General features: G+C 35.3%; 17 protein-coding genes and 2 long non-coding RNA genes across 34 annotated transcripts in view; 10 read left to right on the top strand and 9 right to left on the bottom strand.

The window, feature by feature from the left end:
- Positions 1 to 4,096: 4,096 nt before the first annotated feature.
- LOC126821257 (dual specificity protein phosphatase 10) lies at positions 4,097 to 16,028 on the bottom strand. The gene is made up of 4 exons (XM_050549650.2): positions 15,097 to 16,028; positions 11,224 to 11,379; positions 9,471 to 9,656; positions 4,097 to 6,528 (listed from the first exon to the last, which is right to left on the bottom strand). Exons 1-4 carry the CDS (start codon positions 15,659 to 15,661, stop codon positions 6,263 to 6,265), a joined length of 1,173 nt encoding a protein of 390 aa, XP_050405607.1. The 5' UTR covers positions 15,662 to 16,028; the 3' UTR covers positions 4,097 to 6,262.
- Positions 16,029 to 27,806: 11,778 nt separating this feature from the next.
- On the top strand, positions 27,807 to 63,511 carry LOC126821259 (kelch-like protein diablo). The gene is made up of 6 exons (XM_050549653.1): positions 27,807 to 28,481; positions 33,292 to 33,915; positions 39,787 to 39,973; positions 60,707 to 60,825; positions 61,288 to 61,443; positions 62,322 to 63,511. The coding sequence occupies exons 2-6, from the start codon at positions 33,531 to 33,533 to the stop codon at positions 62,540 to 62,542; spliced, it is 1,068 nt and encodes a 355-aa protein (XP_050405610.1). The 5' UTR covers positions 27,807 to 28,481; positions 33,292 to 33,530; the 3' UTR covers positions 62,543 to 63,511.
- A 5,237-nt stretch (positions 63,512 to 68,748) lies between these two features.
- Positions 68,749 to 96,698, bottom strand: LOC126821252 (uncharacterized). 4 transcript variants are annotated; one of them, XM_050549641.2, is made up of 13 exons: positions 96,507 to 96,698; positions 94,405 to 94,532; positions 83,685 to 84,015; positions 82,070 to 82,164; positions 80,109 to 81,253; positions 79,858 to 79,922; positions 79,512 to 79,746; positions 77,593 to 77,807; positions 77,011 to 77,183; positions 75,447 to 75,561; positions 73,695 to 73,868; positions 70,198 to 72,896; positions 68,749 to 69,815 (listed from the first exon to the last, which is right to left on the bottom strand). In XM_050549641.2, exons 3-12 carry the CDS (start codon positions 83,980 to 83,982, stop codon positions 72,529 to 72,531), a joined length of 2,883 nt encoding a protein of 960 aa, XP_050405598.1. In that variant the 5' UTR covers positions 83,983 to 84,015; positions 94,405 to 94,532; positions 96,507 to 96,698; the 3' UTR covers positions 68,749 to 69,815; positions 70,198 to 72,528. The 4 variants fall into 4 exon arrangements, with proteins under 4 accessions (XP_050405598.1, XP_055956824.1, XP_050405597.1 ...); XM_056100849.1 differs by lacking the exon at positions 96,507 to 96,698 and adding an exon at positions 95,629 to 95,647; XM_050549640.2 differs by lacking the exon at positions 94,405 to 94,532.
- Positions 88,175 to 95,048, top strand: LOC126821272 (uncharacterized). Its single transcript, XR_007680389.2, has 4 exons — positions 88,175 to 88,260; positions 91,189 to 91,381; positions 91,937 to 92,202; positions 94,467 to 95,048. It is a non-coding gene; the product is annotated as an uncharacterized LOC126821272 (long non-coding RNA).
- Positions 96,699 to 124,937: 28,239 nt separating the features above from the next.
- LOC126821263 (procathepsin L) lies at positions 124,938 to 130,114 on the bottom strand. The gene is made up of 8 exons (XM_050549660.1): positions 130,068 to 130,114; positions 129,583 to 129,713; positions 128,305 to 128,410; positions 127,876 to 128,028; positions 127,434 to 127,557; positions 126,565 to 126,665; positions 125,977 to 126,248; positions 124,938 to 125,093 (listed from the first exon to the last, which is right to left on the bottom strand). The coding sequence occupies exons 2-8, from the start codon at positions 129,711 to 129,713 to the stop codon at positions 124,994 to 124,996; spliced, it is 987 nt and encodes a 328-aa protein (XP_050405617.1). The 5' UTR covers positions 130,068 to 130,114; the 3' UTR covers positions 124,938 to 124,993.
- Positions 130,115 to 142,841: 12,727 nt separating this feature from the next.
- LOC126821255 (cytochrome P450 2D27) lies at positions 142,842 to 161,566 on the top strand. The gene is made up of 6 exons (XM_050549648.2): positions 142,842 to 142,882; positions 145,252 to 145,839; positions 146,740 to 146,964; positions 147,467 to 147,844; positions 159,500 to 159,627; positions 161,114 to 161,566. Exons 2-6 carry the CDS (start codon positions 145,255 to 145,257, stop codon positions 161,319 to 161,321), a joined length of 1,524 nt encoding a protein of 507 aa, XP_050405605.1. The 5' UTR covers positions 142,842 to 142,882; positions 145,252 to 145,254; the 3' UTR covers positions 161,322 to 161,566.
- Positions 161,567 to 162,202: 636 nt separating this feature from the next.
- On the bottom strand, positions 162,203 to 174,003 carry LOC126821258 (exonuclease 3'-5' domain-containing protein 2). Its single transcript, XM_050549651.2, has 10 exons — positions 173,809 to 174,003; positions 171,644 to 171,807; positions 169,847 to 170,016; positions 169,326 to 169,451; positions 168,218 to 168,329; positions 167,687 to 167,890; positions 166,317 to 166,365; positions 165,748 to 165,871; positions 165,325 to 165,475; positions 162,203 to 163,929 (listed from the first exon to the last, which is right to left on the bottom strand). Exons 1-9 carry the CDS (start codon positions 173,858 to 173,860, stop codon positions 165,328 to 165,330), a joined length of 1,149 nt encoding a protein of 382 aa, XP_050405608.1. The 5' UTR covers positions 173,861 to 174,003; the 3' UTR covers positions 162,203 to 163,929; positions 165,325 to 165,327.
- Positions 174,004 to 174,097: 94 nt separating this feature from the next.
- Positions 174,098 to 186,264, top strand: LOC126821267 (N-alpha-acetyltransferase 40). Its single transcript, XM_050549666.2, has 9 exons — positions 174,098 to 174,340; positions 179,734 to 179,778; positions 180,075 to 180,125; positions 180,276 to 180,328; positions 180,650 to 180,745; positions 181,227 to 181,385; positions 181,912 to 181,995; positions 184,719 to 184,796; positions 185,170 to 186,264. The coding sequence occupies exons 1-9, from the start codon at positions 174,335 to 174,337 to the stop codon at positions 185,345 to 185,347; spliced, it is 750 nt and encodes a 249-aa protein (XP_050405623.1). The 5' UTR covers positions 174,098 to 174,334; the 3' UTR covers positions 185,348 to 186,264.
- Positions 186,265 to 188,484: 2,220 nt separating this feature from the next.
- Positions 188,485 to 236,070, bottom strand: LOC126821250 (kinesin-like protein KIF16B). Its single transcript, XM_050549636.2, has 35 exons — positions 235,923 to 236,070; positions 231,862 to 231,931; positions 231,000 to 231,137; positions 229,940 to 230,056; positions 229,623 to 229,655; positions 225,881 to 225,933; positions 222,101 to 222,219; positions 219,378 to 219,447; positions 218,666 to 218,738; positions 218,185 to 218,252; positions 217,912 to 218,012; positions 217,024 to 217,143; positions 214,585 to 214,682; positions 214,036 to 214,110; positions 213,214 to 213,267; positions 211,680 to 211,739; positions 211,237 to 211,359; positions 210,765 to 210,816; positions 210,182 to 210,319; positions 209,768 to 209,850; positions 209,209 to 209,342; positions 208,351 to 208,401; positions 207,424 to 207,577; positions 207,124 to 207,237; positions 206,208 to 206,369; positions 204,019 to 204,827; positions 202,140 to 202,263; positions 199,984 to 200,129; positions 199,240 to 199,419; positions 198,647 to 198,695; positions 198,380 to 198,424; positions 195,290 to 195,397; positions 193,316 to 193,405; positions 192,467 to 192,547; positions 188,485 to 192,195 (listed from the first exon to the last, which is right to left on the bottom strand). The coding sequence occupies exons 1-35, from the start codon at positions 235,967 to 235,969 to the stop codon at positions 192,040 to 192,042; spliced, it is 4,095 nt and encodes a 1,364-aa protein (XP_050405593.1). The 5' UTR covers positions 235,970 to 236,070; the 3' UTR covers positions 188,485 to 192,039.
- Positions 231,931 to 277,707, top strand: LOC126821268 (cyclin-dependent kinase 2-interacting protein). 2 transcript variants are annotated; one of them, XM_050549669.2, is made up of 6 exons: positions 231,931 to 232,084; positions 267,295 to 267,373; positions 269,480 to 269,633; positions 270,766 to 270,862; positions 273,168 to 273,294; positions 273,659 to 277,707. In XM_050549669.2, exons 2-6 carry the CDS (start codon positions 267,301 to 267,303, stop codon positions 273,853 to 273,855), a joined length of 648 nt encoding a protein of 215 aa, XP_050405626.1. In that variant the 5' UTR covers positions 231,931 to 232,084; positions 267,295 to 267,300; the 3' UTR covers positions 273,856 to 277,707. The 2 variants fall into 2 exon arrangements, with proteins under 2 accessions (XP_050405626.1, XP_050405625.1); XM_050549668.2 differs by lacking the exon at positions 231,931 to 232,084 and having other exon boundaries at positions 267,227 to 267,373.
- On the bottom strand, positions 242,493 to 266,937 carry LOC126821264 (ribokinase). 4 transcript variants are annotated; one of them, XM_050549661.2, is made up of 9 exons: positions 266,835 to 266,937; positions 264,392 to 264,462; positions 262,616 to 262,748; positions 257,393 to 257,456; positions 257,036 to 257,098; positions 255,468 to 255,632; positions 254,956 to 255,047; positions 254,011 to 254,199; positions 242,493 to 246,973 (listed from the first exon to the last, which is right to left on the bottom strand). In XM_050549661.2, exons 2-9 carry the CDS (start codon positions 264,451 to 264,453, stop codon positions 246,797 to 246,799), a joined length of 945 nt encoding a protein of 314 aa, XP_050405618.1. In that variant the 5' UTR covers positions 264,454 to 264,462; positions 266,835 to 266,937; the 3' UTR covers positions 242,493 to 246,796. The 4 variants fall into 4 exon arrangements, with proteins under 4 accessions (XP_050405618.1, XP_050405620.1, XP_050405619.1 ...); XM_050549663.2 differs by having other exon boundaries at positions 266,808 to 266,919; XM_050549662.2 differs by lacking the exon at positions 266,835 to 266,937 and adding an exon at positions 266,470 to 266,790.
- Positions 277,708 to 278,912: 1,205 nt separating the features above from the next.
- Positions 278,913 to 287,449, bottom strand: LOC126821251 (uncharacterized). The gene is made up of 5 exons (XM_050549637.2): positions 286,056 to 287,449; positions 284,905 to 285,045; positions 283,120 to 283,382; positions 281,390 to 281,635; positions 278,913 to 280,918 (listed from the first exon to the last, which is right to left on the bottom strand). The coding sequence occupies exons 1-5, from the start codon at positions 287,239 to 287,241 to the stop codon at positions 279,728 to 279,730; spliced, it is 3,027 nt and encodes a 1,008-aa protein (XP_050405594.1). The 5' UTR covers positions 287,242 to 287,449; the 3' UTR covers positions 278,913 to 279,727.
- Positions 287,450 to 290,099: 2,650 nt separating this feature from the next.
- LOC126821254 (DNA helicase MCM8) lies at positions 290,100 to 329,206 on the top strand. 4 transcript variants are annotated; one of them, XM_050549646.2, is made up of 29 exons: positions 290,100 to 290,194; positions 290,748 to 291,016; positions 291,117 to 291,245; positions 291,837 to 291,919; positions 293,560 to 293,620; positions 294,108 to 294,196; positions 295,888 to 296,038; positions 296,244 to 296,344; positions 298,071 to 298,112; positions 299,247 to 299,332; positions 305,964 to 306,046; positions 306,752 to 306,820; positions 307,093 to 307,282; positions 309,624 to 309,654; positions 310,075 to 310,137; positions 312,857 to 312,925; positions 314,757 to 314,834; positions 315,304 to 315,441; positions 315,969 to 316,012; positions 316,346 to 316,432; positions 318,803 to 318,866; positions 319,110 to 319,165; positions 320,410 to 320,440; positions 320,723 to 320,839; positions 321,037 to 321,102; positions 321,241 to 321,410; positions 321,887 to 321,971; positions 323,177 to 323,266; positions 324,377 to 329,206. In XM_050549646.2, exons 2-29 carry the CDS (start codon positions 290,848 to 290,850, stop codon positions 324,488 to 324,490), a joined length of 2,556 nt encoding a protein of 851 aa, XP_050405603.1. In that variant the 5' UTR covers positions 290,100 to 290,194; positions 290,748 to 290,847; the 3' UTR covers positions 324,491 to 329,206. The 4 variants fall into 4 exon arrangements, with proteins under 4 accessions (XP_050405603.1, XP_050405602.1, XP_050405600.1 ...); XM_050549645.2 differs by having other exon boundaries at positions 290,807 to 291,016; XM_050549643.2 differs by having other exon boundaries at positions 290,828 to 291,016.
- Positions 329,207 to 337,003: 7,797 nt separating this feature from the next.
- LOC126821269 (protein max) lies at positions 337,004 to 351,726 on the top strand. Its single transcript, XM_050549670.2, has 5 exons — positions 337,004 to 337,159; positions 337,273 to 337,362; positions 343,553 to 343,660; positions 348,188 to 348,311; positions 349,538 to 351,726. The coding sequence occupies exons 1-5, from the start codon at positions 337,121 to 337,123 to the stop codon at positions 349,714 to 349,716; spliced, it is 540 nt and encodes a 179-aa protein (XP_050405627.1). The 5' UTR covers positions 337,004 to 337,120; the 3' UTR covers positions 349,717 to 351,726.
- A 4,529-nt stretch (positions 351,727 to 356,255) lies between these two features.
- On the bottom strand, positions 356,256 to 369,219 carry LOC126821653 (protein farnesyltransferase subunit beta). The gene is made up of 13 exons (XM_050550115.2): positions 369,045 to 369,219; positions 367,100 to 367,167; positions 365,410 to 365,485; positions 365,067 to 365,158; positions 364,350 to 364,399; positions 363,776 to 363,878; positions 363,072 to 363,155; positions 361,345 to 361,431; positions 360,797 to 360,926; positions 360,451 to 360,583; positions 360,113 to 360,224; positions 357,740 to 357,854; positions 356,256 to 356,480 (listed from the first exon to the last, which is right to left on the bottom strand). Exons 1-13 carry the CDS (start codon positions 369,162 to 369,164, stop codon positions 356,358 to 356,360), a joined length of 1,293 nt encoding a protein of 430 aa, XP_050406072.1. The 5' UTR covers positions 369,165 to 369,219; the 3' UTR covers positions 356,256 to 356,357.
- Positions 369,220 to 381,806: 12,587 nt separating this feature from the next.
- LOC126820298 (serine/threonine-protein phosphatase 2A 56 kDa regulatory subunit alpha isoform) lies at positions 381,807 to 456,081 on the top strand. Its single transcript, XM_050548149.2, has 12 exons — positions 381,807 to 382,366; positions 397,859 to 398,055; positions 424,047 to 424,148; positions 427,782 to 427,874; positions 434,555 to 434,685; positions 437,484 to 437,543; positions 439,875 to 439,983; positions 442,098 to 442,151; positions 442,360 to 442,410; positions 443,947 to 444,066; positions 449,073 to 449,302; positions 450,996 to 456,081. Exons 1-12 carry the CDS (start codon positions 382,225 to 382,227, stop codon positions 451,105 to 451,107), a joined length of 1,401 nt encoding a protein of 466 aa, XP_050404106.1. The 5' UTR covers positions 381,807 to 382,224; the 3' UTR covers positions 451,108 to 456,081.
- Positions 456,082 to 457,832: 1,751 nt separating this feature from the next.
- On the bottom strand, positions 457,833 to 508,352 carry LOC126822086 (uncharacterized). 3 transcript variants are annotated; one of them, XR_007680637.2, is made up of 9 exons: positions 508,098 to 508,349; positions 503,639 to 503,760; positions 477,742 to 477,889; positions 476,403 to 476,617; positions 471,839 to 472,009; positions 468,606 to 468,976; positions 465,837 to 467,615; positions 464,812 to 464,975; positions 457,833 to 462,909 (listed from the first exon to the last, which is right to left on the bottom strand). XR_007680637.2 is itself a non-coding variant. In XM_050550839.2 (8 exons), the coding sequence occupies exons 2-8, from the start codon at positions 503,693 to 503,695 to the stop codon at positions 462,861 to 462,863; spliced, it is 2,790 nt and encodes a 929-aa protein (XP_050406796.1). In that variant the 5' UTR covers positions 503,696 to 503,760; positions 508,098 to 508,352; the 3' UTR covers positions 457,833 to 462,860. The 3 variants fall into 3 exon arrangements, 1 of the variants encoding a protein (XP_050406796.1); XR_007680636.2 differs by having other exon boundaries at positions 464,808 to 464,975; XM_050550839.2 differs by lacking the exon at positions 464,812 to 464,975 and having other exon boundaries at positions 508,098 to 508,352.
- Positions 508,353 to 528,921: 20,569 nt separating this feature from the next.
- Positions 528,922 to 537,539, top strand: LOC126822088 (uncharacterized). The gene is made up of 3 exons (XR_007680639.2): positions 528,922 to 529,031; positions 534,888 to 534,989; positions 536,104 to 537,539. It is a non-coding gene; the product is annotated as an uncharacterized LOC126822088 (long non-coding RNA).
- Positions 537,540 to 568,835: 31,296 nt separating this feature from the next.
- Positions 568,836 to 576,716, top strand: part of LOC130012943 (fibrillin-1-like) — an 85,391-nt gene continuing 77,510 nt past the window's right edge. For all 4 annotated transcript variants that reach the window (XM_056101148.1, XM_056101150.1, XM_056101149.1 and 1 more), the window contains exon 1: positions 568,836 to 568,975. In XM_056101148.1, the coding sequence (XP_055957123.1) occupies positions 568,960 to 568,975 (16 nt within the window). In that variant the 5' untranslated portion in view covers positions 568,836 to 568,959. The remainder of the gene's footprint in view (positions 568,976 to 576,716) is intronic.

Here is a 576,716-nt window from a genome sequence, read left to right on the forward strand (position 1 = left end):
CAAAGCTTGATGATGGATCATTACAGGTTAAAGAGACACAATCATTTTTGTATCACCTTTTGTCATATATCAATTTTAAATTGGGATGAGTTTGATCAAACTTAGTCCACTAATTAATTAAACTATGATTTTAAAGGCCGTTGTCAACAATTTAAAAAAAAACAAAAAAAAAACTGTATAATTTCAACAAATAGTTATTAAAACAACCATGTGTGAAACATACAATCCACCAGAAACATACACAAATAGTAATGGTCATTTTTAATTCGTCTAATTAAAGACATGCGAAGTCATTAGCCCGAAACTATGGAGTGAACAGGAAAAACCCTAACGTTTTAGCATTTGTTGTATAGATAACCATATATGTTAAAATATGTAATATATTCCACTACATTTATTCGTCGGGTGTGTGCTACCCTGAAATCTTGATTCGTTTTAACAGTGAGGAATAAATCACAACTTGGATATTGTTTTTACCAGGAATACTCTATTTTAAAATTATGTGGGTCCATATACAAACTTAACCCACAAAAACTTGAGAAAACTACGTCCAAAGTTTGAACAGCTCAATACCCAAAGTTATGAGATATCTTTTTAAGAATTATATTCATGTGAAAATGGAATTGTGAACATGAATAAATTATATTGTAGAACTCATTTATAACCACGTGTGTATACAGTGTCACAGAATTATACAAATGCACATGACGCCGTGCCTCAAAAGATTTCATCGTCATACTCTTATCTTTTTGTTATATCGGATTAGAACTTATACAGAAAATAAGAAAAAAAAATAAATGTAATCTCAGGCGTGACTTACATCCGTATAGCATTAATATAAATCTGCTTTATCTAATCCGTATTGCACGTATCTAATCCTCGATTATAATATTGAAGTTTCGTCACAAGCTATAAATGGGCTACGTTATATTGAATTGTGTATTTATTACTTTTTAATAAAGTGCCAGTCCCCCCCCCTCCCTCTCTCTCTCTTTCTCATGATTATACTGTTTCCAACATCATTTATAAATTCTTGCCGACTTCTTTGGGAGGAATTGCTTTCTATGGAGTCTGGGAGCATGACAATTTTCTGGTAGTTTGCTTTTCTAGCCATTCTAGTGCGGTTTTAATGGCCATCTAGTATATGGCGTTCCCCGGGCAGTGCTCTGGTAACTTTTCTGGATGTTTAGTTTTGTTGTGGGGATGTAAATATCGTAACCTGGGGTGCCTATTGTGAAATCTTTTGACACATCAGTGTGTATTTTGAGATGACTGGAACTTTTCGGATAGTTCCATTCCACTGGATTGTCTCATTTGCTGGTTGTTCTGTTATGCTTGTATTTGTTGTTATGATTCTTTTGTATTTCATTCGTCAATTGCCTATCACCTATTCTTTGAAAGTGGCTTAAGCATTTGAAAGTCGGACAACTGACGTTTAGTGTTTGTAACTTTCACCCAGTGATTCTCCATCCTCATATAATGGATAATAGTTATTTCCTTATTCCCGATCGTGTGGCTATTTTTATTACTTTTTTGTATTAGATCTAGTCTGTGTTGTTGATGATCATACGTAGGTAATAATTAATTAGCTATGTGAGCCCAAATCAGAGGTAGTATACACACGTATAACACAGCATTGATATACTCATAAGAGCAAGTGCAAGCAATGTATAATGTAAAAAGATATGTCAACGACATTATTTATTTATTTATTTATTTATTTTGTGAGTGTGACCCAGACACTTCACGTATTGTATCCCGGAAAAAAAACACAGCACGTGCTAAATATATTGACCAGTTCTTTTTCCTCCTAAGTATATATTTATCATGACTATCTTTGTCAATCTTCCTTGTTCCTACGAGCTTAAATAACTTTACAAAAACTTAATATGATTAAACAGTTTTACAATATTAATTTCACATTTATCAAAGCTTTATTTTATAACAATACACGCTGACAATCTGTCGTGACTTCTAATATTAAAGCCATGACTTGTGTCAAAATATTAAAGTTGTTATTTAGATACATAACAACCATATATGATACGTAACAATGATATATTGTGTGTGTAATCCTATTAGGAATCTGTTTTATATAATTTAAGTTCCTATAGAACAATTAAGAAGATCGTTACCAAGGCTTTTACTAAGTGATTTCCATAGTAACGTGTTGACGAAATGTCCATCATTATTCAGTTATTTAAAGGGGGGAGAGAGAGAGAGTGAGAGAGAGAGAGGGGGAGAGATGTGGATATAATGCCCACTCGACACAAACTAGGTCATTTCGGGAATAACATGTTACAAATTTATTTCAATAATTCGCGTGTAATCCTACAATTTGTGTATATGACTCTTTAGCGGTGGGATGAAACCGGATGACCATGAGAAAACTCTCTAGATTTGGCAGGCAGCGCTTTTCCTTGGCACGTAAAGCTTGGGGTTGAAAGCCCGTCTGTTGACTAAATTGCAGAACTTATGATCTAAAGCGCATACATTGTTGACTAAATTGCAGAACTTATGATCTAGAACGCGTACATTAGATCACTCTACTTTGTGAGTGATTTTGCAGGCATCGATTATTAATTATGAATGCAGTCTGGTTGGATGGTTGGAATTCAGGTCGGCATAGAGTGGGATTTCGGTTACAAAACCATTGGACAACTTTAAAGTTGCTTAACTCACGGGCTAGAATAGCAGAAAAACGCATTTGCGGCGGTTAGATTTTCAAAATTTTCTTATGGAGGGTGAGGCCCCCATACCCCACGACGATTGATTGGTTGTTTGGGATTCAGGTTAGCCACCTATAAGGTAGGCTATATTGGACCACACTGAAGTTACTAGAATAGCAGAAAAATACGTTTGCGGCAGTTAGATATTCAAAATTTCCTCCCGACGGTACTGTCTCCGTGGACTGTAAACGATTGATTGGTTGATTGGGGGGTTCCTACACGTTAAGTTACGCTCTCACAGAAGACCGGCGCCGCCGCCTGTAACCCGAAATTTTTTCGGGCATTTCGGGTTCTGCCCCCCCCCCCCCAACTCTCATCGAACCCGTACGCCTATGAATGAAACTCACACATTATGTTCAGAAAGTAAAGAATTGGGGTTGGGTTTCAAATCTGACACGTAGCAATGGCTAAATGGGCGGCTTCAGGATACAGTGATCAGGAGCCATAGGGACTAGCCGACATTTATAAATAAAACCATCTCAAAATCTCAATCCGTGTGGGGCGCTTATACACGGTTTCAGTGACAGGAACAGTTGGCGGTTTTTGTTGACGTTTTGGTGTAGAGTGTACATTTTCTACCAGGTTTTGGTGAATATTTGAGGCGGAAGGATGACAGGGTTAAGAGGTTGGTTACGTTACAATGTAGGGCGGACAGTTGCATGTTTAGTAGTATGCTACTTCCAGTTTGTGTATCTCAAGATTTCCATGGTGAACCCCATAAATGCTTTTGAGCAAGAGGTTGCCAAATATTGCTCCATCTGTGGTAGAAAGCGTTCAACCCCACGAAAATTTGGGGAAAGTTACAGTCGGATAAGGAGACGAGAATTAACATTATAGTTAATGGGGAAATTAATGGTGGTCTGTGACCAGGCCGACAATACACCCATGACCTGTAGCGAGCGTGCAGGAATTGTGGACAGATTGATGGACATACCTATGGCAGTTGTGGCGGCAATATAATAATCAGAACTATGAGCCTATACAGTATAAAAACTAATTGCGATTCGGATTCTCTACCTTAAAGCATGTCTGAAACCTAAACGCAATGGGCGAATCATCGGTTTGGGTACGACACATTTAAACGGCGATAACCATTCTATATCGATTCCCGCAACAGTCGAGCAGAAGTCCAATATTTCCAGTGCATTGGGTCTTTTTCCGGAAATATTGCCAATTTGGTTTACTGTAACTTAAATTTCAAGTAAATGAAAATTACCTAATTACTAAAGCCAAACCGAACCTTCAGAATGTGGTGGTGGGGGGCGGCTCCTGGTGGAACAATACAACCTATGTAAATTACGATCAGATCCAATACAAAATCTTATCATATTTGCAAACCCAACAACACTCCATAAATACAAAACTAAGATCATATTTTTTTTATTTTTCATTTTTATTCATAAAAAAATCATATTCATATTTATTCTTATAAAAGACAAGTTTTTAACACAAACTGAAAAATATTTTTCAGATTATTTAATGTAAGATGAACAAAATGTATCTGGGTGGGGGGGGGGGGGGTGATATGAAAGCTTACAAACATATTTCTGTATTTAAAAAGTATAAAAAGATATACTGCCGTTCAGTTTTAATATCATTGTCATCCATTTCATTTTGATTGACTGACAAGTGACAATAGATCTGATATGTTCTGGAAAATTGTCGAATAGCACAAATTCAAATATTCATTTTGATTTTTAATTACTAGATAGAAAAAACAAATGTTAGCACAATGCGATTTGGACAAATTTTGTTTACATAATTTCGATATTTGCGTAGGATTTGTATATGATGTCAAATATATATGTAAGTGACAAAATAGAATATTGCACGATTTCTTGTAAAATGATATACTAGTATACATGGATTACAATATGATTGGCACATGTCTGACTAATGAAATATACGTATTCTTGTGTTTAATATAATTTAATAAATAATGAAATAATTTATATGATATTTACATTTGAAAAGGTGTAAGTATATAAGTATAATAATGTACACAATATGTATATTATTCAACAATACATCTCGGGGTATGTATGCAATTAAATATGTATATATACATTAATAGTTCTATTATCTGCATAGTATACGATGGTCTATGGAGATGAATGAATCAATGGATTGTCCTATTAAATTATAAGGCAATCACGTGAAATTAGAATGAGAATGGGGCGGGATATTCAAAATGATTGACATATAATAATATGTAGACTTCAGATTGTCAATTTCAACGTCACAACAATCAAATGTGTGTACAATACAATGAAAATAAAAGATACGCACAAAAACATAATGTTCAACACAACACGTAAATAATTTTACAGAGCACCTTAAAGATGTCAACATTCTTAACATATGAAACATTTGCACTTAGGATCTTAATGATATTAACAACTTTGAGACTTAGAGGTAGTTCATTTTATTACAACAGAATTTTCAGTAATTTGGAGGAAAAAAAGATAAATTTATGATTTTTATTAATATACTAGCCTCTTTGAAATCTTATGGAATGGTACATCTTACTCAAATTTAACATAATTAATGTATTTAATGAGAGTTGAGATTAGGAAAAGGGGGTATACGGGGAAGGCATACATACAGGTATCTATTATGTGGGTAAAGTATATTTATAAAGTAAATCTTTATTTACCACCCTTTCTCTCTGAACTTTCTCCCATGTTAGCTAAATAAACTGCTGTTAAACTGAACAAGATAAATTCAACACTACAGCAAACATATACCGTGTATCTCAACCGTGAGTCAGATGTTTAGAATGAGGCGAACCTCTCATCTAAAACTCCGTAATTCCCAAGCCATGTAGAATTTACCTACATTCAGCTTACATACAAATGTATAGCCCGTGAGAGAGAGAGTTAAGAAAAAGTGAGTCAAAAATTCCACAAGTTAATATCATTCAAACACGAGCGATAAAATTAACTGCAAATATAGAGCAGTGTGTGGAAATTACACTGGGCGTGTCTAAAGACGTACGGAACCGTTTACGTGAATTGCATGTATGTATTTTGGTCCGTATACTTTAATTCAAAGACTTATATGGATGAAAATAATACATATGTCTTATTTTGTATTATCATGTGTGAACTCGATGCATTGTATTTTTTGGCAGTTTTATCAATATGATTTATGATTGTCAGGAGATGTGACAAAGGCACTGAAATCTACAATTGTAACAAGATGGGGTGTTTAATATCAGGAATGTCGTTCTTCCGTGCCTATGTTTCATGATTTCAGATGATCGTCAATTGTTTGTTCCGCCATATAAGATATTCATACATACTATAAGATGGGCTTCCATGATGTTGTAGACACACGTCACACGCAATGAGTTCTTTTGGGACATTAACTCATATTAAGTCAATTGCACACGTTTTTTTTTTACTAAACAGTTTCTTTCTTTCATGGATATATTCATGTATATACTTAGTATATATCATATTGTCTTTTACAATGAATTGCCGAACTGTATGACTAGACGACGATGGACAATGGACACAACTGTCCGTATGTCACACACTGCTTTCAATTCCCTGTAAACGTGGCTGTAAGATGCGTAAGGAATCGCCTTGGTTTAAGTCTCTTTCAAATTCCATCAACTGTCCCATAAAATTAAAGTTCGGTGAAATAATTGGGCGTTTGCCCTTCACATATTTGTAAGCATCCGTCATGGTCATTTTCGTATGTTTAAGGATGTAGGCTATTGTTAAAGTAGCCGAACGCGACACACCAGCTTGGCAATGGATGAGAACACGGCGATTATTTTGGCGAGCATCATCTGAAATAGAGAATAAGAAAACATTAAATATTTATTGAGAAAAATAATCTAGTTTGGTTATTAAGCACTTCACAAGTTCTTTTCAAATGGGTTTCAGGTAATTTTCAAGATGCAAAAATATGCATTGTGCTAAACTCGGGTAAAGTGTTTTAAAAAACGAATGCAAGTCTAGAATATTTTTTCTCTTCAACGAATCAAGTGATGACTTTTTAAAGGTAATTTTATCGTTCAGTTCCCAATTCATGCTAGAATAACTGCTGATTTAAACTTATTTTAGAGAGAGAGAGAAAAACATCTTGTATGGAGTGCTAATTAAATTCTCGAGTTGCTAGAAATGAAGGTTGAAAAGATATTTCTTCCATTTGTAGCTCGTTATGAAATAAAACCTACAAGAATCAATAGCGATGACAACATATTTATTTATAGAGCACAATTTTGCAGAGCTGAAGAAAATCGATGTCTTTTACCATGAATAGACTGGTGGCTTATACAATATGATGGAATCAACTTAATACATATCCATACATTCTAATAACTATGTGTGTTGTATGGCTTGCCTTTCGTTTCCCCCCTTTCCCCATACAGATGTTCAATGACTGACATCTCATCCCCCGGCTAAGTTATCCCAAAGAGGGCACTTTGAAATGAGATATTTGGAGTTGTAAATTGAAAATAATTTTAATAAATTTGATACAAGGCATTGACATTTTGTTTGCAGGAAGATGCGTATTCCCATAAGGTCCGTGGTCTTGTCAACACATTCTGGGTTTTTTTTACAGGGAGAGAGATATCCCTCGGAACATATAATTTTAATACGTGCCAGATGTCAATAATATATTTTGTATATAAAGTTATAATAGTATATAAGTTATGACTCATAATATAAGTAGAACTTGCAGCTGTCAAGAGTATGTATCACTGTTTTTGTCAATATATGGTATAAACCAATAAAGGACGTATCAGGAAATTTTTCCATTTTAAGCTAACCAGTTTACTTACACAAAAAATAACCATATGGTCCAAATATTGATTTGAGCGATTTCAAGGATATTTATAAGTTAGGATTAAGGTCAACTTTTAATCTCATTTTTAAATCTTAAGATTCCCAAAATGTCTATAATATGGTTTTAAACCTTCAAAATTTTTTATGATACTTTCTGTTTTTTTTCACATTTAACATTATCAGCATCTTAAATTATTGGTCGTATGATTGTTAAGTCCATAGCAATTTTGTCGGAATTAAGTTCAGACGAACAATTAGTAAAAATCTTTTTTACTACTGTTATCACAATGTCCATTATCTAACAATATGTTACCTGTAGATCTATTATTGCATAGAAACCATTCATTATTGAAGTCATTTACCGAACTTTAGTCATTCTAATTACCCATTAATATCAATCATAAATTATCATATTGCTGTGTGACATATGTCTTTCTCCCTTCCAACTTTCTTCCTATTTTTTTTATTATGAATGTTAAATTGTCTATGATTACTCTGCCATTGTCACAGGTGAACGCGTTTTTCTAAAACAATAATTCTATTGTTTTGGGGTTTTCGAATCAATAATGCAAGTCAATATTTCTTGGACATCAACGTTAAAATTTCCACCTGAACAAAGGTATAATTTGGAGCGCTTAATGTTAGTTCACCTATGACTCATATGACGCGTGTTGATTTCGCTCTTTTTTTCCTCTTCGTCGCTCCACACGAGGCTCAAACATCTGTCGATGACCTTTTGACCTACAGGTAATTAAAACCTGAAGTGCATCTTGTGATATGTTTCCATGGTAACATAACCATAACTTTATGAGTCACCGTACCTGAGTTTTTATTAATCATAATTAGAAGCTAATCAAGTCACGTGGTGTTCACTGACAATGTAACTGTAATTAAACTACGTAACAAACATTGCTATTAGCCATTCTTCCTAGGGGAAACCAAATCAGCAATTAGCAATGCCTTTGAGATTTTCAATATTAACATTTATAAAATAGCCTAGTTTCTTTGTATTCAAATTAAAGGATATTGTGACTTTGTGTGAATGAGTAGTTTACGGACAAAAATTTTTTTTAAAAAGAAATATTGTCTGTTTTAACATAAAGTGAATATGAAAAAAACAACATTTTCTTTCCGAAATATTCTTTAAAGGTTATTTGTTATTTGATCGAAGTTTTGTTACCTTGAGATTTAACTTTAAACTAAGATTACTTTGGAACGATATTATCTAATGTTCTACAAAAAAGAGTTTATTTTGGCTAATCTTGCCTCCAAGATAAAGACAACCCCGCCGTCTTGTGAAATACTGCGATCACTAACAGTCGATGATAACATTTGCTTTAATCCTCGAATTTGTTGACAGTCGACTTAAATGTATTTGAGGGAGTATTGGAATGGGTCGTGACCTTGGCAGTGTCGATTTAGGTACGCAACGAGAGTTTATTCATTCCATTTGGTGACATGTCAAAATGTCAGTTTCAACAATAACAGTGAGCTATGTTTATTTATGCCATGTTTGTTTTGTCTCGGTTGTGTAGATAGGGCGTCAAATAGGTTAAGCAATCGTCACAAGGAATGTCCATTGCAAATTTCCTAGTATTTGTGTACATTTTCATTCCAAAAAACAAAAAAAAGGGACGCGTTTCCGAATGCAGTGTATCAGTTTTACATTTTCATCTTTATCGATAAGGTCAACGTGTTTTATGTCTAAAGTCAGGAAATGCGAGCTCGCATGTGAAAAGCTCTGCAAAATGTGCTCCATAAAAATATACTGACATTTCAGTAATTGATATAATCTATATATACTAATGCATATATATATATATATATATATATATATATATATATATATATATATATATATATATATATATATATATATATGTGTGTGTGTGTGGGTGTGTGTGTGTGTGTGTGTGGGTGTGTGTGCGTGTGTACTTACCAATAAATTCGATGGCTTCTTCAAAATATTGTTTAAGATTTTGCTGACAACTGTCTGAGGCGGGGATACGGCGGTATTTAATTCCTTGATTTTCAAAATAAAGAGGCACGTGTGACGTCACATTGAGGACATACTTGATATTATTGGATTGTAGACGTTCGAGATTGGCAGCATCACGCTCATTACCTGTCAATTAAAGATGTAAAATATAAATAACTAGATAAATAATAAATAACACATAATAAATAAATAAAGGGGAAATAATAAAATTAATTTATATCGAAGTCCACGAATGATTAATATTTTCTCTTTTTTATTAGTTACAAAATTTGGAATTGAATGATGAGTGGTACTGTGTGACATAAGGAAACATTATTGTTCAGATATTGCTCATATCTCCTATGTGTATCTGCAGCTAAATTTAGCGTAATAATAACACATTTGAATTATTATTAATATTTGTAGAACATGAAGCTACCCGTATGGAACCGCTGGTGGGGTTCTCGTGAGATCCGACCCCATATAATCAGCGCCATATTTCTGTCAGTGATATTTGTCAAAGTGCTATAAATTAATTTCATGTGTCACAGTGAGTCATTCCAGCAATTTGGGTGTTCGTCTTTAATTAACTCACTCCTCTCGGAAACAAGGAGCTCTTTACTAATTAATTATTCATGAGTGAAATACCGTAACACACCAATTACCAGATATCTTAAGATTAAGCTCATTTGTTGTTTCAATGTGTATGGAGAAAGGAAAAGACAACGTCCATTAATCCTTGTAGTTTTTCGATGATTATCAAGTCTTTAAAACCAAACTACATCTTTTCACGACATTTCATTAATATTTAACTTCTTTAAATACAAATCGACAATTAGACGTTTAAATTCTCACACACAATGCCCCTACAGATAAAGTTTTTGGGGGATTTTCGAAAATAGGTATAAAGGTGAGCAATCAAAATAAAAAAGATCCAATCAAACATTAAGGGTTTTTTTGTGTGTCTATTTCAGCCGATAATCAAGTAACATTCGAACTGGCTTTTTCTTTTTAAATACTCAAATTGTTAAAAGTGTTCTAAAATTGTAACTATTTTAAGTCCAATCCTGCACATAATTACAAGCTTATGGGGGTTTTATGTGATATTTTATGAATTAGTCAATTCCACGTGACTAGTAAATGATCAAAAGATGATCCTATAATCCCTTTGTAGAAAAAAGGGTGTCACTCCTTTTAAAACTGACGCAACATCATACATTAAAGGGAGGGGTTATTTCATTATATTATAGTATTTATATATGTATAATTATTATTATTCAAAAGCATATGTGGGTTATTTTTCATAGATGACTGACATTATGGTGACCTAGTGTATAATTGTGAAAATGACACATTGTGAAACAGTATGACCATTAGAAATCTACACCCACATGCATAGACCTATAGGCTCTGTTATGAGTGTTGGTGTAATATTACTCGGTATATCTATTGGTAGGAAGGCTGTAATTAATAGGTTATCCTCGAAAAGGTCAAGAATGGTGGTACTTGAATTAAATATGTTTTCCCCGGGAAGATGAAAATATGTGACATTTTCTGTCTGAAAGTGTGTTTGGTCGAATGGAATAGCATCCTGTAATAACAATATAACCAGGATAACAAATCAACGTAATTACAAGGTTCCGCAACAATAACTATTTACTTCCCAGGATTAATTAATCGATAAAATTGATTTCATGAATGATGGAATACTTACCTAAATATACAAAAGGCAAGACTTCTGACGCTATTGCGGTCTCTATGGCTGGTTCTACGATGGTCATTGTTGGGCTGACCAACGGACGGCTGAATTCGTGATTTTTCGTACTGTAGCACAATTCACTATGGCGACTACAGAACTCTTTTAAACCCCCTGGAAAATAAGAGAAGAAAAAAACGTTTACAAATCATACTACAGGATTTATTAATAAATCTATAAAGAACGATTGAAGTTCGATTGTGCACAAGATAACGCCATCCAAGCGGAACAATGGACGTCATAAGCGATGAGGATACATTTATGGATACTGTGTGTGGAAAAAGGTTCTAGATGGGATTCCATACGCTATTATATTATGAATTTGAATTAAAGGACATGCAAGCTGTTGACGTCATTTAACCCTGTTCGTTTCAATTTCTTTTATGACTCATGCTTTTAAAAATGTTAAAAGTCTATCAACATTTATATCCTCTATGTGTAACGTTGACACATCCCTTAAACAGTTGTGATTGTTTCACTGGATAATGACCTCTATAACAATAACTATCCAGTCATTTAATGAATATTATATATCTGATTTCATTGCTACCAGCATTGAGCGACACATATTCTATCAATAGGAATCGTATAGTGACAAGCGTTAACGAAATTAACACCAAATGTGTCGAATGTGAGAAGTACCTTTGGTTGCTACAGGCGAAACGTACATCGTTATCTGATCTGAAGGAAACGATAAGTAACAAGTAACGGATTCTCTTTACACAATTTCTCCAAAATTTAACATTTAATTGCAGAACATGCGTGCGCTATATGTAATTAGAAATCAGTCAAGACTTTGACTTCACCCCATTCCAGACAACTCGTGGATGAGAGACGATTTACTTTATCGCTTGACTTCCACGTCTTCACCGGTGATTTATCATCTTAAAGCCATTTCTCTAGTTGTCTGTACGCAGTCCTTGGTGGCATCTATCTATATTAGGCCAATATATATATGTACAGTTTGTACACCGTGTGTCGATGACTCATAGGTGACTCGAGGTTCATGAACTTTGCTTCTAGACTTTTATTAAGACCAGCTCTCGTGGTCAGTGATAACACTGACCATATGAGATGGTTAAACCCTAAGCCCACTACCTATCTCAAATAAAATCTATATTATTACTTATTAAAGACCTATATTTTATAGCCTATAATGTCTCACTCGTTCATAACTTGCAAATTATGAATTTCAAATTGCGACTTTATTATAACCAATACAAATATTTTTCACTGTTCTTCTTTCCAAATGTGCAAGGAAAAAATAGATTTTTATTTTACAATTTCAACCTTTTTGCCTGAAAAATTATCTGCATCTCGGTGAGCATCCACCGCATGTTGAAATTCACAATCATTGCAAAAACAAGCCAACATGTAATTTCATCACGTCATTATTCGCTTATTTTTCCGATCGACACTTTTTTCACACCGATCAAAAATGCATTAATGCGCAAAACCACTCTTAACAAGAGTGGAAAAAACTGATCGCCGAACTCCCGCAATGCTGCAGAATGCACCATAATTATTTTATTTCTTGTTCAAACATTCCATCATGGCTGACACGTTTCATCGATTTGTATATCAACCTAGCAAACTTAGACATAAAAAAGGGGAAATTGGAAATTAGAAAAAGTGTCACAGCTTGGTAATTTACAACTAGAAAATCTCAATGGTACACTAATTAATACGAATATGAAGTGGATGATTTACATATTATTTACATAAGATACCGATACCTTGAGATCAATTCGTTATTATTAAAGTACAGCAAAAGTTTGTTCTATAGCCGTGTCATCTCTTCCAAATAGAAGTGGTATCGAGTGTTCTAATCAATTACAATTGATATATTATTATTTATAGTACTGTAATTAATAATATTGTTTAGATAATAGTTGAGGTTACACCTTTATTGTATGCCATAATTATAATTGAGTGTTTATTGTTCTGTCTATAACTTATATAAAGAACACGTTTACAGTTTTACTGTCAAATTGTAATAAGTATACATACAATGTATATCACTGTCATCTCGTATGACTCACACAGGCATTGTACTTCATACTTATGCTTTAATATTTCGACATTTTTCAAGGAAAGGTATTCGATCCTCCACTGGGCTACACGGATTAATATTAATAAGTCATTAAACCGTGGAATGAAAGCGGACATAAAATGAATAATAGTTGATAGAATAATGGGATAATCAGTCTTTCCAAAACATATCCTGTGTTTAGTAGCTCACGAGACAACGAGTTATCAAAGTATAGAAGTAAATGATATCAAATCATGTGATTGGTGTATAATATCTGACCTATATATTACCATGTTATATTTACGCTGTCTTTCGCAAAATTTCGTCTAGATTTCGATATGTCAAGATAAAACTATATGGTTCGATTTATATTCCTATCTTATCATTTTATCTACCCAACCAGCTTTATATAGCCTAAATTACAGCGTACGAATGCACTTTTAAAAGATTTAAATAAATGTGAATTTGTACTAAAGTTTGTATCCTTCTGTGAAATGCTTGAGTCATGGCATATTGTGTAATACGTCATTGTTTGTGCGTGTCAGTCTTATTATATAACAACACATTAGGTTTTTGAAAACCGCCTTTAGCGTATAGTAAGTACTTGGTACTATGAAGGCAGCTTTAACTAAACTCTTTTCATCAAAGACGGGGTATAGAATATCTTTTATAATGCCCCATGGCTTAATCAGAAAAAGGGGGTTGAAGAAGGGGGCCATGTGCAAGGTTTTGTGAGTCATTCGTCCAGAACCAGATAGCCGAAGTTTTAACCCAGTTGGCATAATGACGAGTTACCCACAGTACACATTTTTCTAATTCTTCACATGATGGGGAGTAATCATGACTAACAGCATAGTCACTCTAGAAATGGTCTGAGTCTATGTGATTGATAGGTGTATATTTCATCTTTTACTTAGATAGATGTACCGTAATAGTTAAACAAAAGATCTGTAATAAATCAAGAAGTCGGGCTGAGATGAAACGTGCTTGACAACTTTATATGACTAGTATACGATTGTTTCAAACTTTCCTTGAAAACAATTTAATCTTGACGGAAATTCACAAACTAAATGACGTCGGCTTACTCATATTAAAAATAGTTGATGTTTACATGTATAATCAAAAAAAATCAGGCTATATATCCCCCGGGCACATGTAAGTAAAATGTTCAAATTATTGATTAGGCTTGAGTGACACGTTATTCCTATGGCTAGTCCCTTTGACGTAAAAGTACTCGTTTAGTTAAGTCTACACTTCGATACTTACAGCTAATAATCTAGAAAGTAGCTTATGTTTTGGCGGTCATATGTCAATTTCCCTTTGTATATTTCCATCGTTGGTTGACAGTGTGTAAATAAAACGACGTGGCAGGCGCGTTATTATGACTGTAAAAGGGAGTTAAGTGGGGATCGCTGGACATCGATGTGTTACTATTATACTGTCACCCAGTTAGTGTGAGTCACTGATTTTAGTCTCCCACTACTAATAATTATGAATCAGTCACATACAGTGATTAATAAAAAAAAAGACTTATTATGACTTGAATATGAACAAAACCAAACGTGATATATGATATATTTCCTCGATCACATTACAATTTATTGGTAACATCCTACATTATATAACAATTATTATGTAATGGCTTGTTCTACCCAATGTAACTCAATAAAAGTTATTGTTGTCATTATTGCAGTGTAACGAACATGTTGGTATTACATATTTAATTCCAAATATACTTAATAAGTTTGTATATATTTATAAAAGTTTAATATATTTGAATAAGTATAAAAGTTACTTACCTTTTAATATGTGTGGATCCTTGCCTTCCCTGAGAAGAGTATTTATAACAATATTTATTGGACTGTCTTTAGTTGTTTCCCGTAAGTCAGATGTGTGGTCATCGTATATCACAATGTCTTTATTATTTTTCTTTTTATACATATCGCGCCCTTCTCTAGTGCTCACTAAGTCTATTAAACTTTTTTGTCCCTGCTGAAGTCTTTTCCTGCAAAATCCAGCGATGCTGACATTCACAGCACCCTGTATATGTTTAGCATCGAACACAAGCGTGGAACGACAGTCTATTACCAAGAGGGGCTTGGATTTGGTCAACTTTGAGGCCAGTTCGTCCGGTAAGATTGTCCTCGAATTTGAGGTGCTGTTGAGATTCGGTCGTATGGCAGCGTTCAAGGTGGACATCTCAAACTTGCATTTCTTTGGTCGGTGAGGGTCTTCAGAATGTTGTCCAACAGACTGTGAGAACGCCGAGATGTCCAGCTTCAGGCCGATTCTGCGACGGTTTGGCAGTGCGTGGTGATTAATGCTTGTCGGCGTCAAAACCTCGACTTCACCAGACTCAGGCATTAGGATGGATGATTATATATATATATATATGTACCCGTTAATGATATCCAGAAAAAATAACTCCCCCAACTCCAAAACAACGAAGTTGGCCTTAATCCAAACTAGCACTGAACATAACAAAGTCTGGTACAACGGTTTTCTGCAATTACAACCGCAGTAGAATATGATATAATTAGCCTGTATTATACAAAAAGTATCCGTGAAGCAAACTCAATTCCAATCGCTCACTCTCTCACTCCGATGAAGCTAAATTGATATCACACCATAGCTCTTTGCAGAAGTAAACAAATCTATATTATATATAATACACAGCGGTGGCGATGTTAACGCTTCTCTGTACCTAATTCATGTGAGCCATGGCATGTGAATGAACTCAATAAATACTTCGCCTATCAGCTGCTTTCGGGATGATGTCATTGTTTACTTCTATTTTAAGAAACCATGATGTCATTTTAACGCGTAGTGCGCATGTGCCACTTAGACCTTGCGGCGGAGAGCGGAAAATACCGAGAAAAAACGAACACGCGGTCTGCTCGTTGTTAACGTAAACAAATGTGAGCCGAGTCTATGAATAGACCCACCTTATATGACAAATGGCCCTAGCCAGGAAACGTAGATGGTTATATAGAGAATTATAGTGGGTATTCTAGCAGGTGTGTATTATTTTGTAGATTTGAAAACCGCGTTGCTACAACACTGTGATGAGCCATCGACACTGTGGTTTTTTTTGTTGTTTTTTTTTAATTACGTACTTTATAAATATATCAAACCACTCCTATTTTGGACATCTTACTAATTAATTGATAAAACTTGCGCTGTTGTTGTTTTTTAAATGAGTATATAAACCGAAATGATGTTTCGATACCTATATACTTTGGATGCTGATAATAAACGCATATTCCAGAAACGTCTGTGAAGCGTTCTATGGACTGACTGTGCTTACTTCTTTGGTTTGTTTGCACTGCATTTTGATACTGTGAATTCTCACATGGCATTAACAATGCTTGACCGATATTCTATTTATACGGAAATGCTTCCGGTAGATAACATTTTGCATGGCCATTACTTCAAAAAAAGATAGACTTAAAATATAAATAAAGTGGCAAAACAATTATGAAGAATAAAAGAAAAAAACTCGGAAGAGAGAGAGAGAGAGAGTTTAACGTCCACTCGCGAGTTCAATTTTATTTCAATAAATCGCTTTCGTGTAGGAGTCTTTGACAGTGGGAGGAAACCGGAGGACCCGGAGAAAACCCACGAGGATGGACAGGCGACCCTACTCCTTGTCACGTACAACCGGGGAATCGAACCACGCCAGTTGACTCAATGACAGACCTTATGATACAGCGCGCACGTGCTAACCATTCGCCCCGCCCCCCCCCCCCAAACTAAAAAAACAATCTTTATATATATAAAGAAAATAATTCAAAATATAAAATTATTTCTGAAAATTATCTTATTATAAATCAGCTTATATAAACAATCTGTTGTTTTGTACGATGTCTGTTTTCCATTATGGAATTATCCGCGATATGTATTATGAATCCAATATTGTCTATTACGTAGAATTATAAATATCGGTCAGGGATTTTGTTGCCTGAGATTTTTTTGTGACTTGGGTGCGGCAACATGCAAATTTCGAGTGCAGATAGTTTATTGACCGAATTCTTTTATTTGGAAATTAAAACTATAGTATTTTATTAGGAAACCCACAAAAATGTCTTTTAATTACAATATTTCAAAATTTGTTGTCTTCAACTGTGAAAAAGTAACTCGGGCGAAAAATAATCTTAGGGGACTTTATTTTATGATTTTTTCCCAAACACGTACCGGTTCTAAAAATGAACCTTCTTTAATCGTTTGTATGTTACTTTTGGATATACTAATAAAGTGTTATATATGCAGTGTATGTAGCGATATATTGTATATAAGTCCTAAAAGAAGTAAACCGCGTAAACGGACCTCCAACTGTCATTGGTGAACAGGGGGGGGGGGGGTACTTTCTGGACAATACCGTGATCGAACACAAGCGCCCTACTCACTGATCCCCCACCCCACCCCGTTAAAACAAGTAGCTACTGTCAGAGAACTTTGGTTTGCAAACCATATATGAGATTAAAGGAATCAGCATCTATTTTAAAGAACTATGATGTGGATATTTATATTTTTAAAATCTAAAAAACAAGTTTTAACATCCTGAGCTAATGTCAAAAAAAAAAGGAAAAACAAAACAGAAATGTTCATAACCCAACATGTCCATATCTACAGCATCATTTCCAAATTGGCATTTATTTATTGTGATTAATTTATACATGACTCTAAATAGATTCCACATACTTTACGTGCTGTTTAGAACGTAGACAAAACAAATTCTCGGAATATCTATTTGGAAACAATGGCGATCCCGTTGATCATGATTAATAAGCTAACACTAATGAAATAGTATCCTTACTGCAAACTTGTACAAAAGAGCTTAAATAGCATGTCAAGGATGTGCAACAGTTTTCGGGGTTCCACCAACCAACACAGACTTGCGAGGAATTTCACTAAACAGGAAACAGCGTGGGAAATCTTTACTTGTCATTGGGGATTACGTCACACATTTCTCATGATTCTGTTATTGTTTACAGTATTATCAAAATGTAAACCGGTTGTTGACATTCCTAATACTTGATATTATTTCGACATGGCAATGCCTTTTGATACAATAAATCACTATTATACATGAATACTCAATTTCATGTATTCAAGTCCGAGTTTTGTCGTCGAATTGCTATAAATACATAAATTCTCCCATAAGGCATTTGATTTACTGACGTCGACATGAAATAAGTGTTACAGGATAGTATGATATGAGACAATGAACTCGTGACTATTACTGGTTTTCAGGATTCCATTTTAAAGGATGATAAATAAATGTTTTTTTAAATGATCGGTCACAGACTTGCGTACATTGTTTCGTGTGTTCTATTTTTAGAACGGTTCCTGGCTTTGGTGCTATAGAAACCTCAAAAAGGCTGATGTCATAAAGTTGCCGATATGACCAGAGGTATCCAAATTACATATGATACCTTAGGGATTGAACCCAGTATAGTTGACATTTTCTTAATAATGTGTTAACCCATGGCTATTGCACTCGAAAACTGACTTCCACAAAAATATATATTTTTTGTAAAGTACGGTATGTATTTAATGAGGTGATTAAGATTTACTGTTTATTGCTTTTTTTTTTCTTTTATTTTCTATTAAACAAAATATCGAAATTTATAAACGTAATGGTGGACAACAACACGCCGCCTCTTCGTTATCATGGTAATAGATTTTAGTACCATCCAACATTGATTGTTTTTCAGAGTAAATAAATATAAATACGCCAGAAAATAATTTACATATTTGAAAAGAGCAATGTCGTTATCATGCACTTTTTTCCTTTGATAACGATAAAAGATCAGTTGTTAAAACGTCGTGCTATATGTGTCAGTGCTTGTTTTCCGTATATAAATTGTGTTCCTTTTTTATCGCTTAATGCCACTCAAGGATTAAACTTATACTGAACAAAATAACCCTGAGAAAATGCAAAATGTATTGAACAAAAATATGTATTATCGAACTATTTGATTGAAGAAAAAAACTCTAATCTTATTGGATAGAAATACCGTTATTGTACAAAAAGTGTGTTGAAATAAAAATAACTTTAACAAAAGGAAGCGTATTGTTGAACAAAACTCATCATTGTACAACAAAAATTTAACTATGTTTATTTAAATAAAACGTATCTTTGTGGAACAAAACGTACATAATTTGTGGAAAAAATTGCAGTAATGTGGAACAAAATATAGCTTTATTTATTTAAACAAAAAATGTCCTTGTAGAAAAATTAACCTTGTTAAACCAAGTGTGACTTTGTTGTTTAATAAAGATTAAAATGTAACCTTGATTAACTAAGAACAAAATGTAACTTTGTTCAATTAAATAACTTGGTTTAACCAAGAACAGAAAGCAAATTGGTTTAAATAAGAACCAGTTTAACATAGGTTATCTTTGTTAAAACCAAACTTAGTCTATTGACAACATACGTAAAACATTCCCAAAGCTTTCAGTTTGGTAAAAATAGTATGCATCTCTATTTTACTTACTATCATCTTTATTATTGGATCATTGTTCAACGTAGATATCATATATTGATCATCTAAATAAAACTTATACAATGGAAGAATATAAGTTTGTTTTTGTTTATATATACACAGAGTCTTCCTTTTGGAGTATAACAACAGCACTTTTTGTTTTGTGTGTGTAGGGATTTTTCTTCGAAACCGTTTGAAATTAGCACAAATTAAAACAAATAGCCTAGTGTGTTAATGTAAGTAGTGTTTATAATAAAAACAGTTAACTCATTACTAATTTTGTCAATATACCTACACACACGTACCTGTAATTATATGTGAATAAGTGAATTATTTGTTATTACAGCACGTATAGAACACACAATAAAAGGCATATACCGCTAAGTTCTCATTTTCTCACAATGTGATTATTATTTATATAAGAGGTAAAGGATATAGGATGAGTCAGGTTTGAACGAGACAACCTCCATCTCTATACGATATCTAATTTACTCATAATATGCAGATAGAAGAAGGGACGGGACGTCAACTGCTGAGAATACTGAAATAAGATACTATAGCTTACAGATCTCGCCAAAAAAAACCAACAACTATAATTGCCGTTAATATTTCTCAAGAATTACACAAGAGTGAATAATTATAAATAAATCTGAGAGTCCTATCAATATTGTTTAGTTATTTAAACTTTTTAAACCGATCCTTATTAATCTCGATCGTAGAGAAAAAAAACCCACACATAAAATCACCGATATGATTAATATAATAAGATATATTATTTTTTTTATTAAAAGTACGTCGTCATCCAACGATCCAAATCTCAATTATGTTTCTTAAATAACAGTAGAAAATCTCAATGTGTGTTTTTTTTAAATATAAAAGTAAATCTCAATGTATTTCTTTAACAAAGTAAATAACAAGTAATCACAAGTGGGTATTATAGAAATACTACTTATTCTAAAGTTTTACGCAAGTTTCTAAAATAATGAAATAAAACTGCAAATTACTTTCAAATGATGTGTCTTGGTAATCAAAGAAATCCTACTTTCATTAAAAGATAAAGTTGGCCAGTAATGTGTGTTTCTTTATTTATTGCCTCCTCTCCCAATTACAGGATTTCGCAAGGATTTACTATTTTGGTTGCCTTTACATATGTTGGGAGGCGTAAGAAGGTGTGAGGCTACACAGTGTCAAATGTTTGAGTGGTCAGATGGAGTCACGATCTGATCATAGACTCCTTAATATCGTTTGAACTATCCTTAACAAGAAATATTTCGATTAATGATTCATTTCTCGGAAAACATTAATAATTTTATATTAGTATCGTTAACGATGTTCGTTGACACATTTCTAGTCATACCTCTGATTTTCGCATAGCAACCGTTGTTATTCATTGTGTGTTTCAGAATTTTCATTAATATCTTGTATTCTTAATGACAAATTGTGAACGTTGATATTCTGATGTAAGTTTTATTAATAAGTAGGTGTCATCAAAGTTAGTCTGCAATCATTAGGCTACTAAATAATTCAATGAGTAAAATTGATGTTTTGTTTACCATGACAACGTATTGGGATGACACCTTGAGATGCTAAATTGTCGCAAATATGACCAATTAAACAGTTGAATATGCGGCTTTTAAAATTAGTAATTCAATTATTAATAAAATAAGTGCGATATTGGTATCAGATTGACTTGTATTGGAAGTCAGTGTATGGAAACTACTTTCATATTTTTCGCATGGTTTCGAAATTATGATATAATTCTTTCTGAAAAAGAAATTTTACTTTCATATATAAATGTGATGTAAACAGACCGAATTTACATTTCTAATGGGTGACTGTAAGTTATAGTCTAATATATATAAACGCCCATAAATATAGTTAACTTTATTATGCAATTAGTGGACAGATCTATGTGAATACAATATCCACAACAGAAGGTAACCACATATTAAATAGTTTTGAACAAAACGTAGGTCAATAGTGAGAATTCGTTATTTATATCAATTAGCAATATTAAACATTCTCTTTATATGGTGTGAAAATCGTGAATATATAAAATACGTAGATGACTCACGTAACACCTACGTGTACACATAAAGTGATTACTAGTACACTTATTGCTAATTACAGGTATAATGTCCATAGCTGAACAATTGTAATGACACACGCCGCGTTAAAAATAAAATGAACAGGAGAAGATTTAATCCCTAACCATTCTATTCCTGGAACTGATCAAGTGTAAGGAACAATTTAAGAGAGAGAGAGAGAGAGAGAGAAAGAGAGAGAGAGAGATTGCCCAAAATTCTTATAATTATAGCTTATCCTTTACTATTTTATTCCTAGAACTGTCCAAGTGTAATGATCATTTTTTTAACGAACACGGGTTATTTTTTCTTTGTATTAATAACGTATTTAATTCAAGAACATAGTAACCAATAATGACTGATATCCATCTTCAATCATACATTTTATACTATTATTAATTATTACCTATACAGGTTTATAGTAGTATGTGCAATTCGCATTGATGGGACCTTTAAATAGTGTAGCGCATCAAATGGAAAATTATATCCGGTTATCTATCTATTAAAGACCTATCGTCACGTGGTCCTTTAAAATATACTTTCAGTAATTACGCGTAATAAATTTATGATAAGTGATTCACGAGTGCTTGTGAATATCGTAACTATTATATGGCTTGATTTCTATTTGAAGTTTTGTAGTTATGGTATTTGATATTTATGAAGTCATACAAACCAGTTTCATTTATTCATTATCTATTGTTCACTAATCATTTATGTATCGTAATTTCTACTAATTAATTTGATCTTTTTGGGAATAGTTTTGATAGCGATTACGATACGACACTTATTGCATTGATTCGATACTGTTAAAGACTGATAAGTAGTAATTTACTATAATAACCTACTGGTAAACTATGTTAAATTAATAATGTCATGTTCAATCTCCACTCTATGGAAAACTATACTATATTATATCTATTTTACAACTTACTGTATCTCCCACGAACAGTAGGACGTTAAATCCCATTTCATTTCATTCCATTTCCTATTTCCCACATTTAGAAAAAAAACTAACAAAAAACACCCCAAAACCCAGCATGTGTAAAAAGAATTTATTATATTAGATCGCTACGTATTCTAGAGATTTTCATGTATACAAATTGTTTTAGTATGTCTAGATTAATATGTATATTAAATGATTAATATGTATATTAAATGATTAATATGATTAAAAGCTAATTAATGACGAATGGTTATTTCTGTTTTCAAAAACACCATTTCGACACATTAAACAAGTTCAAATGTTTAAGCAAAGTATACTATTGATTTTATTCTCCCTGGAACTTCACATGTCGATTATTGCGCCGCTTGATTTGGCGCGATCACTGTAGCATTTTACCCAGCTGCATTATATTTAGGTTTCTGTAAATAAAATTAGGTTTAGCTTTTACTTTTCTTCACAGTTGGACTACTGAAAACCGGCATAATGTAGTGTGCTATAGAAGTTTGGACCAGGCAGCGACGTTTCCGCCTACACTTCGTCAATTACTAACTTTCCGTGCCAACCCAACCCCACTCCGAACGACTAAATGCACCACTGACTACGGAAACGCCCTAGATTTGCCCCTCACCCCTCCATTCACAGTTTCTGGATCCGCTACTGGATCGTGCATATGTATTTCTATAAAGAGTGTGATTTTATTATATTACACATTATACACGAAAATACACATATCTTGTTGTAAACAAACACTATAACAGCATAAGTAACTGAATTAACATACATAGTCTAAAACAAACAAAGGCACCATAATTTCTCTAGAGGATTGTAAATCTAAAATTGTCTAAGTTTCTATAAATAGCGGTATTACTCATATAATCGTAGTTTATTATGTCACGACTGGTGTATTATTTATTGATGAACGATTATATACGTCCTACATATATCAATGATATATGATATATATAATATAGACCCATACCAGGCGGTGGGGCGGGGATAAAGACAGAACTTACCATGATGTAAACCAATATATTTAGGGTTTCACACTGCGTAAATTTAGCAAAAACTACAATATTGACAGTTCGGTACCACTTTTTGAAAGCAAATATTATTTTTTACAAATCTGATATTATCCAAAAGATGCGCACTGTTAAGGTGCACAAAATCTCGGACTCAGTTTTTTTAATTTCGATTTCGTTTTCGGGCCATTTCGATTAAAAGGTAAAAAAAGGGGTAAAAATAAGCTATTTACAACCCATCCAGCGCCTTCATATATTAAAATATTTCTTTGATACGTTCATAAACTTGTAGAAATAACCCATACGAAGAGAATGTATGTGAAAAATAGTTTGTAATATGAGCAGTTGCCGAGAAATGGGCAATTTTGCATGAGTCACTTTTTACGCTAGTTTGCCTGTAAAAGAGTCAATCATTACTGGATTTTCATAAAAGTTACACCATTTGGTGCGTAATGTCAATTTTAACTAGGTCAAACCAATTCAACATTACCAATATCACCGGAAATTACGTAATTTGGGCAAAAACCGTATTTATAGCCTTCGAAACAAATAATTTATTCAAATGAGTTGTATTTGTTATTCGTTTAAAATTTTGATATTTGATTCCAATCAACTAATAGAATGAACCCATACGATCATATAGATATCACAAATTCCTTTCTAACTTGGTCAGTTGCGGAGAAATAGACGATTTTGAACAGGTCACTTTTCAAGGTTTTTGGACCATACAACTGTCAATTATTATTCGATTTTCATAAAATTTTCACTGTTTGATACCTTTTACCAATTATGATTTCATACAAGTAATTTCAGATTTTCATTATCACCGGAAGTAACGTCAATTTGGCAAAAACTGTATTTGTAGCCTTCAAAACAGATATTTTGGTCAAATGAGTCTGATTTGTAATGTTTTTACAATTATGATTTTTGATTCCGCTCAACAAATATATTGAACACATATGATCATACAGATACCGCAAAATGGTTTCTAACTTGTACGGTTGTAGAGAAATAGACGATTTTCTACAAGTCACTTTTCAAGGTTTTGGGTCTTTGCCATTTCTGATTTTAAAAAACTAATTTATCTTTATCATTATCACTGCATATAATGTAATTTCGTCAGGATCACTAAATGTATAAAATGAATTGATTACCAAAAGATGTTGGTTCCTGTGGTAATTAGCTCATATCAGATTGTTACTTCCTGAATTATATTATTGTATGAAAAAACTTTCTTGTTTAACTTTCTTCTCTATCCATCTCTTGCAAATTGTGTTTGTTTTTCTTTCCTCCAATTTAAATGGCTGATATTTACCATATTTGTTGGAAAGATTTATAAAAACCTTCAGCACCATTTGTAGGCTATGGTCTGGTATCTTAAAGTTATTATCTGATGGTGTTGATACCCGTCAGTCATTATGTACATGTATGCCTTAGTTTAGTACGTTCTGATTTCATAAACCAATTTAACATTTTCATTATCACCGGAAGTAATGTAATTTTGACAGGATCACTGACATGTAGCAAATGAATTGATTGCTGGATTTGGTTGTTTCTGCGTCCATTTTATTTCATGTGTGCAATGCTTATGTGGAAACCTGTTTAACGGTTTCATTGGTACCGGAAGTGACATAAGTTCAAGGGTAACGTGGCACCGGTGAAACCCGTCATTACTGCTTCGCAGTTCTAGTTATTTTATTATAATTACAAACCAACGGGTATAACGCATATTAACGTTGCTGAGGGTTAGAATGGAGGAAGATGGATAGCTAGGTGGTGGTTGTTGATGCGAGCTGAGGTGGTATCAGAAACATGTACGCATTCTGAGGTCAGCAGACTTTTTTGCCCCAACTGCGCTAATGAAGAGGAGAATCGTCATGCAGTGTGCTTTTAGGGATAATTTGCTCCGACAGCCGCGCTACGGTCTACTCTTTATTTCGAATTCCAAATATCTAGGGTTATTTTATGTGCACGCATATGTATACACTGTACCTTCCCAGGCCCCCGGTTTTGCATCACTGGCAACAGGACCCCCCTTCCCCCCCCCCCCCGGGACTTGATCAGCCAACACCGTGATCGAACCCGGGGTTCCCAGGTTAGCAATCCACCGCCTCACTCACTGTATTTGCATAGATGCGCAGTATATAACACTATGACCTTTGACTAGAGGTTAATCACTGTTAACAACATTATAATGAAAGTTGTTCAGAGAGAGTGACATTTATATTTTTTGGTGTTCGATTGATTATTGTTCACCGTTTGTTTTCTCTCGAACTTTCTATTAGAGACATTTTAAAAATATTATGATACAAGATTTGATTTGTGCATCTTCGCTGTTGGTCTTGCTGAACAGTTCTACTAACTTACGGTACGGTAGTCTGGTAGAACTCGCAAACATCACAGAGTCTAATTTGTATCACACAATATACAAATTTAATTGCACAATCACACATTCAAAATGCGCAAGGAAAGCATACCCTGCCATGTGCACAATCGTCACTACTAACCCTAGTATCCCAGAATTTAAGATACCAATATGTTAAACCCAATGACAAGTGGTATTAGGTGTTTCAAAATAACACGACGTTAAGCATATTGTTGTTGTTTTAATCATCGTCATCATTTATTATTATTCTTTACTGTTATATAGGTCTTTTTCCCCAAAAAGTCCGGTGAAAAAGTTTCGAGTAAGCGTATGTTTTTTTGTTCCAGAACATCTTCCCTGTTTATCTAGACAGCCAACAAATGACGTAATGTCTTTTATAATCTATTTATAGAACTAACTACTCCTTCCTCCTTTTAAACCATGTTTAATTTACGTGTGGCATAATACCGTAAAGTAATTTAGCTAGACATCACGTTTCACCACAACAATTCTATTTGTTATTACATTGTGGTTTAAAATCGACGAATGTGATCGGACGCTATTTATCCTTCTTAACCGTACGAATAATTACTCGACAATAATGACATTAGGTTATATGGCGGAGATTCGCATCATGTTGCAATGTTCCCACAGACAGGTCTATATTCTAATATATTTATCATTGAAGAATACGCAGACTTCTTTCCAAACGAATGCCAGGGACACAAACACATTCATTAAATCAACATTTTAACGCGAAGAAATAGATGAACACTCACGTTTACCTGTGGATGTGCTACCAACTTTTGTTTGTTTATATCAATAAGAAAGCTGGATATACATGTCCCAAACACCTGGTACCACTTCCCATTATAAACTTTTATCTCGTGTGGTGATGCAAATGGCTAATTTGCGGAATTTATCCATCGGATATTCTAGTTTGAATGCTATGGTTATATAGGGTCCAGCGTGCTTGAAGTTCTTATTCAATCTTCAAAATATTATTTTCGATTTCAAAACAGATAAAGGGATGTCAGGGATAGGCTATTAGCTGGAGGCTGGGATTTTTGGTCTCAAAAGGAAAGCATTCGGAAAATTACTTTCCAACTTTTCCAGACAGCAGTGTGTTTACTGCACATTGTGATCAAACTTACATAATTAAAATGGTTAGTAACTGTATTCGTAAATATCGACTGACTTGCAGTTACCATTTCTTATACACTGAATATTTTAGAAGGTCTATCAACTCGAAACAACCATATTGTTATACAGTAACTGAATTAATTAATGCTTTAATTTCATTAATATATCTATAATGGGTAGCATGCAATATCCATGCAAAAAATCCCCTGTCACCAAATAATGGATAACGTAATGTAATAAATAATATATATGTGTTTACTGTAGACAGCTAGTTGTAATTGTAAATAAGTGCATCACTAACGCTCTTTAAGTAAGCTGGATTAAACTTCTTTTTATTATTAAATATATTTTTTTGAATAGTGTTAAGGTGCAATGACATTTTCTATGACATTTGAAAGTGGAAATATCTAGATATATCCAGACCGCGCGTGGGTGATGTAATGTTTCTAAATATATACATTAGTATTGTTTTGGTTGAAGACGATTGGCTGATAAGTAGGTCATATTGTGTTTTCACCTATCAAGGTAGGTCAGCGAGGCCTGTAATACATATATGTGCCCCGATGTATTAAATTTTTACAGTACTAATCATGGTTATTTCATGTGCATAATATTAAAACGAATATTGAAACATACTCGCAATAAGGGATTACATCTATATGACCTATTTTGTTGTACACAATCGATTTTGTTCTCGGAGAATAACAAGATTTGACCTTGAGGTGTATTGGTTATATAACATAGCAAATATGGTGTTCATGCTGATTTGACTAGAAACAACTAGATAATATACAATTATTTAGATTGAGTGACCCGTTGACTGTTTTTTTCTTTAATAGACTACATGTAGGTTTTATACAGATTGTATCATGCATCCTAAAACCAAATCATGGAAACCACATCAAAATGTCATAGACAATTCATCTTTCCAAAAATTGGGACAGGTTCATTGTCCTGGTGTAGGGTCTTAATGCAAACGACATGTATATCCGAGAGTCTGAGTGATAGACCATAAGATTTGTATTTTACAACTACTTGTTAGGTGTTAAAATAACGATATTTTAGCATGAGGTTAAACACATTATATTAAGAACATCTTTAAACTAAATGAATCTTCCAAACCTCAACAAATACAATATTTGGTAAGTTTAAGTCTTAAATTAGTTGGCTAGCAAAATAAGGTTTGTTTACATAGTGAAGAATATTGTAAGAATCGGAGCTTAATCAATCAGTATTATTAAAGATACATTAGTTAAGAGTTTTATAAAGAGTTGGTTATTCTTGCTATAATAATTCTTGAAAATTTCAGTCAGATTAATTTGTTCTGAACGGAATTGTCACTGTTGAAAGTGTGGACTAGTAATAGGCATCAATTGTGTCTGCACCGTCTATGAGAACTGGCGATCGTTTGATTGACAGACGATAACTCCACCGACATATTCTCAATAATCAAGTAACATGCTCAATGGCTATGATAGCCTCGCTTGGCAGGCCTTTTATCACCAGTTTCCGGTAGTGACATCAGCGACTAACGGTAAACGTTGATTTAATTTTAAATTTACGACTGTTTAAATCCAAACTGTATCCATGCCATCCGTGGGTCTACAGAGTTGATTTTGAGCTTGTCGTGTAAATAAAGGTCTAATTAATAATTTCTATAACATCTGAAGCCTAAATAAAGACCTGCAATAGGCAGATTTAGCTCTTGCATAATGTATGTTTAAAGGCTGATAAGTGACAACAAAATATTCATAGACTCATTGGATTGTGTGCAAAATCTGAGACATATCTCTGTCCATATAGTGCTGAGATGTGCCCGTACACTTTATGGTCTCTTAAGTTCAGCAGACACGTGTGGCCCAGTGCTTGAATGTTCTATAATGACGTAGAGTCGACCCGGGCTTAGTGACTATGGGCCTACGTCTTGTTTCCCCGTGTCAGCGGTGCGGGAAAAAAGGTCTGACAAAGAAAGGCACTCGGTCGTTGGCGTACGCATAAAAGCGTAAATTAATCCGTGGCAGGGTAAGTGTTTCGTATGAGCACCGTTTTACGTCAACATTATTCTATTTAATTGTACTAATCTGTACACGAGATGACTGGACGATAGTATATACCCTACTTCCAGCAATCTACGGTGGTAGAAAATGTCTGTGAGTTAGTCTAAGAAACTTGAATCTTGCAATTTACCTACTTAGTCCATTTCTCGTTGTTGTTAGGGGATGCGGATGTGTACCCTATTATAACTACTACAGTAATAATACGTACGTGTTGTCGTTCCATTCCCAGATGTCAAAAGAGACTACTTGACCGAGAAATAGTTTTGTCTTTAAAACCAACCAACTTGTCAAATGTGTATTTTAACAACATGGTTATACTTTCATTTATGGGGGGTTGGGTGACCGAATGGTTTCGATTCTCCACTTGTACGTGACAAGTAGTAGTTTCGCCTCTCCAACTGCGCGGGTTTTTCTCTAGACACCCGGTTTTTCGTCCAACAGCTAAAAACCCCTACGCACAAGTGAATTATTGAAATTAAATTGAACCATATATTAGTCCCGAAATGACCTAGTTTGTGTCGAGTGGAAATATATGGAACCCAGTCATTCATATAGCAAGAGATGATGGACTTTCGAGAATGCAAAATAACCAGCCATACAATACACAATGACATATAGATACGTACATAAAATACATAGATTATATGTAATTTTAAACTGTTTATTATACAAATATTTATAGTTGTGTGTGTTTATTGTAAGTATTATCCATGTCATATGATAATAATTTAGTACCTAAGATAAACAATAAACCTGCCTAAAAATAAACCTAACCAACAACGCTTCCGTTATTGCCAAGTCCAATTTTGAATTATTTAAGCAGACACGGTTTCAACGCCCTACTGTTCTGTACCGGTTGGACTATTGATAATGAAGACGGGCATACACCATACAGTCTGTCCGAGGGACATTTTCCTGGACTGTCAGGGGTTCATTTACGTGTGCTTAATCATTTTGTAGAATTGCACGGGTTGTACTGGGTCAAACTCTGACCATTTTGGGTCCCATAACTTGTGATGTTGTTAAAAGAGTTATGCAGGAGTACGTTAGTTTTATCCGGAACACCTGGTATGTTTGTCTTGTGGTAGGTTCTCGTAGCTAAATGATTGATTCGCTAAAACATTTGTCTCTTGTAGGACCACGGGCCTTCTGTCAGACGTGGAGAGCGGACGTTGTCAAACCCGGTCGCCATATCCCACGTACGACCCATGCATTTTTTCTTACTACATATCGTAGTAGCCCTGTGATCGTCTCGTATTTTCACCCGTCGTCTGTGCTCCCCCTTCACGTTGTGTATTTATTTCTTACTGTTTTCTTAAGACGTATGTCTTTCAAGGAATAACAATGCAATAGTTTGTTTTTACATTTTATATATCATAGCCGGATACATGAATACAAGCACAGTAAAGATTACAATATTAAAGTCATTCTCAAACACTAGCCAACCAGACTCGGTGGGCGAGTCTACTGATAGAAATTGCTACATCTTTTCCCTTCTGGAATCAAGCTGCTGTCTAGGAACTCAGATGGTAATCTCTCCGGAATCCAATGAAATCTGGCTTAAATGTTTGCCATGATTTCTTTTATAGGACCTACGAACAACATGCACAAAACTAGTGTATTCATGACCCTGAACTTGTGCAATTACTGATATGGTTGGTCCCCTACAACCAAATGATACAATAGGTAAATTTCCAATCACATGTATTTTGTTGACACATAGAACTAGCTATGTTTTGGCTCTATAACTCTTTTTATGTGTCAACCTGTCACTTATATTAATATTTAAACAGGTGTGCTTTTAACGATTTAAGTTGAACTTTCTGTGATTGTTTTTGGTAGCGTATTCCACATGTAATTACTTATATTGTAATGTACCTAAGAAACAAAATTAACAACTAGAACTCCAAAGAGTCTTGGCACGTCAGGTCACGCCTTTTCACGTCAACAATCAAGTTACACCATGCATTATTGAGTATAGTAAGATCCAATACCTATTAAAGTGGGAAAACCTTTCATTTTGAACTCTTAATAAGACCAGAAGTTATTCTTCAAGAGCAAACATTTTGATATTAATTGTTACTAAACATGAGGGTCATCATATATGAAAACGTCAAGGGCCATTAAACGGTCAGGTCACCAGATAGAAGTTGAAAAGTCGAAGAAAATTCAAATTGAAACCGGTAGTAAACTAAATCAAAATTCAAAAATCGACTCCCTAAGAATTGTAGCCATTTGGAGTAGGTTCAAAATAAAAAAAAAGGTTTTCGGAAATCGGAATCAAAATGGCGCTGAATATCGATTTGAAGATTTTTTGTAAAATCCAATATGGCGGCCAAACGGTTGAAAATGTTGTGGTCTCTGAAAATGAAAGATAATATCTTGGGCTAACACCACCATATGCCATTTTTGGTCTATTTTTAAAATGGAGAGAACTATTAATGTTCGGAAAAAATCAGAAGGCCTCGGTAATTTCCGAAAGTTTCCGGAAGTCATCGATGTGTTCCTTATTCCTACTAAGTATCAACTTGATACCCCAGAAAGTGACGGAGATACGCCATCTTGAATGTCGAAAAAATGACGAAGAAAACTTTCGCAAATCTTTGATTCTAAATCTAATCGAGTGAACTTCCGAATTTCAAAAAACCGTCAGACAGAGCCCGTATACGTAGTATTCGTACAAAGAATCCAAAAATGAAAACCCGATGCAGAGCCGTTGAGAAATAAGCGAGATATGGGGAATCTGGGATTATTTTTGTCCCATCCGTAAAACACTCCCTGTTTGTCAAAAATGACCCAATTAGTATTTAATAAATAGATTCACGTAATAAGTGAATTGGATTGAAAATATGTACTTCATAAAAAGGGCATTATTTCGGCCTACGACACGACAAAACGATCGGAAACCGGTTAAAACTGCTAGCTTATAGAACTGGTTGGTCGTGATCGTAATTGTACTCATGTTGTTAGTGGCAAGACCCACCAGTATTGTCGAAGTAACTTTGGCCATAGCGGGGGTCTTCAGGGGTTTGTTGATTCTCGGGGTCAACTCTTTGCATCCCCTAAAAACTCAAGTAAAGGGCCAAGTGCACAACAAAGACCTTTTAAGTATGTAAAAACAGATGAAATGTACCTTTTACTCGGACTATGTAGGACAGCGTGTACAACAAAGGTAAAACTCATGATTTCAGATGCCCCCTGAAATGGATGCCCGGGGTCGTACCGCCCTCTACACCCCTCTCACCATTATCTGACACAAATTTAAATAATGCAACACATTTCAACTAGAATTTTGCATTAAAAATACATGCGGCCTGCGCATGTTTCAGTCTTATAATGAATGATCAGTTCAAACGTATTTTGTTTATGTTTTTAATTGCAAAATTCTAGTTGAAAATAGTGTGGCGAACAAAGAAGACACAAATTGAAATAATTCAACACTATTTTTAACTAGAATTTTGCGATTAAAAAAAAAAACATGCGGTCTGCGCATGTTTAAGCCTCGTAAAGGCTGATCAATTCAAAATTATTTTGTTTATGTTTTGCAAATTTTACTAGTAAATAATGTTAAATTATTTAAATTTGTGTCAGATGTGGCGAACATAGAAGAATCGCAGTGAGAAATAGTCAGTAAGGATTCAAAAATAGCCTTAGAACAGAGGTGGGGAAAAGCGGTATTTTCATATTGCAGTTATGTAGGGACGGATAAGAACGGTCGATCAGAGACCGTCCCTAAAGGAACTAACCGTTAACTACCAAAATTAGTTACATACATCTCAACATTGGCTCTACACGGACCTAACATTTTAAATTTAATTAAAATGACACGTTTTCTCTGCCGAAATCAAAGAGATCTATAAAACATTGCTCTGATATAATATTTTTTACATTTCAGTGTGTCGATTGTTGTGTTGCATTTGGTTAGTTGCTGGCATCAAGCGTGTTCCATTTAATGGGTGTTTTGTAAAAAGAGAAACGAATATGAAATATCTAACTCATGGGAGAGAACAAAAACCTTAAAGCTACATGTCAACAACAATGAGATGTCTTCTTTTCCATGTTCATATAATACCACCATGTAACAGAAAGTGTGAACCACGATTTTAAAGTTTAGTTGGTAATTACAAATTACCAATGAATCATACATACACACAAATAATGGTGCCGACACCAGAAAGACCTCCAGATAACCTCCAGACATATCTCTTACTGTTTGATAAAGGATCTGGAAGTCCGAGAGTGAACTATTTTATGATTGATCCTTCTGCACCCAGTTTAATTTTACCTAAAATGAACACGATAATATTTAAACGTTTGGGAAATATAAGTGGATATAAAACTGCTGTGGTGAACAATTGTTTGTATGTTATTGGTGGAAAGGACTGGACAACCGGTGACTATTTGACCAGTGTCCGAAAATTCAACCCTATGACCAACAAGTGGGCAGACCAGTCTCCAATAAAGACTCCCAGATGTCGCTTCACAGCCACCGTCTTGGATGGATTTATCTATATTGTAGGTAATAAAATCGATATTATAAAAATGATATATGTTTTTTATTCAATAATAAAATCACAATCTTCAGGCACCTAATATTACCGTTGCACGGACATGACAGTTACTTTAACCCTGTAAAGCCCACTAACTAATGCACTTAATTTTCATTTTCCTATTAAAGTCCCAGATTTCACAGGATAACCATTGATTCAATTCGAAAATGTGAACAAATAGCCCAACCAACATGTCTGAAAGTTTCAGCTTCAAATGTTGAGGTGTGTGGAAATGACCACTGGATTTCCTTAGCAGTGAGCAGAGTGACGTGAATCGGTTTAGGGATTTAACTGTTCATTTACATGTATATGAGTAACGACCACTTACAACTTTTACTTCAGCATGCGTTTCGTCTATAGCTGGACCGATGCCTTTACATTTTATTGCCCAATAGAATCTATGGCGGGCAGCAGACGCTATTAATTCCTGCGTGTAGAGCAAAGATATTAATAATCTTTCTCTCCCTTTTCCACCTTTCACTTGGTCATTTGGTGTAGAATCGAAGAAAAGTGGTGGAATTTACATGTTCTGCCATTTTTGGGTGAATGTTCATGATTTTGAGGCGGAAGGATAACAGAGTTAAGTGGTTGGTTACGTTGAAATGTATGATGGACAGTTGCGTATTTAGTAGTATGCTACTTCCAGTTTGTGTATCTCTAGATTTCCATGTTAAACCTCATACATGCTTTTGAGCAAGAGGTTGCATCACAACGTTCAACCAAACGAAGATATGGGTAAAAGTTAGACCCGACAGAAGAGACGCGAATTAACATTAGGGGAATAATTGGTGTTCTGTGACCTGTTAATATACTTAATTACGTTGCTTCCGGTAATTGAGGGATGGGTGTTTATTAGGTGTGTGTGTGGGGGGGGGGGGGCACTATAATTAGCCCCATCGTATATCCAGTGCTCTTGACGTCGTATGATCAAATGAATCAGCGGTTGTAGTCCCCCCCCCCCCTCCCCAACAGACAAATATAAGTTCTAATAACAGTTGACCCTGTCTCGACAGATGTTCATAGTCAAGTATAAAAATCTTGACGTCGTATGATCAAATGAATCAGTGGTTGTAGTCCCCCCACCCCCAACAGACAAATATAAGTTCTAATAACAGTTGACCCTGTCTCGACAGATGTTCATAGTCAAGTATAAAAATCTAAAGTGATTACGTAATAAGCCCATCGTGAAAGGTAGGAATAATAGTGCAATAGTGTGTATTGGCATATAAATAACCAAACATATAATATCGTCATTAACGTCTCTAAATCTATCAAATAATAAGGCTCTAAAACATTCTGAATCAAGGTAATATTTATTTAGAGTGTCAGAAGTGACATCAAATTTAGAAAATTACTGTTATTTTGCCTATACCGTTGAATTTCGTCTAATGGTTTGGATTGTTCGTACTTGGTTTTATTTTATTTGCAGTTTGTTAATTCATTATCTGTATCGTAGAAGTGACATCTGTTGGTTTGATATAATTTGTATCTCCGAAGATAGACTACTAGTCGTATTTTTACAAGGTTCTTAAAACATTCGTTGACTTGTCTGACTCGCCATCTTCTGAATGGGAATTATATCATGCTGTCTATATTGTTTCTTGCTAATCCATTCCCGTCAATCATGTCCATCTTCCTGAATGATATTGGTCTTTTTTAATATATTTTAATGGATATTCAAATGAATGTATGTAATGAAATACAGCACGAAGGGACATATTTTATTGATTTTGTAATGAGAATGAAATTTACAAGGCTGTTGTGTTTATAGATGTAGTGCTATAGACTATTAATAGTTTTAATAGATTATACATTTTATACACTGAACTAACATCTAATCTAATTTGACATTAGTTAAAATATGACATTGTTTACGCGCTCGATCAGACTGGGCGTAGTATAGGTTTTTATCGGTGATAGTAATACATGCTCTATATAGGATTGCTGTCTCTCTTGGGGATAATTTTGTTTTCAATAATTTCACATCCATCTGGATCTCAAGCAAAAGATGTTTACCTTAATTCTAAGACGATTCTACTTTTTTTTAAGATTTGACTTATAACGATCAGACCTGGAGAAAATGTCTTAGGATTGAATTTTTGCGGCAGATGAATAGAGTGTTTGAATATGGCGATTTTTTTATGAGCAATCTTTCTTTCTTTTACAAAAGAGCTTTATGAAATCTAAATTAGCCACTTCAGTAGAATTTATTTAGAGATTATTTTTGTATTCATTGATTTCTCTTCAAACATACACATTATTCACGTCACGACAAATATGGATTACTCGTCAAAACTGTATGAAAAAAAAATGATTGGGCAGGAATAATTGGATGAAGAATCAAAAAATGTAAAATCAATATTTAGGCCACTACATGTGTGTATTTTAGAGTTAATCAAGTATAACGTTAGTTATGACAGTATGGCATATGTTACATGTATATGACAAGATGGTGTATGACATGGCAGTATGGCAACTCTCCTCATTTCTCTTTACTTCACATCTAGCTGTCAGATAATACTTTTTTTATTACGTTATATGCTTGATGACTAACCATTTTTCACCTTTATGACTTATCTCAAACTAACTTTATCCAATACAAAATATTTGTTATGGCATAGCCTTTATTCAAAGACAAAATTATATTTTATTTATTTATGTCAGTGTGTATTATTCAGTTTGATGAATTAAAGTAGCAGCATGTCTATATTATTTCAAAACTAAAACTTGATATAAATTAGTAACTTTCTGACCCAAAACGGAGCGCCAGTTTAAAATTTTTGTAGTGAAGTCAGTTGAAAGATCTTTGAAACTCGACATAGGTTTTCAAGAAATTTCATTAAATAATTTCTTTTTAAATCAGTCAGACATCTTGTAATCTGTTCTGATTATTTATATAAAAAGCGCGAAAAGATGAAATATCCAGCTGCTATGACATAAAAAAATCCCCTCGCTTCACTCGCTTCGCCAATTTGTAGCGGAATACATTTCGTTTGAGATTAGCCTTAGGGATTTGGTCAGTTATTAAATAGTTCAATAAGATACTGCCTTATTATTTACGCCTCATTTCAACTATATGAATGAATAAAGCGTCTTAATCAATTTTATGTATTTATTATTACACCAATAGCGTAAAAACATTGACGTGTTAAATTATGTATAATGATTGAATCAATAGGAATTACTTAACGTTCTAGAGTTAAAATAGCGTATTAATCTTTATAGATTTATTACATCCGATCAGATTTACCCTTGATAAAACAATTGGAAATGCAATTTCCTTAAAACTAGGAATCAATATCATCAATGCAGTGGGAGTGGGAGGAAACCGGAGTACCCGGAGAAAACCCACGAGGTTGAACAGGCAACCCTACTCCTGCCACGTACAACCGGGGAATCTAAACCACGCCAGTTGACTCAATGACATACCTTATGATGCAACGCGCACGCTCTAACCACCACCCCCCCCCCCCCCCTCATCACTGCGTCTATGGTAATGAATTGTAACCACTGAGTCTATCATTATGAATTGTAACCACTAAATATATCATTATGAATTGTAACCACTGAATCTATCATTATGAATTGTAACCACTGAATCTATCATTATGAATTGTAACCACTGAGTATGATTATGAATTGTAACCACCTAGTCTGTGATCATGTATTGTAACCACCGAGCCTATGGCCATGAATTGTAACAACTGTGTCTATGATTATGAATTACCTCCATGTCTACCCTGACTCTATGATCATGGATTGTAACCACCGAGTCTGTGATTATGAGTTGTAACCATTGAGTCTATGATTATGAGTTGTAACCATTGAGTCTATGATAATGAATTGTAACCACAGAATCTATGATTTTGAAGTTTTAATTACTTGGGTATAGGATCATGAATTGTAACCACTGAGTCAATGGTCATGAATTGCAACCACTGGGTCTACGGTCATTAATTGTAACCACTGAGTCTATGATCACGAATTGCAACCACTGAGTCTATGGTCATGAATTATAACCATTGAGTCTATGGTCATGAATTGTAACCACTGAGTTTATGGCCATGAATTGTAACCAATAGTTAATCAAATAATATTGTTTAGAAATCGCAATCCCGGAAGTGAGAGGCTTTATTTATCTTTTAGTCTAATGCTTTGGACAAGTATAGCTGATATAGACTCTGTTATCAACATTAAGTCACTTTAGGTGAAGGTAACATTGAAGCAAAAGACAAGGAAACCAAATATGTTCACATTAACAGCAATATATACACTGTAAAAAATATGTTGGGTTTTTTTCATCCCCATTTTTTTGTTATGAAGGACAATATTCGTATTATCACAGACATATCTGTGATTTGAGATAAATAACTCGTATTTTACTATACAATCTGTTGTTTTAGTTGCATTTTTGTCTATGTACAGAAACGTCGATATTTTTGTGTATTAACTGATAGAAACTGTTTATTAACAATATAAATTGTATTAGTAATCAAAAGACCTGTAATATTCCAGAATAACTTGTGTATTAACGGCACTGTTCTGTTAATTCACAACGTTATACTGTTGGCTTCAGTTAACGCATACGCGTCGCAGATTTTACTTATGGCGGTGAATGTTCGAATGGGCGCTGTTGATGCAGAAAAAAGAACAGATGAAAATCAACAATAAGATGTGAAGGTAAGTCTCCCTAATAATATGTAAGTGTGAAGGTAAATCTACTGAGTATGTTATTGGATTTAACGACACAGCCTCAGTACCGTCTGTTTAGTTTTCTGCTTTGTTATGTTTGGAATCTATGTTCAATACAATAGGGTCCATGTAAATGTATGTTGCATTGTAGAAATATTTGAAATTTACCATGTAAACAATATTAATGTGTGAATATGATGCTGGCTTATTAACCATTAGCCAAGAAAGCTACCCATGCTTGTTTTGCAACTTGTCCTTCCTTTCAGTGGTGCAGGTTGGAATTAGTTCAGTTTGAACTAACAACCGGGGCCCTGTTTGCTATTGACAGTACATGTTAAAGAACCGTAAGTCCTACACAGTTATCTCCGCTGCTTTGGCAAGATATCGCTGATAGGATACTCCGTGACATATGCAGGAAAGTTAACACTTTTTCATGTTTCTGTATGTGTTTCATTATTTTGTTTCAGGTTTGTATTGAAGATAAAACAAATTGCAAGAAGAAGATAAGTAGTAAAACTAGCCTTCAGAAATCACAAAATTTAAAGCCATGTAAAATTTCTTGCTCTTAATTTCTGTTCATTTTTAATATTTTTGTAAATTCACGACTGAAAATTTACATTTACAGAAATAAATTATTTTTCACAGATGATTTTGTTTTATATTTAACCAAAATAATTGTATTAAAAAACAGGAAATCTTCTGGCAGCAGATTTATCAGATTTTTTCCTGTAATTCTACAGAAAAATGCTACTGTGACTTAACAGAAATTGTCTTTTAAAAAAAACAGAATAAAATTTACAGAAAAAGAATCTGGTAAATCTGCTGCAATAATTTTTTCTATTTTTTTTTTTTTTTTTACATAATTACTTTTTACAGTGTACGTGAATTCACAAAATGTGTGGCCCCATACCTGGATTTTACACTGAGAATTTAGACAAAGGACGGATCAAGATTGCTTTTTTAGCTTTTCGTAATAAAATATTCCTGTTAACTCTTGCTATGACCCATGAAAATAATGTTCATGAACTAATCCATCTATGCCAGTTCAGGATTTCAACTTTCACACAGAATCAATACAAAACCTATGCTTATTAAAATTATACCAAGAAAAAACTCATTAGATATATTGTATTCACTTGTATTCTTAGGGGGAGAAAGTTTAAGAGGAAGAGTCACAGAATCTGTAGAAAGATATGATCCCAAGAAAAATATTTGGATGGACCAAGCTCCAATACCACGACCACGAGCTGATCATGCCACATGTGCTTTAAATGGCCATCTGTACGTATCCGGTGGTATCAGCAACTTACGTCACAACTGTTCCAATGTATTTTGGTAAGATATTTGATTTGCTTTACATTGTTATTTGTTTCCCTTATACACCCGAACATTGGTTTTTAAATATCCCTTTCAAAATGACCCTATAATACTATACCATTAGTTCCAAAATGATTTGGTTTGTGTTGAATGGACGTCACCCCCCCCCCCCCCCCGGACAATGGTGTGGTTTCCTTTATTACAAGGATGCTATCACTTCACCCTTTCCTGTAGTGCTTATTGATGGTTATTGTGCACCATGGGAAAGTTTCAGTCTTTTTCAACAAACCGGTTGACCGGTTTTAACATAAACGTTAAACAGGTAGACTTCTAATTTTACAATAGGTTTCATCCTCTGACAGTTTTAATGCTCCACACCAAATCACTTAAAAACTGTAGCTTTTATCACCTTCAAAATGATTTCGGAAAGAGGGCACGGAAGATCGTCTAATCGATAGAGTTCGCCCTTTCATGACCACAATGTTCACACCAATCTAAACAAAATACATGGCTTTCAAAAAGCTTATGGAAAACAAAGGGGGATACTCCGGTAAAGAAGGTAGTGGAATGATGAAAATCGACGGGCTTCGGCCTGGGAGTTACAAAATATACTATGACTTTAAAGGCGAATCTTTTAGCGTTAAGTACCTAAAAAACATATTATTTGGCTTAGATTGGTTAAATTGCCTAATAGCCATGTCCAGTAAAAGGTTGCACGAACATCTCTGTTGAAGACTGGGTTATCTGCTATTAATACAATATGTTTTGACTGTTCGGTTGCCTCTTTAATTTGTATTCTCTATGGCAGTAATGATTAAGCTAAAATGATATCATTAAACATTAGTCAAGAAAATAAAAAACAGATTCCGGTACCACCCTTATTTTATACATACACACACTGTAGTGTAAATGATGATCAATGTCTGATACATCAGCTGTGAAATGTACCTAATAACCCTGGCTAATAGTCATTTTCAGTAATGAAAATATATATATATTCTTAGGTAAAACGATAATAGTGCCCCAGGATGCTATTACTTTCAATCTGTGATTCGAGTTTAGAAAAATAAGCGTGGACTTGTAAATTACGTCCTTTCCTTCAGAGGATCAGTTCCACATTGCGCCCCTTTGTTGTAATGTTATCATTTTTATAAATAGATTATTTAAATTTATTTTTTTATTTTTTTTTTTGTTAAGGGGGCATTATGTAAGATTTAGATAATATTTCAAAAATAGATAATGCAATATGAATATAATGAAAATTTTATTCAAATAACGTTATTTTGAGCGAAGTTATCAATGGTTGTAGTTTTGACGAGATGTGTGCATTGACCGTAACCACCGCACTGGTTATTCGAGTCTTAGCTTCGCTTCTCCATTTTCAAATTAAATCATTAAATGACCGAACCGTTCTAATATTCGAGAGCTGATTGTGGTCGTGTCATGTTAATAAATGTCTAATTGATAATATATTCAACATTTAAGACCCCCCACCCCCGAAAAAAAACACCCAAAAGACCTGCAATATGCAGATTTAGGGTATAAAAATGTGTTTTTAAAAAAACTACTGGGTGAGGGGGTAAACTCAGTTCTTTAGAAGACGCAACGATATGCCAGTAGAGAGAGCATGAGAACCAGGGCCACTGAAGATAACATATAAACTTGTAAACGATTGTATTAATTTATGTATTGAGAAACTTATTGAATTAAACGAAGAAAACTGTTATATATTGTCCACAAATGGTTTTATATGATTAATATAAATTGATTTTAATAGCTAATACACAAAATTACTATTGGTTGTTTATCACTGGTTTCGAGTCATTGTTTTGACAACGTGGAATAAATCAGTCATGACCAATCATCGTGTAGATGACAAATTCACAATAGTTATCTATTATTATAATACAATAAATAGAAATAAAGGACATTATGGCAGATTTATATCTAGACAATAGGCCTAGGTGACGACGGGCTGTTGTTAACAGAGGGTATTGTCTTTGTTTTATCGCCCAATTAGCCTACAAATCAGTGGCATTTAATTAGTAGGCCCAAGTATCTCTGATATGTAAGCCCCGAAGACATAGGTCTTTGACTTGTTAACGATAATAATAATTTTGAATTTCTGATATATCCAGTGCTATCAAGAAGTGCATCAATGAGACATGGGGTGTGGTATACAATGTTCTAGAAATTGTAAGCAAAGTACATGAATTACTAATAGGGAAGTACTCGACCAACGTATGGTGTTATTATATATTGAGAAGAGACGTGAACATTTGCTCCAAATACAAATGTTAGGGGGGGGGGGCTTTAGACCCTCCAATAATATTGGCTAATTAAAACACGATGGGATAGAGTTTTTCTAACATTCTATGACAGGGTCTAAAGCCCTGCAATGGAAGGTTTCATGCGTACCAAAGTGACACTCATCCAAGAACTTTTGATCCTCAACACATAGTTTTATTTTTATCTCATGAATCTGACAAAAAGTGTCCCCTCTGGGAGGTCCACAAACTTCATTTATATTTCACATTTTGCGTAAAAGGCATTTGGCATAACTCTAGAACGGAAGGTACGATGCGTACCAAACTTGAACTCACCCAACACTCGTTTTAAGTTTCATGGAAATCGGATAAAAATTGTTACAACCTTGGTATTAAATACTTTTACACTATTTTCGTAAAGGGGAGCGGCCATTTGACGGGAAGTTTCGGTCTGATTTTCAGGAAATTCGGACTTAACCATAATTATTGTGTAACGGTGATATATTTGAACGATTTTGAAAATAAGATAAAAATTTCCACCCCTAGAGGATCCACAAGTTAAAAACGTGATTTTTCGTACAATCACGGTCTATATTCCAGAAAGTTACTACCCGATAACCGCTAATCGGAAATAAATTGTGACCGCAAGATGGTCCAGAACAGGCGATCTTCGGTTGCACGGATTTGATTTCCGAACTCTAGTCGAACTATCTTCAAGCGAATGACATTTAGTTCAACCTCTGTTCGTGGCCAGTCGTACCATGCGATAGAGCACGGTCGGGATAGTTTTAAGGATGGCTGAAAAGGCTGATACTTTAGAGGGGTAAATTCTCTCTTCCGATATAACAGACTTCGAATGATTCTTCAATTCTTTAATATACCGGAACATAAATATGCATATATCGTCATACAGTACTGATAGGCCAGTTACTGCACTTAGTAAGGGATCCTAACTAGTCACTGCCTTCAATGCACATGTACAAATTTTGTAATATTTAAGGAAAATTTAGCTAAAAAGTAAATGTTGTAATTAAAACTGACATGTCGATAGATGAACAATGCATAAAGGATTAAACAATATAATAAATCAACAAAAACAATAGATGGGATTAACGTCGTTACCAATGACGGCTTGAAAAGTGGTGACAGGTTAACGACTTACTAGGAAGTTGACCTTAAAGACGTGGTTAATTTAAGAAGCATTAATTATATTAGCGATAGCAGATTATCACACCATTATAATACGTGTGTAGATTTGTCTGAAAAATATAAAATTGCCGCTTGCCAATGCGTTATTTACACCATGGACCGTATTTCAGGGTCCATGGTAACATCCGAAAGTTAGAGAATGAGGGTTAGGCTATAGATATTAACAATTTTGATTTTTATTCGAGGTTTCTTGATGAATTTGACAGATTAAGATCTTCTTATTCAAATATATATAGAGGCCCACGACAAAAAAACTTTGTAAGAAAATGTTTTAAAAGCATTACTTCATCCCCATCCAGAAGCAATTCTTGATTGGGGGGGGGGGGGGGGGCTACCATCCTAGGTCCATATGCGAGGGTCCAGGGGCCGCCTAGGCCCGGAAGCCCTTGGGGATGTAGATCGTCGGAGACGCTTTCTAAGCGATTTCTGGCTAATAAAATTACTCGGCAATGAAGTGAAATTTTATTTCATATCTATGGTGGTTTAATCCTGTGGTGCTGAACTTGACAAATATATGCATAATGCATGATGAAACTTACAATCTACGTTTAATACCGAAAGATCTCTGTTCCTTTCGATATTGGCGAATATATAGGACCGTCACTTCCTGGATTATGGCCCCTGATTTTACGAACCGTGGACCCAGTAGAAGTAACAGTTTTTATTTGATTGCAAAAAAACATTCAATTATAGCAGGTTAAATTTTTTTATCCGAAATTGACGAGACTTGAACTATAGGTCTATCTCCCAAAGATCTCGGTTTCTTTCGAAATTGGCATGTATTGGACCGTAACGTCATGGATTATGACCTCTGATTGTACGAAAAATGACATTTTTAGCTTATGGACACTCTAGAGGTCACAATTTTCATCCAATTTTGATGAAACTTGAAATGTATGTTTGGTTCCTTTCCATATTCGCGCATATCTGATTGTAACTTTCTGGATTATAGCCCCTGATTGTACGAAAAATCGAGTTTTTAGCTTGTGGTCCCTCTAGAGGTTACAATTTTCATCCAATTGAAAAGGCATTCGAATATATCACCGGTACACCATAATTACGGTTGAGTTCACATTTTCTGAAAATCAGACCGAGTTGGCCGACAAAATGGCCGCTCCCCTAAAAGCATATAATATTCAGTTTAGATCTGAATATTAAGGCCACCTGCAGATTTCGCCAATGTCACGAGATGTAAACGGGGCTAGCGCAAACCCTAACCAAAGATCTAGCCCTTACCCTAACTCACAATCCTCTGCAACAATCACTTGCCGTAACCCTGTTTACATGTCGTGACCTTGACGAAATCTGCTAGTAGCTTTAACATTAGGATCTGATCGTAATACCCAGGTTGTAGACCATCCAGCGGTTCGAATTTTTTATCCAATTTTGATGAAATTTAAAATATATATTTATACCCCAAAGATCTGGGTTTCTTCGATATTGGCTCCTATTGAACCGTAACTTTCTGGATTCTGATCCCCTGATTGTAGGAAATATCATGTTTTTAGCTTACGGGCCCTCTAGAGGTCATAATTTGTATCTTATTTTCAAAACTATTACACAATAATTATTTCCGCAAAATCGGACCGAAACTTCCCCGTCAAATAGCCAGTCCCCTTTTCGAAAATAGTATAATAAAATAGTAATACCCAGGTTGTGGACCATCTAGAGGTCACAATTTTTATCCGATTTAGATGAAACTTAAAAAGAGTATCACTAGTTCATGGATGGGTTTTATTTGCTTGCGCATCTGCTCCTGCTTTTTACACAAAATGTTAAATATGAATGAAGTTTGTTTACTATGAACTTCAACCGTGTATTAAGGATCAAAAGTTCTTGGATCAGTTCGACTTTGGTAGCACCAGACCTTACATTCTAGAGCTATAGCCCCTGATTTTCACGCAAAATCTGAAATATGTACGGATTTTGTAGGCACTCCAGGTGTGTGTGTGGGGGGGGGGGGGGGCTACCATTGTTGTCCCATTCTGATGAACCTTAAATATGTTAACACTGGGAACAGTATAGAGCATAGCAGGGTTTTCTTCTCACTTCTATTCACTTCTATGTTAAATTCAAGCCTTTTTGTTTTTAATAGCATAGTTACTTGCGTGCAACAACCTGGAGAAAAGGGTACTTGCGCCCCCCCCCCCCTACTCCGCCGGGCCTGCCATCGTCAAAAATATAGTTTTAGAAATGAGTAAATAGCAGAAAATATAGCATAGCTATATATAGCTATAGCTATATATATAGCTATTCATATTGAATAGCCAATGGTTTGGGCCATTTGCGTTCGGGTGCTGGTTTAGATTGTAGTCAGAACCACAGTTTACATCCGAAGGTCGCCCTGGGTATTATATGCTTTTACATTATTTGTGTAAAGGGAAGCGGCCATTTGAACTTTGAATTTCTACTCAGCCGTAATGGTGTAACTGTGATATGTGAACGGTTTTTACAATCAATAAAAAGTGTGACCTCTAGAGGGCCCACAAGCTAAAAATATGAGTTTTCGTACAATCAGGAGCCATAATCCAAGTTACGGTTATAAACATACGTTGTAAGTTTCATCAAAATTTGATAAAAATTGTCACCCTGCACGTTTCAAGTCAGTAGCTTGAAGCGTATATATGGTATTAGTGTCAGTGGCTTGTGGCACGAAGTAACAGTATATTGTCGCATACATAATATATTATGTCAACGCTTGGGCGACATAATATATTGTGTTGACGCTCCAAGCGTGTTAGCATATTAGACCTGTAGACTCAGTGGAATGTACGCGTCATCAGAGCGGATCCAGGGGTTGGACCATGGGGACCGGTCCACCCCCTTAACAATAGAAAGTGTCCCTGTAAATAAAAGAGGGCATCCTTATCAGAAAAAGGGCACCTGTGATGTCAGAATTTCAAAAAAGGGCACTTTTCTTTCGGATTAGGGTTAGGGTTAGGGTTAGGGTTAGGACACAGAAAAGAGAGAAAAAACAGAAAAGAAAAAAACAATCGAAACTTACCGATTCCATGATGGAAAATACCGCCAAAATATGTCTCCAAAGCATTCATTGGTTATCAAAGCGCCAATTAAATCTATCGTTGCAAGTTCATGCCTAGTCACCTCCATCCTAGTTCCAAGCGTTGACATAATATATTATATCGCCCAAGCGTTGACATAATATATTATGTATGCGACAATATACTGTTACTTCGTGCCACAGGCCACTGACACTAATACCATATATACGCTTCAAGCTACTGACTTGAAACGTATCGCCTGAAATTGTTACCTCTAGAGTGTCCACAATCTTGGTAATATTATGTATATATATGTCCAGTTCAGCATCACAGGAAATCACCATCGACTGCAGTGCTTTCGTGGTAAGGGATTTAAAAAAACATAAAAACGCCATTGCTGAGTAATTTTACTAGCCAGAAATCGCTCAGAAAGCGTCCCCGACGATCTAGACCCCTGTGATCTTCCGGGTCTAAGGCGGTCCCTGGACCTTCGACTAAAGTCTTAGAATGGTAGCCCCACCACCACCACCACCAAAATCAAGAATTGCTTCCGCCGGCCCTGATTTTTTAAATGTCTTCTTTAACAATAAAACAATAAATTCAATCTTATCCTTTCAATATGTCTTATACTGACCAGGTTTAGGCATCCGCCATGTTAAAAATACTCTAGAAATATGCTCTAGGTTCAGTTCAGACATTTTGTGAGATTATGTGCTAGTCGAGGAAAAACTGTTTATGACATTTTGATTTGAAGGTAAAGCTGGTATACAAAATATTAGCATGTGCCTTTGACTTTAGGCATTAGCTCCAATCAACGGCTAAACAATCCAAGCCGACAGACCTCGTGTGTCCTTTAAAAATGCGCACTTACGCATCGCATGACTCGAAAATATGCTGTACATGATTTATTTTATTTATATAAACAAAGCTTATGTAATACTTAATACGTCATCAAAGTCTTCTGAAACGTTATAGATGTATTGGTTATAAATTGTACTCGAGGGAAGCAAAACCAAAGGTTTGTTTAAAGTTGAACTGATATGTGTTGCGAACTAATGTGTTAAGACTGTCATGTCGCGATGATGTATCGGTCTCCAGATACCCCAACGTCTCCCTCGTTTCTCCTTTAATGTCATATAACACAAGTTGATTTCTGGTTCCAATGCGAAGGGAATAAAAAGCTGAAATCCCGAACTTGACCCGACATTATAACTTTTGTGAGTCATGGCAGGACTTGTTTCTTCAAAGAAAGAAGCCTCGGAGACATCTGTTTGTACATGATTCTGTTGTTTTTGGGGGTCTTTTGTCACTTTTTATTCACAGTTATAATGCAGTCTCAGTGCATTGGAATGCAGGAATCACGATGGATACAGGAGCTAATCATCGTGTTTTTCTATAGGCTAAATTTTTCTTTACCAACCACGTTTATTTTGTAATTGAAACAATTTTGTTTAAGTTCAGAGACAAAACCGAAAATTTTTAAATAAAAAATCGGTATACATATAGATTTGTAAGAGTAAAGTTTGTCAAACTTGTTTTAATGGTTCAACCTTTTATTGTTTATACAATCAATTCATCATAATTTGTAACACTAAAAAATATAAATCGGTTAAATATTATGCGCAATTAATTTTTAAAAAATGATAATGGTGCAATCATGTGAGAGCCCACATTATGATCTAAAACTGTCGCATTGCGTTCCAAATTTCCATATTCATCTTATCTGTTAGTCTTAAACCCGCATGGTAGAGAAAACTGGCACCGAAAAATATTGTTTTCCTTTGATTACTTTAATAATGTTAGAAAAACCTGTATGATTATATCATATTGTTCTTGTCAATCTTATCACTTCATATCAGTTGTCAAATAATTATTATAATAGTTGTCATTTTACGACAGAGATGCGATTTACATAATTTATTTAGCCCACTGTCGCCATATCTGTTTGACTAAAGTTGATTTGCCATGGTCGAACTAAATTAGTTTTTAATTTTTTTGTTTAAAAAAAAAGAACACATAACAAAGGCGATTGTTACACGTGACAAAAGAGCTGGTAACATATTTCTAGTCGATGCATGTATGGCTATGTGTCATAGCAGACAACCCCTAGTTAACTTAGCCCCGGGGATAATGACAGGCCAGTATAATTAATTTGGCGGAAAAAATCCTTTGTCTCCAAAAAATTGTTGACCAGCACTTGCAAGAGGCGGATGAATCAGATATTGGTCAGAGAGATTCTGATAGCATCCTATTCTTTCCGTGGTCTTTTATTCTTTTTGCTATTCTGCGTGTTCTCCCTGGCATCACTGTGTAATTTTCGACGAACAAAGAGTCCTGGCATATCATTTCTGATAAAACGACATTATGCTCGTTATTGAGTGACAATTGAATTGGTTATTTAATTGTTGAATTCCTTCAGTCGAGGAGATTGCTTCTCTAACCATCTGGACCCAATAGCTGAACAGGAACATGATACAACTAATCGAGTACATCTTTAATGACGTCATTCATGCGTATAAAATCATTAATCATGCATGTTTTCATCTTATTTTTTATCGTGAAAAAAAAGTACACAGACACATCTGTAAAGGGCCTTTCTTCGATTTGCTCTATTTGCAATTCGCGTAACCTGAAGAGGGAAAAAACAATTTCCTATTGAAATTATGCGTCATGAAAAACGACAAGTTTTCATAACAGCATGCATGGGAATTCGTAACAAGATGATGTAATATCCTGCCTAAGACTTTTTCTGCCCTTGAAGTTTCACAGGGGTTTGGTGGGTATAACGTGGTACGGATTCCATTGTTCAATATCTAAAGTTAGATTTTAGAAGTTTACATACCAATTGGTCCATATGGAACAAATTACTTAATGGTCTAGTGTCGAACTTTAGACCTTTCAGTATTCTGACTATCAGATTATCATACTACTAGGCTGTCTGATTATCAAATTATTATACTACAAGGCTGTCAGGCTATCAGATTATTATACTACAAGGCTGTCGGGCTATCAAATTATTATACTACAAGGCTGTCGGGCTATCAGATTATCATACTACTGGGCAGCTGGACTATCAGATTATCATACTACTAGGCAGTTGGGCTATCAAATTATCATACTACTAGGCAGTTGGACCTTCAAATTATCATACTACTAGGCTGTTGGGCTATCGGATAAGCGTATTACTAGGAGCTGTCGGACTATCAGATTATCGTATTACTATATAGGCTGTCGAACTGTCATATTATCGTACTACAAGGCTGTCGGACTATCAGGTAGCCAAACTTGTAGTTCAATCAGTTAATTAGCCTTTAAGAAACTAATTATCTTTCATCATTCAGCAGACAAGATATTTATATAATCAAGACGACACAATCTATCGTTTCATTTGGACTTCCTCTTGTCCACCAAATTCCATACATACATGCGTCTCAATGCAACAATACTGGTTGTTTGACCGTCACACTGGAAGATTTTTATAAAATATTTGATTATTTATCGGTTTAAATACGTTTGTTATTAACACTTATAATTCGACTATAATACAGTATAATATGATATAATAGACACATGGAATCCGTCTATGATACAGTATACAATATAATATAATAGACATGCAGAATTTCGTCTATGATACAGTACAATATAATATAATAGACATGCAGAATAAGTCTATGAAACAGTACAATATAATATAATAGACACACAGAATCCGTCTATGATAAAGTACATTAATATAATAGACACACAGAATCCGTCGATGGTGCAGTACAATATAATATAATAGACATGCAGAATCCGTCTGTGATACAGTACAATATAATATAATAGACATGCAGAATCCGTCTGTGATACAGTGCGGTAAAATAATTTAATAGACACGGTTATAGATCATGGCGAAGGCCTAGATACTTTCATTGTGTATTTGTCTACTATAAGAAAATGTACGTTACGACACGCATCCTTTCTAAAGCACCACTGAAGTGTTTGTGAAATAGGTTTATTTAACGTCCGCTTCCTTCATGGAAACTAAATGGATCTACATATAATAATATCATTCAAATGAATTTCAGATTTCAATGCTCTTAAGACCGATACCATGACAGTTTATCACCCTAAGACGGATCTGAAATGAAACAGGGTTTAACTACTTATATTTGTGCATAAAATCTAGACCTATATATAACTTGGAAACGTTGATAGAGTACGCTTCGAAACGTTGCCTAAATATATTAGAAGCTGATTTCCATAAGTATGTCTTTTTTTATGTATCACGTTATACATGTAATTGATAACAATCGAAATAATAATATATGGTTAATAACAATCGCTTATGACGCTTTCGTTGTTTTTTCCACATCGGCAGTGCACTATAATAACATTAAAATGTACTGAAAATAATTCTAATTCTCTTTATTTTAATTATCAGTATTAATTTTTATAGGAACAGCCGTTTGTTTCGTTCAGATTACTAAAACAATGCTTCAGCAATCTTTGTCATAAAAAAATGAGTGTCATAGTGACTCACCCAATGTTAAAAGTTTGTGAGTTCAGTGGGTCAGGGATTTTCGGCCATGACTCGATTTGTCACAGAACTAACGTTTTTGTCGGAATTTCGCTCAGCATATCAAAATACTAATCACTGAAGACAAAGAGGATTCAAAAAGAAAGCTTGGGTTGTTAACAGAAATAAAATATTCACATAATTCTCTAATGATTCATAAAATATTTCTTTTATTTGTGTATTTATTTGTGTTGGGGTAGCAGTCATATACGGCTGAAAGTTTCGCTCAAATTTTCTCCAAATCGAAAGAAACTTTCTTTTTTCTTTTAAATTAAATACGAACCAAAGAAAATGTTAAGTTGAACAACATTTTGTATTAGATTTCTGTTGCATGTTTTACCTTTACATTTTTCTATAAATAGATAGATGGAAAATCTTGTTCAAGTTCCTTGCTTCTTTTCGTATTTAATAAATGGTTTATAATGTAAAACCAACATATATTTGGTGATTAAAAATGCTTTAATGCTTGTGCGTTTTGAATTATTTTTTTATGATCATTTTATTGATATGTCGTATTATTGATATCACGAGTGTTTCATTAATTTGTTATTTTTGAAATCAGCGCATAAACTATGACAATCACCATGGAGGGAAATTGTCATTTAATTTAACTAAATTTCTTTCAAGTACAAATTGATTATTTAACAGTTTGGATATTAGTCATGAATCTACTGAATTAATCATGAAAGTAAATTATGTTTGATAAAAAAAAACCCTGATTAACATCGTACAGGTTAATTAGGAAGTCACACAATACCTGTCGAATGTTATATTTTTCACAGTAAGGGCTGTTGAAATTGGATCCGAATACTGATTTTAAATTTTTACATGACCTTACATTTTACAGAACACCCTTTTATCGTTAACTTTGATCGTATTATGTTGAATAATAAAGTAAAACGTGATTAATTTCTTACACTGAATAGATTTATCTTTCTTTTAAACTTGCGGGTTTGGATTGAGACTGCGTGAATAAATATAAAATCATTAATTAAAATAATATTACTCGAATTGTGATCAATTATACTGACTCAGAATTTGTGTAAATTTACTGGAAGCTCTAAAATAGGTTGGGGTTTTTTTAGTTGTTGTTTCGTTTCGATTTTTTCGCTTTCTTTTATTTTGATTTTTTTTTTTATTTTTATTTTTTTTTTTTTTTTTTTTTGTTTATTTGAATTATATTCGGGAAATATTGAATATGATTCAAGAAATTGATCAATAATTATTACCCAGAGGTGCTTTGTTAACTTTTAGTTTTTAGAATAATATTATAGACAATGCAGACACCTTTTCATAATTCTATAATTAGGGCAATGAGTAGGTCAAGCTAGTAACTGTGGGCTCAATCCTCTGTAACAAAATTATGATAAGATCAGCTTTCATTGGCTAAAATCACTGTCCTCAGTTCCTTCGGGCGAAGTTTGACTAATTCTCAGATCATTGGTTCACGTCTCGTCAGACTGAAATATTCACCCTATCCAACGAACTTGTTCCCTAAGGCCAGGATTACACGTACGTCCTGATAATAATCATATACGACGTTAGCCTAATCACTTTCTGTTTTACGGATTATTTTTTCATCGGAATCTAGTTGATCCCATTCACGCAATCAAATGCAGAGAGATTTAACTGAATTACAGCCAATGAATATGACTATTATATCCACAGGGAATGAGATTTATGAGTCACGGTATCGTTGTTTTCTAGCAGACTAAATCAAAAACCTAGAAGTCATTAAACTAACTGACCATTTCAATATTGTTCAATCTGAGATCTGTTTTTCTGTTGACCTTTGTTACTCCACTGTTCAGATTGGTCATATTTGCTTCATCAATTAATATGGCTGATAGTTCTACAGAAAAGGGGTAACCATGAACAAATTTATTTGTTAAATATATATGAAAATGTGACGAAATTAATAATATTGATTATTTATGAATTTTAGAGTGGCTCATTTCAAAGACGTTGTCAGTAACGTGAACGAAAAAGTAGATATTCGTTGAATTTTAGTTTCAAAAATCTAGATTTTATATTATTCTAATTCAATATTTATTTCTTCAAAACTTCACGGCACGTGTATATGAATGGGCTGATTTGTAAAAAAAAAGATAGTAAACTTATTATTACTCTATTTATCTAAGATACATAAAGATGGCGGTGTGAAATAATCCTAAACCAATGTAAAAATAAAATGGCTATAACTCAATTAGAATTTTGATTTTGTTCTTAACTCTATATCTAATTTTTATTCTGCATATTGAGACTTTTTGTGTCTAAGGATCATTTGTGTGGTGATCATAATAGTTGCTATAATTGAGTCAATCTAAACCCTAGTCATAACATTTTATAGCTATGACACCTATATGACATTATTATAAGTTAATCATTTCTAATGAAGAACATACATATTATTAAATACAAGATTGAATATAATTCCAATGATTTCTTTTATAAAAATTTAAACTATCTACACGTATTCTCATTTCCGAAATTTATCACTGATGACTTTAAGTTGGTTAAAAATATCTTCCATTTTTTTTTAATCTATATTTTATTAAATTGAAGAAAAATAACAGTAAACAAATTAGGGAGAGTTGATTAATTATTTGAAATTATTTATGTTTTTATATACACGTACATGTATTTACAGATTAAGAGATAAGCGATTAGTATGATTCAAATCTGACTCAAAAAGTGGGAATGACTATTGGTTCATGGTTGTAGTATACACTAATCACCACCATGATTAAACATGTGTAACTGGTAATATGACTAGGGTTCAATATGACAAGTTCTTATTTCACTTTGAATTCCATAGCAATGAGAAGAATGTGGCGCAAGCCCTACTTGAAGTCACATTTTATTAGTTTGATTCTATTTATTTATAAATATGGCAATAACTATAAGAGAGACTCGGTAAAATACAAACAGGTTAGATGTGTAGCTAAGGACTCTCGAATACTCCATATAATTCCACAATTCTAATCATTTTTGTTTTTGCATCGAATTGATTGCGATTAGTTGACATTGTTTTAATTGTGTGTCCAATCCGGTTACTTGGACCATGACTAATGAAGCGACCCCAATATGACCCTTATCAGTAGTCGCATGAGTCACAAGCAGAAGACTAACTTTTAAACAATGTAAATTTTATTACCGACAATTTACTGATATCAATTAAGAGAAAACTGGCCCTTGATCAGTGAAGTGAAAAGAATTTGTGGTGAAAGCGATCGAGGGGAGATGTTTCAGCAAGTTTGGAAACAAGCGACTGATTTATTAGATTTTATCCTAGTGTTTTCTGCCAGCTCTATTGAGCCTCATGCTGTCCGTGTTATTGAGTTCAATATTGATATGACATTAAAGAGAGTTTACCCTTGGTAATGCGACCACCATGACAAGTTGATTCCTATATTGACAGTAGATTTTTACTAATTACTCTATGATTAGCCTAGTCAGAGGTAAATCTCCACTGAGACAAACATAAGACGTTAATAAGACCAAACCTTCTCAGACTTTACAACAGATATTAATGCTTCCATGATCAACACAATTTAATTTACTCTGGTTGTAGATTAATTTAGTAGTAAATTTAATAGTTTGCAGGGCTATTTAGGTCAAATAAAGATTTGAATTGGTTTGGTCAGATGATACAACAAAATCTAAACGATTAAATGTTCGCTTGGAAATGTTAAGCGGAAGATAGTTTTTAGTTCATTTACTAATTTTAGTTACAATAAAGGGGCATTGTGTAAGATTAGATAAAGAGCTGACAGTTCTCGCTATAATAGTTAAAAATAGATAATGAAAACAGAATATGCTGAAAATTACAGTCAAATTGCTTCACTCTGAACCGAGATATGAGCGATTCAATTTTAGGTTCGTCATTACTAACGTTGGTACGATAATAAATTCTCGATTATCCATTTTTACATTAAATTATCCATCACAAAATGTATTCAAATCCACTAAATGTCGAATGCTAACGATGGCATCCAGAGTTAATTATGGTCTGGATAAGTTAATTAATGTCTAATTAATAATTTAGATAACATTTCAGACATATAGCAAGACGTGCAATAGGTGAAAAAATAAAATAATAGTTAGATATGCACATTGCGTTGAAGTGAATTTCAAGTGTACAAATTAACAGACAATTTTAATATAAAAAAAACCATCAAACAGAACATTTCGAAAGCATCTTTTTAAAAAATTAGAGCGTTTTTACATGTTCTAAATTACTTCTTACAGGCAAGATTTCTTTAAGAGGAGAGATTAAAAAATAATTAACCAAATTCTCAAAATTTTCAACAAATACAACGCTATGTATGATGTCTTCATCAGACAATTCAAATCCAGATTTTAAAAGAAAACAATTATAAACTTATGTAAATATAATATTCTGGTGTCACAGTCGAACTATAAATTTTGAATGTAACGTCATAGATTAGTATTAAGAGAAAATGAATACGTAATATTTTATATGGAAACGACATGTGACACCATGTCTTGGTGCAGTAAATCTTGTCACAGTGTAATCTAAAAACTTTGTCCAAGATTTTCAATAGGAAATACTTCATGTTGAATAATTACTAATGTGTCGTAATTAACCATAGCTTTCAAAGACAATTAATAAGATGGCGGATTTCATTATCATCCGAGTAGCCAACTCTCTAAAATCTTCATTTACACTCAAATAAAATTAGGAATCCAATGATAACGAGATTCAAATGGGAAATAATTGTTCAGTCCAATTCTTGAGAAGAAATGAAACAAGGAAATTCGGGGACGTGATTTAAAATTAGAATTAACAGTAATAATATTTATATTATCTTCGCCCGAATTGTCCAGAATGAAAATTTTATGGTTAATGAGAACAACTTTTGGCCCGGTTTTGATGGTAATCACACAAGCGTTAAATGATCGGCAGAGAGTGGGGTGGAGCATATGACTCACAGCGAATTAATCGCGCGCCATGACTGGAGGGGCACAAGGATGTCTTCTTAGACCAGTATTGTTTCAAACAATGACAAAAAAATCGCATGTTTTAGTTTTTGTAAAGGGTACAGATTTGGCCACACAGAATGAGTCACTTGTCAAATAATGCAAATTAAATTTGAGCAGATTGGATTTTATTAAAATTGAAGGTCCCGGTATATTTTGGGGGAATGATTAGAAACAAATTGTTAATTAATTCTGAAATGAACGAAATTGAAAAGAAACTTGTGATAGAAAGATAACCTTGAAGCCGGTTATTTCTTTATTGTGCGTAAAAACTACACAGAGAGTACAATAGAAGTGTTCCCTGTCTCCCGCAAATTTCATGTAATTTTTGTCCAGTCTGTTTTAAACAAACTTTGATAACCCACGAAGTCATTAACACATTCAACTTTCAAACATTTGAAATTGATATGTGATCTCTTTTTTTGTAAATAGTCTTGTTGGAGTTGGTTATAAGCTTATTAAAAGTAATTTCAGAAGACAAAGTCATAATATGGTTCATTAAAATATGGCATGAAATCAGAAAAGTCAAATTTAATAATGATATAATAGGATAAGAGAAAGGCGAGCGCGTGATCGGTGGTCAATATGGGTATTACACTTTAAGACAATGTAAAGGTTCTTTTATTGATACTTTCAATGTTAAATTCCAGTATCAAGGTTAAAAGTGTAGATTGCAAAAAATACATTGTATAATACATGTTTAATAGATTTCGGTTTAAAAATAATTGCTAAAGCAAGAAGCGCATAATGGCGAACATAAATTCGATTAATCTACCTAAACAATGCCAATTTTACAAGTGAGAAAATGAAATAATGAATAATACATAAACAACTAAGATTGATACAATCATCGGCCCGATTGCATTATAGTAACATTGTCCAGTTTCTTTGTTAGAACAAAGGATCGATAACTCTTGATAATGACGAGCCATTGATCACACATTTCGATATCTCTTCCATTACAGATAATTGATGTAAGGGAGCTGGGGGGGGGGGGTCTCGTGGGTCCGCCTCAGAGAAAATTTGTGGCGCGTATCTAATATAACGTAACGTCAATTTCAGCAGCTATACCACCCCAAGTAGCAAAAGGCTCGAATTTATACGTTCAATAGAAAGATAATAATAAGCTAATTGTTTATATCGTTACTAACTCCGAAACATTAACGGCTTTCACGCGTTTCTATAGTTTCGTTAAATAATCAGGAAGAATATTTTTCTATTGCACCTGTTAAATAACTTACATTTAACCGAATTATTGACCTTTATCTACTGAGAAGAAGTTTATGTTTATGACAGAACAATAATCTGATCTACTTGTAAATTTGAAATTTAAACAGCTGTATAAAAGCAATTTATTGACAAAATTGTCGAAACTTTGCGAAAAATCACCTCAAATCGAAAATTATATAGATTAGCGATAGCGCAGCTTTGCATGAACAATCATCTTAATCCACAATTCAACAGTAACAAGTATTTAGATTTTATTTATGAATTTATATTCATTTTAGAAGGACCTTTCTTCATCGCCTCAACAAATATTAAAACAGTGATATCCTCTTGTTATATTAATATTAATTAATATTTTTCTAATTTATTTTTTATTTGTGCACAATATGTGAATTATTGTGCTTTAGTCAGTTTTTATTTAAAATGATAATTGTTGAAGGTTGTTCGTGATAGAAAATAATGAATAACGATTATACCTAAAGTCCCATATCTGTGTAAAACATTCAACTGTTTATCATAATATGCTATCAAATTCTTTTTAAGTGTTTTATAGTAAATGATCATAATGATTCTGGTCGTATTTATAATTCCATATAATTACATCAAAATTCTGACAAAACCCTTCCCGAGAATTGGTAACTTCTGAAGTTTTCTAAAAAAATTACAAATCTCATTATATAGGACATACTCTGTATATTTTAGAAATTTGATACCAGTTGAGTGGGTTTAATGGAAATGTCACAATTATAATGATTTATGAATAATGCTAGACCAGGAGCCTCATTCAACAGAGCCTAAATAACATGTATTTTAAGAATGCGGCCCTTTCATTGACCAAGAGCTAAGGTTTGTGCTACTTAAATGAGCAATCAATATTCTTATAATGATTTAGTTTAAGTTTTCATGAAAAGGATCGCATCACTCACATAATTACGGCCTCTGAAGCAAAAATAAATATTCATTGAAATTGTTATTGTTCAGTGCGTCTATCTGCGGACGAGACGTAGACTTAAGACATAGCCTCAGTTTTTATCTGCCTTTTTTTTTTATAGAACTACTTCACAAATACCACAAGAAATCTTTATTCAATCACGAGACTGTATGCATTTGAACTGAAAAATGTCTTCGTTCTGTACACTGCGCTTAAACTTTTACTTACCCCCGCATATAGATCACCCACCCATCAAAGAAGAAATAAATAAATCAATAGTTGGTCTAATGGATATTGAAAGTTAATCTTCACATCATTAACAGTCGAAAATCCACGCCTTATATAATAACCGAACGACAATTTTAATGTCTTTTGTAAAAATTTCATGAATTTAGGATTAAAATGGGTTGTTATTCTACTACTAAAGCGATCTTGACTGTGAGATTTATGGCGGATATTCTTCTAAACATAACGGTCTCTTCTGAAGCCAACAGATTAAACAATGTAAGCAATTTTTAGAATTAAATAAGGACCAAGTCTGGATTAAAAGTAATTTTTGGAACGTGAAAAACGCGAATTGGGAAGAGGAAGAATTTCTAATTGATTAGCAGCATTGTGAAGGGATTTAAAAGAGATTAAGTGCGCGGACGGTAAACTGATCAAAATATGACTTGTAATTGCCTGATCATGAGGAAGGTGACTCATATCTCAGACATTGTTCCGCGTGTCATTGCAGGAGGCGATGCCATGCAAAGGAGGCATCGGAATGTCTCACTAATTGTACAACGGTCGGCGTTACTCTGGGATTTAATTTCCCATATGTTTTGTGTAATTGTGGTGTGTATCTGTTAAAGTAGTGATAAACCCTCGCCTCACGTTATAAAACAAATAGCCGTCGTGTAGAAAATTACTAATCTCTTTATCACATGAGTCACTTGAAGTCCACTTTAAATCTTTTTACTGCTGTTGAAAACAACAATATTTATGACTTTGCTTCAAGTTATTGTTTTCTGAAAAGAAAAGGAATCGGTGAAAAATGTTATTTTTTTTCTCTTGATAAACGAGCAACATGTTTCTATAAAATTCTAGAATGTGCTTTATTCCCAAACTGCCGTAAAATGAACATTGCTAAAAAAAAAAAAATGGTATGATTTGAATTATATGACTTTGAGAAATGTGTTCGAAATAAATTAAATCAACAATGGACAACCCACGATCGATAATCATTTCCATTTTATGAAAAAAAATAACAACGATAGATAGACTTGAGCTCGAATTTTGTGATATAAATGAGTTATCCTTCACACGTTGACAGTCGGGTCTAAGAAATATAGATGGCGACGTGATGTTAATAGAAAGTAATATGAACTTTAGGAGGTCATTTCTCACTTTAGGATATGTGTATTTTGATACTTTTTAGACCAATATACCTTTTGGTAAAATATGCGTATTGAGTATGAAAGTCTATATTTCCTTTTAGTCTGGAATATTGTGTCTTTCAGTCTGATATCAATGTCAAAGACAAGGCAGGAACACTAACAAAAGTGACTTCAAATCATCATACTTTTCAACCCCCAACTTCTAGTTATTTCAATTCATTAGATGTAATTTAACGCAAACAGGAAAATGTTCTACTTGACCTATTAAAAACTCTACCCCAATTCCGTGTTTACGTATAATTAATGCAAATATTGAAGAAATTAGTAGCAATGGAAAAGATTTTTTTTAAGAATCCAGTATAGCCAACGTTTGAGATTGGTTTTGGCACATTAATAATGTGTAGACGATCATTTGTGAAGCTCCGACGTGGTTTCCCCTTGTCAGTGGTGCAGAACGGAGGGTCTGACAAGGACAGCTGTGTAGTCCTTCGGATGAGACAAAAAACCGAGGTCCCGTGTATACATTGGAATGCACGTAAAAGATCCCTTGGCAGTTGGAATTCGATATAAGAGTAGGCGATAGTGCCGCTGCCCGGGCAAAATTTCCCTCATAGCACACTGTATGGCGTATGCCCGTCTTCATTAGCCCAGTATAGGAGCAGAACAGTAGGACGTTAAACCCCATTTCATTTCATTTCATTTCATTTGTGAAGCCAGTTGAATGAAAGTCATCAACTCAAACTAGTAAAGGGAGATAACAACTCTTTGTGTCTCGTCATATCTGGATGCAGACCACCATTAATTTCTCCATTGACTCTTATGTTAAATCAGTGTTGTTCTACATGCTGTCGCTCATTCCTTAAATTGCGTTGAGAACCCCCTTTACTCGTTGTATTCTTCCGCCTTAAAAGTCTCAATTTGACACCAAACAAAGCAGAAAATAGAAATTCAATTCTACACAAAAAGTCAATACAGAAAAGCATACAAAATGGCAGGAAAGGAGGGAGAAAAATATATCTTATAAAAATAGCCGGCACTACAATTTGTGACTACCGAGATATGGAAAATTAATGGTGGTCTGCCTCCATCTCCCGACCTTTGACACATAAAATGTATTTTCTCTATGTTATAATGAAAGGAATATAGTATAATATTGGTTTTGTTATAGGATGTATGATCCAGTAGAAAATACGTGGTGTGAACCGTTAGAAGGAATAGCACTACCACAAGAACGCGATAAACATAATATGGTGGCAGTAGGAATTACTAAAATATTTATATTAGGAGGTAATCTTCATTTTCTTCTATATCCCATTCTTATAGTGTTCATGTGGGTAATGGTAGCTCGTTGGTTAAGTTGCCTGCTCACTAACCATCTGTGATGTCTGGCCTGGTTTATCGCTGTTAATGGTGCAGAGCCTGGTAAGGAACAGTGTCTAGTCGTTCGGATGGGACAAACACCGGGGGTCCCATGTACATGGCCGTGTACATGTTGGCATGCACGAAAGAAACCATGATAGTTGAAATTCAATGAAGAGTAAGTGGATGCACGAATGTGTAGAAAAGGGGATTATTTAGCAGATCGTATACTAATATAGACTATTGATAGAACAATAGTTGGACGTTTTGTCACGTCTTAAGACGTCAACATTTTTTGTTGAGTTTGCCAATAATTATAACCTTTAAATATTACTATATATATTATTATACAATAAAATAATAATAATATTTATTTGATGTTTTGTACAGGCCGAGGTTTTGATAATGAAACTATATCAGAAAAAGATGAAAATCAAGTATCTAATTATAATATAGATGGTTTTGAGTTTTCTGATAAACCTGTTTGGGATAATGAACATCAAGATATGAAACATCCTAGAAGTAATGCCGCTGCCGTTAGACTAGGTAAAAGGACCCTTGACAGTTGGAACTCGAAACAAGAATAGGCCCCACTCCGCCCTAGTGCCACTGTCCGGCGAAATCCTCTCCCACAGTATACTGTTTTGCGTACGCCCGTCTTCATTATGTGTGTGAAATAGTTTTATTTAACGTCCACTTCCACCGAAGTTATATCGCAGACGTTACCCCAATCAGTACAGAAAAGCTGTCCAGTTAAATTATCTCCCACAGTATACTGTTTTGCGTACGCCCGACTTCATTATGTGTGTGAAATTGCTTTATTTAACGTCCGCTTCCACAGAGGTGATATCGCAGACATTACCCCAATCGGTATAGAAAAGTAATACGTTAAACCCCATTTCATTTCTTTTAATATTAAATGCATGTATTTATTTATGATCAACATCTCGTGGTTAGTTTAAATACAGCGATTTTGTATATGCAGAGTAGCCATTTAAGTTGTCCACAGTATTCAGATAGTATTCATTCTTCCTCATCATAATATTTCTTGTGTTTGATTGCTCCTTTCCCCAAGTCGAACGAAAATGTCTACTCGGTATGCACGTGATGACAACTTTATATTATTAATGGTAAAACTCCATTTTTTCTGTTTATAATATTTATTCTACAAAAATATACAATATAAAAATATCTGGATGATTGCGGGTATATATATGTTTGATCGGAGGTCAATCTTCCATTTGTCAGTGCACACTGCACAATTTGTTTATTCAAACATAGATTTGATTTAAATTATTAAAGGTAGAACTGTGTAAGTGATCAGAAAGAACCGCTCTAGTTATGTGTATGCCATCTTGATGATCAGAGGGGAAAAAATCCATTTATCCATATATAAATTATAACACGTATTTATATTAATAAAGGTAGAAACATCTGGATGATCGGAGGTAAAAGTTCGAGTAATGGAGAAGAAGTTAAAATGGTGGAATATTACGATACAAACAGACGGCGATGGAGTGAAGCGTTTCCTCTTAATGGTGGAAATTTAGCGAATCTAGAATATTGTATATTGAAAATACCAACTAAGAATAAAGAATTTGAGTGTATTGACAATTTAATGTATGATAAGTGGATATTATGGTGACAATAGTTTTAACAATATGTCCGTCACAAGTTAGTTGGAACATAAAACTTATTAAATCATGTATTAATTAAATAAGAAACAGGGTGGCATATGGATTCAAAAGGCTGATATTTTAATGTCTGCTTATATGTCTACTTATGTTACACTTGTAATTATAACTTCATTAGGTCAGTGTTTCCTCCTTAAACTCTCGCTCGCCTGTCTAACCTCGTGGGTTTTCTCCGGGTCCACCGGTTTCCTCCCACTGTTAAAGACCCCTACTCGCAAGCGAATTATTGAAATAAAATCGAACCATATGTTTGTCCCAAAATGACATAATTTGTGCCGAGTGGACGTTAAACTCTCTCTCGCACTATAATAGTTAAAAACTAGATAATGTAAAAGCAATTTGCTGAAAAGTTCATTCAAATTGATCCACTATGAACCAAGAACTAAGCGATTGAATTTTTCCGCATAGCCTCGGTCATCATTACTAAAAAAGTCAGTACGATAAACAGCATAGTCTCGATTATCGTGAATGAAAGTTATGCAGTAAATCGGCTCATAATCCACTAAAGATCGCAGGCTAGCGATATCATCTAGAGTTGAGTATGGTCTGGATAGGTTAATTAATGTCTAATTAATAATTTAGATAACATTTCAGGCCCAAAGAAAGACCTGCAATAGACAGATTTAGCTCTTGCATAATGTATGTTTAACATTTTTGATTTTGATTGTATGACATTTTGTGTAGTTGTTTGTAAAAGCAGAATATTACATATAAAATGTGCTGTAATGACCCCAAAACATAAATTTAATGAAATCTTTCTCGATAGCTTTAAAAGATGATGATTTGATACTGACTAGAGAATATGTGGAATGAAAAGGTGTGATGGGCTCATTTTATAATAGTTATATTGTACATTCAGAAAATTATTGTTACAATTATAATTGGTTAATTTGTTTTATTGAATTAAATATATAAATAACTTCCTATTTTGTTAACCAGAAGGTTTCTTGTGCTGGGACTCGTTTATAGAAGTCTACATACAGTTACATGTTGTATAAAATGCCTGATTTACATGAGTGTTCTTTGCGGAACGGCAGTCTTATGTTTCTCTTTGCCCAATTACAAATCTCGATGTGAAATAACCCCTGGCACCACTGGCATTTGCCCCCCCCCCCCCATTAATCTGGTCTGGCCTCTTTTTGCCCCCCCCCCCCCAAATAATTTTAGAAAATAAAAAAAAGTATTTGTGATACGTTTCGGTAATCAATACCTTCTACGGTGAATAAATCCCACATCCCCACTCAGTCATAAACTTGCATGTTGTAGAGCATTTCCGCAGTCTATTTTTCAAAATTTTCTTGGCGAGGTCCCCAATGGACTCGCTACTTTGGCGTTCACAAGGGGAATTCTTTGAGGTTCGCAAGTCCGTTCGTTTGACATTTTGTTCTCTAGTCGGATAAACTAGTGATCAGGCGACGGACGGTATCTGGTCAGATCTATTTATCTCGGCGATCGGTGCCTGACAGAATACTGTTAAGACAGCATTTCCGGCAGTCTATTTTTCAAAATTTCCTGGGGGAGGACTCCCTACTTTGACGCTCGTGAGTGGGCTTCGTCGTGATTCGCAAGTCCGTTCGTTTGACACTTTACCTCATCGATCAATGCCTGAAATACTGCCAGGCTGCATTTCCGGCAAACTGTTTTTCAAAATTTTCTGGGGGAGGCCCCCTACCCCTAGTGGAAGCTCGTGCCTTTGCCCCCTTAACCTTGGACTTTGCCCCAGCTTTGCCCCTCCAATCACCGACGGCTGGCGCCGCCACTGCCTGGCACCTTCTCCCCCCCACCCCCCCCACCCCCCCCCCCCACACACACACACCCACCACCACACAAGAATTCCATGAATTTCTCGAAGAGTGTCGATTGCGACCAAATGCTTTAATTTTGCAGCAATAGGTAAAGGGATATTCACTATAGGCCTAATTATTATTACTGTTAACCGCATTTTTTGGTTACATTTCGTGCCAAGAAGATTGTTTCAAAAATATTTAAAAACTAAAATGTAGGGCTAAATATTTTTGGCCACAAAGATAATACTCGTATATTACTAAATTTAATATTTCTTTACTCATTTATCCACTACTACAATGTATTTATGATTTTCTGATGAAATTTCAATGTAATGCTATCCATTCATACCTAATTCATACGTTATTATACCACGCATGGCTGTTTACCCGGCGATGAACGAACAGAGCTTTGCAGGAGGTTCGTGAAACCGGAAGTGGTATATCCCTGAAATCGGAAGTGTCATCTCCCCAAACAGACAATATAATATTATAACATTCCATTGCAATATTCATACACTATTCTTACAATATTATAACATCCCAATGTAATACTACTCGCACGCCCACATGCAATAATTTAACATTTCAACGGATGCTATTGCTACTTATTCATTCATACACATGCATTATCTTATTTATTTTCAATGATACGCATTCACCCAAAACATACACTAATAACATAACATTTGAGTCGTAATTAAATCAATTAAATCTAATAATTTACTTTACAGTCATAGAATTTTACGCAATCAAACCCAAATTCTAACTTGTTTTGAATCAATATTATAATTCAGTCTTCACTAAACAACTTTACAACTCCTATCCAGCATTGTCACCCATCTTCATTTACACACTGCCAGACAATAAATCGACGTACTCCTTCCAAAGGTCGTTCTTAATACAAAATCTGATAAACATTATTCGCAAAGTGTAGATACATGTAATCCAAATACACCATCAATAAAATATGACTTAGTGTTGATTCTTTATTTGTTTGAAAACAGCCTTATATTCATAACCCATTGAAATTAAAATTGGGGATGACTGCCCAATCCGGAATGTTAACGAGTCCATCATACGCAGGGTCTTCAGCCCAGTTGAGGATATATTCATGGTATATTTCATCAAAGTCTTCAACGTTTTCTTTAGAATCCTCTTTCTGATATGAACAGTGGCATTCATAATCTAATCCAGAAATTAAAGCCCAGCAAGGGATGTCCACAGGTCCATCATACATGGGTTCATCAGCCCAGTTAGTAACATAGCGGTGTTGAAATTGGTTTAAGTCACCGATTTTTTTAGTAGTAGAACAAATTCCTCCAAAAAGATCATCAAAATCTAATCTAGGTATCGATGCCCAGTCGGGAATGTTTGTCGGTTTTTCAAATGGGATTTCGTCGGCCCAGTTGATCACCGATTTGTGTTGGTTTTGATTTAAGTTCAGAGCAAAACTGTCGTCAAGTTCTCGTTTCTGGATATGAAAATCTGACACTGTTGACGAAGAAGTTGATAAAGATGACGACGATAACGAAGATGATCGTGGAATTCTCAAGTCACAAATCTTCTCGTATCCGTGATTAGATTTCTTGTAATAAGTTACAACTGAAAAATAAAAGAAACAATTTTCAAGATGACAAAAACTTTATTTTGATAACGTGTCCTTGTTGCGGGGATAATTTAATAATTCATACATATTTACAAGAGAACAAATAAGCCCATAATGAATGGAGAAGTGGGCGCACCATTTTACAATGATACAATATGACATTAATGGGGCATAAAAACATTTGTAAGCACAACGGGGAGGGATGGAGTGGGGGTCTTAGCTCGGTGGGTAGATAGATGTATAAACTTATATTGTTAAAAACCATTTCCCGGTATCTTACTTTTAAAATCGAATTTTCAGATTCGTTTTCGCTACCAATAGAGGCCCGAACTGATTTGGTGACAAACCAGTTTCAAGTGCCAAAATAGTAGGCCCTATTACTTACCAGCAGTGTTAACTATAGATGTAGAGCTGATACGGTCGTTATCAGTTAATATAACAAACATGTTATTATCATCATATATCATCTGACTTATTTCATCATCACAATCTGCACTACTATCACTATAGTCTGGTATTTCTCTGTAAACATATAAAATATAATGTAAAACATAATGTAAAATATAATGTAAAACATAATGTAAAATATAAAGTAAAACATAATGTAGAATATAATATAAAATATTATATAAAATATAATGTAAAATATAATATACTATAATAGTAAGTGCAGGAGGATCGCACTACACCCAAATATGATGTAGAATGAAATATAATATAAAAAGTAATGTAAACTATAATATAAATTATAAATTCGCAATTATTTTATCAAGTTCACATAGGTAACGATTTCTAAGTTGTTATTTACTATATAGATCTATGTATACAATAACAATTTGATTCGTGGCATACTGAATACCTTTTGAATTTTACGGAATTTCTTCATAACATAATGAAATTTTAATATACTTACAATATAGCCATGATTAATGTCACTTTTATATCTGGATATACACAAAAGTGTAGAAAATGTAATTAATTTCACAGAATTCTCACTGAGCGTCGTTCTCTTAGCAGATAAAATATCTCAATGCTGGTAGAAGAACAATGGCAAGACGTTTTACCTATTGTGACGTCATAATCAAAAGACGTCAAAATAATATGGAAGAACTTGGGAATTCAGAATTTTAAGATGCCTAGAAAAGTGTGTGGCTGAATGCTGTATATCTGATCATTGCTCAGAGTGCAACAAGAATTAATTTTTGCTCATCACTATGTATTGCTATTGTCATCTAAATCACATATTGCATGTAAATATTAATCGCTTTTCAAACCATCTCTTCAGTTAATATAGGCAGTGGCGGGTGTCGCAAACGCAGCAGGGGATGCTTTCTCTTTACATCATAGCTAACAAAACTTTGATGTAGTTTGATTTGAATGGATTTCTGCGTACATTTCAATTGCTTGAAAGTGTTTGTCTAGTGATTGTATCGAAATCAAAAGTAATTTTATGCCTTTTCACTTAAATCCTGTTAACGCTCAACAGGAAAGTGTTTAGAAGATTTTTATTTCAAACTGGCTTATATTTTTTGACTCATAAGAATGAACCGTCCCAAATGGTATGCATCAATATTTGTTTAGTTATTGCCCCTGTTATTCAAACTTTGTAAGGCTGACTGAATCCAACATAAACATCAAGTATTTTTGGTGTTCTTGCCTTGAGGATTTATTATAAAATTGGGAAAACCCTTAAAACATACATGGCCTACTAATGTTGTGAGAGTGGGATGGGGGTCGTTGCCTGTCTACCTAAGACTTCAACGTGCTCAGCGCGGATTAACCACGGGACACGTTGGAGTTCAGGCCCCAGGGCCTACCACATTTGGGGGCCTCTACAAAAAATCTCAGTTGCGCAAAAAGCGATGTGAGCATGGTCGGATTGAGGATTTCATCTGCTAGTGGCAGCGATGGGGTCCTCCATCTAATTTTCAAAGACCTGGGGCCTGTTTCACGAAATTTTAACTAAGATAAAATCCAAATTTTAGTAATTTGATTGGATAATACTAGATTGATTTTAGTGCTTAGCCAATCAAAATTGAAGTATCTACTAAAATTTGGATTTTATCTTAGTTAAAATTTCGTGAAACAGGGCCCTGGGCTCTTATTCACAAAACTTAAACTAAGTTACAACCGAAATTTTAAGAAATACTGCAACTTCATTGGATATATGCAAATTGATTTTACTGGTCAGCCAATCGAATTGCAGTATTTCTTAAAATTTCGATTGTATCTTAGTTTTCGTGAATAAGGGCCCTGGACATTGGGGCTCATTCAATCCATTCTGGGCCCCCGTTGCCATACGAGAATTCGATGTAATCCGGCGACGCCGCGTCGTACTTTCGACAGGTATCCGTGCTTCTTTTTCTTTTTTGTTGTTTATTTAGCGGGAAAGTGAACCAAGAAAACGCATTGAAATCCTCTTTAGCGGCAATATTTTGGTTGCTACTTGTTGTGCTACTTTTTTTGTTGTAGCCGGTGAACGTTGTTTTATGGGCTAGTATTCTTCGACGTCTAGGCGATAATTATTTGATGTGTATAATATAATATGTATAGTTTCTGTATAGACTATATTACTAACGATATTGTATACATCACATCATGATCACATAAAAATAGTCTGATTCCTTGATTAAATCTCGTATGCTTCTTACAGTGTTCTACTGTTGGTCAAAATAGACTCCGTTACTATGTCGAAACGTTACGGCCTTTGCGGATATGACTCCCCGTCTTGAAAATAAAAGGAAACAAAAGTAATTTTGCCAAAAAATGCATCTTAAAATTAATATACATATACATTAATATACATTTTTTTTTTAAAAAAAGAAATCATTTATTAAACACATACATCTTAAAAAACTACAAATCATTTATCACAACATTAAAACAAAGTTACAAGTTACAATCTAATCTAAAAATATATATTAAACCAAATTGATCACTTTGATTGATCCTCTGATGCTAAGTTAAACAAATATTTCTTTTCTTAGTATTTGGTGTATATTACTGTAAATTTTATGACAAAAGGTAAAGGAATGTTAATGTAATTTAATTATTAGTTTATTATTTTTTTAAATATATCTTTTAATTATAAAATATGAGTTTCATATTTTAAAGGTTATAAAACAATATTATAAATCAATTATCATAAAATATTGATATGCTTGTTGCAATTTGTATTTAAAAAACACCAATAAATGTTAATAAATATTAAAAATTCGGAAATAAGAATTAAAACATTTCAATTTTAATAAAAACAAGCCAACAGTGAGGCTGATGTCCCCTGCCGAAATCCCAAAATAAATAGATGACACATATGAATTAATCGCACATTTATTTTTTTCAAAAGTATCGAGCAATCTAACTACACACTAAGTTTCATCACTCTCTATCAGATAGAATCAAGATTATCTTGTCCCAAAGCATCAACCAATGAAATTGATTAGCTCTGCTTAGCTTTAGCTTGAAATGTTAATCATTGAAATCAGTCAAGACATTCACCTAATGAACATCTACATCAGGTTTAAACATTCTATCTCAATTAAAAGCAGAGTTTTTATGTTCCAAAGTCTTGACCAATCAAATTGCTTATCGCTCCTTAGCCCAGGCAGAAAATTCGCACAATCGAACTTAGTCAAGGTAATGATATTGATATAATGAATCTATATTCAGAGTTTCATCGCTCTCACTTCCTTATAACCAAAGTTATCGTGCCCCTAAAGCATCAACCAATCAGATTGCTTATCTCTGCCTACCGTAAGCAGACAATGTTCATCATCAACTCCATCAAGGGATTCACCTAATGAATGCCTACACCAAGTTTGAACATTCTACCTCAATTACAATGAAATGAAATGGAGTTTAACGTCCTACAGTTCTGCTCCTAACCTGGGCTAATGAAGACGGGCATACGCCATACAGTGTGCTATGAGGGAAATTTTGCCCGGACAGCGGCACTACGGCCTACTCTTATATCGAATTCCAACTGCCAAGGGATCTTTAACGTGCACGCCAATGTGTACACGGGACCTCGGTTTTTCGTCCCATCCGAACGACTAGACAGCTTTCCTTGTCAGCCCCTCCGTTCTGCACCACTGACAAGGGAGAACCACGCCGGAAAATCTGGATGAACTTTCTCGGCCAATGCAGGGATCGAACACCCGACCTCCAGGCTAGCGAGCTAGCGTCTTACCCACTTAGCCACGTGATCCCCGACCTCAATTACAAGGAGAGTTATTGTGTTCCAAAGTCTTGACCAATCAAATTGCTTATCGCTCTGCTTATCCTCAGCAGAAAATGTTCATTATCGAACTTAGTCAAGGTATTGATGTAATAAAGCTATACACCACGTGTCCTCACTCTCACTTAATCAGAACTAAAGTTATCCTGTCCCAAAGCATCAACCAATCAAATTGCTTATCTCTGCTTACCCTAAGCAGAAAATCCTCATCCTCCAACTCCATCAAGGGATTCACCTAATAAACACCTACACCAAGTTGGAACATTCTAGCTCAATTAGAAGGAGAGTTATTGTGTTCCGAAATCTTGGCCAATCAAACTGCTTAACGCTCTGCTTACCCTGAGCAGACAATACTCATTAGCGAACTAAGTCAAGGTATTAATGTAATGAAACTATACACCAAGTTTCATCACTCTCACTTAATTAGAACTAAAGTTATCGTGTCCCAAAACATCAACCAATCAAATTGCTTATCTCCGCTTACCCTAAGCGGAAAATGCTCATCTTCGAACTCCATCAAGGTATTGACCTAATAAACACCTACACCAAGTTTGAACATTCTAGCTCAATTAGAAAGAGAGTTATTGTGTCCCAAAAAGTGTGACGGACAGACAGACAGACGGACGAACCCATTTTAATAGTCCCCTGCTTTCTTCGAAAGGCGGGGAACAATAACAAAACAATGAAATTTAAATATACCATTCATATTAATTCACCTTTTCGTTTTATCATATTTGATTTTTCTATATTAATACAATGGAATTTCATCTGTTCATCTCATACAAATATATATTTGACACTGAATTTACAGATAAAAAAATATTACAAACTGTTTGCTATAGTCCATGACACATTTATGTGTGAAGGCACAACAAGAATATTTGAGAACAGTTTATACAATTTATGATTTACCCTTGAAAGGTGAAAATGCATGAGTTTGTAAAATATTATTTTTTAATGATCTAACAACAATGAAATAAAAAAAAAGTGTTAACATATAATACAACAGATTAAATGCTACAAACTTGAAGACTGGACATACATTCTATTGAGACAATGAACACTACAGCTCACTACAATTTGTTTTGAAGCAGAAAAGAATATCTAAAATAAAATATAAATCTGTCTTAGTTTAATTTTAAATAAAATGTATTGAGACAATACTGTTAAAATTAACAATTATAAAATAATTACACATTGTAATTAAACACTTAATAGAAAAAATTATGCAAATTAAATACAAAATGTTTAACCCACAAATTAAATACTCTTATTATTTCTAATATTATAAGTTCATAATATAAAACATACAATTTTATTTCATTTTGTATAAAAAGCAATGAAAAAAAAATCAGTATAATTTGGAACAACAGTTCTCACTATTTAACAGAAATATGACACAGGTCACAGGAGCTATGTCACTATAAAAATATAGCCATAGATAGCAACTTATCATAAACAAAGCTGGGATGTTTTTTCAAATTTGATACTGATCATGCTAGAAATCTGATCTATATTGCGTCCACAAGCTTTTCTGAAAATTAGCAAGGTTCGTCATCTCTGATCCTAATAAATTTTAAAAAAACTGTTAAATAATGTAGACTTTGTGTTCACAATGTTTTTTTTTAGAGAAAAGAAGGTGGGGGTAATACTGGAATGAAAGGTAGTGGAACTCTGAATATAGAGACGGTTCATCCTCTATTGCATTAACAAGCCAAGCGTTGAAAGACTAACAGATCAACCCACAGGGACAACAACATAAAAAGTTGGTCTAGTCATAATTGGTATGCCAATAAAGAAAATATCACAAATGTCTTCCTTTTATATCACAGCATTAAAGGAAAAATTAAAGAACATGTTTAATGAATAGAAAACCAAATTCTTATCCAATTTATAAAAAAAAAGATGTGAGTAATTATAGTACGTTTAAAAGTTAAAATGGTTTAGTATCAATAATATTTTTTATTCTACGAATATTAGCCTGTAATACTATAAATGTCATGAAATGAATGTGAGAAAATTGTTAGTCAATACTTTTTCAATGTACATTTTACATGCTCCCTGTTCTGCACATTGGCATAAAAGGTTTCTGTATAGATTTAGGACTGGACCGTGAAACAATGTGAGTATATAGACATTATAATCTGTATATATAAACATGGATAACTATCACAGCTGTATTTAAGGCTGTATTAAAGACAAGTATGCAAATTGACAATTGACAAGGAATTTGGAATGTAAAGACATCTTTGTTGTATATAAGTACTGACTAGTAACAAATTTCTCAATTTAATTATGAACAATTAATTAATAATAAATGGTATCATTCCATTGTACATGTTGATCAGCTTTAACTGATACAGTACCAGGATAATAACTATCACGTACACCAAGTTGTTGTAACTTTAACTCTCCAAACAAAAGACTTAATGTGTATGTTATCGTAAAACCATCTAAACTTGGTTTAGAGGTTATGGTACCCAACACCCCTGGCAATAGCACTGGATAGTTAAAGGGGTTTTCATTCTTAGGGTTAAAGGTTAGGATGCCTTTAGGTAGGTCAGCTTGTTGACCAGATAAAGCTAGTAGTATATGCCATGATGACATATAGTAACCATAGTGACTGGTAATGTATGGTTGACCCTCTGCTTTATACCCCATTCCTCCATTTACACCTGAAACATACAAAACAAAATAAAAGAAAGAACACTGTTGGTTGTTCAGGTACAACCATTACAGAGAGAGAGAGAGAGAGAGAGAGAGAGAGACTAACATATGGTTCAATTTTATTTCCATAATTTGCTTGTGCGTAGGGGTCTTTAGCAGTGGGAGAAAACCCACGAGGTTGGACAGACGACCCTACTCCTTGTCACGTACAACCAGGGAATCAAAACTATGCCAGTTGACTCTATGACAGACCTTATGATCGGCGCACATGTGCTAACCATTCGGCCATCCAACACCCCACAATCATTACAAAAACTAGATTCACAGAGTGGACCAGCAGTGCAGTCAAACTTCAAATTGCCTCCACAAGACATACAAATCAAAATCTGAAAGGAGACATAGCATTCCAAAATTATAATTTTTTTTTTTAAATTTTAAAAATTCTCCCGCGATCTCCTGTATTTATCTTTTGTAAAGCATCAAGAATCAAATTAGCCTAAGCATAAAATGTTCATGATTGAATTTTGTCAAGTGCTGGTGTAGTCAAATTATACACCATGTTTCATCACACTCACCCAATTAGAATTAAAGTAATTAATCATTTTCCTATGTTGCAATCTCTACTAAGTCTTTAGGTGAAAATGCTAATTTATCAAACTCAATCAAGACATTCATCTGATGAACATCTACACCAACTTTTAATTTTCTACCACTGATCACTCTCACTCAATTAGAGTCAAAAGTTATCAAGTTCCAAAGCAGACATTTGACAGACTCAACAAATACCACATTTCCAATATTCTTACCCGCAACATTCCACAGATCATTCAATACAGTTCTATATCTGTCTAAACTTTTCTTGGCTACATTCAAAGCTTCAGTTGGATTTAAACCAAGACGAAGTTGTGTTGAGGCCCAGTTTGGATTACCCATCATCCATACAGCATTATCCTGGGGTGGACCAGGATACGGATATCTACCTGAAAGTATGCAATGTATGAAAAATGTATTTTTATGGATGAATATAGGGTAGGGTTTTTTATATCCTTCAGTTTCTGATGTATGAAGAACAAAGAATTCGGCTTCTAGCAATGCATGCAAAAAGTGTAAAAGTGGCTTTACCACTGCCACTTTGGGTATCAATGCTAATCAATCTCAAACAGGCCTTTAAGTACGAGTGCTGTGGCAATACAGTTATTCTGAATCTAAGTTCATTGAAATATTGTGTTATTACATTATCACCTAATATGGTTGTCTTTATATTTTTGGTCTTAAAGGACAATATTGGTGTCAGTCATTATTACATATGTGATAGAACTGGTTAAATGCATTCCAAATATAATTTTAACACAGAGATCATTGCTACAGGAGACTTGTAACAACCACGTGAAGAAACGGGAAGTGACGCCAAACATGACAAACACGAGTTGTCCTTCTATATAACACACTGAAGTAACGAGCGGTAACAGACAAACGATCGAATTTCATTTCACTGATAATTCCGTTGAAGTTAAAAAGTTATTATATGGGATGGTGAGAGGGTATCGCACAATTCAAAAATAGAATTGGCTGTCACTAGATAAGGGACACAAGAAAAAGTAGAAAAATCCCGTGCATTCCCCCGTTTTTATTCTTTCTGTTCTTAATAAAAACATGGTAATGCACAGACTTTGTTCGTTATCTTTTATCTACTGACAGCCAATTCTGTTTTTGAATTGTCAGATATTCCCTCATCGTCTCATATAACAACTTTTCATCTTCAACGGAATTATCAGTGAAATGATATTCGATCGTTTGTCTGTTACCGCTCGTTACTTCAGTCAGTTATATAGAAGGACAACTCATGTTTGTCATGTTTGACGTCACTTCCCGTTCCTTCACGTGCTTGTTACAAGTCTCCCGTAGCAATGATCTCTGTGTTAAAATTATATTTGGGATGTATTTAACGAGCTCTATCACATATTTTATAATGACTGACACCAATATTGTCCTTTAACTGAAAATATAGTTATGAAAGTAATAATTTTATGTGAATTGTAATTAGAATTTTATGGAATTATTGATCTCAGACATTTGAAAAGAAACAACCACAATTTGCTTCTAATCTTTGGCGTTTTTCTATGTTACAGAAATGTGATATAAAACACAAATTTATATGGAAAACAATCACTGGGTTTATTTCACACTACTTTTCAACAAGTTCCTCTTGTCGTTCTCAAGTAAGTAATGACAGTATAATCGCAAGAAATCAAATTATATACAACAAGGTAAAAAAAACAATAACTCATATGAAACCATCAAAGGCCTAATAAAAAGTACAATAATAACATTACAAAATAAACATCAAGGATATTGATTAAAAATTAATCAAAAATTACTAAGTGTGAAATAAACCCAGTGATTTTTACAGAAATGTGGTTTAATAAAGAACTTAATATAATTACCTGTTTGTACTAACATTTCATATGGGGAATGCGGTTTAATATAAAACATCATAATTACCTGTTTGTACTAACATTCCATGGAGAATGTGGTTTAATAAAGAACATAATAATTACCTGTTTGTACTAACATTCCATAAGGAGAATCATTTAATATTAATTCAGATTTTAGATGTGTAGCTAAGTTCTGACTGTCAACTAGATCACCTAGTCCTGCTGAATGAGCTAAAACCTGAAATAAAGAAGTAACAATTAAACTTAGGTCACACATCTTTATATGGAGATTCATGCTCTCCTCTTACTATAAATCATATATCTATTTAGAACACAAAGTCAGTATAGAGGTTGATAATTGGCAGAAGATCATGAGCTGGACAGTGTAAATAAAAGAGAATCAACTGTTCATAAGCATGCTCTATATCCTACTGCCATACACCCACAATAGCCAAGTGATCTGAGCAGCCCAAACGGGTTGTCACATTGTTGTTCTAACTACAAACCATGAGGTATTTATCAGAAATAATTAAAATGTAATAGGCTTTTAATTTTTGCTAGTGCTAACATAAAAAAAAATCCATCATGTATCAGTAATTTCTATCAGTAGCTGTTGGAGTTATAGGGCATCGTTGATAATTGATAGGCTTCTTTGTCTTATGAACATAAACACAACGCTCAAGAGTAATCAAGGGCAATAACTCCAAAATATTAACCACAATCATTGAAAATAATTAGGCTTTTTGTAGCATGGTAATATAATAAGCTAAGTGTATAAATTCCAAGCCAATTGGATGACAACTTTAGCCCCTAGAGCCTCCACAAGATTTTATTGGTGCTGTTTATCCCTACATTAACAGTGTGTTTATCATCGTTGTTTATCCTAATATTAACAGTGTGTTTATCATCGTTGTTTATCCTAATATTAACAGTGTGTGTATCATCGGTGTTTATCCTAATATTAACAGTGTGTGTATCATCAGTGTTTATCCTAATATTAACAGTGTGTTTATCATCGTTGTTTAGAGCCTCCACAAGATTTTAATAGTGTTGTTTATCCCAATATTAACAGAGTGTTTAGCAGTGTTGTTTATCTGGATTTTAACAGTTTGTTTATCTGGATATTAATAGTGTGTTTATTATGACATTAATAGTGTGTTTAGCAGTGTTGTTTATCCCGTGTTTATCATAACATGTATTTATTATCTCAAAACTAGATAATAAATGAAATATAAAGAATCTGCATTGACTGGGTTTCACCTTTAACACATCAAATTTAAATAAATTGGCACTTTAGTTTTTTACATAAATCAAATAGGTAATATCTATTTAAACCACATACCATGTAAAGCCTATTTTATTATTATTATTACTCATTTCTATAACGCACAACTGCCATATAAATGTGCTCGCGTATGCTGTAGAAAGACAAGGCAATATTTACATAATAAAAAAAGATAAAAAAGAGCATACATGACAAAATATATAAATAGGAATTGTGATTTAGATAAAATGACATGTAATTAGGAATTAAAATAGTTTTGGATAATCTATATAAAAGGATCAGTTGGTAAAAGACTTTTTAAATAAATATGTCAAATTATGCGTACACAAAAAGGGGATACTTTCTGTAAACATTGGTCTTTACATAGGAAGACAATAAATAATTATATTATGGCAGACGTACCTGAGCATAAAAACAATCTGTCATAATGGCACCAGGATTATGTTCAGTTAGATTTGATATATCACGTTTATAAGAATTATAATATCCCATGGTATCATTCCATAAATACTGATCTAATGCTATTTGTCCTACTGTAAAAGCTTCTCTGGTTTTCATAGCAAATTCTGTATCTCCTAAAATAAATATTATTAAAAATTGAAGACACAAAATGGTGCAAAATTAACTTTTGATATAATTTAAAATACCAATCAGGCTGTGGTTATAAAAACTAGATCATGTTTTAGGGCATTTAGGCTCTTTCCAATTCAAAGAAATTGTGTCAATGAAAATACACTGATCCATTAAGGTGTGTAGGCGTTTAATCGAACCAAAACATGTGAGGGATGTGCTAACAAAATTATGAACAATAATCTATGGACAGACACACAATGGTGATAACAACCACATCAAAATGTTGGTATTTAAAAATGACAAAAGAAAGAAACTACAATCAGGGCTGTGTAACTTGTGTTGTACAATCAGACTAATACTCTACTAAAAACAATACATCGGCATTAAATATTACAACAGCAAAAAACTTACCCATAACTTTGGCCAATTCTTCTGCTGCTCGCATTGCTAATAAATGAAAGGCTGAATTGTACGTACAAATGTCATAGGCATCTAACCCAAGTATATCATATGTATTTTGAAGACGGTATGGTAAACCATATCGTGCTGAAACTAACATGTGCCATTCAGCTGCCTTTTTTGCATATGGCCACAGCTCATTTAATAAAGCTGTATCATTTTCCCACCTGAAAATTAAAAAAAAATATACTTTTATATAATTTTTTAAAAATATATATACTAAGAGTTATTGAAAGTGAATCACATATTTGCAGGTAACCTTCTTTTGCTGCCCAGTGCTGTATTGCAAGATATAACCTTGATAAGGCCCATGGTACTTGAACACTTAGCTGTTGAAAGACATCTTTCCTTGCTGCTTTTGCTCATTATGTACCTGATTGCAGTCTACAGATGTGATACTGTTAAAGGGAGCATGTTTAAGTGTGGTGTTTCCAAGTTAAAGGAGAACTCCCATGAAACCAGCTATACTTTTGCTTTTGTGTTGTTTCCATCGAGTAGTGGGATTTTGCAGGTTATTACTGTGTTAAACAAACTTTTGGCAAAAGTTTATATATAGTTATCTGGTTACCAAAGGACAAATTGGAGGCAGGCATTATAAAAGAGTTACATAACCCCAATAAATTGTTTGGTGATCATTTCCAAACTGTTCAATATTTTGAGTTGAAACTTTCAGACCCTGTAAATAGGCAATCTCGCTAAATCACATACTGATCTAAACATGATTTACATATCGGAAGTAAAAATTAATTTAATTTCTTGGAGACTTAAAGTTTGGTGGGAGCTCCAGTTGGTATAATTTTTAGATTCCTGACATAGTTTTAACCCTATCAATGTTAGACGTAAATCCACTGCCTGTGCTAGACCCTTTTTTGAGGAAAAAAGGGGGGTTGGAACTGAATGCCAAACAGTACTTATGGAAGCTTTTATGAAAAATCTTTTTGTCTGTTGGGATGGGCATGAGGTTGGGCTAAGAGGATAAAATAGAATTTTGGAAATTTGCATAATAATGTAGTCACGTGACGTCATGGCGGCCATTTTGGATTTCTCATTTCTCACTAAAGCGAACATGAAAACGAATTTTTCTCCATGAAATACTTATGAGATATTGTTTTTTTCACTGGATTTTGATAAAGATATATAAAATGAACAAAAATATCAATAGCAGCCATGAGCAATGCCACCACGAACACGCGCATCACGTCTCCCGCTGCTATGACCATGTGCGGATTGCAATACCTTGTTTTTACTTTCACTTTCATCCCCAAGTCCCATATCATTATCAATATAGTCAGTCAACAGATCTACACGTTCGGGACTCAGGAATTGCCTACGTCTTTTACGATCCAGCAGGCCAGCATTATTATCAACATCAGAATTATTGTCAGAATCTACTGCAGACACAGGGCTATCGTGTTCACATTGGGCTTGTTCATCATGCATGTGAGACATAGCTAGCCATGGGCGGAACGTCGCGCAACAAATCACACACTTCATAATACCAATCACTGTTCTGACTACTATCATTATCAAGTAACTGGAAACGAATTATGTGTATCCCCGCCTCGAAATTGTCCACATGTTGGTCAGCAAGACGTCATTCACGACTTCGTCGAGAGTGCATCGTCTACGTTGTCACTATGCACTCTGCCATTTTACGGTATGCCGCTTTGAAACACGTGGAAATATGTTCTAGTGTATAGAAAATACAATAGATGGCACTTGCAGTTACGGTACTAATTTTAGCAAGGGCTTTACTGAGTACACAGTAATACCGGGTACGCATATTTTACCGACATTTTATAATACCCGGTACTACCGGGTATATGCAATGAAAGGGTTAAACACAATGTATATTACTATATAATATTTACCTATAAAGTTCAAGAAGATAAACAATAAACATAGAAGATACATCAGACATAATCCTTCCACTTGGCACATCAATCACATTGCCAAAATGTTTAGTAAAACAGTTGGATTGAAGCTGTTCTGGTATCATACCATCAGATAACTGAGATTTGGCCCAGGCAACCATTTTATTTCTGATAGATCCCGGGAAGAACATAATGTAAGGAATGTGACGTTCTCCATCATTGTGAACAGAATCTGAAAACAATTAAAATGCAAATAAACAAAACATTTGGTGCAGAACAAAAATGAAATCAATACCATCTGATTATAACAAGATGAGTTTCACAAAATACAAATGTAACGTACCCATATTTGAGCAATCGTAGGCTTCCCATTGTCTCCATTTACCATCAGCAAACCACATAGCTGATCTAAAAAAAAAAAAGTGATAAAATTGCAGACTTTAATACTTCTGATGTTAAATTTCTTTTCAAGACTGGCTAACTGTGAGCCCAGTTTAGGTGAGCTTAATGAAAGCATCTTAAAGGTGTTGTTATTAGCATTAAATAAACAAGAGGAGAAAGATAAAAAAAAATATAATTACACTTAAAATTTACCTAATATGTCCTAAACTGTTGATGAGTAAATCTGATAGCCAAACAGGTACGCTAGATCCAGGTGTAAGGAAGGCTTCGTGTAATTTATTAATGGCAGTTGTCTGTTCCTTTAGATTGATCTTTTTACCATTTAAAATATTTTGAGCCACATCCTCGCTGCTCACAAAAAGATTTTTATACCAATTTCCATAAACTGTGTCTCCAAAATCTCTGTTGGGATAAAACCAGGTCAAAGTCATCGGAAATTGGACAGTTTCACCTGGCAGTATAGATAATTTAGCAGAAATAGCTCCATGAATTCCCAATTCTTTCCTTCCGGTAAAATCAAATTGGCCTTTCTCTGCAAAGGTGTTCCAAAGCGTCATGATATCATTATCAACACCAAACGTCAAAGAGTCCAGAGCTGAATTACTACACAATGATATATTACCACTTGGTGGTGACTCTCCTGGTCTGTCTAATGTCAGACATTTTAGATTTGGCTGTTGGCTGGCTGTCCAGTAACCCTTTATTCCAGATGATTTAAATGTGTTGTAGCCATTTAAATTAACTGTCGAGGAAAGCAGACATGATGTATCATCACTATTAAACGTCCAGGTTGAACATGGCTCCCAAGTATTGCACAAATTAAGACAATCCAAGTCTGATGTAGCAGACATTAAGAGTTCATCAAAGTTTTCATCCTTCAGTGACATGGATTTAAAGGTGAAACTGCGATCTGTATTTTTCTCAAGCCCAAATGGCAAATTAAACATAAATGATGCTTCGATTGTATCTGTATTGGAAGGATTTGTGGCAGAAAATATGAAAGAAATGGCTGGAGTTGCAGATGAATTCATGTCATTAACAAAATAGGTTGACATAGCTGTTAAAGAGACGTTATTTAATGGCAAACGATCATCGTTTACAGTTAACTGTGCAGATGGATATAGACCTTGATATGTCATAGATTTAACTCCTGGTAATCCTGATGGTGGATGTGTCCGTAATACAAATGCCTGATTGACACCATTGGTGGATTGGTAGGTATCCTGCCAAAACACATTTAAGTACTTTTTTGTCTGAATATTTTTAAACGGGACAAATTTAAGGGTACTCGAGACTTTCTTAGTAACCCTTATGCCAAAAAATGCATCATCAAATGTCTGCAAAACAAAATATAAATAATATATACAATTTGATATATATGTATGAATGCTAAAAAGATTTATTTTAATAAATTTGGTAACTTTATTGCTGATACTTCCATATCTAATCTTTACCTCCATATTTTAAAAAGCATTGGCGAGGATGCTATCAACAAAAATGTGCTAAGGTGACGATACATAGGCATGTTTGAAGGTACATTTGCATCTATCATATTTTTGCTCTGTACTACTGAAATGCAAAGACCAAAAGTTTCAAAAGGTAAGTTTGCTTTATATTTTAGCACAGATTTAAATTGAAAGATGGGGGTATATACAACAGAAAGTGGCAAAGATAGGAAGAGAATACATGTATCTCTTCGCATCTTCACTACAGTCGAGTTGTGACACGCGATGACATCGAGAGTTGATTATGGTGTTGATAAGTTAATTAATGTCTAATTAATAATTAAGATAACATTTCATGCAAATGTATGTTTAATAGATCAAATTTGCATGGTTTGTCATTTCAGGTGTAAGTAAGAATGTATGACTTGCACCAATAGATTGCATTCAAATAATAGCAATACTTCAGATTTGGGAATCATGGAGATCTTATCTTCCCAAAAAAACTTTGTAGCAGTGTTTACATGTACATACAAATTTGAGTTTTGTACATTTGATAAGCCAATAACAGTATAAAAAGTATAATTTCACTATGAAATTCTACATTTTGACATCTTTTCCCTGACCCACAATAATCCATATCACTGGTTCTGTCACATATTGTTTTCCTTGGATTTATATAAAAATATGTAGATCCAGATGTGAACCTACTTGTATTTTAGCAGCACTTGATGGTGATTGGTTAATAATTGTCCATTCATGAAGGGTACCATCTGCTCTTAATTCAATACTTCCTGTTGATATTCCTGTAAGGATTCAAATTTGGCAACTGGTAAATCAAATGTAAATTATTAAATAACAATAGATTACACTTTGGCACTTATACAGCCCTAAACTGCCCTAACTAGGGCTTCTTAAACAGCTACATCACGTGCATGGATGTGGCACACAAAAAATGGTTGTATAATACTGAAAGCTATACTCATATCATATGCGGTTTGAGGTGGTCAGAGGATCAGCAGTTTCAGGCTGTTTTGGTCTGTTCAGGGGATGTACCAGTGTATTATTATAACACTTTTCGGGGGGGAGGGGGTAGATAGCCGAATGTTTAGCCCGTGCACTGACGTTGTGTCACTGAGTCAACTGACGTGGTTTCGATTCCCTGGTTGTACGTGACAAGGAGTAGGGTCGCCTGTCCAATTTCATAGGTTTTCTCCAGGTCCTTCTGGTTTCCTCCCACTGCTTAAGACCCCTATGTGCAAGGGAATTATCGAAATAAAATTGAACCATATGTTTGTCCCGAAATGACCTGGTTTGTGTCAAGTGGATATTAAATCCCATTTCTCTCTAAATATCGCTTTTCTCTAATTTTCTTCTAAGAAACTGGGGTTCCCAATATTTACATGTACCAAGTGCTAAAGGGTTATGGCAGTGCTCAATATTTGAGGCATTTCTAATCCCATGTTACCTATAACATTGTCAAAAGTTTTTAAACTCTAAAAGAGACATCAGTTCAAAAATGATTTGAGTTAAATTCAGTATATCTATTGAACATTTCACATCCTATGCAGGCGCCATACATGTTATAAAATCAAAATGAACTTAAACCAAATCAGCCACTGCAAGAATTCACTTTGATGATCTTCACGCAGAATAAAGTGATTTGAATGAAATTTTCAATATATTCATTTCTCGTTATCTTTTTTTGAACTATTATAGTAAGAATGGTCAGCTCTTTATCTAAATCTTACATAATGTATCTTTATCAGTTTGACTTTAGTACATTTTAGTTTCCTGAGCTTTCTTGAGCCGAAAAAACAAAGCATAGATAACTCTTTAATTTCTATGTGCAGGCAGACCACCATCAAATTTCACCATCTCAGTACCCACAAACTACAGTTCATCTATTTATACCAATTCTCTCTCTCTTTTCTCCCCTTTTGCATGCCTATTTTTGTTGATTTTTTGGTCAAGAATGGACAAACAGATTTGAGTTAACATTTTCTGACAGGTGTTGCTAAATATTCATGATTTAGTGGCGGAAGGATAACAGAGTTAACAGGTTGGTTATAGTGGTACATGTATGTACAGCGAACAGTTACATGTTTTTAATATGCTACTTCAAGTTTGTGTATCTCAAAATTGAGGTGGTCAACCTCATACAAATTTTGGTGCAGTCATGATCATTTAGTGAAAAGCATAAAGCCCAACAAAATTTGTTGAAAAGTTGGAGCCGGGCACAGAGACAGAATTAACACTGAAGTCAATGGGGAAATTAATGGTTGTCTGCCTCCATATAAAATATAAAATAAAGTTTACTAAATACCTCCTAAAGGAACAGCACTTCGGACTCCTATAGGTGGAGGAATGGTACAGTTATCACCACAAATTTGATATCTGTAGTTAAAAAAAGTTGGCGAAGACCAGGTTTGATATGGGGCAGACACATTTTCAGCTTCCAGATAACTGCAAGGTTGAACCAGCCAGGTATATTCGTCTTCACTTCGTACTGTACCTTGATTTAAACCTGGTGTAAGATAAGCTGGTAGTTGATATGTTTTTAACTGTTGTGTTACAGTAAAACAACTGACCAAAATACAAATACTGTTGATTAACTTCATCATGATCTACAGTTAAATCATGTCACCTTCAAGTCCCTGTAAATAGAAGATATCATACATTTCACTTTCCAATTTAAATCTAAACATAAATTAACCTTTAGAACTCTATAAACTCTTAACATTTTTTTGAATATTCTAATTCCAAGCCAGTCAAATGTTGTAGGTTGTTTCTAATAGTCCAACATGTAATGAAAATAAAATAAACTGACAAATTACCCTGGTATATTTAATTCCAATTGGATGGTGTGGGAGATTTGGAGGCCAGTGTTCTAAGAGTTATGGTTATTTACTACAGCAGAAGTGAGAAAGCTAAATGTCTAACATTATAAAACAAAATTTATGGTTTGGTTTATTGGTCACCGGTTTTATTCGTCTCAAAGTCTGTTTGTCATATTACGATAACTGTTATTACATAACAGAAGATTAGTATCAGTGTGTGCACCTATAAAGACTGAAGGGTGTCAAACATAAAGCTTCAGTGATTATGTCCACCTCTCCATTGTTTCATTCTAGTTAATTTAATATCAAATCTGCCACCAGGCCCTTAAAACATTACTCTTTGACCACTACAATAGACTTTTTGTAACAGATCAAGCTATTCTAGACAATATCTATTAATATAGGTAGACATTGATCACATATAGATTATTTATCTATGCAGGATTATCTATCAACCTTTAATTTTATATTTTAATTATATTTATAATATAAATCAAATGAAACCATGTATATACATGTAATATTTGAAATACAATACAATGTAGATGTACAATGTTATATCAGTACATTTATCTCAGTCATTGCATTGCCTAAGCATAAATCACATTATTTTTCATCCTTAGTCCTGTCAAAATAGTTCTTGAGTAATTTATCCATGACCAGGAGCCCAGCATCTATTAAGTAAATAGTAATTTAAAATAAGTACAGAACCCGTTTACATTATGTAATCCTATTCAGTCAGTTAGCTATGGTATCCAGAAGGATTTTATACTGTGGTGTTGAATGTTGATATAGTGAGAAACTTCATTTCCATGATTTAGCTTTACAGTAGGCGACAGTACAGTAAGTTAAATCTTAATGCGACAATGTACCAATTTAACTTTGAAATATATGATATAACCATTAACACTATGTCCATGTGACAAAAGCAAATGCAGTTGTGCCAAGCAGCCTACATCCTTTTCTTATATTTGTTTTGTACCGGTATTAGAAATTTCTGAATTTTAAAAACTGCAATAAGTCAAGTTAAACAGAAGTTCTTCGGTTTGTTCAACTATTTTTGTTTGCTAGAATCTATATATCATAATAGTTTGTAGTTAGATGTCACAATCCTATTTCATTTTGTGACTAAAGCACTATATATCTCAAAGTTTAAAATTGTCATTTGGAAGTTTACGACATCCTAATAGGCTACACATTCTCAGAAAAAATAATCAAACTCAACAGGGTATTACAAAATTTAACTGTATTTGAAACTTCATAAACAAAAGTAAAAATACATCTGCACAAATGATAATAAATTTGAGACTATGATTTTATTTCGAAATGGGAGCCGTGGTGGCTCATTTAGTAAGACACTGTTTTGCTGGAGGTCTCATGTTCGCTCAACTAGGTGTTGATTGAGAAAGTTCCTTAGAATTGTCCAGTGTGGTTCCCCCTTGTCAATTATGCAGGACAGAAGACTTGACGAGGAATGGTGGCAAGTCATTGGAATGGGACAGAAAACTAATTAGCCCTGTGTAGGCTAGCTATGAGAATGTAGCTAAAAACATCGAGATATACTGATGTGCTTGTTTATAGCTACGATTGGGTGCCTTTAGTTTCACCTGGCAAACTTAATTTCATTATTAATGCATGTAGCCTAACATCTTGAAAATAAGTTAATTTTAATACTATTAGAACTTATTAAACATATGCACCCCACTCTGGTGAAACAACTTTGGTTTATCTGCAAATATTGTCAATAAATTAAATCAAGTGTTGTTTTTATCAAAACTGATACAAACATTCATAATTAAGGTGTATTATTCCAGCACAACTCATATCAGGTTAGTAGGCCTACTTTGATAGGCTGTTGTACACAACGCCACGTCTTCATTACGTCAAAGATGTCAAATTTAAAATGCAGGAGAGCCAGGCTATTATTGCTTCAATTTAAAAAGACATGACTTGTTTCTGTGTCAGGTGGTTGAATATGGCAGAAATGTTATGAATAACAAAAATCAATTGTTGTTTTGATGAAAAAGTTGTCAATATTGCTAACTGAGGCCCGATGTGTTTCACGTTGGGCTTTACAAGGTAAATTTATATAGCACCATCTCTTATCTCGAAACATAGAGGGTTGAGGTTGAGAGATTAGGTTTCTTATCTATGTGTGGGCCTACACATTGGCATGCATGTCAACTAGAACTCTTGACAATTTGAATTAGTTGACCGTAGTAAGGATGACCCGTGCACCGTACAGAAAGTTGGTCTCGACACGGCGAATGTACATGCTTCAGTGGCTTATCTTGAAGTGATTTCTCGCATACACTAGCACTATGATAACACTCAGCGCTAGAGTCTATGATACTATAAATAGCCATCGCATGTGCTATTCTCTACACATCTATCAACTATTACAGCCGTAAAAAATCTACTGTTAACAATTCTGAATAGCAGTAATATTTAGCTTATTGGTTATTGCAACAGCTTTAGAAATTACGTTTGTTTAATTTTTTAAATTGCTTTATCATTAACTGTACCGTTAGGAGTGGCGTCTTTTGGTTTAGTATAAATAATATCCCTGAAATACTTGCGTTAGGCAAGAACATTATACTAGCAGTTGTTTCATTTTACTTTTACAAGTTTCTTAAAACAATTGTTGAGTTGCCCAGCGTGCATATTTCTAAATTCAATTTCTTGTTCCAGCTTTCTGTTAATCAAACGTACATATGTAGAATGGTCGGTAGACTGGTTAAGCGAGACTACATGTACTTTCAAAAAAAGGGCACGTAACCTATTTTTTTACTCACATGTGCTCGGATGTTATGGAACCATCTTTCAGTGTATTATTTATGAATGATTAAATGGTCATAGCTTATTAAGTATGGCTGTTTATTTAGTGACTATAAAATGTTTGAAACTGATTTAACCCTTGTCGGTGCACATGGGGTCTCCGTGGACTCCATACACATGTTTTATAGTGTTTTGTAATAACTACTGGGCACTGCTTTCTGAAATTTAGTGACTTTGTCTCCTATACATTTTTACACGTAGCGAAGAGTTTGGTATTCATCTGCTTCCCACATGCAGAGTTCTGTTACATGCAAATCAGGCCCAACGCTTGAAGGGAACAAGGGATCCAATCGGACCCCTAACTTACAACTCACAGTAGGGATTTTGCTAATGTTTTTGCTGCCTGATACCATATTGCGTATGCCAGAGTATTCTCTCTTTTAACATCTGCATGTTACAAATACCAAAAATCAAATGATGAATTCCAAATATTCAATGTTTTTTGTATCAAGCGTGAATTGTCATTTAACCTCTTTATCACATAGTACACATAGTAGCAATTTTGTGAGAATTATTAAATCTTTTCCATGTGTCACTAAAATGTTTTTGTATAATAATTTAGTTGTTTTTCAGTTGTCAAATATGAATACAAATAAAAACTAAACCGCTGCCTTTTAATTCAAAAATATGTGTACGTAAAAACTTTGAATTATAACTGGGGTCCATATGGACCCCTTGGTTAGCCTTGATACTTGCTATGTGATTCTCACAACGTGCACTGACAAGGGTTAAGGCTTGGTGTCTATATATAGATATTGTGGTATAATTGTCGAGATATTTATTTATGGTGGGGCCCCCTGCCGTAGTGCCGCTGCATGTCCCTGTAAAATTTCTCTCACAGCCCAGTCAGTCCAGAAAATCCATTCATTATTATATAATTATTTAAATTATATTAATTCGAAATTTTGCTTTTTCTAGATATTTTTTTAAAATTTAATACCCCTGGTGCTCAACCAATGATATGACTAGACCATACCGTTAATATATATGCTGCTGTTTATAAAATGTACACCTCCTAATTTCCTAGATTGGAGTTCTTTCTGTGGGGTTTTTCTTTGCAGGTGAGATGGGACAATCGTCAATACAACATGTCATGTGATTTTTTCACATCACATGACCCTTTTAACCGGATGTTTACCGTTGATTTGGTTAATGCTATATTTGATCATGGATCTCACAGCCAAGGTGAAGTTTTAGACGCGAGATTTGTTAATTTTTATAAAGGTAACACAATGTAGATTATATACTAAAAGGATCAATTGAATGAATGCATGTTATTTAATTCATGTCATCAGAAAGGGTCGGTCGTCACGCGCCGACTATCACCGAGCTATTCGAATTTTTTTGCAATGTCATATCGGTCAGGTTAGTAAACGTAAACTGCCGTCCAATTTGGGCTGTTCGCGTAGTCTATTTCACCGGACATAATTGATTAGAAATTACAATTTTTTTTTTTTTTTTTTAAATGAAAATAAATCACTTTACATACATTCATATTACATCAATATGTACTTTTAGACCCATTTTCGTCTAGTGGTGCAGGACGGAGGGCCTGACAAAGACAGCTTTCTACTATTCTAGTCGTTCGGATGGGACTAAAAACCGGGGTCCCGGGTATACATTGGCGTGCACGCGAAAGCATCCTTGGCAGCTGGAATTTGTTATAAGAGTAGGTCATAGTGATGCTGCAAAATTCCCCTCATAGCACACTGTGTGACGTATGTCCGTCTCCATTAGCCGAGTCGGAGCAGAACAGTGGGACGTTAAACCCCATTTCATTTCCATTTTCGTCAATTTAAAGGTTCAAAAGAATAGACCCATACACCCTTTAATATTTAGACCTAACCCAATGTCATCAGCATCACGGGTACTTAAAGGGATTAAAATAACACTCCTCACTACCGCTTGACTATATATTACAGTAGTACTGCTTATAGATAGATAGTCAAGCAATTAAGAAGTTTTATTTTAATATTTTCTGGTGCTTGTGATCAGCGTTCATGACTGTGTAATAATAATACAAATTTTAGTTTCAAAGGGCCAGGAGAAGTCTTAAATTTTGCCCTTTATAAAGAGAAATACAGAGGTTAATTAAAAAGCGTATCGAGTCGCTCCAAAATTTAGGCCTTTATTTAAGTTATATATTTCCTAGAAGTGAGTCTGGGAGGCTTGGGCGGTCTAGTGGTTTAACGCGTGCGCGTGAAATCCTAAGATCTGGCATTGAGCCACATGGCGTGGTTTCGATTCTCTGCATGTACGTGACAAGGAGTAGGATCGCCGGTCCATCCTCGTGGGTTTTCTCCGGGGCCTCCGCCCCCCCCCCTCCACTGCGAACTCAAGCAATAATAACCTGGTTGCATAATGGTTTCACTGGCGTGGCTCTTATTTCTCACCAATAGTAGGACACACCTAAAATGTATTATCTATAGGATATATTTTAAGATTGTACTCTTCGCTCATAAATGTTTAAATAACCCAGATCCACGATATCTGTCTGAATCGCTACCTTTGCATAAACTGACTCACAGTTTACGATAAAAAAACTATGTTCTTTTGGTGAAAGAACATTTTCTTTTAGAGCACCTTTACTATGAAACCACGTGAGAGCATTGCTTTTTTTTAAAAAAAATCTGGTCTTAAAACATATTATTTTAAAGTTAAGCTTTTAAATAACAACTGGGCTTAAAGTATTTTTAGTAACTAATTTTAAAGGTTTTAAGTCTGCATTTATGTATGTCTCTCTCTTTTAGTTTCGCGTCGCAAACTCATTGACTATTTACCTACGTTTTTAGGTGTTTTGTCAAACAACATTCATAAATCATTAGTGAAATCATGGATGATTCGTCCGTACATTTAAGACCCCAAGAGTAGTAAAGACCATTTCGGTCCGTATATCGTCTTTTTTTTTTGTAAAGACAATGGTTTAGCCAAAAAGTAAACTTAATGACCCGTGGTGTCATATTAAGAATTTTTGATGTTAAGTTAAAACATATTAAATAAAGTATTGAATTGAGTTGATCTAATAATATGTTAACATATCTTTCCTTGTCGGTCACTGTTTGCGATACTGACACAACAAACGCACTTGTTGATTCATGTCGGTGATTAGATATAGGACCGGTGACTATAGACCACACAGAAAACACAACCCAGTTAAATTAACAATTTTGTTTTTGACCATAATCAAAGTAGTTTAGTCATTTTTTAAAAAAGGAGCTTTGTATTAACCTGAATATAACATTAGCGTTCTGTTTTGCAACACAGATGGTCACTTTTTATTATAATACCACTGAGTGTTTTATGTTTTAATTTATACTCTCAGGGTCGTAATGTTTAGGACCATTTTTATACGCCCACATTGAAATGTGGTCGTATATTGTCGTCGCCCCCGTCCGTGCTTGTGGACGCTCTAGAGGCTAAAGTGTCCGGCGTCAACAATTGCTTGTGGACGCTCTAGAGGCTAAAGTTAATATCCGATTGACTTCAGATTTATACACAGTGTTTAAGGTCGTGAGACGAAGAAACGCAGTGATTTTCAATGCTTTTCGAAAATTGCTACCAGAGCTATGGCCCTTGATCACTTTGAAAAATCTTGTGGACGCTCTAGAGGCTAAAGTTAATATCCGATTGACTTTATGACTTTAAATTTATACACGGTGTTTAGGGTCGTGAGACGAGGAAGCCCAGTGATTTTCAATGATTTCCGATAATTACTACTAAAGTTATGGCTCTTGATCACTTTGAAAAATCTTGTGGGTGCTAGAGACCAAAGTTATCATCCGATTGACTTTAGATTGATAAACAGAGTTTAAGGTCTTAAGACGAACAAGTATATTGATTTTCAATGAATTTTGATAACTTGAACAACTAAAAGCATGATATCAAATGTTTCGTATACAAAACGTTATCATGGGACAGAACTAAAAGCCAAACAAATTCTAATGATTTTCTGATAATCACTTAATGAGTTGTTACTCTTGACCAGATTTTAGTGTATTATAAATGTTTCATTGCCGACTATAGAAAAAATATGCGACAACTCTTGTTGACTGCCCGGACGACTTAGGTGCTGTGGGCGTATGTTTCGTTGCCTGGCAACCTATCATTAAAACTGTCTTTTAAAGATTCTCTGCTTAAATTATATATTTTCAGATAGACAAGATGAGCGATGAAAAGATTTGGTCATTTGGATATGGCAGTAATATGGACGTGCATGCTCTAGAAACCACGAAAAGGGTTAAAGTACTAGACCATATAGCCGCCATTTTAACGGGTTGGAGATTAGCTTTTAACTTGTCAGGGTTGTTGCTTGTTGAGCCAGCATTCGCTAACGTTATTCCGTCAGGTATGAATTTTATATTTGATAAACAATTTCCAGCTCCCTGTAAACATTGGTGGGGACCATATAGACAACAGTGTCTAGTCGTTCGGATGAGACGAAAACCTATGTTCCGTGTAGATATTGGCGTGTACGTAAAAGAATCATTGACAGTTGAAATTCAAAATAAGGGTAAGCCGTAGTACGTCTGCAGGACGGAGGGGTTCGGATGGGACGAAAACCGAGGTCCCGTGTAGACATTGGCGTGCACGTAAAGGAGTCATTGGCAGTTGGAATTCGAAAAAAGCGTAGGCCGTAGTACGGCTGTCAGAGCAAAATTTTCCCCACAAACCAGTTTATGGCGTATGGACGTCTTCATTAGCCCAGCCGGTTACCTCCATTGCATTTCATGCCCCTGTCACAGAAACCCTGCAAATGGTCTAAAGGTCAGAGTTTTTAACACGTTAGAAAATTGCTGTGTCTTATTCGGTATATCACGAGGAAGAATGCTGCCAATTTCCAATTCGACTATAAATTCCCACATGAATTTCCTAAACCTGCCCTTTTGTTAAAATGTTTTAGAATCAACCGATGAAGTACACGGTGTTGCCTTTTGCATCAGTAAAGAGTCTATGGCAAATATGGATAGAATTGAAACGGGATATAATAAAGCTAAGATTACACTCAAGGCGTATGATGGTCGAACTTTAAGTGGATTCGTTTACGTTAACAAACCTTCAGCAACGACGTCAGATGAAAGAAACCCGTCCAAGAGATATATGGATATACTTATTAAAGGCGCCAAACTAGCTGGTTTAAAGCCATCTTATATTGATAAACTACGAACGGTGAGCAACTCAATATCTTACACAAGACACCCCGCCGGGAGTTCATATATAATTAGTTTAATCCTGTCTATGTATGTCCAGCAGTACCACAGCCAGAGCTGGCAAAGGCAGAGGCAACGGCCACATGTTGTTGGATGATTGTCGCGGTATGTAATGGTATCTTATCCTTAGTTTATAGGGCAATTGTTGGTGGTAATAAATTTCCCATTTTCAGTAGTGTTACTCCACCAGACCCGTAACTAGCGGGGGGGGGGGGCACGTTGGTCGTTGACTTCGTATTGCGTCCATTGGGGGAGCCGATCCTTTCCCCAATGGGCATAGGCACCATCGGGTGCGCCGATTAGTGTCACGCCGAAAATAGAGTATAAAAAAATGTATTTAAATGTAATGTTAAGCCCGTTTTCGATAAAAAAAAAAAAAATAAAAAAAAAAGTGTACATGAAAACGGGCTTTACATTACATTTAAATACGTTTGTTTTGGGGTTTGTTTTTTTTAATACAATTCAGACACCTAGTGTAATTTCATTGAAATCCGGAGGTGTGTAATCTTTACATCACCGTAAGGAACATCATGATTCTAGAACAAGGCATGTTGTAAATCATGAATTAGTTAAACATGCATTATGCAAGAGCTAAATCTGCCTATTGCAGGTCTTTCTTTATGCCTGAAATGTTTTCTAAAGTATTAATTAGACATTAATTAACTGATCCGAGCCTTAATCAACTCTTGATGGCATCAGATTTCTCCGATATTAAATAGATTAGAATGGTTCAGCGATACTTTGATTTAATCAAATATGGAGGACCGAGACTGAGCTTCGATCAACCAGTACGGTGGTTGAAATTATTGCACACGTCCGTCAAACCTTCAAAGGCTAATATCTTCGCTTGCAATAGAGTAATTTGAATGAAATTTTCAAATTATTCATTTTACATCATCTACTTTCGAACTATTATAGCAAGAATGGCTAGTTCTTTATCTAAATCTTAAATAATGTATCTTTAAATATTTCCCGTCTTCATTTTAGCCCAGTCACTTGCAAACTACATTATTTCGAAAACTGGATCTCTAATAGGAATTTCAGTCCAAAATAGTTAAATTTTGTTCATTATTTATAAATATATGTGAAAATTTTGTTGTCCGCGAAAATAAATTTATTAATACGTCTTTTCTAAATTCAACTGAATCAAAATCGGGACTTTATCTAGTGTTGGCATTTTGATTTCTTAATTACTTTGTAAATGCATGTTAAATAATCAATCTGAGTATAGTATTAGCGTAGCGTACATAGTTTTAACCGTTCTCTCTACTCTTTTAAAGGGACAATAACACTCTTGCTGTAACTGAATAATATGTCCAAATCTTCATTCTCGTCAACAAATTGTACTATTATACATGCGCCATCAATGCCTCTGGATATTGTTCATTTGAAAAAAAAAACGACCACGGCTTTGTTCCACGGTATGTTATTTCCGTTGTTTATTTATCGCGGGATATACAAAATACTTGGATGAACAAAATACAAATGAATGTATTATGCCATTTCACTCTAGTTAATATTTGTTTTCGGAGGGAAAGTGGAACAAACCTACTGTCACCCCACCCCGATACACCCCCGTTGCCACTAATAAAAGTATCATGTTACTCTTATACAGTATGGGAAAATTAGATGACACCCTTTTCTCCCAGATAATGTGTAGCCTACTTTATGTGTTCCAATCTCTATTATTTGTGAAAACTGAACGAGAAAAATGGAAGAGGTGAAATATAATGTATCACTAATTTTTGAATACTGATGGGGGGTTGGATGGCCAAATGGTTATCACGTGCGCGCTGCATCATAAGGTCTTCATTGAGTCAACTGGCGTGGTTTCGAAACCCCGGTTGTACGTACAAGGAGTAGGGTCGTAGGGTCGCCTGTCCAACCTCGTGGGGGTTTTCCGGGTCCCACTGCTAAAGACGCCTACGCGCAAGCGAATTATTGAAATAAAATTTGAATCATGTGTTCGTCCCGAAATGACCTAGTTGGTGTCGAGTGGATGTTAAACCCCCCTCTCTCTCTCTCTCTCTCTCTCTCTCTCTCTCTCTCTATCTCATACTGACAGTAAGATGAGGTGTGTGCATGTGTCATTGTAAAGACAAAATGTACATTATAGTCATTCCTACTAAAGTAACTGGAGTAAAAGCCTATAATTACTTACCTGTTGCAGATAAATATCGATTTCGGGTAGAAATTGAAATCCCCGGATGTTGCCTGTTTCAGATAGAGACCTACGCACCATCAAGTGAAATATTACAAACAAGATCTTCACTTCCTGAACCGGACGACCTACCTCAAATAACAGTAGAAGAATTAGCCAAATATAATGGGACAGACTCCAATTTTCCAAGTAGAATAGCCGTTTTGGGATACATTTTGCAACCAAAGTCGGTGTATGTTCAATCTCATAGAGGAAGAGAAACTTCGGCGCATATCCTGATGCTGTTCCACGGTGTTCTTGCTCTAGGTGAAAATGTGGGCGAAGGTCTGCCACCGTATCCAATCGTGGACAAGTTATCGCAAGAGGAGAAAGAATACGTGTATCGTTGGTTAGATCATTACTTATCTAGTAGCAAAACGCCATTAGGTTATCTCTCAGAATTTAGAGAACAGCAAAAATCTGGTGTTAGCTCATGGAGTTTACCACGAAATTAATTAGTCTACGTCAGTAGCGTAACACCTTTTTTTAGAACTTGAGAATCTTTGGTTTTATACTTTCATTATTTAGATATTTTTGATATTTTTATTATTTAGATATTGTTTGATATGTGCCCGCCTTAATGTCAAATAAATAGATGAAACTTACGCATTTATCCTTTTTTATAAACCTGTAACGGTAAATCTCTTTGATCTTTGGGGTATATTCTATGCCCAGAATAACTTGCGGTCTGAAGGTCAGGGGAGGTTTTGGATATATACAGGGGAATTTGGGGTTATTCTTCTGAAAGTTTTTCTTTAAACCTGTAACAGGTTATTCTTCCAGGGTAGGTTTTTTTTCCATAAGAAAACATGATATAACGTTTTTCTTGCGGGAATTCTGGGATATTCTCATCTTGCGTACAATGAAACAGACGGTTTATAAGCAAGATAAAGTCCTCGGCTTCAGTTATGCTGGGGAAGAAAGACTTCAGAAAAAACCCTCGACAGAAAAACCTCTGCCTACCGGCCTCGGTTTTTCTTTTTCTCGGGTTATTTTCTTCAGTCTTTCTTTCCCCAGCATAACCTCAATCTCGTGCTTTATCCTACACATAAAGCATTGAAGAATAAAATTGCTTATGCCCATGCAACATCGAAATCCTGTCCTCCGGTTTCCTCCCACTTATAAAGGCCCCTTCGCGCAAGCCAATTATTCAAATAAAATTGAACCAGTTAATCGCGAAATTACCTAGTTTGTATCGAGTGGACGTTAACTTTCTCTCTCTCTCTCTGGACGTTAATTCTTAACACTTGAAACTCGAAGTGAGTATGACAGAAAAGCCGCTGTCTGGGCAAAAATACGTCCAACATAGCATACGGTATGCCAGTCTTCATAAGCCTAAATGGCACAGTGGGCGTTAAACTCTATTTCATTTCATTTGTTAATTTATGTCCATTCACTTCGTTTCGTTGTTATTTATGAAGCAGGCTAAAAGTAGGCGTAAAATAAATCATAACCGTTGAATCCAGTGATATTGCACCTCTAATACTTTCTAAGAATTTCGTTATAATATTGTCGAGATCATTATGATAATAATTTATTTTCTTACGACAAAATAGATTTATTTAACGTGCGATTTCATCGGGGCGATAAAGCAGACAATATAATTATTTGTGAAGGCGAGAGAAGAAGAATTTACGCGACCAATGGATTGTCATAATATGACCTATTTTAAACCCACAATAACATTAAGTATACATTGACAAGGTATACACACAAAGTTCGTGTAACCACTTAACTATCTGTAAATGGCTAAATCTATTTGTTAAGGCCAGCTCAATTTTCGCCATGGTCGCTTAGATGTAAGTAAGGTTAGGGCACGTGATTGTTGTCGAGATTGTAGGTTAGGGTAAGCATTAGGGCTAGGTCCAGGGTTAGGGTTATGGTCGGGATTATCACTAGCCCTATTTACATCTCGTGACCTTTAGCCAAACATGAAGTTGGCCTTATTAATTAGATCTAACCTGTAAATATTCATATAGGCTAGCCAACCATGAACACATACACAATGACAATGATAGGCTGGGTGACAGAGGCTAGTTTTAATTAATAGAATGTGTATTTACCTATGGTGTTGGTTTTTGATCGTGAATAGTCTGTGACCGACCAAGGCGTAGTTTTGATATAAACGTAATCTATTCACTAGACATAATTTAGAAGCACGCTAAGAAGGTAATGAACATTTATTTATACTCTACAGACTACGGTACACTGCTCTGCAATGCAATAAATGGTCTTGACTGAAGTTTACCGAGCGGATATTCTCAAACTCGATATTCTCACCCGTATTCCAATAGTACATCCGGATTCCAAATGAAGTTAGCAAACATATTCCTAGCTCCAATAAAACCCGATATATAATTATCACGAAAATAATATTATTGTTACCTCTATATTAGAAAATAACATTTAAAGACATATTAATGCAGTGATTCTCAACCAGTGTGCCGCAGGTGTGTCGCTAGATCTTCCTAAGTGTGCCTCGAAATTTTCAACGGCACACTATGTAAATGCGAAAAACCACATGATCTCAATTGAGTATTCACTGGTGTCTACTGGTAAGTTCATAGCTGTGTTTTTCTTTATTTAGTTTGAATCATGCTATGTGCCTATGACTAGTCTGTGCCTGCCGTCTATGACTTGCAATGTTTTTATTTATACAAAATTCATATATTTTCCATATATATTTAGCCAGGTGTGCCGCTATTTTTCATGTGTTCCAAGGTGTGCCGTGGACAAGAAAAGGTTGAGAACCACTGTATTAATTAATGCAAAGTATATAAATAATAGACAAAAAAAACCCAAAAAACTATAACCGTAAACATACTAAAATATGGCACACTAGGCTAACTGAGCACGCAGAGAACTTGCTTGCTTTGGTGGCTCCAAGATCTTTATTTCACCAAATCGATAGATGCATAATATATGAACATGCCAAATTTCATTAACTTTCTATGTTGGCGTATCGAGTTATACCATCGCAAAGTTCCTAGCACCCGGATCCGAGGCGAGGTTCTTTGGCTCACTAAACAAAGGTTACGCCCACGCTGCAGCCAAACCAGCTTTGGTGGCAAAAGCTTATTTATTTCACATAATCAAGGGATGAATAAACTACTAGACTGCAAAATTCTAGATGTCTCCTCTGCTGGATTTTCGAGATACATTACCGAAAATATACTAAAAGTATGGGGGGGGGGGGTAACGTAGGCTCACTGGCTCCAAGTTCTTTATTTCACCAAATCAACAGATGGATAAGTTTTTTTGTTTTTTTTCTTGAAAAATGTTTATTCACAAATTTTTAAATACAATATCATATACAATACATAAATGCATTAGACTGTATTCATATATACATTAATATACAACATTATGAAATTGTTAAAAAGGATTGAAAAGTGCGTATGTACATTTGAAATAGCTATATACAAATAGCTATATATATATATATAGCTATTCTTACTGTACATAAAATAATATTACATAACTCTATTGGAAGGGTTTTACATGACTGTTGAAAACCAAATAAAATAACAGTGCCTAGTTCATTAATATCTATATTCAATTTCAATATATCAAGTAGTATATCTTTAATTAAAAGTTTAAAATCTGTCAAATGTTGGCATCTAATGAATAAATGTTCAATATCTTCGTGCATTAATTTACAGACAGGACAATATTCGTCACTTACTTTACATATCTTAAATAGCTTTTCTTTTGACCATAATATATTATGTACAATTTTAAAATCTAAGTCAACACATTTAGGATTTTTGTAAGTACATATAACACGTTTTTCCATATGATAGGAAAATTACACACGAAACCCTTTTTCTCCCAATAATTTAAACAAGTAGGTTGAACAAATTTATAGCTGAGTAGCTTCTGATAGCAGAATTTAGAAGTTAATTTATTTGGTGTTATCAATTCACCGTCTATCACATGACTCGTGTTGGAAGACGACATTGTTGTTACATACGTGTTAGTGTGAATTACTCTCAACCATGATTGGGGGATACTTGTCTTAATTAATTCGTAATTTCTAAGAATTGTGTTATATCTACGTTTAGGGTTATAAGCGTGAAGGGGACCACGTGGCTAAGTGGGTAAGACGCTAGCTCGCTAGCCTGGAGGTCGGGTGTTCGATCCCTGCATTGGCCGAGAAAGTTCATCCAGATTTTCCGGCGTGGTTCTCCCTTGTCAGTGATGCAAGACGGAGGGGCTGACAAGGAAAGCTGTCTAGTCGTTCGGATGGGACGAAAAACCGAGGTCCCGTGTACACATTGGCGTGCACGTAAAAGATCCCTTGGCAGTTGGAATTCGATATAAGAGTAGGCCGTAGTGCCGCTGTCCGGGCAAAATTTCCCTCATAGCACACTGTATGGCGTATGCCCGTCTTCATTAGCCCAGGTTAGGAGCAGAACAGTAGGACGTTAAACTCCATTTCATTTCATTTCATTTCATTTATAAGCGTGAATTAAACTAATAATATGTTTTGTAGATACAAACCCAGGCTTAGAGTATTATCTAAAATATCAGCTATTTGTCTAATTCCCGAAATAATGAAAGTATCATTATTTAGGGTTTATTATTATATTTGATATATTTATTGTTAAACAATGGTTGTGTAGCTATATCCACGATTGAATCTGGGAAGGGTCTTGTGCCTTTGTTTAAATCATCCCAGGATTCTAGTAAGTTTTTATAAAAATCTGGTAAATTCTTCAATAACCTTTTGGTATATAAAACTTTTAAGATATCTTTACCAAGATTAAAATTACCGTACGTGTTAATAAAATACATCATTGTATTTTTCCATAGATGAACATACTGTTCGTCACTAAATTTAATTAACCATTTTAGACTTAAGGCTTTACTCTTGAGGTTAAGATCAGGAGAGCTTAGTCCACCGTCGCATTTATTCCCAATAACCGAAGTATGTTATATACGTGGAGGTTTACCATTCCAAAGGAAATTACGAATAGCCTTAATTATTTCAATTTCAATATCCGGGGGTATTGGTAGAACGGCCATAAGAAAATATAATTTAGTTAAAACTAGAGATTGTACAACAGTGGATTTGCCATGTAAGGTTAGATTTCGTTTACTCCATAAATTAAGAATTTGTTTGATTTTTGTAACTTTAGTACGCCAGTTCATATTTTCACAATACAGTTTATTCGGTCCAAGATATACACCTAGAATTAACATGCACTCAGTAACAATATTAACTCGTATATTAAAGCTATATGTGGTATTGACCGATTTACCAGCAGGCATTATTTCCGACTTTTCAACATTCATTTTCGCACCTGATGCTATACACTAGGGTTCAATAATTTCAAAAACACTATTTACTGATTTTTCATCCGAGAGAGTTAAAGTGGTATCATCTGCAGATGGATAAGTTATGAACATGCCAAATTTCATTAACTTTCTATTTTGGCGTATCGAGTTATATCATCGCAAAGTTGCTAGCACCCGGATTCGAGGCGAGGTTCGTGGACTCAAGAAACAAATGGTACGCCCACGCTGCACACAAAAGCACCCAAATCCGCTATGGTGGCAAAATGTTTTTTAATTGCACCGAATCTAGGGATGAATAAACTACTAGACTGCAAAATTCTAAAGGCCTCTTTCGTTGACTTTTCGAGACATATTACCGTAAACATACTAAAAATAAGGGGAATCGGGTTAGGGTAGGCTCACTGCGCATAAAATAACTTTTTATGTTGGCGTATCATCGCAAACGTCCTAGCGCCTCGAATCCGAGTGTTAGGAATATTGCGATGATATAACTCGATACGCCAGTGATTCTCAACCAGTGTGTCGCGGCACAGATCTTCCTAACTTCGCGGCACACTAAGAAAATGCGAAAACCTACGTGATCACAGTTGAGTATTCACTGGTGTCTACTGGTAAGTTCATAGCTGTGTTTTTCTGTATTCAGTTTGAGTCATTTTATGTTTATATGACTAGTCCGTGTCTACGGTTGTATGCCGTCAATGACTTGCCATGGTTTTATTTTGCAAAATTCAAATATTTTCATATATTATTTAGTCAGGTGTGCCGCTATTTTTTCATGTGTTCCAACGTGTGCCGTTGGCAAGAAAAGGTTGAGAACCACTGCGATACCCCAACATAGAAAGTTAATAAAACTTGGCATGTTCATTTCTGATGCATCTGTTGATTTGGTGAAGTAAAGATCTTGGAGACACCAAAGCTAGATTAAAAGTTATTGTGTACGCAGTTAGCATACACTATCCCGATCCTCCCATATTTTTAGTAGGTTTCCGGTAATATATCTCGAAAAGCCAACATAGGAGGCTTCTGGAATTTTGCAGTGCTTTATGATGCAGCGTGGGCGTACCCTTTGTTTATTGAGCCCACGAACCTCGTCTCGAATCCGCGGGTGCTAGTATTGTCTGTTGCCACCCATCACGAATACATACCCACAAGGAGTATTCTAAAGATGGGCTATAGGAATAACTTCCGGATTTCTCAACTTGTTGAGCCTCAGTTAATTTCTTTACAAAAGAGCTATTTCACGAAATGTCACCCATTTCTAACATCATGGGTTTACCTGGAGCATAACCCGTATGTATTGTACGGCCAAAGCAGGTAATGCGAGCGTTGGGAGATTAAGTCTATCAAAAAGAATTTCTTTTCAATGTGTCAAAAAGTGATAGGTATAACCATTCAAGTTTATTATTTAAAAAGGATCACCGATTTCATATATTGGCAGGTAGACCACAGAAGATGGATGATAAAAATATTTGGTCATTTGGATATGGCAGTAATATGGATGTGCATGCTGTTGAAACCAAGAAGCAAGTCAAAATACTAGACCACACTGCTGCCATTTTAAAGGGGTGGAGATTAGCATTTAACCTGTCAGGGATACCGTTTGTTGAACCAGCATTCGCTAACGTCATTCAGTCAGGTTGAAATTTAATATTACTTGTTATTTGATCAATATCTGAAGGTTGTTTTTACCTTTCACGATTTTTGGTATTCAGTAGATTGTTTAAAATATTGTCTTGTAATCATTATCATAACTATAATTTTATAACCTGAAAATTCAATTAAAAGGGGTCATTTACACGTCTAATTGACATAATTTTTCATTAATGTTTTACCACAGCTCACCCCAATGGATGCACTGGAGGACTAGACAAAAATGAATCCACAGCAATCAAAATGCCATACACAATCAAAATGGAACACAATAACTCTCATTCTAATTGAGCTAGAATGTTCACACTTGGCGAAGGTGTTTATTAGGCGAATGCCTTGATGGAGTTTGTAGTTAGAAGATGAGAATTTTCTGCTTAGGGTAAGCAGAGCGATAAGCAATTTGATTGGTCGAGAGTTTGGAACACAATAACTCTCCTTCTAATTGAGGTAGAATGTTCAAACTTTGTGTTGGCGCCCATTAGGTGAATACCTTGATGGAGTTCGATGATAAGCAGAGATAAGCAATCTGATTGGTTGGTGTTTTGGGGCACGATAACTTAAGTTTTAATTAAGTAAGAGGGATTAAACTCCGAATATAGATTCATTATATCATTACCTTGACTAAGTTCGATGAAGAGAATTTTCTGCTTTAAGCAATTTGATTGGTCAAGATTTTGGAATATAACAACTCTGCTTTTAATTGAGGTCGAATATTGAAACTTGATGCTGATGTTCATTAGGTGAATGTCTTGACTGAGTTCAGTGATTAACATTTCGACCTAAAGCTAAACAGAGCTAAGCAATTTCATTGGTCGATTCTTTGTGACAAGATAACTTTGATTCTATCTGATAGAGAGTGATGTAACTTAGTGTATAGTTGATAATCAGTTTGATTGCTTGATTCTTTTGTAAAAAAAATAATGTGCGATCAATTAATATGTGTCATCTATTTATTTTGGGATTTCGGCGGGGGAAATCAGCCTCACTGTTGGCTTGTTTTTATCTGTATTTTCTAAACTAATAATATGTAAAATTGTTTTAGGACCAACCGATGAGGTACACGGTGTTGCATTTTGCATGAGCAAAGAGTCTGTGGCAAATATGGATAAAGTAGAAACCGGCTATGATAAAGCTAAGATTACACTCGAGGCCTATGATGGTCGAACTTTAAGTGGATTCGTTTACGTTAACAAACCTTCAGCATCGACGTCAGCTGAGATGAACCCGTCCAAGAGGTATATTGGTGTACTTATTAAAGGCGCCCAACAAGCGGGTTTAAAGCAGTCTTATATTGATAAACTACGAATGGTGAGTTATAGTAGTTAGGGAGCCTGTTCAGCCATTTTTTTTGCGCGTGCGTGGGCGCATGCGCGTGCATGGATGTGCGTGCACGTGACCTTGCACGTGCATGACCCCGTGACCTTGCAGGTGCGTGACCTTGCACTGAATGACCCCGTGACCTAGTTCGTCATGACCTTGCACTGAGTGACCCGTTGCACGTGCAGTGACCTAGTTTGAGAAAGAGAGGGCGCGCGGGAAGAGAGAGAGAGAGAGAGAGAGAGAGAGAGAGAGCAGAAGAAGGAAGAAGAAGAAGAGAGCAGAAGGGAGAAGAAGGGGAGAGGAGGGGAAGGAAGACCAAAAGAAGGGGAGACAACTCTTTTACATTGATTAAGTTGGCCCTGAAAAGGGCCGTTGGCCTCACTAGAACGTGAGGGTTCCTTAACAGGAACACTTCGGCTTTTCCGCCAAATACCTTGGCCGCTTCTGGCATTTGAGATGATGTTTCGACCTCTTATGATAGGTATTGGAAACATCTACGCCACACCAGTAGCAGACAAGGTAATCGACATCCGGCCGATTACCCCTAAACATGGGGTAATACCCCCCACAAGTCTTACAAAAGCGATGATCTTTTGAAATTCGATCCATTTTGCTAATGACATCTCTGGCTTTGACACTCCTATTTATAGCTCGGGAGGGGACGAGTCTAAGGTGTTGGGACGATACCATTTTTCACCAATCAGAATAGCATGACGTCACAAAAAACCATGACGTCACGAAAAAAAACAGACACGTGATATGTTGTCGACATTTTATTGAACAAAACTTTTGACAAATCAAACTTACAAAAAACATATTTACAGAGCAAAAAAGCATCGACATCGTTGACCCTTCTTCTGTTCCTGTTGCAAGTTGGGAAAATGATCCCTAGCCCATTGTTCGACGAGTATATCGTTTACACGATACACGCGACCGAAAACGGAAAGGGGATATGGGGAAGGAACGTGAAATCGATGACACAGAAAATACAAGCAATAATGTCCGCACACGACACTGTCGAGTCCTTGAATCCATCTGGGTTGGTAGTCGAGTCGTTGATCTTGAACGAAACGTCGAAAGGCGTCTCCATAGATATCAGGGGGGCAACCATAGGAATCAAAGAAGGTGACGTGATTTGGCCCTTCACACACAAACACGGTCCAATGTTTGCCCGGTTGGTCTTCGTCGTCCGTGTTGATGACGTAGGCTTTGGGGTACGAGGTCGGGTGCAGTATATCCAGGTGATTACGAGCCCACACGCCTCCGAAAATGGGAGCGGGGAGATGTTTTTTTAAAGCTCGTGTCAGTTGTCGGTTGGAGAGAGCCTCACCAATCGGTGATGATTTTCCGTAAGTGGTCGATTTCCAAGACATTGTCGTATTCGGCAAACAGAACAAGACTGAGGTGATTTGTCGGGGCCGCACCGAACTTGAGTTCCAAATTCAGTGCACCTGTCTCTTTCACATGAAAGTAGTTACCGTCGGCTCCGTGGTCGTTGGTCAAATCAAAACAATACAGGTTGTACCCATTAATATAGTCGTGGAAAGGGAGGTCCAGGTCTTCTCTGGTGTTTAAGACGGCCACCCTTTTCATCAAATCCAGGTAGGGTGCGATGGCTTGTCGCTGGGGAAAGTTCACGTCGTATTCGCTCACGATTTCCCCGTGCTTGGTCAGCTTGATATTTTCCAATTGATTGTGTTCGAAATGGAACGGATTTCTGTTTTTTCTTCCGTCATAGGCCGTATTGCGCACCAACCCCACGATCAGTCTCTTCGGCAAGATTTCCTTGTCGAACAGATTACCTAGGATGTGATGAGTGCGGTTGTCGGGAATGACCATGTCTCGGACCACCACGCGATTCACCGGATACTTGGCATTGGACGATAGAAGTTGCTGTTCGATGCGTGTCTGGGTACTGGGATTCAGTGTGACGAACGGGATATTCAGGTAGGCTTTGGTGAATTCGACTTTGTAGTCTTCTGCATCGTTGCCTTCGCCATACATCAGAAAAAATTTCGGGGATTGTTTTTCCAATTTCAATCGCACGTCCACACCGCTAAGCAGATACCGATCTTGTAGACACATGTCCAAGTGTAGACGTGACTGCAGTTCAAAGGTGCGACTGCCAACGATGACTTTCTGACGTTGTTCCAATCCTTTGTTACTCGGCGCCTGTCGTACACCGTCCACCGTGGTGGCGACGGATCTCGTGGAATCGAACTGACCGGCTGTGTCTTTTTCCCACATGACTTGTTTCGACAGGTGATCGTTCTTGGCTCCCTTACCGAAACTCAACAAATTCTCCAAGTAAGCCCGGTAGGCATAGTTTGGCAGAGAAGTGGTGACCAAGGTTTCGGCAGCTGTTCCCAAGCGTAATTTGACGTCTTTGAACAACGAATGAAACAGGTTGTTAACGGGTGCGACTTGACTGTCCGCATCCAGGTCACTCCCGTCGTTCTTGGTCACCTTCAGGGCCAGGTGCAGCGTCATGTTGGCCAAATCCATGTAATCTTTGGTGTGATTGGAAATATGAAATTCGATGGGTCCGTCGTGGTTCAAGTCGGGTGTCAACGGATACTTTCTGATATTGGTCACTTTGTGTATGGCCGTCTGCGTGTCGGGTACGCTGAACAAATTCTGCAATTCGTCTCGCGCACAGGGACAGGAATCATTGCGCATTACCTGCGTAGCCATGATCGAAGATATCTAATTTGCGTCGTTTGTGAGAAGTGACCTGTGTCTTCTTCTTCCTCTTTGGACGATGTGAAGTGGACGGGGATGGCGAGGGGTCTTTTATAGGTTCCAGGTGGGCGACCACGTTCTTGAGTGTGTCGGACATCGTGTTGGACACCGCGGGCCGAAGCGTGTCCTGAGCGACTTTCTTCCAGTTCCATTTTTCCCGACCGCTGACGGCGTCGAGCACGCTCTGTCCCACTTTGGGTAACACTTGGGCCACATTCTTTTTCACGGCCGCTTTGCCGGCCGACCACAGAGTCTTTCCCACGGATTTGACGGCATTCAACAATCCCGACCATCGCCCGGCACCCCGTTGTCGCAGAATTCCCCCTCTGTACACTACCAGTCCGGCCCCTCGCTGTCTGAGCACTCCACTTTTGTACACTTGAATCATCGTCGGCGACGGAAATGAAGTTGGACCACCACCTTACCGTCGAGAAATGGCACGGCGTTTCCCGTTCCGTTCCTTATATAGAGACCAATGGAGTTTAGTCGACTGTACTTCAGTGGTAAGTATTGAATCCTGGCGGGACGATGATACAATCGTCGACTGGGAATCACGTCCAACAGGGGAGCCTGCATGTCGCCCACAATCTGAGGTGCAATAATGTCCGTGTACACGTAAAACAGATCGTAATGGATTTGAAGATTTGGGGTGTGGTGAGCGTAGTAAGGCAGGAGACTTTGGCCATCGTCGCCGGTCATTATTATGGACTGCAGGGGAATCATCATTTCGTTTCCCGACCATCCCAACATGGACACGATGGGTCCCCGCAGACGAACTGCGATTCTCGGCAATACGTCCAAGTAGAAAAGCGTCTGCACGTGATTGATTTTCAGATACACTTTATCGTTGGTGTGGTCTTTCTTGAAAGAAACGAAGGAACCTCTTTGCACGGCCCCTTGACGCATTATCTCTCGAGTTTCGTAATCGCTCTGCTGTTTCTTCTCGTGGTCGGTCATTTCCTTGTTGTTGGGATCCAAGCGGACGGGTTGATTGGCCAAATGATTGTAGATGGGAGCCAGATTCCACAAATCATCCAGTCTAGTGTTCAGGACATCCAGGATATGTTTGAGCGACTCGTAGTTGTCACTCTTGATGTGTGTTTCCATTTCGATCGATCCCTTGGCCTCGCCACCCTGGACACCCTTGAAACAATACGAGGGATCGATGCTGTGGTGTTCCCGGCATACCTTTACTTCGGGTTCTTCGCTCAAGGGCGACCAAGAATGAACGCGTAAGCCGATCGTATTGTGTCGGTGATCGATGTTGTTCCATTGGTCAGGTAACGTGATCATGGACAGTCCCACTTCCCATTCCCGATGATCGACGAGAAGGGGCGGATCCAGGTGTGTTTGATACGTGGACACGGTGTTGTCGGGATACCACGACATGGAACTGTCACTAGGGAGCGTGAGGTAAAAGGGTCGATCGTTGTTCATTGTGTTTGGTTTTCAAGGTCGGAGAAGGTAACAGGTAACCCAGGGTACTGGAGAGCAAGGCCGTCCACAACGTGGTCTGTGATCCGTCGGGTTTGAAAGCCAATTGGGACAAGGAAACACCTGCCACGACGTACACTAAAATCACTTGACAGAAAAAGACGATTTCCGCTTGGGGCACACGTTTTCCCAAGAGTGACCAATTGTGGGAGGTCGCGGATGTGGACGTGATTTCGTCTTGCATGTTGACTGAAGTGAGCGTCTCTCACTCCTATTTATACGTTTTGGAGACTGGTCCTGTCGATCCACGAATTAAAACTCGCCGGATAACCCAACCATTTCACCAACACTTTGTCTTTTTTTCTTTCGAGTACTCTTTCGATGGGAAAGATCTCGTCGTCGTTGACTTGAACCGCTTGCAATTCTTCGGGATAGAAGGTGCCTTGTATGGGTTCGCCTCTTTCGTCCAACAGCTTGTAACCGGGACCAACGTTGGGTGCGACGTTAAACGTTTCCAGAGTCCAGTTCGGCCAGTAACCTTTGTCGAAGGCACCGTGTTTCGGTAAAGCCAAACGTACGGTCGTACCGACGTCCATGGCTCTCTTTTTCTTTTTGCGGGGGCGTGGAGGTGTTGTCAACATCCATTCGTGTTCGGGACGAACGTCTTGGGGTGCCATACCGATGGTCCGATGTCGTCTGGCGTTGTAAGCCCGAACCAATTCATCTAGCACGTCAATGTACCGTTGTGTTTGTCGATGAGTAAAGTATCGCCACATGCGCTCTTTCAGTGTCCGCTGAAATCGTTCCACCACACTGGCCTTGGTTTCGACGTTGTGTGTCACGAAAAAATGAATTTTTTTCTTTTTCAGGTAAGCTTGCATTTTTCGATTGAGGAATTCGGTGCCTTTGTCCGTCTGAAGTCGCTGGGGTTGTCGACTTTGAAAGATGCGACGAAAGGCGTCCACCAAACTATCTCCCGTCTTGTTTTTGAGGGGCAACACCCAAGCGTACTTGGAAAACACGTCGATGACACACAGCAAGTACCTGTATCCCTCATTCTGTTTGGCCAAGGCCGACATATCGCTCAAATCGGCTTGCCACTGATGATCTATGCCGGCCACCACGGTGGGAGTCCGAGAAAATTTCTTTTTCAGTGGTTTGTGCAAGGTGTACGGCCTTTGTTGTTTCAACCATGTTTTGACTTTGTCCAAGGGCACACCGGTAGCTTTGTGGAGACCCAGGGCTCCACCAAAAGCGGCCGGGTGTTTCGGGTCGTAATAGACTTTCTTCAGCTTTCGTTCCATGTTTCTGTCGGGTTCCATGTGATCAGGCTATTTATAGTTTTTGCAAGGGGAGCCATCGGGCTCGCTTGGTAGATGTAGATCTGACTCGCCCAGTAGGTGTACTCGTAGTCGGGGTATCGGTACTGGAGATTTTCTTCTTTCTCGGGCGTCGCGGCGGAACGGGAGTCCGTGTGGGTGGCGTGGACAACACGTTCCATCGTTCTTGATTGCCAATGGCTTCGCGCGGTACGTTCGTGACTTTCAAACTTTGCATCACGCCAAACCATCCCAGTGGAGCCTGAGTATTCTTTCGCCGACGAACCAAATCGTTCACGATGTCGATGGCATTGGTGCCGGGTACGGGTACGCCATTCCGAACCAATTCCAAGTTCTCGTTCCACGACCAAGGTGTTTTCTCCTTCAGGTGTTTCAACAAAAGGCGAGCTCGATGTTGAAAGACCCGGGGGACCGACTCCAGGATGGGGGCCTCCGAGACCACGGTTGCTTCTTCTTCTTCTTTTTGTTCGGGTATGTTCTCGTCCGACAAGGGAATGACCTGCTTTCTTTTCCTTTGCATCGTTTGAAAACGTTGTAACAATTGTCCGTATCGTTGCATTTTATTTTCGTCGGTTAGTGTGGGATCGTTTAGCACGTGTTGCATGTCTTGGTAAACATTTTCGACGACCTGTTCCAGTGGATCTCGATCGTATGCGGGTTCCACTTGTCTGACTTCGATGGGTTTGACGTCGGTGGGACCGTCGAAGGGCACCAGTTTCATTTTCTTGGCGAATTTCATCTTTCGGAAAGGACCGGGCCAACCGCTTGAAAAATCCCCCTTTTTGTTGCTTCAGAAGTCGCCGACGGGTCTTCCAAGGTGTTTTAGACGTGCCCAAACGTCGTAACAAGGGGGCGTCCTTTTTCAAACGTTTGACCACGTTCTTGGTCACAGGAACGTTGCCGCGAATCAGGTTTCCAATACACTCACACACACCGTCGACGATGGGTTGAGCCTCGAGCAGAAGTGGTCGGTCTTTGGGTGCAGTGTTCAACAGGTACCGCAGTGTGTCCATGACTGAGCTCGGGGCCGTTCACCGGTTCCCTTTTTATACCTTTTCCCTTATCCCCCAAATAATCTAGATAACTCGGCGGCCATAGCGTTCGCTCTTTCGCCCCTTCTTATGAAGGGATGTTTACCACCTTGTTGTCCTCCCAATAGTTTAGATACCAAAGGGGCTAAAGCTGGGAGGGCCATAGCGAGCAATGCACCGATGGCACCACCTTGTTGATTGAGAAGTCGCTGTTTGACGACGGGTGATGTTCGTGGATTAGTCAATTTGCGAAGCAATGCTTGATATTGTTTCAACTCCTCGGGACTCAGACCCCTTCCGCGCTGAACGTTCCGTCGAACGAATTTATTTCGTTTCTTGTTTCTTTCCTCTTGCAGTCTTTCCTTCCATCGCAGCAAGATACGAATCAACACACCCCCGAAGAACCCACGTCCTCCAGGTTTCATGATCAGAGAGAGTTTTTCGGCCGTCGGCATGTTTCTCTCGGTCAGTTGGCTCAACACTTGTCGATTTCGTTCCACCCATTTCTTGTGCTGGGCATGCAGTGGTTGAATGTTACCATTCAACAAATGGTTGGCCGCCAACTTGAACCACTGCAACAATCCAAGACGTGCCCTACCCGTATTCTTGACCAACTGTCCATAAGCCATATCGGGAGTAAGATGTTGTAACTTGCGAATAAAGGACTTCAATCCTTTCATAGAACTCTTCTTTTCTCTTCGGGGTCGACGAATGATCGGCGAGGGAGACCGAGAAGGGGATCTTGTGTGGCGTGGAGGTGTGACCGGTAAGGTGAGACGTGGTGGCGTGGCCGGTAAGGGAGACATGGGGCTCCCAGGTGGTGTCAACGAGCGCAGCCATTGTCTTGTGGGTGCCCTCATTCTCGGACGAGTCTGCCTTCGTACCGTGGGATCACGAAGGTCCGGTGCCAGGGTCGGGAACGTCGCTCTGGGAAGGATCGGAGGCGAATGTTTCCGCTGCGTATTCTTCGTACGAGCCATCGTGACTAACAGAATCAAGTCGAGTGACAGGTCCCCCTTTTATACTTTTTGAACGTAGGCGATGGGTGGTTCCTCTTGGGGTAAAATGTTGGATCTCAAACGCAAAGCTTCGGGCGTATCGGGTTTCAAATCAATGAGTAAGTAACTGCGAGGGGTACTCGTCGCATCGGCATAAGCTTCCTGCATATACTTGGAGTGGGAGGGGTACATCTGACGGGCCAACACGCCAATTTGTGAGGCGTCTCGGGGATTCTTGAACAAGACCAAGTAATGGGCATTCAGGCTGATGGTACGCTGTTGCTTGTCGAACAAGTTTTGCACAATGTAAATGACACTCGTGTCGCGGTGATGACTCTTTTTCGTGAACCACTTTTGCAATATCTCCGTGTCTTCTCCCATCAAATCGTCCACGACCAAGACTTGTGGACCCTTGACTTGCTCCATCACGTCGTCAATGTCTGTCAAACCTTTGACGTAAGTGTAAGGAAAGCGATCGTAACTCCCTTGCCATTCCCCATAGGCCCACACGATGCGCTGGGGAGGGATGTCGAACAGGGACGCTTGGAGAAATTTCTGTACAAAGACCGTCTTTCCAACACCCGTTGGACCGCTGACTAACATGGTAAAGGGGTGTTTGAACGCCACATCCATCTTGCACTGTTTCCCCCCTACCCTTTTCCCCTGCCTTTTATACCTTCGCGCCCACCACAGAACAACAGACATGGAGTGAAACAAGAACAGAATTTATTTTACAAAAAATACAAACATAGCATGGCATTCAATACAAAAAACATGGCCTATAGTACAAAGGAAAAGAAAAAATGTTAGTTATCACGTTGTCTCTTCAGGATCTCTTGTCGCAGCCAGGGTACGTTTCGCAGGACGCGAGGAATCCAATACACATGTCCCAAAAACTTCTGCATCGAATCGTGTGGGTGCCAGTCTTCCAATTCGGCAAACGTGACGACGACGGGTACCCATTCGCTCATATCGAAACAGGGGGGATAGGACAAGACTTCGGTCATATCTCTCGGACCCGCATATTGGATAAGTGCTCGGGAAAAACTGTCTGCTTCCTTCTCCGCCAACAAGAGAACGGTCGGCTTCGGGGTTTCACTGGTTTCACTGGTTTCACTGGTAGTCGGGGAAATAACTGGTGGACTGGAAAGCTTCGTCGGCTGTTTTCTTTTTCTCTTTGTAGCGTCTGTAGAGTTCGAACGCTTCTCCACACCAGTACCAGTATCGCTGACTGCGGGTGTTGTCTCTGGGCACATCGATGTTGTTGTCGAACATGCGACTGGTGACGGCTTCGAAGTTGTTTTCTGTTTGGATTTCTTCTTGGCACTCGAGCAGGCCGTGGCCGAGCTGTCCACAGTTGAGGCACTTGTGATTGTCGTCGGTGGGTCTCTTGACTCCGTAACACTTTCGTTTGACAGTGTCTTTTCTTTCTTCGTCACTCTTCGCTTTTTGGGCTTCGGCTCGTTTTCCACACTGGGGTGCCCAGTGTCCTGGTTCTCCACAGAGGTAACAACTTCCATAGGAGCCATAAGCTGGTCTGTCTTGTCTTGGTTTTCGTTGCTGTTGTTGGGAACGAGTAGGGCAGTCTCTATACCAGTGTCCGACATTGTTACAAGAGAAACAAGTTTGACTAGCCATCGAGAGCAGAATGAAATTTGATTCTGACACTTCGCTTCTTATAGTCTTGGCCGTGACGTCACTCTCTTTTGATTGGTTCTTTCTTTTCCTTCGTTTCTATTGGTTCGTGTCTAGTCTATGATTTCCAGGCTTTCCACGTACTTTTGCACTTCTTCCCAATCGATGACGGCTTCACTCACGTGACAGGCCTCCAACAACGTCACCAGGTCGGCTCGATTACCGTGTTTTTGTCGCCACTGATTAAAGACGGTGAAAATCTGCATGCGCGCGCTGTTAGGATGACTCATCTTGGCTTGACTGATCCGCGCTTCTCTGATTCCTAGATGTCTGCCAATACATTCCCAACCTTCTCCCAGCTTGCCGGACATGACGTTGATATCCATTTGATCCAGGGACCATCGTTTCTTTTTCTCCGGTAACTCGTCTATCCACCGTCGTATGGGATTCTCTTCGTCTTTGGGTTCGAGGAACTCGTCTTTGCGTTTGATCAACACCGTCTTAAATCCCGGAACCACACGCCAAAATTTTTTCAAGGCTTCGTCGACGTCTTCTCGCCATCGTTGTTCATCCTCCCACTTCTTGACTCGGTCCCGTGGATCGTCCATCATACTGCCGAGCACTCTATCGATGTCTTCTGGTTTCGGCTCGTCCACCCAGAGGTAGTGACTGTAATCGTCGACGGGATGTGAGGGTACGCCCGTTATGGAACACACGCCCAATCCCAGACACGAATGGTATCTCTGACTGGGATGCTCGTACTTGCAGCCGATACACTCCTCGCGTTGCTTTTCCTCTATGATGGGTAAGTAACAGTTGCAGACCCGAAAGTTGAGCCATCGTCGTCTTAGTTTCTCGATCAAATCTGTATTTTCCGCCGGTTCGTCATCTTCCCTGTTTGGTCGCCATCGCCCTGACACACGAAAGTCAGTATCCATAGGGGTAAGTGTTGATCGGTTGGCCATCGTCGTTAAATTGAACAAAACGTTTGTCGTACACGATTTTATATCTTTTGTTCTCGGGGCGTGTCCAGAGACGTCGGTCACGTGATCTGAAAATCTTGAACGGATTGGCGATGACAAGCGGTTCGTTTTGATTGACGTGCCGTACATTCTCTTTCATGATGTTGTAATTGAGTTGTTGGGAGGCACGATAATTCAGGGTGAATCCCCGGACTTTGCAGACAGTTTTTCCATCACTTTGCCTGTACGCGTAATTCTTTGGCCCTCCGCTGACAAATTCCTTAATGGTAACATTCTCGGGCAACTCGTTCTTCCATTGACCCAAACTCGAACCTTCCGGGGGATTCCATGAGGTGGAGTGGTATTGGTAGATGACGCTGTCCGTGTCAAAATAACAAACACGTTCTCCCAACTTTTCCAAGACGGAATAGAGTTTCAAGCGGGCCTGGGCGGTGACAAAGGCCGCGATCACTAGGTTGGTGATGGGACAGGGTGCGACGTGTTCATCTTTTTTCAGTGTTTCCACCAATATCATATTGTCGTTGACCAACTGGACATCTCGCACGGTCTGGGTCACGTCCAACATTTTCTCGAAATAGTCGCTGGGCTCCGTGATGTATTCGGTCTTGGGAAAGTTGTCTCTCTGTCCGAATTTCCCCCACGCTGTGTTCAATTGGAGCTTACTAAACGCCCGCATACCTTTGTTGGGTTTTATGGAGGCGGGATCCAGGCGAATACCTTCGGTGTCGTACACGTCGTTCACGAAGCGGGTCTTATCTTCTTCGGTGTGACAAGTGTCGGGATAACCGCTACTTTCCATCTTCTTCTTTAGGTAGTGATTGATGTACCCAGTAAATAAACCTCCTGTCTTGGCCTCGGGATCGTAGGTGCTGAATTCATTCCAGTGCCAGACTTCGTACACTTTCAATACTTGGTATCCCAGGGCCACCGCTTTCTTCAGTTCTAGGGTGACAAACGTACCCACCCAGGCTCGCTGTTCCTCGGTGTGATCACAAGGTTGGTATTCGGCAATCTCTCCTTGTTGCATGTGTTCGTCGACGCAGCTTCGACACAGGGCAAACACCAATTTCTGTTTGCGTCGAAAAGGATGCACCGGGTGGTACAGGCCACGAGGCGGCAAAACCGAACACTGAATCAACCCTTCGTACTGCTGCCACTGGTCTTGGTCGGGTTGTGTGACGATCGTGGGTTCCTTGATGGGAAACGTACCGTACTTGCAAATGTAGGGGTAGAGAGACACCACGTCGATGTAGCGCATGTCTTCGGCCGACTCGTTGACCATCAGTTGAATGGCATTGGTTCTCCCGCCGAAGAAAGCGTTACGGGGCAACAAAGGTTCGGGGGCCGGCCATTGCTGATCTTCCAATCCGCTCAGAAATTCGTTCATCTCGGGATCTTGGCGTCGTTCTTCCTCCATCCCACACTCCCACATGACACGGATGGTCTGCATACCGTACTGTTCCTGGAGTCGGCGGTGACGTTCTTGGGTCTTCTGGTACAAGTCTCTCATACTACGAGAGGGGTCGTAGGGATGTTTGTGTTGAACGTCTTGGACGGGGCCCGGAAAACATTTGGGACAACCGTGAAAGGCACACCCGTGAAATTCGTACACTGTACCGGTGGTCGTGTCCATACCATCCAAACTGTAAGGGCCGACTCGGCATTCACTACCGTTGCGGGCGTGTCGAATGTTGGGTAGTGGGGTCTGGTTTCGGAAAGCGGCCATGGTCTGTCGATGTTGTTCCCATTCCAACCATCGAAGGGCTTTGTTGGACTGTTGTCGAGGCTGGAAGCGATGCCAGTCTTGACCCGGTTTCGGTTCTTGCATCAGGGCTCGAGGAATGACGACGAGGGTGTCTTTCTTCAGGTAGTGTGTGCGTAGTACGCGACTGCAGGCAGAGGCCAGGGTCAGGCTTTTTTCGAAGGGATCGATGCCCGTGTCCATGAGGAATATCTCGCGAAATACACCACAACATCGGCGCAAGACATCTACATCGCTGCGGCAGTAAGCCAAAATTTCCTGACGAAAATCAAAGACGTCGTGACTGTGTTGTTCGTACCACTCGTGAAACTTCTCTCGTTCCGATACACTCATACCATCTGGATCGTAATCGGTGTCGGGGGGATAGGCGCCCACGTAATCTTCATTCTCCGGTCTGTTAAAGTGGTGAGGGAAGTAACCTTTCTTGAGTTCTTGCAGGCCAAAAGTCTTGGGCATGTCCCGTAAAGCCATCGGTAAAAAGTTGAGGGAATCGATGAATTTGACCGTACCGACAGTGATCGTCATCGCTTTACCCCCGTTCATAATTACTTCGGGTTGCGCCACGGAATGTTTGTGCAGCGTCTGTAAAATCAGCAGTCCGTCGTAACCTTTGAAATTGTGCGCCACGGCGATCACGGGACTCGATTCGTGACTGTCATGTTTCCGACCATCTACCACCGTACCGTGAGCAGCGAGTTGCAAAAACCATTTTCCCACATCGTCCAGCGTGTCTTGACCTTTAAACACAATTTCCCGTTGGTGATTCCAGTACATGTCGCAGTGCTCGCAGGGTTCTTGATTATCGAGGCAAAAGTGACAACAGGTTTGCAGGACACATAAGTTGGGTATGTGCTCACCGGAATCTTGCTGGCATTCAAAGTCAAAGAAGACAAAGCGGGTCAGCGTTGCTTTCTGCTGTTTGTCGATTTGGGTCTTTCTGTCTTCATTCATGTCGATGGGTGATTTCAGCGGTTGAATGTAACAAAACTGTTTTACGGCCGTGTGACACTCTCGGCAGATGGAGCACTGGTATTCTCCGCATCGGTGTTCTTCCAAATTTCGCTTGGCTTTAATGACGTCCCACTCCTTTTGACATTTTTCGCATTTCTTCCACCGGTGACATACACTGCACTTGGCTCTGGAACGGGTGGCGAGATGGTTGTCGAAACACTGCCGGCTCATAAACACACGATGACATCGGTAACACGTCTTTGTGTTGGGATCGGGTGGACAGGGTGGACCCACTTTCTTACAACCTTGACACATGACGTGACACAAATGTTTCTCGGCACTATAGTATCCCACCTGACAGGTCTCACAAAAATACGACCTTTCCACAAAGGCGGGCATGGAGGTAATGACGTCATAATGTCTGCTGTGTAAATACAGGTTCAGATGTTTTGGTGTTCCGTTGACGTGTTTTGTTCCGCGATAGATCGCCTTACCAAAGATGACTTGAGAGAAAACGTTGAGTTGGTATCCTTGTTGGCCCAAATACTTGGCATACAGTTCCCACGTTTCCATCCCCATGCAAGCTTCCCTGGTTCCACCCACGGCCTCGATGAGAGCTTCCGTTTTCTTCGTCTGCCATGTTCGGGGTCCTGTGTTGTTGACTAATCTCTTCCTTTCTCTTTCCCATTCAGGCGTGTCCTGTTTGTTGGCATAGTGACGAGCGACGACAATAGCTCGCTGAAAACATAATTCGTCGGCATTTTTAATGGTGACGAGGCATTTCTTTTTCTTTAAATACTCGTCGAAATTAGCACTGTGTCTCTTCTTCACGTTTGTTCCGCTACCTCTGCCATCCGGAAGGGTCACGTGACATATATTCATAGACATGCGCTGATCCAGTCGAAATTCTTCATTACTCTGTAATACGGCAGCCACTTTCTGTAAAAGGTCTTCGGCTTTTAACAAACGATGCTCACGAAACGGTAACCAAATAGGTGATTTGAGCCCTGGGTGACTAATGGCTATTCTAACGTAGTCACTTTCTCTAGCGTCCAAGGTTCGGCGAATTTCCTCAATGATGGCCTCAAAGGTGTCGTGTAATTGCTGTGGTACATCTATGGTCGGAACGTGGGACCAATCCTCCAAAAAGTCTATGTCCACACATAACGATTCGGTTCGGAACAATCTACTGTATCTTCTATCGACGGGTCGTAATGAAAAACTCATCTTGCGCGGTTCGGTGATAGCATGAAAGTGTTCAAACCTATCGCGTCTCTCCCTTTTATCCCCCATATGCCGTGACGTCATCAAACGTTCGATATCGTACACCCCACGTGATATAACGTTGCACATGCGTTGTATAACGTTACATCACGTCTATATTTAGCCTCCAACGTACACCCTACGATGTATAACGTTGCATCACGTTATGCTAAGCGCTGTGACGTCACTCCATGCATGGACTCGTCTGTGACGCCATACCCTCAAATGGATTCGTCCTATGACGTCACTCCAAGAATGGACTCGTCCGTCAAATGGATTCGTCCTAACGGTAATAAAACGACGGACCATCCCTCTCTCAGTATCAGAATGGCTGACGGCGCTCCCATCATTCGCCTCGAGGAAAACCTCAACGTAGATACGCTCTTGTATCTCAGAGGGAATACTCTTGCCGTGATTACCCCTGACGATATCTTTGTCTTACCTGACGAGGTATTAAAAACACCTGCTAGGAAAAGACCCCCTCCCGAATTAGTGGAGACCATCAGACGCAACCGACATAAAGTGCGTCGCACCCTCACGTTCTAGTGAGGCCAACGGCCCTTTTCAGGGCCAACTTAATCAATGTAAAAGAGTTGTCTCCCCTTCTTTTGGTCTTCCTTCCCCTCCTCTCCCCTTCTTCTCCCTTCTGCTCTCTTCTTCTTCTTCCTTCTTCTGCTCTCTCTCTCTCTCTCTCTCTCTCTTCCCGCGCGCCCTCTCTTTCTCAAACTAGGTCACTGCACGTGCAACGGGTCACTCAGTGCAAGTTCATGACGAACTAGGTCACGGGGTCATTCAGTGCAAGGTCACGCACCTGCAAGGTCACGGGGTCATGCACGTGCAAGGTCACGTGCACGCACATCCATGCACGCGCATGCGCCCACGCACGCGCAAAAAAAATGGCTGAACAGGCTCCCTAACTACTGTTATCATAATACCTTAAATAAAGATCGTTAATGTCGTTGCATAAGATTCTGTATGGGTTATGTTTTCGTTGCATTTCACTCCGCATTCGGTTAAAGTAACAATATTGTCAATAATTTTAAAAACCACCCAGGTCTAGTGATTGCATCGAATTATAACACACTATATTATGCCCATCTACAAACTTATTTAATCTAACAAACCTCCACATTTCTCAAATACAACCTTTGAAAAAACTACTTCTGAAATTAGTTGGCTAACAAAATAATCTTTGTTTATTATTAAAGAATATTGCCAGTACCCGAGCTTAAACTGTTACAATTTCTATATTGAACAATTAGGGTGATTAAAAGGCTGACTAATCACATCAAATTAATTATTCTGGCTTGCACATACTTATTGTTGCTTTAACTGCAACAATTAAGGTAAATTTTACCTTCACTTCATTTTTGTTCCGTAATTTTATGGTGAAAGACATTCAATTTAACTTCAAGGTGACTTAGCCCCAAAGCGAACTTCTTGAAAAGCATATTCATTTGAGAAGCCTAAGAAAACAAATATTTGATGCAAAAATCTGCCTGTCATTGCAATATTAATTTGTTTCGGGTTATATTCGATTTCTGTGTGGAAAGGGCGCTTAGTGCGATGGACATACAATTTGGATTACAGTTGTCAAACATCCATAATTATTTTTACAATGAAATACCAATTTGAGGATGTTGTTGCCTCTTTCAGATAAAGACCTATATTCCATCAAGTGAAATATTACAAACAAGATCTTCACTGCCTGAACCGGACGACCTACCTCAAATAACAGTAGAAGAATTAGCCAAATATAATGGGACAGACTCCAATTTTCCAAGTAGAGTAGCTGTTTTTGGCTACGTTTTTCAACCAAAGGCTGTTTATTTCCAAGCTCATAAGGGAAGAGAAAGAACGTCACGTTTCTTGATGCAGTACCATGGTTTACCTTTAGATAACAACGAGGATGGTGGTCGGCCACCGTATCCAATCGTGGACAAGTTAACGCAAGAGGAGAAAGAATACGTGTATTGTTGGTTAGATCATTACTTATCTAGTAGCAAAACGCCATTAGGTTATATCTCAGAATTTAGAGAACAGCAAAAATCTGGTGTTAGCTCATGGAGTTTACCACGAAATTAATTTATCTACGCCAGTAGCGTAATACCTTTTTTTAGAACTTGAGAATCTTTGGTTTTATACTTTCATTATTTAGATATTTTTGATATTTTTATTATTTAGATATTTTTTGACATTTTTATTATTTTGATATTTTTTAATATTTTTTTTATTGGAATTTTTCAATTTTCAAATAGCATAATAAAATATCCTCCAACTTTCAGTAATTTTCATTATTTCAATATTATCCCAAACAACTTATTCAAACGAAAATACCAACTGGGTCATTCCATGTCAACTGGACCAGTGGTTGTCGGGTGACCCCATCAGATTATTTTAGAGGTGTAAATTCTCTCTTCGGATATAACAGACTTCGAATGATTCTTCAATTCTTTAATATACCTGAACATAAATATACGTATATCGTCATACAGTACTGACAGGCCAGTTACTGCACTTAGTAAGGGATCCTAACTAGTGACTACCTTCAATGTACAAATTTTGTAATATTTAAGGAAAATCAGATAAAAAGATAAAAGTAAATATAATTAAAACTGACATGTCGATAGATGAACAATGCATGAAAGATTAAACAATATAATAAATCAACAAAAACAATAGATGGGATTAACGTCGTTACCAATGACGGCTTGAAAAGTGGTGACATGTTAACGACTTACTAGGAAGTTGACCTTAAAGTGGTTAATTTAAGAAGCATTAATTATATTAGCGATAGCAGATTATCACACCATTATAATTTCCTGTGGTTTAGAAAAGACGCGTCCCTGCGTCTTAATTAACGATACGAAAGAAATGATATATTATTTGTTGAATGATGAAAAACACAATAATATTAAATATTGAATTCGTAAAGTTAAACAATCGAGCAAGAGAGAAACAATTTGAGCCGAACACGAATACTGACTGTAGCTAAGATTATCACACTATTACAATTTCCTCTGTTTTAGAAAAGACGAGTCCCTTCATCTTAATACACGACATGAACGAAATGATACATTACATCGTTGAATCATGGAATCAGGTAAATAAAAAGATGACATTAAATATTGAGTTCATTAAGTTGGAAGTCCCAATCAAGGATTAACAAAATACACAAACGGGCAACAGTAGTATAATTCAAGAAGCAAACACTAATAGTACTGTCTACAGCCAGGAAATTTAGATCTCCATTTCCAGTTAGATTCCCATTCATAACTATTATAGCTTTCCACGGGCACGGCTCTTAGATTAAAATCTCCACATTGTTGTCTTACAGTTTTTGCACTTGCACATTCCCAGTATGTCCCTCGTTCGGTTTGTATTGGGTATTCATGGTCATCCGAATTGCCCAAATATCGCTGTCGTAGAATGTTTTCAATCCGAGCAAAGGGTGTAGGTTCCACTGGAACTTTAAGGTTTGGCATAATACTCTTGTGCTCCCCCATCAGCGCCACGAAGGTGTCGTCGCGTTTCAGAAGTGGCAACCCTAAAATGTCGATATCTTCGCCGTCCATGCCATCGTTCATCGAAGATTCTGTTTGAGAAATCGGGTCTTTGGTAACAGCTACTGTTTGGGTGGTCTTGTTAAAAACACGCACTGCTTTTGTGTGGCATAACCTCGACTTCGATTTCTTTGTGGGGATATCAGGAAGAGGGTGCTCTCCGGGCAGTTTTTCCTCTTTATGTGTAATAGTACTTACGTTTGGTAGTTGAGTCTGCTGTTTTTCTTTGTAACTCTGACTTCTGTACCAATCTCGCTTGAGTTTACTGGCTGATTTCCTCTTTTGTGGCACCGAAGAATAGAAACCACTCCATGTTAGCACAACGCTAAAATTATTTCCTCTGCTTTCTATTCTCCATTGGTTGGCCACTGTTTCAATGTCCATGATTTTAAAAATCTCAGCCAATTTTTCAGGGATTAAAACCTGTTCCATTGTGAAGTTGTCGTTTTGGGCTGGCGTGGTATACTCGCTATGACTTGTAGAGAGGTCGGGGTATTGCCACACAAAACTTCTCCGCCAACTTTAGAGGTGTAAATTCTCTCTTCGGATATAACAGACTTCGAATGATTCTTCAATTCTTAAATATACCGGAACATAAATATACGTATATCGTCGTACAGTACTGACAGGCCAGTTACTGCACGTAGTAAGGGATCCTAACTAGTGACTGCCTTTAATGTACACATTTTGTAATATTTGAGGAAAATCAGATAAAAAGATAAAAGTAAATGTAATTAAAACTGACATGTCGGTAGACGAACAATAGGGTGTTTCATATTTGAACTTTTTTTCGCGATTGAACTCTACCATACGTTTCCAATTGGGTCCAAACTCATCACCAGAGAATATCATAATTTTCCCACCAAAAATGGCGGGCAGCCGCCATTTTGAATTTTTCGACAAATATGAAATTTTTGAAAAAGTCAGAAAAATACTTCCCGTTACGGTAGAAAGATAAAACTTGGCACAATGCATCGAAAAGGCACAAAGATGATCTGCAATATATTTCAGAATTTTAGCATAAAAATTTAGGAGAGTTGCCATTTGGCATTTTTTTAGAAAAAAGTCTTTTTCTGTAGAATTTGTTAAGACCACGGTGATTAAACTCCACCAAAACGTCATAAACTAATTTATCTACACAAATGGAGATAAAAAAGGAACTAAATTAGTTATACGGGTTGTCCTCGATGAATATTTGATCATACAAGAGAGACAGAATTAAAGAGGATTAAAACAAGTCATGAGACGTTAGATATAAGCTCAGAAAAATCTGTTTCATTGTCTATTTCTTGAATTTTGGGTTATCCTGGATTGAGCTGAGGCCTAGGTGTTGAAAACTTGTAGTTTTTTGCTTATGTGACAAAGGACTGTCTGGTAAAGTCTGCGAACCCATGGCTATAAAACTGTTTTTAACACCTAGACCTCAGCTCAAACCAGGAAGAGCCAAAATTCAAGAAATAGACAATAAACAGATTGTACTGAGCTTATATCTAACGACTCATGGCTTGTCTTTAATCCTCTTGGCCTCACCGAATCACAGGAATAGATGCAGGTACCATGTAGCGAATAGGAAAATTTTTTGAATTTAGAAAATTTCTAAGCTTTGTGGAAAACACTCCTGTGAAAAATGATCCAGAACGGGGAATCAAGACGATTCAAGACTTCATTGACAAGACTGGCGATGAAGAACAGTTACAGGCCTTACTACAGCCAGTCGAAATGCATCACACCAAATTTCCTGACTATATGAAACACACTTTGGCTCGTCTGGATTATTAAATGACTTTTGTGACTTTTTGAATGGTTTCTGTCTCTCTTGTATGATCAAATATTCATCGAGGACAACCCGTATAACTAATTTAGTTCTTTATTAATCTCCACTTGTGTAGATATGTTTGTTTATGACACTTTGGTGGAGTTTAATCATCATTGTCTTAACAAATTCTACAGAAAAAGATTTTTTTTCTAAAAAATGCCAAAATGCAAAACTCCTGAATTTTGATGCTTAAATTCTGAAATAAATCGCAGAACATCTCTGTGCCTTTTCGATGCATTGTGCCACGTTTTATCTTTCTACTGTAACGGGAAGTATTTTTTCCGACTTTTTCAAAAACTTCACATCGAGTCATTTTTGGTGAAAAATTCAAAATGGCGGCGGCCCGCCATTTTTGGTAGGAAAATTATAATATTCGCTGGTGATGAGTTTGGACCCAATTGGAAACGCATGGCACATGGTAGAGTTCAATCGCGAAAAAAAAGTTCAAATATGAAACACCCTAGTACATATCCTATGGAAACGGAGAATCTGAGATTTTATGATGCCAGAGAACGTATATTTCGGGTGAAAGGAGCTTTTGACGAAAAATTGAGCTGGTCTTATCATTTAGCACTAACCCCTGTTATTCTCATAGAATATTTGTCTGGATGATAGCGACTATAAGATTACTATAAAAAATTACCAAAGACAAATTGTTTTAAGTGTTGTGTTCTGTGTTGCTGATGTTTCTTCTTTTTCTTTTCTTATCTGGGGAGAGTCATACGCACAAAAAAAAAACGAATGGAATGTCTATAACTCTTAAACGCTGAATTTGTGAACCGCATTAAAGAACTTTTAACTATGTGGAACTTTTTGGACGAACAGTTTTTATGTAATGTAAATAATCCAGCTATAAGGTTTTTACTGCCAGCATTTCGCTTTTCCACATAAAGCAAACGGATTCTTTTTCCCCACGGGTTTTTTTCTATCCACACTGATGACGCCAAACATCAGTCAGCTTGATCTCCCGTTTTAACTTGATTTTGTTATGACAAACAATCTGATTAAAACACAGATCCTATTTCGTTTCGTTTTTTTATAGTTCAAAATTTCTATACTACACTACACTAGGATCTGGAAAAGTTGTTATATAACATGCGTTCTGGATGGCGTGTGGGATTAGCCAATGAAACCATCTGTTACGGCGACATCTTGGCCTTCAATGCACGAAACTATGGGTAAACCACTAGAAACGTCAACGCTGATTGATTGATCAATGTCTGACGTCATATGGTCAAACGCCGCTCGTACGACCCCTGACGCGACCTCCCAGTACAACTGGTCAGATCTTCCTGTAGTGTAGGCCATCGAAAGTATAAAAAAGGGAAACGAAATATAGATCTATCTTGTCTGCGATATCACCTCGGTGGAAGCGGACGTAAAATACAACTAACTAAGTATAGATCTGTATTTTAATCAGATTGTTATGACAATGGTGACCCGCCCTCTCTCTCACGACAACGATTTTATAAGTTTGTTTTAAGGTGACTTTTTGATTTACAAGGACTTTTTTTTTAATTTTGCGTTTAATTTACCGATTTTCGACCCTTTAAGTGTAAATCTAATTAAATCAACCTGTCCATTATATCATAATATTTATTGTATTGGACGTTAAATCTGTAATAAACAACAACAACAAATTGAGTTATTGTCTACGATATCACCCTTGGTGGAAGTGGACGTAAAACTCCAGGAACGAAATTGTGTTAAATACATGTAATATAAAATTAATGAAATTGAATATCTTTTAAAAGGAAGATAATCAGCCATCTTTTGTTGTTATTATTAGTTACGTTTACCCAATTGTAACGGATTTTGAAAGTGTCAAGTCGATATCTTGAAAAATAAAAAAGTTATCTTCAAATGTTTTCACTGTTTTCAATTTTAAAGGAGGTTATACGCATGCGTCGTAGATACCATATTTTGAATTAAGAACTACTACCAAACTGGTACAAACCGCATTGAAATTGGTTGAAAAATAATGAAGTAAAATCTCTTAGTGCTGTACCCCGAAACAAGTAGAAAAGAATCGGGTTTAGCGTCATTTTACTATGGACTTATTATCTATCTGTGGTAATAATGAAGTTTGAGGGGGAATCTTTTTCGCGAATTTTTCCACCAACATCGCGTCTACTATTAATTCCTACGCGGGACTACACAACTGTTCCTTATCAGCCCCCCACACGTTACCATTTAATAGGGCGGAAACGGGCTTAGATTTTTTCCTCGGCCCACACAAGGAATTCAGTCCTGGATATATTTTAGTCATTGGTGAAAAGTCAAAAATGTGCAATTACTATTGATCGGTTCTATTTAAATGCATGTGCCTAACAGACCAATTTTCCAGTCGTTTTATACCAGAAATCCATTTTCATAAACCTGTTCGGTATAAACAAGTACGACGTTAAACCCCATTTCAGTTTCAGTATATCATGGTTTTAACACTGGAGCCAAACCTCTGTATCATGCCATTTTGATCCATGAGATTGGGGAAGGTAATTCGATAAAAGAGTAGGCGATAGTGCAGCTGCCCGGGCAAAATTTCCCTTATAGCACACTGTATGGCGTATGCCCGTCTTCATTAGCCCAGTATAGCAGCAGAACAGTGGGACGTTAAACCCCAGTTCATTTCATTTCAGTTTGATTCACAATTAGGGCATGTCAGTGGATTGAAAATAAATGCTTTACAACAGAAAAATCGACGATTAAAAAAAAATAATTTATTTCTAATATTTTACATATTTTCTTCCAGGTCTGATATCTAAACAAGTGGGTAGCTAGCACTGGTGGCGATACCACATTGGTTCTTCTTGTTCCTTGACATCATGATGTAACCTGACATACCCCAACTTTCACCCCAACTGTAATAAATGAGATTAATTTACATATAGTTAAAGATACATTAGTTAAGAGTTTTATAAATAGTTGGCCATTCTTGCTATAATAATTCAAAAACAGATGATAAAAAACGAAAATGTTGAAAATTTCAGTCAAATTACTTTGTTCTGAACGGAATTATCACTGTTAGAAGTTTGGACTAGAAATAGGCATCAATTCTGTCTTCACCGTCTATGAGAATTGGCGATCGTTTGATTGACAAACGATAACTCCACCCACATATTCCTGATTATCAAGTAACATGCTCAATAGCTATGGTAGCCTCGCTTGACAGGCTTTTCATCACCAGTTTCCGGTTGTGACATCAGCGAGTAACGGTAAACGTTAGCTTGGTCCGCCATTTATTGATTTAATTTTAAATGGACGAGGCTGTTTAAATCCAAACCGTATCCAAGCCATCCGTGGGTCTATACAGAGTTGATTTTAAGCTTGTCGTGGAAATAAAGGTCTAACTAATAATTTCTATAACACCTGAAGCCTAAATAAAGACTTGCAATAGGCAGATTTAGCTCTTGCATAATGTATGTTTAAGCGAATTGTGCATGGTTGGGTGTTTTCATATGAAATCTATTTTATGACACCCGAGAATCGATCTCCCATGTTGCTTCACGACATATTTCGCTAACGGGAGTGCTTTGTTTATTTTTGATCTGAAGTTACAATTAAAACACATGTTTTCAACTCCACTGTTATCCTGTGTCAGTGGTCAACTCCTCTGTCATTCTGTTTCTGTGTTCAACCAAACATTCATGTTCGTCCAAAATAATTGTAAGCCTACTCTTGGCAAGGTTCGCTTAATATATCTTGGATTGAAAGTCAGGTGGTCAGTATTTAATGTGTTTATACCTGTTTTTGACAAGCCAGTAATCTTTGCCTTCCCGGGCACCATATCCTACAGCCAAAACACCATGATCTAAATTGACAGAACTGCACTGTTTCTCATCATACACACCAGATTTGTAGAGTTGGAAAGAGTTGTGACTAGCATCAATAGCAACCGAAACGGGACCAGCTTCTGCTACAGCTTTCTGGAGATCATCTTCATTATCCTTTTTAACATCAACATGGGATGTCAGGTTAGCACCAACATCAGCGCGTTTGAAATGACATTTCTCGTCCTATAAACAAAGAAAATGATAAAAACTTTATATCATACTTTGTACCATAGTTTGTATTAATGTTTGAAACTAATTTGGATTGCTACGTTAGTATATAATTTCTTGTGGGGGGAGGGAGGTATATAAGTTTATGGCAAAACACATAATATCCTTTTCCATTCAATAATCTACAACTCTTAAGTACTATCCGTAAATACACAAAAAAAGACAAAATAGCACTGCGTGGGCTTAGCCAGCAGCACACGCCTTTGTAACTGACCCGTTCGTGGCAAAGCAGTAGTTCCTACATAGCCCTGTATTAATTCATTAAACTTACTCTAGCTCTGTATGGGTAAGATGCTTCTGTATCAACACCATGGTTCTTCTTGATATATTTGAAAGCTTGATCCATCAAACCTCCCTCACATCCCATGTTACCTGAACTCAGAGAACATTATAGGATTTAAAGGTAACTGTACTACAATTGGTCTTATCAAGGATTAAACTCCAAAATACGATAAGAAATAGTACCGGTACGGCATTAACAAATTTCAACCCTAAAAATTTAAAGATGACGGAGGGGGCATGTAAGCAAACAATAAAACAATGAAAAGGTAAAGAAGCTTCATCTGATTTTTAAAAAAAATGGCCCAAGGCCGGTTATAGTCAGATTCAAATTTGAATGGTTTATAACAAACATCCAATATATTTTTCGACTGAACATGGGATCGATGTATATAGACATTTGATAGCATGGTAAGATGCTGACAGGTAAAATATAGTGTGACAGCATTGGTAAACTGTACTAATTTTATGATTCATTCTGGAGAAAAGAATTGTTACTCTAAGATTAGAATTTATAATTGAACACATGCCTATATTATGATCTGAACTATACAAACAAATTATTACTGTACAGTGATTTAAAACTTTAACTGAACTTAGAACTATATTATCATTGATCGAAATTATAGAATCTATTCAGTATATTAGTTTTTCACTTAGAATATTATGTAATGACAGAAATATAATTCTACATAGGGCCCCAATCTCTTCTCTATTTGGAACAGTATTGCCTGGACGATTGTCTTTTAAAAGTTAGATTATATTGAGCTTTTGAATTTTGTTTCCTGCGAGTTCGTGTTGTAGTGTGTGGTCTTGTTGTAGCGTGGGGTCACTTTTCAAATAGTAATAGAAGCTTTTTACCCTCTCTTCTTGAGCAATCCATAATATTTTGTTCTGATAAAGATACAAGTTTTCCAGTTTTCTTGAAGTGTTGTCCCTCTAGAGAACCAGTGGCAGAGAAAGACCAGCATGAACCACATTGACCCTGTAAAAAAGATGGTTAGCTACGTAAAAACACAATAGGAAGGATTTTGATTGAATTTCTTCTACTTGCCAAAATGTTCTTCAACACTCAGAGTTTTATATGACCTGTAATGTGATTTGAGCAATACTTTCAAGCCCAGAACACCTAATTACCGTAAATACCCGAACGCAGCATCAGATGGTATGTTGATTAATATACCTATACCACTTAATAAATATTAAGAAGCCTACTGAAATATTGTCATCCAGGTTTGGTCCTTGAATTAAACTTTGGTTAAATTCAATCACATAATTATTTTATAAAATCATTATTCAATACCTGATTTTTGATTTCAGTGACGTAACCCTTCTTTCTCCAGTCGACTTCTTTTGGCAGTTCATTTACTGGGGTTTCACTGACAAAGGTCAGTCCTGATGGTTTGTGTTCGCTAGATCGATAACCGTTCATGATCGCAACGAACTCAGCGTTAGTCTGAAATAAAAACGGAATAGTTAATTATCACTGAGGTGGAATGTAAAAAAAACCAATATAGTGAATTGAGCATTACAAAAGAAACATTTATGATATATTAGGGGTAATTTCCTATTACATGGAGAAAATAGATGGGTGTATATTTATAAGAATTGTTGACTGTCTTTAAAAGTAACTTAGTAATTTGCAAAATATCACGCAGTGAGTAGCAATAATTGTCCATTAGTTTGTTATCGAATTAGTTTTTTCAAACTAAATATGAAACTGGGTGCTTACCATGTCACCATATTGGTTCATACCAAGACGGTAAGATTTTAATCCATTATCAGCTTCTTTGTTGTGACGTTCAATAATTTCTAGATTGGATTCCCATACTATTCTCCTGAAATATCATATCAAAAAAAGCGCATTGGTGAAATATGAAATACGTGTATCTTAAATATGGCTGTATTCGAGGAGTAAATATTAAATCTACCCCATTCTTGTGACATAACTAATATAGCAAGCAAGATTAGAATTTTGATTTTAAAAAATCGACCATATAAACATAATTATATTATAATATCTAATATAGCGTCTCCGATGATGACGTCAAAATGAAATAAAGGTGAATTATAAATAGACATGTAAGTTATAATACGTCACACTTATTAAAATAATCAGGTTATCAGAAGATAACTTTTAAAATCGGTCATTAGTATTGCATAAATTAAAATTTTCAAGTTAATCAGGTTATCATAAAATATGACACTATTAATGGAAACTATTATAAGAATATTATTATTATTCTATTACTGATAGTTGGGTATATACTATCTATCACCTGAATATAGATAAAAAGAGAAAAGTTTTAAGCTGATAATAATCTGTTTACATTCTATGTAAATTAATCGATAAATTTGATGCATGATGCAGCGCAATTTAATCGATTGAAGTCAACCAGTTGTACCCTTTTAAAAATTACATAGAATGTTAATACTATTCAAATTTTATCAGAATCTCGTAATATAGTCCAAATGGTCTGACCGTTCCATGACCGCTAATGGCAATTTTCAAGAGTTGTTACATGTTAAATCACAAAAATAAGATCTCATATCTGGGAGATATAAAGATCCTGATAAAATTTGAATAGTATTAACATTCTATGTAATTTTTAAAAGGGTACAACTGGTTGACTTCAATCGATTAAATTGCGCTGCATCATGCATCAAATTTATCGATTAAAGTCAACCAGTTGTACCCTTTTAAAAATTACATAGAATGTTAATACTATTCAAATTTTATCAGGATCTTTATATCTCCCAGATATGAGATCTTATTTTTGTGATTTAACATGTAACAACTCTTGAAAATTGCCATTAGCGGTCATGGAACGGTCAGACCATTTGGACTATATTACGAGATTCTGGTTTTGTTTTCGTCTTGATATAGCTGTTAAAGATACGGCGTGTGGTAGTTTTTTAATTCTAGTGCGTGCCAATCTATGATTTGTAAGCATCCAGAGCTCTCAGAAATGAATTCGTCTATTTTTTGGTATGACATTAAATCATTTACCTGAGATTGTCTGAGAGAGGATTATAGATTTTACTGTATTGTTTTTTATATGCTACCCAATCTCCATCTAATTCACTGTTAATAGCCAAACAGGCTGAACACAATACAGCTAATAATACAAATCTCAGCATCTAAAATATAATAAGAAAATTATTTCAAACTATTTTATCTCATACTTTTTAATTTATAACAATAATAATTATAGCCACCATTCGTTTTAAATAGCAATGGTCAATAAAACCTATCTGTTTCATAGAGTTACTGATTTATTCTCACTGTTTTGACTATCATTAGTATATGCCTTGAGAATATTTCTCCATCCCGGCATGTTTATGTTAACTGAATTAAGAGTATTTTGATATTCGCTGCATAAAATTAGAACCACGGCTTTATGTAAACCTTCAACATATAATAGAAAAGGGAAATTTCATTCTAGAAAGTAAGAACTAAACAATTCATAGAATATAGTTTAAAGGAGAACTTACCTTGTATGGTGACTGTATCTAAAAGTGTCTAGGGTAGTAAAGATTAAGTGTATTTATACAGGTTAATTTACCCCGTGATATAAGTATGATAAAGCACGTGATATAGGACGTTTGCTTACTTGATATCATATCAAACAATAATATTGATAATACACATTTTTTTATCTGTTTTCAAAATAGGCAAAATCAGGTGCAGATTGAACTTTAAACGTCCGAATTGTAATTTTGATACGTCAAATATAGTTTTACATAATTCTTTAAGCGACACTCTTATATCTGCTCTTATGACTTGAGATTTTCCGTATTTTTCATAGTTCCTTACCTCGGGTGCAAAGTCTATTTTCCAACATTTTCTCCGAAGGGCGGTGCATCCACGGTGCCGTTAACCATGGACCGTCAAGTGTAGTTACACATCGACGCCCCCACAAGCCCCATTGGCGCCCGCAGAATCTCTTGCACTCCCAACATTTTTGGGCTAGCTACGGACCTGATTGGTATGTCGGAAATTTCAAAATAATTTTGACACCACGATTCTGGGTAGATTATAGAAAACTTAATTCGAAACCGTTCGCGATTCTTATGCTCTTCCTCGTATTGACGAAACTTTTTAGATTCTTTAAATGGATCAAAATATTTTTCATCGTTAGATTTAAAAAGTGGAAGTACAATCTTAAATTAATTCTTAATTAATGATTAACCAATGAACTCAACCACATTAAAAAAAATTTTTTTATCTGTATACCCATATATTTATATATTTTAAAATATTGATGAATATGGGTCAACTGATAGTTCATCAGTTGAAATAGATTATATTATTTCTTAATCAATTATATAAATTTAGAAAATAAGAGATTTTGATTTATATTCTTATTTCCCATTGAAAGTTTTTGTTATTGTAATCAAAATATCTGATGTTAAATTAAACAAATTATGATCTTGTTATCGCCAAAATAGTATTTTGTTTAATAAAGTTGTATGACAGGGGTCTACTGTTATAATTTTTCATTATACGCCCACATTTTCATGTGGACGTATATTGTCGTCGCCCCTGTCCGTCCGGACGTCAGTCCGTCCACAATTTGTTTGTGGACACTCTACAGGTCACAATTCTTATCCGATTTTGACGAAACTTGAAATATAGGTTTATCTCATGTATCGGATCGAAACTTCATGTATTATGGCCCCTGATTGTACGAAAAATCATGCTTTTAGCTTGTGGACCCTATAGAGGTCACAATTTTAATCCTATTTTGATGAAACTTGAAATGTAAGTTTATAACCCAAAGAACTCGGTTCATTTCAATATTCGCGCATATCGGACCGTAATTTCCTGAATTATGGCCCCTGGTTGTACGAAAAATCGCGATTTTAGCTTGTGGTCCCTGTAGAGGTCACAATTTTTATCTGATTTAAAAGAAAATGTGTGAATACTGAATAATATATCACCATTACACACTAAGATCTGGGATCATTTTGATAATCGCGGATACCCGAACTTAACTTCCTGGATTATGGCCCCTGATTGTTCGAAAAATGGCATTTTTAGCTTGCGGATTCTCTAGAGGTCACAATTTTTTTTCCGATTTTAAAAATCGTTTAAATATTTCACCATTCCACCATAATGAAGGTTGAATTAGAATTTCGGTCCAACCTCGTGGGTTATCGAAATGAAACTGCCCGCTCTTTGTACGCAAATTGTGTAAAACATATCTTTATATCCCAAAGATCTCAGTCCCTTTTGGTATTTGCGCATTTCAGACCATAACTTTCTGGATTATTGTACAAAAAATCCCGTTTACAAATGAAATCTTTGAAAAGTTGAGAATCTTCAATGATTTATTGCTTTGCCTAGCTATATTACAATAATTTACAATCAAATTCTTTCAAAAATCCCAATTTTTTCGCACCAGGCTTACCTAAATTTCGTTTCATCTTATATGGCCGAGTTCTTAAATTTGTGCGTTACCCTTTCAATGATGTCCGCCAAGTCGGTAAGAAGACGGAGACGTATTTTTTAACAGCGTGTTGTGTCGCTCATACTGACTCTAGCGAGGTAAGCAAGGTCTTAATTTCTCACTAAGATTTTCATTTATATTGTTCAGGCGTTCACAGGGACTGACACGCGACCGTATCGCATTAAAAAGTTGCCCAGTAAAATTGACTGAGAAGCCAAACTTTTTCGCCAAATCAGAGCTGGACTAGCGTGCACGTAGAGGAATCCTTCACAGTTTTGAATCGAAATAAGAGTACGCCGAAGACCGGGACCCCTCGACCCAATAGCATACAGCATGCTGCATAGGGTCTGTATGATGTTATTGTTAAATCCTATTTCATTTCTCCATGAACGGGAATCTTCGATCCCTGCATTGGCCAAGAAAGTTCATCGGACTTTTCCGACATGGTTTCCCCTTGTCAGTGGCGCAAGACGGAAGGCCTGACAAGGACAGCTGTCTAGTCGTTCGGATGCTACGAAAAGAGGAGCGCCCGTGTATACATTGACGTGCACGTTAAAGATCCCTTGACAGTTGGAATTCGATATAAGAGTAGGCCTAGGCCATATTGCCACTGCCTGGGCAATATTTTCCTTCATAGCACACTGTATGGCGTATGCCCGTCTTCATTAGCCCAGTCGGAGCCGAAAAGTAGGACATTAAACCCCAATCATTTCATTTCATTTCATGAACGGGAATCGTCTTCAAGAATCACATTGTGAGTTACTAGGGTTACGCTATCCCTCGAACTACTTTCCTGTGCTCTTTTGGACAAGAGAGAGAGACTCGGAGTGAGAGATGGGGATTAAAGTAGCTAAGTCTCTAACTCAATATCATAAAGTCTTACACGTTGAAAACACGAATTATTTGTCAATTCAAATCAAAATTGATGTTGTGATCTTACAGGGAAAAAGTAGACTTCTGATGTCATAGTGCGTTTCAGTGTCATTTGTAACAAGTGACCAGAAAGAACGAGGCTAGACATATTCCACAACTCAATACTCATGTCAAATGGTGACGCCATGAGAGCATGCGCAATAGACTGGAATAACCAGACACTAGAAATAGCGATTCGGTTGAGACTCCTGCCATATTTCGCTGGAGATAACTGATTTGAAATTAGAGTCTTTTGTATTGTCAAAGAATAATCTGAATCGACCTATAGAATTAAAAGTGTACTCATAATAAAGTTTCAGTCGATACTTAAACAGTTTTTTGCTTGCTTCAGGTGTCAAGAAACATTATCATTTCATTTCATTTTACAGAGGATGTAGGTCAGAATAGATCACACTTTCTCTCAACAATAACTGATAAATGAGTATATCAATCCAAATGGTTATGCCTATTGTAGCTATTGAACATTGTACTGTATCCCTGACCTCCCCAATATGATGTAAATAAACCAATGCCAGTGGATGGTGTATCAGGATTCATGAATGGATAGATAGACTACTTATTATACGCCAAAACTGAAATGTGGGCATATTATTGTCCGGCCGTCTGTACATCCACAAGTCTATTAAAGTTAATATCCGATTGATACACAGTTTTTAAGGTCATGAGACAACGAAGCCTATAAATTTTCAGCGACTTCCAATAATTACTGCCAAGTTATGGTCCTTATTATCGTATTTACATTAAATGTATAGTGTTTAAGGTCATGAGACATGATAGAGGACTTTAAACCCCATTTCATTTCATTGCAGGTCATAAGACGAAGAAGTCTTAATTTTCAACAATTTCCGATAATTACTGCCAGAGTTATGGTCCTTGATCACATTGAAAAATCTTGTGGACTTTAAATTTATACACAAGTGTTTAAAACCATGAGACGAGGAAGCCTCTTGATATTCAGTTTTTTTTCAATAATTACTGCCAGAGTTATAGCCCTTGATATTATATGTTTTGTATACGGTACTAAATGTTAGCATAGAGCAAACCTAGAAGCCAGATGGGTTTACTCGTAATCATTTTTTAGTGTGTTGTATTACGTAAATGTTTTCAGTACTGACAAAAGAAAAAAATATGTGACAACCCTTGTTGACTGCTCGGGTGACTTAGCTGCTGTGGGTATATGTTTCGTTGCCCGGCAAGCCTGACAACCTATCTTTGCTTCTTTTAATTTATAAAACTCAAAAAAAATATTTTAACAATGACATAAATATATACATTCTACAGGTAATAATGGACATTTTCAATGCAACATTTAAAAGCTTCATTATAAAGTAGAGTCGGCGAAGATGTTTTGTGCCAACATTGTGATAACTTGCTGGTGGAGAAATATGGTTTCTTTTAAAAATGAATTATGTAAGAGCAAAATTTATCTATTGCAGATCTTGCTGTTGGACTATGAATTATATGAATTATTAACAAGCCCATAATCAAGAAATTTTGCACGGGCAGCGGCATTATGACCTACTCTTATATCCAATTCCAACTGCCAAGGGATCTTTTACGTGCAGGCCAATGTATACACGGGACCCCGGTTTTTCGTATCATCCGAATGACTAGACAGCTGTCCTTGTCAGGCCTCCCCCTCCGTCCTGCACCACTGACAAGATGAAACCACGTCCTAATAAAGCCCATAATCAACCTTGTGATTATGAACAGATTGAAACGGAATTGCCATTTAATAATCTAATTTAAAAATGGATGTACAAGACTTTGTGTTTATCGTAACAAACAGTAGCAATGAAAATAGAGACTACACTATTCTTCAAACATTTATAACGTCTTAAAGAATAAGAATGCAGTAATTTTACTGAAATTTTCAAATTATTCCTTGTTCAAAATGTTACATAAGGAATCTCTAATTGTTTTTTTTTCTTCAATAAGCTTACGGATTACAGTTTGTTTTTGTTTGGTTTTTTTGTGTGTTTACAACATTACTATAATCCTTTCATCCTACATCAGGACTACAGATATTTCTTGTATTGCTTAAAATCGTGTAGTTCTTTACTAATAGTACATGTAATGTATGCTTGACAGGTCAGATTTTATTCTGTTTCCATCTGCTGTAAGATGGCACCAGTAATGGTTACTCAACCCAAAATTTAGTTACATGTCTGGTCCATAACACTATCATTGTGCATGATGGATTCTTCATATCGTAATACTCCTGTAATGTATTTATTTTAGATTTGTCAAAAGATGAGGTAAGAAAATTATCAATGGAAGAAAAGCAATGTTTCAGGTTCGCACCTTCATCAGTCTCAATATCTGTATGTTGCAAAGAATTAATAACATACGTTATTCAAGAGCTCAATCTGCCTATTGCAGGTTTTTCTTTATACACGACATTTATTAACATGACAAGCATAAAATAAACTCTTGATACCATCGGATATCTCTGATATTTATTAGATTAGAACGGTTCGGCCATATTTTGATTTTATTTAGAAATGAAGAAGCAAGACTTAGCTTCGAACAACCAGTACGGTGGTTGCAATTATTGCACATGTCTTGTCAAACCTCCAAAGGCTAATATCTTTGCTTGCAATAGATTCATTTGAACGAAATTTTCAATATATTCATTTTGCATTATCTATTTTCAAACTATTATAATAAGAACGGCCTGCTCTTTATCTAAATCTTGCAAAATGTATCTTTAATCTTTCAATACTTAGGGCCCCAGTCATTGGGTCATCACACAGGTCACAGGTAACAATTTTCTGTGGGATCCAGTAACTGGGCCTATTCCTAGCCATGAATAATCTAGAATGCTTACAACGACATTCAATTAAATAGTATGATCAAAAGTGAATAGGCCTAGCTGTAGTAGAATGAAGATCACAAAGCTAGTCACCATAGTGACCAGTAAGGAATGGATTAAATGGGTATCAGTATCACTGAGCAAAATAATAATTTTAAGCAAAAAAATTATCCCAATCAAACGTTAACCTAGTTACTAAAAATAGACTACTTTCAATTTATTTTATTTATCGAAGGCTCGGATTAGTCCATACGGAGCACGTGATTTCACTGAAGTCATGGTCATCCAGCGAATTTCTTATTGTATGCTGACTTGATTGTCCCTTATTGTATGGTGAGTGGTCTTATTACATGGTAGCTTATTTTATGCCAGTTTGATCTCGGCCTAGCGGTAATTAAAGTAGCTTAAAGTCAATATCATCCACGTTGAAAACACAAATTTTTTGTCAATTCAAATCAACATTGATGTTGTGGTCTTACCGGGAAAAGGTAGGCTTCTCAAAGGCCTATCCAATATTTAAGATAAAATAAACATTTTACCATTGGTACACGACTTGTGTACCATCCCTGATAACATTCACTGATGGGTACCATCATAGGCGTACGGGGAAATTTTTGACTGGGGGGGGGGGGGCGGTGTTGGTTGGTGCCCCAAAAATGTAGTTAGGTTCTTAGTATGTTACATAATAATAATAAAATTCGGTGTTAAATTGGACACAATATCTTTTTTTATACAACTTTTACAAAGTACGATTGTGTGCCCAAATTTTCCCAGCATTTGGTGCCCAAAATGGGGGGGGGGCGCCCCCCCCAGCTCGTACGCCTATGGGTACCATGTGTCATGTAATATGGGGCCATTATGGGGAGCCAATATGGGACCCCAACATCTTTGCACCCAACATTCATATGTGATCCATATGGGCAACCATATGGGTACTAAATGGGGTTTGTGTGGGATCTATATGGGTAAGTCATTTAAAATAATATGGGTGTTATATGGGGCTTACAAGGGACCTATATAGCAATGTTAAGAAATGTAATATGGGTACTATATGGGACTCATGTGGGGTGCAAATAAATGTAATATGGGGCTTGCATGGGACCCATATGGCCATGTTAAGAAATGCCATACGGTTACTATATGGGACTCATGTGGGGTGCAAATAAATGTAATATGGGCATAATATGGGATCTTGTACCAAATAAGTACAAAACTATTTATATTTGGTTTCATGTTTTATTATTATGCTTTCTCAATTAGGACGGTTGAAATTCGGTGAGATCTCCCACCATCCCGTCCCTTGAATTTGTCAGGAAACCAGTTCAAACGACTAACTGCAGCTTTGATTTCCTTGTTTGTGGGGTTTCAAAACATTGGATTTCTTCTGACTGGATCAGTAATTCAAAAGGAAAGCACATTAGGTCTGTTGATGTGCAACCTGACAAAGCAACACAACTCTTTCCATATGATCTCCCCTGAGACCACAAAACACATACAATTCAAATCTATATTGCACCTGAAATATGCAGAGGGTTCAAAAAGACTTTTGATATACGATTGTAAAAACATTAAAATAAACCCCATCGTACCAGAACTATTATTGATTTGCATTTATTTCCAACAATGACGTATCATCAATATTACTTACTAAAAACAATGGTAGCTGTAGCATGTGCCCCTAATTCACGCTTGCCTTTTTATCCTGTCCAATTGTAACGGCGTTGTACATAAGTGACACTGAGATTCATTAAATTTAAGGTGGTGTTAACGATGGACAGGACATCTCTGCCACCTAATCGTCCAAGTCGGTTTATCTAAAACAGAACGAAAAAACGAAAAAATAAGTAAGTGCATTATATATTACCTGCAAAATATCACATATCGAACGAAACTATTCTTCCATAAATTCACATTTATTTTAATGTGAGTTGTCACGTCTTAAAACATGCACACCCAAGCAGCTTCATCATCCTGATCATTAATATAAATGGTTACAGTTTTTTGTGAAAAAAGGGCACCAGACAAAAGCATTTATCTGTCAGTGGTGTTCTAACATACCTATATCAACAAATTTGACTCGTAATTTTTTTGTTTTGGAGCGGAGGGGGGGGGGGCATAATATAGAGTCCATACTAATATATATGACTGTCGTTTGTTTGTCATTCTGTTCAAGGTTGGTAGTTAAACCAAGGCTGTCATCGAGGCTGAATATTTTGTGTATAGGGGTGGCACCAAACTAGAGTTTTACCAAATTTGGTTATAATGTCCTTTGTATGTATTTCGTTGTATAGCTGATAAAATTTTCCGACGTTTTGTCCAGCGAGAGCAAGAAACCTATATATTGCCATGACACACATATATAATGCGTGTTATAAGTTAAAAAGTAAAAAGTCACCTTTCTTGAAATGACATCTTTCTTGTTTCAGAATTTGCCAATATTTTCAAAATATCTGAAAAAAAGAAACATCCATTCAAATCCATCCTCATATTATTACAAAACTTTCTTGAAATGACATTTTTCTTGTTTCAGAGTTTGCCAATATTTTCAAAATATCTGAAAAAAAGAAACATCCATTCAAATCCATCCTCATATTATTATAAAACTTTTATATAAGTACTTTGATGCAATATACATATATAATATATATAGGTATATTTCCACACAAAATGATCAAGTCAGTTAAGTAACAGATAGCCTTTATAGGTCAAAGCAAAAATTTTCAAAATACAGAAACTTTAAAAACTTTCATTTCAGTTTATTTTGTTGAAAAGTTTAATGATACTCCAAAAAGTATCAAGCATATATTAGTGCACCACTTAATTCTATAGTAATCTAAAAATATTAATAAAAGATCTCTAAATTGTTTGGATTTCAATTTTATTTAAAATATAAAACAAATTTCAGTACGGCAGTAGAATAAATCATCTACCTATGGAGTACCTATTTGTATTGCGCGCAAAGGCTTTAGCAGCTTTGCAAGTATGGCTTTATAATATTATATACTTTTTGAAAATTAATTTAATCTTAAGTTATATTTTTCTGATTTGTTATTATTGTATTGGTTTTAGAAGTACAAAAGTGTTATTTTTTTAAATGCTGTTTATTTTGAGTTTGATATGTTGGTGATGAATTTGTTCACCTATAATTTGCATAGTCGCATCACCATGAATATAACCAGTTACGATTTCAACAATCTAACGCATTTTTTTGTTTTTAATTTATTGATAATGGCCGACATCGTGATCAGCCTGTATACATCGAGTGTCGATCGAACATGCCTTGTACCAATTTTCAGCAAGATTGGATATTTTGTTCAGGTATTATATCAGTATGTGCTTCCGATCTATTGTTAATTCAAGAATTTTGTGCCATTGACCCCTGTACGTGATCCCTGTGTTACAAAGTTATGTTCATGTTCAATATTATAAATTAAAACAAAACAAAGAAAAAATACTTCATTTCTCAATTTTATTAAATTCTAATCTTTTACTTCTCAATTCCTACAGGTTACATACAAAGACGGTCTCATCATTAGTACATCTAGGTTGCTACAAATAATTTCCAGACAACCTTTGCGGTAACCTGTTAGGTAATTACCTGCCCTGAAATTGTTTGACTTAAAGATACATTATGGAAGAATAATTAAAGAGCTGACAATATATAATAGATAAAAAACGGATTATAATGTAAATGGGAAATGTCGAAAATTTCAGTGAAATTGCTTCAATCTGATTCATATACACAGTAGCCACGATTGTCATTTTTACCGCTGTTACGATAATAAAAAGAAGACTTGAATATCCATTTTTGCGGTTAATCAAGGGCGTTGGACAGAAAATAGGATTCAAATCTAATGAAATTCGGACCCATAAGATGCCATCGAGGGCGTTGATAATGGTCTTTTTAATAAATGTCTAATTAATAGTTTATATAACATTTCAGACCTAAAGAAAGACCTGCAATAGTCAGATTTAGCTCTTGCATAATGTTTATGTTTAATTAAGCGAAAACATTAAATTTTAATGAAGGAGAAATGGGAAATTGAAAATATTTTTAAGTAAAGTAGATCAATAAAGAAATTGCAAAAAGACCTTACCTGTAAAAATTCTTATGCTCTTTAATAAATCTGTGTAGTTGTAACATGGTTTAATGTAAATCGCACCTGTATGTGCGACTGTTTACTTGTCATGTAAATACAACTGTTGAGGGCGCAATAAGTTTAACATATCCCAAATAAACACTTTAATGACATTCTGATTTTAATTTTCTGAATACTTATTAATATCTACTAAATGCAATGGGTATGATTCCACATTGAAGCCGATACAAGTGCGACTAATCCAATATGGGTAAAATATTGGACCCAGATGTATTATTTTATATGTGGTAGATGCCATATAGATAAGATATTGGCCCCAGATACACATGTGGGTAATCCCATATTGATACCATATTGAACATTTATACATAATATACATGAATGTGGTTATATCCATACCACACAAGCTTCTGGTGCACATATGCGTAATCCTTTCTGTGCAGATTGGTTCACAAAACTAAAACTATGGATTCAATAATGAACTTATACATACAAATAAGTAATCCCATATGGATACCATATTGGCCCCACATATACAAAAGTTATATGTAATCCCATACAGATACCATATTATCCCCAGATACACACATGGGTTATCCCATATGGACACCATATTGGCCCCATGTATACAAAACAGAGTTGTTAATGTGGGTAATCCCATATAGACCCAATATTGGCCCCAGATACACACACTATAAGGTCAGATTATCAATGTAAGAAAGAAGTAAGCATTATACCATTTGGCTTATCTCTGTGATATTAATTTACACACAACTAAAAGTATGGATTCAATAATGAACTTATACATAGAATAATAAGTAATCCCATATGGATACCATGTTGGCCCCAGATATACAAAAGTTATATGTAATCCCATACAGATACCATATTATCCCCAGATACGCACACGGGTAATCCCATATGGACACTATATTGGTCCCATGTGTACAAAAACAAAGTTGTTAATGTGGGAAATCCCATATAGATCCCATATTGGCCCCAGATACACAACACTATACGGTCAGATTATCAATGTAAAAAAAGAAGTAACCATTATATCGTTTGGCTTATCTCTGTGATAGTAATATATACACAACTAAAAGTATGGATTCAATAATGAACTCATACATAGACTAATAAGTAATCCCATATAGATACCATGTTGGCCCCAGATAGGCAAAAGTTATATGTAACCCCATACAGATACCATATTATCCCCAGATACACACACGGGTAATCCCATATGGACACCATATTGGCCCCAAGTGTACAAAAACAGAGTTGTTAATGTGGGAAATCCCATATAGATCCCATATTGGCCCCAGATAAACACACTATACGGTCAGATTATCAATGTAAAAAAGAAGTAACCATTATATCATTTGCCTTAACTCTGTGATATTAATATATACACAACTAAAAGTATGGATTCAATAATGAACTCATACATAGACTAATAAGTAATCCCATATAGATACCATGTTGGCCCCAGATATGCAAAAGTTATATGTAATCCCATACAGATACCATATTATCCCCAGATTCACACACGGGTAATCCCATATGGACACCATATTGGCCCCAAGTGTACAAAAACAGAGTTGTTAATGTGGGAAATCCCATATTGGCCCCAGATACACACACTATACGGTCAGATTATCAATGTAAAAAAGAAGTAACCATTATATCATTTGCCTTATCTCTGTGATATTAATATATACACAACTAAAAGTATGGATTCAATAATGAACTCATACATAGACTAATAAGTAATCCCATATAGATACCATGTTGGCCCCAGATATGCAAAAGTTATATGTAATCCCATACAGATACCATGGGTAATCCCATATGGACACCATATTGGCCCCAAGTGTACAAAAACAGAGTTGTTAATGTGGGAATTTTAAATCCCATATAGATCCCATATTGGCCCCAGATACACACACTATACGGTCAGATTAACAATGTAAAAAAGAAGTAACCATTATATCATTTGGCTTGTCTCTGTGATATTAATATATATGAAAATAAAGTGTATTTGCGTACATTTGTATGTGGTAAGATAATATGGGTCCTATATGGGGACCTTGTGGTATCACCTGGGCCCACAGCCCATTTTTTCCCCATGTGGCAATGTTTATGGGGATAGTGCGTTTCAGCGTCATTTAAAACAAGTGACCAGAAAAAACGAGGCTAGACATATTCCACAACTCATATCAAACGGTAACGCCATGAGAGCATGCGCAATAGACTGGAATAACCAGACGCTAAATATAGCAATTCGGTTGAGACTCTTGCCGTATTTCGATGGAGATAACTGATTTGAAATTAGAGTCAAAACGGAAACAATTAAATGTAAATCAGTTTATATACAATCGGATTACATTATCATATGCGTTGCGACCCATTCGACTGGTCAATTTCTAGGTCCAAAATTTTAGCGATTTAGCTCCTTTAAATCCCCCTTCTATCAATATCTCATCCCTGTTAATTAGCACACCGTATCTGCAGATTTTAGCCTCTTCGTATTAAATTTGTTACCATAATTAGAATTTTACCGATATTCATACAAATTTACCAAAGTCACTATTATATTACTACTAAGTGATACGCAACATAATGTTAATGGATATTTGATGGCCAGTTCATTGTGTACTTTGTTGATAAATCACTGACAAGGCAGGACAGGTTTCAACCAGGTCACCCAACGCCTAATATATTATCTATATATGGTGGTTGGTTACGGTAACGTTTATCAGCCTTTTTGAAACAAACGTGCTACTATAACACTCTATCATGTTTATATCAATAGTTATATAGTTATATTAATTGTTACATCCTATACAAGCGGTTTTCGAAATGTCGAAATAATTAAGACAGAAAAGAACAAATTTAGCATCGCGCCATACTTTTATTCCTGACAATAATTAGCCACCATACATTTTTCTTTCAGTCGCTACTCAACTTAAAGTTCAACCACAGGACTGTAAAAGGGACAAACTGAACGTGAGTATTGTTAAATATTGCAAATTTGGCTATACTTGGCGTCCACGAAAGTGGAACGTTTTTCGAGGGTTGTTTAAAGTCAACTAGCAGTGGTTTAAGGTTATGTAAATTTTCCAATAGAATACCTCTGGGTAACTAGAAGTCTTTAATACACATTTATAACAAGGCACAAAAAGGGTTGACAAACACCAAGACAATAATTTACTCTTGTATTGTGGCTTAATTTGCCGATAAGAATCTTATAGCTACGAATATCACGAATCACTTCAAATAGTGCCGTTGCGATTCGGCAAAAAAAAATTTAAAATTTCGTGGAGGATCGGGAGTAGCTACGAAACTGTTACGAATAGTATACAATGTCGAATGTCAAGATAGGGTTATACGATAAAAGTACGAGATGAAAGAATCATCTACGAATTGTAAAAATTCCATTACTAATACACTACGATCTTCACAAATAATGCCGATAAAGCACCATTCGTGGCAATTCGGCATATTTCTTGGGTTCGTAAAGCTATAAAAAGACACCGATCGCCGCCAAACCCGTAATTCGTCGTAGTCCTGATATAGATGTTGTCACTTGGGCTCTGTAAACAAAAGCGTTTGTGGTCGAGCTACTAACTGCTATGAACAATACGAATGTGTAAGAACCAAATAAAAATCATTCACAAACTTAAAGAACCGCCTACGATTTATCCACGAATGGGGAAAAGTTTGAATTCGGGACAATTCGTCGCATTTATAGCTCATTTTAATGAAATATGGCGATCTCGTGTTACTACTGATTTTATTCATTAGATTTTATGGGCAAAGTAAAGTGACACCTTCTTGTTGCATAGTAGTCTCAACACCACCAAGGCTGAAGATATTATTTCCCAACACAGAATAGTAGCCCTTGGATACAAACGTCCAAAATAAACTCTATTACTCACAATACACTATTTCACTGTCAATACCTCTTTAATTCGTACATCCGCGTGTTATCACGTAAATGATAATTTCAGTTTCATCACTTTCTTGCCCAATCGCGGTTACACCTACAGACAAAAGGATAAAACTTGGGGGCAGCTTTTATCTCTCTATTTATACTCTGATTTATGTAGTACAGTAGTCGAGTCTTAGATTTTCGAGTTGCTTTCCTATTTCCTTGTAGTTTGAAATTTCTACGTCCTTACTCCCACGAGGTTGGGATCCACCATCTTTTTTTTCAATCTTGAAAATGATCCGTCATATCTTTAGACGAGTGTTGCGATTAATCGTTAAACTGACAAAGCTTTCCTAGATATATTTTTTGTGGGGCAAATTCATTTCTATGGAGTACCATTTGAAACACATATTTTCCAATCAATCATTCAGCTGGACCTTTCCACATTCAATAGTGGACTATTAGTGTACAATTTAAGATTAAACAATGTGTTGAGTGTGGATAATTAATATTGAATAAAATTTATAACAAATTATTTTACTGTAAAATGTTCAATCTTAATTGTCAGTGCATCTTTATGCTTCCTGGCACAAAGTTTCAAGGGGTGAATTAAGAAGTAATACAAATGATAACAATGTGTATTCATTATAAAAAAAAATTACTGAAACCCAAAAGCAGTTTCAAGGAAATTGTGATGCAGTATTTACAAAATTCCATACAAACCCGAAACATTTAATCCAAATGATGTTTATGATGGTACTCCATACAAAAAGTCTGAAAGTAGTCCCTTGAAAAAAATGGAGGATATTTGAAAAACAAAAGTTTAATTACATAGACGTGGTGTGCTAAAACAAAGATAGTTTTCAAAATTTGAAGTCTTGGTGGTTGTAGTGTATATATTCAGGTATCTCTGTGAGACTTTGTGATTTCCCATGTTGAGTTGTTTACCCTGTAGCTGCGAAGTGCTGAATGGTATATCTGCTTCATATTTTCAAATTCCAAAGTCATTATTTTTGATTTTCATCCATTTTTTATTGTTCAGTATCATCTCAAGCACGTTTAGACACCATAATAAAGGCACTAAAGGTGTTGTGAATGACCCCCAATTTTAGGTGTTCTAATCAGGCAAAACATAGAGGGAAAAATATATCTTAATATAGCTGTCACTACGGGAAAATTAATGGTGGTCTGTATCCAAAGATTTTGTAGTGTTATTGCCCCTATACATAAAGAAAACGTTATCGAAGATAAGAACCATAGATCAATTGCCCCTATAAATATTTCTGAAATGGAGGTACTGCCGCGTTGACATTCGTAACCAGGGTTATGTGTTTCTATTTCCAGCACTGATATTGTGATCATATTAAATAAAATTTCCCGTTCCCTTCTTTTGTTTGTTTAATCAGGGCTTTATAAACATTATATAAATAGTTTCTATTTGCAGCTAATGGTGAGCTGGGTGGCTATAAAAATGAGTTGGTTACTTATTACATTCGTGGTTTCGATTACACTGTATACTTTCACAACATGGCGAAAAAACGCCCAAAAAGCTCCTTTACCACCAGGTCCGTCTTTGTTGGAGTCTTTCAAGATCATCTGGGGTATGATTAAAAAGAACGACATACATATTGTTGGTGAAAAACTGGCTATTCGCTTTGGAGAAATAGTGATCATTCGTTTTTGGGGATTGAATATCGTGTTTGTCAACAGTGCTCGACTTCTACGAAAATTGTTGACAAACACCAAGTATCGGGACATAACGAATGATCGACCGCCTTCCTTTTTAAGAGAACACGCCCTTTATGGCGGAAAGGATATAGCGTTTAGTGACTATAATGAATATCAAACCAATTTAAGAAAACTGTTACACGGAGTAGTACAGCTATATGGAGAAGGTGTTCAAGAATTTGAGGATATGGTAAATACAGAACTTGGAAATCTACAAAATAAACTGATGAAGGTTAAACCTGGGCAATCAATTGATATGGACGGTGCACTGAAAATTTCAATTACCAGAATACTGCATTTATTTGTGAGTCTTTATTACACGTATACATTCATTGCCACTCAAGTAGGTCCGTAGAATATCATCGATAATATAATAAACGATATATAACAATACAAATAATTTATTTTTATACGCCCACATGTTAATTTTATATTGTAACCACCCTTTCCATCCGTCGGTCAGTTCACACTTTCTTGTCAGCGCTCTAGAGGTAACAGTTTTTATCGGATTTTTCTGAAACTTTCTTGTAACTTGTTTTATATAAGAGGATCCCTAGTTTCGTCAAATGGGATCAATAAATTTTTAATGTTATGTTTAATCAGACTGTTCTGAAACTTTCAGGAATCTTTATATACTAAAACGATGATCCCTGTTTTGTTAACATGATAGAGTCTACAGTTTTTAACAGATTTTTTCCAAACTTGGTCAGAAGCATTGAGGTTAGGAGAGGTCTCACCCGTACGAAATTCAGCGTTGCACGCCCTTCATTTCCAAAATTATGCTCCTATTTACAAATAACTTGTGATTGTGATATAGTCTACAAACCTTTTTTTTTTCGAGACAAAGCTGTTGTCTATGCCTATTCCGCGCTGTGTGTGGCGATCTTTCAAACTAGTTTTAAAAGAAACTGAAACTGAGTTAAGACTATTTGCCCTTCTTCGATTCTAGAGGGAATGAGTAACAAAAAAGTGAGTGTGAACTATGGACAAGGAACTGAGCATGACGTCATATAAAAAATGGAAGTCCGTCATTGATGCGTAATTGTACAAGAAACGGGCATGCTTCGTTTGAATAGCGTCGTCTCAAAGAAGAGGAAGAAAAACAAGATGGGTAGCACTTGGGTCACATTTCCTTGTCCAAAATTACAGTATTAATTTATCTCAATTCTACTACAAATAACCACGAATGTATTATATATTTCAGTTAACAAACGAAAGGCTGAATGAAGAAATCCAGGATGAATTCTGTTCGATTGTTGAAAATTACGATAAACATTTTAATAATATACTTAGATTTGACACAAATTTGGCGTTGACCCTGCTTCCATGGCTACGTCATTTACCGGGGTCATATAGAGAACTGGTTCGTGAATTAAAGAAACATCAGAATAAGCTGACCGACTTTTTCCTAAATCCATCCAAAACACAGGTAAATAAATATATAAAAGACATAATGCAAAAACTGCACACAGAATACAGAGATCACTGACGAATACGACCAAAACCGTGGAGTTATGTGACATTTTCTTATGACCCATACGCATTTTCTTATTCACAAAGTGACACACAATCAAAAACGCACATCAAAATGTACAACACAAGAATACTTTCGCATATACACACTCATCTACCATTTGACTTATCTACCATTCGATATTGAAATACAAATTACTAGCCATTATTTTACATGTATTGTTAGATATTCTATCTCATATAGTAAAATTAATTCCATAAAACGAATAAAAACACCATTATCGTCTGCTTGTTGATTCTCTGTTTGGTTTGTAATTATCCACACACTCAAATAGGACGTTTCATACATCTATATTGTCTAAACATTAATAGAACTCGGTTCAGTCATTATAGTGTCATGGCAGCAAAGCATTCTAAATATATTATGCAACTTCAAATGTTAAAATATTCTTTTTCAGAAATGGAGACAGAATGGCAAATCTCTCCTCGGTACTTTATTAGCTGAGCAAGTAAAGAACGATCAGTTTACAGACGAATCTATCAAAGGAGTTATCGTTGATACGATTGTTGCTGGCTTTTTAACAACTAGTGGTTTCCTTGGTGGATTTCTCCTACTGATGCTCCATCACCCGGACATACAACGACGAATACAGGAGGAATTGGATGAGGTTCTTGCAGGAAGACAACCGAGCCTTGCTGATAGAACAAGTTTGCATTACACCAATGCGACAATTCTGGAATGTCTTAGGTACATTCGCCATGTTCCAGTTTCTCTACCACACTTGATTAAAGACGAAATAGAAATTGAAGGATATAGAATTCCTGCCAAATCTACGGTAAGGACCTGTGTATAGATAGGTTGCTAGGCAACGAAACATACGCCCGCAGCAGCTAAGTCATTCGGGCAGTCAACAAGAGTTGTCGCATATTTTTTTCTTTTGTCATAAATGAAAACATTTACAGCACACTAAAATCTGATTACGAATAACAACCAATTTGGGTTCTAGTTTAGCATACGATACATTTAAAATCAATTGCCATACTGATCGGAAAACGTCAAAAATCAATAGGCTTCTTCGTCTCATGACCTTAAATACTGTGTATAAATTTAAATCGGATATTAACATTGTATCAATTCAAAGTCAATTGGATGATAACTTTTGTCTATAGAGCGTCCACCAGATTTTTCAAAGTGAACAAGGGCCATAACTCAGGCCGTATTTATAAGAAATCGTTGAAAATCAATAAGCTTCTTCGTCTTATGACCTTAAACGCTGTGTATCAATCGGATATTAACTTTAGCACCCAGAGGGTCCACAAGATTTTTTTTAGAGTGGTCGAGGGCCATAACTGTAGCAGTAATTATCGGCAATCGTAAAAAATCAAAAGGTATCTTCGTCTATAAATTTAAAGTCAATCGGATATTAACTTTAGCGTGAACGTCTGACCGACAGACGGGGGCGACAACAATATACGACTACATTTCAAAGTGGTCGTATAAAAGGAGATTTTCATGCCCTTCTTCACTAAAACATATACTGCGGTAACATAAACTATGGTGGCTGAAACCGTCCATTTAGATCGTCGTATTTCTAGATACAACGCGAGATTCGCTGTTAAGCCAGCACGACGAAAAGGGCGACCATCGGCAAATGTTTCGTCGTACTGGCTTAACGGCGACCCGCGACTTTCACAACGCAAGAGTCGTCGTTAAGCTAGCGCGAAGAAAAGTCGCCGAAAAAAATCAGCGCCTTTTTCGGCGACCTTTTCGTCGCTCTGACTTAACGGTGGCTCTCGCCTCGGATGTCGATAGTTAGTTGCATGCGCAATGGCTACATTTTACTTCGGGTTGCGCTCTCTCTCTGTTGATATTTAACGCGTAACGGAATGAGAAACGGATCTGGCGATGGAATGCTTTGCTGATGTCAGTAAACCTTTCATAAAGCTATGTTACATCATACCTATAGTCATTTGCAAAGAGGACGGCATAACACGGAGAGTATATAGAACTAGATTAAAGTGTTATCTAGTATATGCGGAACCAACCTAGGAGTTCAAGAGATTTGTTGCTTTAGATGATTTTCTGAAAATTACACCGAATTTTGATCGATATGAATACAAATGAATTTTTACCGATAAATCCTTCTCAAAAATAAGAATATGTAATCAGAAAAATTGATATAATTCTAAATGAAAGTACTGGCATCATCGGCTCCTTAAAATGGATCCGGCGTTTTGTAAACCACCAGCTACATAACTCATTTTTGGGGGTTTGGTACTCCCGATCAGATTTCGAATATTATTTAATAAATTTGATAATATACAAACCCAAGGTACAAGAACCCGTTATCTAAGATACCCACTTGTAATCAATCGACATTATAACGTTTTCTATTATATCTGCCTCGCACGACGCAAAGAATGACGCCGCCCTTGCGTAGCGCGTCGTTTTATTTTAGGACGTCCTTATTCGGAAATAAGGGATGTCGTATTGTTTAATACAACATCGCCCTTCGCGTCGCGTTTTATAAATTATATTCCTTTTACGGAGAACCTAGGTCGGACAGGCGGTGGGCCCTTAATTTACCTTACCACATCCCTGAACCGAGGTCGGACATACGGCGGCCCCCAGGGCGGGATTGACAGTCAAACCTAAATTAACCTACCACACCTAAGATTTTAACATTATGGCAAAGCGGGCAAGACTGCACACGCTCGCCATTCTTTCTTTTCCGACACCCAGAACCTATCCTTTCGATGAAATATACCTTTGGTGCTTCCCTACAAAGACACTGTGTCTTACCCAAATAAGACTATTTTGTGGCTTTGTCTGGCAAGTTTCTTAGGAAACACATGTCTTCTATATCACCCTTGGTGGAAGTGGACGTTAAACTCCAGGACCTACCGATCAGAGAATGCATTATGTTTGAATTTTTATAATATTTCATATTTATTACAAATCAATTCAACTATAAATATTGGTAATAGCCCCCGCCCCCCCCCCCCCCCCACTCCGTGTTCAGAAAGGTAGGACGTTAAACCCCAGTTCTTATTCATTTTAACCCAGTTGGCAATGGAAGTTCTCTGCGAATTTGAAAAAGATCAAACAAGAAACCAGGGACGGGTAATTGACGACAATAAAACCAGATGGTAAATGTAGTCTATTGTGGACAGGGATTTAAAGCGACGAGTTGTACATAAAAATAATTCTACATTGAGCCGGAGAGACTTTTAAATTTCTATAAGCGTATACCGTGTGGTTAAAATAGTTTACATTATAACTAAATAGCGACTATATATATCGCTATCAGACTGTGATGTTATCAACCGGCATGACATTGGGGTCTGTGAAATTATTTTTTATCAAAACAAAGTCTATAAACAACGTGTAAAAGTCAGACTTTTTCTCAATATATCCATACTTTACGAACAACTTATATCCGTTAAAAAAAAATTAATACTAATTCAGAAGGCCTTGTAGCATTTTACACATTTGGCCTAATCGTTCATGGTGTTTTAATTACTAACAAGTGGATTGAACAGGCTAGCCCAGGCGATTTTTCTGCAGTTAGTCCTAGATTACTATTGACCAAGGGCGAGGATTTGTCATAACTTTTGGGAGGGACGGACGAACCCCTGAACCTGGAACATTTCCTTACCAAACAAAACAAATAATTACGAACAGTTTACTGTACCAGTGTTATTTCGATGAAGGCTGTAACTAGGGGTAATATGATGACAATATAGAAAAATTGACTACCTACATCAAAGCTGCATAAATATTAATTGTTCAAGAAGTTAAGTGAAACGTCCATTCTACGATCAGGACTGTTCTCTTTGAATATCTTGGCGACATGAAGGGGGTTATTATGCACCACACATGCCATACGGCGCAGAGTGCTGAAGGATCGCTCGGCTGAGCAGGAACTAGCAGGGTTCAGAAGTGTGAGACGGAGAAGAGCTTTGACAGAAGGGAATATCTGCCTCAGTGACATACTGAGGAACAAGCTCACCATCATGTGGATATAAACCTGAAAATATGTCCTGGCGATCAAAATCATGGGGGGGGGGGGGAAAGAGACGTCCCCCCCCCCTAAATTCACGCCCATGTTACTGACAAACTTGATTCGGTTCCCATTATTAAAACAGACATTACTATTTTGTATAATTAATTCATGTTATCATCTGTAACACTAATAAATTTTACTTTACATCATTGTCATGGAAAATGGTGATATAGCTCGAAAGCCCCAACTTATCCAAAATCTCTTCCATTATGATTTTCTATATAAGGAGTAAAATGTAGCCATTGCGCATGTAACTAACTTTCAGCTTCCGAGGCGGGAGTCGCCGTTATAGTCCGGTGGCTGGAGGGGGGGGGGCACCCGAGCTGTGAATTTATGAGACCAAGTTTTTTGCGTAGATTCCGAATCTGGGTGGTGATCATGCGTTTGAGTGGGCGTTTTCGAGATATGGGTGTGGGGAGGGGGGGGGGGGGGGGGTCCAGTGTCTACAATTGATGACCATGTTATATATTAATAAACATAACTTTCTAGGACTGCCCATCTCTAAATAAGTGTTTATGATGCCCCAGGACAACTGTTTTCATTTGAGGCGAGATGGGGTAGGTAGTTGCAGGTTTGCGTGTGTGGAGGGAGGGTTGGGGAGTAAAATTGGCGGGAAATGAGCTCACGTCGATTTAAATGATGATTTTCTTAGAGCTTGATGAAACATCTGTAAATATGTTTATAACATTCCCACTGATTGGGGGTGGGCGTAGGGGTGGGTGCCCAAAGGGGGCGGGGACAACATATGTTTTTGTGGACAGAAATCACTTGGTTCAAAATTGACCTTACAAGTTTAAAAGTGGTTTCTCGTTAGCCTTTTTGTTCAGTACCTGTTTCGTCATTCAATATATTAAATTATAATGGTCTTTTCAAGAGATCTGGAAATGTGCATAAAAAACACAGTAAATCAGAGACATGTTTAGATATTAGTTTAATCTTAGTCTTCACCAGAAGATTCAAAATCAGGGGTTATAATATGAGCGGGATAAATATCTTCTTGGTTGCTGACCAACAGATCGCATACGCTCGTATATCCTTTGGATATGCTTCAGATACCAATTCACATTGTAAATCTTCATTCCAGCCATGCAGCAAAAGACCACTACAGCAAGGTGGTTATAAAGAAAGGTCTGTTATTTTTTTTACCCAGAAAATCTTTCTTCTAACGTCATCTACTGATGTATCTCGCCTTCCGCGATAGTTTCTAGCTTTGCCTGTTTCATTATCGATCAGAATGTGTATATTTGGATCATTGTTTGCGAGGAGAATGATTGGGATGTCTATTTCGCCCGAGGAAGAACGCAAAATACAATTTGTTTCAGCGCCTCCATTAATTTGAAATGCGAAAAGGAGTAGGTAAGCTATTTTGGTTTGTTGTCAGTTCCAGGATATTCTCGGCACTTTCAATATTAATCTTGATATATTTTTTATCCAATCAAGATTAGTGTTGAAAGTGTCAAGGATATCTCGGCCTACATGCTTTCAGTGGTAATGACTATCTGTCTTTTTTTCCCAACTTTCTAACAATTTTTAAAGAGCTGGGACAGACAAATGATGTTTCTGATGACGTAATTGCTGGTTTAGAAAAAAATGTTTGTACCATGTACGGCGAAAGGCGAATTACGTCAGTAGATGACACTAGAAGAAAGATTTTCTGGTGGAATTTTAATTGTGATGAAAAATATCAAACCTTTCTTCCTTAATTACCATCTTGCCTAAGTAGTCTTTTGCTGCACATTAAACACAATTATGTTGCAACAATATGGAGACAGGCTGCAAAACCAATGATTGAACAAGATGATCCTGCTAAACAGGGCTGAAATGAAGATTTACAACGTGAATGGGTACCTGAAGCATATCGAAACGATATATTATTATGTGAGCTGTTGATTAGCCATCCAGAAGATATCTATCCCGCCCATATTATGAACTTTGATTTTGAAGGTTATGATGAAGACTAAGAATAAACTATTATCTTAACTTCTCTCTGATTTACCGTGTTTTTATGTACATTTCCAGATCTCTTGAAAAATACCATTATAATTTAATATTTGGAATGACGAAATTAGTACTGAACGAAAAAGTAATCTGATTAAAGTACAGATCTATATTTCGTTTCGTTGTTTTATACTTTCGATGGCCTACACTACATGAAGATCTGAAACGTTGTACTGGGAGGTCGCGTCAGGGGTCATACGAGCGGGCTTTTGATCCTATGACGTCAGACATTGATTAATTAATCAGCGTTGAGGTTCCTGCGGGTTTACCCGCAGTTCCGTGCTCCCAGTAACAGACCGCTTCATTGGCTAATTCCTCACATCAACTAGACCGCCTGTTGTATGGCAATTCTTCCAGATCCTAATGTTGTGAAGACAAGTAAAACGAAATTTTAAACTAAAAACAGAAACGAAATAGCATCTATGTTTAAATCAGATTGAACGAAAAAGCTAACGAGAAAACACTTTTCAGGTCAATTTTGAACCAAGTGGTTTCTGTCCCCAAAATTACCCTCCCCCTCCTCCGCCCCATACAATGGGAATCTTACACCCATATATAGACGTGTGCAGCGGAATAAAAGTAATGTTTTTGGAACAATTTTTTTATATAAAAACTATTAGTCATTTTGACGGAAAAAAATGAAAGACAGCGTGAGCCCTGATTGCACGTATTCAAATGCGACCTGGCAAATTGAGACTACAACCACTTCCGAGGCGAAACTCGAAAAGTCGCCAATACGACAACAAGCCAAAATGATAGGTCGCTAATAGCGCGTATGTTTATTTCCTAATTTCTACTTTTCGAGTTGCATTATAGCTTGGTATGCGTATTGACGCCTTCTTACTGACATCAATAAATACAAAAATATGACTAAGTCGAAAGTCGACAAGACGGTATACAAGCCAAAATGCAAATCGAAAAGTAGAAATTAGGAAAAAACGAGGGGCGCTATTATCGCTGTGTATTATTTCTTAATTTCCCATTTTCGAGTCGATTTTGGCTTGTATAGCGTGCTGTCGCCTCCCATTTTGTCGTAACTTCTACTTTTCGACTTTCGCCTTCTGAAGGGGCGAAAAGTAAAAATTATGAATGGTAGTTATAGGCTTCCATAGCCAATGATATACGTCTCGGGATTTGACGTCACCTGTAAAAGGCATACTGTAACTTACAAAGGTCAGTTATCTAATACAGAGGCATAAGGCTTTCACAATACCCCTGTGAAACAGATTGGTCGTACACATGCTGAAAATGACTCAATTTTTAAAATAATGTCCTTTTTGATCAGGCTATTGCATAGATGCAGGGAACATTTTGGGAACAATAATAATATACATTATTTAATGTTGATAATAATATCAATATTCTCCAGTCTAATGTGTATTCACAGTGAATATACATGATATAAGCCCCCATGTTGTAAGATACAGTGTTTCAATAGTGTTGATGATAAACGCAAATATAAACCTGTTTATTGTGTAATACAAGTGAATTTCCTAAATAATTCAATGTGAATTACCCATCATGGTTGTATTAAACACGGGGATGAGTTTTGATGCGCAACAAAACCGAACTCATTCAAGATCTTATGATCCTTAACATATACTATTCAAAAAAAGTAGGGGATATTTGATTTTTAAGTGTTATTAAAGTCACCTAATGAAACTGACGAAGAAACAAATGACAAAATGAAATGAAGTTCACATTCATCGATTTATTCCAAATGATCGTTAGACTAAGTAAGGCACAGACTGACCATTATAAGGGTAAAATGATACCCGGGGTCAAACAGCAAAGTTACCACAGCATCACAACCAAGTCAGTAACGGGTAAATCCTCCTCTGTTTGCCAAACAAGCATTGATCCGACGTGGCATACTCCTAATGAGACGTCTAAGGTCATTTTGGTCCAGATTGTCCCATTCCTGTTGCAACGCAGCAGCAAGTTCTTGGACATTGGCAGGACGTTGTTGACGTTGACGTAACCTCTGTCCAGACATGCTCGATGGGGGAGAGGTCGGGACTCAGTGCTGGCCAAGGTAATGTGGTGATGTTCTGTTGTTGGAGGTAACCTGTAACGATCCTGGCCCTGTGACATCTTGCGTTGTCATCCTGGAAGATGAAACGGCGGCCATGACGTCGTGCGAACGGCACAACATGGACTGCCAAGATGTTGTCCCGGTAGTACTGGCCTGTAACACGCCCTGCAACAACATGTAAAGCCGTTCTTCCAGCAACAGTGATGCCTCCCCACACCATAACAGAACCACCCCCAAATCGATCATGTCTGATGACGTTAACGTCTTGGAAGCGCTCGTTTCGACGACGCCACACCCTCCTACGTCTGTCCAAAAAATCAACAGTGAACCTTGACTCATCTGAAAACATCACATTGCTCCAGCGTCCATTATCCCAGTGTTGACGATCCCTACACCAACGACGTCTTGCCTGAATGTGATGATCTCTCAAACAAGGGATCACGCGAGGACGTCGGGCGCGAAGGTGACCCCTATGCAGTCGATTCCGAATCGTTTGGCCACTCACTCTCACACCAGTGTCTGTTTGAAAACGAGCGCTGATCTGATTTGCTGTGATGACACGATTTCTCAAGGCCAAGGTACGGATAAATCGATCCTGGGCTTGAGTTGTCGCCCTTGGTCGACCTGAGCGTGGTCTGTCCTGTACAGATTGTGTATCACGGTATCTGGACCATAGCCTGCTTATGACAGACTGAGAAACATTCATCGTCCGCGCCACAACCGCCTGTGTTGTGCCGATCTGTAGCATGCCAAGGGCACGTAACCTTTCATTTTGGGTAAGCCGACGCATATCAAAATTTGTTTTCTGGTCACTAAAACAATTAAACTGATGTTTCAACCCTGGAATTCACTGCCACAATGACTGTAACATTCAAAGTCAGAGTCGTGCAAATCTTGGGTTGGACCCCCATGATGATCCCAAGCATCACCTGCATTCCATGCGGTAGCTATTGGTGCGTTTGGGCGTCACATGTAACTTGAAATGTTTCTTCTGTTAGGTTCTATAGTGACTTTTTTCGTAGTCATTTGCATATTTTAGTATTATGCCCCCAAAATCCAATATCCCCTACTTTTTTTTAATAGTATATTTCTGAATCTGACACATATTATTGTAACCTTCTGGAAGGTCTTTAAACTTCATAAATCTTTCGCATGTTGCGTAAAAAGCAGGGCCATAACTTTAGAACGGAAGGTACGATGCACAACGCAAACAAACTTTGCTCCTGAACATTTAAGTTTCATCCGAGTCGGACACAAATTGTGACCTCTTGGTCCATAAACTTTATACATATTTAACATTTTGCGTAAAAATCAGGAACCATAACTCTAGAACGGAGGGTCCACTGCACACCAAAATCGAACTCATCCCGGATCTATTGGTCCTTGGCATATAATTCCTACAAAATTTCTCGCCTCTGAAGGATCTGCAAACTTTGTACATATTTCACATTTTGCGTGAAAGGCAGGGGACATAATTTCAGCACGGAATTGCGCACCAAAATCGAACCAATAAAATGTCTTTTGATCCTTAATACGTGTTTTAAGTTTCATCGAGATCGGACAACATTGTGGCCTTTATAGGACCCACAACCATGGTATACATATTAAATGCGTTTATACTATTTGCGAAAAGGCCATTCTGACAGAAATTTCCGATCCGATTTTCAAGAAATTCGATCTCAACCGTAATTATGGTGTAACGGTGATATATTTGAAGGGTGGTTTTTAAAATCGAATAACCAGCGGCTGCCAGGCAGGATACGCCCATATTTTGCAAGAGATTGATAAAGAACAAGCTAAAAACAAACGGGATTTTTTGTACAATCAGGGACAATAATCCAGAAAGTTATGGTCTGAAATGCGCAAATACCAAAAGGGACTGAGATCTTTGGGATATAAAGATATGTTTTAAGTTTCATCAGAATCGGATAAAAATTGTGACCTCTAGAGGGACGACAACCTTCGTATTGCATACTTTTACACAATTTGCGTACAAAGAGCGGCCATTTTGTTGGGCAGTTTCGTTTCGATTTTCCCAAAATTCGAATTCAGCCTTCATTATGGTGGAATGTTGAAATATTTCAACGGTTTTTAAAATCGGAAAAAAAATTGTGACCTCTAGAGAATCCGCAAGCTTAAAATAGAATTTTTCGAACAATCAGGGGCCATAATCCAGTAAGTTAAGTTCGGGTATCCGCGATTTTCAAAAGGATCCAAGATCTTAGTGTGTAATGGTGATATATTCACACATTGTTTTTAAAATCCCTCTACAGGGACCACAAGCTAAAAACGTGATTTTTCGTTAATCAAGGGTCATAATTCAGGAAGTTACGATCCGATATGCGCGGATATCAAAAGAAACCAAGATCTTTGGCTTATAAACTTACATTTCAAGTTTCATCAAAATCAGAAAAAAATTGTGACCTCTAGAGGGTCCACAACATTGATATGCTATATTTTTACTCTAATTGTGTACGAGGGACGGCCATTTTGTCCGGCAGTTTTGGTCCGATTTTCACGAAATTCGAACTCAACCAAAATTACGGTGGAACAGTGATAATTTTGAACGCTTTTTTTTTAAATCGGATAATAATTGTGACATCTAGAGGGACCTCAAGCTAAAAACGCGATTTTTCGTACAATCAGGGGCCACAATATAGGAAGTTATTATCCGATATGCGCGAATATCGAAAGGAACCAAGATCTTTGGGTTATAAACGTACATTTCAAGTTTCATCAAAATCAAAAGAAAATTGTGACCTCTAGAGGGTCCACAACATTGATATACCATATTTTTACTCTAATTGTGTACGAGGGACGGCCATTTTGTCCGGCAGTTTTGGTCCGATTTTCACGAAATTCGAACTCAACCAAAATTACGGCGTAACAGTGATAAAATTGAACGTTTTTTTTTTTAAATCGGATAATAATTGTGACATCTAGAGGACCTCAAGCTAAAAATGCTATTTTTCGTACAATCAGGGGCCAAAATTCAGAAAGTTACGGTCCGATATGCACGAATATCGAAAGGTTTTTTTGGGTTATAAACATGGATTTCAAGTTTCATCAAAATCAGAAGAAAATTGTGACGTCCAGAGGACCCACAACCTTGATATAGGCCTACCATATTTTTACGCTATTTGAGAACTAGGGGCGGCCATTTGTCTGTCAGTTTTGGGCCGATTTTCACGAAATTCGATCTCAACCATCAGTAGGATGTAATTGTGATATACTAAAACATTTTTTTAAATCGGATAAAAATTATAATTATGACCTCTATAAGGTCCACAAGCTAAAAACGAGGTTTATCCTACAATCAGGGGCTATAATTCAGGAAGCTACGGTACGATATGCGCGAATATCGAAAGGAACCTATGATCTTTGAGTTATAAACTTACATTTCAAGTTTCAACAAAATCGGATAAAAATTTTGACCTCTATAGGGTCCACAACCGTGATATACCATATTTTTACGCTATTTGAGAACAAGGACCGGCCATTTTGTCTGTCAGTTTAGAGCCGATTTGAACGAAATTCGAACTGAACTCAACCATCCTTAGGGTGTAACGGTGATATACAGTCAGGGGCCATAATTCAGGAAGTTACGGTCCGATATGCGCGAATATCGAAAGGAACCTAGTCTTTGGGTTCTAAACTTACATTTCAAGTTCCAACAAAATCGGATAAAAATTGTGACCTCTATAGGGTCCACAACCTTGATATACCATATTTCTACGCTATTTGATAACGAGGGGCGGCCATTTTGTCTTTCAGTTTTGGGCCGATTTGAACGAAATTCGAACTCCTTAGGGTGTAACGGTGATATACTAAACCGTTTTTTTTTTTAAATCGAATAAACATTATGACCTCTATAGGGTCCACAAGCTGAAAACGCGATTTTTCGTACAATCAGGGGCCATAATCCATGAAGTTTCGATCCGATACATGCCAATATCGAAAGCAACGTAGATCTTTGGAGATAAACCTATATTTCATGTTTCGTCAAAATCGGATAAGAATTGTGACCTGTAGAGTGTCCACAAACAATCTTGGACGGACAGACGGACGGATGTATAAGGGCGAAGACAAGATACGTCCACATGAAATACCACACCCACCACCAGAAACCCGGCAGACTTACATTCTGATGATACCATATATACATACATTGATACCATATAAGAGAAAATTGGTACACTTTTCAGCTAGGTTAACCCCCTGGGCTTCTGCTCTATAAAACATCGACACAGCACGTTTAGTTTGACTAGGATCTTTCATGCAGGTTTTATATATTTGAGAAGTTCAAGTTCATTATACATTTTGTAGTATTTGTTTTTTAAAAAAAATTACACTTAGCATACTGAAATTTTATAAAATTTTTTTAACTGAAGATGCTACCAAACCAATGGTACATGGCTAAAGATGAAAACCAGTGGGATTATCCGGACGTATTTAACCCAGATAGATTTTTAGATGAAGACAGAAAGTTTGTTCCGGTAACTCATCAGCTACGACAGCAGTAAGTAGTATGATTTTGTTAAAGATATCGCTCTGCCCCATTGATATCCGAAAAATTATTGACGCCCATTCTTGCTATACCTCTTTAGGAACTATTATTTGGAATACAAAATTTAATTTCATTCATTAATTATACAAAACAGCAAAAAAGAAAGTCAGTACGATTTCAAAATCAGAGAGGCATTCTAGAAACGACTTACTAAATTTATCAAAGCAATTTTTTGTGAACAGTATGTTGACACATTAGCCCAATCCATCGGCTGTATTTGGTCTCGGTACGACGTTATTAAGTCTCCTTTGAATTTCATCCCAAAGATGTTCAATCGAGTTTAAGTCCGGACTAAGGGCTGGCCAGTGCATACCGTTGATATCGTTCTGCCGTAGAAAGTCCCAAGTAACTCTAGCGGTGAGGGCACGGGCGTTGTCATGCTGGAAAACGTTGATTCGATGACGTGCGAAATGTGATATGACGTGGGGTCTGAGAGCTTGATCGATGTAGCGCACTGCTTTGATGCCGCCCCCCCCCTCCCTGGACCAAAATTTTGGAACACCACAGGACCACTCTCTGGTTCAAGCCGATTCCACTCCAAACCATTATGCTTGGACCTCCCCATGAGTCTCGTTCCATAGCACATTTCTCAGAATAACGCTGGCCACGTCGACGCCATATTCTGGTCATGCCATCTACAGTTGATACGCAATACCGACTCTGATCTGTGAACAGAACAGTTCTCCGTTGCCTGTGTCGCCAGTTGTGGTGTTGTTGGGCAAATTGTAGACGTTCACGTCCATGGCGAGGTGTGAGGATCGGTCCACGGTAAGGTCTACGGCAATGGTTGTTCTCTTAGGTGAGACGTCGGCCCACTGTATCGGTACTGATGGGTCTTCCGTGTTACCACTGTCTGACGTGCTGTCCCAGATGCCTGTATGAAGAGATTCTGCACGTGTAGTAGCGCAACATGGCGGTCTTGTCGCCTTGTGGTAACCCTAGGTCCACCAGTTCGGGGGCGATTATCCGTGGTGTTGGTGACCCGAAAGCGTTGCTGAAGCCTGTACATGATCCGAACATTGACCTGGAAGTGATTGGCAGCGACTAAGACAGTGTGGCCAGCGTCGGGTCTTCCAAGCGCTTGGTTCCTCTGAGCTGTCGTGAGTCGTGGCATGCTACTGACGTTGTATGGGGGTACATTTTATAGGGCTGGTCCCGGTGAACAGCACGTGCAGCATTAGTTACATGAAAATCATGGAGAACACATTACCATCTCAGAAGTCAGGTTGCGTTTTGGGGAACATTTCCTGGGTTCAATTCTGTGTTTGGGAGGAGCCTTATTGCTCAGATAAAGTTGGAGATGTTGTCACAAATATACAATAAAAACATGTGGCAAGTTTTATGCAATGCGTCTATTCAGAATAACATACCAACCTGACGTTTCTTTTGCTGCTTAGTATAGATCCATTGTTTGATTACTTGATTTATTTTTTTACAGACTGTTACCATTTGGCGTTGGAAGAAGACTTTGTATTGGCGAATCGTTTGCTAAGTCACGCATATTTCTGTATGTGACGTCATTGCTACAGAAGTTTAGCTTCCGACCAGATGACAATCCACTGGCACCAGAAGACTCCAAATATTGGGAATTGAACGCAGCCATGCATCCCCCTTTTCTGAAATGCTTTATTGAACAACGAAAATAACGTCAAGAATCCGTGTTGTCCTATTTTAAACACAATTCAATAGAGCAGGTTGGGGTAAAGCAAAGCCGTGGACCCACATAATGCGAATCGACTGAAAGCACTAACTTGGCACTTTTATTTATCGACTTTGAATTAAAATGAATTTGACGATCGATGGTAATTTCTTATTATAAAAACTCAATATATATGACATATGTAATAAAACTCCTCTTCTATGAACATACTGTAAGTGTACTTAAAATAAACGGTTCAAAATCTGTAAAAAATTTGATAGCTTTATCCGGATGAAACAAAAGGAGCCTTATTTCCGTTATTATTTCGTCTATTTATTATTATGTTTACATTTTTGAAGTCAGTCTATTCAGATCTCAACCGCACTATCTTATTCGTTTACCCTAATAAATGGAGTGCCACAGGGTTCAGTGCTTAATCCCGTGCTGTTTATGTTGTACAGCATTAGCATTGGTAATATTTTATACAAGAGTTCAACTTTCTTTGTCATTGCTCTGCGGATGACCCTCAAATCATTGACAGCTTTCAGTCCTTAAACTACAAAGGAGTCCTTCAGTTATGTTGAATTGTGCACAAACGACATAAAAACGAAAGTTATGTAAATCGGTACCAAAAAGCAGTAATTTAACATTAATAAAAATGTTATTACTATAGCTGACTCACAAATTCCATTTGTTGATAATGTTAAAGAACTTGGTGTCTATTTGGATGCGGAACTTGACATGGAAAATCAAGTTAATCATTTTTGTAAGACTTGCTACGTAATCTGCGATCCATACTTGAAATTCGGAATCTAATAATCTCAAACGATGCTACCCATATACTGGTTCGCTGTTTAGTATTATTAAGAATTGATTACTGCAATAGTCTTCTCTGGGGTATCAATCATACATTTATTAATGAGTTACAGCTATTACAAAACACTGTAGGTAGGATTGTTTTTCAATCTACATTTGTATAAGATACAGGTATAACATTTATAAGACATAAGTTAAGTTTGTCGAGGTCAATATTTGGAAGGTTGCTGCTAATTTATTAAAGTTTGATGTTGACTCGGGTTTATATGCACTTTCCTAGTGTTTAGTGACTAAAGTAGATCTTCATTGTTTTCCACTTCTTAACACTTAAGCTTAGAGAGTTGATGTTCACTTGTTGTTCGGCAGCATGTCGACAAACCTGGAAATATAGTCCACCTTGTGTTTCTTGATGGATTATATATCTTCAATATAGTGAAGATTCAGGATCAGGATGATGCCACGCTGGCAACATTGGGGAAATTTAAATATTCAAGATGGCAGACATGCGGCATGTGGGCAAAATGTGTGACAAATTCTCTCGGGCTCAGTTTGAAGGTAGTTTCTATAAGAATTGCCTTCAACTAAATATCACCCGATGGTTGATTGTGTTAGGCAGTAAGGCCGTGAGGAATTTGTGTTCGTATAAGTATACAAGGGGTAGATCGGATGCTCTTGAGTTACTTGTTCTTATTAACGCTAATTCCGCTGTGATTTTCCGCCAAAATAAACCCTCATTTCGAATTTGTCCCTCCTAGCGGAATTAGCCGCCCCTTTGGGAGGGATACCCTGCTTATTGGGTTTGGCGGGTCGAATTCTTATAGAAACCACTTTCAAATCGAGGTCCGAGAGAATTTGTCACGCATATTTCTCAACAAAATAACCCGGAAATGCCTCTTGTCGACCATATTGAATATTTAAATATCCCCAATGATGCCAGAGTGGCATCATCCGGATTCTAAATCTACACATAATATTGAAGATATATAATCCATCAAAAAACATTAGGTGGACTATATTTCCATGCCAATGCTTAAACTGGGGTTTTGAAATATAGTGATGAAAAATCCAATTTTTTCGAATAATCATTCTTTGTAACATTACAAACGCACATGCACGCTTTCAAGGAAATCCGAAAGATCTACATGATAGTATTCCAAAATACTACCTATGAGAGATATCTCAACTGCTGCTTCTAGGGCATTGGAGATGATAGCAGTTTATTTGGAAACAAAAATAGTGTGTTCACAAGAACTTTTATGATCTTTCCGCAAATATATTTCATTACGTTATTTCGACTTCAACGAAAAAATCGTCATCTATACTGACGCCCACAGGGTTAGGAGCAATGCTCAATCAGGGGGACAGCATCACTGCTGTCTAAAACTAGCCTATGTCGCTTTTCCAGGGTTTTCGGCAAAGGGGAGATAACTCCGGAACGGAAATTCGCAGAACGCTGGAATGATGGATATCGGTAGGGTCCGTCCTTTCATGACCTGGAGCAACAGTGGCCATGTGACTAAGACGCTAGCTCGCTAGCCTGGAGGTCGCAGGTTCGCTCCCGGTGTTGGATCGGGATTTTCCAGCGTGGTTTCTCCTTGTCAGTGGGCAGGATGGAGGGCCTGACAAGGACAGCTGTCTAGTGGTTCGGATAGTATAAAAAAACTGAAGTCCCGTGTGCACGTAAAAGATCCCTTGACAGTTGGAAGGGCAAAATCTCCCTCGGAGCAGAACAGTAGGGCGTTAAAACCCATTACACTTCACATCACTTCCTCTCATCACCCCAATGCTTTTTACCAAATCTGAAAAACATTCGTTAAAAAAACTATAGCCTCCAATGCCTTCACGGGGTTTTTGTTAAAGGGGGGTGGGGTAACTAACTGTTAAAGGAGCTAAATCGTTAATATTTGGGACCTACAAAATGACACAAATGGGTCGCAACGTATATAATAATGTAATATGAATGTAAAAAAACTGATTTACATTCAATCGTTTTCGTTTTTACTCTAATTTCAAAACAGTTATGTTCGGCGAAATACGCCAGAAGTCTCAATCAAATGGCAATCTCTAGCGTCTGGTTATTCCAGTCTACACCGATAGTATTTATTGCGCATGCTCTCCAGAGAAGAATATGGGGTCACCGTTTGACATGACTTGTGGAATATGTCTAACCTCGTTCTTCCGAGTCGCTTGTTACAAATTGCGTTAAAACGCATTATGGTACACGATTCGTGTACCAATGGTAAAATTGTCTTAAATATTGGATATCAGAAGCCCATCATTTTCCGGTATGATCACAACACCACTGTTGATTAAAATTGACAAACAATTCGTGTTTTCATTGTCGAAGGTTTTGGATGATATTGAGTTAGAGACTTAGCTACTTTAAGTTTCCATCTCCTTACTCGCAACTCCAGTTTTGGTTACAAATTATGAAGTCTTACTTAAAACGGGTATCGGGAGCCATGGTGGCTCAGTAAGTAAGGCAAGGAACAGTGTCTAGTTGTTCAGATGAACGAAGACGCGGGTCCCTGTATACATGTTGGCATGCAGGTTAAAGAAAACTTTGCAGTCGGAATTCCAAATCTGAGTAGGTCACAATTTCCCTCATTGCCTACTGCATGTAATATGCCCATCTTCATTTAATTTAGCCCAGATGGAGTAGAAAATTAGGCCGTTAAACCCCATTTCATTTTTATAACGGATATCTGTCTTCAATCTGAATACAAATGAAATGAAATGAAATGAAATGGAGTTTAACGTCCTACTGTTCTGCTCCTAACCTGGGCTAATGAAGACGGGCATACGCCATACAGTGGGCTATGAGGGAAATTTTGCCCGGACAGCGGCACTACGGCCTACTCTTATATCGAATTCCAACTGCCAAGGGATCTTTTACGTGCACGCCAATGTGTACACGGGACCTCGGTTTTTCGTCCCATCCGAACAACTAGACAGCTTTCCTTGTCAGCCCCTCCGTCCTGCATCACTGACAAGGGAGAACCACGCTGGAAAATCTGGATGAACTTTCTCGGCCAATGCAGGGATCGAACACCCGACCTCCAGGCTAGCGAGCTAGCGTCTTACCCACTTCGCCACGTGATCCCCCAATCTGAATACAAGATAATACACTACTGAATTTTAATGTAGTGGTCCCCACCTTTTATAAAGTTAACAGATTTAAATAATTTACTTACGTGTTAGTTCATATCATTTGACAACGTGAAATCCAGGTTTGTATTAAAAAATTTCTCGTCGTTGTTTAACTCATTCTTATCACAACGTGAACATATTTTACAAGTTATCCCATTATGTGTTCTAGAAATAAACTCAACGGAAGATCTCAGTCTGAAAAATTGAAATAATTTGTGTTTTCAGCTTCTATATACATATTGGGAAATAATAATAATAATAATAATATGTACATTTATGCAGGCCCGCGACGCTAGAAAGGTTATGTGTCCAATCCGATTAAAACAGATTCTATTTCGTTTTGTTTTTTAGTTTTTATTAGACTATTCTATTTGTTTTTGTTTGTTTCAAGGCTTTATACTATTGTCTAAATAGGATGAAAAATAAAATGATATAGAATGCACACGTGCCTCTCTGATTTGACTTACACTCTTACAGGTTCTGGTAATCCACACATATAACAAGAGGCAGGTTGCACATCAACATCTGGTGTATTTGGTTTTGTAGACAATTGATTGAAACCTTGTGGATTGGACTCTTCTAATGTCCTATCTATGAAAGATACATAACAACAATACATACAAGTTTATTTGTACGTCCACTCAACACTGTGTCATTTCGGGGCTAACATATGGCAAATATGTTGTTTATTTTTAGATTTGCGTACATGACTGTTTAGCTGAGGTTAGGCAGATAGTCCACTCTCTGCAACAACATTCTGGTTTGACACATGCTTTTCGCTATCTATCCCCTCGAATAAATGAATACTTGTTTAAGAATTCGTCTTCATTGGCCCCATTGGGAAAGAAAAGTAGTACGTTAATCCCCATTTCATTTCGTTAAAGACAGTTGCCTATGTAGTGGAAAGTAGTAATATATGGAAATATAATCTTAAACTTTGCAACCTTGAATGGTAATTCTTGTACAATTTTCCTGTCTTTCTATATACCAATTATGTTGAGAAAAATAATTTGGCCTTCATTATACAAATACTTACCTTTATGTTTAATGTGTGTATATGTTTGATTGATTTGTCGGTGCCCTGGCTGTAAATATTGAGAAAATGACATTTTAATCATGTTTCAAAATCATTTTGTCTTATATGTTACCCTGTCTTCATTATCCAAGTCGGAGTAAAACAGTAGGACGTTAAACCCCATTTCATTTCTTATTACATTTCACAATTATAATACATTTGTACCACTTGTTAATTCTACTTAAAATGTGAAATGTCTTTAAAGTTATAGTCATTGTTCCATCCCAACCTTAGTCCTTATAACATACCGAACACTAGTAAAACCCAGAATTTAGTACAGTTTTCCCTAAAGCTCAACTATACCCTATAAACTCTGTAGCTTTCTAACCGTTTTATACCTACAGTATGGTACATCAGGAACAGCAACTTCTCAAGTAATTGTTACATATTCTCCCAAGCAAATTTTGTGGTGAGCATGCATCTTAATTTAAAAACGACAGAAGAACGCTAAATATATATAGAGTTCATCCTCCCGTGACCCCAATTCATCCCACCACATTTTACAAAAATCCTTCAAAAATTGTAGACTCTATCGTGTTCACAGGGAGGGGTGACCCTAAAACGAAAGTCACAGAACGCTAGTAATATCGATACTAGATTCATCCTCTCATGGCCCCAATGCCTCCCACCAAATTTGAAAGAAATCCGTTAAAACTATACCCTCTATCTCGTCCACAATGTTGGCTTCCCACCAAATTTAGAAAACATCCGTTTAAAACTACATCCTTCATCGTGTGCTCAAGGTTGTCGGCACAAGTGGGGAACAGAAAGTCACCGTACACTAAATATTAGGAGGGGGGAGGGGAGTGGGGGATGGTTAGCGCGTGCGTGCTGTATCATAAGGTATGTCACTGAGTCAACTAACGTGGTTTCGATTCCTCCGTTTTACGTGACGAGGAGTAGGGTCGCCTGTCCAACCTCGTGGGTTTTCCCGGGTCCTCTGGTTTCCTACCACTGCTAAAGACCCTTACGCGCAAGCGAATTATGGGAATGAATTTGAACCATGTGTTAGTCACGAAATGACCTAGTTTGTGTCGAGTGGACGTTAAACTCTCTCTCTATCGCTGTAGCCTCTATTGCGTTCGCGAGGGGATATACCTCTGAGACGGAAAGTCGCAGAACGTTGAATTTCGATATGATTCGTTTTCTCATGACCCCGATGCTTCAAACCAAATTTGAAAAAAATATGTTAAAAACTATAGCCTCTATCGCGTTCACAAGGTTTTCAGCAAGGCGAGGATGACTCCGGAACGTTGAATATCGATAGGGTACGTACTCCCGTTACAACGGACCACAAAACTATAAAGAATGGATTGTAAAAAATAACTCACCTTAATTAGGACTGTTCCTCTAAATTTATAAGCCTTATCTACAGCACCGTCATATAAATATATGACTGTTTGTTTGTAGTCTTCATGTAAATAGAACTCTGTATCCAGTTCCTGTCTTGTAGGTATATGATTTAATATTTTAGTTAATAACAGTTTAATGTAAATATCTATTCCAACCAAAGCATCCATAGCTGCATAATGTATCTGTAAATATAACAAAATAAAACCAATTGATTCCTTACAGCATCTAGATAAATACCGGCAAAGTAAATGTAAATTTGATTTTTAAGAGTAGTGACACGTCCTTGGTCATTTATTCATCGCAGCCAAAACGTTAGTGATTTCGCTTTAAAAGCGTTTAGTGACCACTGTATGACACCCCGTTGCCTACCTGATAATAATAAATATATATAGCGCCAAAACTCCACAAAAATGGGCAATTTTTTAAGGTCATGTGTAAGCACTTGCCAGAAGCCTTATCTTAAAGTTTATCTGTAATAATAGGCTAATATATGTATTTCAAACACCTACCTGATCGTGGGTGAATTCGGGAGCTTCCCAGTTTCCACACCTAACTTCAGGAATCTTTGACATCTTGTAACCCAGTATTCCTTCGGATAAGCCATACAGTCCGCGTGATTTACTGTAATATAATATATCAATATCATTACTATTACACCTTAAAAGATTGTCAGCATACAAAATGTTTCCAGTTAGCTTACGTGATAATTGAGGGAAAAGAAAAAAACAACCATAAAATGGTGAACTTTGAATGAGATGCAAGGAATCTGTTTCAAGTAAACCACGTTAAGTTTTACAGTTACCTGTGCCGAACATACAAGTAGTAAACATCGTCACGCAAAGCGAGGATTACGCCCACACAGCAGCTGCAGCTTATTCGAAAGAAAACTAACTTGGGTGTTGAGAAAATTCCACACAGTTCTCGCAAAGGGGGAATAACTCGAGGCAGGAAGTCTGCAAATTATGAATATCCATAGGAATCGATGGCATAACACCGGAACCGAAGGTCGCGACGAACGCTGAATATCGATAGGGTTCATCCGCCCATGACCCCAATGCTTCACACCATTTACTTCACATTGGGGGGGGTGGGTGCTGAACTGAAGGTCGCGGAACGCTAAATACCAGTACCTTATATCGCGTTCACAAGGTTTTCTGCAAAGGGGGTAACTCCGGAACGCTGAATATCGATAGGGTTCATCCTCCCATGACCACAATGTTTCACACAAAATGTATCCGTTGAAAAATTGCAGCCTCGCAGCCTCTATCGCATTCACAAGCCAATCTGTTAAAAACTAGCTTATATTATCGCTTCACGGGGTTTCGGTAAAGGGGGGTAACTACGGAACGGAAAGTCGAGGATAGCTGAAAATCAATATATATGGTTCATCATCTCATGATCCCAATGTTTACAATCAAATTTGATGACATTTCGTTAAAAATGTAGCCCCCTTAGCGTTCACAAGGTTTTCGGCAAAGGGTGGTTAAATCCGGAACTGAAAGTAGAGATAGTATTATCCTGACCACAATGCTTCACACCCAATTTGACCGACGGGCTGGGTGACGACATAATGCGCCCACGCTGACACGAGGGTGCCTAAAGAAGGATTATTTATACCATTCATAAAATCCACGAATTCTGGGTACTACATGACGTAGATCAACACAACCTCGTACTTTTAAATTATAATGTCTCTCTAATTTATCTCCATCATCTTTTACAGCTACACCAACTTTAATAATACTGTAAAATACAACATATTACAATACTTTTATAGCTACACCAACTTTAATAATACTGTAAAACATAATCTTACTAAATGAATAATATACAAAATCTTTTCAAGCAGTCCTTCAGAGGACTTGGTCAATCTGTAAAATATGAACATAATGCATTATATAAAGACACTGTTCTGCAGAGTAAAGTAGGCCCAGGTCGTTTTAAATGCCGCGGTATTGCTAGGTCTGAAAAGGAGGAATGACATGCGCATGGGAAAATTTATTTCTCAATGACAGCTATGTCATAATTTTATGAAATATTGTAGGCTCAACGAATATATATATGGGGAAAATTATTAGGAGATAAGTCCCTTCCCCCGCACTTTCACTCTTGCATCTAACTATCACCAGTGTACGAACCTCTTATCAGATAATATTTCTAGTAATGATTGTGGTAAATCATCAGCTGACATCTGACACAATCTAACTAACACACATAATCCGTCATATGTAGCCAGCTGAAGTAAAGCAACTCTACTTTCAGTTTCCCCTTCTGCATAAGGTAACCATTCACAATCTAACCCTAATATCTGTAATGACAAATTAGTCCTTGATCAATAATTAATTACCCAACAGTAAATGTCAACTTGAACACTGTGAAATGATAAAAAGAGCATCACTAACACTGCAATATACGTCCACATTCCTGATTTGATTGATATGATACTTTTTTAAATGAAGACTCAATGACAGACCTTATGATACAGCGCGCACGCTATAACCATTCAGCCACCCAACGCCCCTGGAACAATACAAATAGGTACCACCCTGTTATTGAAATGACTGATATGCTGAATTTAAAACAAAATCAATAGTTGCCGTCCTTAGGGTATAAGGAATAAGTATACCATGTTCCAATATAATCCATTCAGAATTGTGGCCTTCGGACGCTAAACACAAAATTTGGACGTGGCTCTGCCCCTGGGGGTCGAGACAAGCAACAAAATCAATAGTTGACGCCCTTAGGCCATGCCAAGTTTCAAGGTGATCCATTCAGAATTGCGGTCTGTATACGATAAACACAAACTTGGGCGTGGCTATAAGGAATACATATACCAAGTTCCAAGACGATCCATTAAGAATTGTCGCCTGTAGACAACACACGGACACATAAAGAAAAAAAATGGGTGTGGCTATGTCCCTGTAGGCGAAACACAGACACACACAAAAATTGGGCGTGGCTCTGTCCCAGGGGGTCGGGCACGCACCAAAAATAATAGAGGTCATCCTTAGGGTATAAGGAATAAGTATGAAAAATTTTCAAGACAATCGATTAAGAATTGCGGCCTGTAGGTGGCAAACAGAAACACAAAAAGAAACTTGGTGTGGCTCTGTCCCCGGGGGTTGGGCATGCAGCGCAAACAATAGGGATGTTCCTTAAGGAAAGGAATAAGTATGCAAAGTTTCAAGATAATACGTTAAGAAATGCGGCCTGTAGACGACAAACAAACAATTAAAAGAAATGGGCGTGGTTCTGTCACTGGGGGTCGGGCACGCACCAAAAATAATAGAGGTCGTCCTTAGGGTATAAGGAATAAGTATTTAAAGTTAAAGGCGACACACAGATACACACACATCCGTACATACGTACATACATACATACATACATACATACATACCATATTATATACGATCCATGATACACACATACATACATACAGACAGGGGATAGTCAGTCTGGTTAAAATACAGATCTATATTACGTTTCGTTTTTTTATACTTTCGAGAGCCTCTACTACATGAAGATCTGACCAGTTGTAACCCGAGTTCGCATCAGGGGTCATAGTATACGACATTTGATTAACCAATCAGCGTTGATGTTCCTAATTGGTTACCCACCACCCACTGTTTCATGCAACTCACGCCAAAAACTCGCCGTAGCAGACCGTTTCATTGGCTAATCCCTCACATCAATAGGAACACGGGTTATGTAAAAACTCTTCCAGATCCCAGTGTAATAGAGACCAGTAAAACTAAATTTTGAACTATAAAAAACGAAACGAAATAGGATCTGTGTTTTAATCAAGATTGGGAGATTAGTCTTAAATGACCATGTCCACATGGGACCTCAGTTTTCCGTCTAATCCGAAACAACTGGACATAAAAGAATTTTTGTCAAAATATGCCTCCAAAATAGAAATTAAAATCAAACACTACCTTTACTGTGTGGGTATGACTATTTATAGTTGGATAAAGATGTTCCCATTCTGATGGTGATCTGACGACGTGTATTTCTTTAGGTGTTCTCGATGTATCGATTATGCGTTTGGTAGACGATAAGCGGTGAATAATATAGACGACAACAGCAGTAATGGTTAGTCCTGAAAAAGAATAAAATGGTTGTGATAAAATCGTGCTCTACTATCATTTTATTCTTCAAGACAAGGGAGAGTGGTATTACTCTACATAACGGGATATTGCGGATACAGGGTCAGTAAATTTGCACTCTATTTAAAATTATGCTGTTAACATTACTACATTAAATCTAACAATTTATGGCCTGACCTTTTATCGATGAATATAAAACAGTTTGGACAAACTCAATCAAAGGGGCTAAATTAATGCTTCAAAGAGTAAAGATCAATTTTTGTGGAATGTAAAGTGTTAATTTGAGCTGTTAAAAACTAATTAATCAATCTGAAAAGACATCTGGAATAAGAAGGGGTGCTAAAAAAAAAACATTTTCTCACACGCATATAGCCCATTCCTGTCAAAAACTATCCGTACTACAAACTAAAAACTAATCGAATCTTTGGGAATGCAATAAGGGATGATCGGACCAGAGGACGTAAATATTAAAACATTCTTACTAAAAACAAATCCACCCTCTGGGAATAAAACGATGGTCGGATTAGCGGACCATAATTGGACTTTACGGGCCTCTCAAGACGGGTCATCGTACTAAAGGACAATCAGAAATGAAATGGGGTCTACTTTTCTGCAATGACTAGGCTATAAAGAAGGACTTTAACGGTTGCATTGACAACGGCGCTACGGCCTACTCTTATTTCGAATTCCAACTGTCAGGCGTTTTTTTTTTTACGTGCACGCCAATTACATGGGACCTCGGTTTTTCGTCCCACCCGAACGAATTGAAAACTGGCATATCAGGTCCTTCGTCCTTTTTTTTAGCATCACTAACAAAGAGAAACTGCACCGGAACAAAAACGAGGACCTTACTCAGGCAACACCGGGAGCGAACCCTGACCTCCTGGTTAGCGAGTCGCCGTCCTGTAAACTGAGCCATCTCGGCTCCCACGACAATCGGAATGGTACATGGAGGGTTGATAGATTTCCGGGCAGTTAAAATAAACTATCAAAAACAGGGATTAAGGGAATGCCAGACAAACGGACTATCGCTCCAGGGCGGTCGGGGGAACGGACTTTCAGATTTACAGGCCCTCCAATTAACCTTTTGTTTAGATCGAGGATCATCGAACAAAAGGACTTAGGCCTACATCCGAGTAAATGAAATGAATTAATCTCAATCAAACTCGAGAAAGATCAAACGATCGAAGGGTCGACATATATCGGGCCATACGTTTCTGTATCGGACAATTTTCAAATGTAAACAATTTAATTAAATCAACCTGTCCATAACATATTTATTGTATTGAACGTTAAATCTTTAATAAACAACAATATGTATCGGACCAAGAAGGCAATTAGATTTAGCGGCTGCAGTAGAGAGCCTATACTCGGACCAAAGTTATTATCATTATTAGAATGTGTTATCGGGGAAGTTCAGTGTGTAGGCCTATAACAGTGTCGTCTTAAATACTCGAATCTGGAAATAACCAACTTGAGCTAGCATATTGATAATAATAATAATTATAATTATTAATATGTATCCGAGAATTCGCGTTGCCGCGTGCCTTGTCGCGTATGTATTGTAGCCTAGCAAACTAAAAGAACTCTAAAATTAACGACCGAACTGGGTGAAATTTATTGTGGAACGAACATTGGGCGTCTGAAAATTTCAAGTCTTTTCAACCATTGCAAGGGGGTTGGATGGCCGAATGGTTAGCACCTGCGCGCTGTATCATAAGGTCTGTCATAAGGTCTCAGGTCCTCCGGTTTCCTCCCACTGCTACAGACCTCTACGCGCAAGCGAATTATTGAAATGAAATTGAACCATGTGTTAGTCCCGAAATGATCCCTCTCTCTGCCCCCCCCCCTCTCTCTCTCGACCATTGCAATGATTTGCAAGCTGAACGAAAGGGTCATGAAATGCGCCGAAGGATGGCACTTTAGATTTTGTCTGAAATGACCTGGTAAATCTAGTCTATGGGGTTGTTTCGAAAAATAATTCCATACCATACCTATAAAAACATCCCGCGGTATAAACAGTTGTTCTAATAGTTCTAAAAACATTGTATCTGGTATTTATCAATCGTACACAAGAAAGGCGTTGGTATAGAAAGTGGGTGTTTGTGGAAAAGGGAAATATTTCAGTATTGTACGAGAATAGATAACTCTGTGTAGTTTTGTCTCTCTCTCGGTAATCCCCGTTTCTGCTACAAGGCCACATTTGGCTCACCAAGTGTGGGATAAAGATACCAGGGATATAGCTTGTTTATGGATACTTTAATGGGGACACTTAAAAATAAATTATTCTATGGGGTAATCAAATTCTAAACACAATTCTTGCATTTTAAAAAAAATATCTATAAAAATAACCCAAAACAAAACAACGGTATACTGGTACATCGTGAAAATTGGCACGAGTTATCTTTTCCTGGATAAAACTTCGCGGTAAAATAGAAGATAAAATAATCAATAAGAAAGAAAACACAGGAAATAAATTCAAGATTTCTTAGATCAGTGAACATTTCACGTAATATCAGAATGGGAGTAAGTATTATATGTTTTAAAGACAAGTAATTAGTTTTCAAATATTGATGATGACAATTGATGGATTTAAAATGAAATTTTTTTTTTTTTTTTTTTATCATGCAAAGTAAAGTAACCTACTCAGTCTCAGTCTGAACCGTCGTAAATTTTAAGCGGATTTAGGCCTAGTACGTACACCCGGCTACTTTTGACTTCCACTACTAACCCTAACCCTCAGTAGCCGGATCACCGTATACTGTGCCCGGATTTCTTCTAATATGAACTCAATAACATCCAAAATTTTCGACACTGAAAACATGATTTATTTGTCGGTTTAAATCAACATTGATGTTGTGATCTTACCGGGAAAAGATGGCCTTCTGATATCCAATATTTAAGACAAAAAAACATTTTACGATTGGTAACACAAATCGTGTACCATAATAATTTCTACTTGTCACCTGAGACAAGTAAAATTTTACAAACATTTCATCCCCTGATGTATCCATACAGTTGTACTCTCAGTTATTAACTATATTAATCACAAGTAGGCCTACGACTCCATTTTGAAATCTACAGAGAATGGAATTTTCTGATGGCATTTCGTAGATCACGATCATGCCTCAGCCAATCAACGCTTTGAATTCTATTACCGTAAAAGGTACCATGCCATATGAGTTATTGTATGCTATACAGATGCAGTGAAAATGGTTAAATTTAGCTCGAAACTTGCACATGTTTTTCCCATCGTCTGCATAATTAACACACATGACCCAATAATACACACAATCTGCGATGCCTCTTTTGACAAGTGGGGGGTTGGATGGCCAAATGGTTAGCAGGTGCGCACGCTGTATCATAAGGCCTGTCATTGAGTCAACTGGCGTGGTTTCGAATCCCTGGTTGTACGTGACAAGGAGTAGGGTTGCCTGTCCAACCTCGCAGGTTTTCTCCAGGTCTACCGGTTTCCTCCCACTGCTAAAGACCCCTACGCGCAAATGAATTATTGAAATAAAATTAAACCATTTTAGTCCCGAAATGACCTAGTTTGTGTCGAGTGGACGTTAAACCCCATTTCTCTCTCTCTCTTTTGACAAGTGATTTTTTTGTTTTAAATACATTTTTATAAAGACGATAAAACAATGTTTAAACATCCCAAACTGTTCTTATCAAGAATGTTTCGATTTCAGTATCTGTCGTATAAACAAAAAAAAAAGTAATTTAATCAGGAAAATTATTGACGTGAACAGTTGGAACGTGAATTAAATATGGAAATTATTGAGAAGCGGTGGCCTTTATTCATAGTTTTTGTGGTAATCATAAAACTTTGAAAATGGACTAATAACCACAGAGCATTGGGATTAGACCCCGCATTATGAAATATGATAATTAAAATTATGAAATAAAGTGTGTTTATTTATAAATGTTAGTCACAAAGTTGCCTATAATTGACCGGGATGTTGGGCCTAATATAATTTATTAAAGCGAGAATTGACTTCAAATTGATGTCCCTTACATATCAATACGTGTACTGTGTAGTGCCATCTTATCTGAGAGAACTTGTGGTATCTTACATGTCATCGAAAAACCTAAGATCAAGTAGTAAAGTACTTAGAATAGTAAGAACAACCTTGTTGTCCCAAAATATAAATTCAGCCCCTTTGGTGATGTTGTTGCCAATTTGTGGAACTCGCTACCTAAAAATCTTAAATCTAGTCCATCATTAGACTCCTTTATCAAGATTGAAAACATTTATTTAAGAAATATTTGCAAGAGTGATTGTGTTTTTTGCAAATTCAGATCCGGGCTCATCCTGTTATACCCCTGCTATTGTTCTTATGGTAGGTTCTTACGGTAGGGATTATCAAATACAAAGGATTAAAACTGTAGCCCGCTTCACAGAAATGAGGTTTAAAACAAAAGTGAAACCGACAAAAAGCAACTTTATATATATAGTTTATTGCATTTACCTATATCGAATAGACAAAAAATATTAAAAACAAATCATAAACCCGTTAAATAGCATCGCATATCAATAGCATTTTTTACTCCCGTCAACGATTCTGTTTTCACTTATACGCTGTTCAACTCTTCGTTATTTTCGCCGTAGAAAAAAATCGTACTTGAGCTTTTGCAATTTTTAATGATATGTTGTAATTGTTCGTTCGTTACTAGAGTTTTACGTCCACTTCCACCAAGAGTGATATCGTAGTGTTGTAATTGGGGTGATAAATATCCTTATACGGTGATAGTGAGTTTCTAATCATATATTTGATTGATTCATGGGTAAATTTTGAATGTAAGATGATGACACATGAACTTATCTCATTTATTTTAATCATTAACATAGTTAACCGTCAAATAGATGAACAGTAATAATAATGAACAGTCTATAATCCTAAATGTTTACTTAAATGTTACCTCACCATACACCGTTTGATTGGGATGCATTGCGGTATTAAACCTCAGATCCATTTGGAATGTGAACATGCTTAATGTAGCTGATAAGAGAGCACCCGAATAGTCAAATTATATCAAACAGCAAATTATACTATTCAAAAAAAGTAGGGGATATTTGATTTTGGGGGCATAATACTAAAATATGCAAATGACTACGAAAAAAGTCACTATAGAACCTAACAGAAGAAACATTTCCAGTTACATGTGACGCCCAAACGCACCAATAGCTACCGCATGGAATGCAGGTGATGCTTGGGATCATCATGGGGGTCCAACCCAAGATTTGCACGACTCTGACTTTGAATGTTACAGTCATTGTGGCATTGAATTCCAGGGTGGAAACATCAGTTTAATTGTTTTAGTGACCAGAAAACAAATTTTGATATGCGTCGGCTTACCCAAAATGAAAGGTTACGTGCCCTTGGCATGCTACAGATCGGCACAACACAGGCGGTTGTGGCGCGGACGATGAATGTTTCTCAGTCTGTCATAAGCAGGCTATGGTCCAGATACCGTGATACACAATCTGTACAGGACAGACCACGCTCAGGTCGACCAAGGGCGACAACTCAAGCCCAGGATCGATTTATCCGTACCTTGGCCTTGAGAAATCGTGTCATCACAGCAAATCAGATCAGCGCTCGTCTTCAAACAGACACTGGTGTGAGAGTGAGTGGCCAGACGATTCGGAATCGACTGCATAGGGGTCACCTTCGCGCCCGACGTCCTCGCGTGATCCCTTGTTTGAGAGATCATCACATTCGGGCAAGACGTCGTTGGTGTAGGGATCGTCAACACTGGGATAATCGACGCTGGAGCAATGTGATGTTTTCAGATGAGTCAAGGTTCACTGTTGATTTTTTGGACAGGCGTAGGAGGGTGTGGCGTCGTCGAAACGAGCGCTTCCAAGACGTTAACGTCATCAGACATGATCGATTTGGGGGTGGTTCTGTTATGGTGTGGGGAGGCATCACTGTTGCTGGAAGAACGGCTTTACATGTTGTTGCAGGGCGTGTTACAGGCCAGTAATACCGGGACAACATCTTGGCAGTCCATGTTGTGCCGTTTGCACGACGTCATGGCCGCCGTTTCATCTTCCAGGATGACAACGCAAGATGTCACAGGGCCAGGACTGTTACAGGTTACCTCCAACAACAGAACATCACCACATTACCTTGGCCAGCACTGAGTCCCGACCTCTCCCCCATCGAGCATGTCTGGGACATGCTTGGACAGAGGTTACGTCAACGTCAACAACGTCCTGCCAATGTCCAAGAACTTGCTGCTGCGTTGCAACAGGAATGGGACAATCTGGACCAAAATGACCTTAGACGTCTCATTAGGAGTATGCCACGTCGGATCAATGCTTGTTTGGCAAACAGAGGAGGATTTACCCGTTACTGACTTGGTTGTGATGCTGTGGTAACTTTGCTGTTTGACCCCGGGTATCATTTTACCCTTATAATGGTCAGTCTGTGCCTTACTTAGTCTAACGATCATTTGGAATAAATCGATGAATGTGAACTTCATTTCATTTTGTCATTTGTTTCTTCGTCAGTTTCATTAGGTGACTTTAATAACACTTAAAATCAAATATCCCCTACTTTTTTTGTCCCCCGCCTTTCGAAGAAAGCAGGGGACTATTAAAATGGGTTCGTCCGTCTGTCTGTCTGTCTGTCCGTCTGTCTGTCCGTCACACTTTTTGGGACACAATAACTCTCTTCCTAATTGAGCTAGAATGTTCAAACTTGGTGTATGTGTTTATTAGGTCAATGCCTTGATGGAGTTCGAAGATGAGCATTTTCCGCTTAGGGTAAGCAGAGATAAGCAATTTGATTGGTTGATGCTTTGGGACACGATAACTCTCTTCCTAATTGGGCTAGAATGTTCAAACTTGGTGTATGTGTTGATTAGGTCAATGCCTTGATGGATTTCGAAGATGAGCATTTTCCGCTTAGGGTAAGCAGAGATAAGCAATTTGATTGGTTGATGCTTTGGGACACGATAACTTTTAATTGAGCTAGAATGTTCAAACTTGGTGTATGTGTTTATTAGGTCAATGCCTTGATGGAGTTCGAAGATGAGCATTTTCCGCTTAGGGTAAGCAGAGATAAGCAATTTGATTGGTTGATGCTTTGGGACACGATAACTTTAGTTCTAATTAAGTGAGATTGATGAAACTTGGTGTATAGTTTCATTACAGTAATACCTTGACTAAGTTTGATAATGAGCATTTTCTGCTCAGATTAAGCAGAGCGATAAGCAATTTGATTTGCTGAGACTTTGGAACACAATAACTCTCCTTCGAATTGAGTTAAAATGTTCAAAATTGGTGTGTATGCTTATTGTCCCCCGCCTTTCGAAGAAAGCAGGGGACTATTAAAATGGGTTCGTCCGTCGTCTGTTTGTCTGTCTGTCCGTCACACTCCTTCGAATTGAGTTAAAATGTTCAAAATTATTATAACCAGGTATTGATAAAAGCATCAATTGAGCAATTCCAATACAATCCAATACAATGAATATAGGCAAGGTAAATAAACAAATAAATGGAAAAAACAAATTGAAAAAGAAACTATTATAAATTAATTAAATATGTAGTATGCAATAATGAATTGACATTTAATGACAGAAAGAAAACAGTGAACTTTGCACAACTTGCAGCAAGATGGAAAATAGACCCGTTGATACAACCAAACTCTAGATCTGTAGGCATAGAGCATGTTTTCCCCTTAATATGCTATAATTATTCCATCAAAAACATTGTATGCTTAGACTATAAGTAAAGATATACTGTTTGATTGTTCAATACTTTGTAAAAGATAATTTGTGATAAATTTATATGTGTCCTCTAATTATTTTCCTATTTCGGCGGGGGACATCAGCCTCACTGTTGGCTTGTTGAATAGTATATTTTAGTCCAAATGTAAAAAAAAATCATTTTCACTGTTTTTCAGCGAAAATCAAATAAAGGTAAAGAAAAAAAGATGAAACGTAAAGAGGTAAGAAAATTTGTGTCAGTGATGTTTTTACTCCCTTGTTTAAATGTCTTAAATTTTCATCCCACCTGTCTAATCATCCAGAAGCATAATGTTGTTTTTATTTAGTGATTTCTGATAATTATTTGTCAAATAATAGTCCATGTTTACTTTGAAAATTCTTGTTGGTGTTCTTGTATAGAAGGTTACCCTGAAGGTTATTTAACTCATGTAATAATATTATTTGGCTGACGGAAATAATCCTAAGAAATTTACTTGTCAAAAATATATATGATTTAAAATCTGTATTTGTTCTTCAGGAAAATGCAAAATTAGCACAAAGTTATGGCAAAGTTGAAGCTGCCAATAAGGTAAGATACATAGATGTAAAGTAAATTATTAGTATTATTTATCATTAGTGCATATATTATCTTGCGATATCGAATCAATTCTGAAATAAAGTCAAGTCAATCTATCTTTACTTTTAAGGTTTAAATATTTGTTCAAATTGTATATTTCAGTTAGAGAATCCTATGGAATCCTTAGCTGCATTTAAACAATATGAAAGAAATGGGTAGGTTTTATCTTCTTCAATCTCTACCATTTTTCATAATATCAATATTAGTTATTTCAGAGGTGACACAAACAAACATAATATGTATCACAGTTCTTTATCTTGACTGACATCGTTGACTTACTGGTATCTCATATTAGCAAAATTTGATACATGTTAGGTTTATGTAGGTAGTTTTTGAAGGTAGAAAGTAACCTCCCCTATTAAGGTGTTGAGAATACTAAATTTTCTCTGACAAGTCATTTGAAATATTGGATACTTTATAAAGAACACTTTTATCATCAATGATGTAATAAATATATATTTATCTTTGTTTTCTAGATTAAATTTAACTATAGACTGTGAGAGAGTATCAAATGTAGATAAGTCTTTGATTGACTGGGCTTTTCAACTCACTAAAACAAATATGGAAACCTTGTAAGTACGGTAACTTTATAATTTAATGTTCGCTTCAGATGTTAATTTGTATATGATGTCTGTAATATGTAAATCAGGATAAATCTTGAGATGCCATTTCCGTTATCTGGCACACAGCAATTGACACTTTTGCTTTATTTTAACAAATTATAAGGCAGTTTGGGAAGGGGATATAAGGTGTGGTAGGAGCTGCTATGGTTACCACTAGACTCATGATTAGAATCATGGCTGGATCAAAATGAAACTATTTTTCAGTCCAATTCTCACTTGCTTGCAGGACAGACAAGAAAGTGTGCTTTGTCATTTGGGAAGTAAGGTCTACCTACATGTATGAACACATTTGCATACCCATAGGAATTACAGGTATATAAGTCTCATTGAAACTAAAGTCGATGAAGCAGGCAAGATTTGGTGATGTTTCTATATTACATATAGCATAATGTAAAGTAAAGAAATGTAATATTTTATGTTGTTATTGTAGATATGAACAGAGTGAATGGGGATGGAAAGATAAAGAAAAGAAAGATGAAATGACAGAAGAAAAAGCACGATATTTAATTGTTAAAGATCAAGATAGTAAACCTGTTGGTTTTGTTCATTTTCAGTTTGATATAGAATGTGAAGAAAAAGTGTTATATTGGTAAGTTTGTATTTTAACAGAAGGAATATTAATTGTAGTATATTCGGCACATAAGTTTTTGCTACAGTTTTTTGACCAGGAACTGGGCCTCCCAATGCACTACTCAACTTAATGTTCTTCTTCTTTCAAAAGCCCTAAATCGTTGCCAATTTAACTACTATATAGACATAAGAGTTGGCATGCTAGTTCTTTGGACTATGACAGATTATGATTTTTAATGTCACAATTCCATAATAGCGACAGATGACATCATGTTCAGTTTCAAGTTCATAGTTCACTCATACTTATTTACTGGTACCATGTGTCAGTTGACAGCAGAGACAAACTTGGCTAAAAAGTATGAAAAGTGCGCGTTGAATGAATTTAAAAATGATGTTGACTTTTGATGTGATGTTTGCCTGCAAAACAATTGCACTAGATCAAATTTCTCCAGTTTTAAAGGTCACCGATACATGCAAAAGGATATTTAGTGCACATGATCATTTGAAATCTATGAATTAAAATGTTACTTCATGTATATTTTCAGTTATGAAATCCAGTTAGATTCACAGTATCGCAATAAAGGTTTAGGGAAATTTTTAATGCAGATATTAGAATTAATAGCTAATAAGTAAGTGCGCTAAGGCATATCTTTTTATAGACAAGATTTCAAATTGATTTCACTAATAAAGTCAAATTAATTTTGTAAATATATACTTTTCAAAAAAAGTAGGGGATATTGAAATACAAATACCTATACAGGTTGTGATATGATAAATAGTCATGGACACTTGACATGCTTTGAGAGTATGCTCACAGATGAAGAACTTATCACCGCAACAGAACCACTGAGCAGTACGTGCGACACACAATAGTGCCATACACGTGGGAAGGGTTCATTGTTAAATTTGACACTTCAAGGAAGGGTTGATGAAAACTGCCGCGTGCTGGTTTATCCTATCCATGTTTGCTTTCCTATCGGTTCTTGCATAAGATTTACTGTTTAGCGTATCTTTGCTTTAGTGTGTTACGTTTAATTTGCAATGAGATGTCTTCAACATGATGAACATCTATGTGCTATTGGCATGCTTCAAATGGGTTCTACACAGCGAGCAGTAGCCAACATGCTTAATGTGTCACAGTCTGTGATCAGCAGACTGTGGAACCGGTACGAACAAACACACTATGTTGATTACAAACCTCGTTCAGGTCGTCCTAGAGCCACTACACAAGCCCAGGATTGATATATTCGTACACAGGTCCTGCGAAATCGAGGACAAACGGCCAATCAGCTTTCTGTAAACTTGTACCAAGTTACAGGAATTCGAGTTACACCCCATACAATTAGAAATCAGATACATATAGCCTATTTGCATGTGCGGCAACCGCGTGTTGTGCCTCCATTAACTCGCCAGCACATGGCAAACAAGCGTCGAAATTGCGGTAATCGTTCATAGGCGCGTGTAATGTTCTCAGATGAGTCCAGTTGTACTCTAGATTTCATCAATAGACCTGCTCCCGTTTGGAGGCATGTAAATGAGCGTCATGCAAACGTTAATGTCAGAGAGCATGACAGATTCGGGCGTGGGTCTGTTATGGTGTGGCAGAACGGACTTGCATATTGTTCAAGGAAGGATCACTGGTGTGTACTACCGTGACCACATCCTGGCACCAATAGTTCTGCCCTTTGCTCAATGTGCAGGTCGACATTTCATCTTTCAAGATGATAATGCCTGCGCCCACCGGGCTCGTGTCGTGAATGACTACCTCCAGCTTCACCATATTGTCCATATGCCTTGGCTAGCCATGAGTTCTGACCTGGGACATGATCAGGAGGTCAACCTCAACCGACAACACTGCAAGAATTGGCTGTGGCACTACAAGAGGAGTGGGTCAGATTGCCCCAAATCGTGATTGGACGGTTGATTAGGCACATGCCACAACGAATTGCTGAATGTCTGAGAATTGGTGGAGCAATTACTCATTTAGACAAAAATCAAAAATGTCCATTTTCACTTTTGACAGTGTATCTCTTTGCGAGTGAAATGGGGCCGTCAGATAAGCCGCCCATATGAACTGTTTATGTTCATGTGTAGGCAATTGGCCTGTTATTAACATACACTGGTTACCTCTAATAAAAACAGCAGCGCATTTCCGCAGTTTTGTATTGTTTCTGAATATCCCCTACATTTTTTGAAGAGTATATATTATTAAAGGGACATTATGTAAGATTTAGATAACAAGCTGACCCTTCTTGCTAAAATATTTCAAAAATAGATAATGCAAAATGAATATATTGAAAATTTCATTCAAATTACTTTATTTTGAGTGAAGTTATTAATGGTTGTAGTTTTGACAAGATGTATGCATTGAGTGTAACCACTGTACTGTTCATTCAAATCTTTTTATACACCCTATTGATTTTCTACAATTTCCAATAATAACTGCCGAAGTTTTGGCCTTTGATCACATTGAAAAATTTTGTAGATGCTCTAGAGGTTAAAGTAACTTAAAGTCGCAATCCGATAAACTTTAAATACACAGTGTTAACGGTCATGAGATGAAGAAGCCTGTCAATTTTCAACAATTTCTGATAATTACTGTCGGAGTTATGGCTCGTGATCACTTTGAAAAACATTGTGGAGGCTAAAGTTATATCTGATTGACTTTAAATTTATACATAGAGTTTAAGGTCATGAAACAAAGAAGCCTATGGAATTTCAACGATTTCCGATAATTACTGCCAGGGTTATGGTCCTTGATCTCTTTGAAAAATATTGTGGTCACTCGAAGAGGCTAAAGTTAATATCTGATTGACTTTAAATTTATACACAGTATTTAAGGTCATGAGATGAAGAAGTCTATTGATTTCCGATAATTACTGCCAGAGTTACATGTATAGCCCTTGATTACATGAGAAATCTTGTGGACGCGCTAGAGGCTAAAGTTATACACAGTGTTGAAGATCATTAGACAAACAATCGAAACAAATTCTAATGATTTCTGATAATTACTTAATGGGTTGTTACTCGTTTTTATTACTGACAAAAGAAAAAATATGCGACGACTCTTGTTGACTGCTCGGGCAACTTAGCTGCTGTGGGCGTATGTTTCGTTGCCTGGCAACCTATCTTTAAATTAAATCATTTAATGGCCGAACCAATCTAATCTACATAAAATCGGAGCTATCCGATGGCATCGAGAGTTGATTGCCATGTTAATAATTGTCTAATTAATAATTTATATAATAGTCGTTTAAGGCCCAAAGAAAGACATGCAATAGGCAGATTTAGCTCTTACATAATGTCTGTTTAAGGATGAGGTTTAATTAAAATTATGTTGATTTCTTTCCAGAACGGAAATGATGAAAGTAATGTTAACAGCATTTAAGCACAATCATGATGGCTATGATTTTTTTACAAAAACTATGAAGTAAGTTTAGATATCATGTTATAAAGGGTAATTTTCTGTAATAGGACAACATATAATTGTGGTAGTATATTGTTTGACAGTCAACCATCCACAATTAAAGAATAAAGTTATGCACAATCTTTATGTTCACAAGACTTCAAAGCCTGTTAAATTTGAATGCTTTTCAAAGATTTCTGAGTACTATCATGTAAAACTGCATTTTAGAATATTTGACTATTGAAATGTTTGCTAGTAGTTTGGAGAAATTTAGCGAATAATTTTATGTGATTTTTCATAAGAACACTTCAAGGAAAGTTATTTATATTCAACAATTTCAGACAATTACAAAATGTCATAGTATTGACTTTAAACTGAGCTATGAAATATTTTCCAGGTTTGAAGTAGATCTGATATCACCAGAAGCATCATTATATGAAGAGAGTTATACATATGTTATACTAAGTAAATTAACAAGGGCTGGCAAAAAGGCAGCAGCATTAGCAGAAGCAGCAGAACACGCTTTAGAACATAAAGGACGATGTATGTCAAGTAATTGTGGACATGCCTGTTGACAACACATTTAAATCAATTTTTTAAAAAATAAACTCATTTCAGTGGAATTAACAATGAAATAAAATGTTCTGCAGTTCAAATAATGCTCAATAGTAGTTGAGATATTTTTTGTGTGAAATTATATTTTGATCTGTAAAGGTTTGTCACTATGATGCCATCTTTAAATCTAAAACATTGTACACGAGTGGACCATAATGTTCGTGATTTTAGAAATGTTTAGATACATATTTAAACTGTTAGGTTAGGAGTACCATATTATCTACTATAAAAAGTTAACTGTAAATGAATCTTTTATAAATATAGCCATCTTGGTGAATAAGTATTGTGACCTGAACAGCAAATTACACTGGTGCCTTAAGAGATGGGGTTATGATTCAATGTTATTGGTAATCATTGTACATCTTAACAACTGATATATTTGAAATTTATTATCTTTTATCTTAGTATATGTACAAGGAAATAAGAATTATTAAAAATATAAAAAATAATTATTTTGTTTCTCAAATGCACAACAAAACGAAAAATTGTAGGTCATTATATTTCTCTTTTTAAGTGAAATCTGTATTTGTAACTTATGACTCGGCAGTTAAATTAAGACCCTTTGGCCCTTAGCTAAGAATATAGATTGATAATATTTCATTGATGTCTGAAACAGTGAGATATGTACCTTGTGTGTATAATATGTAATAGTTTGTTTATTCCTTAATTTCATATAATTCAGATTTTTGAATTGTACATTTTTATAATTATTCAGATTATACAATATGGTTTTGAATAAACTGCATTAATATTAGTTATAACTATGTAAAATAGCAAGGTGACAGCTACTCAAATGATATACATTTTTTTATCAACTATTATTATTAAAGAAAATGTATACATTTACCAAGATTGAAAATAAACTGTTTTTTCATCTGTACAGAATTTTTTAAATATGATATTAAAACACCTGTATACATTATTTACAAAGAGCAACGCTGAATAATATATCCACATTTCTGCTTTGATTGAAATGGTAGTTTTTAAAATGAAGAGAATGTAATATGGCAATCCTAGGGTGTCGGGCATGCACCAAAATCAATATGTTCCATCCTCTATTTGTGAACAAGTCAAGATTGGAGCCTGTAGAAGGCTTATAGATATTCAAGAAAATCAATAGGAACCATTCTGTCTTTGATATAAATGATGATGCCAATTCTGAACAAAAGAATTACAGTCCGAAAGGTGTTTACAGACAGAATATTGACAAAAAAAGTGGGTGTGACAACAACTCTATGGGTCATGTAGCAGTAGGTGGCATCATTTCTTTGACAGTAATAATCATGCCAAATTTGGACAATATCCATCAAGAATTGGTACCTGTAAAGTGTTTACAGACAAATTAGAAACCAAATATATAAATATATAGATAGGTACCATCCATTATTGAAGTGATTGATCATACCGAATTTGAAAAAAATCTTTTTATAATTGTGACTTGTAGGGTAATAGCTCACAAAATATTAACAAAAATTGTAGCCATCCTTAAGGAATAAGTATGACCAGTTCCAAAATGATCCATTCAGAATTGTGGCCTGTAGGCAGTACACATAAAAATGGGGTTTGGATATCTGCCCCTGGCTGCATAATCTAGAGTATAAAAATAGGTTTCCAGACAATGAGACATATACCCACAGCAGCTACATCGTCCAAGCAGTCCATAAATGTCACATTCTATGCATTTGTTGGTAATGGGGGGGGGGGGGCAGTTCTGATCAAGGACGATAAGTGGAGTATAAAAAAAGTTTCTTATGACTGTATATTAATTTTTCAAATCAATTGGATAACTTTTGTCTATAGAGCATCCAGAAAATATTTCGAATCACAGAAGATTATCAGAAATTACTAAAAGTCAATTGGCTTGATCGTCTCATGGCCATAAACACCATGCACAACTTTTAAGTCAATGATATAATAACTTAAAGATACATTATGGGAGATAAGATAAAGAGATGGCAGTTCTCGCTATAATAGTTGAAAACTAGATAGTGTAAAGGTAATTTGCTGAAAATTTCAGTCAAATTGATCCACTATGAGCCGAGATAGAAGCGGGTGAAATTTTTGCATAGTCTCGGTCATCATTACTAAAATCATTAATATAAACAGCATAGTCTCGATTATCCACTTTTTTTGATTTAATTATCAATGGCCGTTAGCGGCATATAGGAATCTAATCCAGCCAACATCAAAGGCTAGCCTTGACATCGAGAGTTTATTATGGTCTGGATAAGTTAATTAATGTCTAATTGATAATTTAGATAACATTTCAGGCCTAAAGAAAGATTTGTAATAAGCAGATTTTGCTCTTGCATAATGCATGTTTAAGACTTGATTTAGAGTATCAACAAGATTTATCAAATTAAGGCCCTAACTCTTGACCGCAATCATCAAATATTGTTGAAAATTAATAGGTTTCCCGTCCCATCAATATAAACACTGTGTATAAATTTAATCTTGTAACTTGAACCTCAATAGCATCCACAAGATTTTGAAATCCATTAAGTGTGATAAGTCTAACAGTATTTAATAGGCTTCTTCATCTTCCGACCACAAACACTGTGTATCAATTCAAAGTCAATCGGGTGATAACTTTTGCCTGTAGAGCGTCCACAAGATTTTTCAGTGATCAAGGGCCATAACTAAGGCAGTAATTATCGGAAATCGCTGAAAATCAATATGCTTCATCTCATGTCCATAAACAATATGTATAAATCCAAAATCATTTGGTAATAACTGTAGCCCCTAGAGTGTCCACAATTGCTTGTGAGAAACTACCAATCAATAGAAACAGGTAACAACCAGCGGCTGCCAGACAGGATACCCCCACATTTTACAAGAGATGGACAGAAAACATAATCCAGGAAGTTAAGGTCTGATAGGCACAAATAGCGAAAGGAACCTAGATCTTTGGGATATAAACAGACATTTTAAGTTTCATCAAAACCGGAAAAATATGGGGTATAAAAACGTGACATGAATGAATTCTCAATGTAAAATTTCCCCCTAACAAAACTATATTTGTAAGAGCTGTAGGTCTGTAGTGGTTTAGTATTGATAATGAAGAAAATGGTTCACAATATAGATATAACACTTTTAATATGTGAATATTTTTATTTTATCAAAAACAAAAGTTTACATACTTCAAGATAACAAGTTTGTAGTCCAACATTATTTTTTGGCAACAATGGTATTAAAATCTCACTATTTCAAAATATTTTTTCTATTGCAATGGAACAAAAATGTACCACTTTTAAGACGTCAACAGTAGACTGACTACAAGGTATATAAATTATTACTTTGATAGAATTTGAAATAACCCTTATATATCATAATTTAGATATCAATATCTGGTAAATGGTTATCAAAAAATATGCAGAAAAAAGGATGTTTTCCTGGATGGATGTTGCTTAAGTCTAAGGTTTTCGAAGAATAACCTGTCAAAAGACCATATTACTAGTAAAGTAGTAAACAATTACCATTGAAAATATTCACCAGTTTATACTAAAACAGAGCAATTAAGCTTTTTGAAATTAATATAATCTACTCTATTATTTTTTTTATGTATATAAAGACCACTGTGAGTGTTTTTTTTAACACCAAATGGCAGTAGAATATTTTATTGCATTTAAAGGTGTTTTGTCGAGATGAAGCCGTTATCCTTAGTCCGGGGTCGGTTGGTGCAGAAAAACAGGGTGTGAGACCCCATTTCATTTGAAAAGATGAAGTGTTGTATTTCATCAAAATCAACTAATATTTGGACTATAGAGAATGGTTTTATCATACCGGGGTAATAAAATAATTTCAATAAAATATTCAAGCCAATGAACTCTTGAAAATTAACAAATGTAAAAAAAAAAAAAAGATATCAAGCATAATATACTAAACAATAATATATTATCTGCATAGTGAAACCCTCTCTATTAAACATCATAAGGCACAATAACTCAGCTTGCAGTCATGATACATCATTTTATACACAATTAACAACCTATGCAATCTTGTTAAAAAACAACAGCTTATTAAAACCTAATCTAAACTTATACAGCTACACACAGATAATTCAAACATGTCTAACACAAAAATGTAGGAGACATTTCAGTCTAGTTCTCATATTCCTCAAATTTTTAAACCTTCCAATACCTAAACAAACCATGTGAAGTCGATTTTTATTATGTCAAACACAGATCTGCATTTCGTTCTATTGTTTTATCTGTTGATCTGATGGAGGGCTATCTTCAGGTGGATTATCAGTTAGCTGTAACATCAACTACTATCTATGTAACCAAAAGAAAAGGGCTGTAAGTTACATTGTCTTCACTGCGATCACTTATACAGTACCCCCAACAAAAATTAAGTAAAGTTCTTTGCACTGGCCATTTCATTGCTTGATAATGTCCTTTGAATCCTTGCAAACTACAACATTGTGAAAATTGAAAATCTATGACAAGGATTAGTCCAAAAATAAGGAACTGAAAATTGAGGTTTTAATCAAAAGACAGTTTGTTTCTATCATAGAGAAGTTATAAAAGAAATCTGAACTAAATAAAGGAAATACAATAAGATCTGTGTTCTACATTTCAGTAATAATGTTATTTTTCAATCGGTCATAAAAATTGATGATTATATGCTAATTCAACTTAATATGGCGCCTGCATACATTGCATAGATTCTAATGATATAAGCAAAAAAAGAAAACATTTTTTTTAAAAAATATGCGTCGAAAAATATTGCACTCTAGTAGAAATATAAATACATTTACCAGTACCCCTACAAGAAATATTAAAAATGAAATTTTAACTCTCTCACCATAAAAAAAAATGAGAAGCAACAAATATACAAATATACTTTTCACGAGTCCAAGTATCTTTTGGAACAGGAACTGGGCTCAAACACTGCACATGTTCTAGCAATTCAATTGTGTTGACATGAAACTTGACATGCTTGTTTCTTTGACAACTCAACATCGCTTGACGAACTCTTGATTTTCCGATATGACGTCAGAATTTGAAGATGGCTAGGATGAAGTCATACTTGGTTCCTGGTTCATATAACGCTTCTACTTGTTTTAAACAGAGGGGGAACTTGATTTAATGTTCTAGAATTAAATCCTCTCAACAACCAGAGTCAGCACAATAATTTCAGGCCAAAAATGAATATGATATTCTATGCCAAAAGTTGAATAACCATATTACAAAAGCAAAACTATATGTAAATTAAGGAATGATATACCAGGTGGATGAAATTAACTTTATGTGTTTTAGGGACTTATGAGATCAGACTTTAACTCTAAAAGCTTTATAAAAATATCTTAAAATTGTCCAAAAGTTATCCATTGAACTTTTTTTTATCTTACAAAAACATTTATATGTACAGATAAATATAAGATTTATTATACACAAATATCTCAATCATTAAATATAATCCAATATACAAAACAATATTGCATCAAAATCTTATATTCAATTTTTTAGGTTTATTATGGTTGTATAATCTTCAGTTGATCATAGGGTTTTATAAAATATACAACAATTTTATTGAGTTTTACATAAGCAAGATCAGGCATACTATAAATATGGAATAAATAATGAATATATAGCAACACAAAAAAGCACAAAACATTTAGCAACTCATTATAAAGTAGGGACCACATTCTGACATAATTAGTGACACATACAATTACAGGACAAAAATATCAGATATAATGTACATCTGTTAATTATATCATGACTAAAAAAAGTTTAGAAATAAATCATTACCATAATAAAAAATATATTTACTGTACATAACAATTTAACAAGCTTAATCTTCATTTTAACAAAAACCCTTAATTCTTTTATAATATCTTAAAACACAACAATTTAGTATTACAATACTACACCAGAAAGCACCTCTTATTTAAATGTTAAAAACAATTTTGTCTTTCATTTACTTGTGACACTTGAACTGTCTTATTACAGCAGGTCATTAAGACTTTGTTACAATTTCATCTTTTATTGATACCTGTAAGACATCTGTACTATTCTGCATTCTATTGTCTCCAGAAAATAACGAAATTACAATCTTTCCATCGAAATTGTCAGAAAGATTGATATTGGAGCGAAAAAAAAAACAGGGCACAGATTTTAATCACAATTTCTATATCTTGGATCTTCAGTGCTTTTAATGAAATAAGTGGCCAAGCAACAAAGCATATGTCCACAGCAGCTAAGTCACCTGGGTAGTCAATAAAGGCTGTGCCATTTTTATTCTGCATTAGGTAATGATAACCTAAGACACTAAAAACTGATCAAGGGAAAAACCCATGAAGTAATTAAAATTTCATAGGCTTCTTATGCATCCTAGTGCTAATGCAAAAACTGTGTATAAGTTAAGCATATGATAAACTAAGCCTCTAGAGCGTCCACAAGTGATCAATGGCCATAATTAGACATTAATCATCCAAAAAGGGCTTCTTCTTTTCATGAATATTAACACTAGTACAGTGTAATAATTTTAAGCCAACTGACTGATAACTTGTGGACAGTGACAACAATATACAACCATACTTCAATGTGGGCTTATGAAAAAGCATGTATCACATCATTAAATATCGTTAGACACCAGTTGAGGTTTTGTCTTTATCCACTAGGTTTCTATTCATGGCACTTTTACATCACGTTGTGGAATATTTAGAAACTTCATATAAACCTTTCTTAAAGAAAGAGTCAAACTCACACAGAATATGACGAGATAAGTATTTATTTTTAGAGGGATGTAGCGGACAATCTTCCATTCGTAAGCATAATTCCATTAAATGTTGCATATATTCCTGTAAAATAGAAAAATAAAAAGTTAACAAAAACAATCACGCAAACATTGACAAGTCAACAGTGATAAAATGTTCATCATCAAATTCAGTGAAGAAATTCACAACATCTTTACCGAGTTTGAACATGCTACCTCAATTAGATGGAGATTTATTGTGTTCCAAATAGTGTGACAGACAGTTCACAGATTGACGGACAGATAACCAAACTGTATTGAGAATATTTCTTCACAGATACTCAGTGCAATTTGAGACTGCATCAAGATTAAATTACCTCTAATTGTTTTCTTCTTTCAATAACAACTTTTTCTGACTTGTGGAATAATTTTCGTGGAGGAAATACCAGTAAACTCATCTGAAAAATATCCATGCCAGTACCGGTAATTAAATTTTATCAATATCATCTGTTAATTGTTTATCTAGAATAGATAAAGTACAATTTCTCTAAGTCAGTGAGATGTTGAGGTGGCCAAGTTGTCCAACTTGTGCACTTTAGACTGAAAAGTCTGCCATTGAGTCAAGTGATCATGGTTTTGATCCTTGTATATGTGACATAAGTTTTCTTCAGTTTCCTCACACTTATAAAACCCCTTAAATCATTGAAACAAGCCAACAGTGAAGCTGATATCCCCCAACTCAATCCTCAAATAAACAGGCAAACAATGAGGCTAAAGTCCCAAAACATATAGATTATATTCATTAATTACTTGCACATTTATTTTTTCATAATTATAGCACTGATCAATCAGATTGTTTATCATTCTGTTAAAACCTGGAAATTAGAATCAAGTTATTGTGTCTCAAAGCATCAACAAATCACACTGTCAAAACATTAACCCACACTAAGTTTTAACAATCTAACTAAATTAGAAACAGAGTTGTTATGTTCCAAAAATGTGATGAATAGAGACAGACGAACCCTTTTTACTAGTTTCCTGCATTCTCTGAATGTGGAGAACAATAAAAATATACCATATGTTACTCTGAAATAAATTGTCAAGTGGACTTCTCTCTACCCCCCCCACCCCCACCCAACACACCCATCTCTCTAAATTAGTGTTCTGTCTTTCAGGAATAAACAATAAAAAAAAGAAATATGTTAACATTGAAAGTTACAGTATACCTCAGGAAACTTTTTCAGTAAGCTGAAATGTAGTTCTCGAAATCGACTGTATCTTCTAAAAACTGTCCAATTCTCATCACCTATTACAATCTGTAGTAAAGTAGAAATCAAACAGATTTACATAAAAGCTACATATTTCTACAGTATTACAATGTTATGATCTATCTAAACAGCCATACTACAATTCTTAATGCTGGTCTCAGACCATGGGTTCCATGATGTCGGTCGTATGTACCAGTCAGCTTTGGAAAATGACCGAAACTGGATCAGACCCGGCCGTCAGTATGCTCGCCGGAAAAATGGCACATTTTGTGCTAAACAATGTAAACTGTTGGGTATAATAAAATTAACAGTGTTCAGTAGTTAACGAATAGAAACCAATTAATTATCCTTGTGTTTATTGCTCTAATCACAATCAATGGAGGATCAACATCAAACAGATTAAAAGCTTAACATTTAATCAATTTAATCTGCTGTGTTTTGTTTCAAAATTAGTACTGTGTCAGTGTGATCATTTTAAAAACCGAATTGTTGTTACAATCTGCCGACTTTCATCGCTCGTGCAGTCATATTTACTGTATCAACATCAAATAATTTAAAAACTTTAATTTGACGTCTTCACTCGATAACTGGAGTTAGTTAATCATGCGAATGATATATATATCAGAAATGTTAGCACTCTTTACATCATTTCAAAATGTTGAAATTCCAGAACTCTCAGAATAATAAAAGAATGATGATGATATTGTCGTCAGCCCACGAATAAGACAGCTTCGCTCCGAAAAACAAAGTCTGTTGTAAAAGCTCAACTAAATGGTCACAAACATTCCTGTGGTTAAGATATGTTATTCCAACACAAAAGATGTATTGTCAGATGTGGTTTTAATCCTTTTTATTCTTTTATTTAACAAATGACAGACGTTACTTTGCTTGACACAATGAAGTTTTAAGCTTGCTGCCATTTTGAAATATTTGCAAATAACTTTACATGATATCAAGTGAAAATACTAGCACAATATTGTTTGAGCTCCCCAAATACAAATACGAGTTAATATATTGATAAGTTTAAGAAGTATGTTGATAATTGTACATTTTTATGACTTTTGAATTATTTAAATGCGTTAATCATTTGAACTACTTTTTCCTCATGTATGGAGAAATAGTCAACAGTCTAACTTGTCACGTACGCAGTACAAACTGGTTAATCAAAAGATCGCTTTGTCAGAAACATAACGCCAAGAATAGTTTTGTGACTGGTTCCCAGAATTTTAGAAAGTCGGCTCTGGTAGAGCATGCTGCCTCTGGTGACCATAAAACGGTACTTGAACACGAAGATCGACTATTTAAAGATGTTATACCACAACAGTTCCATCAGAGTTCTGACGAGTATGTTGTATGAAAATAGTGTACTTGCGATGAATGAATGAATGTCTCTTGTTATTCTTATATTTTATAAATAAATAAATAAATAATGATAATTGATTACATGTGTTCCTTTATTTATTACTGGGGTTAGCACCACTTCTCTATGTGAAAATATACCAGTTGGGAAAATTTTGAAGTGGCTAATCTTATTATTTTCGGCGAATTTTCACATTAACAATGATATTCCTCATAGTGTGAGAGTAGCATTAATTAAGACACAACCTAGATTGTTCACATATATTTCAAAAGTCAGAAATATGTACTATTTCAATATAAAGAAATCTATATAAACCATTGTAAGTCTAAATTGACCATAACTTAAATTTATAATTGGTAGATTTTAATAATTCTTTCAATCAAAATGAGTTTTTTGGGGTTTTTTTGTTAAAAGTACTTTTGATTGTGTATGGTTTTATAGTAGTTAATCCTCTATATTATTCTGGCTTTAATTATTATAATGTTGATTAAACATAACCCTTAAATTACACATTATACTTTGAATAGGTTCTAATAAACAATGTACTTTAGAAATAATCTTGTAACAAATACCTTAACTTCATATTCATGATGTGAATTACTGCCTTTACGAAGAACATAATTTGGTATTGTTATTTTTATTTTAGGTGCTGGTCCTGTAAAACTACCAGAACTGCTGGACTGAAAATACAATACATAGTATCTTTAGAATTTATATAGCTTTTTTAAACTATCTTTAAATGGTAACATCAAACACTGCAGCAAAAAAGTGTAAACATTTTCCCATCAGTACATTGAGTTTTTCATGTTAAAACCCCACTTTAAACTAACATGTCTAAAACAATATACATTTTTACTGTTACCGTTATTATTCAAACTAATTTAAAAATTTTATTGTTAAACAAGATATTTTGGATTTGTGATTGAAATACATAATTTACCCTTTTGATGATAAATTTGGAATCTCACCATAGTAAATATTGATATTTACAATAACCAGTGGCTGCCAGGCAAGATACGCCCACATTTTGCAAGATATAGACAGAGAACAAGCTAAACACAAAAGCGATTTTTCGTACAATCAGGGGCCACATACTCTTACACAATTTGAGTACAAAGAGTGGCCATTTTGTCCGGCAGTTTCATTTCGATTTTCCCAAAATATACCAATTCAACCTTCAATAAGGTGGAATGGTTTTAACATTTTTTAAGATCAGATAAAAAAATTGTGACTTCTAGAGAATCCACATGCTAAAAATGCGATTTTTCGAACAATCAAGGGCCATAATCCAGGAAGTTACGTTCGGATATGTGCAATTATCAAAAAGAACCAAGATCTGTCTGATTAACTCAACCAACATTGTGGTGTAATGGTGATATATTCAAACGTTTTTAAATCGGATAATAACTGTGACCTTTAGAGGAGAGGGACCACAACCTAAAAACATGATTTTTCGTACAATCAGAGGCCATAATTCAGGAAGTTACAATCCGATATGTGCGAATATCGAGAGGAACCAAGATCTTTGGGTTATAAACATGCATTTCAAGTGTCATCAAAATCGGATAAAAATTGTGATCTATAGAGGGTCCACAACCTTGATATACCAGATGTTAACACTATTTGCGTACGAGGGTCGGCTATTTTCCCCGGCAGTTTTGGTCTGATTTTCATTTGAACTCGACCTACATTACGGTGTAGTGTTGATAGATTCAAACGTTTTTTTTAAATCAGATAATAATTGTGACCTTTAGAGCAGTGATGGGATTTCAAAATTTTTCTTGTCGGACATTTTTACCGAAAATAAAGGGACATAACTCTTATCGTTATTTAAGATGGCAGTTTTTAGACCACACACAAAAATCATGTGTAAACAAAATATTCAAATTCGTCCGTAATAAAAAAAAAAATAGGTGCCGTACGGTATTCAAATTTATGTCAGTAATATTCCTACAAAATTCGTAATACGATAGATTGAAAGCGTGCTGACTACTGCCGATCTGTACTGTTTCAAATTCCTCCAAAATTACCGTATTTTTCGGGTCATAAGTCGCTACATTTTTCAGCAGAAGTCCGGCATTCGTCTTATACTCCGTTACGACTTATGTACAGAGGGTAAGAAAATGATATCCCTAAATTTTTTGGGCAATAAACGTCGCTCTACCGCAACGAGCGAATGACACCATCCGCTAAATAATAGCACTGTACTCTAGCACGCGCTATCGTCTAAAACAAGTAAGTACTTACACTATTCCAATCGACATATTCATCAACATTGCCTAGATTATTTATTTCTTTACTTAAAAACATAAACCCCATTCAAAATATGATCATAAATTCGAGAATATGCCATCAAAATAGAATCTTTTCTTCGACATTAGAAGCGTGTATTTAGTCACATATTCATTTCAGAATTTCATGCGTCTCGCGAGATTTATAATACAGGTTCAGTTGTCGTACTTTAACCGTCTGAAGCTGTTTTTCTTTCAAGTTTAATCAGATTTTCTTCAAACAAGGACAACTTTGCTCTGAAAATTCTAAACACGCTTCGAACGACGCTATTTTGATAACTTCTTTCTAAAACCGGCAAATTCGTAGGTACATATCACTTACCGTCATACAGTCGAAGCTACATGTAGAGTAACGGAATCTGCCGAGGTTTTCCTAGTGCAGTAACCGCGTGCGAGCAATGTCTAATATTTTTCGGATATGTGTGTGTGTGAAATAGCTTTATTTAACACTCGCTTCCACCGAAGTGATATCGCAGACGAATTACAATGATTGTCTATTGATCTGGGCGATATATACTCTTACAATATGTGACTTCTATGACTAGTTTATACATATTGTCGGCTCACATCAATGCGATTAAAATGCCCGACAATCAGGTGAAAATTATGACCTCTAGAGTGTCCACAATTCATGAAGTTATGGTCCAATACATGCCAATATCGAGAGGAACCAAGATCTTTGGGAGATAGACCTATATTTCAAGATTCGTCAAAATCAGATAAAAATCGTGACCTGTAGTGTGTCCACAAACAAATTGTGGACGGAAGGATGGACTGACACAGGGGCGACGGCATAATACGTCCACATGAAAATTAAAATGTAATTGAACATTACATGATATTTGGAATGTAATTGATAACTGTTCCATTTAAATGTTTCATTATATGTCCACTGCTACAAACTGTTCCATTTAAATGTTTCATTATATGTCCACTGCTACAAATTGGGTAAGGATTAATATTTTATTACCACTACGAAAACCCTTGCACTTGCTTTCCCTCCAGTCTTTTAACTCTAAAAGATTATGTATTTTTCATTTTAATTTCCAAAATATCTAAAATCAAATATTAATTATCAGAACTAATTAAAGAGTATTAACTAGATACAGGATAAATACAGAACATATACTGAGGTCCAAAAGAAAGTATACACACTAAAAGTATGACTAAGTTTTGTTTAGATTAAAAACATTTGATAAAGCATTACTGAGTTTGTCTCTTGCGTCCAAACTCAACATTTCTAAGCAAAATAAAAATGTGAAACAAATTGACATTCTACCCTAATACCGTATACCATGGAAAAACGACTTTGGTTGATGCGGCACAAAATGCACTTTCTTTTGGACGTTAGTATATCTATATTTAACTTACATGTCTTCTACGAGATAGATCATTTGTTGACTGGTTCACATTTGTCTGAATTAAATAATAAGATCAAATTTATTTTGCAATACATCATATTTAATAGTTTTCATGTGATTACACTAACAGTAACTGGGTAAATATTTTAGGAAATAAACGACAGTCTAAATCTAATTGAATCTGTTATGAAATAAGGACTTGCTATCAGTTACACAAGAAGGACTAACTGAATTTGTTACAAAAGAAGAATAAACTCTAACAAAGAAAAAATCTTACCATAACTTGGTTACCATAAGGATTAGACTGACTAGTTACTTTATTATTTCTGAAAATAAAATAACTTACTCAATTATATAAGCTTATTTATAGAGTAAAATGAAGTTTGCAATGAGCGAAAAAGTTAAGCTAACTTTTACAATTCAAGCTGGGTTTAAGTACTTTCATTAGAAACCCCCCTTTAGGGTAAGCTACATAAGTTTTACATTTAAGATATCATTATTATTCTTATTAATTAGTATCATTTTTTAAGCTAATAGCATAGTAGTAAGTATATGTCATATTTTTACAAGTAGAGTTATATTTTCATAGTGTATCTAAGTGGAAAGAGAAGGGTTATATTATATGGTTTTATATTATAATTATTACCACTTTCAAACTATGTACTAATATTATACTTATTATGTTATTTGTATATTTACAGGGTTTTTTTTACTTTGGCCATGGTCAAAGACAATAAACTACTTTCATAAAGAATCCGTGTGTGGTCATTTCAGCCCCGGCATTTGACCCCCTTTACCAATAAGTTTAATTCATCATAAACATAACGTCTTTGTTTAAGCAGATAGGATTTCATTGTACAATTTACTTACTTGGCTGCTAATTTAGCTTTTAAACGTCTTATTTCACGAGCATGTGTTAATTTTAACCTCTGCATCTCTTGATCACGTTCTGATTTATCTTTCTCTCTTTCTAATCTCCTTTGTTTATCTCTTTCTAATTTCTCTTCAAAAACTCTTCTCTTTACTTCTTGTTCTACCATTCCATTTATTCTACAATAATATAATATACAAATATAATATCATACCATAATATTTATTCTACAATAATATAATATACATACATGTATATATCATATTATACCATTATATTTATTCTACAATAATATAGTATACATATACAAATATAATATCATATCATATTACAACATAATATTTATTCTACAAATTTAATATCATATTATTCTACAAATATAACATAAATGTACATATTAAATATAATATTTTAAAATTATATTCATTGTACAATAAAATTATATACTGATATAATATCATATTTACCAATATTTATATTTAATCTACAAATATAATCTACCAAGAATATATTTTGATAAAAATGTCTTAAAAACAACAAATCGCCCCCATACCAGTTCCTGATTCTTTTTAACATATAAGGTATGAAAAACTTCTAAATGAAATATTTAAACACTCGAATACTGTTCAATTAACCATGCCCTATGATTATATGGATTTCATCTGGAGTTATGTGTATAAAAGTTTAAAATATTTGCATGTGTGTATACTGTTAACTAAATTCTAGTTCTTTATTTCTCTTACCTGTCTTGTTTCTCCAAGTCTTGTAATTTGAGTTTTTCAAATTCTATTTTATCCAACTCCATATCTCTTTCTTCATCAAACTGTCGTTGTTTATTATCTATATCACGTTTAGCTTGTTCCAATAATTCTCTCGTTGATTCTAAATTCTGAAATATAATGGGATGACATACCTGTTTTAAGTTTCCTTCAAAAATAATTTTCTAATCTACATAATACACAACAGAAATCAATTTTTAGGTCTTAAGCTTTGTTAATTTGATATATATTTACACCTGTTACATATCTAACAAATCAGTCAAGCTAATGTCCCCTACTGCAATCGCAAAATAAATAGATGACAGATATTGCACATTTATTTTTTTGAAAATTATCAACCAATCAAACTAATTATTTCTACCTAGTCTAAAGAAAGCAGAAAATATTCACAATCGAACTCAGTCAAGGTTTCATCTCTCTCCATCAGTTTTAATTAACCTATGAAATTGCTTAGCTCTGATTAGTTTATTGCGGAAAATGTTAATCATTGAACTCAGTCAAGGCATTCACCTAATAAACACCTACACTACGTTTAAACATTCTACCCTCAATTATTGTGTATCAACGTCTTGACCAATCTGACTGAAGTCTCTACTTGGCCTAAGCAGAAAATGCTCATCATCTCACTTAGTCATGGTATTGATGTAATGAAACTATACAGGAAGTTTCACCACTATCACTCAATTAGAATAAATGTTATCGATCTCCAAAGGCTTGACCAATAAAATTGTTTATCGCTCTGCTTACCCTAAGCAGAAAAAGCTCATTATCAAACATAGTCAAGGTATTGATGTAATGAAACTATACACCAAGTTTCATTACTCTCTTTTAATTAGAACCAAAGTTCTCTATCAAGGCATTCACCTAATAAACACCTACACCAAGTTATCCCTACTTAGCCTAAGCAAAAAATGCTCATCTTTGATCTCCATCAAGGCATTCGCCTAATAAAAACCTACACCAAGTTTGAACATTCTAGCTCAATTAGAAGGAGAGTTATTGTGTGCTAAAAAGGCGGGGGATGGGGGAGGGGGTGGATGGCCGATTGTTAGCGTGTGAGCGCTGTATCATCAAGTCTGTCATTGAGCCAACTGGCGTGGTTTTGATTCCCCGGTTGTACTTGACAAGGAGTTGGGTCGTCTGTCAAACCCCGTGGGTTTTCTCTGGGTTCTCCAGTTTCCTCCCTCTGCTAAAGACCCCAAGCGAATTATTGAAATAAAATTGAACCATATGTTAATCCTGAAATGACTTAGTTTGTGTCAAGTGGACTTTAAACCCCATCTCTCTCTCTCTCTCTCAAAAAGGCGGGGGACAATAATAGGATGTCGAGCAATACCTGCCCAACAAAAAGATAATGTCATTTTAATGCATATTTGTAATCATATTCAAATATATGTATCTAAATATTTAATATATTTGTATCTAAAATCTAATATATTTTTATCTATCTACTAAATTCTTCCTAATTTTGTTCTATCTTGTATTAGCTACTAATGCTTTTAAAAACATATGATTTAATAATATTATCTAAACACTAAATAGCCACTAGAATTAAGCAAAAGTTGTGTCTGGATTATAATATGTATTAGTTTATATACGGTGAATGGTACATACCAGGAAACAGTCAGTTGACCTGGTCACCTGATTTTATTATGAAGTAAACATGATTAAAACAATATAAATGGGTAAGAATCACATATTTTACATAGTCTTATCCATGTATGATGTCGAAAAGAATGTACTCATCATATGAACTTCCATAATATCTGTACAATAAACAATTCATCTTTTAATATTTAAAGGCAGATCACAAGTAACTTGTAGTTATTTCATGGTTGTTAATTATGAAATGTATGGAAAGGTATAACTTGACTTGGTAGTCCTAAGTTTTATTTGTTTTCAGTCAGTCTTCAGTTTAGTCTTTGATTTGGATGTAAAATCATTAGGTCAGTTTTGGTATATGAATATAGTCCATATAAGCATATTTATTGAGTGATGGTTGAAACATGCATTTTCAAATTAAAGTACTTAGAGTACCATAAAACATAGTTCACTAAAATGACATTCACAATTAGAAATTTCTGGCATGCAAATTGGCAGGTTTCTGGCTCAAGACTTACCTCTAATTGCTGTTGTAGTTTAATTTGTTCTTCTTTTAGTTCTACATGTAAACTACCTGTACCAGTACTTTTATTATCATCTATATTATTATTACCCATTGTTTCAGCTTTAATCTTTAATAACCTGATTAAAACAATTACAAAATATTCTATCAATACTTGGATTCATCATAATCACTAGGAGGTATTTTTTGTCTTCATTCAAAATTTAAGCTCAACAGATTGAGTCAATGTTCCTTGTGAGTTCTAATGTCGATACAGTAAACCAAAAGTCAAACTAAAATTGGTAAAGAAACTTTTCAATACTTATCAAAATACCACATTAGATCAAACCCATCTAATACTTTAAGAGTCACAGTGAGTGAGCTCTATGCTAAAAAAACAAGCCAACAGTGAGGCTGATGTCCCCCGCCGAAATAGGAAAATAATTAGAGAGTTATTGTGTTCCAAAGTCTCAGCAAATCAAATTGCTTATCGCTCTGCTTAATCTGAGCAGAAAATGCTCATTATCGATCTTAGTCAAGGTATTACTGTAATGAAACTATACACCAAGTTTCATCACTCTCACTTAATTAGAACTAAAGTTATAGTGTCCCAAAGCATCAACCAATCAAATTGTTTATCTCTGCTTACCCTAAGCGGAACGGACAGACAAACAGACAGACGGACGAACCCATTTTAATAGTTCCCTGCTTTCTTCGAAAGGCGGGGGACAATAAGCATGAACATTTACTCAATTCGAAGATCAACCAATCAAATTGTTTATCTCTGCTTACCATAAGCGGAACGGACAGACAGACAAACAGACAGACGGACGAACCCATTTTAATAGTTCCCTGCTTTCTTCGAAAGGCGGGGGACAATCAAAGTAGGAGAGTTATTGTTTTCCAAAGTCTCGACCAATCAAATTGCGTATCGCTCTGCTTACCCTGAGCAGAAAATGCTCATTATCAAACTTAGTCAAGGTATTACTGTAATGAAACTATACACCAAGTTTCATCAATCTCACTTAATTAGAACTAAAGTTATCGTGTCCCAAAGCATCAACCAATCAAATTGCTTATCTCTGCTTACCCTAAGCTGAAAATGCTCATCTTCGAACTCCATCAAGGCATTGACCTAATCAACACATACACCAAGTTTGAACATTCTAGCTCAATTAGGAAGAGAGTTATCGTGCCCCAAAGTATCAACCAATCAAATTGCTTATCTCTGCTTACCCTAAGCGGAAAATGCTCATCTTCGAACTCCATCAAGGCATTGACCTAATAAACACATACACCAAGTTTGAACATTCTAGCTCAATTAAAAGTTATCGTGTCCCAAAGCATCAACCAATCAAATTGCTTATCTCTGCTTACCCTAAGCGGAAAATGCTCATCTTCGAACTCCATCAAGGCATTGACCTAATCAACACATACACCAAGTTTGAACATTCTAGCCCAATTAGGAAGAGAGTTATCGTGTCCCAAAGCATCAACCAATCAAATTGCTTATCTCTGCTTACCCTAAGCGGAAAATGCTCATCTTCGAACTCCATCAAGGCACTGACCTAATAAACACATACACCAAGTTTGAACATTCTAGCTCAATTAGGAAGAGAGTTATTGTGTCCCAAAAAGTGTGACGGACAGACAGACGGACAGACAGAAGGACAGACAGACGGACAGACAGACAGACAGACAGACAGACGGACGAACCCATTTTAATAGTCCCCTGCTTTCTTCGAAAGGCGGGGGACAAAAAAGTTATATCAAGTAATATGTTTTGTAAAGCCTTTGACAGATCACCATTCAAATTGAATGTCCTAAACTATCTTTAAGACAAGCAGTTCTCAACTTATTTGTAAACTAACATTAAAGCTGACTTTATGACTAACCTTTGTTTCTCTTCTCGTAACTTACTCAATTCCAACTCAGTTTCTTCTTCTATTCTTTCCAATTTAGAATTAATGGCAGACACAGATCGAGACATGTCTTCTTCTTTTCTAGAAAGAGTTCTAGTTACTCTTTCTTTATTACTTCTAATAGTAGAGAGTTCATCTTGCACATTGTTCACTCTCTCAGCACTTTGTTTCTCCGCCTTTAACATTTCCTGATTTGATTCTAATAATTTGGATTCACTTTTCTGCAACATTTTTGTCTTAACTTTTATTTCACTTTCTAGTGTTAATATATCCGGTGATCGAGTTTGTTTAAGATTGTCCCGTTCTTGGTAAATACTGTCTAAATCGGAACGTTTTTGTCTTTCCCAGGAATCCATCTGTTTTTCCATCTGGTCCAACATATCTTTTTCCCTCAATGCAATTTTATCTTCTTCTACTTTAAGAAGATCTCTCGCTTCTTCCAATTCCTTTCTTTCTAACTTCAGCAATTTTTTCTCACTTTCGCTGGTGTCAGGTGATGTTAATTTTTTGTACACCCTTTGTTCGTGTTCCTCAAGGTCTTTCCATGCCTCTTCCAATTGCTGATTATCAACATTAATTTCCTCCAACCATTCTTTCCATTTCATATTGTTTTCTCTATCTTTCTGGGAATGTATTTCTTTCATTTCTTGTTCTTTTTTATCCATTTGCCCCAACTTCTCTTTGTAACCTGGATTTTCTGATAAAAATTGTTCAGTTTCTTTTTCTAACGTTCGCTTTAAACTATCTAGATTCTTCTTTTCTGTGCGTATTCTATCAAGTTCCTGAAATCAGTATTTGTCAAAATTAGGGAATTTACTTTTTCTAAAAACACAAATTGAAGAGAAAATCCATCTGTATTTATATTCTAACAAAAATTAGATGATGATGACAACTATTCAGATCAAGTTTTAGAAAAACTATAGTTGCCCCCATTCAAACCCTACCTTTAATTAAAGAATGTGTTTCTGATGTCATTAGTACTACTAGTAATACTACCAGAAATGGTCATGTTGATACAAAATCAGTTGGGGAGCCACAGTGGCTAAGTGGTTAAGACTCTGGCTCGCTAGCCTGGAGGTCACGTGTTCGATCCCTGCATTGGTCGAGAAAGATCATCGATGTAGTTTCCCCTTGTCAGTGGTGCAGGACGGAGGACCTGACAAGGATAGCTGTCTAGACGTTCGGATGGCATGAAAAACTGAGGTACCATGTATACATTGGCATGCATATAAAAAATCCCTTAGGAGTTGGAATTCAATATAAGAGTAGGGTAAAGTGCTATTACCCGAGCAAAATTTCCCTCATAGCACACAGTATGGCATATGCCCAGTATAGGAGCAGAACAGGGGGACATTAAACCCCATTTCATTTCATTTGATTTCATTTCACTAAATCAGTTGCTACCATTTCCAATTGATAGTTGCTTTGGTTCCATCAGTGACGTCATGAGCACAATCTTTAATTTAGTATAACGATTGAACAAAGAAACCTATTATTGGAACATATAAATACTGTTAGGTGAACCATCTCCTTTAAGTTGAAGAATAAGAAAGTGCTACAGTATTTAGCAAGGTACCAGTAATCTTAAATCTTAACCTAAATTTGACTCAAATCTGAAGTTTGATACTCCTTTTTTAGTTTTTTTCTGAAATTGCGTACAAAATTATTAGTTGCTTGCTAACCTGGAGGTCCCGTGTTTGATCCCTCAACAGTTGGAGTTCAATAGAGAGAGAGAGAGAGAAATGAAGTTTAACGTCCACTCGACACAAACTAGGTCATTTCGGGAATAACATGGTTTAATTTTATTTCAATAATTCGCTTGTGCGTAGGGGTCTTTAGCAGTGGGAGGAAACAGGAGGACCCGGAGAAAACCCACGAGATTGGACAGGCAACCCTACACCTTGTCACATACAACCGGGGAATCGAAACCACGCCAGTTGACTCAATGACAGGCCTTATGATACAGCGCGCACATGCTAACCATTCGGCCATCCAACCCAGCGGAGTTCAATATAAGAGTAGGTCGTAGAGCCACTGTTCGAGCAAAACCAACTTCATAGCACACTGTATGGTGTATGCAGAGTCGGAGCAGAGCGTTAAACACCATTTCATTTCACAAAATAATTATTTATCTTCATATTTTTGATTGTAAAATGACAGACCTGATTTTTAAACATTGTATGAGCTTCTAAAGATGAGTTTAAATTTTCTTCTAATTCATTTATTTCTAACTGTTTCTCCATCTCTTTCTCATCAAATTCTTTTAAACCATTCTCACAGTTGATCTTTTCTTCATCATATTCTTTCTCTAGATCTTCTATTTCCTGAAAATACAATCAGTATTCTAAAATATCACATATCAAACACATAAGGTGTTTTTTCCTTTTAAATTCAAATTTCATGTACATGCTCCATTGACTTGGAAACGACAAATTTTTCAGAGCATACATAACAAAAGTTCCCTTAGAAACGCCATATTATGTTTATCAGGTGTTCAAATTACAGAAGATATATTGTAATGATGACTACAATAAACATTAAATGTTACTATATTACTTAATTAATGAAAATTCCTAATGACTGATCAATATCCATTGTTTTAGTTATGGATTTTGCAAAAGATACGACAATCTTGAGCTATGTAGTGTTTGATAGAACCAAATCTAATACTTCTATTTATTTTCTTATGAAATACCAATAGTGTAACATTAACCATCTCGAATATAAATATTAAAGTCTAGGTCAAATAGGCTCTTTATGATTATATTGCACATACATTTACAAACACTGCAACAGAGGAGAAAAATTAATATTTCTAACAAATGTCTTATCAGAAAATTTATCTTTGTAATGCTACGTAATATGACGAGAATATAATTGAAGCACAATTTGTTCTCTTAATAATTGATAAATACTGCTGTTTTAGAGTAAGTTGATCAGTTGGCTAAATTTGGCCGTCCTCTAATATTATTTTGTTGACAAGGAATGACAGTAAGAATGTCATTTTGGTTCAAATAAATACAGATAATTAAAAAAAAAAAAGTTTGGTAGTCTCAAGGAAAAATAGATATATTTTACCTGTTTTAGTTTCTCTTTCATTCTATTCTTCATATCTAACTTAGTCTGTTCCTGGTTTTCTAGGAATATGAGAGTATCTTGTAAAGTTTTAGGACCATATTCACCTAGTGGACTCTATAATATATAAATATACCATATAACTAACAAACATAGGCATACAAGCCAGGGCTGGGGGGGGGGGGGGCAGTTACCCCCATTCATGATGGATGAACTAACATAGACCCCATAAAGATGTTGATAGTTTGACTTTTTAAAACTAATACAATAATACAACTTTCTACAATAAAATTTTCTTATTACCTCTTTTATTTGTAAACGTAAATTGTCAATTTCGTCTGTTAATATTGCTAGACATTTCTGTTTACTTAATATTTCTTCTTCCATTGCTGCCATTCGTGATTTCCTTTCTTCCTCAGCTTCTTGATATGCTTGTTCTAACTGTAAAATATCTTGTCTAAAAAGAAATATATACAATTTGTAATAATTATAATAGCTGCTTATTATACCATGCCAAAAGATATATGGCAAATGATAAGTTGATCTGGTGCAATAATCAAAATACTTGATTTTGGAACAAGGACATAAACGATATTTATTCATCTGTATTCCCCCAAAATGATGAGAATAGACAGCTTTATGGATTCCATTCAGTAGGTTTATTAACTGCAAAGTTTTAATAGGTTATTTTCAATGTTATCAAAAAATACTACAACCAAAACTGTTATCAGACCTCCCAATCGATTGTAACGTCAAGATATTTCTATCTTTGTGAGGTGTCAAAATAAAGAAATGGCAGCATCAAGCAGCAAAGCATCTTTAATAATATCAACTAAGATGGTTACTAATTTAGTAGAATATGATGTTTCAATAATGAGAATAAAGTCTCACGAGCCATCGATTCTCACTCATTAAAGAATATATTATTAGGCAAAACAGTCAAATGAAATATAGTCATGGGATCATTTAAAAACAATGAAATACTAATATTATTAGCAAGCCAAAATACTGTGCATAGTAATAAAACACCAGAAATATCATCAAAATGTTCTAACAAGAATAAATTTTTAAAAAATGTTTTGAGTTTTTTCAAAAAAAAAATTCTCTAAGATTTGTTATGTACTGGTTCTATCTGCAATTAACTTGTGCACAGCATGGAAATTAACTTGGTAGTGAAAGAGTTAAGTTATACAAAAATCTATAAGTACTTCAATAGTTATTCTTACTTACCTTTTTACTTCTAATTTCTTGATATCTTCTTTATGAGATGTTTCAATGTCCCTGAAGATATATTATAGATTTTAGTGGTAATTTGTTTAAACTGGGGGGCGGGTGGGGGGGAACTTAAATAATAAGTTTTATTCATTCAAATTCATGTTATGCTGCTAAAATATCAAAATCTCATTCTGAACACAAAATTTAATATATCACGTTTTGTGGAATAAGAAATATAAACACTATAATGTTTAATGGGATCATGTCTAAAGTGACATCAATGTCCCTATTGCTGCCATAAAACAATCCATAACATGTAGAGTCAATTCAATATTAAGCAAACACAAAAATTGTCACATAGCTTATATGTTGGATATGTCAATCAATCATTATCAGTCATACATTGTACAGTAGGTTGCTTCACATATTTATTTATGACTTTCTTACTAGTATATAAACATTATATCTAAATCTCTATATAAACATTTTATATCATTGTATTTTCTAGTCTAATGAATTTACTTCGTTCTCCCAAACGTATATACTAATGTAGCAGGGATTGTGACTTATGAACCTCTACAGATAGGTCAGAAAGATCAAGACCTTCTTTAAGTATTCAAACAGAAGGGTAGGCTTTTCTTAGCTGTCTGTTAATTTGCTAGTGCGAAGACCAGATTTTGTGTTCAACTTCAAGACGAAACTAAAATTAATGGAAAAAACAACTTTGTAATCTTTCAAAACAAAACTCTAATAGTATAGAAATTTGTCTCATCACTAATTGAAATAACTGATCAATAAACCCAATTCTACATTTTATTTTGACCTAAATCAATCAGGTTTAACTTGTTAAACAGTTAGAGAATGTATACTTACCCTAAAGTCATAAAAGATACATTATCAACTGATCTATAGAGATTATCAGCTGATTTATATAAATCTGTTAAAGATCGGGTCAATAATGATGTTCTGGAATGGGACAGCAGTGACGTATTTAAGTTGGAATTAGACTGAAAAAAAAAGAATTAGTGTCCTTTCACCAATGAAACATGACGTTGCCAGTTAATGAATATACACCTATTAGCAGCATTGTGAAAGTGTAGTAATTTAAGTTATCAGGATCAGGGGTAATAACTACTTACATAATTTATAAGGTCTACAGAGGGTTTTAATGGAAAATCATAGAAAGCCCAGACCTGCAGTGTGTTAACAAGGTTTCAATGAGGACCTCAGTAATTCTTCAAAAAAATCTTAATTTCAACAGGATTCCATATTAGAACTAACCTAACTATCCCACCAAGTTCAAAACAAAAATATAGTTAAACTCTGATCTGAAGAGTGTTTACAACTGAACAGACAGTGAGGACAAAAATATACTCCCACACAATTGAGACAGTATGGCTAATAGATTTTAAATTAATTTATTAAAACAAACCTTGCTAAGTTCTCGAAGTTTTGCTGCTTCAGCTGGATTATTAAATCTAAACATATTAGTATGACCTAACAGTATAACAGCTCCTGTAATAGAAAACCTTGTATTTAATTACCAGTAAATAAAATTGATAGATTATATAGTAGGGTCCCTATCTACAATTTTAATTCAATCAATAAAAATATGTTTCTTATAATATAAATGTATACCCTAAATACACATACATATATATACACATGTAATACAGAGACAGATAATACACATAGGATAGATACAAAGATGTACACATTTAATACACATAAGAGTTAAAATACAATAAATACACAATGATACATTTAACAAGTTTATACCTATAATACACTAAAACATGAATCAAACAATATAAAGAACACTTATGATAATTATATGATTATTTACCTTGTTGTAGTCTAGTAGGTTCTGTAATATTTGTTCCATTAACTTGACACAGAGCTTGTTGTGATGGATGTAATGTTACTACACCACTATCATATTCTATCATACAATGATCAGTTAATATATCAGGTCCACCTAATGCTATACAACAATAACAATCATTAGTATTAAAATTAATATCAACATAAAAAATGAATACTTTAATGAATAGGCATCATTTTGACATTCCAGGCTTGCCACTTATCAGTCAAGATAAATAATTCTGACATTTCAGTAATGCTACTTTTGCCAGAATGCCAGAAATCAAGCATGCATAAACGATTGGAATTATACCTGTATTTATGTGACTAATAGTGCATGCATCTCTTTTTATCATGTTTCGTCACACCCGAGGAGTGAGGATAAACATCTATTCTGGAAGTTATTTAATAATTTGATATATATATTCACAGAATAGGAGAACCTATCAAGTACTATTTTCAAGATGAATTCATGGCACGAGAATGATTCCGTTATTTCAAAAAAACAGAGTTATATTCTATGACAAATTTCACAACAAACTAAGTAACATAGAATTCCAACTTACTTATATCTGGAGTTTCTTGTTCATCAGAAATACCTAATGTAGTTATACCTTCCTAAAATAAAATACATAATTTATATATTGATGTAAGTTGTATACACTTACTAAAGAGATCTACGATTGATGTTTTATATCTGTTTCCCTAAAACAGGCGGCAAAACAGCAACATTCCGTTGATTTTATGGTTTAAAATTCTAAAATATCTATTATATACTATAGCAGGGTCAGAAATCATTACATTTCTCAACCATGGAGAAACATACCCTTCTTCATACACATGACCGCCCCATCATTACCTTTTATAACTGATCAAGGCAATAGTTTGAATTTGATTTGTTTTCAAAAATAATGATTCTTTCTAATTTAACCCATGTACAAAGAATAGACCTCACACCCCACACCCACACACACACACAAATTCCCCAATAAATTTAAGCCCCTACCATCTCTGATGTCAACAATATGGAGTACCAACCTTTAAATGATATAACATAACACCAGTACTAAGTCTATCATCATTAATACCAACAAGATGAGGTAAAGTAGAATCTAATACAATACCAACGCCCTCCTTACGTAATCCCAAATTAGATTGTTCCTACAAAACAAATAATAATAATTCTATCATTAAGTTCTAAGGGCTGGTAAAAAATATGTGAGGTTGGGATGCTATTTTCTAATTTGCTTTTTGGTGGAACCGAACTTGAAAATTTGGATTCAGTTGTCGGCTCAGGCCATGAAAAAAGTTCTGCAGGTTTTTGCAATGTGATTGTTGTGGGTATAATGGTAGATAGGTGACCAAATCAAACAAATTATCATTTATATGAGAATTATACAAGAGGTATCCAATAAAATGGAATGCAAAATAACAGTTATTCTAAGAACATAAAAGTTTTGATTAAATTTAGTAGTGTATACCTGTAATATATTAGCCGTTTCTTTCCATTTACCTGCCCATTCTTCTGTTAAAACTTTTATCTGAAATACAGAGGGATAAATACTGTCACAGTGTATCAAGACATATGTCCTCTATAGTAGTAAAGCCATCCAACCATTACACAAGGGTTGTTGCATATTCATTTTTTTTCTAGGTAATGGGAACAATTATAAGCATTATCCACAAGCAGTTGCAATTTAAATTACGCCCACATTTTGCAAGAGATGGACAGAGAACAAGCTAAAAAAGTGATTTTTTGTACAATCAGGGGCTATAATCCAGGATGTTACAGTCCGACACGCATCAATATCTAAAAGAACCAAGATCTTTGGAATATAAACACATATTTTAAGTTTTATAAAAATCGGCTAAATATTGTGATTTTTCGTACAATCGGGGCCATAATCCAGGAAGTTACGGTCCAATATGCATGAATATTGAAAGGAATCGATAAAAATTGTGACCTCTAGAGGGCCCACAGCCATAACATTCGTTTTACATACTTTTACACAATTTGCGTAGAAAGAGCGGCCATTTTGTCGGGCAGTTTTGTTTCGATTTTCCTGAAATTCGAATTCAACCTTCATTATGGTGGAATGGTGATATATTTAAACAGGTTTTAAAATCAGATAAAAATTGTGACCTCTAAAGAATCCACAAGCTAAAAAGCATGATTAATCGTACAATAGGGGGTCAAAATCCAGGAATATTGAAAGGGAACAAGATCTTTTGGATGTTAACATTTATTTTATTCGGATAAATATTGTGACTTCAAGAGGGTCCACAACCTTGGGAGCAGCAATTTTGTCGGTTTTCACAAAATTCAAACCCAATTATCATTAAGGAGTAACAATGATATATTTGAATGGTTTTTAAAATCAGATAAACATAATGACCTCTAGAAATGAAATGAAAGCTAAAATCATGATTTTTCGTAGAACAAGGGCCATAATCCATGAAGTTATGGTCCGAAACATGCTAATATTGAAAAAAAAAAGATATCTTTGGAATATATACCTATATTTCAAGTTTCATCAAAATCAGATAAAAATTGTGACCTGTAGAGTGTCCACAAGCAAAATGTGAAAGGACGGATAGGGGGCAACGACAATGTAAGTCCGCATGAAAATGTGGCCGTATAAACCATTAAGAATTGACTGGCTTCTAGAACTTCCGGATGCCAACATTTGTTACTCAAATCAATGAACATGAACACTGTGTATCAATTTGAAATCAATTGGAAAAATATGCTGCATGTAAATCGACCGATGAGTTACTAGTAATTTTGATCAATTTTTAAGATAACTTGACATATTTTGCAGTGCTGGAACCATGGTTACAACATTCTGGATTATAAGGTATATAACTTATAGCTTCTACTGGTTGCAGACCACAACACAGAAATATAGCTCTAAAACTGTCCAACTTCTTTGTGGTCTTTCAAATTATTTTCAAATGAAAACACTTAAATAAAATAATGTAAAAGGGAAAAAATATAAGATAATTTTAACTTACTCTGGCTTCATTTTCATGTAATTTTTCTTGAACTTTTGGGGAAGAAATAATATCCTGAAAATATATACATAGACTATCCATATATATCTATCTTACTAACATAGCAAAATAATGTTTTAAGGTAGAGTTGCAAGACTGCAAAAAATGTGTCCAAGACAAAGATCTCAAAACAATAACATCCTAATTTCTATATCATCTCAATCTACCGTTAATGATGCCATTTTCAGACCTTTTCTGTGCGATATCTATCCATTAATGTTACGAATAACCAAATGCTTCAACATTTCAAGAAAAAAATTTAAAAACCTAAACAATACATTCAGTAAACAAGTTTATTATGTAAGGAGGTTCTCTAATCGATTGAACATGAACATATGACGAGAAAGCTATGCTATTTCTTCTTAATCTAAGCAAAACTGAATGAATAACCACATAAAAGCTATGTATTGGTTTGGTACTAGTATTTCTCCAGCTTATCAAATTAAACTTCCATCTTCTGGCTATTCAGCCGCATAGATAACCGCATTCTCCAGCTAATCAAATGAAACTTCCATTATACTGGCTGTTCAGCCACATGGATAACCTCATTAAAACTATGTATTCGTTCAAAACTAGTATTTTCCCAGCTCATGAAAAGATGTCTTCATCTGAATAAATATACCTTTATTAGCATGTTATTTATTTGAGGTGTATTTTAAGTTTTCTCTTTATCATGCTGGCAGTAATATGGGGATTAGGTTTTCACAATTATTACAGATATTTTATGCCTTAAAATATCCAACTTTTTCACATATCAAACAGATAATAAAATAATGATTTTACCTGATCACTACCAAGTAAAGCCTTTAATCTAGCTATTTCTTCTCTTAATTCTCTAATTAATCTTACATTAGGATCCTTGTAAATATAAATAATTCAAACATAAATATACGAGAATATATAGATATCCTAACTTTTGATTGTATATACATTCCTACATATTCTCAAAATACGAATTAACTTACTGGAACTGCTGAAATACATAAATAACAATAACAGTATGGCCACATTCAACATGCCAATCCTCTGCTGTTTATAGACCAATCATTTTCAGAGGATTAGATCCCAAAAGAGTTTGTACAGGGCAAATAAATTGTAATGCTTAAAACACAATGATTTTGCATACACTAACTGGTATGTTTCTAATTAAATTTCACTTTTATTTATATATAATTATCATTCATAACAAAACAATAGCTGATGGGTATGTAGAATATTTATATTATACAAATTATTACGGATGTAATCTTGTGATTACACCTGAATGATTGATTTTTATTGTAAATATATAAATAGAGAAATTATCATATTTTATATAAGATGAATATTTACCTCATTGACTGTAGGTCGGTTTATAATATTTTTGGCTCTGTTAGCATATCTTAATGTACTTAATGTTTCTGCATAATTTACATCTGCTGGTGATATGGCTAAAACAGAAACACAAAATAAAAACCTGTGTTGTAATGTTTCACCAAGCAGACATTAACTAATTATAACAGCAGCTAACTTGTCCAAGCAGTCCACATACTTTGTGAATTTTCAAGAGATGGACAAAGAACAAACTAAAAGAAAGATTTTTTGTAAATTCCAGGGTTGTAAACCAGGAAGTTACGGTCCAATATGGGCAAATATCGAAAGAAACCAAGATCTCGGAGATATAAACATATATGTTACGTTTCATCAAAATCGGATAAAAATTCTGACCTTTAAAGGGGCCACAACCTTAGTATCACATACTTTTACACTATTTGTGTACAAGGAGTGGCCATTTTGTCTGGTATTCGCGGTCCAATTTTCACAAAATTTGAACTTAACCTTCACTAGGATCTAACGGTGAAATGTATAAACGATTTTTAAAATCGGATAAAAATTGTGACCTCTAGAGGCTCCACAAGCCAAAATCGCTATTTTTTCGCACAATCCAGGGCCATAATCCTATTAATCTAATTTTATCAAAAAGATAGAGATTTTTGTGTTGTCATAATACAGGTTACCTGAAACTTTTACAATAAAGGGATCAAATTTGTGGCTTCTATTTAATCAAATAACTCAAAGTTTAACCTAAAATAATTCTGACAATAAAATTTTCATTGTTTTTAAGTGACCAAAAGGCCATAAGTCAGTAAAACAAAATGAACAGAATTGTGATTTGAGGTCAACAAAGGGCAATAAGTCAGCAATGCAACCGTATTGGGTGAACATAGCAACTCCCATTTGTTAAATCTGTAAAATATAGGAACAAGTGGTTGTCATGCAAGATAAGCTCACATTTCCCAAAAGACGGACACAAAATAAGCTAAAAAATAAACGATTTTCATACAATAAGGGGCCATAATCCAGGACGTTACAGTCCAACATGTGTCAATATCAAAAGAAACCGAGATCTTTGGGATATAAATATACATTTTAAGTTTCATCAAAATCAAATAAAAGTTGTGATCTATCAATTGACCACCACAAGTTAAGGACACAATTTTTTGTCCAATCAGGGGTCATAATCCACGAAGGTACAGTCCGATACATGCCAATATCGACAGGAATTGAGATCTTTGGTATATAAACCTATGTTTTAAGTTTCGTAAAAATAGGATAATAATTGTGGCCTCTAGAGTGTCCACCCACAGCCTTGGTATCACATACTTTTACACTATTTGCGTACAGGGAGCAACAATTTTGACAGGAAGTTTAGGACCAATATTCGAAATTCAAACAGATCCATCATTATGGGGTTTTAGTGATATATTTTAAACGGTTTTTAAAATTGGATAAAAATTGGGACCTCTAGAAAGTCTACTAGATAGAAACATGACTTTTTCGTACAATCAGGTCATAATCCAGGAAGTTATATCGAAAAGAACCTAGATCTTTGGGATATAAACATATATTTTCAGTTCCATAAAAATTGTGACCACTACAGGGTCCACAAACTTGGTATTACATACTTTTACACTATTTGCGTACATAGATCTTTATATTATAAACATACTTTTGGAAATTAATCAAAATCGGACAAAAATTGTGACCTCTAGAGGCCTAAAAAATTTGTTCGTACAATCAGGGGCCATAATCTATGAAGTTATTTTCTGATACATGCGAAATATCGAAAGAAACCAAGATCTTTTAGATATAAATCTATATTTCAAGTTTCATCAAAACCGGATAAAGATAGGTTGTCTGGCAACAAAACATATGCTCACAGCAGCAAAGTTGTCTCTGCAATCAACGAGAAAGAGAAATGGGGTTTGACATCCACAGGACACAAACTAGATCATTTCAGGACAAACATATGGTTCAATTTTATTTCAATAATTCACTTGCAGGTCTTTAGCAGACGGAGGAAACAAGAGGACCCGGAGAAAACCCACAAGGTTGGACAGTCGACCCTACACCTTGACACCAGTTGACTCAATGACAGACCTGATGATTTAACGCGCACATACATTTATCAAAAAATTTTCGTATTATTAAAGAAGTATCCAATACACATCAACATACACAAAAACTGGACTGAGTAATGGCAATACACACACGCTTTCAATAAACATTAGATAATTGGCAAAATAGTTTTTAGGGTAGTTTTAATTTGTGACAGTGGTGAATTTCTCAATTAGATACAAATGGACTGAATGAAATCGGTATGAAGTGTATGTAGTCACACTGGTTTCATGTACATACCACTTTTATATGGCCATTAAGTACTCATCATAAGCTTTCAGTTACTTATTTTAATCTTATCATTGATTATGTTCAAATAGAGTAATAACTTACTTGCAATCATGATAGTTTTAGCATTACCACCTAAACTATCTTTAAGTAGCCATGTTAATACAGAATCTCTGTATGGTATAAATATTTGTCTTTTTTTACCATCTGATTCACAATTTTCAGCTACAATTAAACCACACAAAATATAAAACAACAAATATATTAAAATTCCATTTAGAATTACCAAATCTCCGTAAATCCAATCAATCTTAAGAAATGGTTTTCATTTTGTGGGAACAATAAGCAGGCAAACTTTGAGTTCCATAACTGCAGTCCTGTAGCATATTCACAAATTGTGGACAAATTAAAATGCTTAGGAAGCTTGATATAAACAGGAGACAACAATGCGTCTACATTTCATGTAAGGGTACAAAAATATGCATCAACATCCCGCGATAGATTCGCGACAAATTCACTTGTCTGTCCGTGTCCAGCGTATATTGTCGAGCAAACAATTTTTATAAGACATCATTGATATCATATGATCTCAAAATGGCTGTCTCTACTGCTGATTCGCCATTTTGTACAAGTTCCATAATCGATGTAATTTACTCGCAGACTGGTTACGCTCGAGTCGATAACTATGTATGCCCGTTCGTCATCTGCCGTAAAAAATCACTGTTGAATTTCAATAAGCGCGATCAGGCTAAAATATATACTCGGCTGACCATAGCATAAATCCAAGAAATTTCTAAATAGCAAAAGGCACAACTACTGTAATAGTTTGATGCGTGTATAGAGTTTCATAAAGATATCTTAAAGGGTTTATGATATATACACCAGAAACAAAATCGAACAGACGAACGCATAAAGTCCATTTTAAAATCCTTCCCTAACTTCGTTCAGCGTGGGATAACAAAGAAGGGTAAAATATGGAGTAAAATTGCCCACCTAAAGTAGAAATAACATTTCCTAATGTTACCAGAGATTTATTTATATTTCCACTTTCTTTTAATCTTATACCAATAGCACCAGTTGCATCTGCTCTTTCGCTGAAAAAATGAAACAGCAACATAATATAAGTCAAATTAAATCTTGTTTCATCATTAGGGTTTTAAAAAACTGGATTTTTTGGTCAACAATAAAAGAGACTAAATAAAGCCAAAATATTATCATAAAAAAGGTTTATATATATTAGAACTGTAGTCATCGAATTAGACTTACCTTCCTGCTAAATCTACTAGATGTACTTTACTGTGTTTTTCACTTGGCATATCATTTATATATCCTGCCTGAAATACAGCAGATGACGTTCCTTTCTAATAATGAATGAACTCCTTGCAGTTTATTGTGTGTCTAGTACAGTTATCTTTCCAGTGATATTTTGAATTTCAATGTATGTGAACACATTAGAGAATCTTAAATGGTAAAGGCATTTACGCAAAGTTTCAGTTTTCTGAATACTGAGGGGTTACTGTTGTGTAGCATGGAAGGGCTGCTCTTTTATACCATCAAGAACATCTGACAAATACAGGTACTGAAGGCAAGCAACCAGTCAAAAGATTTTGACTAATTTATCTGAATACTATTGAAAACTATTTTAAACAGTGATTTTAGCGAACTAAATCAATAAATATTACGCAGGAGCTGAGGGTAGGGGCAAGGCCAACCGTGAATTAAATAAGGTATATAATATATAATTTACCTGTGTAAATAATATAGTATATATAGCATGTGATCTGCTACTAACATCATTCATCAATGTAGATGCTGTTGTTCTGTAATTTAATTATATACTTACATACATACAATAAAATATTAATATCTAAACTATACATAAAACTGTCAATATAGGTGCATATTATGCATTGATTGTTTTGTGAAACGGCAGATTACCAGACACAATCAATGAAAATAATACTTTCGGGGGTATACTTAACTTCAAAAATTCTGTTTGCATGTAAGGCTCCACTTAATGGCATCCATGTTTTAATATCAATTTAACATCAAGAAATTTAAAACTTTTGTGGTACTTTAACGACTTCATAACTAAATACATAGATCTCCAACTTCTTATATATGGCAACCACATGCTACCTGGACAGGTGGTGGAGAAGGCAAGGACCCATAAGTCACAGTATTGTCCTAATACTCAAAACACATCAAAAATAATAATATTTTCTCCAAAATTTTTGGTGGACATGATTTTGGCACACAAACTTAAAAAGGCTGCCCGACCCTGCCTACAATAATACATCTGGCTTACTCGATACATTTTTATAAAAAAATTTTGTCATCTGTCTAAATATTTAAAGACTTAATTGAGAAACGTCACTGGCAAATTCCTTGGCAGCAGCTGTACCGTACCAATAATAAATCTAGTAGCTTTACACATTATGATTAACTAGTTACTGTACCTATTATTGTTTCCCTTTTCTATCATATGTTGAATATCTTCATGTCGCATAACAGTATGCTTTGATAAATCTGAAAAAAATTATCATTACATTTTTATAAAATATTAAAAAATTTCCCGTCTACCACAGTTAAAGGAGCTAAGTCTCAAACTCACTTTTTTCCATAATATTCTAAACTAAAACACAAATAAGAATTCAATATTGATCAATTTCAATCAATATTAATGTTATCTTGCCGTGAAACTATAGGATCCTAATATCCAATATTTAAGACACAATTAACATTTTATAATCAGTACACGGGTTGGTTTCGGGTGCCATTTTGTAATGAACAAACAAAAACATATTTTACAACACAATAGTAATAAGGAAAGGCTGATTCACAAATGACAAAATATACTCTTCAAAAAAAGTAGGGGATATTCAGAAACAATACAAAACTGCAGAAATGCACTGCCTTTCTTATTAGAGGTAACCAGTGTATGTTAATAACAGGCCAATTGCCTACACATGAACATAAACAGTTCTTATGAGCAGCTTGTCGACGAACACGTCTCCCGATCAAATTAAACGTAACACACTAAATCAAAGATACGCTAAACAGTAAATCATATGCAAGAACTGATAGGAAAACAAACATGGATAGGATAAACCAGCAAGCGGCAGTTTTCATCAACCCTTCCTTGAAGTGTCAAATTTGACAATGAACCCCTCCCATGTGTATGGCACTATTGCATGTCGCACATGCAGCTCAGTGGTTCTGTTGGGGCGATAAGTTCTTCGTCTGTGAACATACTCTCAAAGCATGTCAAGTGTCCATGACTATTTATCCTATCACAACCTGCATAGGTATTTGCATTTCAATATCCCCTACTTTTTTTGAAGAGTATAATAATTTTAAAAAACGTTTAGAATGCACTAAGCAGGCATAAACGACTGCTGTTCAGTTTGAACTGTTCACGTATATCACCGAACATAATTGATTAGAAATTACAATATTTTTTTCACAAATTGAATGTAAATCACTTTACATACATTCATTTTACATTAATATGATCTTTTAGAACCATTTTTATCCATTTCAAGGTTAAAAAAATAGAGGCATACATCTTTTAATAATATATACAGGATTGCAATTTTTATTATTCTAATCGACAGAAAGATTCATCAGTCAGGCATTGTTAATGTCATGTAAAATGACCTAAATATTAAAGGTACTTTATGTAATGTTTTAAAGCAAATATCAATAAAATATAAATGTGTGTTTATGAAATAAAAAGCTCTATATACATTTGTTTTCAATTGCATAAAACTTTATATTAATTATAACTTTCAATTGCATTATTGCAGAACTTTAAACGGTAATTCTGGTGCAAATACGGTCGTCAATTGTCGTTCAAGTCCCACTCACAACAAACATGGCCGTCTATTACATCCTGTTAAATCTCAAGCAATTGGCTGTGATAAATGAATACTGTAGGTATTGATGATAAACAAATTAAATAATAATTGTAGAAACAATTTCTCATGATCAGTTACTCACAACTTAAATCCTGACTATTAGTAAAAGAGAACAATTCTAGTTTACTTCAAGCTATGCAAACAACTGACAATCAAACGATAGCACCCATTGCCCCACCCACTACACGCGTCATGACAATACCTAGACTGTAGCCATTTAGATCTATCAGTAACATAATACAATAGCATTTTTAATACCAATCAAAGAAACAATGATTTTGTGAACTACAAACAACTTCATAAAGTATACGTTGACAACTCACTAGTAGATAATTAACTATACCGGTAAATTATAACAATGGATCAATCACTGAATCTATGTTGATGTTGTATAAAAACTTTCGATAACTTAAAACGGTTATTTGTTAAAATTATAACACAGTTTTGCTCAACGAAAACACCTCAATTCTTAAAAATTGTTTATTCAGAATGGCTAAGAGACGAACCGCTTATACAGCTAAGGAAAATTTGAGGATGATTAGTTACACTGAAGCGCACGGTAATGGGGCCGCGGATCGGGAACTTAGTTTGGGTGAGTCAAAAGCAAGACGTTGGAGGGCTATGAAGGGGAAACTTAGTGACATGAAACCAAGTAAAAAAGCAAATAGACAGAGGGCCGCACATTATCCACGAATTGAGAAAGAATTGGTTGAATATGTTAATGACAGATGTTTAACTGTAATCCCGCCCCTTAATGCTGTCACTGTAAAAGACAATAATAACGGCCTACGGTGTACTAAGCGTGTGTTCAATGGACGTTACCGTTCTAAAAGCCAATGAAAATGCTTGTCTGTCATAATTCCCGCCTTTTTGGCAACTTGACTGACAACACTATTAAACAGGACACTGTTTGGATTGCCGGTAATTGCTAACAGTGCCGGTACACATTATACGGAATGGCAGAAATATTAACAATAATTTTGCAGATATTTTAAACCCTGTTAACACTGAACTGCTATTGTTTATATAGAGAATAACGGTAGCTGAAATGGCCGCCATCTTTACTGTATGAAAAATATCGACATCATCAACTTTAGACTTCGATGTTGACAGAGGTAAAAGCCTAGATTTGCTTAATACTATGTATTAGGCACACCCCTTCTATAAATAAAAATATCTGGTAAAAAAAAGTGCACCTAATACACCAAAAAATACCGTAGATTTATTGTAAGTATTACCAGTATATTAATAAATAAACTGACCTTGTACATATGGACCTTCTTTAGGATGTTCTCTGACTCGTAAACTATGAACAATCTGATTACTATGGCTAGGTATCTTTAATAAATCTCGAACTTTTTCATTATAAATTTCTAAATAACTGAAATGAAAGTCATAGCAATAAATGCATTTATACCATAACATAACGTCATAATCTTATTTAGTCTGAACTGCGAATGCCTCCATCACAAACATCTTACCAAAGCAAACCTGAATTTCCAAACTTATTTTCATTTTATAGGTTTAAAAATGGAAGAATATTGGTAAAATTGCCTTAAAGCTACAAAGTGAATTGGTTCACCATTCTCAGCTAAATCCAGAAGCCTCAGAGTCCTTAGATTTGCACCAGATAAATTGATGTATATAGTAGAGTCAAATTGCAGAATAACCCTTAAAAAATTGCAAGAAATTGTTTTATTGCATTTTCTTATAGTATTTGGTCCAGAGAACAACATATCAAAAGTTGTCTGAAATTGAGCTACCGTAAAGGGTCTAAATATGACGTCAAACAAAATGGCCGCCATTGGACCAAAATCCTGATTATTTCTGCTCATATTCTATCAAAGCTGTTGTTTGAGAAGGCTTAGGGGTAAGCAAATGCTATCATAAAAGCAACGTCTTAGAAATTCATCACTCTGTGAGTGTTGTTCAGTGTTTCCACGTGGCGTTATAAGGGGTCATTATGACGTCACGACGAAAATTTTTCCTTTCTGATGTTTTGTTAGCCATTTCATTTGAAGTTTTAGATGGATGGATAGCAAAAGTGCAGACAATTGCTGCAATAGAAGTGCCGACCACGATTTATGGTCAGTCTAGAGTACATTATCACCAAAAAAAAGTCCCAGTCTGAAATCCGTGCCAAAATGGGTCAAATTGGCCAAAATTCAAAATGGCCGCCGGTTTTGACTGGAAAATGTCAATTTGTATACAATTATCATAATATGATCGAGCTTGCCATCAAAATGTATCCTTTCGGGGTAGCTGAATCCATTTCCATGCACATTTTGGTGAATAATTATACCGCGAAGTCAATATTGGGCAATAACTCCAGATGGAGGCCAGTTTTGGCGAGAAAATTCAAATTCAATGACCACATTTGGTGTCAAAAAATACGTTTTTGAGGCAGCTGATTCCATTTTCGACTTATTTTGGTAATTAACTGGTTCCCCTGGGTCAAAATACGTGGAAATCCCATTGGAGATTTGGGGATTAAGAGAGGTTGAGTCTGCCTCAGATCTAATACTATTGCCTTCATCACGCATCAACTAAATTTCATTTTGACTCTTTGGTCGACCACTGCTCATTGCGGAAGCATCGTAGCTGCTCACTGTGTTCGATCACCAACATCGACAGTGGAGCCAAGATGACCAAACCTATTGAAGCACACATCAAATTTATTTCACAAAATGATTCAAATAATGCGACACAGATGGATCCCGATATGCAGTGAACTATTTGATAATAAACTGCCTATCGCCATTCCGAAAATGATGGAAAGAGAACGGGTATTGGAGGCCGACAATAATGAGCCAATTAAGATCCCTGACCAAAGTTCAATAATGAGCGGAGATAAAAATTTCAATGGCAGAAAACTAAGGACATAATAAAACTTGGTGTAAAGTCATGACTAAGTTCAACAATGAGCCAAGGATTTGCTAGGGCCTCCGAATGAGGGTAGACAGACCAAAGTTAGGGCACTTTGAGTTCTGTGGCACATGGTAGAATCGATTTGGTGTCTGTGTGAGCCATGACATACCATACATTGACACTTGGTTAAGGGATTTTGATTAAGTCCTAAAGATATGAACATGAACATAGTTAGCTGCAATCAAGAACTAAAAGATCCGTGGGTAAAGAAAAACAAGTATCAACAGGGACTGGCATTCCTTACAAAGGGTACTTGCCAAGTTTCATTCGATTCTGTTCCCAAATGAGGGGAGGGGTAGGGGGTAGAATTGAAAGTAGACTGACAACCCCAAGAACGAGAAGACGATCAAGTTACTGGTTACAGATTAGAAATCATGGTCACGGTCAGCGTATTGGCCTTGAGTGTGCTAACCAGAAAAACGTTCCCGTTGCCCGTGTTGCAGTTTACCTGTATTCATTTAGATAAATAAATAAAACTAAGACAAATTAATTGATTCTGAATATTGTGGAAATATTATTCCGGCTGTGAAATCTATTCTGGAAGTCATCTGTGGAAATCATGAAAAACGGACATATTCTGTACGTACATTGAGTGTGATTGATTTTTAGTATCTCTGGATGAGGTTGGAACAAGGGAAGGGCAGCAGAAAAAGGGGCCACAATGATTTCTTTAGGTGGGCATTTCCTTGAGTATTTAAGGTAACTTTGTCGAAATTCGATGACACATTTTCGGAATGGGAGGGGGGTGGCATACAGTCACCCACGCTCGCTTCACTATACCCTGGTAGAGAGAGAGAGAAATTGGGTTTAATGTCCACTCGACACAAACTAGGTCATTTCGGGACTAACATATGGTTTAATTTTATTTCAATAATTCGCTTGCGCGTTGGGGTCTTTAGCAGTGGGAGGAAACCGGAGGACCCGGAGAAAACCCATGAGGTTGGCAGGCGACCCTACACCTTGTTACGTACAACCAGGGATTCAAAACCACGCCAGTTGACTCAATGACAGGTCTTATGATACAGCGCACATGGTAGGAAATCTCATCGGATTTGAGCGTTATCAACCATTTCCAGTTTCTTTTGTTTTTGCATTTATGAGAGCACGCCTCTGCAATGAGATTTTTTGCTTAGGTTACACAGAGTGATGAACAATTTCAATGCTAGATGCTTTATAAATATGTTAGGTGTGCAAGTAATTAAAGAGTGTCATCTTGACACTAGATTAATGTCCAGACGTCATATGTCCAGTCTTGGCATGTCTAAAAAGTAGGCGTTGTAGCAACAGTCACTGGTTATATCTGTTGTAATGGACCGTCTGCTAGTCTTTCTTACAGACCATGTAAAAGACAACGGTGCGCAAAAATTAATTTTGGCACCTCAGACTGTCTAGACCTTGATACAGGCTCCTCCACTTCAATAGCGTTACAACATTGTGCAATAATGAAAGTTGCGACATTCCACATAGTATTTTTCACCAAGCTTGAAATCACGACTATAATTTCTCAGCTTAGCTCGGTTAGCCACCTTATTGACGCTCCCAATACCCGTTATTTCCAAAATAATGTTGGGCAGATCATTATCAAATGGTTCACTGCATATATGACAAACAGGTGATACTGTATCCATCGTGTCGCAACATTTAATCAGTTTGAGAATTAAATTGGCAACGTGCTTCAATAGGCATGATCAGCATCCACAGTCACCTGGGAGTGTCCCCAGTCGACATACCCATACACCGCTACCACAGTGAGCTGTGCGACACTCCAAATGAAATTTAGTTGATACTCGATGAATGTCATTGTATTAGCTTTAAGGTAGGAGTATCATTAACCTCCATTCCCTAATCTGTAATCTAAATCCCTAATTGGAATTTCTCCTATAGAGACACAGGGAATCAATTAATCACCAAAATATGTACAAAAATGGATTCAGCTACCTCGAAAACGTATATTTTGACACAAAACCTGATCCTTATGTAAAATTCGAACTTTTGATATGTGGTTGTCTAGACCATATATACTAAAGGAAACAACCATAGAACGTTTTCTTGCAATTTTTTTAAGGTTGGCCCATTTTTTTCATTACTTTGACCCTACAAGTATATTACTGTACCTGACTTCAGTTTTATAACTTGTATTATCATCTGTCATTCTGGAAAATAATTCCTGTAACCAAATATAAGAGATCTTAAGTGTATTGAAATAAAACAGATTAATTTTGGACTACCAGTTATTTGTCAGGTAATAGTCAATACAGTTCAACTACCCAACAACATAAACTATAGAAATTAGAATGTAAGAACAAAAATACAACACTTATAATACAATGTCATTTTTAATCACAACAACATAACTCGAATATAATTAAAGATGCATTAGGCCTACATAAGAGCTAAATCTGCTTACTGCAGGTCTTTTATCTGGCTTCAAAACATTCTATAAATTAATATTTAAACATTTATTAACACGACAAGCCCATGATCAACTCTCTGGGCCACCGGCTGACTCTGATTATACGTAAATTAGAATGCTGCAGTCATTTAAGAGTTTAACAATAAAGAAGACAATTACGATTAAGACTCTTAGTCTCAATTGTCAAGTACCTTTGCTAGGATGATAAACAATCCATATAACATTTGGTCAAACGCTCATAACTTTGCACAGAATAAAGTAATTTGACTGAAATTTTCAATATATTAATTTTTCATTGTCTATTTTTGAAATATTATAGCAAGAATAGTTAGCTCTGTATTTAATGTACATAAACAATACTGTGTATAATAACGAGGGATCCCACTCTAAAATTTTGACAACTGGTTAATACTTTTGTGTATATTGTTTATCTGATACCTGTTATTTTTTCCAAAGCATATGATAATTCTTAGAATTTCTCAATCTATAAAGCCATATTGAAGTCTTTAAAATATGAATGTAACTTTATTAATGTGGTACAACTTTTAAGATTAAAATCTTTGAAATAGATAATCATTTGGATTAAACATTCACTGCCATTCAGTAAAAACTAGCAAATACTATCGGCTAAAACACAGTATTTGTCCAGTTTTCAATTTTATGTTATATACAGTTTGGAAACAACTTCCAGAATTTACAGTCCATTTCTTTTATTCAACATTTGTAATAATGGCCTCTCCTAATGACCACCAAATTTCAAGTCAATATATATCTTCGTTGTTGAGTTATGGCAATAAACATGTCCCAAAAATGGTCATTTTATGTGTTATGCTGTCTCACTTCAATAAATTATATTTTGAAACTCAAATTAATATATTTTCTGTGACTTTTTGGGAAAGGACATAAATGCATGCTTATAGAACATGTCCTATAATAAATTTTGATAGTTGAATTATACAAATAGGCAGTCTATTAAGGGATGACTAAATTACAAAAACATGTGTTTCTGTCAAATTTTCAGAATCAGAGTGTACAATTGCATGAGAAACACTGAAAACTTACAATAAAAATGTGACCTTCAGTAATATTATTTCACTTTTGAAATGTGCAATTTTAAAATCTAAAATATTTTTATTCATTTGAAGTTGATTTTTTTCACTTTTTAAAGGTTACGGACACTACAGTTGCTGAAGCATAAAAAGTATAAATTTTAATGACCAAAATATTGAACTATTGATAGTTAGAACTGCAAGGCAATTTATTTTTTCACCCTGATGAGACATATTGTCACAAATACCGGATGCTGTGTTTTAGCCGTATCAAAACCAGAATCCTGGTATAATCATTAAGAGTTTTAATCCCCTTTCCTTGACAGGAAGGACATACTGTTTATCATTATAACACTTGTGTGAAGACCTGTTTTATATAAGACCTATGATAACCTATCAGTTAATGTTAATTTAACTCCTAATAGATTAGAAAATTCATAAAGTATTATCTATTTGAGGCATGAAATTAATGTAAAGATGGTTAACTGACAATACCATAGTAATAGATAAACCAGCGGCTGCCAGGCAGGATACGCCCACATTTTCGAGAGATGGATAGAGAACAAGCTAAAAAGAAAGTGATTTTTCGTACAATCAGGGGCCATAATTTAGAAAGTTACGGTCCGATATGCGCGAACATCGAAAGGAACCGAGATCTTTGGGTTATAAACTTATATTTCAAGTTTCAACAAAATCGGATAAAAAATTGTGACCTCTTTAGGGTCCACAACCTTGAAATACCATATTTTTACGCTATTTGAGAACGAAGGGTGGCCATTTTGCCTGTCAGTTTTGGGCCGATTTTCACGAAATTTGAACTCAGCCGTCCTTAGGGTGTAACGGTGATATAATAATACGTTTTTTTAAATCGGATAAAAATTATGACCTCTATAGGGTCAACAAGCTAAAAACGTGATTTTTCGTACTATCAGGGGCCATAATTCAGGAAGTTACGTTCCGATATGTGCGAATATCGAAAGGAACCGAGATCTTTGGGTTATAAACTTACATTTCAAGTTTTATCAAAATAGGATTAAAATTGTGACGTCTATAGGGTCCACAACCTTGATATACCATACTTTTATGCTATTTGAGAACGAAGGGCGGTCATTTTGTCTGTCAGTTTTGGACCGATTTTCACGAAATTCATACTCAGCCGTCCTTAGGGTGTAACGGTGATATAATAATACGTTTTTTTTTAAATCGGATAATAATTATGACCTCTATAGTGTCCACAAGCTAAAAACGCGATTTTTCGTACAATCAGGAGCCATAATTCAGGAAGTTACAGTCCAATATGCGCGAATATCGAAAGGAACCACGATCTTTGGGTTATAAACTTACATTACAAGTTTCAACAAAATCGGATAAAAATTGTGACCTCTATAGGGTACACAACCTTGATATACCATATTTTTATGCTATTTGAGAACGAGAGGCGGCCATTTTGTCTGTCAGTTTGGGGCCGATTTTCACGAAATTCATACTCAGCCGTCCTTAGGGTGTAACGGTGATAAAATAATACGTTTTTTTAAATCGGATAAAAATTATGACCTCTATATGGTCCACAAGCTAAAAACGCGATTTTTCGTACAATCAGGGGCCATAATTCAGGAAGTTACGTTCTGATATGCGCGAATATCGAAAGGAACCGAGATCTGTGGGTTCTAATCATACATTTCAAGTTTAAACTAAATCGGATAAAAACTGTGACCTCTACAGTGTTCACAAGCTAAAAACGTGATTTTTGTACAATTAGGGGCCATAATCCATGAAGTTACAGTCCGATACATGCCAATATCGAAAGGAACCGAGATCTTAGGGTGATGAACCTATATTTCAAGTTTCGGTGAAATCGGATGAAAATTCACAAACAATTGTGGACGGACGTCCAGACGGACGGACAGAGGCGACGACAATATACGTCCACATGAAAATGTGGGCGTATAAAAACATGCCATTTTAACTAAAATGTGACCTGACATTAAGTAAACCCAAGGCAACTTTGTTAATCATGAATAATAAACTCATCAATTAAATTTGTTCACACTTTAAATCTTACACATCAACTTATAAGCATAAAGTATATAAAATTTAGATAAACTATCACTATATATATATATACATATTATTTCTTATAGGGTATAAATATTATTCATTATGTACAGTATATAGATTAATGAGAGCATAGTTAACTTTTTCTCCTTAAGGGCATTATATATGATCTATTTACTTTACTTAAGATTATATCAGTATACTTTTATGACACACAATAAATGTAAATAAAATTATTAGAATAACCACTGAATGCAATCAGCCTACATATTATAAACCATTCTCGGGGATTACTCAATATTATAAATAACAATATATAATAGAGTACCGGTAACTCACCTTACAAAATCGCGGTATAAAGCCTGGATTCTCCTGAAATGTTATTATATATGTATTAAATAATAGTATCAGTATATTCCTTTCAATATACTGTAAGCCGAGTCAAAAAAGGGTTGATCTAATGTACTTTAGATATAAATTGGGTTGCAAATTTGGGTAATTCTTTAGTTGGTAAAGATTAATCTTCTAAATCATAATATAGTATTCATCTCTCATTTAAATATTTACACTGAAAATCTACAAGTTAATGCAAAACATCTTAATTTCGGGAATATATTCTTGTCACCAAACTCTTTAAGAAATTGAAGAGTTCTTACCTCACTTCCCATCATAGTATAACTTTTGCCTGATCCTGTTTGACCGTATGCAAATACACATACATTATAACCTTCATAAGCTGCTGATACAACATCTTTACCTAATGCTGAAAATACCTGAAATTGTACGTATACAGTTATGTTACTATCACATATACTACACATTTAATAATATTATCCAGATTCAGTCACAACATTTAAATCAAGTGTAACAACTGATTTCTAAAACTGCTAACATGTCTCCTACCACCCTCTTGTAACAGGTTAATTAACACTTCCCACACAACAATATGTAATACTGCTCTGCCAAATACTAACAAACCCTTTCATAGGCGTACGACTAGATGATATTTTACCAAGTAGAGAGACTCCAGACATAAGGTTTTAATCCATAGCCAATTCAGTACATATTAGCGATATTCATTAAACAGAAAAGTAAAATTATGCCTATGAACAGTATGAACTGTTTGCTTGTCTGACTGGAGATAATAATACAGTATTTTAAACAAAACGTCAACTAATTTTTGTCAATGGTTTAATATAAATTAGATTCCACTGGAAACTTTAATTTAAAATTTGAAAGACCGATTGTGCACAATAAAAACGAGAATATCATTGGCCAATTTAAATAGAGAGTGACAAATCAGTTGGAGTGTCTGAACTCTGAACTACAGTTGTCCATGACTGACACATGCTTTCATCGAGGTAATGCACTTCCAGATCGATCACACTGATTTTGGGCCTATGATGGAGGAAAGTATGCCAGCTCTTCGTGGCCCCTAGAAGAAGTCATCATTTTTTTTTTTTTTTAATATGCAACTGGCTATGAACAGCACACAATGGCCATGTTATAGAGATTTTTGGTTTAATTAAAAGTTTTATGGGGGTGCTCATAATTATGTTTTAAGCTTTAATATATAATAGGCGAAGACTTTATTTGGAATTAGACATTTTACTTGCATGAGGAACTTATTAGCAAAATACAAATGCTTTTGCTCACAGTAATAGGATAATATTAAAATTAAGGGGTTTCCAAGGACATATTGTCAAAGGTTTATACCTCTTCTTGTGTAGCAAAGTGTTTATCAGTTGGAATGGCAGACCAGAATGATTTGTCGAATGTGAATTCTTTTTTTCTTTGTTGTTCTCTTGCTAGATCACCATCAATACCCAATACCGTCGTCTTTATAAATGGATTCTAATAAAGAGATGATGTAACATGTTATGTTAGTTTATTACTTTTCAGTTTGTGTCAAGTGGATGTTAAACCCCATTTCTCTCTCTCTCTATTACTTTTCATCTTTGGCTGATGTCTGAGAATCACATGCAAGTAACAGATGGTTAAAAAAAAAAACACGACACAAAACTTCTGTTTGTTTTGTCACACTCCAGACTTGAGCTTATGTAAGCTTCAAATAATTGTTTCTGATGGTGATTATAAAACAGGGTAGAACTCTGACCTACAATCTACTCCAGACCGTCTATTTCTGTATGTACAAGCTATATGGAGAATTCCAATAACATTTAAAAGTTCTTGAATTTCCAAAAGAAACATATAATTTACTAAAGCTGATGAATGCCTAAGTAAAACTGAATATATTTCAAAATACATTCAAAATTATTTCCAGTTTAATATAATATAAAGAATGAATGTCATATAAATTGTTATACCTACTATGAGATATATCAAATCAAAAAGTTATCCCCAGCAAAAAAATAAATGACAAATTACTGTTAAAAGGAAACATAGGTTTAAAATTCACAGTATAATTTACAAGTTGAAACATGCATTAAATGATTTAAGCATACTTAATTTCTTTACTGGATGGGCTTAATTAACTTTTTGATTATAATTTACATCAAAACTATATGAATATTATGATATCTATTGACCTAGATAAATATACTCTATAAAGACTTACCCTAATATTTTTAATGGTAGTTTTTTCATCACTCATGCTAACAATAATCTTGCTCTCCAAATCCAACTCTCTTATAAATATAAATTTAAAGACTTTATAGTGAAATGTTTGAAATTAACATTTATCCAAGACAATATTTAGTCATAAATATATGGGAGCTGGGGTAGCAGTAACGTAGTTTGTGGTATAATATTCTGGCAGATAGTTTTTGAAATGCAGAAAGGTAAGTTTAATTCTGTAATGTTAAATAAGATACCAACTTCATGTTAATGGATAGAAATCAGATATCTTTCAATCACTCACTAACAATTCTAAGACAATAAAGATGGTAGCATAAAATCAATAGAAATTAATGTGAAAGTAACATAAGTTATGATTGATTGATTTTCATCATCTTGGCAACAATTATGCATTTTGCTAAGCTTACTTTCCTTGTGCTTAGTGTTTGAAACAGTAAGGAATATTAAGCTTACATTCAAGCAGAAAATATTTTGATTACTTCTACAATCAAAACATTACATGCAAATTCTGGCAAACACAAAATTCACACCATTCTATATTTGTATTAGTTTATACAAACAGTCATCAATCCCAGGGACATATTACAAATGATAAGTATTCATTTATCATGATTTATGACTTGAAAAGTAATTAGCAATGGTGTGTAAAGTTTATTAAGTATAGATGTTATATGTAACAAGAGTAATAGTACCATCTGTCTGTCTGATAATAAGGCTACAGGTTAAACTAGTTTATTCATGTTTATCCAAATGGGTTAATCCAGGAGAAAATGCAGGCTTACACAAATTTTTCATGAAGTTAAGGATCAGAAAAACAAATTCAAACATTTTATTGTTTTCACATATTCCACCTAAAATCTTAGCAAATTTTTCAGCAAACTAGTGTATTCTATTTCCAGCATGATTTTAATATTGCTGGGTTCATTATTTTTAGAGAACAAGATGAATAAGTTAGCAACTTCAAAGTTAATATAATTGTCAAATTTAAACTCTGAAGTCTTGCAATCTAGCAATAACTAGTCCATTGAAATATCCTCAGAGTATCATGATGTGATGACATTAAAACTCCAGAGATTCTATGTATAGGATTGCAGACGTCGTGGGGTTGCGATTCTCTCCCATCCTATTGTTTAATACATTTGAGTTTTGACTGATATTTATAACATCATGAGTGGTGCTGTGATTTGCAACTACATGACAAAATTACATATGTCTTGAACTGTGATACATATTCAGATCATAAATTTAACAAGAAATTTAAATATTAAATACATTAATGTTTGTATTTTAATTAAAGATACATTATGGGAGATAAGATAAAGAGATGGCAGTTCTCGCTATAATAGTTAAAAACTAGATAGTGTAAAGGTAATTTGCTGAAAATTTCAGTCAAATTGATCCACTATGAGCCGAGAAAGAAGCGGGTGAAATTTTTGCATAGTCTCGGTCATCATTACTTAAATCATTAATATAAACAGCATAGTGTCGATTATCCACTTTTCTGATTTAATTATCAACGGCCGTTGGCGGCATATAAGAATCTAATCCAGCCAACATTGAAGGCTAGCCTTGACATCAAGAGTTTATTATGGTCTGGATAAGTTAATTAATGTCTAATTGATAATTTAGATAACATTTCAGGCCTAAAGAAAGACTTGTAATAAGCAGATTATGCTCTTGCATAATGCATGTTTAAGTAGAACTTAAATGTGACTTATTTTGTACCAGAAATCTTGTCAATTTGTCAAGCATCATGAGTCGCACAACATAATTCTGCAAAAAATGGTGAACTGTTATCCATCGATTCACTTGTTTTATACTTGTTTCAAAGAATGAAAACATATCCGTTATTTTAAAAACCATTGCCAAGTTAAATAAATAGGAAGCAATAAATTAAGAGACATCCCATTCATTTTTAATTTTTAGTTTCAATCACAGGTGTAAAGGAATTTATTTTTTTCTTACATTCCTATCTGATATGGTATCTTGAGGTATTGAAGGACACATTGTCCTCTTCAGTTATATTAGGAAATACTGTATATCAAATCTGTATTGCTAATGAAATGATTATGCCCTTAATTATTAAAGACTGTCAGCAAGTATTCTGTTCTTTAAACAGGCTAAGCTCACCACTGAAAATGAATTCATGCCCTTGTCAAAGTTTTTGTGGCAACATAGATACTACGTGGGCTGGCTAAAAAGTTCTAAGCCTATCTTCGAAGAAAGACCTGTACAAAGACAATTGTTTTCATTTATTTTTCTACATAGTTCCCTTCCAGGTGTACACACTTTTTCCAACAATGTTGCAAGGCCTGGATGCCATTCAGGAAGAAATTTTCTTCGGCCACCCTATAAAAAATGTCACTCACAGCTGATATGACATCATCATTACTAGGAAAATGACAACCGTCTAGTTCATTTTGGGAAACATGTGGAAGTCTGACGGGGCCAAATCCGGTGAGTAAGGTGGATAGTCAATGAGTTTGAAGCCACAATCATGGGTCACTGACATGGCAATCACCAATTTATGAACAGGAGCATTGTCTTGCCTTTAATGAGCTTTCCCCCTTGCTTAGCTTTGATAGCTACATGCCACTGTCTCAGTAGGTCAGCATACTATCTTCCATTGACTGATAGTCAGGCCTTTTTCAAGTAAGTTAATCAACAGAATGCCCTTGAAATCCCAAAAGACTGAAGCCATGACCTTTCCAGTAAAGGAACCAACTTGGCCTTTTGTGGGGCTGGTGACTCTGGATGCTTCCATTGTTAAGACTGAATTTTGGATTCTGGATGAAAGTGATGAATCCAAGTCTCATCCATTGTTAGAAATCTGACTAAAAAATTATCAGGATCTGCTTCAAAACAGCGCAGATTGTCACTGGACGTCAGGAATCTGACACGTTTCTGATCCACAGTTAAGAGCTTTGGCACCCATCTTGCAGAAACTTTTGTCATTCCAAACTTGATGGCTATAATGTGCTCAACCCTCTCATGAGAGATGCCTACAACACTGGCAATATGTTGAATGGTCAATCGTTGATCAGCCATCACCATGTCATGCAACCGTGTAATGTTTTCTTGAATGGTTGCTGTTGGCGGCCTTCCAGGACACAGGTCTTCATCAAGGCTCTCTCTGCAACGCTTAAATTCTGCAGCTAACTTCTTTACTGTACATCATCCCCTAAAGTGGAGACCATGTTGGCGTGTATTTGCATTGGAGTTAGTCCTTTCAGTTGCAGGTACATGTATGACTCGAAGTAATTAGTAATGGCTGATTCACAAACAACAGAACAATAATAAAAAAAAACGTGTAGAATGGAGTGGACTAAGCAGGCATAAATACCTGAGGTTGAATTTGGACTGTTCGGGTATTTCATCTAACATAATTAATTAGCATAAATCATTTTACATTCATAACAGAGCCATACGGCATACACCCATAAATAAATGTTATGATATGTTGGCCACAGAGATAACAATAGAGCACAAATTTCAAACGCAAAATTCTCAATACTTAAATATCTCAGATTTATCGGTTCACCACGAATGTGACGAATCTGCTACACCCAAGGCCATATAATATTTTCTAAATACCTAATTGACGGAGAATATACTACAATCATGCATATTTTTTTTGTTTATTATGTATTGTATATGACTAGTTAGTAAAGTATGCTGAAAATCATAGTGCTGTGCACACCTGGTTAAAAATCAATAGTTTCCAATAAATAGATCAGAGGCATATGCAAGGCATCCATATAATGTTGCTATACACACCTAGGTAATCAATAAATGTCATGCCTATCTTAACTTACAGTTTAATTTATCATTAACCATTCAAGTATTTGTGATAGCAAGCTATATTAATCCAAGTTATCTGTAATAATGATATCACTTTTTAATCACGAAGTTTTAAGCTTTACCAATACACACTCATCGATAATACACTGTATAGGCTGACAGAACAACGTAGCATTTATTTCTATGGATGTACCACACTAAAAATTGAACGTGTCACTAATTCATGTTAATAATACAAACCGTTGGTTTATGGGACGAACCCTCACTGCAACTTTCACAGAAGTCATTGCTGTATTTTTCACTATGCACAGTTTTCACACATAAGTGAATACTAAACGGTAAATAAGTCCACAACTAACTCGAACTTCCATAGAACTAACCGTATGTCGCCATATTGTTTGTGCCATGTGATCTAACTGGACTAGTTCTAAATATAGAGCACAACTGTCATCAAATAGCACGTGGTTTAGCACCGAAAATAACAAGTGGGCGTGGTTAATAGTGGAAAATCAAAATAACCCTGAATACGTCACTTAAAAATAACACCATCAGTAAAAATTTAGCCACAGTTAGCCACAGTTCATAAAAATCCTGGAGGTCGGGTGTTCGATCCCTGCATTGGCCGAGAAAGTTCATCGGGATTTTCCGAGGTGGTTTCTCCTTGTCAGTGGTGCAGAACGGAGGGCCTGACAAGGACAGCTGTCTAGTCCTTCGGATGAGACGAAAAACCGAGGTCCCGTGTACATTGGCGTGCACGTAAAAGATCCCTTGACAGTTGGAATTCGATATAAGATTAGGCCGTGGTGCCACTGTCCGGTGGTTTCGAATCCCCGGTTAACTTGTACGTGGCAAGGAGTAGAGTCGCCTGTCCAACCTCGTGGGTTTTCTCCGGGTCCTCCGGTTTCATCCTACTGTTAAAGACCCCTACGCGCAAGCGAATTATTGAAATAAAATTGAACCATGTGTTAGTCCCGAAATGACCTAGTTTGTGTCGAGTGGACGTTAAACCCCATTTCTCTCTCTCGCCGCTGTCCGGACAAAATTTCTCTCATAGCACACTGTATGGCGTATGCCCGTCTTCATTAGCCCAGTTCGGAGCAGAACAGTAGGACATTAAACCCCATTTCATTTCATTTGGCTCGAACACGATATAAATAAAAAACAAAATATTACGTTAACCAAAATGTTCCTTAGTCTGAGGTAATAGGATTTATTTTCTCTTTCGAACGATATTTTTAGCGCGGGCATACAGCGGTTGATATCAGTTGTGAGTGTGTGTGTGTGTGTGTGTATCGTATGGTGGCTGATTGGTATCATGTCGTTATGTCGTGGTGTCACCCTTCATAAGGCGACAACCCGACATCACGATATCACGACATTTTAACACGACAATACGACATTTTTACGCGACATTGTGTCGTGATGTCGGGTTATCGTGGTGTCGGATTTTCGTGGTGTCGTGATGTCGGGTTAAAATGACGCGATGTCGGGTTGTCGCCTTATGAAGGGCAACACCACGACATCACGACATGATACCAATCAGCCACCATAGGTATCCGAAAAAATTACACTATGATGGTTAACTGCACTGTCTTAAATGGAGAGAACTTAATAGGCTTTTGCCTGTTGTTCAATCCGATTCAGTTTATTGAATAAAATTGTGTTGAAACTAAACTGTCTCTTTACTATATATCTCCTTTTTCTTCTTATATCCGTTCCCACTGAAATCGGGCCGTTACAATAGATTTCCATCGATCTCGATCTAAAGCAATTTTCTTTGATCATTCTCCTGAGATACCAATATGGTCTTTCTCCAGGTCGCCACTAGACTTCCTTGGTTTCATTTGCTTTATGGATTCCCACTCTAATGCTTGCAAGAGGTCAGCACAAAGTATTCCAATCCGTGGATTCACACAGGTTTCTCGTTGGATAAGAATCCTCATCTCTCAACCCTCCGTGTTTCGAGATAAGAGATGGTGCTATATAGTTCCATGCGGCCACCCCGACGGGGATCACATCGAGAATCAGTAAGCAAAATTGACAACATTTTTCATCAAAAAAATGATTATTGTTATTCATAACATTTTGTCACATTCAACAGCATACCTGACACAGGTATAAATCAGGTCTTTTTAAATCGAAGCGATAATAGCCTGGCTCTCCGGCATTTTAAATTTAACATCATGAAGGCGGGGTGTCATGTACAACAGCCAATCAAAGTACTAACCAGATATGAGTTGCCCAGGAATAATACATGGTAATTATGAATGTCTGTATCAATTTTGATAAAAACAACACTTGATTTAATTTATTGACAATATTTGCAGATAAATCAAAGTTGTTTCACTAGAGTGGGGTGCGTATGTTTAATAAGTTCTAATAGTATAAAATTAATTTTTGTTCAAGATGTTACGTGTATTAATAATGAAATTAAAGTAGCTAAACCTCTAACTCAATATCATCCAAAACCTTCGACAATGAAAACACGAATTATTTGTCAATTTTAATCAACATTGGTGTTGTGATCTTACCGGAAAAGGATAGGTTTTTGATATCCAATATTTAAGACAAAATAAACATATAACGATTGGTACACGAACCGTGTACCATAATGCGTTTCAGCGCAATTTGTAACAACCGACTCGAAGAACGAGGTTAGACATATTCCACAAGTCATGTCAAACGGTGACCTCATATTCTTATCTGGAGAACATGCACAATAAATACTACCGGTGTAGACTGGAATAACCAGACGCTAGAGATTGCCAATGGATTGAGACTTCAGGCGTATTTCGCCGAACATAACTGCTTTGAAATTAGAGTAAAAACGGAAACGATTGAATGTAAATCAATTTATTTACATTCATATTACATTATTATATACGTTGCGACCCATTTGTGTCAACTTGTAGGTCCCTGATATTAGCGATTTAGCACCCAATCGTAGCTAAAAACAAGCACATCAATATATCTCAAGGTATACGTTCTCGTAGCTATAGTATGTTTGAGATGCAATTTCCATGGCCATCTTTTTAGTGGGCAGATAACAGCAGGATCGTGCAAATGATGATACAAGCATCAAATTTGGAACAACTGTTCTCCAAGGGATACTAATCAAATCTGCCCGATTGGCCAATTGAAAATCCAAGATGGCCGCCAAAATGGCCACCCGAAGTTGATGCTTTGCTTAGAAATATTTGTAGTTGTCCGATTTGCGTGATCTAAGTGTCGATTCCTATGTTTTAAAGCCTGCTGAACTACATTTTCTTGTTAAAAAACACTCAGAGACATATTTTCACAGGAAAAGCACTCTGAGACATCTTTTATATATATATATATTATATATATATATATATATATATATATATTGTTTCCAATTCGTGTTTCCATAGACCAAGATAGCAATCTGCTTCCATATTAATTGTTCAATTCCCTCGGATTTAATTATTTACGTGTAACATATTTAGGATAGTATCCCTTGGAGAACAATTGTGCCAAATTTGATGCTTGTATCGTAATTTGCACGATTCTTCCCAAAATTGCTCTTATCTGCTCCACTATTTGCACGGATCCGCCGGAGACAAATGCTTATGAATACCCGTATAAATTTGCGTTCAATGTCCTTGGTTTACCTCCACGACTTCGATCCACAAAATTGGAGTTTAGACTCCGGGTAAATGTCGGTTCTTCACATTGGCTGTGACAGTACGAGCTTTAGAAATCCTGGCTGTCACATCCTTGTCAGTTCCCCTAGTCTGAGTGACGTCACTGCCCAAATATATAGGTGAACTTCTCCGACCCCTCTACAGTGTTTCAATCTGCTTGAACCATGTGCACCTACATGGGGAATCTTGGTTTTTGCAGCGTATACCTCTAGCTCAGGGGCTTGAAAACATCTTATCGTCTTTGACAACGGATATATCATTATACTTCACTGTCCACGTGTTTTGTACATGTACATGTATATCTGTGGCAGTTGTACGTTAATCATAAGTTTTTGGTTTAATCAGACAGTGTTACCAGGCATGCCATAACGCAGCTAAATTGTTGCTTTGTCCACTTAAATTAAAAGGCCATTTAAATCCACCAAGTTTACAATATAGAGGAGAATGCAATCTAGGGATTGCTCTTGTGGTTCCTATTTGGCCTGTATATGATCTTCCACTTCGAAATCATAAGCGTACAAGCCCGATTTATGTTAAGGGAGGGGGAGATCTGTAATGCCTGAAAAAATTCCTATCTACAGACGCCCATGCCGGTCGTCAGCGAGCAACGAAGGCACAGAACTTACCATGTAGGAGCCTCCCTAAGAAACGCCTTTTTCTGCTATTCAAGCCCGTGAATAAATCAACTGCAAAGTAGGCTAGCCGCATCCAACCGTTCAATTACTATGGATACCACTATTACAAACAATACCAGACATGTAATTTTAAAATTGGCTTTCGAGCGCCATTTGTAATGAAGCGACTCGATGCACGAGGCTAAACATATCCCACAGGAGAATACTACCGGTGTAGACTGGAATAACCAGATGACAAAGACTGCTATTCAGTTTGGACTCTTCGCGTATTTCGCTGACCATAGTTTAGAAATTACAGTAAAAACAGAAACAATTGAATGTAAACGAGTTTAATACATTCATAATACATTATTATATGCGTTGCGATCCATTTGTGTCCATTTCTAGGTGCCAAAGAATAGCGAATTATCTCCTTTAACTGCATGGCTGTTCTTTTTATCTATTCCTAGATTGGTACTTTTAGCAAGAGCACGAAACAAGAAACAGAAAACTGACAAAAGGCTCAACTTTACACAGATACGAAGCGCACAATGTTTTATCAGTATATAATTCTAAAATTCAATGAGTTTATTGATAGATTTCACCTGTCAGAACAGTATTATTTAGACCAACGATAAGGAAAACTCAGCATACTGTTCAATTTGGCCCTTTAACTTTATATGAAACTGTATGGAAAATGGGGGAATTTAATTCTCATTTTATTAAATTTCCGTTCCATATCCCCGCTAGTTTAGCGACAATGGCAGATTTCACATCTCTAATATTCTGTAATTTTGAATAAATTAAAATTGATCAAATCCCACGCCTTGTGCTACCCAGAACCACCTGCCTACTTCTCTAATCATTAGTTTACCAGGAAGAGGACTTGCGTTTCCTTCTTATTATTTCTTTCAAGAACCAGTTCATTTTGATTCCAGGTTGGTACGAACACATCCCCATTTTAGGAGAACTTTCTGCATGAAGGCAGAGGATATTAAGGCAATGGATATTTAGGCTACTCTCTCGTGATGATTTACCGTTGTATGACTTTCTTACGGTAAATGCAAATCCTGTTACTTTCCTTAAGCTTGACACCATGCAATACAGGATGTGACATGGGTGCTAAACCCTAAGTGTTACTACAGGAAGTAGGTGAACTCTCACTGGCACTACCAAGGAAATATTAGATTCAAAATTCTAACGTACTATCATGTAATTTCTAACTTATGTTCATGTAATTTTTAATTTCTATTCATGTAATTTCTAACTTCTATTCATGTAATTTTTCAATTAAGACAATGTATAATCCAACTTCTTTATTTGTTCAGTGTAAATTTTAATTCTATTTCATCTTATTTCTATTATTTAGACAAACAAGCGGTTGCCATGCAAAATACGCCCACATTTTGCAAGAGATGGACAGAGAACAAGCTAAAAACATATGATTTTTTGTACAATCAGGGGCCATAATCCAGGAAGAGAGAGAGAAAGGGTGTTTAACGTCCACTCGACACAAACTAGGTCATTTCGGGACTAACATATGGTTCAATTTTATTTCCATAATTCGCTTGCGCGTAGGGGTCTTTAGCAGTGGGATTAAACCGGAGGGCCCGGAGAAAACCCACGAGGTTGGACAGGCGACCCTACTCCTTTACACGTACAACCGGAGAATCGAAACCACGCCAGTTGACCCAATGACAGACTTTATGATACAGCGCGCACGTACTAACCATTCTGGGTTATGAACATACATTTCAAGTTTCATCAAAATCGGATAAAAATTGTGACCTCTAGAGAGTCCACAACCTTCGTCATACATACTTTTACACAATTTGCGTACAAAGAGTGGCCATTTTGTTGGGCAGTTTCATTTCAATTTCCCCGAAATTCGAATTCAACCTTCATTATGGTGGAATGGGGATATATTTAAACGGTTTTTAAAATCGGAAAAAATTGTGACCTCTAGAGAATCCGCAAGCTAAAAATGCGATTTTTCGAACAATCAAGGGCCATAATCCAAGAAGTTACGTTCGAATATACGCGATTTTCAAAAAGGAAACGCTATCATAATGTGTAACAGTGTATATTCACACGTTTTTTGTTTTTTTTAATCGGGTAAAAATTGTGACTTCTAAATTTTGTACAATCAAGGGCCATAATTCAGGATGTTACGGTCTGATATGCGCAAATATCGAAAGGAACCGAGATCTGTGGGTTCTAAACATGTATTTCAAGTTTCATCAAAATCGGATCAAACTTATGACCTCTAGACTAGAGGGTCCACAACCTTGATATACCAGATTTTTACACTATTTGCATACAAGGGGCGGCCATTTTGTCCGACAGTTTGGGTGTGGTTTCAATTCCCCGGTTGTACGTGACAAGGAGTAGGGCCGCCTGTCCAACCTCGTGGGTTTTCTCCGGGTCCTCCAGTTTCCTCTCACTGCTAAAGACCACGACGCGCAAGCGAATTATTAAATTAAAATTGAACCATGTTAGTCCCGAAATGACCTAGTTTGTGTCGAGTGGGCGTTAAACCCCATTTTTCTTCTCTCTCTCTCTCTCTCTCTCTCTCTCTCTCTCTCTCGTACATTTATAGTTCAGTGGTACGTTCGATAATATGTAAACAAATTAAACCCACAAAAAGACAAATATATAAATAACTGCAGCCTGACTATGGTACGAAGTATAAAACACGTAGTATTCATCGAGAAATGAAATACGTATAAGAACGTCCATATGTAAGTTGTAACTACAGCACGTATAAATCCATGTATAAAGAGTAAGACCTACACTTAACAAAGACCGATCTGCGTAAAACATACGGTCGAACAAGAAATCGCACGGTAAATTAGATTTAACACCTACGCGTCAAAAAAAGCCTGCTGGTCCTTGATAAAACACCTTTGGTGCAGTTAGATTTGTTGCGATATTCATACAAATTGACCAAAGTCATTAGAAATCTATGCCTAAACCTATAAAGATAGGTTGCCAGGCAACGAAACACACGCCCACAGCAGCTATATCGTCCGGGCAGTCAACAAGAATTGTCGCATATTTTTACTTTTTTCCGTAATGAAACATTTATAATACATTAAAATCTGATTAAGAATAACAACTCATTAAGTAATTATCAGAAAACAAATAGAATTTGTTTGGTTTTTATAAAAAAGTTCTGCCCCATGCTAACGTTTAGTATATAAAACTTTTAACATCATGGATTTAGCTGTTCAAGTCATAAAGATTCATTGAAAATCAAAAAACTTGTTCGTCTCAAAACCTTAAACTCTTTGTATCAATCTGAAGTCAATCGGGTGATAACTTTAGCCACTAGAGCGTCCACAAGACTTTTGATCAAGGGGCATAACTCTGGCAGTAATTATACGAAAATCGCTGAAAATCAATAGGCTTCTTCGTCTCATGACCTTAAACACTGTGTATAAATTTAAAGTCAATCGGATATTAACTTTAGCCTATACAGCGGCCACAAGCAATTGTGGACGCCGGACCGACCGACCGACGGACGGACGGACGGGGTGACAACAATATACGACCACATTTCAATGTGGGCGTATAAAAAACACTATTACTACTTCTCAGAGTAATCACACCATTTATTGCTAATTCATGACAAGCCTAGTAATCCAATAAACAATCAGATCCAATCACACAAATTCATAATTGTGGCTGTCAGTAAGATCTGAGTAATTTTCATCTAGTAATATAGTACATTTTCCACAATGCTACCTGTTGACTTGTGTTAAAATTGAGTATATAACTCTTTTATGTTTATTTTCTGAACAAGGTAGGATAAACATTTTGATTGCTTTTATATACCTCATTGCAGGTATTGGTTTTCAAATTTGTATGACTTATTGAAATTAACATAAATATGTTTAAACAGTATTTTTTTAACAAATAATTACACACAATATATATATATATAATGGATTTGGAATTCCGTTATGCTACTGTATTGCTAGTATTAGTTTTCAAATTTGAAATTAACATAAATTAGTTTAAACAGTATTTCTATAACATATAATTACACACAATATTCTTCAAAAAAAGTAGGGGATATTCAGAAACAATACAAAACTACGGAAATGCACTGCTGCTTTTATTAGAGGTAACCAGTGTATGTTAATAACAGGCCAATTGCCTACACATGAACATAAACAGTTCATATGGGCGGCTTATCTGACGGCCCCATTTCACTCGCAAAAAGATATACCGTCAAAAGTAAAAAATGGACGTTTTTGATTTTTGTCTTAATAATGAGTAATTGCTCCACCAATTCTCAGACATTAAGCAATTCGTCGTGGCATGCTCCTTAATCAACCGTCCAATCACGATTTGGGGCATTTTGACCCACTCCTCTTGCAGTGCCACGGCCAATTCTTGCAGTGTTGTCGGTTGATGTTGACGAACACGTCTCCCGATCAAATTAAAAGTAACACACTAAAAGCAAAGATACGCTAAACAGTAAATCTTATGCAAGAACCGATAGGAAAGCAAACATGGATAGATAAACCAGTACGCGGCAGTTTTCATCAACCCTTCCTTGAAGTGTCAAATTTGACAATGAACCCCTCATACGTGTATGGCGATATTGCATGTCGCATGTGCAGCTCAGTGGTTCTGTTGGGGCGATAAGTTCTTCATCCGTGAACATACTCTCAAAACATGTCAAATGTCCATGGCTATTTATCATATCGCAACCTGCATAGGTATTTGCATTTCAATATCCCCTACTTTTTTAAGAGTATATATAATGGATTCGGATTTCCGTAATGCTACTGTATTGCTAGTATTAGTTTTCAAATTTGTATGACTTATTGAAATTAACATAAATTGGTTTAAAGATACATTCCCGCGTACAAACTTTGTAATTTGATGATATATTATCGTGTGGTTCAAATCAGCCTTATAGTGGTCCGAATCAGCCTAGTGGTGGTCCGAATAAGCCTAAAATTTGGTCCGAATCGGACGTGGTCCGAATCAGCCATGGTCCAAATCAGCTTGGTTTCTCAGGAAACACTTGTCTGTGATATCACCCAAAGTGGAAGCAGATAAGGAACGAACAAACAAACTCTGGAGCATCTGATGGAACTTTTTCTAGTTTATATACTATTATATCACTATTTAAGATACTTGTATATAATTTTTTCAGTGACAGTTTTATTAAATAAAATATTTCATGTTCTCAAATTTAATTTAATTTTTATAAAAATATATTTCTTTAAAGCCAGTAATATGCCTGGAGGATTGAATTAATAATTATGATTTAACATGATTTATGACTTCATTCGTTTCTAATCAACTATGATCACAATAGAAGTAAAATATTCACAAATCAATAAGTTACTTGATAATAATTAAAATAATAATGTAATACAAATATGACCCCAAAATGTGTTATACTTATAAACTAGAAAATGGAGAATAATAGTATGGTTTCTACAGAATAAAATATATATTCTTAAAACGTATAATTATATTTTAAATAGATTAAACTAATTATCTAAATATAGATTGCTAGAGTCAATGAATAAACCCATCCAGTAAAGGTTGTCAGATGTTAATCAAAGGCTAATACAAATTCAGCTTGAGATAATATTCAAATCAACTAAAAGGTGATACTTAAATACTATATTAGAACATTGCTTGACTGTTACAACTCATAAGTATACAATGGAGATCATCATAACTATATAATTCACAAACTTAATGGGGGCAAGAAATTAATGCACTAAATGCGACCAATCATCAGTTGTATTAATTTTAATATATTTTACGTTCTATAAAAATATAAAATATAAAAATCAATGAAAGGGGCATTATGGAAGAATAGATAAAGAGCTGGCAGTTCTCACTATAACAGTTAAAGATAGGTTGCCAGGCAACGAAATATACGCCCACAGCAGGTAAATCGTCCGGACCGTCAACAAGAGTTGTCGCATATTTTTACTTTTGTCGGTAATGAAACATTTATAATACACTAAAATCTGATTAAGAGTAATGACTCAATAGGTAATTATCAGAAACACTATGTATAAATTTAAATTCAATCGGTTATTAACTTTAGCCTCTATAGCATCCACAAGCAATTGTGGACGCCGGAGGGACGTACGGACGCGACGACAATATACAATCACATTTCAATGTGGGCGTATAAAAACTACATAATGTAAAGGGAATATACTGAAAATTTCAGTCAAATTGTTCCACTCTACACCAAGATATTAGCGATTGAATGTTAGGCTTAGCCACGATCGTCATTCCTAAAGTCGGTATGATAAAAAAAAAAACATAGTCTCGATTATTCATTTTTTGATTTAATCATCAATGAGCGTTGAGCAGCAGATGGGATTCAAATCCAGTGAAAATTCGACATATCAGATGGCCTTGAGAGTTGATTAAGGTCTTTTCATGTTAATAAATGTCTAATTAATAGTTTATATAATATTTCAGGCCTAAAGAAAGACCTGCAATATGCAGATTTAGCTCTTGCATAATGTATGTTTAAAGAGTACTGTGTAATGATGTAATTAGCTAACTGACAGCCTTTACTTCTATCTTTAAAAAGCTTGTATTCATTTCTATACATATCCCCCTCCCTAACATCAAATTATGACCCATTACATATAATTCATGATATTCATATGCAGTCTATATTAGATCAGATGAATCTTTGCACATAAAAGATAGTCCAAATCACTTGATGGAAGAATTCTTCACCATAGTCAGAAGACTAAACTATGTAAAGCAGATGTTAAATTAACCTCTTTGATTCACAACCCTGTATCTTAAGATGCATTTGTTATTAGGTTAACTATTCAAACAATTCTTGTGGAAGTTCATTTCTATTTTTATAACTTAATTGAGTTCCTGGATACTGTACAGTTATGGCTGCCACTCTATTTGATCTTTTAATAGCTTCTAAAATTGGTATATCTGATTGACAAGCCAGGTAGTAAGCTAAACTACCTAAAAACGCATCCCCTGCTCCCTGAAACATAAAATAAAACAAACTAAGAAACAAATCTTTGTACATAAATATATATACTGTATTTACAAAGTTATGCACCCATATAATTCTGATATATTGCCATGTGTAACAAGTAGTTATAAAATTCCAAATTGTGTAATGTTAAGAATGAAGTTTGGTTGAAATGTTAGGATATATAGTTAAATTGTGACTTTGACATCATACGAGCATTAAGTCACTAATGCATTTTTCAAATATGGGTATTTAATGTCTCTGCCTTGCACAGTTGAAACAATGTTTTTTAACATGCCATAAAGAAGATTGCCATATTTGCAAAAATGGTGTATAATTCGACAGGCAAGGTTGTGCTTGCAATTAGGATTTTCTACAATTTGATCTCAGCAGTTTACAAAATTTTTAAAGAAGTTATTTCCATGATTTTTTTAAACTAAAACTTATAGAATCCAACACTACTGAAATAATAATGATTTTTATAAAACAATTAGACTCTAATTGTTTAATAAAAATCATTATTATTTCTTATTATAGTTGGTACGGATCGGCAAGCTTTCGTTCTATCGTATTACGAAAACCCGCAATTTTATAGGAATATTACTGGCATACGCTGAAGGAAGCTATGCCTTTTTACAAGTAGGTGCGGATCGGCAAGCTTTCATTCTATCGTATTACGAAAACCCGTAATTTTATAGGAATATTACTGGCATATATTTGAATACCATACGGGAATTAAATATGAAAAATAGCGAGGTGTTCCTATTTTTATTACGCGCGGATTTGAGTATTTTGTTGACATTTTATAAAGAAGAAAACGATTCTTATTCAGGATGTTCTGCATTCATTTGCTGCCGTATAAACGCCGTAATTTTGCAGGAATATTAGGCCTACTATTGTGAATTTGATGCTGAAGCAGGATCGACAAGCTTTCATTCAATGTATTACGAAAATGAGTTATTTTGTAGGATTGTTACTGACATAAATTTGAATACCGTACGGGAATTAAATATGAAAAATAGTGAGGTTCACCTATTTTTATTACGTACGGGATTTGAATATTTTGTTGACATATGTGATTTTTAATGAATCTGTCTGCTTAAATAACGATAAGAGTTATGTCCCTTTATTCTCGGTAAAATGTCCGACAAAAACATTTTTGAAATCCCATCACTGAATTAGAGTAATCAGAGTGTTCACGATTTTAGATTGGATTATAAATAATTGAATAAATTATAAAAAAATTGGAATTAATGATATGAAAAATAATAACAAATAAATTGTGATATAAAGCTTTTCTTAAAGTAGCTATTTATCTCGACAATCGGTGCCTGAATACTGTCAGACACCGATTGTCGAGATAAATAGAGCTGATCAGAAACCATCTGTCGCCTGATCACTGGTTTATCCGACCAGAGAAGAAAGTGTCAAATGAACGGACTTAAGAACCTCAACGAAGCCACCTCATGAGCGCCAAAGTAGCAAGTCCTTACGGAGGGTATTGGGTACCTCCCCAAGAAAATTTTGAAAAATAGATTAATGCAGTCTGGCAGTATTTCAGGCACTGATCGATATAAATAGAGCTTACCAGATGCCGCCTGTCGCCAAATCACTAGTTTATCCGACCCAAGAGAGGAAAGTGTCAAACGAACAGAGTGAGTGAATCAAAGTGAATGAATATTTTCATCACGATATTTTGAGAAATAGACTGCTGGAAATGCAGTCGTGGAGATCAATAGAGCTGACCAGATACTGTTCGTCGCCAAATCACCAGCTTATCCGAACAGAGGGGGATTCTAGGGGTCAAACGAACTGAGTGAGTATATCAAAGTGAATGCCTATACCCAAAAACTTTGAGGATCATAAAAAGCTCTCCTCAAGTGGTTTACATGTTATTGTTAATAGTAGCTTTACAGCAGGATGGGTTCGGTAAGAAATCACCCACTCTACAACATGCAAGTTTATGACTGAGTAGGAATGTGGGATTTAATCACCGTAGAAAGTATTGATTACCGAAACATATCACAAATACTTTTTTGTATTTTCTAAAAATATTTGGGAGGGGGACCAAACAGAGAGCAGACCAGATTTATGGGAGGGGGGGGGGGGCAAGTGGCACCGCCACTGCCGTTAAGAAATGCGGCCTGTAGACGACAAACAAACAAGTACAAAAAATGGGCATGGGCCCCTGGGGGTCGTGGATGCACCAAAAACGATAGGGATCATCCTTAGGGTATAAGGAATAAGTATGCAAAGTTTCAAGACAAATCATTAAGAATTGTGCCCTGTAGGTGACCCACAGGCAGTGGCGGCGCCAAAGGGGGGGGGGGCAAGCGGGGCATTTGCCCCCCCCCCCCCCAATAATTTTAGAAAATAAAAAAAGGTATTTGTGATACGTTTCGGTAATCAACACCTTCTACGTCCGTTTGACACTTTACCTCATCGATCAGTGCCTAAAATACTGCCAGGCTGCATTTCCGGCAACCTGTTTTTCAAAATTTTCTGGGGGAGGACCCCTACCCCTAGTTGAAGCTCGTGCCTTTGCCCCCTTAACGTTGGACTTTGCCCCAGCTTTGCCCCTCCAATCACCGACGGCTGGCGCCGCCACTGCCCACAGGCACATACACATACAGAAAAAATCATTTGAAAAAGGTGTAGCACTATCCATCCGTCGAATATGAAAAGCGGTGCCACCAATTTTACCATATCTAATGTGTTAAACATTCTCTGCTACACATTTATTGTTAGCCTGTGATCGTCTAGGTTCGACTCTGGCGTGGATATTATTGTAATTCTCTACGGTTAGGTCTTCACTCACTGTGTACGTATTTATAGCTCATTATTACGTTTACAAGGAATAACAATACAAGAGTTTCTTTTCTACATTTTATGTCAAAGCAGACTACAATAAAACAAGCTATAACCGTGCAGGTTATAGTAGTTATATGTTATAATTTAAATCTTGAATGTTTAAGATAATACATTATTAATTTTAAAAGTGAAAGCCTTCAAATTGAATTTATTTAAACTCTCGGGACAATAACTATTATATTCCTTTAAAACATTAATTGTATGTGTGCTATTAAAAGGTGACTAGCCAATGATGAAATGTTATGTAATGCTAATGACATGTTAATTTATTATAATCCCTTGTTGTTTATAAAACTGTTATAGATAGAAAGTATTTTCAAAGTAACACAAAAAAACCTTTCTTAAATAGTAAAAAATCTGTAAATAGGCGAACAGCCTTCCCAGATTTCTCTCAGCTACTAGTTTCGTTCTTATTCGAACTCTTCAGGCTTAAATGAGGATGTGCGGTGGCCCTCTATATATAGTGTCGGTGGGCACCGGAGCACATGTGATGTCACAGATGGACCGGAGTCGATCTTTGGCACCGAAGTCGATTATTCCAAAAAGTGTGCAAAGATATTCGGCAAAGAATTTGCCTGGTGGTAGTCGCACTACACTTCAACAGACATACGAGTAGAAATGTTATGATTAAAATTATAGATCTTTTTAAGACTGACCCAGATAAACGATGTCGTAAGGAAAGCCAGTGAATTCAAATGGATTCACACTATAAGAACATTCGCACCGGATGGCATTAACGATAAGATGTAGTCCCGAGGGGTCCCCCACTTTATTATTTAATCTTTCTTAAATAGGTTGTAGTGTGAATGAACAGATGTATAGTATATGGATGGTCAGTTTGTCTACATTGATTCACCGAGTGATTTATCCAAAGTTTTATTTCAGGAGAACCCACTTGAAAATGTCAAGAAGATTGACTGTGCCTTGCTGCCTCCATGCCTGTTCCCTGATCCCTTTTCATAAATTTGAAATAAAATATTGTTTACAAAAAAAAAATCAAGAAGATGTTTTGAAATGAAGCTCGAAAGAGTCAACAACGTGACCATGTTATGGCAACGGACTTCAGCGTCTTGCCCTGGTTATGGTTTGACACCTACCGATTGCGGATGGAAGGTGGTTGATGATCTCCTCCAGCCCATTTGGTTTAGCGAAGCTGCAATACCAGGCAGTTTGTTCAAAAAGAAAGATGCAGCGATGAGACAATCGTTGTTGGGAACGAATGTGACACTGCATCTCTTGATGATTCTGATGATGAACCCTGGGCAGAAGACTTTTGATTCTGATCCAGAGGACATAAACTACCCCACCAATGAAAATGTCTGGGTCAATTCTAAATAAAAGTGTCAAAACTTGAACCATAAGAGTTTTGATAAGAAAGAAACTTACCCTGTGTCCTATATGTTCTCGGTTGTTATTGTTGTACGTTCGGGGAGGGGGTGGTGGAAATTAGGGACATCTTGCGGATGTACATTACCACTGAATATGTCTGGTAATGTTCGTTACATGAGCATGTGCTGAGAATTTTGCAACAAGTTTCGTGCGGTCAGTAAAAGGACTAATTTAGCTTAGATTTTTTTTAAAAAATTTTTTTATTTTTTTTGGGTGGGGGGGGGGGAATTAGGGACGTCTGGTGGGGTTACCCCACCACCGAAATAGTGTGGCGGTGGTCATTGATAATACATGTGAATATGTTGAACATTATGCAAGAAATTTTATGCGGTTAGTAAATGAGCTAGTCTAGCTTAAATATTGGGGTGGGGCACCACTGAACATGTCTGACAGTGGTCATTCTTGATACATGTGAATGCGCTGAACATTTTGCAACAATTTCATGCGGTTAGTAAATGAGCTAATCTAACTGATTTATTTAGGTGAGGTTTCGAACAGTATTGTCTCAACGTTTTTAAGCAAAATACGTTACTAAATGCCACTTAAAGACTATTATCATTGTTCTTATTTAATATAACCCAGTCTAACAGTTTACCAGTGATGCTAATCAGGGCAATACCTCTATAATTCTCAGAATCGTTTAAAGATTTCTTTCTGTTTTTAGGAATAGAGATTATAGTGGATAACGTAAAATTTTGTGGATTAAATCCACGACGTAGCATAGCTGATAAGACAAGTGACAAGTGACAATAATTTATAAATGGGGAGCATGAATTATATGATCAAAAATTTGACCGATATCACCATCGTTTTTACAGTGCTTTAACTTTTTGACAGCTTTTAAAATAACTGAAACAGGGATTTCAGGGTTATCATGACAGTTGCCATGTTGGGAGGGTTCCGTAACATTTGACTCTTCTTGCTTAAATGAAACTAAATTAAATAATTTCTTATATTTATCTACAAAAACTTGACTTATCTTTTGGGTCAGTCTTGCCATCGACATTATTCGGTACACCCTTACTTGAACCTTTTATTTTCTGAATTTCTTTCCAGAAGTTTCTACTCGTTTGTCACAAGATTTTCAGCTAATTTGCTTGCGATAATATTCTCTCTATTGCGCTTAATGTCAGCCAAATGCCCACAACAAGGGGAGTTGATATCTTTCCAAATGTTATGCCAAAATATTGCAACTTTTCTGAATGGTTCAACATTATCGTTCCAGCCAGGAATTACTCGTTTATTATTACTAGCTCTTCAAGCTAGCATCAATGCTTATTCTTACAAGTTTATTGTAGTAATTATCTAATTCTATGCGATAAATTGAACATGAGAGATTTGAACATTTTATGGCACTATAAGGGACTTCAATATCATTAAGAAAATGTTCAAGTTCGTCTTTGTATGCAAGCAATTGTTGTTTTGAAGCCATCTTCGAACTCCATCAAGGCATTGGCCTAATAAACATACTTTATAGCTCAATTAGAAGGAGAGTTATTGCGTCCAAAGTCTCTGCCAATCAAATTGCTAATCGCTCTACTTACCCTGAGCAGAAAATGCTCATTATCGAACTTAGTCAAGGTATTGATGTAATGAAACTATACACCAAGTTTCATCACTCTCACTTAATTAGAACTAAAGTTATTGTGTCCCAAAGCATCAACCAATCAAATTGCTTCTCTGCTTACCTTAAGCAGAAAATGCTCATCTTCGAACTCCATCAAGTGTCCTCACTCTCACTTAATTAGAATTAAATTTATCGTGTCCCAAAGCATCAACCAATCAAATTGCTTATCAAATTCTCATCTTCGAACTCCATCAAGACACTGACACCCACACCAAGTTTGAACATTTTAGCTATTAGAAGGAGAGTTATTGTGTCCCAAAAAGTGTGATGGACAGACAGACGGATGGACAGACGGACAGACAGACAGACAGACGAACAGACAAACGAACGAACCCATTTTAATAGTCCCCTGCTTTCTTCGAAAGCCGGAGGACAATGACATGTCTCTCAGTCTATCTCACTCCCATTAAACTCGCAGAGCGGTTTGCTGATGGAAACCTCTACACGAGAATCAAATGGTCGTCTAAAGAACCAAATGGGTGTCTGATTATTTGAGGCCTGGTTTAGCTCTTTTATAGGATCCAAAGTTTAATCCAAACCTTATTTGCTTAGATTTCTGTAATTAATTAGGTGATTGGTCAATTACACCTAATGATGTCAAGAACATTGTCTTTGAAAGAACACCGAAAACAATAAACAAATCAGCCTTAACTAAGACCTTATGACCTATAATCCTTTAGTGGCATTTAGCAATTGGAAACATAACAAAACTATACAGTTATATGGGACAACAATCACTGGTTTATTATACACAAGCACGACGTTTCGATAAGTATTCTCTTATCGTTATCAAGCACAATGACATTTAGTAAACTTGTACATATATATAGACCCTCAAGTTTACTAAATGTCATTGTGCTTGATAACGATAAGAGAATACTTATCGAAACGTCGTGCTTGTGTATAATAAACCAGTGATTGTTGTCCCATATAACTGTATAACCTTATGACCTGTTATTCTCCCAATAATTGGTCACGGACATAATATTGATACAATTCTCATATGCTATTATTCATAATAGCATAACTCACCTAACTATATTGTTACAAAGGCTTGTATCATCACCTCTCATTTCTACTTAAAATCTGTCTGTACTACTGTTGAGCGGGGATTTTTATATATCTATTAATGGGGAATAATGAACGATAAAATACATACTGTTGTATCAACAGGAACAACTGGAAATGAAGGTACATGAATAACATTTCTATCATTAGCTGTTGCATATAATGACCCATGTTCACCAAATGTTAATATAACAGTTGAACAACCTTTATCTAACAAGGCAGTTACTGCTTTCTTACCATCATCAAGACTTACAACATTTAATCCTGTCAATATTTCAGCCTACAAAATAATAAAATACAAGTTCTATATTAGTTATAAGTTGTAACTTCAATGACGTCTTCATTAGCTCATTGGTGCAGAAGTAAACTTACTGCTCTGGAATATTATTTGTGCAACAAAAACTCCATCGAAATACAAAAGTTATTCAACTGAGAAATTTCAAATTAGCAAATGGCATAATAATAGGTTGATGCGTGTCCAAAACAAAGTTTCCTGAAAATATCTTAATTAAAAATCCATAGAAATCTACTGAAGCTGTCGTTGTATTAGCTAACAGGCATGTTTTTTAAAAAAAAAGAATTTAATTCTGCTATAGTGTAAAACACTACTGTTTTTGTTCAGATTATTATCCTTTTGTTTCTTATTTTGCTTATGCCTCAGAGGTTACTATTTGGATTGCATTGAACTCTTTGAGGTTGATGGAAAAGTGGATGGTGGCTAGTGCATAAAGCAATTTCCAAGTGTCTATGCATATAATAGCTATGCTAATTCTCCAAAAATGATAATTTAAATTTTTTTTTTAATTTTTGTGCTTTAATTGTTAGCTATTTTTTTTAAAAAAATGACATTTTTGACAAACTACTGGGAACTATACTTTTAAGATTTGGATAAATATCAAAAATAAATGTTCCTAAGTAATCTCTCCTTTGAAATAGTGCTTTTGGCCAATAAAACGGGTGCTTGGCAAGAAATTAATGCTATTGGATCCAGACTGAAGTCAGCCATAACAGTTAATCAATGGCATGAATGACTAACCTCTGTTTCATTTGCACAAAATATATCACAGACTGTATAAAATTCAGGATCTATATCACATTCTGCTGGTGCGGAGTTAAATATCGTCTTTACTAAAAAAAAACAAAAAACATTCATGTTACAGTAAACTTGCTGCTCCAGAATAATAATTGTGTACCAAAAACTGCATGGAAACACAAAAGTTATTAAATTCAGAAAATTTCAAATTAGCAAATGGCATAATAACAGGTTAATGTGTGTACAAAGTTTCATATAGATTTCTTGAATGGTTTATCAGAGAGGCTCGGGATAAAAAATTAGATACCAAACACTAACTCAAATATATTTAGATAGAACTACTATTATAGGCTGACACGTGTACAAAGCTTTATAAAGATATCTTGAATCGTTTATGAGATAAGCTCCAAAAAAGGTATCAGAATGTAAGGATGTAGGGATGGACAGAAGGATCCCATATCAATATCCATTCCATACATTTTTTCACACGGGATAAAAATAATATGCATATTTACCTCCATGTTTCTTGGCCATCTTCATAGCAAAAAGAGAAATATTGACAGATATTTCTAACTGACAAATCATCACTTTAGATTTTTGAATAACTGATTCTGCAGCTTGAACATCAGCTTCTGATATTAAATCACATGCCCCAGTAACAATAACTATACAATTCTGTCCTATAAACAAATTTATTTTATGATCAGTAGTGGAATACCGCATTTTATCAGTGAAATAAAAGTGTTATTCCACTGGCTCCAAGCGGACAAAGTAGTCCATGTTGTTTTTACCTAAAATGATTGTAAAATCATAAAATAAATAGAACATTTGTCGTTTTGTCGTGAATAACATATTTTATTTCATCTCTAAGCAAGAAAACGTTTATATTTTCACTCATGCTACGCATTCGTAAAAATATACGTTTTCTTGCTTCTCGATGAAATAAAATATGTTATTCACGACAAAACGACAAATATCCTCTATATATTACAATTAGTCTAGTATATCATGTAATCATATTGGAATCAAATAATTATTTTCATAAAAGATTAAACATCATCAAAGATACATTATTTGAGATTAGATAAAGAGCTGGCAGTTCTCACTATAATAGTTAAAAACTAGATAATGTAAAGACAATTTGCTGAAAATTTCAGTCAAATTAATCCATTCTTCACCGAGAATTTAGCGATTGAATTTTCGGCCTAGCCTCAATCATCGTTACTAAAGTCAGTACGATAAAAAAACATACTCGCTTATCCATTTTATGATTAAATTATGAATGAAAGTTGAGTAGCAAATCGGATCCTAATCCAGTAAATATCGCAGGCCAGCGATGACATCGAGAGTTGATTATAGTCTGGAGAAGTTAATTAATGTCTAATTAATAATTTAGATAACATTTCAGGCCTAATGAAAGACCTGCAATAGGCAGATTTAGCTCTTGCATAATGTATGTTTAAAGAATTTTATACAATATGTTATCATACAACAGCTAATAGCCAGACAAACCATTTTAAACTATGCGACAATAGGAACCCAATAGTTTTTGATGATTCTCAACAAATTTTAACAATTTGCCAAGAATGATTTAAAAACAGAAACTGAGTCCTGAGTTGTAGTGATATGTAGTGATAAGGTTTACACCGCGGAGAAAAGGAAAATGTATAAATCAACATATGGCACTAAAAGGCCACCGTAGATATGTGTTTCATATGTGGAGAATATGGGACTGGCACATAAAGTTAACCATGAGGAATGGTAAGATGGTAGAACTCCCCTCCATCAGAATATGCATGTGTGGTTTAATGGTCTAGAGCAAGACATTAAGTAATATCTTTCAATGTATTATACAATGTCTTGCTCTCGATACCATTAAACAACTTAAAATACAGACACTATCCCGCACATTTATTTCAGTGAAATCGTAATGTGAGTCCAATATTCCAACTAGTATAAATAATGTATGATTGGCACATTACCAGTACCATTATTTGAAATATTAATTTGAAATAATGGTACGCCAACATCAAAGGATGACGTCACATCTGTATTTTAAACAGTAATAATATACAGTACTTGCCATCTTGACTAACTGTTATAGCAGCTGTTGCTGTTGATGCTTCAGGTGTCTGTTTTACATAATCTTAAATAAATCCTTATAAAAATTAGCATATAATCTCATGCCCTATGTCAGGACTAAGCACACCAAACTGAAATTTATTTATTTCCCAACTAGAGAAGATATCAAAAACACTAAGAGCTTCATATTTTATTATTTGTAAGAAAAGACTAAACCAAGTCTCTTTACCTGTACACGGGGGGTGGGGGTGGGGGGGGGGTGTAAATCACTAGATATGTCCTGCCTTTGCTAATGATCCCTATGTGCAAGCAGATTATTGAAATGAGTGGACATTAAACCCCATTTCTCTCTCTTTACCTGTAATCATTCCAATATCGTTAAAGTTCTTCATATATTCATTACCAAAATCATCTTTACCTAGCTATAAAAACAAAATGTTTTAATTACAAGACGTTTTAAATCACAATATTCTGAGATGCAATGAAAGCACTCCACTTATTTGACTGGAAGTGCTGGTGAGACAAGCAGCTTAAATCTGATTGTCGACTAAATAATTAGTCAAAAGAACATTAACAACTTTACTTTACAGTGAAAGGGGTAATAATCAAAAGATAACCATACATGCCCTGAAAAGCAGTCGCATTGAGGAGATAAGCCTCTCAAGGGCTGCTTGGGGGGTTCTTTATCACGCTCATTGCAATGCTGCTTCGAGCTGACAGATTTTGCAGTTGGGGGCCCTGAGAGACGACATCCAATATTATCCCACAGATGCTCGATTGGTGAGAGATCAGGAGATAATGCTGGTCATTCGAGCACTGCCATGTCCATGGAGACATGCTGTATACACTTGAGTCCAGAAAAGTAAAATTCTTGATGACATCTGCAAAGTGGCACAATGTTCTTGTAGTACGGGTCGTTTAATCTGCCTTGACATGTGTACTAGTAGCCTAATCTCAGGAAAGAATCCAAAGTACTCATGCCCTCTTGAATTAATGCATTGCCGCATTCCTGGTGTTCAGGAAATCGGGTGTCAAGCTTGGTTTATATTTGTAGAACTGTAGGAGTTGTACACATTCTATGTCAACTCCAAGAAAGAATTTATCTGTGGTGCAATTGTATAAACATCATTCTCTCATGTTATCATTGTGATCTGATTTTGTTAAATTCAGAATTGTAAGATTAAAGTATATCTCTCAAACGAGATTTACAATTATTTATTTATTGTTATACTAGGTCATTTCGGGACTAACATGGTTCAGTTTTATTTCCATAATTCGTTTGCGCGTAGGGGTTTATAGCAGTGGGAGGAAACCGGAGGGCCCGGAGAAAACCCACGAGGTTGGACAGGCGACCCTACTCCTTGTCACGTACAAGTGGGAAATCGATTCCTAGTCTAAAATTCTCTCAGTAATTGTATTCTATAGAATTGTGACCTGTGTGTTCCAGTTCAATTACTAAATGATATTGAAAAAAAAATTATTATGCATCGCTACATCACGGTTAGAAACATATTATTGGAGAAAACGTATAAAGGAAACATCAAAAGGGGCCTTCACACGGGACGTGAAAATATATTAAATATAGGATTAGTAGGTTTGTTAACATTGAGATGTATGTTTTGTTAAAGGGACAATAACACTCTTGCTGGCTTGACAGCTCCAGTAAATAAATATTAGCCTTATTCTAAGTATTAGATGTTTAAGTGTCCTACCTGTTGTGTAAATTATCCATTACATCCTACTTTACTTGTCCAGAGGGTTCGAAAATATTTTTAAATCCAAGTCACATTTGAAAAGGTTTACGTAAGGCTTTTCAAATCTTTTAGTTGAATTTTTCAATTTTTTAAATTAGGTGTGTTAAGATGAAATTTGTATCATTAATTAATTGGAATATTGTAAAATAGTACAATTTGTTGACCATAATTAAGATTGGGACATATTATTCAGTTACAACAAGAGTGGTATTGAGCCTTTAAAGCGGCAGTGCGTCCCTGTAATCCAGAATCATTTCTAGTCATTAATCATACAAATTGTTGAAAATATGTGGTGTTTAACAACTACTTGACACAAACTAGGTCATTTCCGGACTAACATATGGTTCAATTTTATTTCAATAATTCGCTTGCGCGTATGAGTCTTTTCGACAGGAAGAAAAACTACGCGGTTGGACAGGCGACCCTACTTTTTGACAAGTATAAGCGGGGAATCGAAACCACGCCACTTGACTCAATGATAGACTTTATGATACAACGCGCACGCGTTAAACCATTCTGCCCCCAACCCTTCGACTGTTTCAGCTCCGTACTTGAAAATATGTCCATTATTTATGTTGAAAAACTATTAAATACCAATTAAAGATACATTATGGGAGACTTAGATAAAGAGCTGGCAGTTCTCACTATAATAGTCACAAACTAGATAATGTAAAGTGAATTTGCTGAAAATTTCAGCCTAGCCTCGATCATCATTACTAAAGTCGGTACGATAAAAAGCATAGTCTTGATTATCCATTTCATGATTAAATCATATATGAAAGTTTAGTAGCAAATGCGTTCCTCATCCAATAAATATCGCAGGCTAGCAATGAGATCGAGAGTTGATTATGGCCTGGAAAAGTTAATTAATATCTAATTAATAATTTAGATAACATTTCAGACCTAAAGAAAGATCTAAAACAAGCAGATTTAGCTCTTGCATAATGTATGTTTAAGGAATTGGAGTTTTTATACATTGTATTTGAGAAATATGGAGTTGTTTTAAGACCATAATAAATTACATTTTAATTTCATACCGGTTATCTTTGTTTTTTATAAATTAACTAGCAGGATACCCGGCTTCGCTTGGGGGTCATAACTCCGAAACCGGAAGTGGCAGACTAACGCCACCTGGTCTATGTTACTCCCCGGTCCGAGCTACCCCTATACCCCAAATTTCAGACTCGGGGCAGACCTAGTGTAGTCGCCAACCCCGATCAGACCGGCTTCGCTCGTGGGTCATAACTCCGAAACCGGAAGTGGTAGACTAACGCCAACTGGCCTATGTTACTCCCCGGTCCGAGCTTCCCCTATACCCCAAATTTCAGACTTGGGGCAGACCTAGTGTAGCCGCCAACCCCGAACAGACAGACTTCGCTCGGGGGTCATAACTCCGAAACTGGAAGTGGTAGACTAATACCACCTGGCCTATGTTACTCCCCGGTCCGAGCTACCCCTATACCACAAATTTCAGACTCGGGGCAGACCTAGTGTAGCCGCCAAACCCGAACAGACAGACTTCGCTCGGGGGTCATAACTCCGAAACCGGAAGTGGTAGACTAACGCCAACCCCGAACAGACAGACTTCGCTCGGGGGTCATAACTCCAAAACCGGAAGTGGTAGACTAACGCCACCTGGCCTATGCTACTCCCCGGTCCGAGCTACCCCTATACCCCAAATTTCAGACTTGGGGCAGACCTAGTGTAGCCGCCAACCCCGAACAGACAGGCTTCGCTCGGGGGTCATAACTCCGAAACCGGAAGTGGCAGACTAACGCCACCTGGCCTATGTTACTCCCCGGTCCGAGCTACCCCTATACCCCAAATTTCAGACTCGGGGCAGACCTAGTGTAGCCGCCAACCCCGAACAGACAGACAGACAGACAGACAAACGACAGACAAACCGGAAGTGGTAGACTAACGCCACCTGGCCTATGCTACTCCCCGGTCCGAGCTACCCCTATACCCCAAATTTCAGACTTGGGGCAGACCTAGTGTAGCCGCCAACCCCGAACAGACAGGCTTCGCTCGGGGGTCATAACTCCGAAACCGGAAGTGGCAGACTAACGCCACCTGGCCTATGTTACTCCCCGGTCCGAGCTACCCCTATACCCCAAATTTCAGACTCGGGGCAGACCTAGTGTAGCCGCCAACCCCGAACAGACAGACAGACAGACAGACAAACGACAGTCACAAAAATATATATAGATAGATAGATAGTGATAAGTCTAGTTACATAAGTAGTTAATTGTGGTCTGAATCTTAGTTAATCTTGGAAGAGTTACTTCCCTTTAACTGTCTTGGCCTTTGATTTATAAAAAGACTTATTGATGTTTCTACTATGTATGAATGATCTGCCCATGGGGAAGAATAAACATGTGGATCTTTGAATGGTGTTTTCTTTAGGCAGTGTCTATTTTGCCAGCAGTCGTGCTCTGATTGGTTCATTTTCATTTCCGTTTGACATGCGCAGTTCTCTTATTCCTGGACTTAGCAGTTTTCGCTTTGGCAATGATGCCGGCTATTTCAACTCATGGGCTACTTTGCCGTCTGACATTAACCCATAACCAAAACCCGAACCCAAACCCTAACCCAAGTTCTATTCGTCTTCCGTCTAACATTACTTCTTTCTCCGTTTCTTATAAAGGGACGAAATAGCTATTCTTGAATTTCTATGGTAAAAACTTTTAAAAGAAAATAAGATAATAAATGTAAATTGTAGAAAAGCATTTAGAATATTATTATATTTTGGTCGAGGGCGCATTTCTGCGGATTTGGGTTTTTAATTTAAGTACTAAGACTGTCAGTGGTTTTTGTTTTTCCTGTAAAATCGTGCTTCTGCGCCGAACTTGAAAGACGGAGTAGTCAAAATGGTGGAATATATCAAGAATCGCACAACAGCGCATGTCGAACGGAAGTGATGGAAGTAACGGCAAAATAGCATAAACGGAAGTTTTGCCGGTGCTGGCAAAATAGACACTCCCTTTTCTTTATTGAGCGTTAAAGAAGATTGAGAAATAGTGACACCGCCAGTGGGATTAAAAACCCACATAATATTATAACAGTGCTGCATTTTCATTGTTGCTCATATAAATCAGTCGTTCTAGCACAATGAACTTCATCTAAACAGGATGTAGATGTGACACTGAAGACAAAAAGTAATTTCCTTTCATCAAATTTGGTTAAGTTGAATACACACGATCAGAGGCGTAGCCGTGAAATATACATTGGGGGGGGGGGGGCGCAACCCTAACCCTAACCCTTTTTTAAAACCCTTAAAAAATATAAACAAACACCATGTGGCCATGCTGTCTACACAACTCTTTTGCTCATTGGCCCCAGACACCGCATACAAAGTATCATTGTTACGTGGGTGGCTGAGCGGGCGATAAATATTTGGTTTAGGTGATAATGTTTTAGGGTACCTACATGCGATTCACTCTGATAAGTGGCAGAAAAAAATTAACAAAATATTACTGACAGGCTAACTAGACACAATTTTATGGAACACAAGTTACTTTTCACTTCACACATGTTTCCAGGATGATTCTCTATGTGTTTTATTTTAGCAATGCAAACCATATTGGGATATGTACAGGTTTTATACAGATAGAATCTTAACTAATCCTAATAATTGTTGTAAATAAATAGGAGTTTAGGCCTACTATGTAAATTTGAGGGGTGGGGGGGTCCAAGTATATTCAGACCCCCCCCCGCCCAGAAAATCAGTTGGGGGGTCAGACCCCCCCCCCCCCATGTGTGACGCCCATGCACACGATGATGTTGTTTTGGAGGACAACATACTTTATTCCTGTTTTCAGACTAACCTTTGATACCATAACACACTCAGCTCCCATATATCTAGCCATAACACATTGATTAGCTCCTTTTCCACCAAACCCCTTACAAAACTTGTTTCCTTTTATTGTTTCCCCTGGCTTAGGTTGCCTTTGTGTGTAACTGAAATTACATAAATTATTAGAAATAATGAAACAGCACCCTTGAAAGTAAAAGCTGATATTGATGCAGCATTTGACAGCAACCTCAGCATCAACCTTATACTTCTAGATCTAACTGCAGCATTTTATACCATCGACCATAGCATTCTGTTCAATTGACTGCAGTCATCTGTAGGAATTAAAGGATCGGCACTTGATTGGTTGAAGTCTTATCTAACTGACAGAAGCCAATGTGTTCATATTCATAGCAGCAACTCTGTATATAAACCACTGTCAATTAGAGTGCCACAGGTACTAGGTGCACTTCTCTTCTTACTGTATGTACTTCCACATAAACAAGATATCAGCTATCAGGATTTTGCTGATGACACGCAATTGTATAACACATTCATTCCTTCAGACCATATATCAATACATCGTTCCCTAAAGAAGCTAGAATCCCGTATCAGTGATATCCGAACATGGAGGAATTAAAACAAATTACCGATAATGCTCAACAACGAGAAGAAAGAATTTGTGATGATAATACTAAGGTCAAAACTGAACACTTTCAACTTTTCACCAGAGCTAAACATCAACGATACTGAAATTTCACCATGATTTAAAGCACGAAATCTTGGATTCATCATGGACTAGACAATGTCTCTCATCCCACAGGTCAACTTTATACATGAGATTAAACCAATATAAAGAATCAGGATCGAGTTGTATTAGCATTGGTCATATCCCAGTTGGACTATGGAAATACACTCCTGGATGGCATTCCAGATTTCTCCCTCAACCCTCTTCCAAGTGGTACAAAATTGCTCGACAAGTTGCCAAGTCATCTTCTAGGGATCATGTAACAGAAACTCTTAAAAGTCTTCATTGGCTGTCTGTGAAAGCATGGATCGACTTTAAAGTGCTATCGAATGTGTATAAAGCTTTGTTTTCTGATGCTGTTCCCTCCTACATGAAACAGTTCTTCATCTTCTACAAACAGGAAAGATCAAATATTCATTCATCTACAGATACTTCTTTATTTTACCCGTGCTAGTTCAGCTCAGCTCTGAATGTAGATCTCATTACACTCACCTGTACAGGGCGAGTGTAAAGAAACCTACGTTCAGAGCTGAACTATACCTGCGCCTGCTTATAAAAGACTCAGGGAAAAACTATCTTTCCCTATAAATGGTGTTCACATGTGAAATAAGTTACCAAGAACAAGTTCAACTTTTGTTAAATTTAAATCAGAGTTGAAAACACACTTGTTTAAATATTACTACAAACTGTGATGTGACATTTGTAAAGTGCTTTGAAATATCACCAGATATAATGAAGCGTTATAGAAGATGAATAATAATACAGGAGGTAGTGTGCCAATCGTACATTATCTATACAAGATCACGGAAAATATTTGGACGTATGTGTTGATTTCATAGAAATTCATGTGCGTGACAGTGTATCTGTATTTTAAGTTGTTTAAAGGTCTATAGCAGTATGAATACAATAAATAATGTCTCACTCTCGACCTTTAAACCACACAGAATGAAAACCTGAAGTGTTTGTGTAATTTTCAATAACTAGGTGGGTTTTGGGTTATTTTGAATATGGACTAGGATTAAATTAAAAAATATATCATTAACTAGTGATAATTATTAGTACCTGATTAAATCTATAATTGAACTACCAACTACCACAATATCTATAGATTTATCATCTGACATCTTCAGTTACTGTAAAGCAAAAATATTTTAAAGGAGCAAAACCTCTTAAATTTTTTTAGAAGATAAACACTTCCTGTTTTGCATTTAGAGGGGTGTTATTGTGCAATAGATATGTCCTGAGATCATTAGGACCCAAGACATGTTACTAGGTGGGCTTATAAAAATAAAAATCAGTCTCTGTGTGTCCAAAGAAATTAAATAAAATGGGTCTTACGTCCTACTTTTCTGCAAAAACTGGGCTAATGGTATAAGCCATGTAGTATGTGAGGGAAAATTTGTTAGGACAGTGTCGTTTCGGCCTCCTGTCAGGCTTTTTCCCCATGCACGGAAATGAATGTGAAGACATGAACTCAGGTTTTTCGTACCAGCCCATTATATTGTTTATTGCGAGGCCCAACAACACTGGGATTGACAAGGGACCGCCTAGTTAGTGGGCTAGCTTCTTGCTGATTGAGCCACCATGCATCGTATGATTTACCCAAATCTACCCGATTCCACCATTATTTCAACTTCTAAGACATTAATTTATATTAATATTTGATAATATACCATTCTTTATGCCAAATTGGGTATGTCCTTAGGGTACAAAGAATAAGTATGCAGAGTTTCGAGATGATACGTTAAGAATGCGGCCTGTAGACGACAAACCAACAAATACAAGAAATGGGCGTGGTTCTGCCCCTGGGGATCGGGCATGCACCAAAAACAATAGGGATCATCCTTAGGGTATAAGGAATAAGTATGTAAAGATTCAAGATGATCACTTAAGAATTATGGCCTGTAGGCGACACACAGACACACAAAAAGGAAATGGGCGTGGCTCTGCCCTTGGGTGGTGGGCATGCACCCCAAACAATAGGGATGTTCCTTAGGGTACACAGAACAAGTATACAAAGTTTCAAAATGATACGTTAAGAGATGTGGTCTGTAGACGACAAACAAATACAAAATATGGGCGTGGCTCTGCCCCTGGGGGTCGGGCATGCACCAAAAACAATAGGGATCATCCTTAGGGTATAAGGAATAAGTATACAAAGTTTGAAGAAAATCAAGTAAGAATTGCGCCCTGTAGGCAATCCACAGACATACATACATACACACACAGAGACAGGGGCGACGGCATAATACGTCCACATTATGAATGTGGACGTATAAATATACCATACTCTTCAAAAAAAGTAGGGGATACAAAACTGTGGAAATACACTGATGTTTTTATTAGAGGTAACCAGTGTATATTAATAACAGGCCAATTGCCTACACATGAACATAAACAGTTCATATGGGTGGCTTATCTGACGGCCCCATTTCACTCGCAAAGAGATACACTGTCAAAAGTGAAAATGGACGTTTTGATTTTTGTCTTAATAATGAGTAATTGCTCCACCATTCAGCAATTCGTCATGGCATGCTCCTAATCAACCGTCTGACATTAACATTAGCATGACACTCATTTACACGCATCTAAATGCGAGCACGCCTATCGGTGAAATCCAGAGTAAATCTGGACTCATCTGAGAACATTACATGCGCCCCATCGACAATTACCCCAATTTCTACGCTGCCTACACCATTGACGCCTGTTTGCCATGTGCTGGCGAGTTAATGGAGGCACAACACACGGTCGTCGCACATGCAAATGGGCTGCATGTAGCCAATTTCTAATCATTTGGGGTGTAACTCGAATTCCTGTAACTTGGTACAAGTTTACAGAAAGCTGATTGGCCGTTTGTCCTTGATTTCACAGGACCTGTGTATGAATGTATCGATCCTGGGCTTGTGTAGTGGCTCTAGGACGACCAGAACGAGGTCTATCATCAACATTGTGTGTTTGTTGGTACCAGTTCCACAGTCTGCTGATCACAGACTGTGACACATTAACCATGTTTAAATGTTAGCTACTGCTTGCTGTGTAGAACCCATTTGAAGCATGCCGATAGCATGTAGACGTTCATCATGTTGAAGACATCTTATTTCAAATTAAACGTAACACACTAAAGCAAAGATATGCTAAACGCAAGAACCGATAGGATAGGATAAACCAGCAAGCGACAGTTTTCATCAACTCTTCCTTGAAGTGTCAAATTTGACAATGAAACCCTCCCACGAGCATGGCGCTATATTGTGTGTCACACTTGCAGCTCAGTGGTTCTGTTGGGGCATAAGTTCTTCATCTGTGAACATACTCTCAAAGCATGTCAAGTGTCCATGACTATTTATCATATCACAACCTGCATAGGTATTTGCATTTTAATATCCCCTACTTCTTTTGAAGAGTATATTTATTGACTGTGGATGTTGGGCATATAAACTGCCAGCATGTATCTCAAAATTAAAGGCTATTTTGGCCATACATTGGGTATTTGAGAGCAAAGTTATACATGTTATATATAGGCCTATTCTTCAAAGACAGCGTCCGGACTTTCAAACTTAACACGCCTCTTCGAAAGAGCACTGTGACGAGTGAATTGGGGCGAATTGAGAATTTAATGACTTGAAAAACAAAGCTATAATATTGAGAGTTATCTTTAATGATTGTAAAAATATGGATCTTTAAAACGACCGAAACGATAACAAGGATATATAAAAACATTTTTTTAATTTAATTTGAAATTTAAACGGGTTTAATATTGGGTTATAATATTTTTACGACAGAATTATATATTAATTAACTCCGGCATAACTTACTTAACTTAAGGGTAAAAATCCTTCATCGTTTTAGAAATGACTTGATGTTAAAATTATATTACACCATGTAAACAAAAACATTGCCATGTGCTGAGATAATGATAAAGGTCCAATATTTTTGTTAACAATTATCTCATTTATTTGTTTTAATAGGGCAGCATGGCAACATCAAGTAAAGACACTGATAACAAAGATGTTAAGGGTCTGGTATTTTCACCAATAAAGTCACCAGGTAATATTTGAAAATAAATTAATGCGGTTGATACCTAAGATCTATAGCCGTAAGAGGTGTTGTTTTGATCTCGAGTCTGTACTATGTGACTAGTTACTTTACCAACGTAATTCCTCTAAGAATTACGTTACTAAAGTAACTACTATGTGACATGGTGAGATCGATGCCACTACACATATTGTGTGTAGTGGCGGCGCCAGCCGTCGGTGATTGGAGGGGCAAAGCTGGGGCAAAGTCCAAGGTTAAGGGGGAAAAGGCACGAGCTTCAACTAGGGGTAGGGGGCCTCCCCCAGAAAATTTTGAAAAACAGGTTGCCGGAAATTCGGCCAGGCACTGATCGATGAGGTAAAGTGTAAAACGAACGGACTTGCGAATCACGACGAAGCCCACTCACGAGCGTCAAAGTAGGGAGTCCTACTGCCAGAAATGCTGTCTGACAGTATTCTGTCAGGCACCGATCGTCGAGATAAATAGATCTGCCCAGATACCGTCCGTCGCCTGATCACTAGTTTATCCGACTAGAGAACAAAATGTCAAACGAACGGACTTGCGAACCTCAACGAATTCCCCTTATGAGCGCCAAAGTAGCGAGTCCATTGGGGACCTCGCCACGAAAATTTTGAAAACTAGACTATCACAAAAGCTCTACAACATGCAAGTTTATGACTGAGTGGGGATGTGGGATTTATTCACCGTAGAAGGTATTGATTACCGAAACATATCACAAATACTTTTTTTTATTTTCTAAAATTATTGGGGGGCAAACAGAGGGCAGACCAGATTAAATTGCCCCCCCCCCCCCCGGCCCGCCACTGATTGTGTGCATGCATCAACTATGTGTGATATGTTTATAATCTATGTATAAATTAATTTTTTTACTTACATGTATGTGTAGTGTACGAAGTTGATCGTTGTTCCACTTCTGTGTGTAGAAGCATGTGCCAGATAACCATGGCATATGTCATCTTTGTATGAATTCTAGCTTTGGTGTCTTCCCACTACTAACATCCTCGGTATCCCGGGTGGTCTCATTCCATTCTACTCCACTATATCCTGGGTTCATCCATGAGGTATTCACATATTTGAATTATCTGCCCCTGATCATGGCTTGATTCTACGAACCAATCAAAAAACTGTTTACAAACCAGTCTTAGACTCGTTGCTTACGTTCACAGCAATATGGCAGCATGTTTGTTGCAACTTCCTTTGTATTTAACAATTGTCTTGATTGGTCGATAAAAATAGCAGTCATCAAGGGCAGATAATTTGAATATGTGTCTCCCCAATGGATGAACCCAGGGATTAGTGGAGTGGAACGAAATGAGACCACTGGGGATAACTGTTTACAAGAAAATTATTGAAATAAAGATATACCTATGCTTGTTAAATGCGAGTGCACATTAATAAACCCATTTCCAGGCCTTCACGTTTAAGGTGCACTTTTTTTCCTGCTCCTCTCGACGTACCTCAACTTCCCTTCGCGGGAGTCATTAAAGACTCACGCAAATTAATAGCTTAATCGCTCTACTAAATATTAAGATTAATAACTATTTTCATTTTTTGTTTATTTTTAAACTGCATATGTTTGAGCTATCAGTTTCCATGATAATAATTCTGAAGCTACCATATTCACCAAACATATCACCCTCATTTTTATTCTGATATCGAATGCTAATGTAAGGCAGCTAGTATCTTCGATAAGAACATATGAATTATAAAGAGAATATTAAACAAATCTAAAGCATAAATACAATTTGGATCTCCTTATTTCATGAAATTGTAGTATTACTCTTGCAATATAATTAAGAAGAGTTTTTTACGGGAGCTTTTTTCTCATTTTTGAAATTGACAGGAGTTTTTTATGTCTCAGGCACAATTTCATAAATCTGAAGGCCTGCTTTTCTTTCTCTCTGGCATAGCATAATTCAGGAAATTGAATGGGGATGGTCTGAAATACACATATTAGACATGATAATCCCTTGTGGATATTTGGGCAATTTTGCAGGTGGTCTAAAGCTGAGAATCAGACAATGTTTATAATTAAAAAGTTCATAATATATTCATTTCTCATTACACTTAACTTTCAAATCTGTTTATTTATTTCAGTGGCAGAATTACCGAAAGGTAATCTCACTGGAAAACCAAGAAAGTTAAAAGATGGAGCTGCTGATGTCCACAATCTAATTTTAACATGGAAAGGACTTAATATAGATGGAACAAATTTATTTAACCAAATTGCAAATATAAAACTAGAAAAAGTGTAAATATTGCTTATTTATTGTCCCCCACCTTTCGAAGAATGTCTGTCCGTCCGTCCGTCTGTCTGTCTGTCTGTCTGTCACACTTTTTGGGACACAATTACTTTCCTTCTAATTGAGCTAGAATGTTCAAACTTAGTGTAGGTGTTTATTAGGCCAATGCCTTGATGGAGTTCGAAGATGAGCATTTACTGCTTAGGGTAAGCAGAGATAAGCAGTTTGATTGGTTGATGCTTTGGGACACGATAACTTTAGTTCTAATTCAGTGAGAGTGAAGACACTTGGTGTATAGTTTTAACACATCAATACCATGACTAAGTTAGATAATGAGCATTTTCTGTTCAGGGTAAGCAGAGAAATAAGCAATTTGATTCGTCAAGACTTTGGAACATAATAACTCTCCTTCTAATTGAGGTAGAATTTGATTGGTCAAGACTTTGGAACATAACACCTCTGCTTTCAATTGAGGTAGAATGTTTAAACTTGATGTAGATGTTCATTAAGTGAATGTCTTGACTGAGTTCAATGATTAACATTTCGAGCTAAAGCTAAGCTGAGCTAAGCAATTTCATTGATCGATGCTTTGGGACAAGATAACTTTGATTCTATCTGATAGAGAGTGATGAAACTTAGTGTATAATTGATAATCAATTTGATTGCTTGATACTTTTGAAAAAAATAAATGAGCGATTAATTAATATGTGTCATCTATTTATTTTGGGATTTCGGCTGGGAACATCAGCCTCACTGTTGGCTTGTCTGTTAATGTTCTTGAACAAAATAACACAGCAGTGCATGTATAATCATAGACTATCCTTATGATTTCTCCTACTTTTCAGTGCCATACTCTAAAGTTTACATATATGATATTAGTATTATCAAGAAAATTAGAGATATTGCGGTGTTGGATTTAATTTCAACCCACAAAGTGTTTTGTAGTATCCCACTGGCCTGTACCTTAGATATCTTGATTTATATGAATGGTTTTTAAATTGTTCAGATCGGCAAAAAATTAGTTAATTTCCTGCCAACGTTAGCAAATTTGAATTGTCTATATTTTTTGTTATTCACACACATTATTATATAAGTTGAATGTTTTGTATTTTGTTTTGAAGCATATATTATTAATAACAGGTTTCAAGTAGATGGAGGAACTGACGAAGAAAAATGTAACTTACCATCTAATCTTGAACCATTGTGTGAACAGTTACTTAAGCTTCATAAAGACATGGTCAGTATTGTTAAAACTAATTTTTCTATGTATTTTAATTGTAGAGAGTGCAGTGGATTAACTTATTAGCTTGATGTGGGCTGACACACTTAGGATTATACAAATTGATTAATATTACACATTAATCTGTAATTGTGTGTATTACGTGATGTAGGGTATCTTTACTCTTTTAAGAACTCCTGATACCACTTCTAAGTACACATTCATGTAGCAAACCAGGCATGTTTTCAGTCTGCATATCAATCAGAAAACACTGAATTGTAGATAAATGTAGACCCAGGATGCCGAAAAATCATCTATTAGCTACACATTCTGACTAGAAACTGTCCTATATTTATTAATTTATTAATTAATTAACTCAAGCAGTTGCAGATCTTAAGTTCTTTATCCAGTATTAAACCTGATGAACAAGACATTTCACTTGTAATTAAAATTCTGACTGATGTTATGGTTGTAACTGTCAAGTCAATGAATTGTGCTGCATATGTTTCTATCATATACATTGCATCAGACTTTCGTCACCTCATCACGACAAATGCTGCTAAAACATTAGTTCAGGTGCTAATACGGTCCTGTATTGATTAGGCAAACATTCTGCTCTTTGGACTCACCGAAAGACTTACATATCAATTACAAACAATCCAGAACATCACTGCCAGGATTGTAACAAGAACTTCAAAATATTCATCCATAACATCAGTGTTATAAATTCTCTTCACTGGTTGCCCATCACTGGTTGCTGCATCTCGCCTTTGGAAGTAGTTACCAGTAAACATTAGAGAATCTCAAACTTTCATAAATCTTAAAGTCACAACTAAAAACTCATTTGTTTAACTCTATTATCCAGATTAGAAACAGATTGTCTATTTGTGTTTTGTTTAACTCTATTATCCAGATTAGAAACAGATTGTCTATGTGTGTTTTTATTGACGAGAGACACCTTAAATGTTGCGCGTTGAGCATGTGTATATGGCTAGATTATTAAGCGCATTACAAATACATGTCATGTATACATTATTATTATTATAAACAAAGTGAACAGCATTTGCTATAAGCCCACAAAGAAATGAGCAATATATTGTCACCACCTCTGTCCCAAAGCATCGACCAATGAAATTGCTTAGCTCTGCTTAGCTTTAGCTCGAAATGTTAATGAAAATCTACATCAAGTTTAAACATTCTACCTCAATTAAAAGCAGAGTTGTTATGTTCCAAAGTCTTGACCAATCAAATTGCTTATCGCTCCTTAGCCTAAGCAGAAAATTCGCACCATCGAACTTAGTCAAGGTAATGATATAATGACTCTATATTCAGAGTTTCATCGCTCTCACTTCATTATAACCAAAGTTATCGTGCCCCAAAGCATCAACCAATCAGATTGCTTATCTCTGCTTACCGTAAGCAGACAATGTTCATCATCGAACTCCATTAAGGCATTCTTCTAATGAACGCTTACACCAAGTTTGAACATTCTACCTCAATTAGAAGGAGAATTATTGTGTTCCGAAGTTTCGCCCAATCAAATTGCTTATCGCTCTGCTTACCCTCAGATGAAAATGTTCATTATCGAACTTAGTCAAGGTATTGATGTAATAAAAGCTATACACCAAGTGTCCTCACTCTCACTTAATTAGAACTAAAGTTATCGTGTCCCAAAGCCTCAACCAATCAAATTGCTTAGCTCTGCTTACCCTAAGCAGAAAATTATCATCTTCGAACTCCATCAAGGCATTCACTTAATAGACACCTACACCAAGTTTGAACATTCTAACTCAATTAGAATGCGAATTATTGTGTTCCAAAGTCTCGACCAATCAAATTGCTTATCACTCTGCTTACCCTGAGCAGAACATGCTCATTATCGAACTTAGTCAAGGTATTGATGTTATGAAACTCGCCCAATGAAATAACTTATTGCTCTGCTTACCCTGAGCAGAACACGCTCAGTATCGAACTTAGTCAAGGTATTGATGTAATAAAACTATACACCAAGTTTCATCACTCTCACTTAATTAGAACTAAAGTTATCATGTCCAAAAGCATCAACCAAATTGCTTATCTCCGCTTACCCTAACTTCGTACCTCCATCAAGTTATTGACCTAATAAACACCTACACCAAGTTTGAACATTCTAGCTCAATTAGAAAGAGCGTTATTGTGTCCCAAAACGTGTGACGGACAGACAGACGGGGGACAAAAATTCTATCACTGTTGGACTTCTCTGTGAAGATTAGGCCATTTCGGGCATTTCTGTATTTGTTGTATAATTTTTATCTAATATGAACAAATATACATTTCTTTTCAGAAAAGAGTTGTTGTAAAATTAGTAAGAATTAGTGAAATGATTAAAGGCATTATAGAATTAAGTGATTATCAACATGGAGAAACTGAAACTGAAGTTTTCTTTAAAACATGGAATCTTCATGATTTCTGTAAGTTCCTTAACTATAGTAGATATTCTCCCTTTCCCTATCTTCTGTAGCTTTCTGTGATCTATGTAATATTTAACATGACTATACTGGGCCCTTGGATATGTGCTTCCATGGAAACATAAACCTGAGAAATTTCTAATTAGCAAAGTCACATTTACTATAATAGATTGATGTGTGTATAAAGTTTCATACACATACTCGTAAGTTGAATAGTTTATGCCATATGCGCTGGAAACAAAACCAGATCCCATTTCAATATCTGTTCCTTACAGGATAATATGAGAGAGAGACAGAGATTGATTTAGTGTTCATTATAGGAAAAAATCCACCATTATATCATTTATCTGCTTGTTTTATTTCACAGTTCAAACAGTGAATGAAATTTGTGAAATGTTTGAAAAGGAACTGAAGTTAAAGAGATGTTTGATAGAAAATATAGCACACAGCAATAGCAGAAAACTTCTGATGTTTTATTCAGCTGCGTGGATACATCAACCTTACATATCAGCACAACTAGATCTTCTAGTAGACAGTTTATTACTTGAAACTGGATTAAAATAATTTCATTATCTTGTGAGTTGTGACTAGTATCTACATGTATTAACATTGACTTATAAGAACTCCATGACTGATTCTCAGATGTAGAGCTATTGTATGGCAGTTTTCAATTGTTATGGAGATACTTAATGTGTTTTAAAATACAGATGTGATGTCATCCATTGACATTGGCGTACCGGTACCATTATTTCAAAAGATAGGTTGCCAGGCAACGAAACATTTGCCCACAGCAGCTAAAGTCAATTGAAACGATTATATATAGGTGTAAACACGGTGTATAAATATAAAATCAATCAGAGGATAACTATGGTCTCTAAAGCATCCACAATATTTTTTAAAGTGATCAAGGGCCATAACTCTGGCAGTAATTATCGGAAATCGTTGGAAGTCATTAGGTTTCTTCGTCTGATGACCTTAAACACTGTGTATAAATTTAAGGTCAATCGGATATTAACTTTAGCCTCTAGAGCATCCACAAGATATTTCAAAGTGATCAAGGGCCATAACTCTGGCAGTAATTATCAGAAATCGTTGAAAATCAATAGGCTTCTTCGTCTGATGACCTTAAACACTGTGTATATATTTAAAGTCAATTGGATATTAACTTTAGCCTCTAGGGCGTCCACAAGATTTTTCAAAGTCATCACGGGCCATAACTCTGAAAGTAATTATCGGAAATCAGAGAAAATCAATAGGCTTCTTTGTCTCATGACCTTAAACACTCAATATAAATTTAAAGTCAATCGGATATTAACGGACGGACGGATGGGTGCATGCGATGACATATACCGACCACATTTCAATGTGGGCAGGCGTATAAAAATGTATGGGCAACTTGCCAACTGTACATTATTTATACTAGATGAAATATTGGACTCATGTGACGTATATCATTGAAAAGCATGAGCGGGATAGTGTCTGTATTTTAAGTTGAATCCAAGTCGGGAGATTATCTACCAACTTGCCAACTGTACATTATTTATACTAGATGAAATATTGGACTCATGTGATGTATATCATTGAAAAGCATGTACGGGATAGTGTCTGTATTTTAAGTTGAATCCAAGTCGGAAGATTATCTACCATTGATATCTTGATTTTGTTTTCGGAATTACCTGTATCTTAGTACTTTTTAGCATGGATTAAGATATGTATAATTTGATATTGCAAATGACCATCAGCTGCTATAATTATTCACAAACTAAGTCATTTCAAGAATAACATGATATATTTTTATTTTAATAATTTGTTTCCAAACAGGTGTCAATAGCAGTGGAAGGAAACAGGAACTCCTGAAGAAAATCCAAGAGATTAGATAGACGTCCCCACTTCCCAACTTACAAACATACCTCGATAACATCCCTTATGACCTATTGCCCATATGTTAAGACCATTCAGCCACCCCACACATATGAAAGATTTCCATACCCTACAGTATTTATATCAACATTTCTTATTAAAAGACATATCAGTTTTTGGCTATCACACCATTTGACAACACTTCACTCACTGAATAAACAAATGAATTTAATATTATCAATAGTACAAAATAATTGTACAATAAACATGGACAATTTCTCTTTAAATAACAATAAGACATGAGTGCAACTGGTAGTAAATCAGTAAAATTTACCTGAAAAAATGATATTAATGTACATGCAATATGAGAGAAATATTTTACTTAAATATATATGATCATACACTGTAATATGATGAAACTCTTACATCCTTTTATAATATAAAGCTGCCTTTTAATACACGTCATATTCAGACCTCAACATCATATGTTTATCTTAGATAATAACGTTTTACTAGCTAAATACTGGTATTTCAGGTTTGAACACCACTATCGGTAATAAGTTATTTGAAAATTCAATGTCCTAAATTTTCAATATGCAGGGAAGGACTGAAGTTCGACTTTACGTGTCAGCAGGGATCTGGTGTATAAGTGTACTTAAGTAATAGCACATGAACAGTAGCATACATGTAGTTTTATTGTTGTAAACCAAGCTCTTTGCAGCAAACTGGTTTAGTGAAAAACAAAATGTCAAGATTTATTCCAAATCTCAAGACAAATCTAAATTTATCAGTTTGATGAAATTACCACAGGAGCACATGATGAGACCTGAGGCAGGAGTCATCAGATGTTCTAGAAAGATTAAGCATACAATAACCCTGTTTACATTACAAATTTTAAGCGTACTATGCACGGTACCAGGTACGGCACGCTTCGCTTTTTTGTAGTGTAAATGGGTCCAACGTAAGCGTGCCGCGCCTGGTACGGTGCCAATCTGGCCAACTGAAGTGAAGCGGTCTCGGAACGGTACCAGGACTGGCTCGGTTTAAATTTTCGTAGTGTAAACACTAACCGGTCTGAGCACGGATTACTGCGCATGCGGCAAATGAACCTTGACCTTTTCCCCCCGCAAACTTTGACAGCTCTGTCATCAGTTCTGTTAAAATTGCTGCTCAAACTAAATCAACCATCATAATTGTTTTCATCTGGGTAATTTGTATAGGGACTGAAATTAACATTTAGCGTGCCAAGCACGGCTCTGAGACCGGTTATTTTAGAGTAATGTAAACGGGTAAATTTCTTGAAATTTATCGCGGCCTGGTACCATGCCCAGAACGGCACTTGTATCGTGGCCAAGTGTAAACGGGACTTATGTGTCATGCAAGACACTTCAATCATCACAACTTGTATCTGAAATCTATGGTGGCAAAAGCAATGCCTAAATTTTTTAGAATAAATGATGCAAGTGTTGAAAGGGACAGTAAAGTGTGAACAGGTAAATATTTAGATGACAATGTGCATTATACAACATAAACGGTCAATTTTTGGTTAAGTTCCCAGTCAGTAGGTCATACCTGATTATCACTGCAATAATGTGGATTATGCCTTTGTATAATCTGTAGGATTGGACTTGTTTCTAGGTTGTGGGTAGACATCAAATTTGAGTAAATTTTTATTTTTGTCTGAGAATTTTTCATGATCTTTGGTTTTTCCTCCTAAAACATGGGTTATTTTTAAAAAATAGATAAAACTATTTAATATTCCAGATAAGATTGTTGCCTGAGTTACGCTATTACGCTAATGCATGGAAACTCTATGATTCATGATAATGAGTGGTAAATCTTTAAAAGCTACTAGTATATTTGATATATAGACTAGAAGATATTGAACATTTTCCTCTACTAAATGTTACTTTAATACTAATAGTTAATACTAATAATGATATTAAGGTCCAAACAAGCAATAATGAAAATCAACACACTTTCTTTCATAAAGACATATTAGTCCCAAAATCTTTTAAATCCACCAAATCTCATTTGAGTTTTAGCCATCTGGAATTGATATTAGTTTCTACATATTGTGACATCTATTAATACCTGTGTCCTGGCAAATAATAATTCTGAAATCATTTCCATACAAACCAGGACATTGTTTACAGTTTATTTTGGGGAGTTTCTGGATCAGATTACATTGCAACAAATAATGGACCATCTGGCAACACTAGTGGCAATAGCCAATACTTGTAACTCAGTTCCTTAAATCAATAAATGTATGGAAAGTCTATTTGATTTATGTAATTTTATTCAGTTTACCACAGTGTGTAGAAATATTTTTCTGTCCCTAATTGAATGGGAATTAGGTTTATTATTAGACTCTATAATATGGCTATCTCTGTATATTTTCCTGTATTTATTCTGAATTTAAATGGGCTTCCAGTATGTGAATTGTAAACCATGTATCTCTGTTCATTTCAGTCAATAAATCAATTTTGAATTGGTCTGGTCTTTTGTAAATTTCTTGCAAGCTATTCCACAAACTGTTTATATTCTACTGATACACTATCATACTTATCCTAAAATGTTTTGATACTTATCCTAAAATGTTTTGATACTTATCCTAAAATGTTTCGATACTTATCCTAAAATGTTTTGATATTTATCCTAACATGTTTTGATATTTTTTTATATTTATCCTAAAAAAAAATGTTTTCATATTTAACCTAAAAAAATGTTTTTTAAATATGAACTTGTTAATATATGTGTTTGGTGTCTTGAATGTTTGCAAGGTTTAAAATGAATATCAAAAGAAACTAAGATCTTTGGGTTATAAACATGCATATCAAGTTTCATTAAAATCAGAAGCCATAATCCATGAAGTTATGGTCCGATACATGCAAATTTCTAAACAAACCAAGATCTTTGGTTTCAAGTTTCGTTAAAATCAGATAAAAATTGTGACCTGTAGACTGTCCTTTGTTGATTATATACTTGCATGGTTTGCAATTTGACCTCACTTATAAACATCATCTCTGTTTCAAACAGATTATCTTCATGGCTGATACCTTCTTAAGAAGTTTCAAACCAATTTAGGATTTCTTTGTTTATTTGCATATCTCTCCTGTCATTTTTAACCTCAATAGAAAACTTGGGTATATTTAATGATACCGAAATTTATGTTTCCATGATGTGGGTAACCTATAATAATTGAGTTTGACAATGTTTTTTCAAAGAGGCATTATGCAAGATTTAGATAAAAAGCTGACTGTTCTCACTATAATAGTTTAAATTACACTATGTAAGAGCTAAATCTGGCTTTAAATGTTAAAAAAAATTATTATTTAGACATTTTTTCACATCACAAGCTCATAATCAACTCTCTAGAACATCAGATAGCTTAGACATTGAGTGGATTAGACAGTGTCTATCATATCTTTGTTAAACGGATACTGCCAATTGAATGACTAAAAATCGAGACATTTTTTGTCAAAACATCACACATTCATAACTAGCCCAGAATAAAGCAATCTGATTAAAATGTTAAGTATATTTATTTTACACTATCTATTTTTAAACTAGTATAACAAGAATGACCAGCTCTTAATCGAAATCTTACATAAAGCATCTTTAAGAAACCAATGGAGGTCAATTTGTTTACTAAATTCACTGGAACACATACGTGTTATATCACAACATTGGCTATATCTTTGGAACTCAGATTTTTGATGTGGACAGATACCCATTTCACAAAGCAAATCAACACTTCAAACTTAATAAAACTGATTTTTCACCAAATTCATTTTAACATAAACATACATGTGTATTCAGTTCAGTAAAAATAAAAGATTTTAAATTCTCTTTGATAATTTCAAACAATATTTCTAATTAATAATAGCACTTATATTTTCAATGGTTGGTCATTGACAGACCTACAGGTACATCCACATATTTCATTCTGGCATATTCAGCTTAACAAAAGTTTCTATGCAAAATTATCAGGTATCTCACCAGTCACCAGCATGCCATACCAATTCTAATAGTCTGACTTACACCTTTAATCACACACCAGTATTATGTTACACAATGTTGATGCAAATAGTATGAACGATGCAAGTACAAGAATACTAGATACCTGACTAAACAAATCTTAACAACATGTATGTACCTCTATGCTGCATTTAAATATAAAAGGGCTCTGCTTATAAATCATATTTCAAAACTTTCTATTATCTGTGTTCAATATTGTTAAAGCAAATCTTTTTTAATAACATCCTATTCTAAATTTAATACATCAGCTTTAAACATTTCAAGATATATTTAACTTTGCTTTTAAATCTGCAGAAAATGTGCCAAAATGTCCATATGAAATCTTAACAACTGATAATGATAAAGAAATTTAATCCTAAACTTGGATAAGTCTATATAAAATATTTACCTAAATCTTAATCTTACATGTACCATGAACACCAAGTATGTTTTATTAAAATAATAAAAAATAAAAAACGAGACACCTTAAATAGCACTTAAATTAAAGTAAATATTGCTTATGTTTCCAAATAATCAAGCACTAATCTGGTAAATGCTATTGCATTTCTGTTTGTAATTGTTCTTGTTCTACAAAATGTCCCTCACTTTCCATGGCGAGAAGTGCCTGAACAGTTTCTAATGGTATACCTTCCGCCCCCTGTAGTTGAAATGTGGTCCCATCAGGGTTTTGAATAATTAATGTACCATCCTCAGTCTGGAAGATATTAGAGGCTTGTGTCACTATTTGGTCCGGAGAAATTATTTCTCCTTCAATTTGTTCAGCACTAAAATATGCATTTTCACTCGGATTTATTATCTCCCCTTGTAAAACATCAGCAGTGCCCTCTTGAATACCATTAAGTGGTACCTGTAAATCTATTGTTTCTGTTTGATCAACAGTAACAAGACCCTCATCATTCACATCTGCTATTTTACTATTAATCAACCCTGACTTCACTGAGGTTTGCTGACTGTTCGATTCAATTGGATTAACAAAATTTGGCACAGGAACTTCTTGCACAATGTCACTATGAGAGGTTTCTATTTTCACATTTGGATTATTATTGACTAAGATACTGTTGATATTGTTTCCATTTACTACTGTTCCGTTGTTTTTTGTCACTGCCGTTGGTATTATTGTTGCTGATGATGTCGTAATGGTTGGCGTGGATTGTAACACAGAATTATTTCCATTTATATTTAATACACTTCCACCATTTAACGTTGCAAAAGCAGTGGAAAGTGGAACACTATTAGTTAGTAGCACTGTTTGGTGGTTTTCACTATGGAGAATTCCGTTGTTAGAAATGGCTGTGCTGATTGTTTGTGTTGTAATTGGCATTTGTGCTGACTCGGATAACAGATTATTGTGATTGTTGACAACTATTTGCATGGGTGTTGCTGATCGGCTTGATGATATGGGTGTGGTTAATATAGAAATGGGTGTGGACGAAGAAGGAGGGGTTGAAGTAGTCACTGGGGATGATAAAGATCTTTTATTGGTCATAGAAACTATAGTGTTATTGAGTAATGTTGTCATACGAGGCTTTTTATTATTTGACTGAATTAGTTCATCTGGGGTAACTATTTCTATGGTTCGACGGTTGCCCTGACGCTTTGCTGGTATACCTAGTCTTTCTGTTGTGAGATATTTGTAATGGAATGATTTTTCTTCTTTAGGCAAGGATTTTGCTTGATATTTTCCTACTTTTAAACCAAGACAAGCAGCCATTACCTCATCAACAACCTAAAAATCAAGAGAAAGGAAAATAACATGTATAAATAAGTCTGAAATATTCAGGAATGCTACAGGTCTACATGTACATGTATGTATCTCAATCAATCAGCAACAGTCTTTACCAAAAGTAACATTTTTTTTTCTAATTGGTTACCAATTTCAAAATCAGACAAACAAATTTTCAAACAGCCTAAATCTACAGTGTTCTAAAGAAATATTTATCGTAATTCATTGCATAGTGAGAAAATTGATTTTAACAGGCTTCCCTAGTACAACCACATCTTATGCTAATCATCGATGGCAAATCTTTAGCAAAGAAAGATTCCATCCAAAATAAGCTTTGTACACATATTTTTTATACACATGTAGAATGTGGTCAAACTATAATCTTCATACCAGTTCTTGTGTGATTCAAAGGAGGTAAAACCACAATTTTCACTTGACCAATTAAACGAGATAGAGCAGGTGTATAAAGATTACCTGAATATTATGAGCTTGTGACTCTGTCACATCTTTTGATTCGTTTAATGGCATTAGACACTCTTGACAAGTTTTTGCCACCTGTTTTTGCAATGTTTCAAATTCATGAACAATATCGTCAACCTTCGGTAAGGCTTTCCCTCCTTTTTCTACTTTCATCATGAGAAATTCCCATAATGTTATAACATTAGCTAATCGAGGTAACACTATCTCCATTAATTCATCATCTGTACAGAGACGGACCAGCTGAAAAAAAAAAGGTGGCATTAAAATCAATAGCAATTACCAGAACATAATTTAGAAAGCACATTTCATAGATTATAAGCTAACATTTGGATTACATGCAGCAAAATTCTTAAAATATGAAAATGTAATATAGCTTTCTTGTTCTTTTAAATCTGTAAAATTGGCTTTTCATTCATGAAAGCACTATCAATTGACCTGTAGACTACATGTAACTCTGAACCAGACAAGAACATATAAACACTAATTATGCTTTAAAAAAACCAAAAAACATTTGATTTACACCCCAAAAGTTTCTGTCATATTGTTTAAGTTTTTATGCAAATCAAATGACAGTATGTCTTTATCTAGTGAGCTATCAAATCAGTGAATATGGTATCACTGTGTAGCTTTCACTATCGTACACTCATGAACTGATCAAATTTGCAAGAAATGCACTGAATGTAAGAGGTATGAAAGGAATCACCAAACCTATTTGATTTTTACTTCTTTGTAGTCTTGATAAATAGACTCACATCCAATCTATGAGTATTTCTTTTCAAATTTCTAACCTTATAAATATGGAGTTAATAGAATTTTAGAAGAGCAACCAAGTATTTTTTGTGTTTACATTTTTTCACAAATCCAAAGAATTAAAACTGAAAGTGGTGAAACCTAAATATTACTGATATGGTATAAACAGACAGTCTATTTACCTGTTTGAATTTTAAAATAAGGCTTTAAGACAACACAAATAAAAAAATTGTTTCCCAGGCGCTGCCTGCACCAAAAAATTGTTACGCAATCTTTTAATTGGTCTTGACTGATATGTAAATCATAAAAAAAAATATGCCACATGTATATTCATTCAAGTGTATTAAACTGATTTAGATAAAAATACTTATTTACAGGTCTTTATTATCGATATGGATATTAATTTGTCCACATCGAAACTTATTGACAACAATAATGAAGGCATATATCGAGTTGTTAGTTAGAAACAGGCTTTACTTTGTCATAACTGAATGCATAGCTTCGGCCAAATATGATTGAACGTAATTGTATGAAAAAATCTGTCTTGGAGAAATTATCAATGTGTGAAAACAGGAATGTAACGAAATAGTTTGGAAAAGTTCTTTGGATGAAATGACCCACTCTTACGGTATGTGCAGGCTTAACGGAAATTGAGATCTAACACAAAATTCAAGATTGACTTAGCTACAAGGATGACATATAATATGTACCACTTTTTGATCGTCATGACTGTATTGATTTCCATCCAAATTGAGAAAGGAGGAATAGCTGTTTCCCCATGGACTATTATTGCGATTATTGTTACCATACAATTTTCAGCAATACCCAAAATTTATTTTACACCATCCCCTAGCCAGTATTCAGGTAAAAGAAAGAAGCCTCCCCTCCTACATTTTCAGCTGTCAGTTGCCCGAGTTAAAGAGACATTTATTTTGTGTGGCCCAATATGCAATATATATAAATCTGTTACTTACATCTTGAAGTTTAGCTCTTCTTTTACTCGGAATATCAAGTGATTGTGCTGGTCTGCCCCTACCTCTACCCCTTGGTTTATAATAAGAGGTTGTGGAAGGGATGGACGTTGGGGTTACCTGACTGGGTATTGAGTCTTGAGTATTACTGTCCTCAGAAATGCTGCCTATACTACCATTTGTAGGTAAATTATTTGATGACACTGTACTTTGAGTTTCTGCTGTTTCAGGAGTTGCAACTACAGGTAACGGTACAGGTACTGATACTATAAATATAAACAGAAAATAATAAAGATGATCACATATTTTCATTAATGAATTCTTTTAACATTGAATAGTAATGGCCTGGGCAAATAAATGGATTCAATCTTTTTTAACAAAATGATATTGGTCAATGTAATAAGCTCATTCATACCAGAATGTCCATAAAATGAGTGAAGTGAAGCAGCATTAAGTGCTTAAGTATGATTACTTGGAGATGCAATTGAACTCCAACTCAATAACAAGGGAAATAACTCTAAAAAAACCCAACTTGGAGTGACATTTAATTTTATTAAGGTTTAACCTTTATATCCAGCATGTTTTCTTTTTAAAAATGTCAAATACTCTCACCTGTCATACCATTAACACTCACAGCATCTGGGGTTTTTTTTATAATTTGGGGGATCACTCACTTATACATGTGTGTTAATTTACAAGAACTGTGCTACTATAAGATACCCAAAGTCTACAAGTATCAGAAGTTCGTCACATCCGACATTTGAATACTACGACATACCTTATTACTTCAGCCAAAAAAGCTTTGAGTAATCCATAATCTGAATATTCTGAAATATGACAACAATTGGCTGCCCGGTCACACGATTTTCATTGAATCAACATTGTATAATCCGGCCTTCAATCGGTGGGTGTGAAGCCACGAAAGATTAACAAAAGATTAAACTTCTACAAGTATCAGAAATTTAAATACAGTGGACTCTGTCACATCCGACATCTGAATACTACGACATTCTGTGAAATCCGACATCATTTTTATGTCCTGATATATTTCCTTATTACTTCAGCCAAAAAAGCTTTGAGTAATCCGTATTCTGAATATTCTGAATTACGACAACAATCGGCCGTCCCGTCACACGATTTTTATTGAATCAACATTGTATAATCCGGCCTTCAATCGGTGGGTGTGAAGCCACAAAAGATTAACAAGCAATCACCAATTATCGGTAAAATTAAAACTCGCTCGCGTAGGTCTTTAATGTTTTAAAGGCGTGGACAAGAACAACCTGCCAGTCAATTGGTCGGCCAATCATAAGGCTTGGATAACAAGTGGTATTTATTCTGATTGGCTCAAACAACTCAACCGCCAAATGAGGCGTCAATGTGTACCTCCTGATGACGAAGAGGACAATATACCACTTGCTAGACTCATGGAGTCCTTGGTGTCTGAAACAAATGCGACCGAAGACGATTTTATCAATTTTGACAATGGAATTCCGTCAGAGTGTGACAGCGACCTAGACATAGAATGACAGATTATCAATGAACACGTGACAGCAAAGACAAGTGTGCAATCAACTGAAGACGGAGACAACAAAGAAGATAAATTAACGACAGACTTGACTTATTTAAAATGCCGACGCATGCTAAATGAAATAAAAACATTCGCCGAATAATACTTCCGGTTTAGAGAAAACTAAGTATTCCGACACTCTGCGTAATCCGACATATTGTAATGATCCCGTACGATGTCGGATTTGACAGAGTCCACTGTATATTTGTACAATGTACCTTTATCAATATCAGATTCCTCAGTTATAGTTCCATGAGATGGGTTGAGTTGATAATGTCTTCTTAATCCACCGTGACCAATATAAGCCTTATCACATCCTTCACATTTATAATTCTTTACCCGTTCTAATCCAGATGAAGCTGAAAAAAATAAAAATACATATCAAGATACATAATAATAACAGAGATCTTGAAAAGATAATAAGCACATGTACAGTCTGTTCTTTTGTAGGTAAAGGGAGAATTTACAAGACTCTAAAAACTGATCAAGAGTAACAACCCATTAAGTAATTATCAAAGATAATCAAATTTTGATTGGTTTCTAGTTCTTCCCAGTACTAACATTTATTATTGTTGATGTTCATGACATGGAGAGAGAAAGAGAGAGAGAGAGAGAGGGGGGGGGCGGGTAACGTCCACTCGACACAAACCAGGTCATATTGGGACTAACACATGGATCAAATTATTTCAATAATTCGCTTGCGCGTAAGGATCTTTAGCAGTGGGAGGAAACCAGAGGCATTGGAGAAATCCCACGAGGTTGGACAAGTGACCCTACTCCTTCGTCACGTACAAGTGGAGAATTGAAACAACGTCACTAGACTTAATGACAGACCTTATGATTTCACGCACACATGTTAACCACTAGACCACTCAACACCCCCAATAACTATGACAGTAATTATCAGAAATCTATGAAAATCAATAAACAATGTTAAAATTTTTTAAAATCAATCACATGACTTTAGCCTACAGAGTGTCCACAACTTTCTTTCAAATTGATAAGGGCCATTTCTCTAACATTAATTGCTGAAATTGTTGAAAATCAATCGATTTTATTTTTTTATGAATATATTCATAAACAATATTTAAAAATTTAAAATCAATCAGATGATAATTTTAGTTTCTTGAGCGTTCACAACTGCTTGTGGACAACTGATTGACAGACGAGGGTGATTTCAATGTGGATGTATAAAACGCCAGCATATCATTTGATTTGGAAACATATTTAGCAACCCAGATGGTTTGTGAGATATTGGTTTCTACATGAACATATATTGTAGCTGACTGAAAGTCGGGCACTATTTATCGAGCAAAACATGTATGATTTAATGCAGACCAATTACTTGTCAGTGTTGGCCTTAACATACCATCAATAAAATCAGGACTGCTGTCAGTTTCTTTCCTGTTATTACTATTTGTATTATTTGCATTAGAGTTCTCTGCTTTTTCTTTATCTTCATCACTTATTTTAAAATCTGAATAACCACCATCAGAATCATCATAATCCTCATCCCAGTCTAACACATGAATATGTTTATAGTCTTTCACCATGTGCTTTGGAGGTTTAGAAACACGGCCCGAACGCGTTCTGGGCCTATGTTTTTTACGCTCTTCCTTTTCCTCTTTTGACATTTCTGGACCATCAACTTTGTCTTCTTCATCTTCCCGTGTACGTTTCTTATAATTTTTTCGCTGAATTGAGGAACTCTCCGGCCCTGTACTATTAGCACTAGAAGATTTTTCTGGGGTGGTTATGCCAGTCGTTTTATGTAATTCGGAGGGATATATAACACGGTACACAATTCTAGTATTTGTTGCAGGATTATATAATATGCTAGACCCACTAGTACTGTCTGCCGATTTAGCAAGTTGCTGTTCTTGAACTACATGCATAATTTGTTGTAATTGTTCAGCCGTCAACTGCTGGACGGGGGTATATTGGTTTCCCTGTTGGACTATGCGTATTGGGTTTTGACTTGAACCAATTGGTGCAACACTATTCTGATTAGATGGCACTAATGTCACATTTATGCCCCCTTGAGGAACTGAATTTGTAAAATCACTTGACTGCATTGTTATAATATTTTCAGTTGGCTGCAATTGTTGAACTGCCACTTGTTCAATTTGAGAATCTGGTGCCATCATAACAGCTTCAATATTTTCTTCGAGCGTCATATTTTCAGTTTGATGATCCATATCTGACACCACAGCATAAGAAATATCATATGCAATGCCATTATCAGCAGTAGTTCCTACAACTGTGGTGGCCAGGGCAGAATCAGTGTCTGACACAACATTCACATTGACATTGTTTGTAATTTCCTGTGCCACAATAGTTGGATCGTGTTCCCCTTCCTCTGCCGTAACGTACGACAAGGTGACGGCCTCTTCCCCAAACTCTTGGGCATCTTGAATAGCTTGTTGTAGAATATCTTCAGCATCATCGTCGTGAATAACCCGATCGTCTTCTGGGCCAGTGACGATGACAGAATCTGAGCTTAGCGGGTCTGTAGCAATGGTTATCATGCCATTTTCCTCTTCATTGTCCGCCATATTGGAGCTCGGCTAAATATACCCCACTTAAACTTCGGAGGATTCCATGGCTTAGACAATCCTACACATATTTTTAGTAATCTAAATATTAAAATAAATAAATAAATATCATATTCAACGGGATCTCATGTTCTCACATGTTGTATTCAACGGTATAATTGACAACCAATTTACAATTGCGCTAAACTATATTCTGTCTATTATTAATTCCCAGGTTTTCCGGTAGATGGCGGGTCATGTTTTTTGACCTATGACCCCATAAACCATTGCTTTGCGTACTTTTCCGAATAACATAAAATGGGTAAAATTAATGATTTTAATAAAAATTTAGAAAATAGAAATATATTTATCAGAATTTTCCTTACTGAAAGATTACTTATCATTTTTGGAAAAAAATCCAAATTTGTCACTGGGATTTATAACGCAAAAAAGTGCCGAATTAAACACTTTGTTATTGTGAAGCTTAGTCATTCAGATGGGACAATAAACCGTGATGCCCAGGATGTTGTGTATAGGCCTAGGCCTACTATTGGCATCACTTTAAAGATCCATTGACTATTGAAAGTGGAATTAAATGGTGTAGGCCTAACAGGTAACAGTTGATTCTTTGGCACCTTAAAGGCTCAATACCACTCTTGTTGTAACTGAATAATATGTCCCAATCTTTATTCTGGTCAACAAATTGTACTATTTTAGAATATTTCAATTAATTGATGATACAAATTTCATCTTAACACACCTTATTTAAAAATTTGAAAAATTCAACATAATGGTTTGAAACGTCTAACGTAAACCATTTCAAATAAAACTTCGATTTAAAAATATTTTCGAACCCTCTGGACAAGTAAAATAGAATGTAATGGATAATTTACACAACAGGTAGGACACTTAAATATCTAGTACTTAGATAGAGATATTATTTATTTTCTGGAGCTTTCAAGCCAGCAAGAGTGTTATTGTCCCTTTAAATAGACGAAACTTGTTCTAGACGCACATATTTTAGTGTAATATGGAGTGATTTATATTCAATCTTAATTAAATTTTTATTGTAATGATCAGTTATGTTAGGTGAAATAACTGAACTGTCCAAATTGAACGACAGTCGTTTTTGTCGTTTTTGAACTGCCCATTACTGATTGCATACGCATTGCCTTGTGGGATATATTTTTCTTTGTTCATTGCAATGCATGAACCCGAAACATAGAGTAGCCTACACGACTCGTGTATTAATTTTAAAATGTTCATTGTGTCTTAAATATTGAATTTTAGGGTCTTGTATTTTCACGGCAATATAACAACATCAATAATTATTGAAATGGACCAATCTTGAATTCTTATATACGGTCCGTGGTTACTGGTTACGTGTTTCCGTTTAGCTCCTTTAAATATACATAGTGCCGCTTCAGATTTACGTTTCCCCGTAAAAGGGGAATAGCTATCGTAACAGGGGGTTGGATGGCTGAATGGTTAGCGTGCGCGCGCTGTATCATAAAGTCTGTCATTGAGTCGACTGGCGTGGTTTCGAATCCCCGGTTGTACGTGACAAGGAGTAGGGTCGCCTGTCCAACCTCGTGGGTTTTCTCCGGGTCCTCCCACTGCTAAAAGACCCTACGCGCAAGCGAATTATGTAAATAAAATTAAACCATATGTTAGTCCCGAAATGACCTAGTTTGTGTCGAGTGGACGTTAAACCCCATTTCTCTCTCTCTCTCGCTATCGTAATATACCACTCCATGATCGCCTCAAACTAGGATCAGCATAAACAGCGCAATGCAAAAAAACAAAAAACAACTGAACCCGAACAATAATCTTATGGAATCCCCAAAGTATAATATGAAGATTTGAGAAAATAATATCTTGATAAACCTTCTTTTGTCAATCTATTCAACCCACCAAGATAGCGACATACGTAGAGAGGCAGATATTTATTACATAAAAAAAAAACTTTTCGAGCAGCATGTAGATTATACAAAATATTATGACATAATATATCAGAGGGGTGGGGGTACATTACCTGATATAGATGGGTGTATGCTCCGGGGGCAGATTTTGTGCAATTAAATCTTTCGGTTAGACCGGTAAATTGAAATGAAAAAAAAAAAATAAAAAAAAAAATAATAGTCGGCAAAATAAAGTTTCCAAAATCCAGTACTGTAGGCAGGAACTATCTCGAGTGCAGACATTTCGCGATAGAAACATTTTATATTATAATAAAACACTTTTAATTTCTTTTATTTACTTGAATACGACTAATTCTTACTGAATTAACTACATGGATTAACAAATTGTCTGCAGCACCACTCTGCTTTGTGAGACTATTTTTCGGACATCGATCATTGTTTTTAGGGAATGCAGCTGCAGCAGTCTGGGCAAAGATTTCGGTCGCAAAATATGCCTATTAAACCACTTTCTGTAGCAGGAAAACGCGTCTGCTGCAGTTTGGTTTTCAAAAGTTTCTCTGGGAGGCCTTCCATAGCCCCTGATGGTTATCGTGGAATCGAAGTGGGAGTTTAGGGTGAGTTTTATGTTGCAAACGTACATAAAAAGGTTTTTTGGAACACTTTCATGTTGTTGTATTAGCCGGAATTAAAAGAAAACGCATTGCAACTGTCGAATTTCCCTTCTAAGACGCCCTGGCCACTTATGCAAAACATAATGCACTAACATAATATAGGTACTAGAAATATGAGATAGAAAACTATCTATTTAAATAAAAAGTACATCATTTTTTATTATTTTCCTTTTTTTGAATATGTGACACTCCAATGAAATTATACGAGCAAATGAAAAGATGAATTAGTCTTTACTGTACACTGGATATCCGCGTCTATAAATTTTCACTTCAGAATTATCTGCCTTTAAAAATTGGCGGGGAAATCGAAAAATAAACAAAAACAAAAACAAGAATGGCTGTTATTTGACACAATTCGTGTGACATTTCTATAGAATTTAGGTATTGCCTATTTTCAAACTACACCGAAATGTCTGACTCTTTCTCAGCTTTTTATGTTATGGTCATTTTGGGGGAAGAGAGTCATGTCAACAAATCTTAAAACGATACGCCTACTCAACACATACATGACATGCGACATGATATTAATTATATTATTATATAAAGTTACTATAAAGTCTAAAGTAACTAGATTTTATAGACCACTTATATTTGTATAAAGTAAAGTAAAGTATTAATAAACAGTATTGAAACAGTGCAAAGAACTCGGCTTTAGTTTCAGAAATTCAGTGTAGGCTATGATTAAAACTCTTAGACTTAGTCTTACCTTCTATTTTTCACCGTGAATGTTTATTTTTCGAAAAAGGAACCATATCTCGTCATATCTTGTCATATCTGACACAATTTATAATAATTCAACACTATGTTCAAGTAGAATTTAGCGATTGAATAAACGTGGTCTGCACATGTTGAAGTCTTGTCAGTCACAATTAAACAATTTCTGATAATTTCATGTGAAGTTATTAGTATTTATTTTACTTTTGGTCCCTTTCAGTAAGGAGTTAATACTACACACAGTCTTGGATTTTATAGTATATCCTTGATTATTTACAGAACCAGCAATCTATTTTTTAGCAGAAATATTGATAAATCCGATGAGTGGCCAATGGAATGGTCAGTGGAATAGAGGTGGTGGAAGGGGAAACTGGAGAGGACGAGGAAATTGGCGTGGTAGAGGTGTTTATAACCAGTATGGAAATCGAGGAAATTGGAGAGGTGGTGCTACCGGTAATAATGGTAGTAGGAATAATAACAATAATTTAGGTAATCAGATGTTCTTTACAGAAATGCATGTAGCGATATATACCTGTTTAGATTAATTCTATTATTCATGTGGCCTGAAACTCTTTTTTTGACCATGCAGGTTCCTTAAATAAATCCCAGCTGAATTTCATGGGAGAAGTACCACAGAATCCAAGACCAAGATTAGCACAATCTCGTATTGAAACATTATCTCCATACAAGGGATGGAAGCTCTATTTGCCAGAGGAAGGTATGGTCCTCAAAAATGTATGTTTTAATAATATATTTTGGAATATTGTCACCCAACTTCTGAAGAAAGGAGGGAACTATTAAAATGGGTGTGTCTGTCGATCTATCTGCCTGTCCTACGTCCATCACACATTTTGGGACACACTTAATTGAGGTAAATTGATCAAACGTGGTGTAGATGTTTGTTACATGAATTTCTTGACTGAGTTCGATGAGCATTTTCTGCTTAGGTTAAACAGAGGAAAAAAATTGTGGTTCATTGATGCTTTAGAACGTGATAACTCTGATTCTAATTGATTGAAAGTGATGAAACCTGGTGTATAGTGTCATTAGATCAGTTCGATGACTAAGTTCAATAATGAGGACATTCTGCTCAGGTTAAACAAAATGAGAAGTAATTTGATTGCTCGATGGCTTTATAAATGTAGAAATAATTAATGAGTGTCATATATTTATATTGGGGCTAAGTTGGGGTACATCAGCTTCACTGCTAGTGGTCCTCCTTCACTTGTCAAGCATTCCACTTTATAATAATTCAGCTTAGATGTCTTGATTAACAATAACATAATTAATTGCTTTTCTTTTGTTTTAGCCTATTCAGATCATTCACCAACAGTAAAAATGATACAAACGTTTGGAAAATATTTTGTCAGCTGGTCAAGTACCTACAATCTAGTAAGTATTAGAATAAGAGTAGGCTACCTATATCCTGCCTGACAAAGTAAAAATGAGAATAGTAGAGTGCCATAGGTGTGAATTAAATCTTATACTTGGTGTTTGTGGAATCTATATAAATGCACAGTTGAAAAAAAGTGTGATCAAATAAAAACAATTTAAGGTTTATTACTGTAAAAATATCTTAATATAGTATCACTGTAAAAAAAATATTAAAGTAGCTAAGTCTCTAACTCAATATCATCCAAAATCTTCGACATTGAAAACACGATTTATTTGTCGCTTTAAATCAATATTGATGTTGTGATCTTACCGGGAAAAGATGTCCCTCTGATATCCAATATTTTAGATAAAATAAACATTTTACAATTGGTACACAAATCGTGTACCATAATGCGCTATTTGTAATAAGGGACTCGAAAAACAAGGCTAGGCATATTTCACAAGTCATGTCAAACGGTGACGCTATATTCTTATCTGGAGAGCATGCCCAATAAATACTATCGGCGTAGACTGGAAAATCCAGACACTAGAGATTGAAATTTGATTGAGAATAATGGCATATTTCGCCGAACCTAACTGATTAGAAATTACAGTAAAAACAGAAACAATTGAATGTAAATCAATTTATAAACATTCATATGCGATGCAATCCATTTGTTTCAATTTCTAGGTCCCAAATATTAGCGACTTAGCTCCTTTAATATAGTATCACTGTAAAAAATAATGCTTTCAATACATCAAATACAGTAAACCTCGCATAAGTCGGATTTGTAGAAGTAAGATCGTTTCTGAACTCAGATAAAATCGTTTGATCCTGCACGATTTTCTTATTAAATTTCTGCGCCTAAGTCGGATCTTCGCTCAATTCGTATCAAAATGTTCGGTCAATTTGATCTAATTCCGGCTTTTTTCCTTCGCCTAAGTCGGATCGGCAGTATGTTCACAACATGCTGTAAAAATACATCCCCCTCCGCTAAACGGCCTGGCTGACTCCATTGAAATCCAAATACAGGGCAGCGCACAAATTTGCGCAACTCAACCATATAAGACGAAACGAAATTGGAATTTTTGAAAAAATTTGATTGTAATTGGGTTAGGCAAAGCAATAATTGACTGAAGTTTTTCCCCTTTCAACGATTCTAATTTTTCCCCACCCCAGCTTACCTAAATTTCTTTTCGTCTTATATGGCCGAGCCACGTAAATCTGTACGCCACCCCGCATCTAGCCTTTTAGCAGAAGGGGACATGTTTTTAACAGCATGTTGTGTTGCACATACTGACTCTAGCGAGGTAAGCAAGGCCTTATTTTCTCACTTAAATGTTCCTTTACATTGTTCAGGCGTTCATAAAGACTGACACACGACCGTAAAGCAGTAAAAAATTTCCCAGTAAAATTGACTGGGAACCGATTGTATTTCGACAAGGATTCAATTCAGTAGGACGGTTCTTGAACGTACAGTACGATAATGAGACCTACGTTCAGAGCTGATCTAGGTATTCGGCTAACTTGGATCTTGGTGTAACTCTGATAAAATGGGTCACTCCATTTAGATCTGACTTATGCAAAGTTTACTGTAATTGTATCCATAGTATTGTGTCTTTTTCTTGTTATATATTTTTAAAACATTTTATTCTAGGATGATATTGAAGTAACAGGATTCATAACAGTGGATTTCAAAGATTTTTCATCTGATCCAAGTAGGACAATTAAGCTATTACTGACATGTTTTTTTAAAAATATGTACATATACATGCAATGAGCAGAGGTGGGAACTCGAGTCCTGTGACTCAGACTTAAGTCACATCAACAAAGACCTGACTTGAGACTCAACTTAAAGTTATTAGGACTTGAGTCATAGTGAGGGGACATAACTTGCCTTTTTCGTCATGAATTGCTGACTCAGTTGATGAACATTAAGTACATTGCATACATAAAGTACATGAAAAGGTATCAGTTGCATACAGATCTACAATAATAAAGAGGATTGTGTAACTTGGGATGTAATTACACACTCAAAAAAATTATGTAGTGACATGCTGCATTGCACAACTTACATGTTATTTAAATATTACAAAACCTCCCTACTTAGAAAGAGTGAGGATTACCCTCATTTTTCTTGAAAAACATTGTGAGTTCAGTTTATATGTTTTCTCATATTTTGCTCTTTAATTCCCCTATTTTCAGTAATAACTGGTTCTTATCCCGGCCTCTCAAATGAATTGAGGAACAGTCCAGAAAAAATCGTTTCATGTTTAGGACTAGCCATACATCAGGTAATTTTTTAACAGAGATTAGCGGATTGATTACAGCGGTACAACAATTTATTTGTTAGCTATTTGAATTCCCAAAATGAGAAGCAGGTCTACAAATACCCGCGAATCTCCGAATCTAATTCGCGCAAGGATTCTCGCAAGAGCTTACGCTGCGAATCTACAAGGATTTGCGTAAAATCTCGGAGAATTGTCGAGTCCGACTATTTGAATGTCAGTGTTCTTAGCCGATTGATGTTTAATCTAGCCAATTGTGATCGTCTAATCAAATCTCCAAACAACCAACTTTTCATCAATATTTCATCATCTTACTTTTGTTTCATTCTTAAAAATGCACCTGCCTTGTTTTTTTTTTGGGTGGGGGGGGGTTGTTGCCTATTTGCCAAATATCACATATTGTTATTTATGACATGTACATATGTTTATATTGTATGCTGTCCTCAATGGATGTTTCGATACAATAAAATCTTATCTTACCTTATCTTACCTTGGTGAGAATCAGCCATATGTGGTTCATAATCCGAATAATTAGCACATTTAACAGTGATTTTGATAATCCAGTAAAAAAACTAGCTTGCTGATAATTCATAATAGGTTCAATAAAATACGCCACGTGGCGAATTAATGCGATCTCGGCATGGTTTGTGAATTACACGTCTTCCATGCTCTGTCCGTGTGAATTCCAGATACCAGTAGAATTTAAAATAATAACTGGATCATACATTGATGGATTCACTGACCAGTTGTTAGGTAAATTTAAATCTTCATTGAATATAATTCCCTGATAGAACACCGAATATACTGAGAGAAACCGTGGATATTTTCCCTGACAGAATCTCCAATGCCAAATTCCAATGACACGTGACATATCAGTTGGAATTAGGTCAATAAACCATTTCTAAATAGTGTTTACCGTTATGATTTTTTTTATTTTATATACATGCTGACAAAGGCTTAATTTTAAAGATATTATAGAAGGCTATATCATAGTCGTACAGAATTTTATTTTATAGCAATTTCAGTTATGGTTGTCACGTGATCATTGTGCCGTTTGTCTAACATTGACGAATGATTAAAATCTTTTGCAAGTTACGTGACTAGTTATGAGATGGACAATAGACTACAAATTGTGCTATGAAGAAATGCCATGGTGCTATTTCAGCTTATTTTGGCTACGGCATTTTCTGGATATTACTTTTGACACTATTTAAGTGTTTACTAAAAACTCCATCTGATTGTTTTATTTGTATCATTGTTGTTGTATTTTGCTTAACACAATAAACACAATTTTGTTTTTTTAGACAGTATTATTAATTAATATTTGGAGGATTCGCGCAGATTCCATTTGATAATCCTCTTAGATTCTCGCAAAATATGACAAATTTCTAGACCAGAGAAGTGGTATACCGGGTTAAAAATGGTGTGCAAAATGAAAAGTAGTATGCCGTGTGAGAAGTGATATGCTAAATGAGAAGTGGTATGCTGTGTGAGAAGTGATGTGATAAATGAGAATTTTTAATCCAAAGTTTTGTACACCCTGTTTTAATACAGTATTCTTGTCATACTTAGAACCTGTTCAGATTTACTTGATCAAATTTGTCTTCCTTCACTGTTTAATGACTATGTATACCCTGACTTTCAATCCCATTAATCTCTGAAATCCTACATAATGTTATTGTTTGTTTTTTTCATAGGTAGTGTGTAACTTTCGTAAGAAAGAAAATGAAGAGAGTGTTGATCTTACTCCATCTCAAAAGTTAGACTACAGTGTTCCTATTATACATGCTAGAATAAATAATATTGGATCTGCAACACCTTTAAGATTAGTCAAAGCTAATTGTTATGGTAAGAAGATATAAGATGGGTTCAAGGCAATAAAATTAATAACACATCAGAATATTATCACACCATTGTTTGAACTAGCAGATAATCTGTGAAAACAAAAAAAAAAATGTATAAAAATTTAAGTGTTTTATATTTTCGAAAAAAGAAATCTGACCAATGAATTTTTATGTTACAGGCATCTAGTTTGTGGGTGTTTTTGTTTTAGGTAAATTTATATCAATAAAAGGAACAGTTGTACGAGTGAGTAATATTAAACCACTATGTACCACCATGGGATTTGAGTGTGTTTCTTGTAGTACAGTACAGGTCAGCTAGAATACTCTTATACTTTTTCAGCATCTGTGACATAAATTTTTGATCTGTTTTAAATAAATAGTAATTTGATCACGTGCCAAATCTATCCAAAAGCATGCTCAACGCGCAATGAGGAAATAGTTATATACACAGTGAACAGAGAGTCTAATTCTTATAGCATTCCCAAAGTAAGTGGGTCTTCGGCTGTCTAGTCAACGTTTCACAGTTTCGGATATTTCAGAGATAAATCATTCCAAAATTTAGGGGCAACTGCACTTAAACTGTTTCAATATCGACTGTGGAACGACAAGAGTGTTCTGATTATAAAATTTCAAAGATCAATTTGGCTGATATAGTGTTGGTAGTTCAGATAAATAGTTGGCTGCATGATTTCGCAGATGCTAGTATGTGAGGCACAGGGCCTTAAAGTTGACGCGAGCAGGAATTTGGAGCTCTTGTTAATTGTTTGTAGCTTTAAAACAAATTTTTATACAACCAGATTTTCATGTGGACACTCTACTGGTCACAATTATTATCCGTTCCTTTCGATATTGGCATGTATCGGATTGAAACTTCATGGATTATGGCCCCTGTTTGTACGAAAAATCATGTTTTTAGCTTGTGGACACTATAGATGTTACAATTTTTATCCGCTTATGTTGAAACTTGAAATGTAAGTTGATAATCCAAAGATCTCGGTTCCTTTCGATATTGTTGAAACTTGAAATGTAAGTTTATAACCCAAAAATCTTGGTTCCTTTCGATATTCGCGCATATCGGACTGTAACTTCCTGAATTATGGCCCCTGATTGTACGAAAAATCGCATTTTTAGCTTTTGGACCCTATAGAAGTCATAATTTTTATCCGATTTAAAAAAACATATTATTATATCACCGTTACACCCTAAATCGGCCCAAAATTGACAGACAAAATGGCCGCCGTTCGTTCTCAAATAGCGCAAAAATATGGTATATCAAGGTTGTGGACCCTATAGAGGTCACAATTTTTATCCGATTTTGTTGAAACTTGAAATGTAAGTTTATAACCCAAAGATCTCTGTTCTTGTCAAAATTCGCGCATATCGGACCGTAACTTCCTGAATTATGACCCCTGATTGTACGAAAAATCACTTTCTTTTTAGCTTGTTCTCTATCCATCTCTTGAAAATGTGGGTGTTAATGCCTGGCAGCCGCTGGTTAGCTTGTGGACCCTATAGAGGTCATAATTTTTATCCGATTCAAAAAAACGTATTATTATATCACCGTTACACCCTAAGGACGACTGAGTTCGAATTTCGTGAAAATCGGCCCAAAATTGACAGACAAAATGGCAGCCGTTCATTCTCAAATAGCGTAAAAATATGGTATATCAAGTTTGTGGACCCTAAATAGGTCACAATTTTTATTCAATTTTCTTGAAACTTGAAATGTATGTTTATAACCCAAAGATCTCGGTTTCTTTCGATATTTGCGCATATCGAATTGTAATTTCCTCAATTATGGCCCTTGATTGTAGGAAAAATCACTTTCTTTTTAGCTTGTTCTCTATCCATCTCTTGAAAATGTGGGCGTATCCTGCCTGGCAGCCGTTGGTTCTAAATGTGGTGCTTTTCAGATGTGAATAAATCAATGTATGAAATATTTTATGAAGAAATTGTAGATATAAGATAATGATTTAAAAACTGATTGGTAAAAATAACCGTAATGGTAAAAAATGATTTACTATTTTAAATTTCAGTGCCTATCTTTACCTGATGGAAAGTATATTGTACCAACTAGAGTAAGTAAGATTTCTATTAAAATGGCTTTCTAATTTAGCTAGAATGTTCAAACTTGGTGTAGGTGTTTATTAGGTCAATGCCTTGATGGAGTTCGAAGATGAGCATTTTCTGCTTAGGGTAATTTGATTGGTTGATGCTTTGGGACATGATAACATTAGTTCTAATTAAGTGAGAGTGATGAAACTCGGTGTATAATTTCATTACGTCAATACCTTGACTAAGTTCGATAATGAGCATTTTCTGCTAGAACGATGAGCAATTTGATTGGCCGAGACTTTGGAACACAATAACTCTCCTGCTAATTGAGCTAGAATGTTCAAACTTGGTGTAGGTGTTTATTAGGTCAGTGTCTAGATGGAGTTCGAGGATCAGCATTTGCTGATTGGTCGATACTTTGGAACACAAAAACTTTCATGCTAATTGAGCTACAATGTTCACACTTGGCGTAGGTGCATGTTAGCTGAAAGCCTTGATGGAGTTCAAAGATGAGAATTTTCTGCTAAGGGTAAGCAGAGCTAAGCAATTGGATTGGTTGATGCTTTGGGACATAACTTTAGTTCTAATTAATTGAGAGTTAAGCTTGGCGCAGACGGTCAACTTTTCGTCGCTTGTTGCTGCAATAGGCAACTACTGGCAACTCCGAGCAATTGGCAACTCGAGGTCTCCCGTGTGCGCTGACTGGCAACGAGAAGCAATTTTTCCCCGGATGTATCCGGAATGCCGATATCACGTGATCATTCAAAATGGCGCCTTGAAATATCACATGACAGTAGAGCGCTCGCTGATTGGACAGTTAACCAGTTGCTTGTTGCCTGTTGTTGCCTACCGCCGCAGACGAGCAATTTTGAAGCAACAGATGAACAATTTCTCGGCGACGGGCGATTTTCTGTTGTCGAATATCAAACATGTTTGATATTTGGCAACGAGAAGCAACTCGGAGCAACAGCAGGTAACTATTGTTGCCCGTTGGCGCAGACGAATTTTCTGCTTAGGCTAAGAAGCGATGAGCAATTTGATTGGTCAAGACTTTGGAACATAACAACTCTGGATTTGTTGCCTTCAATAATTGATTTATTATTATTTACTCACAGATTTAGTAAAATATGATATTCTTACTATTCTTATAATTTTAGTGTATCTCATCTACTTGTCGAGGAAAAATATTTACTTCACTGACATCATCACTTTATACAGAGACTATAGATTGGCAAAGTATAAGGTACAGACTATTTTTATACGCCCACATTTTCATGTGGACGTACAGTACACTTCAAGCGGAAGTTCTAAATTTCCCCGAGGTCCGACCTGGGCGGAAATGAAAAATCGCGGACGTCAGTCAATCAATCCGCTCTGGCCACGCTCAAAATTCCGCTCTAAAATTCCTCCGCGAATTTAAATAAACCGCCGACCTCCGCGATTATTTTAAACCGCCGCCCACCGCGAAATTTTAAAAAGTCGGACTTTCCACGCATGTACAGTCGGCACATCCATAGCTGGTTTCAAATGGGTTTATTTATCGTGCGATTCAACGGCAGTGATATCGTAGTCGAATATCGGCATGCCAAAAAAAAGATTGTTAATTTAACACGGTTAGACACGCAGATTTTACTGGCTTATATTGAAAGATAACAAAAATCAAACAGGCTTTTAAATAATAAAATTAACAGAATTATGGCTGTACCGTACATTACTTCATCAATATGTTCGACATTTTTAAGACTTGCATCGATCTTCTATTTCAAACTCATTCAAATTACGAAAATTTCAAAGTTTACACACGTAGATGCTGGTCTTACCGTTAGCGAAAGTTTTGTCCATCGAAATAGCCATTTCCATTCGGACAAATATGTCACACAATGCATTTTAAATTGATAAATCACACCCGAACAAGTAATATATGCCTTCATCTCCTGTTTTCAAGCACACATAGCCAGAAGTCACCGTCACCCTTGCTGAACACATGTATCAGTCGGATAATACCTTGATTTCGGCACCAAAGAGTCTGGGTCAATGCATACTGTCAGTCAAGATTCCTAATTAATTACGTGAATTCACACGTGTCATCAAAAGGAATTGATAATTGACTAAAATAGAAGCCCCTTTAACAACAAATTGTTACCATGTCGTATTCTTGTAAACAATACTTTCTATTAATTTTATTTACGATAAAACTCGGGATTTAAAAATGTGGATATAAAAGATAATTCAATTTTTGAATCTGTACAGACTTAAAGGTTAGCGTATGCGCCGTGTGAAAAGAATACTTATTTATCATATTCGCAGGTGACATATTCTGTTAAAATCATTCGTTGAACCGGTGGTGATATTTTTTTTAATTTGGCACAAAAACCATCCCTTATATCGCACCGTGCCCCTTTAAGTCGGACTTTCCATGCATGTACAGTCAGCACATCCGTACATGTAAATGTTTTAAAATAGCTAGGTTTATTTATAGTGCAATTGCACCGCAGTCATCATATCGTAGTCGAATATCAGCTAATACGGCATGCAAAAAAAGATTGTTAATTTAACACGGTTAGACACGCAGATTTTGCTGTCTTACATTGAAAATATAACAAATATCAAAAATTGGCAGGCTTTTATATAATATAATAAACAGAGTTATGGCTGTACGATTCATTACTTCATCAATATGTTCGACATTTTTAAGACATTCAAAATTTATACACATAGATGTTGGTCTTACCGTGGGCGAAAGGTTTTGTCCATTAAAATATCCATTCCCATTCTGACAAATAAGTTTCACAATGCATTGTAAATCGGTAAATCACACCTGAAGTATTATATCTTCGGATTTAAATCACAAATGAATTAAATGCACACCTCGCCAGAAGTCAACGTCAACCTTGACGCAAACATGTACATAATACCATGATGACCTATTCATTTCGGCACCAAAGAGTCTGAGTCAATGCATACTGTCAATCAAGTTTCCAAATTATGTGAATTCGCACGTGTCATCAAAGGGAATTGATAATTGACTATAATAGAAGCCCCTTTAACAACAAATTGTTACCATGTCGTAGTCTTGTAGACAATACTTTCATTCTGAATTGTCAGTAAGTAATCATTACCCAAAATAGTTGACTTCATTAATAAAGAATAATTACAATTGGGGCGCCAACAAACTGGATTTTCACACTAAATAGGTGCGGTTGTCACGGCTAAATTACTAACAGGCTACGATGAATTAGGGTTAGGTTAGGGTTCCGATATCTTTATTTAGGGTTAGGGTTGGGTTAGGGTTCATTAGTCCACCGATATCTATCATTAGGGTTGAGTTAGGTTTATTGATACCCACATTATAGTATTTCTTATAGCGGCGGACTAGTGAACCCCTGTCGGTGATAATATTTTTAATTTGGCACACAAATCATCCCTTATAACTAACGCATGCTTTTTTGTGAGGCAATTTCCTTTGTTCTGTTTGATGTTCACTCTTTGATCAGTTACTATTAATCTAAGTTCTGTCCGGACAAGATCCCAGTCATAAGATCTGGTTGTTAGGTGTTTTATTAAAGGTTCTTCGATATGTTCATTGATAATTATTGGAAAGAAACCGAACCGGATTATTATTTAGGATATTTATCGTCAACTGTATAAATACGGTAAGCAGTTTGTGTGTTGCATTTATAAGTTAAAGTATAAAAAGAAATATTTGAAGGGGCTATTTAAGACATGATATTTTTAAGCCTTATACCTGTAACTGAAACGATTTGACGTGTTGATCTGTTTTGCAGTGTGGGGAATGGGGAATCTGTAAAGTCAAATACGAAACTGAAATAAGTAAACAATCTTCCAGCTTCTATCCAATATGACTTTTAATTTTGGGTACATGTATATATTGAGCGTTGGGAGCCGAATCGTCATTTTAATTGAATTACCGTTAAAGGAGAAAATATTCCTTCCTAGCAATTTATGCTAATTCGTTTATTTCTACGAATATCGTTAAATTGTTGTTCATAATTAAAACGGATAATCAATCAGTATATAAAAAAACAGCATATTTTAAAACACCCACGTGCAAATCGCTGCCTTCTATATATGTTTATTGTCGTCCATTTTCAGACATTGTTATCAGAATTCACGAAACATGGTTTCATTGTCTGCTTGTCGGATCAACTAATGACATGGAAAATTGCTATGTGTCTGTGCTTTATGGTGTGATTCACGAATTAAATACCGATGTAGATGTACATTATAAATGAATAGAACATAACGGACATTTTAGGATATGAATACAATAATACATTGGTACACTTTAGTTAATAATCAAAACGGAATTTGAAAAGAGTATTATGAATATATATGAATTACCGGTGAACTAAAACGACTAATATACTCGTGATATCGTTCCATTAAATATTTGTTTCTTTCTAATAACGTTGTGGCAATATGGACTAAATTACTCTGACTATTTCAAATCACTATGGACTATAATCCGCCGCGAATTTGATATTTCCACCGACTATAATCCGCCGCGAATTTAATATTTTCGCGGGCGATAATCCACCGCGAATTTTATATTTTCGCGGGCTTTTTTCCGCCCAGACCGTCTCTAATTCCGCGGAGTGTATATGGGTAAAACACCGCGATTTTTGAGCGGAAAAAACGCCCACAAGGACTATTTTCATACTTCCGCCTGAAGCGTACTGTATATTGTCGTAGCCCCTGTCCGTCCGTCCACAATTGTTTGTGGACACTATACAGGTCACAATTCTTATCCGATTTCAACGAAACTTGATATATAGGTTTATCTCCTGAAGATCTCGGTTCCTTTCGATATTGGCATGTATCGGACCGTAACTTCATGGATTATGGGCCCTGATTGTACGGAAAATCACGTTTTTAGCTTGTGGACCCTATAGAGGTCACAATTTTTATACGCCCACATTTTCATGTGGACGTATTATTATGCCGTCGCCCCTGTCCATCCGTCCGTCCGTCCACAATTCACAATTCTTATCCGATTTTGACGAAACTTGAAATATAGGTTTATCCCCAAAAGATCTCGACTGCTTCCGATATTGACATGTATCGGATCGAAACTTCATGGATTATGGCCCCTGATTGTACGAAAAATCACGTTTTTAGATTGTGGACCCTATAGAGGTCACAATTTTTATCCGATTTTAAAAAAAACGTTTAAAAATACCACCGTTACACCCTAAGGATGGTTGAGTTCGAATTTTCATAAAAATCGGACCAAAACTGACAGACAAAATGGCCGCCCCTCGTACTCAAATAGCGTAAAAATATGGTATATGAATGTTGTGGACACTCTAGAGGTCACAATTTTCTTCTGATATTGATGAAACTTGAAATGTAAGTATAACTCAAAGATCTTTATTCCTTTCGATATTCGCGCATATCGGATCGTAACTTCCTGAATTGTGGCCCCTGATTGTATGAAAAATCGCATTTTTAGCTTCAGGTCCCTCTAGAGGTCACAATTATTATCTGATTTATAGAAACATTCAAATATGTCTCTGTTACACCGTAATTTAGGCTGAGTTTGAATTTTCGTGAAAATCGGACTAAAACTGCCAGACAAAATGGCCGCCCCTCGTGTGCAAATAATTTTGATCCGCTTTTGATGAAACTTGAAATACATGTTTATAACCCAAAGATATTGGTTCCTTTCGATATTCGTGCGTATCAGATCATAACTTCCTGAATTATGGCCCCTGATTGTACGAAAAATCGCTTTTTTAGCTTGTGATCCTTCTAGAGGTCACAATTATTATCCGATTTAAAAAAACGTTCGAATATATCACTTCGGATTTTAAAAACCGTTTAAATATATCACCATTCCACCAAAATGAATGTTGAATTCAAATATTGGGAAAATCAAAATGAAACTGCCCGACAAAATGTCCGCTCTTTGTACGCGAATTGTGTAAGAGTATGCAATACGAAGGTTGTGGACCCTGTAGAGGTCACAATTTTTATCCAATTTTGATGAAACTTACAACATATCTTTATATCCCAAAGATCTAGGTCCCTTTTGATATTTGCGCATTTCAGACCATAACTTTCTGGATTATTGCCCCTGATTGTACAAAAGATCCTGTTTGTTTTTAGCTTGTTCTCTATCCATCTCTTGCACGACCAATTTTTGTGTTTATCGTATACAGGCTGGAATTCTAAATGGAACATCTTGGAATTTGGCATATTTATTTCTTATACTGTAAGGATAGAAACTATTTATTTTGGTGCATGTCCCGACCCCCAGGGGTGTTGTACCCCATCCACTTTTTTGTTAACTTTTATCTGTAAATACTCTACAGGTTGCAATAATTAAAGATACATTATGGGAGATTTTAATAGAGAGTTGGCCATTCTTGCTATAACAGTTCAAAAATAGATGATGAAAGAAGAATATATTGAAAATTTAAGTCAAATTACTTTATTCTGAACAAAGTTATCACCATTGTAATTTTTGACTAGAAATAGGAGTCAACTTTCTCTTCACCGTCTCCGAGAATGGCCGATCGTTTGATTGACAGGCGTTAACTCCACCTACATAATCTCGATTATCAAGTAACGTTTTCAATGGCCGTGGTACCGTTAGCCTATCCGGTTTGAGACGGGGTTGCAATTCAATTCATATCACATTTATTTTTACTACAAATTAAAAGTAAGGCTTTTAATATATAGATAAGAAGCGAAAGTTTGAAAGGAATGGACCAAATCAATGAGGCATAATTATAGCCGACTTCTTGTTAGCCTGCGTGTACTCTTGTACTGTAGTAACTGGGGTAGGCCTACGTAACTCCTGAAGCAGACAAATAAGAAACAGTGATCCAAAGGGGCTGCAATTCAATTGGGATGATGTTAGCTGCGATGTTTATCAATTTCCATAATTTTTCTGTAAGCGCAAGTGACATAAGAGCGCTAATACCGACATCTAAACTCTCATTTTAACCACAACTAAACATAATATCAAGGCCGTATATATCGAACTTTCAATCAAATTGATTGACATGCGGCCTCGCTCAACAGCGGCCTCGCTTCGTACACTCTATCATTTAGCCTCGCTCTAAAATTTCTGGGAGTATGACGTCAACGTAACAACTAATCTCCGCTTACGACGCCATTTGATAATTTAATCAATCAATGAAATCCTGTTTAAATCCCAGCTGAATCCAAGCCATCCGTGGGTCTACAGAGTTGATTTTGGGCTTGTTGTGTAAATAAAGATCTAATTTATAATTTCTATGACATCTGAAGCCTAAATAAAGACTTGCAATAATCAGATTTAGCTCTTGCATAATGTATGTTTAACAGATTTTGTTCAAATTCAGCATATCAATCATTTCAATAACATAGTGGTACCTATTTATATTGTTCCATATCCAACCCCCAGGGGCAGAGCCATGCCCAATTTTTGTGTTTATTGTCTACAGACTGCAATTCTGAATGGATTATCTTGGAACTTTGCACTTTGCACATTTATTCCTTATACCGTAAAGACAGCAACTATTTATCTTGGTGCATGCCCACTTTTTTGTTAATATTTAGTCTGTACATTTGGCAAAACAAACCCAACGCCTAGCCCTCTTGTCATATTACAGTCATTGCAGCCATTTCATATTTCATTCTCTTCATTATAAAAAGTACCATATCAATCAAAGCAGGAATGTGAACTTACATTGCAGCGTTAGCGATGCTCTTTTTATAATAGTAATAATGTATATTTGTAATGCGCTTTATTATCCATCCATCTCAAACTGCTTGTAATAGGGACAATATTATATCTAATGTACTTTTCTGGTCTTCAGAAATTTTATTCTACACCCCTAAAATATTTGTCCTTCTGTTTTCAGAATACAAGAAATAATGTGTGATGATCAAAAGGAATCAGGAAGAATACCACGCACTATAGATTGCGATTTAACTTATGATTTAGGTAAGTATGTTACCAATTGAAATCAGTGTCCAAAACAAACATTTTCCAAGCACAGGTTGCGTTTCTATGACAGTTCTACTATTTCCAGAATTGTCGTATGTTGACACTAACTATGCAAGACAACAAGGCAAGACCCGGGGGACCCGAGTGAAATAGTCAAGCAGGATTCCTCCTCGATAAATCAGTCAGCCTACGGACTGGCGTTTGTGTCAAACACTGATAAAAATATGAATACAAAGTGGCAACATATATCATTAAAAGGATATTTTTCATTTGCACTGTATGCAGGCCCCTGTATTTTTGCTATCCTTCTTCACTGATTACTTTAGCTTATTTTATTAAAGGGATTAGATTTACATGAAGTCAATACTTATATCTCGTATACAAATTGACAATTGGGATGAGTTGAATAAAAAGTAAAACTTTGCTTACAGACATTTGGTAGTTTGAGGAGCACTAGAAAGATCAAGTATGGTACACAACACTACTAATTGGGATAATAGTTTTATAACAAGGCATTTAAACTAACTATCAGTGTATCAGCACTGTGTAGCGGACAGCACCTTAAAAAGCAAGAAGCAATTTCCGAATGATTTAGTACTGGATTATGATAGGTTTTTAAAATGAATTCACAGAGTTCATAATACAATGTATACTGTTGTTTTAATAATTAATTTGATTATACAACTGATGTTATTCTTATAGTTGATAGTTGTGTACCTGGTGATATTGTAACTGTTACTGGTATAGTCAAGGTTAATAGTGTTGAAGAAAGTAAGTTTAATTATATACAATATATATCATCTTCTATATAAACAATCTGTATTTTTCATTTGTATATTGATGAAATGTTAATAAAATACAGATGGCACAGCTTTTTTTAGCTGTAAAAATGATAAATTTATCCACCTTTAGGCCAAACAAGAAAGCTATTAAGATAATCCTTCTATATAAATTGATGTGGTAGAGTTATATATATGAACCAGGATATCTCTTTATTTGCCATTAATACATGTTTTCAATGATTTTGTTTTATGTTATTATAGATCGAAGCCGTACTAAAGACAAATGTATGTTTTTATTATATCTACATGTTAATAGTGTAAGTAATCTGAAGGGTAATAATAAAGCAGCAGGAGAAAGTACTACTGGACTTGCTATGGATTTTAGTATGAAAGAACTATATGCTATAGAAGAAATACAAAGTGAAGAAAAGTTATTCAGATTATTAATAGGGTAATTACAATACAATAAATGATACAATTTAATTCTAACCTTCCCCCCACCACCACCAAAAGCTAACCTTCCCCCCACCACCACCAAAAGCGAGTTCAGAAACTGTTATATAATGTTTGGCTATGTTAATTGTATACCGTATTCCTGACACAATGGCCGAGAAATCCCTCTCTAGCCATTGCTATTCTTACACTGAAAACTTGAGTTTTTGTCGGAGTGTGTCATCGTCCGTTCAAACCTCTCCTGAGTACAGTAATATAAAAGGAATTTTCATGACTGCCACTTAACGGGAGTGACCTCTTTAAAAAAAAAAATCCTAGTGTTTGTCGGAGCTGATTTCAAGAAATTTTTACGCTTTCCTTGGATGCATCGGGAGCAAACATCGATAAATTTGGCCGTGGCTGAAACTCGCTATTGGTACGAAAATTCTTTGACTAAAATCTCTGATATAAATTCTATAAACGTGTCTGTTTATAACTCAATAATATTTATCTATTTTTGTGAAGAAAATCCATGAATTATTTATTTTATCAAAATCTTGTATTGCAATTCAGTTTAAAACACAATACGCAACATGACAGTCCTTCTCTTTGATCTGCTGTGTAGTCCAAGAAATGATAATAAGATTCCATGTGCGCGGCGATTACCCAATGATGACATTGTAGCTATTTTGGATAGCCTTGTTTATCACACTAGTTAATTGAGCATAATACATTTCGCACGTTATGACGTAATGTAGCCACGATTGTCACCAGTGACCAGACACTTAACAGAAACATATTTAGAGCTGGTTAATCCTGATTGAATTCGTTACGTGTAGTAATGTATTGGTTGTTGATCAGACTGTTGAACCAATCATAATTTAGGACAGAAATTTGTGGCGAATACGGCAGTGCTTGAGTTGGATTAGGTCTAATCGACCAAAAACCTTCCGAGGAGTATGATTGTATACATATGTAAACAATAATGGAATCGGATTTAATGTTCTGTCAATATAATACAGTTATTTTAAGATAAACGTATGGCTAATTTTTATACGCCCACATTGAAATGTGGTCGTATATTGTAGTCGGCCTCGTCTGTCCGGCCTGCGGCCGATTTTGATGAAAATTGAAATACATGTTTATACCACAAAGGACTTGGTTCCTTTCAATAATTGGGTATATCCGAAAATAACTTCCTGGATTATGGCCCCTGATTGTTAGAAAAATCACATTTTTAGCCTGTGGACCCGCTAAATTTTAAAAAAAAAATCAATGAAGGTTGAGTTTGGATTTCGTTCAAATCTGACCCAAACTGATTTACAAATAGGCCACTCCTTGTAGTCCGTCACTCCGACTAAAGTTAATGTCTGATTGACTTTGAATTTATACACAGTGTTTAAGGTCATGAGACGAAGAAGCCTATTGATTTTCAGCGCATACCGATAATTACTGACAGAGTTATGGCCCTTGATCACTTCAAAATATCTTGTGGATGCTCTAGAGGCTAAAGATAATATCCGATTGACTTTAAATTTTTACACAGTGTTAAAGGTCATGAGACGAAGATGCCTATTGATTTTCAGTTATTTCCGATAATTACTGCCAGAGTTACCGAGCTATGGCCCTTGATCACTTCAAAAAATCTTGTGAACGCTCTAGAGGCTAAAGTTGATATCCAATTGACTTTAAATTTATACAGTGTTTAAGGTCATGAGACAAAGAAGCCTATTGATTTTCAGCAGTTGCAGATAATTACTGACAGACGTATGGCCCTTGATCACTTTGAAAATTTTTTATGATTTGAACAGCTAAATCCATGATATTAAAAGTTTTATATACTAAATGTTTGCATGGGGCAGAACTGATAATTACTTCATGAGTTGTTACTCTTAATCAGATTTTAGTGTATTATAAATGTTTCATTACCGAAAAAAGTAAAAATATGCGACAACACTTGTTGACCGCCCGGACGATTTAGCTGCTGTGGGCGTATGTTTCGTTGCCTGGCCACTTATCTTTATTTCTATGGTTATGTAGAGAAGTTTACCTGGATAGTGGCGATTTGAACTACTCTTCTGCGATTTCAAACTTTCAGGGGTCTTTTGGCATGCACTCCAGACGTCACTCACGGTCTCTGTGTATGCTGATGGATGGACTCTGGTTTTTAGTCCCTTCTGCAATCTGCATGACTGGACACACTTTATAGGTCAACACCACCACACCTGACAAATGAGTGCCAAAGTTGGAAAATCTGAAAGGGTTTTCCTCTTGACTAGACATTCTAGTTGGGTGTCCAGTAACCCTGACCCTATGTAAATAAAGATTTATTAAGGTCTGTTTTATTTTATATGCTTCAGCTCAATCTGTCCATCCATTTATGGTCATGAGGTAAGGGTTTATTGATATCAAATTCTGTTTTATTATTAAAATAAAATGTAATGATCCCTAATGAAATATACCAACCTTATGTTTATGTGTATATTTTTTGTGATACATGTTGTATATATGTATATATATATATTATGAATTTGGCGCAGTGATTTAGAGTATAGGTTTGAGACTCAAATTGAGTATCAAGTTCTTGTGCACTTAAATCAGATCCCAATATTGGAGTCTACCCAGTTTTATATGGATACTGATAGGATGGTGTATATAGTCATGGTACACAAATAAATTGTTGTGCTCTTTGGTTGTGGCGTAGAGCGAGGTAATCAGGTTTGAGACTGGGATTGGAATTGTATCACGCATTGAGCATAGCTCTAAGTGGTGGGATATTATAAACACATTATTGTTATTGTTTTAATTTAGATGGTGAAAGCTGGATTAGTATTAACATTATTTGGTGGTACCAACAAGTATACCAATGATAAAGTAAGTTGAATATAGAATATTTTGTAACTAAATGAACTTAGTGGATTCAGAGCTTAAACTAATACATAGGACACTCAGGGTGTGACAATGTAAGATATGTCGTTTTATATAGGAAACTTAAGATACTGTGGCTCAGCGAGTAAGGAGCTGGCTCATTTACCAGGACTTCCACCAAAGAGAGTCTAATCCTGTGTACACGTTCAATGTGCACGTAAAAGAACCTTAAAAGTTTGAATTTGAAGGAGAGTAGGAGGAACTGTCCAGACAAAATTTCTGTCATAGCACACTGCATGGCGTATGCCTGTCTTCTCTGGCCCCTCTTGTTGAAGGAAAGTCAGACGTTTAATCCCATTTCGTTTCATTTTATTTCCAAGAAATGTCACTTCTGGGAAAATTTGCCCAATGTGCATTTTATGGCCTTAGAATTATAATAATTAATTGTCCCCCGCCTTTTGAAATGGGTCTGCTGTCCGTCTGTCTGTCACACTTTTTTTGACACAATAACTCTCCTTCTAATTGAACTACAATGTTCAAACTTGGTATAGGTGTTTATTAGGTCAATGCCTTAATGCAGTTCGAAGATGAGCATTTTCTGCTCAGGGTAAGCAGAGATAAGCAATTTAATTGGTTGATGCTTTGGGACACAATAACTTTAGTGCTAATTAAGTGAGAGTGATGAAACTTGGTATGTAAGGGTTATCGACTGAGACAGGTGTTCAAGGTCGATAGGGGGGTTTGGATGGCTGAATGGTTAGCGTGTGCGCGCTGTATCATAAAGTCTGTCATTGAGTCGACTGGCGTGGTTTCGAATCCCCGGTTGTACGTGGCAAGGAGAAGGGTCGCCTGTCCAACCTCGTGGGTTTTTCTCCGGGTCCTCCAGTTTCCTCCCACTGCTAAAGACCCCTACGCGCAAGCGAATTATGTAAATAAAATTAAACCATATGTTAGTCCCGAAATGACCTAGTTTGTGTCGAGTGAACGTTAAACCCCATTTCTCTCTCTCTCTCTCTCTCAAGGTCGATAACTGACTTACACACTGGATTCTTTATTTATGTAAGAAGTTGAATGAGTGAATGAAAATGGACAGATACAAGAGACGCAAGTTTATTACTGGCCCTTATTACACGAAATCGTTTTACCAATTGGTATCAATACATATTTTTGCACGTCATATTTTGTTGTTTAATCAGCAGATTGGTGAGTGTGTCAATAACCTGAATATGTGTATACCTGTTTATTTACGATACATACAAATACAATTTTAAGAAATTGGGATTGCTATATGGATAAATGTATTTTAAGCTTATTTGCTGGTTTCAGGTTTTCAACACTTTTTTTATACGCCAACATGTCATATATTGTCGTGCCCGTCGGGTTGCCACGCTCTGGAGGCTAAACAATTATGTTCATGAGACAGAGAATCCTATTTATTTTCAATGATTTTCGATAATGACTTCCAGATTTATGACCCTTGATATTTAATGTTTTGAGTACTCAACATTAGTATAGGGCAGAACTAGAAGCCAGACAAGTATGACAATTACTTATGGGTTGTTGTTCGTAATTATATTTTAGTGTGTTGTAAATATTTTCCTTACCGACAAGGGTGGTTCAATGGTCAAATGGTTAGAGCGTTCGCGTTGTATCATAAGGTCTGTCTTTGTGTCAACTGACGTGGTTTCGATTCCCCAGTTGTATGTGACAAGGAGTAGGGTCGCCTGTCCAACCTCATGGGTTTTCTCCGGGTCCTCCCGCTGCTAAAGACCCCTACGCTCAAGCAAATTATTGAAATAGAATTGAACCATATGTTAGTCCCGAAATGACCTAGTTTGTGGATGTTAAACCCCATATATTTATTTGATGTGAAGGGGGTATTCTGCATTAACTGGAATACATTTTACATTTACAATTCGTCAGCCACAGAACAAACTAACCTTGTGCGAAAAAAAAAAAATGCATATGCGATGATGTGGGGATGGTATTTTACAAGATTATAATTATCTAAAAAATGGCCAAACAGAAATTTATCCCAGTTTACTAGGTTTTGTTTATTTGTTCCTTATACTATTAGATGAGTTTTCTAGCTGTGCACGTGCTAAAAGTAAAACAACACATTACAGGTTGATCAGTAACACACGGGTCAGAACAAAGGGTTCAGTGTATAAATAGTTTTATTACATCAATACCTTGACTAAGTTCGATAATGAGCATTTTCTTCGTAGGGTAAGCAGAGTAATAAGCAATTTGATTGGTCGAGACTTTGGAACACAATAACTCTCCTTCTAATTGAGGTAGAATGGTCAAATTTTAGTTCTAATTAAGTAAGACTGATAAAACTTGGTGTATAGTTTCATTACATCAATACCATGACTAAGTTCGATAATGAGCATATTCTGCTTAGTCTAAGTAGTGATAAGCAATCTGATTGGTCAAGACTTTGGAACATATCAACTCTGCTTTTAATTGAGGTAGATGTTTAAATTTGATGTAGATGTTCATTAGGTGAATGTCTTGACTGAAATGATTGGTCGATGCTTTGGTACAACCAGGTACTTCAAAAATTTGACTGAGTTTGATTGTGAACATTTGATGCTCAAATACTTTTGAAAAAGATAAATGTGCAATAAATCAATATGTGTCATCTATTTATTTTGGGATATCAGCCTCACTGTTGGCTTGTTGAGTCATACTATGGTATTAAATCTACATGTACTTTCAGAATAGAATACCTGTACGTGGTGATCCTCATATTCTGATTGTAGGAGATCCTGGTCTAGGTAAAAGTCAGGTACAGTTTACACTTATATTTCAATATAAATAAAATTGTCTGGTGTAATTGATCTGAAAGTGTGTTTGTTAAAATTATAAAAATTAGTTAAAGATACTTTCCCTGCGTGCAAACAGTGTGATTTGATGATATATTTGTTCTAAAAACATATTCAAACTAATTAATCTATAAAGCTATAAATAAACTATTGTTAGAAGCCATGCTTGTCACCTAACTTCATTGAGAGGGGATCACGTGGCTAAGTGGGTAAGACGCTGGCTCGCTAGCCTGGAGGTCGGGTTTTCGATCCCTGCATTGGCCGAGAAAGTTCATCCAGATTTTCCGGCGTTGTTTCCCCTTGTCAGTGATGCAGGACGGAGGGCCTGACAAGGACAGCTTTCTAGTCCTTTCGGATGAGACGAAAAACCGAGGTCCTGTGTATATATTGGAATGCACGTAAAAGATCCCCTGGCATTCGATATAAGAGTAGGCGATAGTGCCACTGCCTGGGCAAAATTTCCCTCATAGCACACTGTATGGCGTATGCCTGTCTTCATTAGCCCAGTATAGGAGCAGAACAGTAGGACGTTAAACCCCATTTTATTTCATTTCATTGAGGGAGGGTCCATTTTGGGGCCTAAGTAAATTCTTAATTATTTTTTATCAACTTCTTTTTACAACATTGCATTGCAGAGTTTTTTGTATGTTGACACCCCTCAATGTTCCCAAAACTGCCTAACCATTTGCTCAAGAAATCACAACCGCTCCTTAGTCAAGCCAGCAGACAAAAAGCTGGCAGACAACAATCGGGTTGCCAGTTAGTGATACCTTGACATTTTTGCCCAGTGCTTGCCCCATGGGTGTTTTTCGGGTAATCCCGTATTTTTCTAGTAAGATTGGGCATCTATATTTTCCATATATACCAAATTTGCCATACTTTTATTGGACATATCCTCCACCTGATAAATACTTTTGGGACAATGTATCTTTTTTTAACCTAGAAATATTTTTATTCATTAAAGACAAATTGTAGTACAGTAGACATCTAGCACTACACTATTTTTATAGAAGATGATTTCTTAGTAAATCTTTAACATTTACGAATTTTCATCTGGTAGTTGAAGACATTGTTTATCAGATAGCACTTCAAAATTGTTGAATATCAAAACTTTAAAAAATATTCTAAAGTTTCTAAAATCTTTAATTTTTTACAATATCAAAATTTTACTTAAAGATACATTATGGGAGATAAGATAAAGAGATGGCAGTTCTCGCTATAATAGTTAAAAACTAGATAGTGCAAAGGTAATTTGCTGAAAATTTCAGTCAAATTGATCCACTATGAGCCGAGAAAGAAGCGAGTGAAATTTTTGCCTAGTCTCGATTATCATTACTATAATCATTAATATAAACAGCATAGTCTCGATTATCCACTTTTTCTGATTTAATTATCTTTGGCCGTTAGCGGCATATAGGAATCTAATCCAGCCTACATCGAAGGCTAGCCTTGACATCGAGAGTTTATTATGGTCTGGATAAGTTAATTAATGTCTAATTGATAATTTAGATAACATTTCAGGCCTAAAGAAAGACTTGTAATAAGCAGATTTTGCTCTTGCATAATGCATGTTTAATGAAATAGTGAAAATAATATGTCATTGAATAGCTTGATGATGATAGTGCAGGTTATTGTTGATTCCTCAAAAGGTAACATAAAAAAATTGAGCAAGCTCAAGTGTAGGTGATTTGTTGTGAAAGCCATATTCAGTTCTAATAAGAGATCTAGTCTGTATTGTATTTTGTGTATAGTTTGACTACTTGGTTGTTATTATGAAAGCGTTTATTGTTTTAGATGTTACAAGCTGTATCTAATGTAGCACCTAGAAGTGTATATGTTTGTGGTAATACAACAACTACATCAGGATTAACAGTAAGTATGTTATTTACATTTATCAGTTTTCCTATAATTTTGTTACATTATTTTTCTTTTAATTTGAAGCAGAAACAGATATTGGAATTTATTTAATATTTTTAATATAAAAGCAATAAATAATCTTAATTTGTTACCTATATACCAAGTAATGATTAAAGCATCCGACTGCCCCCTAGCCAAGTACAATATCCATCATGCTACTACTTCTCACTAATGGTGTGATCGGTGTAATTTTGGATGCAAAAGCTCCTGGTTAAAAGATAACCTGGAGGAAAATGACATCAAATATTTGAATTTAGATGCAAATGTAAAAAACACCAACAAATGATTTGTCAATTAGAGTTCAATTTAAATGGAGAAGTTGTGGTAAGTATATAGTGCATGTGCACCAATCAGTCACTAATGATAGAGTGATAGTTAAGACTTGTATTCCAGAAATAATAATAAAATAGTACTTGTATTTTAGGTTACTTTAAGTAAAGATGGTGGATCTGGTGATTATGCTTTAGAAGCAGGTGCGCTAGTATTAGCTGATCAAGGTTCTTGTTGTATTGATGAGTTTGATAAAATGTCCTCTCAACATCAAGCTTTACTAGAAGCTATGGTATGTCACATTTATACTATATAATTTTACACATGTGAAAGAAATGATTAAACACATTCGAAAAATAATTTTAACATATATACTCTTCCAAAAAAGTAGGGGATATTCAGAAACAATACAAAACTATTCGCATGTGCAGCTCAGTGGTTCTGGTGGAGCGATAAGTTCTTCATCTGTAAACATACTCTCAAAGCATGTCAAGTGTCCATAACTATCATATCACAACCTGCATAGGTATTTGCATTTCAATATCCCCTACTTTTTTCAAGAGTATATATCTTAAATTAGAGAACAATAATGGATCAACAGCAGTAAAGATCTGTGTGTAAAAATTATATTTAGAAAGTGTTTAACCAATTCTTTCACACCAGCAACCAAAAACTGATATGAATACCACAGCACTAAAAACAGAGTTTAAAAATTTTAAATCCTTTTTTTTTTTTTAGCATATTAAGTCTGAAAATTTCATTTAAATTCAAATATATGGTGTGAAATGCAGTCTGTTTTGTAATATTTTATATTTTTAGGAACAACAAAGTATTAGTATTGCCAAAGCTGGTATTGTTTGCAGGTAGTTATTTGTTAAACACTATCTGGAAAATATAAATATAAAGTAACTTTTCAAGGCCCCCTCCAGATAAATACAGTTATAAAGATCATCATCATAATCCACTAATATAGTATTAGTACAGTTCATAAAATATGAATTAAAAAAAGAATGTCCATGCCCACAGCTTGATGATAAATATGTCTAAATGTATATCACAAATATAATGTTAATATGAAACTTTGTCATGGAATAGATTTTTTATGCACAAAAGATGCTTGAGAATGTTTATTTGTTTAATTTATCAAAGAATCAATATGTACAAAGTTTAATCTATTATGAGTCTACATTATATAGTCTTCCAGCTCGTACATCTATAATAGCAGCTGCTAATCCAGTTGGTGGTCATTACAATAAAGGGAAAACTGTTTCCGAGAACCTCAAGTAAGTTATACCAGTACTCCAAATTATGAAATACTTCATTTCTACGCCAATCTGATTAAAACACAGATTTTATTTTGTTTCATTTTTTATAGTTCAAAATTTTATTTTACTTGTCTTCACAACCCTAGGATTTGGAAGATTTGTTATATTTATATAACAGGCGTTCTAGTTGATGTGAGGAATTAGTCAATGAAAAGGTCTGTTACGGCAAGTTCTTGGCATGCTCTGCACGGAACTGAGGGTAAACCCCTAGAAACGTCAACACTGATTGATTAATCAATGTCTGACATCATAGGGTCAAAAGCCGCTAGTATGACCCCTGACATGGCCTCCCAGTGCAACTGGTCAGATCTTCATGTAGTGTAGGCCATCGAAAGTATAAAAAAAAACGAAACGAAATATAGATCTGTATTTTAAGCAGATTGTTTCTACGCATCGTTGATTTCATAATTGTTTATAATTTGGTATGTCTATAATAAAAACTGTATATGATTACAATGATTTTCACTTGTTGCATATAAATTAAATTTGATGTGAAAACTTAATTCTTTGTCTAATTCTCTGGAAAATATTGGTCTTTTTTATACGCCAACATTTTCATGTGGACGTATATTGTCGTCGCCCCTGTCCGTCCGTCCGTCACAATTGTTTGTGGACACTCTACAGGTCACAATTCTTATCCGATTTCAACGAAACTTGAAATATAGGTTTATCTCCCTAAGATCTTGGTTCTTTTCGATATTGGCATGTATCAGACCCTATCATGGATTATGGCCCCTGATTGTACGAAAAATCAAGTTTTTAGCTTGTGGACCCTATAGAGGTCACAATTTTTATCTGATTTTGTTGAAACTTGAAATGTAAGTTTATAACCCAAAGATCTCGATTCCTTTCGATATTTGCGCATATCGAACCGTAACTTCCTGAATTATGTCCCCTGATTGTACGGAAAATCGCATTTTTAGCTTGTGGACCCTATAGAGGTTATAATTTTTATCCGATTTCAAAAACCGTTTGAATATATCACCATTACACCCTAAGGATGGTTGAATTCGAATTTCGTAAAAATCGGACCAAAACTGACAGACAAAATGGCTGCCTCTCGTACTCAACAAATAGCGTAAAAATATGGTATATGAATGTTGTGTACCCTCTAGAGGTCACAATTTTCTTCTGATTTTGATGAAACTTGAAATGTAAGTTTATAACCCGAAGATCTTGGTTCCTTTCGATATTCGCGCTTAGCTTGAGGTTCCTCTAGAGGTCACAATTATTATCCGATCTAAAAAAATGTTTTAATATATCACCTTTACACCCTAAGGATGGTTGAGTTCGAATTTCGTAAAAAATCAGACCAAAAATGGCCGCCCCTCATACTCAAATAGCGTAAAAATATAGTATATGAATGTTGTGGACCCTCTAGAGGTCACAATTTTCTCTGCTTTTGATGAAACTTGAAATGTAAGTTTATAACACAAAGATCTTGGTTCCTTTCGATATTCGCGCAGATCGGATCATAACTTTCTGAATTATGACCCCTGATAGTATGAAAAATCGCATTTTTAGCTTCAGGTCTCTCTAGAGGTCACAATTATTATCCGATTTATAAAAACGTTCAAATATATCTCCGTTACACCATAATTTTGTCTGAGTTCGAATTTCGTGAAAATCGGACTAAAATGCTGGACAAAATGGCCCCCCTCGTACGCAAATAGTGAATAACATCTGGTATATCAAAGTTATGGACCCTCTAGAAGTCACAATTTTGATCCGATTTTGATGAAACTTGAAATACATGTTTATAACCCAAAGATATTGATTCCTTTCGATATTCGCGCGTAACGGATTATAACTTCCTGAATTATGGCCCCTGATTGTACGAAAAATGACGTTTTTAGCTTGTGATCCTTCTTGAGGTCACAATTATTATCCGATTTAAAAAAAAAACGGTCGAATATATCACCGTTACACCATAATTTTGATTGAGTTCAGATTTTAAAAAATGTTTAAATATATCACCATTCCACCATAATGAAATTTGAATTTCGGGAAAATCGAAATGAAACTGCCCGACAAAATGTCCGATCTTTGTATGCAAATTGGGTAAAAGTAGGCAATACAAAGGTTGTGGACCCTCTAGAGGTCACAATTTTTATCCGATTTTGATGTAACTTAAAACATATATCTTTATATCCTAAAAATCTCAGTCCCTTTTGATATTTGCGCATTTCAGGTCAGATCATAACTGTCCGGATTATTGCCCCTGATTGTACAAAAAATCCTGTTTGTTTTTAGCTTGTTCTCTATCCATCTCTTGCAAAATGTGGGCGTATTCTGCCTGGCAGCCGCTGATTTAACTTTTATTTTCAGAATGGGCAGTGCATTATTATCAAGATTTGATTTAGTTTTTATACTGTTAGATAATCCAGATGAGGTATATTAATTAATGACAAAGACATTATTTTGATCTTATAAAACTAAATGTAAAAGACAATAAATGTATGAATTTTATTGATAATTTGTTAAAAAAAATTATTTATTGTGACCAGTGTAATGTAGTCTGCTACACAATTTATTTGTTTCAGTTTGAATTTCATTTTTTGAACTATCCTGCTTCGAGAGTATAGACTTTATAAAAGTCATTGAATAATGTATTCATTTTAATTTATTTGAACAGGAATTGGATGGTATGTTATCAGAACATGTCATGTCTTTACATGCGGGAAGAAAGATGTAGGTATAACAGTACATTATAAAAAAAAGAAGAGAATTACCGTGTTTTAAATTAGCTGGGAAAAATTAGCATAAATAATTTGAAATATCTTGTGCTCACTCTAGAGGCTAAAGTTATATGATTAATTCGAAGTTTATAAACAGTACTGTGTCTGTGTTTATGGTCCTAGATTGCTTTTATATCGCTAATGACTAGGAAGAACAAGCAGTCAAACAAATTTGTTCTTGATTAGTATTTAGTCAAATACCTAAGCTGCTTTTGGTATATCTTTCAAAACAAAATCTAGGTTTTTTCCCGCGAAGGCGCAGTTATTGACCGTAACGGATTAAAAAAGGTCGTTTTCGACGACTTCGCGGGAATCCAGTCCTAAGGATTACAATCAGATAAGAAATAAAAAACATAACTATACTATAATATAACAAAAATTAATTTAATTTCGTCAAATAAATAAAAAACATAACTATACTATAACAAAAATTAATTTAACTTCGCCAATAAAAACAACTTTAATATAACAAAAATTAGTTCAATTTCGCCAAATACGACACCCTGTCTAAATACTCGACTAATGTCAATTCATCTTGCTGGTGTCTTCGTTTCAATTCCTCGAGCTGGCTTTGAATTTGAGCATATTTATATCTTTTCTTTGGTGGTTCCTGTCCCCCAGCATATTGGACGATTCTTATGTCGTTTACTGTTATCGCTGTAGTATTACAATTCTTGGTGCTGCATTTCCAAATAGTAGTTTCATCTATTTTTCGTTTACTTACACGGTACATATAACCACCTGAGCAAAGATTACGTCCTCCGCGATTTGTAGGTACAAAGCTGAATTCAAGTTGTGCGTTTGCCATTGTAGAATATTATCTGAATGTCGGATAGTGTAACGGGATTTTATATCTTTAAATATGACACTGATTGTGTGAGTGAGCGAATAGGTGAACACTACTTGGGTGATTTGATGATATTCATCATTAGTTGTCAATTGGTGAATAAAATTCAGAGTGAACATAAATTCATAAAATCTTTAACACCGTTAATTGGGTCCTAATAACAACATGTCTCTCTTCAAACAAAAGCTGACACGTCGATATCTGCGCCTTCGCGGGAAGGATTAATTTTGGTCACGCTCTGTAACTGCATCTTTGCGGGAATACACCAAAATCTAATATGTTGTTTTTATTTTTTTAGATGTTTTACAACGTGGCATTAATTAACTATCAATTAATTATCTCTTCTTCAGACCACCAATGAAAGTTTCTGTTCATAGAGATGTAAGTTTTTAATTTAAAAGTTTGATGGTGAGCATCTCCTGTTTCGATAGATAAGCAGTTTGATTGTTCAGTGTTTTACAATGTACAAGTAATTAAAGAGTGGCATCTATTTATTTTGGGATTGAGGCAGATGACATCAACCACACTGTTGCAAGAATTAAAAGATCCTATAAGGCCAGTAGATGTAATAAATCATATTTCTTGACTTAGAAATTCATCTCTGTCTGGCACTAATACTGGCAATAGTTATAATAGCAGTCGGTACTGTTACCTTCTTTCCAGTTACAAGAAATGGATGAATCTAGATTACAGTGGGAAGCTGACCGACCACTCAGTGAAAAACTTAAAATTCCTAAAACTGAGACATTTGATCCTATACCAAACCAGTTGCTCAGAAAGGTACATTTACAATTAAATATTTTTTATTTTAGTAAAGGAGTACAGGAGTTAACGATTTGTATATCATACATAAGTCTTTCAAATTTTCAACTGTAAGCTTACATGATCATGTAAATCAATTATTTGATATAAGTAAACAGTACTGGAAGTAAAAATATGTTTAATATACTGGATTAAATATCCTCTTTTGTTTTCAGTATATTGGCTATGCAAGAAAATATGTTCACCCTAAAATTGGAACTGAAGCCTCAAAAGTTCTACAGGTATAAATTTATTTATTTTCGCCTTAAATCTCCATAAGACTATAGATAAGAGACAAGGAATACACTTGATAATATATATTATGGATATCTTGGATTTGGCAAATTTTGATAAATTTATGTCATTTTGTTTTTTTCTAGGACTTTTATCTGAACTTGCGAAAGCGTCATCAAAGTCAAGACAGTACACCTATAACAACTCGCCAATTGGAATCTTTGATACGATTAACAGAAGCTCGAGCTAGACTGGAACTTCGTGAGGAGGCCACAAAAACAGATGCAGTGGAAGTGGTTGAAGTAATGAAATACAGGTAGAAAAAATTCTCTATAAAGGATTTTAAGCATATTCTGTGACAAACATTCATTCATGCTTCTAGTCTGTTGGGAGGTGGGGGGATTTTTTTTATCAATATATATATATATATACAAGTGCAATTATGATCCCATCTTTCTGAAATTTATGTTGGTTGTCTATCCTGTTGAAAGAAAGAACTATTGATTTTAAACAATTTTTGTTTGTACTCAAGAGTTATTCACCATCCTTTCAAAACTTTGTTTGCACCTTTATTAACCTATTATTGTGAAATTTATATTTGGTTTCTGTCAGTCCAGTAGAAAAGAAGAATTCTATTTATTTTGAACGATTTTCGATAATAACTTCAAGTGTTATTCCTCTTTGTTATAGAGTCTTGTAATTTAGAGACTTTATTTAAATAAAACAGTTCACAAAGACCTTCAAGCCAATGCCTTTATTGAACAATTCAGTTTTTGTAATATTATATTACAGTATGTTTGAGACCTATTCAGATCAGTTTGGTTGTATAGATTTTCAACGATCTCAACATGGATCTGGTATGAGTGGCAGATCAAAGGTAAACAAATCTTAATCAATCTAAAATACATTGATATTATTATTTTTATAAAATTTTTATGACTTTTTAAACTTTATCCACCAAGTGTAATTGTTTCAGAAGTATTAATAGTATAAATTAATCTACTGTCCCCTACATATCTGTGTGCAGCCTGCCTGTCCATCACACTTTTTAGGAAACAATAATAGAGCTTGAATGCTCAAGCATGGTGTAGTTCATTAGGGGAATATCTTGACTGAGTTCAATGATGGGAATTTTCTGTTTTGACTTTACAGAGGTAAGCATTTTCATTGGTCAAGACTTTGGGACACAATAACTTTTTTCTAATAGAGGTAGAACACAACTTGGTTGAAAACCTGAAATACTGATAAGTGCTGGTTTAAATTAAATTCAGTTTAAAAAATATATCATTATTTTTCTGATGATTCACTAGAAATACTTCATCAGATTATACTCCAGTAGTATTTATACCTTACAGTATATTAGGTGTGTTTATGAAGGTGTAGATTTTTTTAAAATTAAAGATGCATTGTGTAACAGATAAATCTGCCTATTGCAGGTCTTTCTTTTGGCCTCAAATGCTACGTAAATTAATAATTAGACATTTATTAGCATGACAAAACTATAATCAACTCTTTAGACCATTGGATGCTGGCGATTTTCAATGGATTGAAACAAGATTGTCATTTAATATTTGAATTTAAAAATGGATAATCAAGACTTTCTTTACTAAAGTAACAATTTTAGCAATGACCATCAAGACTCTGCTATTCTCCGAATGAAGTAATTTTACTGAAATTCTCAATATATTCATTTTTTATTATTTATCTTAAAACTATTAAAGCGAGAACTGTCAAGTCTTTATCTAAATCTTACATTATGCATCTTTAAAGGGAGGTAACTGTGTTGTTTTATCCTTGGTGCAATATTATCTCCCCTTAGACCACATATTTCAATACAATTAATTTAACATGGATATTTCTATTATTTTAATATATTAGAGAAAGAAATGGGGTTGAACGTCCACTCGACACAAACTAGGTCATTTCGGGACTAACATATTTCCATAATTCGCTTGCGGATAGGGGTCTTTAGCAGTGGGAGGAAACCGGAGAAAACCGAAGTTGGACAGGCAACCCTACTCCTTTTAATATATTAGACATTTTATGTTGCAAATTTCATAACCTTCTATTATTTCTTTGTAGCCCAAGAAATTTATTGCTGCTTTACAACGAGTTGCCGAACAAACTTATAATTCTATATTTACTGTGGATCAAATGAGACAAATTTCTAAGGTAACTGTAATATCATTTCATACAATTTTTTATGACTTGTTTATTTTGTCTGCTAGTCATTTCACTGGTGTCTGTCACCTAGGACAAAGGGGAGCCATGGTTTCGTGGTGAGTATGAAGCCGACTCATTAATCAGATCACAGGTTTGATTCCATTGTTTGCCCAAAAAAGTTCTTGGTTTCCTCCATAGCTGAAGTAAATATTTCACAAATCTAACCAAAATTTCCGGGGCCTCCCCAAGTCAGACCACACCCAATAATAATTAGGTCATCAGTTACATGGCTGAAACTAAACAGAAACAAAGATCCATACTTGAAAAATGTAATTTTGGGGTTTCCCAAAATCTGTCCGACCAAGTCCTAAAAATGGGGCTAATAATGTGGTCTTTTAGATGGGACTAATATGGGACTTATTGTGAGGTCAACTGTTAAATGACTGGAACTTACCAGAAACAAAGATCTATACTTGGAAAATATAATATTCAAAACTCTAAAAATTTTGAGGCTTTCCCAAAGTCAAATTGCTCTAAGGTCTGTCTGTTGCATGGCTGAAACTTACCAGAAACAAAGATCAATACAGATCAGTAATTGGAAAATATAATTTTCAAAGATTATTTCTGATAAGTTCAGCCGTATCAGTAGCGGTATATCTGGTGTAGATGTTAGTTTAAAGAATGCGGGCGGTATTTTACTTCACATCCCTTCATTAATTGTCATATTCCTTATCTTGTGCACACTACAGGCGGGTTTTTTTTTACCACTGATGATTAAAGAAAGTGATTTGCATTCAATCAAATTTTCATCTTTAACGTCCACCTAATTCAAATTGGTTATCCTAATCAGCAAATTTATCAACATTGATTTCTGAAACAATTACCCCAAATTTCCCTGAGGTGCAATTTTTTCGATTTGATTGGATGATCACATGGTTTATTTTAATTTTGTCCAGTCACAAGAAATGTTTACAGCTAATCAGCGGATTTAACAACCTTGCCAAAGTGCTTTGAAAACGACTATACTGTCACATGACACCTATACTAAATTCCAAGCGATTTGGCAAGTCGATGAAAATGCCTTACTTGTATGCAATTATTTTTTGATATTTATTTCAGGACATCAATATATTGGTAACTGATTTTGAAGGATTTGTTAGTTCTTTAAACAATCAAGGTTTTCTGTTGAAGAAAGGACATCGTGTGTATCAACTACAAACGTTTGATTACTGAATGATGACAGTGTTCATGTCATAAAGGATGTAACTGTGATATTTTTTTTTAAAAATCTGTATAAATTACAGGCTTAGACTGGGTGTGTGTGACAATTTATTTTTTAGCGGTAATGAGCCTAGCAATCGCTGGATAAACTTGGTGTAGATGTTCATTAGGTGAATGTCTTAACTGAGTTCAATGATTAACATTTTCCGCTAAAGCTGAACAAAGCTTAACAATTTCATTGGTCGATGCTTTGGGACAAGATACCGTTGATTCTAACTGATGGAGAGTGATGAAACTTAGTGTATAGTTACATTGCCAGCACCAGGGACTTCAAAACCTTGACTGAGTTTGATTGTGAACATTTTCTTCTTAGACTAAGTACAGATAATCAGTTTAATTGCTTGATACTTTTCAAAAAGATAAATTTGCAATTAACTAATATGTGTCATCTGTTTATTTCGGACATCAGCCTCTCTGTTAGTCATCCTGCGATCATTATTTTGAACACAAAAATTTTGATTTTATAAACAAATAAACAAGATAAAACAGTACATGAATTGATGTAACAAAAATATGTATTATTGTTATAATTTGATGCAATATGTATACTATATGTAGTGAAATATGCACAAATTTATAAATAAAAACAATGCCATAATCATTCAACAATTCTAAAGCAGGTCTTTATAATTATAACAAATATCTGACATCAGTGAACACTTAAACAAAAGAAAGAAATATGCAACCTATGTGGTGATTAACCATTTATCTTGCATAAGTTGCTGAATATCTAAATACTACTTTGTTTGTGTATTAATAATTAATAATTGTGTGAATTAATGACTGTGGACGGATTTTGGATGATTTCAAAAAATGACAACATTGTTTGTGGAAAGATTTTGCATGATTGTAAAATTGTCTACTCTGTAGATTCTTAAAATTGTATAATTTAAGGGCACTGAGTACTCTAAAAATGCACATTTTAAAGCTAGCACTGTAAGTTTTGTTCATAAGATATGATATTTTTTATACAGGTCATAATGGAATACAATTACTGCTTATTATTGAGCGACATTTCTGATAATGACTTTAAGAGAAGCCAAGTTGAAATGTCGCTCAGTAATAAGCAGTAATTGTATTCCATAGAATTATGACCAGTATATTCCAATTCAATTACTAAATGCCATTGAAACAAATGATATCTTTTGTTATTTGGGGTCATAATCTACACATTAATCACCCAAAAAATACCAATTTTATTTACCAACTATATTCTAAACTTAGCCGAAAAGTATTATAATATAGGGTGCTGATGACAACAAAAGTATAATTTTCTCAGTTACATGTATGCATACATGGATTTTCATTAAATTTGGCATGAACAATGCTAAATGCATGTCCAAGAAACCTACGGTTCACATAATGAGTTTACTTGGAAATTCTATAACTTTATGCTAAAAACAGATAGCGATAATCCTAACCGTAGATTGAAAGTAGATGTATAATTGACATTTCGACACCAAATACGTTTAAAAATATTAACTCAAAGTATTTTGAAATTTTTGTTCATCATCTACCTTGAAATGAGATTTTATAATTTTGGGTAAATTCTTTGAATAAGTCCACAACAAGTTTTAAAAAGTAAATGATATCTTTTGTTATTTGGGGTCATAATCTACACATTAATCACCCAAAAAATACCAATTTTATTTACCAACTATATTCTAAACTTAGCCGAAAAGTATTATAATATAGGGTGCTGATGACAACAAAAGTATAATTTTCTCAGTTACATGTATGCATACATGGATTTTCATTAAATTTGGCATGAACAATGCTAAATGCATGTCCAAGAAACCTACGGTTCACATAATGAGTTTACTTGGAAATTCTATAACTTTATGCTAAAAACAGATAGCGATAATCCTAACCGTAGATTGAAAGTAGATGTATAATTGACATTTCGACACCAAATACGTTTAAAAATATTAACTCAAAGTATTTTGAAATTTTTGTTCATCATCTACCTTGAAATGAGATTTTATAATTTTGGGTAAATTCTTTGAATAAGTCCACAACAAGTTTTAAAAAGTAAATATTTACATCAGTGAACTACTCTGCCAAACTTTTTAAAACGGTAGTCTTCGACCATCAAATCAAAAAGATTTCAGCGATGTTTCAGTCGTGATAGATAGTAGACCTGGATAATCAAATCGTAGAGGGACTCCCTTCTGGTCATGTGACTTAATTGGGATATGTTGTCCAGTGTGCAACTGTTGCTGGAGGTAGCCATAATTGTTTACTGCGGATAACGTGACTGATGTGTACGATGTCAAAATTTATTCAACAACTAATCTAGGTCGGGAAAACCTTCTTGTTTGCTATAAATATTTTTTTCTTTCCGCTTGTATCACAAACAATCAGACTGTTATATGTCCTCTAGGTTATTTTACACATGGAACAAGTGTCTTGATAAGATTGATGCTGAAAAGGTAGTGTGTATCTTAGACTACTCAATGCCCTTAATACAGTTTGACATAGGAGAATGCTTTATAACCTTAAATTACATAAGTTGAGGATGGGGGTTCATAATAACCATTAAATTAAGAACTAGAAAAATTATTATATAATTACTCTAATACCACAGATTACGGAATTAAAAACTGGCAGGAATAATGATTTTGGTGGGGGGAGGGAGGAGAGGGAAGAATTATATCAGCATATTTCATGTTTAGTATGTTCATTTCCATAAACTTGTGTTAAAAGAGATTCTAAAATATTTAAAGCATTTTCTATATCATTCTGTTGTTTATAGTCTATTTCTATTAATCTCCAGGTTCTGTTTAAATTCTCCTTCAAATTTAACCTTAATTTGATTTCATCAGTTGATAATGTATCTGTAATGTAAAAAACAAACGTTAATTTAAATATTTGTTCACCAATACTTTTTATATGCCCACATTGAAATGTGGTTCATATAATAGAGAGGTTTCACAATTTTACATTTACACTTAGACGTCATCAGTTTTTGTGACGTATGATGTGAAGTGCATGTCCGACAGATAGCAGCCTCCATAACTGTAAGTTCACAACACTTAGCTAAACATTGTTTAATTTCTCTAATCCAGTCCATACTTTTTCTCTTTGAGTCGTGGTACCTTCCCCTTCATGTAGACAAAATAAGAAGAAGTCGAGACAATATTTGCGTGCTTTACTAATCTCACCTTTAACAATCTATCCGTGATGAAGGCCTGTCGAGATCATGGACCAAGTTTGTTTCGCCAAGTACTACGTGTAAGTGTGAATTTAGCAAAACGTCATAATGTACAATTTCCATTTACAATTATCTACATGTAATTGTAACTGTTACGTTGCAAAACCTCTCCTATTGTTGTCAGAGTATCAATGATTTCTGATCAATCTTGTGGTTGTTCAATTTCTCATTTAATTGACTTGAAATTTATACACAGTATTCATGTTCATGACACAGATTTTCAAAGAGCTCAAATAATTATCAGCCTTGATCAATTGCCTGGCAACTTATATTTAAATACTTTGACATGTAACCTGTATCAATTGATAAGACAGGCAGCAATACATATGCATAATAGAAGTTTCTCATATGCTGCTCACAAGAGCAATAATAAATTTGGTTTTTAGCCATATTCCTCGGAGTGTTCCGTTTGATTAGATCTAATCCTACTCAAACACTGCCATACTCAGCGCAAATTTCTGTCCCAGATTATGTGTTATTGGTTAAAAATTTAATTAACAACCAGTACATAACGACGTAACAATATCAATCGGGATTAACCAGAGCTCTAAATATGTTACCGTAAAGTGTCTGGTGACAAACGCGGCTACATTACGTCAGAATGTGCGAAATGTATTATGCTCAATTATCTAGTACATAACACAATATTGCAGAGAAACTAATTGTGTGATAAATGAGGCTATCCAAAATAGCTACAATGCCATCATTGTGGACCACACAGCAGATCAAAGAAAAGGGCTGTTATGTTTACATATTGTGTTTCAACAAACTGGATAGAAATACAACACATGCTTTTTTGATCAATAAATAATTTATGGATTTTCTTCACAAAAATGGATAAATATTATCAAATATTTAAAAAGGTTGGCAGTAATAATTGGTACAGGTTTATAGAATTTATATCAGAGATTTGAGTCCAAGGATTTGAAATCAGCACTTTGAGTCTAAGGATTTGAAATCAGCACTAATAAACCAGGATTTTTTTTTAAATAGGTCACCCCAGTTAAGGCATGAAAATTCCCTATATATTTTACTCCGAGAGATTTGATTGGACGATGAAAGTTTCAGTAACCAAGGGTATAACTTGATTTATATTACTCTCAATTTCAAAGGGTATTTTTCTTCCTGAGCTAAAGCATAAACCTGAAATATGTGTGTATAAAAAATTATTTGTTTACCTCCATTTAACAATTTGTTTACAACTATTAACAAAGGCACTTCTTTCAGATCTTTTTCGTGAAGCAGGGAATCTAGGTCTTGATGAGTATCCGCCCAAACCTCATCATTACTTCTATCATTATTTATAACATACACAATACCTGTAAAACAATATAAATATTCTTAATTATCACATATTAATTATATCCTTAGAGGGGGGGTGGGTACAATTGATCCAGATCATATGACTAGACCATTTGATTTATGTCAAAAATAAAATTGTCAATTTTATTGGATTTTGTATGTTTTAATTATGTCTTCATGAAAGTTTGACAACTAATTTTGGATTCTGTATTTATAATTTGAGATTTTAAACCCACCAAGAGGCTGACTAATTTTCAAGCTTTACAGGTAGGCTTACCTTGCGTTCCATAGAAGAAATTTCTTCTTTTATATCTCATATTAGGCTGCCCTGACACCTCCCACATGGTATAAATAATCCCTGATTTTGACTGGACTTTTTCCATGTTGAAATCTTGTGTCTGGGGTACATTATTAAGGATAATTTGATTTCCATGGACCCAACAATACAAAAGATGAGATTTGCCTGAAAAAAAAAAAATATGGTGTGTAGCCTACTAGAACTATTATTACATTATATAATAGTAGTAGTATCATGAACTGCTGATGCCGGTCACAAAAGAACGAGAAGAGAATAGTATCCGATGTTACTGCTAGCACCACGGGGTAAAATGACGTGGAACGATTCTGAGTGGGATTATCATTTTAATACATATTTTTACTACATAGTATTAGTAGTAATCTAATAAGTAACATACCTGCTTGGCTCGGACCAATTATCAAAATTTTAATAACTGTAACGTTGTCGGTGTCATTAAAAGAAGCCAAACTAGCGTCTATAGCAGTGTTAGCTGTTGTACACGCTCCTCCCATATATACCAAAGCAAACTGCTTACATTGTTGTGAAAACTTCTGTTGTAAAATTAACAAAATGAAATGTTTGTTGGGTTTATTTATTTTTTGTTGACTTATTTACTAACAACCCGGAGAGTAACCTCCCTTTAAAAAATGGCCTCGATCACCAAGGCATATAAATGCACACTAGTCGAAATGAAATGAAATGAGGTTTAACGTCCTACCGTTCTGCACCGAACTGGGCTAATGAAGACGGGCATACGCCATACAGTGTGCCCACTTATATCGAATTCCAACTGTCAAGGGATCTTTTACGTGCACGCCAATGTGTACACGGGACCTCTGGGATTTTTTGGTACCATCCGAACGACTAGACATCTAACAGTCGAACAGAAAGGCAATAGCCCAATAACGTATTTTATAGTTACTTATAATTATTATAATCGCTCGAGATGTCTGTTGATATAACAATTTCCTATTACTGCCAGAGTTATAGCACCTGTTCATTTTGAAAAATGTGGACGCTAAAAAGGCTATAGTTATAATACCATATCGCCGTTAATTTTATACAAAGTGTTTAGAAATATATGTTCTTGAGACGGAGAAGCCCATTATTATTTATTATCAGATTGAATTTATACACAGTGTATTCGTGAGACGGAGATACGTTTTCATTTTCAAAGAGTTCCGATAACTACAGTTAGATTTGTCCCCTTGGTCAATTTGAAGTAGCTGTGGCCGCTCTAGAGGCTATAGTTAAAATCCTATTCTGACTTGAAAAGTGTGTATGTTCATGAGATGGAGAAGCCCATTCATATTCAATGATGAACATCTTGAGTTACATGATTACCGGCATAGAAATGAAATGAAATAGAGTTTAACGTCCTGCTGTTCTGCTCCGAACTGGGTTAATGAAGACGGCCAGCACCCCCCCCCCCCCCCATTTTGGGCACCAAATGCTGGGAAAATTTGGGCACACAATTGTACTTTGTAAAAGTTGTATAAAAAAAAATATTGTGTTCTTGAATGTGTCCAATTTAACAGCGAATTTAAATTCAGAGTGTCTATAGTTAGGCAATTAAATAGAAATCTTAAGACTTGAACCCTCTATTGTTTGGAGTACAGTAAGGCACGGGTTACAGTTACATAAACAACTGTTTTTAGTTGTGTATATTACAAGTAAATAAAATTTAGTTCTCTTTTATTGATGAATTAGAAATTAAGAACTTATTCATCGCAAAAGAGATTTTGTTGAATCTGTCATGGGCCTTCAAATAAAAATTGAACTTTTTTTTATTTGGAAAAAACTCCCAGAATCACTTAAAGGGACAATAACACTCTTGCTGGCATGACAGCTCCAGAAAATAAAAAATAGCCTTATTCTAAGTACTAGATGTGTTAGTGTCCTACCTGTTGTGTAAATTATCCATTAAATCCTATTTTACTTGTCCAGAGGGTTCAAAAATATTTTTAAATCCAATACAAGTCACACTTGAAAAGCTTTACGTCAGGCTTTTCAAATCATTTAGTTGAATTTTTCCAATTTTTTAAATTAGGTGTGTTAAGATGAAATTTGTATCATCAATTAATTGGAATATTGTAAAAAAGTACAATTTGTTGACCAGAATAAAGATTGGGACATATTCAGTTACAACAAGAGTGGTATTGAGCCTTTAAAATGCATATTTATTCATTCGCGATTTTGTTAAAAAAACCAAAAAAACACAAACACCCTTAGCAGCATTCGGATCGGAAATATAGTCGGTACTCGGACAGTATTGTATATATGTTTGTTTGTTCTTTTATTTGCTATTTGCTTGTTTTAAATTTTAAAACATTATTTCATCGTTATTAGATCATTTGTCTGTAAATAATATGAATATTTGTAATTTTATAAGAAAATAAAGTTATTATTATTATTATGTAACATACTAAGAACCTAACTACATTTTTTGGGCACCAACCACCACCGCCCCCCCCCCCCAGTCAAAAATTTCCCCGTACGCCTATGGTTGAGATATATACTGATGTGCTTGTTTTTAGCTACGATTGGGTGCCTTTAGTTTCACCTGGCAAACTTAATTTCTTTTTTAATGCATGTAACATCTTAAAAAATAGAGGGCGGTTGGATTGCCGAATGGTTAGCACGCGCGCGCTGTATCATACGGTCTGTCATTGAGTCAACTGGCGGGGTTTCGAATCCCCGGTTGTACGTGACAAGAAGTAGGGTCGCTGGTCCAACCTCGTGGGTTTTCTCCGGGTCCTCCGGTTTCCTCCCACTGCTAAAGACCCCTACGCGCAAGCGAATTATTGAAATAAAATTAAAACTAGGTGTTAGTCCAGAAATGACCTAGTTTGTGTTGAGTGGACGTTAAACCCCATTTCTCTCTCTCTCTCTCTCTTAAAAAATAGGTTAATTGTATACTATTAGAACTTATTAGACATACGCAGCCCAATCTACTCAAACAACTTTCATTTATCAGCAAATATTGACAATAAAGTAAATCAAGCGTTGTTTTTTTTTTATCAAAATTGATACGGACATTCATTATTATGGTGTATTACTCCTGTGTAACTCTGATCAGGTTAGTACTTTGATTGGCTATTGCACCCGAGGCCCCGCCTTTAAAGACGTAAATTTAAAATGTCGGAGAAAGCAATCTATTATCGCTTCCATTTAAAAAGAGGATATTTGTACCCGTGTCAGGTAGGATTTTCTGCATAATTGTAGTTGGATGTGGCAGAAATGTTCTAAATAACAATAATCAATAATCGTTGTTTTGAAGAAAAATTTGTCCGATGTGATTAGCGTTGGGTGTTTGCCACTTGAAACAATATAGCACCATCTCTTATCTCGAAACACGAAGCGTTGAGAGATAAGGTTTCTTATCTAGGTTTTTCGCGGATATGACTAACTGTCCCCCCTTATTTATCACTAACCGATTTCAAATTAGGTTTGATGCAGTTACATTTATGTGTGTGAAAAATACTGCCTAAATTCTGGTCACTTGTGTTAGGCTGGGTGATCCCATACTCAAGGCCCTAGGGCCCCCACAATGTTAATCCGACGCTGCCTATGGTCCTATGATACATGAAATGAAATGAAATGGGGTTTAACGTCCTACTGTTCTGCTCCTTTGCTCGGCTAATGAAGACGGGCATACGCCATACAGTGTGCTATGAGGGAAATTTTGCCCGGGGAGCGGCACTATCGCCTACTCTTACATCGAATTCCAACTGCCAAGGGATCTTTTACGTGCATTCCAATGTATAAACGGGACCTCGGTTTCCGTCTCATCCGAAGGACTAGACAGCTGTCCTTGTCAGGCCCTCCGTCCTGCATCACTGACAAGGGAGAACCACGCGGAAAATCTGGATGAACTTTCTCGGCCAATGCAGGGATCGAACACCCGACCTCCAGGCTAGCGAGCCAGCGTCCTACCCACTCAGCCACGTGACCCCCCCCCCCCCTATGCTACATACTTCCAGCTAAATTTTGACAGAACTGTAATTGAAAAAAAAAAGGTACTTATTAAGTGTCTTTAATCATTACATTAAATGTCATACTGCGCGCAGCGATCCATCTACTTCATACTTCGAGGAGTTAACTGTAGACAGGTAGCCTATGTTTGGGATGATTAAATGTAAGTGGGATAGTTCATCAATAAAAGCTTGTGAAGGAGGCACCGATGGATCATAATATTTTTTTTTTTACAAACGTGTACAAATAATAGGAAAGATTTCAGAATTGGGCAGATTCTGGTGTCTAAAGATCATTCAGCATATAGGCCTAGCGCGCGACGACAAATTGTTGTTTATTGCTTTATTTCCGTATTAGGGACACCAATACCCAAGTGGGGGGCCACGGTGGCTCAGTGGGTTAGACGTTCGCTCGCTAACTTGGCGGTTCCTTGTTCGATTCCGGTGTTGGCCGGTTCCCGTTGTCAGTGGCGCAGGACAGAGGGTCTGACAAGGGATAGCGCCTATAATATAGTCGTTCGGATGGCAGAATTTCCCTCATAGCATACTGTATGGAGAATGCCCGTCTTCATTAGACCAGTCGGAGCAGAACAGTAGGAAGTTATACCCAATTTCATTTTCCCTAAATACGAATTCAACCTTCATTATGGTGGAATGGTGATGTATTTAAAGGGACAATAACACTCTTGCTGGTTTGAAAGCTCCAGAAAATAAATAATATCTCTATCGTAGTACTAGATGCTTAAGTGTCCTACCTGTTGTGTAAATTATCCATTACATCCTATTTTACTTGTCCAGAGGGTTCGAAAATATTTTTAAATCGAAGTTTCATTTGAAAAGGTTTACGCTAGACGTTTCAAACCATTATGTTGAATTTTTCAAAATTTTTAAATAAAGTGTGTTAAGATGAAATTTGTATCATCAATTAATTGAAATATTCTAAAATGGTACAATTTGTTGACCAGAATAAAGATTGGGACATATTATTCAGTTACAACAAGAGTGGTATTGAGCCTTTAAATGCGATTTTTTGAACAATCAAGGGCCATAATCCAGGAAGTTAAGTTCGGGTATACTTGATTATCAAAAGGAATCAAGATCTTAGTGTGTAATGGTGATATATTCACACGTTTTTTTTTTTAAATCGGATAAAAATTGTGACCTCTACAGTGTTCACAAGCTAAAAACGTGATTTTTTGTTCAATCAAGGGCCATAATTCAGGAAGTTACGATCCGATATGCGCGAATATCGAAAGGAACCAATATCTTTGGGTTATAAACGTGTATTTCAAGTTTCATCGAAATCGGATAAAAATTGTGACCTTTAGAGGGTTCACAACATTGATTTACCAGATGTTAAAACTATTTGAGTATGAGGGGCGGCCATTTTGTCCGGCAGTTTTGGCCCGATTTTCACGAAATTCGAACTCAACACATTACACGATATATTCGAACGTTTTTTTTTTTTTAAATCGAATAAAAATTGTGACCTCTATGGGGTCCACAAGCTAAAACCACGATTTTTCGTACAATCAAGGGCCATAAATCAGGAAGTTATGGTCCGATATGCGCGAATATCGAAAGGAACCGAGATCTGTGGGTTATAAACATACATTTCAAGTTTAAACCAAATCGGATAAAAATTGTGACCTCTACAGTGTTCACAAGCTAAAAACGTGATTTTTTGTTCAATCAAGGGCCATAATTCAGGAAGTTACGATCCAATATGCGCGAATATCGAAAGGAACCAATATCTTTGGGTTATAAACGTGTATTTCAAGTTTCATCGAAATCGGATCAAAATTGTGACCTTTAGAGGGTCCACAACATTGATTTACCAGATGTAAAAACTATTTGAGTATGAGAGGCGGCCATTTTGTCCGGCAGTTTTGGCCCGATTTTCACGAAATTCGAACTCAACAAACATTACGATATATTCGAACGGTTTTTTTTAAATCGAATAAAAATTGTGACCTCTAGAGGGACCACAAGCTAAAAAGGGCCATAATTCAGGAAGTTACGATCCGATATGCGCGAATATCGAAAGGGACCAATATCTTTGGGTTATAAACGTGTATTTCAAGTTTCATCGAAATCGGATCAAAATTGTGACCTTTAGAGGGTCCACAACATTGATTTACCAGATGTAAAAACTATTTGAGTATGAGGGGCGGCCATTTTGTCCGGCAGTTTTGGCCCGATTTTCACGAAATTCGAACTCAACAAACATTACGATATATTCGAACGGTTTTCTTTTTAAATCGAATAAAAATTGTGACCTCTAGAGGGACCACAAGCTAAAAACGCGATTTGGCGTACAATCAGAGGCCATAATTCAGGAAGTTACGGTCCGATATGCGCGAATAATGAAAGGGGTCGAGATCGTTGGGTTATAAACTTGCATTTCAAGTTTCATCAAAATCGAATTAAAATTGTGGCCTCTAGAGGGTCCACAACTTTGATATACCAGATGTTTACACTATTTGCGTACGAGTGGCGTTCATTTTGTCCGGCAGGTTTGGTCTCATTTTCATTAAATTCGAACTCAACCATCCTTAGGGTGTAACGGTGATATATTCGAACGTGTTTTTTTTTTTTAAATCGGATAATAATTGTGCCTTTAGAGGGACCGCAAGCTAAAAACGCGATTTTGCGTACAATCAGAGGCCATAATTCAGGAAGTTACGATCCGATATGCGCAAATATTGAAAGGGATCGAGATCTGTGGGTTATAAACATGCATTTCAAGTTTCATCAAAATCAGATGAAAATGGTGACCTCCAGAGGGTCCACAACCCTGATACACAATATTGTGACACTATTTGCGAACGAGGGGCGGCCATTTTGTCCGTCAGTTTCAGTCTGATTTTTACGAAATTCGAACTCAACCACCTTTAGGGTGTAACATTGATATTTTAAAGTTTATTTTTAAATCGGATAAAAATTGTGACCTCTATGGGGTCCACAAGCTAAAAACGCGATTTTTCGTACAATCAGGGGCCATAAATCAGGAAGTTATGGTCCGATATGCGCGAATATCGAAAGGAACCGAGATCTGTGGGTTATAAACATACATTTCAAGTTTAAACCAAATCGGATAAAAATTGTGACCTCTACAGTGTTCACAAGCTAAAAACGTGATTTTTCGTACACTCAGGGGCCATAATCCATGAAGTTACAGTCCGAGGGATGTTGGGTGGCCGAATGGTTGTATGCGTTGAATCGGAAGGTCTGTCATTGCATTGAGTCAGGTGGCTTGGTGTCGACTCACCGCTTGTACGTGACAAAGACTAAAGAGTGAAGACAAGAACAGGTGATTGCCTGTCCAACCTCGTGGAATTTCTCCGGGTTCTCCCACTTCTAAAGAATTATCTAAATGAAACTGAACCATATGTCAGTCCCGAAATTACCTATAAGTTTGTGTCATGTGGACGTTAACGTTATTTCTTTCTTGCACCTTCGCCATGCCATGCTAGCCAGTAGTAGTAGTATTAATATATCCCTGAACTTTCACCTCTCTGAATCAAAACATACCTACGGTCAAGGTCATTTTGGAAGTACGGAGAAATGCTTAAATATTGCTTGCGGTGCAATGCAAATGCAACTTTTCTTATAAGTAAACGCTATTAAATGTTCTATTCGTGGTAACTGACTGTTTAATTTTCTATTTTAATCAAATGTCAAATTGACAGGCCTCGTTTAGCACGTGGTTTGACCGCGTGGCGTTGTTTAGTCGCCATATTGGGAGCTCGATAGGGAAGTTGCTGGCTGGTGTATGGGCTTTAGATCGGACGATGAGCGATGAAGACAGAGACGTCGATGTCGAGAGCGACGTAAGTTAAACATTTTTGCATGAATTAAAGATTATATCAACTCTTAGCCGTATAGATGCCAAACTGGTGGAGCTTTTGCATCTGGAAATGAAGGATATTCATTGCCATTTCAGGAGGAGGACGATTACGACGAGGAGGGAAGTGTGAGTGGAATCTCCCAATCAGGCTCGACTTCACATTCATCTGGCCAATTTTCTAGTCAGGTACAAAGAAAATATGATATTTAATAATCAAATTTATTCTTTAGAGTAATGAATTGAATTTAGTGGGTCATTTTTGACATTGATCGTCTTTGACAGTTAACCATGCTCGAATTGTTTTGGCATGTCAGAATCTCATTTAGTAACCACGTGACTATTGACCCAGGCGCGTGCTATTCGCACAACCTGTCAAACCAATGACAAGTCCGTTCTGAACTAACTAGTGACTGATCATGATATTATCATAACACACTTAATACCATTTAAAGTCCCCATCCCACAAAAAGTGTGGAGTGTCACTGTCAAACTGATTTTGTTGTCTCATTGTACTGGATCAACCATCAGATTTAAATAAAAATATGAACGGGTATACTACTATAAATTAATACAGACTAACATTCATTGGATCTAATACAAATTACAATCATGCGGAATGATGGTGTTTTCAGAAATTGCATGTTTCTTATACAAGCACAACACTGAAGTAGAAAAATATCTTATAGATTGCCATTCAAGTGTTTTGTCAGTTTGTAAATATAATATGGTGCAAGACTGCAAGTGCCTTAATTTATGGTTCAATAACAGAATCTGTCGACCACTTCCTTTACTAGCTATGAGAACATAACTGAAAGCACTGCGATATACTGATGTGTTTGTTTTAGCTATGATTCAGATTGGATGCCTTTAGTTTTACGTGGCAAACTTAATTTCTTTATTAATGCATGTAACATCTTAAAAACAAGTTAATTTTAGTATGTATTAAACATACCCAACCCATTCTATTGAAACAACTTTCGTTTATTTGCAAATATTATCTGCAAATCGAGCAGTGATTTTATCAAAACTGATACAGACATTTATAATTACAGTGCAGTAGTCATGCGCGACTCATATTTTGATTGGCTGGTTTACACGACATATATTTAGCCCCTAATTCATACTTCATGACGTACATGTAAAATAACGTCAAATTTAAAATGTTGGGAAAACCCAGCTATTATCGCTTTAGTTAGGATTATATGCTTAATTGTAGTTGGATGTAGCAGAAATGTAATAAATATTAACAATAATCAATCGTTTGGAAGAAACAAATGACAGTTTTGCTTATTCAGTACTATCTGATTCGCATCATATCAATGTACTTTGAAAAGTGAAACTAATTAGTTCCATCTTTCATCTCGAGACACACACGTTCAAAAGATGAGGTTTATCTAATATTACTGTAACTAATGTAGTTCGATGTAAAACTGCTCGGTGTTGGTATAAATTCCAGAGTATTCGCCAAAATACAATTTTTCTTTTGCTACTAGTGTTAAACAATAATTAAATTCTACAGTGTATTTATAACACATTCACTTGCCATCCAATATAATATATGTTGTCCCAAAAAGAATACACACTGGAGCCAAAACATGAATGGTGCGATGGAACAAGCTATAAGATTTCTTTACACAGTGACAGTTTGAGTAAAGTGCCTTGTTTCATTTATCTGCTGTTGAAATGATAGTAATTTTTAGTATACCATAGACACCCCTTTAATGATTGATCAATCATTGTTTTGTTATGAAGTTTCATCTCAAGATTTAATAAGTTGGTAGACTTGATAAAACTTGTATGAAATGACAAAAAATGGTTTATAAACAAAACATTTCAATGATGGTTGCTTAATCTTGTCTTTATTATTTGTAGAGCTTAAAAAATTATGTGTGATTCCAGTCAACAAATTGAATCAATCAATTATAATTCATATTGATATAAAATGATAGTTTCTAACTTGTTCTATTGCCAAGAAATGTCCAATTTATGCAGTTTTAATAGGGCTTTATATTTTATAATTGGTTCATTTTTTAGAATTTTCAATTAATTTTCTGTCTGTTCCATCTGATGGATGCTCAAAGTGGTTATTTCTGTATTGTGTAATCCGATTTGAGTCTTTCTTTACTGGAGTCCTATGAAATGTATGCATTTAAACAACATTTCCGGATTTTTGTTGACGAGTTTCATTGGCACCGGAAGAAGCATTGTTTAAAGGTTAAGGCCATAGGGCACAAGTGAACCCCAGTATAGGGTACATCGCACATGAACCCAGCATAGAACAATGTATAGCATGTCTAGTATATATTGTTATGAAAGCCAACATGCATGTGATCTTAAGCCTTAGGTTGATATTCCGTTCATTACAAAGTTATGATTCATTGTTACATATAATTTTAGGACAATTGAATATTAATCTTAGGTCATAAATAATTTTTAAGCTGATTATATGCATTGTAAAATTGGATACTGATAGTGGCTGTATTATCTGTTGACAATCTCAAATTATATATTGGTCTACACCTTAGAACAGTAAATAAGACATAGTTGATCATATAGAAAAGTCAAAATTAGTCTAGTCAACTAATGTAAGTTTAATGTCTTAACAAAATTACATCCATTTAGCATGATTCATCGAAAATATTTACTTTCTGGGGCTAAAGTGTCAATAATTCTAACAGTTTAAAGGAGAATGTTGGTGTCAGACATTATCACGTATGCGATAGAACTGGTTCAACACGTTCCAAATATAATTTTAACACGGCGATCGTCATAGCTACAATTAGATGGGTAAAGAAGATTTTAAAAAAAAAAACGAAGTGACAAAAGCAAAAAGAAAAAACATGAGTTATCCTTCTATATAACTGACTGAAGTGACAAGTGGTAACAGATACAAGGGCAAATTTCTGCACACTAATGGAAAAATAGAAATACATGTAGTCTGTACATTCCCTTGTTTTTATTCATTCTATACCTAATAAAAACATGGTAATGCACAGACTATTTCTATTTTTCTCGTTTTCTCTTATCTAGTGACAGTCAATTATTTTTTATGAATTGTCAGATATCCTCTCACAGTCTCACATAACAACTTTTAGTCTTTGAAGGAATTATATGGGAGCAGAAATTCGCTCGTGTATCTCTTATCACTCGTCATTTCAGACTATAAAGAAGGATAACGTGTGTTTTCCTTTTACTTTCGTCATTTCCGTTAATTTAAATCTTCATTACTCATCTATTGTAGCAATTTAAAACGTGTTAAACCAGTACTGACACCCATATTGTCTTTTAAGCTCCAGTAATTACAGTTTTCTTGAATAATGTCCATTATCTCAAAAACTGAATGTTACTTACTGTAAACAACCAATTTCAAAATTAGCATTTTCAGATGTGATGGTTTGTAAGATTCAATTACATGTAGCTTGTATAATATTTGTTTTTAACTAAATGCAAATGCAGGACGGGGTTGGGTTTTATAGATAAGTAACAATATTATTACTTTAATACTTGTATGCCAATTGTGTTTTTGCCACAAAATAATAAATAGCAGAGATTGTTTAATTGTTGAGATTAGGGGATATGGGTCATGTTTGGTATGTACATGTACCTAATTATAGACCTGTTATTATGGTGTATTATGTCAGCATTGTTAGTATCACATGTACTGTATTAACCTGGGGTTATTAAATACTTTGGTCTTTATTATTAAACTCAAGTTATCTACTAGTAGTACTTGCTAGTCCATAAGGTCATGTTCATGTATAGGGAAATACAAACAAGTTTGGTAACAATATCTTCTTTTAACTTGTTTGCCTTTCATTGTTGAGGTAAACTTAAATAAAAACCAACCATCGCATGTTAGTCATATAAAATACATACTGTATTTGATATGTAGATGGTTAAGTTGAAGACAATAGCTACCATTATAATCCATGTACACTATTTAAAACTCATGCTGGGAAGGAGTTTATGTTTACTACAGGCTGTCACATGGTACAGTTAATGTTTAAGTAATACAGCTACATTTATATATCATACATTACCCTGACCACAAATCCTTTATTGTCATGATTCCTATATTCTCCTAAATAGTGGATAATTACACATTCAACGTTCTTTGAACATATTTAGACCCTGTGGAATTGCAAATTGCACACGGATTTGATTTCTGTTTTACATGGAACAGAGAAGCGGGCCAGTGAATAAGTGGTACATGCAATTAATTGTTTTGAGCAAGAAGTTCAGGCTCTGTTTACTTCTAAATTATCAAAACCAAGTGATTTGTTTTTAAATGAAAGTTGATACATGTACATTACTATGGGGTTACTAGCCAAGTAATTATTGTGAAGCACTTCAGTGTAACAAGGGTAATGCCAAAAGATCATACTAAATACCATTAGTACTGGCATACAATGTATTTATATCTCATCTTAAGCCAGCAATGATTGTTAAAAATACATTATGTAAGATTTAGATAAAGAGCTGGCCATTCTTACAATAATACTTCCAAATTAGATAATGCAAAATGAATTTATTGAAAATTTCATTGAAATTGCTCCATTGCGAGCGAATATATTAGCTTTTGAAGGTTTGACAAGATGTGTGCATTAATTGCAACCACCGCACTGGTTGATTGAAGTTTAGCCTCGTTTAACCATTTTTAGATTAAATCAGAATGTTATTAAATCGTTCTAATCTACTTAATATCAGAGATATCCGATGACATTGAGAGTTGATTATGGGCTTGTCATGTTAATAAAAGTCTAATAGTTTACATAACATTTCAGGCCTAATGAAAGACCTGCAATAGGCAGATTTAGCTCTTGCATAATGTATGTTTAAGACAATGATTTAAACAATTCCACAAAAAGTCAATTCCAACAAGATTAACTTTTTACATTTTATTGGCAAGGGACTATTTAAATGGGTTTGTCACACTTTTTATATGTCCCGTTTGTCCGGCATCCAAAATTGCTTGTGGACACTCTAGAGGCTAGTTAATATCCGATTGATTTTAAATGTGGTCATGTATTGTCATCCTGTTGGTCCAGCTTCCACAATTGCTTGTGGACACTCTAGAGGCTAAAGTTAATATTCGATTGACTTTATATTATAGGCAGAGTTTAAAGTCACGAGACGAAGAAGCATATTGATTTTTAACAAATTTCCCATAATTAATTATGGCCTTTGATCACTTTGAAAAATCCTGTGGATGCTGAAGAGACTAAAGTTAATAAAAAATTTTACACAGTTTTTAAGGTCGTTTCAACGTGAATGCTCTCTTTCAGTGTTAATATGTCCAATTACTAATAAAATCCCTATCAAAGAAGTTACTAAATGGGTTGTTCCTCGTAATCGGAATTTAGAGTGTGGAAAATGTTTTAATTACTAAAGAAAAAAATAGGCGACAACCCTTGTTGACTGCTCGGACGACATATCTGCTGTGGGTGTATGTTTTGTTGCCTGGCAACTTATCTTTTACACTTTGCTACTCATTGAAGTAGAATGTTCAAACTTTGTGAATGTCTTGACTGAGGTAGATTAGTATTTTCTGTGATGCTAAGTAGAGATAAGCAATTTGATTAGCTGCTGAGACAATCTACCGGTACTTGAAACATAGATCCTACTTCGTTTTGTTTTTTATAGTTCAAAATATTGTTTTACTTATTACTCTAGGATCTCATTCTGGAACTAAGAGTTTTTATATAACCACGTCTGGATGATGTGAGGGTTTAGCCAATGAAACGTTCTGTTACGGCGAGTTTTTGGCGTGAGGTGCAAGGAACTGTGGGTAACCAGCTAGAAAATTCAATGCCGATTGGTTAATCAATGTCTGATGTCATAGGGTCAAAAGCCACTCGTATGACCTCACGCGACCTTCCACTACAACCGGTCAGATCTTCATGTAGTGTAGGCCATCAAAAGTATTAAAAAAGCAAAACGAAATATAGATCTGTATTTTAATCAGATTGAGGCTGAGACATTATAAAAGAGGTTAAATTTTGCTTACGTGAACCTACGTGGTATTATTGTATTAAGACACACTAAAAATTACTGGTGAAAACTTCCACGTTCTACTTTCTCTTTAAACCTACTGGGCTTGTTCAAATTTAATTTTTATGCTCATTTGTGGTACAATACAAATAACTCATGACACATGGAATACAAGTTACTTGAAGGATTTATTCTGGCGATGTTTCGACAAGGGTTCTCCAGTCTTTGTCCAGCAAACGAAGGACAATAAAAATGACTTTAGATTGTTGTTATCTTTGGAGTAGCATTTAGCCAATAATGTACATTTGTTTCAAATAGGAGTAGCAATTTACTAGTACAAATGACTGTTTTTCAATCATTTAACAAAGATTTGTTTTTGTTTCAGACGGAAAAGAGAGCACACCACAATGCTCTGGAGCGAAAGAGAAGAGACCACATCAAAGGCAGTTTTCATAGTTTGCGCGACTCAGTTCCATCTTTACATGGAGAAAAGGTACAAATTTAATACATGACTTTGAATTAAAACAATTTAAGTAGAACGTTTGCTTAAAGATGCATTATGTAAGAGCTAAATGAAAACAATTTTTGCTAAGTGTTCAGTAGAACGTTTCCTTAAAGATGTATTATGTAAGAGCTACATCAGCTTATTACAGGTCTTTTTTATGACTTCAAATCTCAAATGCTATAATAATTATTGGTGTGTCTTTTCACCGCCGTCAACCACCAATTCTTTTTAATTGACCACCATCTGTTCTCAAATACAAGATGTTATTTACACAATTCAGAATAGTGACTATTAGATTTGCACAAACTTGAAATGTTCAGTATTTTCCATACAACATAAGACAGACGAATCGAATACCACCAATTATTCTCAATATAAAACCTATCAACACAAATCAGAAAAGAGACAATTTTATTTGCACAAACATAAAATCTGAAATATCCATCATAATTTTACCACAGCTTTCTAATATTGTAGACTATGAGTTATTAACATTATTCATAGTCATACAACATCGTATTAATAGAAATTAAAAATGAGAGATAGCCTATGATACTGTGTAATATATTGTGCATTATGAAATCATCAGTTGACTTGTAGAGTAACGTTAGCGGTATTTATTTTTCGGTGGCCATTTCTTATGTAACTTAATTAATTGTACCTATCGAGAAGTTATCGACAGTCATCACCACCTGAATTATGGCCCCTGATTGTACGAACAATCGCATTTTTAACTTGTGTACCGTCTAGAAGTCACAATTATTATCCAAATTAAAAAAGCGTTCGAATATATTACCGTTACACCATATTGTTGGTTGAGTTAGAATTACGTGAAAATCAGACCAAAACTGCCGGACAAAATGGCCGCCAATTGTACGCAAATAGTGTAAAAATATATGCTATATCAAAGTTGCAGACCCTCTAGAGGTCACAGTTTTGATTCGATTTTGATGAAACATGAAATACATGTTTATAACCCAAAGATCTTGGTTCCTTTCGATATTCGCGCATATATCAGATTGTAACTTCCTGAATTATGGTCCCTGATTGTACAAAATATTGCATTTTTAGCTTGTGGACCCTCTAGAAGTCACAATTATTATCCGATTTAAAAAAATGTTCGAAATATCACTGTTACACCATATTGTTGGTTGAATTAGAATTAAGTGAAAATCAGACTAAAACTACCGGACAAAATAGATGGGTGTTGATTGTACACAAATAGTGTAAAAATATGCTATATCAAGGTTGTGGACCTTCTGGAGGTCACAATTTTGGTCTGATTTTGATAAAACTTGGAATACATGTTTATAATCCAAAGATCTTGGTTCCCTTCGATATTCATTCATATTGGATCGTAACTTCTTGAACTATGGCACTGATTGTCTGAAAAGGCACATTTTTAGAGCTCTTGTGTACCCTCTAGTCGTCTCCGTTACACCCTAATGGTGGTTGAGTTCAAATTTCGTAAAAATCTAACCCATACTGCCAGACATAATGGCCGCCCCTCGTACGCAAATAGTGTAAATATATGGTATATCAAGATTGTGGACCCTCTAGAAGCCACAATTTTGATCCAATTTTGATAAAACTTGAAATACATGTTTATACCACAAAGGTCTTGGTTCCTTTCGATAATCGGGTATATCCGAAAATAACTTCCTGGATTATGGCCCCTGATTGTTAGAAAAATCACATTTTTAGCCTGTGGACCCGCTAAATTTTTAAAAAAAGTTTAAATATATCACCATTACACATCAATGAAGGTTGAGTTTGGATTTCGTAAAAATCTGACCCAAACTGCTTTACAAAAGGGCCACTCCTTTTAGTCCGTTATTCCGGCTAAAGTTAATGTCTGATTGACTTTAAATTTATACACAGTGTTTAAGGTCATGAGACGAAGAAGCCTATTTATTTTCAGCGCATTCAGATAATTACTGCCAGAGTTATGGCCCTTGATCACTTCAAAATATCTTGTGGATGCTCTAGAGGCTAAAGTTAATATCCGATTGACTTTAAATTTATACACAGTGTTTGAGGTCATGATATGAAGAATCCTATTGATTTTGAACAATTTCCGATAATTACTGCTAAAATTATGGCCCTTGATCACTTGGAAAAATCTTGTGACGCTCTAGAGGCTAAAGTTATCATCCGATTGACTTCAGATTGATACACAGAACTTTATAAAAACGAAACAAATTCTAATGATTTTCTGATAATTACTTAATGAGTTGTTACTCTTAATCAGATTTTAGTGTATTATAAATGTTTTGTTACTGAAAAAGTAAAAATATGCGACAACTGTTGTTGACTGCATGGGAGATTAAGCTGCTGTGGGCGTATGTTTCGTTGCCTGGCAACCTATCTTCTGATTTTTAAGAAAATTAAAATATATCTTTATATCCCAAATATCTCGGTCCCTTTCGATATTTTCGTGCATTTCAGACCATAACTTCCTGGATTATGGCCCTTGATTGTACGAAAAATAGATTTTATTTTTAGCTTGTTCTCTCTCGATCTCTTGCAAAAAGTGGGCGTATCTTGTCTGGCAACCGCTGGTTTCTTCATATACTGTGTATATGGTGTAGATGTTCATTACGAGTTGGTGATAAGTATTTTCTGCTTGGGCTAAGCAGAACTTGGTCACACTTTCTGGAACACAATAACTCTAACTTGATGTTAAATATTTTCAGCTTTTTCTGAATTATACATCAACTAAAGAGTATGTTTTTATTTAGTTATTCAAGGGCTCAATGATCTTCCGTTAGACTTGAGACATTTAGACATCAATCATATATCATTTTGAAAAGACAAAATTTAACGACAATTGGACTAGAGCTAATTATGACAAGTTATGAAATATAAGTCCCTTAAAATGCTTACACTATGATGAAATGACAGTTGCATGCAGTGTCCCTTACATGCAGACTATGAGTATATGACAATTAATGTCCCTTTAAAGGCTTAGACTAGAATGCTTATTCACTGACAAGTGGTGGCATGACATCTGACAAAAAGCATCGACCTTATAGTACCATGACGAAAGTAAACAAGTAACATTGACAATAAACTTTGGATGAACACACAGGAAATGTCATTATTTCAGAGGCATTGGATGTGCATTAATCCCTAAAAGTCATTTCTTGTACGTGAAAAGGAGTAGGGTCGCCTGTCCAACCTCGTGGGTTTTCTCTGGGTCCTCCAGTTTCCTCCCACTGCTAAAGACCCCTACGTACACACAAGTGAATTATTGAAACAAAATTAAACCATATGTTAGTCCCGAAATGAGTTTTCAAAACAATGACGAGCGATCTGTGATGTACCTGTAAAGACAGTTAACAGATCTGGTTTATTAAGTTGATATAATAATTTTATTGTCCCCCGCCTTTCGAAGAAAGCAGGGGACTATTAAAATGGGTTCGTCCGTCCGTCTGTCCGTCTGTCTGTCCGTCACACTTTTTGGGACACAATAACTCTCTTCCTAATTGAGCTAGAATGTTCAAACTTGGTGTATGTGTTTATTAGGTCAATGCCTTGATGGAGTTCGAAGATGATCATTTTCCGCTTAGGGTAAGCAGAGATAAGCAATTTGATTGGTTGATGCTTTGGGACACGATAACTCTCTTCCTAATTGGGCTAGAATGTTCAAACTTGGTGTATGTGTTGATTAGGTCAATGCCTTGATGGAGTTCGAAGATGAGCATTTTCCGCTTAGGGTAAGCAGAGATAAGCAATTTGATTGGTTGATGCTTTGGGACACGATAACTTTTAATTGAGCTAGAATGTTCAAACTTGGTGTATGTGTTTATTAGGTCAATGCCTTGATGGAGTTCGAAGATGAGCATTTTCCGCTTAGGGTAAGCAGAGATAAGCAATTTGATTGGTTGATACTTTGGGGCACGATAACTCTCTTCCTAATTGAGCTAGAATGTTCAAACTTGGTGTATGTGTTGATTAGGTCAATGCCTTGATGGAGTTCCAAGATGAGCATTTTCCGCTTAGGGTAAGCAGAGATAAGCAATTTGATTGGTTGATGCTTTGGGACACGATAACTTTAGTTCTAATTAAGTGAGATTGATGAAACTTGGTGTATAGTTTCATTACAGTAATACCTTGACTAAGTTTGATAATGAGCATTTTCTGCTCAGGGTAAGCAGAGCGATACGCAATTTGATTGGTCGAGACTTTGGAACTCAATAACTCTCCTTCTAATTGAGGTAGAATGTTCAAACTTGGTGTAGCCGTTCATTAGGTGAATGCCTTGATAGAGTTCGATGATGAACATTGTTTGCTTATGGTAAACAGAGATAAGCAATCTGATTGGTTGATGCCTTGGGACATGATAACTTTAATTCTAATTAAGTGAGAGTGATGACTGCATGCTTTGGGACAAGATAATCGTGATTCTATCAGATAGAGAATGATGAAACTTAGTGTATTGTTTGATTGCTCGATACTTTTGAAAAAAATAAATGTGCGATTAATTAATTAATTAATGTTTGTATTTTTCAGGTATCCAGGGCACAGGTGCTAAAGAAAGCAGCAGATTATATTCAGTTTATGAGGCGGAAAAATCAGGGCAATCAACAGGATATAGATGATTTAAAAAAGCAAAATAATGTTCTAGAACAACAAAGTAAGATTTGTCTTTTTTATACGCCCGCATTGAAATGTGGTCGTGTATTGTCGTCGGTCCGACATCCACAATTGCTTGTGGATGCTCTAGAGGCTAAAGTTAAAATGCAATTGACTTTAAATTTATACACAGTGTTTAAGGTCATGAGATGAAGAAGCCTATTGATTTTTGCCGATGTGCAATAATTACTGCCAGAGTTATGGCCTTGATTACTTTGAAAAATCTTGTGGACACTCTAGACGCTAAAGTTAATATCCGATTGACTTTAAATTTATACACAGTGTTTAAGGTTATCAGACGAAGAAGCCTATTGATTTTCAACAGAGGTATGGCCCTTGATCACTTTGAAAAATCTTGTAGATGCTTTATGACCATAGTTATCATCTGATTGATGTTATATTTATAAACCGTTTACGCCTATATATAATCATTTTGATTGACTTTATATACACAGAGTTCAAGGTCTTGAGACGAACAAGTATATTGATTTTCTTGATATTAAATGTTTTGTATACTAAATGTTAGCATGGGCCAAACAAATTCTAATGATTTTCTGACAATTATTTAATGAATTGGTACTCTTAATCAGGTTTTAGTGTAAAAATATGCGACAACTCTAATTGACTACCCGAACGATTTAGTTGCTGTGGGCGTATGTTTTGTTGCCTGGCAACCTATCTTTTACATCCACATTGAAATTAGTGTACTGGTTAATTATTTATTATTAAAAATAACTTGTTCGGATTGGTGAATGATAAAACCTTTGTAACACTATTAGAAATGTAGATTTGTTATTCAGAATATTAAAAAGATAAAACAGAGTAATGAGGAAAAGAATATTTTTGCGTGAAACATCCATAAAAATCTTAAAGCATAGGAAATTATCTTAAAGTTGGTTACAGTTTCTTCTTTGAAAACTGACGAATCTTTTGCAAATGTACTTTTTCATTAGTGTGAACTGATACATCATCTTTTGTTAAGTGCTTGCATTCAGTAGTTCAATGAGTTATTGATTACAGATACACAACAATTATTGTAAATTGTAGCTCAAGAGTCTGCCAATGTATGAATAGTTTGAATTACTATTAATTATTGAATATTTTTTTAATAGCGCACAAGTTCCACTACTAAATGCTCACATGTGCTTTACAAATTAAGGTACACAAATTAAATACACAAGGAAGATAATGTTAGTGTAATAATTGCTTTTAATATTTGAGTTACAGTAAGAGCTTTGGAAAAGGCAAGAAATACCGGTCAGTTTGCTCAGTCATCAGTAGTAAATCCAAAAGGAGGCACTGTTTCAGCATTTGACGGAGGCTCAGAAGAAACAGATACAAGTAGTTCCGAGTCACTGGATTTAAATGGTAGTCGACGTAAAAAATTGAAAGTTGCGGCCAGTTGAGCTGGAGAGAGCAAAGGGGTGATTAAGGCAGCAAAGAATTGGGATGTCAATTAGAATTGTTTCATCTTATTCTTATAATGACTACCAGATGGAGTTGTTTATACTTGTCATTTATCCATATATCAAATCATTTAATCAACCACTGAACCATGCACTTTTTTATCCATCCTTCTTTTACAAGTAAAACTTAGATCTCTGTGCATGGCTACAGGTATCCATTCATCTTATAAAATTGTTTTTAATCAGCTTCATGTCGATGTTTGGTGCTTCTGATCAGTATGCCTAGTATTTAAACATATGTTCTTTTATATTAAAAGAGCATCTTTGGCAAGTGAGGTTATGATTTGATCATAGTGAATGAATGATATACCATCTTTATAGATACTAAAGGTTCTCATGTTCCATCTATAGGCAATCAATAAATTTCTCTAAAATCACTAAATGACCGAATTTTCCTAAGGAGATCTATCCCCTTCTTTAAAAGAACAAATATATTTTGATGTATAGTTATTTTTATTTATTTGTTGTTTTTTTTATTATTTGGAGGATTGAAATATTCTATTTTTATGGTAAAACAGTTACTCTAAATTATTACCAAATAAAACATCTGCTGTTAAAGTATTATAAGGAATAGTATTGTATTTGTATACTGTGAATAGTAGTTTTGTACAAGGGCAATGGAATTAACTTTCTCTCCACCACCTTTGGAAAAAAGCAAGGGAAAATTAAAATGGGTTCGTCCATCTATTTGTCACAACTTTTGGAAAACAAGAAAAATCTGCTATTTGATGTACACTGTTCAAACTTTGTGCAGATTAGTTGAATGTCTTGACTGATTTCTGAGGCGAGCATTTGCTGCTCATTCCAGATTGGTTGATGGAGGCTATAGAACACAATAATTTTGATTCTGTGTGAGAGCGGTGAAAATTGGTGTATAGTTTCATTACATCAATGCCTTAACTAAATTCAACGATCATTTTCTGCTCAGGTTAAGCAGAGATACGAGTAAGTAATTTGATTTGTGAATGCTTTGGAAGAGATAACTGTGATTCTAAATAATTGAGGGAAGTCATAAAACTTGGTGTATAGTTTCATTTCATCAGTATATACCTTGACTTAGTTCAGTACTGAGTATTGATTTATGTAATCTGATTAAAATACACATCTATATTTCGTTCCGTTTTTTTTTTTATACACTGCATGAAGATCTGACCGTTTGTAGTGATAGGTCACGTCAGAGGTGATACAAGCGGGTTTTGACCCTATGATGTCATACATTTGATCACCCAATCAGCATTGATGTTTCAAGTGGATTCCCACAGTTCCTTGCATCACGCACACACCAAAAGCTCACTGTAACAAGACCGTTTCATTGGCTAAACCCTCACATCATCCAGAACACCACAATAACAACTGTACCAGATTCTAGTGTAGTAAAGACAAAACAAAATTTTGAACTGTTAAAAAACGAAACAAAATAGGTTCTGTGTTTTAATCAGATTGTGATTGATGCCTTATAAAAGATAACTTGTGCAAGTAATTAATAAGTGTCAATCGTCTATATTGAGACTGAGATGGGGACATTAGATGTACTGTTGCCTTGTTTGTCTTAACTTTGCTTAGGTTTATTTAGAGACTTGTACAAATGTAAACAAATATTTTTAACGTAATGAGCAAGTAAATAAATACATGGGACAATACTCAAGTCCATATTGTAAAGGTAGGCTAATTAATCATCGTTTGATAGGACATATAATTATGTTAAAGATATATTGAATATCAATTAGAAGTTTCTCACTGTAAATTTCACAATCTTTAACTATTTCCTCTTTACTTCTATTAAGTTTTTATTTTCCTTTTGGGACTTGAGGTGTGTGTGTGTATATATATATATATATATATACTATATATGTATGTAGACCTCACAATGGAAACTCTGTTGAATATAGGTATTCACAATTTGATGTTAGCCTGATATTCCTTCATTGGTGATATACCCCCCCCCCCCCCCCCCCCAAAAAAAAAAAAACAACATTTATGTATGTGTATATTTTGATTTATTTATTTACTTTAAGAAATAAGTTAACAAAACTATTAAGTCAGTTTTCTGTTAACAATTGTTGAATTATTTTAGTATTTTTCCTTTACAGCCTATGTTTATATGAGATTATTAAAGGGATTAAATGAGACTATGATCTTGCCAAGTTGTTGGTATTCTACAATCAGAACATTTATTGTTTCTCTTAAATATATACAACTCGTGTACGTATATATAACTTATATATGTTACATTGTATATATATATGTTTATTGTGAGAAGTATGGTATCAAATTTTAACCTTGATTTTAACCGGGCCATACAACAGCTATTTAATAATGTTCAAACTTCTATATTGATGTCATTTGCACTAGGAATTGTTACTTGGCATGAATGTTGGAATAAAGCATCTATGATAATCAAACATAATTTAAAGTTGTTTTTATACACCCACGTATATTGTTGCCCCTGTTCATCCGTCCGTCCACAATTGTTTGTCGACACTCTACAGTTCACAATTCTTGTCCGATTTTGACGAAACTTGAAATATAGGTTTATCTCCAAAAGATCTTGGTTCCTTTCGATATTGGCAAAGTACTGGATCTTAACTTCCTGAATTATGTACGAAAAATCGCGTTTTTAACTTGTGGTCCCTCTAGAGATCACAATTTTGATCTGATTTTGATGAAACTTTAAATTTTTGTTTATATCACAAACATCTTGGTTCCTTTCAATAGTCGCGCATATCCGAACGTAACTTCCTGGACTATGGCCCTGATTGTATGAAAAGTCACAATTTAATTTTAAAAAACGTTTAAACATACATTATGCAAGAGCTAAATCTGCCTATTGTAGGTCTTTCGTTAGGCCTGAAATGTTATCTAAATTATTAATTAGACATTAATTAACTTATCCAGACCATAACTCTCGATGTCAATGCTACCCTGCGATAGTTACTGGATTATTATCCGATTTTCTGCTCAACTTTTATTCATGACTTAATCACAAAAATCTTTCTTCAGAGTGGATCAATTTGACTGAAACTTTCAGCAAATTCCTTTTATGTTTTTATACGCCCATATTGAAATGTGGTCGTATGTTGTCGTCGACCCGTCCGTCGGTCTGGCGTCCACAAGCAATTGACTTTAAATTTATACAGTGTTTAAGGTCATGAGATGAAGAAGCCTATTGATTTTCAGCAATTTCCGATAATTACTGCCAGAGTTATGGCCCTTGGTCACTTTGAAAAATCTTGTGGACGCTCTAAGAGGCCAAAGTTAATATCCGATTGACGTTAAATTTATACACAGTGTTTAAGGTCACAAGATGAAACTTCCTATGCTAAAGTTATGGCCCTTGAGAACTTTGAAATATCTTCTGGATGCTCTAGAGGCTAAATTTATACACAGTGTTTAAGGTTGGGACTTGTGAGACGAAGAAGGCCAGTGATTTTCAATGATTTCCGATACTTACTACCAGAGTTATGGCCAGGCCCGCACGGAGGGGCAGTGAAGGTTTTAGAGGGGGGAGGCAAAGTCTACAGTAGATATTTTAGAGCCATGGTCAGCAATTTTTTCGGGGCGGCAAAACATTTTTACAGGGGGGGGGCATTCCCCCCCCCCCCCACTGCTAAAGTTATGGTCCTTGATAACATCTTGTGGTTGCTCTAGAGACTAAAGTTAATATCTGATTGAGGTCAAATTTATACACATTGTTTAACCCTTTCAATGCTAGACGTAAATCCACTGCCTGTGCTAGACCCTATTTTATCCGCCCACATTTTCATGTGGACGTATATTGTCGTTGCCCCTGTCCATCCGTCCACAATTGTTTGTGAACAGTCTACAGGTCACAATTTTTAACCGATTTCAATGAAACTTGAAATATAGGTTTATCACCCTAAGATCTTGGTTCCTTTCGATATTGGCATGTATTGGACTGTAACTTCATGGATTATGGCCCCTGATTGTACAAAAAATCACGTTTTTAGCTTGTGAACACTGTAGAGGTCACAATTTTTATCCGATTTAGTTTAAACTTGAAATGTATGATTATAACCCAAAGATCTTGGTTCCTCTCGATATTCACGCATATCCGAACGTAACTTCCTGAGTTATGGCCCCTGATTGTCCGAAAAATCGCGTTTTTAGCTTGTGGACCCTATAGAGGTCATAATTTTTATCCGATTTAAAAAACCATATTATTATATTACCGTTAAACCCTAAGGACGGCTGAGTTCGAATTTCGTGAAATCGCCCCAAAACTGACAGACAAAATGGCCGCCGTTCATTCTCAAATGGCGTAAAAATATGGTATATCAAGGTTGTGGACCCTATAGAGGTCACAATTTTTATCCGATTTTGTTGAAACTTGTAATGTAAGTTTATAACCCAAAGATCTCGGTTCCTTTCGATATTCGCGCATACCGGACTGTAACTTCCTGAATTATGGCCCCTGATTGTACAAAAAATTGTGTTTTTAGCTTGTGGACCCTATAGAGGTCATAATTTTTATCTGATTTAAAAAAACTTATTATCATATCACCGTTACACCCTAAGGACAGCTGAGTTCGAATTTCGTGAAAATAGCCCAAAACTGACAAAATGGCCGCCCCTCGTTCTCAAATAGCGTAAAAATATGGTATTTCAAGGTTGTGGACCCTAAAGAGGTCACAATTTTTTATCCGATTTTGTTGAAACTTGAAATGTAAGTTTATAACTCAAAGATCTCGGTTCCTTTTGATATTCGCGCATATCGGACCGTAACTTCCTGAATTATGGCCCCTGATTGTACGTAAACTCACTTTCTTTTTAGCTTGTTCTCTATCCATCTCTCGAAAATGGGGGCGTATAATGCCTGGCAGCCGCTGGTTGAGGAAAAAAGTGGGTTTGGAACTAAATGGTTATGGCCCTTATGATAATTACTTAATGAGTTGTTACTCTTAATCAGATTTTAGTGTATTATAAATGTTTCATTACCGACAATAGAAAAAATATGCGACAACTCTTGTTGACTTCTCAGACGACTTAGCTGCTGTGGGCGTAGGTTTCGTTGCCTGGCAACCTATCTTTATAGGGTCATGAGACAATCATGCCTATTGATTTTCAATACTTGTTGATAATTACTGCTAGAGTTATGGTCCTTGATAAGATCTTGTGGTTTGCTCTAGAGACTAAAGTTAATATCTGATTGAGGTCAAATTTATACACATTGTTTAACCCTTTCAATGCTAGACGTAAATCCACTGCCTGTGCTAGACCCTTTTTTGAGGAAAAAAGTGGGTTTGGAACTAAATGCTTTTATGAAAATTCTTTTTGTGTGTTGGGATGGGCATGAGGTTTGGCTAAGAGGAAAATATAGAATTTTTGAAATTTGCATAATCATCTAGTCACGTGACGTCATGGTGGCTATTTTGGATTTCTCATTTCTCACTAAAGCTAACACGAAAACGAATATTTCTCCATGAAATACATATGGGATATTGTTTTTTTCACTGGATTTTGATAAAGATAAATAAAATTAACAAAAATATCAATAGCAGCCATGAGCAATGCCACCACTAACACGCTCACCACGTCTCCCGCGGCCATGACCACGTGCGGATTGCAATACCTTGTTTTTACTTTTACTTTCACCCTCAAGTCCCATATCATTATCACTATAGTGACTAAGTCAGTCAATAGATCTACACGTTTGGGACTCAGGAATTGCCTACGTCTTTTACGATCCAGTAGGCCAGCATTATCATCACCTTTAGAATTATCGTCAGAATCTACTGAAGACATACTACATAGAGCTATCATGTTTACATTGGGCTCGTTCATCATGCACGGGAGACATAGCCATAATCACTGTCCTGACTACTATTATTATCAACTGGAAACGAATTATGTGTATCAGTACACACTGTCTTGGTCAGCGAAGATGTAATTCACGACTTCGCCGAGATTGCATCGTCTACGTTGTCACTATGCACTCCGCCATTTTACGGTTTGCCGCTTTGAAACACGTGGAAATATGTTCTAGTGTATAGAAAATACAATAGATGGCATTTGCAGCTACGGTGCTAATTTTAGCGAGGGCCATACTGAGTACCGTGTACGTGCATTTTAACGACATTTTATAATACACGGTAATACCATGTAGACACAATGAAAGGCCTATTGATTTTAAACAATTTCCATTAAGTACAGGGTGGATGGCAGAATGATTAGCATGTGCGCATTGTATCATAAGGTCTGTCATTGAGTCAACTGGCGTGGTTTTGATTTCCCCGGTTGTACGTGACAAGGAGTAGGGTCCTCTGGTTTCCTCCCACTGCTAAAGACCTACGTGCAAGCTAATTACTGAGATAAAAATTGAGGCCTATAGAGAGTCCACAAGCACAGGTATAAAAATCCTGACATGTAGCATGTTCCAAAGACATTCTTGACAGACATGTCTACATACATGTATATGTCCACATTAAAGGAGGTGTATAAAAAAAAATTAACATCTTAAATCTTTTATGAATTATTTTAAATACAGATACGAATGTATTACCACAAGGCCATGATACGACCAACATTACAATGTCAATGAAGAGAAGAGAAATAGGGGAAATTCAAGATGAATTTTGTTCTGTTGAATTGTTTTCAGAAGAATTCAGTGGAATTTGGTGACTAAAATATCTTTGAGCGATGACAACTGCATTTACACCAATATTAAATACTGGATGAACACTTCTCTGTAATATAAAATAATAAGATAATTAGATGTGTTATTTATAATATACATTGACTAGTACCATAATTGTTTCCAATGATTTCATGACACAAATGTAGTTCATCCATTTGGAGCCATTTTTTCTTTTCTCTCTTTTTCCACTGTTTGCGTGACATTTTATTATTGACTAGAATGGAAGGAGAGTGCTTGAATTTACATTTCATGGCAAGTTTTCATTCAAGAGGTGAACAGACATCAACACTTTGTACTGAGTTATCTCTCATATTTCATGATTATAGGGATGCTCGATTGTTAGTCCTGAACGTCCCAAACTGAGAGAATTGAAATCTAGTGATGCAGTATTCAGTCCTGCCACAATTCTGTCAGTTCTAACAACAGAGGTTGTGACGTAATTTAACACAGCAAATATGTTTCAGCTGTATTTCTTGATGCAGTCGGCACTAGGGGCTAAGTGAGAGTGACGCAATGACATACTTTGCATCATGGTTTTGAGTTTTTGCACCCCCTCGCAAATGGCAAATATCACGCAGTTTCAATGCGGTTTTCAACATTATAATCATAATGCTCAACCAGTGTCAACTGTCATATATAAAATACAGATCTGCTACAAATCGACTCTAGCATTTTCCACACAGCCCAATATCACTCGGCAGCAATGGGAGGGATCCTATCCCTTTCCCGCACACACAAATATTGTTTTTTGGGGACCCGGACGGATCTTGTTCCTCATGCAAAATCATGGGTTACCATGATCCTACTCGGTCCATGCGTTGCAGCCCGAAATCCTCCTTTTCACTAGATTGTCACTATTTTTTCTGATTAAGAGAATTAAATTCCGGAATCCACAAGATTTTTCTCCAATTACCTCCAAAATAAGTAAAAACTAAAGTCACAAAAAAGGACACTATATTGATCTCAACAAGCTATAGGGAGAGGGGTGATATAGGCCTAGCCCGTTCCCCAATCCTATTCTTATTGAATAAAATATAGTTTTAAAAAAAAAATCTCAACAAGCTTTACTAAACAGTTCTATGGCAATGATGCTGGTTTTTAATGACTTCCTCTATATAGTAGTAAGCTCTAAGACTTCAATTTATATTGTACATCATATGGCGCCATGCTTAAAATAGTATAGATATTGTCAACAATGTAAAAGTAATACCACAAATAAGACTGCATAATGAGTTAGTATTCACCATGATAGCTGGATCTTAACATAGTATTTATTCAAAGTATAAATTTATAGCTATAAATACTTACAACTTTATTTTTAGGACTTCCTACTACATTAGTTTCATAAAGATGACCACTGACAAAATGTTGTGCAACAGACAGTCCACTTAAACAATAACATGTATGATAGTAATCTCTAGCCCTGTAAATATAAACATGTATGATAGTATCCCTAACACTGTTAATATAAACAATAACATGTATGATAGTAATCTCTAGCCCTGTAAATATAAACATGTATGATAGTATCCCTAACACTGTTAAAATAAACAATAACATGTATGGTAGTGATCCCTAGCACTTTAAATATAAACATGTATGATAGTAATCCCTAGCACTGTAAATATAAACAATAACATGTATGGTAGTGATCCCTAGCACTGTAAATATAAACATGTATGATAGTATCACTGTAAATATAAACATATATGATAGTAATCCCTAGCTCTGTAAATATAAACAAATAACTAGCAGTATAAACTAAATATAAATCATACATGTATATAGTTATTCTTATTGTTACCCTGGTATTGCTTTTAAGGTATAACACAAGTATTTTGCAGTCCGGGGCAAATTGTGTTTTACAAACCCAGATACCGATTTTAGAAATCAACCGTTTCCAATGATACAGGCCTATTACGTTTTTCAGCTGATTTTTGCCATTTTCAGGCCAACTTTTAGCTATTTTTGTCGCACTACTACCACTGTTATGTGACCCTGGCGAACTAGGTTTTGGTTGTTCATGGTAGTCGGTGTTCATATTGGTCACCCGGTTCAAGTTCCTTTTCCGTAGGTGTCTGGAGATGGTAAGCGATTTTCCTGCGATAAACGTGATCGCGGGAAAGTGCCACTGTAGATGGGAATTTATATATGGTGTCTTAAACGAAGTAGTTTCATGACGGAAAATAAGTTAAAGGGTTAATAATGATTGTCCATTGATTTGGGGCGTTATATACTATTAGGATAATATGTGACATCAAATACTAATTTCTATGTGCTGTCGGTTGATATCAATGAGATTAAAATGTCAGGCAATGGAGAAACCACCGAGGTAATCACGTAGATAAGGTTAATACTCTTACTGGATTGATAAACAGTCTGAGAAAAGAGAAGCAATGACTTCTGTTTAAGATTAGATTGATGAATTTCCCAGCAAAGGATTAGGTCAGTCAATCAAGGCAGATTAAGCAAGTAAACAAGGTAGGTGTATAGACGGGATAACACGATAAATACGCTGATCACTTAATTGTCTAATCAATCCAGCCTATTATCAACGGTAATCGAGATGTGTATAGTGTACACTCAGTACACTATATTAATTTTGAATATTATTCACCACATCTTGATTTCCAATGGGGCATATTCCTGGCCGGGCATTTGGAAAATAGCGTAGGACATGTCCAGAATGTACAGGCCAAATCCCAACACATAGAGGAGTTAAGAAACAGAAAATCGACGCGAAAAGTGATGAATTTTGTAACTTTCGACACAAATTTTCATACTGTTGAAGGTTAGTTGACAATGATTTTATTTTTTATGTTAATAGAACAGGTCAAGCTGCAAATAAAATGATTTTTATTTTTATCGCAAACCCTGCTCCAGTAGAGTTATCTCAATTTGAAAAAGCCTATAATTCAGGTACCTGCAGATACGTATTTGTGTAGTCTCTTGACACCTACGGAAAGAGACGCAGACCATAATCACCAACCAAAACCTAGTTCGCCATTGGTCAATTAACAGCTGTAACAATGCTACAAAAATGGTTGAAATTTGACCTGAAAATGATGAAAATCAGTTGAAAAACGTAATCAGGCTGTATCTATTTAAATTTGAGCCAAGTATGTTCAGGTCACAATTCTATGGAATACAATTACTGCTTATTACTAAGCGACGTTTTGACAATGACTTTGATAATGACTTTAAGAGAAGACTAGTTGAAATGTCGATCAGAGAAACCTAGTCGAAATGTCCCTTAGTAATAAGCAGTAATTATATTCCATAGAATTGTGACCTGTATACTCCAGTTCAATTACTAAATGCCATTGAAACAATTTAAATTTTCCAAGTATGTTCACATGTGACTCATGCCCCCCAACCACCCTAAAAAGTTTCCACACCGTTGCATCACTCGTATTAGGGGCCTGTGCATCAGTCAGTTTCAATTTTGCTAAACACCCTGCCAAACAAAATCAATATGTATGTCCCTGAAGAAAGTGTCTAAATCACTGAGACTAGAATGCTGTAATTCTTATGTTGAATGTATTTTACACCAGTTCATCCAGAGTAACCTGCAAACATTTCCATTTACCCCCCCCCCCCCTTGAATTTTAAGAATCTAAATACACTGTTAATGTGTATTTAAATTTGATAGATTTACTGAACTGACTGTTTCCTACTTACTTTCCTGGTTTATCTATTAATCCACCATTTGGATGTTGACAACAGACTAACAGATATTCTTGTAATGCTCTTTGATCAAACAACCAGGAATTGGCGCTGACAGCAGGATCCTCTGTTAAAACACAATAAATTGTAGCATCTGTATCTAAATAAGGTGTAGGTAACCTAGGACTGATGTAAAATAAAAACGCAGTCATTTTTGAAGACAACTATGCTGGTAACCGGTAAAAACTTTTGTGTTTTATCTCATATAACAGGGCTGTAACCGTTGTGTCATTTAGCCGGAGCTGGTAACATGCTAAATTTAGACAAATATATTTGAATACAGCAAAACCTACCATTTGCACATAAGACCATATGTATTAAAGGTAAAGCACCACCCTGCCAAAATGAATAACAGCCATCCACTAATTTATTAGTTCTTCCTTGAAAACCACCTTCATATTTCATCTGTCGATTAACAGTCCATCTCTAAATATAAATATCATTACTGCATTCATTTAAATTGTTTTTATATTATTTACAATATGTATTGATAATCATTAAATTATACTATTACTGATATTGTAAATATTCTATTACCAGAGAACGATATTCAACCCCCGGAAAATATTTTTAACTGTAAACTCTCAAAATAATTGAACTCAATTTCTAACCATGCTTCAAAGAAAGAATTTGTCATACCAGCAAGGATTTGATGTCTGCATATTTTGTTGCATTTATGAGTATTAAAGCTGCTATACCACAGAAAGAATAACCACCATGTGCTTCTAGCCCAGGAGTACCTGAAAAGCCACCTTCATACGTCTGGCACCTACAAGAATCACAAATACTTACTATCCTACTATGTAATAGATAATCTATTTCAATTTTATCTAAATTGATGCTAAATGCATCAATAATATAATTCAAGGTATGGTACAGTAAAACCACATTCTCCATATGTGACTAAGAGGGACTTGGATATTCTTCCATCAAGTAAACTTGATATAATCTTAAATGAAAAGATAGCGCTGTACAGGCAAGATCATCAAAAAATATTTCTTCGCCTTAGATGTATGGTACATATAAAGTTTAATTTAATGTATAAAGCTTCTTTTGTTTTCAATCTTTCGTCGATGACTGATTATGCATAGAACATAGAATGAAATCACTTCTCTTTGTTTGAAAAGAAGTTCACATAGACAACTCTGTAAAAACCAATATTAATTTATGTACAAGAAATTAACTACCTGGCTAACCACTGAGGTGTGTCTTTAAATAATTCTTCTGTACATAGATTTGTTAATTTAGCAACACTGGCAGCACAATATGTTCCTCTGAATAAAATGCAAATATCAATATCAAAAAATAACAAGCAGTTGCCATGCAACGAACGCCCACATTTTACACAAGATGGACAGAGAGCAAGCTACCCATTCGTAAGAGTAGTCATAAACTAGGATGTAATAGTGACATGCATCAAATGCAAAATGAACCGAGATCTTTGGGATACAAACATGTTTTAAGTTTCATCAAAATCTGATAACAAGATATGGACAGAGAACACTCTAAGAGATGTTTCATACAGTCATGGGCTATAAATCCGTAAGTTACTGTCTTATACGCACAAGTTTCAACTGGATATAAATGTATATTTTAAGCTTCATCAAAATTGGATAAAAATTATGACTTCTAGAGGGTCCACACCCTTGGTATTAAATATTTTTACACTATTTGCGTTTGAGGAGCGGCCGTTTTGCCCGACAGTTTCGGTCCGATTTTCCTTAAATTCGAACTAGGTCGTCATTAGGGCGTACTGGTGATATATTAAAAGGGTTTTTAAAATCGGATAAAAACTGTGACCTCTAGAGAAACTTCAAGCTAAAAACACGATTTTTCGTACAATCGGGGGCCACATTCCACGAATTTAAGGTGCGATATGCGCCATTTTGTCTGGCAGATTCGGTCCTATTTTTACGAAATTCTAACTCAATCGTCATTATGGTGTAAAGTTATGACCTCTTAGAGGGTCCACAAGCTTACAAGCGGTTGCCATGCAAGATGTGCCCATGAAATTTTATTTTATTTCAATAATTTGCTTGCGCGTAGGGGTCTTTAGCAGTGGGTGGAAACCGGAGGTTGGACAGGCGACCCTACTCCTTGTCAGATACAATCAGGGACCATAAAATTCGAACTCAACCAACATTATGGTGTAACGGTGATATAGTTACACAGTTTTTAAAATCGGATAGAAATTGTGACCTCTAGAGGAACCACAAGCTAAAAAATCGATTTTTCGTACAATCAGGGGCCATAATCCATGAAGTTACAGTCCCATACATGCCAATATCGAAAGGATCATTCCAAGATAAACCTATATTTCAAGTTTTGTCAAAATTGGATAATAATTGTTTCCTGTAGAGTGTCCACAAACAAATTGTGGACAGATAGGGGCGACGACAATATTATACATCCACCTGAAAATGTGGGAGTATTAAAAACATGATTTAGGAAGTGTTGTGTACACTAGGCTTAGTTATCAAGAATACAAACTTTATAAATGTTATCAAGAATAATAATGACATTGGACAATCGTTAATTGACTCATTGTTATTGGGAAATGGCAACCATCGCTTTGTCTGTTTTAAAAATCTTTTTAAGTGCATTTTTTTGTGGATGACAAAATTCTTGTGAATTACATCTTGTAGTAATGAGAAATAAATGACTGAAAATATACTACAAAGGTTCTTGCAAACGGGAGATGGAAGGAGCAGCATTCACATTAGAACTAATAGATCTGTGCTTGCATCCATAGATCCGAGACAACAATTAGTATACAGTAAATGAAATAAATTTTAGATATGTAACCCAAAAATTATTCATTATATAAGTGAATTTCTGTAAACAGCATGAATAAACTGATGAGATAAATGTAGAATCTTGAAATAATAATTTTATTTGTAATTTGGGCACTCACCTTATATCTACCTCACCACCTTCATGCATTTTAAATGATCCTTCCTCTGTTCTCATTCTCATTAGATAGTCGTATAATGTATCTCTGTTAAAATAAATAGAATAACAGATTTCAAGATATACAACTCATTATATTCATGTTCCCATACATTATACCTTTGCTCTATATGGTCCATTTGCAGAATGCCAAAGACAGACTTTGTGTGTATATCTCATAATATCACACCCTATCACTTTTACTTTAGCTCATTTACTTTTCCCTTTTAAATTAAGTCAAATTTCCATGGACTTTAGAATGTAAAAATACATCTTCAATGGTAGCTCGAAAAATTACACTGAATAAGTTATTGGAAGCGTTTTTTTTTATGAAAACATATATCTCCCAGTTACAATGAAACATTAAAGAAAGGTTGCCAGATAAACAAAAACACAGCTGCATGCTTTTATTTTTAACTAGAGCATCTTCAAGAAACCCAGATAGGCTTCTTCCTAGCTTTAATATACAAAACACATAAATTTATAGTTAATCCACAAGAAAGTAAGCATGGGGAATAACTGAAAACACTATATCTATATTTCATGTCACAGCCAAGGGTGATGACAGTATACGATAACATTTAAATGTGGCCGTGTAAAAATCTTCAAGTTAGAAATGAAATGAAATAGGGTTTAACATCCTCCATAAATTAGAGAAACAATTTTTACCTATTCAATATATTAAAGACATCTTCTGTAACTTGACTTAATATACATAAAGCATTTACAGCAGCGTATGTTGGAGCTAAGTGAGCAGCTTGACCGGGACCACCTTTAAATAAAACAACTTTAATTATATCTTTAACTTTACTCTCAATTTGACTGCCATATTTATAATATAGAATAAAGCAAGACATTAATGTGACCTAATTTGCTTGCAGTGGGGGTAAACTGGAGAACCCATTGACAACTCATTGTCAAGTACAAGACACAGGTCGAAACCATGATACTTAACTCAATGACAGACTTCGGCCACCCATACCCGTTTGATACATTTATATATTGAAATTAATGCAAATGAACTAGATTCTCTTATCAAAAATTACATCTGGTTGACTTCTTACAAGTTGAACTAACAAGTAAGACACCACATTTAATGCAGTGATTTCTTGAACACATTAATTTCTTAAACACATTAATTTCTTGAACCCCAATTACTTGTTTCAGTGGTTTGAACTACTGAAGATTTGTGAATATTCATTAATTGGGTATTACTCAATTTCTAATACTAGCAAATTATTACCTCCAAATCCTCCCTTTGGACACTGACATTTCCCCAAAAATTTTGCAATTCTGAAAACAGAAATTATAAGGTGAACTATATAGGCTACTGGACAAAGATGCATACACCCACAGCAGCTAAGTCATGGTAACAACAGAAAATATGTTCTTACACAAAAAGCTAACACATAGTAAAATGAATATACAGGTCACAATTCTATGGAATACAATTACTGCTTTTTACTGAGCGACGTTTCGACTAGGCTTCTCTAGTCATTATCAAGCTATGATAAAAAATGAAAATATGACAGGACAATATATACATGTACACCACAATGCTAAGTTAATGATGACAAACCAGGGATGTAACTATCGGCATCCCTGCATCGCATCAAGAAAGTAAGATTATTACATACATGTACATATTTTCCTTCTGTTCTTCGTATCTGATCAATGAGTTTGACTGCCACATCTCCATACTGATGTCTGATAAACTGTTTCAATGGCATTTAGTAATTGAACTAGAGTATACAGGTCACAATTCTATGGAATACAATTACAGTAAAGCAGTAATTGTATTCCATAGAATTGTGACCTGTATACTCTAGTTCAATTACTAAATGCCATTGAAACAGTTTAGTAAAATGAAGTCTTTGTTGTATATGTCTGGATTTAACATATTAATCAGAATTTATGAAAATAATCACTTTATAGACATTGGTTTTATTTTAAAACTTACTCTAATGCTGTACCAGTGGGAATAGCTTCTTCTAATATTTCCATACTGTGTAGAATCCAATAACATAACCAGGGTCGACTTGCATCTAAACACTATAATATAACAACAACAGTATATAGTTGCATCTCTCTGGAACTTATGTATCTCAGCAGTAAGGTCACTAAATGTGTGTTATCATTTTCACTTATTATCTCGCATTATTTTGGGGACTTTTTTTTATTTCAGGGACCCTGTCCTCTCACAAGCCGAGGGTCAAAATCCTTGCTCCTAACCAACAGTCGGTGTATAATTTAAAGAAATAGGCCAGAGGATAATACATAATATTAAATAGATTAATTATTACCTCATATGATGTGCCAAGATGTCTTATTCCCTTCCATAAAAACATGGTGTGATCATCTCTTCTCAATATTGGAAAACTGAAATAATAAAATATATCCATAATTTATTCTGCCCCCTTGTAAAAAATATACTGTCATGGGATAAAAGAATGTGAAAAATAGTTCAACCAAACGAACAGTTAATTTTTAAAATCCTTCAACTACCTATAAATGTAGTGTAGGCCTTCAACAAAATGATTTATTTGGCAAAGAAATGTCTACAAGGTCTTTGGAAAATCTGATTGCTTCCATTTATTGGTCATGTACTAGCCTATGACAACATACAACATAATTCACTATTGGTCATCACTTACAAAATGTATGACATTTGAAATCAATAGAAAATGGGCAAATTAAGAGTCTGTTCCCTTGACTATAATATATGGGAGAGAGAGAGAAATGGGGTTTAACGTCCACTCAACACAAACTAGGTCATTTGGGACTGACATATGGTTCAATTTTATTTCAATAATTCACTTGCACGCAAAGGTCTTAAGCAGTGAGAACAAACCGGAGGATCCGGAGAAAACCCACAAGTTGGACAGGCGACCCTACTCCTTGTCATGTACAACCAGGGATTGAAAACAATGACAGACCTTTACGATACAATGCGCCACATTAACCATTTGGCCATCCAACACCCCTTTTTTGAACTACTGCCAGAGAAATATATCAAAAATTACAATGAAAAAAGAAGTAAACGCATGTTTATGGCTCTAAATTTCAGTTCTCTTGAACCTCTTTAGGCCATATTGATATAATATAATGTAATATATAAAACAATGACATTATGTCAGAGCATAGTAACGAAACAGGAAAAAATATTAAATTAATTAAGTACAGTACAATTCCAGAGAGTAAAATAACATCTAACATCATTAATATTCAGTTATCCAATATTCCGATTTACGGGGGGGGGGGGGGGGGGGGGCATATATTTTTTAATACAATTCATTTCTTTACATTCGAATAAATGACTATTTTAAGAATTTTCTTTGTAAAGCCGGAAAACCTTGAATACTCCTCGACCATATTTATACTAATGGGTACTGACTTGGATTGTTCTGTTTTCCGGGTGCCTAATTTGCGAACGATGGACATTCATTCTAATATTTAGTTGGTCATCAGTTTTCCCAATATATTTTTCAGAACACCCATTGCATATTATTAGATACATCACATAATCGGATTTACAATTCATATTTGACTTCACATGAAATTTTGTATCTGTAGTGATCTGGATTGAATCGCCCTCAATTAAATATGAGAATAAATGGCATCGTACGTCCCCACACATGGACACACACACGTGTGTTTATTTCTTTTTTCAACATAATTTTATATATACATACAATAGACAAACAGAGTTGTAACATTTTTAGACTGACTTTGGTATTCTTTTTTTTTTACTTTGAGTGGTGGAGAATTTGGGTCAAATAGTTAGGTGTCTGTCTACTGTTTTTTTTTAAAATTACAATTGATCTTGTTCTGTGCACTGCCAATGATTCCAACAAACTGTTTCAAATTGCTTGGAACTTGTACATAATTCCATAAACAGATCCAAACTGTTACACTATCATTCTTAACAGGACAACTTCTAGTCAAATTCATTCAGGTCACAGACAATAATAGATATTTTTTAAAATAACTTACTCAGAATCTATTTCAAAATCTCTGTTAAACTCCTCTAATATTACTGATATTGCATTTTCTACCCTTATCTGAAAAAGACCATTTTATTTTACTAAATAGCAATTATTGTACTTAAAGATACATTATGTGAGATTTAGATAAAGAGCTGACCATTCTTACTATAATAGCTCAAAAATAGATAACGTAAAATAAAAACATTGAAAATTTCATTCAAATTACTTCATTCTAAAGCCAAGTTATCACTGTGGGTATTTTTGAGAAGATGTGTACATAGTTGTAACCAGGGCGCTGGTACATGTATATTCGAGACTTAGCCTCAAATTAAATTTTTAAATGGCAAACCGTTCTAATCTAGCTAAAATCTTGAATATCCGATGCGATTGAGAGTTGGTAATGGTCTTGTTTTGTTAATAAATGTCTAATTAATAGTTTATATAACATTTCAGGCCTAAAGAAAGACCTGCAATGGGCAGATTTACCTTTTACATATTAATGTATGTTTAAGTACTGCAAGTAACTATGCAACTGCTATAGTTAAGTATTTGTAATTTTAAAAGTAAAATTTACGCCAGCTACGTAGTACATGTGTCCTGTCTTGTGACTTCTGCCATAGTTGACATCAATACTCATATTAATGCTGCTTAGTGATTAAATGAGGCACATATCACCATTTTCAGAATATTTTAGTCTTTGAAGTTTATCAATTTTAAGAAATTTTTTTGCACAATTGCGTTATTATGAAAATACACATTTTATACATCACACAGTTATATTTTCTGAATAATCCATAATATTATTTTTTATATAATTTCAGTTGTGAAGTTAATAAATTATGACGTATAATAATGTGTTTGAGGCTGTAGCCTTTTATAAACTGGTTACCAAGAAGAATAAAACTTAAACATTTCTTTTCTCAACAGAATCTCATACACAAAATGCTAGTTGCATCAGTACTTCTCAAAATTGGTTAGCTATGAGAACCTTTGAAATGAAAAGTGGTATCAGTCATAAGGGAAACCCCAATTTCAAAAATACATCTTAAGTATGGTATGTTTACAACATGACCAGACACAACTTCATTTTAGTTAACTTTTAGGGGCTTTTTGTATCCATTGTTTTTTGAGGAGCCTGAGTGCCATCGAGTGTGTGAATCTTTATTCAGCACAATACAGATACAATATCGCTCCCCATCATTTTTATATTTTATTTTATATCACATCACTAACAAGTGGCCAAATGTCAGACTTACTAAAATTGTGTACCGGTACGCTACCTAAAATAAATTCCTTGCCACACGGACTCTGATTAAATCTTGTTTGAAAATCATCCAGGCATTTTATGATCTCAGCTTGCTGCTCTCTTTTCAGTTAATGTTAAGATGGTATAAATATGTAATGAAATTTGGGTTTATTAACGTCCTACCATTCTGATCCGACTGGGCTATGCACAGTGTGCTATGAGGGAAATTTTGCTCGGACAGCGGAGCTAAGGCCTACTCTTATATATCGAATTACAACTATCAAGGGATCTTTTATGTACCTTCCGAGCGACTAGACAGCTATCCTAGCCCTCTGTTCGGCACGCATTGACAAGAGGAAACCCTGATGTGAATTAATGTGGATTTGGGTATATTTGGGCGGTTTTGGGTAAATCATGTTACCCACAACTGCTTTAAACCACATAACTTACAAAATTGGAAAATAGACGTGTGCGGTTCTTCACTTTATTATATATCAGTTTATCAGATACCTTTATTTGGTGATATATAAAACAACAATTCACTGGACTATAATCTAACTACGCAGAGTGGAGAGTCCATAAGAGACAGTCTTAGGCTGCAATTCGAACGTAGTCGTATTCGTAATGACAATGTAAATGTCCTTTTTTGTTCAAGTTCCGTAGCCTAGTCCTTGTCTTAATTATGGTTATGCATTTATTCTATTACCTGTTCAATCGAAGATTCTGTTTTGACTGATTCATCATCAAACTTATTTTTAGCATGTTTTTCCGAGGTGTATCGTAAAACAGCACCCAGTTCATCCATAATATGATTTTGCAAATTCATTCATACATAAACCTGGGTTATTATTAATTATGAGGGTTGCTGATAATAGTCACATATTAGAACTTCGATATTCGAATTTAGTTTACTTCGCCAATCCAAACTGATCAGCAGTAAATATTCGCTTGGTCGTTAATGACCTGCAGATTTCGTCAGTCTCGAGCTGTAAACTGGGCTAGTATACCAAGTATACCGGTGGGAAAACGATTTGCCCCGAGTTAATGCAAATCTCTTCATGGCGAAGTGAGAAGGGGAAGTTTTGCCACTCTGCCCATTAAAATCAGATTTCTATGGTGGTTTTTTAGACGACGTTTTCATAGTCTGGATGTACACACTAGACGAATTTTGGACGTTTTCCAACATTCTGAACAATCATCATCCATCTGTAAAATTAACCGCAAATGTAAATCATAACACTATCTTGACACCATGCACTGTTTTTAAACGTAGCAACACACTGGCCAATATTGGAAACTAAAGTATTTTTCAAAGAAACCGATACACATCAAATACTGTTCAAAAGCTCCTTTCACCTAAAACATACGTTCTCTGGCATCGTAAAATCTCAGATTCTCTGTTTCCATAGGATATACTCAGATGGCCGATTTTGAGTCAGCATGTAGGCCTAAGCTGGTATTTAGCTAGATAACAAATCTTACCTCTCAACCCCAAACACATCAGTATATCTCAACGTTTTTAGCTACGATCTCGTAGCTAGTATTTAGCCAACTAAGAGAAAGGGGATTCTCCAAACGCTATCTCCGACCATGGGCGTCACACATGGGGCGCCCCCCCCCCCCATTATATTTCACGGCTACGCCTCTGTCTCCGACGTAAAAAAAACCCCCAAAACTCTAGCTGAACTTGCCACTTCCATAGGATATGTGCTCAGATGGCCGAGTCAGCATGTAGGCCTACGCTGGTATTTAGCAAACTAAGAGAATGGGGATTCTCCAAACGCTATCTCCGACGTATAAAAAACAAAACTCTAACTGTTCTTGCCGCCAAAGAAACAAACAATATGCAATCAGCAGTTAAACCCAAAACTTGTGGCCATCCCAGATGTCAAACATGCTAAATCATAAACATCCGTGTTCAAATGGGTCAAATTGGCCCCAATCCAAATGGCTGCCAGTTTTTGGCTTGAAAATTCCAATATTCACCCAATTATTATGATACAATCGAGTTTGATATTACAATATATATGTTTCGGGGTATCTGAATAGATTCCCATATAAATTTTGTTTGATGATTAGTGATACAGCGGAGTCAATATTGGGAGATCATTCAAGATGGCGGTCAGTTTGGGCGGGAAAATTCGATTTTGACATAAGGATCATGTTTGGTGTCAAAATATACGTTCTCGAGATAGCTGAATCCTTTTTGAACATATTTTGATAATTAATTGGTTCACCTGTGTCAATATACGAGGAAATCCAATTGGGGATTTAGGGATCCGATTAGGGATCTGAGAATAAAGTTACTCCTGCCTTAGATCTAATACGGCGACATGCATCCAGTATCAACAAAATTTCATTTAGACGTTCTGCAAGGGCGGATCTAGAGACCATGTATACGGGGCGCACAGGCGACAAAGGTGCGAAGCGAACAAAGGGGGTTTCGGGTGGCCTCCCCCAGAAAATTTCGAAAACAATGAGGCCCAAAAATGCCATTTCCAGTGATCCGGGATAAGAATCCGGTTCAAACATAATGAATTATAATGGGACTATTTCGGTCGGAAATCTTGGAAAATGGTTCAGGTAGAGACAGGCAGTGAGAACAGTTTACTCGAGTACTTTTGAACAGCACAAAGAGACAAAATTCTGGAAATTAGTTTATTAAAACACCTGACACCTGGATCCAGATGGGGGGGGGGGCTCTGGCGTACGACTGGGACCACTACCCGTTCACAACAATCACATTTTTATTGTTTTTTCTTTCTTTTTATATGCATAGATGATTAATATTCCCTAAACTTTACTCTTTTTAACAGTTTAACAGAAATAAATGGAAGATTGAAGAAAGAAAGGCGTGTCGTTTTATTCAAATTACAGGTTGTTTTGAGTTGTTTTGGGAAAATCTATGGACCCGGGTACCGGGCATGTCGACTGGGTCCATTCTCAGCTCAGTTCGGTGGCAGCGTAGCGGGCATGTCGACTGGGGCCACTCTCAGCTCACTTTGACAAATGTACCAAGATGGACATGCCTATTGAAGAACGCGGTGCCATACTAAATGATTAAAATGATGAGACACAGATGGATGCTGAAGTATCGCATGAACCTTTAGATAATGAACTGCCAGTTGTTATCCCGAAAATAACGGGCATTGAAGGCTTTAATATGGGGGCTAAGTTGAGAATTAATGATGGTCATAATTTCGAGCTCGGTGAAAAAAACTATGTGCGATGTCGCAAATTTCACTACCATTCCACTAATATTGAAAACTGTTGTAAAGCTATTAAGTGGAGGAGCCTAGACGATCCGTGGTGCCAAAGTTCATTTTTGCGGATTATTGTCTTTTACATGGTCTCAAGGAAAAATTAGTATAGGCGGTCGACTGTATAAGAAACCTTGTCTCCCAACCATCCGTGGTTCGAGATAAGAGATGGTTACTATATAATTTTACCTGGTAAAACCCCGATGTGGATAAGTTCGGGTTTCAAAAAACAAAACTGTCAATTTTTCTTCAAAACAACGATTGATTATTGTTATTTATTACATTTCTGCTACATCCAACTACTATTAAAGGGACAATAACACCCTTGCTGGCTTTACAGCTCCAGAAAATAAATAATAGCTTTATTCTAAGTACTAGATGTTATGTAAATTATCCATTACATCCTATTTTACTTGTCCAGAGTGTTCGAAAATATTTTAAAATCCAAGTCACATTTGAAAAGGTTTACGTTAGGCTTTTCAAATCATTTAGTTGAATTTTTACAATTTTTTAAATTCGGTGTGTTAAGATGAAATTTATATCACCAATTAATTGGAATATTGTAAAATAGTACAATTTGTTGATCAGAATAAAGATTGGGATATATTATTCAGTTACAACAAGAGTGGTATTGAGCCTTTAAGAATGCGTTTGCGAGAGAACCATTCAGGGACCGGCACATGGTGGGTGACCGATTTTCACCAATTTTTTTATTTATGATGGGTAACCCCTCCAAACTCCACTGCCACAATTTTAGATCAATCGAACCATTTTTAGAGCGTAGAAAAAAATTCGAAATTTTAAGACCGAAAAAAGCCAAAAAATCATCATTTTCAGACCACTTTTCAATTCTTTCGTACAACTAAACTACGGCGAGTAGATTAATGAAACTTTATAGCGTAGCAGATATGATTAGTGAGAAAACATTTTGAAAGTTTGATGGATTTTCATGGAGCGGTTTTTGGTACAGGGACTTATTGCTGCAAGGTACCAAAATAGCTCAATTTAGGTATGTCATTTTATTCTATCTATATCTCACCCACTGCGGGTTTAAGTATTTTTTTGGAATGCTGACTGAAAAGGCAATGATCTATAGTATTAAGATCAAGAAAAAAATTGGGTGGCACTCGACCCGTTTAGTAGTAAATAATTTCCATTTTTGTACAAAAATAACGATTTTCAACAAAAATGACGAAACATAAACCGCTTTATTTATACACTGAAAAGTGTAACATGGCACTTGAAACCAAATTTACGTGGTTTCCAGTTCCATTAACAGCAAGCCATAATAAAAATAGAAATAAACAAATAAACGCAGATTATATACTTTCATCAAAAAGTTCAAGTTTAAAAAATGTTCCATTATCAAAACTACAAGTACAATTACTTATTTCTATCTATCTAGCGCTATCTATCTATCTATCTATCTATCTAGCACTATCTTCTATCTATCTATCTATCTATCTATCCAATAAGTATCTAATCACGAAAACTGAGCTCACAATTACACCGTTAAAATTTTCAAACGATGAAGTTTGAAAAGCTTACTTTACTGTAAATGCCAAAAATAAAGAGCTGTTCTTGGTAAATACAATTAAATGAAATGAAATGAAATGAAATGGAGTTTAACGTCCTACTGTTCTGCTCATCTCTCTAGACTATTTTTAAACACTTTATTAATTCGGCAATATAATCTCATGATCTAGTAGAAGGATGATGAAATTTTTAACAGCAAATCGTAAAAACTAAATAGTGTACTAGTCATATACATCTGTCTACACTTGACAAACGAATCAAGCGATATTTCAAAAAGACAAAAAACAAATTGTATATGAGCGTAAGGTCACTATTTTAGCATACTCCCCACAGTGTTTCGTTTGATTAGACCTAATCCCACTCAACACTGTCGTAGTGAAAGCAAATTTCTGTTCCAAATTATGATTGGTCAATAGTCCGATTAACAAACAATACCTAACTGCGTAACAATATCATTCTGGTTTAAACAGAGTTTCAAATATGTTAACATAACGTTACGTCATGATTCACGAAATTTATTACGCCCAATTAACCAGTGCATAGCAGAATATTGCAGACACACGAGGCTATCAACATGGCTACAATGTAAACAATACTGTTTGGAGACGAACAATACTTTCACTGTTTTTAATACCTTAAATCACTGTCCAAAGTTTTAGGGAAAACCCCAGATTAAACGAAAGACTTTACTTAGGAGCGATTTGATTAAACGGGAAGAATAGACACACTCCCTTAAAAATGTAAGTATCAGAGGTCAATCCAGCAATGGCCAGAGCGGCATTTCTCTGGCTATTGCTTCAGGGATATGCTACTGAACCGCATTTTATTTGTGCAATGGATGGGAAAATGAACAGCTGATTTCATCCGCCATCTTGGATGCTGGAGTGCAAATCTAACTTCGGCCTGACGAATAATAATAATAATAATAATATTAATATGTACATTTATATAGCGCACGTACTCCATGTACAGAAGCATGTCCACTGCGCATACAATTAAATTAATTTAATTAATCTTGATAAGTCTTGATGTAAAACAAGAAAGGGTTTGAGATGATTTAATGATCTCTGGAAGATTGTTACGCAGTTTAGACGCATTCACTGAGCACGATCCGTATCCAAATGATATTAATTTTCACTTTGAGCAACAAAACTGATGAATGTGTTCGGCCGGAGTTTACTCGAGGGAACTTGTATGTGCATAAAGTTAGATAAGTATATCCACACACTGATACGTCAAAGACAGACTTTTGAAGATGTTTAGCAGCCAATAGATTGATTTCAGAATATGAGAGTGTTTTGATGATCTGGTAAGAATTCGAGCTGCGGTATTTTCAACAAGTTGATTTTTTTTATAATATTGGCACTAGATGTTTCTACTAACAATTTACAGTAGCCAATCCTTGGGAATACCAAAGAACATATAAGTGTAGCAGCTGCTTCCTGGCTAATAAAGTGTTTATATGGACCAATGTTTCTGGACCAAAGATAACAGTTTCGATAAATTTCACTAATGTGACTGTCCATGCTCAAATTGGACCCCAAGAGGAAACCTAACTTTTCACAGTGTCTCATGGTACAAATATTGCATCTCATACACCACATCATTTGAACTTGTATTTTTCAGTTGTGTATTTTGACCACGTCATTCTGATTTACTTAATAAATTTAACCATAAAATGGCCATAGCTGGTTCTCCGTAACTACAAGGTTGGTGACCCTCATATTTCGTGTGGGGTATACGGGGTACCTAATGACCAAATCTGCAAAGTTTGGTCAAAATCGCCCGACACCGCTTGTGCCGGTTTTTTTAAATTTTGCATGATTCTCTCGCGAACCCATTCTTAAGCACATACTCCAACCTGACACGGGTACAATGTCGAAGCAATGATTGCTTGCTTTCCAGACATTTTCAATTGGCATCTAGTTACGTCACGAAGGCCGGGCTATAGATGTGTCGTGTAACGACAGCCAATCAAAATACGCTAAAAGTAGGAAAAACTTCCGAAGTCGCAAGGATGGCCATATCAATTCTGTTAAAAACACCGGTTGATTAAATTTACTAACAATACTTGCAGATAAACAAAAGTTGTTTCACTACATTGGGCTGGGTATGTTTAATTAATCCTAATAGTATAAAATTAATTTATTTATAAGGTGTTACATGCATTAATAAAAAAAATTAAGTTTGCCAGGTGAAAGTAAAGTAAGCTTACTCTTCCGGACACCTGTTACCACTGTTTGTCGTGTATTTTGTACACGGTGAACAGTCCATATATATGCTGATTACACTATTTGCCTTACTACACTTTTTTGCCTATACCGTTTTATTAGGACTTCGAATTTTGTCTAATGGTTTGGATTGTTCGTACTTGGTTTGATTTTATCGTAGATAGTGAAATGGGGTTTAATGTCCCACTATTCTGCTCTGACTGGGCTAATGAAAACGGGCATACACCCTACAGTGTGCCATGAGGGAAATTTTACCGACCAGAGGGGAAAGTGTCAAACGAACGGAGTGAGTGAATCAAGCTGAATCAATATTTTCGCGACGATATTTTGAGAAACAGATTGCCGGAAATGCAGTCTGGCAGTATTTCAGACACCGGTCGTCGAGATAAATAGAGCTGACCAGATACTGTCTGTCGCCAAATCAATAGCTTATCCGAACATAGAGAGAAATGTCAAACGAACGGACTGAGTGAATCAAAGTGAACGAATTTGCCGCATTATTGAACCTATACCCAAAACTTTGAGGATCGTAAAAAGCACTCCTCAGTGGTTCACGTCAATCACGTGTTATTGTTTATAGTAGGTTTACAACAGGATAGGCTCGGTAAGAAATCACTCGAACTCTACAAGATGCAAATTTATGACAGAGTGGGAATGTGGGATTTATTCACCGTAGAAGGTATTGATTACCGAAACATATCACAAATATATATTTTTTTGTCCCCCGCCTTTTAAAGAAAGCAGGGGACTATTAAAATGCGTTCGTCCGTCCGTCCGCCCGCCCGCCCGCCTGCCTGTCTGTCTGTCTGTCCGTCACACTTTTTGGGACACAATAACTCTCTTTCTAATTGAGCTACAATGTTCAAACTTGGTGTAGCGGTTTATTGCATCAATACCTTGACTAAGTGCGATAATGAACATTTTCTGCTCAGAGTAAGCAGAGCAATAAGCAATTTGATTGGCCGAGACTTTGGAACACAATAACCCTCCTTTTAATTGAGCTAGAACGTTAGACTTGGTGTAGGTGTTTATTAGGTGAATGTCTTGATGGGGTTCGATGATAAACATTGTCTGCTTAAGGTAAGCAGAGATAAGCAATCTGATTGGTTGATGTTTTCGGGTCAATAAGTTTGGTTTCAATTAAGTGAGAGTGATGAAACTCCGAGTATAGATTCATTATATCATTATATCATAAGTTTGGTGATCAGAGCTAAGGATCGAGCATTTTCTGCTTAGGGTAAGCAGAGATTAGCAATTTGATTGGTTGATGCTTTGGGACACGATTACCTTAGTTCTAATTAAGTGAGAGTGACAAAATTTGGTGTATAGTTTTATTACATCAATACCTTGACTAAGTTCGATAATGAGCATTTTCTGCTCAGAGTAAGCAGAGCGATAAGCAATTTGATTGGCCGAGACTTTGGAACACAGTAACCCTCCTTCTAATTGAGCTAGAACGTTAGACTTGGTGTAGGTGTTTATTAGGTGAATGTCTTGATGGAGTTCGATGATAAACATTGTCAGCTTAAGGTAAGCAGAGATAAGCAATCTGATTGGTTGATGTTTTCGGGTTAATAAGTTTGGTTTCAATTAAGTGAGAGTGATGAAACTCCGAGTATAGATTCATTATATCATTATATCATAAGTTTGGTGATCAGAGCTAAGGATCGATAAGCAATTTGATTGATCAAGACTTTGGAACATAACAACTCTGCTTTTAATTGATGTTGATGTTCATTAGGTGAATGTCTTGCAGGGGCGAGGGGCCAAAAATTAGTGGTGGGGGCAGTCCATGCGCAAGGGCACTATTGGTAAAGATGGTGGTTCGGGGGTCCTCCCCCGAAATTGTTTGAAAACTAGACGCTCTAAAACGCACTCTGTGGGTATATTCAGCATCATTTTCTGGAAAACAATTCTAATCCCTGAGGCAGCAAATGATACGAAATCTAATCTAAAGACAAATCTTCAAGTCACCGTTCACGATTTATTCTCTCATGTACACTACAAGAATTAAAAATATTTACACTGCTGAGATTCCAGCTCCTCCTCCATTCCCAGTAGTGTTCGGAGACTACGTAAAGTCTTTGAGCAAAATGTGTATTCAATTGGATACACAAATGTACAGGCCTACAAATCTTTTAATTTATATAAACTAAAACATATAACATTTTACTGTATTATTCATTGGTGATTAAAAATCTGATGGTAAAGGCGAATTTTCCCACGTTAAAATTCAAAAATGGCGACCACATTGAAATAATAATATTTATATTGTTCCCATAGCTATTTTAATGATTCACATAGTACCAGTTGTATTATATTATCTATATTGAATGTGACAGTGGTGATGTTATGTTAGAAATTACGTGTTTGGATTTTTATAATTTGCTCAAAGGTTTAAAAAGGCAATCACTTGTAGCCCTGAAAGAAGCCGATACATTATTACAGCTATACAAGAACCAGAAGAGCAATCCGGATCACATGTAACGTCCAAATACTTTTCTTCTTGTATCCGGATTGTTCTGTAAGAATTTTTGCGCGGTAACTAGGGGTTCAAATTTCTCAAGCAGGTCACTGTGAACATCGCATAGTAGCAGATGGTTTAGTCGCGATTGTTTCATCGTACTGCTTAACCCAGTCTTTAGGCGTCTTAGGGCACTGAAAGATCTTTCCGCACTGCACTAGCTGGGAGTCGAATGAGTCGAAGTAATCGTTCAACTTGTGCAAACATCTTCCGAACATCAGGGCTCATTGATTTGAATATTTCACGAAATTCACTGATGTAGGTACCTGAATAGTTTCGCTTAAAAAAGCCAAGTTCATAATCTAAATCAGGAGATAGTTCAGGGTATCGTCCAACAATATCTACATTGTATTTACCCGTCAAAAGCATATCTGTTAGTTTTGCATATTCAATCAGATCGGTCGACGTCTCAGCTTACTGTACTCCAAAAAATAGAGGGTTCGAGTCTTAAATTTTAGATTTAATTTCCTATATTCCAAAGAGAGAGATAGAAACCAACCTTTAAAAATACGTTTATTTAGTATGGCAGCAAATCTAGCAATGAAGGGTTCCCCTGATATACAAACTTAATCCTTTAGTTAGGTGATTTATCATCCAGTATACTGTATACCAGATAAAAACAAAATCTCAGGTATTCCTTTAATACCCAGCGTATCAGATATGCACACCTACATGATATACATATTATTATAATCCCTATGGAATATTTTAATTATTTACTGTTATAATATGAATTATCACTTATTCCCTGATAAATAAAAATCGGTCACCGGGTGCAGCTGTACAACTTCAAGGACCCTGGCCTCAAGTGCCTGGGACCAACTCTACACTTTCTGAAATGTCAATAAAAGCTCTGGAATGATTTCAATTAAAAAAATAAACAGTAAGCAAAACATCGGAAATAAGTGGTGGGGACACAGTATATCATGTCCCCACCACTAAAAACATTGGTGGGGACGCGTCCCGGTGTCCCCGGACGTCCGTCCACAATTTGTAGACACTCTACAGGTCATAATGTTTATCCGATTTTGACGAAACTTGAAATATAGATCTATCTCCCAAAGATCTCGGTCCCTTCCGATACTGGCATGTATCGGACCATAACTTCATGGATTATGACCCCTGGTTGTACGAAAATTCACGTTTATAGATTGTGGACACTCTAGATTTTGATGCATCTTGAAATGTATGTTTATAACCCAAAGATCTTAATTCCTGTCGATATTCGCCTGAATTATAGCCCTGATTGTACGAAAAATCGCGTTTTTAGCTTGTGGTCCCTCTAGAGGTCACACTTATTATCCGATTTAAAAAAACGTTCGAATATATCACCGTTACACACGTTATGTCAGTTGAGTTCGAATTTCGTGAAAATCGGACCAAAACTGCCGGACAAAATGGCCGCCCCGCGTACGCAAATAGTGTAGACTTATGGTATATCAAGGACACAATTTTAATCCGCTTTTGATGAATCTTGAAATTCATATTTATAACCCACAGATCTTGGTTCACTTCCATATGCCCGTATATCGGATCATAATTTCCTGGATTATGGCCCCTGATTGTTCGAAAAATCGCATTTTTAGCTTGTGGACCCGCTAGAAGTCACAATTTATATTCAGTTTTAAAAACCGTTTAAATATATCACTGTTACACATCAATGAAGGTCGAGTTTGAATTTCGTAAAAATCTGACCGTAACTGCCAGACAAAATGGCCGCTCCTTGTATGGAAATAGTGTAAAAGTATGTAATACCACATATTCCTGAAGCAACGACCTGAGAAATTCCTCTCTGGCCATTGCTGGATTGGCTTCTGATACTTGAAATCGTGAGTCATGACGTAACGTTATGTAAACATATTTGCCCTGTTTAAAACCTAATGATGTTGTTACGCAGTTAGCTATAATTGGTTGTTAATTGGACTATTGATCAGTCATAATTTGGAACCGAAATTTGCTTTCTTTACAGCAGTGTTAAGTGGGATTAGATCTAATTAAACAAAACACTGCGTGGAGTATGTGTAGTACCATGGGTCTTTTGTCAGATGTGGAGAGCGGGTCGTCAAATCCGGTCGCCACATCCTACGTTCGACACATGCATCCCTTCTTACTACATATCTTAGTAGTCTTGTGATCGTCTAGTATTTTCACTTGTTGTCTTTGCTTCCACTTCACGTTGTGTATTTACTTCTTACTATTTTCCTAAGACGTCTGTCTTTCCAGGAATAACAATACAACAGTTCGTTTTTACATTTTATATATCATAGCTGCATACATAGATACAAGCATAGTATAGATTACAATACTAACGTCATTCTCTCAAACCTCATCCAGCCAGATTTAAGTACAAATATGTGAATCTACTAACTTGCCAGAGATATTAATTAATACAATATAATGCTATCTTTAATTTAAGGAGCGAAAATTCTAGCAAAGTCTTAAATATGGTAATACCAAGGTTGTGGACACTCTAGAAGTCACAATTTTTTATCCGATTTTGATGAAACTTGAAAGGTATTTTTATATATATGTTTGATATTAATTTGCGCATATCGGGCCGTAATTAGGCCTACTTCCTGGATTAGGGCCCCTGTTTGTACGAAAAATCACATTTTTAGTTTTTGGACCCTCCAGAGGTCACAATTTTATCCAATTTAAAAAAAACCGTTAAATTGATCACCGTACACCCTAATGACGGTTGAGTTCCAATTTCGTGAAAATCGGACCAAAACTGCCTGACAAAATGGCGGCTCCTTCTACGCAAATAGTATAAAGGTATGTCATACCAAGGTTGTGGACCCTCTAGAAGTCACAATTGTTATCAGATTTTGATGAAACTTAAACAAATGTTTATGTCCCAAAGATCTCGGTTCCTGTCGCTATTTGCGTATATCAGAATGTAACTTCTTGGATTATGACCCCTGATTGTACGAAAAATCGTCTTTTTTAGCTTGTGGATTCTCTAGAGGTCACAATTGTTTTTTACCCGATTTTAAAATCCGTTTAAATATATCATCATAATGAAGGTTGAATTCTAATTTCGGGGAAATGGAAACTAAACTGTCTGACAAAATGGCCACTCTTTGTACGCAAATTGTGTAAAAGTATGTAATACAAAGGTTGTGGACCTTCTAGAAGTCACAATTTTTATCCGATTTTGATGAAACTTAAAATATATGTTTATGTCCTAAAGATCTCAGTTGCTGTCGATATTTGCGCATATCAGACCATAACTTTCTGGATTATGGCCCTTGATTGTACGAAAAATCGCTTTTGTTTTTAGCTTGTTCTCTATCCATCTCTTGCAAAATGTGGGCGTATCTTGCCTGGCAACCACTCGTTTTAAATTATTGGGGGTGGGGGCAAACTGGGAGAGAGAGAGAGAGAGAGAGAGAGAGATTTTAACGTCCACTTGACATAAACTAGGTAATTTCAGGACTAACACGGCCCAATTTTATTTAGCAGTGGGATCGGGGACCCGGAGGAAACACACGTGTCACATACAACCGGGGAATCGAAACCACGCCAGCTGACTCAATGACAGGCCACCTAATGATACAACGTGTACGCGCTAACTCCCCCCACCCATCGTTTTAAGATAATTGAAACCCTACCGATTTCCTCAAATCCTAATATTTAACTTCTAATATTTAACTAACTTCAATCCTGAATTGGCAAGTGCGTGAGACCAATAATAGTTTTCAGGTTTAGAGACGTAGTCAGGGGACATAACATATCTTTGAAATGTAAACAAATTGGCCTCTTGTTTACATCAAAAAAGAGGTTTTTTCCAGGCATTTGATGCAAAAACATCGAAAAATAATCAGCACTAATGTAAAAGATATAGGACAGTGTTATGATCTATTCTGTGCTGTTATTTATTTCATATTCGGTTAATATCTGTAATTTATAAATAGCAAATTGACCCCACTTGACCTTATAATTCAATGCCCTTTCAGGTGAAGGTCAGTAGAATCTCGCTTTGTCTCGCGCACTTGCTTTAAGACGAGATGTAGGAAACCATTTGATCAGTAGCAACACCAAAATTATTTGTTTTGAGCACCAATTTGCGTTGTTAAAAGCGTGTTATTCTGTGTTATGAAATCGGCCTAATTGATGTATGGAGTTTATGCTAGTAATTGAGCTTGTGAATGGAGTAAAAAGTAGTGTTACACAGGAAATATTTGTGGATCTAAATCACTGTGTCAACTGTATCTACGGACTTGTCAAAAGAATTGCTGAAGCCATGTTCTCTATGCGTAATATAGATCTATGATTTAGATTTCAGATACTGCTTGCGGTAGACCCGCTTACTAGCCGTAAATTTACATCATTATGTCTGCTAAAGTAACAGATCGCATCGATCCATTTACCAACAAGGTTTCTATAAAATCTAAGAAGCAGAAACGGTCGCAGGGATCGTCTCATTATCGGACTAAAAATGCTCCCGAATTGCAACCATTGCCTCATTTAAAAGGTAAGAAAAATGACAGCTAAATAAAAATGGTAGAAATATATTTTCATGCTTAGTTGCGTCTTAATTAATTGCTTATGATATATAAATGTCATAATTGTGATGAAAAAAGAAAGCACAAATCGTAAAACTAATATATGATCGAGAAATCTCGGTCGATTCGACATATTATCGTTGGCCGGCTATCGTCTGTTTCAAGTTTCAGCACCACGCCATAGTTGAGCGATTTGGTTTTTCATTTTACCAGCTAAATATAGCACTCGACCTACTTTGACATGTGGGTGTGCAATGTGACATCAGAATAGTCAAAGGAATGTTGAAGTAAAGTCTATTCCCTACTATTTCTGTAATTTACAGGAAGTTATGAAAAGCTAAACTTGTATAGACAGTTTGACACACTAAATGGAAACAGAAATGAAATTTGATGCCACACGCCATATTGCTTTGATGTTGCAACATAGTTATCATTCCTTCTATGTTCATATCAATATTCTACATAAAACATTAAATACCATTATAATTCCTCACACTAATTATCAAATTAGTTTGTGTTTATTTTTTTTAAATAATGGAAATAAATCATTTAATATTTAATTTGTGATATTATAATTTATACTGTTGGGAATTGACTTTACTGGAATCTTTCTAGTATTATGCTTGCCTCAAATGGCTCATTTTAAAGAATTTTTCTAATTCAGTATTTGAATGAATGTATTTGAAATTGTGTAAGCTTAGCTCACTTACACAAATGAACTGAAATGGGGTTTAACACCCTACTGTTATGCATCAAATGGATTAATAAACTAAAGACAAGAGAGAGAGAGAAAAGGGGTTTAACATCCACTCAACACAAACCAGGTCATTTCGGGACTAACATATGGTTTAATTTTGTTTCAATAATTCACTTGTGCGTACGTAGGGGTCTTTAGCAGTGGGAGGAAACCGGAGGACCCGGAGAAAACCCACGAGATTGGACAGACGACCCTACTCTTGTCACATACAACAGGGGATTCAAAACCACACCAGTTGACTCAGTGACAGGCCTTATGATACAGCGTGCGCGAAGCGTGCTAACCATTCGGCTATCTAACCCCCCAACTAAAGACAAACATACATAAATGACTGTATGCCATGCAGTGTGCTGTAAAGAAATTTTGTCCTTGCTATAGGAGCTTTTGCGGGTTTCCATTTTGACATCATTTTCGGTCGTGAGCAGTGCCTGGCCTTATGTTCTCACAGAAACTTACAGTCCGTTACATGTTTTTGATTGAAAATACCCTTGTACAAATAGCATGTATTACTTTAAAATGGAATTGGCAACTATTTCCATTTAGGTAAAAGGTTTACCGACCAGTACCAGAATTTGATATTTATGAGACTATTATGTTTTTCTTTATTTTAGAAGGGCGAATCCGTGGTTATAAGTCTCCGAATGACCCCAATACATAAATATCATCTTAATGTGTTTCACAGAACCACATGTCACATCACTAATCCACTATTATTTACTCTGGTGCTCTGTTTCCAAGCATTTTACAACCAAACAGATGTTATCTATTAATTTCAGGACAATTAAACAAATGGTTTATCCTATTGACATTCAACGGCCGACTGGTTACATGTGAGGGTGATATATACATGTATCGTCCACTATATAGCATGCTACCGGCGCCCTATCAGTACTCTATACACGGTAGTGACGGTACTACAATGCTACATGTTGGTCATTGAGGTTATGGATCTAAAAATAATTCCAGTCAATAATACTATAAAGTATGCAGTATGCAAATAGGATTGTTTGCCTTCGTGATGCTGTTCCTGCGTTGAGACGGCTCTAACCAATAATAAAATTGTTGTTTGTTGCACAGAGCCAAAATTCAGTCATTTTTATAAAATTTCATCTTGATGGAATATGAATAACAGAGAAAATAAAATGATGATTATGTCGAATCAGTGAATAATTTTTTTAAAACCTTTTTGAGTTTTTTTTTACTAATTATTTTAAATATATAGATAGACATTGTCGGGGTTCAACTTTTGGTACTTGGTGAAATTTTAATCCAGTCAGTTTACATGTATCTCCATCATTGCAACAAAGAACAACACATTTGTGTCCCATTTTATCAAAATTTTAAATTCAGTATTTGGTTCAGAGATAGACAGTTCAATGAAAATATATAACTGGCTTCGATGTACATTTACATGTATTCTGTACAGAATTTTTTTTTTTTTTTCCCAAAATTATATATTTTTTTTAAAGATGTGCCATGGCCGTGTAAATTTTGAAATTGTCTTGAATTCTTTTGTGGAACCACAGGTCACCTCTCTAACTCTAATGCTCTATTTCCTGGCATTTTACACCTAAACAGATGTTATCTATTAATTGTTTGAAGTAAATTAACACAAAACATATAAATCAGCTTCATACAGTAATGCATCTTGTTTTAAGCTTTTACATACTGCGGTCGACTGGACCGTGTGCGAGGTTGACATATTCGTCTGCTACAGCGCAGTATATATCGTCGTTAAAACAACAAAAAATAATTTAGACGTGATTTAAAGTCAGTAATTTGTTACGAATGCTATGCACAACTTAAAACAATAGTGGCACTCAAGAATATGTTTTCTATAAAGAGAAAAAGACTAAAAACCTCTTTTTCCCTAGCATTTACCATGTTAATACTCGACCAGTCTTCCAGAGCTAAAAATAGACACCGGAAATACGTCACACGTGCATGTAATAGCTCCTACATGTACATGTATAAGCTTAAAGGGGCTAAATCACTAATATTTGGGACCACACAAATGGGTCGCAATGCATATAATAATATTAAACTGATTTACATTCAAACGTTTCCGTTTTTACTGTAGTTATGTTCGGCGAAATACGCCAGAAGTCTCAATCGAATGGCAATCTCTAGCATCTGGTTATTTCAGTCTACACCTATAGTATTTATTTTGCATGCTCTCCAGATAAGAACATAGCGTCACCGTTTGACATGACTTGTGGAATATGCCTAGCCTCGTTTTTCGAGTCCCTTATTATAAATGGCACTGAAATGCTTTGTGGTACACGATTCGTGTACCAATTGTAAAATGTATATTTTGTCTTAAATATTGGATATCAGAAGCCCATCTTTTCTCGGTAAGATCACAATATCATTGTTGATTTAAATTGACAAATAATTCGTATTTTCAATGTCGAAGATTTTGGATGATATTGAGTTAGAGACTTACAAATGTAGCTACTTTAATTACATAATAATATATATTTGTGAAACGTCCATAATGACGCAATAATCATTCATTTGATTAAAATTTCATTATTAAATACTACCACCAGTGCCTGAATTAAAAAAATAAATAGCACCATTGGCGTTAGATTTTTTTTTCAAAGAACCATGGTCATTTTGAAGTTATTCTGAAATTCACAAGTTCAACCATTTGGTTTCCTATAGCAAACAAACAAAAAATCTTTATCTTTTATATACATGTTGATGTACATGAGTATGATGTACATCAGTATGTAGTATAGATTTTACACTTGACTTGTACTATTCCATCTACTTTTGTTAATAAATAATGACACTGCAGGGTTAAGATATACATGGGTGTTCTCGGCATAAGTGGATTAAAGATGGGTTCCCGCGTACAAACTGGGTGATTTAATGGTATATATGGACCAAAAACATATTCAAACTAATGAATTTGTCATAATTATGCTTCAAATCCTTCTCAAACATTGTAATTGCGAAGGAATGCCCTGCTATTAAAATTTGATCAAACCAGGTCATGTTTACGTCATGTCTTGGGAGTCAGAGGAGAATTCATTGCATACATAAGACGATGTTGTCTTTAATCGCTTACTATTTATTACAAATATCGAATCCTAATTAAATTCTCGGATTATCCACAACCCGCGTCTTTTTCCGTCATTTTTATCCCAGAAAGTATTGTACGTCTAACTCTTCATAAAGTTTATCAACTTGTACATCAAGCGCTCAATGTTCGCTTGTGACCTTTGACATCACGCGTGCAGAAGTTCCTAATCGTCAGGCTGTTGATTAGGGGAACCCTTACATTTTTGTCCTGTATACGCTCCATGAATGTTTTTCGGGGAATCCAGTATTTTTCTTGTAAGATTGGATATCTCTACTTTCCATATATACCAAATTGCTATACTTTTATTGGAAATAACCACCCGATAAATACTTTTCTGGGAACCCATCTTTAATCACTGATTATTTTAGTTGTCTCCCATTGTGTGAAAAGTTATCAGATTACCGAATAAAAATATTGAAATTGCATTATGTCAGGGAATATGATAAGAAAAAATAATTGATTAACAATTATTGGATGTTGTTAATAAGAAAAATGTGCTATTCAATCTGAAAATTGATTAGCAGTTCCATTTCCTCTTGATTGAATATCAAATAAGTAACTTTTCACTGTGTTGTATTGAATGATGTACATGTATAAAGGCCATAATATCTACCGGTCCTAGTATGTATAACTGAAGAGTTGTTATTTATTTTTATGCTTTGCAAATTGTGGTTCTGAAATTGTGTGTTTACAAATAATATCAGACTTGAAGGAGCTAAATCTCTATTCTTTGGCAACTAGAAATGGACACAAATGGGTTGCAATCGCAATGCATATAATAATGTATGAATGTATATAAACTGATTTGTACATTCGATCGTTTTTGGTTTTACTGTAATTTCTTATCAGTTATGTTTGGTGAAATACGCGCGTCCAAATGAATGGCAATCATTGGCGTCTGGTTATTCCAGTCTACAGTGAGGAGGATTCTCCTGTGGAATATGTTTAGCTTTGTTCATTGAGTCATTTCATTACAAATGGTGCTTGAAAGCATTCTGGCATGTGTGCCAATTTAAAATTTTCATTTTGTCTTAAATATTGGATATCAGAAGCCTATCTTTTCACAGAAAGATAACATCAAATCATCAATGTTGACCAATAAGTTGTGTTTACAATGTCGAAGACTGTGGATGATATGGAGTTAGTGACTTACCTACTTTAAGGCAGTCCTGGTAATTCTAATACAAAGGGCCCTATGATGTTTCTTATGTGATTTACTGTATTTATACAGACTCGGCAGTCTAGTCTGCTTTTGATGGTAAAAGAATGGAAATGTAAATATGATGCCAATGAACGTTGGCTTGATTATGATCTTGAAGGGCCCGGCATCTTTAGCAGAATACAATGACGGATCATAATCAAGCCAACGATCATTGGCATCATATTTACATTTCCATTCTTTTACCATCAAAATTTAGCAGAACACGCAATCATTAATCAACAGTGTGAATTCAGAGTGTTGCGATCATCCAGTAATAAATAATCCTTACTAATGTTTTACAAAAAAAAGGTGATATGGTCTATCACAACTATCTATAATAATAGAAGAGTTGTGCTGCTTAAATGTTTAACTGGACGCCGTGGAACCACGATCTATGGTGGAACAGTAAATCATTTGTTAAAACATTTTTTCAAGCTTAAATTTTGAATAAGAAACTTGATTCGCAAATTCCCTTAAATTTGATAACTTTCTGCTAATCAAATAAATGTTTGATTCACACTTTGAATTGCATCATTTTCGTTTAGCAAACTGCGATGCGATACCCCTTATCATATACCTTGTATTATGAAAGATTTAGATATAGAACTGACAGTTCCCGCAACAATAATTTAAAAATAGATAATGAAAAAAGAATATATTGAAAATTTCAGTCAAATTACTTTATTCTGAGCGAAGTTATGAATGTTGGAAGTTTTGATTAAAAGAATACTTGAATAGCACATAGCAAAGTCTTCATTTTCATTGCTGCCATTGTTACAAACTTACAATTATAAATAAAGTCTTGATTAAGGTTATCCATTTTTATACGCCCACATTGAAATGTGGACGTATATTGTCGTCGCCCCCGTGTGGACGCTCTAGAGGCTAAAGTTAATATCTGATTGACTTTAAATTGATACACAATGTTTAAGGTCATGAGACGAAGAAGCCTATTGATTTTCAGCGATTTCCGATAATTACTGCCAGAGTTATGGCCCTTGATCACTTCAAAAAATCTTGTGGACGCCCCAGAGGTCGAAGTTAATATCCGATTGACTTCAAATTGATACACAGTGTTTAAGGTCATGAGTTATGGCCCTTGATCACTTCAAAAAATCTTGTGGACGCCCTAGAGGCTAAAGTTAATATCCGATTGACTTTAAATTGATACACAGTGTTTAAGGTCATGAGACGAAGAAGCCTAAGGATTTTCAGCGATTTCAGATAATTACAGCCAGAGTTATGACCCTTGATCACTTCAAAAAATCTTGTGGACGCTTTAGAGGTCAATGTTAATATCCGATTGACTTTAAATTTATACACAGTGTTTAAGGTCATGAGATGAAGAAGCCTATTGATTTTCAGCGTTTTCCAATAATTACTGCCAGAGTTATGGTCCTTGATCACATCAAAAAATCTTGTGGACGCCCTAGAGGCTAAAGTTAATATCCGATTGACTTTAAATTGATACACAGTGTTTAAGTTAATGAGACGAAGAAGCCTATTGATTTTCAGCGATTTTCGATAATTACTGTCACAGTTATGGCCCTTGATCACATCAAAAAATCTTGTGGACGCCCTAGAGGTCAAAGTTAATATCCGATTGACTTTCAATTTATACACAGTGTTTAAGGTCATGAGACGAAGAATCATATTGATTTTCAGCGATTACCATTTATCACTTTGAAAAATCTGATAATTTCTTAATGTGTTGTTAGCCTACTCTTAATCAGATTTTAATGTATTATAAATGTTTCATTACCGAAAAAAGTAAAAATATGCGACAACTCTTGTTGACTACCTGGACGATTTAGCTGCTGTGGGCGTATGTTTCGTTGCCTGGCAACCTATCTTTAAATTAAATCATTAAATGACAATTGTGTTTTAATACAGTAAAAATCATGACCATCCGATGTTCTAGAGAGTTGATTATGGGCTTATTGTGTGAATAAATGTCGAATTAATAACTTATATAACTATGGAAGAACTACCATTCATAATTTCTACTTTTAGCCTCTTCACAACGCGAAAGTCGAAAAGTAGAAGTTACGACAAAATGTGAGGCGACAACACGGTATACAAGCCAAAATCAACTCGAAATTTCTTATTTTCGACTTGCATTTTGGCTTGTACATGTATACCGTCTTTTCGACTTTCGACTTAGTCATATTTTTATACGCCCACATTTTCATGTGGACGTATATTGTCGTCGCCCCTATCCGCCCGTCCGTCCGTCCACAATTGTTTCTGAACAGTCTACAGGTCGAAATTTTTAACCGATTTCAATGAAACTAGAAATATAGGTTTATCACCCTAAGATCTCGGTTCCTTTCGATATTGGCATCAATCGGACCGTAACTTCATGGATTATGGCCCCTGATTGTACGAAAAATCACGTTTTTGGCTTGTGAACCCAAAGATCCCAGTTCCTTTCGCTATTTGCGCATATCGGACAGTAACTTCCTGAATTATGGCCCCTGATTGTACGAAAAATCACGTTTTTAGCTTGTGGACCCTATAGAAGTCATAATTTTTATCCGATTTAAAAAACCGTTCTATTATATCACCGTTACACCCTAAGGATGACTGAGTTCGAATTAACAGACAAAATGGCCGCCGTTCGTTCCCAAATAGCGTAAGAATATGGTATATCAAGGTTGTGGACCCTATAGGGGTCACAATTTTTATCCGATTTTGTTGAAACTTGAAATGTAAGTTTATAACCCAAAGATCTCGGTTCCTTTCAATATTCGTGCATATCGGACCGTAACTTCCTGAATTATGGCCCCTGATTGTACGAAAAATCACGTTTTTAGCTTGTGGACCCTATAGAAGTCATTTTTATCCGATTTAAAAAAACGTTCTATTATATCACCGTTACACCCTAAGGATGACTGAGATCGAATTTCGTGAAAATCAGCCCAAAATTGACAGACAAAATGGCCGCCATTCGTTCCCAAATAGCGTAAGAATATGGTATATCAGGGTTGTGGACCCTATAGGGGTCACAATTTTTATCCGATTTTGTTGAAACTTGAAATGTAAGTCTATAACCCAAAGATCTCGGTTCCTTTCGATATTCGCGCATATCGGACCGTAATTTCCTAAATTATGGCCCCTGATTGTACGAAAAATCGCGTTTTTAGCTTGTGGACCCTATAGAGGTCATAATTTTTATCCGATTAAAAAAAAGGTATTATTATAGGGGTCACAATTTTTATCCGATTTTGTTGAAACTTGAAATGTAAGTCTATAACCCAAAGATCTCGGTTCCTTTCGATATTCGCGCATATCGGACCGTAATTTCCTAAATTATGGCCCCTGATTGTACGAAAAATCGCGTTTTTAGCTTGTGGACCCTATAGAGGTCATAATTTTTATCCGATTAAAAAAAAGGTATTATTATAGGGGTCACAATTTTTATCCGATTTTGTTGAAACTTGAAATATAAGTCTATAACCCAAAGATCTCGGTTCCTTTCGATATTCGCACATATCGGACCGTAATTTCCTAAATTATGGCCCCTGATTGTACGAAAAATCGCGTTTTTAGCTTGTGGACCCTATAGAGGTCATAATTTTTATCCGATTAAAAAAACGTATTATTATATCACCGTTCCACCCTAAGGACAGTTGAGTTTGAATTTTGTGAAAATCGCCCCAAAATTGACAGACAAAATGGCCGCCGTTCATTCTCAAATAGCGTAAAAATACAGTACATGTATATCAAGGTTGTGGACCCTATAGAGGTCACAATTTTTATCCGATTTTGTTGAAACTTGAAATGTAAGTTTATAACACAAAGATCTCAGTTCCTTTTGATATATGCGCATATCGAATTGTAATTTCCTGAATTATGGCCCTTGATTGTAGGAAAAATCACTTTCTTGTTAGCTTGTTCTCTATCCATCTCTCGAAAATGTGGGGTATCCTGCCTGGCAGCCGCTGGTTATCCGATTTAAAAAAACGTGTTAATATATCACCGTTACCCCCTAAGGACGACTGAGTTCGAATCTTGTGAAAATCGGCCCAAAACTGACAGACAAAATGGCCGCCCCTCGGTCTCAAATTGCTAAAAATATGGTATATCAAGGTTGTGGACCCTATAGAGGTCACAATTTTTTATCCAATTTTGTTGAAACTTGAAATGTAAGTTTATAACCCACAGATCTTGGTTCCTTTCAATATTTGCGAATATCGAATTGTGATTTCCTGAATTATGGCCCTTGAAAAATCACTTTCGTTTTAGCTTGTTTTCTATCCATCTCTCGAAAATGTGGGCGTATCCTGCCTGGCAGCCGCTGGTTGTATTTATTGATGTCAGTAAGAAGGCACCAACACGCACACCAAGTCAAAATGCCACTCGAAAAGTAGAAATTAGGAAATTAACACACCACGCTATTAGCGACTTTCGACTTTTCGCCTCGTAAGTTGTTGTAGTCTCAGTTTTCCAGGTCGCATTTGAATACGTGCAATCAGGGCTCACACTGTATTTCATTCTTTTCCGTCAAAATGGATAATAATTTTTATATAAAAAAAAATGTTCATATTTTTTCCGCCAACTGGGATATTTTATCTGCCAAAAATGTCTGATAAAAAAAACACCTTAGGCTACAACAATTTAATTTATTATATAGGCTTATTATAAAACAAATTTTTCCGTACCGATATATACAATATACAACAACATACATGGGGATTGGGTGGTCTAGTGGTTTAACACAAGGTCTGACATTGATTCAAGTGGTGTGGTTTCGATTCCCCGCTTAAACATGACAAGGGAGTAGGGTCGCTTGTCTAACCTTGTGGGTTTCTACGGATACCCCAGCTCTATCCATTGCTAAAGACCCCTACGTGCAAACGAATTATTGAAATGATTTAGTTTGCAACGAGTGGATAATGCAATAAACATGTATGTAAAAAGGACCAATTGATGTACATGTACAGTATTTTTCTGAGAAATTTCAGAATCTTTCTATGTCTATTTTTTATGTTCAGCTAAATGTATAACATGAATTCTAACAATGGTTTTTAGTATTCCTAATTTTTACCCATTTTGTACATGTAAAATCTTAGTGTAAGTGACAGCAAAAGATAAGGGCATGTCAGTTGATTCTCAGTTGATCATGTTTGTGTTTATGATATAGTATATATACATGTTGTATAGTATTACTAGTAAAATAAATTTTATAAGATTTGTTGAGACGTGACCTAAATGAGAATACATGTATCGGTACATGTAGCTGATCTTTGTAGGAAACGTTCATGTGATCAATCATCTTTAGCCACATTCTGCTTGTCTTATTTTAGTTATATTGTTTTAAATCCCTATGAATGTTTCTCTACAAATCAATAACATCTTCAGACATCTAATCACGATGAAGGTTATTCCCAACTTGAGACACTGTAATGTATGTACATGTATAGCAACATGTACATTGAACTGTCAAATAATCTTCTTGTACATCGTTGGTGCTCATATTAAATTCATATTACACCAGAAGAGGGAATCTTCTTAAAAGAGGCACAATTCCCAATTTCACTATGAAAATGAATGTACATGTCTACAATACATATGAATATGTGGTATGTAATTACTATTGTATAATACATTTTACAAGCATCTTTACATTAAATCCCTTATATTTACATCTTAAATGATAGAAATTGAACCCCTAGAACATGTACATGTACATGTACAATCCTTAAATGTATTTCTTTCAACAGCACTCCCTCCTGGCAAACATCAACAATATTCGGGTCTGTTGACAGCAAAATTCAGTATTTGGGGACTTTTTTCTTGTTGACTTTGTGACCTGGAAAGTGGATATGTATATCACGATATGTAATCACATTGTGGCACATGTATTGTATCCCAACTACAATTGCAATACCCAGCAAAAGTTATATGCATGTACATGTACAGTACATGTTAGACACAAAATTAAGACAAATCACCAAGATCTTAAGTGTTTCTGAAAACTATGACATAATTCAATTTGTAATTATTACAATAAGCTTACATACACATGTAAAGTCATTTTATAATAATATTCAATGCTGGGTATCTCTAAATTACCTCACTGTTAAAATTTGATAAAATTATTGTTGTGTGAAAAGAATAAAACTATGTCTAGGTATTTCAGTCATCACAATTCGGATTTTTACATGTAGGTACACTGTTATAATTAGTACATGTACCTCGTGTATCAATCTGATAAAAATACAGATGTATATATTTTGTTTTGTTTTTTTTATACGCCCACATTTTCATGTGGACATATATTGTCGTTGCCCCTATCTTTCTGTCTGGAGCGTCCTTCCACAATCCGATTTTGACGAAACTCTAAATATAGGTTTATATCTAAAAGATCTTGGTTCCTTTCAATATTGGCATAAATCAGACCATAACTTCTTGGATTATGGCCCCGGATTGTAAGAAAAGCATGTTTTTAACTTGCGGACACTCTAGAGGTTACAATTTTGATCCGATTTTGATAAAATGTATGTTTATTACCCAAAGATCTCGGTTCCTTTAGATGTTCGTGCATATTGGACTGTAAATTCTTGGATTATGGCCCTTGATTGTACGAAAAAAATCACCTTTTTAGCTTGTGGTCCCTGTAGAGGCCACAATTTTGATCCGATTTAAAAAAAAACGTTACACCATAATAATAGATGAGTTCAAATTGCCACCACCGCTCGTACGCAGATAGTGTGTATATCAAGGTTGTGGACCCGCTGGAGGTCACAGTTGTGATCCAATTGATGAAACTTAAAATACCTATTTATAAACCAAAGATCTTGGTTTCTGTTGATATTCATGCATATATGATCGTAACTTCCAGAATTATAGCCCTTGATTTTACGAAAAATCACATTTTTAGCTTGTGGTCCCACTAGAGGTCATAATTTTTGCCCGATTTAAAAAACGTTTGAATACAATATACATCTCCGTTGCACCCTACTGATGGTTGAGTTTAAATTTCGTGAAAACCAGACCAAAACTGCTGGACAAAATGACCGCCCGTCCGACACCAATAGTGCAAATACATGTACATAATTTTGATCCAATTTGATGAAACTTTAAATTTATTTTTATATCACAAAGATCTTTGTTCCTTTTGATAATCGCGCATATCCAAATGTAACTTCCTGAATGATGTATGGCCCTTGAAAAATCGCATTTTTAGCTTGTGGACCTACTAGAAGTCACTATTTATATTCAATTTTAAAAAAAAGTTTAAATAGATCACTGTTACACATCAATGGGGGTGGGGGGGGGGCTGAATGGTTAGCATGTGCGAGTTGTATCATAAGGTCTGTCATTGAGTCAAGTGGCATGGTTTTGATTCCACGGTTGTACATGACAAGGAGTAGGGTCGTCTGTCCAACCTCGTGGGTTTTCTCTGGGTCCTCCGGTTCCCTCCCACTGCTAAAGACTCCTACGCGCAAGCGAATTATTGAAATAAAATTGAACCATACGTTTGTCTCGAAATGACCTAGTTTGTGTCGAGTAGACGTTAAACCCCATTTCTCTTTCATCAATGAAGGTTGAGTTCGAATTTTGTAAAAAACTGACCCGAGGTTGTGGACCCTCTAGAAGTCACAATTTTAATCACAATATATCTTTTATATCCAAATACCACAGCCCCTTTCGATATTCGCACATTTCAGACCATAACTTCCTGGATTATGGCTCTTGATTGTACGAGAAATTGTTTTGTTTTTTTAGCTTGTTCTCTATCCATCTCCTGAAAAATGTGGGTGTATCTTGTCTGGCAACCGCTGGTTTATACTTTCGATGGCCTACACTACATGTACATGAAGATCTGACCGGTTGTACCTCTTTTCGAAAGCAAATATTATTTTTTTAAAATCTGACATACATGTAAGAGTCAATTATTATTGGATTGTCATACAAGTGACAATCAGTTTTTTCTGTCATTCAAAGGGCAATCAAAGTGGTTACTTCTGTAATCCGATTTCAATATTTTGTTGATAACGGAAGTGATGTCAATGTGTCGAGTCTTTGTTACAAATAGTGAAGAGTGGAACACAGAAGAAATCTTAATCTTATCATACCGAACAGTTTTTCTGTATTTTCGAGTGATATAATATCACGTGATTCTGGAACGGTGGCCATTTTAACTGAACAAAAATTTCGCATTGCAGTTGGGTCAAATCAAATCATTTAATTATGCGGTAAGGATTCACCTTTATTTCAATGGGAATTGGTTTATTATATGTTAAGCTATGTGCAGAACAGTTTGGGGTCAGTGTAATCGAAAATTTAGGGAGTTATAGGCCAGTAACTTTTTTGTAGTCAAATGACTACAAAACTTGCGCAAAGGAAGGCCTTAGGACGGTCCACTACTGTGGCTGGGATAAGACGTAAGACATCAGTAGTGGAACCATTTCTACATGAACTGTAGAAAATCTATCATGGGTGCCAAGTTATGGTGAATTGGATGAATGGCTGTATTATAAAATGTAGATACATGTACTACCGGGCCAGGTCATACCATCAATTTTTTTTTGATAACATTCATTAAAAATTGGTAATAGAAGTGTCATCTGTGAATAAGTGAAATATTTAAAACATTTCTCAGGTTGTCATTCACCTATTGTAAAAAAAAAATAATAATAATGCATTAAAACAAATGATAATATTATTCTTGGACTTGACACATCCCACAGCATGAACCTCTTTTCCTGTTTTTCCATGGCCTTTAAGTGTTGGGGAATTCGAGAAAATATGTTGTTTATAAATTTGATACCCACATGTACATGTAGGTCTACATGTATAGATCAAATTTATTTGTTTAAAATATTGGTCTTTAAAGATCTTTTCTTTGGAGCAAAATTTAGTCCTCTATTTAAAGTTTTGAACCACAACACTTTTTTTATATACATGTTCTGAAAGTATATTATATCTTATGAACAGGAAAAATTAATTATAGGCTCACAATGCATACATGTAATAACTTAAATAAGCTTATAATAATTTAAATAAGTTAATGGTTACACACTGTTTGGCCACTTTGATTTTCCCATGAAACACTTCCAAGTGAATGAAATTGTAATGGTTAAGGAGGTTTGTTACAGCTTTCTTTCAAGTAACGGTACATCACAATTAAATTTACCATACATGATGTTGGGTGACAGATTGAATGAGGATTTAGGCTTGTAAACATTACCTGTCAATGATTTATCTTTAACATCAAGTATAGTGTCTGGGATTTGTTATATATTTAAAAAGGTTTTATTAAGTTTAAAGGGGAAGTGCCAGTTTTCACAGGCTATAGGTTGATGCAAGTCGGCAAATCTTTTTACCCTGTCTGATAACTTTGGAACAAAATATTTATATTCAAATATTATTTAAGTTTGATGTGTGACCTGATACATGTGACAATACTATTGAAGCTAGCTTTATGGTATGATAATTCAGATACATGTACTACTGATTTTGTTAGGATGGAATTTGTATTTTTGTATCAATTCCAGATAGTTGCAGTGGGTTAGGATAAACCTTTCCATAAGCCTTTCACACCGAAATATAACTAGTAGTAGTGGTACTGCTACCTGTACATGTATGTAGTTATTTCGAAGTGTCCGGGTTCATCAATAGCTGTTTTGATGGCTATTATTGAGGACTGATGGCTAGGGGAGAATCAGAAACGGTAATGGCGACAGCAGGAAGAAAACAATCAAACAGAAGGCATAATTCAATAATCCTAAACAAATCGAACGAGTATTGTTCAATGTCCGCCATTTTGATTACTGGTATATATATAGAAACCATAAAAAAACCTGCTGATTTGTATTTGAAGACAAATAATTTAATCTTTTGTTTCTTCATTAGTTTATTACTATTCCTTACTGTAAATACTTATCAACACTAATCCCAGATAGATTAATAGACAAAAGATAGCCCTATTATTAATACCTAATTGATTGATAACTGACGCAGCCAAACGCAATAGACTGTAACGGATGCACATTGTGAAAATCAAAGCTTTGTGGGAAGAAAAAATAATCGCCATACAGGAAAAAGATATCGCTAAAAATTTCACCAGATTGAATATTTTATAACCAAAATTATATTTTTATCGCAATTGGGAATCAAACAATGAATTAGAATACTTGAATACTGGTAGTAAAATCAGTATTCAAAGTATCTTTTTTATGCAGAGTTTCAGTACTGGGACTCCAAATATATGGAGCAGAACAGTAGTACGTTAAACCCCATTTCATTTCTAAATATCAGAGACCAAGAAAAGGAAAAAATTCAGACTGTACATACAACTGAATGGTATTATTTTTACTAACTTGTTAACTATATTACAGTTGTATGTGTGTCATATTATTATTGTGACATATTATAACAATATTATTTATTATATTTGACAGATGTGAGCCCAGCAGAACAACAGGAGTTGTTTATTAAGAAGTTACAGCAATGTTGTGTTGTATTTGATTTTATGGATCCTGTGTCCGATTTGAAGAGTAAGGAAATTAAACGAGCATGTTTAAACGAGTTAGTGGATTATATCACAGCTACCAGAAATGTTCTCACAGAGCCAACATATCCTGAAACAGTTAGATTGGTAAGATATATTTCATAGTTTTAAAAGCAAAATAATATGGTTAGAAACATCAAAATCAAATCGGCAATGTCTTTTTTTCTGGCTTAATTTTGATATAAAGTAAATTGGTATATTTCATCAATTCTTTATGTAGTCATGAGGATCTACCTGTGACTACCAGTTTTAGAACACAAAACATCTTCAGTAGATTGGGGGAGGGTTTGCAAGTGGTTTAATGGTGTGCTTTACATACTACAGTTTATGGCACTTTACGACAATTCAAGTTATGTATACAATATACATGTACATGCAGTTGGGGCATTCACACTTGCCTTTTAACCGTTACCTTACATGTACATGTAAATATGTCATATTTGTAGAATAAAATAAAATACTTACATATTGGCCCTTTTGCATGATTTTTATTTGCCCAAACTCAACTGAATGGCTCAGACATTACATAAATAACCTTTTTAGTCCTTATTTGTATAAAATATGTACATGTATATGTACAGAAACAGTTTTATTGGATATCTGTTATGTCACATTACTACAGGTTAATACATGTACTTTTGTTGTTAATTTTGGTGTAATTTAGACAACTGAAGTCTGAAGCTTTGAAAAATCTTCAAATTAACAATTTTCATATTCTTCTCTATGTAATAATGAACATTAACCACAAAAAACTATGTGATCATCGTGATTTTATTAAGAACACCTATGCAAAAAATATATTACTTGAGAATTTTGTATTTGTGATATAAATTATGGATTGATGATGCAAAGCAGCGATTTCTATTTATGGCTAAAGGTCAGGTTGACTAATTCAGACAAATGTGGGTTAATACTTGATATTAAGCACCATTCTATAGATTCTTAATATAGAAATATCTGTATTAACTGTAGGATTCATATTCTGAAAATACACGTTTGTTTATTCTGTCAGCATTTATTCTAATGAGAGAAATCTTAATATATTTAGAGGTAGAGACAGTGTTTTTTTTCCAGCTGAAAATCATTCTCTTGTTATTTATCAAATCTCTTACCATATCCAAACTGGAAGATTAAGTTTTATAAGCCCACATTGAAATGTGGTCGTATATTTCTGTCAGTCCGGCGTCAATGATTGCTTGTGGATGCTCTAGCGACAAAAGTTAATATCCAATTGACTTTAAATTTATAGGTCGTTAAGGTCATGAGACAAAGAATGCTTATTAATTTTCAATGATTTCTGATAATTACTGCCAGAATTATGGCCCTTTGATCACTTTAAAAAATCTTGTTGATGGTTTAGAGGCTTAAGTTAATATCCAATTGACTTTAACTTTATGCACAGTGTTTAATGTCATGAGACGAAGGCCTGTTTATTTTCAAAGATTTCTGATAATTACTGCCAGAGTTGTCCCTTGATATTAAATGTTTTGTATACATGTACAAATGTTAGGATAGGGCAGAACTAGAAGCTAAATAAATTCTAATGTTATCATTACTGAAAAAATATGACTGCCTAGTGCCTGGACGTCTTAGCTGCTGTAGATGTATGTTTTGTTGCCTGGCAACCTATCTTTAACTTTTTCAGATTAGGGAGAGCTAAACAATTAAAAGAATATATTTGAGATTAGACATAAGTTTTAGTTGTAATATTGACAGCTCTATAAGTGTCTTTATCTGTAATATTTTATAACTGCATTGTACTTATAATAGCCTTATAATTATGTGAATAATATACTGTTCAATGATATTGATATTATGATATGTCATGGTATTATTACTCAGTAGCTAGACTACCCATTTGTTTACATTATACATGTACATGCGTGTAGCCCATGTTTTGGGTTTTTTTTCAACCACAACTACATGTACTGCACATTAAAGTCTGCAGAGTTTTTACACAAATATTTTATTGTGATTAATGTGTAGGCCCAAACTGTATTATAATATTAATGCCTGCAGGTTATGAATTGTCCAGAATAAATATACTTTGTACAAATATATAATAATTTCAGATTTGATCAGTCGATTGGCTATTGCTTAGTCTTGACTGCTTGAGTCCAGATAATAGCTTTGACTAAAAAGACATATATTATGTCAGAACTAAATAGTGACAAATTTGTCTACAGTGTCAGATGTCATATGGAGATTTACAGGAAAAGTGACCTCCACCTTATATGTATTTTTGAAATGGGCAGAATTCCTAGTTACATGTACATGTTGATATAACTTCCCATATATGTTATTGTGTGAACTGTTTTCACAGCAAGTCAAACAGTTGCCACATATATTTGTATATATTATACACATGTACTATGGATGTTATTTTGTCAAGACTGAAATATTTGTTGTAGTCAAAGCAGACATTTTATCCTGGAGGAATCATTTCTAATATATGCCCAAGATTGACATTGGCAACTAACTAGTCTTCTTACTGATACATGTATATTATTTTGAAGAAAAAGCAGCAAAGCACTTCAAATGAGTCATTATTCGTTTAATAAGTTTTAAAAAAATCTCTGCACATTTGCTGCAGTGAGTCATTTTTCTTTGCCTGACTTCAGTGAAGTGACAGTTTGCCAGCATTGTCAGTACATACAGGTATTAATCCTATCAGCACATTACATCATTGTACATGTATCTGATATGTGTAAAACCTATATCGACTCATCACCAGATCAAACTTTAAGATATTTTGTGCTTTGTTCCTGAGCAGTTATAAAATACTGAGTTTAGTAGGTATTATTTCTGTGTACATGTACATGTTGTTACAAAATTCTTACCATTATGTGGAATAATGTATCTGACTACATGTAACTAAGACACAATGAAAGGTATTGTGCTTGAGCCTTTTAATTTTGGTAGATGATTAATAATAGGCCTACTCTTGTCACAACTCACAATCCATAAATCTTCTGTTTCTGATTTGTTTCACCCTTTCTAACAGACTTCTGACAGAAAGGCTTCCTAAAATATGTGTGTATACATGTAGTACATGTATGTACCGTATTGAATTGTCCTGATAAGTGATAGTCCTAAAAACTTTTATGAATCAAATATGTGTATCCCATTTGAATAATTTGAAAGCTTTTTTTTTTTTTTTTTTTAAAACAGTCATTCTGAAGATATACATGTAAACCTACATGTATTTAAATGTACATTACGTGTATATTTGTTGAAATAAAAATGGCAAAATGCAGAAAAATCCTATTACTTTACTTGGAGAGAACTGATTTGCCATGTAAATGTACATTGTAGCGTAATTAAATATTTCTGTAGATGGCACATATTAACAATGACAGAAATATTATCTAGGAGGGAGGTAATATTTCTGTAAATGGTAAGAATATTTTTACAATTACAGATACATTGATATTACATACATGTATATACATGTACCTTCAGTCATCCTTGGGGGGGATGGAACTAGATAATTGTCATGTAATATTAGATATTTGAATAGATGGTCAAAGAATGTTATCAATGAGAGTATAAGAGAAACAGGAAAACTAATTGTTTAAGTAATAAGAAGTCATTATTCAAGTCATGTTTCTAAGTATAGGTAAAAAGTTTAGTAGACAATATATATGTGTATATAGTAAAGGAATTTGGCTTATAGTATTCACTCACATGAAAAAGCTTGAGTTTCTGTATTTAGTTATCTATAGTACTGATACTATGAATTATTTAGGTCTAGAGTTGCAGTCAAATGAAGGCATGTACAAAATTGCCATACTGTGGATATGTTGGGTGGGGTCAGATGTTAAAGGGCCATGTACATGTACATACCGGTATACATTATCTACAGTAAACAGAGAAGTACTTGTACTTAATCTACTTTAATAGTATAATATTATTTGGCTGTTACATGTACATTTTTATAGGTTTACCCCTTAAAGACACTTATGTACACTGGACTGTTTTTCATCTGATTAAATCTAACCCAGGAGACTATCTAGTGTTGATATTTTGTTTGTATTTTTTTTAAATAAATGTTTAATAATCAATCTGATAACATATTAGCATGGATTAAGCCACGAAATTAGATATTTTCCAATAAGTGCAAATCACACATCTTTATTTTAAGTGGTCATTACTGGAAAGTCAAGCTGAGAAAGTTAAATATACTTTTCTTCTTAAAGATAGATGAATAAAATTAAGAGAGAGAGAGAGAAATGGGGTTTAACGTCCACTCAACACAAACTAGGTCATTCCGGGACTAACATATGATTTTAATTTTATTTCAATAATTCGCTTGCGCGTAGGGGTCTTTAGCAGTGGGAGGAAACTGGAGGACCCAGAGAAAACCAACGAGGTTGGACAGGCGACCCTACTCCTTCTCACGCACAACTGGGGATTCGAAACCACTAAAATTAAGAGCGATTTTATATATATATATATAATACACTACATATATACATGTTGTAATAATTATAGTTTTCCATGATGTATTGATTTATATTTTTAAAAATAAGACTAAAAATCATCTTGTATTTCTGATTTAATGTTGAGAACTAACTTGTTAGTTGCAAAATGTTTAAGAGTAGGACATTAAACCCCTTTTCATTTCTCAAAATGTTACATAACACCCGTTTATGTGACAGTAATTAATTCTAAATCACAAGACTGAACAACCTGACTTCATGTACAATATAGATGTGGTAGATGTAGGCGTATATGTCTGCTTCTACTACCTTTATATACATTGCAGACTAAGATGTGTTATTCTTGGTTTATATAGGTACACTGTGATGGGTTAACTTGTAGTACACATGGTTATATACTCCTACATTTACATGCTACATGACCTTCTCTTTCCTGTCTATTTCTGTCTACCATACAACTATAGCATGACTAAATTACATACTTTTATGTATGTAGACCATTAGAATAGCAAGAAAAACACAAGTACATGTAGCAACAAAATCTATAATGTTGATTTTATTAAGAGAAAACAACCAAAGAAATTTGTATCAGAAAATCAATCAATAAATGGCATTGTAAATTAAGATTCTACACATTATTGTAAGTCTTCAGAGATTTATATCTGAACTAAAAAAAATAGTGATTTTTAAAAACCACAAAATACACACGTATCACAGAAAAATAAATCAGTAACTTGAGCATAAACAATAAATTAATTCTTAATGTCACTAATGACTGATTCATTTTCCATTATAGATGCCATTAGATATTATTTTCCAATTTAGCATTATTCCATCTTTGAAGATACATATATAGCTGGAAGACTATGACATTTGAATGTGTAGAATTCAAGAGAATTATCTTCTTTATTTCTTTGATGGAGATAGCAGGATATGACTAATTGGTATAGCAAGAAGAAAGACATCACAGGACTAGTCCCTTTATTAGATGATTATGTCTAATCATACAACTGTACATGTACATGTATGTCTAATAAATCAAGTATTGTAGAAAAGTGTGTAATGAAAGACCAAATACATGTATTCAAGAAAAACTAGTAAATAGAGACTTTAAGAAGTGTTAACAAATACCATATTGTTTCCAAAAATGATAAAAATCACCATTCCTCATTTCTCATAAGTACAATGTAGGCCTACTATGCAAGTTATAGCCATCTAATGGTCACATTTCTTTTTCATGTCACAATCTTGATTTCTTTGTAACCTGTCGTTGCTTAACCATTTGTGGTTTCAAATCCCTGGTTGTACGTGACAAGGAGTAGGGTCGCCTGTCCAACCTCGTGGGTTTTCTCTGGGTCCTCCGGTTTCCTCCCACTGCTAAAGACCCCTACGCGCAAGCGAATTATTGAAATAAAATTAAACCATGTGTTAGTCCCGAAATGACCTAGTTTGTGTCGATTGGACATTAAACCCCATTTCTCTCTCTCTCTCTCGCTTAACCATTTAGCACTAGACAGCGCCAAACCGCTCTAACTAAACCTCCTTAGACCACCCGAAGCTGTCACGTGTATAAATGTGGCGCACTCAAAATGTTCCTATAATATTGAAAGCTATTCACATATCTCGAGGTGTTTGGTGCAGTCTAAGGAACATCAATTTCACTCTGTTCATATCACTTTTCTCTCATTTTCTCCAAGGAACTTGAGTAGTCTATTTTTATATATACTAAGAGTAACAGCTAATGCTCCTGTCAGACAGGGTTGTCGTCCTTACTGCGCTGCTGCGACCGTACGGCAACCAGAAAATGCACAAGGTCGCCAGCAAATGTGAACACAACACGAGAAAATGTCCACAAAAATTACAAACTTGAAAAAAAGTCGCTTTCTCACAGCTTTCCAGGTACGATCGCAGAACCTTGGCGTTTTTGAACATGCTCAAAATAAACGTCATGGTTCGCCGATCATTGGAGACCACAGCATGATTTTTACCACGCTTATGGCGATTTTATCGCGCTCCAATACCATTCATTCTCTATCGCCGTAGCATCACAGTAAGGACGCCACACCGGTCTGACGGGGATATAAATGGTTAAGGTTTCCACATAACTCATTTATATTAAGGCCATCAGATTGATAACTTTTGTTTTTCTCCATGAGATGAAGAAGCCTATTTATTTTCATTGATTTCTGATATTTATTGTAGAGCTACAGTACATGTACATGTATGGTTGTTGTCCTCTTAAAAGATCTAATCAGTGTTTATGGGGCTAAAGTGGTCATTAGATCGACTTGAAATGTGTATTTTGGTATTTACTCTCTGATCCTTTAGAAAAATCTTGTGGGTTCTCTGTTAGCTGACTTTAACATGTGATTGAATTGAAATTTATGCAGAATATTTATTTTCATGTGACGTAGAAGTCTATCTAATTTACGACAACAAAAGTTATCTAGTGGTTACTGGTTTATTTTTGTGCAAGAAAGAATTAGAAAGCTATTAAAGTTTAATTGTTTCTGATAGTTATGGGTTGTTTTCCTTTGATCAGTTTTTAATGCATTGTACTGTACATGTAATTTTTAGTGTTCTTAATACCCACAAAGAATAACAATGTGGCAACCCTTATGAGCTGCTTGGATGATATACACTGTAGCTGCTATGAGTGTATTTTTTGCTTCAAATTTCTATCTAAAGAACCCTTTGCAGTTTTTGTTGTTAATTTGAAGTAAAATGCTTGTTGGCTGACTATTTCAGGCAGTCAGGGCTGGGCGGAGTCAAAATTTTGGCTTAACTAGTTAAAAATTAACGAGCTACCTAATTAAAAAAAAACTGTTAAAAAGTGTTGTCCAATATTTTTAAGAACACGTCCGCGAGAGGACCATGCAAAGATTAAAAAAACCCAAAACAATCACCCTGGGGCGCAGCAATTTTCAATTATACTTGGTCTATGGGGAACCCTAGGCGACAGAAGTCACGTGATGCAGTGAAAAAAATTTTAAATGACAACTTCTGGTATAATTGGAAATTGCTGTTTTTGGTCAAAATTTTCCGTTTTTCGACCAATTAATTGCCCAAATATCAAAGTGCCCCTACTTGAAATGTTGTGACCCTCGATATTGGTCAAGTATGAAAGGCCAAGTGGTCGGCTTAAAATCTTGCAGTCGTTTTGGAATGAATGAATCTTGTGGAGGTTTCTGTGAGTTATCTGAAAGTGGTCATTTTGCTTATTTTGTGACAAAATCGAACGTTCACGATCATCAGAAGGAAGGGGCGTAACTGGTGTATAATTTTGCAGAATCAGACAACGATTATATCCTGATTTGTATTCCGTAGTTACAAAATGTAGTGGTAGGGAAGTGTATAAATGTATGGGCAGGTATGGCAAACTTTTATGACTAACAAAGCAGTGCTTTTTCATCAATGACCAACAGTTTTTTTCATCTGACCACTGATCATCCGCCATCACCATTACTAATATATGTTTCGTTACTTGAACATGCCTGTCAAAAACGTTTTTTTGACAAAATCAGACTTTCACGCTCGCTGGATAGCCGAAGGGAAGGTCATAAGTCGTGCATAATTTTGTAGTGTTCAGACCACAGTTATTAAGATTAGTATTGAGGAGCAGATCATTGTATAGATTTATGGTCTGCCATGACTATCATAAACATAATACATGTATATCTATTATCCACATTCTCATGTAAGAAGAAGAACAAGAAAAAATCTCACTGATTCTCTTTTTTTGCTTGTGGACGCTCTAGAGGCTAAAGTTAATATGACAGATATGATACGTCTTTATCACTTCCTGTTAGTGTTTTACGCATGGACTATGTGTATTTTTTTACATTCTAGCCAGCTTTGCTTATCACCTGCGGTGTCATGTTCATTGTGCACGTAAAAGATCATATAGTAGTTGGAATTTGATATAAGAGTAGGCCTGGGCCATAGAACCACTGTTCGGGCAAAATTTCGCTCATAGCACACTGTATGGCATATGCCTGTCTTCATTAACCTAGTCACTGCAGACCAGTAGGAGGTTAAACCCCATTTCATTTCATATACAGGTATAATGAGTCCATAAATTGAAAATAATCGTACTGAACTCCAAAAGAGATAAATTTCCTTATTAAAACTTTAATTTAACTAGTTACAAAAATTTTAACTAGTTACATGTAATTAGTTAACCAGTTAACTCCGCCCACCCCTGCAGGCAGCCTATTTGCTGCTTTCATAAAAAATTTCTTTGTTATTATTATACTGATTAGGTTTAATTCTTTGAAATTTCTTTGATGTCTTTGAATTAAAAATAATATTCTCTTTGTTTTCTGACAATCATTGGTGGTTACAGGTGTGTGTATCTTTGATCATCAAAAGGGATTAGATGTTCGAGGTTTAATTTGAAGCTTGGAAATTATGTGGGCTTAATGATTTTAATTTAATGGGGAAATTAATAGATCACTTTAAAGGAACTAAACCTCTTAACACAATATTTACCATAATATTCGAAATTAAAAACAAAAATTAAAATTCAATATTGGTCTATTCCAATCAGCATTGAAGTTGTTATCTTGCTGTGGAAATATAGGATCCTGAAATCAGTACACAAGTCATGTACTCCATGGCTCCGAGCACTATTTGTAATGAACAAAGAAAAATCGATCCTAGAAGACAATGCGGAAGTAATTAGAAATGGCTGATTCACAAACAACAAAATAATAATTAAAAAACATGTAGAAAGGCCTACACAGGTGTAAATGACTGCAGTTCAATTTAGACAGTTCAAGTATTTCACCGAACATAATTGATTAGTTCTTTTAAAAAATTGAGTTTAAATCATTCATACTACATTAATATGTGATTTTAGACCCATTTTCATCTATTTTAAGGTTCCATAGAATAGAGCTATATTTCCTTTAATTTTGGTGTATACAATTTTTTTTATATAAGGGATAACAAGTTGGGTTTTTTTTTGTGGATTATATACAGAAGAGATAAATTTTGAAATTGAAAACTGATATAAATGATAATTTAGGCAATCTTATCTAATGATTATGAAATAGTTAATAAACCATACCTACAGATATAAATCCACACAATACTTACTACACACTAGTGACACCTCTGGATATGACAAGCGATATGACCATTTTTAACAACACAAATATTTACATGTATCTTAAGTTTTTGTTCGCTACTTTTTGTCCGAGACTAGACTATACATGTACGTGTGAATATTAAGTCAGTCTACTCATACTATGTAGCTCATTGGAAAATTATACAGAACACAAGTTTTAAGATTGAATATTTTTTTAATATCTCAAACGCGTTTCAGGCAACCAAACATTGATATTTTGTACAGATAATTATCAGCTAGAAATGACAAGACATATTTTATAAGTTGGTATTTGGATGTACATGTATATATCGCATGTTTGTTGCTACATGTATCAGTTTGAAGTAACTCTCTATTATACAAGAAGTTCATTGCAAAGGAAATTTGTTCACTGTCATTTAGCTCACAAGGTGACCACATTTACTGAATGAACAGTAAAGCCATTTCTGAGATATAATTGAATTTGTGTTTCACTGTCAACACAAAAAAAATAAAACATAGGTTGAAAGACAACAAAACAAACCCTGCAGGATCAATAAAGAACTCATCAAATGTTTTAGAAATACATATACATGTAATTAAACCTGTAAATGAAACTAACAAAATTTCATTGCAAAATTGTTGAAAATCAATTGGGTTCTTGCAATATGATGGACAACAAATATAAATTTCAGACAATTAGAATCATAATTCAAGTCGCTGAAATAAATAAACAATATATTGGTTATTGTAGCCTCTTATCATTCTAACAAGAGCTGTTAACTACCAATGGATGGACAAGTCAGACTGGAACAATTGATCCATTTTAATGCTTTTGGATTATGAATACTGTATTAAAATAAAATATTTGACATTGATTGGGCAATATCTTGGCATGATTGGAACAGTTTCGTTTTTATATTGTCTGTTTGCAGTGTGGAACAAGACACAATGGCAGATGTTACATGTAAGATTGAGTTCAGTAACAGAATATAAAGTAAAGACAAATTTATTGAAATTATCTGATTTTAATCAGATTGGACTGAATCCATTACAAAAATAAGTCTAAATGATGAATCAATTCCAATTATTTTGTCTAATCTACTTAAACGGAGAATAGTGACGTTGGATTTCAGGTGATCTATAAATATGCCATTAGATTAGTCCAACATACATGTAAGCACATATATATTATTACATTATACCTTTGTGAATGTACATTTCATAAGTAAAGGTTTGGAAGTACTTTGACATTGTAATTTAAGTCTGTACAATGTATATATATGTGAATCATATATCATCTCAAGTCAGAGATTTATATCACCACTACTGGTGTAATCAGATCTACAGAAAATAGTGCAGCTACCAAGACTTCTATTATTAGAAAGGTGCTCTACTCCCATTTTGGCAGTCAGTCAACACATACCATGGGTAGGATTGTACATACAGACCTACATGTATCAGAACTACAACATATATATGTATACATTTCATTAAACAGGTTGCACATTTTCTACCATTTTATACTATTAACTGAACATACACATTATAGATTCAGACGTCAACTTGTAGAAGTGAAGATTTATTGTGCAAAAAACTAAAATACATGTACATATATTTACCATACATATTTATGTGAATATATGAAATAAAAATACTGGTAGCTATTTCTAGGTATACAATAATCTGACATTTTGTAACTATGGCATCTCGTATTATAATTGATTAGTGTAATAGAAAGCGTTATGTCTATTTTCATCAGTAACTAGTGAATAATTTCTGTAATTACGCCAACAGATTGGTAAGATGAAAACAGAAATTGTTTACCTACCAGACTAATTTTAGTTACATGTGTTAATAATTGTGGTGGATATTTGTTGCAGTTCAATTAGAAATTCTCCTCATTTTCTATACTTACTGAATTGATTTATCGAATTTCATATAAATGATGATTGTAATTTGTATTGCTTGTGTATTTAACACTCTGTATCTCTGAGCACCACAGTCTAAATTTTACACTATGCAAATAATAGTAATTTGTATTGTGTTTGTATGTTACCCTTTGGGCACCACAGTCTAAATTTTACCATACAAATAATAGTAATTCTGTTGTGTTTATATATACATGTAACCCACTAAGCACTACAGTCTAAATTTTACCATACAATTAACCATGTACATGTATATAACCCGCTGAGCACCACCGTCTAAATTTTAACATGCTAGTAAAATGTGTGTGTCCACAAGCAGTTATGATTTTAGACTTTAGGTCAGTTCACCGATGTTTTTGTAGTAAAGTATATTCATATTTGTATTTAATTGCTGTTACGATTTTAAATTGGTTCACCGATGTTTTTGTAATAGGTATACTCGTATTGTTTGTTAATTGGCGTCAATTGATTTTAATGTTTACACAACATTTAATTGACTTGATATGAAATCTGAATATAAATTATTCGATGGATAAATGTTTGTGATAAGATTAGTTTATGATGTCTAACGTCTTTTATCTTCGTTATAAATAGGTATTTTACAAGTACATCGACTGCTTAATTACTCGCCAAAATACATTGTATTATCAAGTGTTTTTATACGCCCACATAGATCTCGGTTCCTTTCAATAACTTCATGGATTATGGCCTCTGATTGTCTTTAGCTTGTGGACACTCTGGAGGTCACAATTTTTATCTGATTTTGATGAAAAACTTGAAATGCATGTTTATAACCCAAAGATCTTGGTACTTTTCAATATATGAGCAGAACAGTAGGACATTAAACCCCATTTCATTTCATTTCATTTCATTTCACTTTTCAATATTTGCGCATATCGGATTGTAACTTCCAGAATTATGACCCCTGAATGTACAAAAAATCGCATTTGTGGTCCATCTAGAGGTCACAATTATTATCCGGTTCAAATATATCACTGTTACACCGTCATGACACTATAGTTTGAATTTTGATAGTTTGATGAAAGATCTTGGTTCCTTTAGATATTCATGCATAACTTCCTGAATTATGACCCTTGATTGTACAAAAAATTGCATTTTTAGCTTGTGGTCCCTCTAAAGGTCCCAATTTTTATCTGATCTAAAAATACGTTTGAATATATCACCGTTACACCCTAATGATGGTTGAGTCCGAACATTGTGAAAATCGAACCAAAACTGCCAGACAAAATGGCCGCCCCTCGTACGCAAATAGTGTAAATATACTATTCAAAAAAAGTAGGGGATATTTGATTTTTAAGTGTTATTAAAGTCACCTAATGAAACTGACGAAGAAACAAATGACAAAATGAAATGAAGTTCACATTCATCGATTTATTCCAAATGATCGTTAGACTAAGTAAGGCACAGACTGACCATTATAAGGGTAAAATGATACCCGGGGTCAAACAGCAAAGTTACCACAGCATCACAACCAAGTCAGTAACGGGTAAATCCTCCTCTGTTTGCCAAACAAGCATTGATCCGACGTGGCATACTCCTAATGAGACGTCTAAGGTCATTTTGGTCCAGATTGTCCCATTCCTGTTGCAACGCAGCAGCAAGTTCTTGGACATTGGCAGGGCGTTGTTGACGTTGACGTAACCTCTGTCCAAGCATGTCCCAGACATGCTCGATGGGGGAGAGGTTGGGACTCAGTGCTGGCCAAGGTAATGTGGTGATGTTCTGTTGTTGGAGGTAACCTGTAACAATCCTGGCCCTGTGACATCTTGCGTTGTCATCCTGGAAGATGAAACGGCGGCCATGACGTCGTGCGAACGGCACAACATGGACTGCCAAGATGTTATCCCGGTAGTACTGGCCTGTAACACGCCCTGCAACAACATGTAAAGCCGTTCTTCCAGCAACAGTGATACCTCCCCACACCATAACAGAACCACCCCCAAATCGATCATGTCTGATGACGTTAACGTCTGTCCCAAAAATCAACAGTGAACCTTGACTCATCTGAAAACATCACATTGCTCCAGCGTCGATTATCCCAGTGTTGACGATCCCTACACCAACGACGTCTTGCCTGAATGTGATGATCTCTCAAACAAGGGATCACGCGAGGACGTCGGGCGCGAAGGTGACCCCTATGCAGTCGATTCCGAATCGTCTGGCCACTCACTCTCACACCAGTGTCTGTTTGAAGACGAGCGCTGATCTGATTTGCTGTGATGACACGATTTCTCAAGGCCAAGGTACGGATAAATCGATCCTGGGCTTGAGTTGTCGCCCTTGGTCGACCTGAGTGTGGTCTGAAAAATCATGTTTTTAGCTTGTGGTCCCTCTAGAGGTCACAATTTTTATCCAATTTAAGAAAGCGTTTTTTGAATATATCACCGTTAAACAATAATGATGGTCGAGTTCGAATTTAGCTTGTGGTCCCTCTAGAGGTCACAATTTTTTATCCGACTGCAAAAAACCAACTACATTTGAATATATCACCATTACACCCTAATGATGTCCTAGTTAAATTTTATGAAAATGGGACCAAAACTGCCGGACAAAATGACCGCCCCTTGTTCGCAATTAAATAGTGTAAATATATGGTATATCAAGGTTGAGGGTCCTATAGAAGTCACAATTTTGATCCGATTTTGATGAAACTTGAAATATATCTTTATAGCACAAAAATCTTTGTTCCTTTCGATACGGCCCTTGATTGTACAAAAAATAACTCTTTTTTTTTTTAGCTTGTTCTCTGTCCATCTCTTGGAAAATGTGGGTGTATCTTGCCAGGCAGTCGCTGGTTGTTATTCATTAATAATAATAATAGATTTGTATAGCACCTCGTATTACCATGAGTTCTGTGCAGTTTTCGCGCCAAATTTAATGCCCATAAGCAATGTCTTATTTGGACAAAATTCCTAGCGTTGATTGGCTGAGAATTGTGAGCGATCTATTGTTACGAATGTGATTGGAAAATTCCATATTAGGCGTGAAGTTCAAATTGTTCTTTGTGTATAGAAATGGTGATTATTTAATTAATATGTAGCTAATAATAAATATATCGACAAGTGAATGGGATATCAGTTGGTTAAGTATTACAGGGTTAACAAAATTACTGGTAAATGTGTTAATTGTTTGGATCGTCTTCATTTGCCACGTGCCTTACATGTATTTTCACAAAGGCAACATACTAAATCTACTCCCTCTGAACAAACAGCTAATACATACGAGATCATCAAATTATTATTATAGTCTGCCAATTGACATAAAGAAAATTATACTCATATCAAACACGATGAAAACCACGTGGGTATGATGATAAAGGACCACTCAGTACACTAAATTATACACTACTGATACTTTCTGTGTCCCTAATATTATTAAACAATGTCATGTGGACGACTCAACCAATTATTTTGTATTTCTAAATTGTAACAAATGCTAGTAATTTGTATTGGGCATGTATACAACCCGCTGAGCACCAGTCTAAATCTTACTATATAAATGCTAGTAATATGTATTGAAAGTTGATCTGAACACAGTGGTCTAAATTTTACCATACAAATGTTAGTAATTTGAATCCTTTATAATACAAATGTTAGTAATTTGAATCCTTTGTGCATATAAGTCTCTCAGCTCAGGATAAATTTTTACCATATAAATGCTAGTAATTTGTATTGCATGTGCATGTAAGCACCACAGTCTAAATTTTACTATAATTGAAAGTTCCACGTAAATAACACTACACTTGTGTACTATGCTTAGATCGAATATATATACATGTAATTAAAGATACATTATGGGAGACTAGATAAATAGCTGGCAGTTCTCATAATAGTTAAAAACTAGATAATGTAAAGGGAATTTGCTGAAAATTTCAGTCAAATTGATCCTCTCTGAACCAAGAATTTAGCAATTGAATTTTGGGCCTAGCCTCGAGCATCATTACCAAAGTCGGTACGATAAAAAACATAGTCTCGATTATCTATTTTTTGATTTAATCATGAATGAGTGTTGAGCAGCAGAACGAATTATAATTCAGTAAATATCGCAGGCTAGGGAAGACATCTAGAGTTGATTATGGTTTGGATAAGTTAATTAATGTCTAATTAATAATTTAGATAACATTTCAGGCCTAAAGAAAGACTTGCAATTGGCAGATTTAGCTCTTGCATAATGTATGTTTAATTGCCTTGATTTACAATGCATGTTGCTAAATTATCAACAATAGAGGGATACATGTAGTTATTTACTTATAAACAAACATAATGTACATGTAGGCCTAAGTCTGTTTTAACAACATTGTCAACACGCACGTCTGTATCAAATGTAATTATATTGGGTCTCAGTAAACTGTTGTGTTCATTATGTCCATGTTAAAGCATCTAAAGCGGGGCTGATGTCGACTTCGCAACCCAAAGCAAGTGTGCTTATGTCAATTATATCAACAACTGAGCAACTGTATTCAGAGCGCTTATACCGATCCAGAACTCATAGCAATTACACTTAAATACAAAATGTTGAATAACTTAGAAGAAGCCCCCCCAAAGGCATGGTCGGTCTTTCCGCAATTCTATTATTATACTATTGTTGACATTATCAACATTTGAAAAGTGGATGTCTTCGTTTGCTTCCATTTGCTTATTTATAAAGTCACATGACACGTGTCTCTTATCTTGTAATGCTATTTCCATGGAAACGCGTTGACACCAGTTGCAAGAACGCTCATGTTGACTGCAACTAGTTGCTTTGAGTTGTAAGAGGCGCTCAGGTCGACCTTTTTCAGTTGCATTCAGTTGCTTTCAGTTGCTCCTAGTTGCCGAAACGCCAGTTACTTTCTGTTGAAAGGTCGATATAGGAAGCCCCCCCCCCCCCATAAAATGCACCTAAAAATGTTCATGTTCAAAAAAACTGTAGATACATGTACATGCATCTCCTGTCAGTCTAATCCTTAATGGCCTTACATATATTAATTAATCTATTTAATTGGATAAATTGTTCTGTACTTTCACTCAAGAGTCAGAAACTTAAAATTTTATGTGAAACTTTGTTATTCAAATCTTTTTACACAAAAATGATCTAATATAATCATTTGGCATAATAAGCTTTACATTAAGATGGTTTAATCTCTGAATCATATTATCATTGTATTATTCCATGTACATTTTTAGCTAAAGATTTCATAAAGCATCTTGTTTCCTACATCAATTAATATAACAGTTCCTATCGAGTGTGGGGTTTTAGCGTCTCATCTTGGGATTTATTAATATAACTTATAATCTGCTTTTTGTTACAATTTCTGCTCATTAGTAAGTTGGGTTTACATCAAAATCATTGTTATTTAACACTAGACCATGTTAATTACTTATATTCACTCACAGTTAACTTCATATGATTACCCTTGGATTCTGCAGGATTAAAGAATCAATTACTGTGTTATTATGTATACATGTTGTACCGTTCATATTAAAAGTGATTACCGGTATAGAACAAATGACAAAGGCTAATCTTGTACATGTATTGTTGGGTCTTGTGACTCCAATTAGTGAGGTTAAAGGAGCTAAATCGCTAATATTTAGGACCTAGAAATTGACACAAATGGTCGCAACGTACATGTATATAAGTAATATGAATGTATATAAACTGATTACATGTATGTTATATCAAATCAGTTATGTTTGGCGAAATACGCCAGAAGTCTCAATTTCTAGCTTCTGGTTATTCAAGTCTACACCGATAGTACATGTATTTATTGCTATTTATTGCACATGATCTTCAGATAAGAATATGATGTCACCGTTTGACATGACTTGTGGAATATGTCTAAGCATTGTTCTTCGAGTCCCTTGTTACAAATGGCGCTGAAACGAGTACCAATGGTAAAATGTTTATTTTGTCTTAAATATTGGATATCAGAAATCCATCTTGATTAAAAATGGCAAATAATTTGTGTTTTCAGTGGCGAAGACTTTGGATGATATTGAGTTGGAGACTCAGCTACTTTAAATCAAGGTTTTAATCAAAGGAGAGCACAGACTTTTAATACGCCAACATTGAAATGTGGACGTATATTGCCATCACCCCGGTCCGTCAGTCCTTCCATTGTTCACCATTTCTTGTGAACGCTCTAATGCCAAAAGTTATCATCCAATTTTTATACGCCCACATTTATACGTCCGTCGGTCCGGCGTCCACAATTGCTTGTGGACGCTCTGGAGGCCAAAGTGAATATCCGATTGACTTTTAATTTATACACAGTGCTTAAGGTCATGAGACGAAGAATCCTATTGATTTTCAAAGATTTCCGATTAATTACTGCCAAAGTTATGGCCCTTGATCACTTTGAAAAAGTTTTAGTGTATTATAAATGTTTCATTACCGAAAAAAGTAAAAATATGCGACAACACTTGTTAAATTTATACGATAATTACTGCCAGAGTTATCGCCCTTGATCACTTTGAAAAATCTTGTGGATGCTCTAGAGGCTAAAGTTAATATCCGATTGACTTTAAATTTATACACAGTGTTTAAAGTCATGAGACGAAGAAGTCTATTCATTTTCAGTGATTTTCAATAATTACTGCCAGAGTTATGGCCCTTGATCACTTAAAAAAATCTTGTGGATGCTCTAGAGGCTGAAGTTGATATCTAATTGACTTTAAATTTATACACAATGTTTGAGGTCATGAGACGAAGAATCCTATTGATTTTCAAAAATTTCCGATTAATTACTGCCTAAGTTATGGCCCTTGATCACTTTGAAAAAGTTTTACTGTATTATAAATGTTTCATTACCGAAAAAAGTAAAAATATGCGACAACACTTGTTGACTGCCCGGACGATTTACATGTAGCTGCTGTGGGCGTATGTTTCGTTGCCTGGCAACCTATCTTTTTAAAATTGATATATGTTATTAACATTAGTGAGATTAAGAAGCCTATTTAATTTCAAAAATTTCCGTTAATTACGTCTAGAGTTATGGCCCTTGTTTCACTTTGTTGAGCCTTGTGAACGCTCTAATGGCAAAAGTTAACATCCGATCTTTGTGAAATTTATATGCAATATTTAAGTTATTGAATTTCAGCAATTTCTGTTTATAACGTCTAGAGTTATGGCCCTTGTTTCACTTTATTGAACCTTGTGAACGCTCTAACGCCAAAAGTTATCACCCAATCTTTGTGAAATTTATATGCATGATTTAAATTAGTGAAACGAAGAAGCCTATTGAATTTTAACAATTTCTGTTTATTATGTCTAGAGTTATGGCCCTTGTTTCACTTTATTGAACCTTGTGAACGCTCTTAACGCCAAAAGTTATCACCCTATCTTTGTGAAATGTATATGCATGATTTAAATTAGTGAAACGAAGAAGCCTATTAAATTTAAGCAATTTCCATTAATTACGTCTAGAGTTATGGACCTTGTTTCACTTTATTGAACCTTGTGAATGCTCTAACGCCAAAAGTTATGACCCGATCTTTATATATGCATGATTTATTGAATTTCAGCAATTTCTGTCAATTACTTCTAGAGTTATGACCCTTGTTTCACATTGTTGCACCATGGGAACGCTCTAACGCTCTGTCGATTTGTATGAAATTTACATGTGTCATTTAAATTAGTCAAGAGAAGAATCCTATTGAATTTCAGCAATTTCTGTTTATTACCTCTAGAGTTATGGCCCTTGTTTCACTTTGTCGCACTTTGTGAACGCTCTATAAGTTAACTGCCGATCTGTATGAAATTTATATGTGTCATTTAAATTAGTCAAGGGAAGAACCCTATTGAATTTCACCAATTTTCATCAATTATTTTTACAGTTACATGTATGACCCTTGTTTCACTTTGTTGCACCATGGGAATGCTCTAATGCTCTGCCGATCTGTATGAAATTTACATGTGTCATTTAAATTAGTCAAGAGAAGAATCCTATTGAATTTCAGCAATTTACGTTTATTACTTCTAGAGTTATCCGATATGTATCATTTCAATTTGTGAAACAGGTCTATTGAATTTCAGCAATTTCAGTCAATAATTTCTAGAATTATGACGATTCTGAACTTGTGAACATTTGAATGACAAAAGTGATCATGTGATCTGTATGAAATTTATATGCATTATTTCAATTAGTAAAACGAAAAAGCCTGTCAAATTTCAACAATTTCTGTAGATTACTTCCAGAGTTGAGACCCTTGTTTTAGTTTGTAGAACCTTGGGAACCCTCAAACGACAAAATTTATAATCTGATCTGTATGGAACTGTTTTGTAATGGCCCCCAATTACCTACAAAGGAATAAATATGTGACAACCCTTGTCGACCACTCGGACGATTTAGCTGCTGTGGGCGTATGTTTCATTGCCTGGCAACCTATCTTTTATTTAACTGAAATCTGTTCTGTCATACTTATAGCACAGTTTATATAAAATAAAGAGTGACTTGGGAGAATATCTCAGAGTTTTGGGTTAGAATTGACCATGTTACTGCAAAGGTTCTTCAAATTAACTATAAATTAATACCACTGGAGACATCTTTCCACTACATCTACACAAGTCTGAAATGTCTGACTCTTCCCTAGCCTTTTTGATAGCTATTGTAATGGTTGATGACCTGTGGAGAGCCTGAAAGTGTATAGCCTTATTTTTCGTCAGTATTTCCCATTTGTTTTGGTGAGAATTTTCACAAAGATTATGTCCTTGAAATACTTCGACAAACAGTTCCTTATCGGTCTCCCTTCGCCATCAGGTTTCAAAATAGCCTTAAAAAAGGCTGTGGAAAGTGTCAGACATTTAAGACTACATCTCCATGTGATACTTCAAAGAGGCAGGTTAATGTGCATGTACTGTTGTCATGAGTTAGAACAGGTATTCAATTCTATTCTCTTGGAAAACATTTTCTCCAAATTAAGTTTATGAATATTTAAATAGCAGCCTAATTCCATGTCTGACCAGCTATTCTCAAGAAACACTTTTCGTGAGATTTCCAGTGCTTTGATTAATCAATGGCTAGCCTAGAGCTGTAGAGCGTAATGGTCAATGAGTTATTTGTCATATTTGATATTAAGAGCGTGTCCGCGAGAGCACCATGCAGGGGGTGATAACCCTTGGGTCAGGGATTTGGACCAAATTTTTTCTGTGAGATGGGTTAGTACCCAGATACATCCCCACAAAATATTAGATTGATTCAGTTGATACCGGCCTGGAAAATTGGAAAAGTATTTTTTAATCGAAAAATAAGCCAAAAATAGGCAATTTTGGATCCAAATTTGAATGACCTGCTATTCGGAAAAAAATTGATTTGGATAGACAAAATTTTGGGCATTAGTAGGACCACTCAGGTTCCTCCTTCACACTGAGTTTGACGTTTCTACTGCTTATGCTACCTTGGTACTGGCCGGATACCCAAGTCTCTCTGAAAATTGAATTTAATGAAAACCAATGTTTAAGAGGCTATAGCTCGTTCTTTGCAGGGACTAGGACCAAAGTTGAATGTTACCCACAACTAGCAACCTTCCTACTAACAAAATAAAAAATAATAATGACCGGAACAGTCATAATAAAAACAGGAGAAATATATTAAAAACACCAAAAATTAGGATAAAATGTCCCGTCTATCAATACCCCAGATGAATTATATGTATGGACATCTTTACAAATTTAATATATTCCATTTAGTCGTTAGCAAGGATGATTTACACATGAGAGGAACAAAGTAAAATGAGATTTAAAGTCCACTGGACACAAACTAGGTCATTTTGGGACTAGCATAATATGGTGATGCATACTGTATCTATGGACATCATCACAAAGTTAATATATTCGTTATCAAGGGTGATTTTGACTTAAGAGAGAGAAATGGGGTTTAAGGTCCACTCAACACAAACTAGGTCATTTTGGGACTAACATATGGTACAATTTTACTTCAATAATACACTTGTGGGAAAAGAGAATATCCATGAGGTTGAACAAACAACACCACACCATGTCACCGGCATGCTGTCACACCACTTAACTCAATGACAGACCTTAGGATCTAAAGTCTATGTGTTAGACCAGGGACAAGTTTCATGAATGTCCAATGCAATTTAAACAGAACAAATCGTCTTCTATAAATATGATATAATGAAAGGTGAAATATGATACACGATTCAGTGTAAGCATATTTTAGCTCTTGGGTAAAAGAAGTGTTTCTGAGGGATGTACATGTTCGCTCTTGTAACAGGTTTTAAGGACGAGGGGATTGTAGATGATCCAGTGACAATAAGTCGTAGTCACACAATCAGCAAGACGACCATACAACACCTTTTCTGCCAATGTTCCTTGTGCCAAATAGGTTATTTTGGTCAAACATATTTTAGGAATCAGACCAGCTTATTCCCATCTGTATTTAGGAGCCGATCATTGTATGGAAACATTTGGACGTTTTCATGGAGAGGCATTACAGATCGTGAGACTATGATAATTCCATATTGAAATCCCTAAAGGAGAAGAGGTCAAAAACAGTACTACAAAATAAAACAGTACTCTGTGGTCCAAAAACCTTGAAGGAAGGTCAGAGAGCATTTACACTCGAACGTAGGAATCTAAGTAAGTGAGCACTTCTGCTCGAACGTAGGTATATGTAGGAGTTTGGCACATGCCGACAACATTATCCTGGAGTGCCATAAATCCTGTTTTGATCTATGCCATGATTCAGAGATTTCAATACCAGACATTAAATGTCCCTACATGAACACTTCTGAATGTTTCTTCTTATGGTTCTTCTTTACTTACATGAGCAGGTGTACAAATTAAAAGATATCAAGTTTATGATAGTCATGTCAGTCAAATTTATACGATGATCTGCTCATGAATACAGATCTTAATAACAGTGTTCTGATCCCTGCAAAATTACACACCACTTATGACCCTTCCCTATGGCTATCAAGCAAGCGTGAAAGTCAGATTTTCTCACAAAAATATTATGATTTTAAACAAAATGATCTATTTGACACGTTTCACGTTGAAATTACGAAATATTACAAGTAATGGTGATGATCAGTAGTCATTTGAAGATAATTGTTGGTCATTGCTGAAAAGGTGCTGCTTTGGTTAAATTGTGCTAATATAAAAGCTTGCTATGCCCGTCCTTACATTTATGCACTTCCGTGCTACTAACTACTGAATACAGGTGAGAATAATCGTTGCCTGATCCTGCAAAATTATACACCAGTTAAGCCCCTTTCCTACGATGACCGCGAACGTCCGATTTTGTCACAAAAACTTCATGATTTTTAAACAAGATAGTATATTTGGCACAAGGAACGTTCAAGTAACAAAATATAGTACTAATGTTCATAATCAACGGTCATTTGAACTCTTGAAAATAGTATTCGGTCATTAGTGAAAAGACGAATTTCGTGGAAAATACCGTTTTTACACATTTTCAGAATATTACAGCACTTTAGTGGGTTGCGTTCCGGTCAGTTTTTTTCTTTTGACATTTACTTTGAGAAATGCCCTTCACAACCACACCAAGCAATTCTATGTCAGACCTGCAAAGAAGCAGCTACGTGCGTTTTAGGATAGCATAGTTTTAAACATATGTAAAATGACCACTTTATGATCACTCACAAAAAATTCCACACGATTCATTCATTCCCAAACGACTGCAGGATTTTAAGACGACTACTAGGCCTATCATACCTGACCAATATCAAAAATTTAGAGACACAACTTTTCGGGTAGGAGCGTTTTGAAATTAGGGTAACAAATTGGTCGAAATATGTCAACTTTTGCCCCAAAACAACAATTTCCAGTTATACCGGAAGTTGTCCGTTCAAAATTTTTTCACTCCATCATGTGACTTCTGTCGCCTAGGGGTCCCCATAGACCAAGTATGGTTGAAATTTGCTGACCCCCCGGGTTATCGTTTTTTTCAATTTCTGCATGGTGCTCTCGTGGACACGCTCTTAATGTTCATCTTACATTTCCATTTTGACTGATAATGAAAGCTTGATTGTGTGAAAACTTATTATATTATACATGTATGTGAAGGTCTTAATGTATATACATACATGTATAGCAAAAAACAAGGATCAATACCAGTTATGATAATTTAATATCAGGAAAGAAGTCAATCGTGTTTCATTTGCTAGATAAATAGTAGTGGCAAATCCATCGAGAATTTCTGATTTGTAAAGCCATGTCATTGATGTTGGCCGAACAAGGAAGCTAAACAGTTCTACATGTAGTACTTTCTAATCAGTTTGTGGTCGTTTTGAAATCAATAGAAGACAATGGGGTGGCTGATAGCCTAAAGCAAGCTTTTATTATATACGTGACTGCCTTCTCATGACTTTCATTTTTTAATAATAAAAATATTAAACTTTGTTTTATTGTATTACAGTACCGGTATTGCACATAAAATAGAAAATTTATTTTTGATCTGACAGTGTTTATAACCTAGAAAATGTGATGTGTATATGTTAAAATGTTATTAAACCAGTGTTGAAATCAGTTTGCGTTGGCATACCTTTTATCTTTTCATCGTTTACCGTGAAACAAAGAGTAGTGCAGCTTTACGGTTGTGCTAATATTTCTGGATATGTATATGTACGTACAGCTTAATACTGGTTACCTCTCCCATCTTCCATATTTACATATACATACAAGTTGTATAGTTCTAAAATCCAGTATTACAGATAAATTGTTTTGAATTCTTATCTCATATAATACCATTACGCGAAGACTAAATGGTAAGAAATGATAATAAGCTGCTTAATGTTTTAAGTCTTATCTCCTTTTCATATAGAAAAACATGAGACGTAAACATACTTTTCTACAACTACTGAATGTACATGTATACATGTAGGCCTCTGTTCAATACCTTCAACAAACATATTTTGCTTATAAGAACATAATATAAAAGCCTATATCTTTAAAGAACATATAATGACCACCATACATGTACAATGTATGTACAAATGTAGTTTAAGCCAGTGCATGGCATTTTTTACTACATATATAGAGTACATGTAAGTAGTGCCCCACTGTTTTTGATATTGTTTCAGAGATGGACAGTACATGTAGCATATTTAGGTGAACATCACACTTGTAACACTATGCACAAGGTGTTCACGTCCCAAACCGCCTCTAATGTACATGTATGGTATGCCAAAATACAAATATTTTTTCTCACCCCAGGGGAGACAACCTACCCTGACCTCTCTTGTGCACCTTATTAGAACCATGCTGTCGACATCTGGTGATTTGCAAAGTGTTAATTGACAATTGGCATGTGTAGTCCCTGTGACAGGACTGATATCACTTGCCAGTCAACTTGATTATGGTTGTAATTGAAAAAAATGAAACATGTTTTAGAACTTGTGACACATAAAAGGAAATGCATGTATATTGTACAGAGTATGTACTCTTTAAGAATGAGTATATACATGTATGTAGTTTAAGTCAACCTTTATTGTCTTATATTAGATCAAGTATATTTCCAGAATTATTGTTACCTTAACATGTATATTGATAACAGATTGGATGTAATGTACATGTAGGTATAGTATTGTTGCTATGGTAAAACAGGACAGATATAGAGGTCTAGCCAATCAATATATGTCTGTTATAAACAACATGTATAATACTCCCTTCTTTACTGAGGTGTACATCCACTTCTTGATTTTTTCAAAATTAAAAAAAAAATGACTGACAAACTAAAATGGTCTATTGTAATTGTGCTCCACCTTTTGAAGAAAGCAGGGGACTATAAATATTGGTAGGGACATCAGCCTAACTGTAGGCTTGTTTGGCTAGGTCCCTGTCCCAGTAGGTTTTACTGTAGTATGTAAATAAATATTGATGTATGTCGATATTGAACACAGAAATGTTGAACAGCTCTTCCTTTCAGTGGTAATAGATATTCATTAAAAGATGGAATCAATGAAAAATGTCTGGCTGACTCGGCAGATAATTACTTTTATGTAGCCATTGACGGAACTCTTTGAGATTGTGATACAAATGTACCAAATAAGGAAGTAGAATATGATATTGTCATTACCAGGGCAAAATTAATTTTTCTATACAAAGATAAAAAAAATAGCCATATGGCTTAGATAAAATCATATACAAGAGGTACAATGTATAAAGATTGAGATGTCAAGACAAATCATAATTTATTACACAATCTTACACAATTATATTCTCAACTGTCTTATCATTCTTGCAATCTTTAAAATGTCAGCTCTTTATGACATAAATGTTCATTTTATTAGTTATGTGGACATCCCAAATGCATAAAAAGTAGTCTGTTTTAGAAATATTCAATAGATATGCACATAACATTAATTTCTGTATTTTAGTGTGATTATGTTATAACTAATAGTGAAATGATGTCAAACACATGAGGGAGTTATTACCAATATTCCAAGTTTCATGACTTTAGAGAAAAACATGTAGCTTATGACTGTGTTATTTAATATAAAAGAAATTACTTGTAGATTTATAAATGTTTGCACAGAATAAAGAAGTCATTCAAAGTAAAACAATAATGACAGCAGACAATGTTGATATCAATATATGAATAAATTACCACAATGATATTCCTATTTATTTCAGATTGCCTGTAATATATTCCGAACACTTCCACCAAATGACAACCCTGACTTTGACCCTGAAGAAGATGATCCTACTTTGGAAGCATCCTGGCCACATTTACAGGTGAATAAAGAATTTTGATAAATTTACAGCACAGCTTTCCTCTACAAGTTATTTTTACTGACATGCAATGCAGTGATGGGATTTCGCATGTATATTCCAGACGTGTCTGACGCTATTTTCTAAATGTCCTAATTTGTCCGACCAGGAATATGCCCAATCGGACATCAAGATATGGTGAAAAATATTCAAAATTCCAAAATTAATATAGTGTACTGAGTGTATAACTACATGTACAACTCAACCCCATTATTGTTATCTTAGGCTGGATTTATTAGGTAATTTAGTGATCAACATATTTATCGTGGTATACAGTCTATACACCTACATGTACCTTGATTAACAACTTAATTTGTTTTGATTGACTGATTTTAATTTTTTGTCGGACATTTCATCGATTTAATCTTAAACAGAAGTCATTGCTTCCCCTTTGTCAAACTCTTCATCAATTCAATAAGATTGATTATAATTTTAATCTACGTGTTTACCTTGTGGTTTTTCTTTCGTCGGACATTTTAATCGCATTGATGTGAGCCGCCAATATGTATAAACTAATCATACATGTAGATGTCACATACTGTAAGAATATATAACACCCCAAATCATCTATAGGGGAAAGGTCAGGACTCATGGCTGGCCAAGGCATATGGACAATATGGTGACGCTGGAGGTAGTCATTCACGACACAAGCGTGGTGGGCGCTGCATTATCATCTTGAAAGATGAAACGGCGACCTGCACGTTGAGCAAAGGGCAGAACTAACGGTGCCAGGATGTGGTCACGGTAGTACACACCAGTGACCCTTCCTTGAACAATATGCAATGCAAGTCTGTTCTGCCAGTCATGGTGATTCCTACCCACACCATAACAGCCCCACGCCCGAATCTATCATGCTGTCTGACGTTAACGTTGGCATGACACTCATTTACACGCTCATTTAAATCTGGACTCATCTGAGAACATTATACGCGCCCATCGACGATTACCCCAATTTCTACGCTGCCTACACCATTGATGCCTGTTTGCCATGTTCTGGTGAGTTAATGGAGGCACAACACACGGTCGTCACGCATGCAAATGGGCTGCATGTAGCCAATTTCTAATCGTTTGGGGTGCAACTAAAATTCCTGTAACTTGGTACAAGATTACAGAAAGTTGATTGGCCTCGATTTCGCAGGACCTGTCTACGAATGTATCGATCCTGGGCTTGTGTAGTGGCTCTAGGACGACCTGAACGAGGTCTTATCATCAGCAGTGTGTGTTTGTTGGTACCAGTTCCACAGTCTGCTGATCACAGACTGTGACACATTAAGCATGTTGGCTACTGCTCACTGTGTAGAACCCATTTGAAGTATGTTGAACACGTCTCATTGCAAATTAAATGTAACGCACTAAAGCAAAGATACGCTAACCAGTAAATCTTATGCAAGAACCGATAGGAAATCAAACATGGATAGGATAAACCAGCACGCGGCAGTTCTCATCAACTCTTCCTTGAAGTATCAAATTTGACAATGAACCCCTCTCATGTGTATGGCGCTATTGCGTGTCGCACGTGCAGCTGAGTGGTTCTGTTGGAATGATAAGTTCTTCATCTGTGAACATACTCTCAAAGCATGTCAAGTGTCCATGACTATTTATCATATCCGAACCTGCATAGGTATTTGCATTTCAATATCCCCTACTTTATATATATATATATATATATATATATAAAAGCTGAGAAATATCGACACTCGACGCTTGAGACTGGAAATTGGGTGGATCCATTCGCTCAATTTGTATGTACGAAAATCACATTTTTAACTTGTGGTTCTTCTAGAGGTCACAATTTTTATCCAATTTAAAAAAAACGTGTGAATATATCACCGTTACACCCTGATGATGGTTTGGTTTGAATTTTGTGAAATATGGACCAAAACTGCCGAACAAAATGGCCACCCTCCTATGCAAATAGTGTAAAAATATGATATATCAAGGTTGTGGGCCCTCTAGAGGCTGCAATTTTTATCCGATTGTGATGAAACTTCAAATTTATGTTTAAATCACAAAGATCTTGGTTCCTTCCAATAATCGCGCATATCCGAATTTAACTTCCTGGATTATGGTCCCAGATTTTTCGAAAAATCGCATTTTTATCTTGTGGCCCCGCTAGAAGTCACAGTTTGTATTCATTTTTAATAAACGTTGAAATATATCACTGTTACACATCAACGAAGGTTGAGTTTGAATTTTGTAAAGATCTGACCAAAACTGCTGGACAAAATGGCTGCTTCTTGTACGCAAATAGTGTAAAAGTATGTAATACCAAGGTTGTTGACACTCTAGAACTTAAGTCACACTATTTAGCCGATGTTGATGAAACTTGAAATGTATGTTTATAATCCAAAGATCGTGGTTCCTTTGCATATTTGCGGATATCGGACTGTAACTTCCTAGTTAAACCTTACAATCACCAATTTTTTGGTTGACATTGTTGAATTAGAACTGTATTTGTAATGGACTTGTCCGCCTCCCGTCAGTCTATTTCCCTTTGTTTGTATGGTATGGTTGAAACATGGCGGCAAGTCTACAGTGACGTTAACATTACTTCAATGGAGATCATGTGACCACAATTCACTCTCCTCCATGAGTGCAACTCAAGAGAAATTCTAAACTGAGACTACATGTATGTCTGCATGATCATCCATATTGTTCAAACTTGGTAAACAAAGTATCATTCGTCAATCAGACTTATTTATTTAATAAGAAGACCTTAGTTGCTCATGGTGTGACACAGTGTATACATGTATATCAGAAAACAATGTCCAAATAAATGTCTTGTAGAGGATATTGAGGATAAATTTTCTTGTGATTGGTGGCCGACTTGACCCAACTGAACTAATGCAATAAATGAAATGGTGTTTAACATCCTACTGTTCTGCTCCGTTTGGGCTAATGAAGACAGGCATATGTCATACAATGTGCTATGAGGGAAATTTTGCCCGAACAGCGGCGCTACGGCCTACTCTTATATCGAATTCCAACTACCAAGGGATCTTTTACGTGCATGCCAATGTGTTCATGGGACCTTGGTCTTTTAACCCATCCAAATGCCTAGACTGCTCTTCTTTTCAGACCCCTTGCCCTGCACCACTGACATGGGGAAACTACGGCAAAAAAAACTGAACATTCTCGGCCAACCCCGGGATCGAACCGTCGACCTCCAGGCTAGCGAGCCACTGTCTTACTCATTTAGCCACCGTGTCTTCAGAACGAATTCAATAAAGCTCCATATGGATGTACTCAAAATCTTTTAAGATTGTTAATGGCTTTGTAGTTCTATAATATGTATCCATGTAAAATTTGTCCATTTTATGGAAGATTGTCCATTCACAGCCAGAGCATGAGACATTTAAAATGTAGCTGTTGTGTATATATACGTTTCAATGAATATTCAACAAATGGTACTGATATTTGATGAAAATAATGTTCAAACTGGTCTTACCAATTATTCTTCTTTTGCCAACTAATTACTATACTAAAATATGCCCTGGTAGAACACCAGGTTACTAAGATAATAATCAATAATTTTCTAAGATAATAATCAATAATTATTTTTTTTATTTGATGATTATTTTTTTTTTTCCTCCTCAGATTGTGTATGAATTTTTTCTGCGGTTCCTTGAATCTCCAGACTTCCAACCAAGTTTGGCCAAGAAATATATAGACCAAAAATTTGTTTTACAAGTAAGTTAGAATAAAAGAACAATTAATTATGCTCATTACCATAAATAGTCAGTTATTGATCTACAGCCAATTTACCCAGAATAAAAAGATCTTGCATTAACTACACATTAGTTAAGTTCAGACTCGCGTCAATAAGGATTCTGTTATTTCTCTGGAAATATAGCTGGCCTTGTGTCACATGTATACACAGAAACACTGGTTACGTCATGAACCCAAATGTCAAATAACCTAATCAGATAAAAAATGGCCGAAGTAAAGAATATACAGCCAACCTGGGGACCCATCTATAAGACTTTGAGTAGTGGATGTTATTATCATTGATAGAAAGTCAATACTGTGTCAAGCATATAATGTAATAGACTTTCTTAACATTAGAACTTCTTCTTAGACTGAATCCAGACTGACATTAAACTTAGTTACCAAGTCATCTTCTGCTATACTATATTAACCAACTGAATCTTGGCATATTGTTGTTCCTAAAATAAATCTCATTTTCTGATAAACTGTTTGAATTACATCTGAAACTGAGCATTTAACTACAGACACTAATTGTTAAAAAAAAAAAAAAACTATGGTGATACTTTGTATTTGAATTCAATTTATGTCCACTAGTACAAGTAGCTTAATTGGGATGCTTGATATCGTTGGTTCTGCCGAATCAGACATCAAGATATGTTGAATCAAACTCAAAATTCCAAAAATCTTGACCTCACTAAGAATACATCTATTTCCAGTGGAAAGCAGAATTAATTTCAAACTTCTGTGCATAGCCTTAGGCCTACAAATGTCCGAAGGGTGAAGCATCAAAATACCTCTCCTCATTGCTTGTTTCCTATGCTCCTCAAAGAAAACTTCGATCCCAACATAACTATGTTTGTAGTCCATAACTATAGACTAAAATCTTACATGTAAATGCTTCCCATACACCGTACCAGGGCTTCTACTTCAAAATTTTTGCTGTCGGTCATTTTTGATAACGCACAAAACCTTTGCAAATTAAATTCATCATACTTCATGTTTTTTATTTATGGTAGGGTATCATAAATTCATGTGTCTTTTCCACTTTGTCTGAATGGTGTACACCAAAGAAATAAATGAAGAGCTGAATTGTCCGTAGAAATATCATTCCAGTAGCTCACATCTATTACCGCGTGCTCCATTGACAACACACTGACCGTGATAACTTTGAGTTGTAACACAATAACATCGAAAAGAAGATAAATATATAATTATCCAGTGCATATTTCTCACATTTATCAGTTTTAGACCCTGTCTTAATGCATTACGGACCGCAGAATTGTGACGTAAATCTGCAAAACCAGAATATCGTTGTGCATAATAAATTTATGGCCCTTCTTTCACTCTATGAACCACAAAAGTTATCATTCGATCTGTATGAAATTTATAGCATTTTTTAAATTAATGAAACAAAGAAGCCCATTGAATTTTAGCAATTTCCGTTGGTTAATACAAGAGTTATGGCCCTTATTTCACTTTGTCGAACCCTGTGAACGCTTTAATGACAAAACATATCATCCAAGCTGTATGAAATTTATATGCCCTATTTAAATTAGTGAAATGACGAAGCCTATTGAATATCAGCAATTTTTGTATATTACTTCCAGAGTTAAGGTCCTTTTTTCAGTTTGTAGCACCTTGTGAACCCTCACAGGATGAAAATTATAATCTGATCTGTATATATATATATACAACAATTCTTGTTGACCGCTTGACGCTTTAGCTGCTGTGTGCGTGTTTTGTTGCCTATACCTATCTTTGTCTGATTCTGATGAAACTTGAAATGTATGTTTATAACCCAAAGATCGCGGTTTCTTTTTGATATTCACGCATTGTACGAAAAATCGCATCAAAATTTTAAAAAACGTTTCAATGTGCGCTGTTACACCTTAATGATGGTTGAGTTCAAATTTCATCAAAATCGGACCGAAGCTGCTCGACAAAATGGCAGCTCCTAGTACACCAATAGTGTAAAAGTATGTAATACCATGGTTGTGGACCCTCTAGAAGTCAGAATTTTATCCGATTTTGATGAACTTAAAACATGTGTTTATATCACAAAGATCTCGGTTCCTTTCGATATCCTGGATTATGGCCCCTGAGTGAGAGTACAAAAACATTGTGATTTTAGCTTGTGGACCCTCTAGTGGTCACAATTTTTATACGCCCACATTTAAATGTGGTCGTATATTGTCGTCGCCCCCGTCCGTCGGTCCGGCGTCCACAATTGCTTGTGGACGAGCTAGAGGCTAAAGTTAATATCCGATTGACTTTAAATTTATACACAGTGTTAAAGGTCATGAGACGAAGAAGCCTATTGATTTTCAGCGATTTCCGATTATTACTGCCAGAGTAATGGCCCTTGATCACTTCAAAAAATCTTGTGGACGCTCTAGAGGCCAAAGTTAATATCCGATTGATCTTAAATTTATACACAGTGTTAAAGGTCATGAGACGAATCCTATTGATTTTCAGCGATTTCCGATAATTACTGCCAGAGTTATGGACCTTGATCACTTCAAAAAATCTTGTGGACGCTCTAGAGGTCAAAGTTAATATCCGATTGACTTTAAATTCATACACAGTGTTTAAGGTCATGCGACGAAGAAGCCTATTGATGTTTAGCAATTTCCGATAATTACTGCCAGCGTTATGACTCTGATCACTTTGAAAAATCTTGTGGACGCTATAGAGGCCAAAGTTAATATCCGATTTACTTTAAATTTATAATCAGATTTTAGTGTATTATAAATGTTTCATTACCGAAAATTAAAAATATGCGACAACTCTTGTTGACTGCCCGGACGATTTAGCTGCTGTGGGCGTATGTTTCGTTGCCTGGCAACCTATCTTTATCTGATTTTAAAAAGCGTTACAATATATCATTGTTACACCCTGATGATGGTTAAGTTTGAATTTCTTGAAAATTGGACCAAAACTGCCGAACAAAACGGCCGCTCTTTGAAAGTGGATAGTGTAAAAGTATGTAATACCAAGTCAGAATTTTTATCTGATTTTGATGAAACTTAAAATATATGTTTATATCCCAGAGATTTCGATTCCTTTTGATATTCGCGCATATCGGACCATAATTTCCTGTACTATACCCCTTGAATGGACGAAAAATTGCTTTTTGTCCCCCGCCTTTCGAAGAAAGCAGGGGACTATTAAAATGGGTTCGTCTGTCTCTCCGTCCGTCTGTCCGTCACACTTTTTAGGACACAATAACTCTCTAATTGAGCTACAATGTTTAAACTTGGTGTAGGTGTTTATTAGGTCAATGCCTTGATGGAGTTCGAAGATGAGCATTTTCGGCTTAGGGTAAGCAGAGATAAGCAATTTGATTGGTTGATGCTTTGGGACACGATAACTTTAGTTTTAATTAAGTGAGAGTGATGAAACTTGGTGTATAGTTTCATTACATCAATACCTTGATTAAGTTCGATAATGAGCATTTTCTGCTCAGGGTAAAGTAGAGCAATATGCAATTTGATTGGCTGAGACTTTGGAACACAATAACTCTACTTCTAATTGAGCTAGAATGTTCAAACTTGGTGTAGGTGTTTATTAGGTCAATGCCTTGATGGAGTTTGAAGATGAGCATTTTCTGCTTAGGGTAAGCAGAGATAAGCAATTTAATTGATTGATGCTTTGGGACACGATAACTTTAGTTCTAATTAAATGAGAGTGATGAAACTTGGTGTATTGTTTCATTACATCAATACCTTGACTAAGTTTGATATTGAGCATTTCCTGCTCTGGGAAAGCAGAGCGACAAGCAATTTAATTGGTCGAGACTTTGGAACACAATAACTCTCCTTCTAATTGAGGTAGAATTTTTAAACTTCATGTAGGCGTTCATTAGGTGAATGCCTTGATGGAGTTCGATGATGAACATTGCCTGCTTACGGTAAGCAGAGATAAGCAATCTGATCGGTTGATGCTTTGGGGCACAATAGCTTTGGTTATAATGCAGTGAGAGCGATGAAACTCTGAATATAGATTCATTATATCATTACCTTGACTAAGTTCGATGGTGAGAATTTTCTGCTTTGGCATAGGAGCGATAAGCAATTTGATTGGTCAAGACTTTGGAACATAACAACTCTGCTTTTCATTGAGGTAGAATATTTAAACTTGATGTAGATGTTCATTAGGTGAATGTCTAGACTGAGTTCAATGATTAACATTTCGAGCTGAAGCTAAGCGATTAATTGATATGTGTCATCTATTTATTTTGGGATTTCAGCAGGGGGACATCAACCTCACTGTTGGCTTGTTCTTTTTAGCTTGTTTTCTGTCCACCTTTTGCAAAATGTGGGAGCATCTTGTATGGGAACCGCTTGTTAACAATTGAATTATTAATATGGTTGCTTTGACAAATTGACACTATTTTCATCTTACTAATTTAGTAATAGTAGTAAATAAGGTCCAACTTATTAGGTGTGTATGCAGCCTAATTGAATATTAATGTATGTACAAATATAAAATAAGAGGACAACATTGTATGGTATTAATTACAATATTTACTCAAGGACAAATAACAAAAAGAGGTCACTTTCCCTTGTCATTGACGGCTTTAAAAAAAGGTGTATTTAAATATACATGTATATTTGTTTATGGTTTATATATAGAAATAAAGATGAAATGATTGTTCTGGTTAGTTGATTTATATGTAGACTAAAATAGATAAACTTTTACATTAACAATTTATACTAGTATACTAGATAAAACATTACATGTAGCTGAGACATTTAGAATTCATAATTAATAAATCTCAAACAATAGTCAGTATTAGATAAATTTCTCTTTAATGAGATCATCACAATGAAAGAAACACCCACTAATAGGTTGAGTTCACATTAATCTTACCTGAACAATTAAAATATACATTCTTACAAACAGTATTAAGACTTATGTAACATTCGTGGAATATTGTTTCGCATTTGGGAAATACTTGAAACTTTGAATGAGAATTGTATCTTTTACCTGGTGTAAATTAGCCAAAGTATTTGTGTTGACATAAACAAGTTTAATTTTGTATGCTGATCCAGATACGAACAGTCTTCAACAAATACAACTGCTGGTATGTGATGTATATGATTTTAGGTAACTGTCTTCAAATGAGGGCTTCTGTAGTCTTAGCTGTAAAGACACCAAACTCTTAAATAAAATGTCTAGATGTCTATACATTGGTGTGCATGTAAAGGAAACCTTGTCAGTTGAAATTCAACAAAGATTTGGTGCAAACTCTGATAGCCCACTGCATGGCATATGCCCTCCTTCATTAGCACATGTTTGCCTGAAAGTGTTGACAAGTCAATTCATTTAAAGATAATTATCCAAGAGGTAAATCTGCCTATTGCAGGTCTTTCTTTAGGCTTTAAATGTTATGTGAATTATTAATGAGACATTTATTAACACGACCAGACCATAATCAACTCTCGATGCATTGGATGCTCAAGATTTTAACTAGATTAGAACGGTTCAGCCATTTATTGATTTAATTTAAATATGGAGAAGGGAGGCTTAGTCTCAAATATACCAGTACTGTGGTTATGTTAATAAACAATCAATGCACACGTCTTGTCAAAACTACAAACAGTGATAACTTGGCTCAAAATAAAGTAATTTAAATGAAATTTTCAATATATTCATTTTGCATTATCTAAATCTTACACAATGTATCTTTAAGTGATGACAGCTGCAATCTGACCTTTCTTTCATTCATCACCGGCTTATCCTCAAACAAATATACTTTATAGAAATTCAGAAATTTAGATTGTTATACTGTCTCTGTAAAATTATAACATTATATTTGAGTTATGTATCTTATCTATAATAATATAAAATTTGACAAAACATTAAATGTCGTGGAAAAATAATCTAATAGGCTTACATGTACATGTTTATCATATCTGTTGTCCCCCGCCTTTGATACTTGTCGAAATGTTGTGCTTATATAATAAAATCAGTGATTGTTTCACATAAAAATTGTGTTCTATTTAACAATTATGTCTTTTTTATGGATTAATGTTTTATCATTATTGTAATTTTATTTTATTTTATTTTTTTAAAGTTGTACTTACGTAAAGCGTCTTAAAGCAGCTCGCTGAGTTGAATTGTTCATTTGTAAAAGTAGTGTAATATTAATGTGTAATAAACTTTGTATCATAATATATTTGTATAATAACATGTTTGTATTTATGTCCCATTAATATAAACTGATATAAATAACATACCCTTTTAAAACGCCCGTGGTAATAGATTATTATCACTTCCTGACCATCAAGTCATCAGCAATTCTTTTAATCACTCTACAGATCAGAGTTTGTGAGATTTTTTTTTCAAACTTACTGGGGTTGTTTAGCAGGTCATAAGGAGGAACCCTATTGAAATTATTCATAGATTTATTGCACCTGTCATTGAAACATTGTAAATGCTATACAGATTAGAGTTTTTCAGATTTTGATTTGAAACATGTTACTTTACCTGGAAAGCTATCTTTGTTTATTGATTTGCTTGTTGATTTGAGTGTGAGTCCACTGAAATATTTGACCTGACAATCTTTCTTAGTCTCAGATGACTAAGGAAATGTGTACAATTTTTAAAAATTAACCAGTTTCTGAAATATTTTTTTGATAATATTCTTTTATTTTCAGTTATTGGAATTATTTGATAGTGAGGACCCAAGAGAAAGAGACTTTCTAAAGACGGTTCTGCATCGTATTTATGGAAAGTTTTTAGGACTGAGGGCTTTCATCAGAAAACAGATTAATAATTTTTTTCTCAGGTAATTTAGGTTTTATTCAAAAGTAAACAAAGAGACTGGATACCATTCAGAATCTTGGAAAAAGCAAGAGAATCTCTGCATATTATTTAGAATGAGTTATTACAAACAGAAATGTTTTTGTGGGCATTACAACCAGAAATATTTTTGTGGGCATTACAACCAGAAATCTTTTTGTGGGTAATACAACCAAGAATGTTTTTGTGGCTGGTACAACCATAAATGTTTATGTGTACATAAAACAAATTTTCAGTTTCAAAGACTAAGATCATGTATTACTACTGACAATGAAGTAATAAAGTAATAATCATGTCCACTGTTCATTAGCCTACCAACAGGATTAATTGATTTAGCACCTATTTCCTGGCAGATGACATTTATGAATTTCAAAAGTCTGTACAATTTTTATTATTCAATATTTCTAAGTAATTTAAACCTTTAAGTTATAGACCTATCCATCATCCATTTATGTAAGCCTTGGGTATACATTGTACCTCAGTATATTTTTTTTTAAAATCATGCCGCTTCTGAACACATTTTGGTCATGGAGAAGTCGTCCTTATTTCAAGTCACCTGCAGAGAGTTTTTCCACAAGTATTAGAGTGAAAGTTATCCTTAAAACTAAAAATTATTTTTATACATTGCAACTGACAATTTTTTGTCATGTATCTTCCAGAAATAACTTCCTGTACAGTATTGTCCAAACAATATAGTTCACAGGGTAATTAATAATGATTATTAACAATAACCCCATAGTGATTTAACAAGATCAAAATTAAAACAAAAACGGCTTCCTTATAATGTGGATAATATAATAAACCACAAACCACATCAAAGTTCCAATCTAATTAAAATCGGTGTTACCTATGGGCAAGCTCTACAAGATTTAATTTTTGTTTCGAAAGATTAAGTGGAATTTGTCTAGATTAACTATTGCTACAGCATGTACATGTATGCTGATGATGGACCACATATTGATTTATCTCGACACTGGCTTTATCTATAGAAGTACAATTTTTTTTAATGAGGACATTATATAGTCATCCTCAACATATATGATTTGATGAAATCGACGATTTTATTTTAACCATTTTAAATACTAAAATGAGACCATGGTTAGGCATTTTAAAACAGAATAAGAAATTCAAATGGTGATCTAAGCTTCTACTGCCTTTATTTATATTGATTGGAATGGTTAATCTCGGATCAAATTATAAATCGTTCTGGCCATCAGACGAACGCATTTTGCCTCTATTAGACTCATTATAGTGTCTCTCCAAATGTTTCATTGATTTATCTTAATAATTAAAAAAGATTATGGTTTCATTATACATCCATATTTTCATGTGGATATATTGTAATATCCTGTCAACTCTTAAAGAACATTGTGGGGGGGGGGGTGGATGGCTGAATGGTTAGCGTGCGCGCGCTGTATCATAAAGTCTGTCATTGAGTCGACTGGCGTGGTTTCGAATCCCCGGTTGTACATGGGTTTTCTCTGGGTCCTCCAGTTTCCTCCCACTGCTAAAGACCCCTACGCGCAAGCCAATTATTATTGAAATAAAATTAAACCAAACGTATAGTCCCGAAATGACCTAGTATGTGTTGAGTGGATGTTAAACCCCATTTCTCTCTCTCTCTCTTAAAGAACATATTACTGTAAGGTTTATGTGAAGATGAAAAGGTAAAGCCTGTTAATAAAAAAAATGATAAATAATCTACAAATCCAGCTTTTAAATGGCAACTGTCACTATTTTAACATCAGCAGCATCAAAGTTTATAGCCAAAAATTTAAAACGTTAGGTTTATATCTGTCAAATAAACATGGTTGTTACCCTGAATATGCCATAACATGGTATTTGACGCCTTTTCTTTTACTAGTGAGTTTTAAGCACCCCTGCATTACAGGCTAATTAGACATATTCATCCTTTCCAAAACCAATGTCCATCATTCTGATAAATTTTGTATTGAAAAATTGATCTCATTTTAGCACAATATTTGCAATGGGTATAGGTGTTCGGTGGGGTGGCAAACTTGATCACTGATGAGTAGATTCTATACAGTGTTATTATGCCTGTTTGCATGAGTTATGCTAGTGTAGCTTTAGCAATACACTGGATGTGATCAGATTGTAGATCTTATTACCTTAATATTACATTTCACACATGCATTATAAGGCATTTGGTCTTTTTCTTATACTAAGTGGAACTGGATGTTATACATTGGTCAACATAAATAGTATGATATAAGATATATTTGGAATCAGTAGCAAAGTAATTGTAAAATTAAACAACCTGTTGTAAAATAGCCATTTATTTAAACTGGAACTAGTATGATATGGAATGATGATATCATGAATGATCAGTCTCCTAGGGATAATCCATGAAAATCAAGAGATGGTTTATTTACAGTAGGGTCCAATTATCTATCAAGGTTTCTTGTTTTAGTGGCATATCAATCCAATTCCATTTTCATGACTTTGAATAATGTTGGAACTGTTAAACATGAACATGAATCTTTATGTTGACCTATAAATATGTTTGGTTGATGAGTAAGATATAAATGGAAGAGATAATATTCCTGTCATATTTTTATATAAATAACTACATAGACTAATGCTGCCAGGCTATAATAGATCAATTATTTTATGGTACTAACTGTGATTTGTGTATTTTATTTTTATCATATAGCTATTCTGTTACATATATTTATTGCACATAATATTTCAAGTTTTCACCAGCTGTGTCCTATGTAAAAACATATATAGATTATATTGACGTTGAACTTGTATTTTATCTAGGTTTATATATGAAACTGAGTCTTTTAATGGTATTGGGGAATTATTGGAAATTCTAGGCAGGTAAGGAAGAAAGATTATTGATTTTTTTCCATTTTAACTACCAAGCTAAATAGAGTGTAGACGTTGTCTTAAAGGTCTGCAATAATTGTTTTATCCAGTATGGCGGATGAAGACTATACTTAAACTAAAATTAATGTGTTCACGGGTAATTGCTTCTGTGTCAACTTCAGCGATAATAAAATATGTACAATGTAATATTAAAATGATATTTACTGCTTGTAAACCTTAAAATTATTACCAGTACTGCAGTTGATCAGTACTCATGCTGATAAATGCATTGTTAGACAACATAAAAAATGATTTAACATCAATGCATAATAATAACTGCACCTTAAGTCCTGATTCACCATTTGCAATCTTTGCTAAAATATCAAATTTATCACAGCTTAGTCCACGCTAATATGTACATAGACATAGTCCTAGCTTGGGTGCAATCAGATTTTAAAAAGGCATATCAATGAATTTTCATGGACACTAAAATGGCGGTGGGCTTATTGGATACCGAGCAGCATTGATCGATGAAGTTCCAATTCCTCATATATTCGTAAATACTGATATATTGAACCATTTTTGGACTGATATTCCTATTAGAAATTAACCTTTCACAATAGTGTAGTAGTTTGCAAGTGTTTCTATAGCGCTAAAATGACACATGAGGCTAGTAGTTTCATGGGTCCGCTGTATGTATGGACATATTATGTAGGTAGCTAAATTTAAAACAATTGGACAGAGAATCTATTATCAAACACAGATATTTGCTTCAAAATTTGCAAATGGTACAGTTTTTTTGCATATTTTCTGATTTTTCTAAGATTAGCAACACTTTTTTTTTTAACATTATCTCAATTTGTAAACAAATCTTTCATTTTTTTAAAATTAACTACAGTAAATTTAACTGTATTGTGACTTTGACATACTGGTACTTAATTTGGGTAATTTTCCAGTCATCACTGCTTGTCAGTTCTGCCCCCCTGAACAAAAGTGATGAATGGATGAATTATATCTGTTTTCAAATTTTATGTCAATAATACCTCTTGATGTCACATTCTACCAAGATGTTGTAAACTAAAAAAAACATTTGAAATAATGTACAAACAAAAAACCTTTGTTTGACTGCATGAAAGTAGTCCGTATAAACCATCATTTCTAATGACAAATATTTAATTCATCACCAGTATTAAACATAGATTTAATTAAAATATTTGGGTGGACAATATACAGAGCATGCTGGACTCATGTATTTCTATCAGATTTGTTAATTATTTATATTTGTTCTAAAGCATTTGTTTGGTCCAATACGGACATGACAATTTTCCCTCAATGGGGTGAACTGAGACATTTTCACACATTTTTCTCCCAAAACATTTGTTGGATTTCATCTAAATTTACATATTCTCCAACTTTTTCAAAATCAACCTTCAATTTCAATCAAACTTGACACATACATTTGTATGTTGCCTTGGTAGTGGCTATTCAGATTTTTTAAATTAATTTGCTGGCATTGGGGCACCTTTACGAGTCATGTTAGATTTTGGATACCAATGCAAATGTATGAAAATAACTTTGCTTGGCCCCATATGGAGAAATTAATACCCAATCAAACAATGGATGATTTAGCCCATTTGGGCTCTTGTTTTCAGCAACTAGATATAATGTTTTACTGCATCTATATGAATAGTACTGGTATATACATGTATGTCTACTATAAGCAAGCTTTTATCAGCTAGACTACAAATGTCTTGCTGAAATAAAAGAAACAAGACTATCACCATTATTCCTTTGTCTGAACTAATGGATTGATCTAATTATTCTTTTGTCTCATTATTCTTTTATATCTCCATGAATAGTATTGGAATCATTTGATACATTTCAACTGCCATGTATATTAAAATGGGTTTGTGTGTCCCTCTCTATTTGTCTATATTCATCAAACTTTTTGGGACACAATAACTGCTGCTAATTGAGCTGATATGTTCAACCTTGTGTAGTTGTTCATTAGGCATTTACATCAATACCTTGACTAAGGTTGATAATGAGGATTTTATTTTTTGACAAGAACGAAATAATGAGTGACATCTATATATTTTGGGATTGAGCCTCAAATTGGCTTGTTTCTGTAGATCTGGATTCATCTTTGATAACATTTAAGATAAACATTTTGAGATTGAAAATGTACATTGTATGTCTGCAAAAAAAATGAAGAGGTGGGCCTTGTACTGTGTATGTCTGCAAAAAAGTGAAGAGGTGGGCCTTTCTTATTTACAGTGTGATTGGCCTTGAAACCCTTTGTTGCTATGTTACATTTCTACTATAATTTCTCTGTCTTTTCAGCATTATCAATGGTTTTGCTTTACCGTTGAAAATCGAGCATAAACAGTTTTTAACTAAGGTTCTTATACCTCTACATAAGGCACGAAGTCTTAGTTTATATCATGCACAGGTAGGTTTAATATTTCATATGTTAGAATTATTGATTAACTGCTTGGTCCAGGAAAGCCAGTTGGATTTTATTGAAGAAAAACTAGTTGGTCTGGCTACACATGTTCTTTTTGGGACACAATAACTTTGCATCTAATTGAGGTATAATGTTCAAACTTGGTTCTGCTTAAGCTAAGCAGAGATAAGCATTTTCAGCTTGCCCTACCTGAGCAGAGATAGCACGCGCGCCTGTATCATACGGTCTGTCATTGAGTCAACTGACGGGGTTTCGATTCCCCGGTTGTATGTGACAAGGAGTAGGGTTGCCTGTCCAACCTCGTGGGTTTTCTCCGGGTCCTCCGGTCCCCCCCCACTGCTAAAGACCCATACGCGCAAGCGAATTATTGAAATAAAAAAATGAAACCATATGTTAGTCCCGAAATGACCTAGTTTGTGTCGAGTGGACGTTAAACCCCATTTCTCTCTCTCTCACTCTCTCTGAGCAGAGATAAGCAATTTTTGTTGATTTGTTGCTTTGGAACATGATAAATTTGAATATAATTGAGGTAGAATGATTAATCATGTGTATAGTTTCATTTCATCGATCAGAGACTAGATTTGATAATGAACATTTTCTGCTCGGATTTTAAGTGCATAAATAAGCAATTTGGTTGGTTGAGACTTGGAACAAGATAACTTTGATTCCAATTGAGTGAGGGTGATGAAACCTTGGTCTATAATGGTCATTTTCTACATAGGTTGAACAGAGTGATAAGTAATTGCACTGATGACTTATAAAACAAGAGTGTCGTCTATTTATTTTGGGATAAAGGTGGGGGACGTCAACCCCACTGTTGGCTTGTTCGGCCTATTAATGCTTTAATTACTGTCTGAAATATTACAACACAAAACTTGTTAGAACTACACATATAGTAATTATTGGAAAATATCACTTGAAATATTGTCCAAATAGTAGTACAAGTGTTAATCTGAGAACAAAGCTTCTTATAAACTAGCTGACTGAGCTTAAGTTATAAGTCTGTCTCTTAAGCTTCTTATGGAAAACACTATCCCCTGAATGTCATACATTTCACTGTATATTACTGTTATCTATCTATTATTATACTGAAGGTTATTCTCTATATGTACATTTATTTATCACAAAATAAAACATTCCTTCATTCAGTACTATATAGACCAGTCAGTCAAAATTATCCCATAGTTTATTTTGACATACCGTAATTAACAAAATGTGTGCTCCCTAATTTCTGGGAAAACTTTTATTTAAACGTTCATGCTTTATTTGTAAGTTTCTGCGTACGTAACAATTCTATATATGAAACAAATGTTCTAAATGTGTAGAATTCCTGGCATTTACAAGAGCAGAGCATTATGTTATTTGTCTGAATTTTTCTATTGATTTTTTCATGTGTTGATTAATGACTGTGCAGTGTGCACATATTCAATGAATATGGTATTAATTTATTTACAGTGGTGAAAATACTTTATCAATAAAATTGTTATTGTTATGTATTATAGATCCATTTTTTATTGACTATCATTTCTATACATTATTGTTAGTGTTTAGAACACTGGTCCCACAAATAGAATATTATGGGTTTGAATCACAGATTGAGCCAAGTAGAATTTTTAAAACCTTTTCCTACTTGCCAGGCACTGGCACATGCAGGGTTTTCAAGGAAACTGTCTAGTTGTTGGTGATGGAAAGCAAATTACTGCTGGTGCACGTAAAATTTTTGTAACTTGCGTTGTACTGGTAACCATACAAATAAAAATAAAAATATTAAATTCCATTCTTTGCATTATATACGTTTATAAACTGTTTTATGTCTTGAAATATTTTTCAAATCTTTTATAAGCTTGGAGCAGTAGGAAGAACCTTACTGAAAGCATATTTGTTAAAACTCTCAAATCATAGAATTTTCTGACCGTTTGATATTTTTTTTATTAAGGCCTTCGACTCTGATATAGGACAGAGTGGTTAATGGAATTTTTAAAACTTTGTTTGATAGACTTTGGTGCTTGTGGGCATATATGTTAGGAAAGACCTTGCAGACCTTGAATAAATTGATAACATTAGCATAAAATTTTAAACAAGCTTTTTTTGTCATTTAGCTTGCATATTGTGTTGTCCAGTTTTTGGAGAAAGATGCGACATTGACAGAAGATGTAAGTAAAAACTTTAATGACAATAATACCACAAAATGATTTATCTGTAATGGACTTTCCCAATAAATGAGAAGTAATATTGAGCCTTCTAGAAATCCTAAAAATATCATCATTACTTCATAATCACCACTTATTATTAGCTACAAGCAATAATTTGGACTTAAATTTTCAAAGCCAGATATTGATAATATTGGTATTATTTTAACAGGTTATTAAAGGCCTGTTGAAAGTATGGCCAAAAACTAGTAGTCAGAAAGAGGTATGTATTTTACTTTATCAACATTTATTGTATGAAAAATTGTTTAATCTTTAGCTAAAAAAGGAAACTGTATATACAGCCATATAGTGCTGTCTAGAATATGGTTAGAGCAAAATAAAAGTAAACATTTACATAGAATTTGTACGACATGTGGATTATGAAAATTGCAACACTGTATACGTAATACACAATATTCTTAATTTCTTTACAGATCTCTTTGCTTATTATTATTATTCCAATAAGGCCATAATGCCACAAATTTCTGAGATTGTTAAATTCGTCAAGCGGTACTTTGTATCTGATTACCTTTATTTCCGAAAATCAAATGAATCTCTTCTACACCTATAGAGACTGGCTGTTGAATTTGATACTTACATGGCCGAAATCAGTCATTGTTAGGGTGCCCCACAGCCCAAATTTTCTCTATTAAAAGTTGTACACACCACAGCTAATGTGCACGCTTCAGTGACTAGTCCTGAACTGATTTCTGGCTAGTCACGCAGTGCGAGAATACTGGACTTTAAATAGCAATCGCACGTTAAATTTTCAACACATCTGTCGACTGTTAAAGCCGTAAAAAATCTATTGTTAACGATTCTGAATAACAATAATATTTCTGCATCGTTGTTACAGCATCTTTGGAAAATTACATTCGTTGTGTTTTTTTAATTTGCTATATTATGAACTATACCATTAGGAGTGGCTTCTTTTTGATTTAGTAAAATTAATATCTGCAAAGCTCTTTCTTTAGACAAGAATAGCATACTAGTAGTATCTTCCTTTTGTTTTTACAAGGTTCTCAAAACAATTGTGGAGCTCCCTAATATGCATGTTTCTAAATTAGATTTATTGATCTAGCTTTCTGTAACGTTTCATAGAAAATAGTCTTGATTATCCCGGACTGTCAATCAGCCGGAGAACGGTCGGTAGACTGGTTAGAAGGGACTAATTTCATATCAAGGGCAGATAATCTATTTTGCACTAAAAAAATGCCCAGATTTAATGGCGGCTGCTTGACAACTTTTTCAGTCTAATTTTTTGATTATTTGGGGAAACTGAAATCTGATTTATAGTATTTATAGGCGTCATGTATGTCTGATCGGAGAAAATTACATCCTATTCTGCATCAATCTGTTTCACAGAGAATTACGAGTCTTAGAGTAATATCTCTGTCAAAGCTGACTGCCTTAACACGTGCCGTCACAGCACGCGGCGTCAATCATTGGCTGAATGGCGCGTGCATTGTTTACATAAGACATTACTGCTTCAAGCGGAATGCTGCCTTTTAGTCATTTTAATACCCATTTACACTAAATAGGAAATAATTTTTACCTACAAATACGTCAAACACCTTTATTTATTTTTCCAATACATAAAAAAAAGTTAATATTGCTGGCTCATTAAGTTGCATCGATGTCATCTTTATCAGTGATTATAGCGGCCTAGCGAAAAATTCACTGCTGATCAGCGTGATTCTGTATTTGAACAGAAATATTCCAGATTTTTCAACTATATATGTAATAATGTTTATATAAGGTGATGTTTCTTGGTGAAATAGAAGAAATATTAGATGTGATAGAACCTACACAGTTCCAGAAAATAATAGATCCTATGTTTAAACAGATATCTAGGTGTGTGTCCAGTCCACATTTTCAGGTAGGTGTTCTTAATTTATTCATTATGGCTGAAATCTAAACCTATAATGTTATATTTAATTTCTAAAAGGAATGATAGTGTAGAAATAGTTTAAATTGCGCTGTACAATATATATTACATAAAAAAACTATAAAAAATAAAACATACGTTTAAAAATCTATAATAATTGTATAAAATTAAAACAGTAAAAATAAATCTATAAATCAAAAGCTTGTTTGAATAAAAGTGTTTTCAATTGCGATTTAAAACTCGATAAAGAGGTAGAACTTCTGAGAGTAAGTGGGAGCTTATTCCACAGTTTAGGGGCCTGCACTGTAAACGATCATTCACTGTAAGTTTTCAGTCTAGCTGTTTTACAGACAAGTGAATAATGGTCACTTGAGGACCTCAATGTACGAGTAGGGGAATATATATCTAAAAGCGACGATAAATACAACGGTGCCATATGATTTAAACATTTAAAAGTTAAAAGAATGACCTTATATTGAATTCTAAAAACAATGGGTAACCAGTGAAGTTGAATTAAAATAGGGGTGATATGATCATTATATTTACTTCTGGTAATGAGTCGACCTGCGGCGTTCTGAACCTTTTGCAATTTATCAGTGAGACGAGATGGTAAACCAATAAGTAACGAATTACATTGATCTAATCGTGATGTGACAAGCGCCTGAACAACAGTTTTGATGGACTCAACTGGCAAATTTTTACTGATTTTACTTATATTCCTCAGTTGAAAATAACAAGATCTGCAAATATTGCTAATTTGTTTCTCCATGGATAGTTCACTGTCAAAGATAACACCAATGTTACAGACTGAAGATGTTGGGATTATTTCATGCTCACCAACTAAGAGTGAAACACCTTTATCAAACTTAGATACTAAACTGTTTGATCCAAAAAGAATATATTCAGTCTTTTCGTCGTTCAGTTTAAGGAAATTGATTCCCATCCATACACGAATTTCAATAATACACTCTTCAATTTGATATTTTGATGTATTGAAATCTCCAGGCAGAGAGGGTTTAAACGACAGGTACAACTGAGTGTCATCTGCGTAAAGTTGGAACTGCAGACCATGTTTCTCAATAATTTTGGACAATGGGGTGGTGTATAATCTAAACAAAATTGGGCCTAAAACTGGGCCCTGCGGTACACCGAAGCTCAGATCTTTTTTGTCAGATTGTTTGTTGTGTATAATGACAGATTGGGAACGATTTGTTAAATAAGATTTAAGTAGTTCGAGAGCTAAACCAGTTACACCAAATTCACCAGCAAGTCGCGAGAACAGCACCTTGTGGTCAACTGTGTCAAATGCTGCAGAAAGATCTAAAAGCAGCAAAAACACACAGCTTTGATTATCAATGGACAAGAGAATGTCATTTTGTACTTTTAACAGTGCAGTTTCTGTGCTATGATATTGACGGTAGGCGCTTTGATAGGTGCTGAGAAGACTAAATTCAGATATATAACCAATCAATTGTTTTGCGATGCATTTCTCTAGAACTTTCGACACAAAACTTAGGTTGGATACCGGCCTATAGTTCTTGACTTGGTTTGGATCAAGCGAGGGTTTCTTAATGAGAGGGATTACATTGGCATGTTTATAGATATCTGGGAATGTTCCGGATCTAAACGAAGAGTTTATGATGTCACGAATAGTCGGGAGTAATACCGGAAGCTGATCTTTCAGTATCTGTGTTGGCAATGGGTCCAAGGCACATGATTTTGTTGCCATAGATTTGATGACACGAGAGATTTCGTCCTGAGACAATATTTCAAATCTGTCCAGAGCATTCGAAATGTTTTTCTCATGGTCATGAATGGAATTTTTATCAGTGAAATTATTCCTAATATTAAGGATTTTACTTTCAAAATATTCTGAGAATCGAGTTGGCAAGTCCAAATTATTTACGGAGGGTAATATTTTGACACCATGGTTGTGGTCAAGAAGAGAATTAACAACCATATAAAGTTCTTTAGAATTATTACTAGTTTCTATCTTGTCTTTATAATATGAAGCTTTTGAGTTTTCAATAAGACGCGTAACACTAACTTTTGCCGCGTGATAAATTTCCCTATGAACTACTAAACCTGTCTGTCGCCATTTTCTCTCCGTCCTATTACGCCCCCGTTTTGCCTCACGTATCTCTTCATTAAACCACACATTCCCTGGTCTGACCTTGATAGTTTTAGTCTGAATTGGAACAACCTGATCTAACACATACTGGATACATTCATTGAAATGAACAGCTTTTTGATGAACATTTTGTATCGATGCGGTTTCTGATATCCGAGAAAAATCCAATGACGATCTAAATTCGTCAGAATTCATTGATTTAAATTTATGATAAGTTATCTGTCTAGTAGAGATAGTAGCTCGTTTAATATTGAGGTTCATTGTAAGTGCGAAATGATCAGATAGAAGTTTATCCGTAACCTCCACATTGTGAACTGATAACCCGTCTTCTCTAGTAAGGATGAGGTCCAAAATATGGCCACGAACATGAGTAGCAGTATTGACATGCTGTAATAATTAATGGGATTTGATAACATCTTCAAACTGAACAGCCAATGAGTCGTCCTTCTAGTCCAGATGTATATTAAAATCACCGGTAATCAAAAGTTCAAGATTTGAGGTTGATAATTTGTTTAACAGGTCTGAAAAATCTTCAATAAATTGTGGACTGGTATTGCGATTTGGAGGACGATAAATAACAAATATTGAAACTTTAGAATTCAGGATACACTCAAGATATTCGAAAGACGAGTAAGAAAATTGTTTATGTCTCTACACTTTGAGGGCGATTTTAAAAATCAGTGCTACACCACCACCTCTTCCTGTTAATCTGGGTTTATGAAGTATTGAATAACCCTTAGGTATCAGGGAAGATAGCACAGGGCCTTCGCTATCACCACTGAGCCATGTTTCGGTTACTGCGAATAGATCAAACTCATTTTCACAAATAAATTCGTTCAATTCAATTGATTTATTCCGCACAGAACAAGCGTTTAGCAAACAAAGTTTTAGACCACATTCTTTACGTGAAGGTTCTTGCAACGCCTTCGGACAGTTTATTTGAATAAGGTTGCTTAAATTAGGTTTACCGGGAACAGCTCGGTCGTTTCCAAATGGGGGAGAAGTTATCACACTAATACGATGCTTTCTATTTTTTCCCGAGGAACACCCTCTCCTAGTTTTCTGAAAATTCGTTATGTTACTTGTAAGAGTTTTAAGATAGTCTATATGTGTCTTTTTAAGTGGGTTAAAGTCTCGCAAGGACAGCAGTTGGTCTCTTGAGTAAGTTAGACAACAGTTTTGGCGCTCATTCTTCGCCATAAATAAAATGTTGATTTGGCAGCAATTGTTCCCCATAAAAGTCAGAGTTGTCAGTAGTGAAACTTGTAAACACACTGCTAAATTTAGTAAAGACCTAAACTCAGTCAGTGATTTCATGCTTGACTTGCCATTGCTGATCAGTTGAAATAATATAAAATTGTCAAATTCTTCAAAGTTAAAATACAACGTTACCACAAAACTGCATCATAAGATTCTCTGCTACATGAGAAACACACTGGTACCACTTTTATAAACAGGCAATATGATTTAATAGCTTAACTTTGTAAAATAGAACAGACACACAAAACTGAGAGCAGCCATAAGCGCATCATCACATACTATTCGTGATATTTGTGTACCAAGTCTTTTCAAGAGAGATCTTCACAACGGAGTCTTATTTTTCAGACAATCTATAATCACATCTATTTCTTAATTAACTCTGAAAAGGACAAACTTCAATAGCATATATAATTGAGAATTTGAAAGGTTAGGCAGATTGCATAGCAACTCAACTGTCAACTCTTTCTTTCTTCAAGAATGTTCAATCTTGTGTATTAACAGTTATGGTATTTGGCTGATGGAGTTGAAACCAGGGCTATATTTGGACATATTTTGTTTACCTCGGATTAACAAGATATTTTTCCAAGGAATATGATTATTTTAGCATTATCCAATTGTTTAAACAATACTTTTGAGTTATTTAACACATAAAAAGTTTAATTGTTTATAATGTGTTCATAGTTTTATGACATGGACATTAACTGACAGGTAAATTTTGTCACCGGTCAATTACACTCAGTTAATCAAGACTCAAAAATATGACTGAAACAAGAGCCCTGGTGGGAATCCTAAACATATTATCATCTTGTTAATAATTGAAATCATGGTTCTGGTCCCAACTCAAATCATGGTCATATCATGAAAGTTTCTGATTGTCATTATTTTGAGGGATTGTTAAACACTTGCATGTTGAATGTCAAAAGGGAGTATCAGTTCTAATATAATCAACCTGATTACATTTAAGCCATGGAAAATATAATTGATTTTTTTTCAAATAAAGTCTGATCATCTTTTGAGGGATGTCTATTCCCTTACAAACTATAATGATGTGAAAGTTTAATATTTCATTCCAAAAACAGTTCAAATCTGTCTAGTATTTACAATGATGTTATGAATTGAAATTTTTCAACATTTGACATTAACTGCATATGATATAAACAGGATAGTCAAAACACGCTACCTACACCTTCAGTCATTGATAGCTCTTTTTTTCAATCTAATTTGTTCTGTTTGTCAATTAAATGTGAAATAATCAATTTCAGTACATTTTAGTTTGGACTTAGCTGTGATATGCAAATGGTGATCACAAATTGATATCATATCCTTAATTCGATTCATCATCCTATCTCTACCTTAAATCATCATAATTATTTTAACTTCAATTATATTCATATCCTTAATTCGATTCATCATCCTATCTCTACCTTAAATCATCATCATCATTTTAACTGCAATTATATTCATTACTAGATGGATGATGATAACCTGTTGTGATAGATTAGAGAAAACAATGAAATTCTTACAAAGAGATCTACAGAGATGGGACAGTTGTATAATAATCATATTGTTGTGAAGAGTACTATAATATTTTGTTTTATTACTGCAGGTAGCTGAAAGGGCATTATATTACTGGAATAATGAATATATAATGAGTCTAATAGAAGAGAATTCAGCCCAAGTGTTACCGATAATGTTCCCAGCACTGTATAAAATATCTAAGGAACACTGGAATCAAACAATTGTAGCACTAGTCTACAATGTATTAAAAACCTTTATGGAGATGAATAGCAAGTTATTTGATGAACTAACAGCTAATTATAAATCAGAAAGACAAAAGTAAGCTCAATTTGTATACACTCATATTTTTGTTATCCCTGTCAATCCACTTTTTGTGTTTACTCTCTCAGTAGAGTTGAGTTCTTCAGTGATTTTCATCATATTTTCAAGAATACTTAGCTGGGGTTACGATGGTCCCCATCAATTTCAAATTTTTTCACAAAAATATTTTCAGAGTTACAGCCTTTGGGTTATATAATTGTGGAATAACATACCATTGTACTCCTACATAATTACATTCTTGTTCAATTTTCATCAAATATTTAGGAATTGTCAGTACTGGTATTGGAATATTGGTGATACCTGCCGATTCTGAAAACGTACTTCCAGCTATTTATATGAATTTTGATGAAAGTTTATTAGCCAACTCAAAGTCCACTCTAAAGATTTGAGTTCTTGACCAATTTTCATAAAAATGAGATCATGATCATTGTCTACAGCACAAGTTCATAAACAACCCCAAACTAAATGTATGATGTAAAAATGAGGGAAATATAATGAGATGCAGAATCTTATTAGAGCCAAGAGAAGCCATTTTGGGAATAACATATAATTCGTTTATGCATAAGGGTCTTTAACAGTGGGAGAAAAACATGGAGGACCTGGAAAAACTCACAAGGCTGGACAGGGGACTCTACTCCTTGTCACGTACAAGCTGGGATCAAACCATGCCATACCTTTATGATCTAAAGCGCACGGTTAAACTACTCAAGCACCCAACCCTCTATTACTTTGTAAACAACAAAGTGACTGGCAGGCGTAGGTCAGGTTGTCTTGCAAGTTACTTTATTATATATATTTTATTTAACAAATAGACAGAAATTTATGACATAATTGTAGCATATGTGTAGTAATTTCAAGATAATGTAAAATATATTTAAGAGAATATTGATATAAATAATAGTTTAAAGAATATCTGCCAATCTATTGTACTGGTCATATCCATCGTATTTATGTGATTGGTTTGACAGTAAGATACTTGCCACTAAACCAGGAATGTCTGGAATCATTCCTACCTAAATGTCAAACTAACTTTACTTTCTTTCCAATTGGTCTGCTGTATGTCCGAAGGGCCCAGGAAGGTTATGGTCTTGACTGATTTTGATGACGAGGATTTTCTCCGCTTAGGCTAAGCAGAGATAAGAAATTTCATTTGTTGATGCTTTGGGATTTGATAACTTCGATTCGAATTAAGTGATAAAACTTGATGTATGGTTTCAATTTTGAGCATGAGCATTTTCTGCTCAATTTATGCAAATTTGATTGATTAATGTTTTGGAACATGATAACTTTGATTCTGGGCGAGTGTGTTTATAGTTTATGATCATCAATAGCGTCTTGAATAGCATGATTGGTGCAGAAAAGCACATGTAGGATGTCAAACCCCAGTCCATTTCATTTCAGTACCTTGATTAAGTTTAAAGCCTAGGGACAGGGATTTTACATAGACTAAGCCTGTTCCCCAATCTCCTTCAAATATCCCGAATAAAAATATTGTTCAAAAAGAAAAAGCTTCACTGTTGGGTGTTTTTTTTTTAAGATGTATGTTTCAGAACACAAAGGAATTACTGTTTATGATTTAATGATTTTTTAATCTTTGAACAGCCAAACAAATTGAACAGAAGCATCTGAACTCTGTGTGAGCCTACTAGATTTACATTTAAATATTAATGAATAATTTATGTTTTTACAGGGAAAAGAAGAAAGAAAAAGATAGAGAAGAATTATGGAAGAAATTAGAGAAGTTAGAGCTTAACAGTAAAAACAAAATAATGAACAACTCGGTCAACGCGGTTTCTAGTTAGTTAGTTTGAATGTAGAGCTTTTATCTCTGTCTAAATGTGAGGATAGATAAACTCCTCAATATATTTAGTTGTTGACAGTAACATTGAGTCAAGTCATATGTACATTAAAACAAACAGATGGAGTTGAGCTGAAAGAATATTGTCATGTTTGTTGACTAGATGTCTGTATCTAAAACTTTTGGTTTTTTTTTCTTTTCTCTATTCAAAAGAAAAGAATGTGAAAATGGAAGGTTTGAGTATATATTAAAAATGAGGAAAGTGACAATTTATTTTAAGGAAATCGAATATATTATTGCTCTAATATTAAATGGTTTCTGACAAAAAAGTGAGTGAAATGTGTGAAATATGAAATATAATTATGATTAATATTATATATGGTAAATAGTATATTAAGTCACCCATAATGTGCCAAACCTCTGAATGTAGATTGTATGGTTCCCAAACAGTGTTCATATTAATGCTTAAGGTTATGTTAACTGGATTAGAGATTAAGCCGAATATATATACAGGAATGTGCCCAGAAAAATATTCATGCCAGGCGTTAATCATGGGCAGCGGATGCACCAAGGCAACGGCAACCCCCTCTTAATAGCAGCGGGAGTTTGAGGGTGGTTGATACGCCTTTTTCTATATATATCTTTATTTACAAGAAAATGGTGGTGGGAGGAAATCTACATCAAGATATTGTTGCCAGGCGGTAAAATATTGGTGTTGGGTGGTGTCTCTCTGTAATTTTAATAGTAGGCACATTCCTGTATATATAAACATTATTACTTACACTGTACATGAAGGTAAATAGTATACCATATAATGTAAAAATGCTATGATGTAGTATAGAGAAAATATGGTAATTTAAACCTTCTTGGATATAGATCCACTCTTTCAAATGGGTTTTGTTGATTTAAAAAAACCAAAAAAACTTTTGATGTTTAGAAGTAGGGTAGAAGCTATATTTTATTGCCATATTGTTTTGACAGAGAAATTGCTGCATTTATATAGCTGATAATTTAAGTAAACTACAGAGGGAAATATTGGGAAAAAAATGCAAAGTCTTCCATGATCGAAATCAAAATTTGGTAATATAAGTCCTTATTCATTATTATTTGTATTAATAATTAATAGTTTATATCTTGTGATTAAAACTAACTGTTCGGTAACCATACAATGATAATACAGAGGTTTGATTAACCTACTGACTAGATGTCCGACACTAATCATTGAACAAGTACAGCTTTTCTTCTTCTGTGGTTTTAATATAATATTGATAATAAGAAAGCTTGCCTTGACATTTTTTGTCTGTCTAGTAGTATCACTTGTTTGTGTTTGGTCCTTTCTTGGCTTTCAGAAGAACAGGGTGGAAAATACACAAAATGGCTGTTGTTATTTATTGGTTAAGGAGTTATCTCCCCTTTTCGATTGTTATGTTATTATTGTTTCTTTGCGTTGATAAAATAAGAATAATCATTGATACATGTTGGTGAGTATAGAGAAATGTTGTTTCTACATCATTTACTTTATTTTATAGAACTATAGAATACAGATCGATTCAAGAAATTTGACACATTATAAAATCAAAATGCATAATAATGTATTAACAGACGGTTGGAATTAATTAAGAACCAACATTTGGTCGAACATGGAAACAATATCTTATAATTTAACATATCATGACTACATTTGTTAATTAAATTTGTATTTGTTACTTCCATTATATGTCTCTCTGACTAAAAGGATGATTTTGGGGGTGATATTTCTTTTACAAAAGTCAATATTACTATTTGATCAATTGCTATACTTTGAGAATCAATTCTGTGTTAAAAGAAGCACACAGACATATTATGTGACAGAACTTGTTTCCTCATGGAATAAAATCTTTCCTACATATAATAAGAATCTCTCTCCTTTTATTATATTATTTGAAAATAATTGATAATTGTGATTGAAATTTGTATAGCTTTAATGTAAAATATGGTTATATTATTAATTAAGACTTGTGTATCATATCAGGATGTGTAACCATGTATACCTCATTGCTGCCATTTCAGATTCAAAACATATAACACCCTTCTTTAAATGGGCATTTTGGATTGTCCAAGATGTAAGTGTGAAGTTTATATTGTAAGTAAGATCTCTCTTTCAGTCTTGTGAACGTATTTATATGTAAGTCAATAATTATATATTAACATAAATAGCAGTAATAGTAAAATAAAAATGATTATCATTCTGTTCATTTTCAAAAAGACAGGCTTGTAAGTATACATGTAAGTTTTCTTGTTATTATAGAAAAATATTTACATGTTACAGATTGAATTTCAAGAACTTGTGAAGTGATACTGTGGGCTTATAATGATCATTTTAAAGCATAATATGATACAACAACTATTCTATTATATATAGGTTTATATTATGTTTATCTGTCATATTATTATTACATCTTTTACATGTAACAATAAAAACATGTTTAAGTATTTTATTAACCTAATATTCCACAAGTGTGTATCAGTAAAAAACTTATTTGTAATTGAAGAAAATTTCATGATCCAGATCAGTGATTGGGCTGTCTTTTGGTATCTCTGGTATTATTCATTAAAATGGATGATCTTGTTTACTAGTCTATAGTAGATTTATATACTGGCTCAGTTCATTATCATATATCAACATCGTACATATTTACAATAGATTGCAAGTCAGTGTTTTGTTAAATACCAATTTGGCATCTAGGTAAATGTTCCTAGGTGTGAGGAAATAAGTGGAGAATGATGGACTTTACATGTTGCAGTTGTTGTAAACTATGGTGTAACAATCTGTTTATAACCCTTCTAGAAGTATATCTATTTATATAATTATGTATATATACAACTGATAATTATAATCTGGATAATTAACATCAATGTTGGTAGGTGGGGATGCGGTTATATAAGCTACTATCTCTTTTACTTATGTCCTGTTTAAAATATCATTAATCTGTTGTTTTGAGTATGGTTTATGTATGTGAACCAGTTTCAGTCTAAATTTCACAATCTGTACATGGTTAAATGAAGAGGGATTGTACTAACTTCTAGGTTCTATCCAACCGATATTTGCTTAGAGTTAGCAATATTTTAGCAAGTAACTCCAAATATTTTAACCTCATTATGCGTACAAAGCAATATCGAAAGCAAACTCTGGGTTATGGTACCATTATTAAGTCAATATTTTGTGATCATGATATCTAAGATAGATATAAGTATCTGTAAGAGATTGATTATAGTACTTTGAAGACAATCTGTAGTTGGTCTGTACTGATTATACTGTCCGAATGTATTCATTGAAACCATTGCAATAGAGATGTGTATTAAAGTGCTGGTCACTTCACATATATATGGTATTGTATACATAATGTATAAAAATAATATGATTAAGAAATTGTATAATTGCATAGTTAGATCTTATTTTACCTCAAATTAGAAATTGTCTAGCTAAATTCATTTCTATATTATTTTTTCTTTCTTAGTTCTGCTATAGTTGTCTGTAAATGTAATATAATATATAGGTAATTTTTAAATTAAGCCTAATCTCATTGTCATTTTATCTCATTTGTTTAATGTGGTGTTTTGTAAGAACTGAAAGAGTACATTTTAGAGCAAGATTGATTGTGTATGTCTAGGTGAATCGTACATTTCATACATATGTCTGAAACATGATTTCTATTTTAATCTTATGAAATACATTGTATATGTAATAGCATCAAGCTGGAGGTTTAGTACAATTACTTCTGGAAATGTTATATTGTCTTCTCAATACATTTATTTAATGGTGTATGTGTGATCGCTCTGTCATATCAGCACTGCCATCATTTTGAAGGACTATATTTATATACATGGAATTTAATATCAAGTTAATCTGAATTTTAATTCTTGAGGTGTCATACAGAAAACAGTAAAATTGAGGGGGGAAATAAAATTTCTACTACAATAATCAATGTTACTTGTATAATTTTTCAGTTAGTCATATTTATTTGTTAGCAGATTCAAAAAATTCTATTTGAGAAATTTCAACATGAATTTCTATAATAAAACAGAATGAGGAGAAATTTGTTTCAAATTAATTCATTTAAATAAATCATGATATAAGGGTTAATTTTATGTTTGTGATTTGTGTTATTGTGTTTTTGTTATGTGCCATAATATTCTGGCTCTTAAACAACCCAGAAATCACAAAGGCTCTGGGGGGTTCAATACAGTTTGAAAAATTTGTTTAAATATTTTGATATACATACATACATAAATACATGTACATACAAACCTACATCTAATATATAATAATTACTTATATTGAATTTAGTACTGTTGTGTTGATCTAGTTAGATGGAGTTTTTGTTGGACATGTATTCATAATTATTGTATATCTGTTCATATAGATGATTTGTAAATCAAGTTTTAAAAAGTTTATAACGGTAATATTTAATGTGTGGAAGTAAATACAGTTAACAATTTATGATTTCAGCTATTTTATTCTTTAATTAAATTATGACTTCAGACTAATTTACATGTAATTTAATTAAGACTGGCTGGTTAGCAAACTTCTCCTTTTAAGTAGTATATTATTTGAGATGTATTCTTTTCCACTTCAGTTGATAATTTATATGCAATATTCCCCTCCTTCTATATGTAAATACTGTATTATGATTCTCCTTCCCTCTATAAACAAATGGCATCTGAAAGTGGAATTTCCATGTTCACTTTGTCTGAGAATTTGAAAAGAAAACTGAAGACAGCCAGAGATTTCTTTGTAATTTAATTCAAGATATAGATGCAAGCTATTTGCTGTGTATATAATGCTTTCTTCTTAATGCTTATTTCATTGTACATTGTGTTGCTTGAGTGTCACTGGCCAGGCAATACCAAGTAAATTTGTGCATAGCCCTCACCTAACCTTTTGTCCTTGTAAACTATGTCTGAAAATATTTTGTAAAATTAAAATATTCTCAACAAATTGTATGATGTTGTTTTCTGCAGATTTTTGAAAAATTAAGTTTATTTCTTGGGGAGGTAGTCGCCCAAATTGTGTTTCTTCTCATTGTTTTATCCAAGATAAATAAGACACCGGGGTATACGCATGTCTAGAATAAGAACAGCCATTGTTAGATAAGTAGGCAAGATCTAAGGAGCTTTTGACAGTACAGTACTTTAAAATTGTCAAGAAGGAAACGACTTGTTCTTTGTGTAGCACCAAGGAGTCCATCCAAAATAATTTCAGAAAGATATTTTCAGCCTGGCCCCTTTCTGTGTCCTGGCCTAAAGTGACCATATAATAAGCAAAATTATCAACCTCAATTATTTAAAGATACCTTCCCGGGTACAAACTTTGTGATTTGATGATATATTTGGACTAAAAACATATGCAAAGCAACCAATCTATCAAAAATTTGCTTTGTGTTCGCTGGGGATACCTATAGCTATAAGTAAGCTGTTGTTAGACGCAATGTCTGTCAACTTAGCTTCATTTTGGGAGGGTCCATTTTTCAGAATGTATTTATCATTACTTACTGTACATTTACCATACATATTGAGACCGAAATCTATTCCTAATTATTTTTGTCAACTTCTTTTTCTGCCGTTTAATGGCAGAGTCGTTTGTACGTTGACACCCCTCAATGTTCCCTCGCGTAAGCGTTTTTCGAGTAATCCAGCATTTTTCTAGTAAGATTGGGTGTCTATACTTTCCATGTATACCAAATATGACATACTTTTATTGGAAATAACCACCTGATAAATACTTTTCTGGGAAAGTATCTTTGATAAATCAATTTTCAAGGATAAATTATGACTTATATGGAAGAGCAATTACTTATTGGTGATGTTTCATGTCATTTCCTCAAATTAATACAGTGTTTGAAGAGCAATAAAGTTTCATGTATTTTATCTCAAATTATCAGGAAAAGACGCTTCTTTGGAGAGAATGTGTATTTCAGAAAATCAAATGTATTGTGTAGAAAAAGTTGTGGTTTTGACAAAGTATGAATGCTTGCCAGTAAGCTGAAACCAGTAGGTCCTAATAAGAAAGTTCTAATAACTCCAAATTGTTAAAAACACTATATCCACCACAGTGAGGCAAGTAGGTGTAAAAATCTTTCGAATCTGGATACATGTGCTAAAATTTGTATGAATCATTTATTAAAATCTGTTCGCCACTTGAATTCTCAAATGGCTGTCATTTTCCAAGATTGCTACCATTTTCTGCTTTTTAGTCACAGAATTTTACCTAGTGACCAATTATGCTGTCCCCGGTGACTAATGGGCTGGACATCTGAAAGTCTCCAGGCAACGTCTGGGTGTCTGAATGTACGTCCACATCTTTTTTTTTTGTGGACAATGTACAGGTCACAATTTTTATCCAATCTTGATAAAACTTAAATTGTATGTTTATCTCCCACTTATCTTGGTTAGGTTCAATTTTGCTGCGCATCAAGGTTCAACGTTTCAGTGCCATACCTTTTACGTATAATTGTAAAATATGTAGCCCATGAAGGTTGTGGGCACTCCAGTACGATTCAAATGAAACTTACAATATATATTAACAATCAAAAGATCTTCATGGAGCTTGATTTTGTTGTCATTCTTTTATGTGCATGACAATGCGTACATCCAAATGACTGGACGCTGTTCTTGAAATAATCGTCAGAAAAATTGGGTGTGACCCTTAGACATCAAATGTTAAGCAACAAAGTTAAGTAAAAATGTATGCACTGTATTTATATTTATTGCAATCAGCAACCATCCATGCTGCTGTCATAAGATTAAAAGCATACAAATATTGCGTGATGTACATACTTGCATGCAAACATATGGATCAAGAGTAGTCTACACTTGTAGGATGAAATTATACTTTATAATAAAGAAATTAAAACACAAATAAATGCTTTCAACATCTCCATCTTTCATTACAATAAATATACATTATCACAATTAACATCTGACTGATCATTTATATCATATATAAAACATGTATAACTACTTATAGCCTGTATAACATTTTCACTTCTCTTCTTGGCTTTATGTATGGTAGTTATTTAATACCTAGTAGACTATTTATAAATAATAGCACATATAATGCTGACAATGTAACAGAATATTTCCAACTACCGATCCTAAGAAATTATATATACATATAGTAGCTTCCATGAATTGTTATTGATGGATATCATTGATCTAACTTTGAAATAATCAATTATTAGATTTTGCCTTAAAACATACATTATGTTCAAAGGTAATGTTAAGTGGTATTTTAGTAATTGATAGGTAATAACAGAACACATTTAATTAATAACAAATACTTGTATCTTTAGTGACGATGTTTCAACGAGGGTGCTCTCTCTTGTCAGTATCGCTTTATCAAGACTATTGTTGAAACATCACTGGTAAATAACCAGTAATTGTTATCAATATAAATGTGTTGTGTTATTAACTAAAAATATTAAAAAATGTATTATTATAAGTTAATTTATATAGAATTAATTTAAGTATTAATTATACTATTTCTGGTATAAATTATCCTAATTTGAAAATGAAAACAACACCGCTTCAATAAAATTGTGAGATATCTAGTGGTATGTTCACAAATATTAGTTTTCACTAAACTCGTAATTGAGACATACCCGGTACAGACAAAATACTGATCAGTAGGGTTGCTATATAGATAACAGTTCGTGAAATAGAATCACAATAGATATTAAATCATATAGAACTGATTCCCACAAAGGCTTTACAATATAGACAATGAGAGTGGACTATTCATTAGCTTAGTTTAATTTAAATCTGGTATTCATTCATTTACTCTGTCATGTCCAATAATTTTCTTGTCTCAGTCAAAATATATTTTTGTAACAATTAATTTGTGCTTTTAGTAACTTACTTAGTGTGCATGATATCATACATTTTACTTTTCACAAAGGTCTTTCAAAAATTGTAACTTAATAAAATACCATGTAAATTCATTCCTCTTTACACAAAATACAGTTTTTAAAAAACAAACACAAGAAAAATAAGCTAAAATCAACAAAATATTCAAACATAACAGATCTTTAACAAATGATATAAACTAATAAATTCATCCCCCTTTATTACATAAATATACATTACTAAACATATCAAAATATACAGGAAAAGGATAGTGGATTTGGGGAAATTTTCCTCTCAATTAAAATGTATCCATGGCTTCAACTTCAACCCTTCCTCTGATTTCCACCCTCGGATATTTTTAAATGAAACACCTAGTCAGAACAAATCAAGATCTTTCTTCTGATATTTCATTTTATTGACGAAACACCTACAAACACACTAGTGAGATTACTAAAGTACAAAATAGTCAAACTGAAAAAAGAAAACAAGGGAGGCAAGTCTTTCAAAAAAAAAATAAATAAATAACATGGCACTTGGAAATAATTAGGAATGAAAATGTTACTGAAGATGAAACAATGACATAAACATAAATCATTTCTTTTTTTATCTGATACTATAATATGCCGCAGGTCATCATTTAAAATTGCCTAGCAACTAGACAATACCCATACATATATTGATAAATCAAACTGAATTTACATTATTTCTAATTGTGAAATCATCTACATAACTTTCTGTTACCATTTTAACAGTTCTCCATACAACATTTTGTTTCTAGTTAATTCAATACTGATACAATTTACATGTGTCCAAACTACAGGTGTGAAAATACATCTTAAATGCTGTCAGTCCAAAAGAGATACATACTCAGATATAGAGAAGGGTTTTTAAAGTGAAAAGGTTAATTTCAAAAAGTTTTTTTTAGGACAATTATGGTTTAATTAAACCTAATAAAATATTAACCATCTTTGACCACATTATTGAAAACTCAGCAGTGACAAAAACACCAAAATTGAATTTTGGAACTCTTCTTTGAAGTACATTGTAACGAAAAAATGTATTTCACATGAATTTACAGTAAACCTCGCTACACCATAGAGAGAAAAATTTGGTTCAACATCCACTCAACACAAACTACATGTAGGTCATTTTGGGACTAACATAATATGGTTTTATTTCATTTCAATAAACTGATTGCACTTAGGGGTAGCCAGCCCTACTCCTTGTCATATTCAGCGTGGGGTTGAAATCATGCTACTTTTCAGATCTTATAAAGCGTTTACATTAAACCACTCGATCACCCGACCCCCATTTGCTATAGCATAATTGTCCGAGTACTCATAATTATTCAATATACAGAATTCAAAATTAAATGTACATGACCACTTTGAATTCAGTGAAAAATGACAGTGTTGATTTAATTAAATTTGATTGTTCTGAGAAGTTATTTTGATTTTAAATTTATTGTAATATTTCATATAAACTAAACAAACAGCAGAATTAAGGATGGATTATGCATGTCTTTTTTTGGCTTCAAATGTTATATAAATTATCATTTAGACATCTATTCCCATGACAATCTCATAACCAATTCTGTAGATCATTGGATGGCTAAGATATTAAATTTTCATATTCTATATATACTCTTCAAAAAAAAGTAGGGGATATTGAAATGCAAATACCTATACAGGTTGTGATATGATAAATAGTCATGGACACTTGACATGCTTTAAGAGTATGTTCACAGATGAACAACTTATCGCCCCAATAGAATCACTGAGCTGCACATGCGACACGCAATAGCGCCATACACGTGGGAGGGGTCCATTGTCAAATTTGACACTTCAAGGAAGCGTTGATGAAAACTACCGCGTGCTGGTTTATCCTATCCATGTTTGCTTTCCTATCGGTTCTTGCATAAGATTTACTGTTTAGCGTATCTTTGCTTTATGTGTTACGTTTAATTTGATCGGGAGACGTGTTAATCGACGTCAACGTCAACTGACAACACTACAAGAATTGGCTGTGGCACTGCAAGGGGAGTGGGTCAGATTGCCCCAAATCGTGATTGGACGGTTAATTAGGAGCATGCCACGACGAATTGCTGAATGTCTGAGGATTGGTGGAGCAATTACTCATTATTAAGACAAAAATAAAAAACGTCCATTTTCACTTTTGACGGTGTATCTCTTTGCATCAGATAAGCCGTCCATATGAACTGTTTATGTTCATGTGTAGGCAATTGGCCAGTTATTAACATACACTGGTTACCTCTAATAAAAACAGCAGTGCATTTCCGCAGTTTTGTATTGTTTCTGGATATCCCCTACTTTTTTTGAAGAGTATATTTTTAAACTACTATAGCAACAGCGGCCAGCTTTATATCCAGTTCTTACATAAATAATCTCTTAACAAAATAACTACAAATATGTATATTATTACAGGTACTCATTTACTTTATTATTAATTATATTTAAAGTGACTAATAGGCCCAAGAGGCCGGGTGTTTGAACTACGTCATAAATTATATTGTATATAACATAACATATGTCACTATAATAAAAACTTCTTCTTCTAATGCATCTTACATCCTAATTGATATCTATAAATAATATGGACTAACTATATGAGAAACTAAGATCCCTGAATATATCCTAGTTTTATATAATATCACACAAGAGATAATCTTGTATCTTAAAACTGAACCAAAGATGAAAAGTACTGGGATGACTATGATGATTACTGTAAACTATGAAAAAAAACCCAAATCTATTGGATAAATTACCAATATATCAACTGTTACCAATATATCAACTATTCTCTAATCAAGTTAGGGTGTAAATCATACAATTAAGTAGTCTCCCCTTGTTTAACAAATTACTATGGGAATACTCAATTGAACGTTCCGGGATCGAATTTTCTAAATCACCAAAATAATGACAATCGAGTGAAAAGTTGAATTTCAGGCTACTGCAAAAGAAAATATCTCTATCAACCATGACAGCTGAAACATATTCAATGTGTTTAAATACATCACGATTCTACTCACACCACTGAATTCTACACCACTCGATTGCAATTCTGTTAATTCCGGACATTCTGGACTGATAATCTAGCACCGCCTACAAGTTTAGTGGTATCAGAAATGTGAAAATTATCTTATAAATTTTATCTAATACATAATATTATAGTCTGTTCAATGATCAATTTATAGAAATGACATAGAAGCAAAGTGACAAATGATTGTAACTGACAAAATTTATGAGCATGAATAAGAGAAATTGCTGTACACCATACATTATAGCAACTATTGCAGTGAGGGGTAGATGTTTAGTGGTAGTGAGAGAGAGAGAGAGAGAGAGAGAGAGAGAGAGAGATGGGGTTTACCTCCACTCGACACAAACTAGGTCATATCGGGACTAACATATGGTTCAATTTTATTTCAATAACCCACAAGGTTGGACAAGCGACCCTACACCTTGTCACGTACAACCCATGAATCGAAACGCCAGTTGACTCAATGACATACTGTGCTAACCATTCGATCATCCACACCCCCACCCCCACTAGTGGTAGTAAAGGGACTTCTTCCATCTAATTAATAAATGTTAAAGAAGACTGAACTTTAAATATTTCGATTAGAAATGAATTATCTACAAATTCGAATAATTTTAATTATCTAATATTTCAATGAGGCAATAAAAAAAGAGAAAAAAAAGTAAGTTTATAGTCGTAATTTGATTGTCTTTTCAAAAAGATAATTAAATGACCGATAATATATCAGTTTTATAAGAACACATTGTAATATCACATTATATCATATTATACTAGGATTATAAGCACAATAAGCAGATAATAGATCACATTATCATATTATAAGTTGGTTTCACATTCTTCTTCTTCATCATCAGTTAGTACAAGCCTGGCAAATATAAATTATAACATCTAATTAATACAATATCTAAATATTGATATAGGACAGGTCACAATTCTCTGGAATACAATTATTGCGTATTACTGAGTGACATTTCAACTAGGCTTCTGTAGTCATTATCAAATCAAGCAATGATAAAATATATAAGCAGTTGCCATGCAAAATACGCCCACATTTTGCAAGAGATGGACAGAGAACAAACCAAAAAGAAAGCGATATTTCGTACATAATGAGCCATAATCCAGGAAGCTACAGTCTGATATATGTGAATATCTAAAGGAATCAAGATCTTTGGGATGTTAACATACATGTGTATATTTTAAGTTTCATCCAAATCGGATAAAAATTCTGACCTCTAAAAGTTCCACAAACTTGGAATTACACTATTTGCATGTTCCAATTTTCAAGTCTTGGCCAATGAAATTACTTATCGCTACTTAGCCTAAGCAGAAAATTCTTATCTTTCAACCAATCAAATTGCTTACAATGTATCTCTGTTCAGCTTAAGCAGAAAATGCTGATCAAGGAATTTATCTAAATAAACCTCCACCAAGTTTGAACATTCTACCTCAATTAGAAGGGAAAGATATTGTGTCCTAAAAAGTGTGACGGACAGACAGATCAACTGGACGGATAATAAATAAATGGACACTGGAACCTTCTCCTAAAAATATTATAATACAAGGTAAATTATACAATAACAACACAGCTAGCCTTGAACCCTTGGCCAAAAATATCTTGTAATTCATTTTAATTATGGCTTTAAAATATTTATAATATTTATATGGTGTTCTTCAACCAGCGGTTGCCAGCCAAGATACGCCCACATTTTGCAAGAGATGGATAGAGAACAAGCTAAAAACAAAAGCGATTTTTCGTACAACCAGGGGCCATAATCCAGACAGTTATGGCCTGAAATGTGCAAATATAAAAAGGAACAGAGATCTTTGGGATATAAAGATACATTTAAAGTTTCATCAAAATCGGATAAAAATTGTGACCTCTTGAGGTGATATATTTAAATGGTTTTTAAAATCGGATAAACAATTGTGACCTCTAGAGAATCCACAAGGTAAAAACGTGATTTTTCGTACAATCATGGGCCATAATTCAGGAAGTTACGATCTGATATGTGCGAATATCATAAGGAACCAAGATCTTTGGGTTGTAAACATGCATTTCAAGTTTCATCAAAATCGGATAAAAATTCTGACCTCTAGAGGGTCCACAACCTTGATATACCAGATGTTTACACTATTTGCGTACAGGGAGCGGCCATTTTGTCCAGCTGTTTTCATCCGATTTTCATGAAATTCGGACTCAATCGACATTACGGTGTAACAGTGATATATTCGAACAATAATTCAGAAAGTTACAATCCAAAATGCGCGAACATCGAAAGGAACAGAGTTCTTTGGGTTATAAACAATCCATTTCAAGTTCTATCAAAATCGGATGAAAATTGTGTTCTCTATAGTGTCCACAAACTAAAAACGTGATTTTTCGTACAATCAGGGGCCATAATCCATGAAGTGATGGTCTGGTACATGTCAATATCACAAGGAGCCGAGATCTTTGGGAGAAAGACCTACATTTCAAGTTTCGTCAAAATCAGATAAAAATTATGACCTGTAGAGTGTCCACAAACAAATTGTGGATGGACGGACGGACAGATACGACAGCATAATACGTCCACATGAAAATGTGGGTGTATAAAAATCAAAGCCTATAAAATAAAGCACAAAAATCAGGATATCCCCTTTTTCAAAATACAGCTACACTGTTTTACATATACATATCAACATCAAAAATTAAATACTAAAACAAACAACAAAAACATTCACATCATGTAGATATAGATAAAATATTAAAAACAAGGAAATTACCTACTCATGACTTTATTCAGCTGTATAGTATGATGCTTGGGAAGACAAAAGGAAACACATTTGATGGACGGACACACAGACAACAAGGAAATATGTAGAAAACATGCTCACGGTGATGTAGGTTCGCGTGGACTTGTGTTGGCAGATGCCACTTTATAGCGACGTCGCCTGCAAAAACAAAAACGTGCCACAGCAAATAAGGAAGAAGCAAAAAATAAGGTAAATTGATGAAGAAAGCAATAACAACAACATTAAACTAATTTATAAAATCTGACAAATATACTAACTAGAAGCTTCACAAGAAAATAGATGAACAGAGAAGATCTAAAAAATATAGGCCTGTTAATGGTTCTACTTAGGCCTATAGGTACTTTTATTTTACAATGTATTTCAAAATGCAAGTAGGTTAGCAAGTAAACAATGTCAATAAAGGTTGTAGTTGTACATGTATGTAACTCATGAATTTGAATACATACTCATCATACAAAATATGACATGCCTGAATAGGAATTTCTTATATATGCATCTTAATTAAAATGAACTTCATAAAGGGTGCCTAGCTCAAAATAACCATCCATGACAAAGCACAAAAATGTTGATATATTTACTAATCAAACAGGGTAAGACAGTTAACTTTCAGCCAGCAATTTGGGAAAGTAAGATCTAGCATAATACTATATGTAATTGCAACATTTCCTAAATTTGTTCACAAACTGCTAGATATTTACCACAAGTTATGGTAGTCTTTTCCTTCCACTAAAAATGACATCATTTATATGAATGAATGATATTAACTCAGTAACAATACTAAAAAAAAATAAATAAATAAAATCTGTTTTCTATTATAGAAGAAGAAAAAAATAATCACAAAAGGATTCCTACCTACAACATATACATGTACTGGTAATAGCAAACTAGATCTAAATCTCTTTAGAATGTTTACTTTTAATTTTTTTGAGGTGTCATTAGATTTTTAACAATCAATCTGACTCACTGAAGCTACATGTATAACTAAACAAATATACATACCTAGCATTACTGGCCCTGGGGGCTCCAGGTGGGGGTTGGGGTATTCGTGAAGATTCTCCACCATCAGATCTGGGACTTAAAGTAGCAAGTGCTTCGGCAAGTTCTTTAGATGTTGTACGAGACATAGAAACTGAACGCTTTTTAATGGGGATTCTAGTCGGTGATCTTTTGCTGTCTACACTAGATTGTTTAGAAGGTAATTGTCTAATAGCACTAGGTATAACTTCACTATCGTTGCATATAGTACCATCCATAACTCCTTTATTTACACTTCCATGAATCATCACTGCCTCTTGATTATCTAAAACCTTACTTCTACGTCGAACTGTTATCATTTCAGAATTATTTCTAGCAGTTTCATTGTCAACAGTATGGGAATTTTTGGAAATTCGACTAACATTATCAGAAAGGTTTCCGTGTGAATAATCCTCTAAGTTTTTGTCCTTTTTACCTAGATAATAAAGTGGCGGTTTACCTACTTGACTTTTGGCTTGCACTTTTCCCAGTTTTTTGTCATCCATTGAATTTTCCCGTCCTTTGATTAAAAGTCTCGATGTTGAACCCTGACCTATCATATTACCAAGACCCTTTACAAATTGTTGGGGCATTTTTCGTGGACTAGAATAACTATTTGAACGATTACCAACACTTCTGGCATAATCTGAGCTCATTATATTACCAATATCATTTAAACCTACTGCACAATATTTATCAGCATCGTCTGTTTTTGTAGCACTAGTTCGAATATTCAAAAAATCACTATCATCATCATCAAATACTAAAGAACCCCGATTATTGGTTTTTGTTTCTTTATCATCTAATAAAATCAAGGAGTTCCGTGTAACACTGTCAAAATTATTGTCATCATCATCGCCTAGAGTATTCATTAAGTGTTTCCGTGACCGACTTTTGGGTAGTTTGAAATGACCTTGACACTCAGCCCCCTTAGCAATCTCATCCTCATCACTTTGCTCAGCATCGCTTTCTTCTCCGCTTGAACCGAAAGCAGACACACCACCTAACTGACTAGCAACTGTGAAAGGTGCCGCTCTTGTAGCATTTTCATCTATATTATCGTCTCCTACAGTATGAGTTTTATCTTCTGTCTGCATTAGGGCAAATGTCACGGCTGCTTTACTCATCTGATATGTGACTGGTAAATTGTCATCGTCATCCATATCAACTGTGACGTTTTTACTAGATAATATTTTGGAGTGTCTATTTCTATCTACACTCTCCATGTTTTCATTAGAATACGATATAGGTAAAATGGCGGCAGGCGGAACTTGGTTATCATTTGGTTTTAATTTACATATATCCAGTGGTTCTTTAGACCCACTGTCATGTTCGTTTGATTCTATGATGTGTTTTTTGTGAGCACTAGATTTATGATTATTATCATCATTTTGATTTGATTTACTACTTTCATGGTTCTCTTTACAATCATTATTCATCTCTTTATGTTTCGAACCAGACGTCACCTCTGTACTTTTACCTTCTTTTGTGCCAGAATTACCCAAGTCTTTGTCAAAGGTGTCCTTAGTTTTTTGTTCTGGTTCATATTTGATTTCTTTTTCTGTTTCTTCTCGTTGAAGTTTAGGGGAGAGTGCTGGATCGCCATTTTCTTCCTTCAGACGATTATCTACCTCCCTTTGATATCGATTGTCGTTAATAATCAGATCAACTGGTAGTTTCTTGTCCTCACCATCTTCTTGACTTAGATTAACGTCTAACACTTCTGTCGCACCATGGGGTGTATTAGGACCGACTTGTACCAAACTATAATAAATAAATTCAATTTTAATTCATGAATCAATAGTCAACGAGCAGATAAATCTATTGAAGGATTTGGGGCCAAACACTATACAAGGCACCACATACACCATTATGAATGACCTGAGTTGCAGTGGGGAATAATACTAGGGCCATGTGACGCAAGGAACAGTAACTGTTGTCCTGTACAGTTAAGGAGGTGAGATATTTTTTTTCCCTTAAACTGCAGGGGTCCTAAGTTGTTTAATGGTAATCCTTGGAATCTTCTCCTCACATGGTACATTCCATGTCAAATGTCATACTGAAGGCTTATGAGAAAACTTAAAATTTGGGGTGGAGCATTTGCAAGAAGTTAAATTTAAAATTTATATTTGGACTCTCAAATTGTATCCACTGAGTCTAGGAACTCGAGAATTTCTCACAGTAATGCTATTATCAATTACCTTTTACCCCTATATTCGTTCATGGGACTTCTAAGTAAATGTTAAAGGCTCAATACCACTCTTGTTGTAACTGAATAATATGTCCCAATTTTTATTCTGGTCAACAAATTGTACTATTTTAGAATATTTCAATTAATTGATGATACAAATTTCATCTCAACATACCTTATTTAAAAATTTTGAAAAATTCAACATAATGATTTGAAACGTCTAACGTAAACCTTTTCAAATGAAACTTCGATTTAAAAATATTTTCTAACCCTCTGGACAAGTAAAATAGGATGTAATGGATAATTTACACAACAGATAGGACACTTAAACATCTAGTACTTAGATAGAGATATTATTTATTTTCTGGAGCTTTCAAGCCAGCAAGAGTGTTATTGTCCCTTTAAAGGAGTCCAGACTCCATAGGACCCTTAGTATAAATAAAATAAAACAGGGTTTAACGTCAAAGGAGTCCTGAGGACCCTTAGTAGTAATACAGGAGGTAAACTCTGGGATTAATTATAAATGAGTTAGCGTAAGTTAATACTTTATAAGAGTAACCTACCCTGGCTGTCCTACTGTTTGTTTAATGGCCACTTGTTGTGATGTTGTAGTTAATGTTATTGATGTATCACCATAGTTTTTCTCCCAATCGTACCCATCAGATTCTTTGATATTTTTACGTCTCATACATTGTTCTATCAAATTATGCAGCATTGGGTAGTCAGGTTTATCAAAGTACTCTAATTTCTGAATATGTTCTAATATGGCACGGAATTCCGAGGGCATATTTTTAAGAAGTTGAATATGTTCATATTTTTCTTTCATCAAACCAACTTGTTCTTTATCTTTAATTTTCCTCCAGGGCAATTGACCAACCACAAACTCAACCAACATATAAAATAATGACCAAAGATCATCATGACGACCCATTTCCTACAATTACAAACAAAAACCTTATAATAAATTGTATTTAAAATACTAGTATTGTTTTTTTCTGAAGATAGGTTGCCAGGCAACAAACCATACACGCACAGAAGCTAAATCATTTGAGCAATAGGAAGATTTACAAGACATTGATATCAATATCATACAGACCAAATTTTCACAAGCTTCAACAAAGTTAAACAAGTGTCATAACTGTAGAAGATATTAACAGAAATTGCTTAAATTCAATAGGCTTCTTTGTTTTACATCTCAATAATGCATTTAAATTTAATACAGATCGGATGATAACTTTTGTTGATTGAGAGTTCACATGGTTCAACAAAGTTAAATAAGGGCCATAAACTCTAGAAGTAATTTAACAGAAAAATTTTCTTCGCTTTCGTGATATAAATAATGCATATAAATTTCATACATATTGGATGATAACTTTAGTCATTTGACTGTTCACATGGTTCAACAAAGTGAAACAAAGGCCATAACTCTAGAAGTAATTAACAGAAACTGTTGAAATTCAATAGGCTTATTCATTTTACTGATCTAAATAATGCATATAAATTTTGATTGTTGTCGATTGAGAGTGCACGAGGACATGGTTCAACAAAGTGAAACACGGGCCATAAGTCTAGACGTAATTAACAGAAATTGTTGAAATTCTAAATAATGCATATAATTATGATAACTTTTGTCGATAGAGTGTTCACAGGGTTCAACAAAGTGAAATAAGGGCCAAAACTCTAGAAGTAATTAATGGAAATTGTTCAAATTCAATAGGCTTCTTCGTATGCATATATATTTAACACAGATTGGGTGATAACTTTTGTTGATAGAGCATTCACAAGGTTCAACAAAGTGACATAAGGGCCATAACTCTAGAAGTTATAAACGGAAATTGCTGAAATTCAATAGCCTTCTTTGTGTTACTAAATTAAATAACACTTGAAAATATAATACAGATCAGATGAAAACTTATGTCGTTAGAGTGTTCACAAGGTTTAACAAAGTGAAACAAGGGCAATAACTCTAGACGTTATAAATGGAAATTGCTGAAATTCGATAGGTTTCTTCCTTTCACTAATTTAAATAATGCAAATAAATTTAGATCAGATGACAACTTACATGTAAGTCGTTAGCATGTTCTCAAGGTTTAAAAAAGTGAAACAAGGTCCATAACTCTAGAAGTTATAAACGTAAATTGCTGAAATTCAATAGGCTTCTTCGTTTTACTAATTGAAATAACAGCTGTAAATATAATACAGATCAGAAGATAACTTTAGTCGTTAGAGCGTTCAGTTCAGCAAAGTTAAAGATAGGTTGCCAGGCAACGAAACATACGCCCACAGCAGCTAAATCGTCCGGGCAGTCAAAAAGAGTTGGCGCATATTTTTAATTTTCGGTAATGAAACATTTGTTATACACTAAAATCTGATTATAAATTTAAAGCCAATCGAATATTAACTTTGGCCTCTAGAGCGTCCACAAGATTTTTCAAAGTGATCAAGGGCCATAACTCTGGCAGTAATTATCGCAAATCGCTGAAAATCAAAAGGCTTTTTTGTCCCATGACCGTAAACACTGCTTATAAATTTAAAGTCAATCGGATATTAACTTTGACCTCTAGAGTGTCCACAAGATTTTTCAAAGTGATTAAGAACCATAACTCTGGCAGTAATTATTGGAAATCGCTGAAAATCAATAGGCTTCTTCGTCTCATGACCTTAAACACTGTGTATAAATTTAAAGTCAATTGGATATTAACTTTGGCCTCTATAGCGTCCACAGGATTTTTCAAAGTGATCAAGGGCCATAACTCTTGCAGTAAAAATCAATAGGCTCCTTCGTCTCATGACCTTAAACACTGTGTATGAATTTAAAGCCAATCGGATATTAACTTTGGCCTGTAGAGTGTCCACAAGATTTTTTGAAGTGATCAAGGGCCATAACTCTGGCAGTAATTATCGGAAGTAGCTGAAAATGAATAGACTTCTTCGTCTCATGACCTTAAACACTGTGTATAAATTTAAAGTCAATCGGATATTAACTTTGGCCTCTATAGCGTCCACAAGATTTTTCAAAGTGATCAAGGGCCATAACTCTGGCAGTAATTTTTCGGAAATTGCTAAAAATCAATAGGCTTCTTCGTCTCATGACCTTAAACACTGTGTATAAATTTAAAGCCAATCGGATATTAACTTTGGCCTCTATAGCGTCCACAAGATTTTTCAAAGTGATCAAGGGCCATAACTCTGGCAGTAATTTTCGGAAATTGCTAAAAATCAATAGGCTTCTTCGTCACATGACCTTAAACACTGTGTATGAATTTAAAGTCAATCGGATATTAACTTTGACCTCTAGAACGTCCACAAGATTTTTTGAAGTGATCAAGGGCCATAACTCTGGCAGTAATAATCGGAAATCGCTATGGTATGACTGTTATTGTTGTAGCCGACATGCAAGTTGATTGACTACTTAATTAACAAGTAATAATTAACCCTTTGTAATTTACTTTTAGCCGAAAGTAGATTGATTTACGATACCATAGTGGCTGGTTCATTGTTTTACCAATCGGCTTGATTGAACTTCAAGCAGCTAAAGCCGACAACCGATTAAGATCCCTGCTCTAGAGGATCCACAAGATTTTTCAAAGTGACCAAGGACCATAACTCTGGCATTAATTATTGGAAATCGCTGAAAATCAATAGGCTTCTTCGTCCCACGACCACAAGCAATTGTGGACGCCGGACTGACAGACGGAAGGCGTCGACGACAATATACGACTATATTTCAATATGGGCGTATAAAAATGTAAATTAAAATAGATAATAGAAGTTAATAAAGTTCTTCAATACACACCTTATTTTTATGAGCATTAACTGAAGCATATCTAACAGTTCCACGGAATCCTGCAGCAGCTCTTGGTGGTCGAACTTGTCCAGAAGCTGTAGTATATTGTCTTGCTAATCCAAAATCTAACATATAAACTTTACGACTATTACTTGGTGGTTTACCCATGGCAAAATTTGACTAGAAGATAAAATAAATAAAGCCATAGTGTGGTTATTATAGGGCAAATATAAAACAGCTTTGAAATGAAATAAAATATGATACCTATTGAACAGCTTTCCATAATTTACAACATAGCTAACATCTAGCTATGTGTAAGAAATTGAAGAGATGATCAACCAATGATCTATCTGATCAGGTGTAAAACACAAGGTGTGCAGAATATTGTTGTAATTATATATATGAAATCAGTGATGGGATTTTACCCGTTTTTTCAAAACGCCCAAAATTGTTCGACCGGGAATATGCCCAATCGGACATCAAGACATGGTGAATAATATTCAAATTCCAAAATTAATATAGTGTACTGAGTGTATAACTACTGTGCAACCCGATTATCGGTGATAATACGCTTGATTGATTAGGTAATTAAGTGATCGACTATTTATATTGTTATATCGTCTTAAACACCTACCTTGCTTAACTACTATTCTGCCTTGATTGGCTGAACTAATTCTTTATCGGACAATTCATCAAATCAATCCTGAACAGAAGTCATTGCTTCTCCTTTGTCGGACGATATATCAATCCAATAAGAGTGATTAGAAACTTAATCTGATTAACCCGTGATTTCTCCACTGACCATTGTCTCACGTTTTAATCTCCTTTGTGTCGGACAATAACACGTAGAAATTAGTCATATATGTCACATATCATGATAGTATATAACACCTCAAATCAACATTCAACTTGTCTGTGATATATTTTCGGTGGAAGCCGAAGTTAAATGAAGATATTTCACACACATGGCACTTATAGAGGTCAGTAATTAAAATGAAAGTGCAAATCTCGCGAGACACGTGAAATTAAGAGATGTATACGTGCTGAATCCAATACGCCTGATGTTCGAGAAAAGATTCTATTTTGATAGCATATTGTCGGATTTATGATCATATTTTGAAGGGGGTTTACGTCTTTAAATAAATAAATAAACACGCTAAGAAATGTTGACGAATATTTCGATTGGAATGACGTAAGTAGTTAATTGTTTTAGACGATAGCGCGTGCTACAGTCGAATGCAATTATTTAGAAGTTGGTTCCACTCGCTCATTAGGGCGTCGTTAACTACGGTTTACGGCCAAATAAATTTCAGGATGTCATTTTTTTACCTTCCGTATATAAATCGAAACGAAACAGATCGGCAGCAGTCGGCACGCTGCCAATTCTATAGACGATGTCATGTAATTTTGTAGGAATATTATTGACATAAATTTGAATTCCGTACGGGTTTTAAACATGAAATATAACGAGGTGCACCTATTTTTTTTTTACATATGAATTTGAATATATTTTGTTGACACATGATTCTTAATTGTGTTTTGAAAACGTCTGCTTAAATTACGGTAAGAGTTATGCCCCTCGACATGAAATTTTTTGAAATCCCATCACTGTATGAAATGTTTATCTAATAAAATATCAAAGTGGCAGTGGGCCAATACCTCTTCAAACTATGGGCATTTCTCTGCTTTTTGATTTATTTGACAAAAGATTATCAAAAATCCTATACATGCAGATAAACTTTACACAATCAGTGCATCCATTTTTGTCAGCTCAATAATTTCCTTTTTGAGTTCCAATTGTCTTTGGTCATTGGCGTGCCAAAATCAGACCAGTTCCCTTGCCTGCCGCCTCGCCCCTCATCCTAACACCTTTGTATCCATAACCAGCGGCTGCGAGGCAAGATATGCCCACATTTTGCTGCTTTTGCAAGAGTTGGCTAGAGAACAAGTCAAAAAAAAAACCCTGCAATTTTTCGTACAATCAGGGGCCATATACATGAATGTATGGCCTGAAATGAACGAAATTGAAAGGGACTGAGATCTTTGGGATATAAAGATATATTTTAAGTTTCATCAAAATCAGACAAAAATTGTGACTCTAGAGGGCCCACAACCCTCGTATTACATACTTGTACACAATTTGTGTAGAAGAGGTGGCCATTTTGTCGGGTAGTTTCTGTCTGATTTTCACGAAATTCGAAATCAACCAACATCTGGGTGTAACAGTGATACATTTAAATGTTTTTTTAAAATCGGACAAAAATTGTGACTTCTTGCGGGTCCACAAGCTAAAACTACGATTTTTCGAACAATCAGTGAGAATAATTCAGGAAGTTACATTCAGATATGTACGATTATCGAAAGGAACCAAGGTCTTTGTGAATTAAACATAGATTTAAAGGTTCATCAAAATCAGATCAAAATTGTGGTCTCTAGAGGGTCCACAACTTTGATATACCATATTTTTACATATCATTAGGGAGTAACAGTGATTTTAAATCGGAAAATGATTGTGACCTCTAGGCTAACTATGCAAGTTTTCGTAAAACAGGGGCCATAATTCTGGAAGTTACATTCCGATATGCGCGGATATCGAAAGGAACCAATATCTTTGGGTTATAAACATGTATTTCAAGTTTCATTAAAATCGGATCAAAATTGTGATCTCAAGAGGGTCCACAACCCTGATATTCCATAGTTTTACACTATTTGCGTACGAGAGGCGGCCATTGTCTGGTAGTTTGGGTCCGAAATTCGAACCCGGCCAACAATTCGGTGTAATGGTTTTATATTTAAACGTTTTTTTTTTAAATCGGATAATAATTGTGACCTCTAGAGGGACTACAAGCTAAAAACATGATTTTTCGTACAATCAGGGGCCATAATTCAGGAAGTTATGATCTGATGAATATCGAAAGGAACCAAGATCTTTGGGTTATAAACATGCATTTCAAGTTTCATCAAAATCAGATGAAAATGGTGACCTCTAGAGTGTCCACAAGCCAAAAACATGATTTTTCGTACAATCAAGGGCCATAACAGTGATGGGATTTCTTCTGTATATTCCGGACATGTCCGATGTTTTTTTCCAAACGTCCGAAATTGTCCGACCAGGAAAATGCCCAATCGGACATCAAGACATTGTGAATAATATTCAAAATTCCAAATTTAATATAGTGTACTGAGTGTATATCTACCCCATTATCGTTGACAATAGGCTGGATTGATTAGGTAATTAAGCGATCAACGTATTTATTGTGTTATACCGTCTATACACCTACCTTGATTAACTTCTTAATCTGCCATGATTGACTGATTTAATCCTTTATCAGTCAATTCATCAATCGAATCTTAAACAGAAGTTATTGCTTCTTCATTGTCGGACATTTTAAACACAGCATGTACCAATCGACAGCATGTCACATATCGTAAGAGTATATAACACCCTAAATCAATGGACAGTCATTTTGTCTGCGATATCTTTTACGTCCTTTAAGTTTAAGACTCCATATAGAAATTCTCATCCACAGTGGTACTTTCCCGTGATCTTGATTGCCGAACGAAAATCGCTTATAAGACAGTGCTTTTGAAGCTATGAGTCACGTACACCATACCCTGAAGTTAGCTATGCCTTTTTACAAGTGATTTAACTATCAATGTAATTTTAAAATACTTATGAAGAAGAAAATGGTGTTTTGACATCACCACAAGTATTATTATTTCGAACGCCTTTCGTTTATTTCCTGCCATATAAACCAAGACATGTAATTTTGCAGAAATATTACTGGCGTAAGCTTGAAGCAGGTACAGATCGGCAAGCTTTCATCCTGTTGTTACGAAAACACGAAATTTTGTAGGAATATTACGAGACTTAAATATGAAAAATAGCAAGGTGTTCCTATTTTTATTAGCCACGGATTTGAATATTTTGTTGACATTTCATAAAGAAATCACAAACTATTCTTATTTCGGAAGTTGTGCATTCATTTGCTGCCATATAAACAAAGACACTTCATTTTGAAGGAATATTACTGTTTTGAATTTGATGTCAAAGCAGGATTGGCAAGCTTTCATTCAATGTATTACGAAAATGCGTAATTTTGTAGGAATGTTACTGACTGACATAAATTTGAATACTGTACAGGAATTAAATAAGAAAAATAGCGAGGTTCACCTATTTTTATTTGAATATTTTGTTGACACATGAGTTTTAATTGTGGCATGAATCTGTCTGCTTAAATAACGATAAGAGTAAAATGTCCGAAAAGAAATTTTTTTAAATCCCATCACTGGGCCATAATCCATGAAGTTATGGTCCGATACATGTACATGCCAATATCGAAAGGAACCGAGATCTTCGGGGGATAAACCTCTATTTCAAGTTTTGTTAAAATTGAATAAAAATTGTGATATGTAGAGTATCCACACAAACAAATTGTGGTTGGACGAACGGGGGCTACGGCATAATACGTCCACATGAAAATGTGGGCATATAAAAATAGCAATAGATAGAATAAATATCTGCCCATCCATTAAAATGTCCTCAATCTGCACATATAAGAATATAACTTACGGGTTTGATATCTCGATGTAGGAAACCAACTTCATGTATGGATTCAATGGCTTTCAGTATTTGTGCTCCTAAACGTAATGTTGTACTTAAACTAAAACAGCCTCTAGCCTGACCACGACGTAATTCAGCCAGGTTTTTTCCTTGAAGTGACATGACAACATAATTGTATTTCTCATTTCTACCACAACCAATAAATCGGCATACATGATCTTTTCCTGAAATGACAATATAGATATTATAACATTTACATGTACACAAACTTATTCTCACATCCACCAAGAGCATTTGGAATGTTCTATTTCAAATTTTCAACATCAGGATCAATAAATCTGCATCAAATTGATTGGCAAGTCTGAATTTTGATAAGGTTTCTCGTTATGATTAGCCCAGCAATCCTAGCAAGATGGTAGAGAAATCTGTAAAACTTTGACCTGTAGAGGGTTAACATGGGGACAAGGGCAGTAATTCTGCAAAACACTGTTGTGCACACTTTGACAGGATAAAAAACCTCACAGCTTATACATAGGCTGACCAACCAAAATTTATACAAGTTGTGGACCAACCGACAGGATTATGAACACATTGGATGTTAGTATATAATAATGCTATCTATTTTCATAAATAATTAAAATAATTCATACTGACAGCTGACAAGCACATGGTTTCTGCTGTCTATAGGGATTACATGTCTACCATGTAAAGCATGACGACACATTATTTCTTGGATATGCAATTGATTCTTACAAGTACCGTATGCAAATTAGACAAGTGTCTGACAATTTCTACTACCTGATTTTAAAAGGAGTGACTACAATTTGATATGAATATGACTATAATATTTGGACGTATCAAAGCATATTGTAATTCTACAAAAGGGTACTTCTGTGTGATCTGTTACAGTAATAATCTTATTGCTACCAGGTTTCATACAGCTAAAACAATATATGAGTAATACAGGTATATTACACCACATAAAGAAATATTCTATTCAATATTCATTTATAACTGAAATCCCATAACATGGAACAATTCAGTAGAAGTTCATGCTATTAAACAATAATACTAGGTTCATTCATTGTCATTACTTGTCGGTATTTCTCTACCTTAAAATATTGGAATATGCTACATGTATTATTTTTCTTTAACAAAATAAAGAGTTTAAAATAAAAGTCCACTTGACACAAACTAGGTCATTGAGTATCAATAAATTATCAACAATATTTCCAAAAAGGTGATTCTGAGATCATCACTATCAGGAATATTAAAATATCAAAGTTGGAATATAGAGACGACACTAATATATTCATAATTTTCAATATTACATGTACTTTACATGTACCTTGTAGTTTTTTCAGTACAGCTACTTCCATTTTCAGAACTTGCTTTGGTTGTTTGGCAGATTCAAGTTTTAATGCTACAGATTCTTTGCTAACTGAATCTGTGGCCTCGTAAATTTCCCCAAATCCTCCTCCTCCTATCTTCTTTAACTGTAAATACATGAAAACAATTTACACAATAATGTGATTTTAACAAAAGACACATAGAATATAAACTTGGTTTGACATTGGTACCGGGGCTAAACTTTTTTAATCACCATTTCGTGGGCTGAGGATTAACTGGTTCTATGTCCACTTTTCACTAAAAATGAGATATTTGCATAAAAACTATTTTTGAATCAACAGGTGCTATGTACTGTGAGCAAGATTTAATTCAGAGGTGCCCTCTAGATTAAATTGCCAAAAAACACATAGGCCTTTGTTTAAATTTCAATCCATTCCCCCTCACAAAGTTCTATGTCCACTCTCACCAATATAATTCCTGGGTCTGGTGTCATGTGGTCTTTTGACAAAATGGCCGAAAGAGACACCAGCATAGCTGTATTTCTAGAGCAGAAAACTTGCCGTAAGGCCCTCAGAATATTGTCCCAGAATGAAATTCTTAATCTGTTAGAAAGGTATTGATTGTTAGGCAATTTAAGACAGCTTAGGCCTAATGTTTTGTTGAAACCCTATTTTTATTTTGAATGATCGTACACAGTAGTTCAGTGCATAATGATGGAGATGGAACTAGTTGACATCAAGGCCCAAGGGATCTTTTACGTACATGCCAGACACGGGACCTCAGTTTTTCGTCCCATCCGAACGACTAGAAACGGTAGTTCAGTGCATAATGATGGAGATGGAACTAGTTGACATCAAGGCCCAAGGGATCTTTTACGTACATGCCAGACACGGGACCTCCGTTTTTCGTAACATCCGAACGACTAGACAGCCGCTTCCTCCAGGCTAGCGAGCCAGCACCTTGCCCACTTGGCCACCGTGCCCCCCCCCCACCATCATAGGCTTACAGTGTAATATATTTATGATCTTTATCAAATGTAGGGGAGACCGGGGCACATTGAACCAGTTTTTTCACATACATGGTTGTCCTCCTTCCATATCAAATGTTTTTATTAGAAGATCTCTTTTCTTTATTGTTTTGTTTGAAGACATATCATAGTTGCTATTGTATATCACATTTTAATCCACTTGACCGTAATTATTCAATGTACCTCGCTGTACAAAATAGTCGGTCGGAGTAGGTTTAACCAAATAATGGGGCACATTGAACAGTGGTAAAAATTTCATGTTAAACATAGATCTGAATTTGGATCACAAACCTAGTCACTTGTTTCGTAGTTATCTAATGAATCTGCAAACAATCAATGTTTAGTTAAGAACAAATATCCACAGATCAGACATCCGTGCAACAATCGAAACAAGCAGGAGTCCGGATTCCCTAGGCTCCTACAAATCGCCGTAAATTGCACTTAAGATGGCAGTTTGGTGTGATAGTGGGATCCCAGTCAACTTTTGCAGTGAATCAAACCAAAATTTGTCCAATATTCTGTCTAAGTTTGGACAGCCTGTTTGCTGACAAGCGACTCTTAGTCAGGGAGACCCATTGCACCTCTGTATGTCACAGCCAAGTTTCGAACACTGCTCCCATGAAGTTTTAATTCCGTTTATATGGCAGGCCTACAGAGTCGGGTCAATTGATCTTCTAATATTGTTTCTATTTTCAAAGATATTACAAATTATCAAATGATATATAAACTATAATGCACTGGGGTACATTGAACCAGTGGTTCAACGTACCCCATTGACAGTGGTTCAATTCAATCTGCCACATCACAGTTTTATGATCAAAATTTAAAAAAATTCAAAATGGATCAAGCCCTTGTTTATCTGGATTGTAGATATGAACTGATTGTAAGTACAAGAATTTCCTAGGCTGAACAAATTATCATATGATATATAGTCTATAATGCACTGGGGTACATTGAACCATGGTTCAAAGTGCCCCATCACAGTTTCATGATCAAAATTTTAAAAAAATTCAATATGCCCTCTATGGATCAAGCCTGTTTATCTGGATTGTAGATTAGACATATATGAACTGATTTTAAGTACAAGAATTTCCTAGACTAGACAGTTAACATGTATGGAAAATGATAAGTGGAAGTAGTGCATTTTCACTTTTAAGAGCTCTTTTGAAAAAATCATTGCCTAAAAAATAATTGACAGCATGTTGTCACTGTCTATTGACGGGGAAATAGGTCTAAGAAGTTATCTCACTTCTGTGTAGTCTTGGGTTGCCTAGTATTATATATAAAGGATATATCCGTGGTGGTTCAATGTACACATATGTTCAATGTGCCCCGGTCTCCCCTACATGTCCTTGGCAGTAAGCTAAGAGTGGGGTTACCTGTCCAATCAGTGGACAATGCTTTCTCTTCGTTAAATTTTGGGCCGGAAAAGGCTTTTTGTTATGTTTAATGCCTGTGAGTGTTATGTGTTGTTTTTCCCGAAATCATATTTTTGTAGCTATTCAATAAATTGACACTCATGGTTAATCTTCGTCAGGCGGAAATGTAGCATGGATTTCAATAGTAATTTTCATGAATTCAACCCATTTTGTTCTCCTGTAAACCAGAGTAACTTTAGACCTAAGGGGTTACTTTGGCATAGGCTAAATATGTTTTACACAAATAGAAGGATTCTGAACCTGTGACAATGTAATCCCTGGGCTAGAGTTGCCCCAGTTTACGGGTAGGTTTTTTTTAAACAATGAGGCTGGATATAGAACTATGTGATTCGGACCGTCTTGAGACACAAGGTTCTATCTCCTAGATAGAACTTTGTGCCTGACAAATTCATAAAATTTTGTAAGTCCCAAAGTCCCATCTCCATTTATCGTATTTCGGTTTGACCAGATCGGATACCACTGCATTAAAAAGCACCACACACCCTGCCAGCTGCTTATATTTTCAGCTTCCACAACAGTGAAAATTTGGTAAAAATTCAATGAGTTTCAAAATACAGCGATGCAAAACTTCACATCCATTTTTCTCAGTTTGACAAAAAGTGGACATAGAACCAGTTAATCCTCAGCCCACGATTTATTTTACTTGTACATGTAAATAGGAATTTCCATTTTACATGTACATACATGTACATAAAACAAATGTTGTTGTTGTTTATTTTATTTGTGTTTGTAAGACTCATGTTGTTAATCATAAACAAACTGTCCATTAAGATAAAACTATTCCACAGTAAATATAATATAGTTTAGGTTAATCTGGTTATATACAATACACTGCCAGCAGACAACATGTATGTCAACTTGTTTCCAAAACACTACTCTCAGATATCTAAAATAAATATTCCCATGGCAAGGTTCTAATTCTAAATTAATTTTTTATTTCTTTAACAAACAACTACAAATTTCAAGTGAAGTTACATCTATCCTCCATTTAGTTTTTGTAGTAACAGGGTGGTTGTGCATGAGGCAAGGCATAACATGTAATATCACTTCACTGCTAACAGATTTAAGAAGGATTTTAGCAAATTTATTTTTTTTATTTTTTACTCCAGTTGATTTTTAATTTATTGGTCCAGGATTAATTTATTGGTCTTTTTATGTAAGCTTATACATGTATCTAGCCAATACCAATTAGGTCATGCAGGACGAAAGGGATTGGAATAATTTGTATAAATCGCTTCATTATGTGTGAAGGTATTGAAGATCAGCGTATATAAATGTGACTATAAATAGTTCAAATCATCTATTTGTGATACATACTGAACAACTTACAACACAGCAGACACCTTGACTTCTATTGATTGTACTAGTTGTTATACAGAGCCTTGTATATGTATATTCTTTATTTTCTAAGTAATAATTTGACCCAAATCTGTTATTAATTTTGTTAAATAGGGTATTACCATTGGACAGTAGATTAGAAGCTAGACATACAATCTTTGTACATGTAAATTCTCAAAATCCCCCTCCACTACCCTGTCCTGCAAACAATGTTACTGTTGATCATTTAAGTGTTAAATAATTTAATCCACCTCATCCCATTTAGATGTTTACCAGTGAATAACACATACACTATAAAATATTCACCATGATTGTGATTTACTATTTATCATGTATTGATCTGATATGTATAGCCAGACTACTTCATCTCATATTAACTGCTTATATATCCTGCCGTGCTGCATGTATTCGTTCAACTTACACTCAGCAACAGGTCAAGAGACCCCTTAAATGTCATTGGTATGACTTTCGGTATTCTTATTTTTGAACAAAAGCCCTAATTATGTCAATGTCCTTCATGACGATGAACACTGCCTATCAACAATTACAAAAATTTGATTTCACTAATTTGGTTTATACATGTATTTATATTATTGTAAAAATGGGTGGTTGTAATTCACATTGACTATAGTGATAGTGTTATTGGCGTAGTAACAAAACCAATAATATAACTGCTAGAGAGCAAGGCAATTAATCACTATAATATAGTGTATAAAGATGACTGATGTACAGTTCATCCTTATACATACTGTATACCAGACCACCAATCTCTAGTACATGTAATAAGGGTGTTGAGTGGTTCTGTGTCACTTGTCCATTTTTAAATGACTCAATCTAATTAAGCTTCCTTCTTTATTTCATTATTCTTACTATTCTTTATCAGTTCACTCTTTTCTTTCAATTTCTGATGATGACAAATGGTATGAAATTAAAAGTGTGGGCTTGAAAGGTGAAGGCCCTCTAATTATCAAATCTGTCAGGCATTGAGTTTTGCTAGTTCTGAACACTATCTTTTATTTATTGTGGGATTTGAAAAGAGATTTGTAGAAAGTTTCAAAGGCCCAATTTAGAATCTATCTAGTGTTAGAATATTGAAACAAACAGACCTTCTATTTGAATTGATATCGTTCACATGGGAAGAGAGGTCTGTGAAAATGGGAAATTGTAGAATAATGTCTGTCTTCATACATGTATTGTCTTTGAGTTAGGTACATGTATCCAAGATGTCAAATTGTGTCCGTTGGTACACATGGGTTTATGTTTGTAAATTTAAGAGAAAAAGTAAAGAAATATTCCAAATGTATCAATATAATTATGATCCAACTTGTGTAGCTGGATCTAGCAAGAGTTATGAGTACGTGCCCATTTTGTCATTTCATGTAGTCCGATGGATGTGAAACATTGATAAAGATTTTACTGTTTTAATTATTGGTCTTACGTTTCGGGCAAAATAGGTAGGTTTATTACAGTTAAACAGTGAGGCTGATGTCCCCCGCCGAAATCCCAAAATAAATAGATGACACATCCTCGCACATTTATTTTTCCAAAAGTATCGAGCAATCAAACTATACACTAAGTTTCATCACTCTCTATGCGATAGAATCAAGATTATCTTGTCCCAAAGCATTGACCAATGAAATTGATTAGCTCTGCTTAGCTTAAAATGTTAATCATTGAACTCAGTCAAGACATTCACCTTAAACACTCTACCTCAATTAAAAGCAGAGTTTTTATGTTCCAAAGTCTCGACCAATCAAATTGCTTATCGCTGCTTATACACCAAGTTTCATCCCTCTCACTTAATTAGAACTAAATTTATGGTGTCCCAAAGCATCAAGCAATCAAATTGCTCATCTTCGAACTCCAAGGCATTGACCTAACAAACATCTACACCAAGTTTGAACATTCTAGCTGAATTAGAAAGAGTTATTGTGTCCCAAAAACGTGTGACCGACAGACAGACCGACAGACGGACGGAGGAACCCATTTTAATAGTCCCCTGCTTTCTTTGAAAGGCGGGGTACAAAAAAAAGATAAGAGGGTATTCAATGGAGCAATACGCTATTATAAACTTAATAGTAATACGATAACATAAATATCCATTTATTGAATTTTATATTTTAGCTTCAGTCAACCTTGATGTTCATATTTAATATGGATACAATTTACAACACAACTGACTGTAACTTGTAGCTGAGTTTTCAGAAAATCAATGATGTAATTGCCTAATTAATAAACCTTGAATACAACTACATGTAAACAACATTGTGATAAAAATACATGTAAATACAATACCGACATAAGTGATACTATAGTTCATATTAAGGTGCACACAACCCCCTTCATATCCTCAGATCAGTTAAAACATTCCACTCATGGGTAGAACAAATTCTGCAAAATTTTGTGACGATCTGATTATGTTTATGTGGTCAACCAGTTGCTCTAAATTTAGAGTTGCCATCTGGTAAAAGTAAAAAAAATACCTTTATTATTTAGTTTTGTTTGACATTATTTCAGACACTTTGTTGTCTACAACGCAGAAAACGCACACAGGTTCTGTTCCAGGTTGTTCAGTTTCAGACTTGGGACTCCAGTTGCTCACTTTCAGTAATGCCAATTTTGTACAAAAGGATACCTTTCAGCGTCACTTTGCCGTGAAGCCTAGTATTTCAGCATGACAACAAGAAGCAAGACTGATATCTTTGGACTGGGTGAGGCAGTAACAAAATATGATAGCCAATTACAGTATGTCGTCTTCCATCCTCAAAGCAGATATTGAGAACAACAATTTTCCATCTTGAGGATGGTTGAGATGTAAATTGCACCAGATATCTAGCTGAAAAAATTGTTTATGAACAAGTGATTAAGTTTTATGAGAAGGGTGGAATCCCCATGTCAGCAGAGCAATTTATATCATGCTCCCAAAAAATCATTAAACTGTTACAAGACAATGAGAAATTAAGAAGAATACCTAAAACTAGAAAACAGAGTCAGTCTGTCATAAATAAAGTAGAGGAATATAGCAAAGATTTAGCTCAAATGCTTGCTTTATGGTGTCCAAATACTCAAGGGATAATAAAAAATCAAGAAGACAAAGATTTCCTAAAGTCTATGATGATGGATAGAAAGGTAACTATATAATTGGTTTTGACACAGTCAGCTTTGCAATAGTACAGAAGAAAGAGCTCTTAGTGCAGAGAAAAGGCGAAAGATCGCTGAGAGTGAATCAACAATCAGGTTTTCCACTGTGCAACTACCTAATAGCAGCTCCACCAGTGAGGACGAGAGACCACTTGCATCGTTCATACCTAAGCTACCACCACCACCACCTAAGTCTCACAAAAGACAAATGAGGACAGTAACAGATGCATTCATTCCCCATAACATACTCAGTTCCATAAAGTTGGTTTCACCAGTTACCCACATACAATGAGGTTCACACGGGCTTTTTTTACAAGAAGCTGGTGGGGATCCATCTAACGCTGCTACATCTTACGCACAGACTGATACGTCCTGACGTGAGGTGAGCCAGGAAATCGCCACTATAAGGAATCATGGACGCCAACCAAATTCGGATCAATTCATATTGGGATGGCAAAGCTTAACTACCCTTTCAAATCAGTACGAGCATGAAGAAAGATCGGCAGTCACAGTTGGGGACTCTACAGAACTATGTTGTCAAGAATTCCTGGTACTGATGAACAAGCTGACGAAAACATCTCAAGGTTGACCTGTGATTTGATGACAAGTTGGAAGTGCTCGGGCAATATTGTGAACATGGTGTTTGATACTATCTCAAGATTGAAGTCTCAAAGTCACCAGATGTGAGAATCTTCTCCAGAATGCAAAAAAAATGGAATTACATACCACATGACATTGAACAACCATTAAACTATTTGGACATCCAAAATTTCCCACCAGAAATGCACGAATACATTCAGAAGTGGATAGATGAGATCTTTCAGATTTCACAGGTTAAGTCAAAGTATGCGAGAGATGATTATAAAGAACCCATGAATTTATGTGTAGCATCTAAGCTTATGAGGTTAGTCCTGGCACAAAGGTTAAATAAGGTTAAATCCACAAAGTTAAATTATCCCTCTTGTGGTAGTTTATCGGCCTTCAGCATCAAAAAATAACATATCTAACTTTCTCAATTAATTTGGAAAATTTCTCGGCTAATTTTCTGATTTACTCCATGTGTTGTCTTCCATGTCGGGGTGTTTAGTTATAGTTGGGGATTTGACAAACATACAAAGAAATTCGCTGAACTTCTCAAAGCATTTAATCTTATTCAGCATATAAATGAGCCTACTCATCACACTGGTCAAAACCTAGACATTATTATTACGTGAATCAATGATAATTTACTAAATTCCATGCATGTTAAAAACGCACTGTTTCTGAAAAACTAGAAACAGTGATTTAGAGCAATTCAAAGCTGACATATGAGCAGTTTTATGAACAGATCAAAGAACATGATAATATTCATCAGAAGATTAAACAATATATCATAACATTCTTATTAAATTATTAGATAAACATGCGCTGGTTGGAACTAAAAGTATAATCATCAGATCAAATAGAAATTGGTTTAATGATGAAATTCAGAAATGTAAACAGAAGAAAAGGAAAAGCAGTGGCGAAAATCAAATCTAGAAATACACAGACAAATATATATATATAAAAATAAAATGTAAAGATAGGTTGCCAGGCAACAAAACATACGCCCACAGCAGCTAAATTGTCCGAGCGGTCGTCAAGGGTTGTCGCATATTTATTCCTTTGTAGGTAATTGGGAGCCTTTACAAGACAGTTCCATACAGATCAGATTATAAATTTTGTCGTTTGAGGGTTTACAAGGTTCTACAAACTGAAACAAGGGTCTTAACTCTGGAAGTAATCTACAGAAATTATTGAAATTCATTAGGCTTCTTCATTTCAGTAACCTAAATAATGCATCTAAATTTCACAAAGATCGGATGATAACTTTTGACGTTAGAGCGTTTACAAGGATCAATAAAGTGAAACAAGGGCCATAAATCTAGACGTAATAAATGGGAATTGCTGAAATTCAATAGGCTTCTTTGTTTCAGCAATCTAAATAATGCATATAAATTTCAGAAAGATCGGATGATAACTTTTGATGTTAGAGCGTTCACAAGGATCAATAAAGTGAAACAAGGGCTATAACTCTAGACGTAATAAACAGGAATTGCTGAAATTCAATAGGCTTCTTCGTTTCAGTAATCTTAATAATGCATATAAATTTCACAAAGATCGAATGATAACTTTTGGCGTTAGAGCGTTCATAAGGTTCAATAAAGTGAAACAAGGGCCATAACTCTAGACGTAATAAATGGAAATTGCTGAAATTCAACAGGCTTCTTCGTTTCACCAATTTAAATAATGCATGTAAATTTCAGAAATATCAGATGATAACTTTTGGCGTTAGAGCGTTCACAAGAAATTGTGGACGATGGACGGACGGGCGGACCAACAGACGGACGGACGGGGGCGACGGCAATATACGTCCACATTTCAATGTGGGCGTATAAAAATGAGATTAACACTACAATAAAAAAATGCAAAACATTGCCATGTTATGAACAGTATTCTTGAGAATCGTGGTAATAATAATAATGCTTTATTTCTACTCAGTACACAATACAATACATAATTTACATATACTATTCAAAAAAAGTAGGGGATATTTGATTTTGGGGGCATAATACTAAAATATGCAAATGACTACGAAAAAAGTCACTATAGAACCTAACAGAAGAAACATTTCCAGTTACATGTGACGCCCAAACGCACCAATAGCTACCGCATGGAATGCTGGTGATGCTTGGGATCATCATGGGGGTCCAACCCAAGATTTGCACGACTCTGACTTTGAATGTTACAGTCATTGTGGCATTGAATTCCAGGGTGGAAACATCAGTTTAATTGTTTTAGTGACCAGAAAACAAATTTTGATATGCGTCGGCTTACCCAAAATGAAAGGTTACGTGCCCTTGGCATGCTACAGATCGACACAACACAGGCGGTTGTGGCGCGGACGATGAATGTTTCTCAGTCTGTCATAAGCAGGCTATGGTCCAGATACCGTGATACACAAATTGTACAGGACAGACCACGCTCAGGTCGACCAAGGGCGACAACTCAAGCCCAGGATCGATTTATCCGTACGTTGGCCTTGAGAAATCGTGTCATCACAGCAAATCAGATCAGCGCTCGTCTTCAAACAGACACTGGTGTGAGAGTGAGTGGCCAGACGATTCGGAATCGACAGCATAGGGGTCACCTTCGCGCCCGACGTCCTCGCGTGATCCCTTGTTTGAGAGATCATCACATTCAGGCAAGACGTCGTTGGTGTAGGGATCGTCAACACTGGGATAATCAACGCTGGAGCAATGTGATGTTTTCAGATGAGTCAAGGTTCACTGTTGATTTTTTGGACAGACGTAGGAGGGTGTGGCGTCGTCGAAACGAGCGCTTCCAAGACGTTAACGTCATCAGACATGATCGATTTGGGGGTGGTTCTGTTATGGTGTGGGGAGGCATCACTGTTGCTGGAAGAACGGCCTTACATGTTGTTGCAGGGCGTGTTACAGGCCAGTACTACCGGGACAACATCTTGGCAGTCCATGTTGTGCCGTTCGCACGACGTCATGGCCGCCGTTTCATCTTCCAGGATGACAACGCAAGATGTCACAGGGCCAGGATCGTTACAGGTTACCTCCAACAACAGAACATCACCACATTACCTTGGCCAGCACTGAGTCCCGACCTCTCCCCCATCGAGCATGTCTGGGACATGCTTGGACAGAGGTTACGTCAACGTCAACAACGTCCTGCCAATGTCCAAGAACTTGCTGCTGCGTTACAACAGGAATGGGACAATCTAGACCAAAATGACCTTAGACGTCTCATTAGGAGTATGCCACGTCGGATCAATGCTTGTTTGGCAAACAGAGGAGGATTTACCCGTTACTGACTTGGTTGTGATGCTGTGGTAACTTTGCTGTTTGACCCCGGGTATCATTTTACCCTTATAATGGTCAGTCTCTGCCTTACTTAGTCTAACGATCATTTGGAATAAATCGATGAATGTGAACTTCATTTCATTTTGTCATTTGTTTCTTCGTCAGTTTCATTAGGTGACTTTAATAACACTTAAAAATCAAATATCCCCTACTTTTTTTGAATAGTATATATGTAATATAAGTACACTTTTCTCTATGATGTACATAAATAGTTGATAATTTCTTCAAGGTGTCTAGCATCATTATAGTTTGCATCTCTATATGTAATAAATTCTTTAATACTGTTTCTGAGTTGGTTTGCATCTCTATATGTAATAAATTCTCTAATACTGTTTCTGAGTTGAACGTCTTCATCAGTAATTGAATATGAAATGGCTTTAGTGATTTTAGGTAATTTATAATAGTCCATGTGACAGACCTCAGATTTCGGAGTATCATTACCAATTTGATGAATAAATTCAACCATGATTTTCAGTTAGCCTGGTGCCCGAAGTGTTCAAATTTGGCTGATGGACTTCCGGTTCACTTTGCTAAATGCCATTTTGGCGGCCATCTTTAAAAATGGCCGCCGTTTTTTCATTGCAATTGAGCGCGTCAAGGAAACCTTCATAACTCTTTCACAGATTGACCTATTGATATGGAATATGGCTCAAAATGTTCGCAATAACATTCTACAGCTGCTGTTATATGACACATGTTGGTGAATGAATCATATATTTTCCAAATCAACAGATTATTCTGAAAAAAGCAACGTTTTGGCATTTTTTTTTCAAGATTTATTTTATAAGTTCACTACCAAATCATGTTCAGGGTAAATTTAGCCAAATTTTGTGTGTGGTCTTCTTAAGTTATTCATTTGGCATAAATAAATACGCTCAGTGACCCAGTCTGTACAGCTGCGGTGGTCGGAAACTCAACAAAAGTCTTGAGTAGACTGTCAATTTTAAAATGTTGAGCCTCGGCGAGTTAGGGTACTAACCATGTGAACATTTATTTAGGGTTGTCGCAATCGCAACGATATTTGGGGACCGGTTGTTTCTGAAGAAAAATTTGTCACTGAAGACGATTTTGATATTATGTCACTTCTGTGACGTCATTTTCGGTTGAATCCGTCCGATTTCCAAAATGGCCGCCAAAATTTGACGAAAAATGAATTTCTTGTTAGGATGGATGAGTATCACGCAAAGCAAGACTTGTGATATATCATATATAGGGTTTCCGTAGTCATTGTACTTTGAATTGATCTATAAAATTAGTTTCCCAAAATCCAAGATGGCGAAAATTCAAAATGGCAGTCAAAATTTGATCGATGCCTCGGATAATCGTTATTTTACAGTTTGATATGCCCTGTAATATGCCGCTTAGGGGGTTTTCGATGTCACAGAACATAAATACAACCTCTAAAGATGGCTAAAATCCAAGATGGCGGCAAGATTTTCCCTAAAATGAATGATTTTTCAGATAATCGTCATTTTTCTGTTTTGTACGGCTTGTAATATGTCCTTTATGGGGTTTTCAGGATCACTAAACTTAAATATTACCTCAAAAATAGATTTTGGATAAGGTAGATAATTGCCCCAAAAATAGATTTTTAATATCGTAGATGATTGCTTAAGAACAAAACGGGACAATTGTCAGTCTTTCTATTGGCTTTGCTTATTATAAAATTGTGTAGTAGTTTTTTAGGGGAGGATGGAATTAATTATACTAGATCTCGTAAATCAGAAAACAAGATTTAATATTATTCCAGCAAAGCTGTATGGAATTTTAATATATCTTTGCAAATATATCTAGTTGTTAAGAATTACCTATTCTGTTTGTTCACAAATGGGCCGAAATAGTGGCTCAGTGGGTAAGGCTCAACAAGGTCCGGAATTCGATCCCTGGGTCTGGGCAAATTTTTCCTCATTTCACACTGTATGACAAATAGCCATCCTCATTGACCAAGTTAGAACAGTAGGACGTTAACCCACATTGCATTTCATTTCTGGTCCACAAATCGTAATGTGATAGATTTTTACTTTGAAGAGTCTGACAACCTTTTGTGGTATCATCTAGAATCTAGACAGATGGTATCATGGATTCATATTTGTAAATTGTGAAAGTGTAAAGTGTATTTCACAACAAGTTCTAAGTTTAAAAATGATAATTACAGAGATAATTTGAAATACATTTACGACTAGGTATCCCAAAAGCCATGGCTCACGATTTCCTCTTTGTTAATGTCACAACCATCCACCTCATTGGAATTACTGTGACAGTTTTTCTTCAGCAATGTACACTAGCCAAAGTACAAGTAGAAACAGGAGATCTCGGCAGCGACAATGATGATATCATTTTAATATCATAGGCCTGCCTAAAGCGAAAGAGGAAATTGGTCGACATTATTTTTGTGATGCCTAGTCGTAAATGCATTTCAAATTATCTTCGCAACGATTCTTTTTAAACTTTCAACTTGTTGTGAAATGGATCTGTCGATACAATATCTAGACTATACCACAAAAGTTGCCAGTCATAGAGTCTTTGATGAAAAACCGGTCCAGTTGTACCATATAACGAAAAAATGCGAAAAGTACCGAGATAAAAATCTGAAAAGTACCGAAAAATGCAGACAAAATACGGAAATAGTGATAAATACCGAAAAAACTTTTTGATACTAATTACCGAAAAAATTCGAAAAACCCAAAATATCGAAAAATCAATAAATAACGAAAAAACAACACTAATTACCGAAAAAAAACCTAAGCCACAGATAAAAATTGCTAGGTGGGTCAGACTAGACCATGCATAAAAATGGGGGGAACTGTAGGTTACGCATTAAAATTATGGACACTCTTAGGTGGGTAATGGGTCAAGCAAGATCAGGCATAAATATAGTGGTACACTTTCAGTCAGGGGCGGATTGGGGCCGGGAACCGACCCGGACTTCCGTGTCGGAGCTGCCCCTTTTACTGACCGCGGAGCACGGACGGGGGTTCCGGGGGTTCTCCCGCTGGAAAAATTTGAAAAATGAACCCCAAATATGCGATTTTGTGGCATATCTGATTATAATCTTTGTCAAATAATATATCTTATAAATCGGTTAATTTAGGCCAAAAGCCTGATCTACAAGCAATTTACAACCATCTACCTGTGAAATTATCATATCGTCATATTATTAATTAACGTATTATCATTGTATCGTCGGAGTCAAGAGAATTTAACTGGTTAAAAAATGGGACTAGTTGAAAAAATTTTGACCATTTGATTAACCAGTTAGGAATATTGAATAAGTAAAGTAGGAATATTTTCATTGTAAAATGTCCCATTTTTGTTGCCGGGAGCGCTAGTTGATTCCTCCTGTGATGGGATTCGAAATCCCCATTGCATGATTCCGAATTCCGGCCCACGCCCAGCACACCCGGCCCAGAAAGTCTATTATACCAGCCCATTCCAGACTCCAGTGATGGCGTGGCGGCCCGTTAAGGCCACCGGCCACATACAACATGGACAAAAAATTTTTTTTCATTTTTTGTCCCACCGGCCCTTCGGGCGATCGCATGGCCCAATCAGCGCCTGCATTCAGTTGGCCATTGATCACAATATGTCCCGCATAAGACTAGTTGGGCATTGTAGGTGGGTCATGGGTCAGGCATTTAGTAATTGAAGCATAATCAAATAACACACTATTTACGGATAACAATTTCTATAGTTTATTTCACGGCGACGTTTCAACAAGATTTCACAAGTCCTTATCAAGCATATAACATTAAGAAACAAGCCAACAGTGAGGCTGATGTTCCCCGTCCAAATCCCTAAATAAATAGATGACCAATATTAATTAATCGCACATTTATTTTTTTCAAAAGTATCGAGCAATCAAACTGATTATCAACTATACACTAAGTTTCATCACTCTCTATCAGATAGAATCAAAGTTATCTTGTCTCAAAGCATCGATCCATGAAATTGCTTAGCTCTGCTTAGCTTTAGCCCGAAATGTTAATTACTGAACTGAGTCAAGACATTCACCTAATGAACATTTACATCAAGTTTCAGCATTCTACCCCAATTAAAAGCAGAGTTATTGTGTTCCAAAGTCTTGACCAATCAAATTGCTTATCGCTCTTTAGCCTTAGCAGAAAATTCTCACGATCGAACTTAGTCAAGCTAATATCGCCCTGACTTCATTATAACCAAAGTTTTCGTGCCCCAAAGCATCAACCAATGAGATAGCTTATCTCTGTTTACCCTAAACAGACAATGTTCGTCATCGAACTCCATCAAGGCATTCACCTAATGAACGCCTACACCCAGTTTGAACATTCTACCTCAATTAGAATGAGAGTTATTGTGTTCTAAAGTCTCGGCCAATCAAATTGCTTATCGTTCTGCTTACCCTGAGCAGAAAATGCTCATTATCGAACTTAGTCAAGGTATTGATGTAATGAAACTATACACCAAGTTTTATCACTCTCACTTAATTAGAACTAAAGTACTATCGTGTCCCAAAACATCAACCAATCAAATTGCTTATCTCTGCTTACCCTAAGCAAAAAATTCTCATCTTCGAACTCCATCAAGGCATTGGCCTAATAAACACCTACACCAAGTTTGAACATTCTAGCTCAATTAGAAAGAGAGTTATTGTGTCGCAAAAAGTGTGACGGACGGACAGACGAACCCATTTTAATAGTCCTCTGCTTTCTTCGAAAGGCGGGGGACAATAAAATGAAAAGAATATGGTTATATATATATATACAAGAGCAGTGTGGACCCTCCAATGGGATGCAAAATCAGCTAGTATGGGCAACTGTCCCAAGCCGTTAGATAAACAAATGCACATAGACAGGTATAAACTGTAATTGGTATAGATAAGCACAAGAATAAAAGATCAAACAATTATTTAAGCGGTATAATGAACCACGAGCAATAGGCCATAACAGTAAAAACATGATAACGACTTGTGAAATCTTGTTGAAAAGTCGCATTGAAGTAAACTATAGTAATTGTTATCCATAAATAGTGTGTTATTTGCTTATAAAAGACATATTACAAGCTACATCAAACAGAAAATCGATCATTTTACGGAAATTCTGGCCGCCTTTTTGAATATTCAACACTCTGTGTTTTGGTTCATTTTAAGTTCAGTAATCCCATTCAATTGGATATTACATGTAATATCAAACTGTGAAATAACTATTATCTGACAAATTGGCCATTTGAGCAACTTTTGGCCGCCATTTTGAATTTCTGCCATCTTGGATTTGGGGCACTCATATTAGAGATTATTTTACATGATCAATGTTTCTGATATCTAGTAAATCACTTTAGTTGACCAAATAGATAATTTGGGTTATATGGGTCTGAACAAGATTTTTTTTAGTAAACTTATGAACAGACATCATGAAAAAACCCCGAAAATATTGCTGTTTTCAGATTAATCTTTTATTTTGAAACCGAAAGCATTGATTAAACAACATGAATCATATACCAGCAGATTTAGAATTGTATTATGAACATTTTGAGCCATATTACATATCCGTAGGTGAACCTGTTGAGGAGTTGTGGAGGTTTCCCTGACTTACACTATTTCAAATAAAAAAATGGCGGCCATTTTTAAAGATGGCCGCCAAACTCATATTTGGCAAAGTGACCCGGATGTCCATCAACCAATTTTGGACACTTTAGACCTAAGGCTAACTGAAAATCATGGTTAAATTTATTCATCAAATTGGTAATGAAAATCTGTCTGTCACATGGACTATAAGTACAAAGGTCATATTTACATAAATTATATTTAAAACAAATAAAATTGATACTATTAGAGACTGTAGACTGGCTTCCATACAGAGCATGTTTACTATATATGCTTAAACATTTATTACTGCTATATATGATATGAACTAAAAAATTTTTTTAAAAATCTCTTGTGTAATTGACAATCTATAGGAACATCATTACAAATAACATGTAAAAGATTGCTGTGTGTACGCTGAGAAATACAAAATAATCTTCTTATACTTTTACGCCATGCTGTATAAAATAAATGAATATTTTTATGAGAATTTATATTTAGTGACAGATGATACAAATTTAAAATTCTTCAGGGTTACATTTACTCTCAACTAAAAAGTTGTTAACACAGTTTAATAAGTGTTCAGATTTGGATGCCGAGTTAAGTGTGCTACTCAAGTGGTTATCTGAGGAAACGACCTTAATGACCTTGCCATCCATATATACATCTTTAACAGTGTTGATACAGTTTTGATTAAAAGGGAATAGTAAAAGTTTTGTTTTATCTGGATTGAACTTCAGATCAAAGTCTTTAGAAAACTGACTTGCTATGTCTAGCAGTTTGGTAAGAGCTTGTCCAGTAGGTGTGACAAAAGTAATGTCATCAGCGTATGCTAAAGCACCTATATAGCAGCCAATTCCACCATTTTTACACCGAGACAATAACTCGTCTAGATAAATGGTAAACAATATCGAAGACAAAACACCACCCTGTCTTACTAGTTGTGTCACCCAATTTGACTCTAATTTTCTGATTTAAATACATATTTAAAAGAAATCTTGTAATTGCAGGACAAATTCCTTGAGTCAATAATACTGTAAACAGTTTTACATAATTTAAACGGTCAAATGCCCGGCTTGCATCTAGCAGTGCTACGTAAACATCAGACCTCCTGCTATTATAATATCTTATACAAATGAACAATGTGAAGTTGAGTGCTTTGCTTTGAAACCAAACTGCAAGTCTGAATACTGAAATACATCTTTTTTTTGTTCAATCAGTATCCAGTCAAAGAATTTACCAATGATGCTACTAAGAGCAAATGCCTCTATAGTTACTAGAATCATTTAAAGACTTCTTCCGGTTCTTTGGAATGGGTATGATTGAACATAGAACAAAGTTTCTAGAAGGGAAACCATTTACTATCATGGAAGTTAATAACATCGAAAATTGAACAAATAAGGTGTGTGAAGCTTGGATTATGTGATTTTAAGTTTGCCATCTTTTTTTTCATGTTTCAAATGCTTTACAGCCTTAATAACATCTTCCGCACACACTACACACACTTACAATTGCAATTATAATGTTTATTAATACTATTTCCAATTTCATTCTGAAGATTCAACATATCATCATTATTGAAGGACACTGAATTAAATAACTCGTCGTACTTATTACAAAATAGATTACATATATTCTCTGCGCCTATCTTACCATCAATCGCATTAGGTAGAGAATTACATGACCCACTTATTTTCTTAATTTCATTCCAAAAAATCTTTATGTCTATTGGACATTAAACTGTCAGCAAGTTTGTTTGAACAGATTATATCTTTGTTATGCTTAACCTGTCTTAATGCATAATAGTATTTAGCCCTTGTTGTTCTACGTATGGTAGCTGTAGCTAACGTGCCAGATTTTGGGGGAATTGTTGTCCTTCCATAGCTGATGCCAAAATGTAGCTCTGTCCCGAAAGTCCCTGACCTCTTCGTTCCAGCCAGGAATATTTCCCGTTTTTGGAATGCATTTTTCGCCAGTTTTTAGAGTGACATATACTAATTCATCAAAATAAGTGTCTAATTCATTATTATGATTGGAACACAAGTCATTTTTACAGTTTAAGACATTAATTGGGATATAAAAATCATGTAAAAGCACATTCAATGTGTGTTTATATTTTTCTATATGTTGATCTGTAGTTTCATCCCATTTCAACCTTTGGCGGGCATCTTGACCCGTAGACGACTTGTCATAATAGCCAAGGGGGATATTAAGTGATAAGCTAAGAACAGAATGATCAGAAAAGTTGTCAAAATCATGCACAGATTCATGACTTATGACATTTAACAAATTGGGGGTGAGGAAAAAGTGATCAATGATAGATCTACTGTTGTTTATATAACTTTCATAAGTATAAGAAACATGACTTGAGGGGTGATTATATGCCCCTTCTAAGGTACAATCGGACATAAATTTAAAAAGGTTCTGTGTTTGATTAGAAGTGGTTCGTCTAATGTCAGTATTGAAGTCTCCGGAAACGATTAAATGATCAGTTTGATTCTCGTCACATAGTTGGCTTATCTGGTTAAGGGTGTTTACACTGTCACATGGCATATAAGCATTGCATAATAGAATCGATATGTCACTACACTAAGCTAACACAGCACAAATATGGTTTGATTCGAATATAATAGGCTGTATATTGCACAACAGTGTGTTGCGCCACAATATCATGCATCCTTCGTAAGGCCGGCCCTGAATAAAAGCACCACTATCCATACCCGATGTTCCATGAGCTGAAATGATTGGGATTTTAGACTGTAATACTGGTAGTTGCTCGTTTAGCAGCCAATGTTCTTGAATAAAGACAAAATCATGAGAACAACACAGTTTATCTATGTATTTGATCCTGCCTGCACCGAGACCGTGGGAATTATAAGTTGTGAAATTCACAAGATTATCAATAAAATTCTAAATAAATTTTTTCAAAAACAAAGTTGATACTATATGATAAGGTCTTGGAACAATTCCACTCGCTGACTTTCAGGATAGTAATACCTACTCTGGTGAGCAACTCTGAACATTTAGAACCGTATCTAATCTGGATATAAATAAGATCATCAAAGCATCATCATCAGCATCGTGCACTCTAGATCCCATTCCTACTTGGTTACAAAAACAGTGTGTTGACGTGATAATCCCAGTTATCACAGATATGGTAAATTTCTCTTTGGCTTCTGGCTGTATAACTGAGTTTCTGAAAGAGGCGTTAGTGTTTCCGCTACTAAAAAAGCCCAACCTTGATAAAGAATTACTAAAGAATTACAGACTGGTTTCTAATCTTTCTTTTCTTTCAAAATTTTTTGAGAAAGCTGTTGCATTCGAATTTATAAGTCTTCTGCATATTAATAACCTCAACTAAGTATTCCAATCTGCATGTAGAAAACAACACAGCACTGCCACCGCTTTATTATCTGTTCAAAGTGACTTACTTAATGAGATGGATAAGAAACAAACATCAGTACTAGTCCTGCTTGATCTAACGCTGTTCAACACGATGACCACCAAATTCTATTTAAAAGTTTGCTGAACAACTTTGGTGTAAGTGGACTAACCCTTACATGGTTCCAGTCAGACCTTAAAAACAGTACACAGACAGTTGTTTTCAAAGGTTCCCCATCCAACTCAACGGTTTTAAAGTATGGTGTGCCACAGGGTTCCGTTCTTGGTCCTTTAGTATTTACTACATACACAACATCTTTAGGAAATATCATTCGTAAACATGGTCTTAACTACCATCTGTACGCCGACAACACTCAAATTTATATAGCTTTTGACTTTGAGCCTTCTTCTGAACCATCTGAGATATTCAAACTTGAGGCCTGTTTATCAGATATTCGTAAATGGATGGACTCAAATTTATTAAAACTTAACGATGACAGAACAGAAATTACAAGCCAACAGTGAGGCTGATGTCCCCCGCCGAAATTAATTAATCGCACATTTATTCTTTATCAAAAGTATCAAGCAATCAAACTGATTATCAACTATACACTAAGTTTCATCACTCTCTATCAGACAGAATCAAAGATATCTTGTCCCAAAGCATCGACCAATGAAATTTCTTAGCTCTGCTTAGCTTTAGCTTGAAATGTTAATCATTGAACTCAGTCAAGACATTTACCTAATGAACATCTACATCAAGTTTAAACATTTTACCTCAATTAAAAGCTCCTTAGCCAAAGCAGAAAATTCTCATCATCGAACTTAGTCAAGGTAATGATATAATGAATCTATACTTGAAGTTTCATCACTCTCACTTAATTAAAACAAAAGTTATCCTGCCCCAAAGCATCAAACAATCAGATTGCTTACAGTACACTTTAAGCGGAAGTACTAAATTTCCCCGAGGTCCAACCTAGGTGGAAATGAAAAATCGCGGACGTCAGTTAATCAATCCGCTCTGGCCACGCTCAAAATTCCGCTCTAAATTTCCTCCGCGATTATTTTAAACCGCCTCCCACCGCGAAATTTTAATAAGTCGGACTTTCCACGAATGTAGTTGGCACATCCATAGATGGCTTGGAATGGGTTTATTCATCGTGCGATTCCACGGCAGTGATATCGTAGTCGAATATCGGCTAATACGGCATGCCAAAAGAAAGATTGTTAATTTAACACGGTTAGACACGCAGATTTTACTGGCTTATATTGAAAAATAACAAATATCAAAAATTGGCAGGCTTTTATATAATATAATAAACAGAGTTATGGCTGTACGATACATTACTTCATCAATATGTTCGACATTTTTAAGACATTCAAACTCATTCAAATTACGAAAATTTCAAAATCTACACACATAGATGATGGTCTTACCGTGGGCGAAAGTTTTGTCCATTAAAATATCCATTCCCATTCTGACAAATAAGTTTCACAATGCATTGTAAATCGGTAAATCACACCTGAAGTAATATACATGTATCTTCGGATTTAAATCACAAATGAATTAAATGCACACCTCGCCAGAAGTCAACGTCAACCTTGACGCAACATGTACATTAACACGTATCGGTCGGATAATACCATGATGACCTTTTCATTTCGGCACCAAAGAGTCTGAGTCAATGCATACTGTCAATCAAGTTTCCAAATTACGTGAATTCACACGTGTCATCAAAAGGAATTGATAATTGACTATAATAGAAGCCCCTTTAACAACAAATTGTTACCATGTCGTAGTCTTGTAGACAATACTTTCATTCTGAATTGTCAGTAAGTAATTATTACCCAAAATAGTTGACCTCATTAATAAAGAATAATTACAATTGGGACGCGAACAAACTGGATTTTCACACTAAATAGGTGCGGTTGTCACGGCTAAATTACGAACGGGCTACGATGAATTAGGGTTAGGTTAGGGTTCCAATATCTTTCTTTAGGGTTAGGGTTCATTAGTCCACCGATATCTATCATTAGGGTTGGGTTAGGGTTCGGTTTATTGATACCCACATTATAGTATTTCTTATTTAACTAACGCATGCTTTTTTGTTAGGCAATTTCCTTTGTACTGTTTGATGTTCACTCTTTGATCAGTTACTATTAATCGAAGTTCATAAGATCTGGTTGTTAGGTCTTTTATTAAAGGTTCTTCGATATGTTCATTGATAATTACTGGAAAGAAACCGAACCGGATTATTATTTAGGATATTTATCGTCAACTGTATAAATAAGGTAAGCAGTTTGTGTGTTGCATTTATAAGCTAAAGTATAAAAAGAAATATTTGAAGGGGCTATTTAAGACATGATAGCCTTATACCTGTAACTGAAACGATTTGACGCATTGATCTGTTTTGCAATGTAGGGGAATGGGGAATCTACAAAGTCAAATAAGAAACTGAAATAAGTAAACAATCTTCCAGCTTCTATCCAATATGACTTTTAATTTTGGGGACATAAAGTACATGTATATATTGAACGTTGGGAGCCGAATCGTCATTTTAATTGAATTACCATTAAAGGAGAAAATATTCCTTCCTAGCAATTTATGCTAATTCGTTTATTTCTACGAATATCGTTAAATTGTTGTTCATAATTAAAACGGATAATAAATCAGTATATAAAACCCCCAGCATATTTTAAGACATCCACGTGCAAATTGCTACCTTTTATATATGTTTATTGTCGTCCATTTTCAGACATTGTTATCAGAATTCACGAAACATGGTTTCATTGTCTGCTTGTCGGATCAACTAATGACTTAGTAAGTTGCTATGTGTATGTGCTTTATGGTGTGATTCACGAATTAAATGCCGATGTAGATGTACATTATAAAGGAATAGAACATAACGGACATTTTAGGATATGAATACAATAATCATTGGTACACTTTAGTTAATAATCAAAACGGATTTTGAAAAGAGTATTATGAATATATGAATTACCGGTGAACTAAAACAACTAATATACTCGTGATATCGTTCCATTAAATTATTATTATTATTATTATTATTATTACAGCATATTTATAGTGCACCCTTTCATATAACATGTTCAGGGGCACTTTACAAAGTGACAATGTAAATCACACATAAACAACAAGATTATGGGCATGTTAACGATTGTATACAGAGTCAGTTAAAAGCCTGATTAAATAAATGTGTTTTAAGTTGTTTTTTAAAAGAATACAGAGATGTACAACATCTTAAACTAAATGGTAGATTATTCCATAAAACAGGTGCTTGATAACTAAAAGAGCGCTGACCATAGGAGACTAGTTGAACAGTTTTGGGCTTTTATGTGGCAATATGGACTAAATTACTCTGACTATTTCAAATCACTATGGACTATAATCCGCTGCGAATTTTATAATTTCGCCGACTATAATCCGCCGCGAATTTTATAATTTCGCGGGCGATAATCCACCGCGAATTTTATATTTTCGCTGACTTTTTTCTGCCCAGAACGTCTCTAATTCCGCGGAGTGTATATGGGTAAAACACTGCGATTTTTGAGCGGAAAAAACGCCCACAAGGACTATTTTCATACTTCCGCCTGAAGTGTACTGTATCTCTGCTTACCATAAGCAGACAATGTTTATCATCGAACCCCATCAAGGCATTCACCCAATGAACGTCTACACCAAGTTTGAACATTCTACCTCAATTAGAAGGAGAGTTATTGTGTTCCAAAGTATTGACCAATCAAATTGCTTATCGCTCTGCTTACCCTGAGCAGAAATGCTCACTATCAAACTTGGTCAAGGTATTGATGTGATAAAACTATACACCAAGTGTCCTCACTCTCACTTTATTATTTTAAACTAATGTTATCGTGTCGAAATGAATCAACTAATCAAATTGCGTATCTTTGCTTACCCGAAGCAGAAAATTCTCATCTTCGAACTCCATCAAGGCATTCACCTAATAAACACCTACACCAAATGTGAACATTCTTGCTTAATTAGCATTAGAGTTAATGTGTTCCAAAGTCTCAACCAATCAAATTGCTTACTGCTCCACTTACCCTAAGCTGAAAATGCTCATTATCGAACTTAGTCAAGGTAATGATATAACGAATCTATACTCGAAGTTTCATCACTCTCACTTAATTAAAACCAAAGTAATCATGCCCCAAAGCATTAACCAATCAGATTGCTTATCTCTGCTTACCGTAAGCAGACAATGTTTATCATCGAAGTCCATCGAGGCATTCACCTAATAAACACTTACACCAAGTTTGAACTTTTATAAGCCCACCTAGTAACGAGTCTTGGGTCCTAATTAATGACCTCAAGACAATAACACCCCTCTAAATGTGAAACAGGAAGTGTTTATCGACATTGTAACATGCTATTTTTAAGGATTTTATTGTGTAAACTTCAAAATTAGTCAAACTGCAAATCGGTTACCTGAGCGCAAACTGGTCTTCCTCCTTCAATCGCCGCAACGATGGCGACCACACAGTGGTCGGCATTCGGTAAACCCCGGTAACCGGTTTAAGCCAAGGTGGGCCGAATTAATTGTCGAATCCATGTCAAGATAAATTCAGTTTTAAAATGCCAGAGTCTCGGGTCGCTGGTAAATAAATTATGAAAGAAAATGTTATTCAGATATTTTCAATAAAATATTTTTTTAACGTTGGAAGATTTTTTTAAAAAGATCAGTAAATTACCGTTTTTTCTTAGTACATTTTTTTTATTGACCTGTAGGCGTAATGCCAGCCGTGATTGAAATAGTTACGACCTGCTAACCGAGACGAGATCGGTAACTCTTGGCAACAATATGATGGCTACGCTTCTTTCGAAGTTTATAATAACATGGGTAAGTTTTTCACCTTTATTTGCAGACCGCCAACACAATTTTATTGCTAGTTCTTGTTTAAAGAGCAGTTCTTGCTTACATCGCCAAAATATCCTATAAAACTATGTAATGCCTAGGATTCTTGCGGTTGCTAAGTACATGTACAATGTGTTGTCAACCAATAATGTCAATTTTGGCTTAATTTCCCATTATTAGGCCCATCTCAGTTGCTTTTTCATCTCCCTTATTACACTTTCAAGCGATTTCTGGTGACTAATGCCTCATTATTAGGCAGATCATGTTAGTCATTAGATCAAACCTTGATTTAAAATTTCCACTTTAAGTAAACATTGCAGAGTGCAAAAAAAAAAGAAAACAAAATTGTCTAAACTGCCTAGTTACAAATAATTTATGACTGATTTTCTACTGTTTTATGTATTTCAGAGATTTAAGTTGAGGAAGATGGTTAAGCACTAAAATGAAAAAAGTACACTGTAATATTTATACGCAGTTATTTGCCTTACTTAAAGATGGGTTCCCGCGTACAAACTGGGTGATTTAATGGCATATATGGACCAAAAACATATTCAAACTAATTAATTTGTCATAATTATGCTTCAAATCCTTCTCAAACATTGTAATTGCAAAGGAATGCCCTGCTATTAAAATTCGATCAAACCAGGTCGTGTTTACGTCACGTCTTGGAAGTCAGAGGAGAATCCATTGCATACATAAGACAATGTTGCCTTTAATCGCTTACTATTTATTACAAATATAGAATCCTAATTAAATTCTCGGATTATCCACTACCCACGTCTTTTTCCGTCATTTTTATCTCAGAAAGTGTTGTACGTCTAACTCTTCATAAAGTTTATCAACTTGTACAACAAGCGCTCAATGTTCGCTTGTGACCTTTGACATAACGCGTGCAGAAGTTTTTAATCGTCGGGCTGTTGATTAGGGGAACCCTTACGTTTTTGTCCTGTATACGCTCCATGAGTGTTTTTCGGGGAATCCAGTATTTTTCTAGTAAGATTGGATATCTCTACTTTCCATATATACCAAAATTGCCATAGTTTTATTGGAAATTACCACCCGATAAATATTTTTCTGGGAACCCATCTTTAAACAGAGGGGTGTTATTGTCTAAAACGCAAGATTCAACCTTAACCATGTTACAATTAAATATAAAATGAAAGTTAATTAGCCATTCAATGACTTATCATACATGTTGTAACTTACCACTTTCCATCTTTCCTTTACCAACTGATTTGGTAGTAGTAGATCTTCTGTGGTCATACTGACTGACCAGTCAATTACAACTACATATATCTAACCCATTACTCAAATACGGCATAGTTTCACTGAAATACAAAAATATCATTACCAGTTAAGTCTTCATCACCACAGCCTAAAGTGTTTCAAATTCTACTGCAACAAATATTAGTCTAATTGTTTAAGCGGCATTTAGTAACTGAATGAGCACTTAAAGATACATTATGGGAGATTCGGTAACGAGTTGGCAGTTCTCACTATAATAGTTAAAAACTAGATAATGTAAAGGCAATTTGGTGAAAATTTCATTCAAATTGATCCAATATGAACCGAGAACTAAGCGACTGAAATTCCCGTAATCCTAGGTCATCATTACTAAAGTCAGTACGATAAACAGCATAGTCTCGATTATTCGTTTAATCGAGAAGGAAAGTTATGCAGTAAATCGGCTTACAATCCACTAAAGATCGCAGGCTAGCGCTGTCATCTAGAGTTGATTATGGCCTGGATAGGTTAATTAATGTCTAATTAATAATTTAGATAACATTCCAGGCCTAAAGAAAGACCTGAAATAGGCAGATTTAGCTCTTGCATAATATAATGTATGTTTAAAAGATTTATTTCTGATAATGCTTTGATGAAGGTTCTCCCATCTTTATCAAGCAAAGAATTACCAGTAGCCTGGACAGAACCATGTCAAATTTGGATGCAGGGTTAATAAAGGTCATATTTACAATTGATTGTGACGAAAATGACCATCACCTTGTTAATGGGTAGATTGAGACAACCTTCCCCATATATTTTGTCCAGAATAATATCCATTGTACTTTGTAGTCGAAGCAGAGACAATTTAAAATCTGTGATGTAATTATCGTTTTGATGAAAAATATTGTCAACTTTGCTTACTAACGCCCGATGTGATTTGCGTTGGGCTTTGCTACGTGGAACTATATAGCACCATCTCTTATCTCGAAACACGGAGGGTTGACAGATGAGGTTTGTGATCTACATGTACTTCGAACCACATCAAGGCATTGACCTAATAAACACCTAAACCAAGATTGAGTATTCTAGCGCAATTAGAAGGAGAGATATTGTGTTCCAAAGTCTCGACCAATCAAATTGCTTATCGCTCTGCTTACCCTGAGCAGAAAATGTTCATTATCGAACTTAGTCAAGGTATTGATGTAATAATGAAACTATACCAACTTTCATCACTCTCACTTAATTAGAACTAAAGTTATTGTGTCCCAAAGCATCAACCAATCAAATTTAATATCTCTATTTCAGCAATAACTAATTTCAGTTTTGAAAACCCAATTGTAACCAGTGTCTGCGATTTATTCACACTTAAACATACATTATGCAAGAGGTAAATCTGCCTATTGCAGGTCTTTCTTTAGGCCTAAAATGTTATTTAAACTATTAATTACACATTTATTAACAAAACAAGACCATAATAAACTCTCGTTGGCATCGGATACTCAAGATTTTAACTAGATTAGAACAGTTCGCCATTTAAAAATTAAATTTAACCACCAGCTGCCAGGCAGGATACGCCCACATTTTGCAAGATATGGATAGAGAAGATAAAACAAACAGGATTTTTTGTACAATCAGGTGCAAAAATCCAGAAAGTTATGGTCTGAAATGCACAAATATCAAAAGGGACTGAGATCTTTGGGATATAATGATATGTTTTAAGTTTCATCAGAATTGGATTAAAATTGTGACCTCTAGAGGGTGAACAACCTTCGTATTGCATACTTTTACACAATTTGCGTACAAAGAGCGGCCATTTTGTCGGGCAGTTTCATTTCGTTTTTCCCAAAATTCGAATTCAACCCTCATTATGGTGGAATGGTGAAATATTTAAACTGTTTTTAAAATCAAAAAAAAAAATTGTAACCTCTAGAGAATCCGCAAGCTAAAAATGTGATTTTTCGAACAATCAAGAGCATAATCCAGGAAGTACGCTCTGATTTCACGATTATCAAAAGGAACCAAGATCTTATTGTGAAATCGTGACCTCTACATGTACATGGACGCCAAGCTAAAAACGCGAATTTTTTGTACATTCAATGGTCATAATTCAGGAATTTACGATCCGATACGCACAAATATCGAAAGGAACCAAGATCTTTGGGTAAAAAACATTATTTCAATTTCACCTCTCATCAAAATCTGATAAAAATTGTGACCTCTAGAGGGTCCACAAGCTTGATATACCAGATGCTATACACTATATGCGTACGAGGGGCGGCTTTTGTTCGGCAGTTTTGGCTTGATTTTCACAAAATTCGAACTCAATGAACATTACGGTGTAACAGTGATATATTCGAACATTTTTTTTTTTAAATCAGATAATAATTGTGACCTCTAGAGGGACAAGCATACAATCAGGGGCCATAATTCAGGAAGTTACTATCTGATATGCCCGAATATCGAAAGGAGCCAAGATCTTTGATTTATAAACATGTATTTCAAGTTTCAACAAAATTGGATGAAAATTGTGACCTCTAGAGTGTCCACAAACTAAAAACATGATTTTTCATACAATCAGGGGCCATAATCCATGAAGTTATGGTCCGATACATGCCAATATCGAAAAGAACCGAGATCTTAAGGAGATAAACCTATATTTCAAGTTTCGTTGAAATTGGCTAAAAACTTTTTGACACCAACTATTACATATACCATTATAGTTATTATTACTATAGTTACAATATACTGCAAATTAATTTACTAATTGATCGTAAAACCGAAAGTACAACACCATTTACGACATCCAAACCTTTAACATTGCAGTGCCATAAATTGGTCTGGGTGACCTATTTACGGCAAATATACAAATTTAAAGACCGTAGAATTGTAAAATGAATAGACCTACACAACTTCTAAATATAAATAAACAAAATACCAAAACTTCTTTCTTTAAACTAATTTGGGATGATAGGATCTACTACGGCACACAAAAATAAATTATGCCGTGGCAGACATGGTTTGCGTAGGCTCTTACCATGACTTTGCCGTTTGCCTTTGTAAATTTCAAGCGATCGGTTTGTGTACAGAGAAGGACGAAGGGGTTTAAATACGACTGGGTGGCTTTCTTCGATTTTTTCTTTGTGCCACCCGGCGTGGGCACATCCCTGTATCTTAATCAAACTATTTACATTTATTTGTATCTTTGTGTCCTTTTGAGACTGTTTATAATTATATAGTGTTGTTAATAAAATACCGTGAAGCAGTGTCAACCAGCCGGTATCTCATGATCGAGGCTATCTCATGGTGGACCTTCTGGGACCGTTGCTAGTCACGTAAATAAAATAATTTAGCAGGAATTAAAAGTCATTTATATCTTTCTGTGAATTTTATTACAAATGACAAGTGCCTTGTAGATGTGGTCTTTGATGAATGTTGTTGCTACCATTCCTTGGTTTGGATGACAGATGTGATCCGGCTCTATCACTTCCTGTTTTACGGATGGACTTCGTTACCGTTTATTTTTTCACATTCACCTCTAGCTTACTTTACTTGTCACCTACGGTGTCATGTTCATAAACAAATAGTGGATTTTAATGTGTTAATTCATTGTTCATATTTAAACGCAGTTTTACAGGACAAATTTTTGACCTCTCTAAATTTGACCAAATAATTATGGAAGTGCGTAATTATTACGGATGAAAACGGACATGCGGCGGGTCATGAGAAACAAATAATTAATTAACCGCGGCGTAATTAAACATACCCAGCGTCGTTCTGGCCGAATGTTATGTACGTAGTGACACAACTTTCACTTATCTGCAAATTTTGTCAGTAAAGTTAATCAACCTGTGTTTTTTAAAAGAAGTGAACAGCTATTTATCATTACAGTGCATTAATCATACACGACCAATAACCGTAGTACTTATGATATTCCCGTTGACTTAGTTACACATTTTGATTAGCTGTTTTACACAATATATATTTAGCCCTGCCTTCATCAATCATGATGTCAAGCCCTTTCCGGTATTAAAGCCTTAATTTGCACATCGGCATTTTCCAGAAAGAACTATTGCCTATCTTCAATATCTTAAGACTAGCCACAGTCTAGAGCTAAGTTAAATCTTGTGAACATCAACTATGATCAACATGGTCATTATTTTCTCTCCAAATAAAACTTATTCTGATCAACAATTCCCAACTTTATATTGAATAGAGATATTTTGATGTTCGACAAATATGCATAGTATGAATACTTAGCCTGCTAGAACATAGAGACTTCGAGTCACACTGTCTATACTATTTTGCGGTGCCGAATCATTATCATTGTTTATTTTCAGTTAATTTTTCTAAAAGAACTTCTTTGACCTCTATATAACAAATTCTAACGATACTATCAATATATTGATATTGCGAATATCTAAATTGGGTTATATCAACTCACCTAAAACCGAAACATACTTTATAATACCACAGACATCATAATTAAAGCCAGAAGATTATAAATTCACGTCATTCTGTTAAGGTATGTCGCATCGCCATGGTTCACTTCCGGCTTTCACAGTGAGGCCTTAGCAAGTTGAAGGTCATCGATGGTTTTAGGGCCACAGTCCACACATCCCTAATGATTTCCCCATTGACTTTCATGTTAATTCTCGTTTATTAGACCGGTTTAACTTTCTTCCCAAATGTTCGTTCGGTAGAACGCTTTCTACCACAGATGGAGCAACATGTGGTAACCTCTTGTTCAAAAATACGTATGAGGTCCACCATAGAAAAATTGAGATACACAAACTGGAAGTAAAGACTATAAAACATGCAATTTTCCGCCCCACATTTCAACCTAACCAACCTCTCAACACTTGTATTTTTCCGCCTCAAAATCATGAGTATTCACTAAAATCATGGCAGATAATGTATTTTCAAATCCTTTTCTTCGATTCTACACCAAAAAGTCAACAAAAATCGCCATGCAAAAGGGGGGGGGGGAGAAAGACTAAAAATAACTCTCGCCCTTCACAACGGGAACTTGAGTAATTGGCCATTATCTCTGAGAAAGGATTAAAAGTTAGAACCCACGGAATACCACTGTGAAATGCGTTTATATTTTATTTTCCGGTGAACGGGTGGCAAAATCAAAATTCAATTAATGGGCGATAACTAATTGATAACAAACAGGAAGGGATTAACTCCCTTATATCATAAATTTTTCGTGATATAAAAGTCCCCTTACAAATGAGACAAAAAGACCCGTTGTCTTGTGAAAATATTGTAAACGTTCTGCAGATCGAAGCTCATTTGTCTTTAGTTCAGCTCTGAACGTAGGTCTCATTACACTCGCCCTGTACTGTGCAACTGACGATTAGAAAAGTTTTAATTTACATGCAAGAGATGGGTATTTATACCACAACACGAGATAGGATGTAAGATCATATAAAGTATGTAGATTGTTCCGTTAGAAAGGCCAAATATTATTAGTTTTAATCATGACTGTCGTTAAGTAATATTTTACGATTACATGTAAAATCGGAACAATCAAACATATATTTATATCTTTTTGGATATGTATCTATAATGAGATATAGCTTTAAATTAAAATTACTTTAAATATGCAATTAATACATTTTACACTCACAGAAGTTAGATAAATGGAATAACGAAAAGGTGACAAGCAAATACACAATACAGTACTGGCCAAATTAATAGCAATTTTTTCTAAAAACGTTGCAGAATTAACTCACTAAAATTGAAGTATGAATAAAATCATACACCGTCAATATATTGAACTGAATATTCTTACACATAACCATATTGACATCTACTTCACATTGCATGGTTGGTCGACGCAACGCCGTGTATAGACAAAGTTGCGACAACTGTGAAGCCAGGAATTTCATATGACGTCATGCAAACTTATTATCTATTTATATGACCTATTATATTGTTGGATGTCATAGATTTCAGCGAATAAGTGTCTATAGCACATAAAACATACATTTTTTAAACGAAAAGTATAGCTGAACATACTATTATTAGTATTATACAACAAGAAGCGCACATTATTGTTATATAGCTTTATTCTATAAGAAAAATCAAAATAAAAGATACACTAGATAAAAGTACTATTAAACATATTTAACTTGCATTCGCTTTTAAAGGAGCTAAATCGCTAATATTTGGGACCTAGAAATTGTCACAAATGGGTCGTACTAACAGCGACATTTGTTTCAGGCATATTTGTTTCATCGCTGACACGTCTGGTGTCATGTGAATGCAACGACAACAGCCTGGTTGATTGATTTGTTGATTGGAGTTCAGATGTCTACATTAAAATCGACCACTTTCAGGTTGCCGTATTCACGGCCAGGCAAGACCGACTTGAAATGTCTAGAATTTTTTCTGGGGGAGAGAGGCCCAACAAATCCCCCGACGGTGCGTTTCACGACTTCGGCGGAAGACGGTAACCTTGAAGAGACGTCGAAAACCATTTAATAGACATAGTAAAAGTCATATCTTACGAGATTATCGCTGGTCTTGTCGGAAAATGCTATTTTATATTTGACAGTCATTTTGAAAGAAATGCCCGGCGCCATACATGTGAAAAATACATTTTTTGATTTTTGTCAAATTCGGTTTTCGGCACATTTCGCCTCTATGACCAGTTTGTGTTTGAAAAATTTAAAAAGAAATTATTTATTCCCCCACCATTAAAGCACACTAATTACGAAATATCGCTCTCAGAAACTTCATGGTTTCTTTTGCAATTTGTTTGGGGTAAGACGTTATCACTCCCCGCCTATGTATAAATAATATCAATCTGTCTACCACACAAATTTAATAGATACAAATGCATGTTATTCCACAGGTAGACAGACAGGGCCTCCTTTGAAGGGACTCAGTGAAGGGAACGCGGTTGGTTTAGAGTTTGTCTGACCCCTTTGAATATTTGCGTCTCATCTTCAATGAAAACAATCATGTTGCTCTGATGCTGTCCTCAACCAGAATCAAACATATATCGTACCTGAGATTTGTTAGCATGTTCCACACAACCCAACATTTATCGGCACCGGGATTAAAGGAGCTAAATCGCTAACATTTGGGACCTAGAAATTCACAAAAGTGGGTCGCAACGCATATAATACTGTAATATGAATGTATATAAACTGATTTACATTTAATGGTTTCCGTTTTTACTCCAATTTCAAATCAGTTATGTTCGGCGAAATAAGTCAGCAATCTCAATCGAGTGCAAATTTCTAGCGTCTAGTTATTCTAGTCTACATAACTCCATTTGATTTGGTGCAATGTGTCTAGCCTCGTCCCTCGAGTCTCTCAATACAACTGGGGCTGAAGCGCTGATTCGTGTACCAATGTTAAAAAAATAATTTTATCTTAAATATCGGATATCAGAAGCTCATCTTTTCCCGGTAAGTTTACATCATCAATGTTGATTTAAATTGACCAATAATTCGTGTTTTCGATGTCGAAGATTTTGGAGGATTTTGAGTTACGGACTTAGGTCCTTTAAGGGTGTATATCTTTGTTTCTAACGCTTATTGAGAATACGCCACGGAAACTACAATAAAAACTTATTTACAAAAACATTCTAAAGAGTGAAAACTGACATATTTCAAGCTTTACTGTATTTAAAGAAATAATTTAAATCAGCCGGCTGAAACCCCGTCTCCGCTATTTGTTCAATCATTCTTTAGGTATAGTGCCAGTTTCCACCGACAATGATATCGCAAACAAGTGTCCAATCTATAAAAGCATACATTCCTACAAAATGTTTCTTTAGTCAAGTGAAACAATAAATTCATAACTAGGCTAATCGGACAATAGAGCAAGTTCACCTTGATGTTGACAAATACGTAAGACGATATGAACATCAACTAAAAAGATATGTAATGTGATTCAGCTGCAAGGTGATATATGCATGCAGCATAGATAATTAAAATCTCTATTCAAGTTAAACCAACTGTATCTATATTTAAGTATTACGTCGAGCTGAATACATTTTAGGATTTATTGTCATTAAAACATCTATTGGTGGTTAACAGTGTGTAACTAAAAACTAAAATTGGATCTTATTATTGCCAATGTGTACCTTGCATTTTATATCACGAAGTCTATCGCATCCAGATATTTAAAGCGCGTTTACAATATATTCATTTTTTTTGTTATTTCAGGATGGATATATCGTAAAATTCATCTTCATTTGACGAACTACACCCAAACTACAGTCAGTGTAAACACGGTTTGGAGACTGTATCTGAACTACAGGGTACATCGAACTACAGGAAAAATGACGATTAATTTAATATCTGCCAATTTGTGTTGCTGCTATCTTTTGTGTTTATCTTCAAATTCAGAGACATCGAAAACCATATAAAGGACATAGCAAAAGTCATATCTTATGTATCTTAAGAGATGCCCTTTTAGTCTACCAAATTTATGTGGTTTTTTTGTTAAATTGCCTTATATTACCAAATTCGGCAGCCATTTTAAAAGAAATGCCCGACACCACATGGAAAATACATTTCTTTAATTGATGTTTGTCAAATTCGATTTCCGCACATTTCGCGTACATAACCACGATATAATGGTCGAACATTACGTACATCAGATAAACTACTTTTAAAGCCCCAAACTGTTCAACTAGTCTCTTTTAGTTATCAAGCACCTGTTTTATGGGATAATCTACCATTTAGTTTAAGATGTTGTACATCTCTATATTCTTTTAAAAAACAACTTAAATCACATTTATTTAATGAGGCTTTTAACTGACTCTGTATACAATTGTTAACATGTCCATAATCTTGTTGTTTATTTATGATTACATTGTCACTTTGTAAAGTGCCCCTGAACATGTTTTATGAAAGGGCGCGCTATAAATATGCTGTAATAATAATAATAATAATATTACCAAATTTGGCGGCCATTATGAAAGAAACGCCCGGCACGATATAAAAAATACTTATTTTTTTTAAATTTATGTTTGTCAAATTCGATTTTTCGGCACATTTCGCTTGCATAACCACTCTGTATTTGAGGAATTTAAAAAGAAATCATTTATAATCCAATGAGTAAATAGTAAAACACACTGATTACGAGATATCGCTCTCAGAAAATTCCCCGATTTTGGGTATGATTTTGTTTGATATATTTATCACTGAACCAAACTGCATTGGTTTCTTTTGCATTTTTTTTTAGGGTAAAACGTTATATTATCCCTCAACGCCTAATACTGCAAGAAAAAAACAAATTTTGGTATGTAAACCTGTATGAAGCCATGACATCATAGCTTTTATGGCCTCATAATTGGGACCCAAAATGGCGCCTGGAAATGAGTTGTCGTAACTTTCCCCACAGTCTACTCGCTCATGTGCTCATCGTTGTATTCCAACTATCGTTGAAAAAATCAATTTACGTCGATTTTTGAACATTTTAAAAGCCATAGTTCGATTCGGCGCCCAAGAAAAGATATAATTAAACACCAAAAACATGGAAATCAGTCAAGTTGAAGCGTTTTGGCGTAAAACACCTGTTTCGGCGAGATGACGTCATTGTGACGTCACACAGTCGTAATGACGTCATGCACGACCATTGAAATCATTGTTTTTTGAGTGTGCTTGTCCTGTATTCTCCCCAAAACGTAACTGATGTTCTTGTATTAGAGAATTCCCTAATGACCGTATTTCAAAAACGGCAAAAAAACAACATGACGGACGTCGATGACGTCATCAGCCGCTACGACGTCAAGACGTCATCAATTACCTCGACCAACCATGCAATGTGAAGTAGTTGTCAATATGGTTGTGTAAGAATATTCAGTTCAATATATTCACGGTGTATGATTTTATCCATACTTCAAATTTAGTGAGTTAATTCTGCAACGTTTTTAGAAAAAAAATTGCTATTAATTTGGCCAGTACTGTACATTAAAATACCTTCCATTAATTTTGAAAAGTAAATAAACACTGAAAATCACAAAATTTGGACTAAAATCAAAAATTTCCCCTCACAAATTTGTCAAATATTTTTACCATTTCACTTTTTTTATTATCAAAATGTCATACATCACATTTTCTGAAAATTTGGAGATCATATCATCAAATTTAGGCCTCTCATCCACTGTCAGGTTGTTTACATACAGGAGGCAAACCACCAGGCATTAATTCGTCGAACTTCTGGCGAACTGGCGAAACTGAAATTTATTGATTTCCAGAAATATGGCTTTAAAATTTTGGTTAACTTTGAAAACTTGTTGTCAATTGACAATGACATTTGAAAATAAAGTGATATATCATATACTTACATTAATATATTAACTTGTAATACAAAACTATTTTAACGTTTTACCGCAGTAAGTTTAGCCTTTACAGAGGTCAAAGGTTAAGGGTGTTATATTCGCCTTTTTGTAAGATAAAGAGAATAACAAAATTATGTCATTCGCCAGGATTCGCCACTTTGTAAGATCACAAAATAGTCCAACATATATTATCAGAAGTACATTCGTCAACACATCTGATCTACTTGACTTAATATCTTGCTGCGCCGATCATCAAAATGCACAACACACCCCGAGAAATGAAATGGGGTTTAACGTCCTACTGTTCTGCTCCGAACTGGGCTAATGAAGACGGGCATACGCCATTCAGTGTGCTATGAGGGAAATTTTGCCCGGACAGCGGCACTACTGCCTACTCTTATATCGAATTCCAACTTACAGGGGATCTTTTACGTGCACGCTAATGTGTACACGGGACCTCGGTTTTTCGTCCCATCCGAACGACTAGACAGCTGTCATTGTCAGGCCCTCCGTCCTGCATCACTGACAAGGGGGAACCACGCCGGAAAATCTGGATGAACTTTCTCGGCCAATGCAGGAATCGAACACCCGACCTCCAGGCTAGCGAGCCAGTGTTTTACCCACTTAGCCACCGTCACCCCGAGAAAACTTCAGGTAAACTAATTTCATCACCAAGGACATCTATCTTTTAAAAATGCGGACCCATTTTGCAGGCCCATGTGATACAAATCAAGGGTACAAAGTAGTACATATACATACATGTATATAACGCACTACCTGAATCTAAAATAGTGTTGATAAAAAGTTGATTAATCTTGGAAATCTCAAGGGTCGCCGCTAGCGGACTTCTCTTATTTTTGGAATCTGGGTAAATGCCTTGTTTGTATAGACGAAATGAAATGGGGTTTAACGTCCTACTTTTCTGCACCTGGCTGGGCTAATGAAGACAGACATCGGCGTTACGGCCTACTCTTATATCGAATTGGAACTGTCAAGGGTGATCCCCACCCCCGGATATGCTCAGAATTCTATTTCATATGCACACCGATATGTACTTGAGCCCCAACAATCCCTACCATCTCATTTTGCGTCCCAGCCCTTCGCGCACTTGGGTAAAAGGTTGAAAGAAACCACTTTAATTTGCCTTTTTGAACAATGGACTTGAACAGAGAAGGGGGTAAAATGGTGGGTTATATCAATCTTTCAGAAAAGAACATAAAAGACACAACATTATCAAACATTTGTAACTTTTGTAATTTCATAAAAAAAATATAACATCTAAACGATAAAATGCAGTGGAATAATAATATGCTTCCGAACAAACAGATAAACACAATATAAATAACGTTGGCTGCCGAAATCAGTGGGATAAACCTAGATAAAATGACTTGGCTTCCTCCGATCGCATAACTGGACAATCGTCAGAGCACAGGGTTTTAAGATCGGAGTATTTTTCTCCAGAGAGTTTTGGTGGACTAATGTAAGCTTTCTCTGGTAGAATATGTGATGTGGAGTTCCTCCTCCCTCCTAGATTGAGCGTCAAAAATTCAGGATGTAAATGGGATAATTTAAAAAATAGCTTCATTCCTTCATCTTTTTTCACTCTCAGCTGCATTACATTTGTCCAGTCAATTGGATCCCCTTCCTCGGACACCCGAACTCGCAAAATACCAAGTTGTTGGGAAAGGGCCTTCCAGTCCAGGATATCTTGAGTGCAGACATCAACAATGGAATATGGATCCCGCCTTGCCATTCCTATCAAAGTCGATAGCTGCGATGGGAGAATTATCTCACTAGTTCTTTTAAGAGCTCTTTCAATAGTACTGTGGACCGCATCACCCTCATTTTGGCCATGACTGGTTTAAACAAAAATGTAGGGTTTAGGAGCATTGCTGGCAAAATTGAGTTTTTGTTCTGGCCGGAACATCCATCGGCAAATAAGGACACTTTTTGGACACCATCTGTACAGGACTTAAGCAGGAAATTATGGACGTTGGACGCTATTTCATTTGCCTTCATGCCATAAATAACAGTGAACTGTCTTGCTTTTAATATTACACCCTGTAAAATTATAATTTGAAAGGCGTCACTTGTAGAAGACTTCACAACGATTGGTTTTAGGTAGATAAATTACTTGTTGCAGATCGAAAGAGGCAAGAATATGGCTTGGGTCATTATCAAACTTAATATGGTCTTTTATTTGTCTTGATGCATCTTTTTCAGCAATATGTATTAGATATCTTGCTCTCAGTCTGTTCTTTTCATCCTCTCCGCCTGAGCGATATCCTTCACAAAGACCACATAAATCTTTTTTCGGGCGAACAAATTTTAATTTCATCTGTTTGAACACTCTGTAGTAGGTTGCAAATGAAATATCACTTCGGCGTGTTTCCTTTTCGAACATTTCAAACATTTTACCTATTGTAAGCTCAGGAGATAAATACTGGTACTGCGACGACGATCTACAGTAGTGCGATTCCGTGCGTGGAAATCTGTCAATGTGTTGACTGCAAACATTTCGAATTTCATTATCCCTTTCTTGTAATACCTTTTGTGAAGTCTTGTCTACCCCCCCTTTTCTCTGTTTCCATTACCCCTTCATTCGAAAGCTTTCCTAGAGCTGTCCTGATTTGTCTTTCGGCAATACCTGTAGTGGCTAAAAACATAATGCGGCAAACTTGAACCCGTCCTCCAGCTCCATCAGGTAAGTAATAGTGAAGTGTCCTACTCTTGCGACAAGCCTTGTCTTTATTTCTTGCATAGACGGGTGTTGTAGCAACAATATGATTTGTTATCCAATTTCGCTTGTCTTCAAGTGTAGGAATATCATAATAGGCTTGAATAATATTATTTCTTCGTTCCTCAGACATAGACTTACAGGAGAGTCCTCGTTTCTCACAAATTTCAGAACTGCAACGATCTTTCAAATGATTACGAGAAGATATAACATTTCCGGATTTTTCACTAAGGTAAGAATGACCTTTATTTATTTTCTCCTTTATTTCAGCCTTCTTTAGCTTTTTGGGTGAGGGTGCCTGGTTTTCTTCATCATATTCTTCTCTAGCAACCCCACCAATACTGAACTCTTCAGACTGGTTCTTAGTAGCACACCTGTCTGCTTCAAATACACCTTGTTCAATTTCTGAATCAGACGATGCGGATGGAACATAATCTTCGTCCCGGTCATTATCATATTCCTGAAATTCATCTTCAACAAGATTACGTGCTTGTTTAATATTGTGGGACAATGGAATATCATCGTCATCACTATCTGATTCATTTTCAAACGCTATCACGATGCCATTCCAAAATTTCTGGTCGGGTTCCCACCACATCCTAACCCGGCCACCTTTCTTAACCTTTCATCCGTCTATAAGTTGTATTTCTTTAATACTAACTACATTTTTGGGCCCATCCTCATCCCATTTTACAAGGACGTCCATTTCAAGTAAACTTCTGAAATTAGATCATAGATTGATTTTTTTTTTTAAAAAAATGGTCAAACACTGTAAGTAGGGACATTTTCTATTTCATGCATGGAGGATTCATATACCCCATCCACACACAACACGTAATTCGGTGATACTTATTTTATATGTCTGTGCGAAAAATTAAGCGACCATAATATTATTGATAGAAAAAATTAGTTGCTTTCGCATTATGATATATATTTATAACTTAAAAACTCACCTTTGTGACCAGCATATATTCCTGAGTGTCCCTTCTATTTAAAGATCGAGTGGCCTTGCTCATTTGTAATGTCTTCGTTTTGTAAAAATAAAAAATTAAAGGAGCTCTTCTATTAATTTTATTGGACTTTATATTGTATAACTCTCATTAGAATACTGATTATTTTAAGGAAAAGATTAGCAAATTAATTGGAAGCCCCCCTTTAGTAATATACTAAAAATAGTTAATAATTTTAAAACATTGTTTGCTGCGGGTGGTGATACTGACCTTGAAAATCACATCATATTTGCCTTTATTTAGAGCAGAAATTTATAAATAAATATCTGACAAATTGGCGAAATTTAAAATAAGATCATTCGCATATTCGCCAGTCTTTCATCAGTGTATTTCCAAATCTTACAATGCATCGGATTTGACAATTTGACCGAATGTGAAGATTGATAAATCATACGGTTTCCCGTAAAAATCTCAGATTCGTCAAAATTGCAGATTCGCCGGTTCGCCAGCCAATTGACTTCAATGTTAATTCTGTCCTCTTTGCCCGGCTCCAACTTCACACCAAATTTTCGTTGGGCTGAATGCTGTTCACTACAGACAGAAAAACAAATGATCATATCTTTGCATCAAAATTTGTATGGTTTAAACAATATTTTATTTTATTAGTGAATCACAGATATATCTAACATACTATATATGGATACAATAACAAGCATTGCTGCTTATGTAAAATCGCTTCCATAAACAATGATCATTGAGAAGATAGACGACTGGATATTTTTGATTTACAAATTTTACAGGGTGCAGAAGGTGAAGGTAAAGATCCCCTGGAAAGAACATACAATACACATACAAGTAGATTATAACGGTAGATATTCAATAAGACGATGTCGATGCCAAGGCCCAAAAAGTTATTCGCCAAGTTATTGAGGGGGGGGGGGGCGGAAATGATCTAGGCAGTTTTAAAGCGTTTAGTTAGTTTGATAAAGTCATGTACGATTTCAACGATGAAGGAATTGTACTCCAAAGAAATAGCTGTGTTTCCAGAAAGTATTGTTTGTATATTTTTATGTTCTATATCTAATTTATTTATTGTTATTTTTCGCTGAGAGGTGTATAGTGGACAGTGTAAGAAATAAGGTTTGCAGTCTTCGACACCTTGGCCACATAAACAAGAGGGGTTTTCCGATATATGCATCAGACACTTGTGAAGGTTTAAATCGCTCTTTGAATTTCGAAGTTTACAGTGTATTATCTGTAGATGCCTTTCTATGGGGCGCCGTTTGTAAAATAATTATTTTTTTTATAGCAAAAAACATTAGATTTAACTCCGAATATATATATTTAGATAAATATTAGAACAAAAATGGCATATATGTAAATATCAAAAAATATTGTAGCTAAAAGTCGAGTTTTTGGTCTATGAAAAACTTTAAATGTTATATCTTGATTTCACATCGCTTAGTTAAATATATAGCTAAATGTGCTGTTTTTCGTAGGTATAAATGCTAAATACTAAATCACTGAAAAATCTAAAGTTAAATATTTAGCTAAATATATAAACATTTAGCTTAATATATAAACATTTAGCTAAATATATAAACATTTAGCTAAATATATCAACATTTAGCTAAATATATCAACATTTAGCTAAATATATAAACATTTAGCTAAATATATAAACATTTAGCTAAATATATATATATATATATATATAAACAGTTAACTAAATATATAAATATCATGCTAAATATATATGTTTAGCTAAATGTATAAATATTTAACTAAATATATATTTGTGGTCCCGCCAATATTTCTATTATCGTAAGCGACACATAAAACTGCGCATAAAATGATGACGTGTACCCGACGTGAGCCTTGGCACAATAGGCCTACTAGCAATTAGAAATGGAAGCTGACCACGAACTTGTAGCCCGAATCACGGGTGTAAGAACTAAGCTGAGCGTTCAGGTACCAGATAGTACTGTGTTGTGCAGTCAATGGAAAGTTGTACACCACGTCATCGTTTAGTGTGAAGTCGCTTACAACAATAATTATTTTACAAACGGCGTGGTACGGTTGCGCTTTGTAAATTTAACTATATATTTAGCTAAATATATAATTATTTAGCTATATATATATATATATATATATATATATATATATATATATATATATATATATATATATATAATTATTTAGCTAAATATATAATTATTTAGCTAAATATATATTATTTAGCTAAATATATATTATTTAGCTAAATATATATTATTTAACTAAATATATTATTTAGCTAAATATATAAATGTTTAACTAAATATATAAATGTTTAACTAAATATTTTAACATTTAACTAAATATATATTTAGCTAAATGTTTAAACATTTAACTAAATATTTAGCTAAATATTTATATATCATCAAATCTCTTGTTTTAAATATGAATATAGAGACAAATCAAGAAATATTTATATATATTATGTTAAATATTGAGTTTTTGTTGTATTTTTAGTTGAAATATTAAAAGTGAAAAATTTGCACAAAAGTCGAGATTCAACTATATATATAAATTTAAATTAAATCTAGTGTTGTTTTTTGCTATATAAAAAGCTAAATAATTAATTTACAAACGGCGCCCCATACCTTTCGCCTATATAGTAGTGGGCATTAGTTTTGAATAAGTGCAAGCTTGATTTTAATTTAGTTTTGAATTCAGAAATAGTTTTGGAATTTTTTGTTGGAAGACTTAGATCATTCCACTGCTTAATAGAAGATGGAAAGAAAGAATTCTGGTACAGTAATGTTCTACAGTTTATTTGCTTAATTTGGTATGAGTTTCGAAGACGGTAGGGATGGTCAGCGGATACAAGAGGTGGAACTATATCGGTTAGATATTTAGGAACTAGTCCATTTAAAATTTTGTAGAAAAGTATCATTTTATGTAGAGAGCGTCTTAATTGAAGCTGGCAGATTCCAGTTTCCGTATAGAGTATATTATGAGAGGTACCACGTGGAAGACCGGTTATAGTACGCAATGCGTCGAGTTGAAGTTTTTCAAGTTGCGTAGATTTATCTTTAGAACAATTATTCCATACACAATCTGCATAACCGAAAATTGGAAGAATGAATGACTTTTATATAGTTTCTAGTGTTTTTCGTTTTAGACGGTATTTAAAACTTCGCAGATAATTTATCAGTTTGCTTATTTTGGACGTAAGGTAATCTACATGCACATCCCACTTACACGACTTATTGAAAAGAAGGCCCAAATGTTTATGACTTACTTCATCGTTTATATCTGAGTTGTTTAGCGATAATTTAAAGACTGAGGGCGATAATTTACTTGAAAAAGTTAAACTTACAGTTTTTAATGGGTTAAAATCCACTTTCCATTTAATTGACCATTGAAATATTTTTTCATTATCTCTATTTAAAATGTCTTGTGCATCTTTAGGGTTATTTATTATTAAAAAAAGAGAAGTGTCGTCAGCGAACAAGCGTATATTAGATTCAATGTCATTTACAATATCGTTTATGGAAATAAGAAATAGTAACGGACCTAAAATGGAACCCTGGGGTACCCCAGAAGCAATATTACGAAAAGAGGAACTCTGACCACCAATTAGCACCTTCTGTTTTCGATTCGATAAATAATTTTCGATTAATTTTAAAGTATTATTTCTAATACCTACTGAGTTTAGTTTATGCAATAGGCCCTCGTGCCAAACACGATCAAACGCTTTACTGGTATCAAAGAAGATTGATTTGACTTCATGTCCATTGTCAATGGCTCTACATATATAATCATACATCTCGATCAATTGGTAAACGGAAGAATTATTTGGTTGAAAGCCCGACTGTAAAGGGGTTATAAGGTTGTGGCGTAGAGTGAAATTAAAAATATGTTTGTAAACGATTTTTTCAAATACTTTTCCAATCGAGCTGAGAAAAGATATAGGCCTATAATTAGAACAATCATGAATATCGCCTTTCTTATATATCGGAACTATATTAGCTTCCTTCTATTAAAATGTTAAAAAGTTTAGATAGGGGTTTACTAAAAGAATTGGCTACGTTTTTCAAAATAATATTATTGATGTTGTTAGGACCACTAGATGGTTTCTTTTTTTAGGGAGAGGTGCGTAAATTCAACGTCATATCGATTTACTGAGAGGTCATTTATGATCGTGTTATAGGTTGTAACAAAGGGGAGAGCATTGGAAGATTTAGAGTCTGTTACTGACTGGGATACAAAGTAATCGTTCATGAGATTTGCCTTATCAACATTTTCGAAATAGACAGTATCATTCGATTTAAGTGGCGGTAGTTTATATTCAGAATTTCCCTTACTAAAAGACACGGTTTTTTTTTTTTTATCAAAGACCACATTTTGATTCGTTAAAGTTATTTTCGTTTATTAATTTATCAATGTTATCTAAGTAGGCTTTTTTGGATTTTCGTATTTCGTTTGTAACTAAATTTCGTTTTTGTCTAAATAGGTACCAGTTGTTCGAATCAGTTGATAGTTTAGCCTTTTTATGAATTCTATTTCTTTGTCTTATCAGTTTTCTGAGGTGTGCATTCATCCATAAGGGATCTTTGGGTCGACATATTATAACCTTATTTGGAACAAAGGATTTAATACCACTTACTAATATTTCTGAAAGATTTAAAGTTAATTCATGTGGACAATCAACAGAGTTAAAAGTACTATCCCATTCAAAATTGTTTATAAATTCGTTTAGCCCTATAACGTTCATTTTCTTATAATTCCAAATGGTCCTATTAAAACAGCAAGGTTTTAGCCTGTTAAGATTAAAATGTAAGACTATCGGGCTATGGTCACTTAAGCCGGAATACCTCACCTCAACACTACTCAGGTATCAGGGCAACTCACGATAGCAAGGTCGATCAATGATTTTGAGGTCGGCTGAACACCTGTTGGTTGTTTTACAACTTGAGAGAAGTTAAAAGTATTTATCAGATTATGTAGTCTGCTATTTTTAATAGTAAGAAAATCAATGTTAAAATCTCCTAAAATAATAATGTTATAGTCAACAAAATCACGAGTTGCATTAAAACTTTCTTCTATGAGATCCCAATAATCAGTGGAAGCTGAGGGTTAGCGATAAAATGAACCTATTATGAACTTTTTGTTTTTAAAATGCACTTCAATCCAAATCGCCTCAAGTTTTTTAATGATAAGATCATAACGTGGTTTAAAATATAAGTTAGATTTAATATAGATTGCAACCCCTCCACCCCTACCGTCTTCGCGATTCAATAATACGGGTCGGTGATATCCATGTATGCTCAAACTATCTAAAGGTGTGTTATTATTTAGCCATGTCTCTGAAAAAGTAAGTATATCGAAATCATTTAATTCTACCGTTATTTCGTCAAGTTTGTGTTTAATGCTTCGCACATTTAAGTGTAGAATCGAAAATTTATCGGGTCCTGGATTTGGGTGGATATCGCCGCACAATCCTAAAAGTTTAAAATTTTGAGATACGCAGGTCTTCGTAAGACTAAGAGTGTTAAGGCTGTTAAAAATAATTAAATATCTGTAGGAAATACAAACTATATCGTTTAGCGTAACATATTTAAATATTATGTGATAGTGTTTGGATTAAAATAGCGAGTTATCGACATGGTTGTATTTCCTGCAGATAAAATAAAATTACAATGTGTAATGTAGGCCTGGCATCGACACCGATAATAATGTGAGAGATAATCAATACTACAATAACAATAAGTAAAGATGAAATAAAACTTTACCAAGGGGTGTGTTACCTTCAGGGAAAATGTGCACAAAGGTATGCAATGCGTTTTACATTTAGAAGAAAAAATTACAAAATAAAGGAACAAGACACAAAATGTTAACACATATTTACAGGGGTGCTTGGAGGTCACAACAGACATATGGAGTACTTTAAACAGAAAGCAACTATTGATCAATATAAGGGTGAAATTTGATATTGGTTGGATGGATTAAGTTTATGACAACAAATAGTAAAGGTTTTATAAGTGACAAAGCGATTAAATTTGATTGGATTTGTAACAAATATATCTCATGGAGTGGTTGGGATGAGGGGAGGTCAAGATCTGGGGAGATCAGAGTAAAGACAGTTAATCGGATATGATATTGCTTAATATATCAAGACATGTATTGTATATTTTATAAATGCATATAATTTGTTGTGGAAGGTGATAATGGTTACAATATTCAAATGCCTGGGTTTATTTACAAGACCGTGTTGCAAATATCATATCACGGAAGTTAAACTTTTTGTGCCACCTTTTCGGACATGGGATTTTGCTGTTGGTTATGAGTCAAGACGACATTATAACGGTAATTATGTCTGTGACAGAGGTCACGGAGTGATCGCGCGTATCAAATGTGCAGGGGACCGGTTTTGTGTGTACACCACACAACTGGAGTTTATACTTGGAATCGAAAGCTGCTGTTAATACTGTCATGGATAACGTTTTGTATTCGTTTCATATTATGAATAATGTTTTGTATCATGGTAATGAATAACGTTTTGTATTTATTTCATGGTAACATTTTTCATTGAATTTGTTTATAAGTCAAATTTTAATGGTGTCAGCGAAATCTTTCCTTTTTAAAGCTATCAGGTGCTACATATGACGTTCATATCTAAATTCACATATCTTTATACGAAATGGAGCCGAAAATCGAAAGTTGATAGCAATTTAGGAAGACAAGCTGGTACTGTACACATCCAAAGTTAGAAGGGCCAATCAGCGATCTTCAGTGGCTATACATTTCAAGGGTGTTCGGTGGCTGAATGGTTAGCGTGCGCGCTGTATCATAAAGTCTGTCATTGAGTCGACTGGCGTGGTTTCGAATCCCCGGTTGTACGTGGCAAGGAGTAGGGTCGCCTGTCCAACCTCGTGGGTTTTCTCCGGGGCCTCCGGTTTCCTCCCACTGCTAAAGACCCCTACGCGGAAGCGAATTATGTAAATAAAATTAAACCATATGTTAGTCCCGAAATGACCTAATTTGTGTCGAGTGGACGTTAAACCCCATTTATCTCTCTCTCTCTCTCTCTATACATTTCAAATAATACTACAGTGGCCAGTATAAAATGCTTTGATTGATTGATTAACATTTTTGCTGGGAGTTTTGATTATAGTTATTATATCAAACAATTTTAAAAGGTTTACATGTGCATTAGAAAACAGGTTTGTCCCAAGCTTAAGTGTGCTCTCTCTATCAATTTAAGTGGAATGATGTGAGTTATGTAAAAGGCACATATAAAAGAGGTTTATGGATATACAATATACTTATATGCACAGAAATATTTAAATATTAACAAATTAGGCTGGAAGTATATGTTCGTACATATATGATTTAAATTTACTTGAAATATGCTCTTTGAAATTGAACACTTTAAATTTATTTTAGATATTTAAGAGTTCTTTCAAATAAAAAAAAGCTGTCGACTACTATACAATTTTACTCATTAAATGCACTTGCTGTAATCAAGGAAAGAAAGAGGGATAGTGGCCATAGAGACAAATGTATTTCAGTATACTTCCAGTTTATAAACAATTGGTGCTTATACAATTTGTAACAATATTTTATAAGAATATATAGGTGAGCTATGTTATATTATACGATGGCATAATAAATATTTTGCATTCGGTAATTAATCTATAATCATCATTATAAGATAACAAGGGAATAAGGTAAAAGGGTGGAATACATCAGCTGTAGAGTTTAGTGTTTGTGGATACAGCGACAGACATTTGTATAACAATATCTGTACATCTATCATAACTGCCATGGGTTTTACATGTACTTCCAACAAGCGATAGGCGACAATATAGCACTATCAATACACACGGCAACTGGACAAGCGTCTATTGACGGTCCAATTACCACGTGACTGGCCTAATCATAATCACCGAATTATCGTCTTTCATTGGTATAGATTAGACATTTGTGATTGGAATATTTTAGAGTGAATTTAAAATGCCGTATCATGCCGTAGATCAATTTAAGTTGCCTTTGTTTAAATAGGCCACGTGTCAAATGAAGATGACTCAAGGAATTAGCGCATTTACCGGTAATTTGGATAACCCCGTAATACTTGATATCCCGAACTTAAGTACAGAAATACAAACGGTGCCAGTCATTTGTTGATATATTCATTATTAGCTATATATAATAATAATAACCATTTCTATACATAAAGAACAACTACAGTGAATATGGAATTTTCCGATGACTATGCATAACATGTACAATAGATCGCACTCATTTCTCTGCCAATCAACCCTTGGTATCTTATTATCATGTACCGTTCCATGTACTACGGGTGTAGTAAATGAGGTTAAACTTCGCCGCGAAAATTGCACGGGATCATTCGTGGAGTTCCTGGTGCCGTTTGGTGAGTGATTAAACTGTCAATGCTGTTATTGTTGTTTATTACAAATTTAACGTCCAATACATAATGCATGATATTGTGGACAGGTTGATTTAATTAAGTTATTTACTTAAATAAAAAATAGAAGTTAGGTAAAAACACTAAATAATAAAAAGTTCTTGTATATCTAAACGTCACTTTAACACAGATTTAAAATAATTAAAAGTTCTTGTATATCTAAAAATCACTTTAAAACACGGTTTTAAAAATGGTTTTAAAATCGTTGTCGTGTGAAGAGAGGGCGGGTCATCTTCTCACTTTGTCATAATGAAAGTTAAAATAGGAGATGCAATTGTAAAATACTTTTATTATAAAGAAGATTATAACCTAATCGTATCTAAAAAGCGTTAATCCATCCATCAATTAAATGTTGTTTAAACGCCAATCAACAAATAATACGAGGCTACTTGATTACAAAAACACCGATGAGCAATAATTATTGGGTATATAGTAATTTTAAACAACTTATTAGTAAAACTTAATTATTTTATACAATTAATGTGTGTGTGTATGATTCTACCATTAGTTCGTTCGTGAGGTATTACGCACAAGTTCCACTTAGAGTGATGTCTTTGATCTGGCCGGACTAAAAAAAGATAATTACCTAATCAACATTCTTAATCCCACTAACACTCACTGCTAACACCAACTTGAAATTAATTTATGACCCATGTCTGTATAACTTTTATAGTCGGATTGATTAATCAATGACAGATATTAACGACACTACACTTTATGTGGAAAAGCGAAGTGCTCGCAGTAAAAACCACATAGCTGGACCCGTATATTATTTACATATTAAAAGTGTTCGTCCAATAAGTTCCATATTGTAAAAAATTAATTAAGAGTTCAGGACTTCAAAGTTTAAAAGTTGTAGGCACTCTAAATTGGATCTTAAATTAAAATGAATTACAAGACAAATTATTCCGTAGTCAATTGTTTTATTTAATTAGGGGGATTAAGAAATCCTTCAGGCGTTCAAGAATACACACGCCGGCTGTATATAGGTAATTAAGGAATAAACATTCCGAAAAGCATTTGGTCACTGTGACGTCACTGGGGTCTGAGGGGATTAAGAGTGTTTTCGATAATTGGCAAAGTCGTTTTTACGGGAGGTCTATTTTTACGACTTTCAACCAGATTGGCATGAACTTGCCGTAAAGTGGATATAGTAACCACTGGCTACACGCATTAAAAAGTTTTTCCCCCATCTCATGTGCACTTTAAACATTAAGAACAACAACGACCTTCTCTTAGCGTGATTGGGCTGTGTCTGCCTAAGTAGTATTGTTCAATCGCTGAAGGTATTTTCGCTAATATTCTATAACTATGGAAGCCTATTGCGGCCATTTCAGAATCTTGTGTTCTCGCCGTGAGAAGTCGAGGGCGAGAACACGAGAAGACGAGGGCGAGAAGACGAGGAAATAGGGTGAGAATACGAGGATCTCGCCCCGAGAACACGAGATTACTTTCACCTCGACTTCTCGTTCCCTCGTCCCTCGACTTCTCGCTCCCTCGTGTTCTCGCCTTTGAAAAACCTTGTGTTCTCGCACTCTTGCCCTCGACTTCTCGCCTTTGAAAAACTTTGTAATCTCGCTCCCTCGCCTTTGAGTCAATCTCGTCTTCTCGTGTTCTCGCTCCCTCGCTTCGTCACAATCTCGACTTCTCGTCTTCTCGTCTCGGAAGTGCAGTTTATACGCATGTCCACTGACTACCGTATCGGCATTTATATTTGGGCATGAATTATATACGGAAATGTATGAAGGTCTAGAAAATTTAATAGTCCTAATTAAACAATTTTAATCTCTTCTTGCACATACTATAGAATTGTATTCTGTAATCGATTTTAAAAGTCTTCAGTCGAATCTTTCTTTGCCCTCTAACTTTTCATCGGGTTTTTTAATGAGTGGTCTTGTCAGTGTTGTAGGATGTAGAGTCTGACAAGGGTCAACGCATAGTCGTTCGAATGGGATTAAAAAAAACGAGGTCCCGTGCCTGTAATCAAATTGAAGTTGGTTCTACGGTGGCCCAGTGAGTAGGACGTTTGCTCTCTAACTTCATCAAGGTTCGTCGTGATTTTTCTGGCGATGTCCACCCTAGGACGGAGGCCCTGAGAAGGGACAACGTATAGCGTTTGGGAATACAAATAACCGAGATCCCGTGTCTGGAATCTAAATGAAGTGTAAGCTACGATGGCTCAGTGAGTAGGACGTTTGCTCTCTTACTTCATCAAAGTTCTCATTTTTCGGTCGTGGTTCCGGCTTGTCAGTGGTATAGTCGTTCGAATGGTATAAATAAAAAACGAGATTTCTTGTCCGAAATCGAATGAAGTGAGGGCTACGGTGGCTCAGTGAGTAGCACATTTGCTCTCTAACTTCATAAGTTCATCGTGATTTTTCTGGCTATGTCCACCCTTGTCAGTGGTGTGGGACAAAGCGTCTGGCAAGAGACAACATATCGTTCGGATGGAATAAAAATAACCGAGCTCCCATGTCCGGAATCTGAATGAAGTAGGAGCTACAGTGGGTCAGTGAGTGGGACGTTTGCACTCAAGATTACTTCACTTCAGAAGTTCAGTGGAGTAGGAGGAAAGCCCTGGCAAGGGACCATACGTACACTGTAAGCCTTTTCTGTAATTTTTACAATTTTATTGTTTCTGTAAAACGCCTACAGCGCAGTTCTGTCATCCTGATAACAGACACAAGTCTGTAAATATTTGAGAAGTCGAAATTTCTTCTGTAAATATGACATACGGGTGCTTAAATTAGAGTGACGTCATCGGTCTTCCTGGGCGCCATTACTGCGAATACCGTTAGTTAGAGGCAAAGAGGAATCCCTCTGCATCGAGCACAATAGTTGAACCATAGATGGTATAGTTCTATGGTTGAACACTACAGTCAACACCCAACATTGCAGTTTAGGTAAGTAATGTTTATATAGTATGCGCACATCTTTGTTTGATACAGATTGATTCTTGACATTCGTAAAAATGTACGGGGTAGATCTAGGGCTGGGGCTATTTGCCACATGTGGTAAGACAATACGGAGACTATTTGCCACATGTGACAAGTCTCATTTCATGTGGCACGGCTACAGACCACAATTATCAACCGATTTCAATGAAACTTACAGATTATAATAAGAGTATTGATATCTCAAACTAGCTTTCGGCCACTTCCGGTTAACGGTTTCCGAGATATTAGGTTACCACACATTTCATGTGGCACGGCTACAGACCATAATTATCAACCGATTTCAATGAAACTTACAGATTATAATAAGAGTATTAAGAGCTCAAACTAGCCAAAATTTCGGCCACTTCCGGTTAGCGGTTTCCGAGATATCAGGTTACCACACATTTCATGTGGCACGGCTACAGACCACAATTATCAACCGATTTCAATGAAACTTACAGATTATAATAAGAGTATTAAGAGCTCAAACTAGCCAAAATTTCGGCCACTTCCGGTTAGCGGTTTCCGAGATATCAGGTTACCACACATTTCATGTGGCACGGCTACAGACCACAATTATTAACCGATTTTAATGAAACTTACAGATTATAATAACATTAATAATATCTCAAACTAGCCAAAATTTCGGCCACTTCCGGTTAGCGGTTTCCGAGATATCAGGTTACCACACATTTCATGTGGCACGGCTACAGACCACAATTATCAACTGATTTCAATGAAACTTACAGATTATAATAAGAGTATTAATATCTCAAACTAGCCAAAATTTCGGCCACTTCCGGTTAACGGTTTCCGAGATATCAGGTTACCACACATTTCATGTGGCACGGCTACAGACCACAATAATCAACCGATTTCAATGAAACTTACAGATTATAATAAGAGTATTAAGAGCTCAAATTAGCCAAAATTTCGGCCACTTCCGGTTAGCGGTTTACGAGATATCAGGTTACCACACATTTCATGTGGCACGGCTACAGACCACAATTATCAACCGATTTCAATGAAACTTACAGATTATAATAAGAGTATTAAGAGCTCAAACTAGCCAAAATTTCGGCCACTTCCGGTTAGCGGTTTCCGAGATATCAGGTTACCACACATTTCATGTGGCACGGCTACAGACCACAATTATTAACTGATTTCAATGAAACTTACAGATTATAATAAGAGTATTAATATCTCAAACTAGCCAAAATTTCGGCCACTTCCGGTTAGCGGTTTCCGAGATATCAGGTTACCACACATTTCATGTGGCACGGCTACAGACCACAATTATCAACCGATTTCAATGAAACTTACAGATTATAATAAGAGTATTAAGAGCTCAAACTAGCCAAAATTTCGGCCACTTCCGGTTAGCGGTTTACGAGATATCAGGTTACCACACATTTCATGTGGCACGGCTACAGACCACAATTATCAACCGATTTCAATGAAACTTACAGATTATAATAAGAGTATTAAGAGCTCAAACTAGCCAAAATTTCGACCATTTTCAGTTAGCGGTGTCCGAGATATCAGGTTACCACACATTTCATGTGGCACGGCTACAGACCACAATTATCAACCGATTTTAACGAAGCTTACAGATTATAATAACATTAATAATATCTCAAACTAGCCAAAATTTCGGCCACTTCCGGTTAGCGGTTTCCAAGATATCAGGTTACCACACATTTCATGTGGCACGGCTACAGACCACAATTATCAACCGATTTCAATGAAACTTACAGATTATAATAAGAGTATGATTATCTCAAACTAGCCAAAATTTCATGTGGCACGGCTACAGACCACAATTATCAACCGATTTCAATGAAACTTACAGATTATAATAAGAGTATTATTATCTCAAACTAGCCAAAATTTCGGCCACTTCCGGTTAGCGGTTTCCGAGATATCAGGTTACCACACATTTCATGTGGCACGGCTACAGACCACAATTATCAACTGATTTTAACGAAACTTACAGATTATAATAACATTAATAATATCTCAAACTAGCCAAAATTTCGGCCATTTCCGGTTAGCGGTTTCCGAGATATCAGGTTACCACACATTTCATGTGGCACGGCTACAGACCACAACTATCAACCGATTTCAATGAAACTTACAGATTATAATGAGAGTATTATTATCTCAAACTAGCCAAAATTTCGGCCACTTCCGGTTAGCGGTTTACGAGATATCAGGTTACCACACATTTCATGTGGCACGGCTACAGACCACAATTATCAACCGATTTCAATGAAACTTACATATTATAATAAGAGTATTATGAGCTCAAACTAGCCAAAATTTCGGCCACTTCCGGTTAGCGGTTTCCGAGATATCAGGTTACCACACATTTCATGTGGCACGGCTACAGACCACAATTATCAACTGATTTCAATGAAACTTACAGATTATAATAAGAGTATTAATATCTCAAACTAGCCAAAATTTCGGCCACTTCCGGTTAGTGGTTTCGGAGATATCAGGTTACCAAACATTAAAATCTTTATCCCCATAGGATTTCAGTTTAGCTTGTGGCACAACTAATGAGTGTGTATTTTGTGAGCGAAGTGGTCGATCTGTTTGATATGATTGAATGAGATCCGTGGGGTAAGGTGGAGAAAGGTCATGTTGACGCATACAGTATACACCAATGTTAAAATCTTGAAAGTTATCCGGGATCCTATTGGTAACTCATGTAAGGATTTTAGGATTGGAGTCATGTGAGAGTATTTTTGTGTTCTTATTATTATTCTGGCGGCGGTGTTTTGAAATTATTTTGAGTTTTGCAGACGGGTTTTTGGGAACTCTATTCAAAACACTGTTACAGTAATCGAACCTCAAGATGTGTGTATTGAAAATTAGCAGTAAAATTTGTTTTAAGCGATCGTGGCGTAATGGCAGAACCTATGAAGATCGCAAGTGGTTCTGAAGTTTGGATTTGATGTTGATCAGTGATAGAATCTTTGTTAATGGTCTATTAAAAGTTGATAATGGAGTTTTGACATGACTAATAGTTATTGTTGTCTTTGGTGATCACACACAGATGTCTCTGAAATAAATAACACAGTATTTAGTAATCTTTTGTACCATTGTGTTCTAATTAGCTCTTATTTGTGCCATCAATAATAGTCTACAAACCAAAACAAAGTTTAAGCAGATACATTATGCGCAGATCCTATTCTAATCCTCGCGCAAATAAACTATAGAACCAATGCTGCCTAACTTTTCATTGTCTTTTATAGGGGTAATCTTAATATTTTGGAGTCCGTTATACCTCAGCCATTTGTTTTGAATGCGTATTATACATGTAAAATGTGCATTATTATGAAAAGTTATTCCGATTAGTATGTAAGGTGTTGTAAGAACGTTTATGCTAATCGGAATATCTTCATAGTGTAAGTTGTTCATGTTACATGCATGTGGTTGATATATTAAAAATGGTGGTGGTTGTTGTTTCCAAATACGCCTGATACTTAATTTTGTCGTGCAATTCGGACACGGCTTATCCGTTTCACTGCCCAACTGATGCCATGTTTCTAAACTTTTGAGAAAAGCCGAGTCATTGGGGGAGGGGAATGGTTTTATTGCCACTGCAGTCTTTCCGTCAACAAATTGTTGAACAAAATTACAATCGGGTTGAGAGAAAGAAAATATTTCTGTAGTTTGAAACATGAAAGTGAACTTCGAAATAAATATTTCATATTCACTTCCATACAAATCAACTGATATTTGGCTAGAGTCATGTTTTCCAAAGAAATGATACTTACCCTCAAAATCCAAACCTTTAGAGAGCAACTCAACGCTTTTAAGCAACCTCTGTATTACAGCCTGGTTCGTCTCTTCAAGTTCGAAAGATGAGAAGTCAGTCATAACTTTAAAAAAACATGCCCTGTTACACAAAAATATGGCAAGAAAATTATCAATAGTACAAGTGTTGGACAAATGAATCAATTGATTCCATTCATTTACCCCTCTCCCTCCCCAAGAAGGCAGATTCCCAGTCGACTCCTTAGTAATGAACCCAAAGTCAGATGGAGATGGGTAGTTTGGCATACTTTCTGGAACTGCCGGCACAAGCTTGTTAAGGGGGGTTATGCTGATATGTCGAAAACCGCTAACCGGAAGTGGCCGAAATTTTGGCTAGTTTGAGATATTATTAATGTTATTATAATCTTTAAGTTTTATTGAAATCGGTTGATAATTGTGGTCTGTAGCCGTGCCACATGAAATGTGTGGTAACCTGATATCTCAGAAACCGCTAACCGGAAGGGGCCGAAATTTTGGCTAGTTTGAGATATTATTAATGTTATTATAATCTGTAAGTTTCATTGAACTCGGTTGATAATTGTGGTCTGTAGCCGTGCCACATGAAATATGTGGTAACCTGATATCTCGGAAACCGCTAACCGGAAGTGGCCGAAATTTTGGCTAGTTTGAGATATTAAGACTCTTATTATAATCTGTAAGTTTCATTGAAATCGGTTGATAATTGTGGTCTGTAGCCGTGCCACATGAATTGTGTGGTAACCTGATATCTCCGAAACCGCTAACCGGAAGTGGCCGAAATTGTGGCTATTTTGAGATATTATTAATGTTATTATAATCTGTAAGTTTCATTGAAATCGGTTGATAATTGTGGTCTGTAGCCGTGCCACATGAAATGTGTGGTAACCTGATATCTCGGAAACCGCTAACCGGAAGTGGCCGAAATTTTGGCTATTTTGAGATATTATTAATGTTATTATAATCTGTAAGTTTCATTGAAATCGGTTGATAATTGTGGTCTGTAGCCGTGCCACATGAATTGTGTGGTAACCTGATATCTCCGAAACCGCTAACCGGAAGTGGCCGAAATTTTGGCTATGCTGAGATATTATTAATGTTATTATAATCTGTAAGTTTCATTGAAATCGGTTGATAATTGTGGTCTGTAGCCGTGCCACATGAATTGTGTGGTAGCCTGATATCTCCGAAACCGCTAACCGGAAGTGGCCGAAATTTTGGCTAGTTTGAGATATTACTAATGTTATAATAATCTGTAAGTTTCATTAAAATCAGTTGATAATTGTGGTCTGTAGCCGTGCCACATGAAATGTGTGGTAACCTGATATCTCGGAAACCGCTAACCGGAAGTGGCCGAAATTTTGGCTAGTTTGAGATATCATTAATGTTATTATAAGCTGTACGTTTCATTGAAATCGGTTGATAATTGTGGTATGTAGCCGTGCCACATAAAATGTGTGGTAACCTGATATCTCGGAAACCGCTAACCGGAAGTGGCCGAAAGTTTGGCTATTTTGAGATATTATTAATGTTATTATAATCTGTAAGTTTCATTGAAATCGGTTAATAATTGTGGTCTGTAGCCGCAGGGCTATTTTGACATTCTTGCTTACCACATGTGGCAAATAGCCACTGCCTAGATCTAGGCCTAACCATAGATAATACGGTATTATCTATGGCCTAACTCACTGATTTTTGACAAATGCCATGGACATACTGCTAGTGCTACTGCTAGGCCTAATATTTTTTAGCATTGTTTTTGAAGGCTTCAGTTCTAGTTGAGGCTACTCGGATGACATAACCCATTCAAACTCATTGATAGAAATAAATAGGCCTATATGAACTATATGAAGGGCTAACATTTCTGGGCTTCATGTCTATCTTTATCTTAGTATAATAGACTACCACTGAAAACCATCATTATTAATAAGCATTAAGAATTTATATTATATTGAGGGAATTGTCATTGTACGTCTGGATAATAAGATCTTTAATTTTTCATTTTACTAATTTTTTTAGGCACAACTTATTGCATCTTTGAGTGCCATTCCTGTCATCTATTGAGTACAGAGTAGCCTACCCAGCCTTTCTCTGGGTTAGCCTACTGAAATTTTTTCAAAGGTAAGAGTAAAACTAAAGAAAAATTACTAGATTGAAGATAATAATTATGGGAATTGAGTGGATCAACGACATTGTCAGTGAAAACCAACACTTCCTGCCCTCTGCTTGGACCTAACCTTGAAATTTGAAGGGGTGGTTGGATGAATGATCTAACCATGCCGCTTATTATATAAGGTTCATGGTCTAACATGGGCCTTAGTTAAGTCAGAATGTATGTCTTTGAGTCAAGTGGCGTGGAAAGGAGTAAAATTGCCTGACTAACCTTGTTCGTTTTCCTCCCACTGTTTATAAATACCTACGGTTTAAAGTGAATTATTGAAATAAAATTCTACATGTTATATATTATAAGTCCAAAAATGACCCCATTTCTCTCCCTTGGGGTGGGCCCTATTAGCAACAAGTGAATCCCATTTTAATCTGGTTATTACCTGTCATAGGTGCAGAGTCGCCACTGGTTTGTCCAAAAATCTGATCAGAAACCCAAGATGCGGTAATGAGAGAAGATTAGAAAGCGTGGGTTTTAACCCACGATAAAACGATGGGTGTTGCTTTACCGAATACCAATATGATCAGAGAAGTTATTACCTGTCATAGGTGCAGAGTCGCCACTGGTTTGTCCAAAAATCTGATCAGAAACCCAAGATGCGGTAATGAGAGAAGATTAGAAAGCGTGGGTTTTAACCCACGATAAAACGATGGGTGTTGCTTTACCGAATACCAATATGATCAGAGAAGTTCAACCTAACTTAAAAGTAAAGGAGCTTAATCTGTATTCTTTGGCACCTAGAAATGAACACAAATAGGTCGCAAAGCAATAATGTAAAATGAATGTATATAAACTGATTTACATTCAGTCGTTTCTGTTTTTAGTGTAATTTCTAATCAGTTATGCTCGGCAAAATATGCAAAGTGTACAAATTGAGTGGCAGTCATTGGTGTCTGGTTATTCCAGTCTACACTGGTAGTATTCTCCTGTGTGATATGTTTAGTCTCCTGTTTGTGGACATGAAACTTTATTTTCTCGCACATTTAGCTCCCTTTTCCTTAATTTAAATGTGTTCTTTTGAAATGGATGTCATAAGAAAAAACCTGATTGAGAATATTTGTTTTGCAGGTGCATTTTTGAAATAAACCCAGATAACGGGCAGAAATCATGAAAAAGAGGAAGACTCAAGTGTGCCAAAAAGTGATATAACTAATTACTGAACCGTCAAACTTTGAATGGATGAAGTATGGTTGCAGCAATATACTGGTACCGTGAGATGGTATACAGTGGTTTAGATGTCACATTTCGGGTCAAGGTGCTTTAAATTCCGTACCACGGTTCGGTTAACATGGTACAGATATTTTAACTGTCCGTTTTCTTCCGATGCTCAATTATCATGCAGAATACTCCCCTGTAGTTCATGCGACAAGGAAAAGTGATGGCTTTCTGCATTGAAACTTGTTCCACTGAAAGTACATTCCCCTACGCCGAACCACAAATCCCGGACATGCGAACATTTTGAATTAAAAACAGATGGAAAAGCAGTGACTAATAATGTGACAGTGTGTCGCCATTGTTTTGTTGACATTTCTTACAGAACTGGAAACACGTCCAAGAAGAAATACTGTGATATGTATCGTTGCAAGCAGCACATACAGTGTAGTGTGGATAAAATTGGGGATAAGGGACCGAGCCATGGTCCTTTTATGAGTGGTACTTTGTAAATGAGGCTTTAAACACACTGCAAGAAATCTTTTTAATGAATCTTCTTAATTAAACTTGATCTTATTTTAGTTTTGATTAGATGTCAGTTTACTTTGATGGAAATATCTGTTAGTCATCTAGTTTGTCCATCCACAATTTTGTACATTTGTAAAATCTTTGTAATGAATTTTCTTAATTAAACTTGATCTTCTTATTGTACTTTTGATAAGATGTCCGTTTACTTTAATGGAAAAATCTGTTGGTCATTTAGTTTGTCCATTCACAATTTGGTATATTTGTAAAATTATCCTCCGTTCATTTTGTCTCTAAATATGCGGCTGCGTTGCATAAACATTAAAAATGTGCAACTCTCATCTATACATTTCATTTTGGGACTGGTACATTAACTTTGTCAGTAGTCGAGTTCCATCTAAATTTTTATCAACAAGACTGAATCAATTTATACCATTCTCACTAAGGAATTACATACTTAGGCAGAGTTATTGTGCAAAATTTTATACATTTTCAAACAGAGATTAAGCTAATCATTGAAACAAGCTGTACATTCAAGGTAGTATAATAGGAATTCTGCATTGATGCTGTTCTTGTTTTAAAGTCATGATACTTTTGGGGTTCAATAATTGTTAGATTTTAAATTGTTCATTTAAACATTTAGAATGCAAGTTCGTTACTCTCAAAAAATGTTCATGATTTCATAAGATCATGTTTTACTGTTATAATTTACTGATAAGGTGATAGTTTTATTTCATGTTGTTGATGTCTTAAATAATAGATTTGAGATAAATATTATAATACCTTGGTAAGATTTTAGAAAAAGATTTGAGGGTAATACTATAGTAACACACTGATTTTATTTTTGTAGAATAGATTCTGAATGTTATTGTTATACTATAAAAAATTCATTTAAATATTATAATGTAAATGTTACATGTACAAGAATTTGAATGGATAATTTTATTATTGTTAAATTTTTCATGAACTTTCCTTTGGACATTTGTATTTTGTTGCTACCCATTATTTGATACATCCATGGAAATTTTCATTTTTTACTTGCTGGAAATTTGTGTTTGCCTGTCTTAGAGAACTTGACAAATATTTTGGAGAGTTATTTCCCTTGTTAATAAAGGTCACAGATTCTTTTTCGTTTTTTTTAAAGTCTTCATTTTTCCATGTACAAATGTTCATTATTATTAATGAAGAATTATTTAAAGAGCTTTGTTTTTGTTGAAATATACCACCAAACTGCTTGACAGCCAAAGAATATTTTCAATCTCTAAACCTCCATATTGTAATAGCAAACCTGCTCTTGATCAAATATTTTAAAAATATGGATTTGTGGTTGACAGGTTTTTTTTTTAAGGCAGTTGTTAGCTTTACTTACTGACAGTAATCTCCAATTTCCAGTATTTTCAGGTCTTTTTATTATATCTTAAACTATCATGTAAAAGCATTTTTGAGGAATTATATCTTGTTTTGAATAATTAAATTCTGTTTTTAATCTTAAGTAAATGTCTTTTTGATGCTTATCATACCATAAGTTTTTTACTGCTATAAAACATTTTCCGTAAAATTTACGAACAAATGGCTGGCAGGTAGGTTGCCAATATTTGGTCGTAATTTTTACAACATGTTCGTAAAAATATATTTATGGTGTGTCGTAATTTTTACGTACATTAGTTGGCAACCTAGCTGCCAGCCATTTATCCGTAAATTTGACGGAAATTTTTTTACGGTGATATAGTCGTTCGGATGGCATTAAAAAAAAACGAGGTCCCTTGTCCGGAATCGAAATGAAGTGGGGGTTAGGGTGGCTCAGTGAGTTGGACGTTTGCTCTCTAACATCATTAAAGTTCAGAGCCACGGTGGCTAAGTGGGTAGGACGCTGGCTTACTAAACTGGAGGTCACATGTTCGATCCCTACATTAGCCGAGAAAGTTCATCAGGGTTTTCCAATGTGGTTTCCCCTTGTCAGTGGTGCAGGGTGGTGGGCTTAGCAAGGACAGCTGTCTAGTTGTTCGGATGGGACGAAAAACCGAGGCTATAAATTGGCGTGCACGTAATTGGAAGTTTGAATTTGATATAAGCCGCGGCCTTGGTGCCGCTGCCCGGGCACAATTTTCCTCATAGCACACTGTATGGCGTATGCCCGTCTTCATTAGCCCAGTTGGAGCAGAACAGTAGGACGTTAAACCCCATTTCATTTCATTTCATCAAAGTTTAACTCAAATTTTCTGGCGGGGTTTACCGATGTCAGTTGTGAAGGAGAGAAAGAGAGAAATGGGGTTTAACATCCACTCGACACAAACTAGGTCATTTCGGGACTAACATATGGTTTATTTTATTAATTCGCTTGCACATAGGGGTCTTTAGCAGTGGGAGGAAACCGGAGGACCCGTAGAAAACCAACGAGGTTGAACAGGCGACCCTACTCCTTGTCACGTACAACCGGGGATTCGAAACCACGCCAGTTGACTCAATGACAGACCGTATGATACAGGACGCACATGCTAACCATTCGGCCATCCAACCCCCCAGTTTTGAAGGAAGGATGGGATAAAAAAGACCGAAGTTCTGTGTCCGAATTTGAAATGAAGTAGGGGCTACTGTGGCTCAGTGCGTAGTCGGGACTTTTCTGGCAAGGGATCCCCTTGTCAGTGGTGTAGGACGGAAGGCATAGGGACAGCATGTTGTTCGGATGGCATGAAAAACCGAGGTCCCGTGTACACATTGGCGTGGTGATGTGTGGGGCGCGGAGGGAGGGACTCTAGTTTCGATCCGCAGCTTATATGTGACAAGGAGTAGGGTCGTCTGTCCAACCTTGTGGGTTTTCTTCAGGTCCTCCACCCTCCACCCCCACTAAAAAAAACTGTCAATTGCTTGATTTGTAGAGTGGACGTTCAACCCCATTTCCCCCCCCCCCTCTCATTTCATTTTCATTTCGAACGTCAATAGAGAGAGAGAGAGAAACGGGGTTTAACGTCCACTCGACACAAACTAGGTCATTTCGGGACTAATAATATTATTTCAATAATTCGCTTGCGCATAGGGGTCTTTAGCAGTGAAAGGAAACCGGAGGACCCGGAGAAAACCCACGAGGTTGGACAGGCGACCCTACTCCTTGTCACGTACAACCGGGGATTCGAAACCACGTCGAACGTCAATAAAAACAGATAATAATTGTAACCTTTGTATTAGAAAATAACGTTTTAAAACACATTAGTACCAGACAAAAAATAACCACATTAAGTCATTACTGTACACACACTAAAATGTCGCACACTAGACTAAGTGAGCACGCAGAAGAGGGTACTTGCATCAAAAAGTATTCAAACCAGCTTTGGTGGCAGAATACTTAATATTTCACAGAATCAAGGGATGAATGAACTACCAGACTGCAAAATTCCAGAAGCCTTATTTGCTGTTTTGTCGACATATATTACCATAGACGTATCAAAAATATGGGAAAATCGGGTTATTTTAGGCTCACTGCGCAGATAATAACTTCTTAATTAGCTTTGGTGGCTCCAAGATGTTTATGTTTTCGAATTAACGGATGAATAAGTTATGAACATATCAATGTTCATTACCTTTCTATGATGCATTATCAAATTACTCGTAGGAGACCCGGCTTTACACGTGCCCAAACTCGCCCGGATCCTAAATTCGCCCTTGGTCCAAGTTCGCCCGTAGCCCAAATTTGCCAGTGGCCCATATTCGCCCAATGCTCAAATTCGCACGAAACCAAAATTCGCCCCAGGTCCAATTCGTTCTTGGCCCAAATTCGCCTGGAGCCCAGATTCGATGGCCTAAAACATTCACGTGGTCGTGCTTTTTAATTTGATACGAGATATGTGGGGGTGGAGCGCGGCGACGAAGCGCAATTCGCATGGGACCCGAATTCAATGGCCTAAAGCATTCATGTTGTGATGATGTTTAATTTAATACCACATAATAATGAGTGGGTGGTAGAGCGCGGCGACGAAGCGTGATGGGCGAAAATACACACAAAGATACATACACACACCCATACACCTTAGATTTTATTTATATAGATATCACCGCAAAGTTCTCATGCCCATGGCCACGAAGCGTGATGGGCGAACATCCATACATCCATACATCCATACCTACTTACATACATACACAACTTGATTTTATTGATATAGATATCACCGCAAAGTTCTCATGATTCGGATTCGGGACAAACCAAAGGGTACGTTCAGGCTGCATCAAAACCACCTAAATGAGCCTTGGTGGCAAAATGTTATTTATTTCACAGAATCAACTACCAAACTGCACACTTTCAGGACCCGGAAAAAGCCCACGTGGTTCGACAGGCGACCTATCCCTTGACACGTTCAAGCGGGGAATCGATACCCCGCCAGTTGATTCGATGGTTTGTTCTCACTTTCCCAGCAGATTAACCCTACTAATTAAGCGGATTAGGGTTAGTTATTGATTAGTGAGTTATACTCTGTTTTAATTATTGACATGTATGAACTATAAATCACTGTCTGATTTTTCGTTCATATGTCAAAGGGTCGAAGGTGTAGATATAAGTTTATGGAACCATTTCTACACTGAAGGTGCAAGGACAACCAAAAATATGTTGAAGGTTGGCATTCAAAGTTAAAGAAAGTATCGTCAAACCACACGAATATTTTTAGATTCATAGAACTACGTCAGAACAGGGTTACACAGAGATACAAATTTTACAATATGGAAATGGAGGCGTTTCAGTCCAAAGAAAAGAAAATACATAGAATTAAACAGAAGAATACATGATGAAAAACAAAGATTATGAACTGGTTTGACGACTTTATATGAATATGGAAATTCGATATCACATTAAGTCGGATTTTAAATATACATGTACAATACTAAATTTGTTAATAAAATAACTTGTATATAAAGTAGTTAATATTGATATGAAAAATATATATGTACATGCTAAATTTGTTAATAAAATAACTTTTATGTAAAGTGGTTAATATTGATATGAAAAAGACTATAGCTTTAACACCATTGTTACCCTAATTAGTACTGGTCCAATGATTTTACCTGGAAAACAATAGCTGCTGGGAAAGTGAGAACACCCCGATTCAATGACAGTCATTATGATCAAATGCGAATGCGTTAACCATTCGGCTACCAAAACCCATACTGTTCTTCTCCAACTGAGCTAATGAAAGCGAATATACGTCATGCAGTGTGCTACGAGGGCCTACTCTTATTTCGAATTCTAACGGTAAAGGGTTCTTGTACCTGGACACCAATGAGTGTGAAAGAGAGGCACAAACCAGGTCATTCCGATACTAACAATTTTATTTCAATAATTTGCTTGCGTTTAGGGGTCTTTAGCAGTGGGGGAAATCCGGAGAACCCGGAGAAAACCCACACGATTGGACAGACGATCCTAATCATTGTCACGTTCAAGCGGCGAATCGAAACCGAGCCACTTGACTCAATGACAGACGCCAATGTGTACACGGGACCCCGCTTTTTTTGTCCCATCTGAACGACTACACGTTATCCGTTGCCCCCCCCCCCCCCGTCCTCCATCCTACACAACTGACAAGGGAGGACATCTCCAGAAAAATCCCGATGCACTTTGATGAAGTTAGACAGTAAACGTCCTACTCACTGAGCCACCGTAGCCCCCACTTCATTTAGATCCCGGAAAATTGTGCCCGGGCAGCTGCATACGCCATACAGTGTGCTATGAGGAAAATTGTGCCCGGGCAGCGGCACCAAGGCCTCTGCTTATATCGAATTCAAACTGCCAATTACGTGCACGCCAATTGATAGCCTCGGTTTACCACGTCGGAAAACCCCGATGAACTTTCTCGGCCAATGCAGGGATCGAACACGTGCTCCCCAGTTTAGTAAGCCAGCGTCTTACCCACTAAACCACCGTGGCTCCGAACTTTAATGATGTTAGAGAGCAAACGTCCTACTCACTGAGCCACCCTAACTCCCACTTCATTTTTTTTATACCATCCGAACGACTATACGTGGTCCCTCGCGAGGGCTTTCCTCCTACACCACTGAAGTAAGAGAGCAAACGTCCCACTCACTGACCCACCGTAGCTCCTACTTCATTAAGTTTCAGGACATGGGACCTCGGTTATTTTTATTCCATCCGAACGATTATATGTTGTCTCTTGCCAGGCTCTCCGTCCTACACCACTGACAAGGGTGGACATCGCCAGAAAAATCACGATGAACTTTGATAAAGTTAGAGAGCAAACGTCCTACTCACTGAGCCACCGTAGCCCCCACTTCACATTTCGATTTCGGACAAGGAACCTCGTTTTTTTATTTATACCATACAAACGACTCTACCACTGACAAGTAGGAACCCCGACCGAAAAATCCAGGAGAACTTTGATGAAGTAAGAGAGTAAACGTCCTACTCACTGAGCCATCGTAGCTCACACTTCATTTAGATTCCGGACACGGGATCTCGGTTATTTGTATTCCATCGCCAGAAAAATCACGATGAACTTTGATGAAGTTAGAAAGCCAACGCCCTACTCACTGGGCCACCGTAGAGCCAACTTCATTTCGATTCCGGGCACGGGACCTTGTTCTTGTAATCCCATTCGAACGACTATACGTTGTCCCTTGTCAGGCTCTACATCCTACAGCACTGACAAGTCCACGCATCAAAAAACCCGATGAAGGTAATTGAAGATAGAGAGCAAAGATAGATTCGACTGGAGACTTAAAATCGATTACAGAATACAATACTATCTGTGCAAGAAGAGATTAAAATTGTTTAGGAATATTAAACTTCAAACATTTCCGTTTATTATAATCCATGTCCAAAAATAAATGCCGTACGGTAGTCAGTGGACATGCGTATAAACTGCACTTCCGAGGCGAGAACACGAGAAGACGAGAAGTCGAGATTGTGACGAAGCGAGGGAGCGAGAACACGAGAGGACGAGATTAACCCAAAGGCGAGAACACGAGAAGACGAGAAGACGAGGTTTTTCAAAGGCGAGAAGACGAGAAGTCGAGGGCGAGAAGTAGAGGGCGAGAGTGCGAGAACACGAGGTTTTTCAAAGGCGAGAACACGAGGGAGCGAGAAGTCGAGGGTTGAGGTTTGAATGAAACATACCTAATACATGAGCTAAATCTACCTATTGCGGGTCTATCTTTAGCCATGAAATGTTATATACTCGTCAAAAAAAAAAAGAAACGCACAGCCACTTTTTCATCATTTGTTTATTTAAAAGGGATCGTTGTTTCCACACATCTTACATGTTTTTAATGTCATTGTGTAAGGATAAAAGATATTCATACTTTTTGCCGAAATTTGTTTTCGATTGATTGCACCAAGACGCAGAGTTACTAAAGCCTACCCCAAACCGGTTATTAACCGGCGCTACACAAGAATGAATATGTACGGTTCTTGAATCTTCGGGTTTTTTCACAAATGATGCAATTGTAGTTGGCTAAAATTGATTCTAACATTTAATGAGGCAATACACAAAAAACACATACTTATGGAAAAACAGCTACTTATTTATTTGGGCGACGTTTCGAAGAGTATTCTTTTTTTTTTTTTTTTTTTTTTTTTTTTCATATACATTTTTTTTTTTACTTACTTCACATGTAACTGAACAGTATAATAAATAAATCCTTTTGAACTATAATCATGTTTTAGTAGCAGTGAAAAGCTTGATTTCCATGCTTTTTGACATACAGAAGTTGGTACTTTGTACATGAAAGACAGGATTGAAAGACTTGTATAAAACATAATATAGCTAACAGTGTTGACAATAATCAATAGCAAATATAAAATCATCTCTTTGTATTCACATATCCTCAGTTTCTTAATGTTATCGAATTAAAATATTACCATTATGCAATTCAACTAATTCAGAGGTAATGTTCATCAGCTGAGTAGGATAAAACAGTCACAGCAAAACAAATAAAATAATTAAAAGCTCTGTTGAATTGATGGGAATGTAAAGCACCAGTAATATACAACAATTACACAGGCACCGTTTCATGATGTGATATATCATCTGTATCTCTCGGATGGCTAGCAAAATACCGTACATCCCTATCAGCATCGGTCTGTAAACTTTGTAATGTTTGTATTAAATCTTCATGATGTGGATTAGATTGGGAAGTAAAAAATTCTAAAGGCACAATACACTGTGACAGAACTTTAGCAAGAGTTAACCGAACATTTGGTATTGTATCATTTCCTAGTGCCAGCAAACTTGGTAGCATATCACGGGCAAAAATTGGTGGTGGAATGGAATTTTCTTCCATTATGCAAAGGCATACTTGTGCAAAGACCTGCCTACCAATCCATTTTCTGTTCATAGCAAACTTGTCAATAACATCGTTCACCAAAGACAATGTTAAATTTTCTTCTCCATCTTTATACAATTTTTGTAGAATAAAACTCAACAATCTATAAGCTATAAGTCGTACTTCCGAAACTTTGTCCGATGCCAAAGCTATGGCTACCTGTACAATATGATGACTTATATCTGCTGGAGAAAACAGTTCACAAACTAAAATCAATTGTTCCGCTAATTCCAATCGAAATCTCCAATTTCTATTATTGTCTGTTGTCATAAATTCTTGTATTCTACATAAATATCTTCTCCTTATTTCTGGTGTTAATATACGAAGTATGTCAGCAAAATGTTTCAGTACACCAATTCTAACTTCATCTAGATCTTTAAGAAAACCATCTAAAACCGGAACAAGATCACTATGAGTGATTTCTTCACCCAGTATTGTTGCCAATTCATGCAGAGAAAATGCTAAAGTTCTTCTTACTTTCCACTGCACATCTTGTGTTAAAATCTCGTATAAATTTCTAATAACATGCCAGTTATTTCTACCCAATTTTGCATCGGAGAAACTAGACAGCCTTTAGACAAGAGAATCAGTCAGCATAAATCTAAATCCTCTACTACCAATTCAGCTGTGGCCCAACACACACAATCCAACCCAGGACACAGAATTAAAACGTATAGAACCCTGGCGGCCAACCTACCGACAGAAAATTATTGAGGCCATACACATTAAAAGAAACAGTCCAGACCTCAACCGCGACACAGGGATATTCCTGCCTAGTGCTTATGATGAACTTATTAAATATACCTAAATTATGTGTTGTCCATCACCCCCACTCTTTCTACAGTACAGTGGATAAGAAACCTTTGTGAATTTTTATGAGTTTTATTATTTTTCATTTTTCTAATATTATTATCAATTTATCAGTTATATCCACTCTATTTCTTAGAATTATTACACATATGGGTTACTCTAGTCTAATTGTACATTTAATCACACAGATATATAAAGTTAATTACCATTATCTAAACAAACCATGGTATATCATAATTGTATTGTAGGTACTATCCCATTCTGTCGGTAGTATTGTATCTATCATCATAGCTACCTAATTGCTTAACTATACTCAATGGCTACTCTTCACACTTAATTAGTTTTTGTAGAATAAACCCCTTTGATCTTGTTGTTGTCCTGTATGGTTTCATGAATTGTTGTTACAGTTTTCTGTATATATTGATCTCATTATTCTTGTATTACTGTATTAGCTTGATAACGTTGAGAGAATACTCTTCGAAACGTCGCCCAAATAAATAAGTAGCTGTTTTTCCATAAGTATGTGTTTTTTGTGTATTGCTCTACCCAGTTACTAAATGCCTCTTAAAGATTATTTAATGAGGCATTAGAATGGGTTAATTCTGTCCAATAAATATTGAGAGTTTTTTTTTTCTTTAGAAATATTTTTAATAAATCAATTTGGTTTAAAATACAAAAGAATGAAAAATGTGTATATAATCCTAATATCGCAACTGTTTTCTTTTGAAATACTTTTAATGTTAATGCAACTATTTGGTTTAAAGAGCCCACTCCCCCCCCCACCCCCCCCCCACCCTCAAAAAAAAGAGATATGTTCCTAAGTTAAAAGTTGTTGGGGTTTTTTTTTGGGGGGGGGGGGAGGGTTGTTTTTGTTTTTTTTTAAAGAAAATCTGTTTTAGGCCTATATAAAGAAAATGACTTTATCAACATGAAGATTGAAATGTCCAAGAATTAGTAAATGTCCAGGTCCAGTATTTAGATAATTGAGTAGTTCAACAAATTCTGTCAGGAAATCCACAATACGTGTTGAAGGAGGGCTATATACTGACACCATTCTTACATGATTCTTGTCATGGAGGACGTTTAATTGTAGTATTTCAATAGTTGAAAATAAGTTTTTTGTACTTACTCGGGAAATTCCACCTCCTTTAGAATGTTTTCTATTTTCAAATAGAGAGTCAAAGTTGGTAGGAACTAATTTGTTGATGATAAATGTGTCTTCACTGCGAATCCACGACGCAGTTGCAATAAATAAATCCACATCATTATCAACATCATATTCATTTAGTTCATCAGTTCATCAGTCATACGACTTATCAGATACAATGTAATAAAAAATACAATAAATAAATATAATATACAAATATATACAATTATTGTTTAGTATTGTTATTGAGAAAGACACACATTTCGTTTGTCGTCGGAAAGTGAAGGATATAAATGAAAATTGAACTTAATTTAAAACTGTGTAATGACTACACACAAAGCTTATAAACCTAAACAAATTATACATTATGGTATAATTCCATTTCGAAAGAGAACAGATGTATTCATTACGTTTTTTATCGGTAAGAGAAAGATATAAGCCAAGATTTTTCAGTTCTTTGATATTTTGTACCGATAATAACTGAAAAAATTTAAAGAGATTTGGGTTAACAAAATAGTAAGATTTTATATATTTTTTTCCTATAATCATATAAATATGGACATATAATATGATGCTATTCATCTTCAATTTCTTCAAATTACATAATCTACAAATTCTCTTGCACGCTCTATTTTCTCAAGATTTTGGGAAGATAAACGTATTCTACATATTAATCTTTGATAGTTATAATGTATGTTTTCTCAAATAATACTGAAGATCAAAACGAGAAATAACATGTTGATACAGAATACCTTTAGCTGACTGACAAATATCTTCTGTACACTTTTGTTTAAAAATGTCTAAAATTCTATTTCTGATAATAGTATATTAACGAGTATATCATGTCACTGTGGCAAATCCTGGTCCATGAAGAATTTTATTTCACAATAAAGTGAATATGAATAAAAGTTACCAAAACTACCGTATGAATCAATCTTTTTCTGATTTCTTTTCGCTTAAGATGTTTCTTGTACCGTGATACAGCAGCAGTCCAAAAATCACATAAATCCAAATCCTTGTTCACAACAATAAATAGTAAAAAACACAGAGCAACATAAAACATGTGCTGCCCTTGGGCGCTCTATGCAAATGTTAAGTTCTAAATGTTTGTACATATAGACCTATATTTTGTTTTTAATTTTTTCTAATAGTTGTAATTAAGAAAGCTACTGGAAATTTTGAGACATTACTTTTCGGTACGTATAGCCAATGGTTACTATATCCACCTTACCGCAAGTTTACACCAATATGATTAAAATTAATTCGGCTTTCTTCACTCAAAAAGAGACTTCCCGTAAAAACGACTTTGCCAATTATTGAAAACACTCTTAATCCCCTCAGACGCCAGTGACCGAATGCATATTCGGAATGTTTATTCCTTAATTACCTATATACAGTCGGCGTGTGTATTCATTAACGCCTGACCGATTCCTTAATCCCCTAATTAAATAAAACAATTTCCGACGGAATAATTTGTTTTGTAATTTATTTTAATTTAAGACCCAATTTAGCATTTGTTCATAATGCCCCACCCTCTCTTCTCACGGCAGCAATTTTAAAACTGTGTTTTAAAGTGATTTTGAGTCCCTCTACCATCGTGTGCAGTCTAAACGATTCGAGATACATTTCCGTCAGAAGAGTATTGTGGGTCTAATTTCCCCGAGTAAAAGAGTATTGTGGTTCTAATTTCCCCGTGTAAAAGAGTACAGGAGTAAAAAGATGTAGTCATGCAGAACGTATCATAAAAGTCAAACATGATTGAGACGCGATTTGTAAATGACGATCCGTTATCAGAGTAGCCAACTGTATCTCGTTTTCCTGTAGCCATCGTACGGCGCCTTTCTTTCTGCATGTGGATTTAACTTAATTACAGATTAAAAAGGGTCATCTAACTATCTTTGTGTATTAATAATAATATGGCAAGTTAATATCTGTCATTAATCAATCCGACCAAAGTTCCACAGACATGGGGTCATGCGCGTGCGCACAATTTCCATCTTTTTCCATCTCGGTGACCTTCAAAATCACTTAGTCTGCTACAAGCCATTTGATCTTTTTCCTCTGGTAATAATGGATAGCTTTCGCGAACTACTTTTCTAACCACTTCTGGTATGGGTCCAGGAATTTTGTTTTTATGGATTCCTATATACGAAATATCCGTTTCATCCAAATGGCTTTCCTGAATCCATTCCTTTTGTTTCACTTGGTATTCTAGCTGTCCCTTGTTTAGTCGTTTCTGCATGACTTCCCTGATACGCTGAGAATCCGTGTTCGATTTGGAAGGTGCATATTCGCTTTTCGTTACGGAATTTAACAGTTCGACAGTCTGACAACTTTTAGTATATACTGTCGGAAAAGCTACAACGCTTTTGTCACGAGAGCATTTTGTAACGGTTTGACATTCACTATCTAATGTTGATGGCTTGGTAACTGCCTTGGCAAATTCACTAACTGCAGGAGATACAATGTCAACATATGGAATTTTAGTGCTTTCGTTTACGGCACATCTTTCTTTAAATTTTTGAGATCTCATGGCATCTCGTGCTCTTCTGCTGGCCGATTTCTTCACTCCGTTTTGACCAGAGACCTTTCGCCAAGTCAGAATTATAGAAATGTTGTTACCCCCATTTTCGATTTTCCATTGATGTGCCTCTGTATTCAAATCCATCACTTTGATTATTTCTTCTAATTTTCGTGGTATAATTTGTTCCATCTTCTTAATTCTTGGGGTACTCGCTTTGGCTTGTAAGAGGCTGGAATCTTACCACACAAGGCTTCTGCACCAGTTGTAACCGTGAGGTCCGTCAGATATTACAAGAATCTGGAATGGTTCTTCAAATCTTTAATACTGGAAACTTATAATAACAATTATCTACATACACTTACAGGACCGCGGATAACCGACTAGTACCTTATGCTACTAAGTCGGATAGACCCAAATGACTGACGTATCAAGTACAATCACATATTTATATGGAATTACTTCCAATCACTTGGCTGGATCAAGTGTTGACATAAATAAGCATTGATGTAATAATGTGCAATATAAGAAATAAAACAATGGTAAATAAAACAATTAATAGATTAATCATACGATTGACATGTTCACCAGACAGGTCATATTGTCAGTTACTTTCTATCTATAACAGTATTTTATAAACAATAAGGGATTATAATAAATTAACATGTCATTAGGATTACATAACATTTCACCCTTGGCTAGTCACCTTTTAATAGCACACATACAATTAATGTTTTAAAGAAATAGAATAGTTATTGTCCCGAGAGTTTAAATAAATTCAATTACAAACAGTCTGTTAATACCAACAGAAGCAAAGGTTCTGCCGTCGGTTCAAAATGAGCTAGCCTGTCAGATCAATTTTCTGAATTTTTTCACGACAAAATCTCCACCATTCGACAAGGACTCGGTGCAAATAAACCAACAAACATATTCATTGAGAAAAAGTTCGAAACTTGCAAACTTGAGAACTTTTGTCTAGCAACAGAAGATGAGATAAGAGAAACAATTCAGAAATCAGCCTAAAAGTCATGTTCCCTCGATCCTCTGCCAACATATACTAGGGAAGTCCGAAGTGGAGTCGATTCCAGTGATCACCCAAATCGTGAACACGTCTTTAGTAGGCGCAGAAGTATGTGAAATCCTTAAAACAGCCCATGTGACAACTCTCATTAAAAAAATCAACCCTTGATCGTAATGTGCTAAAAAAACCGACCTGTGTCGAATTTATCTTTCATTTCGAAAATTATAGAAAAAGTTGTCCTTAATCGTTTTAAATATCATTTTTGTGAAAACATCTCCAAGAAAAATTTCAATCGGCATACAAAAAACGGCTCAGTACGGAATCTGCCTTACTTCGTGTTTACAATGATATCTATGTAGCTTGGATCGGAAGAAACCCGTGTCGCTAGTTTTATTGGACTTCAGTGCGGCATATGATACGATAGATCAATCAATACTACTCGGGAGACTTGAAACTCGATACGGTATATCCGGAGACGTACTGAAGTGGTTTGAGACCTATCTGAGTGGAAGACAGCAGAGTATTGTGTAACCGTGAGGTCCGTCAGATATTACAAGAATCTGGAATGGTTCTTCAAATCTTTAATACTGGAAACTTATAATAACAATTATCTACATACACTTACAGGACCGCGGATAACCGACTAGTACCTTATGCTACTAAGTCGGATAGACCCAAATGACTGACGTATCAAGTACAATCACATATTTATATGGAATTACTTCTAATCACTTGGCTAGATCAAGTGTTGACATAAATAAGCATTGGTGTAATAATGTGCAATATAAGAAATAAAACAATGGTAAATAAAACAATTAATAGATTAATCATACGATTGACATGTTCACCAGACAGGCCATATTGTCAGTTACTTTCTATCTATAACAGTATTTTATAAACAATAAGGGATTATAATAAATTAACATGTCATTAGGATTACATAACATTTCACCCTTGGCTAGTCACCTTTTAATAGCACACATACAATTAATGTTTTAAAGGAATAGAATAGTTATTGTCCCGAGAGTTTAAATAAATTCAATTACAAACAGTCTGTTAATACCAACAGAAGCAAAGGTTCTGCCGTCGGTTCAAAATGATGCTAGCCTGTCAGATCAATTTTCTGAATTTTTTCACGACAAAATCTCCACCATTCGACAAGGACTCGGTGCAAATAAACCAACAAACATATTCATTGAGAAAAAGTTCGAAGGTTGCACACTTGAGAACTTTTGTCTAGCAACAGAAGATGAGATAAGAGAAACAATTCAGAAATCAGCCTAAAAGTCATGTTCCCTCGATCCTCTGCCAACACATACTAGGGAAGTCCGAAGTGGAGTCAATTCCAGTGATCACCCAAATCGTGAACACGTCTTTAGTAGGCGCAGAAGTATGTGGCTAGTCACCTTTTAATAGCACACATACAATTAATGTTTTAAAGGAATATAATAGTTATTGTCCCGAGAGTTTAAATAAATTCAATTTGAAGGCTTTCACTTTTAAAATTAATAATATATTATCTTAAATATTCAAGATTTAAATTATAACATATAACTACTATAACCTGCACGGTTATAATTGTTATTGGCGCATCTCAATCAATGCCTAAAGTTTTGGTGTTCCCCGGTTTTTGTTCTCAGCATACACTGCACCAATTGGAGATATCATCCGTGAGATGGGTCTTAATTACAACCTCTATGCGGATAATACCCAGTTAACTTGATCTTTCACCAGATACCACTACATCAGAACTTGAAGCATGCATTGAACCAATTAGAATCTGGATGCACTGCAATTTTTTTTAAAGTGATCGATGACAAAACAGAAAATATAAAAATCAGGAATAAAAAGATCATTGACATCAACCACGTGACTATTGGAAGCACAGCCATAGCCCCATCCAGTTGTGTCAGGAATCTTGGCGTGTTCTTTGACTCGTTCGTCGATATAAAACCCCATGTATCCAGACTGTGCAAAAAGGCGAACTTTCACCTGTATAACATTGGCAAAATTCGAATTGTATATCTCACCAAACCATCACCATCTGACCATATTACGCCTTTACTAAAACAGTTACATTGGCTACCAGTTAATTAACGCATTTTCAAAATTAACACAATCACTTTCAACTAGGCTATATTTAAACGACGTCTAAAAATTATGTTTTTTACCCAAACTTTTGAACTATAATTTAAATGCTTCACTTTCCATTTGTGTATTGTAACTTGACTATTCCTTTGTATTCTTTTGTTCATTTGTATATACATGTTTTTTTTATAATCATATCTACATAGCAGTCAGCCTGACTGTCACAAAGCAGTCAGACTTACTGAATGTTCAGCGCTATAGAAAACGATTATTATTATTTTTAAAAAATGGGTGTGGCACTTCCATAATTATATTTTAGAAATAAAAATATGAATCAAAGTGTTTTACTCATGGATGTACTATAAATGTAAGGTTGTTATTCATTATTGATCATTGCTTGATACCTGTAATATTATTGAAACGTTGCATGTAATAAACCAAGAAATATTTGTTTATTTAGTTATCAACAATAACATTGTATAGAAGAAATAATTAATTTTTCATCCTTTTTTCTGTTTGTTTTGATGTAATCTGTTATACGCTGTAGCCTAAATGGGATGTTTTATGGAAGAATCTATTTTAGCTATAGAGAGGGTATATAAGTAGGGATAATAAAACCACCAGACCATAAAATCTGTTGTTATAAGCTGTAGTCGAAATGGGGCGGTGTGTTCCCAATATGCCGGCAGACTGTTAATACTTTAATAGATCTTAAAAGTATACTCTGTTTAAAAGTAGTCACCCAAGAACTGTTCACTAGTGTTCAGTTAATGAGCTCTTAATCCCTCTTAATAAAAATTGAAATCAAAGCCTGCCGGCAAAGTGGGAACACCCCAATGGGACGTAGGCGAAATGGGAGGGTACTGTCTCATTGGCCTGAAATGTCTCAGGGTTCTAAGTTGGACTTTAAACAAAAAGGGTTAAAATCCTTGAAATGTACAAAATAACTATTTATTGGTGAAAAATTACATTCCTAACCGTAATTCAACCACAAATTCAATTTACTATTATTTAAATCTCTCAAAACACATTAATAAAAAGGGTGGAGTGGGGCATTTATAGCCGCTCTTAACGGAATGGCAGAGTGAAAAATGTCTAGAAAGAGTGGAATATTGCTTTCTACATGAAGGAAATGCAAGAATTTAATGTTTCAAAGAAGAAAAAAATGCTGGTTCTGGGTAAAATAGTGGCAAAATTGAGTCAACTCCTGTTTTGATCATTTTGTACAAACCCATCTGCTGTACATTATTAAAGATACATTATGGGAGATTTTATAGAGAGTTGGCCATTCTTGCTATAACAGTTCACAAGTAGACGATGAAAGAAGAATATATTGAAAATTGCAGTCAAATTACTTTATTCTGAACAAAGTTATCATCATTGTAATATTTGACTAGAAATGGTTGTTAAATATATCTTCACCTTGGCCGATCGTTTGATTGACAGGCGTTAACTCCACCTACATAATCTCGATTATCAAGTAACGTTTTCAATGGCTTGAGACGGGTCACGGGGTTGCAGTTCAATTCGTATCACATTTATTTTTACTACAAATTAAAAATAAGAATTTTATTATATAGATAAGAAGCGAAAGTTTGAAAGGAATGGACCAAATCAATGAGGCATAATTATAGCCGACTTCTTGTTAGCCTGCGTGTACTTTTGTACTGTAACGTGACTACGTGACTCCCGAAGCAGACAAATACGAAATAGGAAACACTACAGTGATCCAATGGGGCTGCAATTCAACTGGGGTGATGTTAGCTGCGATGTTTATCAATTTTTCTGTAAACGCAAGTGACAAAAGAGCGTATAATACCAACATCCAAACTCTCATTTTAACCACAACTGAACATAATATCAAGGCCGTATATATCGAACTTTCAATCAAATTGACTGACATGCGGCATCGCTCAATTACAGCGGCCTCGCTCCGTACACTATATCATTTAGCCACGATCTAACTGATGACGTCAACGTAACGGTTAATAATCTCCGCATCGGGCGCCATTTTTGATTTAATCAATCAGTGAAATCCTATTTAAATCCAAGCTGTAGCCGAACCATCCGTGGGTCTACAGAGTTGATTTGGGGCTTGTTGTTTAAATAAAGATCTAATTTATAATTTCTATATCACCTGAAGCCTAAATTAAGACTTGCAATAATCAGATTTAGCTCTTGCATAATGTATGTTTAACTCAGCTGGGGCTATTTCTAAACCTGGCAAACTTAGAGATGCTATCTAAATTATATTATCAATGAAAATAAGGGCAGTTTTAGACATTTTGACTCATTTTAGTAGTCATGAAAGTATTAATTTCTACATCGAAATGGGGGGAATCTTGAGACTTTCCGTGCATATTCCTGATTTTTAGACAAAATTTCGTGAAATTATATACTGTTCACTTTATCTGTGCTTTCTGAGGCTGAATAAGCCAAAATTGGGCATTGAAGCATAAAATATTTTTCTTACTTGGGGTAATCTGGAGATTTTCTGTGAATATTCCTGATTTTTAGACAAAATTTCGTGAAATTACAATACTGTTCACTTTTTCTGAGGCTGAATAAGCCAAAATTAGGCATTAAAATATTTTTTTTACTGTTAGAAACTAAAGAACAACTGAAAATTGTCTCCAAACTTTGATTTTTTTTTTTATTATTAAAAAATTTAACTTTTGTTACTTTTTCTGCAGTCAAAATATTTTATACATATTTTCTTTGAATTTAGTCTTCATATTTTCAAAACTAAGGCATATCAGTCACAGCCTTGTCACACGCGGACAGGTCACAGATCCCCATTGACTTTAATGTTTATTCTCGTCTCTTAGACCGGCTGGAACTTTCCGCAAATTTTCGTTGGGTAGATCGCTTTCTACCACAGATGGAGCAACGTACGTGGCAACCCCTTGCCCAAAAGCATGTATGAGGTTCTTCATGAAAAACTTGAGATAAACAAGCTGGAAGGCTGGAAGTAGAGACAATTAAACATGCAATTTTCGGCCCTACATTTTAACCTAACCAACCTCTCAAAGCTTGTATCCTTCCGCCTCAAACTCATGAATATTCACAAAAATCTGGCAGAAAATGTATTTTCGAACCTTTTTCTTCGATTCTACACCAAAAAGTCAACAAAAAACAAAAATCCCATGCAAAAGGGGGAAAAAGGGAAAGGGAGAGAAAGACTAAAAATAACTTTCGCCCTACATTCGTGACGACGTAGCAATATTTGGTGAGCTGTGTCCATTTACAGATTTTGAACATAACAATTACTGCTAGAATTATGCCCCTTGATTACTTTGAAAAATCTTGTGGACACCGTGAAGTCTGATGTTAAAAACCGATTGACTTCAAATTAATACATTTGCTTAAAGTTATGGAATGAGGAAACCTATTGATTATCAAAACGATTTACGATAATTATACTGACAGAGTTATGGTTCTTGATCGCTTTGAAAAATCTAGTGGACACTCTACAGACCAAGTTATCACCTGATTGACTTTAAATTTATAGACAGTGTTTACAGCCACCAGACAACGAAACCTATAAATGTTCAACGATTTCCGATAATTAGTGTTGGAGCTATGGACGGTTTGGAGACCAAGTTTATCATGATATTACATGTTTTGTATACTAACCGTTAGCATGGGGAGCGGGTAGAACTAATGATTTCGGATTACTCTTAAACCAATTTTACTGTGTTTTAAATGTTTTCATTTTTGAATGCACTGACGACTTAGCTTCTGTGGGCGTTTGTTTCATTGCCTGGCAACCTATCTTTGTGGGTATTATCGTTTATCTATGATCAATTTGAAAGAAGTTCTGGTTGTGATAAAACTAATTTGTTAAACTGACCACCGTTTAATAAACACTTTCATAACTTTCGGGCTTTTAATGTGCAGAAGTTTATAAATTAATTAGATATCTTTGCCAGTAGACGTGCGGATAAACTGCATTTCTGACGCGAGAAGTCGAGATGACAAATTGCCACAGCAGGCTACTACAATACACGCTTCATCGCCTTTGTCAGCAACATCAGAAACCTCATATTCAATCACTTTTACGAGAAACGTTATCCGTGGGGGCCATGACATTCTTCTCGGGCCTATATATAATGCGTTTTTTTTAATTACTTTAAGGTCACCAGAAGTGAACTCATAAGACAGTAATTGGAAGTTGAATTTGGAGTTCGATGTTAATTTCATCCAAATCTTGCCAAACCAATTTGACAAGAATCACACTTTTAAAATATTTTCGTGTAATTGGTGACATCGTTAGAGTTTCTGAAGTTACATCATTAAGTCTCTTCTGAAACACATTTGTCCCCGTCTCTATAAATATATGGCCTTTTATTCATGTTTTGGCTTGGCGGGAAAGTAACGACAGCCGGTTTAAATTAGGGGCGATTTCGGATGCAAATCTCGACGAGTTCACTACTTAAACGAGAGCCGATTTAGGGGCGATTTCTGGGACAAGTCTGGACGAAGTCACAACTTTATGCGTAAACAAAGTGTTTTTCAGGCGGTCCACACCTTTGGAATTGAAATGGTCTTCTGTGTAGAAGGGAGCCTCATGTCCTTTCTGTAAATGAGAACTGAAACCCCTCCACCATTTTCTGTTCAGTTGTCAATATTTGTACATCCCAGATATCTTACATAAGCACTCCCAAGTTTCTGTATTCTGTTTACACTTATCAAATGACATCGGATTATTGAAATTTGTGTGCAAGTATACTGATGTCGCATTGTCACGCGTTGTTATTATTGATTGATTATGCTGTGCCCGTTTACTCAAATAATATTATATTAGTTTCCATCGTGGGTGCGGAGTTAGACTTTGCCCGACACATAGTAAACACGATGCATGACGTCACGATGTTTTTGATTTGAAAGATTATATGGAAATTTTATCTGTGCACGATATGGGGTTGACAATAAAAGGCTCGGTTTCCACTCTATTTTTAAACACTATAAAAGTAAACGGAGTATTGTTACATAAATTATTTAATAGCAAACTTCAGTGACTACTGATAGGTTCATAGCTGTATTTTTCTTTATTTAGTTTGAGTCAGTCTATGTGTCCATGACTAAGGTGTATATCGTCTATGACTTGCCATGTTTTTTTATTTTGTATAATTTAAATATTTTTCATATATATTTAGCCAGGTGTGTCGCTATTTTTTCATGTGTTCCAAGGTGTAAACTGACGGATCAGATACATCATATAGCTCTCCTGTACGGAAGCCCATTAGGGTCAATCAAATGAAAAATAAAATCTGATTATCTTGTAATTACAAGATAGCCTATCATGTAGTAATCTTTTAGAGGCATTTAGTAACTGGATAGAGCAATAAACTATAACACATACTTATGGAAGAACATTGAGAGAGAATACTCTTCGAAACGTCGCCCAAATAAATCAGTAATTGTTCTTCCATAAGTATGTGTTATAGTTTATTATCATGTAGTAATTACAAGATAACTTAAGATATCCTATCTTGTAAATACACAAAGCTATCTGTTATTACAAGAAGCCCATTAATAACTTATTTTAAGGTCGCCATACACCGATTTATCGCGAACAGCTAGGCCAACGTCGTACTTTATTTTATGTTACAGAATCGGCACATTCATGCCATGCGCCCATAAATATCATTCGTTATTTTCATGCCTCCATTAAAATCATTAATTTCATACTCCCACAACTTCATACACGCATTGATATCATTTATTAATATCAGGATTCATCAGTTTTAATGCTCTCCTTGAAGTCACAGAACGCTATTTATGTTTCGGGGAAAACTTCTTTAAATTTTGATTTTTAGCTGTTTTTGTTTTCCTTTGTTTTGACTTTACACAGGTTTTATTGTCTGCAGAAGTTACCAAGTTTAGCGGTTTTTTTCCATTTGAACAGGGTATTAAAAACTGTGCGAAGTCAAAACGAACGAAAACAGAAACCATTTTTACGGTTAATCATCAACGGCCGTTGAACAGCAGATATGAATCAAATCTTGTCATGTTAATAAATGTCTAATTAACAGTTTATATAACATTTAAGGCCCGAAGAAAGACCTGCAATAGGCAGATTTAGCTCTTGCAAAATGTATGTTTAAAGGAGCTAGATCTCTAACTCAATATTTTCCATAATATTTCAAATTCAAAACACGAATTAGAATTAAACATTGATCAATTTCAATCAGTATTTGGTGATGTTATCTTGTCGCGAAACTAGAGGATCCTAATATTCAATATTTAAGACACAATTAACATTTTATAATCAGTACACGATTAGTGTACCCTATGGTTTCGGGTGCCATTTTGTAATGAACAAATAAAAACATACAACACAATGTGGAAGTAATTAGTAAAGGCTGATTCACAAACGACAAATTTAATAATAATTCAAACCAGCGGCTGCCAGGCAGAATACGCCCACATTTTGCAAGAGATGGATAGAGAACAAACTAAAGACAAAAGCGATTTTACGCACAATCGGGGCCATAATCCAGAAAGTTGTGGTCTGAAATGCGCAATAATCTAAAAGGGACTGAGATATTTGGGATATAAAGATATGTTTCAGGTTTCATCAAAATCAGATAAAAATTGTGACCTCTATAGGTTCCACAACCTTCGTATTACATACTTTTACACAATTTGCGTACAAAGGGCGGCCATTTTGTCGCTCAGTTTCATTTCGATTTTCCCGAAATTCTATTTCAACATTCATTATGGTGGTATGGTGATATATTTAAACGGTTTTAAAAATCGGATAAAAAATTGTGACCTCTAGAGAATCAACGAACTAAACAAAAATACACACCTTTTTTCCTACAATCTGGGGCCATAAGTCAGCCCAGGAAGTTACGGCCTGGAATGCGCAAATAACGAAAGGAACTGAGATATTTGGGACATAAACATGTGACTTCTAGAAGGTCCACTGCAACATTTTGTCAGGCAGTTTTGGTTAGATTATCACAAAATTAGAACTCATTAGTGTGTAATGGTGATAAATTGAAACGTCGTTTTTCTTTTTTAATTGGATAAACATTGTGACATCTTAAGGGTCCACAAGTTAAAAACGGGATTTTGCGTATAATCAGGGCCCAAAATCCAGGTATTTACGGTTCGATATGCTCAAATATCAAGAGGAACCCCGATCGTTGGATTATAAACATACATTTCAAGTTTCATCAAAATCGGATAAAAATTGTGACTTCTAGGATGTCCACATTCCACAATCTTGGTATTACATACTTTTACATTATTTGCGTACCAAGGAGCACCCATTTGTTCTGGTAGTTTGGGTCAGAGTTTTACGAAATTCGAACTATTTGCGTACATCGAGCGTCCATTTTGTCTGGCCGTTTCGGTCAGATTTATACGAAATTCAAACTCAACCTTCATTCGCGTGTAACAGTGATATATTTAAACGGTTTTTAAAATTGAATATTGTGGTTTCTAGTGGGTCCACAAGCAAAAAATGCGATTTTTCAAACAATCAGGGGCCATAATCCAGGAAGTTACGTTTTGATATGCGCGATTATCGACAGGACCCTAGCTCTTTGTGATATAAACATCTATTTAAAGTTTCATCAAAATCGGATAAAAATTGTGGCCTCTAAGAGGGTTCACAACCTTGATATACCACATTTTTACACTATTTGCGAACGAGGGGCGGCCATTTTGTTCGGCAGTTTTGGTCCGATTTTCATGGAAATCGAACTCCACCATCATTAGGGTGTAGCGGTGATATTTTTACACTTTTGTTTAAAATTGTGACCTCTAAAGGGTCCACAAGCTAAGAACGCGATTTTTAGTACAATCAAGGAATCATGATCTTTGTGATATAAATTTAAAGTTTTATCAAAATAGGTGATATAATCACACATTTGTTTAAATCGGATAAAAATTGTGACCTCTAGATGGTCCACAAGCTGAAAACGCGATTTGTCGTACAATCAGGGGCCATAATTCAGGAAGTTACCATTAGATATGCGCGAATATCGAAAGGAATCAAGATCTTTTGGTTCTAAATATGTATTTCAAGTTTCACAAAAATCGGTTAAAATTGTGACCTCTAGAGGGTCCACAACCTTGATATACCACACTATTTGAGTACAAGGGGCGGCCATTTTGTCCATCAGTTTTGGTCCGATTTTCACAACATTTGAATTCAAACGACCTTACAGTGCAACGGTGATATATTTGAACGGTTTTGTTAATCGGATAAAAATTGTGACCTCTATAGAGACCACAAGATAAAAACGCGATTTTTCGTACAATCAAGGGCCATAATTCAGGAAGTGATGATCCAATAGACGCGAATATCGAAAGGAACTAAGACCTTTGGGTTATAAAAATGTATTTCAAGTTTCATGAAAATCAGATCAAAATTGTGACCTCTAGAAGGCACACAACCTTCATATACCATATGTTTTTTAATTGCGTACGAGGGGCGGCCATTTTGTCTGTCAATTTTGGTCCGATTTTCAAGAAATTTTAACTCAATTGACATTACGGTGTAACGGTGATGTATTTGAACGATTTATTAAATCGGATAATAATTGTGACCTGTAGAGGAACCACTAGATAAAAACGTGATTTTTCGTACAATCAGGGGCCATAATCCAGGATGTTATCGTCCGATAATATCGAGAGGAACCGAGATCATTGGGTTATAAACATACATTTCAAATTTCATCAAAATTGGATGAAAACTGTGTCCTCTAGTGTGTCCACAAGCTACAAACGTGATTTTTTCGTACAATTAGGGGCCATAATCCTTGAAGTTAAAATGCGATAGATTCCACTTTCAAAATGATGCGAGATCATTTGGAGATACACCTATATTTCAAGTTTCGTTAAAGTCGAATAAAAATTGTGACCTGTAGAATGTGAACGGACGGACAGGGTCGACGACAATATACGTCCACATGAAAATACTTTAACTGTACATGTATAGTATTCTTCTCTATGTATTGTTAATGCTGTTAAATAAAATTCTGATCTAGATATAAATAGGTTGTTTTACTTCATAAGAACCCAGTCAGCGTTTATGGGGTCACACAGTTGAAATTCCCGTAAACACCAGAAGGGATATGGTATCAAATATTCTCCGTATATGGCTGCTTCCAGTAATTTTTAACGACAGTTGATGACAGTTAACAATAAACACAAGATAGTCCTTATCGGGCTTGTGTGTAGGACGTGTCATGTTAATAAATGTCTAATTAATAGTTTATATAACATTTCGGACGTAAAGAAAGACATGCAATAGTCAAATTTAGCTCTTGCATAATATAAGGCTAATGGTAATAGTTTGAATCCATATTAGTCCGGTGGCTGAAGGTGGGGAATATCCACCCAAGCTGTGAATTTATGAGACCAAGTTTTTCTAGTCCAGCTTTTTTTACGTAGATTCCGAATCTGGGTGGTGATCAGGTGTTTGAGGGGGCGTTTTAAAGATATGGGGGCTCCAATGTCTGCAATTGGGGGGAAAATGTGATTATGTTGACATAAATGAAATAAATGATGATCGTGTAATATATTTATAAAACATAAATTTCTAGGACTGCCCATCTCTAAATAAATATTTATGATGCCTCTGGACAGCTGTTTTGATTTGTGGCGAGTTGAGGTGGGTGGGTGCAGGTGTGCGTGTGTGGAAAGGGGGGGGGGGGGGTAAAATTGGCTGGAAATGAGTTCACGCTGATTTAAATGATGATTTTCTTAAGAGCTTGATGAAACATCTCTAAATATGTTTATACGATTCCCATTGTGTGTGGGTGCCCGTTGGGTGGGGACAACATGTATGTTTGTGGACAGAAATCTTTTCGTTCATAATTGAGCTTAAAAGTGGTTTCTTGTTAGCTTTTTCGTTTAGTACCCATAGTTCGCCATTCAAAATATTAAATTATAATGGTACTTTTCAAGCGATCTGGAAATGAGCATAAAAAACATTGTAAATCAGAGATATGTTTAGATATTAGTTTATTCTTTGTCAAAATCAAAAGTTCATAATAAGAGCGAGGTAAATATTTTCTTTGTTGCTGACCACCAACTCGCATATCCTTTGAATATGCTTCATATACCAATTCACATTGTAAATCTTCATTCCAGCCGTGCAGAAAAGGCCACTACGGCAAGGTCATAAAGAAAAGTCTGTTATTTTTTCACACAGAAAATCTTTCTTCTAGCGTCGTCTACAGATGTATGTTGCCTTTCGCGATATTTTCTACCTTTGCCTGTCTCATTATCGATCAAAATGTGTATATTTTGGATGATCGTTTGCGAGGAGAATGATTGGGATGTCTATTTCGCCCAAGCAAGAACGCAAAACATATATTGTTTTAGAGCCTCCATTAATTTGCAATGCGAAGAGGAGTAGGCAAGCTATTTTGGTGTCCTCGCGGTTTGTTGGCAGTTCTAGGATATTCTCAACACTTTTAATACTAATCTTGATATCTTCTTTGATCTTTTCAAGATTAGTATTGAACGTGTCGTGAATATCTCAGCCTACTTTCAGTGGTAATGACTATCTGTCTTTCTGTTTCATGATAATTCCAACTTTCTAACAATTTTTGAAAGAGCTGGGAGAGACAAATGATGTTTCTTATGACGTAATTGCTGATTTAGAAAAAATTATTTGTACGATGACACTAGAAGGAAGATCTTCTGGAGGAATCTTAATTGCCTGAGTAGTCTTTGCTGTACATTAAACGCAAATATTATGTTGCAACAATATGGAGACAGGCTGCAAAACCTATGATCGAACAAGATGACCATGCGATACAAGGCTGGAATGAAGATTTAAAATGTGAATGGGTATCTGAAGCATATCCAAAGGATATATATATATATATATGTGCGAGCTGTTGATCAGCCATCAAGAAGATATCTATCACGCTCATATTATGATGAAGACTATAAGAATAAACTAATATCTGTCTCAGATTCTCTGCGTTTTTATTTACATTTCCAGATCTCTTGAATAGTATCATTATAATTTGGTACTCTTTTAAGGCCAATTTTAAACCAAGGGGTTTCTGTTCCAAAAAAAACATTTTGCGCCCCCCGCCATTTAAAAGTAATGTTTTTACCAAGCTCTAAGAAAACCATCATTTAAATTAACGTGAACTCATTTCCCGACAATTTTACCCCCACCCTCTTCCACACACGCACACCTGCTACACCCACCCCACCTGCCCACAAATCAAAACAGTTGTCCAGGGGCATCATATCCACTTATTTAGAGATGGACAGTCCTAGAAATTTATGTTTTATTAATATATATAACATGATCATCAATTATGTCAATTGTAGACATCGGACCCCCTATGTCTTGAAAACGCCCTCTCAAAACCTGATCACCACCCAGATTCGCAATCTACGCAAAAACTGGTCTAGAAAAACTTGGTCTCATTAATTCACAGCTGGGGTGGCAACCCCCCCCCCCCCCTCCCCTTCAGCAACCGGACTAATATGGATTCAAACTGTTACCATTAGCCTTATTGCTTTAGGTCAATGTGTACTAGATGTGTTTTATAATCCTTATGAAGTATAATTTTAAAACTTTCTTCGCATATCGCATGGCCTACTCAGGAATGACGTCAAATGGGTTATTACGAGCGGAAAGTCACTCGGGCCAAAAACCGCCGTTCTCCATTGTTATCATAAAAACTAATGTAATAAATAGTAACATTAGTAACAATGCGGACTAAACGATATTTGTGGGGAATTTGCAACAGCGATCGTAGGTATAAGCATAAAGATAACATGATCGGTGTTACTTTCTGTCCGTTTCCGAGGTCGTTGAACGACAGACACTTTTGATCAAAAAACCATGAAAAACCTTTCCATCGCGGAGAAAATGTTTCCACCGCGGAGAAAATGTTTACACCGCGGAGAAAATGTTTCCACGGCGGAGAAAATATTCACACCCCGGAGAAAATGTTTCCACCGCGGAGAAAATATTTACACCGCGGAGAAAATGTTTCCACCGCGGGGAAAATATTTACACCGCTAAGAAAAATTTACATGTTTTTTTTTTATTTATCACAGTTTTCACTGCGATTTCTCATATGAAGTAAATTTCAAGAAAAATGTATAAATCAGTGTATGGCACTAACAGGCCACCGTAATAAATGGACAGTAAGTAACGAAAAAACATTCTGAAAAATTGACCACTCCTCAATGAAATGAGCTGACTGACATGGCGTCTAACAAAGTTTATTTATAGCTTGCGGTATCTCCCGCTGAATACAAAGTTTTGAGAGTTAATTGAAACAAATTTTTGATAGATGAATTAGTTTGAATATGTTTTTAGTCCAAATATATCATCAAATCACACAGTTCGTACGCGGGAAAGTATGAAAGGAGAGCATGAAATCAATGACAATGTACCCGGAGTTGTGTATCAGTTTCCAGAATTCTTTAGGTTTCTTGCTTTGCATAAACCTTACATTAAAAGGAAATTGTTTTGTTATATATTTTTTTTCATAACTTTGTTTGTTTGTTTGTTTCTCTCAATTTACTATAATTATGAACATGTGCGTTTCATGATGTATTATAAAGTTTTCGGTAGCAGATTTCAAGTAAATATTACACAATTCATTACAGACCGTATCAATATATTTTGGTTTTTCATGTACATTTTCCTAATCCGTCAACTGGGCCAATTCTGCCATTGGCAAAAAACTCGAACAAACTAAGGGACTCGGAGAAAAACCCAACAGGTTGTACATGCAGCCCTTCTCTTTGTCACGTACAAACTTTAGATCGAAACCACGTCACTTGATTCTATACAGGCTATATGATCTAAAGCGTACGCGATAGACCACTCGCATATCGCTTTACATGAATTTGATTGGTCAGTTAAAACGGAACTCCTTTTTTATTTTCAAAGAACAGCTCATTTTTTTTATTAAAAGTAACTTCTTTTTTTTATTAAAAGTAACTTCTTTTTTTTATTAAAAGTAACTTCTTTTTTTTATATTAAAAATTAACTTTTTTTTATTTAATTGACCTTGAGGGAAACACTGAGTCAATATAAAGAACTTTGCAATGATTGAATTGTGTTGTCAAAAAATGATGTATCACTACGCCGTAATGTTATCAGGTTCAGTAAAAGGGAAATCTATAGCAAATAATTATATTTATTTATTTGTGCATGTAAGAAAGGATTAGGGGATAAATAAAATCTCCTACTCGTCTTTTTTGATATCAAAAATATCAACACTCGTTGAGATATACTAAACCCACTATAATATCTTTATTTTTAAAAACATTTTCGAATTTTAACCATAAAATATATTCAGAGCCCCGTTCAGTCAATACATTTGAACAGACTTGGTCTCACAAAACAGCATACATCACCAGATAATCTCAGATATATCTGTTTTCTGTCTTTGCGGATATATTCATAATAGTTTCAGCAATACCAACTATATTCATGAAATAAGTGATAATTCATCTTCCCTTGGACATCGTTAATTGTGGTAATTAGGTAGTGGGGAAGGTTGGGTTTCCATATAATATTCTTCTGTGGATCTTGCTTAAATTGATCTCCGTTTACCCCTTCTGTGAATCTTGCTTCAATTGATCTCTGTTTACCTACAATTGATCTCTGTTTACCTCTTCTGTAAATCTTGCTACAATTGATCTCTGTTTACCTCTTCTGTAAATCTTGCTACAATTGATCTCTATTTACCTCTTCTGTGAATCTTGCTACAACTGATCTCTATTTACACATTATTTTTTCACCGTTATGTTGACATCTCTCAATAGATATATTCTTAATCATTCCCAATTTTTTTGGGTTCTTCGTTTATTCTCCCCAAAACCCCCAGTGGATTGTCTCGCAATGATTCCCATTGAATTTCCAGAATATCTTCACGCCAGCCAGTATTTTGTGACGACATTACAACAATTTCTTTCTGTTTTTCCATCAGATTCTGTCTCAAATGACACAGATCTTTATCAATCGCCCGCTTAAAGTAGTTTGCCCAACTATAATCTCGTCGTATTTACTAATCCAAACAATACCTGACTGTTTAACATTTGGAAAATAACACTTTGTATAACAACAACATGCCGATGGCTTGCTTTATATGACAATTTACTTAATTCTTTGGTGTAGGGATATTGAGTAATCAATCAAAAATGATGGCTAAGTAAATAAATTGATTCTTGATAAATAAAACATATCATTGTTCTTTTAATTAAAAACGAACATGTCACATATTTTAGTCAATCACAGAACATACAGCAGGCGACTCGGGGATGGTTCCTATATAGGATGTCTCAATTTTTGTGTTTGGTCGACATAAACAACGGACCGATCAGAATATGACTTGTCAAAACACGAAGGGTAACAATGGTTAATTCGATTCGTTGAATAAAACATTTGTTAATCCTTAGTCTTCCAACCTATAACTGTTCAATTATTCAAAAATAACAGTGCTGATCACAGACACAATCTGGGTCATTCCCAATTGAATATACGGAACACTATTCTAAGGTCATTTGCTTGAAAAAAAATATTAAAGAATCGTAGTCGAGTGTAGCTCATGCTTGAAAGCCTGACGAATCCTTGTATTAACGTCGCTGCTCATCAACGCCATTTGCTATATCAAGACTTCCCCATTTATAAAGAGTAGAGTAATTTGTTTATTATAGTGTCACACACTGAATACAAGAATATATATACATTACATACAATATACATAAAATAATAGCAGTGTCCAGCCCATATCGACTTACGAGACAAGAAATGAAATGAAAGGAATTGGGTTTTAACATCCTACTGTTCTGCTCCTAAACTGGGCTAATGAAGACGGGCATACGCCATACAGTGTGCTATGAGGGAAATTTTGCCCGGGCAACGGCGCTACGGCCTACTCTTATATCGAATTCCAACTGCCAAGGGATCTGTTACGTGCACGCCAATGAGTACACGGGACCTCGGTTTTTCGTCCAATCCGAACGACTAGACAGCTGTCCTTGTCAGGCCCTCAGTCCTGCATCACTGACAAGGGGAAACCACGCCGGAAAATCTGGCTGAACTTTCTCGGCCACTGCAGGGATCGAACACCCGACCTCCATTCTAGCGAAGCAGCGTCTTACCAACTTAGCCACGTGATCCCCGACTTACGAGACACTTTGTTCTAAAAATCAAATCATTAAAAGTACTAAATAATTAAATAATATTAATAAAATAATACTACAAAATATTAGTATAGCGATAGCCATGTCATTTCTGGTTTTAAATATAAAGATTATTAACTATGCTATCGAATATCTCTCATTGAATAATTCATAAAGTTCAAGAGACACTTGCCTCTACATAGCCTAGTTTGATCGAAGAACACCTTTATTCATTTTCAATGCGTCTAAAGATTTTTATAAATACGAAAAAAGGTGACATTGTTTAACATAAATAATATGGGTAAGTTTATAGCTTTATTCCTATTTAGGAGAAAAGTAATATTATGTTTAGTAGTTAAATAATTTTGTTTTACCTATCAGAAAGAGACGCTTACTCTAACAAATATAACTTGACAAATTATGTAGTTTAAACCACCAGTTCAAAACACAACGCATTTTCCCTCTACAAGGATCCTGTTACAGGTGAGGATTGTTAAATCGAAATATGATCGTCTTTCTTTTGTTCATGACAACCTTCTGATTCGTCATATTTTATCAAATTTAGAAATACAATCTTTGTATCTGAACGGTGACATTTCGGTCTAATCACTCAGGGCGGATCTAGGATTTTTTGCAGGAGGGGGTTTGCCAAGCTCCTGTTAAGGAAATTTGACAGTTGACAATGCGTGATGCCATCATCGTCTCTAAATTACGTAGACATACATACGCATTGAGCTTTTTAAAGAGAGAAATCCAACGTTTGATGTCAATTTTTCTAATGAATTAATAGGATCACATTGTGATTCAATTTCATTGATGCAAAGCATCACACATATCACACATATCATTATTTCGCGCTTTAAATGAAAATTTCGATGTGTGAACAGGGTGCCACCCCCAACCCATCATCTGGATTCGCCCCTGTAACTTCTTTGGTATGTTACCCACTTATGTAGTGTTTTGTGTATCGTACAGGTGAATTTTCGGGAAAAGATGATAAAAAGAAATTTGGCGCAACCGCATTTCGTTGAAATAGATAGCTTTCCTGTGCTGGCGAAACACGAAACTTGTAACTTGTAAACTTGTAAGCTTGGTTGGTTTTAAGTTGGTTTAAGGATAGTCTTGTACCACGCGGAGAACATTAGCTGACTTGTTGCAGAGACAGCTGGTCTGTCCGACAATACCCGGCGGAAAATAATGGCATCAAATAAAGGTAAGACTAATTAACAAGACCTTTATTGGAATGTTTTGTCTCACACGTAGTGTTTGATCTTCGAGTGTGGGCCGTGATTCAGAAAATTAGGAAACTTTAACGTGAAACACAATCTTTATAATTTGAAAAGAAGTATTTCAAATCGGGAGGTATGAACAGGTAGCTTAATATTTTACATTTATTAATACTAAACAATTTTACTGCGTAATTTTAGTAAAATGGGTGGCATAAATCCGCTGTAGGATGACGTATGGAAGATTTAAAGCGAGTCAATTTAAGATATATTCGTAATCGTGGGGATGCACAAAAATAATTTATAGAGGAATGGCTAATTCCAAGAAAAATGATAACTTTCGTAAAAAGCTTTGCCGTTTGAATTTTCTTCAAGTATACATGTTCACATAGTTTCAAGCGATTTAATACTACAGAATTATTCTACCAGAATAAAACAAGATAGTATTATGTATATGCATGTAATTATTATTAAGATGGTGTAGCCGAATTGTGTTAGGATATAAGACACATGCATGCATTTAATATTTAATAACTAAAGACGTCACAGGTGTGTAAACTGTACACAATCCTGCCAAGGAAGTAATATTAAGTCAAATCCTACCCCAAATTGTCTTTATTCATGATAAAATCCCTTAATGCCTCGATGCGCCGAAAGGGAAATAGCCATTTTCCCATTTTTAATTTAACAAATACGATGGTTGAAAGTACTTTTTAGTTAGTAATCTATTCGACGGAATAAAAATTAAGGGCCGACCTGACCTTGACGTTCAAATTAAGAAAATGATCCGTTATGAAATCAAAAGAATGTACGGGAACTTCAGATAGTCAAAATTTACGTCAGATTCATCCAGTTTGTACCAAAATGCATTCAGACAAGACTACAAGACTAGAAAACTGTGCCTTTCTGAGTCGAAACAGCTTTAAACAACCCCTAATTCGTTAAAAACCCTCGCCCCTTTTCTTTTTTCTTCTTTGGGGGGGGGGGGGGTATTTGCATAAAAACTATGCAGATACAAGCCACAGACTAAATATAGAAACAAGATACAAGTACTGTAAATAATCTTTCATTATATTACACCATGTAGATTTGTGAATATTATAACATCATGTTGAAAGATTGAAATTCAATCCGGACTTAACATACATGTATACACTTACATAATTACTGCACAATAATATTAGTCCTCGATAACCTATAAATCTATATCTATGATAATATGTGAATAAAAAAATTAAGAAAATAGCGATTATTCTATTATATTTTACAATTACTGCCTAAAATAAACACATGGTTGTGACGGTGCTCGGGTAATTCGCTAATTATGATGAGTTTTTTATAATTTGAAAACGTATATCCTCTTCGTATGCTTTTCGAAAGCAGTCGACAGTTTAAATCGTATAAACAAACACATTCGTGAATAGATATACATTACAAAATCTGTCATCTTCATTGGCATCAGCTGTAAACAAAGGATTAATATTAACCAAAACTTTTAATTGTGCCACAGTGTAATTATGTGATGGATAATGGCCGAAGACTGTCCATTATGTAAATAGAAAGAACAACTGAGGGGCGTTAGCCCCGAAGTTTTTCTTTGTATTTACATAATGGACAGTCTGAGGCTATTATCAAACTTAAAACATAGCACCATAGAGATACAAATAATGGTTAGTTTTCTAAAACAACAAGCCATAAAATAATGGATATATTCTTAAAACAACATGCACATGCTCATGAATGCACTTGACAAAATACTCCAAGTCATACAATGCAAATACACAGACAGTCCAAAATATTCGACATAGAGACGACATGTTTATAACATAGTTGAAAACAAATATTAACAATAATGAGAATATATGTGATAAGCATTTGGATACTGATTAAATTGGTAGTGTACTCAATATGGAAGATAATAGTCGTAAAAATTGTGATGTTCTTGATATGGGAGAATGATAGCCGTCAAAGTTGTGATTGAAAGGCCGCTCACGAGAATGATTTAGATATTGATAATAATCTTAGTACTGTGCTTAATATGGAGGGTACTAGCCGTTCAAATTTTGAATTAAAATTCAATATATACTCTGATATAAGTGACAAGACACAGGATCAAAGGCACAAACCAATTCACGAAATTCAAACTCAACTGTCATTATGGTGTAACGGTGATATACTTGAACGTTTTTTAAAATCGGATAAAAATTGTGACCTGTATAGGTTCCACAGGCTCAAAACACGTTTTTTTTTATTCAATCAGGGGCCATAATTCAGGAAATTATGGTCCGATATGTGCCAATATCGCAAGGAATCGAGATCTTTGGGTTATAAACACACATGTTCAGTTTCATCAAAATGGGTTAATAATTGTGACCACTAGTGTGTACAGTTGGGGGCCATAATCCATGAAGTTACGGTCCCATACAAGTCAATAACGAAAGGAACCAAGATATTTGGGATATATACCTATATTTCAAGTTATAACCTGTAGAGTGTCCACAAAGGAGGTGTGAAAATGTGGGCGTATAAAAACGTATCATCGATCTAGTGCCGAACGTACTATTAAACGGACAAGTGGCATATAACGGACGGATTTAAGTGCAATTCTTTATGTAGACAAACACGTGAAATCAACATTCGGTCATGTGACATTTCGGTAACTATGAGGTTTTAAAGTTATTTCATGTTCTGTAATTTAATTTGTTCAGAGAATAAATTATCCCCAAATACATGTTCATTTTTCAGATAAGTGTCTATTATTGGTATTTTCTTAAACAAGCGTCTTTTATTTATAAAACTGTCCATTATTTATTAAAAATAATGAACAGTTTTATAAATAATAGACGCTTGTTTAAGAAAAGCGTACATTCTCCTATATACTGGTTGAATACATCAAAGGGTGACGTCATATCTATGTTTTAAATAACACTACGGTTGCACCTTTGTCATAAGTCTGCGTCGCGGGGCCAAATACAGGTGTGACTCTATGGTTTGCGACATAAGCACAACTATAGACCGTGCAGGAATATTCTATGTCACAGCAGCACTTCAACCACAGCTAAAAACAGAATGTGACACTATCCTGTGTCACGGCAGATAATCACAGATGTGACACTATTATGTGTCACTAGTATTCTTCTATATGGCCTTTGATGTTTCACTTAACTAAAAACTTCAATATTCCTAATATTCCGAACTTCGCAAATAAAACCCTTGAACAGTGTATGTTTATATGAGACACACAACAAACTACATTCATGTTTTTATACGTCACGCACACTTAAAAAATTATTAGTTTAAGTAATCTATAGTCTAAGTTCCATAGTAAGACTGTAACATGCTGACAAGAGCCAAAGATACACCCACGGATCAACATGATGGTCTATCTCACCGGCGGCGAGAGTATCACGCTTCTGGCTAAATCTACACGATCCCTATAGAACACAAATCCTTTATAGGAGCTGACAAGAGCCAAAGCTAAGTCCTGCGGATCTACATGATGGTATTTCTGGGAACGCTTTGAGGTATCTTCTATAGTTTCAACCCGCTCACCTTAGGCAGCTGAAAGTGGAAACCAACTTTTTGATTTCCCCAAAGTGTCGAAATAATTCCTACTGATTTGTGGCCCGTGCAGCTTTGTTAAAGCATGGACCTCCCACTGGTTTCCAAAAACATGCTAATATGGAAACTGAGGGGAAAGGGGCGAATGATGGGTGGCCATAACTATTAGTAGACTATGACGTTATCGAACTAGTAAATTTCTAGGGCACTTAATTAACCCAAAATCTTATCCCTGCTTCAGACAAACCATCCATATGTGCAGAGGCAGCTGCCCCGAGCAACTACAATAGTCTATCTGTGCCCTGATACACTAAGCAGAACTTCGACCGGATAGAAACTTTTTACAACCGGAGTTAGCATCTGGAGTCCACCCCCTTTTGTATGACTACTTTCAATGACTTTTTGTTCTTGAATCGCAAACGAATGTCCAGATTTGGTGAATAGTCATGGCAATAAATTAGGAAACTAACCTACGAAAATGACGCCACGGCCTACAGATCTCTTCGAACTGACGTAGCCAAAAATCCAGACGGCCACCCTCATTATTTTTATCAGATGATTGTGACACATTGGACTCTTTGTAATGTTTAATCGGAATGTTTAAAAAAAAGGTTATAGATCAAGGAATGGAATGGATTCAAGATTGAAATCAACGAGGTGAGTCTTGATCCATAGTATGTATTTGATTCCCCGATTAATTTAAAGTTGTGTATAGGTTCAGGTCTTATAGGTCTTTGGAAATATTTAAACTGAAGATAATATGTTCGAATATCTGATTTGTTTGATCTGGGGTAGAGCCAATTTGAGTGCCGTTTTAATTGAATTGAGTTTATCCCTCGGGGCTATGCGCACGTAACAATAGAAATAACAATAACCATGCACGCGCATCAAAATGCCCGATAAACATGTATTGTGTTGAGATTATTTAATCTCATTTAAAATACAGATGTGACGTCACCCTTTGATGTTGGCGTACCATTATTTCAAATAATCGTACGGGCAACTTGCCAATCGTACTTTGTCAAATATTAGACTCGAGTGACGTATTTCACTGTAAACGCACGTGCGGAGTGTCTGTATTTTAAGATGTTTAATGGTCTCGAGCTGAGACATTGCGTAATATATTGTAAAAACACTCGGACCTGACGGTCCTCTTGTTGTTACAATATATTACTTAATCTCTAGCTCTCGACCATTAAACAATACTTAATTCAATGTTTTTGTTTAGAGCAAGTATGGGTTTAAAATTATGTTTTAGCCATTCTTTCGCCTTAAATATACACTATGCGAGAGCTAAATATTAACATGGAAAGACCTTAATTAACACTCGGTGACATCTTATGTGTCGGATTTTCACTGGATTTGAATCCCATTTGTTGCTCAACGCTCATTGATGATTTAATCCAAAAATGGATAATCGCGACTATGTTTTTATCGTACCGAATTTGGTAATGATGATCGAGGATAGGACTCAAATTCAAACGCTAATATCTCGGTTCCGAGTGGAGTAATTTGACTGAAATTTTCGCATATTCCCTTTACATTATCTCGTTTTTAACTATTATAGTGAGAACTGCCGGCTCTTTATCAAATCTTCCATAATGCCCCGCTAAGTTTGGTAATTTTAAAACGTGAAGGTGATATATGCATGGATGATTAATAATCGACTTAACTTTAACGGCACATCAGCTAGACCTATAAGAATCAAGCTCAACAAGGGGATTCTTCATAGTGGGTTGATATGTTGGCCTTTTCGCCCTTTGGTGGCATTTCCTTGGGTTCCATCAACCAAACAGGGTATTCCAGATTACCTTCAAGTTACACGGTTGGCGAATGGAACCACAGCAGAATTAATGAACTGAGAACAAATAACAACTTGGGAGAGGGAGGAGGGCTTGCATTGCAGGATCAAGAAATTAATAAGCTAAGCTTACCCAAACACATGTGAAATAATGTCATGTGTAATGAAGGAGCAGGGCATAACAGAAAATAACATTCTCGGGTATAGCAAAGGAAACCAACCACACAGAGAACAAACCAACCACACAGAGAACATCGACAATATCATCACGCCTGTTTAACATTACATTTAAAAACACTTTTTAGATAATATTATTATCTTCTTACAGTGGATTTTTTAAACATCATCGTCATTGTGTTTTGAAGAACCATTATCGGGGTTTATGAAGGATGAAATGCGATGCTTCATAGAGCGAGAATAAACGAGGCCCTCTCACGCCCAGTAGTGTAACAATAGACAACATTTTATGAGCACGACAACATATCTTACTTTTTAAACTAGCTGGAATGTTAAATGCGAGGTTTGTTAAAAAGCCACAAGAGATAATCGCCCTTCGGTAAAAAATAATAATTGTACAGTTACATCGGAAAATCGACTATACTTTTTCATTATAACTACATAGCCACAGGCACTTGAAGGAATTAAAATAAAACTTCTTACTACTGCTTGGCTATACAGTATATAGAAAGTTTCTCACCCGCCATGTTGGTTTCACGCGTTCAAGACATTTCGTCTGCTTCTATCTTACAATACCCACTAGTTGTAACATTTCCAGTCATTTTTATTGCCAACGAGACTTTATTTGATCATTATACACCTTCCAATGTAATTAAATTGGTCATTTTACAGCGTTATTAATTACAAATCATGAATCAAACTTGAAGCGTGATCACTTGGCTATTCGTATCTTCCAGTCCCTTTATAAACCTATCCGTTACTCGAATTTGCCTAGGGACTGGGTGATCCAGACTGCACCAAAACACAAACACGCGTATTTAAATATTTTAAATTTATTAGTCAATTTAAAAAAAAATACCGGTTTCTGAAAAATTGATGAAACAAATAATTTTTTATAATGATCGATGCTTGAAAAATCTGTTATAGCAGATATCGGCCAAAACTTGATCGGAGATCTTCGGTTTATTTCTTTATTTCGGACACTTCATTTTTGCCGACAAAATATTTTTTTCCCAAAAGATATATTAATTTTTTAACACTTTACCTGTCTACCCGAGAGATGTGACCCCCCCACCCTCACTACCCACACACACACCCATACATGTATATGGTGTAAATCGAGGACTTAGACTGGATCTTCCTAATCGAGGTCTTGATAAATACTGCATGTAGCTGAAAACCACCCTTATTCCTGAACTCTATTACATTAAACGATTATGAAAAGTTATAATTTATACCTCAATTTATATATTTTATGCATTTGACCTTTTACGGAAGAAATGCGGACATGCAGGAGTTTGCAAATAATTGGGGAAACACGACCGGACGAGTCCGTTACGCCTAACCGAGGACACGCATGGTGTAAGTTGGGAACGCCGCCAAACGAGGTCATTTGCTCTATACTACCATACTGTGGACTTGACACTTATTGTGGCCTTTAACCTGTAAATAACTAAGTTTTATTAATGTGGTCATCCGAGGACGCATATTATGTTTTAATACCGACAATTGGGGACTTTGTGTATGTTGAACACCAACAACGAGTACACACACACTCACATCCGAGGACGTTACAAGTGTATATCAATAATATAAATTGAGTGGGATCAATACTCTATATCCGAGAACAGGTCCCCTTTGACCGCATGATCAGCCCACTGAAAGAATATTTTTTTTATTGATTCAGCCACATAAAACTTTTAATTTTCTAAACCAGTCTGACTGAGGTCGTACAGACTGTATGTGAACAATCGAGGACTTGTGTTCTTGACACTTATTGTGGTCTTTAACCCGTAAATAACTACGTTTTTGTTCTCCCTTTGATCACACATGGGAAAAAAGACAACATAACCGTTATAATTGATTTGCGGTGCAATATCGCGATAGAAGAGGTTTTTTTTTTATTAAAGATACATTATGGGAGATAAGATAAAGAGATGGCAGTTCTCGCTATAATAGTTAAAAACTAGATAGTGTAAAGGTAATTTGCTGGAAATTTCAGTCAAATTGATCCACTATGAGCCGAGAAAGAAGCGGTCTCGATCATCATTACTAAAATCATTAATATAAACAGCATAGTCTCGATTATCCACTTTTTCTGATTTAATTATCAATAGCCGTTAGCGGCATATAGGAATCTAATCCAGCCAACATCGAAGGCTGGCCTTGACATCGAGAGTTTATTATGG

The sequence above is a fragment of the Patella vulgata genome, chromosome 5, assembly GCF_932274485.2.
Source record: "Patella vulgata chromosome 5, xgPatVulg1.2, whole genome shotgun sequence".
Taxonomy (NCBI): Eukaryota; Metazoa; Mollusca; class Gastropoda; family Patellidae; genus Patella; species Patella vulgata.

What these genes read in the sequence shown, in the direction of transcription:
- LOC126821257 (XM_050549650.2), bottom strand. Translation starts at nt 15,661, where the DNA reads ATGCCTGAGTCTGGTGAAGTCGAGGTTTTGACGCCGACAAGCATTAAT. An exon ending in GGATCCACACATATTAAAAG is followed by an intron (nt 11,380 to 15,096) that starts GTAAGTAACTTT and finishes CTTATTTTCCAG; the next exon opens with GGGGTTTAAAAGAGTTCTGT. An exon ending in AGAAGCCATCGAATTTATTG is followed by an intron (nt 6,529 to 9,470) that starts GTAAGTACACAC and finishes TCTCTATTTCAG; the next exon opens with ATGATGCTCGCCAAAATAAT.
- LOC126821259 (XM_050549653.1), top strand. Translation starts at nt 33,531, where the DNA reads ATGAATCATACATACACACAAATAATGGTGCCGACACCAGAAAGACCT. An exon ending in TAAAATATTTATATTAGGAG is followed by an intron (nt 60,826 to 61,287) that starts GTAATCTTCATT and finishes TGTTTTGTACAG; the next exon opens with GCCGAGGTTTTGATAATGAA. An exon ending in TGCCGCTGCCGTTAGACTAG is followed by an intron (nt 61,444 to 62,321) that starts GTAAAAGGACCC and finishes ATATTAATAAAG; the next exon opens with GTAGAAACATCTGGATGATC.
- LOC126821252 (XM_050549640.2), bottom strand. Translation starts at nt 83,982, where the DNA reads ATGATGAAGTTAATCAACAGTATTTGTATTTTGGTCAGTTGTTTTACT. An exon ending in TGGAATGTTAGTACAAACAG is followed by an intron (nt 73,869 to 75,446) that starts GTAATTATTATG and finishes GCATACTTTCAG; the next exon opens with GTAGATATCCGTATCCTGGT. An exon ending in TGATCTGTGGAATGTTGCGG is followed by an intron (nt 72,897 to 73,694) that starts GTAAGAATATTG and finishes TGTATGTTTCAG; the next exon opens with GTGTAAATGGAGGAATGGGG.
- LOC126821263 (XM_050549660.1), bottom strand. Translation starts at nt 129,713, where the DNA reads ATGCTGAGATTTGTATTATTAGCTGTATTGTGTTCAGCCTGTTTGGCT. An exon ending in TCACTGAAATCAAAAATCAG is followed by an intron (nt 127,558 to 127,875) that starts GTATTGAATAAT and finishes TCTTTTTTACAG; the next exon opens with GGTCAATGTGGTTCATGCTG. An exon ending in GGATTGCTCAAGAAGAGAGG is followed by an intron (nt 126,666 to 127,433) that starts GTAAAAAGCTTC and finishes CTCTGAGTTCAG; the next exon opens with GTAACATGGGATGTGAGGGA.
- LOC126821255 (XM_050549648.2), top strand. Translation starts at nt 145,255, where the DNA reads ATGGTGAGCTGGGTGGCTATAAAAATGAGTTGGTTACTTATTACATTC. An exon ending in GAATTCCTGCCAAATCTACG is followed by an intron (nt 147,845 to 159,499) that starts GTAAGGACCTGT and finishes TTTTAACTGAAG; the next exon opens with ATGCTACCAAACCAATGGTA. An exon ending in ACTCATCAGCTACGACAGCA is followed by an intron (nt 159,628 to 161,113) that starts GTAAGTAGTATG and finishes ATTTTTTTACAG; the next exon opens with ACTGTTACCATTTGGCGTTG.
- LOC126821258 (XM_050549651.2), bottom strand. Translation starts at nt 173,860, where the DNA reads ATGTTTTTAGAACTATTAGAACAACTGTTTATACCGCGGGATGTTTTT. An exon ending in ACCGCGGGATGTTTTTATAG is followed by an intron (nt 171,808 to 173,808) that starts GTATGGTATGGA and finishes ATTCTTTTTCAG; the next exon opens with GACTAACCATTACTGCTGTT. An exon ending in TACACACATTAAACATAAAG is followed by an intron (nt 165,872 to 166,316) that starts GTAAGTATTTGT and finishes TATCTTTCATAG; the next exon opens with ATAGGACATTAGAAGAGTCC.
- LOC126821267 (XM_050549666.2), top strand. An exon ending in AAAAGATGAAACGTAAAGAG is followed by an intron (nt 179,779 to 180,074) that starts GTAAGAAAATTT and finishes TTTGTTCTTCAG; the next exon opens with GAAAATGCAAAATTAGCACA. An exon ending in GAAGAAAAAGTGTTATATTG is followed by an intron (nt 181,386 to 181,911) that starts GTAAGTTTGTAT and finishes GTATATTTTCAG; the next exon opens with TTATGAAATCCAGTTAGATT.
- LOC126821250 (XM_050549636.2), bottom strand. Translation starts at nt 235,969, where the DNA reads ATGACTTCTGTGAAAGTTGCAGTGAGGGTTCGTCCCATAAACCAACG. An exon ending in ATACTATGATGGGAAGTGAG is followed by an intron (nt 229,656 to 229,939) that starts GTAAGAACTCTT and finishes ATAACATTTCAG; the next exon opens with GAGAATCCAGGCTTTATACC. An exon ending in AAAGAAGAAAACAATTAGAG is followed by an intron (nt 192,196 to 192,466) that starts GTAATTTAATCT and finishes TCTATTTTACAG; the next exon opens with GAATATATGCAACATTTAAT.
- LOC126821264 (XM_050549661.2), bottom strand. Translation starts at nt 264,453, where the DNA reads ATGTCAGATGATAAATCTATAGATATTGTGGTAGTTGGTAGTTCAATT. An exon ending in CGATATTGGAATGATTACAG is followed by an intron (nt 257,099 to 257,392) that starts GTAAAGAGAGAG and finishes GATTTATTTAAG; the next exon opens with ATTATGTAAAACAGACACCT. An exon ending in TTGTTCCTGTTGATACAACA is followed by an intron (nt 246,974 to 254,010) that starts GTATGTATTTTA and finishes TTTATGTTTCAG; the next exon opens with GGAGCAGGGGATGCGTTTTT.
- LOC126821268 (XM_050549669.2), top strand. Translation starts at nt 267,301, where the DNA reads ATGGCAACATCAAGTAAAGACACTGATAACAAAGATGTTAAGGGTCTG. An exon ending in TTCACCAATAAAGTCACCAG is followed by an intron (nt 267,374 to 269,479) that starts GTAATATTTGAA and finishes TATTTATTTCAG; the next exon opens with TGGCAGAATTACCGAAAGGT. An exon ending in ATGGAATCTTCATGATTTCT is followed by an intron (nt 273,295 to 273,658) that starts GTAAGTTCCTTA and finishes TTTATTTCACAG; the next exon opens with TTCAAACAGTGAATGAAATT.
- LOC126821251 (XM_050549637.2), bottom strand. Translation starts at nt 287,241, where the DNA reads ATGGCGGACAATGAAGAGGAAAATGGCATGATAACCATTGCTACAGAC. An exon ending in CAGTCCTGATTTTATTGATG is followed by an intron (nt 285,046 to 286,055) that starts GTATGTTAAGGC and finishes TATTTTTTTCAG; the next exon opens with CTTCATCTGGATTAGAACGG. An exon ending in GAAGAGCTAAACTTCAAGAT is followed by an intron (nt 281,636 to 283,119) that starts GTAAGTAACAGA and finishes TTTTTTTTTCAG; the next exon opens with CTGGTCCGTCTCTGTACAGA.
- LOC126821254 (XM_050549646.2), top strand. Translation starts at nt 290,848, where the DNA reads ATGAGTGGCCAATGGAATGGTCAGTGGAATAGAGGTGGTGGAAGGGGA. An exon ending in CTGGTCTAGGTAAAAGTCAG is followed by an intron (nt 312,926 to 314,756) that starts GTACAGTTTACA and finishes TTATTGTTTTAG; the next exon opens with ATGTTACAAGCTGTATCTAA. An exon ending in AAAGCTGGTATTGTTTGCAG is followed by an intron (nt 316,013 to 316,345) that starts GTAGTTATTTGT and finishes TACATTATATAG; the next exon opens with TCTTCCAGCTCGTACATCTA.
- LOC126821269 (XM_050549670.2), top strand. Translation starts at nt 337,121, where the DNA reads ATGAGCGATGAAGACAGAGACGTCGATGTCGAGAGCGAC. An exon ending in ACGTCGATGTCGAGAGCGAC is followed by an intron (nt 337,160 to 337,272) that starts GTAAGTTAAACA and finishes TTGCCATTTCAG; the next exon opens with GAGGAGGACGATTACGACGA. An exon ending in TAATGTTCTAGAACAACAAA is followed by an intron (nt 348,312 to 349,537) that starts GTAAGATTTGTC and finishes TTTGAGTTACAG; the next exon opens with TAAGAGCTTTGGAAAAGGCA.
- LOC126821653 (XM_050550115.2), bottom strand. Translation starts at nt 369,164, where the DNA reads ATGAATTTGCAAAATCATATTATGGATGAACTGGGTGCTGTTTTACGA. An exon ending in CAGAATCTTCGATTGAACAG is followed by an intron (nt 367,168 to 369,044) that starts GTAATAGAATAA and finishes GGTCTTTTTCAG; the next exon opens with ATAAGGGTAGAAAATGCAAT. An exon ending in GATTTTGAAATAGATTCTGA is followed by an intron (nt 365,486 to 367,099) that starts GTAAGTTATTTT and finishes TTATTATTTCAG; the next exon opens with TTTTCCAATATTGAGAAGAG.
- LOC126820298 (XM_050548149.2), top strand. Translation starts at nt 382,225, where the DNA reads ATGTCTGCTAAAGTAACAGATCGCATCGATCCATTTACCAACAAGGTT. An exon ending in AAACTAGTAGTCAGAAAGAG is followed by an intron (nt 442,411 to 443,946) that starts GTATGTATTTTA and finishes TGTTTATATAAG; the next exon opens with GTGATGTTTCTTGGTGAAAT. An exon ending in TATAAATCAGAAAGACAAAA is followed by an intron (nt 449,303 to 450,995) that starts GTAAGCTCAATT and finishes ATGTTTTTACAG; the next exon opens with GGAAAAGAAGAAAGAAAAAG.
- LOC126822086 (XM_050550839.2), bottom strand. Translation starts at nt 503,695, where the DNA reads ATGACCACAGAAGATCTACTACTACCAAATCAGTTGGTAAAGGAAAGA. An exon ending in TTAATGCTCATAAAAATAAG is followed by an intron (nt 468,977 to 471,838) that starts GTGTGTATTGAA and finishes TTGTAATTGTAG; the next exon opens with GAAATGGGTCGTCATGATGA. An exon ending in CAAACAGTAGGACAGCCAGG is followed by an intron (nt 467,616 to 468,605) that starts GTAGGTTACTCT and finishes TATTTATTATAG; the next exon opens with TTTGGTACAAGTCGGTCCTA.